Source organism: Fonsecaea erecta, assembly GCF_001651985.1.
Source record: "Fonsecaea erecta strain CBS 125763 chromosome Unknown Scaff1, whole genome shotgun sequence".
In the NCBI taxonomy this organism is placed as follows: Eukaryota; Fungi; Ascomycota; class Eurotiomycetes; order Chaetothyriales; family Herpotrichiellaceae; genus Fonsecaea; species Fonsecaea erecta.
The window spans coordinates 269,882-731,105 of record NW_017387244.1 but is presented as its reverse complement, the minus strand read 5'-3'; the positions used below and the strand labels follow the sequence as shown (position 1 = coordinate 731,105).

General features: G+C 53.4%; 162 protein-coding genes across 162 annotated transcripts; 94 read left to right on the top strand and 68 right to left on the bottom strand.

The window, feature by feature from the left end:
- Positions 1-1,968: 1,968 nt before the first annotated feature.
- On the bottom strand, positions 1,969-3,099 carry AYL99_00241 (hypothetical protein; the record flags this gene model as incomplete). Its single annotated transcript, XM_018831757.1, has 1 exon — positions 1,969-3,099. One exon carries the CDS (start codon positions 3,097-3,099, stop codon positions 1,969-1,971), a length of 1,131 nt encoding a protein of 376 aa, XP_018697636.1.
- A 1,000-nt stretch (positions 3,100-4,099) lies between these two features.
- AYL99_00240 (hypothetical protein) lies at positions 4,100-5,983 on the top strand (the record flags this gene model as incomplete). The annotated part of the gene is made up of 1 exon (XM_018831756.1): positions 4,100-5,983. One exon carries the CDS (start codon positions 4,100-4,102, stop codon positions 5,981-5,983), a length of 1,884 nt encoding a protein of 627 aa, XP_018697635.1.
- A 3,481-nt stretch (positions 5,984-9,464) lies between these two features.
- On the bottom strand, positions 9,465-11,326 carry AYL99_00239 (hypothetical protein; the record flags this gene model as incomplete). The annotated part of the gene is made up of 6 exons (XM_018831755.1): positions 9,465-9,853; positions 9,909-10,019; positions 10,081-10,653; positions 10,757-10,950; positions 11,016-11,255; positions 11,310-11,326. 6 exons carry the CDS (start codon positions 11,324-11,326, stop codon positions 9,465-9,467), a joined length of 1,524 nt encoding a protein of 507 aa, XP_018697634.1.
- Positions 11,327-12,801: 1,475 nt separating this feature from the next.
- AYL99_00238 (hypothetical protein) lies at positions 12,802-13,419 on the bottom strand (the record flags this gene model as incomplete). The annotated part of the gene is made up of 1 exon (XM_018831754.1): positions 12,802-13,419. The coding sequence occupies one exon, from the start codon at positions 13,417-13,419 to the stop codon at positions 12,802-12,804; it is 618 nt and encodes a 205-aa protein (XP_018697633.1).
- A 1,795-nt stretch (positions 13,420-15,214) lies between these two features.
- On the top strand, positions 15,215-15,598 carry AYL99_00237 (hypothetical protein; the record flags this gene model as incomplete). The annotated part of the gene is made up of 1 exon (XM_018831753.1): positions 15,215-15,598. The coding sequence occupies one exon, from the start codon at positions 15,215-15,217 to the stop codon at positions 15,596-15,598; it is 384 nt and encodes a 127-aa protein (XP_018697632.1).
- Positions 15,599-16,173: 575 nt separating this feature from the next.
- Positions 16,174-17,288, bottom strand: AYL99_00236 (hypothetical protein; the record flags this gene model as incomplete). The annotated part of the gene is made up of 2 exons (XM_018831752.1): positions 16,174-16,974; positions 17,061-17,288. The coding sequence occupies 2 exons, from the start codon at positions 17,286-17,288 to the stop codon at positions 16,174-16,176; spliced, it is 1,029 nt and encodes a 342-aa protein (XP_018697631.1).
- A 1,671-nt stretch (positions 17,289-18,959) lies between these two features.
- Positions 18,960-20,135, top strand: AYL99_00235 (hypothetical protein; the record flags this gene model as incomplete). Its single annotated transcript, XM_018831751.1, has 4 exons — positions 18,960-19,284; positions 19,350-19,410; positions 19,470-19,886; positions 19,982-20,135. The coding sequence occupies 4 exons, from the start codon at positions 18,960-18,962 to the stop codon at positions 20,133-20,135; spliced, it is 957 nt and encodes a 318-aa protein (XP_018697630.1).
- A 309-nt stretch (positions 20,136-20,444) lies between these two features.
- AYL99_00234 (hypothetical protein) lies at positions 20,445-21,644 on the bottom strand (the record flags this gene model as incomplete). Its single annotated transcript, XM_018831750.1, has 1 exon — positions 20,445-21,644. The coding sequence occupies one exon, from the start codon at positions 21,642-21,644 to the stop codon at positions 20,445-20,447; it is 1,200 nt and encodes a 399-aa protein (XP_018697629.1).
- Positions 21,645-22,688: 1,044 nt separating this feature from the next.
- On the top strand, positions 22,689-23,715 carry AYL99_00233 (hypothetical protein; the record flags this gene model as incomplete). Its single annotated transcript, XM_018831749.1, has 3 exons — positions 22,689-22,722; positions 22,787-23,485; positions 23,543-23,715. 3 exons carry the CDS (start codon positions 22,689-22,691, stop codon positions 23,713-23,715), a joined length of 906 nt encoding a protein of 301 aa, XP_018697628.1.
- A 1,852-nt stretch (positions 23,716-25,567) lies between these two features.
- AYL99_00232 (hypothetical protein) lies at positions 25,568-25,996 on the top strand (the record flags this gene model as incomplete). The annotated part of the gene is made up of 1 exon (XM_018831748.1): positions 25,568-25,996. The coding sequence occupies one exon, from the start codon at positions 25,568-25,570 to the stop codon at positions 25,994-25,996; it is 429 nt and encodes a 142-aa protein (XP_018697627.1).
- A 1,781-nt stretch (positions 25,997-27,777) lies between these two features.
- Positions 27,778-29,037, top strand: AYL99_00231 (hypothetical protein; the record flags this gene model as incomplete). Its single annotated transcript, XM_018831747.1, has 1 exon — positions 27,778-29,037. The coding sequence occupies one exon, from the start codon at positions 27,778-27,780 to the stop codon at positions 29,035-29,037; it is 1,260 nt and encodes a 419-aa protein (XP_018697626.1).
- A 1,082-nt stretch (positions 29,038-30,119) lies between these two features.
- Positions 30,120-31,178, bottom strand: AYL99_00230 (hypothetical protein; the record flags this gene model as incomplete). Its single annotated transcript, XM_018831746.1, has 1 exon — positions 30,120-31,178. The coding sequence occupies one exon, from the start codon at positions 31,176-31,178 to the stop codon at positions 30,120-30,122; it is 1,059 nt and encodes a 352-aa protein (XP_018697625.1).
- A 1,898-nt stretch (positions 31,179-33,076) lies between these two features.
- On the top strand, positions 33,077-33,823 carry AYL99_00229 (hypothetical protein; the record flags this gene model as incomplete). Its single annotated transcript, XM_018831745.1, has 2 exons — positions 33,077-33,164; positions 33,216-33,823. The coding sequence occupies 2 exons, from the start codon at positions 33,077-33,079 to the stop codon at positions 33,821-33,823; spliced, it is 696 nt and encodes a 231-aa protein (XP_018697624.1).
- Positions 33,824-34,915: 1,092 nt separating this feature from the next.
- AYL99_00228 (hypothetical protein) lies at positions 34,916-35,966 on the top strand (the record flags this gene model as incomplete). The annotated part of the gene is made up of 3 exons (XM_018831744.1): positions 34,916-35,330; positions 35,436-35,608; positions 35,694-35,966. The coding sequence occupies 3 exons, from the start codon at positions 34,916-34,918 to the stop codon at positions 35,964-35,966; spliced, it is 861 nt and encodes a 286-aa protein (XP_018697623.1).
- A 1,640-nt stretch (positions 35,967-37,606) lies between these two features.
- AYL99_00227 (hypothetical protein) lies at positions 37,607-38,371 on the bottom strand (the record flags this gene model as incomplete). The annotated part of the gene is made up of 1 exon (XM_018831743.1): positions 37,607-38,371. One exon carries the CDS (start codon positions 38,369-38,371, stop codon positions 37,607-37,609), a length of 765 nt encoding a protein of 254 aa, XP_018697622.1.
- Positions 38,372-39,067: 696 nt separating this feature from the next.
- AYL99_00226 (hypothetical protein) lies at positions 39,068-41,502 on the bottom strand (the record flags this gene model as incomplete). Its single annotated transcript, XM_018831742.1, has 6 exons — positions 39,068-39,418; positions 39,475-39,934; positions 39,990-40,454; positions 40,514-40,789; positions 40,842-41,242; positions 41,368-41,502. The coding sequence occupies 6 exons, from the start codon at positions 41,500-41,502 to the stop codon at positions 39,068-39,070; spliced, it is 2,088 nt and encodes a 695-aa protein (XP_018697621.1).
- Positions 41,503-42,403: 901 nt separating this feature from the next.
- On the bottom strand, positions 42,404-44,518 carry AYL99_00225 (hypothetical protein; the record flags this gene model as incomplete). The annotated part of the gene is made up of 1 exon (XM_018831741.1): positions 42,404-44,518. The coding sequence occupies one exon, from the start codon at positions 44,516-44,518 to the stop codon at positions 42,404-42,406; it is 2,115 nt and encodes a 704-aa protein (XP_018697620.1).
- Positions 44,519-44,800: 282 nt separating this feature from the next.
- On the top strand, positions 44,801-45,529 carry AYL99_00224 (hypothetical protein; the record flags this gene model as incomplete). The annotated part of the gene is made up of 1 exon (XM_018831740.1): positions 44,801-45,529. The coding sequence occupies one exon, from the start codon at positions 44,801-44,803 to the stop codon at positions 45,527-45,529; it is 729 nt and encodes a 242-aa protein (XP_018697619.1).
- Positions 45,530-46,855: 1,326 nt separating this feature from the next.
- On the bottom strand, positions 46,856-48,648 carry AYL99_00223 (hypothetical protein; the record flags this gene model as incomplete). Its single annotated transcript, XM_018831739.1, has 4 exons — positions 46,856-47,536; positions 47,606-48,198; positions 48,260-48,360; positions 48,419-48,648. The coding sequence occupies 4 exons, from the start codon at positions 48,646-48,648 to the stop codon at positions 46,856-46,858; spliced, it is 1,605 nt and encodes a 534-aa protein (XP_018697618.1).
- A 1,591-nt stretch (positions 48,649-50,239) lies between these two features.
- AYL99_00222 (hypothetical protein) lies at positions 50,240-51,397 on the bottom strand (the record flags this gene model as incomplete). Its single annotated transcript, XM_018831738.1, has 1 exon — positions 50,240-51,397. The coding sequence occupies one exon, from the start codon at positions 51,395-51,397 to the stop codon at positions 50,240-50,242; it is 1,158 nt and encodes a 385-aa protein (XP_018697617.1).
- Positions 51,398-55,957: 4,560 nt separating this feature from the next.
- On the bottom strand, positions 55,958-57,295 carry AYL99_00221 (hypothetical protein; the record flags this gene model as incomplete). Its single annotated transcript, XM_018831737.1, has 1 exon — positions 55,958-57,295. The coding sequence occupies one exon, from the start codon at positions 57,293-57,295 to the stop codon at positions 55,958-55,960; it is 1,338 nt and encodes a 445-aa protein (XP_018697616.1).
- Positions 57,296-58,619: 1,324 nt separating this feature from the next.
- AYL99_00220 (hypothetical protein) lies at positions 58,620-58,945 on the bottom strand (the record flags this gene model as incomplete). Its single annotated transcript, XM_018831736.1, has 2 exons — positions 58,620-58,827; positions 58,881-58,945. 2 exons carry the CDS (start codon positions 58,943-58,945, stop codon positions 58,620-58,622), a joined length of 273 nt encoding a protein of 90 aa, XP_018697615.1.
- A 1,180-nt stretch (positions 58,946-60,125) lies between these two features.
- AYL99_00219 (hypothetical protein) lies at positions 60,126-60,613 on the top strand (the record flags this gene model as incomplete). The annotated part of the gene is made up of 2 exons (XM_018831735.1): positions 60,126-60,350; positions 60,494-60,613. 2 exons carry the CDS (start codon positions 60,126-60,128, stop codon positions 60,611-60,613), a joined length of 345 nt encoding a protein of 114 aa, XP_018697614.1.
- Positions 60,614-62,297: 1,684 nt separating this feature from the next.
- On the bottom strand, positions 62,298-64,557 carry AYL99_00218 (hypothetical protein; the record flags this gene model as incomplete). The annotated part of the gene is made up of 3 exons (XM_018831734.1): positions 62,298-62,345; positions 62,394-63,704; positions 63,757-64,557. The coding sequence occupies 3 exons, from the start codon at positions 64,555-64,557 to the stop codon at positions 62,298-62,300; spliced, it is 2,160 nt and encodes a 719-aa protein (XP_018697613.1).
- Positions 64,558-70,205: 5,648 nt separating this feature from the next.
- On the top strand, positions 70,206-71,705 carry AYL99_00217 (hypothetical protein; the record flags this gene model as incomplete). The annotated part of the gene is made up of 1 exon (XM_018831733.1): positions 70,206-71,705. The coding sequence occupies one exon, from the start codon at positions 70,206-70,208 to the stop codon at positions 71,703-71,705; it is 1,500 nt and encodes a 499-aa protein (XP_018697612.1).
- Positions 71,706-72,759: 1,054 nt separating this feature from the next.
- On the bottom strand, positions 72,760-74,865 carry AYL99_00216 (hypothetical protein; the record flags this gene model as incomplete). Its single annotated transcript, XM_018831732.1, has 1 exon — positions 72,760-74,865. One exon carries the CDS (start codon positions 74,863-74,865, stop codon positions 72,760-72,762), a length of 2,106 nt encoding a protein of 701 aa, XP_018697611.1.
- A 603-nt stretch (positions 74,866-75,468) lies between these two features.
- Positions 75,469-76,958, top strand: AYL99_00215 (hypothetical protein; the record flags this gene model as incomplete). Its single annotated transcript, XM_018831731.1, has 2 exons — positions 75,469-76,366; positions 76,462-76,958. 2 exons carry the CDS (start codon positions 75,469-75,471, stop codon positions 76,956-76,958), a joined length of 1,395 nt encoding a protein of 464 aa, XP_018697610.1.
- A 441-nt stretch (positions 76,959-77,399) lies between these two features.
- Positions 77,400-79,822, bottom strand: AYL99_00214 (hypothetical protein; the record flags this gene model as incomplete). The annotated part of the gene is made up of 2 exons (XM_018831730.1): positions 77,400-79,298; positions 79,346-79,822. 2 exons carry the CDS (start codon positions 79,820-79,822, stop codon positions 77,400-77,402), a joined length of 2,376 nt encoding a protein of 791 aa, XP_018697609.1.
- A 287-nt stretch (positions 79,823-80,109) lies between these two features.
- On the bottom strand, positions 80,110-82,711 carry AYL99_00213 (hypothetical protein; the record flags this gene model as incomplete). The annotated part of the gene is made up of 5 exons (XM_018831729.1): positions 80,110-80,664; positions 80,713-80,771; positions 80,822-81,355; positions 81,913-82,267; positions 82,316-82,711. 5 exons carry the CDS (start codon positions 82,709-82,711, stop codon positions 80,110-80,112), a joined length of 1,899 nt encoding a protein of 632 aa, XP_018697608.1.
- A 1,298-nt stretch (positions 82,712-84,009) lies between these two features.
- AYL99_00212 (hypothetical protein) lies at positions 84,010-84,819 on the top strand (the record flags this gene model as incomplete). The annotated part of the gene is made up of 7 exons (XM_018831728.1): positions 84,010-84,082; positions 84,161-84,247; positions 84,318-84,335; positions 84,387-84,458; positions 84,513-84,541; positions 84,654-84,723; positions 84,782-84,819. The coding sequence occupies 7 exons, from the start codon at positions 84,010-84,012 to the stop codon at positions 84,817-84,819; spliced, it is 387 nt and encodes a 128-aa protein (XP_018697607.1).
- A 96-nt stretch (positions 84,820-84,915) lies between these two features.
- AYL99_00211 (hypothetical protein) lies at positions 84,916-86,259 on the bottom strand (the record flags this gene model as incomplete). Its single annotated transcript, XM_018831727.1, has 1 exon — positions 84,916-86,259. One exon carries the CDS (start codon positions 86,257-86,259, stop codon positions 84,916-84,918), a length of 1,344 nt encoding a protein of 447 aa, XP_018697606.1.
- Positions 86,260-87,606: 1,347 nt separating this feature from the next.
- AYL99_00210 (hypothetical protein) lies at positions 87,607-89,349 on the top strand (the record flags this gene model as incomplete). Its single annotated transcript, XM_018831726.1, has 1 exon — positions 87,607-89,349. One exon carries the CDS (start codon positions 87,607-87,609, stop codon positions 89,347-89,349), a length of 1,743 nt encoding a protein of 580 aa, XP_018697605.1.
- Positions 89,350-91,522: 2,173 nt separating this feature from the next.
- On the bottom strand, positions 91,523-92,683 carry AYL99_00209 (hypothetical protein; the record flags this gene model as incomplete). The annotated part of the gene is made up of 1 exon (XM_018831725.1): positions 91,523-92,683. One exon carries the CDS (start codon positions 92,681-92,683, stop codon positions 91,523-91,525), a length of 1,161 nt encoding a protein of 386 aa, XP_018697604.1.
- Positions 92,684-93,417: 734 nt separating this feature from the next.
- On the top strand, positions 93,418-96,326 carry AYL99_00208 (hypothetical protein; the record flags this gene model as incomplete). Its single annotated transcript, XM_018831724.1, has 2 exons — positions 93,418-93,662; positions 93,713-96,326. 2 exons carry the CDS (start codon positions 93,418-93,420, stop codon positions 96,324-96,326), a joined length of 2,859 nt encoding a protein of 952 aa, XP_018697603.1.
- A 935-nt stretch (positions 96,327-97,261) lies between these two features.
- Positions 97,262-98,345, top strand: AYL99_00207 (hypothetical protein; the record flags this gene model as incomplete). Its single annotated transcript, XM_018831723.1, has 3 exons — positions 97,262-97,603; positions 97,675-98,040; positions 98,070-98,345. The coding sequence occupies 3 exons, from the start codon at positions 97,262-97,264 to the stop codon at positions 98,343-98,345; spliced, it is 984 nt and encodes a 327-aa protein (XP_018697602.1).
- An 804-nt stretch (positions 98,346-99,149) lies between these two features.
- AYL99_00206 (hypothetical protein) lies at positions 99,150-100,470 on the bottom strand (the record flags this gene model as incomplete). Its single annotated transcript, XM_018831722.1, has 4 exons — positions 99,150-99,357; positions 99,502-99,579; positions 99,676-100,127; positions 100,222-100,470. The coding sequence occupies 4 exons, from the start codon at positions 100,468-100,470 to the stop codon at positions 99,150-99,152; spliced, it is 987 nt and encodes a 328-aa protein (XP_018697601.1).
- A 1,056-nt stretch (positions 100,471-101,526) lies between these two features.
- Positions 101,527-102,732, bottom strand: AYL99_00205 (hypothetical protein; the record flags this gene model as incomplete). The annotated part of the gene is made up of 1 exon (XM_018831721.1): positions 101,527-102,732. One exon carries the CDS (start codon positions 102,730-102,732, stop codon positions 101,527-101,529), a length of 1,206 nt encoding a protein of 401 aa, XP_018697600.1.
- A 1,177-nt stretch (positions 102,733-103,909) lies between these two features.
- AYL99_00204 (hypothetical protein) lies at positions 103,910-105,010 on the top strand (the record flags this gene model as incomplete). The annotated part of the gene is made up of 1 exon (XM_018831720.1): positions 103,910-105,010. The coding sequence occupies one exon, from the start codon at positions 103,910-103,912 to the stop codon at positions 105,008-105,010; it is 1,101 nt and encodes a 366-aa protein (XP_018697599.1).
- A 465-nt stretch (positions 105,011-105,475) lies between these two features.
- Positions 105,476-107,423, top strand: AYL99_00203 (hypothetical protein; the record flags this gene model as incomplete). Its single annotated transcript, XM_018831719.1, has 6 exons — positions 105,476-105,579; positions 105,628-105,662; positions 105,716-105,785; positions 105,836-106,003; positions 106,054-106,391; positions 106,444-107,423. 6 exons carry the CDS (start codon positions 105,476-105,478, stop codon positions 107,421-107,423), a joined length of 1,695 nt encoding a protein of 564 aa, XP_018697598.1.
- A 1,370-nt stretch (positions 107,424-108,793) lies between these two features.
- AYL99_00202 (hypothetical protein) lies at positions 108,794-110,189 on the top strand (the record flags this gene model as incomplete). The annotated part of the gene is made up of 4 exons (XM_018831718.1): positions 108,794-108,851; positions 108,924-108,980; positions 109,073-109,170; positions 109,278-110,189. 4 exons carry the CDS (start codon positions 108,794-108,796, stop codon positions 110,187-110,189), a joined length of 1,125 nt encoding a protein of 374 aa, XP_018697597.1.
- A 1,044-nt stretch (positions 110,190-111,233) lies between these two features.
- Positions 111,234-113,194, top strand: AYL99_00201 (hypothetical protein; the record flags this gene model as incomplete). Its single annotated transcript, XM_018831717.1, has 8 exons — positions 111,234-111,303; positions 111,355-111,700; positions 111,749-111,787; positions 111,844-112,179; positions 112,241-112,409; positions 112,471-112,638; positions 112,714-112,956; positions 113,060-113,194. The coding sequence occupies 8 exons, from the start codon at positions 111,234-111,236 to the stop codon at positions 113,192-113,194; spliced, it is 1,506 nt and encodes a 501-aa protein (XP_018697596.1).
- Positions 113,195-114,137: 943 nt separating this feature from the next.
- On the bottom strand, positions 114,138-115,177 carry AYL99_00200 (hypothetical protein; the record flags this gene model as incomplete). The annotated part of the gene is made up of 2 exons (XM_018831716.1): positions 114,138-114,266; positions 114,296-115,177. 2 exons carry the CDS (start codon positions 115,175-115,177, stop codon positions 114,138-114,140), a joined length of 1,011 nt encoding a protein of 336 aa, XP_018697595.1.
- Positions 115,178-119,669: 4,492 nt separating this feature from the next.
- On the bottom strand, positions 119,670-120,469 carry AYL99_00199 (hypothetical protein; the record flags this gene model as incomplete). Its single annotated transcript, XM_018831715.1, has 3 exons — positions 119,670-119,737; positions 119,806-120,036; positions 120,094-120,469. The coding sequence occupies 3 exons, from the start codon at positions 120,467-120,469 to the stop codon at positions 119,670-119,672; spliced, it is 675 nt and encodes a 224-aa protein (XP_018697594.1).
- A 1,000-nt stretch (positions 120,470-121,469) lies between these two features.
- AYL99_00198 (hypothetical protein) lies at positions 121,470-123,998 on the top strand (the record flags this gene model as incomplete). The annotated part of the gene is made up of 2 exons (XM_018831714.1): positions 121,470-123,125; positions 123,171-123,998. The coding sequence occupies 2 exons, from the start codon at positions 121,470-121,472 to the stop codon at positions 123,996-123,998; spliced, it is 2,484 nt and encodes an 827-aa protein (XP_018697593.1).
- Positions 123,999-125,498: 1,500 nt separating this feature from the next.
- On the top strand, positions 125,499-127,637 carry AYL99_00197 (hypothetical protein; the record flags this gene model as incomplete). Its single annotated transcript, XM_018831713.1, has 4 exons — positions 125,499-125,941; positions 125,999-126,192; positions 126,246-127,170; positions 127,232-127,637. 4 exons carry the CDS (start codon positions 125,499-125,501, stop codon positions 127,635-127,637), a joined length of 1,968 nt encoding a protein of 655 aa, XP_018697592.1.
- A 1,278-nt stretch (positions 127,638-128,915) lies between these two features.
- Positions 128,916-129,595, top strand: AYL99_00196 (hypothetical protein; the record flags this gene model as incomplete). The annotated part of the gene is made up of 2 exons (XM_018831712.1): positions 128,916-129,321; positions 129,387-129,595. 2 exons carry the CDS (start codon positions 128,916-128,918, stop codon positions 129,593-129,595), a joined length of 615 nt encoding a protein of 204 aa, XP_018697591.1.
- A 1,852-nt stretch (positions 129,596-131,447) lies between these two features.
- Positions 131,448-132,713, top strand: AYL99_00195 (hypothetical protein; the record flags this gene model as incomplete). Its single annotated transcript, XM_018831711.1, has 1 exon — positions 131,448-132,713. One exon carries the CDS (start codon positions 131,448-131,450, stop codon positions 132,711-132,713), a length of 1,266 nt encoding a protein of 421 aa, XP_018697590.1.
- Positions 132,714-134,479: 1,766 nt separating this feature from the next.
- Positions 134,480-136,234, top strand: AYL99_00194 (hypothetical protein; the record flags this gene model as incomplete). The annotated part of the gene is made up of 1 exon (XM_018831710.1): positions 134,480-136,234. One exon carries the CDS (start codon positions 134,480-134,482, stop codon positions 136,232-136,234), a length of 1,755 nt encoding a protein of 584 aa, XP_018697589.1.
- Positions 136,235-136,817: 583 nt separating this feature from the next.
- Positions 136,818-137,789, top strand: AYL99_00193 (hypothetical protein; the record flags this gene model as incomplete). The annotated part of the gene is made up of 1 exon (XM_018831709.1): positions 136,818-137,789. One exon carries the CDS (start codon positions 136,818-136,820, stop codon positions 137,787-137,789), a length of 972 nt encoding a protein of 323 aa, XP_018697588.1.
- A 1,095-nt stretch (positions 137,790-138,884) lies between these two features.
- On the top strand, positions 138,885-139,764 carry AYL99_00192 (hypothetical protein; the record flags this gene model as incomplete). The annotated part of the gene is made up of 2 exons (XM_018831708.1): positions 138,885-138,893; positions 139,027-139,764. The coding sequence occupies 2 exons, from the start codon at positions 138,885-138,887 to the stop codon at positions 139,762-139,764; spliced, it is 747 nt and encodes a 248-aa protein (XP_018697587.1).
- A 289-nt stretch (positions 139,765-140,053) lies between these two features.
- AYL99_00191 (hypothetical protein) lies at positions 140,054-141,568 on the bottom strand (the record flags this gene model as incomplete). The annotated part of the gene is made up of 1 exon (XM_018831707.1): positions 140,054-141,568. The coding sequence occupies one exon, from the start codon at positions 141,566-141,568 to the stop codon at positions 140,054-140,056; it is 1,515 nt and encodes a 504-aa protein (XP_018697586.1).
- A 760-nt stretch (positions 141,569-142,328) lies between these two features.
- Positions 142,329-144,191, top strand: AYL99_00190 (hypothetical protein; the record flags this gene model as incomplete). Its single annotated transcript, XM_018831706.1, has 1 exon — positions 142,329-144,191. One exon carries the CDS (start codon positions 142,329-142,331, stop codon positions 144,189-144,191), a length of 1,863 nt encoding a protein of 620 aa, XP_018697585.1.
- Positions 144,192-145,466: 1,275 nt separating this feature from the next.
- AYL99_00189 (hypothetical protein) lies at positions 145,467-146,515 on the top strand (the record flags this gene model as incomplete). Its single annotated transcript, XM_018831705.1, has 3 exons — positions 145,467-145,509; positions 145,570-145,794; positions 145,962-146,515. The coding sequence occupies 3 exons, from the start codon at positions 145,467-145,469 to the stop codon at positions 146,513-146,515; spliced, it is 822 nt and encodes a 273-aa protein (XP_018697584.1).
- Positions 146,516-146,663: 148 nt separating this feature from the next.
- AYL99_00188 (hypothetical protein) lies at positions 146,664-147,617 on the bottom strand (the record flags this gene model as incomplete). Its single annotated transcript, XM_018831704.1, has 4 exons — positions 146,664-146,690; positions 146,756-146,918; positions 146,988-147,306; positions 147,365-147,617. The coding sequence occupies 4 exons, from the start codon at positions 147,615-147,617 to the stop codon at positions 146,664-146,666; spliced, it is 762 nt and encodes a 253-aa protein (XP_018697583.1).
- Positions 147,618-147,988: 371 nt separating this feature from the next.
- On the top strand, positions 147,989-150,320 carry AYL99_00187 (hypothetical protein; the record flags this gene model as incomplete). Its single annotated transcript, XM_018831703.1, has 4 exons — positions 147,989-147,991; positions 148,049-148,076; positions 148,179-149,674; positions 149,724-150,320. 4 exons carry the CDS (start codon positions 147,989-147,991, stop codon positions 150,318-150,320), a joined length of 2,124 nt encoding a protein of 707 aa, XP_018697582.1.
- A 440-nt stretch (positions 150,321-150,760) lies between these two features.
- Positions 150,761-151,509, bottom strand: AYL99_00186 (hypothetical protein; the record flags this gene model as incomplete). Its single annotated transcript, XM_018831702.1, has 3 exons — positions 150,761-151,026; positions 151,101-151,325; positions 151,416-151,509. The coding sequence occupies 3 exons, from the start codon at positions 151,507-151,509 to the stop codon at positions 150,761-150,763; spliced, it is 585 nt and encodes a 194-aa protein (XP_018697581.1).
- Positions 151,510-151,912: 403 nt separating this feature from the next.
- Positions 151,913-153,386, top strand: AYL99_00185 (hypothetical protein; the record flags this gene model as incomplete). The annotated part of the gene is made up of 6 exons (XM_018831701.1): positions 151,913-152,098; positions 152,153-152,284; positions 152,340-152,517; positions 152,580-152,813; positions 152,880-152,969; positions 153,019-153,386. 6 exons carry the CDS (start codon positions 151,913-151,915, stop codon positions 153,384-153,386), a joined length of 1,188 nt encoding a protein of 395 aa, XP_018697580.1.
- A 420-nt stretch (positions 153,387-153,806) lies between these two features.
- Positions 153,807-154,835, top strand: AYL99_00184 (hypothetical protein; the record flags this gene model as incomplete). Its single annotated transcript, XM_018831700.1, has 1 exon — positions 153,807-154,835. One exon carries the CDS (start codon positions 153,807-153,809, stop codon positions 154,833-154,835), a length of 1,029 nt encoding a protein of 342 aa, XP_018697579.1.
- A 385-nt stretch (positions 154,836-155,220) lies between these two features.
- AYL99_00183 (hypothetical protein) lies at positions 155,221-156,489 on the top strand (the record flags this gene model as incomplete). Its single annotated transcript, XM_018831699.1, has 1 exon — positions 155,221-156,489. One exon carries the CDS (start codon positions 155,221-155,223, stop codon positions 156,487-156,489), a length of 1,269 nt encoding a protein of 422 aa, XP_018697578.1.
- Positions 156,490-157,002: 513 nt separating this feature from the next.
- On the top strand, positions 157,003-158,930 carry AYL99_00182 (L-aminoadipate-semialdehyde dehydrogenase; the record flags this gene model as incomplete). The annotated part of the gene is made up of 5 exons (XM_018831698.1): positions 157,003-157,962; positions 158,038-158,092; positions 158,148-158,331; positions 158,392-158,532; positions 158,591-158,930. The coding sequence occupies 5 exons, from the start codon at positions 157,003-157,005 to the stop codon at positions 158,928-158,930; spliced, it is 1,680 nt and encodes a 559-aa protein (XP_018697577.1).
- Positions 158,931-159,180: 250 nt separating this feature from the next.
- AYL99_00181 (hypothetical protein) lies at positions 159,181-161,230 on the bottom strand (the record flags this gene model as incomplete). Its single annotated transcript, XM_018831697.1, has 4 exons — positions 159,181-159,277; positions 159,336-160,025; positions 160,090-160,884; positions 160,947-161,230. The coding sequence occupies 4 exons, from the start codon at positions 161,228-161,230 to the stop codon at positions 159,181-159,183; spliced, it is 1,866 nt and encodes a 621-aa protein (XP_018697576.1).
- Positions 161,231-161,929: 699 nt separating this feature from the next.
- Positions 161,930-163,698, bottom strand: AYL99_00180 (hypothetical protein; the record flags this gene model as incomplete). The annotated part of the gene is made up of 3 exons (XM_018831696.1): positions 161,930-162,349; positions 162,403-163,316; positions 163,383-163,698. 3 exons carry the CDS (start codon positions 163,696-163,698, stop codon positions 161,930-161,932), a joined length of 1,650 nt encoding a protein of 549 aa, XP_018697575.1.
- Positions 163,699-166,216: 2,518 nt separating this feature from the next.
- Positions 166,217-167,353, top strand: AYL99_00179 (hypothetical protein; the record flags this gene model as incomplete). The annotated part of the gene is made up of 3 exons (XM_018831695.1): positions 166,217-166,398; positions 166,475-166,740; positions 166,803-167,353. The coding sequence occupies 3 exons, from the start codon at positions 166,217-166,219 to the stop codon at positions 167,351-167,353; spliced, it is 999 nt and encodes a 332-aa protein (XP_018697574.1).
- A 684-nt stretch (positions 167,354-168,037) lies between these two features.
- On the top strand, positions 168,038-169,648 carry AYL99_00178 (hypothetical protein; the record flags this gene model as incomplete). Its single annotated transcript, XM_018831694.1, has 1 exon — positions 168,038-169,648. One exon carries the CDS (start codon positions 168,038-168,040, stop codon positions 169,646-169,648), a length of 1,611 nt encoding a protein of 536 aa, XP_018697573.1.
- A 350-nt stretch (positions 169,649-169,998) lies between these two features.
- AYL99_00177 (hypothetical protein) lies at positions 169,999-171,697 on the bottom strand (the record flags this gene model as incomplete). The annotated part of the gene is made up of 4 exons (XM_018831693.1): positions 169,999-170,272; positions 170,454-170,746; positions 170,803-171,295; positions 171,351-171,697. 4 exons carry the CDS (start codon positions 171,695-171,697, stop codon positions 169,999-170,001), a joined length of 1,407 nt encoding a protein of 468 aa, XP_018697572.1.
- A 706-nt stretch (positions 171,698-172,403) lies between these two features.
- On the top strand, positions 172,404-174,060 carry AYL99_00176 (hypothetical protein; the record flags this gene model as incomplete). The annotated part of the gene is made up of 4 exons (XM_018831692.1): positions 172,404-173,494; positions 173,559-173,619; positions 173,676-173,842; positions 173,895-174,060. 4 exons carry the CDS (start codon positions 172,404-172,406, stop codon positions 174,058-174,060), a joined length of 1,485 nt encoding a protein of 494 aa, XP_018697571.1.
- A 408-nt stretch (positions 174,061-174,468) lies between these two features.
- AYL99_00175 (hypothetical protein) lies at positions 174,469-178,884 on the top strand (the record flags this gene model as incomplete). Its single annotated transcript, XM_018831691.1, has 4 exons — positions 174,469-175,359; positions 176,354-178,189; positions 178,344-178,477; positions 178,704-178,884. 4 exons carry the CDS (start codon positions 174,469-174,471, stop codon positions 178,882-178,884), a joined length of 3,042 nt encoding a protein of 1,013 aa, XP_018697570.1.
- A 2,160-nt stretch (positions 178,885-181,044) lies between these two features.
- Positions 181,045-182,613, bottom strand: AYL99_00174 (hypothetical protein; the record flags this gene model as incomplete). The annotated part of the gene is made up of 1 exon (XM_018831690.1): positions 181,045-182,613. The coding sequence occupies one exon, from the start codon at positions 182,611-182,613 to the stop codon at positions 181,045-181,047; it is 1,569 nt and encodes a 522-aa protein (XP_018697569.1).
- Positions 182,614-183,208: 595 nt separating this feature from the next.
- AYL99_00173 (hypothetical protein) lies at positions 183,209-183,586 on the top strand (the record flags this gene model as incomplete). Its single annotated transcript, XM_018831689.1, has 1 exon — positions 183,209-183,586. One exon carries the CDS (start codon positions 183,209-183,211, stop codon positions 183,584-183,586), a length of 378 nt encoding a protein of 125 aa, XP_018697568.1.
- A 640-nt stretch (positions 183,587-184,226) lies between these two features.
- On the top strand, positions 184,227-186,042 carry AYL99_00172 (hypothetical protein; the record flags this gene model as incomplete). Its single annotated transcript, XM_018831688.1, has 2 exons — positions 184,227-184,563; positions 184,661-186,042. The coding sequence occupies 2 exons, from the start codon at positions 184,227-184,229 to the stop codon at positions 186,040-186,042; spliced, it is 1,719 nt and encodes a 572-aa protein (XP_018697567.1).
- A 1,290-nt stretch (positions 186,043-187,332) lies between these two features.
- Positions 187,333-189,987, bottom strand: AYL99_00171 (hypothetical protein; the record flags this gene model as incomplete). Its single annotated transcript, XM_018831687.1, has 1 exon — positions 187,333-189,987. The coding sequence occupies one exon, from the start codon at positions 189,985-189,987 to the stop codon at positions 187,333-187,335; it is 2,655 nt and encodes an 884-aa protein (XP_018697566.1).
- A 986-nt stretch (positions 189,988-190,973) lies between these two features.
- Positions 190,974-192,344, top strand: AYL99_00170 (hypothetical protein; the record flags this gene model as incomplete). Its single annotated transcript, XM_018831686.1, has 1 exon — positions 190,974-192,344. One exon carries the CDS (start codon positions 190,974-190,976, stop codon positions 192,342-192,344), a length of 1,371 nt encoding a protein of 456 aa, XP_018697565.1.
- A 1,622-nt stretch (positions 192,345-193,966) lies between these two features.
- On the top strand, positions 193,967-196,624 carry AYL99_00169 (hypothetical protein; the record flags this gene model as incomplete). The annotated part of the gene is made up of 1 exon (XM_018831685.1): positions 193,967-196,624. The coding sequence occupies one exon, from the start codon at positions 193,967-193,969 to the stop codon at positions 196,622-196,624; it is 2,658 nt and encodes an 885-aa protein (XP_018697564.1).
- Positions 196,625-197,214: 590 nt separating this feature from the next.
- On the bottom strand, positions 197,215-198,339 carry AYL99_00168 (hypothetical protein; the record flags this gene model as incomplete). Its single annotated transcript, XM_018831684.1, has 1 exon — positions 197,215-198,339. One exon carries the CDS (start codon positions 198,337-198,339, stop codon positions 197,215-197,217), a length of 1,125 nt encoding a protein of 374 aa, XP_018697563.1.
- Positions 198,340-199,223: 884 nt separating this feature from the next.
- On the top strand, positions 199,224-203,033 carry AYL99_00167 (hypothetical protein; the record flags this gene model as incomplete). Its single annotated transcript, XM_018831683.1, has 1 exon — positions 199,224-203,033. One exon carries the CDS (start codon positions 199,224-199,226, stop codon positions 203,031-203,033), a length of 3,810 nt encoding a protein of 1,269 aa, XP_018697562.1.
- A 1,217-nt stretch (positions 203,034-204,250) lies between these two features.
- On the bottom strand, positions 204,251-207,088 carry AYL99_00166 (hypothetical protein; the record flags this gene model as incomplete). Its single annotated transcript, XM_018831682.1, has 1 exon — positions 204,251-207,088. One exon carries the CDS (start codon positions 207,086-207,088, stop codon positions 204,251-204,253), a length of 2,838 nt encoding a protein of 945 aa, XP_018697561.1.
- Positions 207,089-208,019: 931 nt separating this feature from the next.
- Positions 208,020-208,868, bottom strand: AYL99_00165 (hypothetical protein; the record flags this gene model as incomplete). The annotated part of the gene is made up of 3 exons (XM_018831681.1): positions 208,020-208,595; positions 208,666-208,693; positions 208,753-208,868. The coding sequence occupies 3 exons, from the start codon at positions 208,866-208,868 to the stop codon at positions 208,020-208,022; spliced, it is 720 nt and encodes a 239-aa protein (XP_018697560.1).
- Positions 208,869-210,094: 1,226 nt separating this feature from the next.
- Positions 210,095-211,180, bottom strand: AYL99_00164 (hypothetical protein; the record flags this gene model as incomplete). Its single annotated transcript, XM_018831680.1, has 1 exon — positions 210,095-211,180. The coding sequence occupies one exon, from the start codon at positions 211,178-211,180 to the stop codon at positions 210,095-210,097; it is 1,086 nt and encodes a 361-aa protein (XP_018697559.1).
- Positions 211,181-212,612: 1,432 nt separating this feature from the next.
- Positions 212,613-212,965, top strand: AYL99_00163 (hypothetical protein; the record flags this gene model as incomplete). Its single annotated transcript, XM_018831679.1, has 2 exons — positions 212,613-212,648; positions 212,720-212,965. 2 exons carry the CDS (start codon positions 212,613-212,615, stop codon positions 212,963-212,965), a joined length of 282 nt encoding a protein of 93 aa, XP_018697558.1.
- Positions 212,966-214,056: 1,091 nt separating this feature from the next.
- Positions 214,057-215,004, top strand: AYL99_00162 (hypothetical protein; the record flags this gene model as incomplete). Its single annotated transcript, XM_018831678.1, has 1 exon — positions 214,057-215,004. One exon carries the CDS (start codon positions 214,057-214,059, stop codon positions 215,002-215,004), a length of 948 nt encoding a protein of 315 aa, XP_018697557.1.
- A 1,539-nt stretch (positions 215,005-216,543) lies between these two features.
- On the top strand, positions 216,544-218,704 carry AYL99_00161 (hypothetical protein; the record flags this gene model as incomplete). The annotated part of the gene is made up of 7 exons (XM_018831677.1): positions 216,544-216,749; positions 216,818-217,055; positions 217,109-217,421; positions 217,491-217,878; positions 217,935-218,180; positions 218,280-218,349; positions 218,435-218,704. 7 exons carry the CDS (start codon positions 216,544-216,546, stop codon positions 218,702-218,704), a joined length of 1,731 nt encoding a protein of 576 aa, XP_018697556.1.
- A 509-nt stretch (positions 218,705-219,213) lies between these two features.
- AYL99_00160 (hypothetical protein) lies at positions 219,214-220,753 on the bottom strand (the record flags this gene model as incomplete). The annotated part of the gene is made up of 2 exons (XM_018831676.1): positions 219,214-219,504; positions 219,566-220,753. 2 exons carry the CDS (start codon positions 220,751-220,753, stop codon positions 219,214-219,216), a joined length of 1,479 nt encoding a protein of 492 aa, XP_018697555.1.
- Positions 220,754-221,430: 677 nt separating this feature from the next.
- On the bottom strand, positions 221,431-223,075 carry AYL99_00159 (hypothetical protein; the record flags this gene model as incomplete). The annotated part of the gene is made up of 4 exons (XM_018831675.1): positions 221,431-221,822; positions 221,871-222,094; positions 222,142-223,013; positions 223,061-223,075. 4 exons carry the CDS (start codon positions 223,073-223,075, stop codon positions 221,431-221,433), a joined length of 1,503 nt encoding a protein of 500 aa, XP_018697554.1.
- A 1,470-nt stretch (positions 223,076-224,545) lies between these two features.
- On the top strand, positions 224,546-226,993 carry AYL99_00158 (hypothetical protein; the record flags this gene model as incomplete). Its single annotated transcript, XM_018831674.1, has 7 exons — positions 224,546-225,477; positions 225,530-225,714; positions 225,772-225,786; positions 225,841-225,973; positions 226,059-226,274; positions 226,335-226,499; positions 226,552-226,993. 7 exons carry the CDS (start codon positions 224,546-224,548, stop codon positions 226,991-226,993), a joined length of 2,088 nt encoding a protein of 695 aa, XP_018697553.1.
- Positions 226,994-227,587: 594 nt separating this feature from the next.
- Positions 227,588-228,503, top strand: AYL99_00157 (hypothetical protein; the record flags this gene model as incomplete). Its single annotated transcript, XM_018831673.1, has 3 exons — positions 227,588-228,156; positions 228,230-228,392; positions 228,474-228,503. The coding sequence occupies 3 exons, from the start codon at positions 227,588-227,590 to the stop codon at positions 228,501-228,503; spliced, it is 762 nt and encodes a 253-aa protein (XP_018697552.1).
- A 756-nt stretch (positions 228,504-229,259) lies between these two features.
- On the bottom strand, positions 229,260-231,279 carry AYL99_00156 (hypothetical protein; the record flags this gene model as incomplete). The annotated part of the gene is made up of 8 exons (XM_018831672.1): positions 229,260-229,415; positions 229,526-229,686; positions 229,766-229,855; positions 229,916-229,982; positions 230,043-230,173; positions 230,248-230,717; positions 230,797-231,064; positions 231,135-231,279. The coding sequence occupies 8 exons, from the start codon at positions 231,277-231,279 to the stop codon at positions 229,260-229,262; spliced, it is 1,488 nt and encodes a 495-aa protein (XP_018697551.1).
- A 788-nt stretch (positions 231,280-232,067) lies between these two features.
- On the top strand, positions 232,068-233,962 carry AYL99_00155 (hypothetical protein; the record flags this gene model as incomplete). The annotated part of the gene is made up of 2 exons (XM_018831671.1): positions 232,068-233,535; positions 233,604-233,962. The coding sequence occupies 2 exons, from the start codon at positions 232,068-232,070 to the stop codon at positions 233,960-233,962; spliced, it is 1,827 nt and encodes a 608-aa protein (XP_018697550.1).
- A 468-nt stretch (positions 233,963-234,430) lies between these two features.
- AYL99_00154 (hypothetical protein) lies at positions 234,431-236,293 on the bottom strand (the record flags this gene model as incomplete). Its single annotated transcript, XM_018831670.1, has 5 exons — positions 234,431-234,951; positions 235,012-235,404; positions 235,472-235,726; positions 235,787-236,114; positions 236,234-236,293. 5 exons carry the CDS (start codon positions 236,291-236,293, stop codon positions 234,431-234,433), a joined length of 1,557 nt encoding a protein of 518 aa, XP_018697549.1.
- Positions 236,294-237,114: 821 nt separating this feature from the next.
- On the bottom strand, positions 237,115-238,000 carry AYL99_00153 (hypothetical protein; the record flags this gene model as incomplete). The annotated part of the gene is made up of 3 exons (XM_018831669.1): positions 237,115-237,298; positions 237,360-237,646; positions 237,719-238,000. The coding sequence occupies 3 exons, from the start codon at positions 237,998-238,000 to the stop codon at positions 237,115-237,117; spliced, it is 753 nt and encodes a 250-aa protein (XP_018697548.1).
- An 836-nt stretch (positions 238,001-238,836) lies between these two features.
- On the top strand, positions 238,837-241,412 carry AYL99_00152 (hypothetical protein; the record flags this gene model as incomplete). The annotated part of the gene is made up of 7 exons (XM_018831668.1): positions 238,837-239,707; positions 239,778-239,878; positions 239,938-240,087; positions 240,143-240,225; positions 240,290-240,990; positions 241,066-241,257; positions 241,330-241,412. The coding sequence occupies 7 exons, from the start codon at positions 238,837-238,839 to the stop codon at positions 241,410-241,412; spliced, it is 2,181 nt and encodes a 726-aa protein (XP_018697547.1).
- Positions 241,413-242,032: 620 nt separating this feature from the next.
- On the top strand, positions 242,033-243,187 carry AYL99_00151 (hypothetical protein; the record flags this gene model as incomplete). The annotated part of the gene is made up of 1 exon (XM_018831667.1): positions 242,033-243,187. One exon carries the CDS (start codon positions 242,033-242,035, stop codon positions 243,185-243,187), a length of 1,155 nt encoding a protein of 384 aa, XP_018697546.1.
- Positions 243,188-244,724: 1,537 nt separating this feature from the next.
- AYL99_00150 (hypothetical protein) lies at positions 244,725-246,859 on the top strand (the record flags this gene model as incomplete). Its single annotated transcript, XM_018831666.1, has 2 exons — positions 244,725-245,018; positions 245,186-246,859. 2 exons carry the CDS (start codon positions 244,725-244,727, stop codon positions 246,857-246,859), a joined length of 1,968 nt encoding a protein of 655 aa, XP_018697545.1.
- A 692-nt stretch (positions 246,860-247,551) lies between these two features.
- Positions 247,552-251,160, bottom strand: AYL99_00149 (hypothetical protein; the record flags this gene model as incomplete). Its single annotated transcript, XM_018831665.1, has 4 exons — positions 247,552-247,924; positions 247,969-249,307; positions 249,351-250,540; positions 250,676-251,160. 4 exons carry the CDS (start codon positions 251,158-251,160, stop codon positions 247,552-247,554), a joined length of 3,387 nt encoding a protein of 1,128 aa, XP_018697544.1.
- Positions 251,161-251,784: 624 nt separating this feature from the next.
- On the top strand, positions 251,785-253,122 carry AYL99_00148 (hypothetical protein; the record flags this gene model as incomplete). The annotated part of the gene is made up of 1 exon (XM_018831664.1): positions 251,785-253,122. One exon carries the CDS (start codon positions 251,785-251,787, stop codon positions 253,120-253,122), a length of 1,338 nt encoding a protein of 445 aa, XP_018697543.1.
- A 248-nt stretch (positions 253,123-253,370) lies between these two features.
- Positions 253,371-254,333, bottom strand: AYL99_00147 (hypothetical protein; the record flags this gene model as incomplete). Its single annotated transcript, XM_018831663.1, has 1 exon — positions 253,371-254,333. The coding sequence occupies one exon, from the start codon at positions 254,331-254,333 to the stop codon at positions 253,371-253,373; it is 963 nt and encodes a 320-aa protein (XP_018697542.1).
- A 739-nt stretch (positions 254,334-255,072) lies between these two features.
- On the top strand, positions 255,073-255,600 carry AYL99_00146 (hypothetical protein; the record flags this gene model as incomplete). Its single annotated transcript, XM_018831662.1, has 1 exon — positions 255,073-255,600. One exon carries the CDS (start codon positions 255,073-255,075, stop codon positions 255,598-255,600), a length of 528 nt encoding a protein of 175 aa, XP_018697541.1.
- A 303-nt stretch (positions 255,601-255,903) lies between these two features.
- On the bottom strand, positions 255,904-256,730 carry AYL99_00145 (hypothetical protein; the record flags this gene model as incomplete). Its single annotated transcript, XM_018831661.1, has 2 exons — positions 255,904-256,193; positions 256,280-256,730. 2 exons carry the CDS (start codon positions 256,728-256,730, stop codon positions 255,904-255,906), a joined length of 741 nt encoding a protein of 246 aa, XP_018697540.1.
- Positions 256,731-258,136: 1,406 nt separating this feature from the next.
- Positions 258,137-260,165, top strand: AYL99_00144 (hypothetical protein; the record flags this gene model as incomplete). Its single annotated transcript, XM_018831660.1, has 6 exons — positions 258,137-258,422; positions 258,479-258,764; positions 258,819-259,147; positions 259,205-259,436; positions 259,490-259,558; positions 259,613-260,165. 6 exons carry the CDS (start codon positions 258,137-258,139, stop codon positions 260,163-260,165), a joined length of 1,755 nt encoding a protein of 584 aa, XP_018697539.1.
- A 561-nt stretch (positions 260,166-260,726) lies between these two features.
- AYL99_00143 (4-aminobutyrate transaminase) lies at positions 260,727-262,064 on the top strand (the record flags this gene model as incomplete). Its single annotated transcript, XM_018831659.1, has 1 exon — positions 260,727-262,064. The coding sequence occupies one exon, from the start codon at positions 260,727-260,729 to the stop codon at positions 262,062-262,064; it is 1,338 nt and encodes a 445-aa protein (XP_018697538.1).
- Positions 262,065-262,323: 259 nt separating this feature from the next.
- On the bottom strand, positions 262,324-263,111 carry AYL99_00142 (hypothetical protein; the record flags this gene model as incomplete). Its single annotated transcript, XM_018831658.1, has 2 exons — positions 262,324-262,882; positions 262,942-263,111. 2 exons carry the CDS (start codon positions 263,109-263,111, stop codon positions 262,324-262,326), a joined length of 729 nt encoding a protein of 242 aa, XP_018697537.1.
- A 649-nt stretch (positions 263,112-263,760) lies between these two features.
- Positions 263,761-265,790, top strand: AYL99_00141 (hypothetical protein; the record flags this gene model as incomplete). Its single annotated transcript, XM_018831657.1, has 3 exons — positions 263,761-264,141; positions 264,214-264,324; positions 264,384-265,790. The coding sequence occupies 3 exons, from the start codon at positions 263,761-263,763 to the stop codon at positions 265,788-265,790; spliced, it is 1,899 nt and encodes a 632-aa protein (XP_018697536.1).
- Positions 265,791-266,394: 604 nt separating this feature from the next.
- Positions 266,395-268,055, top strand: AYL99_00140 (hypothetical protein; the record flags this gene model as incomplete). The annotated part of the gene is made up of 4 exons (XM_018831656.1): positions 266,395-266,800; positions 266,867-267,129; positions 267,190-267,311; positions 267,362-268,055. The coding sequence occupies 4 exons, from the start codon at positions 266,395-266,397 to the stop codon at positions 268,053-268,055; spliced, it is 1,485 nt and encodes a 494-aa protein (XP_018697535.1).
- A 1,079-nt stretch (positions 268,056-269,134) lies between these two features.
- AYL99_00139 (hypothetical protein) lies at positions 269,135-269,489 on the top strand (the record flags this gene model as incomplete). The annotated part of the gene is made up of 2 exons (XM_018831655.1): positions 269,135-269,268; positions 269,336-269,489. 2 exons carry the CDS (start codon positions 269,135-269,137, stop codon positions 269,487-269,489), a joined length of 288 nt encoding a protein of 95 aa, XP_018697534.1.
- Positions 269,490-271,096: 1,607 nt separating this feature from the next.
- AYL99_00138 (hypothetical protein) lies at positions 271,097-271,787 on the bottom strand (the record flags this gene model as incomplete). Its single annotated transcript, XM_018831654.1, has 2 exons — positions 271,097-271,681; positions 271,743-271,787. The coding sequence occupies 2 exons, from the start codon at positions 271,785-271,787 to the stop codon at positions 271,097-271,099; spliced, it is 630 nt and encodes a 209-aa protein (XP_018697533.1).
- A 3,902-nt stretch (positions 271,788-275,689) lies between these two features.
- Positions 275,690-276,676, top strand: AYL99_00137 (hypothetical protein; the record flags this gene model as incomplete). Its single annotated transcript, XM_018831653.1, has 5 exons — positions 275,690-275,786; positions 275,890-275,949; positions 276,059-276,217; positions 276,326-276,426; positions 276,503-276,676. 5 exons carry the CDS (start codon positions 275,690-275,692, stop codon positions 276,674-276,676), a joined length of 591 nt encoding a protein of 196 aa, XP_018697532.1.
- A 1,936-nt stretch (positions 276,677-278,612) lies between these two features.
- Positions 278,613-278,922, top strand: AYL99_00136 (hypothetical protein; the record flags this gene model as incomplete). Its single annotated transcript, XM_018831652.1, has 2 exons — positions 278,613-278,699; positions 278,746-278,922. 2 exons carry the CDS (start codon positions 278,613-278,615, stop codon positions 278,920-278,922), a joined length of 264 nt encoding a protein of 87 aa, XP_018697531.1.
- Positions 278,923-279,302: 380 nt separating this feature from the next.
- On the top strand, positions 279,303-280,594 carry AYL99_00135 (hypothetical protein; the record flags this gene model as incomplete). Its single annotated transcript, XM_018831651.1, has 6 exons — positions 279,303-279,366; positions 279,417-279,515; positions 279,562-279,843; positions 279,899-280,128; positions 280,182-280,459; positions 280,507-280,594. The coding sequence occupies 6 exons, from the start codon at positions 279,303-279,305 to the stop codon at positions 280,592-280,594; spliced, it is 1,041 nt and encodes a 346-aa protein (XP_018697530.1).
- Positions 280,595-280,961: 367 nt separating this feature from the next.
- Positions 280,962-281,828, bottom strand: AYL99_00134 (hypothetical protein; the record flags this gene model as incomplete). Its single annotated transcript, XM_018831650.1, has 1 exon — positions 280,962-281,828. The coding sequence occupies one exon, from the start codon at positions 281,826-281,828 to the stop codon at positions 280,962-280,964; it is 867 nt and encodes a 288-aa protein (XP_018697529.1).
- A 499-nt stretch (positions 281,829-282,327) lies between these two features.
- On the bottom strand, positions 282,328-283,410 carry AYL99_00133 (hypothetical protein; the record flags this gene model as incomplete). The annotated part of the gene is made up of 2 exons (XM_018831649.1): positions 282,328-283,250; positions 283,314-283,410. The coding sequence occupies 2 exons, from the start codon at positions 283,408-283,410 to the stop codon at positions 282,328-282,330; spliced, it is 1,020 nt and encodes a 339-aa protein (XP_018697528.1).
- A 2,438-nt stretch (positions 283,411-285,848) lies between these two features.
- AYL99_00132 (hypothetical protein) lies at positions 285,849-286,707 on the top strand (the record flags this gene model as incomplete). Its single annotated transcript, XM_018831648.1, has 3 exons — positions 285,849-285,983; positions 286,033-286,519; positions 286,700-286,707. 3 exons carry the CDS (start codon positions 285,849-285,851, stop codon positions 286,705-286,707), a joined length of 630 nt encoding a protein of 209 aa, XP_018697527.1.
- Positions 286,708-288,152: 1,445 nt separating this feature from the next.
- Positions 288,153-289,211, top strand: AYL99_00131 (hypothetical protein; the record flags this gene model as incomplete). Its single annotated transcript, XM_018831647.1, has 2 exons — positions 288,153-288,449; positions 288,555-289,211. 2 exons carry the CDS (start codon positions 288,153-288,155, stop codon positions 289,209-289,211), a joined length of 954 nt encoding a protein of 317 aa, XP_018697526.1.
- Positions 289,212-289,971: 760 nt separating this feature from the next.
- Positions 289,972-291,654, top strand: AYL99_00130 (hypothetical protein; the record flags this gene model as incomplete). Its single annotated transcript, XM_018831646.1, has 1 exon — positions 289,972-291,654. One exon carries the CDS (start codon positions 289,972-289,974, stop codon positions 291,652-291,654), a length of 1,683 nt encoding a protein of 560 aa, XP_018697525.1.
- Positions 291,655-292,434: 780 nt separating this feature from the next.
- AYL99_00129 (hypothetical protein) lies at positions 292,435-296,699 on the top strand (the record flags this gene model as incomplete). The annotated part of the gene is made up of 6 exons (XM_018831645.1): positions 292,435-292,626; positions 292,735-292,926; positions 292,984-293,806; positions 294,492-294,655; positions 294,766-295,037; positions 295,217-296,699. The coding sequence occupies 6 exons, from the start codon at positions 292,435-292,437 to the stop codon at positions 296,697-296,699; spliced, it is 3,126 nt and encodes a 1,041-aa protein (XP_018697524.1).
- Positions 296,700-297,561: 862 nt separating this feature from the next.
- Positions 297,562-299,385, top strand: AYL99_00128 (hypothetical protein; the record flags this gene model as incomplete). The annotated part of the gene is made up of 1 exon (XM_018831644.1): positions 297,562-299,385. One exon carries the CDS (start codon positions 297,562-297,564, stop codon positions 299,383-299,385), a length of 1,824 nt encoding a protein of 607 aa, XP_018697523.1.
- Positions 299,386-300,387: 1,002 nt separating this feature from the next.
- AYL99_00127 (hypothetical protein) lies at positions 300,388-302,199 on the top strand (the record flags this gene model as incomplete). Its single annotated transcript, XM_018831643.1, has 1 exon — positions 300,388-302,199. The coding sequence occupies one exon, from the start codon at positions 300,388-300,390 to the stop codon at positions 302,197-302,199; it is 1,812 nt and encodes a 603-aa protein (XP_018697522.1).
- A 450-nt stretch (positions 302,200-302,649) lies between these two features.
- AYL99_00126 (hypothetical protein) lies at positions 302,650-304,419 on the bottom strand (the record flags this gene model as incomplete). The annotated part of the gene is made up of 1 exon (XM_018831642.1): positions 302,650-304,419. One exon carries the CDS (start codon positions 304,417-304,419, stop codon positions 302,650-302,652), a length of 1,770 nt encoding a protein of 589 aa, XP_018697521.1.
- Positions 304,420-305,777: 1,358 nt separating this feature from the next.
- Positions 305,778-307,833, bottom strand: AYL99_00125 (hypothetical protein; the record flags this gene model as incomplete). The annotated part of the gene is made up of 5 exons (XM_018831641.1): positions 305,778-305,876; positions 305,932-306,061; positions 306,111-307,120; positions 307,173-307,477; positions 307,530-307,833. The coding sequence occupies 5 exons, from the start codon at positions 307,831-307,833 to the stop codon at positions 305,778-305,780; spliced, it is 1,848 nt and encodes a 615-aa protein (XP_018697520.1).
- Positions 307,834-308,410: 577 nt separating this feature from the next.
- On the bottom strand, positions 308,411-309,227 carry AYL99_00124 (hypothetical protein; the record flags this gene model as incomplete). Its single annotated transcript, XM_018831640.1, has 6 exons — positions 308,411-308,546; positions 308,602-308,710; positions 308,769-308,879; positions 308,934-308,990; positions 309,050-309,132; positions 309,184-309,227. 6 exons carry the CDS (start codon positions 309,225-309,227, stop codon positions 308,411-308,413), a joined length of 540 nt encoding a protein of 179 aa, XP_018697519.1.
- Positions 309,228-309,920: 693 nt separating this feature from the next.
- Positions 309,921-311,558, top strand: AYL99_00123 (hypothetical protein; the record flags this gene model as incomplete). The annotated part of the gene is made up of 3 exons (XM_018831639.1): positions 309,921-310,634; positions 310,699-310,833; positions 310,893-311,558. 3 exons carry the CDS (start codon positions 309,921-309,923, stop codon positions 311,556-311,558), a joined length of 1,515 nt encoding a protein of 504 aa, XP_018697518.1.
- Positions 311,559-313,051: 1,493 nt separating this feature from the next.
- Positions 313,052-313,747, top strand: AYL99_00122 (hypothetical protein; the record flags this gene model as incomplete). Its single annotated transcript, XM_018831638.1, has 2 exons — positions 313,052-313,124; positions 313,236-313,747. 2 exons carry the CDS (start codon positions 313,052-313,054, stop codon positions 313,745-313,747), a joined length of 585 nt encoding a protein of 194 aa, XP_018697517.1.
- A 29-nt stretch (positions 313,748-313,776) lies between these two features.
- AYL99_00121 (hypothetical protein) lies at positions 313,777-314,500 on the top strand (the record flags this gene model as incomplete). The annotated part of the gene is made up of 4 exons (XM_018831637.1): positions 313,777-313,812; positions 313,866-313,941; positions 314,030-314,443; positions 314,493-314,500. 4 exons carry the CDS (start codon positions 313,777-313,779, stop codon positions 314,498-314,500), a joined length of 534 nt encoding a protein of 177 aa, XP_018697516.1.
- Positions 314,501-316,604: 2,104 nt separating this feature from the next.
- Positions 316,605-318,227, top strand: AYL99_00120 (hypothetical protein; the record flags this gene model as incomplete). The annotated part of the gene is made up of 1 exon (XM_018831636.1): positions 316,605-318,227. One exon carries the CDS (start codon positions 316,605-316,607, stop codon positions 318,225-318,227), a length of 1,623 nt encoding a protein of 540 aa, XP_018697515.1.
- A 475-nt stretch (positions 318,228-318,702) lies between these two features.
- On the top strand, positions 318,703-320,655 carry AYL99_00119 (hypothetical protein; the record flags this gene model as incomplete). The annotated part of the gene is made up of 6 exons (XM_018831635.1): positions 318,703-318,837; positions 318,892-319,345; positions 319,393-319,500; positions 319,553-319,963; positions 320,013-320,443; positions 320,509-320,655. The coding sequence occupies 6 exons, from the start codon at positions 318,703-318,705 to the stop codon at positions 320,653-320,655; spliced, it is 1,686 nt and encodes a 561-aa protein (XP_018697514.1).
- Positions 320,656-321,026: 371 nt separating this feature from the next.
- AYL99_00118 (hypothetical protein) lies at positions 321,027-323,409 on the top strand (the record flags this gene model as incomplete). The annotated part of the gene is made up of 5 exons (XM_018831634.1): positions 321,027-321,088; positions 321,160-321,239; positions 321,319-321,351; positions 321,882-322,134; positions 322,188-323,409. The coding sequence occupies 5 exons, from the start codon at positions 321,027-321,029 to the stop codon at positions 323,407-323,409; spliced, it is 1,650 nt and encodes a 549-aa protein (XP_018697513.1).
- An 807-nt stretch (positions 323,410-324,216) lies between these two features.
- AYL99_00117 (hypothetical protein) lies at positions 324,217-325,173 on the bottom strand (the record flags this gene model as incomplete). Its single annotated transcript, XM_018831633.1, has 1 exon — positions 324,217-325,173. The coding sequence occupies one exon, from the start codon at positions 325,171-325,173 to the stop codon at positions 324,217-324,219; it is 957 nt and encodes a 318-aa protein (XP_018697512.1).
- A 1,219-nt stretch (positions 325,174-326,392) lies between these two features.
- Positions 326,393-327,549, top strand: AYL99_00116 (hypothetical protein; the record flags this gene model as incomplete). Its single annotated transcript, XM_018831632.1, has 2 exons — positions 326,393-327,300; positions 327,375-327,549. 2 exons carry the CDS (start codon positions 326,393-326,395, stop codon positions 327,547-327,549), a joined length of 1,083 nt encoding a protein of 360 aa, XP_018697511.1.
- A 523-nt stretch (positions 327,550-328,072) lies between these two features.
- Positions 328,073-328,669, top strand: AYL99_00115 (hypothetical protein; the record flags this gene model as incomplete). Its single annotated transcript, XM_018831631.1, has 1 exon — positions 328,073-328,669. One exon carries the CDS (start codon positions 328,073-328,075, stop codon positions 328,667-328,669), a length of 597 nt encoding a protein of 198 aa, XP_018697510.1.
- A 478-nt stretch (positions 328,670-329,147) lies between these two features.
- Positions 329,148-333,776, top strand: AYL99_00114 (hypothetical protein; the record flags this gene model as incomplete). Its single annotated transcript, XM_018831630.1, has 2 exons — positions 329,148-329,495; positions 329,556-333,776. 2 exons carry the CDS (start codon positions 329,148-329,150, stop codon positions 333,774-333,776), a joined length of 4,569 nt encoding a protein of 1,522 aa, XP_018697509.1.
- A 1,113-nt stretch (positions 333,777-334,889) lies between these two features.
- On the top strand, positions 334,890-335,366 carry AYL99_00113 (hypothetical protein; the record flags this gene model as incomplete). The annotated part of the gene is made up of 1 exon (XM_018831629.1): positions 334,890-335,366. The coding sequence occupies one exon, from the start codon at positions 334,890-334,892 to the stop codon at positions 335,364-335,366; it is 477 nt and encodes a 158-aa protein (XP_018697508.1).
- A 579-nt stretch (positions 335,367-335,945) lies between these two features.
- AYL99_00112 (hypothetical protein) lies at positions 335,946-339,320 on the top strand (the record flags this gene model as incomplete). Its single annotated transcript, XM_018831628.1, has 2 exons — positions 335,946-338,975; positions 339,078-339,320. The coding sequence occupies 2 exons, from the start codon at positions 335,946-335,948 to the stop codon at positions 339,318-339,320; spliced, it is 3,273 nt and encodes a 1,090-aa protein (XP_018697507.1).
- A 1,010-nt stretch (positions 339,321-340,330) lies between these two features.
- Positions 340,331-349,350, bottom strand: AYL99_00111 (hypothetical protein; the record flags this gene model as incomplete). The annotated part of the gene is made up of 2 exons (XM_018831627.1): positions 340,331-346,145; positions 346,325-349,350. The coding sequence occupies 2 exons, from the start codon at positions 349,348-349,350 to the stop codon at positions 340,331-340,333; spliced, it is 8,841 nt and encodes a 2,946-aa protein (XP_018697506.1).
- Positions 349,351-350,173: 823 nt separating this feature from the next.
- AYL99_00110 (hypothetical protein) lies at positions 350,174-352,735 on the top strand (the record flags this gene model as incomplete). The annotated part of the gene is made up of 2 exons (XM_018831626.1): positions 350,174-352,025; positions 352,074-352,735. 2 exons carry the CDS (start codon positions 350,174-350,176, stop codon positions 352,733-352,735), a joined length of 2,514 nt encoding a protein of 837 aa, XP_018697505.1.
- Positions 352,736-353,844: 1,109 nt separating this feature from the next.
- Positions 353,845-355,518, top strand: AYL99_00109 (hypothetical protein; the record flags this gene model as incomplete). Its single annotated transcript, XM_018831625.1, has 1 exon — positions 353,845-355,518. The coding sequence occupies one exon, from the start codon at positions 353,845-353,847 to the stop codon at positions 355,516-355,518; it is 1,674 nt and encodes a 557-aa protein (XP_018697504.1).
- Positions 355,519-357,225: 1,707 nt separating this feature from the next.
- AYL99_00108 (hypothetical protein) lies at positions 357,226-359,004 on the top strand (the record flags this gene model as incomplete). Its single annotated transcript, XM_018831624.1, has 1 exon — positions 357,226-359,004. One exon carries the CDS (start codon positions 357,226-357,228, stop codon positions 359,002-359,004), a length of 1,779 nt encoding a protein of 592 aa, XP_018697503.1.
- A 696-nt stretch (positions 359,005-359,700) lies between these two features.
- Positions 359,701-361,308, top strand: AYL99_00107 (hypothetical protein; the record flags this gene model as incomplete). The annotated part of the gene is made up of 1 exon (XM_018831623.1): positions 359,701-361,308. The coding sequence occupies one exon, from the start codon at positions 359,701-359,703 to the stop codon at positions 361,306-361,308; it is 1,608 nt and encodes a 535-aa protein (XP_018697502.1).
- A 754-nt stretch (positions 361,309-362,062) lies between these two features.
- On the bottom strand, positions 362,063-363,705 carry AYL99_00106 (hypothetical protein; the record flags this gene model as incomplete). Its single annotated transcript, XM_018831622.1, has 2 exons — positions 362,063-362,673; positions 362,745-363,705. The coding sequence occupies 2 exons, from the start codon at positions 363,703-363,705 to the stop codon at positions 362,063-362,065; spliced, it is 1,572 nt and encodes a 523-aa protein (XP_018697501.1).
- Positions 363,706-365,908: 2,203 nt separating this feature from the next.
- AYL99_00105 (hypothetical protein) lies at positions 365,909-366,494 on the top strand (the record flags this gene model as incomplete). Its single annotated transcript, XM_018831621.1, has 2 exons — positions 365,909-365,939; positions 365,998-366,494. 2 exons carry the CDS (start codon positions 365,909-365,911, stop codon positions 366,492-366,494), a joined length of 528 nt encoding a protein of 175 aa, XP_018697500.1.
- Positions 366,495-368,709: 2,215 nt separating this feature from the next.
- On the bottom strand, positions 368,710-370,373 carry AYL99_00104 (hypothetical protein; the record flags this gene model as incomplete). Its single annotated transcript, XM_018831620.1, has 4 exons — positions 368,710-368,889; positions 368,947-369,238; positions 369,341-370,210; positions 370,333-370,373. 4 exons carry the CDS (start codon positions 370,371-370,373, stop codon positions 368,710-368,712), a joined length of 1,383 nt encoding a protein of 460 aa, XP_018697499.1.
- Positions 370,374-379,861: 9,488 nt separating this feature from the next.
- Positions 379,862-381,034, bottom strand: AYL99_00103 (hypothetical protein; the record flags this gene model as incomplete). Its single annotated transcript, XM_018831619.1, has 1 exon — positions 379,862-381,034. The coding sequence occupies one exon, from the start codon at positions 381,032-381,034 to the stop codon at positions 379,862-379,864; it is 1,173 nt and encodes a 390-aa protein (XP_018697498.1).
- A 1,415-nt stretch (positions 381,035-382,449) lies between these two features.
- AYL99_00102 (hypothetical protein) lies at positions 382,450-384,995 on the bottom strand (the record flags this gene model as incomplete). Its single annotated transcript, XM_018831618.1, has 5 exons — positions 382,450-383,802; positions 383,863-384,085; positions 384,138-384,407; positions 384,482-384,704; positions 384,758-384,995. 5 exons carry the CDS (start codon positions 384,993-384,995, stop codon positions 382,450-382,452), a joined length of 2,307 nt encoding a protein of 768 aa, XP_018697497.1.
- A 1,407-nt stretch (positions 384,996-386,402) lies between these two features.
- On the top strand, positions 386,403-388,432 carry AYL99_00101 (hypothetical protein; the record flags this gene model as incomplete). The annotated part of the gene is made up of 6 exons (XM_018831617.1): positions 386,403-386,584; positions 386,690-387,071; positions 387,122-387,574; positions 387,629-387,918; positions 387,972-388,168; positions 388,224-388,432. The coding sequence occupies 6 exons, from the start codon at positions 386,403-386,405 to the stop codon at positions 388,430-388,432; spliced, it is 1,713 nt and encodes a 570-aa protein (XP_018697496.1).
- Positions 388,433-389,103: 671 nt separating this feature from the next.
- Positions 389,104-390,438, bottom strand: AYL99_00100 (hypothetical protein; the record flags this gene model as incomplete). Its single annotated transcript, XM_018831616.1, has 1 exon — positions 389,104-390,438. The coding sequence occupies one exon, from the start codon at positions 390,436-390,438 to the stop codon at positions 389,104-389,106; it is 1,335 nt and encodes a 444-aa protein (XP_018697495.1).
- A 4,714-nt stretch (positions 390,439-395,152) lies between these two features.
- Positions 395,153-395,465, bottom strand: AYL99_00099 (hypothetical protein; the record flags this gene model as incomplete). Its single annotated transcript, XM_018831615.1, has 2 exons — positions 395,153-395,345; positions 395,398-395,465. 2 exons carry the CDS (start codon positions 395,463-395,465, stop codon positions 395,153-395,155), a joined length of 261 nt encoding a protein of 86 aa, XP_018697494.1.
- Positions 395,466-400,402: 4,937 nt separating this feature from the next.
- Positions 400,403-400,975, top strand: AYL99_00098 (hypothetical protein; the record flags this gene model as incomplete). Its single annotated transcript, XM_018831614.1, has 2 exons — positions 400,403-400,766; positions 400,899-400,975. The coding sequence occupies 2 exons, from the start codon at positions 400,403-400,405 to the stop codon at positions 400,973-400,975; spliced, it is 441 nt and encodes a 146-aa protein (XP_018697493.1).
- A 1,397-nt stretch (positions 400,976-402,372) lies between these two features.
- On the bottom strand, positions 402,373-403,431 carry AYL99_00097 (hypothetical protein; the record flags this gene model as incomplete). The annotated part of the gene is made up of 2 exons (XM_018831613.1): positions 402,373-402,947; positions 403,140-403,431. The coding sequence occupies 2 exons, from the start codon at positions 403,429-403,431 to the stop codon at positions 402,373-402,375; spliced, it is 867 nt and encodes a 288-aa protein (XP_018697492.1).
- Positions 403,432-404,206: 775 nt separating this feature from the next.
- Positions 404,207-405,273, bottom strand: AYL99_00096 (hypothetical protein; the record flags this gene model as incomplete). Its single annotated transcript, XM_018831612.1, has 3 exons — positions 404,207-404,517; positions 404,579-404,867; positions 404,914-405,273. 3 exons carry the CDS (start codon positions 405,271-405,273, stop codon positions 404,207-404,209), a joined length of 960 nt encoding a protein of 319 aa, XP_018697491.1.
- A 1,099-nt stretch (positions 405,274-406,372) lies between these two features.
- Positions 406,373-407,293, top strand: AYL99_00095 (hypothetical protein; the record flags this gene model as incomplete). Its single annotated transcript, XM_018831611.1, has 2 exons — positions 406,373-406,491; positions 406,561-407,293. The coding sequence occupies 2 exons, from the start codon at positions 406,373-406,375 to the stop codon at positions 407,291-407,293; spliced, it is 852 nt and encodes a 283-aa protein (XP_018697490.1).
- A 93-nt stretch (positions 407,294-407,386) lies between these two features.
- Positions 407,387-409,333, bottom strand: AYL99_00094 (hypothetical protein; the record flags this gene model as incomplete). The annotated part of the gene is made up of 5 exons (XM_018831610.1): positions 407,387-407,440; positions 407,495-407,600; positions 407,734-407,849; positions 408,006-409,172; positions 409,259-409,333. The coding sequence occupies 5 exons, from the start codon at positions 409,331-409,333 to the stop codon at positions 407,387-407,389; spliced, it is 1,518 nt and encodes a 505-aa protein (XP_018697489.1).
- A 1,111-nt stretch (positions 409,334-410,444) lies between these two features.
- Positions 410,445-412,388, top strand: AYL99_00093 (hypothetical protein; the record flags this gene model as incomplete). Its single annotated transcript, XM_018831609.1, has 1 exon — positions 410,445-412,388. The coding sequence occupies one exon, from the start codon at positions 410,445-410,447 to the stop codon at positions 412,386-412,388; it is 1,944 nt and encodes a 647-aa protein (XP_018697488.1).
- A 1,406-nt stretch (positions 412,389-413,794) lies between these two features.
- Positions 413,795-414,469, top strand: AYL99_00092 (hypothetical protein; the record flags this gene model as incomplete). Its single annotated transcript, XM_018831608.1, has 1 exon — positions 413,795-414,469. One exon carries the CDS (start codon positions 413,795-413,797, stop codon positions 414,467-414,469), a length of 675 nt encoding a protein of 224 aa, XP_018697487.1.
- A 3,531-nt stretch (positions 414,470-418,000) lies between these two features.
- AYL99_00091 (hypothetical protein) lies at positions 418,001-418,876 on the top strand (the record flags this gene model as incomplete). Its single annotated transcript, XM_018831607.1, has 5 exons — positions 418,001-418,005; positions 418,149-418,512; positions 418,566-418,613; positions 418,664-418,696; positions 418,751-418,876. The coding sequence occupies 5 exons, from the start codon at positions 418,001-418,003 to the stop codon at positions 418,874-418,876; spliced, it is 576 nt and encodes a 191-aa protein (XP_018697486.1).
- A 3,286-nt stretch (positions 418,877-422,162) lies between these two features.
- Positions 422,163-424,066, bottom strand: AYL99_00090 (hypothetical protein; the record flags this gene model as incomplete). Its single annotated transcript, XM_018831606.1, has 2 exons — positions 422,163-422,258; positions 422,312-424,066. 2 exons carry the CDS (start codon positions 424,064-424,066, stop codon positions 422,163-422,165), a joined length of 1,851 nt encoding a protein of 616 aa, XP_018697485.1.
- Positions 424,067-425,476: 1,410 nt separating this feature from the next.
- AYL99_00089 (hypothetical protein) lies at positions 425,477-426,196 on the top strand (the record flags this gene model as incomplete). Its single annotated transcript, XM_018831605.1, has 1 exon — positions 425,477-426,196. One exon carries the CDS (start codon positions 425,477-425,479, stop codon positions 426,194-426,196), a length of 720 nt encoding a protein of 239 aa, XP_018697484.1.
- An 8,940-nt stretch (positions 426,197-435,136) lies between these two features.
- On the bottom strand, positions 435,137-441,439 carry AYL99_00088 (hypothetical protein; the record flags this gene model as incomplete). The annotated part of the gene is made up of 3 exons (XM_018831604.1): positions 435,137-436,542; positions 436,591-437,974; positions 438,905-441,439. The coding sequence occupies 3 exons, from the start codon at positions 441,437-441,439 to the stop codon at positions 435,137-435,139; spliced, it is 5,325 nt and encodes a 1,774-aa protein (XP_018697483.1).
- A 2,019-nt stretch (positions 441,440-443,458) lies between these two features.
- AYL99_00087 (hypothetical protein) lies at positions 443,459-444,685 on the top strand (the record flags this gene model as incomplete). The annotated part of the gene is made up of 1 exon (XM_018831603.1): positions 443,459-444,685. The coding sequence occupies one exon, from the start codon at positions 443,459-443,461 to the stop codon at positions 444,683-444,685; it is 1,227 nt and encodes a 408-aa protein (XP_018697482.1).
- A 692-nt stretch (positions 444,686-445,377) lies between these two features.
- On the top strand, positions 445,378-446,475 carry AYL99_00086 (hypothetical protein; the record flags this gene model as incomplete). The annotated part of the gene is made up of 1 exon (XM_018831602.1): positions 445,378-446,475. One exon carries the CDS (start codon positions 445,378-445,380, stop codon positions 446,473-446,475), a length of 1,098 nt encoding a protein of 365 aa, XP_018697481.1.
- A 1,395-nt stretch (positions 446,476-447,870) lies between these two features.
- On the bottom strand, positions 447,871-448,972 carry AYL99_00085 (hypothetical protein; the record flags this gene model as incomplete). Its single annotated transcript, XM_018831601.1, has 2 exons — positions 447,871-448,354; positions 448,416-448,972. 2 exons carry the CDS (start codon positions 448,970-448,972, stop codon positions 447,871-447,873), a joined length of 1,041 nt encoding a protein of 346 aa, XP_018697480.1.
- A 352-nt stretch (positions 448,973-449,324) lies between these two features.
- On the bottom strand, positions 449,325-451,141 carry AYL99_00084 (hypothetical protein; the record flags this gene model as incomplete). Its single annotated transcript, XM_018831600.1, has 6 exons — positions 449,325-449,550; positions 449,620-449,698; positions 449,751-450,153; positions 450,201-450,329; positions 450,460-450,501; positions 450,548-451,141. The coding sequence occupies 6 exons, from the start codon at positions 451,139-451,141 to the stop codon at positions 449,325-449,327; spliced, it is 1,473 nt and encodes a 490-aa protein (XP_018697479.1).
- Positions 451,142-452,319: 1,178 nt separating this feature from the next.
- AYL99_00083 (L-ascorbate oxidase) lies at positions 452,320-454,467 on the bottom strand (the record flags this gene model as incomplete). The annotated part of the gene is made up of 3 exons (XM_018831599.1): positions 452,320-454,017; positions 454,081-454,272; positions 454,438-454,467. 3 exons carry the CDS (start codon positions 454,465-454,467, stop codon positions 452,320-452,322), a joined length of 1,920 nt encoding a protein of 639 aa, XP_018697478.1.
- A 490-nt stretch (positions 454,468-454,957) lies between these two features.
- On the bottom strand, positions 454,958-456,331 carry AYL99_00082 (hypothetical protein; the record flags this gene model as incomplete). Its single annotated transcript, XM_018831598.1, has 1 exon — positions 454,958-456,331. One exon carries the CDS (start codon positions 456,329-456,331, stop codon positions 454,958-454,960), a length of 1,374 nt encoding a protein of 457 aa, XP_018697477.1.
- Positions 456,332-456,843: 512 nt separating this feature from the next.
- AYL99_00081 (hypothetical protein) lies at positions 456,844-457,648 on the bottom strand (the record flags this gene model as incomplete). The annotated part of the gene is made up of 3 exons (XM_018831597.1): positions 456,844-457,304; positions 457,361-457,526; positions 457,577-457,648. The coding sequence occupies 3 exons, from the start codon at positions 457,646-457,648 to the stop codon at positions 456,844-456,846; spliced, it is 699 nt and encodes a 232-aa protein (XP_018697476.1).
- An 808-nt stretch (positions 457,649-458,456) lies between these two features.
- AYL99_00080 (hypothetical protein) lies at positions 458,457-460,620 on the top strand (the record flags this gene model as incomplete). The annotated part of the gene is made up of 2 exons (XM_018831596.1): positions 458,457-458,788; positions 458,898-460,620. The coding sequence occupies 2 exons, from the start codon at positions 458,457-458,459 to the stop codon at positions 460,618-460,620; spliced, it is 2,055 nt and encodes a 684-aa protein (XP_018697475.1).
- Between the last annotated feature and the right edge of the window lie 604 nt (positions 460,621-461,224).

Here is a 461,224-nt window from a genome sequence, read left to right as displayed (position 1 = left end):
GGAAACTGGGAATACTGGACGCAGTCAAGGGCGAAGCGGCAACACTGCTCATCGTGTCTCCCTGTCCAAGCCGAATGAGCGAGAAAGAACCGCAAGAGTACAACGATTCAATTGTCTTTTCGCCACAACTGCTCTATGTAAGATCCAGCACGATCATACGTAGATGGATACATGAACGGAGTTCCGGAATGCTCTGGCCTCCCAGGATAGATAGTTGTTAGGCCTTTTTGGTCTTGTGCGGCCCGACTCATTGCGAAGGCGAACAGATCACAACGCCCTGCCTGGAAGCCGAAGTTTTCCTGACTTGCTAGCACTGTCGGTCGAGGTTGTTGATGCCTGCAGGCTCCGGTATCGTTGCTCGGCATGGTAAGAGAAATTCTTGTGGCAAACAGAATATACCTCCATTCCTGGAATGCGCGATGCTACTGCTAAAGTGGGGATCCATGAATATAGCAACAGTCAGGAGACAGAGTAAACATGGAACAGATGAATCTTGGTCCGACTTCGGTCTGTGGAAAGGAAGTCCTCACTGGATCGCTTTGCATAGCGTTGCAATTTCCGCCACCTGCCCGAGTGCCTGTCAAGGAAGTTGGTGTAGAAGGCGTCTCACATAGGGTCAAACTTAGGGACGGCATTTGACGACCAAAAAGGCCTAACAACTATCTATCCTGGGATGTCACGCCGAACTTCAGCAAACATGAGACAATTCGCGAAATCCCACCCCACTCTTCGCTGTCAAACTTTTTTGCCAGTGGACAGAGCGACTGTCAGAGGTTGATGCCGTTTACCGGAAGGCCAGAACTCTCTGATTGTAAGGAGACCCACGAACCTTTCAGAGAGGCTCTGGCTCTTGCTACTACGACGGCTAAGCCTCAAAGAAGCTCTCCATACGGCATACCACCTCCAGGAATGGCGAGAGTGTGTCGCTTCACGGCATAACAGCACTTTCAGTTTTCCAATCCAACCTGGCAGTCTTCAATACTCAATGCAATGGGCAGTCTGTGGGCTGTCGCTACGGGTGTCTTCGTTACAAACGGGCGAAAGGATGGCGGTGTCCAGCGTACACATCCCTCGAGCATCGACCGATCAATACAACACACTATCCATTGAGTGGTCCATGCGCCCTTTGCCACTGAGTTGGTCCCTGCAGGCTGAGCGGAAAAGGGGCGATGATCAGATAAGATAAAAATTTTCCAGGTCGTTCAGAAGAGCGTGATGGAGACGAGGGACGGGGCAACGAGGGTGGGCAGGTGAGATTTCCAAGACTCCAAGACTCCACTAGCTAGAGCATGTGGCCTGGAGAGGGGCCTAGAAGCGAGCAGGGTGGGAAGCAGGACATGGCACACCTGGCGAACTCCGCTCCTGTCCGTCGCATTACGGTGCCGGTTTCCTTCCCTGGCTTGTTGGCTTCTCGCTACTTAGCTTGTCCTGGACAGGTTCTGTGAGAAGCGAGGGGGTGGAAATCACGCGGCTTGGAGCACGAAGCTACCACTTGGGCCACATGGTGCACAGGTGCAGGAGTTCCTTCGGGCCGTTATTTTCATGAACGGGGATGGAAAAATTCCTGCGAAATCAAACACTGGGAAAGAGTACCTTTCCCGGTAATGTTCCTTTCGAACCCCAGTCGTGCCGACCTCAATGAACAGTCCTTACGCAACGATGTCGGACCGATTTCATGTGGTGATCCATCTCACAAATCTACGAACTCGGCGATTCCCTTCTCTTACGGATGTTTCTGTCTGTTCTTGTACGCACTGTCGATTTGGGAATTGACAAGATTTTCCATATTCATCTAGCAAGCCAAGGTAAAGGCTGTAACTCAGCTACAGACACCAAACCATCCAAGTTCGATACGAAGTCACTACACCATCGTCCACACCTTCTTTCCATTTCAGACACCTTTTCTGTTTTTCCGACAGTCGCATAGCTGCGGGAAGTCCTAATAAGTCGGCAATTGCCCTCTCCGCTTTACTTCGCGCTCAAAGGTCTCTGGAGGCCCTGCGTGAATGTGTGGCTCTGCACCTGAGCAATGACATGACTCGCATCACCTTTTGGTGCATTGAGTTTGCCGAGATGGCGTCTCGCAAGGCTTTTGAAACCGGGAATCTTGGAGAGGAACCGGAAGAAGGACTTTTCGAGGGGAAGAGCGCCCGTGCGTTCCTCGTACAGCATGAAGGAAATGGACACCATAATGAAGATCCAGTAGACATTGTAGGAGATGACGGAGCCATAGGTGGCCGTGTTTTGCCAGCCGAGGATGGCATTGAAGACATCCCAGCCGTTATCAATCTCCGGGTTGCAGCAGTTCACATGCCAGACGGTCTGGTCAATGTTGTATGATCCCGGGCCGTCTCCTGCTTCGGCAACATCACTACCAACTTGCTGCGCGAACTTGTGGAATTGCAGACTCCAGACGGACTTGGAGAACATGCCGGCGGCGATGAGGTAGAGCACGCAGGTCGAGGCGATCAGGAAGTACTGGATGGTCATGTAGTTGCCGCCGCGGTAGATGAGGTAGCCGACGAGAAGGCCCGCGAGGATGCCGGTAATGACTGGGATGGGGAAGGCAGTTGCTGGCAGTCCGAGGGAGACGCCGCCCACGAAGACGACCGCTTCGAGACCTTCACGGAGAGTAGTGATCAGAGGGAGAATGAACATGGCATATCGCCGACCCCATTCGCCCAGTCGGGAGGCCGCATCCTGGTGTTTGGTCTTTGCCACGAGGGCTTGTGCAATCTTGACCCTCCACTTCTCCTTTGTCTTGTTGATGCGCAGGATAGCCAGGCCCATGATGGTGATAATGATGCTGGCGATGAGGTAGAAGATGCCTTCCCACAGATCCTCGGACTCGGCCCAGATATCATGGCCCAAGCCGTAGAAGACGCCGATAAAGGCACCCCCAATGATCAATGCTATGAGGATGCCTAGTAAAGATCCCGCCCATACTTGTCGTTTGAGGCGTTTATAGATGGCCGGGTCCTGGGAGGGTTGACCCAAGCACTGCTTCAGGAAGGACAGCAGCACCGAGATGATAATTACCGCCTCGAGACATTCTCGAAACACGATGAAGAAGACTTGGACGCCGAAGACGTTGGTCATGGTGAAGGAGACAAGGGAAGGGACCGACGGTCAAGCTTTTGAGCGTAACAAGTAAAGAATAATGGGAGACCTCACAGGGTAATGAAGTACGTATGTATACCCTAGAGAGAAAAGCAAAAGCTTCGAGAGCTTGGAAGGTCACACCAAGAGGAGTTTGTGTGCTTGGAGCTCAGGAAGCAAGCGACTCGATCCCAATGGGAGGGCATTGGCACAGATATTTTACAGCAACAACAGCCGCAGAGGTGGCCGAAGTTCGGGAGGGGAGGAACTGCACGGGGCATGGGCACTGACTGAGCCTGCAGGAGAAAAGAGGATCCCGGGCGCCCGCAGCGTCGCAAATCCGGCCAGCACGGGGTGATTGAGGGTGATTGATCATCTGATAACGAAAAAAGATAAGATAATCAGCTGTCATGAGAACGGGCATCAGCGGAGCATGTGGAGGATGGTGGATGCTTCGGCAAGGTGGCGGTGGGAAGCATTGCGAAGCATTGGTGGGCAATCTCCTTGAACACTCCCTCGCGCCATCAGATAACTTTGATGCCACGTCTGGCCCGCTCGCTAATTGATCTAGTTGATCTAATTGATCTAATCAACTCCTCCCTATCTGATATGATTGGGTAAAGGAGCTCTCCTTCGGAAGCTGTGAGAAGAAAAAATCTTCTGTCCCACGCAGAATAGGCGAGGCCTCTCCCCAAACACACGCAACAAGCAGAGCCCAGGGAGGGTGGCTCACTGGCTCATCCCATCATGGAGGGGTCTCGCCGGCATCGGGCAGCCCAGAAAGGTTCATCAGCCTTTGAGCCCTAGGATCAACCCGGACTGGTATGTAGACTACCGGTCTCCCACCTTCAAAACCATCTGGCTCCCTGGTGGACGACGGGCAACGTACATCTCTTCAGGTCTCGTCGTCTGAACAAGCCCTTGGCAAGCTTCTGCCCAAGCTTCACAGCAAAGCAAGCCTTGTCACGATCAAGACTCTAGACATTCGAGTCTCGCGGCCATGGCGAAGCTTGTCCAGGCGTTGCTCTTTTCGCTGGCGGTCCTGCTGCTCACCGGCTGGACCACAGCCAAAACAGTCACGTACGACTTCAATGTCAGCTGGGTCACGGCCAATCCTGATGGCCTGGCCGAGAGAAAAGTTATTGGCATCAATGGACAATGGCCGCTGCCTGTCATCGAGGTCGACAAGGGCGACCGACTCGTGGTCAACATGTTCAATGGCCTGGGCGACAAAAACACCAGCATCCACTTCCACGGCATGTTCCAAACCAACACAAGCAACATGGATGGTCCGTCGATGGTGACCCAGTGTCCCATTCCTCCAGGGTACAGCTTCACGTACAACTTCACCGTGAACCAGAACGGCACCTACTGGTACCACTGCCATACCGACTTCTGCTATCCCGACGGCTACCGGCAGGCCTTGATCGTCCACGACAACGATGCGTTCTTCAATGAAGACTACGACGAGGAATTCACCATCACCATCAGCGACTGGTATCACGAATTTGTGGAGGACATCCGTTTTCTGTCGCTCTACAACCCCACCGGCGCCGAACCCGTGCCCAAATCGTTCCTGTTCAACGACACGCAAAACTCCAGCCTACCCGTCAAGCCCGACACGACGTATCTGATCCGGCTGATCAATATCGGGGCCTTTGTGGGACAGTTCTTCTACATTGAAGATCACAGCTTCAAGATTGTCGAGATAGACGGTGTATACACCGAGCCAACCGAAGCCGAGACCCTGTACATCGCTGTTGCCCAGCGGTACAGCATCCTTCTCACGACCAAAAACACCACAGACAAGAACTACCCGATCGTCACGGTGGCGGACTCGGACCTGCTCGATGTCATCTCGCCCGATCTCAAACTCAACAACACGAACTGGCTACAATACAATGCCGACGCCGCTCATCCAGAGGCTGTCATGAAGGTGGAGGCCTCGTCAGATCTCGTCCCCTTCGACGACATCACGCTCGTCCCGTACGATCACATGGAGCTGCTGCCAGAGCCAGACTTCGAGATCAACGTGACGGTCATTATGGACAATCTCCGCAACGGGTTCGGGTATGCCTTCCTGAACGACATTACCTTCACCGCGCCCAAGGTGCCCACGCTGTACACGGTGCTGTCGTCGGGCGGACTAGCCACCAACCAGGAGGTGTACGGCGAATACACGCACCCGATGGTGCTCAAGCACAACGACGTGGTGCAGCTGGTGCTCAACAACGCCGACAGCGGCTCGCACCCGTTCCACCTGCACGGGCACAACTTCCAGGTCATCGACCGGGCCCCCAGCTACGGCGAGCACTTCTACGACTACCTCGACGGCGACCCAGTGCCGTACGACCCGAACAACCACTCCGCCTTCCCAGCCTTCCCGGCACGCCGCGACACCTTCGTCCTCCCACCCCAAGGATACTACGTAATCCGCTTCGTGGCCGACAACCCGGGAGTGTGGATGTTCCACTGCCACATCGACTGGCATTTGTCGCAGGGCCTGGCCATGGTGCTGATCGAGGCGCCGTTGGAGATCCAGAAGACCCACCACGTCCCGCAGCAACATTACGACGTGTGCCGCGCCGCGGGTGTGCCGTTCGAGGGCAACGCCGCCGCCGACTCTCAGGACCTGCTCGACCTCGCCGGCCAGAACACCCAGGTGGGCCCCTTGCCCGCCGGCTTCACCGCGCGCGGCATCGTCGCGCTCGTGTTTTCGTGTATCAGCGCTTTCCTCGGCATGGCCTTTATTACCGTCTACGGTCTGTCCGAGCCGAAGGTTATTCAGAGGGATCTTGATCCGGTCGATGACGACGCGCTACATGAGGATGTGGCGGGCTCGAGCATCGAGCCAAAGGCGGCCTCGCCGGCGGCTCAAGGCTAGATAGGGTGTTTTGCATAGAAGGTGTCAGCGTACGTTAAGCAGTCGTTTGCAGCACTTTAGTTTCATATGATATCCCCGTTGAATTACTCTTGGTTCCCAGTATTGACCTTTTTTCGCCTTCCAACCTGTGTTCCTGCTCCAGGCCCGAAAACAACCTGACCGACCTATTGCTCAATGGGCCATGTTAATCGTCTCAGGGTCCGCGGAGGAGCGAATGCCCTGCGCTGCGATACTGAAGTCCAGAGAACGTCCAGACGTGATCATTAGCGCTAGGGCAGAGTAACATCCCCCTGCTTCACGAAGGAGATCTCTTGTATTCTGTTCTTCTGCTCTCTCAGGCACAGTATATCCCTCCAAGGACAAACCCGTCCTAGGCTATGTACTCATGTACACCCCGCCGATGAACACTCAGCTATCAATAGCTTGACGTCCACGCGCATGCCGTTTGACACACACAATATTCAGAAGAAAAGCCCTTGCCGATTAATCTCTGGTTCTGCTACTCGCCAGGACTGGCTCCGGGAACATGCATGGGTTCATCGGGCTCCGACATACGTAGATATCGACATCGCGACAACCAGTTACCGCCCATGTGTATGAACACACGACCCAGCTTGGCCTCACCCAGCGAGACCGTGAGATTCAATGGCTGCAAGAAAGGGCCAGACCGTGCTCCATGCCAACTTGTCTCCCCGCTGAACGATATGGACGAGATGAAAGCGCATCAATTCGGTCGGAGTTCCGTTGAGCACAACCACACACCGATCGAAAGATGGGGCAGTAACGATTCTCGAGACAAATAGTTACAGGGGCTGTATCACGCAACAGCGGCCTGACCAGACCAAGTGCATTGATACGCTGAACGAAGCACAGAAGGATGTGTTGAATTGTCTTCATTTGCTCGGAAGTGTCCGGGATCCGTGACTTCCTTGTTGCTCCTCTTCATCTCTATCCGCCTCAACAGCCTTCCCCATCAGCCGGGACATCGTCCTAGAACAGGAGAAGTTTCTTGACAAGTGCAAGCTGAGATAGGTCCTTTGATGGTGGCACTTTCCCGTCCAGGAAGGTCTGACATCTCGAGAAGGACAGGCTCAAGTCACCCACGAAGCCTGCCGATGCTGCTGTGCCGATGCTCCCTGTCCCTCATGCGTGCGTGCATGGTACTAGTGTACCAGAGCCTGGAAATTAGGCAGAAGGATTTCTGGGTCCGTGGTGGTAAATCCAACGCAGTCATCCGGTAGGAATGTGTAGACACCTCTTTGTCCTCTTGTCCAGTTGGCAGTGTTCATTTGTCGGGGACGAAGATAAGGCCTTTCGGCTGGAAGGTACCTGGGATGGACAGATGAGCACCCAAGAGAGTTGTGAAGCGCCAGTGTGGAAGGCATCCTCACATCAATAAACTCTCAGCTTGATATCCAACTGGACGTGTAAGCTCTTGTTTCCGGCATCTGATAGGACGATTTGATCGGCCGCATAGGAATAGGCACACTGATGTACCTATGGCAACTCCCATTGTGGTCTCTTTCGTTCAGCAAAGCTCGCCTTGATTGGAGGACCGAAGAAGACTTGATAAACGCACTCCTAACGCAAAGGCTGCACGGCAAATTCCTGGCCTGGCAGGAAGCTGGGGAGCCAAAAGACTGCTGCTGATATGGCAATGCTGGCGCAGCTGCATAACTTGGAGCTCAAACGTGGAGGAGAATGTGCTTCCCATAGCTCAAGCAGTACAGCAGCTGGACCACAGAACCACACACGCTGATCGGTGCGACCAATTCTCTAAGTAGAAGCAGCCAACCGCAACCGAGTCATCAGCTGGTGAAGCGTCCAGCCTCGGGTGAGCAATAGCTACAGCAGGTAGCTCGCAACAGCGACGTCCATTCAGCTTGCGAAGATTGGACGTCTGGCGCGTCCTCTTAGGTATGGAAGCCTCGCTCAAACGCTCGCAGCAGATCTTGAGATATTGAGCCGACGCGTGGTTAAATCAACTCTGCTCGCCTCGTCCGCGCGTCAGCAGAAGTGCATCCATTTGAGCATCGATGACGGGCTTGCGTTCATCAGGACTCTGTTATGCTACTCAAGGACATCTCTTTTGAGCGGAAGAAGAAAGCCACATGTCAGAGAAATTTTGTATGCGACCAGCAACCCACGCCGTCTCTTACCTACACACTCACAAACCTTCCCAATACTCCTGCCTTGTGGTCAACAAGAGTTTGGCAACTGGCCTGTCCAAACGGCCAGGACGTCGTCAGGGGGGTCAATTTCCAGAATAATAGTTACTATTAGTTAGACACTTACCCAAGGTCAAGTCATTATGTAGATCCCCGCGGACAAATAGTTTCGAAAGCCCGGGCCGGGTCTGCCACGACAAGCCGTCCCAATTTCCCCATCCATCACTCTGGTGTCTCGGGGATGGGCAATTGTCAATCCCTCATCCTCTGCACAGCCGTTGGTCGAGGCCTGAAAGGTGAAGCGAGTCGCCCTGGCACTCTCACTCCGCTCGCTCGCTTATCTATCCTAGGCAGCTACCCTCGGCAGTCAGTGCCAACAAGCAAATACGAGAACGCAAGTAGATAACCTCGAATTCCTCGTATTCTGCTGTGCTCGCTACGAGGTACAAACCAACTGGTATTAACCGGGCCTTTATCCTCTTTTGGATACCCGAGTAGTAAGGAAGTACGTACCCAGCTCCGCAGACTTTCCACGTGGATGCCAGGGGCGGCAGGCGGTGGGGGTTAGGGCAAGATGGTACCATGCATTCACATTCAGGAGTCGCATCTTGAATCTCGAAAACCTTGAGAGCATGTGGGACTGAATCTCGGTGTAAATCTATGCATGGGCTGAGGATTGGGGATTGGCGGCGTACGGCAGAGAGGTACAAAGGACGTGGTTTACGGCCAGAGCAACGTAGATATGAACATAGTTACTTTTGAGACCAAACTTTAGTTTCTGGATGAGAAAGATGGCTCTAAACATTCGGAGGTGGTGCATGAGGCGACTGTTACCACTTCCTTACCGAGCCTCACTTGCCTCCGTCGTGACTCTCCCCTGCATAGATTTACACCGAGATTCAGTCCCACGTGCCCTTAAGGTCCCAAGTCCCACTCAAATCTCCCAGACATCTCGGCCGAGTCGAGGTTCGAGGGTCGAGATTCAAAATGCGACTCCTGAATGCCGGAGGGCCAGTAGAAAGTGAATGGACGTTTCTGTGCCCTTGTTTATCAACGGCTGTAAAGACATGCGATACAGGAACCGGAATTTTTCGAGGCTTTTTTGGAACAACGTTTAGAAACTCCGAATTTCAACGCAGATAGAAAGTAGAAAGGGCCGCCGGTAATGGTGCCGCGAATCGTTTCGGAATTCGCTACATATATTAGAATTTGAAGCACTCTCAGGTCTCGCGCGACAAACACACCAGGGTGTGTGATATAGCGACGATCTTCCTTCATAAGCCGGAGAGGCCCGGCATACGCATATGCCGGGTCTACAAGGCGTGCCGGCCTTTCCCATCCACGTCCTCGACCCGCTCCGCCTCGGTGACCTCGGTGCCGACCTTCTCGTTCTTGACGCCGTCGTTCACGGTGTCCGGGTAATCGTGGGCCTCCTGAATATTGACGGCGACCTCGTCGCCGAACAAGGCGGCGATTTCCTCCAGTGTTTTGCCCACCGTCTCCGGATACACAAAGTACACGACGGTGATGAAGATGGCGTCGCAGATGATGAAGATCAGGAAGTACTTCCAGGCGATCTTCTCGACCGCGATCGGCGTCACCTGCACCAACATGATGGTGATGGCATTGAACGTGCAGAAGGCCACGGCGTTGCCAGCCGCGCGAATCGGCGTCGGCATGATTTCCGAGGGGTACGTATAGCCTGTTCTATGAATCAGTGGGACATATCACCAAAGCTGCAAAAGATGAGAACATACCGAATGAGTTCATGATAAATGCGTAGCCGACCAGGTAGACGAACATGAAGCCCACAGTAAACCGTCCCAGGAGCAGATTGGTATTGCCCGAATCTTGGAATTTTGCCCAGACTAGTGGTGACCAGCATTAGTTACGGCAGCTCTCGAGAACGCACCGGAAACAGAAACTTACAGATAACCATGGCAATAGAGGCCAGGAATTGCACCCAGAGAGAAATCAGTAGAGACTTCCTACGGCCCAACTTGTCGAAGAGCAAGGCACCGATGGTCGAGAAGATGACACCACACGTGCCCCAGACACCCACCATGACCAAAGCCATCTTGTTGGTGACGCCGAGGTAGGTGTACAGGATGAACTGGTAGTTCTGGAGCGGGATGATGCCGGTGAACATGGCGAAGGCGAACTGGAAGACGACGATGAACATGCGCTTGCGGTACGAAGGCCGGCGCAGAACCGCGGCGAGACTGACGCGCTCACGGACTTCGAGCTCGTGCTGGGCCTTGATCTGGTTGAATTCACGGATGTAGAAGTCGTCGTCCTGACCCGCGGCACCACCGTGCAGTCTCGTAATGACTTCCAGCGCCTCGTCGTAGCGGCCTCGCATAATCAGGTATCGGGGCGATTCTGGCAGCAGAGGAGTGCACACGGCCATCAGAACCGGGGGAACGTGCTGCAGACCCAAGAACAACCGCCAGGCAACGTTGGAGGTAATGTAGCTGAATCCGAGACCCATCCATTCGGTCACTGGCACGAATTTGTCAGTACACAGAGAATTAGAAGCCTTGGTCCAGACTGGTATAGTCCTAATACCGACTAGTCTGATCTCATGAGAGGGGAGAGAACTCACAGGTATAGCCCAAGTTGATATTAAGGTTGTAGAGACCTCCTACTCTCCCACGGAATTCTGGTGGGGAAATTTCGGACATGAACATCGGGCACACGCCAAAGATAATACCTGAGGCTATACCGCCGATGACACGGCCGACGAACAACATTTCGATGTTTTGGGCAGCAGTCTGCAGGACGGCACCGACGAGAGCGCTGGTTGGTGGCCCCGTGTCAGCGATATGCACTCCAAAGGGGAGATTTAAGGAGAGAGCACTAACACAATGCAAGCGATGTAGATGGTGGGCTTTCGGCCATATCGATCCGGGAGCCAGAAGTTCAGTGACGACCCGAAGAAGCTGCCGGCATAGTAGCACGATCCCAGGGCCCCAATGGTGTTGGAGTTGAAATTGAAATAGGAGATGAATTGGGGATATCCAATGATAGAGGTGGTGAGGCCGGAGTCATAGCCATAGAAGAAGGATCCAAACGACAGGATAAGGATCGAGTAGATGTTGTCTCTGCGGTACGGTTAGTGTTACTGCAAACGACAAGAACCAGTCGGCACAACTCACTTGCTGAAGTGTCTCATCTTGGACCACGTCGCCGCTGTCCTCCTGGGAGAACAGACTGGGGTTCAAGGGATAAGAGAGTAGCTTGAGAAAGGAAGAAAGTAGAGCACCTGCAAGGCTTCTCCAAAACGGTACGTATACTGGATAGATATACTCTCTACCTAATTGCCCCCGCGAGCCCGAGGTTATGGGACTCCCTCGGCTACGTATAAGGTTGATTGGACGCCACAGAGTTCGCGGGGTAGAAAAGCTGGAGAGAGACGGGATGAGTGTGGGGAGGATGGGCAGCCGTAAACGGCCGGGGTTATTATCTGGCACACCAAGCCCCGTCGGTGATGTTCGGTAGACCGCGTCTGGACACACATATCGTTTGACGGTTGAAGCGAGGTCTGAGCCTGGACCTTAATGGGCATCCACTGTAGTGCACATCCCTTTCCCTGGGTTGGTCGGGCGTCTCCAGGCACTACCTGCATGCTGGAGGATAGCCCTTGATAGCGAGTTGCCCAGTGGAGTCTCTGAGTGGGAAAAGGGTTGGCACGAGTATTGGGGAAGTTGGCGACGAATCCTCACTCCCAAAAAGGCAATTATCCTCGGTAACCTATAAAACTGGTTGATGCCCTGAGGCATGGCGACATGTTGGGCTCTTGGATGGTCTTTGTCTGTGGTGCCTGGGTCAACAACACCGTGAAGTCTTCTAGCATCCAAAATCCCCACCTCAGAGGTTCACAGAGACAGGTGCTCGATGCCTCCTTCTCAGGATTCTTCCCGCTCAGTCGTCAACTGAAAAAAAAAACCTCTCTTCTGCCGTGAAAGACAAACAACCCATATCAGTCCACCAAGACATCTTCTGCCTTACCGTGTAGACACCACCACCCGGACTCCGCGGATCTGCGAGGCCTGGACCTGTACCATACCGCTGCGCCGTCGAGCGGTGCACGAATGAATCAATCAATGATCCCCAACTTCGTGCTTTGTTCGTTGAACGCGTACCCACCTAGGGAGCAGGGCGCTCAAAACCTAGTGTCCAGACCATGATCTTCATGGTCTTTGCCGTGCTCGGTCATGGCTAGTCAGGCTGCACACCCTTGTCTGCAGGTCCACCCCAGGGCGCACGTTGGTCAAAATTCTCTTCGTGGGTTATCATCCGTGGGCTCTCTCGCCACCTCCGACGTGAACAAGCTGTATTCCGGCGTACTCTGGTCATTTTTGCCCCTTTCCTCAGGAAACATCCGAGCTGTTCCGGGCCAGTAGCGACACGTGGTGTTGAATTGACTGGGCACGCGTGTCGGTTCTTCGGCTGCAGATGGCTCAAACGCTCATCCCTTAGGACCATGCCCTGATCACCACTCTATCGAGGTTTAACACAGCGTATCCGCGGTAAACCGTCTTCAATTCTTGCTGGGCGATGGACTCCTGCCTTCCCTCCTTTGCCCGCGCTGATCGCGGCGGTCATCAGGGGCCAATCCCTCGGACCGCCCTCGATCACCCAATATCTCTAGGGTCCTTGCCACGTTTCTCCTAGCCAGGGTTCGGCTATAAGGTTTGGCCAGATCGCCTTCCACCGCTTGACCTTCTTGTCATACGCCTCTCTTTTGCCCAGAACCGGGTTAGGCCTTACCACCATGTTGAAAAAGTCAGACAACCCTCGAGGGGCATAGACGATCCATTCCCCCGTCTCATCTAGCCTGATCCCCAGCATGGCACTTGTGGAGATCCATGTGTCGATTCCAGCCTCGACGCTGGCATGTGGTCGACAGGGCACCCCATACTTCTTTTCGTACCACAAGTGGACCCGTGCCTGGTTGCGAATTTCCACCTCCACGGAGATATCGCCGAACTGACGCTGGCCGGCCTGAATGGCTCGGTCCTCCGCCTCGTACGACAGGTCGGAATCATCATAGTAGACGAGATCGTAGTCGCGGATCCCTGTCTCTAGTGGCAGCTGTGACACGCTGTTCCAAATTGTCTGCGACAATGCGCCACCGGCCAAGTACCAATTTGGCAAATTGAGAGCCGCAGCACGAGTGAGCACAGTCACGAGAGTGGGATTTGAAGAAAGGACTTCCCGCAGACGCTTGATTTGAAGATGTAGGGGAAGCTGTCCTGGGTCCATTTCGCCGAGGATGCCGCCGGGAGTGATGTGCTTCCCAGCGAGATTAAGTGATCAACGTCAATGCATAGATTGCATGATGAAACCCTCTAGTGGCTATATTTCACTGCGATCACATAATTGAATGGAATTCGCACGGTGGGCAGTGATGAGGTTGTCGTGGAAGTGGCGTCGATGAGATACGAGAAGGTGAAGTCCGAGCAGCTTCGCTCCCCTCCAGATGCCAAGACGAGTAAACTTACTGACCTTAGTGGAGATCGACGATGACGACGATAATTGGCCTGGTCAAGCTTTCACGCCCTCTATTAAGTCGACAGGTTGCTTGAAGGTATTCACCTCAGAGCAATCTATTCCAGTCCTGGCTCCTTCACCTCGTCGCCACCTGTTTGGTGTAGACACTTTTGGTGTTTGTGCTGGAGTAACGGACCTGAGCATTGCCGCAACGGAGGTGCCTGGAGCTTCGGAGTTGGCTTCTTCACATCGTTCAGCTAGCCACACAGAAACACCGTGGTCGTTTGGGCCAGCTGAGGAAACTGTTCGAGGGGTCACGCGGGGCACGCTGACTCCCCAGTCCATTGCACCTTCGAACAGATCTGCACATGTGCAAGGAACAAGCTGCTTTGTCCAAAAGCGGTCGACGTTTTGCGGACAATGATAGCGTGCAATGCGATGCAGCCTGGAATATTCGACAGTAAGTCGCCTAAACGGAGCTGTCAAGAGGATTGTCCGTTACCCATACAGCAATCGTGCAGAGGTCGGCCCTTTGATGTGGCGTGGCGTAGCTGAAAGCAAATCGAGAATTTAGCCAACTCAGGCTCTCTCATTCAGCATTGATATATTATATCCACAGAAGAATTGAACGAACCGGGAGCCCAGAAGTGGCGAAGCTGGAAGCCGTCAACCCTTGCTTGACTCGACACCTACCATATTTCAATTAGCCTGTCGGCTAGATATCCTCATCCTCACGCTCAACCCTTCCAGCCAGCCTTGTTCGACCTGGCTCAGCTGGCTTCAAAAAGGGTTGCTGTTTTCGCAAGCGAGCATCAAGACCAGGGTGACACCCATCAATAACAAATACGTCAAACGTGAGTCACGTCCGTCAGGGTTGCCTCGTGTTGGAGTTGAGCTGCAATATCAACTCGTATCACATTGATGTGACAGCTCTATCACGCTCTTCAGCCTGATACACCCCAACATCTGGGACGGCCACGCTTTCAGCCTCAGTGTTCAATGTCGTTGAATCCAGCCCTTGCTCCCTTGTCCCTTCCTCGTATGGCCTGACCATCAACGAGCTCTTGTCCACTCACTCAGGGATACCATACCGAGATCTTCTTTGCGATTGGTCTGTTCAAAAAAGCGGGATGGTACCCTGTGTCGACGCCCGGTGATTCCCATCACACCGCGAGACCATAGGCGGAGCGGCTTCAGCTTTGCTGCAACAGCCCTCTCTTCTCGCATGGCTAAAGGAGGGTTGCGCGTCGTTCAGCACAAGTAGATGACCCTGCGATATCCTATGGAAGATGCAGTTTCTGTGGGGTTTACCTCAGCTCGACAATGTGTGATCCTTGTGCGTGATGGTGTGTTCTGATATTCAGCTCAGGTCGTTGACGCCATCCATGATCATCCACATTTCCCGTGAGAAGGTCTAGTGCAGACAGCAGATCCGACGAGGTATAAATAATGCCTCCAATTCACTCGAAACGATGATTCCAGCCCACAACACACTTCATACATCATCTCGTCTCAAAGCAAACACTACTCAATCTTTCTGTCGCACGACATCCCTTTCCCGCCAGTCATGTCTACCACCACCACGGACGACAAGGCCTCGCCCAGACCACTACCCGCCGACTGCCTGGCCGCCATCTTTGATCGGGACACCAGCTATCTTTATCTTTACGCCCAGGGCAAGTATGAGACGCCCGCCTTGACTTCGTTTGTCGAACTACCATGGATCGGAGCCCGCAAATTTGAGTTCCAAGGCCTGTACCTGATCGGCTCGGAGGGTGGGACCCCGACAGAACATCAATATGCCCAGAAGTTCCCGGCAGGATCGACGCCACATTTCCCACTGAAGAGCGTTCTGATCGTCGTCGCTGATGGTGAGGGGGGGAAGACTAAGACCATCGTCGTCCCCGTGGAGACTGTTACGCTCTTCCAGGGTGAGGGACCAAGTGCGTAAGTCGCATCTGGCTTAGAGAAATCGATAGGGACGGCCGTTTGAGAACGGAGGTATTACGGACGAATGTGTTGGATATGGGATGTCGGAGACCAAGACAGCGTGACAATGGAGCAAAAAGAGATGGTGCAGCAAGAGCTGTTTTCTTCGACAGGTGGAACGATATTCAATTGTTCTCCGTGATTGGGACAAATTGCCATTGGTGACTATTGGGACTTCCTTTCCTTTCTTATGGCGACAACCTGGTCATGGTGACTGGGTGTTTGTATCTGTTGACTCGAACTTCTCCCATAGTCTCTCCCTCGCTCCTTTTGTTCGTCTCTGATTGAGTCTCGGTGCTCATAGGCAAATAATGCATAACTATTTTTTTTTTATACAGCTCAATGATTGAGCTGGCTGACCAGCAACCACTGAGGACTGAATTGATCACGAACCATCATATAAGCACAACTTCTGGACCTACCGAGTACTTGCTATAAACAGACTAACATGCACACAGAGCAATTCGCAAGATTTGATTCAGGAAGGGTATCCAGTACATAAACAAGCCCCTTAGCCTCACAAAAACATATTGCCACTTATTTAGAGCCCGGAGAAGACACCTCGACCACGATCTTCCCCTTCGCACGACCGGTCTTGAGCTTCTCAAACGCCTTGGGAGCCTGCTCAAAAGGGAACTTCTCATCAATCACGGGCCTCACCTTGCCCTCCTTCATCCAGTCTGCGATCCGTTCCAGATCTTCTGGCTTCACCTTGGGGAAAAAGCTGACTGCCTGTCGCTTCCCGCCACCTAGAAAAGCGGGCCACACTTTCCGCAGGATGGCGTCCACAACGAAAGCGCGTGTGAGCGGTGCGCCAACGATCATGAACAGAGCACCCGGTCGCGTATACTCATGGCATTTCCAGTACAGCTCGAAATTCGAGCCGACGTTGTCGACGACGTGGTCAAACTTGTGCCCGCTGGCTTTCAGGGCCTCGAGTACGTTCTGGCTCCGGTAGTCGATGACGGAGTCCGCACCCAGACCTTTGCAGAGGTCGATGTTGGCGCTCGAACACGTCGTCGTGACGTTGCACCCTGCGGCTTTGGCGATTTGGATGCCGAAGACACCCGTGCCCCCCGAGCCGCCGTTGATGAAGATCCTATCGCCGGCCTTGACGTAGGGGAGGATCGATTGGTGCGCGGTCAGCCCTGCCACGCAAATTGCAGCCGCTGATATGTGGTCCAATCCCTCTGGGATGCCCACGACTTGGTCCGCTTTCGCGACGGCGTATTCTGCCAGGCCCCCTCCAGCGAAGTGGGATGTGCCCGACGCGCCGAAGACAAGTTGGCCAGATTTCAGGGCTGACCCGGCTGCAGGGGTGACCATGTAGCCTGCGAACTGGAGGTATTTGTTAGCACGTCCAGCCTCCGTAGAGCAAACCGCCGCTGTATTTTAGTAATAAAACCCGCTGGAGGTGAACGTACATCAATGCCGGGCGTTGCTGGTTTTGAGATGACAAAGTGACTCAGAAGCCGGATCTCAGCAGGCTTGTAGTCAACTGGATTTAGTGCCGTAGCTAGAATCTGTACGAGATGCTGATTGGGGGAGGGACGGGGTACGGGAGCAGACGTATTTAGGTGGAGGCTCTTCTCGATGCCACCTTTGGCGCTGGAGTATTGCCATGCTCTCATCACAGTCGGTGGAGAAGACATCTTGCAGATGAGTCTCCTATCGGGAAATGTGTTCAAGCAAGCAGTTGCACGCAATGCTTATCCTCTGTCGCTATCTGTGATATATGGTTGATATATACCTCCTCCTCGTCCACCAACGCGAATACGTACGAGCTCGGACGGTCGGACGGTCGGCGTTTCGGGCCAATTCTCGATTCCGTCAGGGCGTCATCACTGCTGCATTTGCTGCCTTTGTCTTGATGTTCATTATCCCAGACGGGACCTTTCTGCCCATCCTTGCACATTTCCTTGTTGTTGACAGGCTGGTGTTCCAGCCTTCTTCTCTTCTTCACGAAAGTCACTATTGGCCCGTGCTCCCTCGCTCGTAGTTGGGTCTCGAGCTGTTTCGGCTGACCTCATGACTCTAGATTGTTCTTTTGAGCAACCAATGGTACACACCCTCTAGACTGGAGGAATGGTTGGCCGTCATCGGCTTGTCGTTCACTCTCATGACTGCAGCAAGAGACCAAAAGGGCCACAGGAGAAAAATAAATTCCTCCCCGAACCTTGAGAGTCGGTGGCCTGAAGCAGGAGAAGGAGGAGATGACATGCGAGCTGTAATATTATGTGCCATTAACTCCTAGTCTTATTGAGACAGGTTTACTCTAGGCTGCACACGCCCTCCTAGGGATATGGTTATTATGGACTTTCTTGTCGCCATTTCGAGCATTCATCATGCGAGATCTGACAACCAGGCTCCTCTATGTCCGGTCAGAGGCTCGCATGACGTGTTGATCTCGCTTAACAGGGCTAGGGGTTGGCGCTTTTCCGTTTTCAGGATTCATCCTGCGACGGGCGTTAGCTGAGCCCGGGTGATTAGCGGACGCGGAGCAGGCAAGCGGCCTTACGGACGTTTCAGTGGAGGCCGGGCATTCGATCAGTATGTGAGGCCCCCTTTCACATCCCCATACCGACCAGGTATGTCACTAGATCTTGGTCGTGATCCATACAATACGCACGTTGAAATCTGCAGAACGCTTGTTCCATGATTCGCCAGGGAACTCCTTACCGCTCTAGCTGCCACGTCTAGCTCGCATCTAGGCAACATTCAAAACAACCTGAACATGGTATGGAACACGAGTTCCTCCGCACACGGTACGGAGTATACTGTGCTGTGCTCCCGAGACTCTGGCGCAGGTCAGCCAGGCAGCGATGCTAAATCCATTCAGACAGCTCGATTGACGTATTCGGACAACCAGTGTTTGGCATGTCTCTCTCCGTTGTTCATTGGTGCACAGTCCAGGAGACAATCCAAGTCCTACGGCCTTATCGCAAGCAGGACAGACTTCAGGATGACCGCTATGGCTATGGCTATGGAGACACAGGGACTCTGTGCCATGCACCGCGACAAAGTATCTGACAGCTATCTTCACATTCCTGGTCAGCGACGGTGAAGGCACTGCCAGATCCAGGCATGTGTTCTGCTGGTCTATAAATTTGCCACGGGAACCTGTCGAGGAAGCATTCGCCAGTCATACCCACCATACCAACAGATCGTATACAGAGTATAGCATAACCATACCACTACTACGCTCAGTTCTTTAGCACAAGTTACCTCCTTGTTTTAGCAACCTTCAACACTACAAAAGAACCACCATATCTCCCAGTCTCTGTCCTCCTTCCTCTCCTCCACAGATACTCAGAGCCTTCAAGATGACGCACTCCAACATTCCCATCTTCGTCACCCCCAACGGCACCGTCTACATCGGCGGCGGCAGCGATGCCAACTGCACAGTCTCGGTTTGTCCGATCGAGATGAGCGTGTACGGCTACCGCCCCTCTCTGGGCGCGAGCGGCGCTCTGATTGCCCTGTACGGCGTGTGCATCGTGGCCCAGCTCGTCCTGGGCTTCCGCTACAAGACCTGGGGCTTCATGAGTCTCATGCTGCTGGGCTGCGTCGACGAGATCATCGGCTACGTGGGCCGTATTCTCTACTGGCAGAATCCCTGGGCGCAGGCCGGGTTCATCATGCAGATCGGTAAGAACATCCTAGATCTTGGTATAGAAGAAGGTGGTTGTCTAACGAGTGAACCAACTATTCAGTCCTGATCACCATCGGCCCCGTCTTCTTCTCCGCCGCCATCTACGTGCTGCTCGCGCAGATGTAAGTCTCAGTCATCCACATCTCATACCCATCTCATCTGGAACCTAACACGGCATCAGCGTCAAGTACATCTCCATCCCCTCCTCGCGCTTCGCACCCAAGTACTTCTATTGGATCTTCATCCCATGCGACATCGTCAGCCTGGTGCTGCAGGCCGCCGGCGGGGCCATGTCGTCGTCGTCGAACGGCTCGTCCACAGCGGGGGTGGACGTCGCCCTGGCCGGCCTGGCTTTCCAGGTCTTCACGCTGACGGCGTTTGTGGCCCTGGCGCTCGACTACGCCGTGCGCAGCCGCGGAGTGTGGATGTCTGTCCGACGGCTCCCCCAACGCTTCGTCGTCTTCGTCGCCTTCCTTTTCGCTGCGACCGTCCTTATTCTTGTTCGCTGCTGCTACCGCGTCTACGAGCTGAGCGGCGGCTACTCGCGCACCAGTGACGCGTTGAGGGATCAGACACTGTTCATTGTCTTTGAGTCTGTGTAAGTCCCGAGTATAGATCCTAATACCTGTCCCCATTTAATGAGCCACGCCCAGCCTCATGGTCTAGGCTGATTACTGACTCTCGCCTCTCCAGGATGGTCATCCTCGCCGCCTTCTGCTTGATCCCTGGCCACCCCGGCTTCGTCTTCAAGACCGGCAACGAGCAGCTGGTCTCGGAGGAGACCCTCGCCGAAAAAGACATCTCCTCCACCAGTATCGGATCTGCCAGTCCTCTCCAGGTCCAATGAGGAGGTATTGAATGGCATATGTCAGAGCGACTGCCAATGTTTGCCATAGTGTTCGAGGAATACCCGCATCGAGGATATATATGTGTGTGTAGATACGACAACGGACAGGCGTCAGAAAATGGTTGTTGCTTCTATTGCAAACGATGCTGAATAGACAAAAATCAAATGTATTCCTTTCTACAAGCCCTTTCGAAGTCGAAGTTATGAATACTCTTTTTGGTGTCCATATAATCTCCGCCCTACCTATGTAGTCGGGAAGAGACCATTAGAAAGAATCAAACAAATACTTCACCCAAAAGAAACCAGGCCTCAGCCTTTGTTGCTGGTCCATGCGACAACGCTCGGCAACATTGCACGACCCGCATTCTGCACGCTGCGAGCAATGCGGAACTGACCCGCAGAAGCAATGGTGTCGAACAGCGCCTGCACCTGGGCGTGGTCCTCGGGGATGGCTCTCAACTCCCACCGGACCACGCTCAGGGGGAAGATGGCTTTGGAGCGTGTATGCTCGACCCGGGTCTGCAAACAGTACTGCAGAAGGCGGAGGACCTGCTTCGATAAGGCCCGTCGGCGGGGTGGGTCTGTGTGCGAAGAAATCTCTCTGAGGAGGTCTTGGTGCTCGTTGAGAAAGTCACTCGAGCTCTTCTCGATCAGGGCCGCCGCGAATGTGGAGAAGGCCAGGTCGAGGGCGAGGAGGGTTGCGGAGGTAATGGCATAGGTCGTATCGCCAAAAGGAAGTTCGTGCAGAGCATCCACGTTCAAGGGATGGGGGTGCTCTGTCCGTACGGAGAGGAGCTCTTCGTGGAGCATTTCCATGCCGCGGTAGCTATCCCTGATCTGTTCCAGGATCCGAAGAAACTCTGCTCCACCCGAGTGCTGGTGAGCCGTCTCACCCATATGGAAGAGGTTCGACAGCGTAAAGCCGTAGTCGTAAAGCCTCTGATGGACATCCTTGGATGTATCTCTCCAAGGTTGCATTACCCAATCCGGGTTGCCGAAGAAAGACGACTCCCGCCGGGTGAGAGACACGATCATGGCGCTGTACCGCATGGATTCGAGGATGGAGTTGGACAGGGGCCCGCGGTGGCGGGTAGGGCCTCGCAGCTGGATGATCCGACCAATGCCCATGATGTGGTTCTGCCACGCAGCCATGTCCCCGGACGTCGACTCGAACGCCTCGTACAGCACCATGCACCGTGCCGCGGCGAGGATCTCGTCGTTGAGCATAAGCTCTGGGGAGTACAGAGCACTCTGCATCAACCGCAGAGCCTGGCCATAGATTTCTTGCCCCTTTAGAACGAGGTTTCGGCTGTGCTGCAGCCTGCCAGCGCGGACGTATGCGAGAGAAAGCAGGGCTTGTCTCAGCGGAGTGGTGGGGAATGGGATATTAATCGAATGGTACAGCCAGAGGTGTTCTCTGCGCCCCGAGTGCGGAGTGGAATCTCCTGAGTAGCTTTCCCAGAAGGAGGATATAAGTTGATCCTCGTTGAGTTGTGAAGAAGAGGGCATGGAGAAGACCATACTACTGTCTTGATTCTGCTCGGCAGGGTGAGGTGGCGTGGATCTGGCTTCTTCCAGGCGCTGTCTCCTCTGAAGACCAGCCTGGTCCCGGTTGATGAAGACCGGGTATCGTCCATATCCCTCACATACTCTGTGTGATGAGATGCATCTCTGACACTGTGGCTTCTGCAGGTCACACTGACGCAGTAATTAGAGGATGCGGACGGCCAGGCGAGTTCGTACTGACTCTGATCTTTCTTCTTCTGCAAGTGTTACAGCCTTGCGACTTGCCCGGGATGCCGACCATTACTTGTGCCAGCCACCTGTCGATTTGTCTTTGTCACGGACTGTTGGAGACGACGTCTTTTGGTGTTCATCCGGCATACGCGAAAGATGACCGGACTTGCTCCACTGTCTTCTCCAAATCTCATGGGATTCTGCTTGGCCCGAGGGAGTGGTGCCCCCATGATTGGTGTCGATCTCGTCCAACCGGCTCGCCTCTGCTTAGCCACGAGAGAGACGTCGGTCATGCATGGCGGGGTTCAAAGATCGTGCGGGCGCTTCTGGATCGCGTCTAGGCTCCCAGCTGTCCCTCCACCACCCCTGGTTCAGCATTGGATCGAAAAAGACTTCAGATATGCACCATTATGTCGCTTTCAAACGGCAACCTTGGGTCTTGCGATGAGCTATAGTGTAATTCTTCAGTCCACCGAAAGCTATCGTGTCCCCATCTCCAGTGAGAAGGCTCTGGGCTGTATGGTACTTGTATCCATTTTCTCAAGGCATTAATTCGGTGACATGGGGATTCTGCCTTTCTGGCGTCAAACTCAAAACACACTGAGATAATCGTATTTACGGCTCGCCCTTGGCTAGTCTACGGGGTTTATCTGCCTGCTGAAAAATCCGAACAAGCATGAGAATGATAAAGGCCGTGGCAGGGGCAAGTAACGTATCTTATTTGACCAATCTTCGACTCTTCCGGCTCCAACTTAACTTATTTCCTCGACTTGCGATATCATCTCTGGCGCCAACCCTGCGAGCTCTTTTGCTAACATGGCAGCGTACCCTCCTGTGGCACCTGCAAATGGTGGGCTGATCATGGCTTCTTGTCCAGAATGTAGTAGGCATGAAAAACTGACCTGTACGAATAGGAGCAAATTTCACTCAAGTAATCCGCAACGATACATACCCATTCATCGACTCAAGGACCAACCCAAATCATATCGGCAGGGCTGTTTTCGTGACCGGCGGCAATCGAGGCATCGGAAAGGCCATTGCCATATCATTTGCTCAAGCGGGTGCTTCATTCATTGGTCTCGGATGTCCTGACGGCTTCGGGGATCCTCCCGTCAGTATCGAGATCGAGAACGCAGCCAAGCAATGCGGCAGAACTCCTCCCACTGTTCTCCTCCTTCATTTAGACGTGACGGACAGTGCCTCTGTGGCGGCGGCAGCAGCCCAAGTCCAGAAGGCTTCGCCTCGGCTGGATGTCCTGGTGAACAATGCAGGGTTCATGACCCCGGCACTGCCGATAGTGGACGCCGAGACCGACTCGTGGTGGAAAACGCTGGAGGTCAACTTGCGAGGAACATTCCTGATGTGCAAGCACTTCACACCCCTCTTGAATAGCACACAAGCCGGCCTGCAGACAATCGTCAATATCAACTCGGTGGCGGCTCACAATCTCCGCCCTCAGGCGAGTGCATATGGCACGTCCAAGTTCGCCGTCCTCAAATTCACCGAGTTCCTGCTGGTCGAACAGAGAACGCAGGGGCTGCTCGCCTTCTCGGTGCACCCGGGGGGAGTGATGACCCAGCTCGCCGAAGCAATGCCCAGGGAAACTCATGCGGGTAAGTGACACAAATGGCAGGATGGCAGGCTCTGTGACTGATCTGAATGCGTTCCAGGCTTTACTGATAGTCCGTCGTTGGCTGGTGACACGATCGCGTTCCTCACGGGAGAACGACGAGAATGGCTTGCCGGGAGGTATCTTAGCTGTACTTGGGACATGGAGGAGCTGTTGGAAAGGCAAAAGGAGATAGAGGAGGGTGACAAGCTGAAAGTGCGGCTTGTCCTGTAGTACTATTCGTGGCAGTGGCTGAATGTAGAAGCTGCTGCTGTGCCGTAAGCATTACCATGTGAGAATCTGTCCCGTTCCCGCTTTTGTGAATACAATGTACTTCGTCACAAGACCCCCATCCCGGACCTCTCCAGGGTTAGGGCCTAAATGCACACCTCTCCTGCCATCGGGAGTTCGACTAGACCAGCCGATAGCGCGCAGTGCCCCGGCTTCCCGTCAACAGGTTCTCTGTGACTCCTCAAAGCAACGGCTTGACTCCCTAAGTACTTCTATCATGAGGATGGTGCCGCATGGCAGAGAGAGCAACACTTGTCGTGCCGACAACTAGGATTTGTGCGTTGAGCTCGCGAAATCCGCATGCGATGAAACACTAGCATGCAGATGAGGTTCCTGGAGCCGATCGCTGCAATGTCATGCTGCCAATTCCCGTCACGCCCGATAACATGGATGTTGACAGGGTATAGACTGCGCTCCACCAAGGATACTGGACAGGACGAGCAAGCGAATGATGTAAGACCACAGCAGATTGAGCCGGAGAATGTAGAACTAAGCCAAGCCGCATTAGATCGACCAACGAAAGCCCAGTCATCCCTAGTGGTAATTCATGTCTCCAAGCAGAGTCTTCGAGGTGTGCAAGGCCATCCGCAAGTGTCAATGCAGCAGCTGTAAGTATCAGGAGAGAGCGGCTCCTGCGTCAGTCACGATTAAGAAACCCCTTTGCAGAAGCCCACTCACGATAACAGAAAGGATAAACACCTCGATTTTGAGGCAACAATGCACAATCTATCAGAAGGCACAGGCCGATTGGGACACAGCTCAGTAAAGGCCCTGTAAGCGTTCGAGCTTCCGGAATTCCAGAGTATCGAAACCTTGCTGCGATTCATCTTTAAGTATCAGCCATCAACCATGAGGCCGTCGTTAGCAAAGAAGACTCGGCAGGATCTCTCGACAAGGGTTTGAGCTCGCTCAGATCACAACTGACGAAGGAGATTCAAGGTCATCTCAGATGCGCAAGCGCAACCCACCTCCCAGACCTCCCAATGGAATTCATGGGCGATTTGGACAGACCGAAGACGTGCTAACAAAGCTCCATCAGGATTAGTTCAGCCTCAGGAAATACTCGGATGGAGTGACCAAGTTGTAAGCAGAAGGCAGCGAAGATCAAGCTGAACCGTCATGGCCCATTCTTATAGAAATTATGATGATTGGTAGCGAATGGCCAATCAAGGGGGGTTTTCGGCTGTGGGATCAGGGCACAACCCAGACCGACTTTTGACACCACCATTCAGCCTTGAAATACTCAGCAGCAGTGTCAGCGGCAGTGCCAGCACTAGGGCCAGTACTATCCTATCGCGCCTCTATCATGAGATTTCACTATAATCGTCCTAAGGATCGCTATTTCTCCTTCTCTGCTCGTTATTACTGTAAGAAGTAGGAAGGAGAGGGCTGAGCGATGGAGCTGGGCGGCTATTGGACGACAACCACGGACGTTAGCCAATTAGATCCTTCAGCGAAATTCGTTATGTTTTGGCCCCATCATTCAGCCTTGAAATACCGAAAACGGGTTGGCTGAAGAACAGGACTGCATTAGTCTTGTATAAATACAAGGAGTCGGTTATGTCTGCGAGAAACCCACTGCCGGAACCGGAAAAGTTTGTGACACGCCCACGAACGCAGTACTTCGAATTCAAGATGCGCTGATCAAGACACCATCTGTATATATATGCCCATACCATCCGCTCTGCTCGAGTGAGAGAGAAGAAATCGACATTCGATATCTATTTCGCAAAGCAGCAGCATTTCCAATCCCTATCCCTTGGACCGTCCCATCCAACCATCCAAGCCTCGAAAGATGAATATTAAAAAGTTTCATCTCCTCAATATCTCGCTCTTGCTAATCAACGTCGCGTATTGCTTAACCGTTACATGTGACACGGGTGGCAACTTAGTCCTGACATCCGACTACGAAGAACTCTCCAACGACATCCTGAGCAACAACTTCAATCCTCCCCTTTCAGATCCCATCAAGCTCGGTCCTACCCAACAACAACCATTTCCGAGAATTGGAACCGCGGGAGCTTGCCTCCACAACGACTTCCTTTTCAGAAGCGCCAGCATCGCCCTGAGCGACGTGCAGGCCGCAGCAGCGGCTATCTTTTCACAGTGCTTCTTGGTTCCAGGGTTGACGGTAGCAACCGGAGGACAGGCGACCCTGACTTCGAACGATGGGAGTGGGATCACGGTCATTTTCGAGGTCGGACCGCCTGCTCTGTTATGTTAAGTGGCGCTAGACCTGAATGTGTCAAGGAGTGAAAGAGGAGGCGTAGGTGACGCTACAAGATCGGACAGTTTCCAAATCAGCTTTCCATTAGTTGGACACGAGCAAGGGACATGTACATAACTTGAGCAACATCGTAACTCTGCACACCTTTCTGCACGTTGTTTCCGTCTTTGCCGCACGTTTCTGCAACGAAGCTCACGTGTACTCGTCCGACCTTGCTGGCGTCGTAAGTTTAAGGGCCTCTGCCGGCCGCTTGTATCGCATACTCTCAGATACTGTAACGACGCAGTGACATCAAGACTCCAGCGATTGAGCTCCGCTCGTTTTGCCCTCCTCACTGTATCGCACCTCGCAAGGGCAGCGCCTGGTCTTGAATTCGAGCTGGCATCCTGTCATCATTGCAGGGGACACCGTATTTGTGCACTTGAGCCATGATTAGGTCATAGTGCCATTTCCACAACTGAATCCCTGAGTCGGGGACCACAAACCCACTCCTCCTTTGAAAACTTTCTCCTGATCGCGAACAGGGGGATGATTGATATCGGAGGGCTCATTTACCTTAGGTGCGTCAGAAAAATGTGTGTCTTCTGCCTCGTCCCTGTTGTCAGAATCTCAACCTCCAAAACGCTGCTATATCTCGACTTCAATTTAGACGCGCGTATTAGCGCAGTCCAGTTCCACCCGGACTCGCAGGTCGGTGGCCCAGCGGATGGAGGTGCGAAATTGTGGACATCGAAACACAAAAGGAGTACAGTCACTCAACAGACACCACTCTGGGTTGCACAATTCACAGCTGCGGTAAACAGGTTCAAGTAGCACGCTGGCTACCCGAGTGAGCCGCACACAACGCTCGCGATCCTACAGCTTCGGCCGGTTGGGTGTCGTTGGTGTCTTAGCCGGGGATCTGAGCTGTTTCGGCTATTGCTATCACTTGGTCTACGGCCGTTAACACTCACACTTCCTTGCAGCTTGGTTGTTCGCTGGTATTTGACGTGGTTGAAGTTCGTCGGTGGTGCCTGTGCCGTGGTGGTGGCAGCATTTGTGGTGGAAAGGCCAGTCATTCCCTCACTCGCTGGGATGAGAGCCTGGTGCGTCGGGAAGAGGGCCCTTGTTCTGCGGCGTCGAGCGGATCTGCTTAAACCATCTCGACAGAAGAGGAGATGGCCAGCATGGGTGCGTGATAGGGAATCGTTGCCTCTGGGCCTTACCAGTGTCCCTGTCCAGATCGTCGGTATCAAACTCAAAGTCGTAATCGGGGTTGCCTCTCCAGACCCTCGGTCTCTGAAATGACCGTGTCTGTTATCGGTCCCTTCGCCTGCTCCTCAGAGGCAGCGCAGCCACGGCAGAAGCCTCGAAGGAAGTAATATCATCAACACTATCAGAACAGCCTTTAATCTCATTCATTAGTTTTCAGTCGATTCAGTTGAGGTGGCTAGATCCCGCCTTTTCCCACTGAAATTCTACAGCAAAGAGGGGCGGAGACTATTACGCAAGAAGTACTTAATGTAAACCAATCAAAAAATGCCTAATTACTCGCTTCGCTGGTGCCTTGAGAAGTCCCTAAACCGGTTTACGCCTCACAGTCTATTTTATATATTCGTATACCCCCTCGTCCCGCTTCGTCGTATTATTTATGCTATAGGTAGGTATATATAACATCGGCCTCTTCGGATCTTGTCAGCTACGCTTTCAGATCCATTGGCCAGCATTCAATTAAATACGACCGCGAAAGAGCTGGAGGACCGTTCATCTTACCCTCTGCTAAACCCGAACCCTACGCCATGTCGACCGTCCGCTACTTTGACTCCGTCCCCCACATCGCGCGCTACGGCATGCATGATGACAAGAACGGGGGCAAGTCACGTACACTGTTCTACCGCAATGGTGTGTGTTTCAAGATCAATGTCGCGGGAGGAGACGTCTCTGGGACGGCATTTGCAGACACCTGGAGCAAATTGCTCGGAAGGCCCGACGTGTCCGATCAGAAACAGAGTTGGATTGCTCAGTGGGATGCGTTGTGCGACTGCGTCATCACGCCGTGTTTGCCCCTGCTTGAGACCTTGGCTCCCAGCTCGCATCAGTGGGTGACCTTGCACGACTACATCCACACACCGACGTATGACCTGAAGCTGGTCGCCGACGAGGCGAAGACGGGGGATGTTGTGCCAGAAATTACCGACGGGCCGACGGATCGCCCCTCCTACGAACACCATCTCATGCACTTTGCAGAAATCAGCTCACTCTCCGAGCATCATGTCACCCAATATCGAGCAGGAGATCTCGTTGTCCTGGGGCAAGACAAGAACTGGCGCCGTCCACCGCACAAAGTTCGCGCCCCCAGCGGTGATGTGTTTTTCTTCAGAGCCTGCAACAGACCCTCGAGGAACGTCAGTACCGGGCAGATCACCAACAGCTCCCTGGACGTTATCAATGCATTCCTGCGGCTATATCCGCAGTCGAGTGGGGCGTCTTCCTCAGGGGCGGCTGAAGGAGTCAATATTCCAAGACTGCAGGGAGTTGTTGTCAGCCATGCAAATGCCGGACTGGAGGAAAGCACTGCACCTTCAGCGGCAGACGAAGGACAAGCCAAGCAACAAGAGGAAGAGTCACTTTGTGCTGGGATACTCACGAACTTTGTGCCAGGGGCGAAGACTCTGGCAGAGTTGATAAAGCTCTCCAACAACCGGGACCAGACGATTGACCTCTCGAAATACAAAGAGAAGTGGAAAGATCAGATCGCTTTAGCGATAAAACATCTCCATGACCATCGCATCACGGTGGGAGGCCGCTCTGGTGCGAACGCATGGTATCTGATCAATCAACATACCATCCGCGTCGCGCCGAAGATCGACGGCGACGACAAGCCCGACAACGCACCCGGAGCAGACTTCCATGACGCAGACGCTTGGTTAACGCTATCAGGCGGCTGCACAGTGCACCCACTTGCGGAGGGGAACAAGGAAGAAGCAACTGACGGAGAGAAATTCAAGGAAGAGCAGGCCATGGACTGGGCGGCTCTCGAGAAAGTGTTTCAGTTCTGATCGGCACGAGCAAAGAGCCACGCCACAGGAAGGAGGAGGAAGTCCCAGCCCCCAAGTCCACGGTCTCGTGCTAGAGCGAGTGTGGCAATTCTTGGGTGTTGTAGGGAGGCTCTGACGATACTTCGTCAGCCACAAGAGGTACATCTTGCGTGGGAAGGGGGTAAGAAGGGGCACTGGCTGAGATGCCTTAAAGGCCTGTCTGGCATAGGTCAAAAGCACCAGCGACACCATGATGCTCAGCATATTCATTCATTCACTTGCACCTTCCTCTTCTGGTTGCTTGAGAGATATGATGGATGCGGTAGAAATAGCCTGACGTGGACGGTCTGTTGTCATGCTGATCCACGACCCATTTGTATGATGCCCCTGAGGCAGTCATGCATGGATTCAGTCAGTCAAGAAAGAAAGAAAGAAGAGGGGGGTTTCCAGACAGACAGAGAACCACACGTCCTTGTCGACAGAAAAAGATAACTGGGAAACATGCTGGCCCCCATGACGTGCGACATGCATTAAATCATCGGGCAATCTAGCTGATTCCGGGATGTGATATGTTTGCACCTCGTAGTGCGTACGCAGCAATAATTGCTCGATCTCGCTGACTGGCTGGCACAGGCTGGCACGCCTGACCGGCGCTAGTCGTTTGACGAATCCTACCGTATGGATACGAGCCAGATTATTACCCAAGCACAGGTAATCTAGCGAGACGAGCCCCTCCGGAGTCCAATCATGGGCGGCTGGCTTCCATAAAATGATTCTTACATAAACGATCTCGGAAAGGATTAGTCGCTGCTGACCTTGCTCTCCATCGGCCAGTTCCATTTGGAAAATAGTGGCCCCCATTCCATGGGGAGACCGAATGGGTGACTCTCTCTGGTTCAGTTTCAGGGGTATTGATAAATCAGCACGCGGTGAGGACTGGTAGCTGTCCGCCAAAGATCCAGGGGAAGCGTTTCACTCGGTTGAATGGAGTTTTCGGCCAGATATTGAGGAAGTGGTCATTCCCACTCCACCATTATCTCATGGGTGGTCCAATCGTTCCTGTCCCTGTCTTCACCATTCGTCGAGTGCGATTCCGCAGATCATCACCGCTCAGCCAAAGATGCTAACAGAGTCTGGAGTGATGGCCGCTCCAGTGGCTCAGGCACTAGCATCGAGGCAACCATATCCCTGGCCTGAGGAGGCAATTTCTGTAGCAAATGAAAAGCTCCAGTGGAACAGGCCTGGAGTTGCATCGTCGATTTTTCCCAGTTCGGACAATGGTCTGAGGAGGTGTAACCGATGTCGTCGACCGCGTTCTGTGTCACGTACGCCTGGTAGCGAGGGTCGTTGAGGGAGGCAGACGCCCATGGAATGGATCCCGTAATCATCACGTAGAACAACACCCCGAGGGCCCACACATCGGCTTTCGCCTTGTCGAACTCGAGCTGTGTGAAGACGTCTGGGGGCATGTAAGCTGTAGTGCCATAGTCTCCCGGGACGACGTTGACCGTATTTTCTGACCCGGGGGTTTCTGTCGGACATTCCGAGAAGGTGGCTGCTCCAAAGTCGATCAGCTTGGGTCTTCCGTCGGCCGTCAGAAGCACATTCTCGATCTTGAGGTCCCCGTGGGCTATACCCCTGTTGTGCATGTGCTCCACGGCCGCGAGAATCCCGCGGAATATCGCTGTGAGCGATTCCAGCCCGGTGGAGCGACGCTCCAGTGCCAGGCTCCGGGGACAGAACTCCGTCACCAAGAACCAGGTCGAGGATCGTTCTTCCAGGAGCAGCTCGTGAGTCTCTGCGATGCCGCCATGGCCGTTGATCAGCGTTCCCAGATGATACTCCAGTTTGACTCGCTGCATGAACAAGTCATGCCGATCGGCGACCGCGTCGGTGTTGTGGAACCGTTTGACCGCTACCGTAGCATTGTCGGCGCGCCGCAGAAGCAAGAATACAGAACCTGATGTGCCGGCACCAATTTCTTCCAGCGTGGGCCCATAGTCGGACTCCAGGTCCCGTGGGAGTGTAGTGTGACGGATCTGTGAGTAGTCCAGCCAGCATTCTGAGGAGGTGGTGGTGGGGCTCGCTGAACAACAGCCAATGAAGTCGACTAAGACCCGGAAGAGGAAAAGAGAAACAACGACCCAGGATGGTCTGTTCATGGTTTGTCAGCTGGTGACGAACATGTTTCTGGGGAGGAAGGGCGATAAGCTAGCCTTGGGCGAGGGCTTTCATATGTACCAGTCGACGTGCTGGACCCGGTTCCTTGCGTCGTTTGTTGCTACCGGCTAGCGTGGGACCCCACCATGGATATCGTTAGCATGCCGGCAAAAGGTCAGCTTTTCGCACATCCTGGCCCGTTCGGGATATTCAAGGGCTCTAAAGACTCCTCCTCCCTTCTGTGGGGGCATGGTCAGGCCTGCAAGGCGGATGCCCACATTCTCGCTGTAAACCCTAAAGCTGTGCATGAGAAATAGTGAGGTAGCACGAGATACCAGTGCATAATCTTTTCTCCCCCCGGAAAAGCTGTGAACGACAACAAACGAGAAAGCCGATCGTCCAAACAACGTTTCACGGACGACGCACTACGCCCCCGCTTGAGCAGCTATCGCGTGCTCATTTCCCCAATGCGGCGGTGAAGCCGGTGGTCGAAGCCTTCGGGAGTTGCCGGGTACCGTCGGCTCACCATACCTTCCTAATGCGGTCTAGTGTGGCAGGTAGAGGACTGTGGCCCTTTTCTCTATACGACAGCAATACGCATCTATACGGCTATGGATGCAGGAGTTCGCTCACAACGATTATTCCGTGGCATAATCGCGCTCGCCCAGTATACAAGGTCCCATATTGGACTTGAATCCGTCCTGTTTCTGTGGAGTTTTGTATGACCCAGAAGAGTTCCTGCAGATGCGGTACAGTGGAGCTCATCGGATCATCGTGAAAGGCGAGCCGAGCTTCATGGTAAATATAGAGGAGAGTGTCTCTATATGTCTATGTCGAGAGAAGTTTGATCTCACCGCCACCCCAGGCCCCCAGACCGTCGCTCCTGAGTCTCTACGCATTGGACTAGAAGCCTGATGCAGGTAACACTGCCTTGCCGATCCGGTGCTGGAAACGGGGTGTCGATGCGATAGGTCGTCGTTGCTCTGAGAACTGATGTAATGCATAGACCACCGTGCCAGGTTGCACCCTGCTCGGCTGTCAGAAGCAAAGAAATACCATGATCGACCCCGAGGCATTCTGGGTTTTTTTGTGCAATCCCTCCGCCTATTTGCTTACGGTTGGTGTGGAGCAGCCAGCCCCGGCTGAGGGCTTAACCTGTTCATTGCTGGCTGATCCTACCTGCTAGATTGCCGAGCTTACCCAATACGGTGTTATCTCTGAGTACCTGCTCGGCACCGCTGCCCCAGCAGGCTCCACTTTCTGGCTTAACATGATGAAACAGTTCGGCAAGATTGGGCTCTCATTGGCGCAAAAAGGGGAAATACCTCCAAGCTTGGCCGGACGTATTCAAGGCTCCTCAAGATAGCTCTGCGGGTTTAACACCATTGAATTCAGCAAGCTTACACCTACCCCCGGCCAGGCACGGACGCATGAATTTAGCCCTTGTCTCAGAATCTATTTCTGCTTTGCGATGGGCAAGTGAGCGTCACCATCAAGCCATTCCCTGCAAGCAGAATGCTCCGAGGCATATGCGGCGCCGTTCGAATGGGTGTCACGGTGTGACATGAAATTCAGCTCGAGCGGTCCATCAGGATCATCGGCGTCCGGCTAATGCTGTCGCCCGCTGTCAGAATGTAATGAGACTCTGCCTCAGTCTCGAAGCTTCGGAGGGATGGGAACCATCGTGGCCCACCAGGTCAGGCGCCCTCGAAGGTCCAGGGCCTCGATGTGACGGATCATCGTCGATGATGGCTTCGGGCGCTCCAAATGCCCTCGGTTCTTTCCGTCAGTATTGACAGTCATGGAGTCTATATATACCCAGGTTTTCTTTTGCTCTTCCCTGAGTTTTGGATTTTCTCTTCTCAGTATCCCCTCTCCTGTTTGGACGATATCAGCAAACATGAAATTCTTGCAAGTTACTTCTCTCCTCACGCTGCTTGCAGCATCGGCCTCAGCCTTGCCGACCTCTCCTGCCACGGATGCCTTGAGTGAGTGGTTTTGAAAACGGATGGGGAACAGGTGGCTAACAAAGGTCTCAGAGGCTCGCACTGCAGCGTTGATGGAAGCTGCTAAGCGTGAGACGGACATCTACCACGCGACAGCGAAGCGCTCTCCGGAGACGGATATCTATCATGCCACAGCCAAGCGGTCCCCAGAGACTGATATCTACCACGCTACCGCCAAACGTCGTTCCCCGGAGACAGACATCTACCACGCTACCGCCAAACGTCGTTCCCCAGAGACTGACATCTATCATGCGACCGCCAAGCGCCGTTCTCCAGAGACCGACATCTACCACGCAACAGCTAAGCGTCGTTCCCCGGAGACGGACATTTACCATGCAACCGCAAAGCGACGTTCCCCGGAGACGGATATCTACCACGCCACTGCTAAACGCCGTTCGCCAGAGACGGATATCTACCATGCTACTGCAAAGCGTCGGTCTCCAGAGACTGACATTTACCACGCCACGGCCAAACGGTCTCCTGAAACCGACATCTACCACGCCACAGCCAAGAGACGTTCTCCAGAGACTGATATCTACCATGCTACCGCCAAACGCTCCCCCGAGACTGATATCTACCACGCAACTGCCAAACGCCGCTCCCCCGAGACTGACATCTACCACGCCACCGCCAAACGCTAAATCAGTGGCTCAGATCCTACGACCTCGCGAGGGGAAGTGCTGAGTTGAGCATCGTGCCCCCTTGCACGTACGTATTTTCGAAATCTCACAGGGGCGACCAAAGAACAAGAAGATGGGAAAACAGCACTTTTCCACAACGAGGCGTGGAAAGAGGAGATGGGGGATTCCAATCAATCAGTCAGTCGCTCACTTACATCATAGGAAGAGAACGGATGGGAGGAGGCAAGGGGAAGGAAAAAGGGACAGGCAGGAGGGGAGCAACGAAGGAAAGGAGAGGAGAGGAGAGGAGTCTCACATCGCGAGGACAGGCAAATCTACTTCCAAGCGGTTTGTCTGCCCAACCCAATAGATTGCCAATTCAACCCTCTTGGTGGGAGGAGGAGCCCTCAAATCAAGACCATGAATGAATGAATCCTCGGCCGGGTGAAAAAGAAAAGGCCCAGGCTCGAGGCTGTAGAAGCGCCCCCCGTCTTCCTCTAACATGTGGAAGACGGTGTGCCATAATAAGGGGATCTGGCTCATAGATCGGCGTCCTCCTCGTAACATTCAGACATGACATACAGTAGTAGCCGGTGGTATTGATGGCCGGTCTAAGGAATGTAGCTCGTGACTCCAGGCAGGGAGGGATGGGATGGGATGTAGTTGTTGGGGCTGGCTACACAAGTCATTCCTTCCAGCCCACGGCTTCCATCCTTTCTATGCTCTTCGATCGTAGATGGCCTGAGCTGCTCCTGGGTGTCATTCCTCCTTCCAGGAATCCGTCACACCTAGATCCCAGCACTACAGCAAGCTAGCCTTCCCCGTCCACGTCAGAGATTGAGCCCGTTCGTAACACGGTAGAATCTAAGCCGAGTTGTTTTTCCTCCAGCTCTATACTGCGTAGCATGTTGATTCCCCACTGGTCCTGGTCCCTCCTCGCCCGCCCACGTTGTGTCAGCAGCACATATATCTCTCTCTCGCTGATCCGAGAATCGATCCTCCTCCTCTTCTTCCACTTCTCCCTCCTTCTCTCATCCCTCTATATACTTCCCCCCTTCGTAACCGAGAAATAACTCTCCCTCATTATTTCCCTTCGGATTGTTGCCAGTCCAAATGCCGTCTTCTTCGGAGAGTTCCTCCCGGTCTTCAGAGGACACTCTCGTCAAACATCACCCTCTATCTCCGTCGTCTATTGATGAGAAACCGCGCCACCACCGCCGCCACCACCGTCACCCTGCCTCGTCGATCCTCGCGAATGTGCTCCGACGCAAAGACCCCGACGAAGAAGAAGATGATGATGAAGACCCCAGCAGCGGCGGGGGCTATCTGATGCGCGACCCGCACGCCCACCGGATGCAGAAGCTGCTGCTGGGATGCATCGGTGTGCTGTCAATCCTGTGCGCGGGGCTCACCGGCGCCGTGATCAAACTCAGCGTCACGCCCAAGGACGTCTTTCGCCACGTCCCCGAGGCCAAGGCGGAAGTCATTCATACGCCGGGCGTGATGCCGCCGATCCTGGGACCTGAATGTATGTTGTCTGAGGAGTCCCTCTATCTTCCCTGTCTTGCCTTTTTTTACATATAAGCTTGTGGGTATATATGGTCTCGCTGACTTTTCCAAAACCCCCCGTCAGTCACCAAAAAGACAGTGCTCTTCCAACGAAACGAGTCGTTCATGGGTTCCAAGGAGAAGGCGTATCCGGCATGGCACGAGATACTGCATCGCGCGCGCCACGGCCGCGTGGCGTTTGACAGCATGCCCGGCGAATTCTACGGCGTCGCTGGGTACCATCAACTGCACTGTGTGGTATGTTTCTTTTTGCTTTTCCCCCCCTCCGGGCCTTGTGTTGATTGTCATCGGCTCGCTAACAATACTGTCATTCAATATATAGTGGCTTCTCCAGTGGGCCGTCGACTACTCGGTCCGCGGGATCGTGCCCGACGAGTTGACCGCCGATCACATGTTTCATTGCACCGAGTATCTGCGGCAGTCGGTCATGTGCTACGCGGATCCGACGCTGGAGCGGCGCTTTGCAGGCATCTTGGGACCCTTCAGCGCCAACAACACCCATGTCTGTGGCGATTGGGACAAGTTGATGGACTGGGCGGACGACCATATCTATCTCGGACCGTACCTCAATCCCACCACCAAGTTGCCGCCCTAGAAGGCGTGGAAAAGGTGGAGGGGGAAGATGTTCCATGTAGTCATAAAGGAGAATTGAATTGTCATTGGTAGTTCGTGTCGAGAATGGCGTACAACTTCAGTGTCTCTTCACCGAACTTGTATACGTCTGGCTTCATTCCCTCTTTCGCCGCGAGGCTTCTGGCAGCCGTGAGTCGTTCGTCTAGCGGGTAAGAAGCTCCGCTGCTGCACAGAGAAGCCCTTCAAAACAAGCCATGCCACTGTGTGACAAACGCTGCTTGCGATCGAGGTCAGCTGGGCAGCCACGGACGTTGCTCTTAGGGACAAGTGCTGGCGCTTCTCTTTCCTCCATCGAACCCTCTCTGAGGGGTCTCAGAGCTCGGAGCCTGTGGACAGAGACATTTGCCAGACAGTATGAGACAGCCTCAAAAGTGAATCCTGATAGCGAGGTTCTTCCCTTGCTTCGATTCTGACGTCCCACTTTCAACAAACATTCACACGCCTGGCCGTGTGCTCGAAGAGTGTGTTTTATCCCCGGTTCTCACCTACTTATCTACTATATTTTCTATTACAAGTTTGGGTAGGGTACGACACAGTCCGTCATTCCATGAAGCGGGCCTTGTTGGATGTCAGGCGCAAATGTGGAAGAGAAACAACAGTGAACGGAAGGAAGCAGGATTCCAGAACATTATGCATCATCCTTTCATGTCCCGTAACCGTGGTCACGGATTGACGCGGGGTAGATAGAGCATCCTGACATAGTCCTGGATCATGGTCAATTGCCCATATTCAGGGAACCAAGCGTGTAACAGAACGTCGTAATCTGCGGGACATCAAACTCGACTTGCGTAGGACAGTCATAGTGTGTCCTGCTTCCCTGAGATAGGCGTGCTGACCGTAATCGCAAGGGGGCCGAAAGTCACAGCCGCGGATTCAAGCGAGACAAGGTTGATGGAGTGTGTGAACAAAGGTTTGCAGCCATACAGGCGCCGGAGTGCAGGATGTCCGTTGAACTTGGTAAAAATCCGGCGGCATTGCATGCCCTTGGTACCGTCAACTCCCCTCCTGGACACTTTGCTCGACAGTGTGGCTTTGCTAAAGTACCTGAACAGTATTGTCGCAATCCTTTTGAATGCTAAGAGTTGTTGTTTGTCGAGACTCCTGTCCCAAGCTTGAGAGCGCTGCGCAATGACTGACAAGCAGATAGCTGACGTCCACCACACCACCCCGCTTATCAAGAAGAAGGTGGTGGCATGAAATGCGAATGATTCCTGATCGCGGCTTTATGTATTTGGGTTTGGGAAAGATATTCTGGGTCACCGAACCCGGAAATCCACCTACGACCAGCAGAACCAGTTGTGGAGGTACAGAGTTCGGACTTTTCAGCATAATGTTATTCGTCACGGCGTGTGGAATCGGCCATGGCGAGCCCGAGAGGATACCTCTTCTCGGGAGTCAGCAGCTCCGACGGCAGATATCTAGATCGGCTGATGTACAGCTCGCCAAAGGAGCTCGCGGGGCCCATTCGGTTTCCGAGGTCCGCATCTGACGCGGGGATTGTTGAAGCAGTCCGATCCATCGAGAGCGGGTTTGATCCGGCTGCATTTCGACGATCGCTCATATTAGCACCTCACCAAGTCAGCGGATATGGTATATCTCCCTTTAAGAACCCGGAAAATATTGTGGCGGCTGGCCCTGTTGTACGGGTCTGTTTGGGCTGATGGCTACTCCATTAGGACTAACATTAGGCACACTCCTGCTCCGACCATGAAACGCCATCATGATGTCGTCCGTGTCGGTCTCGACCGCCGGGTCTCGCTGGCTGGGTCTCTGTCTCCTCTTCATCCTGACCCGTTCCCGCGCGAACTTCAACTGATCCAGGGTTTCCTTGACGGCCTGCTGGCTCTCCTCTGCACCATCATCCTCGGCGACGGCAGCAGCAGCAGTCGTGGTAGTGGTGGTGAGCTGCTGTTTCACCTCCGACTCGGCAATCAATGCGTCGAGATCCCTCTCCTCGGCGTCCAACTTGCGCAGACGCTGGCACTCCTCCTCCCACCAAAACAGCATGCCGACGAGGTCCTTCTGCCGGTAGATGTTCAGCAGGGCCAGTTGGTGGGGGAACCGGGGCCCTATCTTGTGCGTATCCACCATACCGTCCTCTGCCCGTAGGATTTCGTTCTTCTTCAGCTTGGCGTACACCTTCCGACTCACGCTCTCCGAGTCGACGACGCCGGCCACGTAGAACGATCGTTCGTCCAGAGTATAGGGGTCAGCGGAGGCGATCTGGTGCATGTAGCACATGTCCCGCCGGTAGCCCGTCAGGTCAACCGTGCGAGAGGGCGTTTCATCGGCGAAGAAGTTGGGGACGGCGGCGTTGGCGAAACGGGTGAAGGAGAAGCCGAGAGACCCGTTGCGTTTGCGATACATGTTGCTCTGGAAGAGCTCTACGCCGCAGCCCGAAGCTTAGGTCGATGTAGCAGCGTATAGTGACCAGACGAGGAAGGTTCAGAGGACGAGAACTAACGAGACGCGGGGCAAGTAATAAACATCAGGCGAAGACGCGGCGCATTTGAGGCTCGGCAGCGTCGGAAAGGAAGAGACGATGTACTCGGTACAAGGGTATGTACTACATAAGAGACCGCACATTTGTTCTGTGGGCGATGACAATGGTATTGCACGTGGTTGTCCGTGGTTGTGTCATTGGTCATTATTATTGTTCGAGTTTGTCCAAGACAACGAAACCGCCGTGGCCCCATCGACCCCGACCGCCATCGCCATCGTCATCGCCATCGCCATCGCCGTTTGACTCGGATCTATATAGTATGAGACCGGCTCTTCTGCGTCGTATGTATCAGGAAGTCTACCGACGCTCTCAGGCTCTCATTCTCTCTAGCACTGTCTCTTCTTCTCTTGTTGTCTCTGTCGTCTTCCAGAGGGACTCGGGTTCTCGGAATCCCCAATCTAATTGTCTCCAGCCACCATCCGGTCGGTGGGTACCAGAAAATTGTTGACCCATGAGAGTTGGCATTCTGTTGTAGAACCTGAAGTTGATTGAATGAGTAGAGAGTAGAACGGAAACCCATCTCGCCTGAAACGCCAGCACACAGACCGACAACTCGTCCATCAAGTGGAGAGGTGGCGTGGCAACCGTGGTTCGCCATCTGTATATGGCTCCCCGGCAGCCTCGCGAGCCAGGTCGTTGATCCATCTCTCGTTCGGTTTGAGTAACTTTCCGCCCGTCACATTCGACGCAAGGTACATCCAGCTGAGGGCGTTCCCAACGGTGTGCACTTCATCACTGACATGCGTCCGCGCGTATTCGCTCATGCGGCCATACAGCTCCCTATCATTAACCAGGTCGTAAAGGTGCTTGGCAACAGCGTCGTGGTCACCGCGTTGGACAAGATAACCGCTCTTGCCGTCCTCGACCTGAAGTGGAATACCCCCAGCGAGGGTTGCAATGATTGGTTTTCCCTGTGTCATGTCAGCAACAGACGTCCACCTCGGCGTGAAACCCGAAATATAGTTACCTTGTGCAGGGCTTCCGAGACCTTGACCTCGAATCCTTCGCGTGTAGATAGCTGTAGTGCCACTGTGCAGAGCGACATGATGGCGTTCAGAATCTGGTCACTGGGGCCCAGCCGAACGACAATGATATCCTCGATCAAGTCGGGAAACTGCGTAACAATCAAGTCCATGGTCTGTTCATAGATCAGGGTCGCATCAGGATCATCCACCGAGCCGTGTCCACAGAGCACCAACTGGTGGATCTTCTCTTTGGGTTGGTCTTTCACCATATCGCGGAACTTGGCGTAGCTCTTGATGACGTCGGGAATTCCCTTGGACGGGTCAAACCGTGCAACTTGTGTGAAATACCCCCGTTCCGGATAGGCAAGCTGTGGTAGGTTTTGAGCCTGACAGACCTGCTTGAGGACATGGAGATAATATTGCAAATCCCAGTCATCCATCTGCTTGTTAAGACCGTCAAGCCTGGGAATTTCAGTCAGATACTTCACCAATGCTCAGTGCCCGTTCATATACTTACCAATCGGTGGTTGCTGGGAGCCAGCCCAATACCTCTTTGCGGACATCAGGTGGAACGAAGGTGCGTACAGGGTGGCTAAGGAAGACGTCGGCATGTTTGATGCTTGACCACATATTGCGCCAAACGTGCTGAGCGGCACTCCCATCTTCAAGTACTAGATCATCACGAACTTCGATGTGGCAGCGGAAAATGATCGGCCGGTCTGGTGCAATCTTCTTCGCAATGGGGATGAGCTCTGGCATTTGCGGGTCGTCGATGATGATGACATCTGCACCGCCGTCCTTGGGTGCAAGAAGTGGTCCACCTTCACCGAGCCAATACCGATCCGCATTGTCGACAATCCATTCTTTGATCTTCCCCAGCTGCTCGTCTGTTGCTCGGACATCCGGAGGCACGGCGCCCTGCAAGATGTTGTGATTTGTTTTGGTGATACGGAAAACGTCGGGCCGGGGTTTCGGGACAAACCTGGGAAACAAAAAAGGTAAGCTTCACACATATCGATTGCAGAGTGAAGCGGGACGTACCATTCGACGTTCACGTTGTAGAGTCTCAGGAATCGGAGCAAGGCGTGCCGCATCAGAGCCACTCCGCCTCCCTGAGGTGTCGCGCTGAAAAAGACGACTCTGAGCTTGCGGTCGACGACATCTTGAATATGTTTCTGCACGGCCCTCCAAGTCGGCTCTCGGACGGATGCCTTGTAGTCGTCGATGGTGGTGAGCTGGATCGTACCTCCCAGGTCGACCTCGACTTGGTTCACAAAGCTGATCGACAAACGCGGTTGTTTGGTGGGAGCATATAGCCTGACAAAATTAGGACCGGAGCAGCGGACAGTCCATAGGGTCGAAAACTTACGCGAGACATTTCCTGGCGGCCGAGTCGGCGATCTCGTCCACTCTCTGTGATCTTGCCCGAGCGTTGCCGGCTTGTAAAAGTGGATTCGACGTGACCAACATGGGGACAATGTCCAATTCGGACCAGAGCCTCGAGCACAAATGCGGGCTCTTCTCGTGAGCAGTCACAGTGACTCCGGCGCCGAGAATCTTGCATACGTGCTGCCTCCGGTAGTGGGATAGCTCCTCGATGATGTGGTCTGCAATCCAGTCGCCATCTCGGCCTCTCTCCTGCTCTTCCTCTTCGTCCAGGGAAATGCGGTGGACTGCGAAGTCAATGCCATACGTTCCATCATGGATCGCAATCCCGATCTTGAGTGCTCGGTCGCTTTCTTCTTCGATGGCAAGACCCGTCCAGTATTCCTGGTATAGAGAAGGCAAGGTCAACAGTGGCTTGGGGGTCATAGTCCAGTGAGTCGAGGTCCAGGCCAAATGGGACGTTGCGCATTTTCAGGGTAGCTTCATCGACGGAAGGAGTGTGGACTTACACTGAGAGTAGTTCCAATGTCGACACGATCGGGGAGTTTGATGCTCAATGATCGGGTCCGACGCCTCTTGAGGGCCCATTTGCCCTGGAAGTCATGGTGCACCTGGGTGCTGAAGCTCCTGCCTGGATCACCCATGGTACGGAAGTCTTGTTATTGGTCAAGGTGGAAAGGATGAGGATTTGTTTCAAAGATGTTTTGGCAGAGGTACATTCAGCAGCAGGAGGGTGTCTTGGTTTATATCCAGTTGGTGGCATACGGTGAACCACTGGAGTTTCTAGACAGTGAGCGAAAATCAGTAAAATGGGGGACAACGAAGCGTCGGTGCCAGGCAGTGACGTCGCATTACGGTCATGAGCCAGTCACCACCAAGTCTGAGCCACTTGCTTCACCTCGAGCTCCTACGGCGAAGATACTTGTACGAGTTACAAGACACGGATCCCTATGATCCCTGTCACCCTCCTTCGGCAATGCAGGATGAGACTTCCCATGTGCGCGAGCTTATGCGAGAAGATCACTGCGATCGGTAAACATCACCTGATGTTTCAAACAGCTCAGGCACAACTCATTTCCCCTTTGGTCGAAAGGAGGCGCGGCTGGGAGCTGCAGCTCTTCTCGGGAGCTCGTGTCGCCGACGTGGAGAGCTCGTGTTTGCTCAGATAATGCCGCTGCTGCCTCAGCTCCGTGCGCCTCGTCCAACGACAGGAGACAACCCGGGCGATGCAGTCGAGCTACGCGAGGCCACGAGGCGTGTTCTCGACGTTCCAAAAACGCTCGGGTGGCACTGTGCTCCGCTCAACTTCGTTGCCCCTCCGGATCTGTTAGCCTAGTGCCCAATCTTGTGCCTGTCGCTTTATGATCTCATCTAGATACAACTATGCAACCAATACTGGAGCCCGGAGAGCCTCTGAACTTCCAAGGGAGAATGACGAAAAGTGGCCATTGTCTTGGCTGAAGGAGGAAAGAATGGCTCCATAGTGCAATATTGCTTTATATACAAGGTCAAGTGGTGGCATTGCTAACATTCAATCTACGGCTATCAAGCAATCTCAATGTCACTGTCAGCATCTTCTTCCGCAGCCTTTCGTTGTTCTTGCTCCTTTCGCCCTTGCTCCAGCACCTTTCTCCTTTCTTCCCGTAACCTTCTTTGTGAAACAACAAACGCCCCGAGAGGAGTGTCCTGCCATTGCACGTCTTTCAGGAATGCTTCCACTTCCGCCCGGTCCTTGGGCGAAAAGTTGACGTTGATCCTCCTTTCTTCGATCCATTTGGCGTTGGCTTCCGACTTTTGTACCAGCACAAGAAGTGCTTGGTTGAGCTTGCCGTTTTTGTTTCCGCTCGGCTTGGAAGCCGTCTTGAGCCACCGCTTCAGCATGATGATGACCGGCAGTTGCAGCTCAGGATAGGCAATACTCTTCGTCCACAGCACAAAGAACTCGGAAAGCAGTTCGACTACCTGTTCGCCCACACCATCTTGGTACACTTTTGTTTTCAGGTACGACGTCGGGGCCCTTATGTTCGAGGCGAAATCCAAAGGACGCAGCGTTGCGGCTTTTGCAGGTTTCTTCATCTCTGCCGAGTTCAGCACCTCCAACAGAGCCGCCGACAGAGGAATATATGTTTCCGTGGCCTGCGAGATCCGTAGGAGTGCCCGCATCAGTTGAAATCGAAGAGGAAAATAGGTGGAAGTCGGGATCAACCTCAGTGCGCCAAGTGTGACCTGGACAACCGGGTAGATGAGTGGGCGTAGTTGCGAGGGCTTGCCATTCTGTGCTTCCAGAAGCGAGTTGCAGTGACTGGACAATACCCGAGACCAAAAGTCCAGAGAATGAACAAATTGCCAATTGTATATCGTCTTGTATGAATCCTTAGTCGGTTTGGTGATATTGGCACGGAGGTGGATGGCGAGCTGGCGGATGAACGTGAAGCCTGTCGTGTAGCTGACCTTTTGGTCAATGCCCCAGATCTCTGCCGCTGAGTTCTTCATCAAGTTGATTCCTGCAAGGGTATGGACTGTTGTGTGTCGGCTGCCCTTGACGACGCCCTCATACGTCGCTTTCAAGACGGCTTCACGGATCCCAGCGTCGCCAATAACCATTAGCCGGCGAATGACCAGGAAAGCGGTGATTCTAGTCGCCTCATCGGAAGAATTGTCTGACCAAATAGACGCCACGGCTTTCGTGATGACTTTCAGAAATTTGCGAAATTGAAGCAGATATGGGAGAAGCGGCTGGAAGGACTCGAGCGTCAGCCTGAGGGTCTTCGTATCTGACAAGTGCTTGAGCAAATAATGCAAAGAGGAGGCGTGTGATTTGATCAACGGTGCCAGAGTCTTGAACTTGGGTGAATCAGTCGGTATGCGTAGCTTGCCGCCGCTGGACTCCTTGACCGGGAGATGATGGGACAGCACCAGAGGAACGTGCTGGAGTGCCGTTATGAGAACCTCGTGATACACCTCTGGACTCGCAATGTTATACTTGAAGGCCTTATCCTCTTCATCGTCCGCGTGTGCCGCGGCGCGGAAAGCCAGCACCACCTGTCTGAGAGCCCTGATGGAGAATTGTTCGGCCAGGGAGGTCTTCCACTTCTTGACCATTGCCAGAGTAACATCATCCGATGCGTCAGGGTCCTCTTTATGCGCACCCTTCGTCTTCTGCTTCTTTGTAGGAGGCTCCTCTTCACTCAGATCGTCGACTGCTGCGAGATCGTCGTCTTCGTCGAATTCGAGTAGCTCTGCGTCGTTCTCTTGCAGGTATTTGAAGAATTCGGGGTCTTTCTCGGCCAACGCAGCCAGTTGGTTTTTATGGCCCTCGATTTCATCGTCTGAACCATCACTTTCGGCATCTTCAGATTTGTCACCAGCATTCTGTTCTCTTTTCCGCTTTCCGCTCTTGTTGTTCGTCTCATGCTCTGGTATATCCACAGCGTCCTGAAAGAACTCATCCTCGTTCATACCCTCAGCTCCATTGCCACCAGCCTCAACATCTGACCCCGAAACGTCATCCTCCTCTTTTGATCTCAACGCCGCTCTTTGTTTCTTTTTCTCCTTCTGCTGATGTCGCTGTTTGACTTTGGCAAACTCTTTGCGTCGTTCAATCGTGCCTTTGAGGCGGTTCTTCTCGAACTTCTTCGTGGCCTTGGTCTGTTTGCCCATCATGCAGTCTATGGGCGGAAATTTCCCCTGCAACACCAAGTTCTTCGGCGGTCTGGTGCAGGTGTCAATTTCACCAGGCTTTCGTGGCTTTCTGCAAGGTCCAGAAAAAAATATGCCAAGCCGAAGTTTTTCCGGAATTTCCCCGCACATGCCAATTTGTCCCCTCACCGTCTCTCTGATGTCGAGGCGCATCCTAAAGTCAGCTCTGTAGACTCCGTCCGTGTCTACATTAGCTGCTTCCTAGGCAATTCAATTGACTTTGCTGCTAGCCTGGCATCAAGAATGTACAGCAACCCTCCAAGCCGCACCCTCGCCTATGCTCCCACTCCCTATGCGCACCCAGCCACAAACACTCTCTCCGCCCGCATCAATCTCGACGAAGAAGTCAAACTCGCCGACTCGTCCGCCGAACGTGACCTGATTGACTCCCTCGCCGAGATCTACAGCATCATCCGTACCCTCGACGGGCTGGAAAAAGCATATATCAAAGATGCTCTACCGGAGACAGAGTACTCGGACATGTGTTCGAAACTGCTGAAGCAGTACCGATCGATATTGAATGATGAAAGTGTGGCTCGAGAGTTTGGAGACCTGGACACATTTACGCAGAAATGGGACATCGAGTGCCCCCGTGCCAAAGAACGTCTAAGAGTTGGACTATCCAGTGTGGAAACTATCACCGTCGCCAAAGCTACTCCTGGATCTACAGCACCACAAGGCAATCTTTCGGGCAGCTTGATCTTAGTCGCGACGGAGAATTTCATCACGTTCCTCGATGCGCTGAGGTTGAACATGGTCTCCAAGAGTGCATTGCATCCACTCCTGTCAGACGTGATCCAGTCGGTGAACAAGGTCACAGACCAGGACTTTGAGCACCGCGGCAAGATTATCCAGTGGCTGATCACGCTCAACCAGATGAAGACATCAGAGGAGTTGAGCGAGGAGCAGGCGAGAGATTTGTCATTCGACATGGAGCAAGCATATAACGGATTCAAGTCGATCATTCAATGATACCGTTGCATTTTGTCATCGGAGACAGGCCTCTCTTTGAGTGTCAGAGGAACCAAACGTGACGAGATCACAGTACGGTCTACCGGCCCGGAGATTGACGTTCTCAAAATCACAAGCTGGGTGACCAATCCCAACTCGCCTGGGCCTCCGCCGATCGCCTGCTTGCCGATGTTACAACCTTGATAGAAGTCCTTTGTACAGGAGGAGACCGGAGGAGTACTCCGACAACCGAAGACCATATTCGAAGATTTCGCTATATCTCACCACAGGCTGTGGCGCTTCATACTGTCCTGAGTTGCAGGAAATGTGACAAAGTCTTCCTTGGAAGAGATGTCTCGTTCCCCTTTCCCCCTTCTGACACGTCACGCCACTTTGAGACATTTTGTGTGAGGAACCGTGACACGTGCGAGAGGGCGCAAAACAAGAGGCCAGACAGGGAGGCGGAGGCTACCGATATCAATGAGCGACGAGGCGGCCAACATCAGACGGACAATCAGACAGACAGACGTGCCACGGGTTCAGGAGACATTGCCATCTCCTGGGTAAGGCGTACTTCCGCCTTGCGCTCTGTTCTCAACTGTGAATTACGACCGCCACGCCCTTTCGACGCCCCGTCGCAATCACGCACGGCGTACGGCGCTGTCCGCGACCAAAAAAAAAAAAAAGGCCGGCACTGATTCACGGCCGCAGCACGGTTTTCGCCCATCGTCCTCGTACCTGGGCTTTCCAATCGGACCTGTCTGAGGGGCACGTACTTTACGTGAGTTACATACAAGTACATTTGTTCGAAGTATCCACCAAGTGCTTGTACTTTGTGGGTACATACATATCTCTGACAGGGGGAGAAAATGAGGGGAGCAGCCAGGGGTGTTCAGAGAAACAGCTTTGGACCCTCCGATATCACGCGTTCCACCCCCGGCTCCGCGCCGGTCGACGAGGCTGAGCAGATGTGTACACGTACAAGTAGGCGAGGAGAACTTGCACAGCATATCCCAGCCCCTGATTGTCGAGGTCACCGTCACTGCCGGTGGGCTTTGCCTAGCTAGCTGCATTGTATGACACAGGTCCTCTGATGTTGGTTGCATGCACGGGTTATGGTCATGGGAATTCTAATTGCTTGTTGTTAAAAATGATCAATCCATCATTATTTCATCATGATAGTCTCGTTTACCCTCTATGTCTATGTCTCTATGTCGATGCCTGGTTGACTCAGTCCTGTATCGACCGAGTCATAACAGACCCCATAGTCTCGGACGCAGTCCACGACGAACCAGGCATTTGTGACCGACTGACTGGACGGGCCAAACCATCGGCCTGCAAACGTTACTACAACAAGAACCGGAAGCCCCTGGCGGCCGCCTCGGCAAGCACGGCCCCTTCCTGGACGATGATATGAGCGCCGCCCACGGGTTTCGCATCTCGTCGCGGAGAATTGATGGCGCCCTCGACCCACTCGCCGCGGTCCAGCTTGCGATTCAGCCGGGCGAGGATGAGCCGCAGCACGGTGGCAGCGCAGATGGCGATGAAGGCGGTGGCGGAGCAGACGCTCATGGCCAGGACGTAGCGCGGGCCGTCGCTCTTGGGGAACATGTAGCTGGCGTAGATGGACGAGGTGTTGCTGACGGCGTTGATGGCGGCGAGCGCCGCCGCGCGCTTGGCCGGCGGCCGCGGCATCGTGTTGCTGATCCAGCCCAGCGCCACCACGTAGCCCGTGTACACGCCGGGCACCATCAGCATCATGGCGACGTAGCGCGGGGCGGTCGCCGTGGTCGCGGCGGCCAGGATGAACGATCCCACCGCCACGTAGAGCGGGATCGTGACGTGGAAGAAGCGCTCGCCCGTGCGGTCGGCGTGCCAGGCGTTGAAGAAGGCCGTGATCACGCACAGGACGTACGGCGGGGCGGTGAGCAGCAGGGACGCAATGTCGCCATAGCCGAGCGTCTGGACGACAGTCGGGAAGAAGTTGGTCACCGAGCCGGACGCCACGATGCAGAAGAGCATGAGCATCTGGACAAATTGAGTTAGAAGAAGGGTCATCATCGGACACAAGGGAGAAAGTCAAGGGGGGGGACTCACCATGATCCACATCTTGATGTCCTTGACAGCGAGCTTGAACCCATGCCAGAAGGTCTGCTCTTCGACACCCACCCAGTCATCCTCCCCAATATCCTCCTCGAGACGCCACACGGCCAGCTCCTTTTCCTGTGCGCTCAGCCAGGGCGTGGTTCGAGGAAAGTTCGGCAGGATGAAGATTGCCACGAACGCCACGACAATGGTGACGCAACCTTCGATGATGAATAGCCATCTCCAGGCTCTTAAGCCCGCGGTGCCATCCATGTTCTTCGTAATCCCGGCGGCAATGAGGCCAGAGAAGGCGCCAGAGATGAGCGATCCCGAGTACAGCATCGCGGTCCGGAAACCGAGCTCCTTGCGCGTATACCACGCACTGAGGAAATAGAGACAACCAGGGAAGTAACACGCCTCGACAAAACCGAGGAAAAATCGAACAGCAATGAGACCTCCAAAGGACTGGGCAGCGGCGGTCGCGGCGGAAATAGTGCCCCAGATAATCATCGCTGTCGGCAGGTAAAGGCGTGGTTTGCCAATTTTGTTGAGGAACAAATTGGACGGAATTTGCATAAGCAGGTAACCGACGAAGAGGATACTGACTGGAAGAATAGGATTGTCAGTAAAGTGTGCATTTGTCTTGGTCATGCGTCGAAGACTAACCGGCCGTCTGGTATTGAGTGCCATGAAGCTTCAGTTCATCCTCGAGACCAGCCAGTCTAGCTGCTGCAATATTGTTGCGATCGAGGTAGTTAAGAATATACCTGATCATGTGTCAATATCAGGGTTACCCGTCGCGATGAAGGGGGTTGGTAGACGAACATGATAACGATCATAGGAATCAGTCGAAAGTCGATCTTTCGCACGAGGGCTCGCTCTGCGATCCGTCGCTCCTCCGGACTGAGTGACTTGACATAGGCAGGTGGCTCTCGTCTCAACGTGCTGGAATTTCCAATATCTTCTCGAAATTCTGTGGCGTCGACCTTGACACCGATCGAAGAACTCTGGTCAGAGTCATGGATGTAGTCCTGGGGGACCTCGTGAGAAGCCATCTTGCGAGGACACTTGTCAGTAAGGCAAGAATTCACAATGAGTCCAGTGTGTTCAATTCTTGTGCCTGGGAACAGCTTGACCTGGACGAGACGGCAAGACAAGGCAGCCATGTGAAGCGGGCGGGATAGCAGCACCCCTTATACATTTTCCTCGCCTTCTATGTGGGCGGACATCCACCTGGCCACCGCCTCGAGATCATGTTGAGCAACGACATCCCCATGTAACTCCAGAACTCCACTCGAAGGAGTTTTGGAAGGACACCAAAAGTCGCCATCCTCTCCATATTTCCCACAGAAGATGTGGATGAGGGTTGAATTTCTCGAGTCGTCGTCCCCGAGTGTCCACCGAAGATCCACGGTTCTTACCAATAAGGCCGTGACCGGCTAAATACGCGGCGAATCGACTTGCTGAAAACTGGCGTTGATCTGGGTGACTGTCTCCATCTCCGGATATGTACTTGGGGGGTTCACGGGCACCCCACGCCGGGGGGGATTGGCCACGATAACAGCTTGAGACAGACAGGGTGGCGGAAGTGGGAAGAGGGTGAAAGTCAACCTTGCAGCAGAAGGACAATCGTGGAAATGATGTGTACAGCAGTGCTCAACGTTGCATCTAACTTATCGAAAATTGTCTTCCCCTGCTTGGTCTTTTTTGTGGCGAGATGCATGAAGAGCCAAGGGAAGCTTCGACGCAGTGCAAAGATTCCGAGCCAACCTCCTCACTGGCTCATTTTCCCGCTCACTGGACGGGAGCATGATAGCCTCATCTGACACTCGTACAGTGGAAGAAGTAGTTGCCATTTTCTCGAATTTCGCCGCGGGCCTTGAAGCGCTGAGACGTGCCCTGGTCGTCTCATTTTATCTTCACCGAATTGACGCAGATGAGGCGACACACTCGGACGTTGGGCGGCCGGCAGAGTCCAGACGACAATGGGCCTACCGACTGCCATGTCGATTCCGAGCTTGATCTTCTCTGTCCTGTGGAGCCTCCATCAGCGGGCAGCAGCTCGTTACGAAGAATGGTTCATCGTCTTTTGTGAGAAAAGAAGGAATTAAGTCCGTCACACTGACCAGCAGAACATCATGACGACTGGACTCTCTGTATGGAGCTTGAGTTGCTGCCTTGCCGGCTGTGTCGTCGCACCTGTGCACCGGAGGGCCAGGCCAGTTTCCCTGCGACCGGGCCTTGGATAGCTCAGAATGTTTGGTAGCCAGGGAATACAACGGCGACCAAGTTCGGCAGATGGTCCGTTCCAGCTTTGTACGACCGTAGCATAGAGAAGTGAGAAAACAACAGGGCGGATATCTGGTGTGATAATAAAACCTCCAGATCTGTTCATAATCACACGAGTTCCCAGCAATAATGTTTGACATTTCGGATATTCCATCAATCTAAGTGAATTTTTGCTTCTTGGGCATTTTGCTTCGCTCATGTACAGTATATAATGTCGGACATCTCAAAACATTCTGCGTCAACATTCCACAAAAAAACAGAGGCTCTTATAGAATCTAGAGCCGTCCAGCAGTTTTCAGTCACCGGTTTCCAAACGCCACGCCATGAATTAAAGAACATATGAAACTCAACGCAATATTAGCTGCTGCTGCTGCTGCCGCCGCCACCGCTGCCTGTTTCGCTGTTCCTAACCGACACTCGTCTGCCCACCATTGCTTGCCGTATGCTCCCGGCTTCAGATGCAGTGGGCGTGGCGTCTTCGTCCGTCATCACGCTGCGATACATGGATGAACCACGACTCAAGGTAGGACGCAAAGCGCCAGACGCATCTTCGGGGGGATCGTTGAAAGGCGAGCCCTCGATAGGACTGACTGGAACCGAGTCTGCAAAGGGGTTTCGAACCGTGGAGCGAACCGTGGAGGGAGAGGGCGGTTCGCCGCCAACGATGGACCGGTACGGAGGTGGTGCGGTGGCTGTCGAGGAAGGTCGAGGAATGGGGTCAGCCGCATGTGTGGTGACATGAGGGATGGAGCGAGCTGGACTTGGGGGCGTCACATGGGTCACAGCATCTCGGTACGGAGGAGCCACTTCGTCGATGCTGTGCAAACTGGGTTCTCCGCTGTGAGCGCTTCCACGAGACACCGTGCCCGGCCCACTTCGAACGCTGGGGTCTCGACTGCGGATGCTGTTCGAACTCGAGAACCGACCGCCCATGAGCAGTTCAGCATCGAAAGAGAAGGCCCGTAGGTGTCGCGTCCACTTCTTGCCTGCCTTTTTAGGTGCCTTCTCTGACATAACCGCACCACCACGCCTCCTTCTCCTCCTCCTGGCACAAAAGAAAAACAAAAGTATGCCCGCAATCGCTGCAACGACAACCGGAACAGCAACGGCCGCTTTCAGAGCAGAGGAACACGAGATACTGTTACAGGAAGATTTTTCAGAGACGGTGACGGCGCCGCCTGTGGTGCTGCTTGCAGCGTTGGTTGCAGAGGTCCCGTAGCTGGAGCTGGAGTTCGGAGAGGGCGAGGACTCGCCGGAGGGAGCGACCGCTGTAGCGAATGTGGTAGGAGTTGTTTGTGTGCCGGTTGAGGGAGCAGAGCTGCCGGCGCTCGAGCTGTCTGAGCTGCTTGCCCCTGTCTGAGATGTACCACTGTTGGTACGTGTGAAGTGACTGCCTGTGGTCTGTGAGAACTCGCTGGCAAGGGACGAGGCCATGCTCGCCAGAGAGGAAGTGTTGATGTCCTGTCCGCCGACTCCTGTGAAGCCGGCGTTTTGAGCAGTTCCAGAGAAAGCCATACTGAACGATGGTGTATTGGTCGGATTGAACGATGGAGAGAGCGACGGAGGTAACGAAAGCGAGGGCGACGAGATAGATGGCAGGTCCCGACGGGCTACACGAGGCCCCGTGAGGAAGAGACTGAGGACGGTTGCGAGATCCAGAGTGATATCGACCCCGCGAGAGGGTACGAGTCCGACATGTAAAGGCAGAGGAGGATCGGAGGCAAAGGGGGCAGGACAGCGTCCAGGCTCGTCGCGGGTCAGCAGACGTTTCAGGCCCAATCTGCGGTCTGGAAGCTGGGTGGAGGAACCGAGCCAGGCAAGGGGAGTATTGGCGAAAAGTGTATTTTCAGGCTCGTCGCAGGCTCAGCGTCAGCACAGAAGGGGGAATAAGAGGAATACGTAGTTCGTCTGGGAGGATTATAATTGCAAGGAGTCTGTCGGAGACGAAGATGGGAATGATGAATACGAAAAGTCCGGGATCAGCGAGGCGCAGTGAAAGATGCCCGTGGCCGTCGCCAGCGAAGGATGGCCTAGGGTAGAGGATTTTAATGAGACCAAGGCAGGCAGGGAGTGGATGAAAAGGGCTCACTAGGCTCATGGGCGACCGCCCTCACGCAGGTACTAGGGCTAGTGGCACTCAGTAGGCTCTAGGCGCTGTCGGCCAAGCTGGGTGCTTAACCAGAACTGCCTCTGCCATGCCTGCCGAGCGGGATCCTCCCTGAGCCCTGAAAAGGAGCTCCCAAGGATAAACGCTCCGAAGCCTAACAGCCACCTATCCTTGGCGTGGATAGGGAGGAGATTGGGATTGGCCCTCCAGTGTTAAGACCACGTGCGCTAACCCCCTTTGTGAGGTTGAGGGGCTCTAACTGCATCACGTCAAGCACCCATTGGGACATGGCCTACAGATTAGCTCCCCAGCTGGCTTCTTCAACTTCCACGCTTCACTATGCCTTCTCAAGCCAGCGGACATCCGAACGCCATCTTATTTTTCATCCTTGACCTCATTCCTCCCCCCTTCCAAGCCTCCTACAGGTCTCGCCTATCGAATCATGGCCGGTTAGCCCCCAAGTTCCAAGCCCCGACTGCCGACCTGGGCTGGGTCTGCGTACGAGGGACTCGGTGTGTGTGCTTGACTCGTATTTTGTCTATGTACAGCCTTCCCCCATCCATTATTATAAACTATCCCTGGCCCCGACAGCCACCGAAGTCACTTTTTCTTGGAGGTCATTTCGGGTACGTCAATCTGTGTGATGCAGTGGCGTCGAAGGTTACTGAGTATCTCCTGGTCAGGGACTCCGTGCGCGCTTCCTCCGTTTACAAGGGCGCCATCCACCTTCCTCTTGGGCGTGATAAGTCGGACCAAAACCCTGCACCTAAATGGCCGTCCTCAAAAACCTGGAGCTGCACTGGCATCTGCACGCCGCCATGGCCAGCCTTCTGGCGAACCATTGCCGTGCCGGAATAAAAATGTCTATTAAAAGCTGCAGATGGTGTCAAATCCAGATGTCCGATGCCCCACACACCAGCACGTGTGGGCGCCATCATTGGCCACAGGTCACATGACACGGAGCTTGTAGATTGCGACTTGCCGACCTCCGACATGGTCAGTGAGTAATGGCCTGAGACAAGCTGCAACTACCACCAACACCTGTCTCCTCTTCATTGCCACGTTAACCCAATGGAGCCATCTTGACTCAGGAAGACAACTCATGTATCCCGTTCTGCTGTGCGGTTGGGTAAGACTTCTCAAGCCTTTTTTGCCTGATCGAAACCATGACGTCCTAGCGGGCTTCGTATCCTTGATTTTTGTAACAGCTAACCGGGACGAAACTTCTACGAGACGATCAGTACTCTTGGACAGCGACCCGTACTTGCTTTTGTCTTCTAGATGAACGGGCATTGATCCTTCAAATCACACCAACCTGGGTGAGGCAGCTTGAGGTCGAAAACAGCGGCAGGGCTGCATTTGATAAGAGGTGTGTCCGCAAGTAGGTAGAGCCCCCACCCCGACACTCACCGTTCCAGTGCAGCCGTTGAAAATATTGCGTGGCGGGAAACGGCTGCATGGAGCGGAGTTGCCTATCAGAGAACACGGCACCCGGGCCACGTTCAGCCTTGGATGCAGATGGCCCTCAAGAAATTCGTCCTGGGGTCTTGTGCGACCTAAATCTTCACCTTCAGAGTACTCGTATGGCCGCTGGCCCTGTGGCTTTTCTCGGCACATGTCGAAGGTCGCGTCGCACGGCATCAGCTTTCCATTTCTGTGCAAGTCGCGGCTCGAGACGCCTTGCATCTGCGCCTCCTCCTGTCCGAAAATGCCACCCCAGAAGCAGCCTCACATGCATGGTTTTAATTTGGATTTCTTGTCATCTTCTGACTCCCTGGCCACGACTATTTGGCAACGCAGGTCATTCAATTTGGGTTTCTTTCACGCCGTGGCTTGCTGAGGAGGCTTGGGCTAAGTGGCTGGCAACCCTCCTCCCCGCCACGAATTCGGACGTTGACCTCCGACGACCGTCATCAGGTTCGCCCACAAAATAATGTCTTCTCCCAAATTACACAACTTGATCTGGCCATGTGTGCGGATCTTGGTGGATGCGTTTTCAGAACGACATCAAACGGTGCAGTGTGCCAATTGCCGTTGCGGCATCGAAGAAATACTATTCTTGTGCTCCGCAATGGATAACAACTCTTGACCCGCTCCCAGCCCCCTTGACCAACCCTCAGCGCGCGCACGTCTGGGCCTTTCTTGTTGCCAGCGCCACTACAGATCCAGAACACTCTCACCCAGCATTATAGGTAACTATCATGTCACCGGGCAGGACGGGCTTGTAAGGCCGCCAACGAGGCAGAGATGCTCTGTAAAACCTGGGGCCAGTGGTATCGACAGGATAACCGATTAGATGATCCAAAATCCACCAACTTCACGTGCAGAGCCTCAATTGGATTTGTTCCGCGGGAGTTCACCGGCTGCTCCTGTCCCCTGTCCGGCACGGAATCCTTGGGCCAACGAGTTCGAGGTCATCTCACTGAGGGCTGACAATTGGCAGATAATGTCATTAGGCTGGGGTGGAGGAAATAGAACAGCAATCATTTGCGTCTCAGAAGCAGAACCATTCTTCAATTACTGACGATTACTCCTCGTCACGATACAGCTTCAATCAAGGACTTGCAGCTTCGAGGCCTTCGATTTGATCACCACATTCCGTTCAAGGTGCAGGTAGCGACTTCTACCTGAGTGCCATGAATCTGCTCGTCGATCCCGCAGCAGGGCTGTCGATCACCACGTCCGCAGCAACCCTGCATGCGCGGTGGAAGGACTCTGTGCATCTGCCACTAGCATCTGAATTCTACTTGATCCACTACAAGCGACAAGAACGAAAACATCACGCACACTCTCTTTGCTTCTCCCTTCTCCCTTCTATTATCGTGTTCCTCCCCGTTCCATGAAACTTATCAAAAAAGCCAAAAACACCCTCCAGTCCAGCAGTGAAGCCTAGAAGACCACCCCGCCTCTTCTAGAGCAGAGCAGAGGAGCACCGGCAAAAAATTCGAGCAAGCCACGCCGGACACTCCAATTCATGCTTTGCCGAGTTATTCACAGTGAGCACAAACTGTTTCCAAGCTTTCTTATGTTACCAGTGAACATGTGTTTGTCTAAGGGGTTTTCATAAGCCCCGTTTGTACTTGAGAGGAAGGGTGACAGATCGAACGGTGGGTTCAGCAGAAGGCACGGTCGTCGGTACTGGGGCGGGCATACCAAAATAGGTGGATTCGGAAATACAGTTGGGAAAAGGAGAAGGAAAGGACGGAGAGGAGTGGCCATGAGTAGGGACCCGTCCACCCTCTTAGAGTCCCACTTGGCCACGAGAATCGCCTGTCGATTTTCTTGTTTGCTCCCTCTTCGAAGAGACACCGTCACGGTCTGTCGAATATGATATATGATAGACGGTGCAGGGCATGACCACGTCGTCGACACTGACCGTTTTAAGATTCCTTTTCCTCATACTGGATCTCCTCTTCAAACCATCACTCCTACCCACCTCCCCGCCGCCCTCACTTGGCCTGTCCCGAGGAGTGCGGAGAGGGCACCTCGGAACAGAGGCAGGAGCAGCAGCGTGATCGTGACCGAGATCAAGACCGGAAATCCAAATCCAAATCCAAAATCAGAATCAGAATCAGGAGACAGATGAGGAGATCCATCCTTCGTGTTGAACGATTCGCGCACACACCCTCTGTACCTAGATTTTGCTCGCTCGCTGTGAAGCTAGATAGATCCCCTGGCTACAGCAGGCAGAACGGATAGATAACTTACTATTTGTCAAGATTAACTACCCACTGCCGTATAAGTTGTACTCCGCATAAATAGACCCAACAGTCACCAAAACCAGCAGCAGCAGCTACGAATTGGGTTGTGCACACATAGACCGTCTGATAGGTACGCTTAGTTTGTTCGGAAGATAGATGCATATTAACTCTGCTGCCGCATAAATATGTAATTGGCCATATCATCTCTGCCCACGAAATCTACAAACTCCAATCCACACAGCACAGGCTCCTCGCTTCTCCCCAGAATCATGAATAACTGGGCTTTGTCCCCAGCGGCACTGGCGGCGGCGCAACTCCCATCGAGCCAACGCTGCCATGCATATTTGCTGGTTTCTTCGGCGGTGGAGGTGGCGGCGGCTTGCGCGATATCGAGGCGGCCATCTCGGCGGTCTGGTTCTGCGGAGACACTTGCATGGGAGCGTTTCCGGGAGCGTTCATACTATTAGGCGATTGGGCATCCTCCGGGGTCGAAGACGAGTTATGCTTCTCGAGGAATGAGTTGAGGCGCCCTGTGACGTTATATTTCTTGTTCCACTGGTTAGCTTTAACGCCCGCTGCACTGATGCTCTCTTGGTGTCGTTCTCGAAAGGAGTTGGCGGTGCGGACAGCCGATCCGGCGTCTGCAGCAGAAACGGATGCAGGATCCTTGTAAGCGTTTTGGGCGGTGCGCATTGCGGCTTGCTTCTCGGCCCACGTCGTCCCTTGCGTCTGTCCCTGTGGTTGCGGCTGTCCCGTGTAGGGTTGTTGAGGGGGAGGTGCATTGGCGGCGGCCGGCGGAGGAGACTGGGCGGGCGTGACAAATGGAGGTGAGGTGTTTGAATTTTGTCCGGAGCTGGCATTGGAATTCATACGGGCGAAACGAGCTTGTAGTTCTGATAGCTGGTTTCCAGGCGGTTGGGAGGCGACTGGTGGACTCTTTGGCAGGCTTGTCTGGCTTTGCTCACTGCGCCAGGGATTCGAGTTTTGATCAGATCCGATACCCAGAGCAGGAACAGAGACACCGGCATTCCCTAACCTGTTGATGGCAGCTTGATTGACACCGTAATTCGTGCTCGGCTGTGAGCTGGGAGCAGCGGCAGGCATGGGATCGTACGCTGGCGGAGCGGTTGTTGGCAGAGAAGCACGTGCGACAGGTGGAGGTGTACCCCCTGTGTTCTGCCGAGAAGGCAGTCTCGGAGGCAAGCCTGGCTTGGGCTTGACTGGTGCGGTTTCCTCAGCTTCGGGTGTTCGATATAAATCACGATGAATGGGAGGAGGCGGTAGGTGGTCGGTCTTGAGCCCAGTTCTATCCGCACGATATGGCAAAGGCGGCCCTGCAGGCTTCCTCTCCTCCTCTTCCTCCTGGGGGTTCTCCACGGCTCGACTCGCGCTAGAAATTTGGTCTTGGGTCAAAGGGGCACCCCATCCCCCTCTCTGCGGCGTGATCTCGTTGGGCAAGGCAGCGCCACCGTGATAGTTGACGTTCTTAGGCGGCGGGCCAAACGAGGCCGGATCTTTGAGGGCGGAAAGAGGGCGTGACACATGCTCTTCGCCGTCTTTCTTGTTGGGATCTCTGTTTTTTCCCATCCATCCAGCCTGTTCCATTGTTCAGTACCTCTTCTCACACCAGGGAAGCCTCAGGATCTCATGACTGACCACTTGATTTATGCCTTTGAAATCGCCCCTCCAAGATTCTTTTCCCCCATCCCGACCTTTAGGATGCCATCCATCCTTCATCACGGACCTGAAGCCACTCATCTTGGGCAAGGGCTGGGGAGGAGATCGGGTGCTCTGCCAGCAGGACCAGAAGAGGAACGGTGCTGAAACTTGCTTTGCCCTGGGTGTTGTCTCGTTATCGGTCGAACAAATGGCGCGTAGGTCCTGTAGAGGAGGTGATGTCGGTCCTCGAATCCCTACACAATGGGTGACTGAGGCATCTGGCTGGGGGAGCAGGTGAACAGAGGGTACAATAAGTGGATTCGGGTCGCTGACGTCGCAGCCCACTTCTTCCCTCTCAATGCCAAGCCCGTCGGCCTATCCCGTTTGAGAAAGATGGTGACGCCGCCCTATTCCGCGACAGCCTTTGTGCCAGCACCAGTATGGTATTACCACATAACTTAGTATGTGTACTGACATTGAATAGCAGTCCAGACAGGTATCCAGAAGAAGTTTTCTCACAGAGGTAGTGCTCCGTCCGCCCCTGCACATTCACAACCCTTTAGCCCCCTCAGATTCCCGAGGATTGTATACGTTGCCGGTTAACTTGACCTCATGCTCAGCGTCCTTCCCCCTGCCTTCTGCCTCAGCTTCCGCACCAACGAAATGACCTCTTTTTAAAAGTTCTCAATCTCCTCGCCATAGTGGACAAATGCCGTCAGCAAGATACTAACACCGAGACTCTCGAGAAGCAGTATGCGATCGGCAATCTGCGTAAGTGTCCCGATGAGTTTTGCCTTGAATCCATCATTGTATTGCACCAGATCCTCCAACTTGCTGTTCGCCCACATGCTGGTCTTGTTGGCGGTCGATGCTCATGCGTTCCTGACTTGGACGCCAAATGCCTCGACTACCTCTTTATCCGCCTTACCTGAAATCTCTTGCAGGATACGGATTGTGCCTGCCCTCCCATTTCAACGGTTTGGGTTGAAGCGTGTAGTGATGGAAGGAGAGAGGTCGCTCGGAAAGTGAATTTTGTCTTCTGTCTAGAAGCCTTTGAGACAAGCGATAAACTCTCTCGATCGTCAATAGCGCTCAGCGTGGTCAAGCCACCATTGGTCAATGCTGGTAGACTCGGCTGTGAACCATCCCGAAACCACGTTGACTGCCACCCTGCCATTGGAATAGTTGTCAATGCTTGCGATCTACTTCGCTGCAACGGCGGGGCTCCAGGGGCAGGTAGGAGTGCAACAATGAGATTGAGCTTCTTGTCTTAGTGCAGCAGGGCTTGCGAGAAGGACACAGGCTCGTGCTGGAACTCGGCGTCGTACCCGGCAATGAACCGGATCTGTGAGAGAGCGTACTCAAAACCAACATTCTCGGCTGTTTGGGCGTATTTGACAATCGACTCGAGATCCCATTTGGTGTGCTGCGGGATCTTGGAGATGACAAGCCCGCCCGAGACACTTGGAACCCAGTAGCTATGAAGGCTTAGAGGTATGTCATTAGAAGGAGGATGTAGCCTTGCGCAAACTCGATGCAATCCGGGGCCGAGTTGGTGTCAGTCTGACCGGTAGAAACGACGATGTTAGAGCTCATTGTGCCAGCCTTATTCGATAGATCAAAGCCAAATAGTATCCAGTGAAATACCAGCACCTCTAGTCAGCCTTCACCCCTTTTTAATTGTGTCGTTAGAGGCACAAAGTCAAGCACGAGTTTCTTCTGCCGACTTCTCACAGTGAAGACAGTCAAGTTTCTCTACCCCTTTCCCCGTTAGTTTGTTTGACATCTTTCTTGAGCTGATAATGCCGGCCCATGACACGATGGTCCGACGGGAAGATGGGGCTTGGCCCTGAGATCTTCAAGTTCCCAGGCGGAATGGTACACTTTCCTTTATCAGTTGTGGACACTATGCCAATTTCAAGAGATGCCCACGAGAGTCAGATTCCTGCGCCGGAAAATCATGACAGCGTGTGTTTCAATGACCCCGCAGAGAAAGACGACAGACGGTGTTTGCTCGTGGATATGATGGCATATGTCTTCCAGATAGCGTCGTCAAAGTGACTTGCCATTGATGTTGAACTGAATCCGAGAATGGAACGAAATGCGCGAATCCGTCCGCGATGCTCCGACTCGAGACCGAATGCTCGCCATTGCGTTGCTACTTGCTGATTGGTCACAGATGAGCGTCAGCACAAGAGGAGAACCAACAGCCGAGTATCTTGGAAATGGTGGTCCTTCGAAACCGGCGCTCTAGATGTTTCTCTGGAAACCCGGATTGTCTTAGTGTTGTCGTCCTGCAAGGGAGCTTGATGAGGGCAGCCGGTGCATCTCTAGCTGTCCCAGCTCATTCTGGCAGAAAGGACTGGCGTTGAGACTCTCGAATTAGACAGAATGTCACTTATCGGGGCCAGCATGTGATACCCAGACGCTCCATTCATACATTTCCGGATCATGTGCGAATAGATGTGTAAAATTCGTGCTCGGGTCGATCGAACATGGCAGTTGAAGATACGAACAGAAAGAAAATCGGCCCTTGCACCAGGATCATTGTATTGGTTTGCCCTGGGTGGATATGGTTGTCTCAATTGATCGCGACACTCGACATGTGGTCCGATAACAATGCTACTTCCTGGCTAGTATAAAGGCCCGGCCTCAAAAGCGGCCAGCGAAGGTTCGTCCATTCTCTGCTTGTCAATATCTCGACGGTGATTGTTTATGACTCCTTCGAAAACGAGGTGTCGAACGGTCTCTGTCTTTAGAAATCTTTTCAAGCATCATGGGTTCAGCTGAAAATGCCACAACGCCCACCAGTGTCGACCAGCATATCAAGTTCTCCCAGGCAGGGCAACTCAGTACGCCCGAGGAGTGGGTTACACGCGCGAGGGACGTCGCTCAGAATCTTACCCTAGACGCCCCGCAGCGTGATATCCGGGACAAGTCGCCATCCAACGAGATACAGCTCCTAAAAGCTTCTGGGCTCACAAGCTCTTGGGACCCAGGAGTACGGCGGGGTTGCTCAGGACTGGACGGTCGCATATAAGGCCAGCCGTGAAGTTGCGAAGGGCGATGGCTCCATCGGCATGCTGCTTGGTTCTCATCTCCTATGGATGGACCACGGCCAACGTTGTTGGCACTGACGAGCAGAAACACCGCGTACAGAATTTGATCCTGGACAATAACTGGTTCATTGGTAGCGCGGTGAACTCGCGCCACGCCGACCTCAAGACCACCAGCGACGGTGATGAGATTGTGTTCAACGGCTAAGTTCTTCAATACTGGCGACGCCGTGTTGGACGCCACGATCCTCGAAGGCGTCTTGAAGGCACCGAGGACCATATTTTCACCACTGTACCTTAGGTACCCATCATCCAGGGATTCAGTTTGGCCATGACTGGGACAACATTGGCATGCGATTGCCCGAGTCCGGCAGCGTCAAGATCTAGAACATGTGTGTCCGGTGGGCGAATGCCTTTAGATGGGACAGCAAGATCAAGAGGCCCACCGCCGAGGTGCTGAAGGTCCCTTTCACGTCCCTGCTGTTGCCGACCACCCAGTTGGTCTTCTCAAATTTTTACGTGGACATCGTCCTGGGCGGCCTTGACGAGGCCAAGAAAATGGACCACGTCAAAAACCCGACCCTGGCCCTTCGGAGGAGAAAACAGGGAAAGGGCCACAAGAGGAGCACTACATTCTGGCGCGCTACGGCAATCCCCACTCCCACCTGAGGACGGCCGAAACGTTGGCGAATCGTGCTGGCGGGCAGATCCGTGATGTGCACACAGACCATGGCGAGAAGAGAGATGTGAACGGCCGACCGCGAGGGGAGGTGGCAGAATGGATGGCGAGCATCAAGGTCGTGGCCACCCATACCAGCCTACGAGTCACCAGTGACGTCTTTGAGGTCACTGGCGCGAGCTCCACGGCCAGAAAGGTGGGCCTGGATCGGGTTTGGAGAGACCTGAGGACACACACGTTGCACGACCCAGTGGCATACAAAGAGCGGGAGCTGGGGTCTTTCACCTGCTGGACGAGATGCCTGGGCCGACCTGGTACACTTGGAGAAAGCCCAAGCTTCAAGGCGTCAATCTGTTTATCCTGAAGTTAGAGAATATCGGGTTCAATAGCACATTAAAAAGTCACTCTTCCACGTGACGTGGTCAATTAGGTACAGCACTAGAAGGCAACTATTCTGAAAGTGGACTAAGGGACTCGGCTCTCCTTCCCTTCTCAAGGCTCCGTGCCTCCTGAAGTTTTGAGACAGTCACAGGTTGTACTTGGTATAGAACCGAGCGGCCACACTTCAAGACCACAAAACCAATTAGTTTCCCCCACGCAACAAGGAGGTGCATGATCTCTTCTCCTCCCTTTGACCTTACACCAAAGGGTTGTGAGAGACACCCAGTGACCTTCAGGTCTCCTACTTGTACTAGGCTAAATAACATCCAAGCTGGTTCAAATAGAAACCAATTTGTGATGTCCGTCACTCCAATGACAAAGTTCAGTCAGGTGCCCAAACCAAGTTGTCCTCGATTAGAAAAAGGGTGGGCTGAAAGGTCCAATGGTGAAATTTCCTCCTTCCTCCAGACTGAACTCCAAGATCAACATGTATTCTCTCTTGATGCCACCTTAATAACCATCCGTGGGTGATTGTTGCGTTGCGCCAGACACCTTACTTTGAACCTAATTTCATGATCGAGGTGAAATGCAACACGAATGAGCTTTTTTAAATGTACACAGGGCCCGTGGTGGAAAGAAGAGGCCCCAAGGAACGGATTCGCGCTGTCAACTAGCCACGAAAACAATGCTTTGCTGCAAATGTACTGCAAGGGTCGTAGAAATCGTGAGTGTTCTTGATGACTTGTATGCCAGTGATCACTTTTTGCTCAAGCGTCAACTCGGTGAACAGAGTGATATTTCTAAGATCGCCTGTTGTGCTGATCCGCATGCACTAGAAGAAATGCGTGTAGACTTTCGATGACTCATGAACCTCCATTTCCTGTAACTAGTTAGCATTTTCCCAGGCCGAACGAGCCATGCTGCGTACCATTTTGAAGGTGTTGAGCTCCTCTTTGATCTGCTGTGCCAGCATCGGAGTCAATCGATTGCAAGTTGCTATCTCACCCCGTCGATCGTACTCTCCACTGGGCCAAGTATCATAAAACTGAATTCGTGGGCTGAATGAAATGTTGCGAATTAGACCCTGAGGGGTCACCGGTGTATTCTTCGAGTCTAAACTGCCAAGTCTAGTCATGGAAGTAAAATAATCGTCATGATCGTTGCTTTCAATGGTGATCGAGTCAGTGCGGCGATGACCAGATCGCGGTGGTTCATCCGCAGGTGTACTGGGAGCACTTGATTTGGGCGAGTCGGTCATATGAGGTATTTGGGGCAGGTTGAAATCGGGAGCCTTGTAGTCGTATGGTTTGACCTTGGGCGACGGTTGGTTCGAATCGTTCCGCTTGAGGATGCCTTTCTTGACAGCAGCGAGGACCTCGGCACGCTCCTTCTCCCCGCCAACAATGCTTCGTCGTGATCGCGTGTCACTGGACACGGTACCACTTTCAAAGGAAAGTTTGGTGTCGATGGAGTTGCGCTCCAATTTGGGGAATCCAGTGCCGCCTCCCGCCTGCTCGTGGGGATTGATGTTGACGTTGACGTTCTCTCTTTCTGCCTCAACAGTGACCATTGACACTTCTGCTATAGTCGCTGAGGTCACGGGCGCATCGGCAGCAGGTACACCAACCACAGACTTCGGTCGAAACAAGCCGACCAGAGAGCGAGTGCCCTTCTTGACTCCTTTGCCCATTTTACGGAGCATAATCGAAGCCGAAGAAGCCGTCGAAGAAATGGATAAATTGTCAGTCGAGCCGGTAAAGAAGTTGCCCTGACCAGAATAAATGCTTTCGCCCAATCCTGCGGCCTCTTGCTTCTCTGCTATGCGTGCTTGCTCAGGCTCCAATTCATCCTCATATTTTGAGTTCCTCTTGGATGTCTGGTTGTTGGCCACACTCTTCTCCAGATTGTGTTGTGCAGTAGCCTTTCTAAGTTCCGCTGCGCTTCCGAAAGAGAACGCCCGCCGCAGTTTCGATTTAGGCTTCTTGAAGTCCTTCTTGCTCACCGCAGCGAGCTGTTCAGCAGCAGGGCTTGGTGGGACACCGATGTGAGGAGTCGTGGCCGATGCCGCTGGAAGCCCTTCGTCTAGACTTTCAGGGTGGATGTTGACGGGCCGCGATAAAGGAGACGGATGGCGAATGCTTGAGTCTCCGGGGCGAGATGGTGCAGCAAGTCTCGGCTCTTGCTTGGGGGAAGAGAGTGGGCTGGAAGCGGCGGCCATGGTCGGCTGTTCTGTTCGGGACTGTGGGAATGTAAGTAGGGCTTTCTCACGGTATGGGAAAAACGAAACTTACTGAGCCGGGTCGAGATGATCGAGCAGACTTCGAGGAAGCCACACTGTCAGAGCTAGAGTTGTGTCTGTGATGAATGGGTCGTTGCGGCGGGAGCAAAACACCTGCTTGACTCGACGAAGGATCGAGGAATGCCTTCGGATGAGGAGAGGCGGATTCTTGGGTATCAGAGGCATGGTTGAGACCGGCCGTCTCAATGCTGCCGAAACTGCGCCTCCGATATCTTGCAGCCAGCTCCGCGGGTTGGGGTCGAACCAATTGGAGATCATCAGCACTCGAGTTCTTGGGCTGAAAGTTGTTCCCTTGTGGTGAGTTTCTGTACGAGTGCTGAGAATGAAGGGATGGTGTGCTATTTGATTGAGCAGGGTGATTGTAAAGGGAGCCAACTGCTGCCATTCCAGAGCCCGAAGGCAGAGTGGAACCTGAAGGGGCACGATTGGAGCCGTTCTCTCCATCGCTTCGCCGCCCGTTTCTTCGATAACGATCTGGCGACGGCTTAGGAGCAGTAGTTGTCGACTGAGCAGTCATGAAAGAGCCGGAGGGTATAGGCGGAAGTCCCAACGACAGAGGACGATTTCCAGCATCGACATGTGAAAGGCTAATTGGAGAGGAGGGTTGCGAGGATGGAGACAGACTTGGTTGAGGGGCTTTTGGAGAAGAGATCGACCGCCCTGTGTTCAGAGCAAATGGGCGTGCATTGGTATTGGCATTGACATTGCTGGTGGCCAACTGTGGCGTGGATGTGAAGGCGTAAGGGGCGATGGGACCACTAGCTGGCATACCTCTGTACCCAGTGGCAGGCATGTTATATCGGCTGGGCTGGTGGCTTCTCATCTGGCCTTGAGAGCCCTGCGAAGGATAGCCCCCCGAGGACGAGGGGCGACCCAGCATTGTAACCGTCGTTGTTTGGGGGGGCAGTGTCTGGACCAAAGCAGCCATCTTCTCCTTTGACTATGTTTCAGCAAAAGATGCCTGGTACGGGCCAGGTCGTGTTTGGGTAATCTTGTTTCAATTTTGGGGGCCGGATAAAGGAGAGTCTTTCCTCGAGAAATTCGGCTGCGGGCACCCCAAGTCAGTGTCTTATTCAGTCAATTTTCAGTCCTGTGGACTCGACAAAGGGTCGAGCTTGAAAGGCTGTACACACATTGGAGTATGACTGTTCTTTTCTCTTTAAATTAAGGAACCAGGTTTCGACATGACAAGGCCAGGGCGGGAATGGGCCGAGACGAGATGGTGAAGCCCCGTTGACGAGTTGGGGGGGTCTGCTCTGGCCAAAAGTCGACCCAAGACCGAACTGGAACTGAACGAAGGTGGGATTATGTACGTGACGATAGCAGTCGAACGTCGAAGAAGAAGCGAAGGGCTGGAAGAAACTCGTCTTCACAGGGGACAGGAAGCCTCAGAGGCGAAACCCAACAGCTCAAGAAACGAAGGTTAACAGCGGCGGCGCGTTGAACATAAGTATTTGGGGAACGCGGCCGTGGACGGCAGGAAACGCAAAGGGAGGGAGAAGACGAAAGGGCAAGTGATAACGACGACGACAATAACGAAGAGATTGTGTCGATTGGATGGATATAGGAGAGGGGGGAAATGGATGGTGGTGTTCGTGGTGGTGAACTGAAAATGGGATGATAAAAGAGGGAAGGAGAGGTTCGAGCGCAGTTTGGCAGCCAGTGGTCGACAATTGACACGGGAATGGTCCAAGCACCATTCAGGAGAGAAGCCAGAGCCGGGAGTTTCTTTTGAGGTAGGCTAGTTTGCTCGCTAGTCCCCGATTGTGTCCAGGACCCTACCCAAGGGAGCACCAAGGGGAGCGGGATACGCGTTCCTGTGCTCGGTGCGTGCTGCGTGGTGGTGCGCGGTTCCCCCCAGGTGGTTGATGCCTGTGGTGCCTGATGCTTGAGGGCCTGTGGGTGCCCTGGTGCAGTTAAGGTTAGTGACATGCTAGGCAACTAGCTAGTAATGTGCAGGCCTCCAGGGCACCCATTGCGCATGGCGTCCGCCGCGGTCATGAATCTGGCCCGCCCATAGTCCGGCCGCTTCCCTGGAATGCACCCTTTACGCATCTTACACCTTACATGCTCGTATGCATAATAATAATACAGCAAAACTCCGACTCTCATCCATTGGCACACCATCACTACCCCTTTCATTCCGCCCTGCCTTTCTTTCATGGTGTTTCAGATTAGGGTTCGCTCCCTGGAGAAAAGGAAGAGCACGCGTTGAGCGTGCTCGTACGATACATAATGCTGACACCCATCACAGGACTCCCACCTCCGTGGATAGCTCTGACTGGCGGCCACGAACCGCGTCCAACAAAGCCACGGACTCCCATCGACTGACCACCCTGGCTGGTCGGAGCACTGGACTGTTATTAAATATATCGTCCTGCTTAGCTACTGCGCTGTCCTTTAGCGATCACGCGGAGATGCCTGGGCCCACGACCTCGTATCTCCTTATTAGCATGACGCAGACACACAGACCGCACAAATTCCAATCTCCCTCCCCACAAGGTCCGATATGGACAAACGCCGGGAGACGGAGAGTCAAAGTGGTAAGACTGACTCTCGAATCGATCCGACAATTCCAGAGAGAGCCTCCAATATCAATTTTCCCCAACCTCGCCCGCCAAAGTTCAATAAAAACGTTCAGGACGTTCCAAGCCATTTGCATTTGCATTTGTTTTTGTTTTTCTTCCAAATGTCGTTCTGAGGGTCTTTCGACCCCGGGACACCTCGATCAGTTGTTACCGTCGACGGAGTACTGACCTGTTTCTCCGTATTGCCTGCGTATGGGGAAGTTCCTGGGCGTTCAGCCATAGGCTGAGTAACCGAACAACCGAAACAAGTTCGATACTGATCACCTTTGGAGGCGCCCGCCAGGCTCCCTTGGGTTAAGCAAAGCCCCGCAGCTATCACGCCTACAGATCGCTCCCGCCCCTTCGCTGCCTCATCTTCCAGATTGCTCTTTTAAAAGAGATGGAATGGACACTCAGGATCACTAGGGCAATCAAGAAGAAATCACACTTGTGCTAAACAGGCATGCAGTTGCCACAATGTGCAGGGTCCCGTCGAACGCATTCCTGACAGCTCTGGGGTCATACGAGCCCAGATACGGATAAACTTGTGCGATGATGCCCGTCACTGCTCTCCCTTGGCTGCTTTGCGGGCCCCTGGACGGAGTATCGTCGCCTCACACGGCCCCAGAGAATGGATCCGAATGCACATGAAATCCAAGCTGCAACCTGGTCCCTCCCAAAACTAGATCCCTTTTGACGTTGCGTCACTTTGGCTAGCCGTGGGATTCCCGCTGGTTGGTTCTCTGGAAGCCTCTTTTTTTGTCCGAGGCACTAAAGTTACTGCTAAGGAGAAATTCGCTTCAGGTATGGATCTCAACACCAACGCAACCTTCGCAATCGTTTTACATACATACCACCAATATGCAGTACTCGTACACATGGGCAGTCGTCTCATAAAAATGAACGTAGCGGGTCCATTCTAAGCTGAGCAGCAAACACCAAAACTGAACCAGGCGGAGTAAATGCCTTGATAATGGACTTGGCCATTCGCGTCGCCTATTCTAGATCGGTTGCACAGGCCCATATGCACATGGAAGCGGACTACGTACGAGGTATTCTCCTCTCACATGCAACACATCGGCATCGAGCCACGATGCATGTATACTCCCACCCAAGAGGCATGCAGAACGCCTGTTTCAAGTCCACCGCACTAGCAAATCAGCTCGTCAGAGGAGCATCCAAAAGGACTCCTATGCCGTGCTCTGACATGCCAGGTCTCCGCATGACTCAAACTTTGATTCTTAACGGCTTGCTCTTCCACCATGTGTGTCCGCTTCGCCGACAGAGTGGCCCTCTCGGGTCATTTTCTTGCTCGTCCAACTTGAACGGATGACCTGCTTGCACTGAGCAATTTCCTTGAGAGTATCGCCTGAAGATCGTTGAAAAGGAGTGCCTACGACGATCCCACCGACCACGAGCCATTATGTTCCCGAAGGACCCTTGTGGGTTTCTTCATGCAACACTCAGGCACAGAGGGCTCCAGGCCAACCAATTTGTCCGAGCAAGTCATGTTCACCAATGGTCGCCTGGGAGCCAAGGGGATTTCTTGGAGCGAGGTCTATCATTCACTGCATCTGGATCCCCAACAATTTTCGCCGCGGTCATTGGCTCGAAATCTTTCCGCACTCCGTGAGGTGGGCTTCGTGGCTCCGGCTGGACCTTCGAAGAGAATTCCTTCATGATGCGGGGGAAACAGCGCTCTTAACATATGTACAGCCCAAGATGTACCGATGCTACGGCTGTTCTCATTTTGCAGTGTAAGTCACAACTGACGCTCGTGATAGACTTAATTCTCCAATCAATTGCAACAACAAGATCGTCACTCCCGTCCCATCTGCCAGGGAGACAGTTTCTTGCCGACTATATTGTACCCTGGGGGTGTCAATTGGTTCTTGGAAGCCGCCCTACTCAGTACAAAGTGCCCCTGCAACCCATTGCGGGGCACTGGCCGGGGTTCCCTGGAAGCTCTATGGCTGTATTGAGCGGTGTACGCCGGGAGCACATGCAATGTTAATGTTGATCGCCGCAGGAAGGACGTGATCAGCCAAATGTGCACCGGATGGCAGGCGCCATTTTTGTCCGGGTAATCCCAAAGACTGATTGTGTAATAATGCGGGAGGTTGGAACTCGGGTCTTCTGCATGTCACTGCTGCAGATAGCGACGACAACGATCAAGGATGACGCTGTGGTAGGGGTCTCAACCATCCGGGTCTAGCCAATATTGATTACTCCGATACGGCTCTAACAAAGTCGATGCTAGTGTGAGGACCCTGCGACTCCTAGCGACAACAGCAAGGTTTCCATCAAGGTACGTCTCTGCCAACGTTGTCTGCCTCTCATGTCATGTGACCCAAAGTTGAGCTCCGATGGACAAGTTTTGTTGGTGTAACGCTGTGTAAGGCCAGTGGTCTAGCGTCAATGTTTTGAAACAAACAAACACACACAAAAGTTTTCTGCTAAGCAATGTTCAGGGCAGATCTGATATGTTGGGTGGTAGGATTGCCCCGGGAATTCGATCGCCCCGACAACTACAGGGATCACGCAACTGAACTATCTGGGAGTCTTATAATCCTGTACTCTACAGTTTTCGAGATAATGATCAGCAAGTCTAGATCAAATCGGTACCGCAACACCTGACCCCATTCCTACGGGTTCTTGTCAACCTGTTGCTCCCGAATGCACCAGTTCCTCAGGCAACTCAGGATACCTGGTCGTGACCATCATTGGGCGTCCGGTCAACACTTCAAAAAGCTAGACTTGTTCTGCTGTGCGACTTGATAGTAGGCGGTCGTCTTCTTGCGGCAATGACTGCAACGTGTTCAGCCCGAGTGATTCGCGCCAGGCCACAAAGGCACTTCACAACATAACATGCCAAACACCGACGCACCTCGTGTGTCAAAATCGCCTGAGAACACATTGGAACTGCATTCCCAAAAACAGGTTCCTGGAGTCAACTGATGGGCTGCTTGGGGCATTCAGACTCGCTGCATGTGTTGTACAAACCTGGTTTGGAACCCGACTGAGCCGGCATATCCTACTGCTGTGCCGCTCTCAGGGCGTCACGGCAGCCTCACCATGAGACCGTCACACTGCGCAGCCGTTCCCGAGAGAAAGGCACCAAACGGATGGTTTGTGTAGCTTTTCACCTAAGGCACAACAACAAAACAGAGGGCGAACATGGACGAGATAAGTGGCATCTCAGCAGTGCTCGTACAAGGATCCATCAAATTCATATTGACGCTTCCGATATGGGTTAACATTGCGAGGTACGAGTTCTCACTGGCCAAGCTCGCGCTTTCGATTTCAAACGTCCGTTAGCTGGCGGGCGCAGCGGTTGACTTGGCCGCGTTGGCTGAAGCGTGGATCTAATTAGGCAATCCGCACGAAGGGCCGACAGGACTCGCCCAGATTCTTTGCCTGGAAGCCCCTATCGCCAACTCTCCCGCCCATTAGGGCTTATTCCGCCGTGACTAATTAGCCTCGAGGGCTAAGCTTTCGTTGCTCCGCTTCGCCAACTCCTCCAACGATTGGACTTTCCCCTCCAGGACCATGTCGCGATATCGTGGTTCTGGCGCGGGGCAGTGTTCAATGGCTGAATGCTCCCTGCTTGATCTTCGCGCTCCTAGCCTTGGACGGCGCGAGTGAAAGTGGCTGCCTGTGCGCTTCTTTCCAGCTGGATGTCCATCTTTGGACAGATATATACCTATATAATGTCAAAAGACCTCAACCCTAGGGAACACAGGCCTCGAAATACGACAAGGACAACATTCCAGGCCCTTTTCAAACTTTCTCCACTGTAAAGCAACGTTCTATATATCCCAATCCTCCACGTGAGCCCCGCTTGTGCTGCAATATCTCCCAATATCTCGCAGGCATGCCTATCATCAGCAAGCTGGTCAAAGGCATCGGGGCAGGCATTGGGGCAGCTTCGGAGGCCATCGCCGACCACAAAGAAAAGAAAGCTGCCAGAGAGCGTGGCGTTTCCCCTAATCCTCTAGGCGAAAATGAGACGGGTGAAAGCTCCAGGTCTACATTTGAGCCTGGAGCCCACGGCAGTCATTCAGAAGACAAAAAAACTCACGCACACGGAGACAAGGACGACGACTCCTCGAGCGTGGGCAGTTCAGACTTGGACAATGACGCGGCAGAATGGGCACTTGATGAGGCGGCGGAGGAACTTGACCAACCACCTCCAACTTATGAGCAAGCAGCAGCGACAAGCCCTGCGTCCGACGAAGAGGTCGCAAAGGCCTTTCTCAACGAGCACAAGATCGCTCCGACTCCGTCTCTGACATTGAAACCGCTCCCATCTCCAGTCATTCTCCCTCAACGCCGGCCTAAAGACAAAAGCCGGGGATTTGTTCGGGCATACGCTCCTCTCTTGGGTGAATGCGCCGGTATCGATCAGAAGACCTTCATCGATTTCGTCAACGACCTGGACACAGCTTCCAAGGCCAGCCCAGTCTTCGACGTGATCAACTTGGCGTGCTTTGCTGTGGGTCTGGTGCCCAACCCGATCACCATGGCCGTCAGCATTGCGGTACAGGTCGCCAGTGGCACTGGCAAAGAGCTCCAGTCCCGCTACCGCCGCAACACCTATCTCGACCAAATCAACGAATCACTCTTCAAACCGCGCGGGCTGTACTGCCTGATCATGACCTTCAAGCCGGACGACCCCCATCATCCGGTCCTCGGCATGGACCTGTCGAGCTCCCAGTCAACCGATCAGGCCCTCGTCAAGGCAACCTCAATCCCCGACTCGGAACTAAAGCAGAAGCTCGCCAAGATCCGTCTCACCTCCGGCGTCAGTAAAGGCGAGTTCTCCCTCCCCGAATCGGCGCCGCTCATCTACCCGGCCCTCGACGCCGCCGCCCAAGCGGCACTCGACAGTGCTGGAGGGACCTCGGGCGCCACACAAAAAGTCCTCCCTCAGAGCACCAAGGACAAGTTACATTCGTCCTCGGGCTTTCTCGCGAACTACCTCGATCGCCGGGCCCAGGCGTCGTACGCGGGCATGCACCCAGACAGCAAACTGGTGATGCCTCCGCCCGAGAAGAAGTTTGCGTCGCGGTTCTCCGACCCCAATCATCCCGCCAACTCGGGCACCATCCTCGGCCTGCTGACCGGCGGCCACTTCGACCCAAAGGCCAAGCGACGGGGCCGTCGAGCCCAGCGACATGCCCGGTGGCGAGGCTACGAGCTGAGCGAGACGGACGTGCGGAACGCCGAGATGGGCCGACTGCCCCGGCGGCACCAGGGGCTGATCCGCCGTGTCTTGCACAAGAACATTCTGTATTTGACCATCGTCAACTTGCCCAGCGAGAGCGAGATGCGGGAGAATATGCAGCAGCTCGAGAAGGCTGGCAGCAAGTGATGGATGCTGTGTATGTATGCTGATGGAGGGCGAGGCGGAGGCTTGGAAAAGAGAATCGAGCTTCACTGGGCCCTGAGGACAGGAAGAGGGGGAGGCCTGGATTTGGTCACTTCGAGCGAGGGTGTTCACACGCATACTGGCAGAGAGCCATGTGGTTGAAGTTTCACTATACGTACGCTACATGTAATAGGTACATGAATGAGATGATCATCACGACAAGACCCGACGACTCGATTCCCCCTGCCTGCTCAGTTTTAATTAATACATTCCACGAGTACATTAGAGCCATGTTTTTGATTCTCGACTACCTACCTGCCCGTTCTAGTCGGCTTTGTCTTTATGGCTCTCTCACATTCAAAAGCCTCGGGTTCGCATATCTTTCCTCCCCAAGGACTCTTTCATCCTTGCCATCAAAGGCGGAAGGCATTTGGCCCCGGCCCCTTTTGGGCTTGTCGGGGTTGACCGCGAGGTTCGATGGCGTTCGTCCGTGGGCCGGCTCGAGTGGTGCCTGGCTGGCTGACTTATATTTATCTCTCCCGCGCTCTACTACACGAGGTTGACCGTACCTTGTTTGGTTCAACTTTGGTGGGCTACCAAGAAACTAAGGATTGTGAGAAAATAGGATTGTTCATGTCTCTGGCTATGTACTTGCTTATCACTATCATGACTTTGGACCGAAGTGAATTTTGCTGCCGCGTCGAGTTCAAATTCGAAGCTCGTGCCTGTGGAAAGCCGTCCGTCCCGTCTCTCTACACATCCAGGATTGCATGGCAATCGTTGTTGCAACTGTTCCATCCCAAGAAACCGGAAGCACGGGCCCACTTTCTTACTTGATAGTGTTCCCAACCAGGCTGAGCACATCTTAACGTCATCATCTTCGAGCTTCGCGTCGTAAAATTGGCTAAGTTCGTTGCTTTGGGCTGTTGCCTCGCCACTTGAGAGGGCAGTCGATCATCTTCACGCTCCCTCGTCTTCCAGAGAGCATAGGGAATGAATCAGCGTCAGCGAGGTCGACTCCACATCAATTTTGGCCCTCCAAAGTCTCGCAAGGTGGCTAATCCTGAGATGCACCGAATAGCTGCGAGACTCCAGCTGTGTCGTACTGGCCAGTTTTCCACATGACATCTACATAACGGTCACCGTCCGTAGGCCACTTGCCGGTTCTGGGTATTATGAATTCGAACGTCATAATATGTCCATCCACGCTGAGAATCAGCTCATACTCAAGCTCCCACCACACTTGTCCCTGTTGGTTGACTCTGCGTGGAAATTGTTGGGCCTCCTCGAACGAGATGCGGAAGATGAGCGGGCTCGCCATAGGTTTTATTTCGTACCGGGGATCTTTTGTACATACCCCATCTTCAGAGGTCTTGTCTGAATAATACAACTGCTCCTTGACCCACCAGCCGCCCGCCGCTTTGTCTCTGAGCATGAGGCCTCGCCAACCGTTCAAGGGAGGACAGGAAAATTTCTGAGGATGGAGGCCCCGGCGGAGTAGGAATTTGGTGACACAGGCACGGAGCTGAAGGTCATGAGGGCTTTTGTACAGGCACGACCTCCGATAGTTTTTCTGTTCGTCCTGCGAGATTTCTATATGCCATTCAGCACAGAAACTTCGACGTACATATCTCTCCTTGATGAGTTTCTTTTCTGCCGACAATAACACGGCACCCCGCGCAACTGTGAGGGAACCTTGTGCCGCGTGCGGCGGAAGAGTGACTGGAATCACATAGGAAACGGGACTTTGCACGCCGCCAGAATACCGATCGCGGATCTGGTCGAGCAAGTATCGGTTCTGGCTACAGCCTCCGACCACGATAATCTCGTGGACTCGTTGCTCTACCGTCCTCCCACGTAAGCTGCGACCTTCGACGACACTTCTGATCGAAATATCGAGCATGTTGATGATTTGGTCCAGACATGGTGCGAAAGCCCTCCTGACATCCCCGGCTTCGAGGACCACTTTGCCACCTCCCTGGAGCCCGTATTCTGGGATGTCCGGAAGGCCCTGGATGCAGAGGCACAGTGCATCCCGTCCTTCGAATCGCTTCTTCTCCTTCTCGAATCTCTGATACAACTTTCGCTCAAGTTCGCGTTCGTCCGTAATTGAGCTGCGATTTCTTTGCAGGCCTTCGAAAACGCGGTCCTTGTTGCGAAAGCGATCCTTGATCAGCTTTACCGCCACCTCGTTGGTGTAAGCGCCCCCGCACCAGGCTATCTTGGACTCCTCTGGGATGATATGTTCTCGCAGTCGAAGGGGGTTTTCGTTCACCACTGTCCAAATCTGTTGGTCTGCCGAACCAGCTCCAATATCAAGAATGAGGAAAGTCTTTCCGACGAGTGATTGGCCGCGAGCTTTGTAGAGGTGGTAAATCATAGCCGCCGCCGGTTCCGCGACAGGGTAAGGATTGGGAATTCCCGCCGCTTTTGCCGCAGCCACCATCAGCTGTACCTGTGCTGGACTTGACCTAACAGGTACTGGTAGCGAAACGGTAATTCGCGGGTTTCCTGGAGGTGTCCAGCTCTTATAGTCCTCCAAATTGTCGAATACCGGCCAACCCAGACTACCATGCGACGTTGCAATAAACCGAAGGACGAAACGGTAAACGAATCCTAGGTAGTACGAAAACACCGATATGTTTTCCAGGTGATAGTCCCGGGGAACCTCTCCATAGAACTTCAAGCAGTCGCTGAGCTCGGTCTTCCGTTCTTTGGTGAGCTCGATACCTCCCTGGAAATGTTGCTGACTAGCGGTATGGGCGTGAAATAAAGAAGGTTTCAGGTGCCGAACAACCTGAGATTCGTTTATATCTCCCTTTTTCAGTGCTTGGTCCACTTCGTCTCCCCACAACATTCGGCCGTCTCTCGTAACTGCGATCTGGCTGAGGACAGAGCCGGCACAATTGGACCAGACCACCGTTGGTGGTGAGTCTAACGGCACTCCATCATCTTCCCCTTCACTGTATTCAAGAAGAAGGGAAGCCTTGGTGTGTTCCGTTCCCGTGTCCAGGGCAATATGAACTGCATGGAGCGATTGGAGGACGGCGGGACGACGTGTTTTGCTGGATGGGTTCTCGAACTCCGTCTTAGAGAGGCTGGTGAGAGTTGACTCATCTAGTGAGTCGGGGAGGGTGCGTCGCACGCCTCTCCAGGAAGACATCGTTGGACGGATCGGTTCACACGGACTGCCGATTTCCCTACACGACGAACAAGGGCCTGACCGAGTGGAGTTGGCCAGGGAGCAACGCTTCTGAAGCAAGTCAATAGACAAATTAAAGCGTAACTCTGGTTAAGACAGACTGACATGAGTAATGGAACAGTTGTGGCAACTAGGCATATTGGTAGTAAGTACTACCAGGAGGAAGAGAGAGAGAGAGGAGGCAAGGTGAAAGTGAGGTGAGGCAGAGACCAGGAGGAAAGAATGCCAGAAATACCTTCACTCTTGCCGCAGCCTCCGCAGCCTTCACACCACAGAGATTGATTGGCCTTTCCTGCTGGTCAATACTTGGCCAGGCTGCAACCACCAGAGGCAAGGGGTAGGCAGGGTTGGCTCAAGGCTGCGAATACTAGACGCAGTTCAGCCTCTTCGCCAAGGTTACACAACATCGCGACATAACTGTCACCTTCGTGTCACCCCCGCGATCGTGGCACCGCAAAGTAAATAAGCGTGTCAATACCGCCGATATCACAATACCTTCCTTCCACCTCAATTTTCCACAGCCCAGCCCTCTGAGACGACTCGAGACCACAAGCCTCTCCCACCATGGTTCGAAGCTGGACCGAAGAAGAGGAGAACATTCTCTACAACATTCTGGACCGCTGTACTCAGAACTCCGGCTCTAATGAGGGTACGGTCGTGCCAGAATTGTATTTCCACTTCGAAAACGAGAGTGGAGGAGGAGGATCCTCAAAGACCCAAGCACAAATTAAAAATAAGATCCGTACTATTTCTCGCCGCCTCGGTATCCGAAGTACTGAACTTGTCCCAAATTGGCGATTATATGCTGCAGACGCACGGAGGATGAGAGAGTCCATGAGACGAGACCCTCTACCACGAAAGAGGCTGAAGACAGGTTCAGACTGCGGTCTTGATAGGGACCCCGTACCAAGCAACGACGATAAGGAGGCTCCCGTTGCCAGTGAAAATGAAGGCAGTCGAGACTCTTCTCCAGAGCCACTTCAACCGCCGAAAATGAACGTCGGCAGCCTCCTTCCGTCCGCTCAACAAGGTGAAGGGGACGCATGTCTCCCCCCCCGCCGGTATTCCGCCGATCTTGACGAATGGGAGTATAAGTTTCTCACCGATCTTCGAAAACTCCGCGGCGACACGGGCTATATGGCTCCTCTTCCAGAGCAGGACATTCAGGACGTCCTGCGGAAAACCATGAAGCTCATTGACGAAGGTTTCGTTCAATGCCTGTTGGGTTCGAGAGTTGTCATGCCGATTTCGTCGAGACTGCCGCAAGAGTCGCTGGAGCTCGCTCGGTTATTGATTGAATCGAGAAAAGGCGATCCGACGGAGCGGCGTTTGAAGGCGCTAGTCAATGGACCTCGTGTGTCGGAGGAAATCCTGTTTCGTGCTTTTACAGCCGCGGCAATTTACCAATGGGCACTCAAACCATTCGACGAAGAGAATCTCCGACATGTCCCCTCATCCGATTGTGAGCAATGCAGGGTTTTCAATATCTGCGAAGAGTGTGCGTAGCCAGCGAGACACATTCTGTTCTGGAGTGACCGTAACTAACACATGTGACAGACAATCACCACATCGCTCGCAACCTGGGTGTCAGAAGAGCGAATGAGTATCTCGACAAGGTCATCAGGCCAAAGCTGCCAGCGCTTGCGTCGCAAATCCAAGAGAAGCTATACAACGTTTTCATCAGCATCTCCGTCCCTCTGGCAACGGTAGGCAGACCGGAGAACGAAGGTTTCCAGTCTCAAGAACGAAAGCTGCACCAGTGGCAAGAGGGCGTCGAAAATGCGCTTCTTCAGCTGCTGGATGTGAGGACCACCATGGCCAAGTGTTCGCTGCTGTACGGCTTCAGGCTCCCGGCACTCGGCAATCTCTTTGAGGCCGAGTGGATGAAGACGGTACACCCAGAGGACACGGAATTCACGTCAACAGACCGTGTTTACCTGTGTCTCCGTCCCGCTGTTTTTGCTCACAACCCTCGAGACAACGCACCAGAGGTGCTTATCTCTCCGGCTTTGGTTATGGTGGAAGGCTACGAGGTGGACTTGACGATGATTTGATCTCCTTTGTGCAATGACACGGCCGTGTTGGTAATTCCACAGGAAGCATATCCATGGTGCATGGGTCCTAGCTGAGAATCTCCACAAGCTATCGACGGACAGCCGTGAGGGAAGTGTCTAACTGACGGTCCGCGAGATGGGGATAGTTTGAGTTCCTAGGCGAAGAGAAAGGCATGGTAGTCGTGTTCGCCCAATGCAAGAACCCCCTGGGTTATTAGAAAATGTCTACTGTAAATTGGAAGCAAATGCTGAGCTGCCTAGGCAGAACCATCGGGCTTTGCCCAGCTTGCTCATCCATAAAGCCATGGCCCATGGTCATCTACTGTACATGTTCATCCTGGGACTCCAGCACCGTCGTCCCTCTTGAGCAACATTTCGCGCCGCGTCCGATGGCGATGTATGTCCTCCATCCAGTCAGTTTGTGGAAAATCAATCCTGCCTTCACCTTCCGCCCGTGAACTCGGCCTTGTGGGCTTGAATACCCCCCTTGGACAGCTCCCTCAAGGCCATGGTCGCGTATTGGCTCGAGCCCAGCTGGAACTTGAGCACCGCCGCGAACTTTGTGGCATGCTGCGGCGGCACGTGGGCTGTTTCGGCATCGTTTCCGCTCCCGCTCGCCTGTGCTGTTGTCGTGATCGCGCCCGCTCCATCTAGTAGCGATTGGGGCCGCTGCTGCTGCTGCTCTACACCGACAACGTCGGCCTTTTCCCGCAGGATCCGCTCCATGTCGGTCTCGACGAATTGCCTGTCCCCTTCCCCGTCACCGTACTCGTGGACGCTGACCTCAAATGTCTCGCCGATGCGCGCCACAACCTTGCGATAACCCCCGCTCAGACTGAAGTCCTTCTGCTTTCGGCGCATACGGTACGGGTCGAGTCCACCGCCAGCGTCACTGGCCATGAATGTTTTGTACCATTCCCCGCTGGCGTTGGCTGGGTAGACGACGTCGAAACCTGGGAGGGGGAGGACGATGTCGAAGATGGAGTATTGGCCGCTCTCGGCCTCGGCGGCGGTGAGGGCGCGGGCACGCTCGAACATGTCGTCCACGTCGTAGGCGCGGTCGTCGCCTGACGGCGCAATGACAGGCTCCCCATCTGCATCCACCGTCTGGTTCGATGGTTCGTTGTCGGTGTGCTTTTCCTTGTGCTCGTGGACCAGTACGAGATCACCTTCCACGACCTTGCCACCGAACAAGCGCCATCGCTCGCCGGCCGCAAGATTCCAGACGAAGGACTGATATGCATGGACATACAGGAGTCTCAGGTTGCGCTGAATTCCAAGAAGAGCCCCCAGATAGTCCTGCGGGTGCTTGCCCAGGTGTCGTATCAAGTTGGTCTCGGCCGAGAACTTGCGCGGGACCTTGTCGAGAGCATCGTTGATCCGGCCGGTTGTTCGCCAGATATTGATTCCTTCAGCACGAGAACGGTCGTCTTGGCCGACAAGGACACCCGAGTCTTGGGATTCTGAGCTGTTCAACGCGACGGGCGAAAATTCAAGGATAGCATCGCACGCACCCTTGAAGTCCTCCTTCAGGATCTTCAGGCCAACAACATCGGTGCGCGTGGCGAATGTCCCGAAGCGTTGCAGGCCGTAGTAATTCAAAAAGCCGTGCTCGTGAAGCTGACGGAGCGCTTGTGACAGGTACGACTGGATGGCGGCCTTCTCTTCGGTGGTGTTCAGGCCAGGGACCAACTCAACCAGGTGGCAGTCTCTCAACGTGACCACGAATTCGTTTCCGGTCAAATCACCAAGTTCTAATCCGTGTTTCTGGTACTCGAAATCTCCCACTGCTGCATATCGCAGAGAACGATTCAACGACGCCAAGCGCTCTGCTTCGACACGGTAAGCGCTGACTCTCTGCACGGTTACAGCACGCCGGTCCTTCGTCCCTGCAAACTGAAACGCCTTGTTGTTCGTTCTAAGTTGCTTTGTCAGATAAGAAATTACTTCAAGAGTATCCTTATTCTCCTTGTAAAGAGTAAAATGTACATATTCCCCGCCGCGGTCCAGCCAACCTAGCTTTCCTGGTCGCGAAGACTTTTCGTTAGGTTTTGCCCAGGCGCGGTTACGACCGTTGTTCGAGGATGGGGCCGTTGCGGTGAGGACCAGCACGCCCTCATTGTCCGTCTTGGAATCGATCTTACTGTGGAAGATACGGCGGATATCCTGATGGATCTGTGACCGAAGACTGCGGTCCGACGTGAATGGTGTCCGAACTGTTGAGAACTCTCGAGATTTCCTTCCAGGATTGCGTAGGATTGATTCATAGAGGGAGATTATCTGTGTCGCCGTCTCTTCGCTGAAATACTCTACGAGTTTGGCGCGGTCCTCGTCGGGAACCTGCATCGCGTCAGACTTGACCATTTCTCCAGACGATGGAACATTACCTCAGAATTCTGGAGGCCGGAGCTGTCCTCCCCAGTAGCATCCGAGGCTTTTGTATTTGCAGTTGTTTCTGCCTCTCGTGGAGTCTCATATTCCGCCGGAGATGGATCTGATGGCGCTGCCTCATGCCTTATATGTTCTGAAGTGCCTTGCGCCGTACGTTCTGAGCCATTATTATGCGGAGCGTGCGGCTGCAGACCCTTGGCATCCATTGATCGGAGGTGCAGGACGGTTCCGCCAGGGAGAATCTCGTTGACCAGGAAATCTGTATATCTCTTCTTGAGAATCCCTTGGAAGAGGCTTCTGGACCCGTCGACAAAAGCGGTGATACCTACCTCGCGTTCTTTTGCGCCGTCGTCAACTACGCCAACCGGACGAGGAGACAATGCCATTGGAACGTCATCGCCAGCGCCATCTGCCTGAGCTGTGTCGAGTTTGACTCTTTTCGGTGGATGAACGTCAGCAGCGTGGCCTTCCATTATTGCTCTAAGATGACTGCCAAAGGTCTCCCCAAGAACATTGAGAGAGTACCTCGTACAGTAACTTGTGAGCTGGATGTTGAGAATGAAATTTCATTAATGCCAAGAGAAAGATACAGCTAATCCGGTTACAGGATAGTGCTTCCCCTTTCTGTCGACGCCTTGCGATGCTGCCTCATGCGTGAAGTCGTCGCCATCATACCCATGGAAGATCAAGACAAAACCCTGTGCTCTCCATCATGACAATGCTATGGGACCCAGAGAGGCTTATGGCGGTCTCTCCCTGTTCAAAGATCAACATCACCCTTCCTGTCAGGCGTAGATCCCTTTTCCGTTCCGTTCGCCTTCTCAACCACAGTCCAAGGCCGCTCGAATCCTTTAAACTCTTCAGTGATCAGCATGCGCGTGTCCTCCCAATCCACTCCGAATGCGCCGCTGTTGAATTTCGGACTCCAGATTTCCCCTGGTTTGTTTCTGTCTGTGTGCCAAGCGGTTGTAGGGGAGAAATTCGAGGGACCAAAAGCCTCCAGTTGGACTCTGAGCTCTTCGAGCGCCATTCTTGTATGGGGAATAATCTTCGTCGTGGAGTCCTTGCCTGGGTTGTTGGTTTTCATATTTGGTTTTCCGTAGCCGATGCTTGTGAAGAGGCAAGCGATCCAACGCCGCGGCCTGCAAACTACGTCTCCTGTAGGGATGGTTTTGTTTGTACCCTTGAGCTTGATCATGATCTCTTGTTCGTAGTCCAAAGGCTGTGGAGGAATAAGCAAGCAAGTTCCAATGAGATCGTACGGTCGATCTGCTGTCTCGCAGTGCTCTTGGTAGATCCTGAAAGCTTGTGGGCACTTGACTGTGTCAGCGACAGCGAACAAACGGAACTCGTGTATCCATACCAGTCGTTTAAGATACAATGCGACTCCATAACCCCAAGCTCCTTGGCAATTGACGGCATCTGGGGTTAAATAGATTAGCACAAATTATCGAGCTCCTTGGGTCACATACGGACAATGACCGCTCTGTCCGGCGCATCGTCAAGGTCGCCTGCGAGGTCGCTGATCGAAAATCCTGGAGCACTTCCCGAGCAATTCTCATCTCTTTCAGCGGCTTCGGCCCTAAGTCGGTCGGCAATATCCTCAAACTCGAACGAGGGAGACCTCTTTTCCCGGAGTGGATTCCACATCTCACCGTTGTCGAGGCAAGATCTTGTAATTCGGTCTTGGCCTTGCACAACCTCCTTCATGGTGTATGGTCGCGTTGTCATGCGACGCGTCTCTTCTCCCTCCCCCAAGAATCTTGACAGCAGGGCCTTGTAAGCTTCGTCGATGAGATGTAATTCCAGCTTGGACTCGCTGTTTTCACTTCTCATGGTCCAGTATTCTGTAAGTTCAAAATATCTCTCGTCGAGCTCTTCTAATGATGCATCATCTCGCAGGCCGAGGAGCCTGTAGTGTTTAGCATGCTGGCTCAGATCCATATTTTTGAGCGATTGCGGTAAAGGAGGATATGGAAAGACGAAGAAGTACAAGTTCTGATGTACTGTGGCATTGGCGGTCAGCCACTATTGAGTATCTGCTACCAATTTGAATGGAGAGAGAGAGAGATCGATAAATTTGGCCCTTTGATTGACGGACGTACTGGAGAGGGAAGTGACAGTCATGAGACTGCCGGCGCAGGTGGAGTGAAGTGAGGAAGAAGAGAATGGTGACTGCCTCGATGAGAACTGAAACCAAGTGCTTGAATTTGATTTATGTACTATTGGATGCGCGGTAGCCAACAACTTGATCACTATTATACCAGGCACGCCACTGCGTTACTCATGAAATCTTCAGTGCTAAGAGTGAATGCAATCCAACCGGGTCCCGGTCATTTCCTGAAAAAGCCTAGAATACTTTGCCTCTTTTTGACGCGCTTTTTTTCAGGGCCACAGGTCGAAGTCGTTTTCAGCTCGGTGGTTTCCACTGTGTTGCAATACTGAGTTGATGGAGTCGTCGACCGGATCGATGGCAAACCAACGCGAAATCTCTCTGCGAAAGTTGGTGCCGTGGATCTCTTGCTCCGTCGACTCCTCTGTCGGCTGAGCGTCCTCATTGTACCATCTTCGTCGTTAGACCGTCTCTCCAGCTGCTCAATTTCTTGTAACGCAGTCATTCCATTGGTTGCCAGGTTCTCTTCCGTGACGGCGTCGAATCGGACAACTCCCCGCTTTGGCGGAATTTGAAGTGTATCATGAATAAAATCCTGAATCAAATGTGTACTTCTCTTGTTTTTGGTCGCTGCTATCTCTGACGCTAAAGCTGTAATGGTAAGATGGTATGCTGGTTCGGAATTACCCCCGAGAAGTATTGGAATGTCAGTCGTGACCATCACCATGATGCACGACGCAGGGCGTTGGTAAATCTCCGACAACCGGAAAGACAGGTCGATGAGAAATCCTTTCTCGGATTCGAGCTGCATTCACAGTCAGTCAAAGCTTAAGGTGCGGGTTTCCATTCCTACGCAGCAGTTGAGCTTGACTTCGGCCAGGATCACCCAGTCTTTCGCCACCCGTTCCTTTGCCGTATTGTTTGACTCTCGATAGGCGAAGGCATCATCGTAGTATTGGCTCCTCTTCTTGGACAACCGTAGCCTGCTCCATGACTGTTCTAAGCTGGCTAAATCCGATGGCTGCCCTTTTGAGTTCTTTGCGAGGAGAGTGAATTGGTTTGAGTGCGTAAGCTCAGGAGGAGTCGACTGGGCACGTTGCAACAAGGAAAATTTGTGCGGGGATGGAGACATGCGGCCTTTGAGGTCGAATGCACCCTCTTGCGCATTGTCGCCTGCCGGGGGAGTAGGAAATGCATTCTCAATAGCCGTCGCATGGATGCGGCTGGTAGTGGATGGTGTGGATGTCATGGGCACTTATTGTGAACGCGACGACAATGACTTCCGGGGCCGTTCTGATCTCAAATTGACGATATTATGGCGGGGGCGATCATTTGAGGATACTGATGAAAAAGGTGAATTCGCAGTCTCCATGCAACATGCCGCTGGGGCCCAATTCACTCTTGAGGGCAGAAAAAGATCATTAACAATGGGGCATTCCAATCGAGATCCAAAAAAGCTCAACAAAAGGCAGATCCTCGGGCTCTTGTCAAGCCAGACCTTTGTGAGTGTGCAATGCAGCAGACCAAAGACGGCACAGGGGGGTGAGAGATGAGATGAACAGGATGCAGGTCGCCATGCAGCTTCCTGCGTTGTCAACAAGACCAACATTTTGTGAGACGGGCAGCCGCCACCCTGGTCAGGAGATTAATACCATCACTTCTAGCGAGGGGTAGGCCTGTTCCAGGAGTCTTCCTCTGCAGGAACGCACCGCAACAGCTTCTGTTAAACAACATCGGCAATCTTTGATAGCCACATCGGAGAGTGGAAATGCTGCTGCGACGTGTTTGTCAGTTTTGTCATGTTTGCTAGATTTGCAGTCTTACAGCAGATCGACTCGTAGGAAGTCGAGTCCCCCGCACCCATCCTCGTATCTCAACTTGGGCATTCGTCGTCATAGATTGCTTCAATGGTATTGAGTTGCGTCTAGCTGCTGTCGTCCCCTGACGCGCTAGAGTGGAGAGTGTAGATCCAGTTGCCAGTGTCATGCATCTATTGGCTGGAAGACTCTTCGATGTTCTAAAGCGTTTAACCTGGAGAGAGGGGAATAGCATTGCCCGTCAGCACCCACGGGTCATGACGTCGTTGTCGCGATTGTGACACCAGTGAGGCACTGGAGGGGTGTTTGTGCAGATCGTGCCCATGAGAGTTGGTACAAAATACATTCAAGCACCCCATGTTTGTGCTTCTGTTCACGGGAACCTATACCCACTATATGATCAATCTGGAACTCAAGAAAGCCTGAGAAAAAGGTAAGGCTGCCTTGTTGACGTCAAGATGATGCGCAGAGCAACTCATACCATAGTCTTGTGGACTCTCAACTGACATTTCGACAGGTGCGTCAAATATAACCCTTCAACTCGACTTTGAAATCCCCTGTCTATAACTCTTGTTCACCCCATTGAGTCCAACTATGAACCGTCTTGCCAGCCAGACCAAACAAGCACACCGACTGATCTCCTTGCAGCAATCCAGACCGTTTGTGGTATATCGAGCCAGTGAGTTAAGGTTACCTCAAGACGCTGGCATTCATTCACAACAGTGCAGGAATGTCGGATCAAGATAAGTCTGCACTTGATGCCAACAAGGGTTCTATTGGCTCTCAGTTCAAGCCAGAGGGATGTAAGATTGACTTGTTCCTCGACGAGCCTCTGCCGTGAGGCTATGTGAGTTCCGGCGCAGGCTAACCGCGAGTGGCAGCCGTTGGACAAATGGGAGAAAAGGCTGGTGGTCCGCTCAGTAGTAGCGGTGCGGTGGGAAAGCACTTCACGCCTGAGGGTTCAGTGGGTGAGTGACTTCCATTGTCAAGTCTTAATGCACCACTTGAGACCGATCACTGACAATATATAAACTGCAGGCGGCACGGCACAATCGGGTATGTCGGGTTTGAGCGGGTTTGTCTGACCAATGTACTCACAATCGCAAGCCGCCGAACAAATGCAAGGAGACAAGAAGCCTATCTTTGACAAAGACGGCGCAGTAGGCAAGCAATTCACATGTGAGTCTGGAAAATCCAAGAGCGGAGAACACTCAAGATGACAGCATATTATAGCTGATGGGGCCATCGGCAGTGTCGGTGAGGTGAGTGCACCGGCCTGATCTGGAAGACCAGATGCGTCAATTCGCGTTCCAGGCACACGGCACATTCTGCAAAGTGTAGGGTGCAATATTGACTTTGTACTTCCAATAACAGGCCGTGGGCGGTCCCTTCTCGTCCAAGGGCGCCATCGGAAAGCAATTCACAGAACAAGGAGCAGTAGGAGGTCAGACACCTTCCCTATCACACCATCGTTGTTCCGCTGGGCTGATAAACATTTGCAGGAACAATCCAGGAGAATTTGGGAAGTGGCAAGGAGTAAAATCTGTCTAATATGCATACAGTCCATAAAGACTTGTAGAAAGATATCAACTGAGTCGACTATGGTCATATATTCACGACTACCGTAGTTGATATATCAAACGGAGGCATTGCCCCTATCTAGCTGGTGCATCAGTTTAATGGCATCTTCACAATGAGCTTCCATGTCTAAATTCCAAACCCAGTCCCACTGATGCCGCAAAACATGTCGGAATTGGTCAAGATCATCCCCAACCCCAGGTCTTTCAAACTCGTAGAGCATACCGGCCTTCCTGCTTTCGGCCACGAGCCGTTGATCACGCTCTCTCCTGGTTGCATCGTATGCCGCAAAAACCTTGACGAGTTGATATGCGTCGGGCGTTTTGATTGCTCCAAGAAGTCGACTGAGAACAGCAGCATCCTCGATAGCCATACCCGCCCCTGCGCCGAGATGCGGTGTAGAAGCATGGGCGGAATCACCCAAGAGACAAATTTTGCCGTCTTTGACAAAGGATTTTGCAGGGGGGAGATCAAAGAGCCCCCATTTATCTGGCTTTTTCAGCATAGACAGGAGCTTTTTCACCGGTTCGCTCCACTCCTTGAAGTCTTCGAGAGCGTCTTCAACGGTGGCGGGAACAACCCAGTTGCTGCCATACTTCCACTCCGAGGCACTTCGGAAGGCGACGACATTGAGCGTCTTGCCTTGCTCGATTGGAAACGTGACGAGATGGCCTCCATAGCCAAGGCTCATAGCCTGGGCCATTGCCATGTCCTCTCCTAGAGCATTGATGCCATCCTCGATTGGGAGGAGTCCTCGATAGGCATATTTGCCGGTAAATTGTGGTTCATACTTTTCCTGCTCCCCATGTAAAATGTTCCGCACTCGCGATTTGACGCCGTCGCAACCAATAACAGCATCGAAGGTTTGAGAGGTGCCGTCCGCGAAGTGAACCTTGACACGTTCTCCGTCTTCTTGCACATCAGTGCACCTTTTATTGAAGCTGACCAGACCTCCCTGGAAGCCACCAGGCAAGAGGTCCACCATCGCGTCCAAGAAAGCCGCTCGGTGGACATTGCGGAACTTGTTGTCATTGTGGACTGGACATATCTTTTCCAAAGCTCTTGCCGTGTTCGTCCCTCCTCTGCCGTCCATGCCCATGTAGAATTTAAGAAAGACTGACATCTCTCGGCCGTCGACTGTTACCGCTTCGGCTTCGTCTGCAATTCGGCTGTAGGATTCGTAGATTCTCGGGTCGATGGCACACATGGCTCGAACTGCATTGGGGAGAAATCCAACGCCGGCGCCGATTTCGGAAAATGCAGGAGCAGCTTCGTACAGGTGTGGTTTGATAACGCGTCGGTCGCAGTGTCTCAAGAGCCCTAGTAGAAAACTCAGTCCACCTATACCTCCTCCGATGATTGCGATCCGCAAAGGGCTTCTTGTCTCCCCTGCGTCTCCCATGATGTGTCAGTAGTAAAGACAAGCAAGAAACAGGGACTGGAAGAAGGTTGTGTCAAGAAGTGATGCGCCGTCCGCTGTACTGGCAGCCGGAGAGGTAAGGCTATTTGTAGCATGCCGGGCTGAGTCCTTGCACACTTCTCTTTTCCAATATTATGCAGCGAGGGGATTCAGGCCGTCGAATCCCAGTCAAGATACACCAATATCTCATGATACCGCCTCACATCAGTAAGCTCATGGTCAGAGGTGCAGCTGACACGAACGGCTTCGAGCATTTCAGTTGAGCGGGCTCACTCGGGTGAGTGCAAAGGTGGAGGCGTGGGCAACCAAAGCTGCCACCAAGACGATGGCATCGCGGACGCAGGCCATACATTCTAAACATTACCAACACGTTAGGATCTCACACGAAGACCAAGAAGGGAGCATGAAGTCATCTCTGGCTTAGGTAAAGCGATGAATGAATGCGGAGGCGCCACCAGCGCAGAGCGAGCATCATGTAAGATTGCGTGAAGCTATAACCTGTTCTGGTTTAGCGCATATCTCTCGGTTTACCTACTTTATTCGTGGGACGCGCTCTCGGCGGCCATTGTGCCTCCGTGTCACAACTTTCGTCCTTCATGTCGCATCATTGATCTGGGGAGTGAGCTGACAGTCTTGTCACTTCTTAGATCGTTTTTATGGACACGAGGAATAGTCCATCCTCCTTAGGGATGACAAATTATACCCTTGTGAATTTGATCCCTGAAAACTGTTGCCCCTTGAAGATGGTGAGGCATTGAAGAGCTTTGTAGCCGCCCACCCTTTTCTAGCCGCCCGCCACAGTATGCACGATTCATTACCACAAATGGGGTTCCAGCGTCAGGCGACCTTCTTCCGTTCCTGGCTTTCTAATAGCCCCTTAATTCCGACTGCTTGGAGAACATCCAACCCATGAGAGGCTGTCTACGCGCCCGAAGTTTTCGTGGCCATGGCCAAAGCTCTGAAGCTCCTGAGACTACGCCTTACTGTCCCGCCTCTCAATCGGGATTAGCAATGCGGGAAAGGTCTAGCATTCCTGGAGATATGCAGTTCGAGCAAGCGGTGAAGTGCCAGTGGCCTGGCTAACTATTAGCACTGTTTGAGACTTGATACGTTTCCTCGAGAGTTTGCTCCTGCATAGGCGCCCGCACGTTGTCACAAAGACAGGCGCCATACACGTGGTTTGACATATTACCAGGTAGGATCTCCCAAAAATCCTTTCATCCTCCTCCAGGTCGGCCGTGCACAGTACCTCCAGAACAGGCCAGCCAGCCAAGGACGGACTTTTGACCTTAACCTGGAGTGCATCATTTACACGCTTTGTCCGCAACCATGGAGACCTCGAGCCCGTTGCCAGACACGCAAGTGTCCTTGCTGAGAGCTATTGACGGTAGTCACCTTAGATGGTCCGACTTTCGAACGATTGTCCTCAGTGCGTTTCGGATCATCTTTACCGATAATCTCCAGCTGTCCGAATTGTCACGTCCTTTCTCTGACAGGTTGAAGCCATGCCTGCAGAAACTTGACCGATTCGACAACCAGGAGGCAGAATGGCGGAAACAGGTTGCGAGTAACAAGGGATTCGGATCGTCAATGGTGTTTCCTCCCAACATCCTCCCATCGACTGGTGTCAACCTCTCCCTCCATCGATCGCTTGCTCCCAAGCTCAACCGAGAGGCACTTCCCCCACGGGCCGTCAAGGCTCAGGAGAGTTTGTTCGAGTTGCCTGTCCCTCGACCGGGCCTTCTCACTGGCTTCACCACTCAAGCATTTAATGAGAAGGAATTGTCGGTTTTGCCCAACTGCGCATCTGCAACTGGGACAATCGTTGATTTCGAGTCGGGCACCGTGTCTCCTGGAACAACCACCTACTGTCCGTTCATGGTCTTTGAACGGGTGAATACCGCGTCGGAAGATGCGATACAGTCTGCCAGGAATCAGTGTGCAATTGCTGGCGCTCACTGCGTCCGGGCCTTCCAGCTTTTGTTCAGAAAATGCACCAGCCCTCGCCCGGTGTTTGAAAAGCCAATATCTTTCTCTTGCGCCATCAACAACTCCAACGCTCTTATCTACTATCACTACGTTGATGCTGACGGCCGCTATTGTATGTCAGAACTCTCCCGGTTCAATCTCGATGACACAATCGCTTTCAAAGAATTTCAGGGATGGATCGAAGCAATTGAGGACTGGGGATCGACATACCTACTGCCCGTCATTAAGATTGCTTTGAGACAACTCCTCAAGAGCCATGGGACGCCGCCAATATCACCCATGCCATCACTCACCTTATCAATCGACACTGCTGCAGGAAGCGAGGAGGTTCTGATGAAAGTCCTCCGCTCCACTTTTGGCGCCATCAAATGGAAATGTGAAGGGGAATGCGAAACCCCATTGAACAGCAGTATCGCTCATTGTGGCACGCCACTCGGCGCCCGGAAAATTAGGACCCTGGCTCTGTCGCCCACCTCACCGGCTGACATATTGGGTGCAGCGTCTGGACCCACCACGCCATTCTCCGTGTGGCGGATGAGGCCCGAATGGGCCAGCAGGTCTCCTACCGCTCGGCGACATCCACTTTCACCATTGAAACTCCGCTCTGATATTCCCGACTCTCCATGTCGACGGGCTACTCTTTCCCCATGCACCCCTCCGCCAGAAGCTCCCAACTCGGCGCAGTCCCCAATGCTCGTTCTACAGAAGAGAGTTGATCTGGCCATGGATGAAATCCAAGAACTGAGGGCGCTGGTACAAACATTGCAGGGCGAACTCGACACGAAGAATAATCAGCTTGAGCTGGGCAGAAAGCCTGCCGACATCGTCGTCAACGAGACATGCAAAGATATCTCAAGCGCTCCAATGGTCGGATTTTCCGCAGATTTGAGAGGTCGTCTTGAGCGGAGCAATTTCCCACCCACATGTCCACCATTGACCCATATGGCTGCGAGCCTCCTGACCTCCCGGCTGTCACTGCCATGGGCCCTGTTCTTGTTCTTGCTTGCCTCGGTCCTCCTATCCCATGACCTGTTCGAAGTGACTTTCTACTTGGCACAGACACCAGGAAGCGCGTTCGTCTGACAGCGCGATAGGCAAGGTGGAGAGGGCACAATTGCGGATGCAGGCTAGATTGGGCGATCTACAGTTCTATCGGTTTGCTGCGGCAGATCCTGTACTTGTACGTACTGTAGCTATTTGGTCGGAAATCCAGGGTCATTATGAAAGAAGTCGGCCTTTAAACACGCAGCTGCATCTGTAAGACGCGATCCATCCTCATTTCTCATGCGTGTCGCGTTGCGATAAACAGCGAGGATCGTGGACCCACAGGATGTGCCGATCATCACAGCGGTTTATTTGCTCCACCATGTTAGGGCTTCCTGGATAAGGCCGTGGACCAACCCGAGTTTTCAAGGTCTTTCTGTGCTATGCATGATCTCGTCTGTAGACTGCCCTACCAAACTGCTTTGTGCAGACAGGATCGCACGCGAATTTGGGATGGAGTGCCACTGCATAAAGATACCCGCGTCGTGGCTCTCTGGGCTGACGTGATAGAGAGACAAAGTTCACCACACAACGGATCTTAGCTCGGCTCCCCGCGCTGATATCGGCAAAAGATTTGACGCGGAGCTCGGATACAAGATCCAGGCGAAAGCCTGGCGAGCTTACTCTGGTGCCACGAAAGTGAGCAATCACCGGGCCTCGTCGATGGCATGTGAAAGTGGACAACTCTAATTTGGAAACTGCCTGCAGACAGTGGCGTCTCGGGATCTACCGGATAAGATGAAGGGCTGAGGCGCGCTGCAGTAAAGCGAACGCCACATTTATGCTCTATGGGACGAGGCTGAACGCCATCCTGCCGCCACTGTGTCACTGGACTAACCTGTTACGGTATTATACTGCTCTGCCATCCCCGCCCCCTGAATCACGCCTGGCGTCGCTCGTCGTCAAATTTCCCTTTGAAGACCTGTTCACTTCCACCAGGCCCGAAAAGGGTAGAAAACGTTCGAAGCATATAGGTATCGATACAGCCAGAAAGGAATTTTTACGTTAGCTACTATCCTGCTTTTAGGACTACGAAGCTGATATCGTCCATGAACTCTGCGCACAAGGTAAATGAGGCTATCTGCCAGAAATCCATCCTAATGCCCATCTCTGGCGAACGCGGAGAAAGCCTCCTTGACGCGATATGGATATGCCATCTTTGTGAGTCTTGCTCTTCTATATATCCTCGTCCACATGTCGCTTCAGGTTGCAGTTCAGTTCAGTCCAATCCATCATCTTCTCTTCTCTCCTTCTTTGCGTGCTGTCCCCGTTTGGCACCAAGTGCCGTCCACTCCTTTTTCATCCTTTTCAGTCACTCCTTCATGCTAATCATGCTGACTCCAACCCTTCTTCTCGCCTCTGTTGGCATCGCCACCGCTTGGACCAATGCTGAGGTGACGGTCCGAGTGAAGGAGACTCGGACAATCACTTTCTGTCCGCTTCCTACTGGACTGTCGGCCTGTGACGAGGCTGGTCAAGGTTGGGGGCGCGTCAATGATCCTAACTCACTACCTGGTCAGAGTTGGCCTGCGTGGAATGGAGGTGCAAACGGGCCAGGACAACATGGCGGCCTTCCGGGTGGAGCAGGATGGTTTCCACAAGACCCTTCTGGCAGCTGGGGAGAATGGGAAAGCACCGCTGTCACGGTCACGGCGTCGCCAACACCAGACCCCACTGCCCATTCAGCAACGCCGCTGATAAGGAGCTCTTCGACTCTGCTATCGGTGGCACCATTTGCAAATACCACTACCACTGCCCAGTCCACCTCTTCGTCGTCGGTCGTACTTTTCGAAAATACTTCGACAACAACGACATCGGGATCGTCAACGACTGTGTTGCTCGGTGATCCATTGTCTTTTACAACCACTAGGGCCTCAACTACATCAGCGACGTCAACATCTTCGACCACCGCATCGGCAGTCACGGCAGATGCTGCCCCAAGCCGAGTCCCCGGTGACGGCAGCTTCTTGGTTTCGCTGACATCGAGTGTGGGATCGAGGCTCAGACGCCAAACCACGGCGAGCTACCTGGGCTTCTCGGGAACTGTGGCCATTGCTGTTACTGATATCAAGGATGCCTGGGCCTTTGTTTTCAACGAGCAGACCCAAGTTCTTGGATTTAGCGGGAAATCTGGCCACGTGGGTTTTGATAGCGACAGGCTGACGGAACCCGTTCGGAAGACCAATGACGATGGCACATATGCTCCGGCTGCCTATGTTGGCTGGAATGTGGACATCACCAAAGGTACCATTGGCTTTGGCAGTGCCCAATTCTGCGTCTCCGCAAACGCAACGCTTTTTGCATATTGGGATCTCATCATTCCTGAAGGATGCACGCCCTTCACGTTGGCCACAGATATCAACGATGTCCAATCTTCGACCACCAGCACCGTGGCTGGCACCACGACCTCGAGCTCGGCTTTCTCGACTCTGACAACAACAGCCAGCTCAGCCTCGCATTTAGCTGATGACGCTTTTGCGTCAACCTCCAGCATTTCTTTGAGCGCTACTACATCGTCGACCACATCTGGCATCAGCTTGACCTCTTCTGTCGCTGGGTTGGAGCTTCTGATTGAGGATGCATCCTCAACCTTGACGCTCACGACCATTACTTCCGGCTCCTCGACCTCGGTGGACCCGACAACAACGTCCGTGCTCACGACCACCTCTGAGACCGCGGTTCTCTTTGCTGACGTTACAACTTCTTCGTTGTCGACAATGACTACCACTGGCTCGACAATGGAAACACTACTGGCGACATCAACTCTGACCACTACTTCGACCTCGTCGTCGAGCGGCACAAGCACTGTCTCGATCAGCCCTGTTGTGATAGCTGGGAATGCTGCAGTCACAACGACTACCACTTCGGCGGCAGCGGCTTCTACGAGTACTTCTTCGTCGACCTCCAGTGATTCTGACAGGTCTACTTCTTCATCAACCTCCGGTGACTCAGACAGTGATTCGGACAGGTCTACTTCTTCATCGACCTCCGGTGATTCGGACAGGTCGACAACCTCGTCGACCTCTGGTGATTCGGGGAGGACTACAACTTCGACCTCGAGTGATCCGGCGACCTCTTCCTCGGCGTCTTCGCGCTTTAGCACTTCCATGACCTCCTCGAGCCTGATGGCTCTCGAACAACTGGCTGCTCTGATTACCTCTTCCAGCACATTTTCGACTACTAAGCGATCGACAAGCTCGAGTGATACTACCACAACTTCGGGTGTGGCGCTCGGTGCCCCAGCTGTTGCCGCGAGCACAACTTCGAACACGGTTAGAAGCACATCGACTACGAGCGCGAGCAATGCATCCACCTCCTCGACCGATGCAACGACCGATTCAACGACCGATTCAACGGAGCTCTTGGATTCCATCGTGGACGAGGTGCTCGCTCTTAGACGGCGCCGATTCAGCGCGATGATGCCCTGAGCTTCAAGGATGAAAGACTAAACCCTTACTACGGCGTACACTTTTCTTTTTGTGTTTCAACAATGGCTTCTTTAAACAATGGGCGTCGAGACGGGAGTGAGGGAGGGATCGTCAAGGGAGAGACTGGATTTCAGGCTTATTGTTATACTTTGGTTCAGAATCCATATACGAATGCACTTGCGTGGCTAGGCTCAATGCCACCCTGAAATATGATCATCGTTTTCCTATGTTGACATATTTATTTCCGGGCTTTCTGTTCTCTATACCTAGATTGCCTTAGAGTGAGAAGCTTTTGACTCTATCCGGGTTGGTTTCAGAGGATGAGTGGCAGCTCGGGTGGGAGCTCCAAAACTGCCCTCCATGCCTAAACAGTATTAAGACCAAGCTGCCTCCAGTGGTCTGGACGAACGATGAGCAGCTGAGGCCATGATGGCGTCAAATGAGGCGGCTCGGAATATGACCAAGGCAAGACTGTCGACCGTTACAGCTACAGTAAAAGTTTCCTTCGTGTGAATTCGTGGTGTTTTGCTTGTGACCAAATTTCCGTCATTTGAACTAGGACCCCGCAGTGCCCGCCCACGTGGCTACGCGTTATCAGGGGACGCGCTGCGCGTTATTATTTCTCTTCTCCAGAGTCGCAGTCTAGCTGACACCACCTCTGCGAATACGACGACAGACGATGTTTTCCAAGCCTTTCAAGCCCTTGACTATTCATAAACCTGTTGCCGATGGCGAAATCCCTGATCAGAGGATACCTCCTGCCAAGCGGAGGAAGCTGAGTCCTCCTGATCATCAAGAAGCGACGACACTATCCAATCAGGGTGAAAGACAACCCCTCAGGTCCATCGCCAACCCTCCGAGTCCTGTTCTGATCCAGAGAGGGAATGGGTCGGACGGCATAGAAAGCTATTTCTCAATCCTCTGGTAAGCAGCTTATAGAGCCAGGAAATACCTGCCACTGATGGCCTCCGCAGGCGTGTTCCTACGAACAAGAAGAACAAGACTTGGACGGATGACGGTGTGCTCGCCGTTAGAGATGGATTTGCAACATTGTATACCAAGTCCGGAAAGAGCATCGGCCGCACTTCCTTCTCGGCTCCTTTGCTGCCCGAGTCAACCCTGACCATCAATGGAAAGGATGTCGAGGTCCAATCCCAAATCAGCAAGAATGCCTTCCTGGAGATCATTGGCTCCAAATCCAAGCCTGCGAACCTCGAACACAAAACCGCATCTAACCCTGTATCCGCGGAAATTTCCGAAACCCAACAAACAAAGCCAAGCATACAGAGTCAGATGAAAGCTCAAATGCAGAAAGAGAAGATGCAGGCCAAGAAGCGACATCCTTCATTGGTCAGCCGTGTCGGTGCATTTAAACAGCCGTTAAAGGAGCCAACTATCCTTCCGCAAGGCCTGGGTGAATCGCCGACCCCGCGGCATGACCCTCACGCAGACGGGGCACTGGTTTTCAAGAGACCCAGAAGCCCACCTGAAGGTCGACAAATCGTGGACGTGGTTTTAGACCCTTTTATTGGCAAAAAATTGCGGCCACACCAGCAAGAGGGGGTACAGTTTCTCTATGAGTGCGTAATGGGGCTGCGTGATTTCGACGGCCATGGATGCATCCTGGCAGACGACATGGGGCTTGGCAAGACGTTGACCACGATCGCTCTCCTATGGACTTTGTTGCGGCAAAATCCAGTCTTCAGGGAGCCACCTGTGATCAAGAAAGCTCTCATTGTCTGCCCTGTATCCCTCATCCGGAATTGGAAGCGAGAATTTAGGAAATGGCTCGGCTCCGACCGGTTGGGGGTACTCGAGTTCGAAGATCAACAGACTCGTCTTAGTAGTTTCGATGGGAAAGTCTTTCAGGTTATGATCATTGGCTATGAAAGATTGAGGACAGTCGCCGATGATCTGGCTAAGGGACAGCCGATCGATATTGTCATCTGTGATGAAGGCCATCGTCTTAAGACCATGAAGAACAAAGCCGCTCAAGCTATTGAGTCGCTAAACACGAGGCGGAGGATCATTCTGTCGGGTACTCCCATACAGAACGACCTGGGCGAGTTCTTTGCCATGGTCAATTTCGTGAACGATGGGTGTCTGGGATCTCAAAAAGGCTTTAGCAGAGACTTTGAGAAGCCTATTGTGAAAAGCCGTCAACCGGATGCTTTACCGGCGGAAGTTGAGCGCGGACAAGATGCCAGCGAGGAACTGAATCGCGCCACGTCGGCCTTCATCCTACGACGAACAGCGGACATTTTGGCAGACTTCTTACCCCCGAAAACGGAATATGTCCTCTTTTGCAAACCGACACCAGCCCAGGCCAAGATCTACCGGAATGTTGTTCGTTCACCCATGTTCCATAGTGCGTTGCGCAGCCAGGAAACGGCGTTTCAGCTGATCACCATTTTGAAGAAACTCTGCAACAGCCCAGCGTTGATGGACCCCAATCATGGCAACGATGAGTCGATCCCTTCGTCGTCACTTGTCACCCTAAACGAAATGCTTCCCGATGGATTGTCACGGCTGTATCAAAATTCCGTGTCTTGTAAGATCCGTCTTCTCGATCAACTCCTCCAACAAATTCGCACCACTACTGATGAAAAAGTCGTGGTCATTTCCAACTACACCTCTACGCTCAACCTCATCCAGCAACTGGCAGCAAACTCCAACTTGTCCTCTCTTCGGCTTGATGGCTCGGTCGCCGCGAAAAAGAGACAAGCCCTGGTGGACAAGTTTAACCGCTCAACGCCCGCCCAGTGCTTCCTGTTTCTTCTGAGTGCGAAGGCAGGGGGCGTCGGACTCAACTTGATTGGGGCAAGTCGCCTGGTCCTTTTCGATGTGGACTGGAATCCCGCGACGGATGATCAAGCAATCGCGCGCATCCATCGACAAGGCCAGAAGAGACACTGTAAGATCTACAGATTTCTCATCAAAGGTGGCTTGGAAGAGCGTATCTGGCAAAGGCAGCTCGTCAAGCGAGCGCTAGCGGACAGCATCATGCAAGGCGGATCGCACATGGTATCATCCGCTTCAAATGAGCCGACAAGAGCCCAAGGGGGCACTTCAAGTTTCAGTCAAGAAGAGTTGAAGGATCTGTTTCGCTTAGACGAGGGTGAGGGACTCCGAACCCATGACTTGATCGACTGTGGATGTGAAGGGGCGGGGCGGGAGGACAATTTCCAGGACGAAGGTGATGGCGCACAACAGACTCTTCGATCCGTTAGTGAGAATCACAAAGAAGGGTCTGACAACGAGGAGCTGGAAACCGTCACTCCAAAGACAAGCCTGACGTCGACAAAGTATTCAGCCAGCTCGTGGACTACAGCAAAGCACGCTTTGAGCAACGACACGCCACCACTCGCGACAGAACTCGAGGCAGAGAAGCACCAACTGATGCAATACAGGCACGTGGACACTTCGATGCTGAGCCAGAAACATGCAGATTCGGAGCTGAGGAGCCAGATCATGTCGGCTATTGATGATAGCTGTCTTGAGTATCTGGTCAACCTTGACCAGGAAATGATTGGAGGTGGTGGGATTTCGTACATATTCAAGAAGACCAAAGGCAGCCAGCGTCTCTAAAGCAAGGATTGCCCGCCGCACAGATGTCAATAACGAATATATGCTTCACACCAAGACTCGCAAAGTCTCATTACGGATCAGCTTGGATGAAATTGGCAAGAATAGCTCCCCTTTCGAAAGGAGCAAGATGGGTGTTTCTGAGAGTCGATACTCTGATGAGACTATCCCTGTGCTGAACAGGCCGTGGTATAGTGGCTAGCTTTATTCATCGTGGCTCCAGTTGTTAAGCTATGCGACCCAAAGGCTATATTTGATTGACGTCGCAGGAGGTACTTGAATCGAGGGAGAGCCCATTCAGCCTGCCTACGAATGGCAACAATAACGGTAAGATGTGAGCACCCTTCTCGAACAAGAACCTTTGACACTCGGTTTCAAAGTTGCGCTTATAACCAGACAATGTAACCCAACAGCCGATCTCTTTGCCAGAAAGGGGGCATTGTTGGCCCTCGTACGCAAAACCCTCGACTCGACAGTGAATATGGGAATCTTCCGATGCGAGATTAGAATTTGAATCCGGCGTCTTCGGCCCCTTCGCCAGCTTCAAAACGGTCTAGAGTCTATCCACAAGGTCAGCCTCGGTTTCCAAATCAGGCACTGGCGGAAACCACTTGCAGCCTTGCGGCTTCATGAGGTAAGTCACAACGGCAATCCAGGTCTGATTTCCCGGGGTTGGACGCTACGGGTTGCCCACCTGAATCATGCTCATATCACTGCAACTGTCTACCGTCTACGAGAACGATCTGTCGCGCAAATGCGGTCACCATAGCGGCTAGTCATACTCTAGTGTAAGGAGGACTCTGTGCTAGTGACCCCTGCGTGGCGTGTTGGCCTTCCCACAAGGTGCTGTGTTTGTATAATAGCTAAAGAGATACCCCCAAGGATACAGTGTTTTCCTTCCAGCATAGCTTTTTGGTCCTTGTTTCCAACCCTTCGAAATGCGGTGCCAACAGCTCTGTCTCGCCGTCCTTGGACTCTCAAGCCCAGCCTTTGCCGGTTGGTTTGGCTCGGACTGGGTTTGTGATGCCGGCATCTACGCTCAATACACTGCTCTGGCCAGTTATGCGCCGGCTTTGCAGTATTGTGCTGACCGTTTCCCTGAGCCGGCAGTGACTGTCACCGTCACGGTGTCTGGCCACTCTTCTCCCTGGTCGCACAAGCGTTCGCGAGGTCCCCCAAACGGTCCCCCAAACGGTCCCCCCAATCCGCTCAACTCGCTGCAGCAGCAGCTAGAGCATCTCCCCTCGGATCAGCAGAAGACGGCCTGCTCATGTATTGAGGTGCCCAAAACCATCACGGCAGGCATTATTGATCCCTACATATTCTGGACGATGCTAACCGTTTCTTCCAGGTTACAATTGAGCCCACATGGAAGACTTGGACCTTCCCAGTTGTTCCTACTACCTCTGCGACGCTCCCTTCTACAACAGCAACTTTCACCACCAGCACTATTCCAAGCACCACGACGACGACGACGACGACGACGACAACCACGACAACCACGACAACTTCTCCAACAACGACAACCACTACGACTACACCTACAACCACTACCTCTACCACTACGATAACAACTACAACCACTACCCCTACCACTAAGACAACAACTACAACTACCACCACACCACCACCACCACCACCACCACCACAACCACCTCTTCACTCTCCACGTGCCCGACCGGCGAATCGACCGTCTCAGGCGGAGGCTGCGGCGAATGTCAGTGGACCGTGTACTGCGGCCAGCAGCTGATCCCAGTGGCCGGCAATGACGGGAACCCGAACTGGGACATCCTCCCGCAACCGAACTTCGCGGCGTGCCTGCAGCAGTGCGACGACAACGGCTTCTGTGACGGCTTCAACTACAACGACGCGACCGGCGAGTGCCATCAGTTCCTCTACACGGGCTTCACGGTAGTCGCTGCCCCGGGCATCGACAGCGCCCAATTCATCGCCGGTACTTGCAGCGATACTGCCTGCAATGCCTACGAGTGCCCGAGTGCGAATCCAGAGTGTCCGTCATAGTCATAAATCAAGGTCAACAAACGGGCTCGGGGGAACCCTTTTGCGTTGTTGTTCGCCTCCTGCCGGAAGGCATGGTTGTTGTTAATATACATAATATTTTTCAATCACTGGGGGGTGGGGGGAGGAGATCATGTTTGCAAATAGGGAGGGCTTTCAAACCCTTTGGCGTTTTATATTTCATCCACTGTTCCCATGTCCCCTCCCTCTGTGGCGCCTGAGGCTCTTCTAGTACTATGAGGGTGGCGGCGGGATGGGGAAGGCTGCAAGCGAGAGGAGTGTGAGCTGTGATATGTTATTATCGGGCCAACTACCCTCTCTTCCATTCGTCTACCTCACAAGAACAAGAAGGGGCATTGGATCCTTGCGCAGGGCAAAGTCCTATGGTTGGACCTTGCGTGACATATCTGTCTTTGTTGGTGTTGAAGATGGCACGGCGTATTGAATATACGCGCGGAGATATATACGTATATGTATGCACGCAACATATAAGCTATACACAGCTCAACATTGTTGATACCTTGACGGCTATGGAGTGGAGGATCGTGGAAAGGGGGAGTTAATATGTGGATACACGAACAGGAGTTGAACTCGAGCGTGGATAATTCAGTCGTTTGGGGGCCCATAGCCTTATCCTGCCCTGTCTGTCTGTCTGTCTTGCCCAGCGTATGGACAAGACCAAGCGTCGGAACTAACTAACTCTTCTGCTCTGTTCCGTGCTTTCTCTCCGTTATCCCTGCCACAATCACCGCCGCCACCACTCCCCCTCTCCCACAACGAGTATCTTGTGTGTTATCGCCACGAAGATCACGCCTTCAAGACGGCCCGGTACCGGATCTTGCCCTGCTGCAGCTTGGTCACGGCCTCGGCCATGCCCGCCTCGTCCATCGCGAACTCCTCGACCAGCGGCTTGACGCCGTGCTGGGCCGCGAACGCGAGCATCTCGGCGTGCGTCGCCCGCGACGCCACCAGGTTTGTCACCAGGTTGTAGCAGTTGAAGAAGTATGGAAGGAATCTGGGAGGGCAGGCGGTGTAAGTGAGCATGGGTGCAAAGAAAATAGGTGAGAGGAGGAGGAGAGATGGAGGGAGGGAAGACGCAGGAGAGGAGGGGGAGGATATGAATATGAAAGGGAGAGGAGGGTAGAACAAAAAGGCTTACGGGAACTCGAGGCTCATGCCGATGGCGCCCAGGACCACGATCGAAGCTCCTCTAGCCACGACCTTTTCGCTCATGAACCTGTTGATGCTCCAAGTTAGCTCGCTGTCTCCCTTTTCGTGGAGCTATGCTTTTCCTCTTTGCTTGTGAAACATTGGAAGATGGGAGGGAACTCACGTCGACCAGTCCGGCGCCTTGTGGGAGGTGATCAGCAGCAAATCGACCGGCGCGTCCAACGTGTGCTCCTGGCCGAGCACGACGAAGCTCGACGCCCCGAAGTCGCGCGCCTCCTTCTCCTTGGACGGGCTGGTGCTGAAGACCGTGGTCGGGGCGCCCATCTTGGCCGCGAACTGGATCGCCAGGTGGCCGAGCCCGCCGATGCCCAGCACCCCGACGCGCATGCCCGGCTGGTAGTAGGTCTTCAGGGCCGAGTAGACGGTGGCCCCGGCGCACTGCAGCGGCGCGGCGATTTCCGAGGGCATCGATTCGGGAATCGCGTACACGTAGCCCTCGGTCGCGATGTAGTACGTCGCGAAGGTGCCGTTGCTGAAGCCCGCTGCCCCGTAGATGTCGCGCTGGTAGCACATGATGTCCTTGCCCGTGAGACAGTATTTGCATTGGCCACAGCTCTGGAAATTGACACGTCCGTTCGTTCGTTGGTTAGTGGATGTGATTCCACCGAGAGAAGGGATCGAGGTTGGTCGTGGGGATTTCAATACGTACGCTTCTCAGATATCCTCCTCCGACTCGGTCACCAATCTTGTGGGCGGTCACGGCACTGCCGACTTTCTCGACGGTCCCGACCCCTTCATGGCCCAGAGCACAGCCGGGTTCGATGTAGAACAAGTCGGTCCCACAGAGGCCGCTGTGGGAGATCTTGACGAGCACTTCGTTGGCCTTGAGCTCTGGGATCTCGGCCGGCGTCTTCTTCACCTTGCCTTCCACTCCTCGCATGACGAATGTTTGGGCCATGTTGACGGGTATAGCAAGCTGTAGGGCCTTGATGAGTGACTTGGTGTTGTTGGTGTTGTAGTTGTTGATGCTGATTCAAGAACTGTGCTAGGGCCTCAACCACCTAGCCAGACAGCCCTCCTTATATACATCTCCGTGGCCGTGTGCTCGTGCCGTCTATTGCGTTGCACGGATGTTAAAAGGCATTCCCATGTCGACGCAATGGTAAGACGCCTGCCGCAAAGGTACTATACGCCAGCAAGCTGACAAAGCGCATTGACGGCAGGCCACCGACAAGACAAAATCCTGGCGAAGCGACGATGTGGCCTACGAGGAGGGGACGTTGACTTTCAGATCCCCCAGCAAGGCCGAGAATGGACGCCGAGTCATGATAGTCCAGGCCAGATGCGGTAGTGCTCAAACAATGCTAGACCTGGTTTGTAAGACGAACCAAAAAGCGGCACCGGAACAGGCTGAATCATCTGTCGTTGTTGGCGATTGGCCGAATACACCATGACTGGTTGCTCCGGACTGGACAGATGAACCACTCGATAAAGGTTTGAGCGTAAGGGAAGAATCCGTCTGTATCGAGTATGTATATCTTACAAATTCACAGCTCTACATATGTTTCCCAGGCCAAATGCCGTTGTTTTAGGCAGGCATTGGCTTGTTGGGCGGAACGAGATATCGCCGAAACGAAGTTGAGCAACGTCCCAATCTGGGAAAAGTCAATTCCCTCTGGACGGATTAGCTAAAGGTCGAGAACAGATCAGTAAATGTCCCGAATGTGGACCGAGTCGACGATAACCGAGTGGCGGTTTAGGGATGGATCAGCTGCATTAGCTCGCAGGTTTACTGAACCAGCTCATAGAACATTCACTCCATTCGTTACCAGCCAAGACCGTAGAGATGCGAGATACCATGACAGCAGTCTCTGTAACACCTCTCCCTCCCTCTCTTTCCCACGGGGACATCGCGTGCGGGTCCTTCGGAACCGTGACGTGGAGAAAGAAGAAGACAGCCGACAAGCTTTGAAGGGTGAAGGGACTTGTCCATTTGGGCTCGTATATCAGACACCTATTCCGAATCCAGGCTGTGGAACGCGCGTGCAACGGCGAGGCTCACCACCGGATAGCTCATGATTCGATCATGGAGTCCATGCTTCACAATCTGTTCTCGCACCACTCCAGCATGGCCCCTCCACTCAACCTCCCAACCACCAGCTCCCAGCTCTGTTTTCCGCCGGGCCTTTTCAGCCTCGAGATCTTCAAAACTCAGGCTCGTTCCAGACTGTCCTGTTGCGTTGACGGCATTCCAAAACACCACGTCAGAGTGTGTCCACGGGATGTCGTAGTCGTCTTGTGCGTGGATGATGGTAATGTCGTATCTCGCCTTCCGCCCTGGAAGCTTCACAGAATCCAACCGGCGGATGAGTTCGGCCAATTTATCCTTTGATGGCCACTTGGTCGTGATAAAGCTATTGAGCCAGGCCAAAGCTTTAGGCCAGCGTGCCACAGGCGCAAGAAGCGGGATGGTTCCAGCAATGCTATAGGTTTGAGTCAAAAGTTCGACGTTCGCAAATGGCGCTACGAGCACGATTCCTGCAAAAACTGTGGGCGGCGATTGAAAGGCTAGATAGTGAGTAAGGGATATGCTGACTGCAGTGCCGAGTGACTGTCCAAAGACGACAATCCGCTCTGGTGGGATCCCTGCGGTTTTCAATGCAAAGTCTGCCAGAGTGAGAGCGTCTGTCAAGAGGCCAGCCTCTGACGGCCACCCCGTACTAGAGCCAAACCCTCGATAGTCAATGGCAAGGATATGGACGTTGGCTGCAGCAGCGGACAAAGCCCGATAGCTCTGCGGTCGCCAACCGGATCCCAGTGTTCCTGCTGCTCCATGTAGATATATTACCAGCCTGGCAGTCGGATCGTCTCTCAGTAGCTTGAAACCCAATCTCTCGGTGATATTGTGGCACAGCCCAGCAGTTTCTTCTCTCAGCGCCCTTTCATTTCTTCGATATGTCTCGAGGGGTAGGATGTGCCACGCATGGAGAGTCTCGCCATCCGGCGTGTGGAGGAGGAAGGGCGTCACCTGGTTCCGGAGAAAGCCCCAATGCTCAGGCTCATTGACATCTTGGAACCAGGTCAATGTCACGCGGTGTAGGTAGATCGCATGGTCTTGGAACGAAGGGATGGTGAGGAGGCTGAGAAAGGCAAAGTAGATGCCGACGCTGGCGGCAACACTGATGAGGAGAGGTCGAACGATCGCCGAGAAAAATGTCATCATCGCAACTTCTGGACAACACCACAGGAACGTCGGCAGGAAACTCTTCGGTGCTGAAGGGAGGCCGCCATCAGCAAAAAAAGGAGCAGAATAACAAGATATGGATTCAGTCTACCATATGCCCTGCACGAGAAATCTGTTTCGACACAAATAATGATAAGTACGCGCGGTGGGAATGGCGCGTTTCGATTCGCCCTCGACAACCACATGTCATGACCAACCAGTCAGTCCCCCGAAGCGCCTAGCAAAAAGCCCCCAACTCTTTCGCATTCTATCCTGTGCGCTGCACTGGTGAACAGGGTACAATTAATAGTATTCGGCTTTTGAAACCTCAATCTCCACCATAGACCTGGGAAGCGTCTCATGTCTAGCATTTCGCTGCAGGCCGCGGATTGGAACTTGAGTTCCGGGCAAGCGCTTCGCAGTCGATGATCAAGGTATGGACGAATGCCTGACTCGACCTCAGAGCTGCGGTGCAGAACCCATTGCCCAGGTTGAAGGAACGACTTTCTCGGATGCTGCCTGCGTTTACCTGGTGCAGATTGGTGCTTTGGGGGAACTGGCCATGATAGCTTACCATGGGCCACGGCAGAGATCCTGGTCGGCGTTGCAGCCATGTATGCCGCCAGAACCGACCCATCTACCCAGGGAAGAGACGGGATGGCTGTCTCAGCTCGAGGGCGAAGATAACAGCAGTGGTCGATGCTCGCCGCTTCTGCCGGTCTAACAGCCCTTAAATGCTCCTGGGATGCTCAGTTTCTCTTATCGTTACCCTCAATATCAGGACCAAGCAAATTCTAACCACCCTTCACAGCCATCCATGCACACCGTTGCTCTCGCCAACAGATACCACGGGAGGCAAGGGGTGGGGAAATGGCACGCTCAGGTCCTCTTGGGCTTATCACTATTTCCCATTATTTGCCAAGGTCACGAAAACAAGACGAGTACGACAGGTCCTGCTCCTTCTTCATGTCCTCAAGGCGCCAGTTTGCAAAGCACTTTCTCGTCCTCTACCAGAGTCAAACAGTGGGTAGACCAGCCCAACTATCGGGGGACGTTTGATATCCTGTGGACATCGATCGTCACGATTTTTATCAGCACGTATAGCATGTTGTGTCTCAATGTACCTGCTCCAAAGGACAGTTTTACAACTCGGTTTGGCCGCCGCCTCTTGTGGATGGCTCTGGGTATCTTGGGCCCAGAATTCCCTCTCACCTATGCTGCGGGTCAATGGAGTCGAGCGAAACAATCCGTTGTGTCGTTCAAGGCGTATAATCACAAGGACTGGCATATGCGGCAGGCATTCTTTGCCGACATGGGCGGTTTCATGTTTCACGCTCGCGACGGCGACCCTTTCCCTCTTAACGCAACTCAACTTCACTGGCTCGTCGTCAACAAATTTGTGGAATACCCCGCCATTACCAGCAGAGAAATCTGGGACAAGTCGAAGCAAGATACATTCACCAAAGTTGTCACTGCCTTTCAAATTGCATATCTGATCATACAGTGCGTTGCTCGCGCTATCCAAGGACTGGCGATCACCACTTTAGAGTTAAATGCACTTGCCATTGTCGTCTGCTCTCTCATGACATCTTGTTTCTGGCTTCATAAACCAGCAGATATCCAAACACCCATCCACATCCATTCCTCTTTCTCTCTTGCCGAGATCACGCTCCTTCGCGAATGGAGCCTGACGCCTCTAGACTTTATCGATGAGAATGGCCCTGGATATTCCGTCAATGTGCAACCTTTTATGAAGATGCCGGTCATTCCGGCACAGAGGCCCATTCAACGGATTCCCAATGACAGATTTCCAACGAATCCATATGGCATACAAGAATACTTTTTATGCTTTGCAACCTTGCTTTTTACAGCCATTCATGTCGCCGGCTGGAGTTTTCGTTTCCCTAGCCGGACCGAGCAGGTTCTCTGGCGTACTTGTTCGCTTCTGCTTTTCGGCATTACTGCTGCATTTTGGGTCTTTGAGACCGCGGCATCATGGGCTCGTTTGGGCCGGTGGAGAACCATATATCTATGCATCTTCAACCGAAAAGCCTTGGCAGAACACAAGATTCGCATGGCCAGAAGGTCTGCCACAATGAGGCGACGATCCAACCAATTACCAGTACCCTGGGAGTTTGCAACGATCACACCGTTGGCGATTATATACGGGGTGGCACGGTTCTACCTGATCGCAGAAGCGTTCGCAGAGTTGAGAGACGTGCCAGGGACAGCATATCTCAATATACAATGGACGAACTTCCTTCCACATGTATAACAAGGGGAAAATTCGAGGGGAGGATATTTGAGATTTAACTGATTAAAGTCTCCGTCTAGGCGATCGGAAATGTTGCGCTGGTGAGAGACAACTACCTGTTTTCGTGAATGCAGAGGTAGTTCGCGGTTGGGAAGGCAATATAGGGGGTTCTTTCCCACGGATCACACTATCATCCTGGCTGCGATACTGCTCTAACCATGAGAATACTTGGCTACTCGCCTTCTTCCTCCGTCGGCGTCAGGTCAGCACAAACTGCTGTCGCCATAGTGCTCGGTAGTATTTCGTCGAATGTAGTCGTCGTCACACCTGTCATTTGAATTGGTTGCCGGGACGTCATTTGACATTTGATTTCCTGAGCTGCACTACTTTGGCTTCGAGGGTCTGCGGCAATCGAACCTCCCCACACGACCTCATGTCCAGAAGCACGAGAGACTCTGTTGTCGTTATGCAAAAGCGTGCCCATGAATGGCGGGCCAGGCATCAAACTCCTTGAGAATTGACACGACGAATGAGCCTCCATTTCCGCCCATCCTTGCCCTCTTCTTGGTCCACTTCGACCATCGCAAAGGGTATGCCCATGCACCTCAGCGCACTGGCGCACGCTGACAACTCTACAGATACACCTTGGGATGGAATAGATCACTTGACGATGGTAAAATCGCAGCCCTCTTTGTATCTCACACCCATGTTGACTCGCATCTGCAGTCCCCGTCGAGGGTGTCGTCGAGTTCAAGTCCCTGCCGTCCGGATTGCACAACGTCGAGGAGGATTTGGTGTGAGTGATATATTCAAGAGCTGGTCAACATCGCTGAATTAAGGGGGAAGGTACTTTATCCACGATGACTATGCAGGACTCAGCGCTTTCGTCAACAAGGCAGACGAGCAGGCAGAGCGTGCTGCGCGAATGGTGGCTGTTGGCGCACTGGTTCCTTTGGAACACGGTCGTATGGGTCGCATCTGGCGCCATGCAGAATCTCTGATCGATCTCGCCAAGTAGGGTCTCGTGGTATCATGTTCCCGGTCCCAGTCATTGACATGAACAGGGCGCATATTGCCAACCCGGAAGACGTTACTGCCCTGGAAGAGTATTGGGAGAAGTACAAGTTACGACCTGAGGAGCCCACGGTGCAGACACCCCTGGACTCTACTGAAGAGGACCCGACCCAACGACCCAACGGCTATCTCAAGCTCAGGACAATGTCAACGGCGACAACCTTCATCTCTCCACATCATGCCTTAACACCTCACCATCCTGCGTTGACACTAATAGATTCGATCAAGCTATTTGGACCCCTGATATTTCCATTATATCGAGCAGCCTTGCTTCGCAAACGGATCTTGATCGTCACAGATGCACCTGTCGAATTCTGCTGTAATCTTGGTGAGGATGAACTTGCCCTACAAACCTGTCGGACGCTGACCACATGCGGTAGTATATAATTTGTCCATCCTTTCATCTGTCTCGAAGTCCCTCCTGCCACTCGCGCACGAGGTTGATGCTCCTAGTACACGCTTGCGCCCGCTGTTCACCGTTGGTGTTATGGACATCCCCCAGCTCGAGCAGGCTGGAGCTGCCGGATCCGGCCACGGTTTTATTGCTTGCACAACGGATGATGTGCTCACCTCAAAACCCAACCTCTATGATGTCCTTGTGCTCATGCCCAAGCCACACTCGCAAACTGCCGCGACGAAAGCGTTTCCTCGCATTATTGTTTCCAGCCCCGAATTGACCAAGGCTTTCCCCAAAGTCTCCATCAGAGCTACGCAACGGGACTTTCGTCGGTTTACGCACCTCATGCGTGGTCTTCGGAGGTTAGACCCCAGCGAAACGGCTGTCACTGACGATGGGACCTCGTCTGTTTCTTCACTTTCATCCTCGAACTCGACAAACAAGCTGGTCGTAGAGCCTCCATCCTGGTCTCGAATGGCATACACCTCTTTCGTCTGGTGGGCCTCCGCTGGAGATCGGCGCGAAGGGTTTGCCGAAGGAGAAGAACACGAAATGGAACGGGACTCGATACTACTATATGGGGAAGACGAGCAGGAGCAGAGTCGCGAAGTGGCCGTGGTAGCCTACTTCCACCGCCTGACCGCAACCATTTTTCAAACTGTCACAGCGTGTATTGAGCGGGAAGACAGCGATAACGAGGGCGAAGGGATCTATCACGACGACGACGACGACGACACAGGCCCCGGTGATCAAGTGGATCAGGAGGACGATCGGCCCTTGTTGGCGGAGCAGACCAAGGAGCCTGAGGTCGAGATCAGTCATGAGGACATGCTGGAGATGGGACTGGACAGCTGGAGCTCGTCGGACAAAAGATTTGTGGAAGATTTGACAAAGCTCTGGTGGAAAAGGCAAGCATCAGTGCGACCAGTCCCTATTGATTGCTGTGGACTTCGCATCCTCTGAACCCAGACACAGCAACGGAGCCCAGACATCGCTGCAAGGCAAATCACTCAGCCTCGTCGCGTTTGCCGAAAGTTTTAACCGTCACCATGACGCCCATGACTCGAATTGTCAGTCCATACAATGCGGCGTAAGTCGGCAGTTGGAATGCTGCAGCGATGAGACACAAGAATCACCAACTTGCTCTTTTTCATCCCGTATCTGCAATCTCACGTCGGCCAACTAAACCCTGTGGATTTGCGATGGTCATAAATACGGATGCATTCACGCTGGGATTCTGTCATGCAGGCACAATGGCCCTTCAGATGCCGAGCTTGCGCAGATCCAGAGGAAAGCTATGAGTTGCTGCAAGCGGCTTTGGCCGAGCTCATTCTTTCATGGGGCATGTGCTTTCGGAAATCAGATTTGCTATAGAGTCACTAGGGGATTCCAGTCAGATGAAGATGGACACCAGAGATCTCATATCCGTTGCGGCCTTGGCCTACCACAGCTCAGCAGCCTGCTAGTGACTCTGGGGAAATGAGACCGTCAGAACTTTGATGCATGCCAGTTTTGACAAATGCCCGCCAGATGGATCGGACACAGGTTTTCGTGTGGCATCCAATAAATTCAGAAATGCGTGCAGGGGTTGCTATCTTGGCCTCATGATCTGCTAACGCTTGGGGCTCGAACACACCGATACGAGATACCACATCGCTGAATCCTGTGCCAATGATTCCAACATTCCATCCCGGAAGGTACAAATCAGTATTCCGCCCGGAAGTCCGGTCAACTATTCAACAATTCCTTTCACCAAGAATGTTAGTCACGGAATGCCATTTTCGTTTTACCTTTAGTGTGGATGAAATTGCTCTTTCCAACGATGGGTCCAGACGAATGCGAGGGACCTTCAGCTTGACTGGACAGGCACCTTCACTGTGGCCGGGGAACTGTTCGTACGTCACGGAGAACCAGCTTTGGAGAGGTACCTCGCAATATGCGACGTCCATATGAAGGTCAAGCCTGACGCATTGCATCGACTATCATTCTTAGATAGCGCCGCCAATATATAACTTGTCACGTGCTTGTGGATCTGCCCTACGGAAATCAAATGACGAGATGTGACCGAACCGAGGCTCATACACCAAAACCACCCGTTCATCCGACTCCGACTCCTGCTCACCTCTCACCATTTGTGGACGCGTAAAGACAAAACGGTCATTTCTCATATTCAGGTACTGGTACGCCCTTCGTCAATTACAGAGGGGCCTATAATTCAGAAGTTGAAATCGCTTGTCCGTCCTTTACCTGCTCTCTAGCTACCAACACGAGATTTCCAGCTTATTAGCACACCTTGCATTGAAGCCTAAGTCTTTGGCACAAGTTTCTCAGCCATGGGAACCGGGGATGCCTCCTCGACAAAGCCTCCTGTGGTTCTTTTCGGCTATGACTGTGAGATACAGCCCTCTTACAGCCTTGGACTCCCGAGTATGCGGATGACAAGCTGACGTGGAGTCAACCCAGCGTCTCCATTCACCACCAAGGTCAAGTTGGCTCTCCGGTTGAAACAGATACCATACAGTACGTTTGCAAATACCATGCGCCAAAACGACCCCAGAAAACCGTCCTGTGGTCATTATCTTGGGCTGACGAGATGGTGTTGGCTTGGATAGCTCATATTGTTGTGCCTTCGATGATGCCACGCCCAATCCTGAAGGATAATTTCAATGTGACTTATAGAAAGATTCCAGTTCTGTGCATTGGACGAGAGGTAAGCATTCGTGTCGGCTCAATATCAGAATCAGGACCTGCCTCCTCGGCGGTGCCCTCCAAGACATATTCCATGCCCGAGCTGAGCACAAACATTACATCTGACAGATCTACATCGACACATCTCTCATTCTGGAAGTCCTCGAAAGTCGATTCCCTTCTACAGAGGGCTATGGAACACTGTACCCGTCCTCTTCGGCCTCCTTCCGACCGCTGGCACGCGGCTTTGCCTCATACTGGATCGACCGCCCCTTCTTCCGCGTGACCACGGGCCTTATACCCGCGAGTGTCTGGCGTACGCATTTCGGAGTCGACCGGGCAAACCTGATCGGGCACAAACTCGACGCGGCGAAATTGGAGAGGAAAGTCCCTCTGAATCTCAGCGGTATGGACCTGCACTTGAGTTTGTTGGAGCCGCTATTTTCTGGAGGACAGGCCCAACCATGGATCCTCGGAGCCGATGGGCCGAGCGTCGCGGACCTCGCGTTGTGGTATCAGCTCGATTGGGGGGAGAAGATCAGCCGCGGAGAAGGGATCGGCAATCTGACGGGTGGGGGCACGCAGGATGGCGACGGTGAGGGACTGGGCGCCGTGTTCAACAAAGACCGGTATCCTGGAGTCTTCACTTGGTTCGGGCGCTTCAAAGCATATGTTGATCGGCTGCCGATCGTGGAGACAAAGATCGAAAAGGACGAGCTTCAAAGAGTCGCAAGAGTGATGCAGCAATTGAAGCAGACGCCACTGTTGAGGGAGACCCCGCTGCTGCCAACCCCAGCTGGCCCACAATACGACCTCGATAGACGCAATGGTCTTGCTGCAGGAACGCAAGTGGCCATCGCTCCTGATGATACAGGTAGAGACAGTCCCACGGTAGGGACGCTGGTGGCTCTCACGCCGGAAGAGGTCGTCATCACACCTCTAAAGTCGAGTGACGGCACCGGTCCGGCTGTTGGAGATGTGAGGATTCACTTTCCCCGAATCGGGTTTGTGATACGGCCTGTCGTGCAGTCAAAGCTCTGAAGGATCATTTTGATAGAGCCTGATCAGGCATAGCGTGCCGAGCCCAATGGATTTTTGTCCATCTTGAGTGAGCAATGAGAAGAGTACACAGCGACTATCAAGGTGTTAGTGAAAGGGTAACTGAAGAAGGCTCGCCCACCACGTGGCTTATCCCTCAAATTGCACTTGGCGGCGGCACCTGGAACACCTATCACTCCGAAACGAAGATGGAATTTCCCCCGAATCCGTCAATGTCACGGAATGCTGACTAGGAGTCGGTATTCTTACAGCACATATACATTCAACAACCAATCATGTGGCTTTGTGAAATGCCGCCATAAGAGCTGTGCAAGCCCCAAGAGTGGTCGCATCGGAAATGCAGCCTCGGAAGACAGGTTGTGCTGGGCGTCTCGGATGTTGGCGAGCCTATCCCTTAGAGCACGATTTTTTAATGCTTCACGTGTTACACGCGATAGTCAGGAAGAAGCACGTTTCCATCGACCCTGGCACGCCTAGTCACTCTCTACCGCTAGGACCCGCTCTCTCCCCATGGGATCAAGTCAACAGTGTGCGGTAGCCAGACACCGCAGCTCCACGGGGCACGGCAGGGCTCGGACTTCGAACCCGCCTCACTTCGCTTGAGCTCCATCCAAGACCCAAACTGGCCAACCGAGTTACTTTCTGGTTCTCTGAAGCCCTTGTTGGTGACTCCCACTTCTCCACGCCTAGACCGAGGATGTCCTAATCGAGACAAGGCTGAGCTTGTCTGCGGGGACTCCACAATCTCTAGCATGGCGCCCACGAGCCCACGGTCTTCTTGGTGCCATTCAGACCCTTTCAGAGTCAGAAATATCCTACTCAGCATTGGCTGCTACGCAGCTTGTTGATCACTCGCCTCTGGACCCCTTGGAGTGGATACCGAGGATGCCCCGTTCGTATTTCCTATATGCATAACCCAGCCCACGTCTCGCATATTTAGAGAGCACCGCTCCAACATCCTCTCTTTCTTCTTTTCAGCTCTGATCGAGCAGACAACACACGACTGCTGTCAAAGATATTGCCAAGATGAATCGGTACAACTGGCTATGTGTGCTGTACGTCACCTTCGGGGCAGTCTTTTATGGCTATGACTCTGGTTAGGCTTTCATATCTCGTTGCTGCCGGCGAAACTGACATCTGTGAAAAGCCTGCACGACGTCGGTTCTCGGATACACATCCTTCCTCGAGTATTTCAGCTTGGACTCCACCACCATCGGTGCCATGGGATCGGCATACTATGCTGGTGCCGTTGTCGGCATGGCTTCGAACTGGTACCTGCCTAACAAATACGGACGTATTCGGACCATCCAGGTTGGCTGCCTGGCGTCTCTACTTGCTGCGTCAATGCAGACAGGAGCCCAAAGCTACGGCGTCTTCGTTGCCGGTCGAGTTATCGGTGGATTTGCCTCAGGCTTGATATTTGTCGTGTGTCCGGCCTATGCCTCCGAGATTTCTCCTCCCGCGATGCGAGGAAGAATAGGCGGGCTTTATTCGTAAGATTTATAGTGATCTGATCGGGCTATGAGCTGACAATTCCACAGAGTCAGCGTGAATGGGGCGTACTGTTTCACTGAATGGGTGTAAGTCGTGTTTAATTAATGCTTGCAGTGGACGAATGCTGAGTTATAATGCCCAGTGGCCTGGGGTTCTACTTTATCAAAGGCGATGTCTCCTGGCGCCTCCTGCTGGGCTGCCAGCTTATTCCCGGCGTCGCCATGTTCGCGTGCTCCTTCTTGATGCCGGAGTCACCCCGTTTTCTTGCATATGTCGGGCGCTACGACGAGGCTTTGGAGACTCTTAAGAAAATGCACGGCACGACACATGATGACACCTTTTATATCCGCGAGTTCCACCAGATCAAGGCCCAAATCGAGCTCGATCGGGAGGAGCGCCTGGGTCTCAAGGCAATCTGGCAAAAGCCGTCGTACCGCAAACGATTTTTGTTGGTCTTCTGGTACGCTATTGCATGCATGTAAGTACATTTCGCGGTTTCAGAGAGACTGGGAGCAGCTTCCGCTGACACATGATCGCAGGCTTTCTGGCGTCATCGTCATCCAGAACTACCAGGTCATTCTTTATACGAACGTCGGATTCAGCAACGTCATGTCCCTCATCCTGACCGGTGTCTGGGGTTGCGTCGGCACGCTGTCTGCAGTCTACGCCGCACTCTGCTTCGACCTGATGGGTCGGCGGCCCACCATGGTCAGTCTTTTGTCTTTTGTGTGAGGAATTCCAATGAGAACTTTTTCTGACCAAAAGACAGTTTATATCATACTTCCTCATCGTTGCAGGAACGCTCATCACCTGCATCACCTGGGCAGTCTACGAGAATGGCGGAAGCACCAACCGCTCGCTCGCAAAGGGCATCATCGCAGCCATGTTTTTCGTCGGTCTTGGGTATGGCGGGCCTGCCAACGCTTTCCTGGCAACGGTTCGTGTCCAATCCCCTGCCTTGCGTCAATCCGGAAGAAGCAGTTGAAGGCTGACTTGTTTGGACGAAATCTAGTACCCCGCCGAAATCATGCCTACCTCGGTCCGCCCCGTTGGTGTGGCCGTCAGCTACATGACCCAGCACATCCTGATTATCATCCTGGTGCAATTCACCCCGCAAGCCATCGAGACCATCTCGTGGAAGTTCTTCCTGATCTTCGTCTGCTCGAGTTTCGTTTTCGCCATCGTCTTCGTCCTCTTCTACCCTGAGACCCGGGGCAAGACACTGGAAGAAATCGAGGCGGTCTTCGGTGACAAGGTGAGCAAGATTCTGTCATAAACATCAAATTGCGCTCCGTCATTACTGTCCACTTTCATTTCCTCGTTGAGCTCAGATCTCGCTGACGAGTTGCGCTTACTAGGTCGCGGAGACGTTGGACGAGGCTGGAGAACATGTCAAGATCGAGCACGTGGACGAAAAAGCGCAGGCTCAAGGAAATGTCAGTACCGTCGCTGTCCATGAAGAGGGCGGCATTGAGAAAACAGCAACTGCCTAGCCTTGAGGAAGCTGGGACGTAGACCTGACTGGCGTGCAACACCAGATGGCACAGCTTCGCTGGGACTTCGACTGGAACAGGATTTATCATTGAGGTAGATTCCCCCTGCCGGCTATCCTTGATATGCTACATGTGTATGAGCCAGGCTGGCGCGAATAGCCGCAAAGTCTAATGCCGAACAATGTCAGCCGCCACAGTGCTCGAGCCTTGAAGGGAGCAAAGATATCCTTCTACCCCCACGATAAACCTGTTTGGACTCAAACGAAAGTCAAAGAAGCAGTTCAATCGAAGAGGGCTGGTTAGTTCAAGCCATTAGCTTCCGAGCTGGAAAACAGCCTGTCTATTCCCGTGTATAAAGACTGAGCACATATAGCATAAACGTGACAATGATGAGCGATGACACATATTTTTCTACCCGGAAGCGCAAGGGGCTTGGAGCCTTGTGAGGAGGAGCGGCATGAGTCAAGTATTCATGACTGGTCCGTGCCCTTGTCGTTTGGTGTTGATAGCAACTGTTAACTTACTTTATGTAGTAAGGTACGGAGACCCGTGTGGCGTCGTCTAACCCATTCGATGCGAGACACGTATTACGTCCTAGGTACGGGACGAAACGAAACGAAACAAACGGGCCAGGGAGGCGGAGAGAAATAGAATACGGTGTCCAGACAGAGAACGAGTTAGGGGATTTATTAATAGCGGATCAGAGAACACAAGAATCAATGAATCAATGAATCAATGGAGAAAAGACCAACTGAACTTGCTGGATTTGTCCTTTATTTACCCAACCAAATCATCAAGGAGTGGTGGATTGTTTCGGCAACCGCCCATTCCGACCGAGATGGCAAACATCGAATCCCATTCTCTCCACGACCATCTCCGTCGTCCTTCCCTGGAAGAGTCTGCGCCCTGAATTCTCCAGCCTCGACCTCACTACTCAAACTTCTTAGCTTCCCTTCTCCTTCTCCTTCTCCTTCTTCTTCTCCTTCTTCTTCTCCTTCTTCTTCTCCTTCTTCTTCTCCTTCTCCTCCTCCTTCTTCTCCTTCTTCTCCTTCTTCTCCTTCTTCTCCTCCTTCTTCGTCTCTCTCAGGAGAAAAAATCTACATCGCCTGTCTCCGCTATAGCCGGATTCTGCCTTAGGATGCGCTCCTTGCGGGCTCCGGCGGTGGCGAGCTTGGTGTAGTCAAAAGTGTCCCTTATGACGGCATCGCCGTGGGCGTCGACGAAGCTGTCCTTCTTCACCTTCTCCAGCCACAGGCCCGGCCACCGTGCCGCGCCTCCCAGTCCCAGGACGCGGTCCTTCATGCGGTCTTGCTTCTCGAACCACTCCGCTTCGGCTTTCGCCCACTCGGCGGCGCGCTGTTCGCCCCAGTTCTTTAGCGCGAAGCTCAGCATGGCTGGGCCGCCGTCGCCCGCGTACGCCGGGGCCGGCGGATGTCGACGGAGCCGGCGTTGCGGAGGAGGCAGACGTGGCGGCAGCGGCGTGACTTGCGGCGTCTCCTGGTCTTCTTCGTCACTGCTCCTGCTACGACGACGGAGGGGGATCCCGTTGAGCCACCAGTCATCACTGCTGGTGGTGGACACGCTATCACAATCATCGCCAATGTAGTCGTCAATGTCATCGTCAATGTCGTCGTAGTCCCCGCCAAAGTAAATAGGAGGAAGCAGGCTAGGACCGGCAGCGGCCACAGCGGTAGTAGCTGCGGTGTTCTGGCTAGTAGCGTTCTCGTTGGCAGCGAACGGCCGAGCCTGTTGGGAAGAGAAGAGCTGGGATCTGAACCATTCGTGATACCGAGTAAGGGCATCAGCCTCACCTTGAACATCTCTTTGACTTCTTCCGGGGGTGAAGGCGGAAGTCGGATGCCAATGAACCACCCCCGGAGTTGGAGAACGCGAAACGGAAGAAAGGTGCGCGAGGTCCTCTGCCAGTTCTTCATCGACGTAGTCATGCAGTGGATCCTCCTCTGAGGAGGTTCGGTTAGCCATTTTTAACAAGCAGAAGCAGAAGGGGAGAGGGGAAAGACTTCCTTTGGCTTCCACGGGAGGTCAGAAGCAACAGCAATGACTTGTGGAATTTTTGCCCTTTCGGTAACGTGAGCTTCTACTTTCTCTCTGAAAGTGGTGATGTCGAATGTCCTTGACTGAAAAACTCAAGGAGAGGTGTGTCCGCCTGTCCTTAGGTTATCAAGAACTCAGCTCTGTAAGACAATGCGACTGAACTGAGGCAGTAAAAAGGCCACTATAGCGTGGCACAATGACAACTGCCTTGCAGCAAAAATCTGAGCAGTGACAAAGAGCGTGCTTGGACCGAGTTGTGTGGAGCCAGACAGAGGAAATGGGCGGCGTTCCTTAGACAAATAAACAGCCGCATGAAAGGAATCGGTCGCTTTGAGGCTGTGAGGCTTTGAGCCCCCAGTGCCTTGTGCTTGCAGGGTTCCTTCTTCTCACATGAACCAAGAGGCCGATTCCACTTGTCGATGTCGGAAGGGAGAGGGCGGATCAACAACGGTGAATGATTTCGCTGCCTGCTTTGATTGGGATGGTGATACTGCGCGAGAACAAAGCCTGCCCTGCCCAGGAGTTCCTTCTCTCACCCTTCAACACGCCTCGGAACTGCCTTACAATGAAAGAGCACAAAGACGTGATGGCAGGACTCGTAGATGGCTGCATCGGCAGGGACCAAGATGTTAAAGAGGCTCAAATTTGATGTCGTTGAGAAATCCATTGGATTTAGAAAATACTTCATTAGTTACTCCAAAGGAGACGTTGCTACTATTTCAGCCAAGAGAAAGTAAGAAGCCGACACCGAGCTCATCCCCGAATGAGACGAGTGTGATGCCGCTCTGTGCTTACCCTGGAGGCGATTTTACTGCCTCCGAAGAATCATGCATGACTGACCAGACGAAAGATTTTGATCGACGAGGTTGTGTTATCGGACGAGAAAGCGGTATCCTCATGGGGATCTCTTTTCGTGGGAACGAGAGCACCGGAGGTTAGCAGTGACTTGTTCGAGTTGTTGGGGAGAGAAGTCTTGATGGAGGATTGTGGGGAACTAGGATGTACGAGGTAGTCGGTAGGGGACGTGTGCTTTCGTCGTTGTTGTAGCATAGGTGTACGATGTCCACAGCGACATATGAGCTGAGAGGCTTCAGGAGGAGGCAGGAAAGGGGATGAGGAAGTGTGCACTCAGTGTTTCACCCACCAGCTAAGTTAATCCTCACATTTGTACTCATGAATAATGAATATACTGTACCTGCTCAGACCGTTTCAGCCAGTCCTCCTCGGAAAACCTGGAGAGCCCCTAAATGTCTGTGCCTTGGCTGCTGAAATCCTTTCGCACGCGTATTCACATTTCCAGGTTGTACTTTGGCCTCATTGGATCTGGGAGATGTGGGTTGATGGTAATATTCCAGCCGGGAATGACTTGCTCGAAGATCTGACTGGCTGAAAAGGCCGTCGTCATTGGCCGTCGTCATGGCGGGAGCCCAGACCAGGCTAGCGCGGCAGTTGAAATGCTTAGCATCGAGCTTATTCAAAGGACTTGGGGATCTAATGGAGAGAGGGCCAGTTTCACACGCCTGTGTGGCCAGTAACCTCGATGGTCAACGGCAGCTCATTTCTGAGATCTGGCCTGCCGTAGCCGTTCTGCCACATCTCTAGTATTCAGACCGCGAGAAGGGATCCGGTAGCGCTGGTCTTCAAGCATCCCGGCTTACAGGACATATTCGTTCACCGGACACCTGAGAGGATTTGGCCAGTCTGAGGGACCGACTGTTCGATGGAGTGCGAGGAGAGGCCATGTTCTCAGAAGACGAAGACACCACCTCACAGTCACAGTCATTTAGGGCGGACCAATGCCCTGTTTCCCGCCGACGACATATCCTATGCAGTTTGGCCCAGGTGCCGGCCCAGATGCTTTTCCCTTCATCACAGCGCTGACTCTGGTCGGACCATATCTTATTTTCTATGCTTTGCTCCCGATAGGTGACATTGGTGCCGCGATTTTAGGCGCGTCTTTTTGGTTACCGTACCAGTTCTTCGGACTATCATCGCAGTCGTGGGTAAATTGGTGGTACTCGGAAAAGCGACGCCCGGTAACTATCCTCTGTACGGCGTCTATTACTGCCGATGGTGGCTCACCGACAAACTCGTCCAAACTCGTCAAGCTCATCGACACCGCCACCCATCGCCGAGACGCCCATGCTTCCAGCGATGATGAGATGCCTGGGTGCTCGGATCGGGAGAGGATGCTAACTACATGGGCATCCCAACGTATCGAGAATGCCCATTAGATACCTAGGAAATGGCTCGTATTCGTGTATGCGAGAGGACCATAGAAGATCAAAAACATTGTTCTGGAATTATTCCGATTGTGTTCGTATCGTCGGCGCTTGGTTGGCAGACTTGAGCCGCGCATTCCCCCTTTCGTCATGACTAACGACTCGCTGTGCCAGCCACGTTTTCGGAGTGTAACTTCAGAGAAATATTCACTCTCTGAGAAGGCTCAAAGACAATCCTCGCCCGGGGAGGGGACTAAGACGGAAACCAACACCATGCGCATAGACAGCACGGATAACGCCTCCCTTCCCATCCGTGTCCGTGCGTGCCATGGCTTCCTGATTCCACCCTGTCACGCGGGCAACCATCAAGAATGCTGTAAACCCCTTCTCTTCGCACGTTCTTACGACCTAATGAGTAAACAGATGCATGTTTGTGAAGATATTTGCGTTTAGACTACGATCAAAGTCAATGACAACTCGTAGAAACAATGTAACGAAATTCATCGTCTCGACAGCCATACATTATATCTACACCACATATTGAAAGGGTAACTGTTCCACAGAAACCCGGAGGACGGAGCTCCTGATCACCTTTCAGAAACAACAACGCAGCGATCAGACCGGATCACACGCAGTTCTCGAGAGCAGTATAAGGTGGACTCAGCAAGGAACGCAGCAATCTGAAACAGCATCCAGAGTCGCATACACGTCCAGAAAATTCAATAGGCTTCTCCTGCGATTCGAACGGTCTTGGCCTGGAAGATGTCTTCGACGCGCTCAACAAGGCCGCCGTGGAGATAGGCCAGTGGGAGAATGTGTCAAGTCTGCTTCTGCCTCATTTTAGAAACTTCTCAGTAACGCTGATCTCATCCTTGCACAAGAAAAGACGTCCATCCGGATGAGCAGCATGGTGTTCCCGGGTAAGACGCCGCTCGCCCAGACAATAGCCGCGTATGGCGACGGCGTCGTCCAGGCCGAGTATCAGATTTCCACCACCGTCGTCAAGTCGGAGAGGGCTATATGTGAGATACTTGACCATATTCATAAAGCCGACGACCAGCTAATGCCTATTTCGAGAGGTGTTGCACCTGAGAGGTTCTCACTTCGGTCGCCGCACACGTCGTATCGAGTCACGGGAATGGGCTCAACCAGCTGCTCGCAGACTTAGACGCTCAATTTGTGGATCTGACACAGCTGGTCAAACAGTGCAGGGGTGCAGTCGAGGGAGCGGAGCGGGTTAGGGCGATGGCTCACCTGCAAATAAGGAATGCTCTGCTCCACGTCCAGCCCGAGATTGATAAGAAAGGCATCCTGTTTAGCTTATTCTCCGCCAACAGTCCGCAGCACAGGATGAGAACGGCGCTGAGAGCACTTTTGCTTTCCCTTCCAGAAACCTTGGAGCATCTCGAAAGAGCAAAGGATATCCTCGGGGGACATCGACAGCACTTTCGAAGCACTCGGGTTGACTTTCTCAGCATGCATGAGTCTCTGACAGCCTTGGGGCTGATCAATACTCTACTGCAACTCCAAGGGATCATTAAACATCTGGCGCACACGAACGCCAGCATGCCGAGTGAGCGTGTGAAGGACGGAGAGCGGCAGGATGCGGAGAGAAATTCGGGCCAACATTCTCTGCCTCGAATATAGAACACTCTAGTAGAAGCTGTGGTTGGTACAGGGGGCATGAAGTCATGAGCCAGAGACCATCGCAGCCTCAGCAAGTCCAAGAACAGGTCGTTGCTTGTGGAACGACACCGACCTGTAAGTCGTCAGGCTCACTTTTTGGCGTATTCTGGATCAGTTTGAGAGCTTAATCCATGGATAGATTCAACCTGCGCATCCCCTGTATAACACGCCTCAGCCTCAAGGACTCGGCTTCGAGTTGGCAGAGCGAGTTTTGCGTCCGCTGACCATGCTTCATTAGGCGCCCCTGGGGAAAGTGGGCGTCCAAGACAACGTGGAAAAATCAAACGACTAATAGTCACCTCATTTATTGGATGTTACAGCCCAGTTGAGTCTTTCGAAAGCTCTATCGCTAGTAAGGACAGATTTGATGTATCGCCAAAGCCATGATGCAGGAGGTTGGTCAATATCAACCATGGAAACGCCGTCATATCATGAGCTGTAGAGGCTCATTTCCTCATATCTGTCTGAGCTACCTCAAAATGAAAGTAGAACGTCGAGAGATTTGAGTCTGTCTAGTAGTCGTTGTATCGGGCCTCATCGCGGCCTTGATCGTAGGCGTTGTCGATGTTGTCATCAAATCCTGGGTTGTCGTTAGCACCAAAAGAGCCCTGTCAAGGTTCAGCAACCTATCTTTGAGGGGTAACTTACGCTCAACGTCCCCAACCTTTCGACCAGCCCAGCCAGCAACGTCGTCGGGCACATCTTCGACGTCCTGCACGGCATTATCCCATTTGCGATCGATATCTTGTGGGATGTCCTCGACTTCTTGAACCTTGTCTCCAGTCCAGCGTGCTGCGTCCTCTGGAAAGTTCTCCACGTCTTGCACCCCGTCACGCACATCGTTCTCGACATCATACTTGGCGTCGTCCCATTTGTTCTCTGTGATGTGTCAGACAGGAATATCAGGGAGACAAGGGTTCCACCTCGATTACTCACCGACTTTCTCTCCTTCGTGCATCAAGAGCGCACCTCCAAGGAGACCTGCGGCTGCACCGAGAGCAACATTGCGGCCAGTGTGAGATTTCTTCTGAGGTTCTTGCTCGTCGTATCTTCTCTCCTCCTGACCTCCATAACCCCCTCCATAGCCACCTCCAAAGCCCCTCTCATCGTAACCGCCCCCGCCATAGGACTGCTGAGGGTGCTGGAAGGTACGGTCTCCGGTCTCACGGTTGACGAAGAACCAGCGGCGGTCACGCTCGTCCCACTCGGCGACCCATGGATGAGGCACTTGAGGAGGACCTCCGTATGATGGAGACTGGTTGTAGGGATCACGGCCGTAAGAACCCTCAGGTTGATCGTTGTAGTACGACATTGCGGGGTGAAGTGTGTTTGAAGTGGTAAAGAGGTCAGGTGGGCGTGGGAGTAGTCAGGTTCGAGTCAGGAAGCAGGCTAGGTAGAGAAAGACGAAACGAAGATGCTGAGGGCGATGAGGAAAGAAAAGCAGAAAGTCAAGGGTGAAAGACACACAAAAATGACAGGACGACGAGTGCGAAGGGCAGGAGCGTGACACGAGCGCGTGGCGTTGGCACGAAACGAGCGCTGACATGGCCATTGGAACTCCTGACACCAGGGGGGCCACTCCATGGAGGGGTAAAATGGCGAACCTCGCAAGAGCCACATAGCGCACGTCCATGAAATCTCTTTCTGCCTAACCCCCTTTAATCCTGCAGACCTAATACTACCCAGGTACAGCCGCCTAATGCGCTGATCATTCTTCACCTGCACAACCATGCCGGCAATGGTCCAGCTGGTAGCCATGCCGAGAGATCCCATCGATCGGCTCGCCCCGAAGCACAGCTTCTTGTTTCCCCTCTCCCCACTGCCAAGCTCAAGCATAAGCTTTGCCCAGTAAAAGCTTGGCACCAGGCTGGATGGGTGGGATGTACCCTCTCACCTTCGCCTGTGCCTACCATATGTGTTACCCGTGATCGACACTTCCATCTCAATGACGGGGCGAGGGGGATCGTGTTCAGGGAAGCTGCAACAATGCCTCGAGTGGACCTACGTCCCAGGTACTCAGCAGCTTCACAATGTTCCAGGTTTCACACTCCTCGATCAAGCTATGATATTATTATTCTTCGAATACCTGGCCTTCCTTGCTATCTTGTATCCTCCCTCTCGTTTGTCGGTGAATCTCAATTTGAGCCCTAGATTTACCTCGACGAATGGGAGCAAACAGAGACCAACCGACTGGGAAATCTGACGGGCACCCCCCACAAGGTGGCGGCTCTCCAAAAATATTACCTGAAGGTGGCACTGACGAATATGGGAGCGAAGATGATGATTATACAGGGAAAGCATTGTCAACGTCCATGGCCCAGACTATCCGAGAACTGGAACGATTGGTCGAAGAGGCTGTCAAGCTCGCTGAAAGCGCAGGATCTGTTCAAAATGACGACCATGTGCCGGCACAACGGGACGGAAATCTTCACGGCCCATCACGGCGGCAGTCGCTAGGTCTCGCAAAAAAGATCAGCACATACCTGGAAGAAGTCACTTTGAAGACGAGCGACGTTGCGGCCTCCCCCAAAGATGGCCAGTCCCCCAGGTCGCAAGCAACTGACAAAGAGACTGAAGACGCCATCATTCGCTGCCGAGGGGCATGCAGTACCGCTGACTTGAAAGTTATCCCTCCAGAGCCAGTCGCCGATTCTCTGGAGGAGAGGAAGAAAAAGTTGTCCAGGGATAGAGGATCAACAGCATTGCCTTCACACTCTAAAACCAAACCAGCTCATTTCCTAGCCCCTCCTCAAATTGGCCCTCGCATCGCATCTGCCAAAGGCTTCTCAGAAAGCAGATCTTCCGCTTCAAGAACAACGCCTACCATGACGCTGAATGGTGGGGACCAGGCGGTCCATTTTGACGAAGACAAGACACCGTTGTTGGGTAGCCCTCGGCCAGGCCACGAGAGGCATTTCAGCCAGGTGTTTGGAATCCCTTCCCGGCATGTGAGCATCAACCTAGCCCATCCGCCGCCCTGTCCCTTCTACACGGTCGACCTCAATGGCGTACAGCACATCGACCTCCCAGAGCGAGCTCAGGATTTGGACGTCCATGCCACTTGTCACCACGCACCCGTGGCACGCAACTGGCCAACATCTCGAAAGCGATTCGCTGCAACCGTGAGCTGCATCAACGTTGCCTGTCTTGGTTTACTTCTCGGCATATATGCAGGAGAAGTTCCAGCAATCCAGTACGTTATCGTCGACTTCGACCGTCAGATCATTCTGGGCAATCTTTTCCTCTATCTTGGACTTTCCATTCCGGCTTTGGTGTTGTGGCCTCTCCCCCTCTTGCACGGACGGAAACCCTACACCCTTGCATCACTCACATTGGCGTTATGTTTGCAAATCCCCCAGGGGCTGATGGTCACAACATTCAGATCGCCGGATCTCACGAGATACCGAATCATTCTGCTCCTGTCTCGTGGCTTGTCAGGCTTTGTTCTTGGGTTTGCTGACATCAATAACCTCGCCACACTATTGGATGTCTTCGGTGCATCGCTACAGAGTAACGAATCACATGAAATTCCTGATGCATACGATGTCCGCCGGCATGGAGGTGGAATGGGATTTTGGCTAGCAATCTGGTCATGGTGCTCTGTTGGCTCGATCAGCATTGGATTCCTAATTGGAACCCTTATCATAAGCAACACTTCAGTGGACTGGGGCTTTTGGATTTCGTTGCTTCTGCTGTTGGCCGTCATCCTACTCAACCTCATCGCGCCGGAAGTGCGTCGATCAGCGTTCCGGCGAACAATTGCAGAGATCATCGGCGAGGCTGGGAGCTTCAGCAGGGTTGCCCGTGGGGAAGTCAAGCTGCATCTCACTGGGAATGGGCCGTACTGGTGGGGTGAAGAAGTCATGGCAGCTCTCCGGCTGAGTTGGCGGATGGCCAAGCAACCAGGCTTGCTGGTCCTGTCCATCTATGCCGCCTGGGTGTATGCGCAATTTACCATGGTATTGATGGTGAGTCCCTGGCTGTGGGTAGCCGGGTTTGGCTAACATCAACAGTTGCTCGGAGCTTTGGCCTCCACTGATTATCTCTACCGGCCTGACGAGGTTGGACTATGCGTTCTTTCCCTGGCCTTCGGATCAGCTTTGGCAATACCTTTTCAGAAAGCATCTTGGCTGAGTCGTGCTCGGTATCATCCCCCTCGTACAGACAGCATGACCTTTCAGAAGGCGATGGTGTGGCGGTCACATACGGTTCGCCGGATATTCTTCACAGTCTTTCTCCCGCTGGTAGCTATCGGGTTCGCCTTATCATCAAGAAAGCCACCCTTCCCTATCGCCGTGCCGTGCGTGTTTGCCGCTTTTGTGGGGTTTGGCTCGAACTTGGCCATTGCAGAGTGTTATGCTCAAATGATGCTAGCCTTCGACACGTCGGACTTGCAACCTGGAATGACTGGACGCCCCGTGCGAAAACCAGTGGTCGGACGAACACGTCAACTGCGCACAAATTTCTCCTGTTATCCTCGAGTTAGTGCAGGTATGGCCGTAACTCAGTTTCTAAAGTTCATCTTCGGCGCCGTCGCCACTGGCATTGGGGGTCGAGTGGAGAGAAAGTATGGCGGTATGCAGGCAGCTGGCATCGTCGCCGGTGTCCTTATGGCACTAACTCTCCTTCTCACTGTGGTCCTCTTCAGACGGAAGAGTGTCCAGATGATCCCAGATCGACAGGATGGTGGAGAAGGAGAGGGGGAAGAATGGGAGCCTGTGATTTTGGGTGACCCAAGTGGGCGGACACGCAAGATCAATATCCTGGAGGCCGGCGAATACACTCGATGGTCAGTGATTCGACAGCGAAACCGGTTGACCAGTCGACGTGCCGGCGCGTGAGTTTTAGCCGTAGCCAATGTCTGAGATTTGTCCTCCAACCAAGGATTTGAACCGGCAACTGCCAACTCTTTAGGCACTCGGGAGGTAACACAAATAGAGTCCTGCAGCAACGGACACCGTTCGTCCCCATGCTGGTGGGTTAAGATACTTTCATTCTGGACGGAGAAAAACCATCACCGCGTAACTTCGGCGCGTTGTACAACGGCAAAGTAGGTAGCTGCGCGCTGAGTAATTTCGAAGTCGCAGATAGCGGCCGCGTCAGTCGTAGATTACATATTTATGCATTTTAAATTCCCAGGTAGTCTCTTTTCCGTAGTGCGATTTTTCAGAGGCCATTGGTCAGTGGTCTGGGAGGATTGGGCTCGATTGAGGCTTCGCGAGGAGGGAGAGAGGCAATCGGCGCCTGCGCCCAATCGAATGGGGACAAACGCCGCTTAATCAGCAGCCCGTGGCAAGTCGGAACACCAGTCGGCGAACGCGATGAGAAGCTTGCCCGAGAGCTTCGGGCGCCATCATTGGGCTTGGTTGCGGGCTCACTAGACTGTATGGGGCCCCCCATCGGCCGTTCGCTCCTCTGGCTGCAAATCATGGTCAATACTTGATGAGACTATTACTTGAAGAGGCATAGAGTCTTCTTACCTGATCCTCGAAGTTTTTGAAGGCCACTCAAAGGGTTGCAGGGGCTTGCAGCGCCCCTGGTTGTTGGCGACGAAACTCAAATCGATGAGAGGGAAAAAAGGGTTGCCGCGGGGGAGAAGAGAGCCTAGTGGCCCAGTGAGCCTAGGGAAAGCAGCTAAGATGCAAGCCCATGTCATTTTTGCGCAGGTGTCGCCCCAGCTGGTGCCATTCGCCTGCAGCTGCGTCATCATCACTCTCTCCACCGTTACCACCACCATCACCAACCATCATCCCGTCCCCCATCATCGCCGTTATTGTTGAATTGGATTTCGTCCCCAAGCTACTGCAACTCTCACTTAGCACACACACGGTCATTCTTTCTTGTATCCATCGGCGAATCGGTCGCATCGCCTGCATTGACTGACCATTGCATCCTTGATCGCCTTGAAGTTCAGATAAAATTATTGTATCCTCTCGTTCACGCTCCAGCGCCCTCTCTCTGAGCCTCAACCCTACCCTCGACTATATTTACCCGTCGCTCTGGGCTGTCATACCCTCGTTTCTCCCCTCCGTCGGATCTCTGCATCCCAGCCGAATACCGAACCCTGCATATCCCGTTCATAACCATTCATATCCGACTTATCGGTGCTTCCATTGTCGCGACCGGGCGCTGAGTTGACATGTCCGGCTGATTATTCCCCATAATTACATCGCCACCTCTGACCTCACACAACCGTACGAAAAAGTGGACGAAGTAATTCACTTTAAGACCGAGATATCCTTAGAGGCTCACCAGGGTTTGCCGTATAAGACAGACTTCGTCCTGCGCAAAGAGAGCACGAACACACCACACGAAACGAGCAGTTTCGCACATCTGCCAACATGGATGTTGTCGATCGGGATATGCAGCGGGCTGAGCTCCAGGCCACGCGCCAATGGTCTCATGAAAGTAAAGAGCGTCGGTCATTGCGCAGCCAAAGATCTCAGCAATCCGTCGCCTCCAGCTCTTCGGGTTCTAGCACATCTTCCGCTCCCGATATGGGTAGAATAGCCACTGCGGGAGCCTCAAGCGCGACAGTTCCTTCTGCAAGGGCTGTGAGAACAAGGACACATCCCATCGAAGACCTTAGGACGGAAACACATCGTTTGCAGCAGGTCCAGACTGTGGGAGCGAGCATAAAGTCAAAGGCAGACACCAGACCTCTCCCCGAATTTGGCGGTGGAAAACCATATCCTCCCGATCTGCCAGCGCAGGAGGAGTACGTGGTAGAGTTCGATGGCAAAGACGATCCTCTCCATCCTCAAAACTGGCCCTTCCGGAGAAAGTGAGTTTGAGATTGGTGCGATATGACAGGAAATGCCGATGCTGATGTGATTCGCAGACTCTACATGGGCGCAATTCTGGCTTACGTCTGCTTGTGCAGTACTTTTACGTCCTCGATATTCTCCGCGTCCACGTTCAGCGTGGCCGCTCATTTCGGAGTCAGTCCCGAAGTAGCCACTCTTAGCACGTCGTTATACGTCCTGGGATATGCGTTTGGCCCGCTGATATGGGGTCCTTTCTCAGAATTGCGAGGTAACCAGCGTTGAGAACGACAGGAAGTTGACATGCTAACAGAGTCGAAACAGGTCGAAAACTCCCCATCTTGATTGGAATGTTTGGCTTCTCGATCTTTTGCTTCGGTTGTGCCACCGCAAAGGATCTACAGACAGTTATGATAACCAGGTTCTTTACTGGGTTTTTCGGCTCATGTCCCCTGGCTGTCGTCGCCGCTGTCTTCGCCGACATGTTTGACAACACGCAAAGAGGCACGGCCATCGTCATCTTCTCCTCCATGGTTTTCATGGGCCCGATGCTGGGACCATTCATTGGAGGGTTTATCAACAAATCATACCTGGGATGGCGCTGGAACCTTTATATTCCAGGCATTATGGGCTCAGCGGCTGTGTGTCTGGTCTTTCTATTCATCCACGAATCGTACGCACCTGTCGTCCTGGTGGGCAAGGCCGCCGAACTACGCCGCCGAACTAAGAATTGGGGCATCCATGCGAAGCAAGAGGAAGTCGAGGTGGACTTCCGAGAACTCATCACTAAGAATTTTTCTCGTCCGATTCGACTCCTGATTTCCGAGCCGATCATTCTTGCCATCACCTGCTACATGTCTTTCATCTATGGCCTCTTGTATTGTTTCTTGACAGCCTATCCTCTGGTCTTCCAGGGCGTTCACCATATCACTCCTGGTGTGGCGGGCTTACCCTTTTTTGGAATGGTTTGTGGGATCTTCATTGTTGCAGGCTTTATCATATGGGATTCCAAAGCCTACAACAGGAAGCTTGCTGCCAATGGCGGGATTCCAGTCCCAGAGTGGCGTCTCCCGCCGGTCATGATCGGAGGAGTGCTGTTTGCCGCTGGTCTTTTCTGGTTCGGCTGGACGGGCTTCAAGGAATCAATCCATTGGATTGTTCCGACCCTGTCTGGTCTCTTCACCGGATTTGGTCTGCTGGCTATCTTCATCTGCTGTTTCAACTACATCATTGACTCATATCTTATGTTGTAAGTGGATCCTCCCTCATATGTCCTGTTTCTGGTGATGAATCACGCTGACCCTGTATAGTGCTGCTTCTGCCATTGCAGCAAACACCTTCCTGCGGTCATGTCTTGCCGCAGGGTTTCCCCTTTTCGCGCGCCAGATGTTTGACAACCTTGGTATTGAGTGGGCCGGCACGCTTCTGGGTTGCATTGCTGCCCTGTGCGTCCCGATTCCTGTGTGCTTCTACTTCTTTGGCAAGAAGCTCCGCCAAAGATCAAAATTTGCACCTACCATGGCGATTCGGAAACCCGTGGACGAAGAGAGTGGCAGTGAAGATGATGATGAACATGAAGCCAATATGGCCGCTTTGCATGCGACTCGGAGCCGTGCGCACCATGATCTGGAGGTGCGGTCGAGAAGAACTCGCACAAACGGAAGTCTGGCGACGACAAACACCAATGCCGGGGCCGACCCAGAGAAGAGCGCGTAGGCCGCTATTCCTTCAACAAGAATAAACCGGACTTATGGATGAAAAGGAGGCTTTGTCTTTGCGTGGAGTCTTGATAGCCGCCGAGGATGGACTCTTTTTCCCACTTATCTTAGAAATGGAGATTGCAGACTGCACTCTCTTGGTTCCTGAGAGGAATTGTCCACACGATATATGGTTCCAACATAGCAGATCGTTCTCTGACCTGTCGATTACTTTCTGCAGCATCGGAGTAGATCGTTGACATCGGCATGTTCAGGGGAAGTGTCGGACCATTTTCGCTCCAAAATCATGGTCCGAGGGCCCGAGTTGTGGCTGAGATGAAAGCTATATAGACTCCAACCTCGAATCGCATAATCAGTGGTCGCGCATCAATAAGGTGGTAGAGATGATACAAGGTATGGATCTGCCCAGACGTCGTGGGCGTGTTGCTCTCTCCGACTAGGGGAAGCCTTGGCTGTTGGACATCACCTATACCGACCACCTTCACGAGACGAACGAATACCACCGAGGTTTCTCAGTACTTTTTGAACGACAAGACAAGTTTCAGATCAGTGGTAAATCCAGCCACCCAGCAGCGGAAGCTGAACTGCCGAAACGCCATCTAGAAGGACGACGAACTGCTCCACATTGTGGCTCTGGACTCAATCAAAATTTCTCCCGTCTTGGGCCTCAGTCACGAATCATCGACGCTGCCTCGTCGCCGCATCTCCATTCTCGCCCAGAAGTGCCCAAATTCATCTTGACGCAATCCTCGCTGCTTACGACATCATTACCAGCCAGAACTGACAAAGCGCGGAATGTCTTCCAGCCTTGCAAAGCTACTCACACAGATTACCTACCGAGCCAACGGAGCCAGCGGAGCCACAAAGCCACCGAACCACCACCAGCAAGCTATCCACCAGTTAGCTATCTAAAGGGTGGCCATAGAACCTTCCATCATTCAATCACCAAGTTATATCCGACCCAATCTGTCCCTGCAAGCGAACACCCTCCACTTTTCAGCACCTGTTCTTCACCGTTGGCTCCATATCGTGGACCTCGATTTTGTGCCAGGATCGGTTCAATCTGTCAAGATCGGAATCAGAGAAGACCGCCAAAAGGAGCATGCGCCTGACAACGCCATCCCGGACTTACAGATATATAAGTATCAGCCCAACTCGCGCGGCATCCGTCCTTCTTCCATTTCACAGACACTCCCTCAACAACCCTCCTTCATTTACTACAAGTCTTCCAAAGTCAGCTTCGCAGGCTCGCCAATTCACGTCATCCACCAGCAAAATGTCGTCAGGGGCCTTTTTGGAAGCGGTCAAGTCCCGCCGCACCTACTATGCTCTGTCGAGTGAATCTCCAATTCCCGACTCCAAAATCCATGAAATCGTCAATGAAACTGTCACGCACGCGCCTAGCTCCTTTAACTCACAGTCAACCCGCGTGGTTGTCCTGCTGAACGAGGAGCACAAGAAACTGTGGGGCGACATTGTGATCCCCGTCGTCAAGTCGGTGGCGCCGGCCGAGGCGTGGCCTGCTTCGGAGAAGAAGCTCGAGGGATTCAAGGCGGCGTACGGCACCATCTTGTTCTACGAAGAGCCCAAGGACGTCGCCCAATTGCAGGAAAAATTCCCGCTCTATGCCGACAAGTTCCCTCAATGGAGTGAGCACACCAATGCCATACATCAATATATTTGTAAGTACTCCCCGTGTATACCCCTTTCCTCTGTGTAGTCTAGGGCTGACTCAGCTGCACAACAGTATGGACCGCGTTGGAAAAGGAAGGCTTTGGCGCGAACCTGCAGCACTACAACCCCTTGATCGACGAGAAGATCGCGGCGACCTGGAACGTCCCTAACAACTGGAGCTTGAAGGCCCAACTGGTCTTTGGCAAGCCCGCTGCCGACCCCTACCCGAAGACTTTCAAGCCGCTCGAAGAACGAGTGTTTGTCCACGGGGCTAAGGAATAAACGGTTGTAGTTTGGTATTGGTGTCTGGGAGTTGGTACAGAAGGAGCGCTATAAACCTAGAGAAGTGACTGTCAATGCATTCATTGTCTTTGCATTTTGCAGAGGTTTCAACTACGCTTGTTTCCCATGAGATGTGCTGTCTCCTGGTCATTTGCTTGATTGCTTGCTTACATTATGCTGGAAACACACAAGCAGGCATCACCAATCAGTTGATGGCATCGGTGTTCGTTCGAGCCCTGGAATTGTCATTCTAAACTCCGATGCCGTGTTGTTGGGCATGCTTCGTGGACATGTTGTGCCGCATCCTGCTGATTTGAGGCTACCTGACTGGATTTTGCAACACATTCAGTTTTGAGTGCTACGTCGTTCATCCTCATCCACGACCGCGTTCCAAAGAGCCACCTGTCCTATACTAATCAGCCCATTCAGTTCGCTTGGTTTGATATCATATAATATGTGCGGCTGACTGGCTTATTCTGCAGTAGGACGATCACCTCCCTTTCAACATGAACTTCCACCACTAGTAGCTTTACTATAACAGCTAGAGCATGAGAATGTGATGCTTTGACCAGTGGACATATGTCTATTCCTTGAGAGATGACACGTGTGCACAGATCGGCTTCATCCAGCACCTCCGTGGATCATGTACAGTCTCTGATACTTCGCCCTTGCCATGTTCACTACTTCTCTGATTCCCTGCCTTCCTTCACACTCTGCCCGGACCTACCTAGAGTGATCTGTTCACTATCTCTCACCAGTGCAATCTACTTACACATTCCGGTGTTGGATATTGGCTCCCTCCCAGGTGTTCTGCTTCTTCAGCACGATGAGCAGTCAACTAGTGTCAACACAGACACACCTCACCGTAAGTGTTCCGCAGTTTAGACGATTCCATCAATGGATATGTGAGATAAAAAGAAAACCAGTCTCAAAAGTAAAGAGACGAGTTTCGCTTGTTCACGCTGCACTGCGATGCTCACTGGGCGGTGTGATTGTTGGGGTTGGGTGGCCAAGTTTTTTTTTCGCTCTTTTCTTTTTTTCCCTCGTCCGGCGGTCTTCTTGACCTTTCCTTTTGGTCTTTTGGGGGGTTGCGACTGTGTGTTCCTCACCTTGGCGCAACTCCGGAGCGTTCGTCAATCCGTAAGGGAACCGTTTCCGGTAGAGACCCTGGGCGGCTCAACATAAAGCCAGCGTAGCCGTCATAGCAAACAAACCAAGCAAGAATCGCCCAGGCCTCTCTGTTCTCTTTCTTCTCACCCAAGCCACTGGACATAGAAGGGTAACCCGAGGCGTAATCAGTGGGCGTGATAATGCCTCGTCGAGCCGGACAAGGCTGAACAGCGAAATGCGGGGAAAGTATCGGATCGGTGTCCCGGAGAAATTAAGTTCCGAGACAGTCTCCCATCCGAAGGAGCAACCAAGAGAACAACATCAAGCCCATTGCTTTCTTGCCATGTCTTCGGTTTTCATATCGGTATTTTCTAATGAAAGAAGTTTAGCGACAGCCTCTGACATCTGCTTCTTTTAAAGGCGTTGGCCTGGGCAGCAGAGAGAAGCCCGACTCTGTCTCCGGCCAACCGAAACACTTACCGAAAGCCAGCCGAAATCTAGGGAGGCCCATCTCTCTCGGTTGCGGCTCCAGGGGGGCTTGATCCGATTGAGAGATGCGTATATACATAGGCTGATAATTTGAATCTAGCAGAGCGGACCGAGAGTAGTGGCGTGGAGGTGTCAGGCTGCCTATACCAAAAGCTGTGAATAGGGATAAGACGTTCCTCAGCCCAAGTCTATCCAAAACGATCCTTCGAGACTCATCTCACGGTGTGTCCAACAAAAGTCTGAATACGTCATGATGGCTCGAACTTACAACTTTCTCGTGGGCACGTTCGACACCCCTGAGCTCTACACGCTGAAATTCACACCTCCCTCGTCGACCTCGGAAGGCAAACTCCAGGTCGTTCACTGCACCTCTGCCATCGGGTCACACTCCTGGCTTCATCTGTCTCCCGTTAAGCAAGACGGAACCCGCAACCTCTACGCTACGGCATGGACAGAACCCCCCTCTGTGGTCGCTTATACCGTCAAGTCCCCAGCAGATATCCAGCTTCTCAACAGTGCCCCAACCCGATCCCGTAGTGGGTACGTCACAGCGAGTGATGTAGCCCTATATTCGGCCGGAGGAGCAACCGGAGAGGTCTTTCGCCTGGATCCCAAGAGCGGCAGTATCATCGCGCCGCTCGACTCTGGTGATGCTCAAACGAATGGGGTCGTCCAGGGCGAGAGATCCTCCGCAATCAAACCGCTGCAAGTCCTCTCTTTCGTGGGTCAAAGTGACGCGCAGCGTGATGATGGCAGTGTCATGGACTTTGGAGGACTTCGCCACGGAGCTCACTCTGCCGACCTCTCGCCGGATGGCCGAGCCCTCTACGTGGCTGACATCGGTCGAGAGTGTATCTGGACATACTCGGTCGATCCTGAGACGGGGAAACTCACGCTGGGAGAAAAGCACAACACGCCTCGATGTGGTGACGGACCGCGACACGTCTGGCCCCACCCGAGCGGGAAGTTCGTCTATTGCGTGCAAGAACACTCGAGCTTCGTGGACGTTTTCTCCACCTCCGACGACGGCGTGTATCTCAAGCATGAACAAGGCTTCCGAATCATTCCAGATGGACAAAACGCGCAGGAATACTGGGCTGACGAGGTCCGGACGAGTTTATCGTCGGGAGACAAACCTGAGTACTTGTACACCAGTGTACGGGGACTCGAAACCGGCGTGAAGGGATATGTCGCAGTGTACAAGTTGACCGGCGAAGGCAAGGTTGACGATTCAATCCCTCCTCATCACACCAGCAGATCGATAGGCAAGAAAGTCCAACTGGACGACAAAGATCAAGGCTGGAATGGCTTGCTCTATATGTGGGAGACACCCACAAGTGGCGGCTGGGCGAATGCCATCCAACCCGGACCAACCGTTGGTGGAGTGGAGTATCTGGCGATGACAGATAGTGAGGAAGGATTTGTGTTTGTTCTGAGCTGGAATGGCATCGAGATGAAAGAGGTTGCGAGAACGAAGCTGCATGCCGGAGCGGGAGCTGCGACCGCAGTGTGGCTGTGAACAGATGGAATACATGTGGGGATAACAAGGCAAAGACGGGAGACGAACGAGAGACAGACCCAGAAAATGAGCACGGCCTGTGACAAAAGGATACCTATGTATATGGACTGTTCTAGACAACAGGGGCTTTTCCTTCGACCCGAATCGAGACCCGAAGCGGCCGAGTGTTTAAGCGTTAGGCGACTGGGGCTTGATCGCTGACTCCGTACATTATGTGTGTATAGCCTATGAAGAAGTTCCGGAGGGGTAAGCCCATGCCCCGGCCGCATAGGTCGGGACATGCGAGGGCTCGTTAAATTAACGGAAACTCTCCCTTGTATGTACATAGTTAGTGAGCTGGCGGAGCATCGCCGGCCGCAAGCTGCCCATCTGACAGGAGAGGAGATGGGGGCCACTCCAGCCGGGATTGTCAACTTCTGCCCACTGGGACGAAATGAAGGGGCAAACGAAGGGACAGACACCTGTAGCAGTGAAGGATATCAATGTACGTACACTGCCTCTCAATAGTCCTGTCGAAATAATAGGGACAGGAGAAGAAGACCGAAGCGTCCCCAACGAGGCTGTGTGAATATCTGTCCTCGATACGTGGGGCAGTTCCGTATCTAACAGGGAGGGATATGAGATGCCTCCCATAGCCAGATAGCTAGATAGCTAGATCAATCGATCTTCCCTCGCAAGTCATTTCCGCAAGCTCCTCAGTTTAAACCATTTTGCAATGGTGGAGAAGAAATAGCTACGTACCTCCTACAAGTAATAGGATTTCCTTTCCTTCTCTCGCCCTCTCCGTCTCCACAAAACTCTCGAGATCTCGATATCCCGCGAGCGGAATCGGCGATGTTTGTCGTGGTTCTAGAAGAACTGCCACGCTTTTCTCTTTCTCTTTCTTTTTCTAGTTCTTGTTCTCGTTCTCGTTCTCGTTCTCCTTTTTCGGTTTCTCTCTCGTTCTCCGGCGAGTGCGCACCTTTGTGCCACCACATACCTGTCCACCTCACTTCCCATCTCAAATCTCCAGTTGTGCGAGGGAAGCACAAGCAGGTCCAGCTCGTTTCAACTCGACTCAGGCAGCGACGCGCACGGAGGGGGCGAGGCTTTCTTGCTTGCTTACCCGCCTCCCCAGCCGGCGGCGTATTCTTTCCAGTCTCCGGCTGGCGTGAAACTCCTCGCGGGCGAAAACAGGGAACTTCTGTGGGCGGCGGTGGCTGCAACAAACGAACCGCACGCTTCGGGGTTCACACAAAAAAGGGCAAAGTCGGCCAGTAGGCCAGCCCAGGCCAGGCCTCACCCAGGCCTCGTAGATATTGATTATCATCATTATCACTATCACCGGTAATACTAGGTAGGCATACCCATTCCCCCTTTTGGGTCAAGGACCCCGAACCCTGCCTCCCTTCTGACGTGGTCCCACGCCCAGAATGCTAGACTGGGAAAAAGACTTGCTGGTCTGCCATTGGGGGCATATTTCTAGGTATGTAACTTACCTTGTCAGCAGCAGCTCTCTAGACCTCCCTCGTTTACGGTTTTTTTGTGAGAAGCTTGAAAGAAACTCTTGCTTGACGTCGATCGATCAGCGGGCGGTCCTGGCGAACAACTTGCGGTATTGTACATACATCACTGACCCTACAGACCAATAGATTCCACAGTGTAAATAAGAGGCGTGTGTTTTGATTCTTGGCTACCAGTTGCTCTCTGAACACAAACAAGGAGATATATACATACATGCCTCTTGGTTGTCCGGAGGGGTCTGCACGCTTCGAAGAAGCAACGAGATGCCCGCCGAAAGACCCTTCGAGGGTGACTTCCTGTTTGTCAATCACGATGCAAATCAGATGAAAGCCCTGCCCAACAGACGGAGAGTCTTCTCTCATGTGCAGAAGCAGTATCGCAGCTGGAAGCGGCAGGAAGAGATTCGAGCTCTGCGGGCTTCTATAAAGGCTCCTTTTCCTGATGCCCAGTCAAAGGTGAACCCCCAGGGGTCCGCGTCGACACAAGCCCCAGCGCTCGATACACACCAATCACCAAACGTCAAGCATACCAGGCGTGTACAAGGCCCAGGAAGAACAGTCTCGGATGCCGAGAACCGTCCACGAGCGTCTGCAAAGATGGCGATTCGCTCGCTGATCAACCACGAAGTCCTCGACCAACCAGATCAGGCAGAGGGGATGCACCAGGCACATATAACGCCACTTCAACCACAATCTCTGATGACCATTGTAGGTAAAGGTAACTCGGACCCGTTTGCCGCCTACGCCGTTGAGATCACCCCGACCGCCAACGACATACTGAGTTTCCACCGCGACTTCGTTATCCCGGCCCTCTACCACACCACCAAGCGCAGATGGATGACGAGCGCCAGCGCGTGGCGGGATTGGCGAGACTGCGTCGACGGACTGGGAGACGGGGTCGATGGACTGGGGGACGAAGGTGCTGGGTCAGGATTCATCGCCAGCTGCGCGGCCGAGGCGGCGGTGATCTCTCTGAACCCGACCGTCCAGAAGCAAGCCGTCTACTACCGGGCCAAAAGCGTGGCCGCGCTGCAGAACCGCCTCGCCGCCGGCAAGGTCCATCGCGCCCAGCTCTACTGGCACATCCATCTCCTCGTGAGCGCTGACGCGCTGATGGGTGACTTCACCGGCACAGCCACACACCTCAATATGCTGCGGTGCTACTTCGAGCACGACGGGGACAAGCTGGACACCAACCTGCTGCTGTACGTCCTCTATAACGACATCCACCGCGCCTCCATGTTCCTCTGCAGACCCATTTTCGACATGGACGAGTGGCTCCCCAAACGGCTGCAGCCAGTGGTTGACGCGGCGAAACCTCACCTTCCAGACCTGACAGAGGTGAGGGCGCGATATCTCGACCCGGCGATCGATAACCCCAGATTACGAACGCTGTTCATCGAGCGACGAGAGAGCCTTGCAGTGTGGCTGTTCCAAAACTGCTCCGCCGCAGAGTCCGGACAGCACACCACGGCGCTGCTGCGCTGGTTACTCACCCGAGTGTACCTCCACCAGGGCCGGCTTGTGAATTTCTTCCTGCAAGCAAAGGCTCAGTATGAAGCCATCCCGCCGCCAGGCCTCGTAAACTCCGTTCTCTGTCAGGGCTACATCTCCCTCGCGACACTGCTCTACATTCGGGCCATCTCGTTCAACGCCGCCGTGTGCGGTGTGCGCCTCTTTGACGCCACGGCCATCATCCTCTCCAACATGCAGGAAATGCTCCAGCTCAGCGAAAGCTCCGGCTTTCCCCACTACGAGAGACACCAGCATGCCCGCCTCTGGGCACTGTACGTGGGCGCCTGTGCGGAAATGTTGATGGACCTGAAGCCTGAAGGGAGAGGCTGGTTCACTACGCACTTCGCGGCCAAAGCCATCCAGCTGGGTGTGGCCGGCTGGGATGAGGTGAGAAGCGTGCTGAAGGGTACCCTGTTCACGGATCTCATGCATCCGGACGGGGAGGAGTGGTTTGCAAGGGTGTTGAGCACGGCGCAGAAGAAAGACGAGCTGGGTGGACCTTGATGGCATGGAAAGATTGAGGGCCTGCTTGCTCTGTCGTCTGATGGATGAGTGAGTGTCCTTTCGAATGCTTTCGAGGCTGTTCAAAATTAGGTATGTCGAGCAGAAGTCAACTCGAGTGTTTATATCCACATATATATCTGTACATACATATATTTCCTGGCACGGATTTCACGAGTCATTACTCCCGAGGAGCCCTTGATCCGTCCATGCACTCAGGACAGCTGTGGTTAGATAATACTGTACATCGGAAGAGGAGTATTATGTACTCGGTAGTGTGAACTGGTAACAGGCGCCATATGCTCCCCAGCCAGAGCTCCTTGTAAGGAAGGTCAGCCGCGACGCGGTCTCTACCACACGATGCTCGTCCCGCAGTTGCGCCACCCGCATCGTTTGGCTGTTTGCTAATTCACCTCGTTCGTCGAGTTCTTCGGTCTCTTTTCTGTTCTGTGCCGGGCTTGGATACTCTGTGCAGAAGAGGAAAATCAAAAGGGAGAGAGGCATACTTGTTACTTCGCTGTTTTAGATGTCCCTGAGTCCCTGGAACCTCCCCCGTTGGCGACGCTTTCGAGACAAGATGACGTGAATGGGATCAGATAGCTACAGAGGCACATTCATCCCTGGCTTCACCGACGCATTGTACATCTCGCCTGCGTACACTACTCCTTTGCGCGATCTTCAAAGATTCTTCTCCCTTCTGAAAGGAGCAGAAACCCTCCGAGTCCCGATCTACCGCCTCCCCAAGAACATTCTCCCTCTCAAACGAACAAGTCTCCTCCTATTCTCGGCCTCCCTCTCAGAATGTCGCTCGCCGACCCCTCAACCGGCGAAAACCACCGTCGACCGTCAGTCCACCACGCCCTTCCTGTTGAACTTCTGCTACCGGTCCTCCGCCTTCCACAGCCTCACCGAATTCCCCGTACCGACCCCGTCAAACCCGCACCCGCACCTACCTGCCCACTTGCAGATCTACACGTGGATGAGCTGTACCTTGCGAGAACTCGCGCTGCTGTTGACGCAGGCCCTGCCGCAAATCTTACCTGATCCGGCCGTGGGCACGAGGTTGAGCTTCAGACTCGTCTACCCTGACGTTCACGCCAGCCGAGGCGGAGGGGGAAGGCTTGAAAGCGAAGGAAGAGGGAGATACCTGAGCAAAGAGATAGGTAGTGTCGTTGTCTCGGCGCCGGAATATTCCAATGGCGGTGGCGGCGGTGATGGTGTCCAACTCGAAGGAGACGACGCTGGCAAGACGCTGGAAGATGCACGGTTTGTTATAGGAGACTTTATCGACTGTGCCGTCTTCCCTCCCTTGAGCGACGGCACCGTGGTTTCTCGAGGAAGTGTCAGTGGCAGAGGAGGTTCCCGAGAAAATGGCTATGGGAGAGTGCGAGGAGGCGGGTACGGTCTGAGCAGTAGGGGCAGCTTCAATGGCTATGGGTCAAGAGGTGACTTTGGCGGCTGGGGCAATATTCCAAGCGGTGAATGGAGGCGAGGAGAAAGGCTTCCTGATTCTGGTGGTTACCGTGGGGGTGGAAGAGGTGCCAGGAGAGGGTATTGAGGCCGAATCGGGCTGGCGAAGACAAAGGTCGATGGAGCGTGCAGGGCGCACAACCTCCCGAGGTAACCTTCTTCGAGGATACACCTGAGCCCGAGTCCTAGTGGTGAGAACACGGCCTCCGCGACGGACACAAAAAGCATTCATGCTCCAACACAGCGGACCTTGGTGGCAGGATGGCGCATTTTCGAGTCATGTGAAGACACCAAATTTTATAAACGGCACGTTGCAGGCAAGGTACTTTTCTCAAGTTGCTCGGTATGTCTCACAGATAACTAGGGAATGTTTCCTTTTGGGGAGATACAGCCATGTCTACCTCGTACGCGCAGTCAAAAGCAAGCAAGTCAGGCACCGGATGCAGGTATCAGCCTTCCGAGACTGCGGTGAAAGACCTGGACTTGTCTGCGAGAAAGGTCTAGAACAGCAGAGGCTGGGAGACTCGGCACGCGGCAGGTGAGCGAGCAGATAAGCTACATGCAATAGCTCTCGTAGGAGCAGCGAAAATGGAGCTCTCACAATGTTCTGTATCTTTCACCGCCATGTTGGGCACCGGCCTCACGTGTCATGTTGATACGCTGTTGACGAGGAGGGAAAAAATTGGGATGGGCATGACGTAGCCACGCACCAATGGGCCAAGCGGTTGAACCAGCGGACATGGTGGCGCCCACACAGGCACCGCCAAAACCCTAACGCCTAAGGGCCCCGTCAGGCGCTCCCGAACCACCTGCCCGCCGCCTAGGTATACTGCCTCCCCCCCCTCCCCCCCCACCAACCAAGGGACCCCCCCAAATCTTCCAGAGGTCCTGACTGGACGTGCCGCCTTCCCCAGCTTCAAACAAACCCCCCACCAGTCGCCGTCCAGCGCCAATCGCTGCGCACCGCTGCCCGATCTGCATGGCTGTTCCTCCCATAAACAAAAACTTATCAGAGTGTCACATCCCACTCTGCACTCTGACGTTCCTCCCTAGAGTTTCCAACACATATCATCTCTTGTCCTGCAGATTTCTTCTTTTCGTCCTCCCTTTATAGACTTGCTCTTCATCTCTCTCTCTACTTTCGTTATTCTAGACTCAGAATTAGCTGATCATCACCGTCACGATGGGCAAGGTCGGTTCATTCTCAACAAATCCCCCCCCCTCCCCTCCAAACACATCACTGTTGACCGCTCATTCACCCCGCCGCTGTACCACCCCAACACAAAATCTGCAGTAAAAGAAAACTGACGAGATACCCCTTCCAGGTCAAATACATCCTCCTTGACTGCGACAACACCCTCTGCTTGTCGGAGCGTCTGGCCTTCGAGGCCTGCACGGATCTCACCAATGAACTCCTCGAAATGTACAACGTCAAGGAACGCTACACCGTCGATATGCTCCTCGAAACTTTTGTTGGGCAGAACTTCCGTGGCATGATGGTCGGCCTTCAGAAGAAGCATGGCTTTGAGATGCCCCCGGAGCAGCTCGAGGAGTACGTCAACAAGGAGCTCGGCGCCGTCACCGCCAAACTCTCGGCGAAGTGTCAGCCGTGCCCCGGCGCCCCTGAGGAGTTGGAACGCTTGCACAAGGCCGGATACCCCATGTCTGTGGTCAGCACCTCTGCCAAACCCCGTGTCGTCGCCTCCCTCGAGAAGGTCGGGATCGACCACTACTTCCCCAACGCCCACGTCTACAGCGCCGCCACCTCGCTCAACCCACCGTCCAGCAAGCCTGATCCCAAGATCTACCTCTACGCCTGCGAGCAGCTCGGTGTCAAGCCGGAGGAGTGTATCACCGTCGAAGACAGCAAGAGTGGTGCCACTGCCGCCATGCGCGCCGGTATTCCCTGCGTTGGCTACGTCGGTGTTTACAAGTTGGAGGATGGCGAGGAGAAGATGAAGCAGATGGCCCAGATTCTCAAGGAACAGTGCAACTGCGTCGAGATCATGTACGACTGGAAGGAATTCCCCAAGATCTTGGAGAAGATCGAGAGCGGGAACTAGGTTGGATAGAAGTTCTTTCTCGCCGATCATGACCGGGGTGATGGGATGACGAAAACGAGGCCTGCAACTCTGCACACGACTTGATAACAAAAAGAAGAATGAGACCAGTCAAGGAAGAAATAGGATAACCAGGGCAAAGCGTCTTTTGCGACAAGAACGATCTCTACCTATTCCTCTTGGCTGAGATCAGCTCCACGACTTTGGCCTAGACGGGCTCCGTTGGGCTTGGAATAGAAAATGAAACTTTTGGCACAAAAGATTCTCACGTCCCGGTCGGGTTCCTCAGTTTTCAGTCATTTGTTCGGGTTTTCTCAACTAATCGTCCCACCATCTCCCTCATGACATGCTTCTCTCCGGAGTAGTCCATGTCGAACCAGTAGTTGACTGCTATACAGGGCGCCACCACCGACTCGCCCCCATCGCCCTCGTCGCTCTCCCAGACGCCACATTCCTGGCTGACGTGGTGGAACCAGCCCGCTGGCAGGTAGAGGATTTCGCCTTCCGAGACGGTCACGGTGAGAGGTCGGGCGTGCTTGTAGTACGGGTATCTCGTCGATGGGGCTGGAGGCGGCGCGAGAGGGTCGATGGGGATCCAGGGGATGCAGTTCGTCGTGTCTTGGTCGTCGTCCAGGACCCAGTCCTTCTCGGCATCGTCGTCCATGACAATCCTAAACTGCCCCTTCTTCCTTCCCTGCTGCCCTTGTCCGTCTCCTCCATCTCCATTCCCATCCCTCATACCGCGATCTCTCTTTCTACACCGAGGAGGCTGATCATCATCATCATCACCCTCCGACACCACCTCCCACCGCCCCGTCCGCACCCTCTGCGCGTGCAAACACACCTCCTCGACGGGGCTGTACAGCACGAACCGCTTCCGGCCCTTGACCACCAGGTACAGGTTCTCATACGGGTCGCGGTGCGTACTAGTCACGGACCGCGCGTTGCCGATCCAGATGTTGACGGCTTCGGGGGCGCCGAGCACGTTGGCACTGAAGGGCGGAGGGCCGCGTGGGAGGGCGTGCAGTAGTGACGAGAGTGGGGGGGTGTGGAGGTTCGAGTTCTGGGATTGCAGGTAGTAGACGGGGTCGTTTGTGGTTGTGGGTAATATTGTTTGAGATGATGGCTGCGGAGGGCAGAGCTTGTCGATCAGAGACGCAAGAGTCATCTGTGTGGTGGCGGGTTGCAGGAACACTTGCTCTGTTTCTGTTTCTGTTTCCTCACCTTCTTCCTCGTGTCCGCTCATGCCCTTCTGCGCCAGGTCTCTCATTTCCCTCTCAACACCACGATCACCGACCTTGCCGTTTCCTTGATCCTCTCCACTGCCGCCCTCCACAGCATCTGGCCTCTTCCCCCTCCGTGGGAGGGAGTAAAGCGCGTCCGCCCTCCCGTCCGGGGTCACCGCGACCTCGACCTCGTCCGGGACCAGCTCGCATAGGCTCTTCTTCGTCCACCGAAAGCACGGCGCCGAGAGGACGGAGCGCTGCTCTTGCCGGAGGCGTCGACGTTTGACACTGTCCGACGCAGGAGGCTTCGGGTCTTCCTCGCTCCCGTTGCAGCTTTCACCCTTGGCCTCCACTTCGCCACTTCCATTGCGGACGTCGTCATCATCATCGAGGACGCTGCGGTCGAGACGGTACACGCACGGGCGTCCCCGGGCGATCTGTTGGCTGAATTCGAGGTATGTTGGGTATGCGTACGTCGGCACGGTCGTTTCTGGGTTGAACGAGTGATAGTCTTCGATGAGAGTGAGGAGGGTCGTGAGGGCGAAATCCTTCGCGGTGTTCTTGGTTTTTGCACCAGGCATATTTTCAAAATTCGATATGGACCCGACTTCTCAATAGGAGCACATCCATAGGCCTTTTCCTGGCGAGTTGCCCTCGTCTTCCCAAAGCTTATCCACCTCCTTCGGTGCTCACGGACAGCAGATAGAGAATGCCAGACCGTCGAGCGTCCGCCAACCCTCAACCTCTAGTATTATCTTCCAATTGCAACACCGATGTTGAAACCATGTCAAATAGAGGTTGAGGAAATTTGTTTCCTGCCGAAGTCTCCCCGAGGCAGGGCCTTTTCCTGTTCGAGGCGTCAAGTCTGCCCACTCGAAACAAAATCAGCTGAAGTGATGCTGAGCCGGCAGCTATCCGGTTATATTCTCGAGGTCGGGCCCCTCTGAGACTCTCGTGCCCCACGTCTTGCACGATGGACATATTATTTATATCCAGCTCGCGGGGCGATTGATCGACAATGTGGAGAAGCACCCATACTTGAGGCCATCAGAGAGAGCAGGCTGAGAACATACATCAGCGTCGAATTGGGTATACGCCTGATAACGAAGGCCTGAAATGTCATCTTTACGACCTTCGACCTCGACCAGCTCATAATGCCTGCCTGACTGATGACAACTAATCGCCCTTATTGCATCCGCAACACCCTCTCAACTCGAGACCTCCAACGGGCTGACGGACAAACAAGGGGATATACCGGAGAGAGTCGGTACAGGAAAACCTATAAATCCCTCCTACAACTCAACCAAGAACGCCTGGTAATGAAATGCACCCAGGCCAGTCATGGGCTCTCTACAAGTGGATTCTTCTTCCACCTATCCCGTTGCCATCATTGGAGGTGGCCCAACTGGTTTATCGGCCTCAATCCTGCTCTCGCTGAGCAACATCCCCCATGTCCTGTTTGAACGATATCCTTCGACATCTATCCACCCAAAAGCATGCGGTTACAATCACCGTACCGTGGAGATCTGGCGCCGCATGGGCATCGAAGAGGAGCTGATCAAGCAACGCGCGCCAGCGTTCAGTTACAGCAGGACGGCCTGGTATACCAGCTTTGGGCCTAATGGGAGAGAAATCGTCGGCCGTGACTCTTGGGGTGGAGGGGCGTATGAGGAAGAATATGCCTCCGTCTCGCCTTGCCAGTATTCCACGATGCCACAGATCAGACTGGAACCGATATTGCAGAAGCGGGCATTGGACCTGAATCCGAACGGGATATTTTATAGCACTGAGGCCACAAAAGTTGAAGAAGCCGATGGCCACGTCGTCGTCACTTATCTTCGGAAAGGCGAGCAGCCGGCGAGCGTCAAAGCACAATACTGCATTGGTGCCGACGGTGGTCGCAGGCTTACAGATGACTTGGGCATCGGCTGGGAAGGCGAACGAGACATCATCGATATGGTATCTGCTCACATCCGGGCTCCCATATCCCTTGTACACCCTGACATCCGCAACTTCCTGACCTGGTTCGTTAACCCGAAGCTCGGAGGCACAATTGGTTCTGGCTACCTCTACCACTTGGGTCCCTATCCCATGTCCCCTGACACAGAAGAATGGCTGTTTGCGTGTGGACTCAATCCGGCAGATCCAAAACGCTTCGATGAATCGGCGATGTTGAAGCGGATGCACGATACATTGCAAATTCCAGACCTGAAAGCCGAACTGTTGTCCATCAACCACTGGTATGTCAACGCCCTCTGTGCAACGCGATATCGCAGCAAGAAATCCACGGGCCGAATATTCCTGGTTGGGGATGCCGGGCACCGGATTCCCCCTTGGGGAGCTCTGGGCCTCAACACGGGCATTCAAGACGTGGATAATTTAATATGGAAATTGACTCTCGCTATCAATGGGATTCCGCCATGCCTCGGGAGCGAGAACGATTGCAATGCACTTCTCGACACATACGACACCGAGCGGCGTCCGATTGGTCAACGCGTGCGAGACTGCGCGTTGCATAACCTACGTGCTTTTGGACTGGTCATGGACAAAGCGATCGGCGTCTCTGCCGAGAGTAGCCCGGCCGAAAACGTGGCGAACATGGATTCATTCTTTGATATGTCACCCGCGAACACTGATGGTGCCGCACGCCGCGAGGCTGTCCAGCGTGCACAAAAGATCCTCGACAATGAGTTCCACGGCCTTGGGGCGGAGATTGGCTGGTTCTATCCCGACCTCGATGTCAACGGTGAAGGCAGGCTGACGAATCACGACGGACAACTCAAGGAGAACGGCGAGTTGGATTTGTTGTATTATCACCCATCCACGATTCCCGGCCATCATTTGCCCCACGCCTGGCTGGAGCAGGGAGACAAGAGATTGTCGACCAGAGATCTGGTCAGGTATGATGGATTTGTCCTAATCACCTCACGGCCGGAGTTATGGGAGAAGGCCGTGGCAGAGGACGGCAGCGGGGTCGTGACCCTGATCGGGATCTCAGATACACCTGACCAGGCGGTCAATGAATCTTCCTGGAAGGATGTAGATGGAAAGTGGGCTTCTCAGCGTGGGATCGGTGGCTCTGGTGCAGTTTTGGTTCGTCCTGATGGGATAGTTGTCTGGCGTGCGCAGGAATTCGATCAAGGCCGCCACAGTCAGATGGGATGGCTGAGAGATGTACTGCGGAAAGCTCTAGTGCTTGGTTAGGCAGTGGTATATGAAGGAGCCGGCTAGAGGTGGACACCAAGATATTTAGCGAGGACTTTAGAAAAGTGCTGAGGTTATGCGCTAGCGTGATCGAACCACCCAGCAGTAACTATAGTATGATAGCAAGTGAAGATACTAGAAAGGTTTCGTGGTGTCCGTCCGCGTAAGCATCTTCCAGGCCTTCAGCTACCCTACGCGCAGCGGCGGAAGAAGGGTGAAAATCTAACAACGACACCAGGACATTGTAAATCTATGAGGCTAACTCTCGGTTTAGCGATATAATAATGGCCCCAATATGATGTTTCCTAATCGGCTCCTCTAGCCTAAGTAGTCGTTCCATCACAGTTATGAGGAATGCTAACGTCTTTCCACTTCCTATAACTGCCTCTACCACGACATCCTTATGGCCCATGAAGAGAGCGAGTTGAGAATGCTCCTGATTGTTATTTCCAATTTCTCGCATATCTTCAATCAGGGACTCTGCCGCTTTCTGGACTTCCTTCGTCCCAGAGTATTTAGACAATTGCCTAGAAGCTTGGCCGCATCATTCATGTCTTCATCAATGGCACCACTGCCTCTTGTTCCAGGTCGCGGTCTTCGGCCGACAGTGCGGTCGACAGTGCGGTCGTGGATGACAATGTTTTTCTGTCAGATCCACAGGATCTCTGCAGGAAGCACCAGGCAGCAGCCAGTAGCAGCGCTAACGTGAAGCTCCTGACTCCAAGAACAATATTCAAAAGCGGTAAACTCGTCATCTCAACTCGGCTCAGCCCGGGAACGGTATATACGAGAATAATACCTATGACCGGCTCAAGGGAGCCATCCATCATCTCCATTGGCTCGTGTAAACGTATATCATAATACGTGATAACTAACTATTTATCCTGCGGGCCCGTCTCTTCAGACACCTTGCAAGATTCAATCCTGGAGACATGTTTCGTCGCCTTCGCCTTGTCGAGATACTGGTATTGATTCACCAACACCCATTGCTCCCTAGAACTTGCCGAGTGCGGATCTATTCTCCAGAATTCGGCAATACGGACCCGCGCCGTGGTATCTTTTTGGTTGTTTAATGTTCGGTCGTTCAGGAGTCGTTCCATCTGTCGGCTAGGCTGCGGTCCGCGGCGGAATACAGTCTTTGCTGCAACCGAGATCTACCAGATAACTAGTTCATGATTCGCCCTAGTAAACATGACAGATTCTCATTCAAATCTTCATTGCAGATATTGCGTTCGACTGTGACCGCCTTTAGGGTTCCCGGACTACCTGACAAACATGGCGATTCCTATGAGCGGTACTGCCTTAGTGACTGGTGCAGGTAACGTTCGGTCTCCCTCATTGCTTGACTGACGCTCATCGCGTCTGAATGGGACTATAGCTTCGGGTATCGGTCGTGAAGTGGTATTGACACTTGCAAGAGGTGGCATTGGTGCACTGGCCCTCGCAGATGTGAATGGATCTGGACTCTCTATCACGGAGCAATTAGCTCTGCAAATCGCACCGAAAGCTCAAGTGCGAAAGTTCATGGTCGACATTGGGAACAAAGAACAGGTAGACGATATGCTTACCTGGATTGTGAGTAATTTTGGGCGGCTGAACTATGGTATGTGAGAGTACTCTCGAGGCGTTGAAGCATTCCCGTGAACCACTACTTACTGCGGAAAAAGCCATCAATGCTGCTTCGGTATGTGTTTCACGCGGCGAAGCAATCGTTTTCTCTAAGTCGAGTCATCCTGCAGCTCCCTCCCCCTGTTCCTTACTCAATTGCAGACCTTCCGATTGAAGAGTATGATCGAATCTGCAATGTCAACGCCCGTGGCACGCTGCTGTGCATGCAGGCCGAGATAAAGGCAATGCTTCAGCAAGAACCAGTTCAAACCCTGCCATATAAGACTGCACACCCCCCCGAACGTGGAACTATAGTTAATTTGGCATCGCTCGCGGGCGTTGGCGGGATCAGCCAGATGGGTCCGTACGTCGCTTCAAAGCACGCCGTGGTTGGAATCACTCGAACTGCGGCCTTGGAATATGCGAGAAAGGGTATTCGAGTAAACGCCATATGTCCGGCTCAGATCTCGACGCCGATGATCACGGCAACGCTGCAGGGACGAGGCATTGATACGAACGAGAAAGAATCGGCCGCTTATCACGCAAATGTGGCAGCCAAGATTCCCGCCGGCCGATATGGATATGCAGAGGAGGTAGCGGATGTCTGTGTGTTTCTAGCTAGCGGTCATTCCACCTTCATCAACGGAGTCACACTGAACGTGGATGGAGGTGTAATGGCTGCGACAAGTTTCTATCAGCCAGTGGACGATAACTAAGGAGAGCTCGATATGGAGGACCCGGAGCATGTATTGTGTCTGGGTGAAAGTGCGTGCTTCTAAGCGCAGAGGACGACGATTGGGAAGGAATATTGATATAATACAGCTACATAGACTTTCCTCAAGAATCCTCAAGCGCTTTCAAATGTTACCAACCACCGTCGATGTTGAATATCTGATGGGCTTAACGTCAATAGGTGGGTTTTCTTGCACACTGCCACACAAAGGGAGGAGACATACGGCACCTGTGCAGTATGAACTGTCGTTGCTCAAGAGAAATGCTATCAACTTAGCCACTTCGGTGGGCTGGGCTGCTCGTCCGAGCGCGTTGGTATTGGCCATAAAGCCGGGCCGAGACGAATCATCTGTGAAGCTATCGAGAAGAGGCGTATCGACAACACCACTGCCTCCTGAGTGAGATGAAGAAGTGAAGCCCGCTGCCCGGACAGGACTCTGGTCATAATAGACTCACGGTGAAATGGCATTGATCCGCACATTATGCTTTCCTGTCTCTTTTGCCACGGACTTTGTGAGGGAGATGACTCCAGCTTTACTGACTGCATATGCAGAGTTGTAAGGCGTGCCCTGCTGGCCGGCGACACTGGCCGTGTTCACAATCGAGCCTCCTGCTGGAGAGAGACACTGCAGCTCAGCACGCATGCAGTTCTTTGTTCCTGTCAAATTAGTCGCTACCACCCTCTCCCACTCTTCATCTGCCAGGTCCTTGAGCCTTCCTTCTTCCGTGCCTAGTTTGCGCCCTTTGCCAACCACTCCCGCCAGATTGACGGCTCCTGTCGACTATTGGTCAGTCAAGGAGGACTCAAATTTTGAGCGAACAGTGAGACGTACCGTTGAGAGGACCAAGAGCATCGACGATGCTCTGAAAAGCCTTATCGACGTCGGCTGAAGATCGCACGTCGCAGGCGCAAGCGAATGCTCTGTTCTCGCCGTAATTCTGATTGATCGCCTCTGCAACAACCTGTGGCGATCGAATATCCAGCAAACCAACGCGAGCCCCAATGTCTGCCAAATACATTGCGGTTGCTCTTCCGATCCCGCTCCCAGCACCGGTGACGGCGATGACTTGATTCTCGAGACTCATCGCGGCCGGGAAATTTGTCTTGAGAAAGCTCCGTTGACGCAGAAACGGTTCGTCGTTATGTGAATGACGACCGGCACCTTTTTATCGCCTGTCCATGTTTGTTCAGCGTAGAAGATCTGCTTTTCATAGTGGACTTCTACACTGGAGTGGGGTGTAAACGGACCGCACGGCCCATCGGTCCGCGTTTGAACGAGATCGTTAAATCGAAATTCCCAGATTTCATCAGCCGGTGGAACAGAAAACACACACTGACACCGATTCCACAACCTTCATTCACATACTGGGATGACAGATCAACCAGCTCAATCTAGAGGGCCTGCACAGCCCACAAGAAGCAGACAAAAGCGACGCTCGCCATATGCTAGTCGAGCATGGTGAGTTCCGTCGAGGCCCGGAGGAGCGCCAGAATTCCGCTGATTGCTATCTTACAGCGACCAGTGCCGACGCCGAAAGGTCAAGGTATGCTAGCAAATACTGCATAGAGGAACAGCCTACTCATTATTCGGTGCATCTAGTGTTGTGGAAATTTTCCTTGCTGGCGATGTGCTGCCCAAAACGAAGAATGCAACTACAGCTCCGGCCACAGCAACGACTGGGAGGCGGCAAACAGCCCAGCAAAGGGCGGAGCAGGTCGTGAGCGAACAAGACAGCGAATCAAACACAATAAGGCAGATTCAACGGCGCTACAACAACTTCAGGCGCTGGAAACAGAGTATCTGCAGTTGAAAAACACGAGGCTCTCCTGCACGATCAGCAATGTGGACAGGATCGTTGCTCCAGAGGAAGATACGCAGAGCAAACCGGCACATCAATCAACCCCTGAGCATCATCAATACCAAGATGACAATCAACAACCCTTCCCCGAGGGTTCTGGAGGCGCTCATTCATGCAACGTCCCAGGACCCCCAGCGACAGGGCAAAGTTCTCAGTGGGATAAGCCAGATGTGGGGACAATGGACACGTTCACTTTGAACAGCAATGGGAAGAAGGATATGACAATGCCCTCCAAACTGACTGCTCTGCACGAGGACCTGGCGCTCCAATCCGTGATGTCGACTACACCCACCATGGAATCGAGTATTGGCGATGTCTCGAAGGGCGTCGGGTCGACTGACGCCACATTCGTACTGCTACTGCCGGCCCCACGGGAATTGCTCAGCCTCCTGCAAATATATTTCGTCGAACACAACCTTTTCTTTCCCTGTGTGGACCGGAAAAGCTTTGAAGCTAAGCTATTGAAAATGCTAATTGACAAGGGCTATGGGAGAGGCTCCCAAACCATCAGTCTTTCGGTCATGGAGGCGAGCTTTGGCGCTCTGCTCTGCGTGATCCTTGCCCTGGCCATATTCATAAATCCTCAAGAGCCTGTGTACAAAAGCAATATGCCCTTACCAGCTCACACCACGTGCTCCTCCTGGCACCATTTGGCGCTATCCCTGTCGGCACTTTCTCAAACGACCAAAATACAGGGACTTGACATCCTCCGTTTCCATCTATTGGAGGCGATGTACCTGGTCAACAGCGAGAGGTTAGCCGAATCGTCTAGAACACTTGTAACAGCGGTCGACATGGCTATTCGCATGGGTCTCAACAGGCAGAAGACTTGGGAGGCATCTAACAACCCAGACCACAACATGGAGCGAAAAACACTATGGTGGTCACTATACTACATGGACCGGAAAATAGCGGAGAAATGCAGCCGACCTTATTTCATCCGTGATGCGGAAGTCGATGTTCAAGAGTTTTCTTTCACTGAATCTTCAGATGACAAGCAGGGAGATCCAGCTATGAACTTGACGAACCGCTCGTGGGAACTCGCTTACCTCCAGACTCTCGTCGATTGGGCACGCCTTTGGGGAAAGATATGGGATACATTTTTCGCCGCTCGGGCGCAGAGTCTGGGCAACGTCGACGAGCTGGAAGCGATGGATGCTCGGGTTGAAGGCGTGCGTCGTCGATTGTCTCCAGAGGTCCGGTGGGATCCGTCGTTGCTAGAATGCGCGGACCAATCTGCCGAACATGAACTCCAAATTCGGGCCCGATTGCTCGTTCTGATTGTAAGATCCCCTCTTCCATACAGCTATCCTCTTGTCCTAACCTGAACAGCGATTTAATCTCTTACGGTTGAACTTGCGCCATAATCCTGTGACAAAGCCGTGGCACGACCAATACGCCCTCTCCTTCTGTGGCTCATTGGCCATCGAAACAGTCAATACACTTGTGTCGTACCTTGACAGGTTCCCTAACATCGGCCAACTGGGATTCTTCATCACCGTAGCCCTGGTGGAATGCATTTGTCAACTCATCCCCTCTATCATCATGGGTGTCTCTCAGCCCGACCGGGACGCTGCAATCGGTGCAGTAAAGGATGCTCAAAAGGTCATTCACCTTGTCTCGATCCGTCACGCTGCAGCCATGCGGGCGGAAATGGCCCTGAGTCAAGTTTTTTCCATGATCAACGTATGGCTGAAGAACGATGATGCCCTCGATGGCCAAGATTTCCAACTTGAGCCGGGGTCAGGGACGATAACCCCCAAGCTGTTCGATTTCCTTTGCGACGGAGATATTTGGAACTTTGAGCCCGAGCAGTTTGCTGGTATCGGAGTGGATTCGTCCACTGGAGACTTTTCGTCGACCTTGAAAACATTCCTACAGGACTCTTCTGCGGAGCAGCTTGATTCAAGGACAACTGTGGGGTCTTGATACGGTATATTTCCCTATAGCAGGTCGGAGCATGATGAAGAGTCTTGTGTGCGCTAGCTTCTATCCTATACTCTTACTCACATGTTGAAATAGTCGGCATTCTTCATATGCGTATCAGATAAACCTTCCGCCTGTGCATTCTATGCAAGTACCTGTAATATAAGAAGACAAAGGACTGACCAGAAAAAGCATAACGCAGGCCGCCTCGTCTGCAGTGCCGGGTCTCCCTAGAGGTATATCGGAAGTGTCGCGCCATTTTTTTGCGTTCAGAGGGATCCCAAGTCGAATCTTCTGTCCATCCACGACGAGACTACTCGACTCAGAAGGAGGTTGCGTGATCCGAGTGTCGACCCAGCCAAATGCAACTGCGTTACAACGAACGTTATACCTTTGGCAAAAAATCAGTTCAGAGCCTAACCTGGAGTCAGCAGCAGCGCTCCTTACCGTCCCCATTCCAATGCCACCGTTTTGGTCAATCCTACAATTCCTGCCTTGGCCGTGGCGTAGTTGATTTGCCCCATCGACCCATGAAGGCCCGATGTCGAAGAAACATTGACGATGGATTTGGCCATGTCGAGATTGGCGGGATCCATCCAATGCGTCGAAAGTGCTCGGATCATTCGGAATGGGGTGTAGTTGTGTACTTTCATGATGATGTCGAACTTGTCGTCTGTCATCTTGTGGATTGCACTGTCTTGACAGAAGCCTATTGCGGAACGCAGTGTAAGTTAGCCTGTATATCAGGTTTCACATCTATGTGACCAAAATTGGTGGAAGTACCCGCGTTGTTAATCAAACAATTGATTTTGCCCCATTTCTTCAGGATTGCCGCCACGAAGCTCCCTGGAAACAAAGCATCGAGGACATTGCCTGGATAGCACTCGGCTTGCCCACCCTTTGCTAGGATCTCGTCCACAACCGCTTGTGCTTTATCCTTGTCCAGATCGTTGACTCCGATTTTGGCACCCTTAGAGGCGAGGAGAAGGGCAGCGGACCGGCCGATACCTAGATTAATAGTCAACCGACGTCCATATCTGGACAGTCCCTAATTCCAGAGCCTCAAAATACTCAAGGTCAGAGCAAAGAGGGGCCTACCCTGTCCAGCGCCTGTGACGAGGACCACCTGGTCATCAATCCGACTGGGGTCCGCCAGATGACGCTCAATCTGGCTCAGCCGCTCGCTAGCCATGGGTACAAGAAGATCAAGTTGATTGCTATGTATTCAGCAATAGAAGAGAAAGAACACCTTCGAGCGTGGATGACTGACTCGCCGTGGCGAAGAAGAAGAATCTCAGACCTTGACACTGCAACTAGGCGATTAGTGCCATGGTGATTGAATGGGCCCTTCGGCTCTGACATCGGCGGCCCGTAGGAAGTCACCAAAGGTCCGGTTTCAGTGATCCCTCGCAACGGTCGATGCCGAAGCAATGGCCGCGGGCGTCGGAAACGGAATCCTTTTCTCAGTCGGGTTCCGGGACACAACCCAAAGAAGATGCCTATAGAAGTGTGTACTCCTTTTTTTTGGGGCAGCACATAACCACCTGCACACGTTCCCCTTGCTACACGCAGCTGGGAGACACTAAGGCGAAAAGATGGCGGTTTCATCCATTTCGAGATCCCCAATTCCCTTCGCTGATCCTTCATGGCACTCCCGGCCAGACCATCCATACTTTCGAGACAGTCATCGCCGACTGCAGCCGTTTATTCGTGAATATATTGACAGTGAAGTCGCACCGAACGTGGAAGAGTGGGAGAAACAAGGTTTTATTCCTGAAAAGGTTCGAGCATACCTTTCCAGAGTCGGCGAAGCAAGCCTGACATGACCCACGCAGGCATTCAAGCGGCACGCTTCTCTTGGTTTCCTGGCCGCGTCGGTGTTTCCCATTCCGAAGGAACTTGCTAGAGGCATAACATTGCCCGCCGGCATTGGACTAGATGAGTGGGATGAGTTCCACGATGCCATCGTGGGTTTATTTAATCCGCTTCTGAATTAGCTTGAGCTTACTGACTGGTGCTTAGCTCGTCGATGAAATGGCGAGGTGTGGCTGTCTCGGGACTGTCTGGGGCATCAACGGCGGCGCCACAGTAGGTGGTCCTCCTCTTGATCGCTACGGAACCGAAGAGCAGAAAGAAAGGTTCTTGGCTCCTCTACTGCGAGGACACCAGCGTCATGCACTTTGTGTGACAGAGCCCCAGGGTACGGCGGGTCAAATTTAACTGGACTTTCTCATGAGCTCAGAGGTAGCTGACTTCGTGCAGCTGGCTCCGATGTTGGTGGAATCACCACAACAGCGACCAAATCAAGAGACGGTAAATCCTGGGTGCTCAACGGAGAGAAGAAATGGGTCACGCAAGGCCTGTGGGCAACTCATGGTCTAGTAGCTGCGAGATCTGGATCTGCTGGCCCGAAGGGTCTATCGGTATTCATTGTTCCTTTGAGTCTCCCAGGTATCTCCCGGAGGAAGCTCTTGAATTCTGGTGTTGGTTCGAGCGGTAAGTGGATGAACACCCTTTAGCTAATGCATTCATCAACTGTGTGCTGAAAACTCTTCTCCATAGGCTCGGCATATGTCGAATTCGACGACGTTCTCGTACCCGCGGAGAGTTTGCTGGGCAAGGAAGGGCAAGGTTTTGAAATAATCATGTCAAGTGAGTATTCCCCGTGTACCAGTTCGCTCTGCTGCTGATATCTAACTAGCTTTCACCCACGAACGCTTATGGGTGGGAATAACGGCTATTCGACTGGGCCGTGTCGCCTACGAAGATGCCTACAGCCATGCACTTAGGCGCGAGACATTTGGCCGTCCCCTGTTTGAAAACCAGGTAATTCGCCAAAAACTTGCACGGATAGCAAATATGCTGGAATCAACGCAAGCATTTGCCGAGGAACTAGTTTTCCGATCAGCGCGCATGACTCCCCTCGATTTCAGCCCATTAGCAGCAATGCTCAAAGTGCAGGCGGCGCACAACCTGGAGAAGATCTCTAGAGAGTGCCAACAAATATTCGGGGGACTGGGGTATTCACGAGGAGGGCAAGGGGGACGGGGTAGAGCAAGTCAGCCGTGACGTGAGGGTTCTGGTTGTCAGTGGTGGCAGTGAAGAGATTCTGCTGGACATGATTGTCAAACAAAGCAGAAAACTCGCCAGGCTGTAGCGAAATAAGTGAACTGATCAGCACATTTTCCTGTATAATTCGAGTTCCAGTTCACGCATTCATGGGAACCCCTTCCGCACCTCGTCGACTGTACCCGGACCTGAAAATGACTTCTTCTCGTGCGACAGCCTGGTGCCCAGAGACCCGGCATCCGTACGACAAAACTCGCAGCCACCGGGAGTGACGCGGACCGTCCAACTACTTCGCATCCAGCCGATCCGCAGTCCGACATACTTGCCTATGGGACTTTGCCTGCTATGAGATGTACAAAAGCCTGGCACACCGAGACTCCTCACCTGTCCTGGCCCTAGAGTAAAGTAATCACAGAAAAAATGGCTCAAGACCCACTCTCTTTGCCTTGGAGTCCCGAAAGTACGACATTCCCTCTGCGGAAAGACCTGCCTAGCTATTCTGGCCACCCAGCCGAAGCTGCATGGGTATGGGGAAAGGATGACTTTGCTGGTCGCTTGAATCTTCTGACGCCAGCAAGGGTCAAGGCTGCAGCATCAGAGATCAAAACAGGAGAACTCGCACGCGTCGACTTGCCCCTGAATCTGCCTCGTGAGCCCGCATTCGCCCGAGCGAGCTTTGTCCACACCATCAAGCAATGGCAGCCAGGTGTCGCCTACGATGATGAAATAACATTCAACACTCAGTCGAGCACACAGTGGGATGGCTTCAGGCATTTTGCCCACAAAGCCTCTGGAACATTCTACAATAACACCAAGGACGAGGACATTATCCAGGGGCCGAACGCCACGGATCGATGCTCAATCCACTACTGGTCTGAGCATGGATTCAGCGGAAGAGGAGTTCTACTGGACTATCGTGCCTATACCGATGCTCAAGGGATGCCAAGGCACGATAATACCGCTGCCCATGCAATATCCTATGATGATTTAGTTGCATGTGGCAAGTACCAGGGCTTGGATATTCGGCCGGAGGCACAGGGAGGGGACATCAAGATTGGTGACATTCTCTTCATTCGCTTTGGCTGGACACAAGACTATCATGAGAGAAGTGCACCTGAAAACAAAGCTCTGAGCGCGAGGGCTCCGAGCCAAAGGGCTTCGGCTGGGGTCAAACAAGAGCCTGCGATTCTCGATTGGCTTCATGACTGTTATTTTGCGGCTGTTGCAGCAGACGCACCTGGCTTCGAGAGATGGCCGAGCCCAGAGAGATATTTGCTGCACGAGTATATCATCGCTCTTTGGGGAATGCCATTGGGGGAACTCTTGGACCTGGAAAAAGTGAGTCGGCTGGCACAGAAGCATCGGCGCTGGACGTTCTTCTTTTCCTGCTCGCCCCTGAATACACCTGGTGGGGTTGCCAGTCCGGTCAACGGAACTGCTATTTTTTGAGCTCGGCCAATACACACTTGCGGGTCGATGCAGAAGGTGGCCTCTCCAAGCAATAGCAGAGGTAGATGATCCTGTACGAGGCATACAGAATCGAGTTCCGATTGGAAATTATCGGTGGTGTCGGTTAATTAGTGAAAGGGGCCCGAGCCTTGTGAATAGTGGGTCTCGGCAACCCGAACGCGCCGAATGGCACCCGCTCTTGGGCGGAATGCCAGAGGTTCCGAGGTCACGGGCCGAAATCATCGATCATCCGTCATTTCCCAGTGGGACCCCTGCGCTCTGAGTTCCCGCATCAGTGTCCTAGAAAAGTATCAGGGGTGATCTATGCATTTCTGGAAGTAATCAGAACAATACGACTTCACTCCTTGGATACGGATAGAACAACATGTCAGACTTTGAAGATCGGCTTAGGTCTCTCTGTGAACCTGAATCGCCAGCTCGAGCATTCCCTGGGCTTGTCCTTCTCGCCAACGATAAGACCGGGAACAGAGTATATGAGCAGGCTGTTGGGAAAACATCGGTAGACGCATCCAAGGCCAGGCCCCTCACCCCGGATTCGGTCTATTGGGTCGCCAGCTGCACCAAACTGGTCGCTGCCATTTGCGCTCTCCAAGTTGTGGAGCAAGGGCTCATTTCACTGGACGATGATGTTGGTAAGGTGTGCCCTGAACTGGCACACCCTGATATCCTGCTCGGTTTCGGCGAGGATGATAAACCCATACTTCAAAAATCTACTCGGCCAATTCTTTTCAAGCAACTGTTAACTCACACATCTGGCTTGGCCAACCACTTCATCCACCCGGACATTGCGAAGTGGTGGGAGATCAGTGGGAAGAATGTGGAGGACTACCATGGAAATATTCTTGAGCTGTACAACACGCCTCTCGTCGCCGAGCCTGGCACTCAATGGAACTACTCTCCCGGGCTTGACTGGGCGGGTGTGGTTGTTGCGCGCTTAACAAAAGAGACAGGCCTTGGTGCATACGCAGAAAAGCATATCTGGAAGCCCCTGGGCATCAAAAACGCCGCTTTCCGCCAGCGGGATTTGCGCCTGAGTCCAAACGAACTAGAAGCGAGATGGGTGTGGATGACACGACGGGATCAGGGAAAACTCGTCCCTGGTGAGCCCTTATACCCGTTGAACCCTCAAGACGAGTGGGGGGGGGGAGCGTTGTATATTACTCCTGCGGAATACATGAAAGTCCTGACCTCTTTGCTGTGTAACGACGGAAGACTGCTTCGACCATCTACAGTCGACAAACATGTGTTCGAGCCAGAATTGGTCGAGAGAAAAGTTGGTACGGACGCCCACAAGAGCCTGCTGAAGGTGCTTGCGACGCATCGAGCGAGGCGAATGTTCTCAGGTGGCCTCCCAGCGCCTGATCCAGACCATCCTAACGGCAATGGTGGTACTATCGAGTATCAATATAGCCTCTTAGGCCTGCTCACCAGAAAGCAAGGGGAGAAGCAATGGACCTTGTCGTGGAGCGGCTTGCCGAACTTATTCTGGTGGGTGAACCCTGGTGAAGAGATATGTGGTATGTACGCAAGTCAACTACTTCCACCAGGCGACCCGCAAAGTCTCGACTTGGCGTCTTTGTGGAGAACAACGATGGAAGAGAGGTTTGGAAAAGTTTCTATTGCTAGAACTTGAGCAGCTTCATGAGAGCTCACCAACTATAGACATAGTTGGATCCACCATACGGTTGTAAGCAAGACTTCAGGAAAATAATATCTCATATCTATTGTCATCTAACCGCAAGAACATCGTAGCTGGGACATGACAGAGGAGCGCACGTAGGATTTCTCAGGCATCGCGATGCTCATTTTCAGTTTTCAATGGGCTTCCGAGACTTGGTGCCGTCCTCGATACCATGCACAAGACAAGAGCCACCCTCACGAGTCATGGGCGTTGTTGGGAGTTCGGAATCTACGCACCGACCGGGTCGGCCTGGTGCGTCGATTGCCTGTTCCGCAGGCCTGACAAGCCTAACCAGAGAAGAAGATCTGCCGAAGTCAACTACCTGCTGGGTAGCTCTACACGGGCATCGGATAAAGCACGTTCGTGATGCCTGCCTACCACATCTTCTCCCTGTCAAAAAGGTTGCAGGGAGGGTTGGTGCATAGCAACGACAGACACCACGAGACACCCGCTTTGACCCGCAAAATGTCAGTTTACCTTTCGCCGTGCTGGGTCGAGATCCCAAGAAAAATCACCATCTCACAGCTCATGCAACGAAACATCGAGAACACACCGCCTGAGAAGATCATCTTTGAGGAAGCTCTCTCCGGGAAAACGGTCACGTATGGATCTTTTCACAACCAGACACGCACAACCGCTCAACTGCTCCGCGATAAGGTCGGACTCCGACCAGGGCAGATCGTGTCCATTCTCTCGTCAAGCCGGATTGATTGCATTTTAACAGCTCATGCGGTCTGGTGGGCAGGAGGAATTGTCAGTCTGATCAACAACGCGTTGAGTGTCGACGAAATTCGCCACGCCGTCGATATGGTCGAGCCAACTTTCGTCGTCATCGATGAAACCCTCTTTCAAAAGTTACCAGAAGTTTTGAGAATTTCCACACAACACCAGAAACGGCCATTGCAAGTTTACACCATTGGACCAGGAAGCATGGAGTGGCCCGAGCTACCAATGGGTTCCAGATCCGTGAGCATCATTGGCGAGCCTTCCCATCAGGAGGGTCCTTGGAGCCTTGACGGAAAGAGAAGTGACGAAGTTTGTGCCGCAGTTCTCCTTTCAAGTGGCACCACGGGCTCTCCGAAGGCTGTAATGCTCTCTCATTACAATATTGTCGCCATTTGTAATCAACTACGCTCGGACAATCCAGACAACTGGAGAGGTGGTCAGAGGGAGATCTTTTTCCCTCCACTGTCCCATGTTTACGCACTGTACTCGGTATTTACGACGTGCGTCTGGGTTGGAGCCTTCGTCTGCCTCATGCCACGCTTCGACTTGCGCCGATACTGTCAGCTAATGCAAGACCGTAAGGCCACATTGGCAAGACTGGTTCCTCCTGTCGCAAAGATGTTGGCAGAGAACGCGGTAGTGAAGCAATACCAATACCCATTTTTGGAGTACTTCAGCTGCTCCGCCGCGCCATTGCATGTGAGTCGAATTCTTCAAGTTCGGCCAAGAAGAATGAGATTTCTGGTGGGCTGACTGTGCTTTCTTTGATCTCAGCCCGACCTCGCCACAAAGCTGAAGCAGGCGTTCCCGGGGGTGGCTCTGTGTCAAAGTATTTACCACTGATGGAGATGGCTTTGAGCAAATTCATACTAATCTAGCTGCAGCATACGGGTGTACAGAGCTATCTGGGCCCAACGTTCAGAGCGGCGTACGAGATGTAAAGCTCCCACCGACTGCTGCTGGAACACCGATCGCGAATACGGAGATACGATTTCTGGATGAGGATGGTAAGGACGTCGGCGCCAGAGGTCCAGGAGAGATTACATGTCGCGGGCCAAATGTCATGATGTAACCACAACCCCATTGCCGTCTGGAAGGACCCCAATCCTGCTAACCTGAGCGACTTAGGGGATACAAGCAGGCTGGAGGTCATATTGTGAAAGACTTTTTCGAAGACGGATGGTATAGGACCGGTGATCTGGGATACATCGACGATGATGGTTTCCTGTTTGTCTATGATCGAATCAAGGATGTTATTAAGTACAAAGGGTATGTTAGCTGCGACACTCCGAGTAATCTTTCAAAAAGCCTCTGACAATACTTCCAGGTTTCAAGTATCTCCCTCGGAGCTAGAGAGAATTCTCCTGCAGTACCCTCTTGTCGACGAGGCAGTGGTTATTGGTATCTGGCATGATGATGAGGCTACAGAAGTGCCTCGGGCTTTTGTCACATTGAAAAAGAAGCTTGACTCGGACCCCGGAGAAGAAGATAAGCTTACAAGGTCCGTCGCCGAATTCGTGGACTCTAAGGTGAGTTCATACAAGAGGTTACGTGGGGGCGTCGTCGTTCTTCACGAACTGCCAAAGAACACTACTGGCAAAGTGCTGAGACGAGAGCTCAAGGCACGGAGTAGGTCGGGCCTGAGGATTGGAACGCCGAGACTCTAGAGACAATACTTCATAGACAATGTTGCTGCATGAGCACAGCAACGAAAAAGAGATAGAGAGGAAACTGACCAAATCCTGAACCCTTATCAAATACGATACCATGTTCCCTGTTAAGGTTGCTAACGTCTATCAACAGACAATACGGAGCACTAACTAATCATCGCGATCTACAGTCTCAAAAAGTACTTAGATATGCTCCTCTTTTGTCAGCTCGGCTTCTGATTCCAACAGCGCAGTGAAACCGTCCACTCTACACGTGTCCATTGGCCCCGTTTGCGCCGTTCTCTCCACCCGTCGCCTTCGGTGGCTGCAATATAGCGTGGTTGCCCACCGGGTTAAGATACCATCTGTTATCAGATACTAGTCAGTCTCACAGGCTGGCAAAGGAAAGCAGCAAATACTCACGTCAGATCCGACTTCTCTCTATTGTCAGTCTCTTCCAGGGTGAAACCATTGTTAAGCCAAGCGAAAGGCAGGTCGGGGCACAGGCTGGTCCAGTCCATATCCTCGTACCGTTTTCTTCTCAACAAAGAGAAATAATGGAGCCGCGAACCACCATGCAAGGACACCAGGCTCCCGTCCTTCGTACCGTTTTTATAAGTGCTCACACAGGGAGAATTCCATGAGGTTTTCTCCAGCCAAGCCAAACAGTGGTTCTTCCAAGCCGTTGCGAGGCCAGGCTTGAGGCAGAAGGAACTATAGTTCTCTTCTTGGAGCTTCGTAATTAAATCCACCATGTAGCTGGTGATGATTTCCACCGACCCAACCAAGCTTCCGTGGCCAATCGGACTTGCGGGACCCAGGTACACGAAATAGTTGGGCATGTCCTCCGCAAGAACGGACAGGTAGCTTTCCGGAGTCTTATCCCATTTGTCCTGAAGATTCACACCGTTGCGGCCGATAATCGGGTATCGGGGAGAGAAGCTGATGTCAAAGCCCGTGGCGCAAATGATGGTGTCCACAGCGACCTCTTCACCGGAAGATGCAGAGCGGATGCCAGTGGGAGTGAAGCTGTCAATCTCGCCCCAGATCAGTTCGCATTTGTCAGAGCAAAGAGCTTCTAGATATCCATTTCCCGGAGTAGGACGACGGCATCTGTTGGAAAGCTAGGTCAGCATACCATTCTCCATAGGAACAAGCCAGCGTTGTTAAGACCCACCCTACAGCAAAGTCGGGCAAGAGAAGTTTTGCTAGCTCCGGCTTCTGCGACAGCTTGTCCATCATTGCCTTGATCGAAAAGGTTCGAGCATTCTTTTGGTCCTCTGTGTCCTTGATGTAGAGAGGGAAGCGGGCATTCAGCTCCATCTCAACCTCTTTCCGATATGCAAGGTACTCTTCAGGGTTGTTTGCCCAATGCTGCTTTTGGTCTTCGCTGAAAATCACATTGGATCCGCCAGGTCCAGCGAATTTGGAAGCAAAGCCAGCGGTGATCCAGGTTGGACTGCGAATGAAATGGTAAACCTTCTTGACCTTGTCGATGATGGCCGGTAGAATCTGGATGCCACTGCTGCCATTCCCGATCAACGCCACGGTTTGACCAGTCAGATCCGCCTGCGGGTCCCACGCCGCTGAATGGTACATTTGACCTTTGAAATCCAGTCTCCCAGGGATGGAGGGCCACCTCCAGTCATTGACATAACCACATGCATTTACAAAGACCTCGCATTCTTCGACAAACGTCTGCCCAGTCTCGATGTCAGCCTCCGTTCGGCTGGACACCACAAGATCTCTCCCGTCAGTACGGCGAACAGTAACTTCCCATCTTTGTCTATCCGGCTGCCACGTTGCTCCAACAATCTTATGCGAGGTCTTGATGTATTGCCGTAAGTCGAACTGGTCTGCAACTCTTTCCAGATAGTTACGAATCTCCGGAGAGCCGGCATAATATGAGCTGAAATAAGGATTGGGGCTCCATGGGAACTGATAGTTGTGAATGGGAATATCACAGGCGCATCTATTGGGGTATCATAACAGTTAATAGTAGCCTGCTCCGTGACCGGAACACTTTTCACGCACCCCGGATATCTGTTTTCAAACCAAGTGCCTCCGACAGATGAATTCTTTTCGTAGACCGTCAAGTCCACCGCTTGGATTGACCCAGACTGCACTGCGTGGGCGAAAGACAGGCCGCTGATGCCTGCTCCTGCGACGATCACTTTCAATTTGCGTGGCTTGCCCATAGGAACTTGCGACAAAGCATAAGCCAGATCATGGTAGTGGTAGGCTTTTGTTGGCCCTGTAGGATCTGCGCCTCTCTCCTTGACCACTTCTTGCCAGTGTTTCGTCGCCTCGGCTGCCATTGTACTGGTCGGCTTGTTCGCAGTGCTCAGGTGGTTCCAGACAGTATAAGAAAGGAAATGTCCCCAAAGAAGTTTTCTCGATTCTGTGCGGCTTCTGGTCAACGTAGAGATAAGCACTGTGTGCGCAACCGTTGCTCCGCTTTAATCAACTTGTACTCTCATATATTTATCTAGCAGGGCTGAAGCACAGCTTATGAAGCCCCGCCAGAATAGATGACTGCTCCACGTAAGTTCACCGATCCGAAGATCATGCTACCGTGGGTTCGAACGGGCAATGACAAAGGCAAAGGTCTGACCCTACGGCCCTCGAAATCATAGATTCAGACGGCCCGGTTAGACGATGATACGTCTAATTACTAGTGATTAAACACGCATCTCGGAAGCGGGCCGGACTTTCCGGGAATGGAATTTCTGAGGTGGGACCCTCATTGACAAGACACGGCCTGAGTTATCGCGGATGAACTGACCTTCAATTGTATGGGCCAGATCATCATGAGTTGATCGGGATCCGGATCTGCAATGGCATTTAAGAGCGGCATTCAAACGACAAGAAGCGTTTCGATGTTTCCCCCCAATCCACAAGGCACAGCTGTACACAGCGTTGTTAGTGCAAACTCGAGTTTCGATAGATGAACGATAGCCAGATATGGCTAAAAGTGTGTAGATTGTCCTGAACCTGGATTGCGTGTTAAATGCTGGCTAGCTAGACAAGGAGGGGAGTTCGCCATGGTCCCCAACGCTTTCCATACCCTGTGCCATCAAGAATGATGCCAGAGGTGAGGGGTCAAAACAAACCAATTCAGATCTATACTGTTCAGTCACCCCGCTGGTCGGCAAACCGTCCATATCTGAACCTAGCGCCGGGAGCGTAGCATTTTCGAGCGGCAACATAAATTCTGGAGAGTATTCATCCAAGCAGGCACTGTGGGCGTCTTCATATCTCTTAAGAATTGAGTGAGACGGAAGATCCTTGGCTGACGGCTCAACAACGAGTCCCTGGTCCATCAATCTCAAGTGGCCGTCGGCAAAGCGCTTGTCGAGGTCGCGAAAGTCGACTGAAGAGCTTGCAGTCTCATTGTGATGTAGACTATCATTGTGAAGAGCCCGGAGACGTTGAAGCTGGGACGATTGTCAGTTAACACTGTAAGGCCCAGTAAGGATTCGTGACAAACCATAGAGCCTGCTATAGGCCATTTGCTTGCAAGCTCATTTAGCGAAGTCATGCTGAACTCGGCAAGCTCTGAATAGTCGTCCACAACGTCCGACAGTCCACAAGCAAGATGCAGACAGTGTGTAACACCAGCCACAAAAGTACAATACGCTATCATCACATTCGATCCACGATATCCCGCATGAAAGGAATCCCGCAGGAAGACCGTCAGGGCGACCGCATGGTCGCGCGACGTTTGATTTGTTCGTCGCAGGAAGCTCTCCGGAACCCGTTCTTTCAGAGAATGAGCTCTGCGTAATAAGAGGAGCGGATGACAGAGAAGGATATTGCACAAGTGGAAGATGGCGCGTGACAAGATTAGCTGTCCTGCCATCCGCGGATCCACCATTCCGTCGACGTTTGAGTATCTCAAGGACATGGCCGCAAACGATTCGTCGAGACCAAAAACCGCCTCGAATACCATTAGGCTGGAGCTGATGGCAGAGAATGCAGAGGATGAATCCCAGGGTGGTAGATTCGAGCCGCAGCTATATTCGTGCAGGCTATATTTGGAACACTGACCCAGAGTCGATGCTATTAAGACCAAGACTGCAAAGGGGCTGAGATGAGACGCCTGGGGGGTTGAAATTAGTTTGAGTTGGTCTAAGGCATATTCCTTTTCCAGCAAATCCCCATGGAGAAGATCGTAGCCATCCATAGGGAGACGAACTTTACAATCGTCATCTAAGATGGCTGATGGCCGTGTTCGTTTGCAAGTAATGAACTTGTCCAAGACGTAGGCCGACCAAAATATGCGCCTTCGTTCCTCCTGCTCATCGAGGTCAAGTCGGGAATCTGGCTCAAGCATCAATCGGAGCTCTTGGCTAATTCGAACAGCAAGCGCAAGCTTGACGGATGCACGATAATTCTGGCCGTCTAGTCCCATCAGTTTCATATCAGCAAGGTACCCTTTGGACACGTCCAAAAGATGTGCGCTCTTACCGCCAATATCAATCAGACAATGAAGGAGCACGGCTTGTACCACATTGGGATTTTCTTCAACATCTTGGTTCGTCCAGCGATTCACCATCTGAGTCCAAGAATGTCGGCTGTAGCTGCGGATGAGTTCATGATGTTTGTCTTGGGGGAACGAATCGTCCGAAAATCTCAAGGCCGATGCTATGATGACCAAGAGCAGGTATTGCGGTATCAAACCATGTTCCCACCGTTGACGAAACCGTTGCTCATCGAACAATGACAGTGGCTGATTGTGGCAGTAAATGAAGTACTGGTTAATTGCTGTCTGTACAACAGGCATAGGTATACGAATCTCGGTTGAACTGTAGACACGTCAGGGAATCTCGGCACAGAAATTGCCAGCAAAGGCCAATTGGATGTACCTATCACCGCTCAGAGGGCTTATAACTTCCAGAGACGGAAGCAGAGGCCATGCATCCGAGCTTGATTGTAGCGAAGCAGGAGTGGTGACTTGATGCTGTCGCCCTCTATTCGACCTGTAGGTTAGGCGAGTGCGGCATTTCTAGTAGGAGCTTGCCACTCACGTCGTCTTTTGTTGGAGGCCCTGAGTGACTTGGGCCAGTTTGGCTTCGAGTGACAGAAGTCTTTTAGAAAGATGACTCTAACCAGGCGTGGATCAGGTCCGCTTCTTTTCCATGCCCTCATTCACCGGGTACTCACGCTCGATGTTTGGCCGGTAGGTTTGGTCAACTCGCTGGAATACGTGCATTCTTCTGAGAGCCGCAGGCAGAACGCACAGGTTGGGCGCTGACCCGAGCAGCGAACTTTGCGACGTCTGCACAGGAGTTGAGTTTGGGGCATTAGCAGCTTGAATACTATGGTCACGCACCGGCAGTTCAGACAAGCTTGTCTAACCCGCCTAATCGGACGGTAGTCGACAGCGTTAGAGGCAGGGCTGGTCATCATCCTGGATGACCGCGAGCCTCGGTAGGCCTTGAGCAGGGGACGTGTGTCAACGAGACAGATAGGACAGCTGTCTCGCTACACAGACAAGTATCAAGAATCAGACAACCAACGTTGCCAGGCAGAGAAGGATGTTGATATTTGGTTAGCGAAAATACCTTGGGGAGCATGGCGGTGATTACGCCCCACCCAGTTAAGTCTGCCGCCTATGTCAGGATTTCTGTCCGAGCTCCAGGCAAACATCTCGGGGCTTCGGGGGCCATATGTTGTCCTTTATCCGGGGCCGTCGATTCGCCAGTCTGGAGCCGAGGGCACTGGCTCTGAACCCCGCGAGCACTCGTTAGTTAGATGAGGGGAAAGGGGGTGTGGTGGTCGTCATGTGGAGGATTAGTGCTAATTCGCTTGCTGGCGACCCTCTGGCAGGTTGCTCTAAGAGGTGAGATACTTAGGCCCTTTCCAACATAAGCTGGCTGTTATCTCTTTGGGGGACAAATGTCTCGCGCTCTCCTTGGTAAATTCTCGTTTTATTGCTATCTATCGCAGTGGCGCCACGATTTCAAAAGCCTAAGCTACGTTAGAGCACTAAAGCATAAAGCAGTATCTTGGATTGGACTCATTTTCATCAAGTGCTCAGAGCCGCTGGATTGCTGGAGTACAAGTTCGGATAAGAGCAACAGAGATGGAAGCCGAGATGTCTACCGTGCGAGGCTAGTCGAATGCGAAGTAAATGCCGACCTCAGACATGAGCTAGCTACTATAGCCCAGGGTAGGGTTGTCACCATATGTACCCCGGAGCTGTCGTGGCCTCTGACCCCACGCTTCAGAAGCAGGAACAGCAGCAAACTAAGCTGCAGTGCTAACCGCATCTACATTGTGGTTCCGCAACGCATCGCGGTCCGCATTCCGAAGCCAACGTCTTATTGGTAGAGCAATGTGGTGTTAGAGCTGAAGTAATGATGAAGAGGTCGGGATGCATGGCATGGAGTCCACGGATGCTCTTCTCCATGCAAATCATTTACGGACGTTGCCGTGCACAGGTGCCTCTTTCCTCTTGAGTCTCATTTGGTCGTTTGTTATCCCCCTCGAGATGGCTGAGCTCAAGAGACACGCGGCTTGCTCGGAGTGTAGGGAGAGAAAGATGCGTTGCGTGCCAACCGGCGAGCAGAATGAAATCTGCGAAAGGTATCTCCTGCTGGAACACGGTCGTCATTGTCTCTGGTTGCCTCGCCGGCCACTAACAACGTTTATCGAAACAGGTGCGCAAGGATGGGAAAGCAATGTCGCATTCCAACACCTCGACCTAAGAAACGAAAGCTCCGGAGTATGGTACTGTGTCTGGATGACTCCAAATGGACATTGACCTAACCTTGACCTACATACAGTGCGAGGAAGAATTGATTTGTTGGAGAACAATTACGCCGAAATCATCTCGCTACTGAAGCAGTCGCGCAATGATCCCTCCGCATCACCAACCGTCCATGAAGCCCTTGTCGCGGTGCCGCCCGTGGAACAGGAGGCGCTCCTCCGTACCTACAGACGCATGTCGAAGAACAACTTCCCCTATGTTCTAATCCCAGAAACTTGGTCATCAACCTCATTGATCACGGAGCGCCCCATGCTAGCTCAGGCAATATTTATCGTGACCTCCTGGGCTTCTCCTGTGCGGCAAGCGTCATTGAAAAGACAGTTTGTGAAAGAGCTAAGCGATAGATATTTTTTGAAGTCAGAGAGATCATTGGATCTGTTTCAGGCGGCGATTGTTTATTTCGCTTGGTACGGTGCCCACGTGGAGAACGAGACTCGAACATCCTGCTTATACATCTGCTGCCAGGTGCCATTGGCATACTTGTCCAGTAGTATTTCAGTCTTACAGGCTCGGCGCGCTGGTTGTGTCGATGGCCGTCGAGCTTGGTGTTACTCAGGGACCTGCGAATATTACACAGCACGAAATGATTCTAGCTTCGCCTGGCGAGCCGGTCCCCGCAGAACCATCATCCGCAAGTCAGAATTGCCATACCAAATCCTGGAGCTTGGACTTAAAGAGAGCTTACATTGGAGCCTTTGTCATTTCAATCTTGTGAGCAAGAAATACATCGTCGTGAGGGAAACCAACGAGATCTTCTAACCCTGCAAAGCTGCCTATTATGGTATAGAAAGCCCTCAAAGTTGATAAACAAACAATACCTGAATGAATGTGCTGCGAGCTTGGTGGCAGACCCTCAGTATCCTTCGGACGAAACGCTCCTGCATGTGGTGCGTTCTCTTCAGATTTCAGAGCTGACAAGCGACCTTTTCGACCACGGCTCGAAGGAGAAGTTATGCGGTTTCAACGACGAACAAGTGCAAATCTTTGTTAATACACTATCTAGACAGCTGGAAGAGTCGAAAGCAGCGCTGCCTCCGAGCCTGCGGAGCCTTGGTCGGTGCCCTCTTCCTTTTACGGTCTTGAAGGAAAGAAACTGACTGCTAATCCCACGATAGGTTACATCGTTCGCCAGTTCTACATTGGCCGTGCTTATATTCACGAAGTCGGCCTCTACGGCAATATCCAGGGACAGCCTCTCTCACTCACCCGCATGTCCATTATCTGCGAATGCCTCTCTTCCGCTTCCAGATATCTTAGCCACGTGCTCGATTGCTCACTCGAGCATATGGCAGACTGGACATGTTCAGATTGGCGATCGATCAACTTCATTGTCATGCTCTCTACGAAGTGTTCCATCATTCTCAACTCTAATCCGAGCTGGGCCACGAGTGACACATCCCAGCGGGCTGCATGGTTAGACAAGTGTATCGATACGCTGTGTTCTCGTCTGAATGAATTCCAGAGCCTGGCGCCTGCAGGTCTCAATTACTACGAAGGGAATCACTTTGAAAAGCTTATATCAAACTGGAAGGACGTCAAGGCATACCACCAAAGGTGGATTCGGGGAATTTCGCTTTCAGAAGCGGCACCCACAGACTCAGAATACAGCGACATATTTAGCATCTCCAGCTTTTGGGGTTTCCAGGGGCAGGGTATTGACGTATAGCGGCGGGAGCAGCACGCACGATATTGTATAATCTAGGGATCTGTCATCTTCGTCGGTCACGGAGTCTTCGCGGTCTGTTGCGAGGTATGGTACGTAGGCAGGGCTTCCGAGATCACTTCCCTGTTCGTGCTCCGTGAATATAATGTCCAAAAGGCCACAGCCCTTCGCTCACAAGCGGAGGGGCGTGCATCTCGAGGGCCGACAGAATAGCACTGCTCCACTGCTACTCTCTCGCTTGTCATGAAGGGCGAAATCAACTACAAATTTTCGATTTTTGTTGCTTCTCATCCTCGATGCGTATGGTGAGTCTCATCAGAAGTGTCCGTGTTTCTTAGATTTCCAATCATGCCCTGGCCAGATCGGACCGACGGTCCGTGAATCTCTGGTTTTCCGAAAAAGCAAACCGGGCGATTCTGGAGTCGAAGGCCGCGTTCCTCCAGACCAAAGCAATGTCTGCTCCTTCAGTTATTCGGTTCTCACACACTCTTGTAGATGACCTGAGGATCTCGACCTATCTTGAACTCCTTCGGCTCCAGAATGGTGACCGGACGCCGAACCGCGTGTCTCCCACTTGTCGCGCAAACAAAGCATATATAAGTACATGAGCAAGAATCATTCCATTTCTCAAGACTGTTGTTAACTCGCACCACACTGATTATCATTCCACCCTCTACTGTCATTGCGATGGAAAGCTACGATGCGCTTATCGTTGGCGCAGGCTTTGGCGGAATTTATCAGCTTTATAGCCTACAGAAATTGGGCTTGAACGTGAGGTTGATCGATCGTTGCGTCGATGTCGGAGGTGTTTGGCAGTGGAATCGATATCCTGGTGCGATGAGCGACACGCACTCGACTGTATATCGTTATTCCTGGGACAAAGAGGATCTCATGACCTACCCGTTCACAGACAACTATCTGTACAGGGATGAGATTGTTGCGTATCTTTCACACATCGTGGAGCGCCACAATTTGAGAAAACACATGGAGTTCAACCTGGAAGTCACTTCCGCTGAGTTCCATGAAGACGACGGCACATGGACTGTTCATGCTGGTGACAAGTTCATCAAGGCGCGCTACCTCATCACTGCCCTCGGCCATTTCACTCAAGTCAATTGGCCAAGTATTCTCGGACAAGACGCCTATAAAGGGGAGCTCTATCATACCGCCAGATTTCCCGAGCACTACGACTTTAAGGGTAAACGCGTTGGAGTTATCGGCAATGGATCCACTGGTGTGCAGGTCATCGTCGATATCGCCAAAGACGTGGGTTCCTTGATCTCGTTCCAGAGGACCCCTCAGTACTCGGTCCCAGCAGGAAGACGACCTGTAACAGCCGAGGACCGGGCAAAGATTAATCGGGAATGGGATGAGATCTGGAAGCAAGTCCAGAATACCACGACTGCGTGCGAATTTGTCGAGCCGAAGATCTCTGCCATGGATGTTTCTGCAGAGGAACGGGACAGAATATATCAGGAAGCATGGGATTACGGTAACAATCTGCAATTTCTCCGTGGAACTTTCAATGACCTGGTTAGCAACAAAGCATCCAACATCACTGCGTGCGAGTTTATCAGGAAGAAGATTGCGGAGACTGTTAAAGATCCCGTCAAAAGGGAGAAATTGACTCCGACAGATATCTGGAATCGCAGGCCAATTTGTGATGCGGGCTATTTCGAACAGTTCAACCGTGACAATGTTGATGTTGTGATGGTCAAGGACAATCCGATTGTGAAGCTCACTCAGACTGGACTGGAGCTAGCAGATGGGACCCGATATGACCTAGATGTGATCATTTTTGCGACTGGGTTCGACGCCATCGACGGCAGTTACCGGCAAATCAAATTCATAGGACGAAATGGGATCACCCTGGACCAACACTGGAAGGATGGACCGACCAGTTACTTTGGAGTGGGGATATCTGAATTCCCTAACCTGTTCATGATAAGCGGCCCACAGTCAATCATTTCGAATTTACCGCCGGCTCTCGAATCTTACGTGGAGTTTATCACGGATCTTCTCGCTACCGCGGAGGAGCGCCGCAAGCAAGGCGGCAACCTCCAGAAGATCATAGTGGAGACAGAACCAGAAGCAGAGCGCGACTGGAACGAACTATGCATCAGATTGGGCAAGGGAAATCTTTATATGACCGCGAAATCGTCATTCATTTCGGGGACAAATGTCGAGGGTAAGAAAGGCTCTACCATTTTCTTCATGGGCGGGTACAAGTCCTTGAGGGAACGGCTTAACAATTGTATTAAAGAAGGCTACAAGGGCTTCCGCATAGCTGAATATTAGAGAAGCTTGAGGCATGACTCTTGATGCTGGCATCCCGTGCCCTTTCCCACCTCGTCAGGGGAGCGTTCTCTAAAGCGATTTGGCTACTTAGGGAAGCTGTGAAGCACAGGAGGAAGACGGAGAATGCCCCGTAAATTTCCGCCAGCCATTATAAGTTTCGAGGAGAGTACGCACGATTTAGAAGAAGCAGACCGGGGGAGATTGAGATTATTCCTCCTATATAAAGTGAGAAAGCGGTGATATTCTATGAGTAGACAGGCCTAACGGATCCTTGATTCTGGGCTTTCGGTTCTTTGTAGCAGTGATAGGGACATGGAGCAATAACCTTATGAGCGGCTTCGAGGTGCATGCTAGCATGTCTTGGCCACCTGATCCTGTTCCAAGACTTTTGGACTGACCTTCTCGACGTGAACACTTTCGGTGTCAACAACCTTGTTAGTCTCTAGCTGATCATCAAGAGTTCTGACGACAAGCTCATCCCCAAAAAGTGCGCCAATTTCCTCCAGTGTTTTCCCCTTTGTTTCCTTGCCTAGGACTGCCAGCGCCGCGACAACTACCAGGGGGACAAGAAGAAAGACCAAGTAGTACCTCCAGCCAACAGTCTCGAACGCATACAGCGCGCCACTGAGGACGTTAGTAGACTGACAATATCTGAATAAAGCTGCTTTTCAACTTACGTGGTGAATGGGATGGCAAACAGATACAACCAGGAAAGACCCCAAGAACACCCCTGGCTCGGATATGACTGGGGAACAGCTCGTTACAATATGTGTATATCTGCCCCTCAACAAAGGTGCCATAAGACAGAAAGTAGAGGAAAAAGAGTGCAATGGCCGCTGAGTTGGCGGCTTTGTTGGAGCTTCCGGCATATTTCGCAATGATACCTGTGAGGCAGGCAAGAACTGTGACCTGAAGCAAAGTGCCAATAATAATGGATTTCAGTCTTCCGAGACGATCGACAATGAGAGCGCCGATGCAGACGGCCACGAGGCCGGAGGAGAGATAGGCGGATGTGATAGACAGCTGCGCGGCTGGTCCAAATCCAAGGTTCTTGGTGATTGCGGTGCTGTAGTTAATGACCACGAGAATGCCGGCGGACTTGGAGTTGGTCAGTGGTCGCCACTTATGTACCGACTGGAGTGATGCTTCCATACCTGACTGGCCATAAATGTCAAAGCAGCTGTCCATACTCTGCTTCTATAGCGCTTGGAAGTCAAAAACTGAAGCCAAGTGACCTTATTCTGGCGTTCAAAAGCAATTTGAGTCTTCATCTGCTCGAATTCGGCATTGGCGAAAGAATCCAGCTGCGGGTCTCGGCCGCTTCCGTGGAGGCTGCGAATGATCCGTGACGCTTCATCAAGGCGATCAACCATAATAAGCCATCTTGGAGACTCCGGGATCCAAGGAAGAAGAGTAAGTGTCAGGATGGACGGGACGGTTGTCAAAGCGTAGGGAATTCGCCATTGGGCACCAGAGGCAGGGAGAAAGTAGAAAGCTACCCCGAACCACGAGGCAACAGAATAGCCAAATGACAATCCCACGCCAAACATACCGACCATTAGTCCTCGGTGACGAGGTGCTGACAGTTCCGACATGAGCAGAGGTGTTGTGGCAACAAACATCGAGGCTCCAAACCCTGCGAAGAACCTGTTCGGACGCCAGCTTAGCGAAGTAAAGAGCAAAGCAAGAATATCTCTCGTACCTGAAAACCAGAAACATTGCAATATGCACACTTCCCGCGATCAAGCCCCCAGACACAATTGACGTAGCTGACGCAACGACGAGCGACATCCGACGGCCATATTTGTACGACATGTAGTCCTGGCAGTGAAGACCAAATAGACAACCGGCATAAAAGACCCCGAGAGTGGCTCCAATGAGGCTAGTATCTGTCCCCGTGAGGTTGAGGAAGCCGAAGTATTCGAGAAAAGATGGCTGGCCCAGCGTCGTGCTGATAATACCATTGGACATCGCTCCCGCGATGGCACCGAAACAGAGTGTCGCAAAGATCAGCCAGTTTCTAGGGGAGATCTTCTCTCTGGGGGCCATGTTGTTGGCATCGTGGGAAAGCATTCTCCCGTCAAAGCAAGTAAACTGATGAGAAGATTGATACACAAACGTAACACCAGGCAGAAGTACAGCAAATATGATCTTTTCAAACCTGCCGTTTGTTGGCCTCTCTCCTGCCTCATGCTCAACGTGGAGATATGAGCCTTAAGATACCCCGTGGGGAGGCATGCAACCAGCTCCATCTCTGAGTCTGATGCACACTGTATACGCACGGACTTCATCCAGTGACTGTTCCGAGCATGCGGCGGCGAGTGGACGGTCCGCTCACTGCGGGCCCACGACAGGAACACTTCCGTTTCCGAAAGCATCAAGAGAGAGAGAGATCCGGGAGTGCGGCTGTGAAAGGGATGTTCTGCTCGCACCTGAGATAATTTTCTCTTTGAGGAGACGTTCTACACACCTGTCACCGTCCTAGACGTTTTCGAGACCCGAGTTGCCGACTTTCAACGACGGCACATTGCCAAACAGGTATAAAGTACAAAGCCAGTTTCGAGTGCATTGTTCACACACTATTCCACAAAAAAAGCCACTGAACCTTGTCACTGGATAGACAAGAATAGGCATCCAATCATGGTATTGGCACAAGAGCTTCTTCACTTCGCCTTCCCGTCGGATGTTTTAGCGTCTCAAGCCTTGCTGGTTCTCTTCGCAACGGGGTTTTGTCTGGTAGTCAGCTCCCCCCCTCATGCTTGACGTCTCATTAATTTCTTTTCCTGACCAGATTGTTGTGCCCTTTCTCGGTAAGGGTATTTACAACGTATACTTCCATCCACTACGACATATTCCAGGTCCAAAATGGACCGTCTTCAGCGAGATCCCTTACACCAAGACCATCTTGCAGGGCAACGCTGTGTGGGAGATCAACAGACTGCACAAGAAATATGGCCCAGTGGTAAGGGTAGCGCCGAACCAGGTTGCTTTCCTTACCACAGACAGCTGGAAAGCAATCTACGGGTTCAGGCAGGGACTTAAGGACGGATATGAGAAAGACATGCACTTTTTTCCCCCGCCCCTGAGTGGTGAAAGGGGGTTGGTGATGGCTTTGGCAAAGGACCATGGGCGCCAGCGGCGCGTGTTCTCTCACGCTTTTGCTGAAAATTCTCTCCGCCAGCAAGAGCCCATCCTCCGGAAATACTCAGATCTGCTGATGCAGCGACTTCATCAGCAGGTCGATTCCCCAACTAAAGGGGTAGTTGACATCGTCTCATGGTTCAATTTCGCCACGTTTGACGCTATCGCTGACCTGACGTATGGCGAGCCTTACGGCTGTTTGGAGAAGTCAACCTATGATCCGATCGTTGCTCTGACTTTTGCCGCCTTCTATGCCATGGCTTTTAACGATGCTCAGCTCCGCATCCCGTGGCTCAAGCATTTCATGGGTTACTTTGTGCCAAGGGAGGTGATCTCGCAAAGGGAAAGCTTGATGAACTTCAACATTCGAAAAGTGGAACGACGACTGGCCATGGAAACCCAAAGAGACGATTTTATGACTTCCGCGGCCGACGCACTGCAAAAAAATGTTCTGTCTCTAGCCGAGATTCAAAGCTGCGCACAGATATTTATCGTCGCAGGCAGCGAGACAACCGCGACCACGTTGTCTGCAACAGTTTACTTGACCTTGTCCCACCCCGAAGTTTACAAACGCGTGACGGAAGAAGTTCGATCTAGTTTCCCCCACGTCGAGGAGATCAATATCACCACAATAAATTCCCGGTTGCAGTATATGCTCGCCGTGTTGAATGAAACACTTCGCATCTACCCACCTGTGCCAACTGGGTAAGGGAGTCATAACATCCGCCCAACGAAGGAAGCTTGACTGATCCTGTCGTCCATGTCTCAGGTTCGGAAGAATCGTGCCAAAGGGTGGAGACGTCATCTCAGGGTTCTTCATCCCTGAAGGAGTGAGTTTTTCCGTCCTCGTTTCTTCCAGGTATTGCGCTATTGACTGGGCTTTCAGACTTCCGTGTACGTTTCTCAATACGCCTCGAACCATTGCCAAGAATACTTTTACAAGCCAGACGAATTTCTCCCCGAACGTTGGCTTGGAGGAGAACAATTTAAAAATGACAATCATAACGTCTTCCAACCCTTCTCAACCGGTCCACGAAACTGTATAGGGAAAAAGTAAGGGCTGTTGTATGTCGGTTAAGGACTTGTGCTGACAAATCGCTTCCAGCCTTGCGATTTTAGAGATGCGGATGATATTAGCAACGCTGCTCTGGAACTTCGACTTGGAGCTACTGAGAGACGACGGCGGCGCTTGGCTTTCTGAACAGAAGGTTTTCTCGCTGTGGAGCAAAGGCCCGCTTCAAATAAGACTGAAACCCGTGAAAAGAGACTAACGTGCCTTGAATAAGGCGAAGGACATGGACGCAGCGACTCGAGGCTGAATCTCATCAGGATGTCGTCGAGGGTGTAGCTCGGTGACAAAGAGATGGTGAGAATCCCACGGGACGGAGTACTTCGGTCACAGCCAGACTGGAGAGATTTCTGCATTATGATGCACAGCCGGAAAAAACCGAGCTCGAGCTCAGTATCATTGCCATTTGAGGATACCAACGAAACCATCAGGCATGGCCGAGTCACCTTGATAATGGAGATGGGGTCTTTCTAGTAATGGTAGACAGGTTGTGACCTTTTCTCAATCTGCAAAGTCGCACACTGCTCGGTGGAGTATTTTCCCCGTGTCCGGATCTTCGGTCTTTCAATCAAAAGGTCCATGGAAAGTTGGTCTCTTACGAAGTAGTGGAATGAAGGTGCATCCTCCTGGAGCCGATTCGGGAGAAATCCTGGAGGTGGGCAAGGATGTAAAGAACTACAAGCAGGGAGATAATGTCATGGCCCACACGCTGGGGCTCGCATATGGGTCTGCCTATGGCGTGTTCCAACTCTACGTCCGGGCCAAGACTGCCACGGTCCCAAAGATTCCTGATGACTTGGATTTCAGGGCAGCGGTGGTACTGCCGTTGAGCATCTCAACCGCAGCAGCCGGCTTGTATCTCAAGATGACGCTGGGACTGAAATATCCCGATGTCGTGAACAGACTCGCGGACCGAATGTTGTCGTTAGAGATGAGGGATGGATCTGAACATGTGGCTGAGACAACAACCAAGAAAATCGACGTGCTGCTCGTCTGGGGTGTGTCATCATCGGTCGGCTCAACGACCATCCAGCTGGCTGTGGCTTCGGGCTACGACGTGGTCACCACCGCCTCACCACGAAAATACTCCTACTGCAAGGACCTGGGAGCCTGCCTTGTGCTCGACTACCACGCGCCCAACATCGTGCCGAGATTTATCTCGCTGCTTCATGAGAACGGGACACCTGTGGCGGGCGCGTACGACGCTATCGGAACCGACGCAACCGTTCGGCAGTGCGCAGCAGTCCTGCACGCGGTGGGTGGTGGCACGGTCGCGAGCGTGGTTGCCACACCCGACGATCTTCCGGAAGGCGTCAAGGCGGCCAGGATCTCAAGCACCGACGTGGTGAGCCAGGACGACGGTGTGGTCGCGAGGAAAATATGGGGCGAATATGTGCCTGCGGCCTTACCGAACGAGGTGCTAAAAGCGACTCCAAGGGAGATGATCATAGGCCGAAGACTGCGTTCCATCCAAGCCGGCCTTGATAGGCAGAAAGAAGGGGTGAGTGCACGCAAGGTTGTTATACTTCAAAGGGGAAACTCGTGCACACGTGCCCCTCGGTTGCCCGTCCGGTGGACCCGCTAACAAGCACTAAGCTCGGCTGCTATTGGTGGAGATAGACGGGCGCAAAAGACCGAGAGCGGGGAAATGCGGGGCTACGCAGCCTGGACGCCGTCACTATTCGCCCAAAAGGAACTAGCTCGATGTGACACGATCCGGCAAGGCTCTGGTTTGAGGTTGCGCCAGACCAACTTTTCCACAGGATGAATGGTCCCTTCTTTCTGCCTTGTAACAATAGAGATCCGCATTCACAGAGTGTGCAGGCAGCAGAAGTGGGGTGAAATCTCTCAGCTCCACCAGCAGTGTGATCGATAATGCAGTCAGAGACACCGGTCCTTAGATTGCGAACGCAAGGGATGAGGCTGATCATTGATGGTGGACACTTTGACCACACGCCCATGCATGATTCACCTCACCAAACAGGGCTTTTTCTTTGTTTCACCACAGGGCGTGCCATAACTTCTAAGCTTCCCTCTTTTGCTCGGACGAGGACCCTGGAAACCACGCACCAATACGAACCGCCAAGGAACCCTAAAGCAGAAAGGAAGCCCTGTTGCGACTTGCCGCCTGACTGGAATAGGGCAGGCGCCCCTCGTGACTCGTGACGACCGGCCCAGCTCCTTCATGTCAAATGTGGACGTTCCGCCTGGGCTGTTCGCATTACCAGTGTCACAGAATGGAATGAATCTCCTGAGTTTGTTGCAAACTTCATCTCTTTATATCATCTGCGTCTGCAGGATATCTTTCCCCGAACATCATATATACCTTGGGATCCTTTCTTTCAGCTGGTGAGTCCAGCATTTTGCCTATGAGGCTGAACACTTGCCCACCCTGCCATGGTCCTTCCCCATCCTTAGACCATGATAGCCCGCATACTCACTGGCGCCGTACATCCTGACGTGAACCGTCCTCCGCCTGCCAATCTATGACCCAGTTGTGGTTTCCAGATCCGCCAGGGACTATCAACCCAGCGAGACTCTCCAAGCACAATGTAGGAGGAGAACCTGGGAAGGCCACCGACTTCTCGTACGTCCCCACCTTGTCCGATGCTCTGAAAGCCGCACAGTTGGCAAAACAGGATGTGACGGCCTCAGTGGCGCCACTGCCTCCGATACCTGCCCCGGTCTTTCCTCTTCCTCGAATATCCTCGGACCGGGAGAGCGACGATTTTCACGCGAGCGAGAAACAGAGGCACGAGGAGAACCGCCTCGAGTTCGAAGCCCTCTACAACAAACACAGAAGCCCATGTTCCTCCAGATCGAGGCGCACTTCCCATTATGGCTTTTCCCGGACTCAAATACAACAGAATGGGGCAAGCATCAATGTACCCCTAGACTTCAGGGCAGGCTTCGATGCCAAGGTCGTGATAGATCGCCTGAAAATGTCGATTTATGACGCTTACCTGGTCCGAGTCGACATCACGAAAAACGTAAATTACTTCCGAAGGCAACAGGTAGTATTCAACCCCGAAACTGGAACCTACGCCTTATACGTTCGCGAAGGTCGCGTCGGACTCGAGGGCTTCGCCAGAATCGTGATAGAGTCGCCCACCCTCAGCACGGTAACGGCCAGGTTCCGCAAGTTCTTCCAGGACAAGACTTTGAAGACGTGGAACAAACGATACGAATTCGTTCCACGGAGGCCAGGGAGGTTTGCGTTCGTGGAGCTGGACTACACGAAGACCACGGCAAGGCCGAAGGAGCTCCCAAAGTATACGGCGGTCGACGGCAACATCAACGCGGAGGTCAGAGGATTGATGGAGCACATTCTATTTGGTGGCCCGGTGAAGAATCACGTCGCTGGCAGCGAGGACCCAAGCACATCCGCGCCCTGGTTATCATTCACGGCGCCTTACGAGCAGCTCAGTTCGTGGACCGTCTTTTCGGCATTGAAGATTCTCCTTCGTATCCGCATACACATTGAGTCCGGCAACACGATCAACTGGATGACTATCCTCAGACTCTCGTCGCACTACCGCAGCCAGATTCCTTTCTACTCAGCGGACGACCGCCCGGCCGTAATATCGAGCTACCACGCCCTCTTTCTCGAGGCGAAGTTCCTGTATTGTCTCTGGCCTTTCCGGGAGATAGCCAAATTGGCGGAACAAATGCACTGCAAGGGATCACTGCAGCTCCACGCGCACAAGGTCCTGGCCCAGCCGCTGTACCAAGCATACAGCTCGCTGCGACACGGATTCCGGCGGCTGACAGACGCGTCGACGCCCGAGTTCCGGCAGCTCAAGGCCTATCTGGAGAACTCGTGCCACCGCATTCACTGCTTGAGCGTGGAGCTGGAGGAGATCTACCGGCTGTTTGTCAAAGCGCCGCTGCCGAATCCGTACCGTCACTGGATCGAGACCAAGAAGTACAACGACCCGAGTGGCGAGATGCGTCTGCTGCTATGGCATGGTACACCGGTAGACTCACTGCTGGGCATCTTGGATGTGGGCCTGCAGATCCGCCGCCAGGGCGCCAGCTGGACGGGGAGCATGTTTGGGAACGCCATTTACCTGGCCGACGCTTCCAGCAAATCCGCCGGCTTCTGTAGGTTCGAGGCTGGGGACGGTCATGGCATTTTGCTTCTATGCGAAGCCGACGTCGGCGTCCGCCGCATCCGCTCCCAGGCCAGCATCTACAACGGCCACGAGGTCATCCGGCAGTCTCGTGGCCGCCACCGCTGCATCGAGGGCCTCGGCCGTACCGGGCCGGCCAGGTGGAAGCCGATTGAGTGGCAGATGGAGCCTGGTGTGGGGGACGGGAGTCCTTTGATGGTATGTAGGCCTTCACTTTATTTCTTGGTCAGGGGAGGATACTTCGTTTCGCTGCCCGTTCTCTTGTTCCCCTCTTCTCTTCTTTTGTCTCTGTGCAGAAGTAATGTAGGCATGTGTACGGTGTGCTGACTGATTACTTGAACATTTCTTGCAGCCTGAAATCACAGCCCCCTACGGCGACACCCATTCCGGGGGCGCCCTCGGATTCAACGAGTATGCGATGTACGATCCGTCACATGTGATGCTGCGGTATCTACTCAGGGTTAAGATTAAGAGACGACTGTACTAGTAAGTCAGTGTTGCAACTTATACCGGCCTTGATGATCAAGGGGACTGCGGTGGCGGGTGAGGTTGCAATGCACACGGCTCTTGTCGTTCACGTTGGCTGATGTCGGACACTCAGCCATGGGGGAGTGAGTTCCTGTTTACAGCATGGAGTGCACCTGGAGCTTGGAGTTACAGTAGTGGCCCGGAATGTGTGTGAGACAGAAATCTATTGAATGTCGACTCACAGCTACAATGACGATGCTTCACAATCCTTGGGCTATGGCATGAAATATGCAGGACTGAGGACTGGCAGTGAGACGGCCCATCCAGGAGTCGGATTTTCCAGGACAGCGGAGAACAGGCGTACGACCTCTTTCAGGGAGGAGACTGACTTCAAGCATGGATTGGGCACGTGCCGGTTCAACTAGAAACCCTCAGCGCGGTCGGGGACCGTTTGATTGGAGTTGGATGTGCGAACATATTTGACGGCCCAACGGCTATGGCCAGAGGCATCGTGTCATGACTGGCATTGCACGTTGCTATGCTCGAGCGTCTCTTTTGAATAATAAGGCTGCCTACCATACTCCCTATATAGTGACATTTTAAAATTACATCATCAATCATCATCAAAGTGGCGCGGCGAACTCGTACCACATTCTCGAGAAGCTTCGTCGTCCAGATGCCCCTTATCCACCTCTGAGTTTCGGTGTACAACTGTGCGAGCTTTGACCTGTTCTGCCCTGCCCCAGCCCCCCATGCCCTGTTCCCAGCCTAGAGACAACATTGGCTTGGAGGGAGAGGTGGGCGGGACTGAGTAAGTGATGATCCACTGCCACACCATGTGCACATTCGTATTCCACAGTTCGATTTCGATATGGTGTTTACGTGGTCGCCCAAATTCAATGTTGACATGGCTTCTCTTTTCTGCGGGCCGGGTGGGGGCCGAGGGAGTTGACGACGAGGATAGGAAATAGGTCGAGGATGGATGGATGGATGGATGGATGGACGGGTCACTCAATTGCGTTGTGGGTCTGAGACGGACTCTGCTCACCCAGGATGGCCGTCCCGTCTCGTCTCGTCTCGGCCCAGGCAATGTCAGCCGCCGGTGGGGTCTCCCTTGACATCCAATACTTGTGCTGAGATGAGGTTCGAAGGCAGGCAGGCACGGACACGGGTATGCTTCATTCACTCTTCTCCCTTCTCCTTCTCTTTCGAAGAGCGTGTCTGGCCGGGTGGAATCATTGTCCCGGACGGACGAACCGAATATATGTATGGCATTCCGGTTGCGTCGAGCAGAAGTTCGTTTGTCTTGATCCATTTCGCGCTCCATTGCAGTCTGTCGCAATCCCGCCACGTCAATCCGCTACACATTCGCCCCCGGCGCAGGCTGATATCTGTGCTGCTGCTGCTGCTGCGACGAGCACCTCCTGAGACCCCCCAAGGCGTCCATGATATTCCGCTCGCGCACCTCGCGCATGTACTGGCGCTGCTCGTCGGACGGGGTGAAGCAGTCACTAGTGTGATTGGCTTTCGTCAGCAGCCGGTGCACCACGAAACCGACAGTGACCAGTGCTGCGGCGCCGAAGATACAGATGGCGATGATGCCTTGATAGGAGATCATACTTGATTCTTCGACCCGGGGGGCTGGAGATGGAGATGGATGGTGTATGTATACGTATTTTTATGGTTCTCGGTCTCTCTCTTGGGATGCGAGACTCGCGTTTCTTTTGGCGGGAACTTGTCAGATAGAGCTGTGAACAGGGTTGGATTTTGGATGGGCAGTCAGGTGAGATGTTGTACCACGACAGACAGGCAGATGGATGGATAGATTGATTGATTGATTGGTCGAGAGGTAGAGGTTTTAAGTTTCTCCTGTTCCTTCAATACTTCATATACCGTGATGCCGAGTACTCGGCGTGATATAGGACTCCTTCTTTGGTAATGTATTGCGTACCAAGCGACGAAACGCGGTCGCGAGCTGTGAATGGTCGGCTCGGGTTGTGGAGACTCAATGATGGAACGAATGCACGAAAAAAGAGGGGGAAGACGAAAAGGGCCCCATTATTCGAGACACAATCTTTTTTCTCTCTCCCTGGCCAAGGCCTAGGGATACTGGGCATGGGCACATAAGTTCATGAATCACTGAAGCAGCGACCATTTTCCCTCACCCACCCAGGACCATGATTGGTGAGTTCGGGTTGCGGGGAATTCGCAACCACGCCAGCGCGACCAGAGCTTCACAGATGGGTCAGTCAGCCAGTCAACCAACTGGCCACGCCATTTCGATAATGCTGTCTTGGTCCAAAAGGTGCGGACCAAGGAGACTGAATGCTGGTCCCTTGGTTCATGCAGGACACTGAAGTGGAATGTTTCCAATTTGGCACACGTGTTGCCACCCTATTTCAGCCTTGGCTCTCGTTGGAGAGGGTGGAACCAGCAGGAGGGATTCCGGTTGCAACGCAGTCTCCCCTATAATTATGATATGCGACGTCGTATGCCTGGCGGGAAACTCAAATACCGTCGATGGGGTTTCCACGATCCGCATGTCATTGTTAGTTTGAATGAACAATATAATGCGTGCGCCCACATCAAAGCCTCACCATGTGGTTGACGAGTGACCACACGTGACGGTCATCTTGTTCCCACTTCTGGACTTGATGAAACTTCGTGGCTCGTCCGGTTGAATCTGGAAGCTCGACAACCTGGCTCCAGTGCAGTCGATGGTGTTCGGGGGGCAGCTCGATCTGAGCAGGAGGCTCTGGACAGAAGGCCCCGTAAATACTGCCCGATTCCTCGATGCCGACAGACCACTCGGCGATATCGGCCATCGTGTCAGCTCTCCACGTGTTTTCTACCTGAGTTCCATGACGAAGCAGCGAGATCGCCTGTCGGCGGATGACCGGGTGCCGACACTTGACGGCAACGCCGAATAGGGACGGGATGACTCGCGTCTCAAACATGAAGACGGGCCGCTGCTCTTCACTCCTGGGAGTAATGATTCGGCTGGCGTGGTCGACCAGGTTCTGAAACACGGGCAAATAGTCGTCAAAATCCGTTTCGTACATACTCAAACACGTACACACCAAAGTGAAATAATAGGCGTATACCACATGGAGGAGAGAGCATTGCTCGGCTTCGTCCTGGATGGAAACACCATCGGGACAGCTTGTCATATCCTCGAAAGCTGAGCGCCATTTTAGAAAGTCTTTTCGAAGTTGCTGTTGTCTGTGAATCAGATCCGAGGAGGGTGTCCATTCTTTCGGCTTGTTGAACGTGATTGTCCTCGCATCCACAATGAAGTCGTGGGCGGCAAAGAGCAGGGCATAAAGACTATCTCGGGCTGCAGCCAGCGTCTCGAAGTTCGTATCTCCTAAAACCCTTGACCGGCCGAGAGGAAGTCGTTGCGATGCCGACATATTTTGTAATAAGGCCCGGACGGTGCTTTGGACAGAGCTCTCGGATTGTGTCGACCCCCAGGTCCGGTTCTCCGGGTCTGCCATCGTTTCTGTCATGGCGACTGCTCGTTGATAGAGCGCGATTGCCTCAGATGGGTGGTCTTGCAAGCACTCTATGCAAATGTATAGGATGCAAGAGATCACTGCAGTAATGGACCGAGTACCTGGTTGATTCAATTGTGCCCGTAGACGAGCGATCGATTTGCCGTACCACGCCAACGCCCGTCGATGTTCTCTCTTCACCACGGGGGCTGTGCTGATTTCCGCCACTGTAGATCTGCCGGAAGACTGAAAGTGCTGGATCAGAGATGAGAGAGCGATGACGGCATCCCAGATAACAGGGTCGGAATGACTGAGCTGGGGAAGAAGCAGACGCCAGAAGTGTTCATCCACGGTCCGTGAACAATACGGCACGACTCGCCGCACAAAGAACTCGAACGATTGGACCTCTACCTGTGTGAAGCTCGCATACGTTGAGGGAGTTTGAACTTGCACGATGGCGAGGTTCGTGCTTGGCGACCAAAATCCCTTGGCCCGAGGGTCAATATACCCATCGCATTTTCTCCCGGTCGTCTGACACCTTTTACACGCAGGACGCTGCTCGTCACACTTGAGTTTTCTGATCTTGCAGGTGATGCATCCGTCGTGGGATTTTCGGCTCCCTAACTGGCCTTGCCGTGTTCGTGATTTTAACAAAGCCATAGTCAGAATTTGACACGATGTTGACGACCGAGAAGAAGGAAACAGGCCCCATCAGGGCGCCAATATTCCGTTCCCAGAGCAAGGATGTCGACGCAAGTGTTAAGGTTTCTGTGATTGGAAAGCTGAACGACCTGTCAGTCTCGAGGGCGAGGTGGTGGTGGTGGTGGTGGTGGTGGTGGTGTCAAGAAAAGAAGAAGCTTGATTCGGCATAACCAGCAAGACCGGAAGTGGCGAAGAATGTCACGCTGCTTTTGGGGGCGGCACCCCATAATACTCCGTAGTACGCCGATATTAATAGCTAACCCTCTTCTACCCCTGGTGATAGAGCCCCTTTGGACTTGATACCACGTCGGAGACAGGTTACGACCAGTGATGACCCATCTTGATGCGAGATCAGTGCAGACTAATTGAACATTTCAGCACAATGGACCTCGACTGGACATCCCTGCAGCTTAGGCCTCAACCGGATAACCTACGGCCCGTGCGCTTTTAACGGTGGGTTATGGCGCTCCTTTTGCTCTGGTGACTCATACCGACTCATACCGAGAGCTCATATATTGCTTGGCCGATGGTTGGCCATGACCAATCATCCGCCATGTGTCGAACCACTCAAGCAAAGAAAATCATCACTTCGTTGAAAGCAATACCGCTGCGACCACAGTATCACATGGAGAACTCTCCCAAATTCGGCCTTCGACGCCCCTTGGACGGCTTAACATACAAATTCCACCTTGAGGGTGGGGATGCCAAAGAAAGCGTCTATGTGCGATCGGACTCGGCCGTGAAGATGATCTTCGACCGGGATTTTGGATGGTCGATTTGGGATGATCCGGACCTGAGTGCCTCACGGACGCTATTGGGGCGTGTGTGGGATGTCCCGGTTATAAACCAAGGCGACCGGCCGCCGGAGGGAGTCTGGGTCAGTCGCAAGGCCGACAAGTCATACGTCTATATCCTCGAGTACCTAGAATAAAGGACTGGTGACCCGGGAAAGCACTCGAGGTGAGATATAGATATTGAAGACTCCCGTGATATCACGACGATGCTGAAAACGTCCAGTCTTAGACTCATACTTGCGGAGGATCTCGCACCAAAGAGAATGGAAATCCTGGATTAACAGGAGTAGCTTGACCCAACCCAGCTGCTCTACCATCTGAGTTAGAAGCCACCGTGATCAGACTGGAAGTGGCCTGCTATAGAAAGTGTATTCTGGGGAACTACAAGGCTAACACCTTCAACCTTCTCCAACTCTACTCCCAGACTTCTTCTCTCCCCGACTTCCACAGTAGCTTTCAAGCTAACAAGATCTTCTTTGTTTGGTTAAGTCCTCCAGGGACACCGCTGCCCTCGAGGACGCTCACAGTATCCCCAACACCAGTGCCGTCATTGCCGTCATTAGCCGAATGCCGACGCTTTGGGATGAGGGAAACCGGACAAACTCCGCCCTGTTTCATCACTGGCGCCAGCCAGCAATAGATGATTCTGGTGCTCGAATGAAAGAGGCAGTGAGCCTCCTCAACTGACAGGTATCGTTGGACTAGCTGGACTGAACAAAGGGCGCCGCCACTGGTTCAGCCAAGATCAACTCCGATACTCGACTCACGTCTTCCGCGATGGACGACAATCTGGATCGCACGTTGCTCCTCCCACCGCACGTCGGTCCCAATGTCTTCCCCAACAGCCCGTTCTTCAGCAAGCTGCTGCGCCACGCACGGCGAGGTCGCCTCGCCATTCGGGATGTCGACCTCGGGCTCGAGAAGACGTATACCGAAATACTCTCCGACGCCCTTTCCTTCAGAGCAGTGATCGAGCGGGCGCTGAGCAGTGAGCGGCTCAGTGCCCTGCAACGGGGGGACGAGGTGTACATCGGAGTCCTGGCTGCTGGTGGGTATGAGTTCACCGTCGCCGTGCTGGCGGTGCTGGCCATTGGAGCTGCCGTGGTCCCCATCGGTGAGTGGCGCGACTTATGTGTTATTGCCCTTTACTCTGTTTGTCATAAACGGTAGTGGAGATGCTTCAAAACCTCTGTCTAACTGGTAGTCACAAGCTACTTCCGCCCCCACTGTTGAAGTCTCCTACTTCGTCACAAAGTCACGACAAGCACTGCTGCTCGTGAGCGAAGAGGTACTGGAGCACGGCCGAGATGTCCAGAAATACATTCGCGCCGATTCTGGCACTGACATCCAGCTACTCCCCATCCTGTCTAACCTGCCAAAATCTTCCGCCTTCTCTGCCTTTGACATGGTACTCTCCTCGAACCGCCACTTGGACGACAACGCTCCAGGAGTGGTCATCTTTACGTCCGGCACGACAGGCAGACCTAAGGGTGCCGTGATGCGGCGCTCGTATGCGCACGAGACCGCCCTGGCCATCGGGGAGGGGTACGACGTCTCACACACCGACGTGCTCCTGCACGTCCTGCCGGTCCACCACACCACAGGTCTGCAGACATCGTTCTTCGTCTTCCTCGTGGCGGGCGCCTGCATCGAATTCAAACGAGGCTCCTTCGATCCGGACTGGGTGTGGAAGCGCTGGCTGAGAGGCGGTCTGACCGTCTTTTCGGCCGTGCCGACCATCCTCTTGCGCCTGAAGTGGCACTATGAGAAGAACATCGCTGTACTCCCTCCCACAGAGCGACAGCGGTATGATGATGCGGCAAACAGCTTCCGAGACATCATGTGCGGCTCGAGCGCCCTGCAGGACCCAGTGCAGGAGTTCTGGACGACCCTGCGCGGCGGCCGGCCCATCCTTACCCGCTACGGCGCGACCGAGTTCCCCGGCTGCCTCAAAGTGCCGGCCAACGCCCCAGCAGACCTGCCTAAGGGGTGCGTCGGCCTCCCCGTCCCAGGAGTGGAGTTAAAATTGTCGGACGGCGACTCCTATGGGGAACTGCTCGTGCGCTCGCCATACATGTTCTCCAAGTACCTCTTCGACACGGAGGCAACACGGGACGCGCACGACGCCGATGGCTTCTTCAAGACGGGCGACATCCTCCGCCGCGAGGGGGCGTACTACTTCGTCGTGGGCCGCGCGTCCGTCGACATCGTCAAGTCCGGCGGCTACAAGATCTCGACCGTCGACGTCGAGCGCGCATGTCTGCAGCTGCCGTACGTCACCGAGGCGGCCGTGCTGGGCGTCGACGACGAGGAGTTCGGCCAGCGCGTCGCGGCCGTCGTGGCGGTCAAAGAGCCCTCCGACCTTAGGCCATTGACGATCGAGCGCCTTCGCGCCGACCTCCGCGCCGAACTGGCCCCGTACAAGCTACCTACGCTGCTGCGCGTCGTGCAGGGCGAGCTGCCCAAGGGCGGCACGGGGAAGGTGCAGAAGAAAATCCTCGGCCCGCGGATGTTCCCTCCAGACTGGAGGGAGCGGAGGGAGGAGGTGCAGTTCTGGGAGCCGAAGAACAGGAATCAAGGGGCGAAATTGTGAATGAATAGATAAAGATCTATTTAGATACGGGTTAGACACTCAAGACCAGAGAGATGATGGGCGTAAGGCTGCTGCTTGAGGATGAAGAGGAAGAAGGTAAAAGACACTATTCATAGAGGCATTGGTATACAACATCTCTGTCCTAATATAAAGTGCAGTCCAGTTGAGGTGGATTTATACAACTGTGGACCCCCCTGCGTCCCTCAACAGCATTGAACCCCACGCCGCGCAGATTCCATCTTCCCTCCGCCTGCTCCTCGTCGGCATGGTCTTCCCGCCTGGTTCTATCGCTCTACTCCAGATTACGATATCCTCGCCCGGTGCGCGGTAGCAGGGGACGTGCGCGTCCCGGAGGACCCAGGAGAAGTTGGGCTTCCTCTCAGTGCTGATTTCGGCGGCGGCCGCCCCCATGTTGCTACATGCTGAATGTGTCGCCGAAATGGTCCAGAATGCTCGCGTCGTACCATGTGTGGTCCTGGTCGAGACTGATTTCGACTTTGACCTCGGGCCCGTCTGTGCTTCGGGGGCTCGCGCAGCCCCTGACGTGCACGCGTCCGTGGGCCATCGAGGTGTTGTATGGGCCCGTGATTGCGGTCGTAGGTAACGAGTTGCGGTTGATCTGGCGGTTGAGACCGGGATGGAGTCAGGAAGCTGCTCAGGTAGTCAGTTGTCACCTAGATTGATCCCTGCTCATGCCAAAGAGGACAATCTGTTGACACATGGGCAACTCCTTCCTACCTCTGTACAAGTGTGCCACTATTTGGTTTTCTGTTGCTGTGCTTCTCGGCCGAGCCATCTTCGCCTGCGCTCAGAGTCTCCCTAAGACTGGAGATCGCGGTATGGATAAGTCTGTAATTGAACTAGAGGATGTGGCCCGTTGGCGGTTGCACCTAGTAGGAGTCTCAATACAACGACTGCACCGTGAGTTGGCTGGTCTTTTCATGTGGCTGGGATTGTTTAGGTGGTTCAGATGAACGACGTCGGACGCCAGCAGCCATGAAGCATTCACAGACGCACGCCTCTGCATTACACACTTGATTGACGTGGCAGGAATCATGGACTGCTCATGGATTTCGATTAGTCGTATGAAGTATTATATACTTCCTCCAGCACGAAGACACACAGGATTGCCCCCTAGATAATTAACCAAAACGGCTCGCAAGCCCCAAAATCATTGTTGGTCCCCCAGTGACGCCTTTCATAGCCAAGGCGGGTCATGAGCTCGTCCCAAATTAGATTTCGTTCCCTACCAAGTCCCGCATTGCAGATTCGTAATCATCGTTAGATATCTCATTTCTTTCCCTTCTTGCCTTTTCCCTTGGCCGGTTCCTCGGTAGTACCCAGAATTGCATCAAAGGTGATGTTTGGGTTAAATGTTGACTGGGGTCGAGAGTTGCCACGGTACGAAGGAGGCGCATCCATCGCTTCCAAGCCCAGATTGACCGAAATTCGATCTCGACTAACGTTGCGGAAGTCGCCCGAGCCAGAAGGAGATGTCGGCCGCAGGAGTGGTGAGTGTAAAGGACTGGCGTAGGGTGATTGAGCGGGACTCGCATACGGCGAATATGCACTGGTGGGCCGCGGTTGGAGTCCGTGGCCATCCGCGCGCTGAGGTACGTTGGTCATCTCCTCTGGAGGTGATTCTCCCAGCCATCTAGTAGCAGCCGTCCAGCAGTGACTTCGTCGGTAAATTCCTTCAACGCTGTGATCGATGAGGTCTGCTGGCAGACTCACATAGCCGCCGCCACTGGCCACGTTGTACCATGCTCGAGACGTGGACTGGTCTTCCTTCATCCAGGGTCGTCCTCCTCTCGGCGCGACGCACAGGAAATACTCGACACCTTCTGTGTGCTTGAGATCTCTGGCATCCACCACCGTCATTGGAAGAGCCTGCAGGACGGCGTACATGAAGAGCCATTGCCCACATCGTGCATCTACGACCTGATCAAGAGTTTTCCCTCGACCAAGTTGGCGTTCATAATTGAAAAAGTCTTGAATAAAGGTACTCGCGACGATCGATTCGCGGTTGTAGGCCCCAAGCAGTACTTCGTTGATCTCGGTCTCTTTGAGCTTTTTGCTCTGCGCGGCCGATTTGTCGGATATGACCACATGATGGCGGTTGAAACTGTTCGCGAATTGCGGAATCAACGGTGTATCGAATGGTATGGGGGGGATGACTGGTGGTGTTGCTCGGTCATATTCGCCCTCAACCCTTCGCAGCGCATGTTGGATTGTTTCGTTCTGGTCCTCGGTCTCAGCATCATCGGCCATGGGTGCCATGTCGACGGTCCGAGTCGTGATTGCTGAACGATCCACCAGGACATCGTACAAATCTGTAAAGTCTTTATAGAGTTCCTGCAGCAATATCCTGTTCAACCCACTTTCCTCGAAATTGTTCTTTTTGGAGGAAGCCTTGGGAGGCCAAGCTCCGTAACGCCGACGTAGGTAAGCCATGGTAAATCGTCTGAAGTCGAGAAAAGCGGCTTTCCATTCCTTGAACCGAATCAGCTTCGCCTCGATCGATGTCTGCGAATTGGCAACACCAGCAAACATGGAGGGGAAGTCGAAATCCTCGAGTTTGCTCTTGACCGTCAACAGCCTTTGCTCCATGTCAATCTGGGCTCGCTCTAGGCGGTTGATCGTAATTGGCGAGATCTTCTCGTATTTTGGACTTTTGATCGATTTGATATCGGCGAGACGCCCGACGGCGTGGCAAAAGCCTTCGTTGTACAGTGGCCATGATTTCAGATGTTCCCCCAGAACTATGGCCTCGATGGTCTTTTCACGGCTGGACCTCACATCAGCCAGTCGAAGTTCGTCGCAGTATCGTGAAAAGCTGTTGTAGGGCACATCGCCCCATGTGGACCCATCTGCATTGGTAAAAGAAAACCTCTTGAGTATGCTGCTAACTCCCATGAAGATCGAGAACAAAGTCACCTGTCTGGGCGTGGCGATCAGCGCCCCACCAGCAAGGAAGGCAAAGAAATTGCGGTACAGGACGAGAAGCTCCAGATCATCTCCGTGCAGCTCCGACCCGGGTTGAGATACGTCTGTCTCAAAACCGACCGGCAGATAGACGTGCCTCTCCTGGTTGATCGAGGTGACAGCATTGGGCACCGAGAAGTTTGTGGGACGGTACCCCGAGCTCTCCTGGAACGGGGGACGTGTTTGTCTCGGACTAACTGACATGTCTGAGAAGGCGGTCTGCATTTGAGGGACGTCGTTGTTCACATCAACGGGCGAGGGCGGAGACTGCATGCGAAGGTTGACGAGGGGTTTTGAGTCGACCAGGAGAGCGGACTCGATACGAAAACAAGGGCCTTTTCCGGAAGAAGGGGGATAAAGATATATGACTGTGTCGCCATAATCATTCCAGAGCTCGGGGACTCGCTCGCCCTTCAACAGCGGCGTCAAGTCGTATGCTACATGCTCCCGCAACCCGGCGATCCATGCCTTTGAGGCCCCTGGGCCGTCATCAAATCTGTGTTTATCTGATTTTCCATGGAGCCAACTCTTCTTCTTCGCTACCTTTGCCGACGGAGGCGTTGCAGGATGGCCCGGGGAGCCGGCCGTACCGGGAGGTATCAACAAATTCGGTGTCTGAGGCCGACTCCTGCTTGCTTCTCTGCTGCGTACCAGACTATGGGGACTGCTATTCCGGCTCGCGGATGTGCTGCCGGAGGCGCTCTGGTGACTGCTTGGAGGGCGGACTGCTCCAGAGGCGGAGAGTAGGGGAGGGGGAGTAAGCGGTGGCAGGCCGGCGTTGAGATCGATCTCAGAAGAGGAGGTTATGCGATGTTTGTGCAGTTTGTGGGATATGGCGTGGCCAGCAGACTGAGGTGGAATATGAGGAGCACTCGCTGCCACCGCTGTAGGTGGATCGGGGGTGATGCTGTCGGTGGGATCGCGCGCGTGAGAGAACAAGGACGATAGTCGCTTTGCCATAGTGAAGGTATGGCGCGAGTAAACACGCAGACAAACTTCCTCGAGAGAACCGGATGAGCCGTCTTTTTCTTCCCTCAGTGCAATGAACGGATGCGATTTTGTGCAGCTCCTTCAGCTCTTGGTGGTCATGGCCGCAATTCACTTGCGCCCGTGATGCATGGCTTAGCTCTTCGAGGATTCTAAATACAGTGCAGTGTGCTGGCGTGTCACCATATCCAAGGGGAGCGGTGGATGCCTGGAACGAGGACTCGAGAATCTAGGAGGGCCACAGAATCGAAGAGAGGGAATCAGATCCGGAAAAGCGATTTGCAGGGGGGCATGACATTTGACTGGGGTGAGCCGCGTGCGTGTGCCTATGGCTATGGTGGAGGGGCGGAGGATGGGTGAGGCAAAATAATAATCATATGTAACAAGGTGGGTGGTGGTGATGATGAGGTGATGGATCGAGAGCGAGTGTCAGGGGAGGACAAGGATGAGACCCACGGTTCTCTCTTCTTGAGACGCATGGATGTCGCACATCGTCCTCCCTCGAAATCTTGGAATTCAACGACAACCACATTCACTCCCACCTCCCTTCCGATCGACCACGACCGTTTCGTGCCTGCGTCACCCGCACTTTTCAGCCTCTGTCCGTTGACGTCGACGTCCCCAGTTTCCAGTGGCAGTCTTTGCCTGTTGTCGCCTAGATCAAGGGACCATCCTCTGCAGGCGATGCTTAACCTGCCGCTAACTCCCAACTCTAGCGAAGACACCAATGGGGGCAAAAAGAGCACGGGGATTACTGGCTCGCCAGCCTCAAGCAGCAAGGGAAAATTCTGATCCCTGCCCGCTGACCCAGTCCGAGGAACGATGCATAACTGTCTTGGTGCCTTGGACTGCGGATATAAACACACTCGAGTCAGAAACTCATGTGGAGGCATCGTCGACCGCTGCCGTCGTCGCCAACCTCCAAATTCCGGGCACATTCCGCGTCAATAGCGTCCAGGATGACACTTAGAGCAAGCTCCCGCCAGGATTCTCCAAAGGTACCCAAGAACCGGCACATTGACCTCCTCAAGGGCTGGCCACACACGAGTCTACTGCCACCCCATCAGCTGGACCAGGCCTCCGCAGAGATATTATCCAAACCCTCCAACTCGGACGTCTTGTTCTATGGTCCAGACGAAGGCTATGAGCCGCTGAGAGTGGAAATTGCCAAATGGCTCAATGATTTCTACCGACCAAGCGAGACGGTTACAAGCGACAGAATATGTATCAGTGGCGGTGCCAGTCAGAATCTAGCGTGTATTTTGCAGACTTTTACTGATCCGATCTATACTCGCAATGTCTGGATGGTGGCTCCGACATATTATTTGGCCTGCAGGATTTTTAACGACTCTGGTTTCGACAATAAGCTGAGAGCCGTGCCCGAGGATGCAGAAGGTATCGACCTGCACTACCTGGAGCGAAATCTTCAAGAGAGTGAGAAACGGGCAGTGGCGGAAAATAACACGTCGCCGCGCATCAAGTTACCTAAGCCATGGAGGAAGATATACAAACATATCATTTATGCAGTACCGACCTTTTCCAACCCTTCCGGTCGAATTATGAGTCTAGGTCATCGACAGGACCTGGTTCGGCTGGCTCGACAATATGACGCTCTTGTCGTTACTGATGATGTGTACGACATGCTCCAGTGGCCTTCGAATCCCAAGGCTGGCTCGCGCAAGATGGACATGGCTGTCCTGCCACGAATAGTCGACATTGATAGACAACTCGATGGCGGAGTAGTCGACGAATATGGGCATGCAGTGAGTAACGGCAGTTTTAGCAAGATTGTAGCGCCAGGCTGTCGAACAGGTTGGGCTGAAGGGACACCGGCACTAGTCTATGGATTGTCACAAACAGGCTCCAGTCGCTCTGGAGGCGCCCCTTCTCATCTGGTCGCTTCGTTCATTTACCAGATGCTGGCCACGGGGGTTTTGCAAAACCACATCTGGCAAGAACTGCAGCCAGCGTATGCGCAACGCTATCATTTGATGATGCGAGCGGTACAGCAGCATCTGTTGCCATTAGGACTGACCCTGCCCCAGGCAGACAAGGATGTTGCGGGAGGCTACTTCATCTGGTTGACATTGCCGAGCTCTTTGAACGCGACACGCATCTACAAACGGGCGTTAAACGAAGCCAATTTGACTGTCATTGCGGGACCTATGTTCAAGGTGGACGGAGACGAACAAAACAAGGAGGCACGTTTTGAACAGGATATCCGCCTGTGCTATGCCTGGGAAGACTTGGATGTACTCGAGGAAGGCGTCGTTCGATTGGCTCAGGTGATTGAGAACGAGCTGGAAACAAACAGGTCAGGTGGACGGTAAGCTGGGGTGACATTCGATGTGAATGTTGATGAGGGATATGACTTGTCACGGCCCTAATCCCTAGGTAGTTGAATATCCAATTTATTCTTGGGCCTGTTTTGTTGCTACCCGTACCCAGTACTTTTGGCCACGTATTTCTTCCTCTCTTGGGCAGGACTTCGGGATCTGCAGCATGATCGGAGATAATCCAGCCACAAGCTCAAGCCTCGACAGCGCCACTCCCGTCAGCCGAAGTCATCCTTTGTCAAACCTAGCATGTTTCGAGTGTTTCACACCCCTGGCGCCCGTTCCGCCAATCGGATGGAATGCACACTGCCAATTTGACGGCATTTCGAACAGCTCGCCTCGTGTCGTCTTCCTTCTTTCTCGACAGCTTTTCTGCCGCCTCGCCACCTTTCCGACTTCATAACCCGACGAGTGGAGAGGGAGCTGTGTGCGGATTAAGGAGCTTCCAGGGCTGGCACATCTAACGAATCAGAGGTTGGAGATGGCTGAATATTGCTTGTCTTTGACTCTCTCCCTGCCACGCGGTAGCTTCCCAGCGGAGCGGCGCGAAGGGCCCTAGCTTTCAGCGAAACAGCTGGTCCAGGAGGTAATAATGTCGGCAAGGCGAGATCAGAGACACTAGGTTCCTGCTTGACACTCCTTTATTCAGCATGCTGAAGGGAAATAAAAAGGACAGCAGGAGTCCACAGGGGGATGGGTCACGGACGGTGTGGTGCGAAATTGGGACAAAGCGCAGGCAACGCACCAAAAGCAGCTGGCTGGCTGACGCCGTGTAAAGAGTACGTACAACTGATCGGCACTCCTGGACCGACTGCAACGGTCGAACGAGATTCAAAAGAAAACTGGGATTCTCTGTGAGACTGCCATCTTCTCGTGCTCCTGCTGCGTTGTGTGGGTGAGTGTGCGAGTCGTGCGAACAAACGCCTGCCAGCGCATATCAACACCGCAGCTTCTCCTTCTCCTTCTATTCATCGCTCATTCAGCAGGTCGGCGGCTACACTCGTTATCTCTTACCTTTTCTTGGACCTTTGTTGACTCGATTCTCTTTGGGTTTCTTTATTCTTTTTGCCTGATTTCTTTGAGGGTCTGTTCTGGTGTGTCCGAAGACACCTTTGTCATTCATTTAAGGGGAGAAAGACTGAGAGAAAGAAGGAGTGAAGGGCTTCGGAACAATTGCCCTTTACTGACAGCCTCACTCGTTATCGCTACCGGACCCGTCCTCTTGACCACCAAACTGTCCCCTGTCTGTCTGAATGCAGCTGCGATTGTCAATCACTGACTGTCTTCTCACTTCCATTCATCACTGTTCGAGACCCTGTTGTCACTTGCACGACTGAACTCGTGCCTGCCTCTTCGTTCCGCCACCAGTTCTCCCGTGCACAGTTCACAAGACCACTTCCACAACTTCCTAGACGTTTGTCACTACCGACGAGACGCGTCTTGAAGGCACCTACACTGGTGATCGCTGCCTTTAACCACTGCCTCGATCTTGTTTGTCTGGTGCTGGTCACCTCAAGGACTATAAAGGATCACCTTCGGCTCCTCCGACTCCTTTTCGAAACCATCTTTCCTCAACACTCTCACAGCAAACGACCCGAATCAACTCGACGTCAAATATGTTGTTCGCCTTCCTACTTTTCCTCTTTGCCTGGCTCTCTAAAGCCGCACCGAGACCCGTCCCCGTCGAACCTCGACAGGCGGCGTCCTCGTATTGGCTCTCTCAAATCCAGCGGCAGGGCACTGTGGCTTACGGCTCGAACCCTGGCTACAAGATCTTCCGCAATGTCAAAGACTATGGAGCTGTTGGTGACGGTGTGACTGATGACACCACTGCCATCAACAACGCCATTACCGATGGGTCTCGCTGCGGACAAGGCTGCGACAGCTCTACCACCACCCCTGCGATCGTCTACTTTCCTCCTGGTACCTACGCTGTCTCATCTCCAGTTATCCAGCTCTACTACACGCAATTCATTGGTGATGCTATCAATATCCCCACTGTCCTTGCCCTGCCTAGCTTCCAAGGCTTGGCTGTACTCGACACTGACCCTTACATCCCCGGCGGCAACGGAGCTCAGTGGTATACAAATCAAAATAATTTTTACCGCCAAATACGCAACTTCGTCATTGACATCTCACAGATGCCAGAAGACCAAGGAGCGGGTATTCACTGGCAAGTTGCGCAAGCCACCAGTCTCCAAAACATTGTCTTCAACATGCGCCCCAAGAGTCCCACCAACAAGCAACAAGGGATTTTCATGGACAATGGCTCTGGAGGCTTTATGTCAGATCTTGTATTCAACGGTGGTAACTACGGTGCCTTCTTGGGTAACCAACAGTTCACTACGCGGAATATGACCTTCAACGGCTGCAACACTGCGATCTTCATGAATTGGAACTGGCTATGGACCCTAAAATCGGTGACAATCAACCAGTGTAACATCGGCATCGACATGTCAAACTTGGACAACGGAGTCAATCAAACGGTTGGCTCTGTGATTGTTCTTGACAGCGTCATGACGGGCACTCCGATCGGCATCAAGACTTCGTACAACAAGACCAGCTTGCCTCCGACTGGAGGTACTTTGGCCCTGCAAAACGTCGACTTCACAGGTGTTCAAACTGCTGTTGTTGGTGCAGACGGTGCTACTCCCATCCTGCCTGGTGGCATGGTCGTGGGCGCCTGGGGCCAAGGTGACATTTACACGCCTGCTGGAGGATCATCCGCAGAATCTCAGAACGTTAAGAGAGAGCCGCAAGGTGGACCCTTATCCCTGCAGCCTCCGTCGGTCTCATACTATTCGACGACCACAACTACGCTCACCATTTCGGAAATACCGCCTCCCAGTGGCATACTGCTCACAACCACAACAGTCTATGTCACCGCATCCCCAACACCCACCGGCAGTGCTCCGGTGACCTTGACAGTTTCACCACTTCCTCCATTCAATGCCAGTGCTTCCTCAACTGTTCCATCCAATGCTACAGCATCTGAGCCGACTCTGCCATCTGCCGCAACGCCTGGTGTGTGCTCTGCTACCCCGGTGTCACTGCAGTCAGCACGTGTTCAACAACCATTGACTGCTCCAAGTATGGCCGCGTCTCTGATGAGCGGCAACAAGGTTTTTGAACGCTCCAAACCGCAGTATCAAGACGTCCCAGTTTCGTCCTTCATCAGCGTCAAGTCAGCGGGCGCGAAAGGTGATGGCGTGACTGATGACACTATAGCAATTCAAAACATCATGAACAACGCCACCGCAGACCAAATCGTTTACTTCGACCACGGTGCCTATGTCATTAGCGATACCGTCAAGGTTCCTCGCAACATCCGAATCACTGGGGAGATCTGGCCTCTCATCATGGCTCAAGGCACGGCGTTCTCAGATGTCAATAACCCCAAGCCTGTCTTTCAAGTTGGTGCCCCGGGGGATGTTGGTTCAGTGGAGATGTCAGATCTTGTGTTCGAGACCCTCGGACCCGCGCCTGGTGCTATTATGCTGCAATGGAATGTTGCGGAGGCGTCCCAAGGCTCCTGTGGCATGTGGGACGTGCACTTCCGGATCGGAGGCACTGCAGGTACTCAGCTTCAGCAAGACACATGCCAGGCTAACGTCACTGGCTCCTTTGAGTTCAAGCCACAATGTGCAGGTTCTTTCTTGATGATGCACATCACTCAACAAGCATCTGCCTACTTGGAAAACTGCTGGTTCTGGGTAGCTGATCATGAGCTTGACATCACCACCCACAACCAGACCGACATTTACAACGGCCGTGGATTGCTCGTTGAGAGCCAGGGTCCTGTCTGGCTGTACGGCACGTCGTCAGAGCACAGTCAGCTCTACAACTATCAATTCTCCAATGCTCGGGATGTCTTCATGGGTGCAATCCAGACAGAAACCCCCTACATGCAGGCTACTCCGAACGCCTTGGAAGGGGGATTTCCACCTAACCCGGCATTCTCAGATCCAACCTTTGCAGACTGTACTACTGACTCTTGCAAGAAGTCTTGGGGCTTGCGGATTGTGGATTCAAGTGATATTCACATGTACGGCGCTGGTCTCTACAGCTTCTTTGACAATTACCTCCAAACTTGCTTAGACACAGAGTCGTGTCAAGAAAACATGGTCGACATCGAATGTTCTTCCAATCTCAGCTTATACGGCCTTACAACCAAAGCTTCGGTGAACATGGTCAACGTTGACGGCACCCCTGAGGCTATCGGACAAGATCATGAAAATGGGTTCGGCCAGACCTTGCTTCTGTTCGAGACTTGAACCATTGTCTCATCGGAACTGCAGGAACTCCGAAACCTTCAGGCGGAAAGCAAAAAAAGGAATGAATAATCGTTCGGAACCAACAATCGAAGGCACGGTTGATTTTTTTTTGTTTTTGTGCATCTATTGGACAATGGGAGATTGAACTTCAGCATGAGCGAACTAGCATGATAATGAGCATATGGGCTTTTACAAAGCATAAGTTACTGCGGTGGCTTGAACTTTATGACACAGGTGTTGGCTGGAAGTCTCGATGTGCATACAGATACCCCGTGGCTAAGAGTGTCACTTTGACTTGCTCTTGCTCTACCTTTAGCTTTGAAAGACAGCATACGAATGAATAAATGAAATGAGACAGTGCTTGCTCCCTTAACTCTTGAGATCTTTCCTCGCACCGAATTTATATGAACGTGCTGCTGAGACAGCCGTCTCCACACATAGACGGGCTGTAGTTTTCTTGCTCCGTCCTCTGACTTTCTCTGCTGCTCGTAGAAGACAGCGCCTCTTGTATTAACCTGTAGTAGATATCCCCTCCTCTGTCTTCTTGCTCTTTACAGCCTGTCGCTGTCCAGAGAAGAGAGAAATCATGCTCATAGAGTGACCACTAGTTTCCTCCCACTCACCGTTCCCCCAGCCAGTTTGTCCATCGCGGTTTGGACGCACTCGAGTCCACTCCCCATGAACTCAGGTGCAGGCATGTATTGTAACCGGTGGTCCTCCAAGGCGATCTCAAGCCAATCCCACACCCTGGGCGCGACGCCGGTGGAAAAGTCAGATACTGCTGACACGTTTGGCACGATCGACACGTCATTCTTGGCGTACTGTGCTGCGCCTGGGAATACGGAGGCGATGAACTTCCGACCACCACAGGCGTGAAGGATTTCACAGAGGGAGTGCAACGTGGGAGGTTTGGAGATGGCGTCGTACGCCCCGATCACTTCCTCGCCCGCCGCCCTGAGGTAGGAGATCGCGGATTCAACTATGTTTGGATCACTTTGGTCAAAGCATTTCTCCGCACCCAGTGATGTGACGAAGCCGTGGTTTCTCTGCGAACAAATGCCGACAACGGTGTAGCCGGCCAACACTGCGAGTTGGACGCCGCAGGATCCCACGCTCGACGAGGCACCCCACACAACGAGAGTTTTGCCCTTCTTCTCAGCTATGCCTTCGACAGGAGGCATATCCAATCCCAGCATCACTTCTGGAAACAGGCAACTGGAGGCGGTCCTCACAGCAAGCGGCAAGACAACCGCGTCCTCATAGGTCGTGGCCTCGGGGATCTTTGCCACGAACGGGGAAAGAAGAACCACGTATTGTTGGAAAGATGAGTATGCGTACACCTTCTTGCCACGCCATTGTTCGAGGCCGTCCCCAGTAAGGTCCAAGTCTTTGGATTCTTTGACCCTCAGCGGCGTTGTTTGACCGATTACACGATCACCGACCTTGAGGTGAGAGATCCGTTGATCTGTCTGCCCTTCACGAGGGAGCTCAACAACTTCCCCGGCAACATCACACCCGAGGATGCACGGGTAGCCGTCCTCTTCTGAGATGAGAATTCCGAGTCGTTGGATGATCCAGTCAGCAGGATTTATCGCCACGGCGTGAGCTCTGATCACCACTTCTCCAGAAGATGGAGGAGAGTAGGGAGCCGGGGAGATTGTGAGGTTTGGTGCTTTGGCAGACGGAAGGATTGCAGCAAGGTTCGATGGCGACATGGCGAGGTATTGGATGCTAACAAATGGCCTGCGTGAGGTTTTGAAGATTTTGGTCGCTAAGCAATTTATCAGACGGTTTGAGGGTTACCTTGAAGTTCGTCACGTCTATTGCTTCGGCAAGAACTTGGAAAGCGGTGGCATATTAACTTATAGGTACTTGTTGCGGGTGCTGAGGCGATCGTCTAGAGACAACCAAAGCCCGCTATCACCGAAACGTGCATGAACATTGTGCCGCTCCTAGCGCGTGGTGCTCGTCCGTCTACGACAAGTGGAGCAGAAGGAGCCTGTGCGCATAGAGGCCCCAGAGTGCCATCTCTGCTGGAAAGGGCAATAACATCTTGACATCCCGGTCAGAGACTGCATGATTGGTCAACCTAGCTTGATGGAGATGGTAAGAGAGGGTTGAATACGAGTGAGGGTTTAGCTCGAGATGAGCTGGGTACGAAGGCGGTGGAATGATCGACATCGTGCACTTCGTGTGGCTCATTGAGGGTTGGATTCATGACACACCTGGACCCAGGCTCCAAGCAAACTCATGCTCAGAGAGAGTCTTCTGTCAGGCATCGGAGTCGATAAAATCTTAGAAACTTGACGTTGAAAACTGCGGCCACGACGAGGCTGAGAAGCGCCAAGAGCCGCAATGGAAAATGATTGTTCCGGAACAATTACCGTCACCAACCGCGCCTTCGAGATACACCTGCGAAGTGACAAAGTCCCAGTCGAGGGATCACCTCACATTCCTTGTTTAATGACTCTGTGTTATTCTCCCTCAGGGACTTAACTCCCTATTCTACCTCGTCTCACCAATATATTCCCCCCAAAAGAACATGGATCTCTAAACATCAACGTGCCGGTGTTGGACTCCACCATCGACCATCGCAACAATGACCTTTCGGCATCCTCCGCGGCTGACAGAACTTGAAGACGAAGCCTTCAGCGACGACGACCCGCATGCTAATCGAGATGGTGTAACCGCATTGCTCAATCGGTCAATACGCCGGGCTGGTGCCTTGGCCGCCAAAGCTGCAAAACTGAACAAAGAGAGCGTGACAAGAACCAAAGCCAGCCCCATCCTCCCCCCGTTCGCTACCGACTTTGGTCCCCAGACTCTGACCGAGTATCTGCGAGCTGAGGTTGACAAATTGAAGCTTGAACGCAAATCTCTGTCGGGAAAGGGTAAAGGGAAAGAGAAGGACATCTTGGATCCGGCAATATCTGGCGTGCTCCATCAGAGCAACACTTCAACGTCATCTCATGGTCTCTTGTCACCATCTGCTACTCCAATCCTCGCAAATCGAGTCGATGACCGGCAGTCTACTCTGTGGTTAGCAGCTAGGCGATCGCAGCGCCTGGCACGCAGAAGCGTTCCCAACCGGGAGGTGAGTCAAGGTGCAGCTGACCACCAAAGGACACCGCAGTCTCGGCCAGCACCTCCGACGTCGTTTCTGCCAGATGTCTCTCAACAACCCTCCATCCATGGAGATGACGCCCTCACTACAATATTAAATGGTACCAGTCCCGTTAGAACAAGCACATTCGAAGAGCACACCAAGAACAAGAGAATGGCTGTTAGGCACACCGCCCAAGAGGATTTAAACAATCCGATGGGCGCCAGATCGCGACAGAGAAGACTTTCGAAGGGTTTGTTGCCCTCTGGCACGCCAACTGCTGTCATCACGAATTCGTCCGCCACGACATCAGGGGTGCCCCTTATGGGCACCCCGCAGTACGACACTCAAGCGTCTCCTCACATACCCTCGTCCAAAAATGAACTTAGGGACTCAGTGCACTGTCCCGGACAGGAGGCCAATGACAACAGAACTATTGAGACGCCGTCCGATAAGCCCTCCCATGCCTTCCCGAACAACCAGGGATCACCACAAAAATCTCCCTGCCGCAAGGAAGCTGCACAACCGCGGCCGAAGAGGCATACCCCAACAGTCGCTTCTTTCGACTACGCCAGCCTCATCCCCGAAGTCATATCTTACAGCGAAAAGGAGGACTTTATTAATCAGGAGACGCTGACGAGCACGACGGCACACCTTTCGACTAATTTGGAAAACCGAACCACAGAGCCAAGCTGGGTGTGTACGGCTCCTTTTTACATATCTTTGCCCGCCAGGAGCGGAGGACATCCTGGGGTGACCCGTACATATGCCACTCACGCTGTCGAGAACAGTGATCCGAGTGAGAAGAACGTTCCTACAGCGGCTCCTGAAAAGCACTATCCTCGCATCTGGAAGCCCTCGGTGGTTCCTGGCACGTCTCTGGAAAGCACGACCTCGACTAGGCCCTACGCGGGTCGAGCCATCAACGTTCTCGGCCACAAATCAAATTTTATACAAAAGTTTGATGTCGATATCTGGGCGGAAGTCTCAAGATTCCTTTCTACGCAAGATGTGAGAAACCTCCGTCTAGTCAACAAATGTTTCGCACGCATTATAGCTCCAATCCAATTCAGAAATGTCGTGGTAAACTTTGGCCAACACTTCTTCGACACGAACCCCGGCACTTTCGATATCAATTCCGAGCATCTCCCCGACGATTCGATGTTCAAGAATTACGGTGCCAATATCAACAAATTTGGCATATCCTTCGAGTACGATCTGCAAGGTTTGACCCGTGCTAAGAAGAAAATCACCTCGAAGGTGCAAGATGCATGGTTTGGAAAATTCAGGTGGCCCACAGAACAATACCCACGTTTTCCAGAACTGCAGGCAATCGAGGATCTTGTTGACCATAACCGCCCTTTCCTCAAAGAAGCACTAGAATGTCTGACCACGGTCTCGGAGCTTGGGTTGTGCATCGACAGCGGCCACGGCTGGCTAGAAGGCCCCGATATTTCTGATATGGCCCTCTTCAATCGACGAACTACGAACGGGAGCAGAGTCTTTGGGAAGACGTTCGAAACCGAGGATGTCTGGACTACTTTTGCCCGTAATGAATACTTTCGATGGGCCCAACAGAACACTATCAACGAAACCACCAAGGCACTTATGACAAAACTGCAAAACCAAGAGGAGTCCCCTGCAAGAGAGATTCGCTTTCTAGATGAGCTCAAAATTCGTGACATTGAGAGCTTTCGACGTCAGGACGAGCAACACGATTACGACCCAGAATGTCACGTGGGAGGTAGTTCAGTTCCAGGAGTAAACTCCTCCATGAATGCGACGGGCGTATTCCCTAATTTTGCGGCGACGCATGAGGCTGCGAGCCATCGTCGACTAGCCACCCATAACCTGAAAGGAGGAAAGAGATTACCCCAGTGGCCATTAATTTTCAATGGCCACAATCTTACCGCCGAGCATGGAGGTCACTGTACGTTCATCCAAAACCAAACGGCCAATCCTTGCACGTCTCCACTCCAACCCGGACTTCTCACAGAGCCGCAAGCTGAGTGGCTGATGGAGACTGTATGGGCACAGCGTGCTTTCCTGTCCTCTTATACGACCGCTATCGTTACCCACAAGGAGAACTTTACCTCAATTCATACTCTGCGCATCAGCAAATTGTCCTCTGGTCTCCTCCCATCAATAGAACAAGCCGAGTTCTGGAAAAGCTTGCCTGGACTGAAGACGTTGGAGATCCTCATCAGCCCGGACTGGCGGAAGGAGCACGTGGCAGGCTATCACCCACACGGTTGGCAAATGTTTCTTCATCCCCTGAACGCTGCCCAGAAGTTTACCAGTTTCTTGAGGAAGTATATCGTCCACATCGAGCATTTACACAGCCTGAGCATTGGCTATGTCGGGGGCGGAGAACATGCTGTAGGTCTGTTCGCACGCAACAAGCACGTCATGGCCGCACCCATCGTCGAATCGCCGAGACAGTGGCTGTTCTTCCAGGACGACTCCGACCAAGGGCAGAACCTACCTCTCGTCAAATTCGACCACATCCGAGAGCTCAAATTTCAGAACTGTTGGTTTACTCCGTGGATGCTGCAGGAGTTCATGCGGCGCAGCAGAGACACGAGCCTCCATTCCTTGACCCTCGACTCCGTCAGCATGAGCGTCTATCATAAAGCCAAACAGGTCGCACCGGCCTGGAATGTATTGGGCCATCTTCGCTGCCTTCATCCTCGAGAAGAGTGGACTCGGGAAATTTTGCCCCCCGGCGCTTCTTGGGCTCGAGTCCTTGATGCAATCACGCCCGGGAAAACACTACTGGCCCACAAATACGACGCGGGACTCATTGACCCAGGAATTCATCCGATGCCCCAACCAAAGTTCCGTGGGCATGTTCAAGAAATCATTCTCAACAGCTGTGGTTATGTCACGATCTCGGTACCCTACCTACGCCCCACGGCCTATAACCAGAATGCGGCGGTTGTGTGGGCGGACCCTACAATGGACGACGCCCTGCGCGTTCGCAAAGCACGATTTTCCAGCAGTCTAGGCTTTCCAGTTGTGTGGGATTCGTCTTCGGCCTTTGGAGTTCGGGGGCCCATGCCACTTCAGGAGACGACGGACATCCTGATCCCCGATCGAAGCGGATATGAACATTCATGGTTAGGCAACTTGACTCAATGCATCCATCCGATCGAAAAGCGCGTCCTCGAGGAGGCGTGGCAGATGACGTTTGGCTGGCCCAACAACCTGGAGCGATGGGCCGCGGTCGAAGATGGACAGTGCGAAGGTGGTACGGGACGTTTCAGTGGCATTATCCGGAAAAGCGACCAGCAGATGGAGTGTTGAATTCATTCTACGTTGTAGAGACTTTGCGCATGGCGAATGACCGCAGTTGTATCATAGGATGACTGCTGCTGTCTCCGGAGAGACCAGCACCAATCGGGTATAGATATCGTCATGATGGCACAAATAATATTAACTTGGGAAGCGTTTTGGGAACGCAACGATGCGGTCTCGCTGTTTCTAAAACTCAAAGGGTAGTAGACTGGCAAGAGAAAGAAAACTTGGAATGTATTAGTACTACTTAAGCAAATGTATCATCAGCATAGGCGGTTGACGCCTCTCTCGATGGACCTCACCGAGATGACATTACCAACGTTACGGCTGAGCGACGAGTGACGAATTCGATCAGTGGAAACGTGCTCAAAGGTTTTCACCGCCTTCCTTCTTCTCAGCTCGGAAGCATGTCACTGTATTATCTATGTATCTGATCCCGCTTCGGCCAAAGGCGATCACTCAGAGTCCCGCACTTGCTCCCCCTGGATCCTATTGCCACTATTACTACCCGAGCACAACTGGGATAATGATTGAGGACTCGATGGCGTAAATGTGCCCTGCATACGAATCAGACAGATTTATGGGCCGAAGGGACACTACAAAACAAAGTGATACTATATATAGTATATTGCTTCTTGGGAATGTATGGGACGTGAAGAAATTCCTATTTTGCAGAGTGAAAAAAGAGAGGGGGGTTATCCGGCTCAATACCCAAAAAGGGGTGGTTGAGAATAGGGGTGGACAGTGAACTTGCCTGTATGGTATATATATGCATGTATAGCATATATGGCATATACCGGAGCTCCGAGGAACACCACTGCTATATTTATTCAGCAGAGTGTGCATCCAATATTTGTCTCGATGTGCATTTATGTACTTGGTAACAGGTAAGAATGGACGCTCACCCACCGATTCACTCGGCTGGCCGGCCGACTGTCTGGAGCATTTCAACTTCTTATTACAGACTGAACCCACATTGGGGCAGAGAGACACGAAACCGCTGAAGGTGCAGCCTCGTTTCTTACCAGGCGGCCAGCACGGCACTATTAACCGAGCACTCGAATCCAAGTTGTCCCACGCGGCGTAGAATCTTTGTGCTCCTGCCCTTTCTGTTTTCCTTTCTTGCTTCCTTTCTTTCCCACGGCCTATTCTCTGATGAGAATTTTCTACGACGAACTAACGTGAATGGCGCCAGTATTGTGTATATGCATGCATGCTTGCTTGTTTCAAGTCGGCGGCGGCGGCAGGGGATTCGCACCGGCCGGGAGAGGCGGCACCACGAGCTCGAATGGCCGGATCTCGCGCCAGGTGTACATCTGGTTGTTCCCGCCGTAGGCCCAGCCATACACAATCAGCTGGAACTGCTGGGTGATGCCGGAGCCCGTGGCGCGGCTGCCCTTGAGGTCGTCGTCGACAAAAAATAGCTGCTCGGTCTGCAGGTCGATGGTGGTGGAGCCGACGGATGTGGTGTTGCTGAAGTCAAAACGGTACATGGCATCCTGCACGAAGCCGTACATAGAGCTCATGTCGGTGACCTTGACCGCGGGCACCTCGGTAGTCTTGCTGTTCGAAAAACTGGCGCTGCCGCTGATGCTGCCCGTGCCCGACGTCTCGAAGAACCCCCAGTTCCCCGTCACGCTATAGTCGACCCCCGTGGTGAGCTGCGTCGTCAACTGCGTCGTCTGCGGCGACGAGCTCTGCACTAGGAAGTTGCGCGGTCCCACGAACACGTTCCGCACCTGCAGCCCCGGGTAGCAGAAGAACCGCTCGTTGAGGTCCATCACGGCCAAAAAGTCCTGGTCCGTGCCCGTGAACCCGGTCTCCGACTCCACCGAGGCCGGGAAGACATCGTTGGCCGTGCAGATGTAGGGCGCCGGCGCGGCTGGGTCGATGATGGAGGTGCGCACGACATAGCCGCCCATGCTCAATTGTGGGTTCGGGGAAAGCTCGATGGCGTGGCTGACGTAGTAGATGTCCTTGACGTTCTTAGGATTGCTCGCCCCCGCCCACGTCACGCCGAAGCCAATGGTCGTGACGGCGATCTTGCCGAACCGGATGCCCTTCTGGTTGGAGAAGGGATTGGTGAGGTCGATAAGCTGGCCCAGGGGCGCGATGTCGGGCCACAGGTCGCTGAACTGCGAAACAACATTCATCAGATCCGTCGGCGTGTCGTCCATGGCTCGGGCGGTAGTCTTCACCTGAACTGGAGCTGTGGGCGCGTCTTTGAAGTACGTGGGAATATCCTCTGGCTTAGGGCTCGTGTCGAAGGCGCACTTGCTATGCTTGCTCAGGGGATGCCACCCGTAGTTGAAGTGCAGCAACCATCTGTGGAGACGATCTCTCTCTGCTCGTAACGCTGCTTCGTGGCTCTTCGGATCTGTGGCGTACGACCGATCAGTGTAGATCACCGTACCTTTATACGGTTTGACATCTCGCTCCTTGTAGAAGGGATTTTGGGGCTTCACGTAGTGGTAGTAAGATATGCGGCTGATTGTTTCTCCCGATACTGTGCTCAGACGACGAGTTCCGATAAGTCCCTCAACGTCGGAGATGGTTTTGGTATTGGTCGGGTTCAGAATGGAGACGGTGCAGGGTCCCGTGCGGAAATGATGGTTCAGCTCATCCTTCTGCTCCTGAGAGAGGCTGGCGATACCGCTCGACCCAAGGACATAGTGCTGGGCGGGTTGATAGTGAAGTCTCTGCCTCCTCCTTCTCACGGCAGGGCTCCGCTCCTGGAGAATCTTGGCCTGGGCTGGCTCCAGCCCATTCAGCTTGAGCGCAAGGTTCTGATCATTCAATTTGCTCTCTGGAGCCACGGGTTCATCGGGTGGCAGGCCATGGTCCGGATCGTCGGCCCATACGCCGTCCGCAAATCCTTCAGCATCGATGACCGACGACGTCCCGCCCATTAGATTGTTGAGGCTGGCAACGGTGGCAGGCAGCTCCGGTCTCGCGGGGATACTAGCTGTAGCGGTTTCAATCACTGTCGTTTTGGCGCCAGTTTCTTCGTCTTCCATGGTGATCACCTGGCTACCAGGAACACGGGTGAACGTCTCCGCCAGCAGAGCCCCTTGCGCGAACCCATGAATTTGCAACAAGTTCTCCCCCAGGATCTGTGACGCCTGACCTGCGGCCTGGGTGTCGATATAGCTGTAGTGGCTCAAGGCGTCGAATCCATCGACCTTTTGCCACGTGCCGGTCCCACCACTCATGACCCGGGTGACGTGTTGATCGGCTGTGTCGGACACCATGACGACGGAACTCAGTCCGTTGGACCAGCTTTCTCGGGCTGGAGCGCCCAGCGCCGGACAGAGAACGATATCTGGAGGGCGCAGCTCGGTTGCCTGGTCGAAGGGTGTGTCCTGTGTGGCGTCCAAGCAGATACGGATCGAGAGCATGACAGAATTGGCGTCGGTCGCGCCGCCACCGAGGATGTCACTGACCGAGAACACCTTGGTGGTCTGTGCTGAGCCGGTCGTATCCACCATCACCCAGTCACCGTACCCGTCAATCTGGCTCGGGATACCCTTGTCCACTGACCACGCCTCGTTGTTCTCGGAACACACCAGGATCGCCGTATTCGAGAGGGTTTTCTTTCCAGCCGCATTAGTGACGCCGAGATCGTATGTCGTCGTCATCGAGCAGCCGATGGTTTCTTTGGTGTACGAGGCGATGTACTGCGCACAGTCGAGGAGGACTTCGCGGATCGCCGGCTGCCAGCTGAGGGGGATGGTGTTCTTCCCTGGAAACTGCCACGTCTTGCCATCGGCCATAGTCTGGCCACAGAGGGCATTCTCTCCTGTCATGAAGATGGTTAGTCGCCCGCTGTCGGCGGTCTTAAACACGTTTTCGATCATGTCCGGGTTGGTAAAGGCTTCGATGATCTGCTGACGCGCAAACTGCAGTCGCTCCTCGTCGGTTTCCGTCTCGGGGGGATATATGAAGCCTGGGATGCCGATGACACGGACACGTTGCACCGAACCTGTCGTGTAGGTGTATGTGGGCGGTGTACCCTGGACAATATGGTTGAAGCGGGCAAGAAGCCCGGGCTCTTGGCTGGTCATATTGCTCCTGCTTTGGGGGATGAAGTGATACCAAGATGATATGAACTTATGAGGGTTTGAGTCCTCAAGGGAATTCCTGTTCGTCCCTCATAGACATATATGATGGAGCAATATCGTCGAGCACATGAATCTATCTGTATCATCTCGCCTTACCCAGACTTTATATACATGGCGAACCATATCAACCGAGCTGAGCGCTAACGAGGAAGACAGCTGAAGCGAGCTGAGGTGCATGCATGCTAGGTGCATACGGCTGAAGTTGGTAAGTTAGTTGTCGTATTTGGTGCCCTCTCTCACCTTTCCATACTGTTTTATGCATAGATTCTTCTCTTGTAGGAAGGAGGCGAAGACCAGAGCTGTACGATGCCCTTACCTTCACTTCCTACGAAGTGATGAAGGAGATCGCGGTCTGGCTTCGCACTATTGCAAACAAACTCCGCTAGGTAGGGTCTAGACCAAGAGTTTCTGCAGAACCCAATCTTGACTTGATCAAGATAAGAAGAAAAAACAAGCAACAGCTGATCGACGTGAGAGGAAAGAGATGGAGCGGGAGATCTTCGGTGCGGTCGAAAAAGGAAACCGTTGGAACTCGTTCGTTTACGCAGGACGCAAGCCACTGCCGAGCAGCGTCACCAGACCAAACAGCATTCCCCTCGTGCTCGATAAAATCTGTGAAAGGCAAATATATTATTGGTTTGTGAGCGAGAGATACATACTCGCACGTAGTCGATACGGGAAGGAAAGCTGAAACTCAGCCTTGCACCCTTGTCATGCTTCAATCTTAAGAAATAGCAAAGACAACACTCGCATTGAAAGACGGTTTCTTCGCTTCACCGCAATTTGTCCTAGCACTCAATTCTCTCGTTCTCTCTTAAGCCCATCCTCGTTGACATTGGTGCGACGTCAGAGCTGCTCAGCAGGGCTCGCACCATTAGGTCTCCCCGGCGTTGCTCTTTGACCCACGGGATCCCAGCCCGCATTCTCGCTGGCTCATCAGGCGTCCTGGATGTGCCAAGTGCCACACTGCACTATACAAGACCAACTCCGCGACGAAAAACCCGAAGAACCAGCCCTCGTTGGTCCACAGTCGCGAAGTGGGCTGAGCGTAGATTTGGATCGTGCGAAAGACGTTCGTCAGGATGATCATGCCGAGCCAGAAAACGAGCAGAGCCATCACTTTGATCACGTCGCGTGGCGGGCGGGGTATTTCCTGGGCCAGCCGACGGCGCCGGACGTAGAGCATTATGATCCAGACTTTGAGAATGATGAGGAGGAGCAGGTTGCAAAATAGTTGCAAGAATAGGGACGCCTTGACGAGGCGTATTCCTGACCTGATCTGCCCTGGTGGCTGGCCCTCAGGGGAAAAATATGTCGCGCAGCCCTGGGCAGTGCAAGCGATGACGGCCGAGGTGAACATGGAAATGAAGAAGAGGTACAGTGGTGGACGAATTCGGGGGATCGGAGATGGGAAACTGGTGAGGAGATGATAGTCTAAATGAAGGACGAGCTGGGTGGGTGTCAGAAAGAGATATTCAGTCAACTCGCGAACTTATGAGAGTGGAAAGGAGATCCCTTACGGCACAAAGCGGGAGGATCAAAATATATCTGGTCGAATCCCCGTCAGTCCAATACCGGCTGGCATAGAAGGAGGGAATCATGCTCACGTCGCAGTATAAAAGAGTCCCTGGACGGCGCTGACCTGATCAGAGCCATTGAATGCCGAAACCTCACGACAGATGAAGCCACCAACCACCAGGCCGGCCGCGATGGGAAGACACATGGTGTAATGCCATGATTGGTACTTTCTATACACACAACCCCATGGTGTCAGTTGCATAAGAAGTGGACAGACTCCGTTGAGCTGGTCGAGTGGCAGACTTGCCTGCTTTGGTAGACATGCAAGAGCAGTGACAAGAAGAAGAGGACGGCAAAGGCGGAAGAGGCGCCTTTGGCAACGGGATGGAGGTACGGGTTGATGCTGGCTGATGCGTTTCGAAAGAGGCAATGTCAGCATAGAGTACTGCGAGTGTACAAGGAAAGATCAAACAGGTACTTACTCTGTCCAGCCATTATGACTGTTGAGATAGCTTGATACTGGATGTGGAAAGCTGTTGCAGAAAGAGGGATGCAGAAGGAGCTGGTATAAGATGCTGGAAGAGCTCTTGAAGTCCTTGGGTTTTTTATATATGCTCTCCTAGCTATATAGAAGTAGGCGGCCATATTTTGCACATCCTTGTCCAGAAGAGCTCAGATGGTTCCCATGTGTATCGACGTAGCACAGGTCTGAGCGCCTGACTTTGGAGAGAGCCCAGGGCAGGCGCCTCGCTCTGCGTTTCCAACCAGTAGACGTCGTCCGGTGACAAAAGGTGATGGCAAATCCCACGTGTCAAATTACTCCAAGGAGCAAAGACAGGGCAGACAGTGTACATCATTCTGATAGCTGCTATGCCATAGGGGTCGCTCTGATTCGCGAGGTGAACGTGGCATGCGTAACACGAACCCGAATACGAGATACCCAATGCGCCTTAACCCGGTTGCCAAATTTTGCCTTGCTGGCACCATCTTGCATCCTGCAGCATGTTATTCGTTCTATCGGAGCATCGTTCGACCGACTCGACAGAAGCTTTTGGTAGCCCGCTGCCTCACAAAGTATAAGCTGGAAGTGGTCAAGCATTGAAGTCGAGGAGTCTACCGGGTTTGGCAAATGTTCATCACCTAAACTTCAACCCTGTCGTTCTCGACTCTCCTTTTCCACAGCCTCGTTCAGCCCCGACATGCATATTACCTCTTTACAACACCTGGAAAGCAAATAGTAACCCACGGAAAGCCTAGTTAATGTACTTACAATCTGAGGAATTCCCCCTTGCCTTCGCCCGCCCGTTACCACTGAAACCTTGCCATTGCACATGATCAAGCAGTTCAGTCACCTTGCGTCTTCAATCTTGAGCAGATTCAGGAGATCCTTCGGTTGAGCAGAATAGATCTTTCCTGTCCGGAGCCCGTCCATTAGTGGTAGAGCACAAACTGGTGCAGCTCCGCCAGGAGTATACCCAGCAGTCGTCCAACCATCACGCCGAGGATCATCCACACTGTACTTGGGATATTCCAGAACAATCTCTTGGATCTCGAAGCATGTGTCTTTGGGGCTCCCAGATCTATTGCCTCTCTCCCAAAATTGGCGTGTAGAGGAGAGATAATTACCAGTCCGACAATAGAGGGGAGATGGAGTTCTGGAATTGCCAGGTCCTTATAACTTGTGAGGCTGTCGCTGCCCGATGATGTCAATTTGGATTCTTGGCTCGTAATTTCATCTTGACTTTCTAGGGCATCGTAATACACGTCTTCGTTCTCGACATGGGTACCACTCACCAGTGTGACGACTGCTGAAGGATTGTCTCGAAAGACGTCACCTTGACCCTTAATCCACGATGGAACTCCTTGACAACCTATTCGACTGTGAGTGCTTTCTGACCCGTCATATGAGCTGGCTTCCCACTTCTTCGTGGTTCTACCCTTCAGGGCACGGGCTCCAGATGTCTCAGGATGACCTTCTCGGACATTGAAGTGGGTCTCTGGAGTGGATGAGTAGAACAACTGGATTTCTTGATCCAAGACACTGGGAATATCTCTGGCTGACACGCCGAAACTTGCCATGTATTGAGCCAACTCATTCCATTCCATATCCATGTCCTTTGCGACCTCGGACGCGTCCAGCCCGTCGGCGACTACCCTGGCAACGGCGTCGAGGATTGCGTGCTGGTGGGAACGAGGACGGTCGCGGAAGTGACAAGCGGGAGGTTGCTCTTCGCATTCCCACTCCTTACGACGCTCAGCTTGACGGGTCTCAACAGCGCCACTTTGAAGCACAGCAGGAGCTGTGACAATTCGAGTCTGTTTGCGGAAGGCGAGGGGTCTCGGCACAAGAGATGGGTCCGGTGCGAGAAAGTACACATCTTTTGCCGTCAGTGACTTGACAAACCGGCTCGGAGCGGTCTTCGCTTTCCCATCGACAACTGTGGGACGGCCATGCTGAGGGGGTGGTGTAAGAGGAGTGATAGTTGGAGGATCTGGATGGGTTGATTGCGTAGCCATTGCGCCGGTTGAAACAGGCTGTTGGCAGTAGTGTTCTGGTGGTGATACACGATTTTTTTCACCTGCCATGGATGCAACTGCGTGCCTTGTGCAGAGGACACAGTAGGAATCGATGTTGAACAGTAGCGTTGTAGCTGGTAGAGGTGGTTTTGAGCGGGATAAGAGTTGTCTTTTCGTGTGTGTTCAGGAACAGGCGCCTGATAAATTTATGAAGTGTGACAGGTAGAGATCCAGAAAGGCAGCAGGCGCGTACTGCCTTCGACCGAGTCAGGCCCTCGATCATTCACAGAGCTGAGGCAGTCAAGGCGCGTTCGAGAAATTATGACCCAGGATACGAATAGCACATCATCAGGGCAGTGAGGCCCAGATACATGAGGAGAATTGCCTATTGATGAGAAAGTTGTCGGAAAGCGACCTCGTGAGATCCAGTCCTCAGAGAGGCCAACACAAGGACGCAAACACTCAAAGAAGCCATAGTAGATGGAGAAGAGTTTCCGTTTTTCTCAGATATGAGAAATAGATACTTTCGGTGGGGATTCCCACCTCTTGTTCTGCATTTCCCCCTGGTTTTCACCCAGCAGTTCAAGATTCTCCTGTCTTCCGCAGAAGCCTGAAGAATTCCTTGATGAGCCGGTGACGGCATGAATAACATGCCTATGCACCGGGGACCAGAACATCTGCGCCCAAATCAGTCCTTGCCGCACCCCTTCTGGAGTTAGACCATGAGGAACCTCACCGATTCTCCCCAGCCCTTCGTTGAGGCCCTTGAGGCTCATTTGTGATACTCCGTCATACTCAAAAGCTGACGGTGATAGTTGTGATTTGTTGTTGGACATCAAGACTATCGGTATTTAGCTCGCTGCTCACTTGATCCAATCTGAACGTGCTTTAGAGGTCACAGAGCCCATTCTCTAGAGCATGGTTGGCCTGTTTGTTTGCAACGCAATGCCCCGTTGTCTCTGTCGGCTTCCTTCCCTGCTTAGGCGGCAAAGTACCACCGTGCTATCGCCTACCCACCATTCACGAGTGTAATGAGCAATCACAAAGGGTACAAAGAAGTATGGACGAAGAAAGCCAACTATCTGGCACCTTGGGAAAATCGATCACGCTCAAAGTCGAGAATATCACGCGGATGCACGGCGCGCTGTCCCAACTGCATGCAAAGCCCCTCGCGGCGCGAGGCTGTCTGGACGAACCGCATTGGAATGAAGTCAACATCGATGGCGCGGGAAGATTTTTCTCTGTAGTGACATTGTGAATAAGCCTTTCCCAGTGAAGTTTGTAAGTACGCGCCAAAATCACGATACGGTCCACTGCCTGTCTTATAAAAGGTGTACCTGAAGCTCTTGAGTTAGCTCGATCCACATCATATTCGCACGCAGATAGTTCTGTGAGTCCAAGTCACTCGATAACTTCTGTTTGTGAGAACAAGATGGATTCAAACAAAGCATCTTCCACCACTGAGAAGGTGAGTATCTCAAAAAATGATTGTTTTTGCCCTCGTGCACACAGGATGCTGATCCTTGCGCGTTCACAAAGAGTGCCAACAGAATGAATAATAGCAACAACGACGACAACAAAGCAGTCGACAAAAGCGGTGTACTCGGCAACAAAGAAGATTTTTCGGCTCGTACCAAGCTTGCTCAGTCGATGGCGGCGCGAGTGGCCAACGGGGCAAGCTTGAATCAGGTCGCTTTCCAGAACAATATGACCGCGGATCAGGCAGGACTGTTGCTATCTGAACTTGTGGTCCGACTATCCAACAACAGTATTCCACAGGGATGAAGGGTTTTGGTTAAATTGCAGTGCTTGCGGGTTGAATGTCAGCGTCTTCTCGAATGGCACCCATCGAAAAGATCGCTGTTGATCTTTGACTACAAGCAAACTTCAGCCACTGAAGTCACTCGTTTAAGCGACATCGGGGACGGTCATCAGCGATTAGAACCTCATTCCCATGAAGAAGACCACTGGCTTGCGAGTGAGGTTCTCCCCAGATATCAGACAGACGACACAAAATGGAGGTGCTGGTGGGTCAGGCAGAAGTGTATTGTTGCATGGTCGATGTGCTCCGACACATTTGTCCACGCCACCAGTGACTGGGAATGGCCTGGACCTGAATTGAGAAGGCTCCCAATATTCCTGGCTAGCAAAGGCAGTCAAGCACTTAGATAATGCCAGGGTTTGAGACACTCAGTTTCTATTTGTCAGGCTTCCAACATGCCCAGATCTTACATAAGAACCAGCACAGTCATGTACAGCTGGTCTCTATGGAGGAGGAGCCAGCCTCCGATCGGCCATGCTCATGCGCTTCGGACCTCATATAGAGGGAACCAAGCCCGAACTCGCAGGCATTGATCCGTATTCGCACCGCCCGATCGCTTCTCAAGAGAAAGGACGAGACCGGGCTTTCAAATCCCCCAAGACAACTTTGTGCAGGCTACAGGGGTCATCGCTGGCTAAGAGCCCTGTGAGTTTCTATTGGTTGATGTATGTTAATCCCCACTCGACTCCACAGTTTCCCACCCAGTGGGGAAATCAACTTGCCTCTTTGGTCGCCTGGAATTCGCGGAGTGAGAAGTGAGGCACGATGATATTGGGGTTGGGGTACTGTACCGAGTGGTTGCGTGAAACCAATCCCTCACAGTGATACTTTGTTGTACACCAGGTGACTGACATTCGGTACTCGTATGCATGTACCGTCTCGCGCGGCCCAGCCAAACGATCCATAACCTCCGCCAACAAAAGCATCTTTTTTTCCAGACCAGGATATAAATGTAAATAAGCATTCGTCAATTGTCTGGCGTAGTGGGATATCGTGACAGAACCTTTTCATTTCTAGATTCTTCCACACATTCTGATACCCACACACATACACCATGGCCACGAGAATGGACCCCCAAAACGGTGAGGGCAAGAAGCCGTGGCGACAAGCCGCCACCATTCTGCGGGAGATGATCAGCGACCCGGACAAAATCGTCGTGTGCCCGGGCGTGTATGACGGCTACACGGCGCGGATCGCGCTGGACATGGGCTTCGACGCGCTGTACATGACAGGGGCGGGGACAGCGGCGTGTCGCGTGGGCGCGCCGGACCTGGGCATCATCAACATGGTCGAGATGGCGGCTAACGCGAGCATGATCGCCGGGTTGGACTGGCGGGTGCCTGTGATCGCGGACGCTGACACTGGGTTTGGCTCGTCACTCTCCGCCGCCCGCACGGCCAAGACGTACATCGAGGGTAACGTCGCCGCGTTGCACATCGAGGACCAGGCGTTCGTCAAGCGCTGCGGCCATCTGCGTAATAAAGAACTCGTGTCACTGGAAACATACCTGACGCGAATCCGCGCCGCGAGCATGGCGCGTGAAGCCTCGGGCCGCGACCTCATCATTATCGCGCGCACCGACTCGCTGCAGTCGCTAGGATACGACGAGGCGATCCGGCGGCTGAAGGCGGCACACGAGGCCGGTGCAGATGTCGCGTTCTTCGAAGGGCTAGTGTCCAAAGAGCAAGCGCGCCAGGCCGTGAAAGACCTGCACCCGATCCCGTGCCTGCTGAACATCGTGCACGGTGGGGTCACGCCCGTGATCAGCGCGCAGGAGGCGAAAGACATGGGCTTCAAGATCGTCATCTGGTCCATCCTCTCCCTGTCCGAGGTCTACAACTCGACCCGCCGCGCGATGAAGGAGCTGCGCGACACGGGCATTGTGACTGAGCGCGAGGACAAGGCTGGAGGGATCTACGATATCTTTAGGGTCGTCGGCATCAATGAGGCCGCTGAATTTGATGCGAAAGCTGGAGGTGTCACTCTCAAAGGCGGGTTTTGAGCAGAGACGAGAAGGGGAAGGAGAAGGAGAATATATTCCAGCTCATGGATCGTGTGTTAGATAGAGCCGAAAGATTTAAACACCAGGATTATCATCGTTTCCGGTCGTGCACCGCTGTTTCCAGGAGTTAATACCTAGAAACGAAACGTAAACTTCTAGAGAATGGTTCTAAATCATTCATAGGAAAGCAGTATATATGTATATATATGCAATCCCGAACAACCATCGCCCACAACTTGTTAGCTAGCTCATCACCTGCCGCTTTACTCTTGCAACAAATGACTATTTAGTCGATCACCTCCCTCGTCCGCTCTCTTCGACCCCACTTCGGTTCTTTCGCCCTCTCCGGTCGACCAGCTGGAAAGGATCGTCGGCGAGACTGGCGTCTACGGCTTCAGCATCCCGTACGCGATATTACGGGGCAATTTCGAGGACATCATCAAGTACCTCTACCCCGAGCTGAGGGCGTCGTGGCCTGCTTTCGGACGGTTACGCTGCCCGCGGAGACACGCCGAAATAGAACTCCAGTGCGGATGGGATGATCCTAGAGTAAGAGATGATCATCCGCGTCTAACTATCGCTGGACAGCAGGAAAACAAATCCCCCAGAAGACGCCGGAGGAGAATTCAGTGCCAGTTCAAAATGGCAACAACTGATCCTAGCTTTGACCATTCTCCCCACCACTGAGTACTGAGAGATTTTGATCTCTGGGCCCGGATTATGGAATACAGTAGTAGAATTATCTTATCCACTTGGTTGAAATGGTCTGTTCATTGCTGGAAACCTAGAAATACTTCCACACGTCCTACATGAAGTATTCGTAAAGTAGGACATTAGTGCCTATATCTGTATCCACATAAAAGTCCTAGCGTCAGACAACCCATGTATCAGAAGCGTCCTGCATGACTTTGCATCCACATCCCATGTTCCGATGGTCGTGAAGAAGATAAATGCTTGTGCATAGGGCACCAACGATGGCCGTGTCAAGAATGGATTGGCCTACATTGTATCTTTCTGGGACATCTCAGGAGTCTCCTCAGCTTCGGCCCTCAGTTAATGCCATGTTGAACGACCCGTACATCCAAGTAGCGAATTGGCTGATCGGGAAACTCCAACTCGCCACATCTCCGTTGAAATGCCCGCTGGCCTCGGGTTTAGCGCTTCAGTTGCTTTCCGCTCGTCTTTGCTCTGACTTGCTTCAGCATCCCTCTCGGAGAAGGATGATGCAAACAAACACACCAGCAACAAAGGATCTGTGGCAGAAACGTCGACGAATAATTCAACAGCTTCGGAATTCATACTAGTCGAGGCTGTTTGTACCTCGGACGATCCACTTGAAGCATTTCCCCCCGCAAATCCGACACAGGGTCGAATTCCTGTCCGTGAAATGTGGGTCCGTATAACACCGAGGAACGGAGAATGTGAGGCTATGGATGGTTGAAGACATGCTTGTAGGAGCTGTAAATGTATTTTGATTGTCAAGTCCTGTTTGCGACCATACCTGAGTGACCAAGGATATTGCCAGACTCTACCAGTGCCATGATTGCCGCCAACGAAACGCAGACTGACTGGTCAGCACCCAGCCAAAAGCCTATCGACGATGATCGCCCGATCAAAGTGATTTGTATAGGAGCGGGCATCTCTGGCATGCTGACAGCCATTCGGTTCCCTCAGAAGATCAAGAATCTGGAGCTTGTGATTTACGACAAATCGGACGACATCGGTGGAACGTGGCATGAAAATCGGTATTTATCACACCAGCCATATTGCTTTATTCGTTTCCACGCCATGGGAGCTAATCTATGTCTTCCAGCTACCCTGGTGTGGCCTGCGACATTCCTGCTCACAGTTACCAATTCACATTTGCGAACAACCTCAACTGGAGTTCCTTCTATGCTGAAGGCCCAGAAATCCATCGCTACCTGAAGAATGTCGCTCGGCGATATGATGTTGAGCGCTACGTCAAGCTCCGGCATCTTTTCCTTGGAGCCCGGTGGCAGGCGTCGGACGGAAAATGGGAGGTTGAGATTGAGGATCTCGAGAACGGAAGAGTATGCAAACTATTTTACACATGGCTTCACACATGTGCTGACGGAAAACCCAGAAATTCACTGATCGAGCAGACATCTTGATCAAAGCTACCGGAATTCTAAATAGGTGGGAGTGGCCAGATATTCCAGGTCTTCGCAATTTCAAAGGAACTCTCCTACACTCGGCGGATCGAAAGAGCTGGGAGACTCCGCTGGATCCCAAAGGGAAAAGAATAGCTGTCATCGGAGGTGGCTCATCGGGCATTCAGATTGTGCCTCAGCTCCAGCCCACCGCGGCTCGAATTGACCATTACATGAAGGGCAAGACATGGGTATCACCAGTTGGCTACGGCGCCGACAAATCCAACCGAGGAGTGACGGATAATTGTAAGTTTTCCTCTCGGACCAGACCGATCTGGTAGCACAAGACTAGGGAATATTGACCTACCTTCACAGACAAATATTCGGCCGATGAGCTCAGGATGTACCGTGAGAAGCCCGAAGAGTATCTCAGATACCGCCGAGAAATTGAACGAATCATGAACGCCAAACCCGAAATCCTGTTCAAGGGCACGGAAGAGCAAAAAGCCTTCTTCGCGCTGAACGACGAGTCGATGAAGCAGAAACTCTCCAAGAAGCCACACATCTATGAGAGCTTACGGCCGGACTTTTCGCCATTCTGCCGCCGGCTCACGCCTGGTCCCGGCTTCTTGGAAGCGCTGGTCGAGGACAATGTGGACTTCATCGGCTGTGGAATCGACACGGTCGTAGAGAACGGTATCAAGGCGAATGATGGAAGGGTACGCGAAGTGGACGTGATCATCTGCGCTACAGGCTACGACACGTATGTTGTTCTTGCTCCCAGCTTCTATATGAGCTGACCCATTGACTGGTGTGCAGATCCATGGAAAACGAACCACCCATCGTGGGACTCAACGGGACGACTCTCGCTGATATGTGGAATCCCGACCCTCAAGCCTATCTTTCGATTTGCGTCCCGAAAATGCCAAACTTGTTCCTTTACTTTGGCCCCAATGGTGGCGCCGGATCCGGGTCGGCAATATTCTTCCTCGAGTCGGTGACGCTCTATCTCGTCAAGCTTGTACAGAAGATCCAGCGAGAATACATAAAGTCCATGGTCGTTACGTACGTGGGAAAGCCCCCCATGACCCCCTTTTTCTTGACACGTAACATGCGTTGGACCTCGAGCACGAATACATATGGCTGACCTTGTTGCCTGATCAGCGAGAAAGCCACCAGCGACTTCGTCAGACACGTCGACGAATACTTTTCCAAAACAGTTTTCACCGAAACCGTATGTTCAAAAGATTCTCTTTTGCCCCTTCCTTGTCGGTCTCATTGGTGCTGTTGCCGCTAGCTAACAGAAGCCAACAAAACAGTGCAAATCCTGGTTTAAACGAAACAAGCAGAACGGTCGTGTCACTGCGCTGTGGCCCGGCGCTTCGATTCATACTCAGAAGGCTCTGGAAAACCCCCGCTTCGAAGATTTTCAATATGAATACCTTGACGCCTTGGGCTCCAACACCATGGCGTGGCTGGGCAACGGAACAACCGTGGCCCAGATTAGTGGACAGGATACCACTGATTACCTCGTCGACAATGACATTCCCCCGCCTATCGTGGAGGGGGTCCATGAATGGGACAATTGATGACCAAGGAAGACCTACCGTGGTGGTGTTTGACCTCCCTGGTGATTGTTAACACTTCTGCAAGCTGTCGACATCAACTAAGCAAAACTGCTTATTACTCGACCAGACAGCCGACCTTTTTTGTTGGACCATAATACATGCGTCTTAGAATCCCATAGTTGAATAGATGAATCTGCAAATTATCACTGCTCGACTTAGAATGCCTGTCTCTCTGGGCTAATAATGGAGTTTGAACCTGAACTGGACCAGCAGCTAGCTACAGTACTGACCCAGAGCGTCCCAGCCGATAGTGCAATGGACCACCCGAAAGAAATATTGAGAAGCGAAGCAATAGCCAAGGTTCTACCTCGAACGGCTGCTGACATCGAGAAAAATAAGGAAAGGAAGCAGCTGACAGTTGCCTGTATATTGTATTTGTTCCTATTCTGATTTTTACATAGGGTCTGTACATTGTAGCCGATGTCAATTTTCATCTCGAAAAGTTGCTATGTTTGGCAAACCCAGCATCTCTAGGAAGATCGCTTAGGCGAATACTCATACTGTGTATGCGGGGGGTCTTTTTCATCTCCTTGATCTGTCAGGGCCGCTTCTCCATCCTCTTTGTCGAGCCTGGCGTGGTGCAACTTCGCCTCAAGCTCTGCGCGATGCTCTGGTTTGGCGTAGAGGTAGTCGATTTCTTCCAAAGTAAGACCCTTTGTCTCCTTGACAAACAAGTAAATGAACAAAACCTGTAAGACGTTGCCGATGCAGAAGAGCAGGTAGAATTTCCACCCAGCATGCGTGATGCCAATTGGGCCAACCTGTGTGAGAGAATGGTTAGACCGATCATATCCACGGACCAGCAAATTGTGGACGACTTACCTTGACCACCACAAAAGTCATGAGCCACTCCATACCAACGGACAGTGCTGAGCCTGCGTGACGCAGATGAAGCGGTGTCACTTCAGCCGCGTAGAGGAAAGGCAAACCGCACCACGAACAACCGTAGCAGAATTCGAATAGGAAAATAAAGACCACCGATGCTGTCAAGGACGAATCGTTGTACACTCCAAGCCCGATGGTGTAGCAGATCATGCAGATTGAGCAGCCCACGGCTCCCCAGAGCAAGACGGGCCGCCGGCCCAGAACTTCGACGGACCAGATAGCGGTCAGTGTGCCACCCCAGAAGACGAGGGACAGGCCTCCCGAGGTGATGCCTGCCTGATTCTGAGTCATGCCGAGATTGTTGATGAAGAGGTATGAGGCGTAGTATGCGATCAAGCAGATACCTCCAAGCTGTTGAAAGAACTGGATCAGGATGCAAATCCAGATTCGCCATGTTGCATTGACAGGGGACCGATCGAAGAAGATGTCTGATAACTTGAACTTGACTTCATGTTCAACCTCCAGAGCCTGTATGACCTCGCGATGATGCTGTAGAACAGTGGGGTGGTCGATCGCCACGTTGAAGATGCGAGCAATAACCGAGTCTGCTTCCTCGAGATGGCCCTTGCTGTAGAGATACCGTGGCGATTCGGGCAGCAGTGTAATAGTTCCAAGCGTGAGAACGCAGAAGACGATTTGAAAGTAGAGTGGAAGGCGCCAAACGATCCCCCCGGTCATGTTTTTGACCATCCCATAGTCGAACCAGTAGGCAATCACAAGCCCGAGAATAACGATCGAGATCTGTACCGAGACGAGGGCGCCGCGGCGGGAGGCGTGTGCACACTCTGATACCCACACGGGGATGATGGAGGAGTTGATGCCCGTTCCGAATCCGCCTACAACACGGCCAGCAATCATCATTGGGACCGATGTTGCTCCGCCTTGCAGTCCAGCACCGAGAATCAGAAGACAACATCCGATCATCACCAGGACGCGGCGGCCGACTTTCATGCCAAAGATCGCAGTCCCGATACAGCCGACCAGACAACCGATGTCGTAAATCGCCACCACAGTCCCTTGTAGGTTGGCATCAGAGGACGCGATCCCGAGCCCGTTCAGCAGCTGCGGAGTCGCGATCAGACCACCAAACACTCCCTGGTCGTAGCCAAACAGCAGAAAGGCCATGGCGGACGAGAGCATGATGCAGATCTGGAGCCACACTCCTTTGAGCGAGCTCCAATAGCCAACGTGAAAGTTCCCCATCCTTCACAACGGTATGGTGATGAAGCCAAATGCTTCGCAACTGTTGACAAGTAGGTGGACTTGGATCTTGTAATTATACTAGTAGCACCAACACCAAGGATGCGTCTGCCCCATCAAGGAGTTCACAATAGCCAATGGTTCCATGAGCGAGCTGGAGCACCCTTCAGGTATATACCCAACAGTCTGGGGTCACGGGGACCTGGTCGATGCCCTAGATGCCGAGGAGAATAGATCTCCGAGTTCACCAATCTCCGACCGAGGAATTCCGGTCGCCCCAGTTTTTCTGACCCGTCGATAGGGCAATCGATGACTAGTGCGTCTGGGGTAACCCCAGAGAAGACAGCTTCGTCTGGAGTAGATTGTGCTCTGGAAATGTCTGTGTGGTCAGAGACCGATGCTGCCTGGGGAAGCTTGTGCGCGGGTTACAATGCCGAGCACGAAAGCGAAATCAACTCGGAAAGCAGGGCGTTCAATAGTAGACACAACGTAGGCATTCTGAAAGACGTGATAGTTCCGTAGGCGTTTCCTTATTCGCTGTATAAAAGCATGCGACTGTAGGTTGTGGGAAGCGTCCGCTGGTCTGCAATAGAGTATCAATTCTAACTTTGGCCCTGCAAAATATCTTCCCATGCACCGAGCCAAGGTGATGTGATGTCGTCAGCTGCGGTAAATTCTTTAAGGGTCGGCTGGAGACACGGTTGAGTGTAAGGATCAAACGACGAATGGGACGACCAGCTTCCAAACACTGTGTTGCCAGCAGCGTTTAGTTGCTCCTCATCACAGCCCTCCTCGAGCTCGAAGAGATAACACGATGAGAGGCCGTCGATGTCCTGTCCTGCGGCCTTTCTTAATGGACTTTCCGCGAGGCTGGCTGCTCGAATCCATTCAAAATTGTCGGGGCTCACATGTTCCCCGGCGATCGCCCTGCCTTGTCCTGAATTCCTTCCGTCTTCCGTGACCGGCCCAGGAGGCCCTGGAGGTGTCGAGAAGACTGAAAACCAGTCAGCAAAAGAGTTGATGAGAATATGATGGCACATACTGTTTCGTGGAGGGATTCCAGGTGTTTGTAAGAGGCCGCCAGCACCCTTGCTCGCAGCCTCTAACAGTGCCACTGCCCGTTGCACAGCTGTAAATCTCTTTCCGAGCGTTTGCAGAAGCCCCGTCAACGATGTCAACCTTTGAACCGCGAGGCTGTGTGCCTCTCCATGGGATGATTTGGCCTCGAGGATCAAAATTGATACGGGAGGCAAGAGAAAATGGAGACTTCGTGCATTAGCGGGAGATAGCATTCAGCGCGATCACAAACTCACCTCCAAGCTGGCATGAAATAGGGAGATTGTGAACCCAATACATCTTGGGCTAGTTGAGAAGCTTGATGTGCAGCATCGCATGCCCTTTTTCTCAGCTTCCTGCAATTCACTCTGTCATTTGCTGTATGGCGGCACCGCAATGTACAACTTGAGTCAAAGTAAAACACGCATTCTGCAGCCGCCATAATCATCCGCAAGAAAATGCGCTCAGACGCCACACGGTGCCCAGCATTCGACGAGGGATGTTCATCTGGTGATTGTCTGAGCTTCTCAAACAGGTTCCCTGCGATCTTCTGCGACTGATTTCGAAAACGAGACAGTTCCGGACTCGTGAGAGCCATGGAAGGGCCCTCCTCACTCCCATATGCAATGGTATCATGGTGGCTTGACGGACAGGGAGCGGCGTGCTTTATCGAGAGCATATCATGGATATGAGACATTGAGCGCACGAGACTCCTAAAGGCTTCCTGGTCGTTGAACTCGTGTGATTGCAAAATATGCTCACTTTCGACAGCGATTCGCATTTTTGGCAACCGCCGCCGACTGAAGGCGAAAATCGTCTCACTGACGAAGCAGCAACACCATAATCGGTGCAAAAATGCCTTGTCTTCAGCATCCTTTGCAGCACGCACAATTTTCAAAAGGTCTAGGGACTCCGCATAAGCCAGTGCAGTCCCAGACCAGAAGCAGCAATCTCTTGCACCGTCTCTGACCTCAGTGCTTTGCGTCATAAGTAAGAGGGCCTGTAGACGGTTGATAGGATCAGATTCGACATCGCAATGTATGAGATGCCTGACGCGCCCATAGCAAAGCTGCTGAGCGTCTTGGGCGTTATTGTGTCCAAGCTTCTGTAGAAGTGGCGCTGGTGCAAACTAAGTCGATGTCAGCAGTTGAAGTCGTTTTCGATTTGGTAGCTTACGGGACAAACAGCCATGATGACTGCCCATACCTCCAGCAAGCTGGGACGGAGGTTTTCCCTATTATTCGGGACTGCACCAGGAGATGAAGCCAGTGCCACACGCCCTGGATGCAGGACAGGGAAAATGGGGTGGATGGTGTCCCAATATACCGAGTAAAACTGTCTCACAACTGTCCTCGATGGAACTTCAAACAAACCCTTGTTGGCAAGAAATTCAATGGTGGCTGGGTCAAGATGGGTGGGTAAGGCTGCAATGAACGATGGTAGGCCACCGGTCCGCCGTTTGTTGGATTCCTGTGTCTGTAGGATTGCGGAATCAAGCAAGGCTGGCTGTCTGGATAAAGACATGCTTCCGTCGTTACTGTCGACTTGTCTCGGAGATTCGTAGGAACAAGTTGGGCTACCTCTCGCTGCGGCGTTGTCTGGTTGTTAGTCCTCAGAAAAGAGAATCTCTTGACAATGAAGGATCAAAACATACAAAGCATCGGACGATCCACTTCGGGCTGCACTCCACACTGAGACGAGGCGACCTTGCGATGAAGCACAACGCACGGCTTCGAGTCGAGCTTGCAATTTGTGCATGGTATGCCTTGATGCTGCTGGTCACACCGGACTTTTCTTTCACGGCAAGATTTACATGCGCGGATCGCTCGGCGCTTTCGTTTCATCACGGTCGTTGTCGCTGCCGAAAAACAGCCTTCAGGGCTCTCTCGTATGCTCATCATGTTATGGCTTTGGTGCATGTTGCGTGCTGAAGACCCAACACCGAAGCTGTTTGGAGAAAGAAGAAGAGGCTACCAGGCTGGACCAAGTCAAAATATGGCCACGAGGGCCAGCGACAGAATAGGCCCAGTCAACCTGGAGTAGCTACTGGTGGTGTGGAGGCATCGTCGGCTAACAGTGTGGAAACCTGAGAGGGGCCGGCGACGACCATGGACTCGACTCGCCCAGTCCCTCCTTCCACCCCCTTGTTGACAGCGCTGTGGGGAAACGGAGAGCCAAAGAACCAAGTCCCCGGGCTCACCAGGTAGACGGCCACCTCATGACCCAGCCTAGTGAGCCCTTATTGCGGGGAGGCTCATTGGCGCTGCTGCCCCTTGCAGGTCGTTGCCCAGGCCGGATATCGGAAAAGACCACGGAATTCGCCATACTTACAGAAGGTTAGTCTTTGCCGAGGGACCCTTCAGTGGCGAACGGAGGGTTCTTCTGCTTGAACCCAGCAGAGAAGAGCTTCTCCTGCCTCATTCGAATTGCCTCAGTACTATAGACGAAGAAACCGAAACAGATTAGGGAACATGCCACCCGAAGGTGAAGGACAAGCGAAGCGGCGATACTCTTCCAACGCATGTATGACCTGCAGGAGAGCCAAAATCCGAGTCAGTCTTCTCCTACAAGTTGGACAGCATCGGGCATAAATGGGACTAGGGCTCTGACTGCCACAGTGCGACAACAAGAAACCCCGGTGTTCCAACTGCGTGTACCGTGATGTCGATTGTTTATTGGGCGAAGATCGTCGAAAGTGAGTCTGTCCATCACGGTCATGAAAGCAAAGAAAGAATAACATCGAGCGCAACTAGACCTTCTTCCGGCGTCAACAAGAATGTCAAGAACAACGGAGCCAATGCCGACGATATCCTCACGAGCAACTCTTCGATTAAGTGGCCGATGGCGAGTCCAGCTCCTTCAAAGTTGGGAAATGCTTCCTATTCGACGCCGTCGCCTATAGGAGAGCAAATATTCAATCCTTTCAACCCTCTCCCGCGCGACGAACCTCGGACGAGGTCGCAATTTGCAGACGCCGGAGTCGACTATTGGATCGAAATTGCTGGGCAGGAAGGCTTCGCTGAAGCGAGCGACGAGCTCGATCTGCTGGACCTTCATTCGATCGATACGGCCCATCTTTTACCACTTCCCGATGTTGACATGCCAAAGGACAGTACAGCACATGATATCGACCCAGTGTTCACCAACGAAACCGAGGCATTCTCCGTATCAAATGATTCCAACCGACTTAATGCTCGTAAACCGAGTGCCAGTGAAGCAGACAGCGGCCAAGTGCGGGTAGACGAGCCCACGGAGCAATTGGCCAGTCGGCTAGGTTGTCTTCGCATCGCTGAGGATGGCCATTTGAGATACTATGGTGCTACCAGCAATCTGCATCTGATCCGCAACGGCTTCCAGCATTGTTTCCAGCCCTCTATTCGCACAATTCGCACGCATGGTCAGGATGCCCTTGAACGTGCTGGTCTACACTGGCCTCCGGACACTCGATACGAAGACCATCTCACCACCTTGTTTTTCACCTGGCACAACACGTTCCTCTGTGTCGTGGATGAGGCTGCCTATTACCACCATCGACAATTATACCGCGCGGGTAACACCACCATCTACTTTTCTCCGACGCTGGAGAACGCAATGTAAGCCATCATTCTCAGACTAGTGTTCAGGCCACTGACCTGTGTGATCTAGACTTGGAATTGGTGCCGCCTATGCAACTCGTAAACACCCGGCAATCAAAGACGACCCAGCCGAATTCTTCGCCCACCGTGCAAAGGTGCTCCTGGACATCGAGATGGACAGCCCGAGCGTGGCCACCATCCAAGCACTAGTAACTTTGTCGGCCCACGAAGCGGCCTATGCAAGGGACTCCAGAGGTAAGAGTTGTTCCCTCGGTTATGCTGTTCGTTCACAGGCACTGACTCGATGTGCAGGATGGCTCTGTGCAGGTATATAAGTTGAATGTCTCTCGTGCGACACCAGCGTCTCATATGGAGATTTAGGAATGGCGGTGCAACTCCTTTCAGACTTGGGATTACATCTGGAGCTCGACCACGCGCGCGTCTCAGACGATGACACTCCAGACATCACAAATTTACGTCGAACAGTCTTCTGGGCTACGGAAGGATTGGAAATGTGAGTATTATGCTTCAAGTACTCCGTTCTACTCGTCTGAATGTGTAAAGTCGATAGTGTGAGTTAACTGGAACCATTTCTACAGCTTGTGGAGCGCCTACAGTGGCAGACCGTCGTCACTCCGACACGATGATCAGAGAATACCATTTCCTGCACCACTAAACTCAGAAACATGGCGACCGTATGTGGACGAGGGTGACTCGGCACAGATCCCAGCCGGCCTTGATGTGACCGTCATCGGCCAGACCCACGTTTACATGGCGCGGTTGGTAACCAAAATCCGGAAGATATCAAGGTTTCTGTTGGTAGACAATCTGCCTTTTTGCCAAAGTTGAGAGCGCGCTGATGGATCGTTGATTAGCTATACTGGGCCACAGGTGGCAATGACCGAGGCAAAGACGTTTGCCAGAAACATGATGCGAGAGTTGCAACACTGGCGGAATTCTCTGCCTGCCGCCATGCAGGTGCCTTTGGATTCCGATGACGATGCCGACACGCCCATCGCTCCAGCAGTGATCATGTTACAGTATGTTTGGAATATGCTCATTCGTCACCAACAGCTGCTGATTTCGGGACAGTCTGCAATTTCACGAAGCCGTCATTTTCCTGCAGAGGCCATTTATATCCGCGCCAGATGCGCTGGGAACGAACATGCTCGAAGCAGGCCCAGTCGACAACAGTCGAAGCATTTGCGATGCTTCCGCGAACGCCATCTGTCGCCTTGTCGTCATCTATCGGCAGCAATGGAACTTGCGACGCGTCCACGCACAGATTGTCGCCATCATCCTCACGGCGGCGCTCATTCATGTGCATAACTGCTGCGTCTTCTCCAGTTCGAAAGGAGTGCAGGCGCATAAACAACTGTCGATATGCTTCCAGGCTTTGGGCGAAATGTCGCACTTCAACATGAGCACTCGGGCTCTCGAAATCATCTTGTCACTGCGGCGAGATTGGCAAGATCAGATGTTTCGCGACCTGGGGAGAAAGCGCCTCGGTGGTGATCTTCAGCGGCTTCGTTAGAGGATATCAGAGCAACACCTACTGTGGCGTCTCTCATTCTTATTGTGCTACTTCAAATGTTCCACTGAAGGCCTCATCCCGGACAGTTTGAGGGTGTAAGTACGCTTTGAGCACGAAAACGTTGCCTCAAATGCCTGAACTTGGCTTTCTCCGGTCTGGAGTTTTGATCCACGCCATTGTAACGTCTGAACAAATGAGTTTCATAATGGGAAATTCACGTAATATTGCCTGTGCACGTCTGGAGAAGCTTCATGTTTTTCAAGCAATGTAAAACACGTGTAGTCACCCGTCGATCGAGTCGTCTAACGGACTACCCAACTTCTTTACAACCCACGGACTAACACATAAGTCAGGGGGGAGCACTCCGCTCTAACTTAGGTGGACTTAATGCCATCTCCGAGGGTCCACGGCTCAGGGTTTTCTGGCGTGTCCATCGATTCGGAAATCAGTGAGCGAGATCCGAGGGATCGTAGTCTGTATGATCTCCGAAGACAAAAATGCTGGTGCGAGCGACTTCCTCGCACTGAGCGCGAGAGGGGGTTGTTTGTTACCACGCCATAGGAGGAAGAAGAAAACAGCACTGCCTGGCCAAACATGTCGTACAGTGACTTGAAAGAGAAGACATTCATTGTCACCGGCGCCGCCTCGGGCATGGGCCGGAAGACGGCCCATCTGCTGGCCAAACAGGGCGCCAATCTCGCGTTGGTCGACTTGCGAAAACCAGACGAAACTCTCGCTGAGATTGAGGCCTTGGGCGTACGAGGACTTGCCTTGTCCTGCGACGTCCGGGATGCTGCGGCGGTGGCGAGTGTGATCACCCAGGCGCGAGAGCATTTTGGGGCCCTGCACGGGGCGGCAAACATGGCCGGAATCGTGGGGAACCAGGGCATCAAGGGGAAAGGTCATGCGCTGGATATTCTTCCGGACAAGGATTGGGATTCCATCATGGACGTCAATCTCAACGGCGTCAAAAACTGCCTTCGAGCCGAACTGAACGCATTGGAGGATGGAAGCTCGATCGTCAATGCCGGCAGCATTGCTGGCCAGCAGGCCTGGCCGTTTCTGGGTCCTTATTGTGTCAGCAAGGCCGGGGTTCTCAGCCTGAGTAGGATCGCCGCGCAGGAAGCAGGGTCTCGGGGCATTCGAGTGAATGCAGTCGCTCCGTGAGTGGGATCGATCTCCTCCCATACACGCATACATACAAAAAGGGAGAAAAGAAATAACTAACGTGAACAGGGGTATGATCCGAACGCCCTTGACACAGGCCATCGGCACTGACCAGGAGCTCCACGACGCGATGGGTGTGCGGACGGCGTTGAAGCGGATTGGGGAGCCAGAAGAAGTCGCACGGTTGATTGTCTTCCTCTTGAGTCAGGAATCCAGCTATGTAACGGGCACGGTAAGTCTGTTTGTTTATCTATCTCCCACAGGGCTGTGAAAGAAGATGACGAGCACCCACATTTTCTAATCTATATAACAGGTCATTAACGTTGACGGTGGATATTCGTGACGAATCCAATCTAAATCTAAGAGCCCAGTCTTGGTGCCCTGTCCCTGTCCCTGTCCTGTATACTCCCCCAGGCAATTCTCAAAGTGGTCACTCTTTGCGTGACGCATGCCGGATCTACATAGATTGCTTACAAAAGGCTAATAAGACTATACCTCCCGCTGTCACTTCTCCTTCTGGCGATGCTTGTTGCCACATTATGTATGGATGACTACAGCACGGTACGGTTGTAGATGAATGGCAAGATCTGTGTGGTATGTCAAAAGACGCCAGGAGAAACCTGAAATGTATACGTTTCTCGTCCCGCGATCCTTGTGCGCCGATATGCGGTATGCAACCCCTCGCTCCAACGTGCATTGACACTTCCTCGTCTCGTGCCTACAGGCCCATCCACATCCAAAGTCTGCCTGCCTGCCCATAACATTGGTGAAGAAAAAGAGAGAGACAGGGAGAGAGTCATACGTGGAGGACCTTGCACGTAGTTAGGCGTTGCAAAACAAACGCCGCATCAGGAATGGTCATATAAGGCCGTTTGACTTCAGAAAAGGACGGAGAACCTCACCCCATTGTGGGCACGTTTGCACATTCTGAAGCACTAAACATAGCAAGCGAGACAGAGATACCTGCTGTCAGACGCTTCCTGGCATCTGTCTGGCATATGCTTCTTTCCTATATGTGCTCCGTTATACACCTTCCGCCCCGAGCAATCAAATGAGGGCTCCGACATACCGTCTTCCCCTGTCATCTTCCTTTTCCAAATCAACCACTCGCAACGTTTAAGAACATGCTCTTCAGCACTAGGTACTCGTCAATACCTTGACGTCCACCTTCCCTGCCGAAGCCGGACTGCTTCACGCCGCCGAACGGGTTCTCCGCTGCCGAGAGAAGCCCAATGTTCACACCGACGACACCAACCTGGGGGCCACCAATCGTCAGCACAGTAAACTAATCTACAGGTCGAAGGGCACGTTGCGAGGGGAGAGAAAACAATTAAAAAATAGACTTGCCTCTAACGCTTCGCTGACGCGCCACTGCCGGGGCATGCTGGATGTCATGACAAAGGCTCCCAGCCCAACCTCGACGTTGTTCGCGAGTTCGATGACTTCCTCCTCGGTGTGGAATCTGTACAGGGGCAGGACCGGACCGAAAACTTCGTCTCGCTCGGTGATGGTGTCGCGCGGCATATCTATTCATAGTAGTGTTCTAGTTAGCCAACGCAGAATGGGAGTGAGAGTGGTAGCTCGCGCTTCAGGGGCAACACGGACCTGTAATAATGGTTGGCTGGACATAATACCCTTTGGTTCCGTCAACGCGTTTGCCGCCCAAGATGATCTTGCCTCCGTGGGTCTTTGCCTCTAAGGCCCGTATCAGCATCGTCCTGAGTGGTCATCAGGCTCTGCGGAATGAGATCAAACCTTCGATATGGGTGAGCACTTTCGACAGGACGTTTTCATGAGTCAAAGGTCCAACGAAGACGCCATCCTGCGATCCTCATTAGCCCATGTGTCCTTTGCTCAAGGGTCGTCCTTGAGGCTGTGGTACCTGAGTTCCCGGACCAATCTTGAACGTCGAAATAGTGTTAGACAAAGCTGTGGCGAACCTGTCATAGATACCGTCTTGGACGTAGATCCGGTTGGCGGCCACACATGTCTGGCCAGTGTTTCTGAACTTGGCTGTTGTCACATCAGTCAGCTAATCAGTGATTGATTCAACACTCTGGCAGACGCCTTCCGGGGACGCCACTGACCCATAACGGCCGCCTCGACCGCGACGTCAACGTCAGCGTCATCAAAAACGATGAAGGGACTATTTCCTCCGAGCTCCAAGCTGAGTTTCTTCACGGTCGGCGCACACTGTTCCATCAACAGTCGACCGACTCTCGTGCTTCCCGTGAAGCTGACCTTCTTGACGATTTTGTTCGTGCAGATTTCCTTGCCGACCTCGGCGACGGTGGTCAAGCTGGTGATGATTTGAATCACGCCGGCGGGAATGCCCGCCTCCATGGCCAGGACGGCCATGGCACCGGCAGACAAGGGCGTCTCGCCGGCCGGTTTCCAGATCGTGGTACATCCAGCAGCGATGGCGGCGCTAGCCTTGCGGGTAATCATGGCCATCGGGTAGTTCCAGGGCATCAGACATCCAACCACGCCAATCGGCTGTTTCATTGTGACGAGTCGCTGCTTTCTGTTGGCGGTATAAATGTTTTCACCGTGAGTCCTAAGTTGGAGCAGGACTGTCAGCAGGGCCATAACTTACATCTTTGTCTTATCACGAAATGGAGTAGAGGATGTCTCACCTCTCCGCTTCGCCGGCAAACCACTCAAGAAAGCTGCAGGCGTAGATGACTTCGGCCCTCGCTTCGTACAGCGGCTTGCCCGTCTCCAGAGTGATGATCAAGGCAAAGTCCTCTGTGTTCTCCAGACACAAATCATTCCACTTCCTCAGCATCCGCGCACGGTCCCGGCCTGAGGTATTCTTCCACGAAGCGAAAGCTTTGGAAGCACTCTCAATGGCTCGGGCTGTGTCTGCCGCCCCCATCTCAGGAAAAGTGGCCAGTTTTTCACCTTTGAGCACAACCGGTTAGGTCACCATGTCCTGTTCCCACCATATTGGAAAAGTTCTGGGCGAGGTTACCTGTGCCAGGATCGATCAAATCGAAAGTTTTCCCCGAAGCGGCATCGGCCCATTGTCCGTCAATGAAGCCCTTATAATGCAACAGCTTCTTGTTTTTGACATCGGAAAGCGATTTGGTCTGCTGGAAAGAGCCAAGAGAACCCATGGTTGATGATAGTGGCCTGTAAAACTAACTTGATGTCGAATATTGAAAGGCAAAGACTGATGAACAACAAAAAATCTCAATCGGAGGGATTAATATTTGTGCAACCGAGAAACAGAAGACAAGTCAGTTCTTTCCCGCCAGAGCATGTTGACTCGTTACTGCCAAAAACCCCACCGGTATCGTAGCTCTCTCCGTTGTAGAGACACTGTTGAAGCCGCCCGAACCGTGAGTTGGAGTCGACCTAGGGATCAGATCACATGCTGGTAGCTTCTTTGGCATGAGTCTCGCCACGCTGTGGTGAGCGGAGGATGGAATCCGGGGTAAGGATTCTGGGGTCGAGGGCATTTCCAGTGGGAAACTGTTAGTGGGGAAGGTAGGGAACATGGTGGTGAGATGCTACACACGAGGAAACAGGTCAGTGGGGAGGGGCAGGTACCTCGTAGATGAGAGAGAAATCAGTCTTGTGCATTGTACGTGAACTGAACAAGCTGGATTACTCTCTCAGTCTCGACCGGTGTCGGGGAACGCAAGGCTGAAGCAGTCCGATCTCGAACAGTCTGACCCGTAGAACATACACTGATCTCCCTTTCCTCTCCCTCCGACTGCGGAGGAAGACCGGCCCGACAGCGCGACAGGTGAGCCTGCCTCACTGAATCAAGCCCTCATACTCGAGGCCTACAACAGGTGAAAGGGGGAACAACAGATGTGACCATCGTCGTTGTCTCCTCCTGTTGTCAACGGACAGAGAGAAGGTGAACTTGGAACAAGCAATCCATCCATCAATCACCATGATCGCCAAATCCTTCCCCGTCAGAATCTTCGCGCCGGCGCCCATGTTGGGCTATGGCTACGATATCGTCGACTTCTGGACCACCATCATGGATGAGCACACGCGTCCAGACGCCATCATTATGGACAGTGGCTCCACCGACCCTGGCCCGTACATGCTTGGGAGTGGCCGGACCATTGTCAGCAAGCAAGCATTTGCACACGATCTCACCCCAGTCCTCGAAGCTTGTGCTGAGTTTGGCATCAAACTACTCATCAGCTCTGCTGGTGGTGCGGGTACCAATGGGCAGGTCGACTTCATGGTCGGCGTTGTGCGCGAGATCAGTGAGAAGAAAGGATACAGATTCAAGGTCTCGACGATCAAGTTCAAGGACGATCGGCAAGCGATTTTGAAAAAGCTCCAGGCGGGCGTCATCACGCCCTGCGGACCCGGCCCAGCGCTGAAAGAGGGAGATGTATCGGACGCCGTCGCTGTTGTCGCACAGATGGGCGCGGAGCCATTCATGAAAGCACTGGAGGATCCAGAAGTGGACATCATCATCTCCGGCCGATCGTACGACCCAGCTCCGTTCGCAGCATACAGCATGCATCGTGGCGTCCATCGTGACCCGGCGTGGCATATGGGGAAGATTGTCGAGTGCGGCGGACAGTGCGCGGTACCCAAAGGCCGATCGATCGTGGCCACCATGTATCAGGACAGCTTCGTGCTCACACCCGTCACTCCGGGCCAGAGGTGCATCCCTCGCTCCGTCGCCGCACACACCATGTACGAGAAGACTCGTCCAGATCGGCTTCCTGGCCCGGGAGGCGTTCTCCACCTAGACAACGTGCAGTTCAAGCAGCTAGAAGACAACAAATCGATCCTCATCCGTGGGGCTTCTTTTGTCCCAACCCCGACGTATCAGATCAAACTCGAGGGTGCCACACAGGTTGGGTTTCGGTCTGCCTTCATCGGAGGCATCCGGGACCCGATTCTGATCCGTGGCATCGATGACTTCCTCGAGCAGACGGTCCGGGCCAGGACAAAGGCGGCGTTTCCGTCCCTGGGCGAGCCGGGTGGTCCCCAGCTGATATATCACATCTACGGAAGGAATGCTGTCATGGGCGCCCTTGAGCCGGCCACCACGATCCCCCATGAAATCGGTGTCCTGGGTGAAGTGATCGCCGAGACCCAAGACGAGGCCGACGCCATTGCAGGACTCGCCAGAGTCATGGTCCTCCACGCCGAATATCCAGGACAGCTGGCAACTGCAGGCAACTTTGCTTCTCCACTGACACCGTTGGAGCAGTCCGTGGGGCCCGTGTACAAGTTCAGCGTTTACCATCTGATGGACGTTGAAGATCCGCTCGACTTCTTCCCTATCGAGACGTTTTCCATCGGCAACCCAGACGCTGCGAAGACGAAGCCGGTCCCATCTGCACGGCCAGTTCGTCGGGCTGAAGACACAGTCGTCACATATCCAGAAGGTAAGCTCGAAGTGTGCCTTGTATGAGGCAATGGAAGTCTTGCTAACCGCATTGACTGCGTGTCACAGCTCCGAGACACAACGTCGTGAGTTCGCGACCCCGGATCTCGGATCTCGCAGCTGTCGTCCGGTCGAAGAACTCTGGCCCGTACGAGATCACGCTGGACATTCTCTTCGACGACGCCGTGATTTGGAAGCACGTTCGCGACAGCAACGTGCTCACGCCCGAGGTGATGAAGAAGCTCTACCACTTGACCGACGACGACATCTTGACCTGCATGTTTTTTGAACCGGCTCTCGGGTGGAAGTGCACGTTCAAACGGCCTGTCAACCAGTTGCAGGGCAGTGTGGGCGAGAGAGACACTTTCGGGACACAGCAGCATGCGCCGTTGTTGGACATTGAGGTCCCGGCTATCACAGCCACGTAGAGACGATTGGTACAGAGTAGATGTTATGTGCAAGGACGATGTCCTGATCGCGAGAAGACTTAAGGCGGTTAAGTACGAGCGTTCGTGAGGATAGTTCTGTCAGACAGGCCCCGATGTTATGTGACACAGGGTTTGGAAAGCCACAAGCTTGCTCCCAAGGTACAGGATGTGTCGGCTACCCTTGTCCGGTGTTCTAGAAACGCCCAGTGGGAAAAAGTGTAATGAAAATACGAGAAGGGAACCATCTGAAAGCTTGAATACCTCTGTCTAGAGACCGCTCTAGCTAGCGTTCGCCTAAGACGCTGGGCACCCCTCGAGCCTGTCTTAGGGACAGGTAATAGAAGTTTATCTTTATGACAGTTCCCCTTTCAAAGTGTTCACTCCGTTATTGCCATCACCAATCCCCCTGTTCTGAGGACCATATATGCCATGTACGATTCTAGGGTGGGCAATTAACCGGACAGAAATTTACACCTTCTCGCTCTCGGCGGTGTTGCCGCCTTCAAACTCGATCTGCTGTGCAAAGATCTTCTCGTCGAGAGCCTCTCGCTGTTCCTTGGTCATGTGTCCAACGTCGACGGCCACTTCGTCGCCGAACAGCGCGTTGATTTCCTCGAGCGACAAGCCTTTCGTCTCGGGCCACCAGAGGATACACGCGACAACTGTCATGGCGGTCGTGACGGCGAAGACAATGTAATACCTCCAACCGATGTTGGCGAAAGCAGTCGGCGCGGCGCAGGTGTAGATGACGGTAGCGAAGAAGAGGCCGGATACGGAGATGGATGTGCCTCGGGCGCGGAGATGGTTGGGGAAGATCTCCGTGCAGTAGATGTAGGTCACAGCGTCGACGCAGGAGCTGTAGAAGCCAACGTGGATGAAAAGGAAGGACACAGCCGCCGCGAGCCCAGCCTTGTTGGTAGTTCCCTTGTAGGTGGCTAGCAGAGCCATCTCAATGATGAGAGCCATGAGACACCCGGAGAATCCGATGACTATTGTTGTTATCAGTGATGAGCAACAGGAAGACACTCTTTTGGGACGAAAACACTCACTCAAAAGCCTCACTCGTCCCACTCGATCCACGATCAGGGCGGATAGCGCGTTTCCACCGACTCCAACCGTAACCCAGCCCGCCGTGAATGCAAGAGTGGTGGGCGCCACGTATCCCAGGGCGGTGTACAGGATGACGCCGTAGTTGTTGATGACAATGGTTGCTGTGCACTGTCCACCGAAAATGGTGAAGAAGCCGATAAGGAGGCGCTTTCGGTTCGGCCAGCCAGTGAAGAGTTCTCTGTACCCTCCAGCTCCGTGCAGTTTCTCGAGCTCGAGCTGTTTCAGCAGGGCGTAAAACTCCTCTTTGACAAGCACGCCTTGTGGATCATTCGGATCACGGTGAAGCCACTCCATCACTTTAAAGGCTTTATCGTGTTTGTCGTGGAGCACCACTGCAGCACATTGGGTTAGATATCATGCCCTAACTCAATTGCTTTGGTGAGTGGTAGAGCTACTCACACCAACGAGGACTCTCTGGGATGAAGAACAATCCACCAAGCAACATTAGGGGCGCAAAGCACTGCACCGCGAGTGGGAAACGCCACTGGAACTGTCCGGTGTAGCTGTAGCAGCCGTAGCCAACCCAGCCAGCGACCGAGTAGCCGGTGCAGAGCAGGGCTCCGTGGGCTCCGACAAAAACGCCACGGGTGTGTGGAGGAGCGACTTCGCTTTGATAGAGCGGCACTCCGCACACGATCATGCCAGTTCCAATTCCTACTGCTGTTAGCACTCTGCTTATACTTGCAGCCCATGTGGATGTGGGAATTCTCATACCAGTCAACGCCCTTGCGAACAAGAACATGCCGACATCGACGGACCCGCACTGCAGAGCTCCGCCGACCAAGCAGGTCGCCGCTGCGATTCCAATGCCGCCTCGCCGTGAGAATTTGTCGCAGCAAGGGCCAATAACGAGCGATCCAATAAGGCCACCGGCCTGGAAGAGACCGTTCATGGCACCGGTGATGGCATTTGTGTGAGACAAGCCAGGACCTTCAGTGGCTAGGTGAAGGTAGCTGAAGAAGTTGGGTTGTCCCAAGGTGGTGGCGATGATGGAGCTGCAGTAGCCATAGGTGAAAGACCCCAGAGAGATGAAGATCGTGATCTGTCGGGGCGAGACGGTTAGTCCACTGAAGCCATCTGCTTCTTCGAGATTCACAACATCCAACAGCCCATGATCTGAGACGGGTGCTTGAACGTGGCCAGGGGCCTTATCCCACTCACCATGATGCTCACGAACCGGATCTGGTCCTTGAACCAGCCCTTGCGCTGTTCAACCGCCATCTTGGTAAGGAGAAGGTGGGTGATGTCTTCAATTGAGGACGAGGGTGGATGAGGTTGTTGAGGTTGTTATCCACTGGGTAGAAGTGGTGGTAGAGATAAGGACGGGTTTGATATGAGACCACGCACAACACCGTCCAGGACTGCAACGTGGAGGAGAGATAGGCTGGAAAGCTGCCTTACGCGACATATTTCTATGCCTGACCATGAGGCCATATGCCCCTGGCCTTTCCGGAACCCCCTCTAGTGAGCCCGAACATCGGCCACTCGACAGGCTGGCTGGTGGCATCATTCAAGCTTTGATTCACCACCGGAGGGCCTAGTGCGCCTATTCTGTACTCGGTACGTACCCGCAGGCGACAAGGCTTCCGCACAATTGCCGGATTAATCACCCCAGACCGCCCCGTCTTTGTTTGAGTGGGGAAAGGGAGAGCATAGGGAGGAGTTGCGGAGTGGAAATTGGCCGGAGCAAAGATTAAGATATCCAGAAGATGTCGGTATGTGCAATGGACCTCGTACCATGTGCTTTTTGTGCCTCGGATCCGGAAAAGCAGTCATGGACCACACTGACCACACTTTGCACATGGCTTACAGTGTCCATGTCAATGCCCATGCCCATTAGTCTCTCGGGGAGCAGGGTTGAAGCGGTGAAGATTTAGCTTCTAACCAGTCAGCTACTGCTATCAAATGGAAACGACGGTAGTTTATGCATACGGTCAAGGCGACGTGCAGTAGAGGTCATGTTCTTTTGTTCCGTTTTGTCTCGCTTTGACATCTCGGCATTTTCTGGTATTGTATTGTATATAGCACGCAGCCCAGTGTCTCTAGGCACTTCGACCGCCGTCAATGATCAACTCGGTCCCAGTAATATAGCTCGCCTCATCACTTGCCAGGTAGCAGCAGCCATTGGCAATGTCCGTAACGTCGGTCAATCTTCCCAGGGGAATCAAAGAAACGAAATAGGCGCGGTTCTCGGGGGTGTTTTCCTTGCCGAGGAACTTGTGAGACCTGGGTGTAGAGGAGATGTGTTAGCCAATGCTCACAACAGGCGGGGAGACTCGGTTCTTACAGTCCTGTGCTGGCGAATTGAGGGCATATCGAGTTGAATCGGATGTTGTTGGGGGCATACTCCTGCGCCAGCGACCGGGAGGCACAGCACACCGCCGCTTTCGTGCCGTTGTACCACGTGAGGCGTGGTTTGGGCCTGGTGGCGCCGGTGGACGCAATGTTGATGAAAGAACCCCCGCTCTTGTGCTCCTTCATCCACGGGATAATGACGGCGACGGACATGAAGATGGACTTGAAGTTGACGTCGCAGGTGAGATCGAACTCCTCGTCGGGGACCCCTTCGGATGGCTAACAATCTCATCGTCAGCAGGGCGTCACGAACAGCCTGTATCGACTGTGTCCTGTCTCCTGCGTTCTTACCTGGTTCGAGTAGCAATACCCGGCATTGTTCACCACAATATCCGGCCCACCGTACAGCTCAATGGTCTTCTCCAGGACTCTCTTCCAATCCTCGCGTTTCGTCACGTCTGCCTTCACCGAGGCGCACCCAAGTTCCTTCGCGACTGCCTGACCACTCGCCTCATTCATCTCTGCGATGACTACTTTGGCGCCTTCATGGATAAACTTGGTCGAGATGGCCTTGCCAAAACCACTCCCACCACCGGTGACGATCGCCACTTTACCTTCGAGTCGGCCGGGCATTCTGCACAGGAACAAAGATACAATTCAAGAGTTTGGGATCAGTCAGTCTCTACTAGACACGTACCTGGGCGTCAAGAACCGTGAAGTTTGTGATTGTCTCTGCTCCCTCAGGAAATCTCCTCATAATATGCACTGGCTCGTCAATCAACACCACGAACCCCTCCCCGTGTTAACCGGACAGTATGTTTCCCCTCCCACGAACCCCGGGGTCCTTGGTGGTGGTGGGGGATGTCTCGAACTTCAGCATCCTCTACGAGCTCCAGCAGCTGACCAGGGCAGCAGCGACGACGGAGGGCGGTGGATAGCGAGATCAGTCCACAGCAATTTCCAACTAGCTTCACCAAAATCCCCCACTCGGCAAACTCCAGGTCTGGTGGCCTCAAGTTTCCCCCGCAAAAAGGGGGTCATCAGGGTCTCTCTAGCCGCCTCCGTCTACTCCGGACCCGGTGCAGGCTGGTCGACTAACCCCGATATCGACCTGGGTCGGTATGGCTGTGTCTGTGCCTTGCTTCTCCAGCCCAGCACTGGCCCCCTCTTGGACAGAACCCGAGGCAAGAGACAAACAGCTTGTTCTCCTCTCTCTCTGTCGAGAGCAATGTGAATGTTTACATTTCCCCAGTCTTTCTCACCCACTCAAATTTTGAAGCCACCGAAAGAATCAGCGATAATGGCCACAGGCGCTGTGTCGACCTTTCCCACTGCCTGGGCCCCACTGGCAGAGGAAGTCAGGTTCTTCAAGCCGCGCAGGAACGGGGTGACGCGAAGCCAAAAGGAACGTCGTTATCTCTGTAGCGTGTGTGGCGAATCATTTACGCGCAAAGAGCATTGTCGTCGTCATGAGCTTGGTCGTAAGCAGTTCTTTCCAACAGTGTCCTATTCAGACGTCTTCAGTAGTACAGGCGAGTGACCTAGCTAACCCGGCGAACGGTGGACGAGCAGATCGCTGGCAGAGACCACATGCTTGCCCGATATGTGGCCTCACGTCGGCACGCAAGGATGTTATCTCGCGACATATGAGAGTCCTGCATCGTGGAGCCGGGAAGTCAGCCGAGCCCCAGGAAGAACAGGCCTCTGGTGTCAACCCAGAAACATCATCCGACGAGTCCACCTACGATCTCAACAGCCAGATTGTGCAGGGCCACCCGCCAGATAATGCTAACGGTGGAGACACAGACGGCCTCGCGAATGGGCCAGTCATCCCAGAAGTCCTCCCTTCGTTGTCGACCCTGTTGAACACCCAGGGTGCTGCGGTCGGCACCAACGCCAACACCTTCGAGCTGGGTCTGGATCGAGGATGGAAAGTCCCCCTGCTGGACCGTGTGCAAGCCCCTGCCGCAAATGCCGAGGCCACCGCCAGACCCCAGATGGATTTCCAGCTCCTGGACGAGGCTTTCCTGCAATGGCCATGGGAGGATCCATTCTACGTGTTTCCGTGGTCGGACGATGTAGCCAAGAACAATCCAGCAAGGCACGCCGATCCCGACAATGGCGAGTACCAGTCGTCTGGGTTGTTTCTCGGATTGATTCCATCGGAAATCGAACAGGCGAAACTCAACCTGCAGCTCTTTGACGTCGAGAACCGTCTGTGCGATTTCGTGTTCCCCACCAACCACATGGTGATGCGGCTCGTGAGAGGATTCTTCAAGCACTTTGCGCCACACTGTCCCATCGTCCACCCACAGACGTTCTCGATCGGCACGATTCAAGGTAGGGAAAGTGCCTGCCTGATTTCAGTCCGGTGACCTTGACCTCAGCACTGACCAAACATGCGCTTTAGCACCGCTTCTGCTTGCTGTCATGGCGTGCGGGGGTGTCTACTTGAATGAGCCAGAGGTTAGCATCAGGTTGTACTTTGCGGTCTTGAAGCTGCTGAGTGAGGTACGCAAGGACTTGCCGCTAAGTCTTCGACTCCAAGTCTAACCCGGGCTGCGTCGCAGAATGAAGATTTGGTGATCGCCGGTCAGAGAGACTCGGGGTTTCAGCTCTGGGAGTTACAAACGAGGCTCCTGACCTGCCAGTACGGCCTCTTTGGTGGCGACAGTCGAATTCAACGACAAGCCAGACTCTCTTTTACCAGGCTTCACGTGGTATGTGTTTTGAGCGTGGTCATCTGGAAGCATTACACCAGCTAACCCACCCTAGCTCTGCCGAGAAGCCTCTGGGGAGGCGACGAAGGTCTCGGCGCATGACTGGACGGGCTGGGTCTTTCGTGAGAGTATGATTAGGTGAGGATTTTCCTAATCGATCTTCGCACAAACTTGTCGCCGTTCCGCAGCTGACTTCGGCCAGATGCGTGGCTTGGACCACGGTCCTCCGGGCGGTCTTGCTGTGCAACGAAGACAACGCGGTGCTGCGGAGCTCCAACACCGAGTTCGACGGGACGTTGCCCTGTTCGGAGGAACTGTGGTCTGCCGGGGCCATCACCTGGCAGAACTCACCGCGGGTCACCAATTCGTCGGTCGTGTGTTTCCGGCAACTTCTCTCCGGCGCGCCGCTCGACGACACGATCAGCCCATTTGGCCTGTTAACCTTGATCAGCGTCATCCTCTCCCACATCTGCACGCTTCGCCTCGGGAACGACACCGGCACGGTCGCGACGCCTCCACCGGACGAGGAGTCCCTCCGGCTGGCGCTCCACACGTGGGAAGAGGCGTGGCGGACTCACCCCCACGCCACGACGGTGCCGGATGCTCCTCAGGGCCCCCTCATGGCCGACGCACTGATCATTCTCAATGCCGCATACTACCGCCTGTACGCGAACGAGCCGATGAACGAAATGAAAGCGATCGCTCAGCTGCCTGCCGGCCAGGTTTCTCGCGGCCGAATCGCGAAACTCTATCACTTGGACAACAACCCCCCGGATCTGATGAAAGCGGTGGTCCGAGCCTGCCGATGCCTGATGGTCCGTGTGCGCTTGGGACTGGGCTACCTGCTCAAGACGTCGTGCTTGAACTATCCGTGCTATGCGCCCCTGATCGCTTACGAAGGCAGTAAGTCTCGTGGTGGACAACTAGATCGCCCGCCTCTCCTGTGTACTGCAAGCAGTGTGTTGACACGAAAGCTAGGTCTCATCATGTGCTGGTACCTTCTTGGTCGGCAGCTCGCGGAGATCCCGGGACCAGAAGACCTCGTCATCACCACCATGATGGACGAGATCGTCGCAGAAAGCGAATACAAATATGAAAGGCCCATTCAGAGAGAGCTGCTGCCGATGATGATCTACAGGGACATGATCAGGGAGCGATGGATCTGGCCTGGTATGTGCTCCGGGGGAACATACGAGAAGGCACGCTCCCCGCTGGATTAGATCTGCTAACTCTCGTTTCTAGCCACGTGTAATGTATTATCAAACAGTCTCGACGGCATGATCAACAGGCTTAAACCGTTGCTTGAGGGACAGAGACAAGTATGAGGCAGCAAGGTCATAATGCACCCGGTTCTCTGGAAAGAGGGGATGAAATGATCCCGGGCTCTTCGAACCGCTGACCTGTTTTTTTCCCTTATGGCATCTGGTAGCCGTGGGTCTTGTAAAACCAAATTCTGTGCTCGTTAATGCTATGGCATGCTCTCAGTTTATCCCCATGTCCAACACATCTCTATACTGAAGTAACATTGAAATGTTCCATTGGCACCGTCTTTTGCCATGCCCTGTTGACAGCGTATAGCCTATATGTTAAGTACCAATACACCAGAGTCGGCAACTACCTCACACCAGTGGGGAAAAAAGCGACAAGAAACGACACCCGGCGCGGGGATTCTTGGAGTTTTGGGGCCAAGTTCCACGGGGTTCGTGTGCCGAAAACGCGGGTGAGAGGAAAGTATGTATAGACGGAACTCAGACGGTGGATGGGCTCTAGGATCCAAGTTATTCGTCCGAGGTTCGTTCGGTCTTTTTCCGTTATCAAGTAATAAGGACAATCAACAGGCAGACAGACAGACTTGTGCCATATATACACATCCTTGGATACATCGTCACAGCTCCAAAGCAGCATTGGATTGTTTGATCTTGTCAAAGCCCACTGTTCCGGCAAAATGTCTTCCGTCGATGAGTACATGGTGCCCCCCAAGGCGGCTCCGGCGCTGAACATCCCGCCGTCCAACTCGACGGTGTCGGTCAAGATCATCGACAGCACATCGTGGATCAAGGTGCCGCTGGGCGACCTCTTCGGGCCCTCGATCCCGGGCCACGACTACCTGTCGTGCCCGGCGTTCGCGTTCCTGATCGAGCACGCCCCCTCGGGCCGCAAGGTCCTGTTCGACCTGGGCACGCGCCGGGACTGGGAGAACCTGGCCCCGGCCATCGTCAACACCATCAAAAGCAACAATTGGGAGCTGACGGTTCAGAAGAACGTGTCGGAGATCCTGACGGACAACGGCGTCGACCTCGCCAGCATTGAGGCCATCATCTGGAGCCACTGGCACTACGACCACACGGGCGACCCGAGTACGTTTCCCCCGTCCACCAAACTGATCGTCGGTCCCGGGTTTAAGGACGCCCTGGTGCCGGGGTATCCCGTGAACAAGGACAGCCTGGTGCTGGAGACCGACTGGAAGGGCCGCGAGCTGGTCGAGGTCGACTTCCCCAGCGACCTGATGGTGGGCCATTTCAAGGCCAAGGACTACTTTGGGGATGGGTCGTTCTACATCGTCGACGCGCCGGGCCACGCGGTGGGCCACATCTGTGGGCTCGCGCGCACGACGCCCGACAGCTTCGTCTTCATGGGCGGCGACGCGTGCCACCACGGCGGCGAGTACCGTCCGACCGAGTACCTGCCTTTGCCCAAGAAGATCGACCTGAACGTCAGCGGCGTGAGCCGGATCCGATCCCAGGGATTCTGCCCGGGGTCGGTGTTCTGCGACGTGTTCCACCACCACAAGCCCAATCAGGAGGTGTACATACTGACCAAGAACTTCTCGCACGACACCGACCGGGCGAACCTGACCATCAAGTACCTGGAGGAGTTTGACGCGTCGGACGACGTCTTCGTCATCATCGCCCACGACACGCACCTGCTGTCGAAGGAGGCCGGGGTGGAGTACTTCCCCCACGGGACTCTGAACGACTGGAAAGCCAAGCGGCTGAATCAGAAGGCGCGGTGGCTGTTTTTGAAGGATTTTGCGGACGCGGCCGACAAGGGCCTGAAGCAGGCGACGGAGCTGGGCGAGGGGATCGTGCTTAAGCCTTGAAAGAGAAGGGGGCGATCGATATACTCTGTGAGACTTCTCCAGGAGGAGGAGCTGCTGACGATCGTAGCCCGAAGAGCTTGCCGCCGGACCACGATGGATAAGTCAATCAATCAATCAATCAATCCAGATATTATTGCACAAGTGCTCTTCATGCCTTCATCTTCTACGAGTAGGGACGAATTGCGGCTTTGGACGGCCTGAAGGATAACAGGTCTCAACTAATAAACACTCCTAGAATGGAGAACACATACTTCCTTCTCCGGGTCGTTTCTCGACCGACCATTCTGAACTATTTCACGGGCCTTGATACATACATACCTCGTGTCTTGTCCGCAGCCATCAGCCTCGAAGATTGCGTTGGACATCAACAAGCAGGAACGGACCTGTTAAGAGTCCATCTCCCTGACCGGGGTATCGTTACCAGCGAGGACTATTCTGTTAGTCCCTACGTGCTTAGGTAGTAGTCGCCGATAGTTGGCGTGATATTCGGTCTTCTGCGCCGACCAGGCACCCCGAAACACGCCCCTACGTAGCCCCCGCTGGAGACTGGATCCAGCGTAGACGTACGTATAGGCTGCATCGTTTCAAGGCCACAACCGCAGCATCGACCGTGGGGAACGAACGGGGAGTCCAGCTTACATGGTGGATCCCGCTATAGATACTGTATGTAACCAAACAGGTATGAAAGAGGAAGGTGGACGAACCCGATCCAGCAACCTCGCCTCATTGTATTCTTGAGGCTCGGGGCTGCTGGGCTTGGAATGGTGAACTTGTCATCATCCAAGGGATAACTTGGTCAGCGAGCGAGATTGGATTGGGAGGCCTGGCCGGTAAATATAAGACATCATGGATAAATGGGTGGATACGGGCTGTAGGAGGGAATGCGACGTGGTAGTCGAGGATGGATGGAATGGTTATAAATGCTCCTTGTATCCTCGCCGTGCGTAAATATTGGGAGATATGGTCAATTTTGCCTGCCTTAATAGCCAGTCTCTTCCCTCTCTCTCGACCTACTCATCTCCCCTCGTTTCTTCCCGTTATAGCCTCCACGCACCAGAAGAACGAGAAGCATTCGTGTTGTGGAGACTGTCTAGCTCGAGTCAGCACCACCTGCCTATATGCCCCCCTGGTGAGATGTCAATATCCCGACGTTATACTCTAAACGAGCAAGTCAATTCCTTGTCGGGGGAGTGTCCAATCACAATAGCGACCGAACGAGTATTCCACCCTCCACTTATAAGATCTCTTGCGAGAAGTGCTTACCATATCCCCCTTCCCCATTGCTTACCTCACATATCTACACGCCATGGTGTTACAGTATCATATGGCTTACACCATGTTGAAATGAAACACGCTGTGACCCCCCTGGACCCTCCTTGTCCTTATCCATGTGCTCTGCTCACCATTGCATCCTACTTACGGTGGAGGAAGCGGGTCAGGCTTCCTTCTCTATATTAACAGCACGCCGCTCGCTTTCGGGGTGGGTAACGATCTGATCTCTTCACCATGGTCGACAGGCACTAACGGACAAGACACGATGGGAGTGGAAGAAGAAGAACAACAAAACCACCACCAACAACAACCGACCGACTCCGGCGTATTTTGCTCGCTCGACGCCTTTCTCCAAGACAGCTTCGACTATGTCGTCGTGGGCGGGGGAACGGCCGGCGCCGTCGTGGCCGCCCGCTTGAGCGAAGACCCCCATGTCCGCGTGGGAGTCCTCGAAGCCGGCCAGAACCGTCTCGGGGATCCTCTAGTCGAGACGCCGGGGATGCTCGCGCTGCTCCTGCGGAATCCGGACTACGCCTGGGATTTCACCACGGTGCCTCAGGTACGTCTGTCTATGTGTGTGTGTGTGTGTGTCGCTGAGATACGATGCGATACGATGATACAACCCAAGAAACCTTTGCCCAAAACGTCATGTATACAGACATACATACATCTATACATAAAGACATATAGCTGATGTCGAACACGATCTAACTCGCGCACACACAGAAAGCGAACAAGAATAAATCTCACCACGTCACGCGCGGCAAAGCTCTGGGGGGATCCAGCGCCATCAACTTCATGGCCTACGGCCACCCCTCGGCCCGCGACCTGGACGACCTGCAAGACCTGGGCATCTCCGGGTGGTCGTGGGACGAGATGATGGCAGGGCAGTACTTTCGCAAGGTCGAGCACTACGATCCTCCTCCTTCTCGCGCTGTGTCGGAGGAACCAGACATCGACCACCCCGTCCTCGACGCGGCGATGCACGGCACCACGGGCCCCATCCACACCTCCACCGCGACCGCGAGGTTCCCTGCCGAAGACGCCCTCCTCGCAGCCCTGGAGGAGACGTCTGGTCACCCCCCGCGGGTGCCCAAGGACCCGTACTACTCGGGCGACCACCAGGGCTGGTACGCTTCGCTGAGCGCCATCGACCGTAGCAGCGTCAACAGAAGGGGCACCCGCAGCTATGCCGCCACGGGCTACATCGCCCCGATCCTGGATCGACCGAATCTCAAGATCCTGACCGAAGCCGTCGCCACCGAAGTGATCATCCTTGACGACAATGACACCGCCGAGACAGCTCCTCGAGCGCGAGGGGTGGTGTTCGCGCACGGGGGCCGTAAGGACCAGTTCCACAGCGTCCACGTCAAGGCCGAAGTCGTCCTCTGCGCCGGTTCCATCCAGACCCCGCAACTGCTGGAGCTCTCGGGCATCGGGGACCCGGCGGTCCTGCGCGCGGCGGGTATTGCTCCACGCGTGGACAACATCCACGTCGGCGCCAATGCGCAGGAGCACGTCATGACCAATGTGAGCTACGAACTCGCCGACGGGGAGGCTAGTCTGGACAGCATCTACCTCGACCGGGCATTCCTGCCCGCCCAGCAAGCACTGTACACCCGCTCGCGTGAAGGCGTACTGGCCAACGCCCCGAGCGTGAATGGCTTCACATCCTTCGCCGAGCTCGTGGATGCGAGCACATTGGAGCGGACCGTCTCCTCTCTCTCCCCGTCTCCTTCGTCAGCGTATCCCGCCATCGACTCCCAGCAGGCCGCAATCCTGGCGTCGCGCCTCGCCTCCCCCGCCTCCTCGGCCATCCAGTACATCGTCATCCCGGCCTTCTGCGACACGCTCAACGCCCACGCCGACATGTCCAAGTTCATGCCTGGCCCGCCACCGTCGTCCGCCAGAAATCCCTGCGTCTCCCTGCAAGTCGTGCTTATGTACCCGGCCTCACGGGGTTCCGTCCACATCACCTCCAGCGACGCCTTCGCACCGCCGCGCATCGACTACGGCCTCCTCGCGCACCCGGCCGACGTCGACGTCCTGGCCGCCGGCCTGGCCTTTGCCGACCGCGTCTTCCGCTCGTCTCCGCGTGTCGCGGGCATGGTCAAACGCCGTGTGTACCCGGCGGAGGGGGTGGACGTTCAGGATCCGAACACCGCGAAGGACGTCGTGCGTGAGGCGGTGACGCTGATCAATCACCCGCTAGGAACCTGTGCGCTGGGCAAAGTCGTCGATGAGAGGCTGAGGGTCATCGGTGTCGGGGGCTTAAGGGTCGTGGATGCCAGTGTGTTGCCCATGGAGGTGAGTGCGTTTCCCATGGCCGCAGTCTATGCTGTGGGGGAGAAGGGAGCCGCAATGATCAAAGAGGACCGCGGCACCCGTCCCGGGAAATGAAGACAGTGAAAGAAATGGAATGAAGAATGGATCCCTATGGTTCCTGTTGGGCCCTATCACATGACATCCCTTAGCTTCTACAGTCTTGGAGCATAGAGAACCGCATGAGACCTTCGTTCCGACGCTGTACGCTCAGTTGTAGTAGAGAAGAAAGTACTCTGAGAGTAGCTCGTGTAAACAGGGGAAGAAGGAGCAGAAGGAAGCCAGTAGGACGAGTGATGACGGATGCCGTTGGTTAGTAGTAAACAACAGAGGCTGGCGGCTCTCAGGGGTTTCGTTGTGGCCACTTCCATGGGCGAAGAAGATGCCAGGATTCGGGACTGTACTGAAGAGAGTTACTCTACATACCGATTGTGTGGCGATTCGAAATCGAAGGTCCCTCGTTAACTGTATCGACTTCGCTAAAATAGTCCATAGTAACAACGGCAGCTTGCCGTCAGTATTGGCGTTAATGTCTTCAGCGGTTCCATGCTCGATCAGGCTCCCGTCCATCTCCATCATACGTGGTCACCCACAGTCACCGACAAACCCGAGATCTGCCCATCCGGACATAAAAAGTAGCTGGAAACCGTTACCAACCCTCCACATTGAGAACAGAACCGAAGCCTTTCCTGCTAGCTCATTAAACATAAATAATCTTTCTTTCGACCGTATCATCATTACCCTCGTAAGTCATCAGACATTCACTGCGTTCATGTACTAAAGATGCTTCCTTCCTGTTCTTTCACGATATCAGGCACACATAAACCTGCAGCAAACCATCCGAAGCTGCTCAACTGGACATCATGATTGCTGGGCTCCCGCACAGCCACATCGAGGCAGGCCGCAGCCAGGCAAAGAAAGCCATGATCGCCGTCTTCCATCGTCAAGTGTTCCATCCGTGATTTGATTTCGTCAAGCTCGTAATTGAATTGGGACTTCATGTAGTCGGATTGTTCTCGTTGACGCTTGCTACCCGCCCCGGAACGACCCAAAATCGTGCCGATGAAGACTTCTTTCTCAGTGAGTTGCTCTGTCCGGCGAACCGCATAAAGAGACATTATCTCTATCAGACTCGATTCATAACTGCTCACATTAGCAAGTCCCGGCGTCGTCAACATGAAACTTACTAATCTCTAACTCCCTTCGCCTCCGCGAGCCAAGCTTGAACGCACGGGTAGGTGAGGTACGCCAGCACCCAATCTCGGATGTCTCTCAACACTTCATTGGTAGCTGCCTTGCTGAATAACGACGAAGTATCATCCTCGAGGTCTTCGAAGAAGCTATCTTCGTTCACGGCCCGGTACAGGCGACCCAGGATACGAGTGGACTCGTAGTAGCGGTACCGCTGACGACCGGAGGGTAGAGGGGTCTGTTCAGGTCTCTCGATACCCTTCTCGACTTTGGTGCTCGCGCTGGGAGCCATGAAATCAGGTCTGTACGCAGGAGCTCTCGGGATTTGCTTGTTGTCGACGGGGACGCCGCTTTTGGAAAAATCAACAGCGTTGGAATGTAACTCTGCCAGCAGGAGACAGTTGGCTGAAAAGGTGCTGTCGAGGTCAGCGAAAACTTGGTGCAGGGTGGCGATCCGGCCAAGCTGGTCGTTCTCCATGAAATCCACGAAGAACCCTGCCATGTCATCAGCAGTGACTGGGCGACCAATATCCATAGGCACTGCTGGGAGATATGCTGCAGGAGTGACCGTTATCTTCGGCAAGAGTTCGTCATCGTAGATGACGTTGTAGAGATCGCCGTCGAGGTCCCCGCCACTCAGCATGCTGGGCAAATCGCGAGTCCCCCTTTGGCTGAAGACGATGCTGTTGCGAAGGTCCCACAAGGGAGAACTCTCAGGTGGGGCGACGGCTTGAACAAGCTGCACGTCGCCCGGATGGAGGGCAGGGGACCGCGTGACGGCCACCCGTCCGCTCAAGCAGGAGTGGGCTCCGTCCTTTTTCTCTACAAAAGTGACAAAAACCTCGCCTTCCTTCAGCCAACCAGTCTCATCGCTAATTCCGTAGAGTGTGAGAGCTTCCGGAACATGAATGCGACTGCGATACTTGATCTCCCGAAGCTGAACCTGGAGTAAAGCCCCAAGTATTTCCCTCAAGAAGCTGTCCTCCGTGGCGTCGACACCAATGTACTCCAGATGTTTGAGCAATCTCGGCAAACCGCTGCTGCCGTCGGAGAGGTGTTCGTTGATGAAGTTGAGAGCGACGGATTTTGAGGACGCGCTCAGACGGAGTCGCTGTATTGCCTGTTCTTGCAGCCTTTCGAACGCCGAGCTTGGAACACCGAGGTCCTCAAGTATTTTGATAATCTGGCGATTCAGCTTGAACGGGAGCGGGCGAATGTTGGAACCACAGATTTCGATCTCGTCAGACGGACTCCCGCTGAACTTGACCATGGACTCTCGCAGATGTATCTGGTCTCCCTCAAGGCGCGAGTCGACCGTAAGCATTCCTTTGGCCCCTGCAAAATAGTCAGCGAAGCCTATTCGGCAACAGGTTCTCACCTTTGTAGCGGATCTGGTAGGACGTAGGCTGGTCCTGACGACGCACATTTCCCCGGAGGCGTTTCCAGATCGACCGTGAGACGGTGCCACAGCCATCGGTGAACAAATACCGTCCGGCCTTGGCGTCAGGGTACACCTGGACGATGTTCGGATCCACTGATACGGCAGATGTCGTTTCAGAAAAGGCTTGACCAATTCGCGCTGCACACTTGGCTGGACACCTGATCACGCTGAAGTCGCCGAGCTTGCCAATGAGGTCCTTTGCAAATAGCAACGAGCCATCGTGAACAAAAGGTCGCATGAACCAACATGTCTGTGACCTCAGGGACGAGTGTGAGAACCCAAGAAAGTCAAAGTGTTCGTTGGCAATATTCAAGCCGTCACGGAGAATTGACAAGAAACGACCACGGAGAACCCGCTCGTTGGAAGTATCCCTATCGAACTCGATCCGTGTTTCATCTTCCTCGGAAAAAAGAACCCGCAAAAAGCAGTCAGCATGTGTACGGTACTGTCGCAAGACACGGTTCGAAGCGGTGAGTTCCGGACCATTGAGATATATGCCAGCGGGGGTTACAGTGACGCGGTGAATTGAGACCACGTCCCGTGGTGAGGTGTGCGAGCTGTCACATTCGAGCAAAAGATTTGCATCTCGTTCAAGGTTGTTCAACGCATTTGTCACAGCACCTTGCTGGGGATCGGTGGTAGCATCATTATGGAACAGTTGCAAATTGAGTCGTCGCAAGACTGCAACGAGTGTCGATTCGCCTGATCGAGCGAGTAGGGCCCTCATGGCCGGCAGCAGAGATTGGACTTCGGCTGCAGATAGGACACCATTAGCCCACAATCCATGTATCTGAAATCTCCATGCAAAGGAACATTTAAACATCGCAATATCTGTATTCAGGGAAGACAATTGTCTCGAAAAGACCGCTTGCCCTTGGGGGAGAGGCGTGGCTGGCAGCATTGTGATAGGAACCCGGTGATATGTCATTGCCTTTACGCGGTGAAGCAAGTTGGCAGCTCCCGTTGACACGACCATGCTGTATGTCAAGCAACTGCCAACAACGCCAGACTCGGCTCCCGGGATTGTGCTCACGCGAAACCTCTTCGCTGGCTGCGAGTCTAGGTATAGAGCTGCAAATTCCGCAAGCAGTCCAGAATCTGCCGCAACCACATCATTCTCGTAGATTCTTGGTGCAAGGGTCAGTGTGATTGTTAAAGTACTGCAGCTTTTCCCCCGTGAGATAGCCAAAGCGGATATGGAGGATAGATCTATGGCTAGATCGTGGCGCCTGAAAGGAGTGGTGTTGATCTGTATTACCAACGCTTGTGCCTCCCCTATCAGCCTGCCTTCTGTCGAGACTTGGAAGTAAGGCACGAATGTAGTCGTTCCAGTCAACGTCTCCCAGCGGCCGCACCGTACTGCTATAAGTTCCAGTCCCGTCCCCTGTTCGGCGTCTCGAGTCTTTGCAGCTAGTTCACAAGACTTCTGCCATTCCTTGACGTTCAGTCGCTCCTTCTCTTCCCTGTGCAGTACACGCAACCAATGTGGATCCGCAGGTTTCCGACTCTCTTTGATTACCGCATGTCGTCCGGATGGAGACGAGAGGAGGCTTGGAGAAGCACGGGCCCTAGACAAGAGACTTTGTGCTTTGGAAGTATCTGCAATTGTGAGGGTTGCAAACGTTTTGCCGACCGCTTTTCGGACTTCGAAGACATGGATCTGAGACCCGGACAAGATGGGAGTCAAGGAATTCTTCAGCTTGTCTTTGGTGAATTTTGAGTCGAGGTTCGCAATGAACAACTCCATTGGAACAACGATGCTTGAGCAAAGCTCTGTACAAGGTAACAGACGCAGGAGATCGTGCACAACGTGATGGAAGAGATGAACTTAGGGGGGCATTGACAAGATTTCGCGTCTCGTGGTATACAAAACCACTTGACAAGCTCGCTTGAAGGAGATGTTGTGCAACACGACTATTGGCAGGTACAAGAAGCAGAGTCCAGCTGCTATCAGTAAGTGCCTGCCCTGCCAGGCAGCAGTTATCGAGGCCCAATGCTCATCGTGGTCTTTGGGTCGTGGCAATCGAGGGATGGGCACGAAGACCTTGTCTGCTTGTAGCTTCGCAGCTCAAGACGGGACACTCATGCTTCTCACCAAATTGCTATCTGGGCGCCACAAGAGTCACCTATTAATATGTATTAATACTCCCGAGGCTCCGTAGCAGCTGTTCTGAGGTCGTGGCTAGTGGCTAGTGAGGATGGTGAACGAACGGGCTTCCCCGCAGCCGCCACGCTGCAGCACGTAATCCACGAAATAATATGTCAATCAATGGGAGGGCGCCGATCCTATCCTTGATTTTCACCTGGATGTTGTTTCCCTTGAGATTCTCCTAAACTCCTGGCTCATCCCATCTCACAGGCATCTACAGGTATGGCCACCACCAACGGGACACTGCCTCATCATGGGGATAGTTCCTCCGAAGCCCCTCAACCTGCGCCCACCTCCGCCGATTCGCAACGCATCGAAGACCTCGCCGAACATTTTGACCTCTCCTCCCTCTCTGCTTCTACCCTAGCCATCCACGCAGATGACCCTCTCAACGTCGTCCACGATGTCGCTCCTCCCATTCATGTCTCCACTACCTTTCGTTATGACAAAGACCCGTCACAACTGCGCCCATACCATGAACGACCAGAACCCATCTTTGCACCCACCGAACACAACTACTCCCGCCACACGACACACAGTACATCTCGCTTGGAGACGATCCTGGCTGTGCTGCTGAAAAACCCTTGCTTGACGTATTCCTCTGGGCTTGCGGCGTTCAATGCATTGATAACATTCCTGAATCCGAAGAGAGTGGCTATAGGCGCAGGGTACCACGGATGTCACGGCGTGTTGAGACTCCACCAGCGACTTTCTGGCCTGCAGCTCCTACCGCTGGACTGCAAGCCGGAGGATCTGCAAGAGGGGGACCTTTTGCACTTGGAAACGCCGGTGAACCCGACAGGACTGGCATTCGACATACAGCATTACGCGGACATTGCGCATTCACGAGGTGCATACCTCAGTGTCGATTCCACATTTGCGCCGCCGCCCCTGCAGGATCCCTTCAAGCACGGTGCAGACATCGTCATGCATTCGGGCACCAAGTACATTGGAGGTCACTCAGACATGCTCTGTGGTGTCTTGGCGGTCAAACAGAAGGAGTGGATCCCCAAGATGCTGCAAGATCGAGTGTATCTGGGTTCCGTGATGGGTGGTTTGGAAGGTTGGCTGGGTGTGCGGAGTATTCGGACACTGGAGCTGCGAGTCATGAAGCAGAGTGAAACAGCGAGAAGGATAGTCGATGCCCTCGATGGCGCTCTGACAGGCCACACGGTCGGCACGGGCCTGTCTCTCTCCGATGCAGAGATCATCAAGTCCGTCGTCAAACAGGTGCATCATGCGAGCCTGCAGACCAAAGACTACAAGACTTGGCTGAAGAAACAAATGCCCAACGGCTATGGCCCAGTATTTTCTATCGTCTTGAAATCTCCAGATTTCGCCAGAGCATTGCCTAGCAAGCTCCATCTCTTCCACCACGCGACCAGTTTAGGTGGGATTGAGAGTTTGATTGAGTGGAGGACAATGACCGACTCAACCGTGGAGAAGGATCTTCTGAGGGTCAGTGTCGGCATCGAAGACGAGAAGGATCTGCTCGACGACCTGATCCAGGGCTTCAAGGCGCTCAATGCGATCAATGCGATCAATGGAACGTCCAGCTAGATCTCCACGTCATAGAGTGTAGCGGGTCTTGTACAGCTCAACATAGAACGATTTTCATATCCTGTTGGAGGGCTCTTGCTCGCTCGGGCTCGTCTCACTCTTCACCGATCTGTCGGCAGCGATCCTGTCGACGATTTCTGGCGCTTGCTTGTCAAGGTGCATCCGTAAGGCGTCCCCTTCTCTGAACTGTTTGCGCAAATCTGTACTCGGTATCTCCTTCTTGACCACACGTGATTCTGCGGGTTCTTCTAGCACTGGGGGCGGGGGTGCACGATCCGTACCGGTTTCGGAGCCAGGAGCTCTGGAGTATTAGGTGATCCTCCCGGGCTGACCGGCGAGTTGATTGCATTTGGCCCCAACCGCAGCGTCATTTCGAATTCTTTATCCAAGGCGGACACCCCCAATGTGCCCCCTGAGAAGTTCCCTGTTTGCACTCTCTGAAGCATTCTAGGCCGCAGAACGTCCGGCGGAGCGTGTCCCTGCCGCGGCGCAGGAGGGGGTGGACGCTTTCGTTGGTCGTAGGCGCCGTTCATGGGACTTTCGGGGTGGTCACGCGACTGAGCCGGGCCACGGCTGGGCATCGGCGAGGCAGATCTGGCCCTTTGTCTCGCCTTTGAGATCTCGACCGGAGGGGTAGGTGCATCGTCACCGCCTTCGCCAATAATGACAGGAGGAGCTTCGATGAAAGAAACACTGAGTCCCCTGCCACGTCCCTTTCGTTTTGGCTTGTTGGAGAATGAGCTGACCGATTGACTGCGTCCCTGGTATTCAGGACGTAAGAAGTCGTTGATGTCCTGTTCCGACGTCCCAATCGGTTGAGCTCGAGGCCAACGCTGAGAACTAGAGACGTCTATCCTTGGAACTGAGACCTTCTTTGGTGAACGTTGATGGCCGAAGGGGTTGGTGAATGATTCCGATGTTGATGGTCTTGTAGAAGCCGGAGAGCTCTGGTCGGGGTCGGCGGTAGCATTCGTACGAGTAGGAGGATGTGAAAGGCCGTCTGCCTGCCCTGGTCCGCTCGAGGTAGATGGTCTACCCGCAGCCAAGAACTCATTCACGTCATCCGGCAGATCCCTCTCTTCATTTGTATCACTGGTGTTCTTTTTGAACTTGCTCTTAGTACGGGCGAGTGCTCCCTTGAGCCGCTCCCGTCGAGATTGCTTATTGTGATCGGGGGAGGTAGCATTATCGGCATTGTCGTCCTCGTCCATCGTCTTGACAGTAACACCGCCCGTCCAACGACACCATGTTCAAGGAGAAGGGGTATCAGGGAGGCGTCGATGACCAGCTGAGAGGTTGACACAAAGATAAGTCGAAGGAGTGGATATGGGTGGTGGGAGGCAACGTTGGCAGTATTGACAGTGACAGGGGACTGGAATGCGCATCAGCCTCACTATCCTTAGGTTAAGTCTGGGTCCAAGACGCGCCCATTAGCCTCCAATACGCTGCCCTTGAGAGGCAATTGGCTAGCATTGACCGTTGGGGATCGACTGGCTTCGCATGCATCCCTTGAGGCCGATTCGCCAATAGTTCGGATTCAGGCCAGAGGGGAGGCTGACTGCGGAGTCCGAATTTGTGTGTCTGCGTCTGTCTGTGTCTGGTGCTCGTTATCGTTATCGCCACGTGCCGTCGCTCAGGGCGCCATGAACCTCCGTACCTCGGTAACTGAAAGGCAATCTCATCTCATTGATTTCTTCGCCGAGATCGATTCACTTTACGAGGTACATATGGCTGGCTCCCTTTCAGAATTCCTATAGACGGTCCCACTGACCAATACCCACCAGACAAGAACTCTGCGCCATTGAAACACTTCCCTCAAAGCCTGCGAAGAAATTTGAGGCAATCCAGATTGATATCGACGCCTCGGTCCCGAGATATTGGTAACCGGCGAAGGTCTATTGACACCAGCAACATTCAAAGTCCCAGGGATTTCCTTCTATCCTCGCCATCATGTCAGAAACCCGCAGAATAAACCCCCACAGTAAAGTCTTCCTGATCAAAAACTTCCTCTCTCTGCCGCTCCGTGAGCGCGTCCTGGGCCTGGAGAGGGAAATCATCCACGACCCCAATTACTTCGGCTTCGACACACACTCGCTTCAACACTCCAACCTAGAACTCCTCGACGCCCAGCCGAATGTTGTGAAATGGAGCCTAGACATCGGGTCTGGCTTGTGCAATAAATCCGGCAATTTACATGGTGGCGCCGCGGCAACTCTGCTCGATAACCTGACGAGTACGGCGCTGTTGACGATCGCGAGGGAAGGGTTCCTGGACGGCGGACACGTGAGTAGGACAATCACCATGACCTATTTGCGGCCAGTACCCATGGGGAGCAAGGCGATTGTGGACTGCGAGGTTCAAGCTGCCGGGAGGAATACGGCAAATATCGTGGGCAAGGTCTACGTGAATGGGAAGCTGTGTGTTACGTGCGTGCATGACAAGGCGGTCTTGCCAAGTCCCAAACAGGCCAAGTTATAGAACAGCACCGGGGGGCTGGAATTAAAGTGAGAGGGGCTTCGTGTTTGTCCTTTCGAAGTGATAGACTCTTCGGAACGGGGTGGGAGGATAAGATAGAATAGAACTCTCGGTGTTTTTGCTACACTCTGATCTTCATCTTGTTTGCTTTGACGTTCGACATGTTACAAGCTCGCCCACAAAATATGACGTTTCAGCTCTCAATGCGCAACCTCGTTGTACCAGCACATGATAGTTTGTCACATAGCCAGTCCAGCACACTGCAGATAAAAAAAAGCCATTTGCCCTCGATTGTAGATCCACGGCTCACACAGAACGCAAGGCTCGAGCTGCTTCATCCATCCTCTCTCTCATCAGCCGATTCTCAGCTCTCAGCCTCATGATTTCATCGTGACTAGCCTGCGTCGCCACCGCTTGGAGCTTGCCATCACCTTGCCGCTCCATCATCCGGTAGATAGCCTTGAACAATCTTCCTGCCGGGGTAATGCCTCCTTCCGCGTCCACTCGCTCCAGGATATCATCGTCGATCAGTGCGCAAACTTTCTTTCTGTAAGCTTCTTCCACTTCTCTGCGGTTGCGAAAGTCGGCTGCCGCTTCTGGAGTGTGTGTATGTGTTAGTGGAATTCCGTTGAGCCCAGCTGCAGGCTTTCCCAGAGAATGAGTAAGTCGGATAGAGACATACTTGACTGGGACAGCCCCTTACGCTCTGCTCCCATGGGCTTGGAGATCTTGTGGAATCGGAATTTTTTATTCACGAAACTCCCTTTATTTGGAAGGCTGTCGATCAATCTTGACTGGAAGGGTTTGCTGGTTTGGTAGTTCGGGACAGTCGCTTGCTCGCCTTCTCCATCATCACTGCTGTCTTGCCATTCGTCCTTTCGAGCAGTAGGGGCAGGCCTCTTCCGTACAGTTCCAGCATTGGGCAGGGGGGGATTCGTGGAGTTGGCTTGGCTCGCCTGCATAGAGTCACCCTCTTCGTGGACAATGTCTCCCAGGATTTTCGTGTGGGGCTTCGAACGACGCTGCATAGGACTTCCCGTGGACGCCAGCTGAGGCTGATATCTCATCCCTGGGACTGCTGTCGGTTTTGGTGCTTGCAGTGACCCAAAATGCGCGAGGTCATGCACGCCCATCTCAAATACCAACGATGAGATCTGAGCACGGTGGCAAAGCGGACCACAAAGGACACAGTGAGCAGGGCGTTTTGGAGACGTTCAGAGTCGTTGATACAGAGTCGAGCAGGAATCGCCGACCGGTAAGATGGTGTTAAGTTTCTCACATGTTGTTGACCTTCACACGGGCTGGTAAGACTTACCACACGTAGATCGGACCCTTCTTGACGCTATGACTGAACAAAAGAGACACGACAGTGAAGTGAAGACGGAGAAGTGAAGCGTCATGGCGAGCTTCCATCTTCCCGTAACTCTCACCATTGCTCTCACCATTGCAGTCGAGGTCCTAGGTCCTCACCAAGACATCGGGAGGAACTCATCGCAAGCACCGATTTTATTCAAGCTCCTCGCCATCATCCCGTTTTCAGCTCTCACAGTCATCAAGTCCCTTTGGCCTTCATCGAACTGACATTGATGTGGATGCTCCCGCACCGGTCAAAGAGCCAAACACTATGCTTAGGGCGTCGTCTGCTTAGAACAACACTTTCGGTTAAGATGGAAAACCCCCACATTGTGACGACCACATCTACCCACAGGTTTAGCAGAAGGGGGGACATCTGCGGTCATAAACCTCGAATTTGTCACTGCAGCCAGACCGAAGGACGTTCGGGGGATGGGTCTCTTCCGACGGCCGAAGTGTGCGAGGTATTGCTCAACCACTCAATCATAGCACGGAAACCAAGCGAGCTCCAAGCTATGCAAGGTTTGGGTCCGATCCTTCGACGACTCGCGTGCAGTTGATGTCGTCGAAATTAGGAGATCGTAAGACCCCACAAGCTGCTCCAGCTTCTCCGCAACATGGCACAATCCATCCCATCCCACCGCCAGCCTCCGTTTCCATCCTTCGTATTGCTGGCTTTTACCCACTTCTCCCAGTTCTCCATCCTCGGCGACTGCGAGTCCCCAAGACTTTTGACCACTCTCTGCTGGCCCTCGGACACAGTGAAAACGCCGAATGATCGCCACGTGCGGGTCTCTCAGACGCCCTCCCGGAAAATACCCCCATGCAGTCCTATGCACCTGGACGACGGGGATTTTAGCTTGTCCCTTCAGTGCAGCGCTTTCCACAAGATTGGTTATCGTGCCCCATCCACAGCCAGATCATGCCTGAAACTTGCTGCTTGCAGTGGAGGAGCCTGACGGAATCTGCCCGGTGAATGGCTCCAGCTCAACTGCCGGGGCAAAAATATGGTGGCCAGAACATGGACGGAGCACATCCAGCACCAGACGTACCGGTCCGTGGATAGCCTATAACTCCTGCGAGAGACTTCCAGGGGGGAAAATATCCTCTGTCCAACACCGCTCCCTGTCTCCCGCCTGTGGCTCTTGACACTTTGACACACGACGATATCTTCGAGGACAACAAGATGTCGACCGAGAAGGACGTCTCGCAGACGACCGAAATCATTGAAAATGCCCCTCAGATTCAAGAGCGCGAGAGACAGCGGGCAGCCGAGTTCGAGGCTCCCATGCAACATCTCCAGGAGCTGAACGAGGCTGAGCATATCAACCTGAGTTGGCGATCATGGCTTGTCGTCTTTGTCACCTGTTTTGCCATCATGGCTCAGGTCTTTGTCGTCGTGGCAGCCGGATCAGTCATTGCCTTCATCATCCGTGATCTGGGCGATGCGCCAATTGCGGGCTGGATCATCCGTAAGTGATAGGACATCCTCGCCCTCTCCCACCCGTGGCTAACAAGAGGGTCACAGAGGGGCCACTGCTCATGCAGAGCGTGCTGTCTCCCATTGTTGGTCGTCTCAGTGACGTTCTGGACCGAAAATGGCTGGCCTCGATCCCACCACTAATCGCTTTTGGTGGTGCGGTCATGTCGGCCAAGGCAACCTCGATGTCCATGCTCATTGGAGGTGGGATTCTCATCGGTGTGACGTTGAGCACAATTTCCATCGTCCAAGCCATTCCCAGCGAGGTCCTGCCGCTCAAGTACAGAGCCCTCGCCAATGGATTTGCCTTCCTCGGAGGCGCAGTGGGTGGACTGTATGTCGCCGACCCATCAAAATTCCGCTATGTGCTGCTAACTAGATTCTTCAGTGTTGGAACTCTCGGCTCAGGCGGTGTCACCAACCAAAGCCCGTCGGGCTGGCGAGACATCTTCTGGATGCAAGCGGCCTTCCACGCCGCTACCTTTATCGGCCTTGTCCTTTTCTACCATCCTACTCGACGGTCCGACTACCCTAAGATGTCGTTGAAACAATACATCTGGGCCATCGACCCCATCGGATCATTTGTGTTCATCGTGGCTTGCACATTGCTTCTGCTGGCTTTGGACTGGGCAGGCGGTGCCTACTCATGGTCTGACGTCCATGTTGCCGCTCCGCTGGGCATTGGCCTCGGATTCTTGGCTATATTTTGCGTCTATGGTTCGTACAGCCTGAGAGCCCCTTCTCGCTGCCCCGTTCGCTAACGTTCGTTTACAGAATGGAAAGGCCGAGACGATGGAATTGTGGCCCACGTGTTCTTCAAAGGCTCGCCCAATTTCGCCCTCTCTGTATTTGCTTTTGCGGTTGAGGGGTGGATCTTCTACAGCGCTGTCAACAGTGTCACCCCTCAGATCGTCCTCAATCTCGGATTTCAAACCAACGCATGGAAGATCTCCCTCCGACAGTTGTCTTACAACCTTGTGACCTTATTCGCATCCATCCCGATAACGTGAGTATGCGGCGGCACTTGAGAATATTGCAGTTAGCTAATGAAGTGGGCAGACTGTACGCAACCAAGTACAAGGATCTGAAGTCTCCCTTGATCGTGACATTCATTGTTTTCCTCGTGGTGTAAGTGCTTCTCGGAGATCGAAGACACCTCCCACTAATTGACATGATCACCAGCTGCATCTGCTATACCGTCATCACACCGAACATGAACCATGCTCAAATTGGCTTCAATGTTCTGTCTGGTTTCGGACAGTCCGGTCCCTTGACACTCATCGTTGCCTTGATTCAATTCACCGCACCCCACGCATTTCTCTCCACTGCCACTGGTCTTGGGTTTTCCGCCCGCGCCATCGGAGGAGCCTTTGGCTCGGCGGTTCTCGATGCCATCATCAACGGCAAACTCAAATCCTATCCGACCAAAGTCGGCAATGCCGCGGTCGCAGCCGGCTTGCCCAAGTCATCTGTGCCTGATCTGGTAACGGCCCTCTATGCCGGCACTGGTCTCTCTGCAGTCCCGGGTATGAACGCGACTATTCAAGCAAAGACCCTGGATGCCAGCCATTTGGCGTATGCTCACGCCTATAGACTTGCCTGGGCGAGTATCATCCCCTTCGTTGTCCTTGCCTTGGTTGGTATTTGGTTCCTCAAGGGGGTGAAAGAATTGATGACGGAGAAGGTCGAGGCCACCGTGGAACATGTACACACTGAAGAAAAGATCATGGCTTGAGCGAGTGTGTCTTGGTGTGAGGCTCAAGTTTCCTGGACTGCTGAGATGCGAAAGACGAGGACAGACTGAGTTTGTAGCTTTAAGTTAAACATGACACCCCGTCCACGGCGCCTCTACGGGTGACTTATCCCCCATCACGCGGAAGTATTTAGCCGAAGCGAACATGACTGGGGTAACTTTGAAAATCGTCCTGCTCGCTGTGTCGGTCACCATGCTCCCGTTGGTGGCCTTCCCTGTTCTCGTCTCTCATATCGCTCGGAACGGAAAAAATAAGTCACCGAGGGGTTCCCCCACATGTAGCCAACATTAGCCAATGACGTCAAGCTCAAACGTAATCAGACCACGAGCCCAAAACAATCAACCATCCCGCAGCTTCAATTAATATTTTTTTCTCTTTTTCAAGCCTGTGATACGTTGTGGTCCTTGGAAAATCTGGGCGGCCGAGTCAGCCACCCACGAGTCTTGGCTTCCTGTATCGTTGTTGTGTTGGTGCTCCTTTGCCTACCATTAGAACTATTCCGGGCCCCAAAACTTCTCTCTCACCTCTCCTCCGTCACCATCATGAGTGCTCCCAAGCTCGCCGAGTTCGGCCTTCGCCATGTCGCCAAGGGGATCGGGCGGCTTTCTACAGAGGTCATCGAGAGCGGCTCCGGTAGCTATGTGACCATGGCTTCGGGGAGGAAAATGCTCGACTTCACCTGTGGCATTGGCGTGGCTAACCTGGGCCACTGCCATCCCGGAGTCACCAAGGCCGCTCAAGCCCAGGCCGCCAAAATCGTGCATGCCCAGGTCAACATTGCTTTCCAAAAGCCATATCTCGAGCTCATCGAGTCGCTGTTGCCCCTGATGCCGCACCCATCGCTCGACACGTTCTTTTTCTGGAACTCGGGCTCAGAAGCGGTCGAAGCGGCCGTCAAGTTGGCCCGCCATGCCACCAAGAAGCAGAACATCATCGTCATGCAGGGCTCTTACCACGGACGCACCTTTGGAACGATGGCAATGACGCGCTCCAAGACCGTCTATGCCGAGAACTATGCGCCGCTGATGCCGGGAGTGTTTTCAGTGCCGTTCCCCTACTGCGCACAGTGTTCGATCGCTTCACATACTGGCAAACACGGCTTTGACAACTGCTGCATGGACCCCGTGCTTCAACTGGAGCTCCTTCTCAAGAGGGAGTCGGCTCCGTCAGATACCGCGGCCATATTCATCGAGCCTGTCCTCGGAGAGGGCGGATATGTCCCGCCACCGCCGGGCTACCTCGCCCGCGTCCGGGAAATCTGTGACAAGAACAACATCCTCCTGGTGACAGACGAAGTGCAATGTGGATTCGGTCGAACTGGGAAGATGTTCGCCATCGAGCACTGGGGAGTCCGTCCCGACATTCTGGTGATGGCCAAGGGGATTGCGAATGGGTTCCCGCTCTCCGGCATCGTGTCGCGGAAAGAACTGATGGACACGCAGAAGCCCGGCTCCATGGGCGGAACATACGCTGGCAACGCCGTCTCCTGCGCCGCCGGCGTGGCCGTGGCCAAGGCCTTCAAGGAGGAGAAGATTTTGGAGAACGTCAACGCCCGGGGGAAGGAGATGGCCGACATGCTGCACAAGGCCAAAGCCGACTTTGGCCACATAATCCACGACGTTCGAGGCCTCGGGCTGATGCAGGCGGTGGAATTCGTGTCGGGCAAGGGCATCGCCTCCAAAGTGCAGGCCAGGTGCATGGACAAGGGCATGCTGATCCTCACCACCTCGATCTACGACACCCTGCGCTTCATTCCCCCGCTAAACATCTCCCAGGAAGACATGGCCAAGGGACTGGGTATCCTCCGAGGGGCGATCGAAGAGGTGGCCGCCGGCGAGCAGCCCCAGGAAACAGCGACAAAGGGCCAGGCCCCGGAGTAGTAGTAGCTCGCAGAGCAGACTTAGCTGGACACGAAGGGAAGGAGTTAGGGTGGGAGTGTTGGGCGGGACAAAATCGTGTTGTTTCGATACATGTGAAGATTGGAACACAGCGGATGTCGGCAATATATCGGAAATTGTACAGTGGAGTATTCGGTCAGATTAAAGCTCTGCAGACCTCGAAAAAAAACTATAAACGCGCTTCGCAACCTTGATGCGGCGATAACAATATCTAGAAGAGTGTTCGGTGGTCTCTAATTTCCTAAGGCCCGAAGATGACATATCGCATCATGCCCAACGCATTCCCAAGCAAGGTCAAGACGGTCCTTGGTGTTGGATTCTCCAGGATGATCTCCGGAAACCTCTCCTCAGCGAAGACAGCATGCAACACTTCTTTGGTCAAGATGCCACCCGTCTGAGCCGTGTTCATCACGCCGACTGCCTGCAACACTCGCACAAACCAGAGGTTCAATGGCAATTTTGGAGCTCCTGCAGCCCGACTCTCCTTGTCTCGCCGGATGTATGTCTTGGCCAACGATCGCAGGGTCACGGGTCCGCCCTCGGCGTCATCGATCATGGCCTGCAGCATATCTGGCTGGAAGGTGTAGTTGTCGCCCTGGTGGAAGTCAAGCCGGGTGAAGGAGGAGTCGTGCTCGATGACATTGTGGCGGCGTGTGTCGACCAGGTCGAACGTGCCGTCCTTACGCACCAAAGGAGGAAGAGCGCTGCACAGCGAGGCGGAGGCAAGGGGAGACATGTGCAAGGCAGTCTCAAGGGCGTGTTGGACTTGAGGAATGGTGAGGTTCTTGCCATCTCGTGGCCTGCTTAAAGGTCAGCACGCTTCATTTTTGGTGGGAAAATACAAGAGAATGGTAAGTACAGGTAACCCTGGTTCGCCAACGCGTTCAATCCGGGACAGGGGCCGCGAGTTTCGATGTCGCCGCGAACGTATCGGTGATCGTCCTCGTCATGGTGGGACGTTGCTGCGGACTTGTCGCGGTAACCACCAGTGAGGGCGGTTTTCACGATGTTGGTCAGGGTCAAATGCATCTTGATGCTTCTGATAGAGGTGCAGATTACTGAAGTTTCTGGTGTACACAATTGACGGAAGAATGGTTGAATGGCTATCCCCCCAGAGGATTAAAGAGATTGAATGATGCTCCTCAAAGCACCTGTCAACCTCGCGGCCGGCTTGCTGCGTAAGGATTCGACGCGTCGGTTACACGAGCTGAGGCCCAGGGTCACGAGAACCAAGAGAAAAACGGTCGAGCCAGACCTCGTGTTCTGGCTGGGTAAGCTGAGGGAAGTGTGAGTGAGAGCTGAAGAACTGACTGCGCAACCGAACCAGTCAGCCTGGTAACTTGGGTGGTCGCGGCTTGGCGCACACCTGGTTACAACACTGACAACACGGACAACACGAGGTGGTACATCAACCTCAGCGTCGTGGATGCAGCATCAGGCAGCCGGTCTCTCGCATCAAGGCGTCCAGGGCGTTGACAGAAGGAGCGTGGTTGGTTTGCTGTGTGACCGGCTTGAACGGGCGCCTGCGGGTAGGAGCAGCTGAGGCTCATGGCTGGCGCAGTCTGACTGCCAGCTTCTACCACCGCGTCTTGATACAATACATTCTCACAAATCCTCCCAGTTTCTGCTCTTTGTTCATCCTTCTGCCTCGAACCACTCTCAACCCGCCCCTGCCAGCATGGACGAAGCTGTGAGGCCCAGCTACAAGGCCAGTTTTGGTGATCGTTTACTTGTGGGTTTCTTTCATCTCGTCAACAAGATCGTTCCATGGCACAAGCTCCCCAGCTTGGTCGGCGCCCTCAATTTAGAGGCTTTACGTGTCGAGCTTCGCCAATACAACTTACATGATGTCTACCCGTCTGGAGATGCCCAAGGCACCCAGTCCGTCGTACCTATGACCGACAAGCGATTCGAAACTGCCCGCAACTCTGATGGCAAGTTCAATTCAACCGAGATGCCACTCATGGGATGCACTGGGATGCGCTTGGGACGCAATTTCCCCAGAGCCTTTTGCCCGAAGCCGTACGAGGAGGATCTGTGGAATCCGAATCCAAGAATGGTGAGTTACCTCATTTCCACCGTCCCAAACAAAGAACCTCGACTGACAAAGGCTCTCTCTGCGTGGTCGTAGTTGAGCGACCGCTTCATGGCCCGAAAATCCTTCATCCCAGCTACATCATTGAACCTCCTTGCCGCAGCCTGGATCCAATTTCAAACTCACGACTGGTTCTTCCATCAAGATGTAGGTGATGTCAATAGCCTTCCCCAGAATCATTGCACTGCTAACAAACGCCCATACAGAGTGAGAAGAACTACGATATCCCTTTGCCCGATGGAGACAAGTGGCCCTATGGCAAAATGGAACTGCCACAGACGGAACCAGATGTGGAACTCAGCGACACCGACCGCAAGAGCCCTGGCTACAAGAACGTCAACACGGCATGGTGGGACAGCTCGCAAATCTACGGTTCGAGTGAGGGTGTGACAGAGAAATTGCGAAAGCAGCACAGCGATGGCAAGCTGTTGCTCACCAAGGAATACCACGCACAGTTCCTGCCGCGTGATGACCAGGGCAATCCACTGACAGGGTTCAACAACAACTGGTGGATCGGCATGGAGATGTTGCACACTCTCTTCGCGCTGGAACACAACTCGATTTGCGACATGTTGCGGCGAAACTACCCTGACATGACCGGCGATCAGATCTTCGACAAGGCTCGGCTCGTCAACTGTGCGCTGATGGCCAAGATCCACACGGTGGAATGGACCCCGGCCATTCTCGCCCACCCAACGCTCAAAATCGGCATGAATGCGAACTGGTGGGGGCTTGTCGGCGAGTCCTTGACCAAGATGTTGGGTCGGATCTCCAAGACCAGCGAGGTCATCAGCGGCATCCCGGGCTCAGGAGTCGACCAGTTCGGCGTGCCGTATTCCCTCACCGAGGAGTTCGTCTCCGTTTACCGTATGCACTCTCTCATCCCGGACACAATTGCCTTCTTCGACGCGCATGATGGCGAACTGAAGCTCCACAAGCGTGTCGAGGACATGATCTTCGCTAACGCCCAGAAACCGCTGGATGGGACCATCACCTTTGCCGACGCCTTCTACTCCTTTGGCATTAACTATCCCGGCGCGATCACCAACTCGAACTATCCGGACTTCCTCCGCAATTTGACCACCCCCGATGGGCTACACCGGGACATGGGTACCGTGGACATTCTTCGAGACCGTGAGCGCGGGGTACCACGATACAACCAATTTCGACGACTGTTGCGCATGGCACCTGCCAAGACCTTCGAGGAGCTGACGGGTGGCAACATGGAACTGGCTGCAGCGCTCTCGGACGCGTACGGCGGCGATATCGAGCTGGTGGACACGCTGATCGGGTCACACAGCGAGCCTGTGCCGGCTGGATTCGGTTTTAGCGACACGGCATTCCGCATCTTCATTCTCATGGCGTCGCGCCGATTGAAGAGCGACCGCTTCATTGCGGGCCAATGGAATGCCGCGACCTACACCAAGGAAGGCCTACAGTGGGTGCAGAACACGGGCATGAAAGATGTGCTGATCAGACATTTCCCCGAGCTGAGACAGGTATTGAACCAGAAGAGCGTCAAGAATGTCTTTGCTCCCTGGGCGAAGTTGCCTGGGTCCGTGTCGTATCAGGGGATCGAGACCAATCCGCCGCCCAAGAAGAAAAAGAAGTGAGCAAGCAGACTGCCACGATTGCGCCGAAGTGGCTGCACTAGGTGGCAACTCGTACTCGCGTTTTGTTGAACGGGGCGATCCGAGCGAAGCTTTTTTGCTACTGGAGCATGATATGTTAGAGGATTCAGATTAGGGTCAGTAGTACATCACCAGTAATTGAAACAGCATCCTACCCTCGACCTTCGCTTCCAGGTCCTTTGTGTCTTTCCTGAGGACTTGGTGAGCTGGACACAACGAAGCAGGACAGTTTGACAGTGCTTGCAATCATTGTGCACCGAAGAGAGTTATACAGACATTGGCTGTCTGACCAAAGATTTAATTATCGCATTGCCGCTGTGAGCGGAGCGGGTCGCTTACCATGCCTGCCTTAGAATGAGATACGATACGAGCCACCGCAGAGTGTTGCGTAATCAGGAGTCAAATAGGACGACGGCGGCGACGATGATCACCAACACCACCACCTGACAAACATCCAGTCTAAGCCAACACCCTTCATCCGCACAGGTTACTCTCCGAATGCAGGCCGGTCGATCGAGTCTCCACCATCTTTAAATATGTGACCGGAGAGGGGAGAGAGAGGACCATCATCTCACCATCTCCCAGCATGGCGCAAACACCGTCACGCCGCGGCGGCGGCGGCGGCGGCAGCAGCAGCAGCAGCAGACCTGGAAGCGATTCAGCGCCTCCAGCTCCAGCTGCTGAGCAACGGTTTCAGTTTATCGCGGTGAGTGGGCGCGAGCCTCGACCCAGCGCCGAGACTCGCAGGCTCGTCCACAGCCATGCACAGGCCAACTACCGGCGCCGGCATCCTCATCGGCCGCGCCAAACGACTTGGGAGGTCGATGTGAGTGCCCTGGTGGATGAGTCGGCACAGAATATTACGAATACATCGAACACGACCAGCCAGGCCGCCGTCGGCCCGGTCACTCTGCTGCCCGCGAACCGTTCAGACCCCTTTCAATCGTTCGGGATCGAGGCTGGTTCTCGGGCACATCGCCTCTGGGACCATGGTGAGTGGCATCGTCCCCCTGGTCTACCTGGACGGGGGCCCTTTCTAACAAGGGAGCCATTGTCAGTGTACGACGGAACATGTGCCAAGTTCCGCATCCTCATCGAGATTGGATTCATCGATCTTGTTCGAGAAACCATTGCGGTCACACAGATGTTGTCCGCGTCCGCATGGCATCTGGTCAATTTTTGCCGGGCTGAGGACGACTCGGGGGAAGAAGCACAGTATGCCCTGATCACCACGCGGTCGCTGCAACAGAGATTAAACAACCTGGCCACCGGCACGAGTGATGAAGTGGTAACCACCGTTCTGGCTGCTGCTGCGTATGCGGTACGTCTCACAGTGTTGTCTCAGCCTTGGATATCTCTCCATTGACCTGATGAACGGCAGAACTTGATCAAAGAGCCCCGAATCTTTCAGGTCCATATGGATGGTCTTACCAAGATCCTGCACCATCGAGGCGGAGAACAAACCTTGGATTCTACGCCCGGCCTTCGACTGGCGATGTTCTTGTATGCTTCACTCCCATGAAATTCCCTGTATCCAGGCCAACGGCATCTAGGATAGAAACCAACGGGCGTCTTGGTCAGGATGCCACGCCACAATACCGCCCACCATACCATCTTCTGGCCACAAGAAGTAGACTCGACTTTCATCAGACCGATGTAAACCTGCTCTCGCAGTCAGAGACTTGTGATAGCATCGACCAAAGCGCAGCCGTCCAGCACATCTGTCAACGGTTGAGGCAGCTGAACCAGATCGTGGACGACGAGTGCACCAAGCGAGAGCTGTGGCACGATAGCCCGTTCACACTCTTCCACGTCTCTCCACTTCTGCACGACTGCCTCTCCATCAGCCGTGGAACGGTGCGTGACGGGCTCCAGCTACGTCAGCGGGAGTGCTTTCGACTCGCCAGTATTCTGTACCTGTGTGGCATTCGAGCCAAGTTTGACTTTGAACACGGAGCCGGGATGCTTTATGGAACCAAGTTGCAGCTGATGGTGGGAACACCAGGCATGCTTCCGCGATGGGAGAGCAGCAATGTGTTTCTCGTTTGGATCCTCACTGTGGCTGCCTGCTCCGCCATTCTGTTTGACGAGTTGCGTACCCAGTTCGTTTCCATGCTTGCGGAGTGCATTCACGCGGCGGGCATTGGCAGCTTTGACGAGTACTCGAGCATGATCTATGACTTCATGTGGTGCAGTGGTGCTTTGGGACCGGCATTGAGTTCGTTAGCAGGCAGAATAAGATTCTGAGGCAGGAAGCGAACGAACTGTTTTGCAGACTCGACACCTTGATAACGACGACGACGTCGGTGATGACAACGTTGGCGCGTTCTGGGCGTTACGTGTTTCATATCACTAATTGAGGCGTCGGCGGTTCCAAGTCACTAGCCTGACATTGAACTTCCTTTTAATCTCCCGTCATCTCCATCATCTCCACCGTCCACCACAATCCCATCACCATTCCTCCTTCTCCCCAAACCATTGTCGTTTCCTCCCAAAACCCCCCCCCTCTAGCCCAATCAATAGTGCGATCGGTGGCGTTCTCCATCCGGGCACGAAATTGAATGCCCTCTGGCCCTCTGAGCGTCTTCTGGCGCTTGATCTCCGTGATTGGCGCATCCTGGGCAGCCTCTTATCGCCGCGCCAGCCGTTTTCTACCCTGACCATACATTGGCGATTGCCACATGGCCACGCGACACCACCGGGGGGTTCCTTGTGTGATCACACCGTGCGAGGGTGTTTGTTGGACGGGAAAAAATCCCCAGGAGGGCAGGAGAAAGAAAAACAAAAACAAACAGCGATGCTTTATTAAAAACGCAAATTGTGTTGGTGGAACCTGTCACTCTGGCTGTCCAGGGAGCCATTGACCTGGTCCTGGGGGTGAAGTGGGTGGTTCCCTCTGTTGGTACTGTCAGCCGCCATCTGCCATCTGCCATCTGCCATCTGCTATACTCCGTGCAAGCTTGTTCCTTCCCATCTCTTGTGGTTGAATCCTTCTTGCTTCGGCCAGGATGTGATCGTGGCTGCTCCTGCAACCCCGTCTGCACTGACTGTTTCCTTGGAGTGTTGTCGGGTTTCGTTGTTCTTTTCCGATCTGTGGCACTTCACTCCTTCGTGCCTCAGTATCGTCCACTCATTTGTACCACCGCCTTGTGTGTGCCCTTTTTTTGGTTGTGTCGCCTCTGTCGCGAAGCGTTCTGCAGCTATCCTTCAATATCTCTGCCCACTAGCTCTCCTACATCCGGAGCCTCTCGAATCCTTGCACGAGCGCAACCACTTACAAATCCGGGGATAGCACATAAGGTCTGTCACCAAGTCAGTCGGCGGCCATGGCGGCAAATGTTCGAGATCCGGCATTCTGGCGGCGGTTTTCAATGGCGGTCCATTTGGATGAAGAGAAGGCAAACATCTCGGATACCAGGTCAACTTCAACTACCTCGTCAACGGCACCCTTGAGACATACGTACGTTGACCGCAGACAGCACGCACACAGGTCGTGGAAACATGAACTCACTAACAATCTGTGACAGGGAAACATGGCTTGAGCGACATCGGAGGAAACAGCGTCGAACTCGAATAATAGGTTGCATTATCGCCCTCGGCTTTATCGCTGTCATTGTGGCCGTCGTTATGGTGCTGCTGTGGTTCGCGAAAGTCGGGCCATTTAAGGACCAGTCGTCGTGATACCAATATCTTTCACAAACCGGACGGAACATTGTCAGCAAAGGAGGAACAACACATGCCAAGCCGTCATGGTGCAGAACGATCCAGAATACCAACGCTGCCCTCGAGCTCCCTCGAGCTCGAATATCTTACCGGACCATTATCTATCTCACATGTCTTTCGAGGCAGAGCGGAGCCTATATCCAACGGCGGGGACTGGCTGCTTGACGTCTGGGCCCTGGAGAAGAGGGAATGCTCAGTATGGCTGTATTCCCTATTTTGGAAGAGGGATTGGGAGGACCGCCCTGGATACTTGAAGGCCAGCGCCGAGAACTACGGGGCGAAGCAGCTGGATTAGCGCTGTAGGGGTTCAGGAGGAGTGGAAGCTGGCAAAAGGAGCAACACGCAACATTATGAATTAACGAAGAACATGGATATCCCTTACCGGCGGATGGCAGGTTGCGCCCGCCGTCGTAAGCTAGACACCATAGATCAATTGCTACAAACACTATGAGCCGAGCATTTAGTATACTGACTGAGTACAATAAGGAGAAATGGAGACCAAGAGGAGCGAAGACAAGATTCAAGTTGTCGGGATTAAATTCTCTAGTGATCCATACCGTTCGTTCGCGGTACACGCTTTTAGAACTCGGCATCGATCTCCATCACTGCCGATACAACACACGGCGGCCTGGCATGTTGACGCGGCGGTCCCTCATCGTCTATCTTCCAATTCCTTGAGTTCACCCCGGCCGGCACGTCCTATGTATGTGTGGCACATTGGTCGAATACCATCAAGCCCGACCAACCCACCCAGCATGCGTTCGCGCGAAATCTTCAAGACCGGAATCCAGTGTCTCTCAGGATAGCTGGGGCTGGGGACTTGGTTTTATCGGTTTCTTCATAGAGTGGGATTTTGTTGGCAGGGCATGACGAGTGACGAGTGCGTCCATTAGGTGATCATGATCAATCGATCGACAACTGACTGGCTGGCTCTGTGACGGGAGGAACGCACAGTACTTATTCCTCGACACCTGTTCTGTGCCCTACCCCCCAGATCCTAGCATGCTGGAAACCAAGACTCGTTCGACGTTCGTCCCACGTGCCATGCCCCTGGCCTGTAAGGCTGGACTCCGGGCTATTGTCGAAGGTCAGATAGATATCCTCAGAATTGCCGATGAGACAAGGAGAGCCTGTGTCGCCAGAAGATATCGTTCTGTCCATGCCATGCCGAAGGATAGCTGCCAATGACAACAAGAATCAGTCCGATCAGAGCGAGAGAGAGAGAAGAAAAAGGGAGACGCGCTAGGAACGAGGTGCCTGCTCGCTCGACCGGTTGTTGGGATAGAGTTCTTGTGTTTTGTCTGAGTCGTTATCTCCGACTCCTCATTCGCTCGGAATCTTCAAAAGCTGTGTGGTACGCGATGTCCATGATCCAGAGTGACCCTTCTTGGATGGATGTGCTCTGTTGCAACGTAGAACGCAACGTACTGCACAAAGTGATCGGCCTCAAAATGATCCGTTGCATCTTCCACATCTTGGGTGCCTCGACGGTTTATTGGCGAAGAGGCCTGCGTTCGATCAAGGTTCTAGTGATCAAATCTAAATCCCCCAACGTTTCGAGCTGCTCAATATCGCTTTCTCGTCGGCTCGGGACTGGGACTCCTCGTCACGCTCCTTTCGTCGCGGCCCCTCATCTTCAGCCACTTCTTCGTGCTCAGCTCCAACTCCCTCTCCAGCTCGGGGCTCGGTTCTTTTCTGTGGATGAAATTGCAGAATCCACCGCGGACGCATCCCTCGCCGGAGTTCAACCTGCAACACGCCTCCCGGAAGTCTGTGACAGGGGACAGCTCGCAGTAGATAGGACGCGCGGCGTACCATCTGCTGTTGAGCGCATCGCAGGCTGCTTGTGCCGAGTCTTCATATTTGAACCGCGCATAGACATTGCCGATTAGGTGGTCATTGTTATTGTCGCACACGACGACTTCCTCGACCTCGCCGTACTTGCACATCTCGCACCAGAAGTCTTCATAGAAGGCGTCAAAGTGATTCTGCAGTTGAGAGGCGTTCATCTTGTTTTTGGGATCGTATGCGGGATTCTGGTAGAGGTTGGGGAGGAGGATGGTTTGTGAGTATGAGGGCTTGACATGCTTGCGTGAGCAGCGGTCGCCGTGTCGACAAGCCCCGATCTTGTAGTAGAAAGAGCAGTTGACCTGTTTTAAGACCTTGTTAGTCCTTGTTTCTCACACTTGGAACCATTTGGGGAAAACCTACTTTGTCTTGTTCTGTGCCAAAGATGGACGCGAGGTAGTTTGCCATGGCTGGGTAGAGTTATAGCTTTGTCGCGATGTTCTCAATGATGTGTTGAATCTCGGAATGCGCTGGCTGGATTGTATGTGGCGTCGAAAAGTATGGGAGGATGGAATTGTCATGTATTGTCGATGCCGGCAGAAATAAAGACGCGCTGGACGAGCAGGTCTAGCACGTGACAAGCATGCGAGCCACGTGATCAATTAGAAATCCGCCACGCCTTCTAGAATTTTCTTGGCGTGCCAGCCTCGGGGGCTTCGCTGTCGCTCCATGACAATGCCAACACAATACCAACTTTTCAGGTTTCATATTGATCTACCTACCATCATATTACAACGCTATCCTCACACTGTCATGGGAACTCTGTCTCGAAGTTATGTGCAGAGACCCGGGTCATATTCGGCGTCCAAGGGCATCGGATACGTACCGCCAACCCAGTGTATCTTTAGCAATCGACTTGAAATCGCTCGGAATGGTTGTCTGTACAATTACAAGCTTATAGCATATTAGAAGACTGCCGATCTTTGACCGGAAGTCGGGAACTGAACTGGAAACCGCCCATATTAGGATTCAGTATAGACCCTGGCCAAAGCTGTTGTAGAATGCTGGTGGCCATCCGTTGGGCAACTCCCGTATAATGCCACAGAGCATGACCTGTTTAGTCAGAATAATATCCTGCCTGGATATGATTTTCAAAAGGAATGATATTGTGCCTAAGAATGAGATCGTTTTTGGTAGGAACGTCCACTACGTACCAATAAGAAATGCTGCAATCCAATGGGATGACAACGTGCGGTTCACAAGCTGCCTTTACCTTTTCCTTCTTCACATGGGGGCCATATATTCCCGTCCGAGAAACCTTGTGCGAAGTTCGCATTGTACCGTTTTGCTGAACAACATGGGAATCATCACACCGGGGCCGTCAATGCAGTATTGGAAGTTTCCAGCCACGGATGGTACACCAGTAGCTTTCCTGTGAGCATGATGGAAAAGGTAACACATCGTTGTTACAAAAACAGACTGATCGGGAGCAACAATGCTGTAACATTGTCACGTAACTCCACAATAGTCGCAAATCCACTCACATCCTCGACTTCAACCATTGGCAGTTGGTCGCTTTGACAGAAATTGCGAACAAATGGGAACCCAGCCCCCCTCATCTTTCGCAATGGCATAGCCATGATCACTGTGTATAATATCTGTATCTGTAGCTGTGAAGACAGTCGGTGTTAACGAGACCGATTGTGGCGTGGATACAGTGGACTTAGTGATGTCTGTCACGTATGCGAGTCAGCAAGAGCCAAATTGCGGATGGAGCATATCGAACCTGCGCCAGACTGCCATTTGAATTTTGCTCTGTGAGGTCCGTGAAATGAGATTGGCAGATGTTTATTCGCCGATAGGCAAGGATGTTGTTCCACAAGTGTGAAAAATGGAGATCCTCATGCCAAAAAATGGAGAAAGTGTTGCAAGCTGTGCATGTATGTATATATACGCACCTCTGACTGAGTATGTGTCTGACATGTGAGAGTCTTCCTCCAGCCAAGCTCTGAAGAAGGTGCGGTACAATCTCAGCGCTAAGCACATACAACACCACACACATTCGAAAACACTGTGTGCCGCCCGAAAACAAATAATCACACACGTATAGAGAAACCAAGGAAAAAAAAAGAAATAGATGATGGGGCCTCCAGACGCGGCCAGAATAGGGGAACCCAATCCCGTATCCCTATATTTCCCACTTTGTTCCATCCAGGAGCCGAAGCCGTTGTACCATGATATGGTAGTCCGTCCCCAAGGATCTTTGATCCCCAGTACTTCGTGCGGTCACTGTATGTATGTTGAACTCGGTGGGAAAGAGACACAGATTTGTGTTCGACTTTCCGACGGGATCCTTCATCGGCTTGGGAACAAATTCCGCAAATCCAAATTATATGTCAATAGGATGGGAGAGAGCATTCACCGGGAGTGGGGCCAACGTATATTCCAACGAGGGTGAGGTCACCCAGTCCATCACTCACTCAGCCATGTGACTTCGGAATTCTCACGTCCTAGATGGACTTACCGACGTCTCACCTTTTGTACACGGCTGGCTTCATTCAAGCCCTTCGAGACAAGACAATACTCTTCATCGGACTCTACCTTGAGCTAGAGTAATAGCGAGAGTAGAGGTGCCTTTGTCGTTGAATATGAGGAGGAGAACGCATCGAGATCTGGTAAGGACAACCCCAGCAACACCGGAAAGCGATGAGCACGTCGAGGCCGAGAGAGTGAGCTTTGAGATTGAATCGAGGAAGAAAACGAAGAATTCTGCAAGCTTTGCAAGTTTCGAAGTTGGGGAGCCCAATTGTCAAAGCTATTGAATGGAAAGCATCACTGGCTCCCTCTTCCTGTTGCCTGTGGCGATATCGCGACGGAATGAGTGACTGAAGTGAAGACAAGGTTTGAGAGATGAGTACGTGTAAAAGCAAACAAGAGAGAGGAAGAAGCGAAAGGGGGTGCCAAGACGGAGTAATTCGACCCACTAACTCGCCTTCAGCAGCGGACTCAGTCAGACGTCAGTTACCTGATGCTGACCTGCATTCTGTGGACCATCTCTGATGAATGATCATCAAGATCTCGGAAGCCGTGCAAATCCAAACCGCTCGTTGTTCTTCTTCCTCTACTTTTTTCTCGTCAACTTGTACCATCTCGAACGGCCCTGTTTGCTGGCTGCCGATGTCTGTTCTTCTTCCGCACAGTCTCCGGGCTAAACGGGAAATCATCTAATTCAGTTTGCAGTTGGGTTCGGCTGGCAGCAGATGGCTGTTTGACAAAGCCGTGCTACGGGGGTAACCTGTCAGTACAGCCTCTTGAGAACTACTTGAGGGTATCAAGATTCATTTATTGATTGGGTAACCTATAAATGATATGATCAAATCCGAATCTGTGCGAGTCGCACCCTTACAAAAGCTGTGACGCCAACGTAATGGGTCAGATCGGTAATCTGAGGGTTTATAAACTGTCTTCAAGTTCTCCTCGGGATACAATACAACCAGTTCTTGATCTGTCCAACAAAGTCTTTGGCTCTTCGAGCTCAGCACAGACACATTTTTCCTCACTCAACGAATGGCAGCGACGTCTATCGGATCCCAGTTCTGTACTGGTCTATGCTACGATTCACGATCAAAGTGATGTACCGGATCCAATCACTGGCTTTATATTTGCACATCCAAGAGACCCAGGCCCTCTTCCATCCAGAACACTCCATGTCTGGCTTGCCGGAGTCTCTGAATCTGCCCAGGGCAAGGGTGTTTTCGCCACTATGATGGGCGAGATCGAGCACCACGCACGTCTTCACGGGCAAAGAACGTTAAGCATAAGCACGTTTCCTGGGAAATTTGCGAGAATGTTTGCAGTATTAAAAGGGCAAGGATGGGAGATTCAGGCTGTGATGGACGAGGGAGAAAAAGTGCTCATGACAAAGAATATTCGAAATGATCATACTTCTGGTGAGGCATGAGGCAATAGACAAAGAAAAATAGGCGGAGTTACTCGATATCTTTCCCGCATTACTCCAGTCCGTTACCCTCAATTGAATCTCCAAAGACAGAATTCATCAGAACCAAGGGACTTGCGACAGGGTCCTCCGGCAGGAACGATTCTCACTGAAGACTGTGTAGAATAACTCCTCTCCTGAACTGGAGGGTCACTACTTTCCACCCACACGTGACTGAGAGCGCCACAAATCTGTGGCGCTGCACTGTGGCTTGTAAAAAGTGGTATGAGCTTTGAAACTCGCGGGCCAATCATCATCTGCCCGAACATCAATCGCAGTTTCGACAACTGGAACCTTTTGACCTTCGTGCTCACAGCTCCCACAGCCTCCCTCTCTCGCGACTCTCAACTCACCTCTCACTCGGCCCTCCACAATGTCGGTGGCACGCGCAGCTTTCTCGCTCACCAGGCGTATGCCTCTTTCAGCTGCCCGCGTCGCTCCCCGAACCTTCACCACCATCACAGCTCGCCGTAGGTGCAATTGAATCCTCGAAGCTTTGACAGTACCCCCGGAGAAGCTATTTCACATGAACCACTCTACCAGAACTGGCCTGACTGATCTGGGTGTCTACAGGAGCAGGCAAATGGGATCCGAAGCCCGGAGATCCGGAAGGGAAGCTTCTCCCTTTTGAAGGTATGAAATGCCCACAACACCGACTCACGTCGAAGACTTGTTGCCCTGGAGGCAGAGACAACGACGAGGGAAACAACCTGCTGACCGTGGTGGAATCCGTCTTCCGCAGAAATCAAAACCGAAGCCGATCTCCTCCCACCCGGCGCTGCCCCTGGTACCGTGCCTACCGATCTCGAACAAGCCACTGGTCTGGAACGTCTGGAAATCCTCGGAAAGATGCAGGGCATTGACATTTTTGACATGTCACCGCTTCCGTCAGATAGACTTGGTATGTTTCTCCCTGAAAAGAGACGAACTCAGACAAGAATGGGAGCTTCAGAAGCCAGTGACAGTTAGATATTCCTAGCATCCAAGCTAACAAGATCGTGTTGGGTAGGTACATTCGAGAATCCGATTGTTGTGAAATCTGCTGGTCCCGAGTATCAAGTCGGCTGCACCGGGTCTCCGGCCGATTCACATGTCGTCAAATGGCTCGTGGTATGTTCACCTATTCGAAGTTCTGGGGGGACTGGCAGATCATGACTGACACTTACCTTTCTTTCTCTGTGGATAGATGTCCCGCGCACGCCCTTTTGAGCGGTGCCCAGAGTGCGGGAGCGTCTACAGAATGGACTACGTCGGGGCACCAGACTCCCACGACGACCATCACGGCGACCACCACCACGCCGCACCCGAAGCACCCAAGACCATGGCCGATTTCGTCAAGCCGGAGTACTGGTACCGATAAGTGATAGGCAGATCGATAGTTTTGAGGCTGGTGCGGTCGGACAAATGGATTGCCGCGAAAGGAGAAAGAAAAAACTGTACATAAGTGAGATTAGTTGTGGCGAGAGAGTCGATCAGTCGATGTGCCTTGCAGCGAGAACGCTCCTACCAATGGTATATGGCTATCTATGCTGGTTCTCATTGCAGACTTCTTTTTTCTTTCTTCCCCTGTCCTTGCCGTTCCACTCGAGACTTTTTCTCCTTCGACAGGATTCCTTCACCAGTGTGTGTGCGCCTTTTCCGTTCCTAGGTCCGAGTACGTCTCGCACGCAGGCACACTCCATCTTCCGTGCTTGAAACTCTCTCCTGTGCCCCGACCGTCAGTCAACGCGAAACAAGAACAGCAGCGGCAGCCTTTCGCACCCTCCACCGCTGGCTTGGTTGGAGCTCGCTTCATACATCATGTTTTGGGGGCCAAGCTGGCCTCGTCTTATTAGCTGATAGACGGATCGCGAAGATTGGGGCAAGCCAAAATGCCACATGCAGTCTTGGATGTTTCGTTCCAGCACACAGATAATTGAGAGATAATTGAGAGATAATTGAGAGATAATTGAGAGATAATTGAGAGATAATTGAGAGATAATTGAGATATCGAGGCTCAACCTAGAGAATCTTGCTCACTCGCAGGGATTAGTGCGAATTAAGTACCTCGTATGTATCGACCCAGTTCCATTCGACAGTATTCCACTCTTCATGTGATACCGTTCGTAGCAGAAAAAAAGAGAACAGTTACCAAGATAAACAAACGTACTGCCATCAGCCCTAATCCAGTAGAGCGTCTGTTCATCGACACCACCATCATCGCCTGGTTCTCCCGTTGGTATTGCTTTCCTGCTTACGCGTCTGTTAAGCCTTGTCGATACCAACCAGTCAGTCTCACGCTTGTTCAGCCAGTTTGCCGCCGTTCATTCGGACTCTTAAAGGAAGGTACCACTTCTTGCCTCCTTGCCATTCGTGTCTCCTGGGAATCGCCATACGTGAACAGATAACCTTTTCAGAAGAGGATAGCAGCAAGCCGCTGGGAGAGTATCGGCCTTCACGGTGCGTGGGCGCTGTTGAGTCGCCTTGGCCGTAAAGTCGTGTGTGATGTGGTCGAGAGCAGCAGCGAGGTGCGTTTTCGATGTTGTTGAAGCAAAGGGCCGTGACCAAAGGACGAACGTCGCTTCGATCGAACAATCACCCAGCGACCGCGAGGCCATCTCTACCTGCACAAATCAGCATGTTGTCGACCATACCAGCTTTGCAGCATCTCGCACAAGTCAGGGATCTAGCTGCTCGGCATGATCCCCTGTGGTCTTTGTCTCGGCAAGGTCCCTGTGCCCTCTCAATAATGTCTCAACCCTGCACCTAAACAGCAGAAATCTTTCCTCTGAAGCTCGCTGATGGCAGTGATGGAATCAGGAATGGAATCCCCGTAGGAAGTTATGCTCTCTCTGGGTGCCATGGTTTTGACAGGTACCTGGCAGCTCGCTTTGCCGGAGGAGATGGCTCAAGACAAACGGGAATGCCTCTCAAAGGCAGGGCAACCGAATCGAGGAAGTGCCCCTTGTTATTCCTGATTCCTTGTGATTGTGATGGGCAGTGTTTGCGCATGAAGCTGCCATTTGATGAGAGAGACAGATGGGTGCTCTGCGTCCTTCCAACACCGGCCAGTCCATCATCCTCTGGTCGTTCGGCTTCGTTACAGTCTCGCCGTTCTCTCACAATCGCACCTTCCACTCAAACCGCCCACTCACGGCCTTGAATACGGTCGTCCCAGCAAACATGTCTGTGAGAAACGCGCCTCCCCGGTGGGTGATCCAAAAACCACACCTCAAAATGCGTTCCCTGAGCACACGCATAGGCACCATACCGTCAAATGGTACCCGAACAACCCACACAAATTCACTCCAATCAGAATGTCTTCAAGCCAACAGGATCGTGGCAGAGGTAGCGGAAGTAACCGACCATCCTCCAACATACAAGCAGCCCTGGGAGTCAATCAGGTACATGAATACCATGATCATTCGCTCGCAGCTAACATTGACGCAGGAAACCGACACCATACGACCCCGAGGATATGGCGACGACCGATACAGCGATTTTGACAAAAGTAGAGAGCGTCCAGAACGTCCAAAACGACAAGAGCCAAATGAGGACAGACCTCACGAGAGATCACTCCGACAGAGGATCAAGGACAAAGTCAAAAAGATCTTGGGTCTGAAATGAGCATTTGGAAAGCAAGGTCAGGAATGGGAGTCAGGGAACAACGTGCATGAGTGGATAGCTCGCATAATGTACTGTCAGCTGGCAGGAGGGATTTTGTGAGAAACGTGAGCTTGTATGACAGGGGTTGGTGCCGTGGACGAGAGTTGGTCGGAGGCGATTGGCGTGTACACCTTGTGCGACGAGACTGCGTCCAAGCCTCGAGATCTAAAGTTAGCCTCGTGCGCCTACTGCGTGTAACAATACACAATGGCAGCCTATATCACGCCCAGCAGCCATGAATCTCTCTGCCAGGCTCTCCCTGTCTTCGAGTTTGTATTCCAGAAAGAACGGTGCACAGCAACAAGTGACTTGCACCGAAGGACATCGCCCAAGACCACGACATGCCAGTCAACGACCTCGAGAAAGGGAATCAGCCCACCGACGAATGTCGGGAGGGTATCGTCAGTAGGTCCCAACCGACGCTTCTTCAGATAATGAGTTGAATGGAAGAATAGAATGGAGCTTGCTGCGACTCTTCGGTATAAGAGGTTTGTCCAAACGGCAGCAACATGATCAAAAGGTCTTGGAGGAGGATGAGACAGATGTCCGCGCTCGTGAGTGCTGCCCAAGAGTCTCTGGATGATGTCTAAAACGTCTCAGTCGAATGTGCTGTCAGAGGATGGCCGAGAATCGCGACGTTCGTCGATAGCGACCCAAACTTCATGATCTACCGGCGTTTCGGATTCTTGAGAACCAGGCTGCTGTTATGGCATCAAGATATCCTCCGCGAAATGGAGTCAAGGCTTGACTATCAGGACATGCAGGACGCCAGCTCGGTAGGCACACGGCGTTACCTGTCAAACCGGGATGGCGACGACATGCGAACCCCAGCCGTCCGGAAAGCCTTGTTTCAAGAGCTGGATGTGCAATTGAAAGCTTATGGTGGGTTTCACTCCTCGCTGCACCGACCTCGAACTAGTGACTGAGTTAATTATAGATGATCTTTTGTCTCGCTCCGCAGCCCTGTATCAGTGGCAGAGGCCTGACAAAGAGAACCGCGTGAGTATCGCCAATTTGATCCACAATGACGGAAGCCTCGCTCGAAGAGACCGGAGCTGGATCAGAAAGATCGATGATTTGATCGTCCTTGGTGGAGAACCAGATTCTTCCTGGGTCCACGGTCTGGTCAGCCACGTCTTCACATGGATCAGTAGGTCCGTGGTCAAAGTACGTGACCCCTTTTCTGCTGTTGAATGGAAAGCCGTGTTGACTTGGCAAAGTGCTTGCTGCGCAACAGAATCCAAGACCGGAAGCTCGAAGGCTCGACAATACATGTCCAGTTATATGAAAGAAAGCGGTTCAACCGGGTCGTCGGATTTCTGTACACGATCGCCATTGTGGCGTTGATCATGGGCCCGGTGTTGGTCCTCTACAGGTTGCGACACCTGGACGGGTACGCACAGAACTTGTTGGCATTCGCGTTCACGATCGCCTTCGCCTTGCTTTGTTCGACGGCAACGACTGCAAAACAGCACGAGATATTCGGGGTTACTGCGGCGTAAGTACGCTGATTGAAAGCACATTCTGCGAACTGACCCGAAGCAGATACTGCGCGGTGCTTGTAGTCTTCACCAACCAAAACACAGGGGGAAGCGTGCAAGCACCGACAACAAATCCGCACACGTCTTCGTGAAAGCCATGGCACCGAATGAGAACTTGCGGCTATTTCATGCGAATGGTGCAAAATACTATATATTTGGTTTCGTGGATATTGAGGTTCTTTCAGAGGTTGTAGGAACGTCCTTGGAGACACATAAATTGGGCCTGTGTTTTTTTTTCGGGGGGGGAATGGGGACATCAATGAGTGAATAGACGAAGTAGTTTGATGGTACCATGCCTCTCAGCCATAATATATGCCTCGACCGAGCCAGAACACAACCTGCAGTGCGCAAGTGCCGCCAACTCTATCTGAAATTGGCGGAGATTGATCTTGCTGGAATTGGCTTTCCTTGTATATGCCAGACCTATGGTTTGAATGGCCAGTTTCCGAGTTTCTGCATCTAGTCATGACTGGTGGTTGGGTCCCAGGCACAAGGAGCGTAGGAGCCTGGGAATTCGAGACTCTTCATATCTTCGTCGTCTAGCTCAAAGTCATAGATGGCGGCATTCTCCTCGATTCTGGTGGGAGTGACACTCTTTGGTAATGGGACAAACCCCTTTTGCAGACTCCATCTGAGCAATATCTGAGCCCACGTCTTTCCGTGTTTCTCACTGAGATGTTTCAAAACCGGCTCATCTGCACGCTGGCCACGGACAATGGGACAGTATGCTTCAACGACAACATTCCGCTTGCGGGCCCATGCCACGATATCGTCGCGCGGAAGCCACGGATGAATCTCCCATTGACCGACGTCGATGGTGCCGCCAACGCCGGATGTTTTGATATACTCCTCCAATTCATTGAGGTGGTGCACGCCATAGTTGGAGACGCCAATTGATCGAATTTTACCAGCTTGCTGAGCTTCTGCAAGTGCTTTCCACGCCCCGCACCGGGCTTCCTTGCCACCATGGGGGGAATGGATGAGGTAAAGGTCAATGTAGTCGAGACCGGTTTGAGCGAAGGACGACTCGATGGACTTCTTTGCCCCCTCGTAGCTCAAACTCCTCGGTGGCACTTTGCTGGTGAAAAAGATATCCTCTCGCTTCAGCCCAGAATTGCGAATGGCGTCGGCACACGGCTGCTCGTTACGATACGCGCGGGCGGAATCAACATGTCGGTAGCCAACCCGAAAAGCATGAAGCGTCACTTCTTCACACGATGCGGCAGGGGTTTGGTAGACACCGTAGCCTAGAGCAGGGATCTCATAGCCTGAGTTCATGCGGTAGGTGGTGTTGATGTCAAATCTGGTGGGAATCTGGGTGGTCATTGTGCGTTTGTTCCTCGTAAACGGGGCGACAATGCGGAGAATTGTATATTGGACACGAACAGTACTTCCACTCAAGAGTGACATCGAGGTTGATGAGATGAGATGAGTTGCGTGAAGTTTAGATATTTGTAATGATACATAGAAAGATATGAAGGGTTGATTGGTGATTGCTGTCCACAGGCGTGTCTGCAACAAAAGAGGCTTCGGTCTGACAAAGGATTATTGACTCAGCTACAGACGCAAGCCAGCCACCAGCAATGCTGAGTTGTTACTGCAAGCTGCCCTGTATCTCCCCAAGATACAATACTATTCGGGTCTACGGCTGGTTGCTCGTCAAAGTAGATCAAATAGAGCGTTGGGCTCCACATCACCTTCGAACTCCCTTGTTCCTCAACATTCGAGGACAAATCCTTGGCTATGGATAAATCGAAACTCCAGAAGTCTGCTAACACATTGCCACGCTGAAAGGAAAACGCTACATTTTGTACATAGAAGTGCTTCATTGCCGTGAAGACGAATTCTCCCGCCAATCCTCGCCGCTGTTCAACACCCTCTGTCCAGGCTCATCTAGCCGAGGAACGTCATCCTCCTCATCCGACACAAAAGCGTCATCCTCTAGCATCGGGTTGGCTTCGGGCATCGAGGACTTTGACGCCCTTTTGCCTTTGTCATGGTCTTGCAGTGTATCATCCGCCGAGATAGATATACCTCGTGGGCCCCAGCGGTTGACATTCGGTTGCTGCGGCTGCCCATTGCTCTCTTCATCACCAGCCTCCGGGTCTTGTTCTGGTGCTTGCCGCGCAGGGTTGATGACCCTGTTGACCAGCCAGCCTTTCCGCAGGTCCTCCGCATCCACAATGCCACCTCCCCTCAGCTTGACTCTTTGCCTCGTCCAGTAGACCCATGCGAAGTCGATGTAAAATGCTGTTTGAACGATGCCAAAAATGACCGAAATGGCGTCCGGTTTGGACGGGGTGAAAGCACGATAGATCCAGTTCAGAAGGTAAAATGCTCGGTAGGAACCCAGGGTGACGAGGTAGAAAGAGTCAATGACAGTCGGCACGGTGGTCTGTCGCAGGAGAAGGAGCTGTGGAAGGACGCAGACGGATTCGAGGATGATGGAGAATGTCCACATGACTTCGGCAAATGTCGTTCGGCGCGGTCCGTTAAAAGTCAAGCAGACCAGGGGAGCGGCAAGCATTGATGCCGCAGTGGCATATGCACCCCATTTCCAGGCCTTTTCTCGCTCACGGGTCCGCGCAAAGACTCGAGTCATCAAGATGATAATATAGATCGAGGACCAGATATAAAAGTTTTTGAGGATGAAATTCCACCATGATGCCGAGGGCGGGACCCAGAAGAGGTCGAGGTAGCGAGTAACGAAGACAGCAATATACAGGATCTGGGTCAGGAGAGAGACGCCTGTTCACTCGTTAGTTGCCGTGGTCTGAGAGAGGACAGGCAGACGGGTTTGATAGATCTGACCTTCAGCGCTCTTGTTGGAATGAATGGCCCAGATAAGAATACATTTCGAGGCGGTATGGGAGACGTCGCCCAAGATGCGGAAGATGTTCATGTTCATGGCTGGCAAACCGACATGACCAGACCGAGTAGACCGTCTGTTGATTCAACTCGGGTAGCAGACGGTGAGGCTAACAAAGCTGCCCTGTCAATCGAAAATGGAAGGACCAAACCATCGACCCAATATCGCTTCGCCGTAATTGAAGGAGGGTTGGGCTGTGAGAGAGACGTTGCTAGCTGCGCTGCCTGCGGGCGTTGAAACGCGGACTACTAGGCTGACGGGAGAGGCACGAGGAACAACGCTGAGGCTGAATGTCTTGGCTAGTGAGTCTGGCAGCGGGGGTCGCTGCTTTTACCTCTCTCCTCTCTTCTCCTCTCCAGGTACTTACACCACCTCCGTATGAGGTACCTCTCGCCTCGTACTTCGTGGCCATCCCCACAACGCTTGCCTCAACAACCCCGAACTGCAGGTGAATAATTGCCCGTTGATGTCTTCTGACTGGTTGATGTTGTACCTGCCGAGCTGCCCCAAGAGCACCAACAGGACGTTGTAACCTATCTATTTCTTCTCCGATGTTGCAAGCTGATGGCTTCCAGGGCACACCTATAGAGACAGGCAGCAGCCTCTCGTCCTCTGATACATGTTCTCCCGCCGTTCAGTCTCCCAATTCTCCGTGCAGCTCTCCCTAGTCTTTATCCGCGAGATCTGGGTATTCATACCCCGTACGGAAAGCTTCTGTTGAAGCAGTGGAAGTGTGATATTGGTTCGGTTCCAGACGACTACGGTTGCTCGAGGCCCTGGGGAGGACCGTCTTATTGACCACCTGGCTGCACCTGTCCATGTACCGCACGGCAGACTCTTAAGTAACTAGGGATCTCTCCGGCCCCCCGGGATTCCCCTTTGTGGCGAGATTCACGATCCTTCCGGGGAGCCGGCTGTGGCCTCCTCTAGTCCCTTAGGCTTGTTTTGGTGGCTGGGGTTTCGACTTCTCGCTGTTGTCGCCCGTTAAGCGACCTGTGCACGCGTCCCCACCGACACTTGATCGTATCTCGATTATGCTAGTCACGACAACGTCTTGAAGAAATGCAATCTCAACAGCAATCATTCTGAAGATTGTGCCTGCCTGTGAGCCCCAGCTGAGAGGGAAACGAAAGGCCCTCGGGTGGTAGCGAACGATTGCCTGCCTCGTTTCCCGCGATGGAATCAGATTTCCACCACTCGTCATTAACTCTGGCTCCAGACCTGAAGCTACTCAAGGAATGGTGGAGGAACGTGCACGCACCCTTGCTACCCAAGCTCGATGGCGATAGGGGATCATAGCTCGAGGAGTTCCCCGAGGCAAAAGTGCAATCATCCAAGGGATCAATCAACGGCGTGCGGCAATCCCTATCTTGGGTGCGCTGTGCGGATCCTCGCTCCATACTGATATATTCTCCCCTGCAAGACCACCTGCACGATACGGACGACCTTCAATAGTCACCGGCACCATTACTTGAGCTTGTTCAAGTCTCCAGCTTTCTGTCTTTGTTCCTTGTTGTTTTGGCCCCCGGTCTCGTGGCATTGCAAGGGAGAATTAACCGCCCAGATACTCTGGCGCTTGTTGGACCACAGCTGCCTTCCTTTCATTCGCCAACACCTACCCTAAGGCAAACTCTCAGCACATGATGGAGCACGGTCTCTGGGGTTTCATCGATCCTCTCCCCTCCATCATTCAGAGCATTGCACATGTGCTTGAGTGACCATATGGACGGATGGAAGGGTGGCTTGCACTCGGCGCAGTGCCCTAGTCCAGAGTGACTTGGACCGTGTGATCGAGATCACTGGAAGCCTGGTTGGCACAAAAGGACCCGCCTCCATATCCTCGTGCCTCTTTTGCATTGGGAAACGTTTTCTCTTTTCACTCATGGTGCTGACTGGGGAAGTGGTGTTTCCGTCCGCCACGGGTATAGCCACGGCAGGCGGGAATGCGTCCGAAGACCACTCTACCATCGGTTGAGCTATTTGGCTGCATGAACCCCATTACCCTTTCCCCATGCATTCGCGGCCCTCTCTATCTGCATGCCTAAGAGGGTCCAGTTGCCCTAAACCGTATGTGCAAGCCCACTTGCAGCGGTACCAGCGGCTATTCCTCTGCTCAGAGTGATCGAACACCCTACACTTGCTTTGACAAAGCCAATAACTCCACTCTTACAAGGCCATTATCCGGTCACATAACTGCAAAGCCAACATCAATTCTGCCTTCCCGAAACGCGAAGGCAGACTGGGGACCATTATCTGCTCGTCACTGGGGCCATATAACAACCGGTTGAACAGGAAGACCAGAAAGTCAGAGATTTAGAGTCGCACTGGTGCACGCCTCTCAGTCTTCAACTCTTCGCCTGAAAGGAACCATCCGCAGTCTGGTTCGAATGCTTCGGGCACATTGGCCTGCGATTCTCCTGTTTGACAGTGCATCTTGTCGCTGCCTCCGTTTATAGAACGATCGTTCGGTCTTCTCGATGGCGCCCCCTGTTCTCCCGGTGCCAGAAGGCAGATCAGCCTCGCGATCCCCACGAATGCAGAAGTCACGCAATCCATTACGGAAGGACAAAGTTCGACAAGGCAAATTGATTCGCAGTTGGACAGATGAAGAGGTCCGCTTGATGGCTCTGCTCCTTCGCCGCCGACACTGACCGCTAACAGGAATCCTTTTTATTCCGGAGTCGGACACAGGGCCAGAAATTACCCTACAAGCACATCGCAAATCGCTTGGACAAAACCGAGCTGGCGTGTCGTGTCCACTGGCACCACATGACAGTTGGCCGGAAAGGCCACCGTGCCGAGGAATACGACGATGACAACATCTCTGACAATAGTGACGGGTCCGCTCCCCCGACAGTCCCGTCTTCAAGCCAGTTTGTAACGCACGGCAGCTCCAGCAACGCCCAACAAGAGGCGAATCTCCCGCACCCAACGTCACCAAAGCCCTGTACACTACCGAGCTTCGAGACCTTCATTCGAGACACCTTCCACCAGCGCAGTACCTCGTCGCCAGGTTCTCTGGTGGGTGATGATGTGGACAATGGCGCAAGAGAGACACAACTGCCAAACAGCAACAGATCGTTGCGAACACTTTCTGGGTCGTGGCTGAGAGACGCTGGAGCCACGAGCACATATCTTGAGCCGCAAGGTCGAGACCCACTCAACAACCACTTTGGCCTTTCCCGACCCTCACATGATCGGCATGGAAGGCCGTCAACTTTCAGTCCTAAATCCCTGTCAATTAGGCCCGTTGACCCTCCCCAAACACGAGGGGACAGGGTGGAGCACTGACGTGCTGACACGAATCTGTCATCTATTCATGCGTGAGGTTTATGATTCTTAGATCCAATCTGCTTTGGGACCGACGGCACACCCCAACGCACGTCACGAATTTCGTTCTCTGTTTTGAGACGGCTGCCCTCTTCATGGCAGTCAGTCGCCGATGGCGTGGTAGGGATTTTCAGGGACAGCATCGCGTGGATTGTCGTGGGGGCTGGGTATCTGCATGGTGCGTATTCAATTTTGGAGCCTCCTTAAGCACAAGATGCGAGGGAGGGAATATCCATGATTAGAGGTATGAAATGATTCTGGTCCGGAAGAAACGTTCATTACAAAACTGAGGCTGATTCGTCGGCTCGTCCTCTACTGGCTTGATTGAAGTATATCAAAACTTTCTCCGGCCTTCCTCGTCCGCGCCTTTCTTTACCTGGCAATACGAAGTCGTGTCAACTCCCTTGACGCTATAAGGTGGATCGCCCATGGCTTAAACCCCCAACACGCTCTGGTTATCGGAGGAAAACAACAGATCGGCGGCTACATTTCGATTTCTGGGCACCTTCCGACCCCGGGACGGTCGGACGTGGTCAGGCGTAGGGCGAGGGCGACTGGATGAGGGTGTCCTCCTCCGACACCAAGCTGGAAGGTGCTTTCTCAGGAGCCAACGCTGTGTTGTCGAGACTGAGGTGCTTGGGATGTTTCTTTCGGCGTAAAACGGTGGTCTCAACACCATGAGACTCCTAAGAGTCAATGGATCATCGCAAACCGGATAATTATACGAAGCCAATCAAATGGACACCATCATCCGCCACGATGGGGCTGGTGAGGCTCCCTAGGCATTGACTCGCCTGCTAAACGCCCGCATCTTGGCCGGTCGAATACATTCCTCCGAGTCCAGGCACCGCCAACACCTCTAAAACGCCTTCAGCACCTCTCCCGCACCCTCAGCGCCGCTTCCTTGCATGAAACATTGGGGGCTAAGGAATTCTGAGTCCGCTAATCGGCCGAACCCCTCCAAAATGATGCCACAACTACCGAAAATGAATACCCTGGCGTGTCGATCCACAGACATCCCTCTACGGAGTACTGTGCGAGCAGCTTTGCCCACTGGACCAGTGCTATCAGGTAGGTGTCAGGCGGGCACGTTGTTTGATGACAAATATCGAAGCACGGCACTTCATAAGGCGTAACCCACTCGAGCATAGCTGGGTGCATAAATCCTTAGGCCAGACTATACAAGATGATGGGATTTTGGCCAAGAACTAGTATAAAAAGGAGAAAGGTTTCCCATCTTCAGGTACAGACACATCGACAGATCTGTTAACATCTATTGTCTCTGGGACACTGGGCGACATAAACCCTCTTGACGTCACGACTTCCCCTTGTCCAATTCAGCCTGATTCTTATCTCCTGCTTCTGCCCCGCGTTTCTAGCGCTGAGTATTATATCGAAAGACGCCCATATTTGAGGGGAACAGAGGCACCTTGACTCAATCATCACCAAACATGGCACCTCAACCCATCAAAGTCGTATTCGGCGCCGCCTCGGTGGGCAATCGTGACCCGTGGATTGCAGAAGATTACCTCAACAAGGCTTTCACGACGCTGCTGGCTCATGGCTGCAAGGTCCTTGACTCTGCCCAGCTCTATGGCGAGTCTGAGAAGCGTCTCGGCGAGGTCAAAGCCGGCGAGAAGTTCATTATCGATACCAAGTGGATGGGCGGATGGCAGGCGGGGTGGGCGACCAAGGAAAACATCATCAACTCGGCCAAGTCAAGCATAGAGAAGTTGGGTGTCAAGCAGGTATGTTAGCATCCGTTCTGAAGTCGCTGGACGACTCGGTGGTTGAGTCCCCGACGTGGACGATTGAGGAGTGCTCTAACCAGGACTGACTGACTCTTCTCACAGGTCGACATCTTCTACATCCACTGTCCCGACGCCGCCACGCCCCTCGAAGAGACTCTCGCGGGTGTCAATGAGGTTTACAAGACTGGAGTGTTCAAGCGCTTCGGTCTGTCCAACTACTCTGCTGCCGACGTACAAAAAGTCTACCTCTGCAAAGCCAACAACTATGTCCTGCCCACCGTCTACCAGGGCAACTACTCTCCCGTGGCGCGCCGGCAGGAGACTGAGCTCTTCCCCACGCTGAGGAAATTGGGCCTCGCTTTCTACGCCTATTCGCCGCTTGCCGGAGGATTCCTTACGAAGACCGCTCAGCAGATCGAGGATGGCGCCGGCCGCTTCGGAAAAGAAGCCCTTGGGGGTATGTACCGGGACATGTACATGAAGCCGTCCTACCTCAAGGCCCTTTCCAAATGGGAACAGATCGCCAACGAGGAAGGCTGTTCACGCGCCGAGCTCGCTTACCGCTGGGTGACTTACAACTGCCCGCTGAAGCCAGAGTACGGGGACGCCATCATCGTGGGCGCAAGCACGGTAGAACAGCTGGAGCAGACGTTGACGGGGATTGAGAAGGGTCCCTTGAGCAGCAAGGCCTGTGAGGGGATTGACAAGATTTGGGAGGAGATCAAACATGAGGCGCCCCTGGACAACTTCAGTCGCTAAGGGACGACCCGTGGGAAGACCTTGGAGAGAAATGAGGATTGTCGTCGTCGACAGGGTGAAGATGAGGCGTCGTTCGATCTGCTTTAGACAGCGACGGAAGGGTCCGTCCCTCAGATAGATTGGTACAGTAGACCACGAAGCAACTGAGTTGTACGTGCTTGATCTCATTTTTGAAACCATTTAACCACAGGATAGAGTCTGGGGCTGTGATAGCGAGTCGAGTGAACACTGACTGGCATTGATCGTGGGGGCAGTGGGAAGGAAATAGGAGGGAGATAAGGGCGAATACCCCCCTTAGGTGCCCCTCCATTCTTCACCGCTACAAGACGGTACGACAGATGACGTGCTTTCTCGAACACACCCACTGCATGCAACCCTCAGTTCCTGCAGGGACCTAGAACGAACTCGAATCGATCTCTTCGCACGAGACCTGGCCTGATCCCGCGCTTACCAGGGGCGAAGGGCCGAAGGGGGTTCACCGATCTTGGCCTCACTAGCCCTCCACAATGCCCTGTCGCTGACCCCCAGGACGAAGATTCTGTTGGTCACGCTGAAAGACACCAACCAACTCTCTTACTTCTTCGTTTCCCTTCCCGCGACGAGTGATCACAAGGCACTGATCTCGTGCCAATGTCTCGTTGAGATTGATTGAGATGCGCTTTCTCTCAGGCTTTCAACTCTTCGTTCATCGTTATCCTTTTCCCGTCCGGTTGACCAGGTGTCCTTAGGCGATCATGCTTTTCAGCGTCACGAACCCAGAATGCGCGTCTTAGTCTTGCTATATCGACTCCTCCAGACCGCTGTGCCTGCGTACGGAGGGACGATCGAAAGAGCCCGGCGTGGAGGAGATGTTGGGTACTCCGCTGGTCTGTCCAGCCAGTATAAGCTGACGCCGGAGACAAGAGGAGGGAATGAGACACCATTATGGAAACACAATGTACCAGGCGTCCTCCGCGACATGTTGAATGCCTTGGACGTCATGCAAGATTCATACTTTGACATTTTCACGGGGACATGGCCTAATGCCATCGACTGGACCTCTGCGGTGATGGGGACACATGTCTCGGCCACGCTCGCCAGCATTGTCTCCTCCCTGGATGTATCTTCCATGGCCACCTGTTCTGACATGCTCTCGTGGCAGAACATAGTGGAACGATATTACGCGCACACGACCGTCTTCTATTTTGGCGAGAATGCGTTCGCTTTACGAAATCAGGCTTACGATGACATGCTGTGGGTTGTTCTTGGCTGGCTCGAGAACTTGAAATTTGCCGAAATGTATACCTTGAAACACTGGGACTTTCTCCAATCTGGACGGCGCGGCGAGGCGGGAATCGGGTGGCATGGTCTTCAAATCAGCCCGATGGCCGCTCACCGCGCCCGGATATTTTACGACCTGGCATCTGTGGGATGGGGCGAATCTCCCCGTGGGGGCGGGATGACTTGGAACCCCTATCTGACTCCCTACAAGAACGCCATTACGAATGAACTGTTTGCTGCGGCGAGCATTGCCATGTATCTCTACCACCCGGGTGACAACAACACTTCGCCCTATCTGGTACAAAGTGGGGATGGGCTCTCCAAACCTCATGATCCTGTGTATTTGGAAAACGCCATCAAGAGTTATAAATGGCTTATGGGGAGCCAAATGCGCAGTCCCAAGTCCGGTCTTTATCAGGATGGCTTCCACGTCACGGGTTGGCGCCGATACCCGAACGGTACCGTCGACCCAGGCACCGGAAACTGCGACGACCCCGATCCCATGGTGTATACCTACAATCAAGGCGTGGTCTTGTCCGCTAGTCGCGGTCTGTGGCTAGCCACTGGAGCCAGGAGCTATTTGGATGACGGCCATGCTCTAGTCGAGAGTGTGGTCCGGGCAACCGGGTGGCCCAACTCAGGCCCGATCTGGAGCGGGTTGGGCCGCGCTGGGGTTCTGGAAGAATTCTGCGACCACAGCGGGTATTGCAGTCAGGACGGCCAGACGTTCAAGGGCATATTTTTCCACCATTTGTCCGAGTTTTGCCGGCCCTTGTGGCCACAGGAAGAGGCATTCATAGCATCAGACAAAGGGGCCGGTTTTGACCGAAGCGTTTATCGATACCACCTCGCCCGCTGCGCTGCTTATGACAAATGGGTGGCCCATAATGCCAACGCGGCTTCGGCCACGCGAGATGCCGACGGGCACTTTGGGATGTGGTGGTCCTTCGAGGAGCCCGACGAGGACACGATGGCGGAGATTCGAGAGAGCACCGTTCTTCCGCCCGGCGCGGATGACCACCTCAATCCCCACCGCCCCGAGGACTGGCCGAAGCAAATCATCAACGCGACCGATAGAAACGATCGAGGAAGAGGACGAACCGTCGAGACACAGAGTGGCGGGTTGGCAGTCCTTCGGGCCCAATGGAACTGGCAAATGCATTTACAGCAGATTTCAACCTAAGAAACATCTACGGCGCAGGCAGGGGTTTGGTTCATATAGTTTTGTCAAGTCTGATGCGCCCATTAACGAAAGCATTTGACCGTTGACCTGATGCATCCGGGGCTCTGTTTGTGCCCTGTCGATCTTTCTCTCTCTCATTCTCTGTCCTCCTTGAACCATTCCCATCTGCCGCTGACACAAGCTCACGTCGTGGCTGTTTGCTCGGGTGGCAATTCTATCACATGTGCGCACAAAATGCAGCACCGTGTAACATGATTATATATCCTGCGTCGCGACCTGAGTTTCTTCCGAGCCCTGCTGCACAGGAATCCAGGCGGCGAAAGCGACAGAGTAATACAAAACGACTCTGTTCCTCGTCCTCGTCCCCCTTCTTCTTCTTCTTCTTCCTGGACATGGACATCGGTTGCGAACTCCAATCAAAAAGTCTCTTCCTGCAAAGTATCGGAAGTCGTGCGTGTGTGCGAGAGAGGGCTCGGAACCGACTCCTCGACTCTTCGACCGAACGGCGCCTGATTGGCTGCTCCACACTTGTGCTTTGGGCTGACGAGGTCGGATTAGGGCGGCCATTCATACGTATGTACGGCCGGGGCCGCGAATTGTCGGTGTGGAGGACCTTAGAAGCTTGGGATGGGTTGGCAATGAAGGAGGAGCAGGCTTTCGGTAAATCACCCATCCCAAGTATAAGAAGGCCGTCCAGTCCCTCGGAGGACAAGAAGGAGGAGAAGCTGGGAATATCCGAGTTGAGTTGCCCGGTTCAACGCTCGATATCAGACAGGAAAAATGGCCTCGTTATCCAATATCCCGCCTGACTCGCCCTTCACCTTGGACAACATCCCATTCGGATCATTCTCGACCAAAGAAGACCCAACTCCTCGGTGTGCAACGGCCATTGGCGACTTTGCGTTGGACCTTCGCGCGCTGGGTAAAACGGGCGTCTTCAAAGACGCCTCGGTGGCTGATGCCCTTGGACAGGTACGAATCCATTTCCTTCATTTCCATCCCAACGTTGCGCATCCGCCGCCACTGTGTGGACGAGACCGCTCCCCGGTGTGTCGTTGCCAGGCTCTAACCAGTTGACAGACCACCCTGAACACATTTGCGGCACTCCCAGCTAAGACTCGGACTGCTGCGCGCGAGGAAATCATCTCTGCCTACAAAGATGGCAAGATTCCTCACTCCTGCCTGCACAAGCTGGCAGAGGTGAAAATGCACCTTCCTGTCGCCATCCCGGAGTACACGGACTTTTTCTGTTCGCTGGAGCATTGCACCAACGTGAGTCTCTGCGGGCTGGAGACTGTCTCAAAAGCACCTTGCTGAATCCCTGCCCAGTGCATGCCTATCACCAACAGCAAAGTTCCAGACAACTTTTTCCACGCACCCTCGGCCTATAATGGCCGAGCGTCCAGTGTGATTCCATCACCATCTCTGGTTCGTCGACCGAGGGGCGTGTACTGGAAAGCAGGAACCAAGGAGCCCACTTACGGGGTGTCCCAATTCATCGATTTTGAACTTGAAATGGGGTACATCGTGTCCAAACCAGTGCCCTACGGCGAGACGATCAAAGTAGACAACGCACCAGACCACATCTTTGGCTTCGTGCTGTTGAATGACTGGTCGAGCCGGGATATTCAGATCTTCGAGATGCCGCCCCTGGGGCCGTTCAATTCGAAGTCTTTTGGCACCACCATCTCTCCCTGGGTCATCACCCTCGAAGCGTTGAAGGCGTTCCAGTGTGCGCCGAAGCACGAGACCAACCCGCTGGAGCACCTGCGATTCAAGGATTTCGAGCACGGCACCTTCAACATCAAACTCTCGGCCGCTCTCGAGCGAGACGGGAAACGACAGCAAATCTGCACGAGCAACCTGCGGTACCTGTACTGGACCCCCTACCAGCAGATCACCCACCACGCGTCCGCCAACTGCGGGCTGCGCACGGGCGATTTGATGGGCACGGGCACGGTCTCGGGCGACGGCAAGGACGAGAAGACGGGTAAGAAGTTCGAGTTGGGGTGTCTCTTTGAGGCGACGCAGCATGCCAGCCAGCCGATCGCCCTGGAGGGAGGTGGCACGCTGGGGTATCTGGAGGATGGCGATTCGATCATCCTCTCAGCCTGGTGTGAAGACTCGACGGGGCGGCGAGTGCTCGGGTTTGGTGAGTGTCGCGGGAAGCTGGTGGGACCCGATGGGCCGATTTCTGAATGACTGCCAGAGGGACGTCACAGTTCAGGTAGATAGGTGCTAATTGGAGCATGACATGTTCTCTGGACAGAGCAGAATGCTATTACTGTCAGGGCACCAGGGGTGGCATACATGGCGAGATGGGAATGAGTGCAGACGGCGGAGCATTTAATGGGAAAGCGCAGATACGGCGGACCAAGAAAACAGACATACATCTCGACACACCGTCGCACACCAGAAAATCACAATCAGTCCAAGGTCATCGGTAATTTGTTCTCGTTCCAGTTTTTAGAGGTCGTAGGTGGCTCTTCTGCTCAGACTGCCCTCATGTCTCTTTGATTCACGTCTCTCTAAGCTCCTCAAGCAGCGAACCTGAGCCGACGACTCCTGGCGTCCCTCGTCGCCACACTAGAATCCAGCCCACTTCCCCGACTGGTGGGTTGCTACAGTATGTATTAATTGATAGTCCAGCTAGCTAGCACCTCCGGGGTTGGTCACTAGGCTAGTGCTCCGTCGCGTCCCCTGTCGATGACCAAACTTTTCGCTTTCCAGCCCCAGTGGACCATCTCTTCCTCCATCAACATACGTTCGCAGAGTGAGGAATCCATCGTGTCGCCATGCACAGCAGTCACTAACCAGTCCTTCTGCTTCCTCTCTAGGATGGAGACAACTACCACTCCGATGCCTCGGAGGACGCAGTTCTCCAGCTGCGATGCTTGTCGCCATTCTCGACTGGCCTGTGACGCCGCTCGGATGGGCTATGATTCGGGGAAGCCTGGTTGGTCGGGGTCGTGCTCGAGATGCAGACGTCGGAACCGACCATGTACGTTCGAGGTAGGTGGGTGATGAGCTGTGTCTTTTTGGAGGTTCCCACGATCCAGTTACCGGTGGGGAACGAATGCATGAGAATAAAAGCTCACCTGCAGTGATCAGTGGATGAATAACATCAAGAAAAGCGGCGGTCCTCGATCACAGCGGAAGGGTCGAACCCCTTCCGTGACGGCAGTGCCCTCAGAGCCCTCGGAACGGACGTCAATGTCTCCCGAACGGGGACAGCGCGTCACGGACAATGATCTGTTGTTTGATCCTTCCGAGCCCGCCCTGAGGGATACCACTGATCATGCTCGGTTTAGTGCAGAAGTATCGCAGACAAGGTCTCAAAGTCCTCACACCGAGCCGACTGCCTTGGCTGCAGCATCTGCTTCGTATGTTCCGCTAACCCCCCCTCTGGAATGTGCAACTACGTCGATTAGAGACTGGCTCGACCGGATATATGAAAGCTGCTTCGACAATGTCTTTGGCTTTTGGATGGGCAGACACGCATGTGCATTGGTGTATGGGATCTCCAGAAATTTCAAGGAGGACATTATGCTGACCCCATCAGTGACGACCCCAACTGTAGCATCATCTCCCCACCGAGCGGATACTTCGCCGAACTGGACGAGGCCATCTTTGGTGACTGGGAGGCACGAAATTCGCTCTCAAATGCTCAGTCGCCGAGTAACTTGCTGCAAAGGTGGGACCAGATTGATGAATCCCTTCGACATGCCAAACGGTCTTTTGCGGCACGGTGGTTCCACCTCCTTCCGCCGACCGAACGAGCAGGTGTGTTACCGGAACACGTTGTCAGAGAATTTTGGCGCACGTCACGCAGGGACATGCTGAAGGTGGTCAACCGCGTGTCATATCGTTCTGCGCTAACCCTCTTTCTCTTCTCCTTGACACCGGTCCCTGTGGGGATATCAGAAGACGAGGAAATGGACGGTCTATCAGGCCAACTCTGTGTCCAGGCCGCATTGCAACAGATCCAACGACTTCGAGACGGGCAACGCAACTGCCAGTTCAGTGGATCCATGGTCATGCCCGCGTCTGACCCATTGACATGTCCCGCAATGAGGTCAACAGTGTCGGCCAGTTTCTTGCGGTCCGAAGCCCGGGCATACTGGGCGGCGTTGACGTTTGACACATCTTTCTCGCTCACACTGAACTTGAGATCAACCCTCACGTCGGGACTACATGGCGTGACGACTGAATCGTGTTGGCGGACTCTGCGAATGGGTGCCTCATCCTTCCACACGAGGACCGAAGAATGGCGCAGAAATCCCTTGTCCATGACAGAGGATCAAGTCTTACAAGTCATCGCCGCCGCGGCCGCAACAAAGCTGTATGTGTGGAAAATGATTTCTGTCTTGAAAGAAGCACTCAGAGAAGGATCCGAGGAGACGGAGGTGCGTCGCGCCTGGTCATCGTTCATTATCGGCACCGATATGTTTCGATCCACATTCCGACCACTTCTCAGCGATTGTGAACGACGCCTCCCGTTCCTCGGCCAAGTGGAGAGGCTGAACTGGTACGAACTTCAGCTGCACTATTACATGGGCATTCTGATCATTGTCGATGCGCTCGAAGTCGCGGACCGGAATGATCTGTTGTCCGAACTGACAGACGCAAAGCTGGAGGCCGAACATGAGGTCTTCAACGCGTTGGAATTCGGGCTAGACAGCCAATATACTGTTGCTAGAACACACCAAACGGAATCCCCCACAGGAACGCAAGCCCCAGACCCGGCTCACACAATCACTGCATCGTTTATCTCTCTCGACCCTTATCCGCTCCATGTCGTTGCCGCCGCCCAGCTGATGGGGAAAGTCGTCGGCAAACAGTACCGGCAGGGTCTTATCAAGTTGGAGGCGTACAAATATTTGAATGCGACTTTGCTCAGGTGCCTTGCGGAGTTACCTCAGACGTCCAAGTCCGTTCACGCTGCTCGGCAAAATATGGAGCATTCCCTCATAGAGCTGGAGGATGACTCCCGCCGGGACTCAGCGCCCGGAAGTACAGGCTGGCGCTCTGAGAGTTGGACATGACCACTTCCGTCAGTTGAACGATGAACTAAAGATGAACCGGAGACCTCACACAACCCCAGCCGAAGTGCGACACACGGGAAGAGCCCGATTATCAACTTCTGAAGACATGGGTACAGCAGCAGCATGCGATTTCAAGTTCTCCGCAGTTTGATGAGCGGGCAGGTTGACCTCTCGCTTCCCGGAACCGAGACTTGTTGCCGGAACCGAGGTTTTGAGCGGGTGTGTAACAAAATCGACACGGCTCTTCAGGGATGGTACCGCGATGTTTATTGCAATGGGAAGGAAAGGGAATTTACCTCGATTCTATCCTGGTTGTCCAATCGGGCGAATCCTTTCAAATTTTCCACGGCCCGGCACGATAACCGATGGCAATCTGCTGGCCCCTTCTCGAAACGGGTTATGATGATTGAGGAGGAGATCTTTGTATGGTCTTTCTCCACAGCGGGAACAGGATCTTGGGGGATCTTGCACGACAGCGATCGATTGGAGAACGGCAAAGGCTCAGACGCTCTGATCAATCCAAAAGGGAGACCTCTGACCGGCAAAGCACCAGCTGGAACTTGGTTGGCTTGGGAAATCAAGGGAGCTCTCAGACGCCTTGTCATCACAGATGGGCGCTTCTTGGGTGCTGCCTGAAAAGCTAGTACATTATTAATGGCTGATTGTTGCTTTGAGAGCCTATGCTGTTTTCCCCTTTGGGACAGTATAGCACATGCACGTGCCGCCACGGGGAGAACAGAACCGACAGTGATGTCATTGGCCCCGACGCTCCCGTTCCCCATTGCTCAACGGCCTCGATGTTCAACGGCCATTTCTTTCCTTCTCAGTCTCATCAGTCCCTCTTGACTGATCACCGCCGCCCATGCCTGCCGAATCTATCTTCCCGGACTTTGTTCTCGGCCACCCCAGACATCACCAGACGCGACCCCAGGGTGTGCCACATAGACAAAAACCCAAGGCACGGCCGCCCACAGGGTTGAGGGATAAAGTTCCGTTCTATGGCAAGCTCCCACACTATGCGGGCCCTTACGAGGTCGGGATCATCGACCTCGAGGTGCCGGCCAAGGACCCCAGGACTTTTTCAGATATCAAGCGGCACGGCGTTCATGCCCTTGCCCTAGAGACGGTGTTGATGACCATCTACTATCCCGCCCATCTGGACGTCAAATACAACGTCGACGTGCCATCCACGAGGCAAAGGCATCGCCCGACATGGCTGACACGACCGAGAGATCAGACGAGTCGCGGCTACGGCCGGTTCGCGGCTCTTCCGGAGCCGCTGATGATGGCCTTCTTCTTCTGCACCACCTGGTATACGAAAATCCCGGCATACAAAAATGCAAAACTGGCAGAACACTGGCCTCCGCCCGGAGAAGCTCCCACGGGCAGTCGGAAGGCCGTGGACATCGAAGGGGAACCCCCCGCCCAAGGCCCCGATAAGCCCAAATTTCCTCTGATCATCTTCAGTCACGGATTGGGGGGCACAAGGACGTGCTACTCGTCCGTCTGTGGAGAGTTTGCCAGCCACGGCTTTGTGGTGGTGGCGATCGAACACCGCGACGGAAGCGGCCCGAGAACTCACGTCAATCACTCTGATAGGGGGCCAGGAAGCCGGCCCTGTACAGAGGCCAAGGGTCATGTCGAGCACCGGAAAAAAGACACCAAGAGAGCCTATGACACTGTGGACTTTATTTTCGCGAAAAACGACAAGTACGACACCAGTCCCGGCCACCAAGTGGACCATGAACTACGCAACGCCCAAATCGATCTGCGGTTAGCCGAGATCGACGAAGCCTATCAGATATTGCAAGAAATATGTGCCGGGGATGGCGACCAGGTGGCGGCGAGAAACCTGCGGGTCAAGCCCGCCATCGGTGCTTCGCGGGTTGGTCTGGCTGGCATTGACTGGTCGTCCTGGAAGGATCGATTCTTCACCGAGGGGGTCACCATGGTTGGACATTCCTTTGGGGCGACGACGACGGTGGAGGTGCTCCGACAGAAACACCGGTACAAATACATGACGCAGGGAATCATCTACGACATCTGGGGCATGCCCGTGCGGCCGACCGCTGAAGAGCGCGACAGCCGCATTCGAGTTCCGCTGCTGGGGATCAACTCCGAGGCATTCATGTACTGGCCCGACAATTTCGAGGTGGCCAAACAAGTGACGATGGAGGCGCTGCAGACGGGACATCCCGCATGGCTGCTGACCGTGCGCGGGACGGTGCACATCTCTCAATCCGACTTTTGTATCCTGTATCCGCAGCTGGCCAGCTACCTGATGAAGACCACGATCGACCCCGTGCGCGCCATCGACGTGAACATGGACGCGTCTCTGGAGTTTCTGGCCCGCGTGCTGCCCCGGGAGGTGCACCACGAACAACCCTTTTTGAGACGGATGAGCCCGAAGAAGCTTCTGGACGGCGCCCCCTTGGAGAATCTGCCGACCGAACATCGACCGGACAAGAAATGGACGGCGGTGCGGTTGAAGGTGGAGCACGAGGCCCGGAAACGGCTCACGCCCGGCACGCGGAAGCGGTACTGGGAGAAGCTACAGCAGTCGCGGGACGGGGAGATCTGGCTGCACATCAGCCCGGACAGTGCGGCCGGGTTGGAAAAATGCGAGACGTGCCGGATTCCGCAGTGGACGGAGATTGACAGGCCGAGTTCGAGTGAAGGGACGTGATTTCTCATTCTCGGACAGATCTGGTTGCTCACGGCGAGGCTCTGTGGTGAAGCCCGTCTTGTTGGAGAGGTTACGGATCAACCATTCAGGGTTTCCATGTTGGTGGATGCACACGTCTCGGAGGATACGGGGACGACGTCGAGCCTGAGAGAGCGGCCAACCGAATTTTTCACCACTGTACACACATACACACACACACACACACACTCTCTCTCTCTCTCTCTCTCTCTCTTCAGACACTGCGAGGGTTGTCGCTGGATGGCCTCCCTCGTCACTGGGAGGTGATGATGTACTGGGGGGGTTGTCCTCGGTAGAGTCGTGGGTGAGTGATATACAGGTATAGCGGGTGCATTATGATGTTGTATCTGCCGTTGGGGGTCTATCTCTTATGTATCTCTCCCTCCACCGAGCCAAAACACTGGCGATGACCAAAAGGAGCACGAGCAAACCAACCAACCAACTATTATTAACTTACCACTTACAGAACACAAGGAGCATCTTCGGACCGAGGCATGTGGACAAATTCCGGGTCGGTCTGTTTGTGCTTTTCTCTCCTTATAGTTTAGTTGCCTTCTCCACGCACGCCCTTTGTATGTGCGTGATATGAGGAGGATGAGGAGGAGGAGTAGTAAGTAAGCTCGCTAGTAGGTAAATAGAGGAGGGGGAAGTTGACAAGCCAATGGTGCCGAGATGGTCACTCTTTTATTCTTTTATTCTTTTATTATTATTAGTTACTGTATATCATGTACCACGTAATAAAATAAATCAATACACAAACCCTCATTCTCATCCTCAACCTCCATTGAATTGAGTTGATCAATCCGTCTTTGCCAAATAATCGAATGAGTGCAATTCCTCCCTCAGTACGTCTATAGTCCATCCAGAAACCACCCCTATCCACCATCTACCGTCTATCTATCGTCAATCGTTTATCGTCTTATTCTCTACCACTCACCACCAGACTACATACTACATACAATACCTAACACACCACACCACATCATGTCGTCCTCCACCCCGCCCTGGAAAGCCATCGCCGCACGCAAACAGGCCTCCCGCGCCGCCCGCATCCCCTCCAAATGGCTCATTCCCGCCAGCGCCCTGCCCCAGGACCCCCCAACCCTCCAACACGGCCGGCAGAACGTGCTCAACGTGCCACGCCAGTTCCTCTCCCGGGCCGAGATCGCCATCACCGAGGACTACACCGTCGAGACACTCCTGTTGGCGCTGGCCGCGGGCAAACTGTCCTGCACCGAGGTCGTCGACGCCTTCTGCCACCGCGCCGCCATCGCCCAGCAGCTCACCAACTGTCTGACCGAGCCGCTGTTCGACGCCGCCCGCCAGCGCGCGACGGAGCTTGACGCCTACCTCGCCCGCCACGGCCACCCGGTCGGCCCCCTGCACGGCCTGCCCGTCTCGGTCAAGGACACCTTCAATGTCCGGGGCGTGGACACGAGCATCGGGCTGGCGTCGCTGTGCGAGAAACCCGCGGCCGACAACGCGCCCCTGGTCGACCTGCTGCTCTCGCTGGGCTGCGTGATCGTGGCCAAGACCAACGTGCCGCAGACGCTCGCGTCACTGGACAGCGTCAACAACGTTTTCGGCCGCACCATGAACCCCATCAACCGGCTGTGCACGGCCGGTGGGTCCAGCGGCGGCGAGGGCGTGCTGGTCGCCATGAAGGGCAGCCTCATCGGCATCGGCACCGACATCGGCGGCAGCATCCGCGTCCCTGCCATGTGCAACGGCCTGTACGGCTTCAAGCCCTCCAACAATCGCCTCCCCTACGGCGGCCAGGCCCTGACGGGGCGCGCCGGCATGAGCCGCACCAGCGTGCAGGCCGTCGCGGGGCCCATCGCCCGCAGCGTCCGCGACATCGACGTCTTCATGCGCGAGGTGATCCCGCGCGCCATCCTGTGGGGGGAGGACTGCATGCCGTGTCCGTGGCCCAGTCCGTCATCGTCGTCGTCGTCGATCCAGGGCAGCGGCCCCAACGGCGAACTGGTGATCGGCATCCTGCGCAGCGACGGCAACTGCACGCTGCTGCCGCCCATCATGACCATCCTCAACGAAGTATCCATGGCGCTCTCCGGCGCGACCGCGACCACAGGCACCCGCATCATCGTCAAGGAACTTCTGACCCCGCGCGCCTGGACCCGCGCGCAGTCGGTCATGAGCAAGCTGATGGGCGTGGACGGCGGGGTGGCCATGGGCGAAATGATCAAGGCCACCGGCGAGCCGCTGGTGCCGTGGATGCAGACGCGGTTCCGGTCGGGCGCGCCGCAGCCGCTGGAACGCGTGGCCGAGCTGCAGGCGCAACGGACGCAGCTGGAGCGCGAGATGCTGAACCTGTGGAGCGAGGAGGAGGCGGTTGACGACGCTCTGACCGGCCAGCAGCACCCTCGCCGGCGTCGCCAGACGCTCGACGCCATCGTCTGCCCCATCGCCCCGCACCCGGTGCCGCCCATCGAGGGCTACAACGCCGTCGGCATGACCTCGTCGTGGGTGCTGTTCGACTACCCCGCGGGCACGGTGCCGGTGCGGCCCGTGGTCGAGGCCGATCTGGAGCTGGGCAGGCCCCTGGCCGCCGGCACCGTCTTGGGCAGCTGGGACCAGAAGTGCCGCGAGCTGTGGGACGAACACGTCACCGACCGCCGCGTCTATCTCGACACCCCGCTGAGCGTGCAGGTCGTCGTGCAGCGCGGGAGGGACGATTGGTTGTGCACCGTTATGGGCGTGATTGACGAAGTCATCAAGGCCCAGTCATCATCTACTTCATCGGCTTCGTCAGGAGGTGTCAAGGCGAGACTGTAGGAGTAGGAGACTTTTAGCTACAGTATATCATCAGATGTAGCTAAGCTGGTCAGCCAAGTACAGGAACGTTGGTACCGTATCGTATGGTAGTCCGTCCCATGGTCCCGGTTGATGCATGATTAGCCCATATCGTATCATCCCCTTGTGTACGTGCCATTACAACCAGGTCGCCTTGTGCCGTTGAGGCCAACAGTTCCCGTTTCCCATCCCATCCCAACTCATCCCTCGTTCTCCAGCGCTTGCTTCCCGTGTAAACAATCCATCCATGTTTCATATCGTCATGTCGGTCTGACTGCTTGCTCAGTCGATCAGAGGGGCCCCTCCTCGTCGCACGAGTGTCTCTCACACCCCACCGTCCGCCTGTCCGTCGTCCGTGTCTGCTCTCTCTCGGAAAACCACTCCCTGCTTTCTGCGGAGCGCAGCGGGAAATGAATGGCAGAGTCGCACCAACTAGGTCGTCTCGCTCCGCCTCTTCCCCGTTTCCAACGTTAGGGGCTCTCCGTGTCGGCCTCCACTGCTGCCCGAGCTCCCCCGAACGTGGCCATGCCCGTCCAGGGGTACCGTGTGCGCGCGGTCCACGTTCTGCTGATGCCTGCCCGGAACAATCGTGTCAAAGTCATCCTTGATGTCTCCCACGGGCCACTCCTGAAGGATCTTACGCTCAAACGCGCCGAGCGGCTCCTCCTCGAGCTCGAGACAATGTGTCTTGCCCTTGTTCTCCAAGACCTCGACTTTGCCCCTCCTCTCGCCGTTTTCGGACGCAGGTTCAATGAGCTTCTCCGGGTACACTTGCTTTTTCCACACCACATTCCTCATCCTGCCCACCGCCCCCGGGGCACTCAGGGCCACGGGCGTGTCGGGATTGGTCTCCACGCCGTGCATGATCCACCCTTGGAGTGCTTGCGAGTCGTACGTCCCCTTGTCATTGTAGCCCAAGCCGTGTTTGCCCATGCGGATGCGGACGCTGCTGTGGATAGTTTCGTTGGTCTGCCTCAAGCGCGGGAGGGCGTGGTGCGTGTCCTCAAAGAGGCCGATGAACCGGTGGAAGATGCGGTGTAGCATCCAGAAAAGCACTCCATGCTGGGACGCGAGCTCTTGTTCGCGGTATTCGCCCGGCGTGCGGATGCGCGAGCCGCCGAGTTTGAAGAGGAAGCTCATGCTGTCATGGATCTTGCCTAACCCCCACGGCCGCGCGTGTGGCGTGGTGTTGCGGACCGTAGCCATGCGGCCCTCGTGGGTGAATGTTTGATGCCGGCCAGCCATGCTCGGATCGTCCTTTTGGACCGGCGTGATGTAGTTCAGGATGTAGTCGTGGTTGATGGTGAGAATGGGATCCAGCTGGCTGATCATCCACGCCAGGGTGAGGTTGGCGAGGGCGGTGTCGTCGTAGCTCCCCCCAATGTCGCTGTGCACGCCGGGGAACCAGCATTGCTTGAGGACTTTCAAATCGTGGTGCTCGACGTGTGGCCAATCCCAGATGGTGGGAGAGAAAGACCGCCGATGTTCGTCCAAGGCCAGGGCCTGGAACGCGTACTCGATGTTGGACTCGACCCGTGTGTCGACAAAGGCAAAGTCGCGGCTGGGTGGCTGGGGCAGGAGTCCAACCATGGGGATGCCCAGCCCACCGACGGTGTCCCAGACCGCGACACATTTGACCTTGATGTTGGGTCGAGTCCAGCCATTGTCGATGAGCTGCTTCTGGTAGTGAGGATGGGTGACCGGGGGCTTGTGGCCGACGAAGGGCAGGTTGGGCCACTTGGTCTTGAAGTCCTTTTTCTGCTGGAATTCCCAATCCTCAAAGACCTGGACGAAATACTCCAGGCCTTTCGAGGTGAGCAGACCGGCCGCGTTGATCAGGCTCGAGATGGAGCGGGCAGTGAAAGCGCCTCGCGAGAACCCCAGCAGGAAAATCTCATCGCCCGGGTTGTAGTTGAGACAGATGAAGCTGTATGCTTCGCGGATGTGCTCGGCGAGACCCTCCCCGGTCGCGCCCCCAATGACTCGGTCGTACAAGGACGGGCTGCCTGTGCCAATGCCGTTTTGGTAGAAGACGATCTGGGTGATGGGCTGATGGGGAGAGGTGGACTTGTCGACGCCCACGGGAGGTATGGCTCTGGCGGTGCGGGTGACGTTGCTGGGAGTTTGGTAGTCACCGTCACTGTCGAGCCACGTGCCGTCACAGCAGACAACGATGCGCTTCTTGGAGTGAGATGGTGCCATGGTGTTGGTGAGAGGTCAGTGACGCCTCAGACTTTCCCCCCGTTAACTGCGAATACTCCGTCAGTGAGCAGTTCTTCGCAATGGGGGCCAGGCAAGCCTCTTTGAATGTCTTACATGGGAAAGAAAAGCAGGGCTTCCGTGCATGGGGACTGAAAGGGTTGAGATATGTGTACTCGGTAGGGTGCTGGTGGTCCAGCTGGTCCTCTTTTTTTTTTCAGCTGCTGGTCTTTGTGCTTCGTCGATCTTCAGCCTCCAGCATTGGCAAACGTGGAAGAGGAGCGAACGAGTACTCCCGGACGAGGGTCAGAAGGCAGCCGAAGGCCCAGAACGGTGACTCTGCATGCAGGTGCAACGAGCTGGACCAACGAGAGTTGAGGCGGGCGACACACGGCTAGGAAGGCATCCGAATCAGGGACGCCCCCAAGCAGGGACAACGGCTGCGCGGCGAGGTGTGATTGGACTCAGAGGAGACTCAGCTGGCCGTCAAACAGTTGCTAAAGACGGTAAAGGCGGTCAAAGGCCCAAAGTCAGGCGGTCAGGCGTGCGTCCCTCAATAATAATAGCAATAGTAATAGTAATGTGTAACACCAGAGACAAGTCGCAGTTGGACAATGCGCAGTTTGTTCCCCGATCCCCTTGAGGCCACCACCACTACTGTCACTCCCACTTACTGCACATCACGTCTCGGCGTCTTGCGACAAGGTCCTGAGACCCCTAAATCTCTTTTCATTTGGTGTTGGTTCAACTGTCTGTCTGCCTGGGCCTCTATGATATCAAATCACCCGGTATGCTGTCCGATAAACTATGTACAAATGAGCACATCTCAATCTGTTGGCCTTGCCCTCAATTTCAAAAAGGTCGAATCTCTCCTGATGACCGTCATGTCGTCTCTTCATCTGCCTCCTCCCATACCCCAGCGACGCCACATTGGTGATCCCTAACATTGTGGAAAACGAGACACACAAAGAGAGTAGCCTCCACCCGTTGGTACCGTGTCGAAATACGCCCCCCTGTCAGCCTAGTCGAGAGAGTTCCACTCTGCAAGGAACACGGGTGCTCTGATGCTATTTCGTGCTGTGCTTGGGTTAGTCTCATCACCAGATCTGCAGTTACCTCAGCTTGTATAATCTCACAGCGAGGCTGCAGATGGGCTCATGTCTTTCTTTTTTTGCATTTTTCAGCATTTTCACCTTTTTTTCTGGTGTGGTGTGTTTGGGTGGCAATTTCTGCTCCAAGGCATGAATGGCCAAAAGCCTTATTCTTTTAAAACCGAGTCGGCGCGACCACATGGACAGTTCCAAAGTGAGTTTGCCAATGCCCGTGAGAATGATCACAATCGCACGTCGGCTCCTGCACGATCATGCCGGTGCTGCAGCCGGGGTGGGCGTGGGCGTGGGCGTGGGCGTAGCAGTCACCAGTCTTGGTCGTTTCACGGCGTCGCCGTCGTTTTCCACGTCCTACCAAGGGAGGTGATTAGTATGAGACCGGTAACACTCGGCGGCGTGCACATACCTCGACTTCGTTGATGCTACGTCGGACCGGCTTGGCCTCTGCCTTGGGATTCTTAATCACCTTTTTGACCGGTTTACTCGGCCGCACTTCGCCGGCTTTCGTGTCGAAGAGATCTTCGGGTAATTCCCAACTGGTTCGGTCAGCACTTCTTCGGAGGAGCAACGGTCAAAGCAGCCTACCTCTTCGACGACGCGAGGTTAAGGAAATGGACTTCCGCATTGTAATTATTCCACCCCTCGCAAACCTGCTTAAAGGCCTGGAATGCCTGAACGAGGTTCAAGCTCCCCTTGGCCGTGGTGTCAATGCCAATATAGAACGTGTAGGTGTAGACGGTGTGGGCGTCCTTGTCCTTCTCCTGGCTGGTGTTGTCCGACACGGGAACCGCCGCACCATCCCCGTTGGCCGTCACCAGTTCGGGATCGGTCGTCTCGACCGTCTTCGTCTCTTCCACTTTGTACTTCATACTTCCTCTCTGGACTTCCCGGATCTGATCGACGTCCTGGCACTTGTGCACGCGTTTGAACCCCTTGGTAAATGGTCGAGCCAGTTCGATACCCTTGGTGCCTTCCAGCTGCATGACAAAAATCCGCACTTTGCTTTCGACGAGGCCCGCCCATGCCTTCGCCGCATCGCCGTTCAGCGCACTGGCAGTCACACTCAAGTAGTATTTGTGATCTGCAGTAAAGAAGGTGTGCTTCTGAAATAATTCGCTCCACTGCGCTTTGCCGGCAAAGATCTTGGAGACGATCTTGTCAGCCCGCTCCAGCTCTCGCAGGATAACCGTCTTGCCCGACTTGGAGATGTTGTAAGTCGCACACATGCTCGGGAAGGCGGGGGTGATGATCGGCATGATATTCTTCTCGTCTCCTTTGTAGAGGACCGGGTTCCAGACCTTGAATCCGTGGTTGGGGCCGAGATTCTTGGGCTGCTCAATGTCCTTCAACATGACCGGCAGAGGCCAAGGCCACTCTTTCATGATGTAGAAGAATTTCCCCACAATCGTAGCACCCACCGCATGGGGGTAAAATTGACAAACACGCGCAACGAGCATGGCCCAGGCGACGCCGCCGGGATAGCCAACAATATTGGCATATATAGCTCTTCTCTGCGCCCACAATTTGATCGCCCGCAGTGCCGTCCGGAAGGTCTTCTCGATGGGAACGAGGTTCAGGATCTCATCGGTAACACGCTAGGCTTGTCAGCTTGACGCCGAAGAAGGAGAGGGATATCCCGAGACTCACTGGGCCGGTAACTGCACGTATAGACGCCTGATCCAATCCGACCAAGAGACTGTTGTCGTTCAGACTGAGTTTGGGGGGAATGGTCTGCAGGGTTGCAATCGAGGCAAAGATGAGATCGATCTCAATGTCGTTGAGCACGAGTTTGATGATGGGGACAAACGAATCTGGGACCGGAACAAGCGAAGAAATCGTGTTGGAGCCCTTTTCATTTTGTGCGATACGTTTCAAGATCCCAGGGAAGAAGTCGAAGAAATCTTCACGCTTCACGTGCCTCGGGGCGATCGCGAGTGTGTCGATGTCAGAACCTGATTGCTTGTCAGCAGTACGTCGACACAGCAACGTCAACAATTCTCTTACCAGGCCCAAAGACACCCAGGCGATAACTGCCATATGGATACACTTTTCCGCCGAACTGGTTGACCTGCGACGGAGGCAGTCCCTGTTTCCGACTGACCTCCCGGACGAATTCCTGGGTAGCCTTATTCAACAGTTTGAGTACCTCAATCCGCTTTTCCGTCTGGTCATGCGATTCGTAGTTGTTTTCCCGCTTCAACTCCTCGATCAATTCGGCGGTCTTCTCATTGTCCAAGGGTTCCGGGAGGGCAGTGGACATCGGACCGGTGATGCCATGTTTTGGGTTTCTCGATTCGGAGTCAGTCATGGTGTGCGCCAGTGATTCCCCTGTGGTTTTGGTCCTGCGGTGCTGTCCGTCGACCCCTACTTGCGCAGTCAGGATTGTCGAGGGAGAAATCGTTCGTTAGGCAACCGAGAATGGGTCTGGCTGCGGCAGAGAGAAAAGAAATCAGTTGGGCAAAAAGAGGAAAAAATTGCGTGAAAGAGGCAAAGACATCTTCACCCTCCCCAAACTCCAAAAGAGAGATGAAAGTGAAGAAAAACAGCAAGGACAGAACTAACAAGGGTGTAGTGAAGTGAGGTGAATTTACAAACGAAACATTCAAGAGGTCCGTGACCGAGGGGCGCAGTGACTGGACCGTAGCGAAAACGGTGCAAACTATGCAAACAATCTAAACCCCCCCTGCCCCGTGCCAAGACATCCTGGTAAACCTCCGCTGGTACCTCAGGTGGTAGGTATCCAGCCATCTTTCTCTCCCATACAGCATAGGCTCAAAACTTGGTTCGAGGAATGTGATATTTTTTATATGGTTTGCCCTATTGACTCGGATTCAAGACTCTGAAGTCTCGGATCACACCTACAGAAAAAAACCTTCGTCTCCTCTTTACAAGGTGACTTCCTCGAGCTCTCCGTTGTCAAGGTGGAAGACAAATCCCCGAATATTGGATTTCAATGACTCTGGAACATAAGGAGATTCTTTCAAGAACGTCATGCTCTTCTTCACATTATCTTGGAGAGAACTGTCAAGACAAAGTCAGGGGAGATGAGCCAAGTGCACGCATGCAGTGATCTTACCCCGTGATCTCATAAAATTCCATGCTGTTGATTTCTTCCTCCAGATTCGGGGCCCGTTTTCTCAACTCCCCCTTGACCACGTTGTCTCTGAACATTGTCGCTCCACAGTCTGCATCGACGAAGTCAGCATGGCAAGTACAGCATCTTGTGTGTCTGGATCAACCTACTGGTATGCTGGACAATGATGACATCGGAAAAGTTCAGAAGAGTATCAATCGAGAGGAGGGAATTGAGGGCGAGTTGGGCATTTCCGCCAGCAACTCGGCAGGTAACCACTTCTGCAATGCGGGTCAATCAACACTTCTCGATCGCGGAGCAGGACACAGAGTTACCTCCTGTCTTCAAGTTGAAGATGTTCTCCGGAATGCATCGTGGATCAGCGCAACTGACTTCAAAGTTGGTCAGCCTTTCGTTTCGCAGCTCTCTGAGACACAAGAGATATGCTTACTGATCAAGATGTGCGGAAGCTCAATCTTCTGCTCTTGCATTTCGGCAAAGGTAGGAATCGGCTTGTGCTCTTTGATTGTCGACCTGTCGGCAATCAGCCTATTTTCCGGGCAAAGAGATAGCCTCTTGACTTACGCATGGCGGTCGATAACAGCCTGGGCGGTCAATTTGTATGACATGATGGCTGATGGTTCTTTGAGTCAGGGTGGCCTGAGTGGAACTATGTCGTACAGTTCAGTTCAGTTCAGTTCAGTTCAGTTCTGAGAAGTCACCGGCAGTTGGATGGTTTGTTCTCTTCTGCCGACGCCTCTGATTTCTGGGTGAAGGTCGCCTCCTTATAGGCATGGGGCTTCTCACGATGGCTGGGTGCAGGGCTCCTGATTGTCTTGGATGAAGGTGCTGTCTATCTTGGTTCGATGGGGACATGATGTCGACATCGTCCAAACCCCTTCCTTCGACGCTGAGTAACACCAAACGATGACATTGCAGATTCCCAGAACGCCATTGTCGGGCCTGAAGAATGGTTCGTCATTTTCTTATTTGCGATCCGAATCGGCAATGGCATTTCAAAAGGAGCTTTGCTCTCCTTTAGCACCATGCGGACTATGCCTATTCGCCGGCTAAAGCAGCCCGATACGAGAACCAATCAGGTCCGGACTCGGCAGCGCAAGACTTCTCGCACTAACCTGTTTTGGTCACTGCAATCCTTGCTCAACTAAACCATTTCGAGGCCTTCGTACCCTTGTCATTTTTCAAGCCCACCTCGTTCTCTCCTCCAGTTGTAGCTTGCCGCAAGTCGGGTGCGTACGTGCTCGATCAGTGTGAATCTTAGCACCCTGGGGCGTCTCTTGCTGACAAACGCTTTTAGGAGAATGGTACAATTTATCTACCAGAGTCCCAAGAGCCTCACTTTGAGTGAAGCGGATCGCCGGATTGTGCGGAAGGTGTCCAACACAGCGGCGGCAGCGACGCGGAAAGCCAAAGGAACAGCATCCAGAACCAACCCTTTACAACTACCGGACTTTCTGGTCTTCGAGAAGGAAGACGCCGGTCCTCTGGGTACCCAAGAAAATGCACATTTAACCCAAATGCAACAATCGAACCGTACTCCGGGGGTTCAAGCCCGTGCTGCTCGTCGACGCCTCTCTCCTGGAGAACCCTCTGCTCGACGGAGCCGTACTCCCCCTCTTGCACCGCCGTTGTCTCTCTGGCCCAGCCAGACCGATTCCCCTGACTATGTATTCTTGCTCATGCAGCCTGGACTCGACCAAAAACTGCTGCTCGAGGCGTCGAGTATGGGTGTAAACTCGGACCCACGACGGTGGGTAAAAATCTGTCGGTTAAGCACCATCTTGCAATTTCTGCCTCAAATGATTGGGCACACCAGGTGCCTCGATTATGCAATCGACTGCTTGACCGAACGCGTTCGCCAGTGCTGCGTGCAGAGTCCCGACAGGGAGATGGCCCTAACTCAATTGGAGAGGCGCTACGGGCGTGCCTTGCAATGTCTGCAGAACACCCTCAACTCGTCTAGGAACATCGATTGGACCGTATGGTACACGACTCTGTTGCTAACCTTGTTCGAGGTGAGGGCTCCACAGCAGTTCTGTTTTCTGCATCGTGGTGATGGCTGACCGTTGGTGCGCGCAGCTACTCGACAACTCTGGTCATCACGCATGGATTTCGCACTCGCAGGGTGGGAAACATCTCTTGTCTTCGCTCGGGCCAAACAACATCAAATCAGAGTTTGAGCAGATCCTACTGGCAGCGCAATGCCAGATTATGGTACAATTGGAGATGCCCTAATTGTCCCCAGTCGGACCCGTTCTAATCTTTGTCGGCAGACAGTCGAAGCCACTTTTCTCAACCAAGACTGCTTTCTGAGCAGCCCGGCTTGGCAGCGAGCTCTGGCATCTACAATCACCTATGGCACCCTCCTGTCAGATCGTGCAGAGCTAGTTCTGACCATGTGGATGATGACAACTCGTGCGCCGGGGCTCTTCAGAAGGTCAACCGAAGCCGTCCTACGAAGAAGCCACACCCCCGAACAGATTGCAAGTATCGCAGACGAACTGAGTGCTCTCATTGAGGGATACTCGAACTGGCGCGGGAAATGGGAAGCGATCCTGCTCAACGGAGGGAAGCCGGTTCCTGACGGCACCCGCGCTGACGAGGTGCCTTTGGCGCGGACGATCCCTACCATCTATCACATCTTCCTGGCCTTCTGGGCTCTGACCAACCGTTTTCTCGTGGCCATACAACCGGCCCAAGCATCTGGGGCGGAGACGAACGCGCTCAACGCAGCTCTGCGCATCATCGAACTCGACCAGCGTCAAGAGACGGATTCCGTCACCGATCTCTGCAGAACCTTTTCGGCAGGTATTGCTCGCTCGATCAAGCTCACGACCTTGGAATGGGCAACACACCAAGTGGTATGCCACACCTCGGAAACGATCGAGCCCCGGCTATTTTTGCACTGGTGTAGCCTGCTGGGACGAGCGACGGAGTGAAGACGCCGTCTTGGTGTGGAACATGAAAGTATACGTTGGAGCAATTTGGGTGTGACCATCTGGAAGAGAAGGACAACCGCCCCTCTGGGAATTGAATGGGAGTATCTTGTCTAGGTTATATAAAGTGCCAGCTTGCCAACAACTTTCTTGGTTGCGTGATTTCCTTCTGAGCTGCATTTCCCAAGTTGTTCTTGTGATCACTTCATCCACACCTTGACCGGGCCCAAGGAAGGGGCAAGAGCCAGATCGAGACGGGCATGTCCAAGACCTCTCAACGACGTCCAACCCCAATAATAAGATCATGGCAGTACATTAGGATCCGTTTGTTTTTCCATTCTGTGCTAATATCAAGCTCGTTCAGATCTGGACAGTCGGGTCAATCCTGGGTGACCAGCCTTGTTTGTTTGTGAGAGCGCACGGACCTCACTATGGATCTAATATGTAGCCGGACAGAGAGACATTCATCCGACCGCAAGAGCTGTAGCTAGGTAATGATACTGCGACAACGACAGTGTCTGATGGGCAGATGTATGTACTGTATTGTGCATCCGCATCTTCGCCCCCAAGAGCTTCTGCTGAATATGAATGGCTATTATGAGGTATGTGACCGAGCAAGCCGAATCAAAAGCTCTTCACTCCTCAGGCCCAATAGAGATAGATTTCTCTGGTTGGGGGGTTTACATATGTACCTATGGATTTGTGACCACTGCCGTTTTGTAAGACAGAGTAATCGACCGATCGACACCCACGCACACGTGTGAGTGACGACGACAAATAACCCCTGTCACTATTATCTGGTCGTCGGAGGGTTCATCTAATCAAAAAGTCAGCACGACAACCAGAAACGGAATGATTCGACCCCCGGCACATATCAGGATGGCAGCAGCACCAGCGGCGCCAGTGGGACAAATAAGTCACGTACCCCGGATTCTGGGCGGCCGTGTCTCGACGCAGCATAATAAGTAATACAGGGACCGGGTGCGCCATACATTTACACGTAGGACTAGTCCCGCAGCGCGTCGGACTTGATTAGTGATTCGAGAGTCCCTTTTTCTCACTCCGACATCCATGTTCAGTCTCTGGCTGGCTCGCTCGACGACTTCAAGCCGAGAAGCAGTGTGCGGTCGATGAGACGTCCATAGAGAAAGTGTGATCAGGCCAACAGATCATGGGTGTCTGTGCGTCACCAATTTCATCCAGGAATTCCAGGATTGAGCCTGGAGTCGGACCAAGGACAATGCCGTCGGACCTTGAAAGAGAACAAAATAAGTTGAAATGAAGTAAGCAGTCTGGATCGTGGCTAGGTGTCCAAGTATATAAGACCTTTCATCCCTCCTCCCGAAGGTGCACCTATGGTGGTGGTTTCAATCACACATCTTGAAACCCAGCAAGCCATCCATTCCAGTCATTGGTGCCATACTCAACGGGGCAGAGGACGGCTTTACGAAAAAGCTAGCGCAATTTTGACAGCGCAACGCCAGGGAGAAGTCGATATGGCATCATCGCAGCGCAAGGAAATCCTCGTCATTGGCGGCACAGGCGCCCAAGGCATACCTGTCGTGCAAAGTAAGTCGGCCACGCGGACGCGACGAGTCCCCAGCCGTCTTGTTTTGACTTCATTGCCTTGACTTTGGCAATTCGACTGAAAATCTCACTCACTGTTTCCAACATCACTAGCCCTCTCGGCTTCCGAAGAGTATTCAGTCCGTGTTCTTACGCGTGACCCTTCGTCTGCTCGAGCGAGATCCCTTGCCGCCCTGCCCAACGTCACCTTGATCCAAGGCACGCAGGAGTCCGAAGCGGACCTGCACCGCGTCTTCAACGGCGTATACGGCGCATGGGTGAACCTCGACGGCTTCATCCTAGGGGAAATGAAAGAGTTGTACCTCGCATTCCGGTGCTATGAGATTGCCAGGGCCGAGGGATTGAAGCATTATGTCTGGGCAAATTGTGACTATGCATTGAAGATTGCTGGATGGAAGGAGGAGTATCATTGGGGCATAATGATGCAAAGGGACGAGTTGGCGGTAAGTTTTGGGAAGTTCCGCTTGGTCATTCCGGCAAAAAGCCTTCCTGAGAATGGCGCATCTGGCCAGAACTCGTGCCACAGAGCTGGCGCCATACCAGGAGCCGAAACACCCCATTGCTTGGGCAAGAATCTGGGTGCTCATCGACTGAACGCGGAGTAGACTTTATCCTTGCGCAGGACCAGAAGACCATGGCGTCGACTCTGTTCACCGTTGGCCCTTACATGGTGAGGCTAGTCTCACCCCGCGTCTATGTGGATGCTGACCTCATACCGCGAAGGACATGCTGTTGGATGGAATGTTAATGCCATCAGAAGAACTCGCCGATGGCACATTGGTATGGGAGAATCCGTCCGGTGAGTAAAGTAGCCTTACCTCATTCCCAACGTTTTTGTCTACTTGCAGACGACGCAATTGCTGAGATAACAGTATGACGCGCGATAGAGGACGGCAAGATCCCCCTCATGGCTCTCCACGATGTTGGCGTCTTCGTGAAGTGGATCTTTGACCACCCAGAGCGTTCCACGGGAGTCAACCTCGAAATGGCCACCGACCAGGTCTCTTGGTCGGATATCACAGCGACCTTTGAGCGTGTGACGGGACGCAAGGGAATCCACCGCAAGCTGTCCTTCGAGGAGTGGGGCCCTAAGAAGGAACCGTACCCCAATGCCCCTGCCAACTGGGCGAATACCGATGGAACACCGGCCACGATGACATGGCTTCAGAACTTCACGGCGTGGTGGAAGTTTTGGGGTGGAGGGCTGGGAGCGACTCGGGACATGAAGTTGATGGACGAAATTTACCCTGGTAGGATCAAGACACTGGAGGAATGGATGCGGAAAGTTAACTACCAGGGTGGTAAGAGGGGAGCAGTGTTGAAAGATGTAGGGGATCTCATTGCAAGGAGCAGGATGACGGTTGATAAGGGTCAAAAAGGTCAAGGGAGTTTATAGGATGGAAGAAAGAGTATACCACAAGGAGAGCTCGCAGATTCCGACTTTCCTGCAGAGCAATTCAACGAGGTTAGCCGTTCCCCTTGTCTTCGTGACTTCCACAAGAATGGTGAGCTTGAACAAGGACCTATCCAGGAGAAGCTGGACAGGGTCGTGCAGTGGAAGAGGCAGTCGTCGATGAGTTTAGAGAGGGTATTTCACCGTCTCGAGATCCTCATCGCAGTGAGCGGGCCACTCGATGCAGATCCTGCAGACTCGAAATCAATCCTGGCGTGGTCCAACATGAGAAGTCTTGCCAAACTCGGCAGAGACGCCAGATGCCAGCACCCGTGAAAGACAGCTGGGTCGGAAGGCACGCTTAGAAGAGGAAAATGGTCATACGTGGACGTCTGCCTCGGCCTCTTTGTGGTCGTGTAGGATTAGGAAGCGTTCAAACCTCGTCAAGCTTGCGTGGCACATTTTCCTCGGTAGGGTAGTGTCGAGGGGTGTTCGCCCAGCAAAAGAACCGTGAAATGCCCACTCTCTACCAATTGACCGACCTAGAATCAAATGGAATAGGCCAGGTGGGATGTCGTTCGCACCACCTCCCAGAAAAGGCTTGGAATAAGTTGGACGAAACTAGCTGTTTACCTCACGGATTGATTTTAGTGGTTTTTGCAGAGGTCAGTCGCATCGGCACATGGCCGCAGGGGTCTCGAAGCACAGGTGATGGGTGTTATCTGTCGTCATGGCGCGTGATGGCAGCTCGCAATGTGTGTGGTGTTGGGGTGCGATCGGTGCCCTGCAACCCCAGAAACTCTCGTTAGCATGCTTTTTAGCTGCAGCTGGAAAGTCACTTCACGTCGAGTCGAGCGGACTGGTCTCCGCAACCGAGTCTGGCAACCAGCTTGGGAGAAGAAGCGATAAGAGAGTCGAGCGAGATGATGTCGTCGAATCCCCCTCTTCTCAACCATGACCTTCTACGACCCCTTCCCCGAATCACTCGTGCGTAGGTGTTCGCCTGCGTTCGCGTTCCACAAGGCGTAATTGCGTATTGCTTCATGATAGATAATGACCGAATTGCGTATGCCACAACCTCATTTGCCATCGTCAGCCTTACAGTGAGAGGGTCCCTGACTGCATTGTCCCGATCTCGGTAGCCTTTAAATAGCCTGCTGACTGTTGGAGCCCGAGGATGCTGAAACGCGGCCGGCGGAAATCATGGGGGGACGACGTCCGGACGCCTGTGGCTCGTGCCTGGTAAATTGCTGAGAGGCGAGTCAGGGGAGGGCGATTGGCCGAGTGGCTCAGGACTGCGTACGTGGGCTGAGAGGTGGCCAAACCCGTGGCTTCTGGCGATTGCATCCGACCATGCGATGTGCATAATAGAAAAAGATGGAAGCATGGGTTTGTGATGCACGCTGATTTGTTTGTTCAGACAACAAGGAAGAGCAACAAGCAAGAGATCAGGAACTCTATCAGTTTGGCCGCGGTCTCAACTCTGGCGTCGCCTTCTGCTGCCCATTCCAGAAGCAGCCTGCGGGCTTAAGCTCTTGGGGGGGCGACTAGGCGGTGATGGTGGCTCAGGGAGCGCTGATCTAGCCTAGAGAAGGGAAGCCGAGGGGGCTCTCCAGCCACTCACATGCCCATCCGCAACCCACTCAAGACGCAGGCAACGTTAAGTCCCACCAGAGTTTACGAGGTACACGTTCTCTTTCCCATCTCGCATTTCCACACCCTTGAGGCTGTGCACCCGCGAGATCAACGTGTCTGATGATCCCTCTGCGCCGTTGGATGGTTTGGGGACAATTTGGCTGGAGCTGAAAAGGTCCTTAACCCTCTGACCGTTTCACGCCCCCAAAAACGCGCTACACTTTTTTTCCGTTTGAGGTCTGCCTGCGCCCTGAACATCCCTCAGCCTCCCTTCTTCTACATGCATCTAACATAACTTTACACATGGTGCCGTCTCTCTCTCTCAATCCATATTCTGCTTGAAGTCTTGATTGACTTGCAAGTCATATGGCTGCTTTCTCTTCTACCCTACGTCGAAGTCTTCCCGTTCTCCGCATTCCTCGTCCCCGCAAGTCATGAATCCTCATAGCCTGCAGCCGTATGAGTACGAGTTGTCGAGGACGAGCACGCACACATCAGACGAAACAGACGATCCGTTACTTTACTTCGACCCCGATTCGGACCACGATGATTTCCATACCCATTTACTGCCGGGCCAGACTGTGTCGGGTCGGGCCCAACGAGGAGTTTCTTCCCAACTCATCTCCCTAGCCCCTGCTTGGCTGCGCAAACAGTATCTTCTCCGCCGACCCCGATCGAGATCAAAACGACTTCCCCGCCGATATGTCTGTACGCCTCGATCGTTCCTTCGAAAATTCGCTTTGTTTTGTTATGTATTCTTCACCACCATCGCTGCCATCGTTATCGTGGGAGGTGTCTTTTTCCCCGGTTACACTCACCTCCCACCCCACTATAAAGCATTAAGACAAAGGGCATTGGCCTCCGAGATCCCAGGGCGGATAAATGTGCAAAATCAAAAAGTGTTTCTTGCAGCGAGCATCTACGACAAAGGCGGCAGGCTTCTGGGTGGAGATTGGGCGGAAAACGTGCTGGAGCTGATCCAGTTACTGGGACCACAGAACGCATTTCTTTCGATATATGTCAACGATTCCGGTCCAGAAGCGAAAGAGGCGTTGGGGGAACTTGAGAAGCGGGTGCCGTGCGACCACGCCTTGGTGTTCCAGGACCACTTGAGCATCGACAACCTCCCCCATATCCGTATCCACGGACAAGAACGCGTGAAGCGCATCGAGTATCTGGCTGAGGTTCGAAACCGAGCGTTGAGACCGCTGGAAGGTTCAAACACCACGTTCGACAAACTCCTCTACCTCAATGACGTCGTCTTCCATCCGATCGACGCTGCCCAACTACTTTTCTCCACGCATACTGTGGCCGACGGCGTCACGGACTACAGGGCCGCCTGCGCGGTTGATTTCATCAACCCTTTCAAATTTTACGATACTTTTGCAACCAGGGATGCCGAAGGATACAGCATGGGACTTCCCTTCTACCCATGGTTTGCGGCTGGTGGTGACGAGACCAGCCATCAAGATGTCCTGGACGGCAAAGACGCAGTCAGAGTTAGGAGCTGTTGGGGCGGGATGGTTGCGTTCGATGCAGAATTTTTCCAACCACGACCTGGCAGACCAGAGCTGATAACTGCGGGCAACCAGAGCCCTAGCAATCTCTCCACACCTTACCGCTTTCGTGCAGAGAAGGATCTCTACTGGGATGCGTCGGAATGTTGCCTCATCCAGGCCGACATTCAGAATCCCGAACCTGGAAATTCGGGCATCTACATGAACCCTTTTGTTCGAGTGGCGTACGACTCCACAACCCTTTCGTGGCTGGGCTTTACCCGACGTTTCGAGCGCCTGTATACCCCTATCCATTGGTTAATTGACCTTTTCACGAACAAACCAAAGTTCAACCCTAGACGACACGAGGAACCATGGCAGCAGGTGCAGGAGACGGTGTGGGTTGCAGATGAGAGGATGCCCCCAAACAATGGGTCATTCCACCAAGTGACGCGGATAGCTTCACATGCAGGCTTCTGCGGCCGCCGAGGGTTGGCGGTTATCAAGGAAAACATCATGGAAGGAGAAAGAAACTGGGAATTCGTGCCAGTGCCTTCATGAAATCTTTCACCATAGCGATGGCGTCCGGGGCGAGAAAGATTTTCAATGGGAACATTATGAGCTTGTACGAAGCATCTTGGTGTTGGCGTGGGCCACGCCGTTTTGAAACTCGATTGTGAAAAGAGACGGCCTCCTACGGAGCAAACAGGGAAATGTAAATGCCTCAGCTGTATTGCAGCTTTTTCTGCCACTTAACAGGATATTCCTTTCCTCATCACCTTTTCCTTACATGACGCTCACTCTTCACAAGTGCGCTGCCACTGCTCGGTGTCCATCCTACCGTGATGATATTCGACCAAAGTCTCGGTGCCCGTGGTAGTGAATGGTGGGCGTGAATATCGGCGACCGCACCTTGATCCTTCCTCAGGTCACATCACCACCCACGACTTCCTTCTCTTCCATTTCAATCACTCTTGTTTACATAGCAGCTTCCTCACCCTGTCTCACAAACGCCAGTATCATCGCCGCCGTCATCATGGTCCCTTTGTCACGATATGATGACCCTGCCATTCTCGACAGATTCTTACAGGTAATGAGAGGGAACTCACAGTCTGCCAAAACTGAGACTCATTTCGTCAAAAATCTTTCGGAGCTCGATCCACAGGGTCCAGTACGTCATAATCTGTACTACCATTCTTCACTGTGCTGACGCTGATTTATCAAGGAATTCTCACTCACAGTCGTCGCCGATAAAGAAGTCGAGAATGAACCTTACGAAACAAGAACAAGTCCACACGGTGTTCAATCATCGTACGGACAAGAACCAGCCAGGAAACGACCGTTGACACCCACCCAGCATAGACTCCTTGTTGGCAAGAAACCTGGCATTGAGCGCCTGACAGAGAATAAGTTGGCGGAATGGAGCAAACAGACTGACGGCTACATCAACAATGTGGTTGACCAGTTTCGAATGTCAAGAGACCGGAACTTGACACAGGATTTTGTTGCTGGTGATCATGTTCCTACGTGCGGGTTCCACGTAGCGCCTTCTTCTCGTGGTGGCTCATCCTCGCCATCAGACGAGGACCAAGAATCAAACCCAGACATGTCGGATGCTAATGGGATGCCAGTCACACCTGGAGCCGATGGGAGTCAGGATGACATGCCTATTCAGAGCCGTAAGTTGGTGTGATGGAAATTTGGGATTTGGCTGACAGTCTACCAGCTGGCCAGAAGGAACAGTGGCAGGAGGAGAGCCCCGACACTTCACCTTGCAGTACACCCGCTGCGGATTCCAGCTTCAAGAAAGACAACCAGCAGCACGGGGTTGACTGTAAGCCCTGGAGCATATATCATGACACAAATTTTCTGACGGCCAGACGCAGATTCGATTCGGATGCGGACCAATGACTCGCCAAGGGTTGTTCCAATTCACAGCTTCACCGGAGCCCAAATTGTGCAGACCCTTGGCAACGTGAAGGGGCCCAGAGAAGCCGTTGCTGCCGTCAAAGACAATCCTCTACCGACCCCAACCCCTAATCTGCCGGGACATAGCACAGCCAGAGAGGAGGACGGCGGCGAGCAGGTCGCACCCGTGATGGCCAAAGCATGTGGAAGCTATACCTCCGGGTCACGCAATCATTCTCCCGCCGTCGTGGTCACGGCTAGCACAGACACGGACGACAGTGTCGAAGGGGATGACGATGAGGATGAAGACGATGAGGGTGACCAAGAAGATAGAGAGAATCTCGTCCACTTCAAATCATGGGGAACACCAGCTGCCCGTAACAAACCAAGTGAGTCTCTCTCAGTCAATTGGTTGCTTTTGTCACTAACCCTTGTCAGAATCCCGTCCACGTACTATTATCCTCACTGGTCTGCCATATGGTGCTGATTTCACCCTCGTCCAATCTTTGATTCATGGTGGTGCGATCGAATGTATGAGGCTCGTCACGCCCAACCCTGCGCGAACCACAATCTCGGCTCACGTAACTTTTACCTCTGCCGATGCCTGCGATCGCTACTACGACAAGAATCACAAAGGCATAGACGTCCACCATCAAGGCAGGAAGTGGTCTGTCCTCGTGCTCAAGAAAACGCAGGTGGATGTGATTTCTGGGATGATGCAGGGATATCTCGACTGTGGAGCAACGCGTGTGGTCAAGGTCAGCGGTGCCGACGACGACTGGGGTATTGTTGCTTTGAATAAGCTTGCTGAAGGGAAGCCTATCGCCACACGTCAAGTCGAGTTCGTGCAGGATACGTATCGTAATGGGGTGAGTCCGATCAGTTCTGGTCATTCTCGGGTTGCGAAGTGGGCACTCGCTGACTTTTACAATAGATCCGCACCATCCTCTTCCGATTCGCCAACATCACCCACGCCGTCCATTTCAAAGGGTATCTTATTCGAAACGACGACTGGTATGGATGTCACGTTGAATTCGCAGAGGATCCATGCGAAAAGGCTGCTGGAATACACAATGACTAGAGGCTGTAATGGATCAGGTTGACAACAGCTCGGGATTGCTAGAAAAGAGAATGTCAGTGCAGGTATGGAGAGGCGTTGCCAAATGCCGGTGTCGGAGCAGAGAGCAACAATAAGGCTCACGAGCCGGTCAGCGATCCTTTTACGGGATGGCGTCCTCTACCGGGTTGTCACCCGAGGTTAGTGGGTTGACCTCATGGTCGCATGAGGTACGTATTTCAGTACATACAAGAAAACCGAGTTGCCCCACGTCAAGATGCGCCTGCGAAGCTTTTTTCTTTTTCTTCTTCTTCACACTTTGTATTGACACCCACAACCATCCTACACCTCAAAGTCACCGTCAGTGATCGACTAGGCAAAAGTCTACAATCACAATGGGTCAACCATCTCAACCGGCGTCCAACGCCATCATCTACACCACTTACGCCGCTTTCCTGTGCGCATCCCATTACCCAGAGCTCTAGCAGCAAGAGCATGAGAAGGACGACTAACGATGTACCCAACTAGTGTCTTCGGCCTCTTCGTCGCATGGACGCTGCGGCACCAGACAAAGGGCGAGTATCTCGCTACCTTGCGAACACAGAAGGGTACAAAACATAACTCCATTCGGCCAACCTTCAAGTAACCCGCCCGACAAGAAAGAGTCAGTAGCTAATACATTTCCAGGCATACCTTTGGCTTTCAACTTCATCGCGTCGGGTGAGTGTGCTCGAAGAGCAGCAACAGCCTGAAGCGGCAGCAGCACGAGGGTCAGGCACCGTCGACTACCAGAGCGCAACCAGCAATGGGCGAGGTGGTACAGGACCTCATTTGATCGATACAATACTTTGACTTCTTGGTATGCTGAGCAAAGCTCTCCATCTGAGGTTCGTATGCTTGCATCAACGCCATTGGCTCTTGTTGCTCTTGGCCGACAGAAGAATCCTGCTCTGCTCTCCTACTCTGATTGTCTTTATCAAACAGGTGCAGGCGTGGAGTTGGCTTCTTTCCGACGCCAAAGGCTCAAGGGCCAATGCGCAGCACTACGGGCGCTTGTATCTGATCGTTTCCCTCGCCCGTCATCCACCTGGCTGTCTATTCAAGCAGCCAGAGATGAAGGGGTCGCGAAATGCTGATGACACAATGCTGAGATTGTACCGTCAAAACTCGATCAAGTTAATGCTTGCGTGGGAAACGTGCTGCCAGCTTCTTCCTAACCTTGACCCCCTTCCCCTCTTCCTGAAGACCAGCCGTACTGATCAAGTCCTCTATTCTCGCCAAAACAGCTTTGGGTTCAGGTATCTTATTTTCATACCCCCAGATCTCCACCATCGCGGGTGTCCAGGGCCTTGTGGTCTACAGTCTCGCCTCGGCCCTACCACTTCTTGTCTTTGCCTATCTGGGCCCCATTATCAGGAGAAAATGTCCCGAGGGGTTTGTACTCACGGAGTGGACACGCCAGCGATATGGAGCTATTGCTGCCTTATACCTCTCTGCTCTGACGTACGAACTTCCTCCTCTTCTCACTCGTTCTCTCCGCGTCTAACGCAAACCAGGCTCATCACCCTTTTCCTCTACATGGTCGCCGAGCTTTCTGCTCTCCAACAAATCATCAATGCACTCACGGGGCTCAATGGCCTCCCGGTCGTCATAGTGGAATGCGCCGTGACCACAATCTACACTTCGCTAGGCGGCTTCAAAGTCTCTTTCATCACGGACAACATCCAAGGTGTCATGGTGGTAGGTCTTCTGATCATTGGGTGCATCACTGTCGGCGTGGAAACCCATGTTCAACACGATTTGATTGAGAAGAGCGGATACCTGAACGCAAGCTTGCTCGGCTGGCAATTGGTATATATCCTGCCCGTGGCGATCCTCACGAACGATTTCTTCATTTCAGGATTTTGGATGAGGACGTTTGCAGCGAAGACGGATAAAGATCTCTGGGTTGGGGTTAGCATTGCGACCGTGGCTGTCGCCATCATCTTGACACTTTGCGGCGTGTCTGGGCTTTTGGCAGGGTGGTCTGGCGCATTGGGCGATCCGCCTCAACAGTCGTCGATCGCCTTCTTCCTGCTCCTGGAACAGCTTCCCGCTTGGGTCGTGGGGATCGTGCTTGTCATGACGATTGCCCTGTCCACCGCCGCATTCGACAGCTTTCAGTCGGCCATGGTCAGCACAGGATCCAACGACATCTTTCGCAACAGGTTGAACCTATGGATTCTCCGAGCGACCGTTGTGTTGATCATTGTCCCAGTGGTGGTTGTGGCATTGAAGTCTCCCTCCGTGTTACAGATCTACTTGATCTCCGACCTCATCTCCGCGTCGTCGATTCCTGTTTTGGTCATCGGTCTCAGTGACCGATGCTACGCTTGGCGCGGGTTTGAAGTCGTCGTCGGAGGCCTGGGCGGTATATTGACTGTCTTCCTGTTCGGCCTTGTGTTTTACAAGGGTGATGCCAGCGCCGCAGGGGCTCTTCTGTTGCTGGAAGACGGCCTCTACGGGGACGATTGGTCAGCCTTTGGGGCGTTTGTGGCTGCCCCTGTGGGTGGACTTCTGTGGGCACTGGGTGCGTTTGGATTGAGGCTCGCTGTCCAGTGGTGCACCGCGAAGATTCGAGGCACCAAGTTCGATGCGCTGGATAAGCCCGCGGCGCCGACGGCCAGCTTCTACACTGGGAGAGTCAGCTCTCCCACGGGCGACTCTGAGAGAGAGGTCTATGCTGACGAGGACGGAGTTGTGAGGAGTCAAGTCGAAGTCAAGGGCAAGTTCTTTTAAGTACTAAAGAGCTGTTTGAACGGACGGCGTTAGGAAGAGACGAGTCCGCTGAAACGAGGGTGACGCGACGCGACGCTTCTTGGGGAGAAAGGCGTCACAGCCCCGAGCTCTCCTCCCTTGGCGCCGTCGTTGTTGGGTCTAGATGAAGTAAAAGAAAGGAAGATTGCGAGGAAGGCAGGGCGAGCGGGGAGAATCTTGTCCAGTCCAGTTCGGTCTCTTGCAGCACACGGTGTTCAGCCTTCACCACAACACACAACAACAGGCTTGTCTATAACTTTTTTTGGCCCCTTCCCCGGATCAACAACGCGACTTGACGGATCGATTAACCATCATTCCCAGCTTTGGGGAATCCAGCCCACCTACCCACCTGACTACTTGCGTTAAGAAAACCAGCTTTCAACGAAGAGATAGACGGATGCACGCCGATAGCTGCAGGGCGGAAAGGGGGATGTGGGATGTGGGATGTGGGATATAGGACATGAGGATGGACAAACGGGGATCATCATGTATGACGGGGGTCGTTTTCATATCGCAGCAGGGTCGAATACCTGCGCAATACATTCATTTACAGGCATGGTGTTAATCATTGCGCCATTTCTCGTCCGCTGCGTCTAGGTATGCGTATGTGTATCCGCTCGCTTCTAATTCTTCGTCTAAGCCTCAATCAGTATATGAGACGCCGGGTTTGTTGGTTCCTTCCACCCATCTATCTATGCTCATCATTTCTACCTCCTGTACCTACGCCCTGATTTTCCTCAGGTTGGTTTGCCCGTCTATCTGTCTGTCGGTTTTCTAAACACTGCGTCCTTACTGTCCGTCGACTTTTGCCCGGAGCAGCGCTTCATCCAGCTTTCCTTGCTTCCTCTCGTCCTCGAAGACCGGCCTCGTCAGCTCAAACCCATCCACCACCCTGGCGTACGTGATGCCCCCCAGTCTGGCCACGGGCCGCAGCACGGCCGGGTCGATCAGCGTGCGGTCCTCGTTGATGGCGTCCTCGCGGACCCAGAAGCGCACGCCCTCGATGATTGCCAGCACGCCGGTCTTTTTGCCCGGCGTCTGCAGCGACCGCGACGCGAACTCCTGCGTTGACACCAACTTGCCCTCGACGCTGAAGACGCTCTCCTGCACGCGGGAGCATTGGACCACGTCACAGGGGGCCGGAGTCAGGCCCGACACGCCCCACTCGGACACGCCGTAGGGCAGGTCGATGGCGCAGGCGTTGGCGGCCTCGACGAAGTCCTCGGAGATGATGTTGATGACGCACTCGCGGCTGTCCAGCAGGTTGCGCAGCGAGTCCTTGGCGTTGTCGAAGCCGCCGGCGAACCCGACGCAGAAGATGGGCGGGTCGTGGTTGAATAGTTGCGTGTACGAAAAGGGCGCCAGGTTCGTCGACGACCCGTCGGCCGACCGCGTCGACAGGAACCCCACGGGCCGCGGGATGATGCCACTGATGAGGAGTTTGTAGTTCTGCACGGGCTGGCGGCCGGGCGCATAGGGATCGATGCTGATGTGTTGCTTCTGCGTCGTCTCGTTGGCTGTGGTATTGGTGGTGGTGGTGGCGGTGGTGGTGTCTGCTGCTCCCGACCCGTACGTCCACTCGGGATTCCGCGTCTTGGTGTATCGGAACGTGTGCGACTCGTCCCAGTCCGGGCGCGAGGCCTGCACTTGGGCAAAGTCGCCGTGCGGGTTGCGCTTCACGCTGGCCTCGGCGTCGTGCTTCTCCTGTGCTTCCTGCGGGTTGGACGGGGCGGCGGCGGCGGACATGTTGGCACGGCAGGGAGGTTGCCGATATCAAGACGAAATGAATGAAGGGAATGAGTTCTGCGGGGGAAGTAAAAGGCGGGCTGAGGCAGAGTCGAGTTGGTTTTATTCTTGATGCTGTTGGTGGTCGTTTCTGTGTGAGTGTGTGTACTCTCCCCTCCCTTATCCGAAATGAAGTGAGAGTAAGCACCGAGTAAGCCTAATTGTCGGGCTCCTAGGCTCCCCGGGTGCCAGGCTGTTTCCCTAAAAAATGGAGGCTTAGAAATCGCAGCTGCTTGTAATTGACCTGGGATGAATCACCTGTTCGAGGAGCACCAGAGCTGTCTGGCTATAAGCCACAAATCGACCCAAAGGAATCAAGATGTGTGTGGCATGATCATCCACCAGGGAACGAGGTAGGTACCAGTAAATAGATATTCGGTTTCACTGTGTCTATATCCGTAGAGCGGCCAAGATATATACACACACAGTCGGAGTCGGAGTCGGAGTCGTCGTGGTTGTTTGGTCGACTGAGGAACTATTAACTCTACGTCATGACTTTGTTGGGCGGGAATGGAACATCTAATAATATTAATATGATTATTGATACGAGGTACTCAGATAAATTGTCCTGTTTGTATAGTAATCATGTGCCCCGGCGCCAGTTCATTGCAGCCCTTTATGCTGATAATTTATAACAGGATTTGATATAACTTATATCTTTTCTCTGGCAAGAAGAATCGGAAAGGAGGAGCCTTGAACATGATTATACATACACCCGTCTGCGTCTCTGTGATATGTACAAACACCTCGTACTCTCCGTTCAAGCTAACGAATCAACCTGCCTCTTGGTCTCTGCTCCTCCTCCCCCTCCTCTGCTGTTTATGTAACTTCTAATCTCAACTCTCCTTTCCTCTCGGGCGGCGGGAGATATCCACAGCCAATCTCCCCCAATCAACCATCACCTCCTCCCTCCACGGCATGCAGAAAAGCAAAGCAAAGCGAAGCGACCCATCCCTCACGAGGCCCGTCGAGAAGTGGAGATGTGCGACTTTTGCGGGGTCAGAGTTTCGTGGCATGTTGGTGCTCCTGATACGAGCCGGACATGGTCTCGACGACTCTATTACTTGACGGTGTGGCCCGAGTAGAGTAGAGGACAGACGTCTGATAACTTGTCGTTATTCTTCAATCTCTCGCTGACCTCTCACTGCAACCCTCCCCAGTCCCCTAACCAGGATACCCAATGCCGGCAGACTACGAGACGTACGACCTGGGCGATTTCGCCCTGCAGAGCGGCGCCACCATCCCCAAGGCATGGATCGCATACAAGACCTTCGGCTCGTCCAGCAATCCGGCCGTGCTCTACCCGTCGTGGTACTCGGGTCTCATCTCTGACAATGAGTGGCTGATCGGCACCGACAAGACCCTCAACCCGGAGAAATACTTCATCATCATCACCGCCCTCTTCGGCAATGGCCAGTCCATCAGCCCGTCCAACTCGGATGTGGTGCCCTTCCCCGACGTCACCTTCTACGATAACGTCAAGGCTCAATACCGCCTGCTCACAGAGAAGCTGGGAATCCAGCACCTGAGAGCCGTGCTCGGCTGGAGCATGGGCGCTGCCCAGTCGTTCCAGTGGGCCACCCAGTATCCAGACTTCGTGGACATCTCGGTACCCTTCTGCGGCAGCGCCAAGACGTCCATCCACAACCAAGTGTTTTTGGAAGGCGTCAAGTCGGCGCTGTTGGCAGGCAAGGGGCTCAGTTCTGCGGGGAGTACCTTTGGCCGGGTTGAGAATGCCCAGGATACCGTCGCGGTCAAGTCCAACCGCCAGTGGTCCGATCAGGAGAAGGCTGCGGGTCTCAAGGCCTTTGGGAGAGGATATGCCGGCTGGGGTTTCTCGCAGGCCTTTTATCGCGAAAAGCTTCACGAATCTGCCTATGGTGCCAAGGATCTGGAGGCCTTCATGGTCAACTTCTGGGAGGCGTGGGCCTTGTCAAAAGATCCCGAGAACCTGTTAGTCATGCTGTACACCTGGCAGGCGGGAGACGTCAGCCAGCAAGAACCTTACAATGGAGACTTCGAGGCGGCCATGAGGGCGATTAAGGCGAAGACGTTGGTGCTGCCCAGCAAGACGGATCTTTATTTCCCGTAAGTGTTCCCTGAACCGCCCTCGACTAGAGGACTTGACTCCCCATCACTCACGTCATTCTGCTTCTTCACAGGCCCGAAGATTCCGAGTATGAAGTCAAAAACATGTCTCCTGGCGTGGGCCAGCTCGATGTCTACCCTAGCATATGGGGACATTGGGCTGGGGGGCCGCCGGGCAATATGGAGGATGTCAGGTGGCTGGATGAGCGCCTGGCTAAGCTCTTCGCGGAGGCGCCGAAGAACGGATGAGCTCCCTCGGGAGATCGGACAGATATGAGGAGGGAGGTGTCGCCGGACGAAATTGAAACGATCTCTATCTTGGAACTGCGTGTGACGTACGTATTTGAGGGGAGCCGATTAGGAGCCGATCCTGTAGCTCAGAGTAGTTTTGCGTACGGCCGTTCTCCGCCTGTACCTAGGGTATCAAGGACGCTTGGTTTGGTCTCTCTGCCAAATAGACACTTACCGTATGGTTTTTGGTACAGGCGGGCCGCTCCCGATTTGGCGCATTATCCTTGTGACTGGCGGGCTCGGTACCGCATTAGAGACCCGATGTAGCAGCGTGGAGAACGGACAATTCCATCCAGCGAACCCTCCAGGGCTCACAAAATCCTGAGATAAACGGTGTTTTAAACGTCGTCGAGCCGCAGACCGGGCAGAGACCAAAAAAACCCTGAACTCAAGATCAGCTTGACGGACGGAAGAACACACGCTCACCACCACAGCCCGCGGGAGAGTCTTGCGATCCTTATAACGAACCGGCAATTACATCATGGCGTCGGACTTCAAGTCAATCCATCTGAACCATGAGATCCCAGATCTTTCTGGTTCCTTTGAGATCACCTGTCCTCCAGCAACAGACATCTGGGACAAGCCACCTGCAACGCACTCGTTCAATGCGCCAATCATATACAAAACCAGCACGGTCGGCTCATTCAGGTCGGCAAAGGTGAAAGTGGCGGCACCCTGGAAAGACAAGTACGATCAAGGCGGACTGTGTCTGGTCATCAAAACAAAAGACACCACTCGCTGGGTCAAGACAGGTATTGAGTTTCTCGACAATGTGCCGCTGGTGGGCACCGTGGCAAAGGACCGGTGGGCAGATTGGAGTCTCAGGCCTTTGCTCGCCGAGACGCTGAGCATCGAACACACGGCCATTGTTGAGATGGAGAATGCCAGCGACGGAAGCCTCTGGGTGTGGCTTGTCAGTGAGAGCGGGAAGAGGTTACCGTTGAGGGAAGTGACGTGGTGGGGTGATGTGCCTAAGGAGACCGAGGTTTGGATTGGCGTCTACGCTGCGAAGCCGGCACCGCATGGGGAGAAGGACGATCTGATTGTGACGTTTGAGGGCTTGGATATTCAGTCGTAGAAAGGGAGAGGGCGAGTCGAAGGGCGGCGTTGGTAGCTCGTGAAGAGAGGGCGCCTGCGATGGTGGACGAGCTTGTGAGAAGCTCCAGATAATACCACATCCAATGGGTTCAACAATAGAAGGCTGAGTGAGGCCGAGTAAGCAAGCTGTGATCAGAGACAGGGCAGGACTGGACTGGACCTTGAGAGGCAGAAGCAACAATAACGGCGCAAATGTGTCGAATGGTGGGTGGTTTGACGCGTCCTAGCTCAATACAAAATGTAACTGCGCACGCGTTTTCCGGCGTCTCCTCATCTACTACTTGTGCATCACCGCCTCCTACATACTAGCTACCTCAACACAATCGACCTGTCGCTCAAAAAACACCTCGCCGAAAACTACTATTCCTTGCTTCTCGACCCTCTCAAACGAAGCAGTCGTATCTCGATCGTCCATGGCCCAAATATGACGGTCGACTCGTGACACCCCTCCTTGCAACATGCCCCTTCGGCCTGCCAATGCGCCCGGCCCCGGAGAGGCTGCACATGGTTCTGGTCGATACAATATACCTGGCCTTCAGTTTAATGAGACACTGACATGGCGCGCTGGCCGCCCACTGGGCGTGGCAGACCTTCTCGCGCGACTCCAGACGCTTGCAGCCCAGCTACGCAACTATGATCTCGACCAAGTCGACTCGCGTGCCTTTACGACCCTGGCGCTCGACCTGGCGAATACCAATCTTCTCGGCCACAAGGATAAGGGTGTGAGAGCATGGACTGTCTCCTGCATCGTGGATGTTCTCAGGATCTGCGCCCCTGATGCGCCGTTCGTCGAGGCGCAGTTGAAGGTGAGCAGGCACTTCCCCGCCACATATAATCGAAGGCATCACAGTTGACAAGGGCTGTAGGACATTTTCACGGTCATCATCAACTCGATTCTGCCGGCCCTTGCAGACCCAACCAATGAGTACAACGCGCAACATGTGTACATCCTCGCCTCCCTGGCCGAGTCGCAAAGCATTTTGTTGGTCACCGACATTCCGAACCATGAAAGCTTGATCACGTCTCTCTTCACCACGGCGTTCGATGTGGTCGCCGGCTCTGGAAGTACAGCCTCGGGAGTGGAGGTATCAAAGAGTGTGGAATACCATTTAAAGAACCTGCTGGCTGCAGTGGTTGATGAGATTGACCTTCCTCCGGAGGTGACAGATATTATCATTTCCCAGTTCATGCGCGTGGACGCTCGCAACATCCAGGAAAATGGAACCAAAGGCAAAAAAAGGGATCTCGAGGACACCAAGCAGGCGACGCTGCTGCTCAAGGATTACCCTCCAGCATACAACATGGCCAAGTCCCTCTGTACCACCTGTCCCGAGAAGATGACTGTCCAAATCACCCAATATTTTGGGACGGTGATTGTTGAGGCGACCAGTGCGCCAGATGTTCCTCAGCCTTCCCACAAACGGACTGCTTCGGATGCCGCTGGCGACGGCGAAGAAAGAGAGGGTCTAGCAGATTTGCGAAAAGCCCATCGTTTACTCCGAGAGTTGTGGCGTGCGTGCCCTGATGTCCTCCTAAATGTTATTCCTCAGATTGAGGCCGAATTCTCGGCGGACTCGCCCACTCTCCGTCGACTGGCGACTGAAACCATCGGAGACATTACTGCCGGGATAGGCATTGCTGGGCTCCCTCCATCGAGACCCCTCGATCCCGCAGCTTATCCCTTGCCCTCTATAGACCGTCAAGAAGAGGTCCCTGTGCAAGTACAAAACCCCCTCCTAACTCCAGCCTCCCCCAAGCCATTCATGGCTGTCCACGCTGCGGCATATCAGTCCTTCCTCGGGCGTCGGAACGATAAGTCATTTGCCGTTCGCGAAACATGGGCTATCGCCGCTGCTCGAATCTTGTGCACGTCCGCTGGGGGCATCGGATTGAACCAGCAGGAACTGGAGGACTTGCTTGCCGGCTTTGCTCAGATGCTTCGCGATTCAGAAGAACATGTTCGCCTGGCGGCCATTCGGTCCATGGCGACCTTTGCCTATACGAGTATGATCAACATTCTGGGTGCAGATGGCGGTCTGGCGGAACGCCTGTCTGTGTTTTCTTCGTTGGCTGAACGTGTTACCGACCGAAAGCATCACGTCAGAGAGGCAGCGGTTGAACTGCTGGGCCGGATTTGGGGTGTCGCCTCGAGCGACATTGAGTCAGGCAACGAGGTCGTCAAGAGCACTATTGGAGATATCCCCAACCGGATATTCGGCGCTTATTTCACCAACGAGCCCCATGTTCACGCCTTGATTGACAAAGTTCTGTATGAAAGCCTGTTGCCGCTCTCTTTTCCGCCGTCAAAATTCCACCTGCCACGCACAGGTGCAGAGAGTCACAGACAACGGGGCCCAGACAAAGAGAGTGACTCACAAGAAGGTTCGCAGTTCGATCCCGATGCCGTCAGAGCCCGTCGCATTCTAACACTCGTCCAAAGCTTGGACGTCCGACCACGAGCGGTATTTTTCAGCCTTCAGAATCGACAGGTTCAAATGAGCAAAGGTATGAGGGTATTCCTGGCGACCTGTGAGGAGTACAATGGAGGCGTGCTGGAAGACGAATCATCACAGACAGCGCTTGAGCGGCGTCTCACCCGCATGATCGAGCAACTCTCTAAAAGCTTCCCTGAACCAGCTGTGGTTTCTGCTGATCTCTGGAGATTTGCGAAGCAACACAACCGCCGTTGGTATCAGTTGATACGGTTCGCCACTGGTCCTGAGCACGATTATCGCACAGTTACCAAGGCTATCAAGGAGCTCATCAAACGCATCCGGGAAAGCCAGGGCGGCCTACAATCACTTGTTGATACGATTCAACCGCTCTTGCACCGGTGTGCTTTGCTTGTCTATAATCGAAGCCATGTTCCCACGATTATGGCTTTATCGCGGACCGATGAGAGCGGCCTGGGTGAGGTGGCTCACGAGGTTTTAAAAGAGATCTCTGCTCGGAACCCGGAAGTGCTCAAGCACCACATCCAGGCACTGTGCACGGAGCTGGAGGATGAGGCGCCGTCAGCTACGACACCCGAGAAAGATGGCGCCCCTGACACCCTCAAGGCGTGTGCGGCATTTGCTCGAAAATACCCGTCGGAACTGCCCAAGGAGGGCAAGTTCCTGACCGCGTTAGCACAGTTCGCCTTGTTCTCGAAGTCCCCAAGGGCAGCAAAACATGCCGTGTCCATCATCATGCTGGTGGCGGATGAAAAGGAAATGTGTGGGAAAGACGTGCTGTCAAAGGCGCTGGCAGGTATTGGGTCTGGCGGTCCTCATTTCCTTGCCCGCTTGGCAGCGATCGCGCAGGTCTGTCTCCTCACAACCTCCGCGGCAGATTTCGATTGGACTGTGGTTGAGAAACTTGCCCTCTCAGAAATCTTGCTAAAGAACCAGTCGCCTCGTAAGGAGGATGATCCTGATGGCGCCTGGGATGAGAGGCCAGATGATGAGACAAGGGCCAAAGAATTGGCCTTGAAGATCCTCGTTAATCGCTGTCGGGCCCAGGACGAAACCCTGAGTTCGCCAGTGGTCCAAAAAACATTTACGTATCTCATCGCTTTAATTACGAATGAAGGAGAAATAACGCCTTCGAAAGATACGCCCCTCGCACAGAAGAACCGACTCAGGCTCAGCGCTGCACATCTGATACTGAAGCTCTGCAGCCACAGGAGAAAATTCGAAGACTTCATTGCCCCTCAGACGTTCATTTCCATTGTGATGATCACAGTCCAACCTCCAAATCCGGTACGGGCTGGGTTTGTCAACACATTGAAGAAGTATCTGGGTCTCAACCGCTTGGCTCATCGGTGGTTCACCGCCTTCTTCCTTCTCGCTTTTGAGCCAGACGTGGAGCTGCGGACGTCCACGGTTACCTGGATTCGAGCGCGTGTGCAATTCTTTGCCAGGCAGCAGCTTCAAGCAGGTTCAGCAGAAAAGAAAGTGTATCAAAATGTAATGGAGTCGACATTTGCACGTCTGCTCAGTGTACTAGCCCATCATGCGGATTTCCCGAGCAAGGACAGCGACGACTATGACGGAGAGTTGCTGGATTTCGCCAAATATATCATCTTCTACCTTTACACTGTGGCCACGGAAGACAATCTCTCGTTGATTTTCCACATTGCGCAACGCGTCAAGAGCGCCAGGGACGGTATCGTGGGTACGGATGATGCAAGTGAGCGGTTGTATATCCTTAGCGATCTATCTCAAGCGGCCATCCGAACTTACGCAGACATCATGCCAGCGCATGCAAAGGGTGTCAACCTCCTGCAGACCTGGCCCGGCAAAGTCAGTCTTCCCCGGAATTTGTTCAAAGCGCATCCTAGTCACGAAGCAGCGCAGGAAATTGCCGAGAGGAATTATCTACCGGAGGATGTCGCCGTCGGATTGGAGAAGATGATGCGGATCTATATCAGGGAGTTGAAAAATACCGTCCAACCAATTAAGCGGGCACTGACTGGCGAGAGGAAGCGAAAGAGCGACGCGGCGAGACTTAACGATGGGGAGGATGGCGAGCAAGGCCCACAGAAGGCGGCGAAGAGACTGAAGAAAAGCACTCCCGCCATCCGCAAGACATCTCAACCAAAGCGCAGAAGCTCTGAAACTTCCGAATCCGCCAGCAGTCCTACATTGCCTTCACGGAAGAGCAACCGGGCTTCCCACGTGGTGTCATATTTAGAGTCGGATGCCGAGAACGGGGATGTGGAGATGGAAGACGCAGATTGGCGCAGTGCTAGCCCGGCGACTCGAAGACCGATTAAGAGGACGAAGCGAAGCCTTGACAAACACCAGGATCAGCAGGAAGAAAAGAACGACGAAGTCGACGAAGAGCGAGAAGAGAAGATCGACATTAAAGTTCCAGAGAGAGGACCTGACGATGAAATCCATGTCCACAAGGAGGTAAACGGGGGTCAGACGGTAGCAAAAGGGGCCACATTCCCACCACGGACGAGAAAGAAGCATACGGCTGCTGGAAAAGAGCTGCAAAGGAAGAAGACCGCGGTAAAGAAAACCGTGACTCCTGAGCAACAGACAGACCCAATAGAACGGCCAGTACGGACGACCCGGCAGACGAGGAGCACGAAGACGTGAGTTAAGGGAATGAGCAGACGGTATTTTTGTGCATCCACCCGTACTTGTGTTGTCGTAGGCCTTCAGGCGGCGATTTTCGGGAAAACTAATGTGCTGTATCGAGCATGGAAGATGGACTGAGTATACCACGAACATGGATGATACGAATGACTGTGTTAGGGCTATGGAAGCTCTACAAGTACCAGATAATTAACAGATGATGATATCGAACTCGGCGACACAAGCCGTGCAGTGAGTGAAAACTATTGTCAGGCGTAAGGGTAAACGGGCGGGTACCTGTACGAGGTACTTTTGTTTATCTGACGGACGTTCATGGCATCTAACGCGCTAATATTTCACGCTAAATCGCTAGCCTATAGGTATAAAGATATAATGTAGGTGCATGGCGAGCGACGCACTTTCCCACTACCGTCCGATAATATACAGCAGTAAGTAATTCAATTACACTACCACCGTAAGATAAATTCACTTAATCTACTTAGAACTAACGTACAGTAGGTCCGCAAAAGTCACCGGACACTAATGTATACAATTCAAACTATTATTTCTCCACCACCAATGCTTCATTTGTGGTTTTATTTGTTTGAGAGATGTCTACGGAGTACTAGAAAAGAGCATTCTGACTTTCAAGCGTGGCCTTATATATGGACTGCATTTGAAGGAGGCATCGGTCCGCGAAATCGCAACTATCACTGGGATAGTAGTCTACTAGCTTAATATATATAAAAGCATCAATGAGATCATCCTTTGGCGCCTCTTAATGAACAAGATTGAATTTAACAGGTCGGGAACATTACATGAAATCTATGAAATTTCCAGTAATAAACACTTTCGTCAATGGTGGCTGCGCCGGACCAAATTTCGGTCGGGCTGCCGTCTTTCGGGCGGCCTTATCTTGCTTCTCTCCATATCTGGACCAACAACATCTCCTGGGTTTTGTTGTTTCGTCGGTCAAGCGTCGTCGTCAATGATGGGGGGCCTACTTAAGATGTGCTTGCGTCCCCCTGCCGTCCCTTGTTCGCGAGAAATGACTACCTTCTCTGGGTGTTGATTCGAGCAACGCAACTGGGAGATACTCATCCATCAGCTAGACACCTTCACAGCCTGACCATCATGCCGGCACTGTCATCAATTGTCATTGACGCCCCTCCTCAAGACGTCTGGAATGTCCTCGTCGACTTCTCCAGCTGGCCAGATTGGAACACCTGGTTCTCATCTATCCGTGCCCACTCGACCCCCCTTGAACTTGGTACACTGGTCACTTTTACAAATACAATGTCTGACACCGCGAAACCCGGGACTTATACCGCACGCATCACCACGTGGCACCCGGAAACAACAGAGTTCGCGTGGAAGGGGGGTCCCTTGCCCGAATGGCTGGGATGGACTCTGAGGGGTCATCACTGGTTTAAACTGGTGGCCGAGGATGATGGGAAGAAGACACTGTTCGACCATGGCGAAGATGTGGAAGGTTTACTGAGTATGTTGGTCCCCGAAAGCATGATGAGAGATTTGGTCAAGCAGCTGGACAAATTCAATGGAGAGTTGAAGAGACGGGTTGAAGAAGGACCAAAGACCACCGAGCCTTGAGAGACAGAGATCAAGAGGCGAGGGATCGAGGCGGAAATGGCAAGAAATGTCTGCTCTTTTTGTTTACGGTGAGAATCTTTCCCTCGCTGCAAGAGACTTTCCTGCTCCCTACTGACGGAGATAGGTTCGAAGCGAGTCTTGTGTGTATTTTCACATCCCGGTTGAACTGATACCATGGCGTGGCCTTTGCCTGCTCCATGTTCTAGTTTCATCCATCGTCACAGCGACTGTTTACTTCTCTTTGCACCTCCCTCCATGGGCAGCGTTGTTTTACGTCCTCGTTGACCAAGCAACTCCATTTGCTTCGTTGCGGCTTTCAAACCAAAATACAAGCGTTTGTATCACTCAGTTTCGCAAACCCAACCAAATGGGTGCGGAAGATGTATTACACAGACACCCCTGGCTCTCGCTGGGCTACCTGGTGTTGTTGTTATCGCAGCAAACAGTTTGATGTCGTTGGACCCAAGCAATCGCCGCTGTTCGTCTTGCTGATATCCTCTGGAGAGACTCTTCCATCAGAACTATATGTCACCTTCTCCCCTCTTGCGGTCATCCTTTCTTCACTCCCAGTCCTACAAGATGTCTCGATACAATCCCAACTGGGGTCCCCCTAAACGCGCCACTTCCAATGACAATGCTGGTGAGGGACAACCGACACGCCTCACGAATCCAATATTTGGTCTTGGGGACTCCCGGCCAAATAACTCCTCGTCGCAGCATGGACTAACGGCACCTGTCGGTTCAGGCAACAGCCGACCCCAAGGTCAACCAGGTGTTACCCCGAGACCCCAGCAAGCTAATCCCAACCGGACAAACCCTCAAGCAGGTGGTCGAGGGAGAGGCTCGCAATTACCCTACCGCCCGAGACAGCCGCAATCAAGCCCCAGCTCTAGAGGTGGTCAATCACATGGAGGATGGAAAGCACAAGGGACACCAAACGTCGACATTTCGGGAAAACAGCTGCTGGCCAACCATTTCGCCATCACACTAGGCGAGTACAAACAAGTCTATTCTTATGAGTTGAAGATTAGCAGAATCAACACTGAAGCCCAGGAGGAAGAAATTCAAAGATCCACCAGTGATGGTGGTGGTGGCCAGAAGACGCACACAGTCGCAAGACAGAAGAACAAAAGACTCGTATATCTCCTGTTCGAGCAGCTCAAGTTGGAAAACAGTCTTCCGAGCCCCGTCGCCACTGATTACCTGAAGCTGATCATCACTACGAAACAACTAGACGAGAACACCACCAAGTCACGCGAATTCGATTTCTGCGACGAATACTCGGCTGGTCCTGGTCCAGATTGTGACCGCTACCGGGTGGCCTTTGCGAAGCCGAAATTGATCTCTCTGGCTGATCTTTTTGCGTACTATCGTCGATCTGCACAGTCTCAGACACCCGTGGCACCGTTCTCAGAGGAAGCTCTCACTGATGCGACCAATGCTCTTAACATCATCTTCAGCTATCTACCTTACCAACGATGTTTTTCTCGAGATCACAGAACGACTCCCTCGATGACCACGGTGAGGGGGCAGGCGTTCTATGGCATCGCTCCTCATACCCATTCACAGCCAAGACCCCCGTTGACAGATACGGGGACAGTGCTAGACGCCAGTGGTGGCCTCTACAGCATTCCAGGATTCTCGAGAAGCGTTAGAGGCTCATTCGGCCCCTTGGGGCATGTTGACCTCCAAATCTACATCAAAACAGGCTGCTTTTGGCAGCATGGGAGTGTCCAAGATATGATTCATGCCTGGAACAGCCGAAATCTATCGCAGGATCTTGACGCACTTCAAGACTTCCTGCGCCGAGCTCCTGTCAGACTGACATTTGAGGAGCAAGGGCTCGGCCGGTTCTCTACGATCAAAGGACTCGCGCGCATCGACAAGCCGCCAAAAGCTGATAGCTGCAAAATGCAACTTATCAAGCATCAGCATTCCGGCGGCACGGTCAAAGACTACTTTTCCATGAGGCACAATTGGCAGATGAATCGTGACGCTTACGTCGTTAAGATTGGAAAAGAGTCGCGGAAAGAGTACATGACAGTCCCAGCAGACCTGCTCCAAGTCCCGCCCGGGCGGCTGAAACCAGGCGAGATACCCCGGTTCTCGGTTCGATCCCCAAATGACAACTACAATAGGATTATCACTGCAGGCAGACGCACATTTTATTCGACCACACCGGGCGAAGGTGGAGCAGCAGCGTTCCGCCTGACGATTGATCTGAAAATGGCCAAGGTCCCTGTGACGATTTTGGCTCGACCGGATCTTATGTACAAAGCTCGGGGCCACCCGAATCAAGTCAAATGTATTGATGGAGCGTCGATCAATGCAGGTCAATGGAATATCCAAGGTGCAGCCTTTGTGAAACCATCTTCCGGGAAGAAGTGGTCCTGCGTTGAGCTCTCGGCGAAGAGCAGGCGCTTAAAATGCACAACTCTAGGGATCAAGCATTTCGTGGACAACTTGACACAGGCACTGCCGCAATATGGCATGGAGAGATTCGAGTGGTGGCAGTTCAACCGCGAGGACATGAGCCAGCAGCAATACAGCGACGAAGACTTGTTTCCGAGATCGAAGACCGTCTCGGGCTTGCACAAGCAGTACGCCGCCGTCGAAAAGCTGCTCAAAGAGCTCAAGGGGAAAGGAGTTCACCTGGTTGTCCTGCTTCTCCCGTCCCATGACCTGGAACTCTATAGTGCCATCAAACGCGCCGGCGACCAAAGTGTTGGAATAGCCACCGTTTGCCATGTGCTTCGACCGTTTACCAACGCGCTTTGGCCGAAAAGCCTTTTACGCCCGGGCAATCCGCACAGCGCGGTCAACAACGACTTTCTCGCAAATCTGTGCATGAAAATTAATTTGAAAGCGGACCAGACCAGCGTTAATCAGGCCTTGCGCGGCAATCCAAAGATTCTGTCACCGAAGACAATGATCATCGGCATTGATGTGGCACACGGCGGCGGGCCAAGAAAACACTGCCCCAGCGTTGCCGCCGTGGTTGGCAGCGTCAATGCAGAGTTCTCACAATGGCCGGCCAGTCTGTTGGCGAATCCGTGTTCGACGAAAGATGAAGAAGACAAGGAGGCCAACGAGAAGGTGTTGGATCTCGACGTTGCCGTGTACGAGCGACTGCTTGACTATTACGATCGCAACCATGACAAAAACGCCGAAGGACACAAGGACAACGGCGTCCCGGAGCAGATCATTGTTTACCGCGACGGGGTCTCGGAGTCGCAGTTTGCCATGTGCAAGGACTACGAGTATAGCAAGATCGGGGCAGCCCTGAACAAGCTGTTCCAGCACAAGGCTCTTTCTGTCGAGCTCTTGCCCAAGGTCACCCTGATCTGTGCCGTCAAACGACACCACACTCGTCTGTTTCCGGATCCCGATGGGCCCCATGACCCCAATCTCGTGCTGGGCCGGAGTAAAAACGGCATCGAGAACAACAACCCGCTTCCGGGCTGTGTGGTAATGGACCGGATCACGTATGGACGGGGCAACGACTTTTTCCTCGTTGGCCAGAAGGCCATTCAAGGCACGGCGATACCGGTGCATTACAACGTGCTACAAAATCCTCACAACTACGGCATTCAGGACATTGCTAGGATGGTAAGTCGAGCTCCTCTTCCGATCGAGCCCTCTTTCCTTTTATATCTCTCCCTCTCTCTCTCTCTCCTCTCATGTGCTAACTCCGACCGTTTTGAAACCCAGACATACCACCTATGCTACCTCTTCGGTCGCTCGCGCACGTCGGTCGGACCCTGCACGCCCGTCTACTACGCCGACCTGGTGGCCGACCGCGCGCGGTGTTATGTCCGCCAGTTCTACAATCCCCCACGCGACGGCAACGACAACAACAACCCGCTTCGCCCCTTCGACGCCAGTGAACTGCCCGAGTTCAAACACTGTCTCCGCCTTCACCCCGACGTTGCGAAACACATGTTTTACATTTGATCAATCACCGAAGTCCTGCCTTCTTGTCTGTCTGTCTGTCTTGGGACGATATTGTTTTTGAAGTTGAAAGGTTGTTGATTGTGCTGAGTAGCGTGCATGTGCATGCATATTTCTAGCTGGCACGTGGGCCGGGGAAGGGGTCCCGAGGAACGGCCTCGAGGAGCTTTTGTCGGCCCCCTTTTTTCCTCTTTCCTTTCCTGGATAACGGTGAAGATGAGAAGGGGTGATTCTGCACTACGGAACTGCGTACACAACTCAGGCTAGTGTGATTGACGGTTATGAATTATTATCATCGCAGTTTCTTCGACGGGGAAAAAGGGGGCCAAGTGGCTACATAGAATGATATTGGATATTGAATACTGAATACCGAGTACCGAATACTTGATGCTGGATATCACATGCCTGGCAGCAGATAGATTAATCACAATAGCTTCGCTCCTCCTTTTGTACAGTCTCCTCTCCCCTAATTGCATTTCTTCGCTGGAATTGACCCTAGTTAACAACAAACAATAACAAAAGCATCCTTTTCAGTTTCCCTCGCAGGCCCGAATATCTGTCTGTCTGTCTATCTATCCTATCTATCTTATCTAGATATCTCTGTGTCCTTTCCTTCTCTCTCTCCCTCATTTTTTCTCCATGGTCCAAATCGACCTCGCCCTGCCCCCGACCTCGTTCTTCAAAGAGATTATAGTATACTGTCGTTTTGTCACAACCTATTTCATTAACCTGTAAACTTTTCCCATGTACAAAGAGGCCCGCTCTTGCTTGAACTATTACGATATTTCTTTCGCCATGCCTCGACTCCCCTTCCCTTATTCCCTTAGTAGTATAGTAACCATTCGTTGATTCATTAAATACATACTTATTCTATATATTTTCCGTCGGTTAGAACGCATCGCCACGACGACGGCCAGCACAGCCACCACGACCACCACCAAACGCACAGGGTGGAGGAGACAATAGATTCTGTGGGGCCCTTTTTCGAACGTGCTGGAGCCAGTGAAAGCTGATTAGAATTCAAATACGTCCTCCCCGACGCGGTCCCGCGCCATCCGGACCCAGTCCCGCACGGCCTCCTCGACCTCCTCGTCGTCATCCTCGAGCATCTCGTAGACGTAGATCATGGTCTCGCCGGCACCACCGACGGCGACGCCACCACCACCTTCGGCCGCAGCACCGGCACCATTGCTCGACTGGCCCCCGCCGCTGCCGCCACCCAGGACGACGTTCTGGAGCCACTCGTCGCCGACGTCTGGGGACTCGGTCAGTGCCACCTGCGTGCGGATACTGGCCAGGCGCACGGCGGCCCACGGACTGCGACGCAGCTGGCAGAGCAGGTGGTTCAGCGCGTGGTGGTGGGTAGGGACGTCTTGCACCGAGTTCGCGAGCGCAACGATGCACGGGATCACCATGTCGAAGACCACGGTGTGCAGCGAGGCGGCTGTGGCCTGACCTTTGGCCTTGGCCTTGGTCTTGGGTGTCGCATTGAACCTGGACTGAGGAGAGGAGGCAAGCAGGCCCAATTGGCTGACCAGAAGATCGGTAAGGGGCTGGAAGTGCATCGGCGAAGTGAAGAATCCATCCGCGTCGTGGGTTTCGATGGTCGTCAGCAGAGTCAGGGTCGACTTGTACAGCTGCAGACCACTGTCCTCGGACAGGTCAACGTGAAGGGAAGGCTTTGCATCCGCATTTCGGTCGATGGAGTCGACCTTCATTCCAGGGACAGGCGAGGAGACGTTATGGGCCGCGGCCCGGAGGATGTCGTTCACCGAAGGAAGGAGGTAGCGTGCGTAGCTCGTCACGATACTCTTTAGCGTCGCAAAGAAATGCGTCGCGAAGAGGTAGAAGCTTGTTTGCCTGGCCATCTGTACGCTCGCTCCAGCAGAAGAGCAAGCCTCGGGACTTCTCTTGGTCGCCCAGTCCACCCATCCCTCAAAGATGGGACGGAAGGTTGTGTCATTGAGTTTGTAAATGAACACAATTCCCAACTCGTGCAATTTCTTTTCCACATTCTCAATACCCGCGACGGTGGCGGCTCCGGCACCGTCCTTGATTCGACTGAGCCGTCGGAGATCCATGACCTCCAACACGAAAGCCGATATCTCATCGGCGGCACCTACGACAGTAGATTTCGAGTTTCGCTCAATCGCCTGGGAAAGCATATCAAGATACTCAGCGATGGCGTCGCCCTCAATCTTCCCGCCCGAGACCACTGTCGATTTCCAGGCCTGGTTCAAGCTACTCACGACGGTTTTCAAGTCCATTCGCTGCGCCATCAGGCTCAGCATCTCTAGCCGGGCCTCTCTTCGTGACCCCGCGTCCGGACCGGCGAGGCACGAACGGTAGGAGAGACTGAGGATATCAGCAACACTTTCGTCACCGATCATGTAGGGCGTGTGGGTGATGAACGAAGAAAGGAGTGCGAAGCAAGCGTCGTGAAGCTCCACGCGCCCTTCCCCGGCGCTGTCTTCGGTCAAGAACGAATCCAACAGACGCAACACTTTAGGCAGGGCTTGCACCACGATCCGGACACTTCCTCCCTTAAGCACCTCCGTCGTGCTCGCAAGACAGAGCAGAGACATGATCCTCGTCCTTTCATTATGGGATTCCAGCCCGAGATTACCCTCAATCAACGCGGAGGATGCGCTAATGGCCTCTTCCGGCTTCTTTCGTCCATAAACCTCTATGATGCGATCGAGACATGCAATCGCCGCATGCCTGAACGCCTCATCATCGGTGGTGCGGATAATGTGCTGCAGGTTAGGGAGAAATGTCATTGCTTCGGCCTGCGTCCTGGCATCCCTTGAGCTCGGAGCATTATGTTGAAGTTGTGTTGCAAGCACTCGAAGCGCCAAAGGCTGAAGCTCCTGCTGGCCTTCCCCGGGCTGGACCATGTCGTGCAGGAGATTGGGCATGATCTTGAGAAGGTCGGCCAGGAAAGGTAGGTCAAGAAGCGAGCTCAAACACTTCCTCGTCGACGGAGTCAGATTGGCGTGGACGGCCTTCTGGGATTTGAGCATGCTCAGGATGCGGGTCATGCAGGCTTCGAACTCTGCCCAGAAGGCTTTGTTTTCTGCGTCGTCGGTCTTTGAAAGTCGTTTTACCTGCGTCTTTAGACTCTTTGGTTCTAGCAGCTTCGAAGCCACTTCAAGAAGGATTAGTGCTTCTTGCTCCCTCTTCTTGTTCGAACTGGTCCCGCTAATATCTAGTAACGGAGCAGCATCGTGAGGATCATCAGAGAAGATATCAATACTCAGATCGATAAGTTTCCTGAACGTCATCAACTGAGTCGGTGCCGAAAGGTCCGCCATTAAGCTGGCAAAGAACGAAGACATATCTTCTGGATGGCGCCTTGACGCAAGAAGAGCAATGACTGCAAACGCAAAATCATCAGCGCCCAGCCTGCTGAGGAGCCGTTGGTAGAACGCGGCCCTCCGATATTGGGGAACGTGATCGTATGCTGTGACGAAGCTGGAGAGCAAACTGGAAGTCGAATGGATCAGTTTTTTGGCATCTTGCTTTTTCAATGTGGCAACCAAAGGTGGAATGATTTCGTCGATTGCTCGATTTGTCACGAAAATTGAGCGTTCGTCATCCTTCGACAATATACTTTTACCCATGAATGTGAAGATGGGCATAATGCTATGCAATATCCGATCCGGAGCCAAAGATGCCAGAGCCGAAGAAAGAAGCAGAGCAGTACTTTGGACCTGCGGGTTTTCTGACGATCGGACGCAGTCGGTGACCAAGTCGGTACGAATGCTAGAGAAATCAATGGTAGGCCTTGGTGAAGTTTGCGCGTTCTCGATGATCGCCAAAATGCTGCTGAGGCAGAGGTGGAGAAGGTACGGAGATTCAGACGTGCCCTTGTCCTTGAGCCGTCTGAGGATGATCAACACCTCGAACAAGCCCCCGAGCAATTGTGGGTGGCTCTGTGGTTTGGAATCTTCGACGAGTTCTAGTGCAAAAGTCAATCTTGACTCACTGATATCTAGTTCGATTGCTAGATCCTTTGGTATACTTTCTCGTCCATGGCTGACACGACGTCGTTTCCTGGGTGGGACGTCTGTTTGCATCTCAGCAAGCCCAGAGAATGAGTGGTCCAGTATGACAGCGAGAACCTTGGTAGAGAGGTTGACCATGTGCAGAACGTGACGGCTTCCAGCAGCATACGCCGGGTTCTTGGAAAATGACATGTCAAATAAGCGCAGAGCCGTGAACGTTTGTGACTCGTTGTGCATATCCTTCCAGATAACAGCAATCCTGTCGAAAAAGGCATTGACCAGAGCATTGCGCGGCTGGACTTTATCTTCAACAAGCCATCCCAGAATATGCTCAACAGCATCCTTGTCTCGCGGGTTCGCGAAGCGAACCATCACGGCATCGATTTGATCCAAAGGAAGGCCCTCTGATGATGCGGCATCTACGGCGTCACTTTCTTCCAATGATGCCCAGGCTTCCAGGATGGGCGACAGAATTTTGCTGGTGGTAGAGGCGCCAACTTTGTGGACGTCGCCAAGCAGCTCGAGGATGCCTATCTTGACCCGTAGCAAAGCACATCCTAACGCACAGCCCGTTAGTAAATCATAGAGCGCATGCTTCGTGTTCTTCTTAAGTTCAACATCGTTCGCTTTTAACAAGGGAGTTCGGTCATGCTTGTCAAAGGCGGTTTGAAGAATTGTGCGTATGTAGGACGGATCCAACATGCATTCCTCCAGATAAGGCAAGTACGCTTGATCCAGAATCTTTACAGCTTGTGTAGACACCAAAGGTTTGACGTTTCGTATACCAAGTGCATCGTAGAGTGTTTGGGCCGGATGTGCCTCCCCGTTTTCTTCTTTGGAGGCAGCCTTGTGGATGGCCACAGTACATGCGACGGCGGCTCGTCGCACATGTTGGCTATTGTCAGAAAGGAGGACAGTGATGAAAGGAATCAGCGACTCCAGCTGGTTCGGTGACCCCTTTTTGATGACGTCCAACAGAAGCTGAAGAGCAGTATTGCGATGAGCGACGGGAAAAGGTCCTAAGGCCACCCTCAACATGAAGCTGAGATGCAAAACAGAAAGCCCTCCTTTTTGCTTGTGCCAGAGTGGTATTTGTTCAAATCGTTCCAAGAGCTGATTGTTCTTGTGGCATACCGCGAAAGTTCGAACAAGTTGGTCGAACAGTAGGGAGCGATTTCCAACGGTGAGGAATGAGGATATCTCAGTTTCAGAAGGCAGGGATTCAAGCATCGCTTCGGCCTCCTTTGAGTTGTGTGTTGACTCATCCACAGCAGGGTCAACTTCCATACGTGTTTGTTCAAGGAGTGGTCGGTCGGAGTATTGGATGGTCTGTTGTACAAGATCTTCGACTTCCGACTGAGAGAGGCCGGCCAAAAACACTGCCTGAGGGAAAGACGACGAGAACTTGGAAGAGTCAGCCAACGACTGGAGCAAACGTACTAGCCGTGTCCAGCAAATCGACCCCGGTGAAAGTGTGGAGTCTGTCGAGGAAAGCTTCCGAAGCAAAGTGGCAAGGAGCTGACTTTTTGTTGCCGATGTAAAATGGTCCTGGGCGGCGTCAAACATACGTTCGATAAATTGCAGCCTTCTGTCCATGTTCTTTTCCTTCAGTCCGGAGAGCGCTGAGCTGATTATGGCCACGAACAACGCAGCCAAGGGTACCAACTGAAGCAATTCGGACATCCGCCGCCCTGGATCACTGGCGTTCATGAATATGTCGAGAACGTCTCTCGGAACTCTCATATCGGTCTTCTTTGTGACTAGAATAGCTAAACATGCCAGAGCCGATCTGGAATCGGATGCCTCGTCAGCGATGAATGGGGCAATGGATTTCATCAACGAGTCAATGACATGGTCTCCAAGATCTGCGCCGCCTGCCAATACGAGGGTGATGGTGAAACAGGTGACTGTGAATTCAGGGTTGTCTTTGATTTCGAACCCTTCGTTGAGCAGCGGTAAAATCTTCAATAACGCATCTTCTGTCTGCTGTTTCTGCACTTCCTTTCTCCCATTTCTGACCTGGCTCAATCTTCCAGTGATGGCTTCGACAACAAAGCTGCCCCAAAAACGTAAGAGTTGTGAGTGGGCGGCACCTTCCTGGCACGCGTGCAAAGTGTAGTCGTTGAAGAAGGAGAAAAAGGCGTCGTTGTGAGTAGCGGTGTATACGACGACATGTCGAGGAACAATGGCTGGCTCTCTATGATACGCGGCCAGAAATTTCCACCTGGTGGCAAGCCTGTCTGTTGGAATGATACTCAAGATATTGCGAAACACTGGTGTTTCATGGTATGGTAAAAATGTGGCGAGAAGGGCATCCGTGTTGTAGACATGAACTCGAAATCTTCGCACAAGCCATTCCACAGCTTTCAGGCCCGGTCGAAGCGCCACCTTGGATCCAAGGAGAGTCAGGCATCGATCTAATACGAGTCCCAGCGCTTCGTTCTGTGTCTTGCTGAGCTGCTCTCTATCCTGCGATTTGGACTGTGCACTGAAGAGATTCTGTCCGAATTCGTGCAGTCTGGCGTCCAGCAGGCAGAGCTCCTGGTAACCTTCCACGCATACTTGGTATATTGTTTCCCAATCTTGCTTGACCGCCACAGTACGGGCGAATATGAGGGATTCGCCGTGTGCATCTCGTCGGGCACGGAGGTCGAGTTCGCTCGTAGAGTTTGCGGCTATCGTGCGCAGCTGGGCGGCGAAGGTGGAGGTCATTGCGGCTGGCGTGGGAAGAGGTTTAAAGAGACCGAAGTCACTTCCATGGGCGACAAGCGCACAGGCAACCAGCTGCAGGAATATCCTCACAATCTTCAGAGCTTGGTCGCTGAAAACTTCACTGTCAATCAAACGGTGGCATGCGACAAAAAAAAAAGTTGGAGACACTCGGACATTGCGGGGATAAACATCGCGGCAAGTGAACTTACATAATAATTAATAGTATTTTCCCTCCTTGACTAGTTTGTGGCTAGTTTGTATGTACAGAGCACTCAAGCAAGAGCCTACAGCAGTGTATCTGATATGTCAAGGTGCACCCGCATACCCCTATCTAGCATGGTCTGATACACCTGCTTGAGTTTGGCATTGCCAATTGCATCTCTGAGCACTGGCTGCGTAAATCCCAGCATGCAGAGTTCTTTGGACCACGGGCATGCCCGTAGCGCCGCATAAAAGGACTGGATTGCTGTTGTCGCCTGTCTGTATACGGCCTCTTCACGCCTTGTGGATCTCTTGCCCCCTAGTTTCAAGTGTCCATGGAATTGAGTCAGTGATGTTTCCCACAGAACATATGTTTTCCATATCTGCAGACTGTCATGGCCAGGAGACCCCGGCTGAGTCACTCGCTCGAATGCAGAGCGAATTGTGTGGTCTGTGCTCCCGCTGTACGACGGTCTGTTGAGCTCCAGCATCAATTCAAACACAGAAGGAACGACGCTTTGGTCGAGTTGCACATCTCGGTGTGAATCTGCTTTGGAATCGACCTGCCGCAACCGGTCAAACAATCCGGCCTTCTGAAGGAAATAGTGATGGAGCAGTAAGAGGTTGAGATTATTGGGAAACCTTTCCTTGGACTCTTTCAGAACGGGGACGAGTTCACGTGGCCTGAAGCTCCTTCCAAACGTCACAGCATGAGCGTGGATAAACCGGGCCTGCTGCTCGTGCACAGCTTCGAGGACGGCTGAAGGTATTGTCGACAGACCAGCGAAAGACCTCAGAGCTGCGTGGTATGTTTGTAGGGCTACTTCAAGGGACAGGTCAGCATTGAGGTACCTATGAACTACCAGGACGTCGACCAGCGCCGGTAATTGCTCTGGTCGGTTCTGGGAACGGGCCTGATCGATGTGTGTCTTGATGTATTGTTCGGTCTTGAGCTGCGTGGCAGCAGATGATTCAATAGTGGATTCGATTGTTTTTCGAAGCCGTATCAGGTCCACTTGCTCTTCTGTCATCAGACATAGCAGAGCCCTGGCGTGATGAAAATGCCTTCGGCGCATGTACGAGTATGCCCAGTCACGCCACAGAAGGAATGAATCAATTTGCACTTCTTGGCTTAGCGAATATCGCATCGATAGGGCTGTTGACCAAACCTTTTCAGCACCTTCGAGGTTGTCTAGGTGGCACTCAAGCAGCCCATATGTGTTGTAGAGTTTCAAGCTGTCAGCTTTGTGCTTAAGGAATTTCCTCGTCTGTTTTCTGGCCGATTTCAGATCTACTCCAGCTTCCAATGCGATGGCATATTCCATATGCAATTCGCCTGGTTCCTCGTCAGAATCCAGTCCCACGAGAAGAGATAGGACTCGGCGAACAAAGCTGAGAGAAGAACTGATGAGTCTTGACGGGGAAGAGAGTAAAATGCCATGTGCATCGTCGTTCAATTGCCGAGACACTAAAAAGACGTCTTGAAAGCGCATCTGCAGTCCGAAATTGCTCTCTTCACGACCAGCATGTCCCACAGAGATGCCGCATGCAGGCGACTGGCTATGAACGAAAGGGTCTCGTTGCCAGGCCCTGGACTCAGGTAGTGATGATAGTGGCGAAAGCCCTGCAAATAATAAAAAGGCGTCCTGCATAAGCCACGTGCCCTCTTCTGTGATCGGCGACAAGAGGAAGTCTTGAATGTCCGAGAAGAGAAGAACGCGATAAGGGTCATCCTCGCAGACGTCATCTAGAGCTCTTGCAGGCAAGCCGGCGGTTCTTTCAAGGTCATCTTCAGCAGCAGCCCAGGCTTCGAAATCCATATGCTGCACTTGGAATGCTTTGTCGCTCCTCACCTCGAGCTCACTGCTTGTATTTGATCGCCATCCTGCCGAACCCTCCTCCCCTATTCGCGCAACCTCGCTTGCCCAGAATTGCTCAAAGGATGGTATGAGGTCAGTTGAGGGGGTATTCCGTGGGCGAAAGTAATTGAACTCGAGAAGCGCCTGCCAAATCCCAACCGCGCGTTCGGTGAACCCAGATTGCCAAAGAAACAAGGTCAAGCGTAAAAGGATGTATATGCAGCTGGTATCTCTCGCGCGGTCTGATGACGAATTGTTGGCCCTTTGAAGCCATTGCTTGTAGATTCCTAAACATGATTCAAAGCTGAATTTGACGTGATTGGTTTGGACGAAGTTCAGGTAAAGCCGCCATAGATCGAACGAAGCATCCTCGTTGAGGAAGGTGCGCCATTTGGAAGCCTGTTTATCTGCATCCCAAATCTTCCTCCCTTCCTTCATGAGACCTAGGATCAAAGAATTTCGAGCTTCTTGCCCCTTAACACGTGACAATGCTTCTTCATATAGCGAGATTTTGAGGTCGACCACAGTCCTTGACGAGAAGGAAGCGGAGCTGCGGGAACCCCCGTCCTCACCCAAGAGGATGGGTTGGTACTCTATCAGCGTAAGCCATGCCGACGCATCCTCGGGTCGAGCTTCGGTTGCTCTCAAGAGTTCAATATGGCGCTGATGGATGGGGTTCTGTTTGAACTCATCGAAAGCATCCTTGGACTGTGCCAGCGCCGGGCCGTCGGGGTCTGACTCCTCACTATCGTCGTCTTCCACAGTTGCCTGCTCCCGTCCCGCCAACATCCGCCTCCTTTTTCTTGGATGTCCATAGTCGACGCTCAGAAAGTCTTCGCGCAGATCTGATTCGTTGCTCACTCCGGACAGAACACTCTCCACCGCTCCATCGTCATCGGAAAGGTTCTCGAGCAGAGACTGTCGACGAGACCTTCGTATGGAATCATACTCGACATTTTCCACCTCCAGTTGAGACTCTGACCTTGAAACTATTCGATAGTTCGGACCCAACCCGAGTAGCCCACCATGACCGGCCGGTCGATAGCGCGGAATCGCACGTCGATCAAGTGACCCATACGTTAAGTTTTGCCGATCACCCTTGCCGTCTTCCACGAACAAGGAGGACTCGCGGACTTCTGGACCATGAGAATGGAGTCCCACAGACTGATGTCGCGCGTCAAGCCGGGCCAAAGGGCGGGATATGCCGCGAGGAATATTCCGGTATTGAGAGTTATGATGGTGTGAAGAAGACATCATGCGCAGCAAGACGCTAGTAGCCTAAGAGGAGAAGAGAATATCCATCGCCCACAGAATTATTGCTCAATGCCAAGAATTGGAGAGGTCTGGGCCATCTCAGGTCACGTGGAATGCCTAGAGTCGAGGTAGAGAGTAGGTATACCGTGAAAAAGAGGTGGCGGGTATTGGTTGATAATTGAGTGTATTGAGTGTATATTGAATACTGCCTCTGCTGACTTATCGATCGATAGAGGCGAAATCCTACCCAAAGAGGATTTGGGGGGGCTTTAAAGACCTCCTAAGCCTTCCGAGCAAGTGGGCACTGGGCTGCTGCAGGCGTCAGGTTTTCGGTTATCGAGGGGCAGCTGGCATCCACTGGGGCAGCCAGTATACCAACCACCCGCCAAAGCACGAAGGTTCACGCCTAGAGCCCACCAATCCCGAAGGCAAGAGTTCCCTTGGGGGGGTCTCTAGCGTACGTCACTGTGTCCTTCGAGGATGCTTCTGTTGGCCCGGATGGCTTCCCCCCGTAGCTTCCTGGGGTTCTTCGCGTTCACCTGCGATCTCGAGCACCTTGAATATGCTAATCCGGATCCAGTGAGTCTTGATATACCTGACTCCGAGCATGATCCATTTAATACCTTGCTTCGGTCGTCTTCAACCTGGGACTTTGCGTCTCCGTCTCACGTCTTACGACTTGTGAGGAACCTCCCCCTTTTTGCGATCCATGTTCCACGGTACTTGCCACTAGTCCTGGACCTCGAATAACCTGACACTTCCCATTGCGCCCTCCCACTCGCCACTACGGATTCCTTGCAGGTTGCGCGAGGCCTGTCCTTCCATGGACGTGCCAATTTCCAAGAGGCCGGTGCCTTCCACCTTCGATGACCATGGCCCTCCTCTGAAGAGAATCAAGAGCCTTGACGAAGAGCCTGCACAATACAGCGATGCGGTCCGCAAAAAGTTGGCCTTGACGTCTCGAACGGGACAGGCTTGCGATCGATGTAAAGAGAGGAAGATGAAATGTGACACGGACCCGGTGGCATGTCAGCCTTGTCGTCAGAAGGGTTTGCGGTGCTACACCACCGATCGTGTGACCGGGCAAGCACGAGAAAGAGGAGAATCGAATCGCGCCGAGAATGAGCTTCTATATTTGAGGGAACAAGTGGCCGCCTACCAGCGCAGATATGGCTCCTTACAGCGATCGGAATCTGCCAGCAATGTGCCTACAGCGACTCCCAGGAGTTCAATATCTCAGTCCACGGCGTATTCTGCGTCTCCGACATCGTCAAGACTGGATGCGAAGTACGTCGGCTGGCCTTCACCGGGTCATTGCGACGGCTTTTGCTCAGGCCCGGTCAACGGTACGGTGGTGGATATTATGGATGGTGTCGTCGACATTGCAGGCTGGGAATGTGAAATGATGGAAGACTATCCCAGCGACGTGACGGGGAAATTTAACCTCTCAAGGACGTCGATTGTCAATACCATCTGTGGATATCAACGTGTGGAGGACCCCAAGCTGCCATCAAAGGAAGACGCTCTCCGAGACGCCAATCATTTTCTGGTTATCATGTCGCAATATGTTCCGATCGTCCACAGGCCCAGCTTTATGGAACTCGTTAACAGATTCTATGACCAGCCGAATACGTTAACAGTTGCTGAGCGGGTTCAGGTATTGATTGTCTTCTCCATCATAGCCCATCAAACCGCGGTAAGGAACCATCTCCAGTCCGCTGAGAAGTTCGAGGAATCCCACCGTTATCTCCACTATGGCCTGGGCTATTATCGCGAACTCCTTCATGACCCGTCGCTGGCATCGTTGCAGGCGATGGCGCTGATCATCGTTCACTTTCGAAACTTGCCCAAACCAGGTGTATCTTGGACCTATTGCCATCAGGTCCTGGTGCGAGCTATCGAACTGGAATACCACCGCGACCCGGACAAGATTCAACTGCCTGAAGGCGAGAACAATCCACTGTCAAAGGAACTTCGGAAAAGAGTCTTTCATTCAATACTCGGCGTCTGTGTGACAACGGGTTGCCGTGTTGGCTTACCAGCACCGTGGCAATTTCAGCACATCGACGTCCCTTTACCGAGGGCCATTAAAGACTCCGAGATATCTAAGGACGGATTGGTCGTGGATTTGTCAGGTCAATGCGAGTTCTGGCCTTGTCTACATCTGGCAAAATTACTACCCCTTCTTACCGAATTACACAACAACATTATAGCTGTTAGGAAGCCGGCAGCGGAATATCTCCAAAATGTGGAGGTACTGAACACGAAAATAAATGCCTGGCGGCAAGATTGGGACGAGTCGACCAAAAATGAACCAAAACATGTCAATCTCAGTGTCGCGACCCTTCTATTCGAAACTTGGGCCGCCGAGTATCAGCTAAACTTACACCACCCGGTATGTTGTACGAGTGACGATCCTGAGGTGATGGAGCGACATCTGGACATCTGCCATAAATCTGCCAAACGTCTCTTGCAGAGTTTCCACCGATTGTCAAGCAGATATAAAGGGGTGGATTTCACATGGCATTCCACGCTGGCATATGCGACCGGGTTTGGCATCACCCTCTATGTGTACAAGAGGAAAAAAGGACCAGTTACCATCGAGCAATTCGAGGCAATGCGGAATGAACTGAAAGGTTGGACATCGTTGATGGCATACGCAGACCTTGTGCTGAGTGAGTTGATGCCCGTTCTTATGATTATCTATCACTAACTGAGTTTAGGGACCGGTAACCACTTGCAGAGACAGTTCCAACCTCGAGTGCAAGCTCTCGAGGATGAGTATCGGGCATTGTTGGTTGAACAGCCTCCGAAGAGCAGCAACGCCCAAAGTCCACTAAGTCCAGCCAACCTTCCCAACGCTTTAGGCCCAGTGAAAGTCGAACAATCGAATGCGCTTCTGTTCCAAGAGCACTCTAGCCCAAATGCAACTATGGACCGCAATAGCCTTCAACAACCAATGTTCATGCCTTCCCAAGGAGTAACTCAAAGCCATTCAACATCTCCATTGAGCCATCAACAGTCTCAGCGGCAATGGCCTGGCATATTCTCATTCCCTCAACCGCCACCACCTGGACAAGGTCCCGGACAGGGGCCGGGAGTTACATCACCTATATTTACAGCCTTCTCTCAGTCCCCGATTAGTGGACTTTCGACATCTGCATCCATCCCGGTCATTCCCACTTCGTTGTCTTCGCTGCTCAATGACTCGGGGAATTTCTACATGAGTTATCCCACGCCACCGCAGGCTCAAACTAGCCTTGGAGGAGTCGGGCTGGGTAGAGGTGCCGATCCACAGATGGCTTTCTCACAAAACCATTTCTTCAACGGTCCAGGACCAATGGACTGGCCATTGATTAGTATGCCGCCAGGTCAACAGTCATGATGAAGATGTTACCGACATAATCGGTCCCCAGTCACGGCCGCTTGCTGCGAAGAAAGATGGATTTCTCGACATGCTCCGGCACGAGAACAATAACCGTGATGGTTTTAAATCTTTACGCAGACCGGAGGATCTCAATTCGCTTGGAACTGCCCACCGATCAGAATTGTCACAACAGAACCCATCTGTGTGCTCGATCGACTCATCAGGAATGGATCGTAATCCAATGTGACGGGAAGGAGAACACTTCGCGTTCTCACGACAAATCTGTTCAATCCTGCGCCAGAATTGTCTCATGCATACCAATATCGGTGAGGGTTAGAATCTAGGGCATAGGCCGTATTTCCAACGGGTATTTCTCTGTGTCGCTATTTAATTCTTTCTTCGGTTGTCCCTTCAGATTACGCCGGTGAGAGTGCACCATCTCATCCTTCAGGGGATCTCAGGTCATTGGATAGCAACTTCTTCGAACGGGTCAGTCGATGCCGATACGTCCTGGATTTCGGAACATCCTAACGGAGGAGCCGCCACAAGCCGAATCATGGGCGTGCATGCATGTCACTGAGCCGAAACAGCCTTACGCGCACTTGCCCGGAAACAGGAGGTGTGACTTAGCTGAGCTCTTTGTCAGCGCTTGGGGACAGGGTTATATATCCGATTGCAGAACGGGGTGGACCACAATGCTACCTCTCATGGACGTGCCTGACTGCATTGTGATGGCGGTTCAGATTCATTCCCAGCATGACTAAAGATTCCGGCGGCCAGCGGCGCAATGATATGTAAAGAAGACACCCTCGTCGAATCGGTGCCTACTCTCCCGCCTGTCAACACTCAACCAACCATATCATTAGCAGCTCAGCTCAGCTGCCTGCGCCAACCGAACATCACACCATTTCGCCAGTTGCAGATCACTTAGTAACGGCCCCTCAGAAGTAGAGCTGAGCTGCATACGGCTCGTGCACAGCCTTATATACTGCTGCCACCCCTCGAAGGATGTTGGGGGGCTCCAATGATATTAACATCTTATATATATGCGACTTGGACGTTGAAGTGATTGATGTCCGCCGTCCACCAGCGACTCTTGGACCAATGACTCTGCCACGGCTACCAGCATGGTGCTCTTCCTCCGTCCAAACCTCAAGTTTCTGCCTCCTGCGAAACGCGACAGGCCTGTTCGGGAACGAGAGCTTGAAGAGGCAGAGATAAAGGCACACGCGGCCAGAATCTCCCATCAAAAAAGGAAATGGGCAAAACTGCAACAGCAGTTGCTACAAAAGGAGGGGCTACAGGGGTATGCCGCACCACGAGTTCATGGCGGGCAACAACCCAGCCGTCGGGCTCCAGCACCATATCGCGAGATCATCTTCGTCCTTCATGGCTCGTCTGATCCATTCAACGCCTGCCCCGTCAAAATCACGCCGGAGGTCAACCGTATCCTCACATATACACGAGACGTCATGCTTCCGAATATCTTCAGCCCGCCGTTTTTCCGACGACTGACCGTGGGAGGACCCAAGATCGTCAACTTTGAGAATGCGAAGAAAGTCATCGGAGGGCCCAGCTTTCTACTCAGCATGAAGGGATTCCGAGACATGAATGAGGGTGCTGCTCTTGCGTGGTTATGCGGCCACATTCCCGGCATCGTGCGACTCAATTCTCCACAAAGCACACAGCAGCTTTCGACAGCGAGGCTCAAAATGCGAGCCAAAAGTCTCAAGTTGCTGCGCGAGCACCTCGCCTCGCATGCACAAACGTCACCCGAGTCAATGGCCGCGCTCAGACTACATATTCGCTGTCTCTTCGAGACTGAGTGTATGGCAGGGGACACGATGGCAGCCAAAGCCCATGCAGACATCCTTCTGCGTCTCCCCGACCCTCTTACCGACGAGGTAGAGCGTGCTCAGCACTTATTAGTCATGATGTTCGATGCTACCGAGCTGGCATGCAAGAAGCTGGAAAGGACAGTTTTGCCTTTCGGGAGCTGGACAGCAAAAGCGCATGCAAGGCTCTGGGCCATGGCCTCTCAATTTGTCCCGATCCCTCCTGTTTATGTCCACAACGCTCATTCGTGTGTGGAGATTCCGGAGCATCGTGAGGCGATGATCACGTTGAGATACTGCTTGTGGATTGCCGAAACCCCGTTGCCGTTCGGAACTTCTGAAGAGAGGCTCAAGGCTGATATGATCTTTGCCTGGATTGCGACCAAAACGTTTCATGATCTGGGAAATTTGATCAATTTGTATGTGGATATCATGGAGGGCAAAATTCTTTTCAACTCCGAAGGCCACCGGCTCACGCAAGCATGTATGGTTCTCACACTGGTTTATGAAAGCCGGAAACGTGTGCACGAGGCCATCATAGAGGATGGAGCCGACATTCGCGAGGCTTCCAATGTCATCATGCCTCGATTGGCGCAAGACATGGCGACGGCCATGGAGATGATGAGTCCAGTCGAATGTGTCCACTATCAAGAAGCGTACCTGTGGATGCTCTATGCTGGTGCGCTGCACGAGCAACGGCAGCAAAGCAAGATGCGATGGACCAGTTTCAACCCGAAAGTTGAGTCTACAGAGAAACCGTGGTTCACAACGACCCTAGCAAAGCACGCCGATCAGATGAATGTCACCACCTGGGCGGAGGCAAAAGCCATCCTACGGCAGTTTTTGTATGATGATCATCTGGAGCCGGACGGGCACCTGTGGTTCGAAGATGTTGTGCGCGTGCCAGCAGAGCCTATAAAGAGCGAAGACGAAAAACAACCACAAACAGGGATGGCTATACGCTAAAGGCGGTCAGCCATGTCTTATGTTGACTTGCGCCACTCTCTGTATCCACGGGAGGTGTGCATATGTGCATGTAGAGAGTGGCGGAAAGCATCAAAGGTCCGGCGCTGTCTCCTCCGCACTATCGCTTGCGAAAGTAAAGCTGCAGATGCTGGCTTCCTGAGCAGAAAAACAAGCTGCCATGGCGTCTGCTTGACCCCAAGCTTATGAATATCATAATTGTATACGTATTCTCAAAACAGAAGCCATCCATTATGACTACAGAAAAGGCTCTGTTCGTTTTGTTTACTCGTTCACCAACATCGCAAACATCTCCAACACCCATCACCCCCGCAACAGGGCCAAAAAAAACATGCGGTTGATGAGGGTGGGACTCGAACCCACGAGGGATTTAACCCACAAGTACTCCGATCGTACCATTCGAAGCGTGAGCTCCAGGTGTACCTGAAACCTAGGGGCAAGGGTTAGCAGGAACGAGACACTGTGAGGTTGTTCATCATTGCTTACTTGCGCCATAACCACTCGGCCTAAGAGAGCTGTGTTAGCTCCCAAGTTGAATGAATCAGGTGGTGAATTTTCACATACCACCTCACCAGTGTATTTTGAGGCAAATTTGACCTCAAGATCTACATATACTGATTAGTTTTGTGGTGGGGGCAGGGGTATAGCGGTAGTGGTTCGTGGGTGCATGGCGGGGTACTACCAATGTCAGGCCTCGGTTCATGCAAACAACAAATCAGCAGCGAACAAGGACAAAGGACGTAATTTATTCTGTCTACTGTACGGGGCATTTAGTCCCTCATGCGGATTTGCGACGCCCTCCAGCAGGTCTTGTGCTTCACTTATTTGTAGACGAGGGAGTCATTGAGCAAAGAAAACCATCAGATACTTGTGTGGACACAACCACTCACGCTTCATTGAATGTGTTGGTCTTGAGACGGTACTCGGTATCAAGTATTACATGCAGGGGTTGCTCATTTCTGGTGCGGAAGCTGACCTTCTAGGGTTTATGGAGCTGGTGTCAAAAGACCCCTTCGCCCAAGATCCTGGTAAGATGGAAAAACGGGATGGGTATAAGCGCTAAGAACATTTGGGAGGGGAAGCCGCCAACTAGGAAGACACCATATTAAAGAAAGACCCTGACGGCTAGATGAGCAGTTTGCTGCCCTTGTCGTTGATGCGACAAGTGGCGACCATGTACCGAGTACAAAGAGCATCTTGCAGTCCCAAGATATATGTCCACAATCTGCAAGGCCAGGCCCCCAATGTCTTTCTGCGCCTGTCCTACATTATTGCTGTATATCGTAAACCATACTTTTTCTGGGGTGTTGGTCCCTAAGGACCCTGCAGAGAGCTCCCAAGCACCGGCCAACGGCAATTATTATTATTAGGCGGTGGTTCCGAGCATCGCACCGCCTAGAGCCTCCCCTGCAAGACAAGCCCAAGCCCTACCGCAGGCCCCGGCCAATCACCCGTCCAGCATTATCACCTCCTTCCACCGCCTCTGCTCTCTGGATACCTAGGTCAGTATTCATCTGGAAATTGTAAGCCACTCGCGATTCGTTCTGTCTTGTTTATCCCCTTCGTGAATCTTCTTTCAAGAGGCGCCGCCTCGCTGGGTCAGCCTCCCTAACTCTGCAATATCAACCTTCGTCCCTTTACCTCACTACAGCCAACTTTCAATCGGATCCCAGGGAATATCGGTCAAGAATGACTCAATCCACGTTTGGCATGTTTGAAACAAGGCGCCTCCCTTCCCTGCTTGGTGCTCTCATTGCAGTCTACCTCGCAGTCAAACTCATCCGAATCATCCAGCGCACAATCGACGCTCGTCGTCGGTTCAAAGAAATCCCCCAGCTGCCCCGTCATCCGGTATGGGGCCACTTGGTCAATATGGGAGAGAAGCTCAACCCGGCTCTTCAAAGACATCCCGACTATGCATTCGAAGAAATCTGGGAATCGTTGGATCGACCCCCGGCTTTCCTGATGGATTTGAATCCCGTTGATGGTGTCTTTCTCATTGTCGCGGACCCGGACGTCGCAGAGCAGATCACCCAGCCTACTTCGACCTTCAAATATTCTCTTCCAAAAAGCGACACGTTAATGTCCATGTACCGCCTCATTGGCCTTGAGTCTTTGATCATAGCCGAGGGTGAGGAATGGAAGACCTTGCGAAGGCGGTTCAACAAGGGATTCTCTCCCCAGCACCTGCACACGCTGGACGGGTTGATTGTTTCCAAAACCCAAGAATTTGTAGATCGGTTGAAGTGCGCTGCGGCAAATGGTGAAGTGTTCAGCCTCAAGGACTATTCACAGGATTTGACCACCGACATCATAACCACTGTCGCAATCGAGAAGGATTACCATGCACAGACGACCCCGAACGGGGTTGGATCAAAAGGCACCTTTGGTATGCTGACGGCGTCGAGGCTGCTATCGAAGCTAGTGTTTCCCGTCGGCAGGGGGTTTAACCCACTGATCTATTTTGATCCTATCCGGCCCACGAAGTCCTGGTTCTACGAGCAGGTGTTTAATCGCGACTTGGCCAAGGTCATCCGCGAGCAGTTAGCGGCTGAACAGAAGCAACTGCAAGATTCGGTCAAGTCTGGGGCCGGTGGCAGTGGCCAAACCGGATCACAGAGGTCCATCACGCGCCTCGCATTGTCGGGTCTGACCCCGGACGAGGCGCTGATCCGCAATACGGTATCACAAATCAAGAGCTTTCTGTTCGCTGGCCAGGACACAACCGCCACCCTTATCCAATGGCTCTGTTTCGAGCTATCTAAAGCATCATGGTCTCCGTCGTCGGCAGCCATCCTTGAGAAACTGGTCCAAGAACACGACTCAGTCTTTGGCAAAGAGGGCGGGCCCTTCAACGCCCTCGATATTCTAGGCCGCACGGATGAAGAATCTCGTAAACAGACTGAAGCCATCCTCGGGAGCCGTCTGCCATACACAACAGCGTTCATCAAAGAGACGTTACGCTGTCATCCCCCTGCCGCCACCGCACGACTGATTCCGGAACTCTCGCCGGCGAATCCAACGCCAACCACATTGAATCTGCGCACGACGAGCGGCGAGGAGAAAGATGTGGAAGTCAATGGCGTCAGGATCTACGTGTGCGGATACCTGGTTCACATGAACAAGGCCGTGTGGGGGCCCGACGCTACCGTCTTTCGACCCGATCGGTGGCTGGATGAGAAATATGTAGCATCATTGCCGACCGGTGCGTGGCGGCCGTTCGAACGGGGACCGAGGAATTGCATTGGACAGGAATTGGCAATGGTGGAAGCTAAAGTCGTGCTTTGTGCCGTGGCAAGAGGCTTCCAGTGGGAGAAAGTAGGATACTCAGGGAAAGGGCAGAAGACAGACACTGGGAGACCGCGGGGAGATGGCAAGGATGATAAAGAGCGTGAGGTTTGGAGTGTCAACCAGGTCACAGCTGTGCCAGTCGATGGGATGACTATGAAAGTGCAGTTGCGGAGCTAGGTCTGCCTGGACTGATGGAATTTCGACTTCAAGCCATAGAAGTAAGTCGACAGATCGCACTTGAATGGCATGGTGCAAGGTCCATCTGCGTACAAGTATTCCACGTTGGCCACCCTGTATTGTATCTCTACATACAAGACGGTAGCGGCGAAAATGCAGGCAACAAGGCTGAGCATGGCTTCGGACCCGAATCGCAAGGCTGGTTCCGAACGGAGCGGATCTACTTTGTTCCGTAGCGCCTTGATCGGCGCGGACTGCAGCTCCAGAAGCCGATGGAGCATCAAAGACCTTGGATAAGGAAGTTTGCCCCCCCGAACCGTCTTCCATCCATCCATCCTTGCCATCAGCCAGTTGGGATGCACGCCCATCTAGGCACCCAGCATAACGAAAGGCCAGAACGTCGGGTTGCTGTCCCTCGTCTATCACACTGACTCACGCCATCCGTGCCACATGGCGCAGGCAGCCAATCCAACGGCCGGATCTACCACACCTGAGCCTGTGGCGTCCAATGCTTCTCGCAGCTTCGAGCCGCGTCGTCGCCATGATCGCATAAGCTTGTCTAGGATGGTGTGCGTAGCAAATGTGTTTGCCTAGGCGGCGGGGTAAGTATAAAGGATCTTCCTGATCTTTGCTGTCCATCACCGTCAAATATCAGTTCCTTACTTACATCAGTCGTAAGTTAAGCAAGCAAGCAAGATGCCTCCCATCTACTACTTGAATCAACCACCCCATCCCTTCTGGGACTTTGTCGCCGGGATCGAAGATCACCCGTTCTTCGCCCAGCATCGACGACCCGTCCCGCCAACGCCACCACCACATCCTCCCCGTCCAGGGGCCGAGCAGTCTCAAGTGCGGACACAGGCGACCGCTGGTGCTTCCGCCCAAGTCAACGAGAAATCCAAGGGCAAGCAGCCCGAGACCGGCGTCGAGGACCCTCCTGAAGTCGACCCGGCCACCCTTGCGTCAGAAGGTAAGGACGTGCCGTTCCGTGGTCGTGGTCGCTTCGCCAAAAGCTTTGAAGACAATGACAACAAGGACAATGCCGAAGAAGGCCACAGCGGCCGTCGAGGCGGGCGCGGCTGTCATGGCCATCACCGCGGTCATAACGCCTGGGCAGGAGCAGTGCCTTTCGGTCCCCATCCATTCGGGCCCCCTCCCTTCTTCTGGGGTACTCATGGCCCCTTTGGTCACCATGGACCCCCTGGACATGAGGGTGCTGAAGGCCATGGTCCCCACGCTGGATTCCGTGGCCGTGGAGGCTTTCATAGGGGAGGTCGTGGAGGACCACACCATCAACATCATGGACCCCATGCCCGCTCTCCACCACGCAGCGGCCCCTTCGCTGGTGGTCGCCCAGGCCAAGCATCTGGCTTCGATCTGAGCAACTTCCTGAACAATCTTGGTGAGCGGCTGGGGGTCGACTTGACCTCTGCCGCTGCAGGTCTTGGACTGCGCTCCCCACGCTCCACCGAGACCGACTTTGAACCGAGGACCGACATCTTCGACATCGCTGCGGCCTACATCATCCACCTCTCCCTGCCCGGTGCCAAGAAATCTGACGTTGGCGTCGACTGGGACGGCGAGCACTCGGTCGTACGCGTTGCTGGCGTTGTCCACCGGCCCAATGTCGACGAGCATATGATGTCCCGCTTGGTTGTGGATGGCCGCAAGCGGGAAACCGGCGTCTTTGAGAAGACCATCCGCCTGGGCACACCAAAGGACCCTGCCAATGTCGACGTCGACGGCATCACTGCCAAGATGGTGGACGGTGTCCTGATCGTCCGCGTACCCAAAGTTGAGAAGACATTTGAAAAGAAAGAAGTCTATGTGGGTGGTAGCTCGTCTCCCTCCCCTGCCAGGCCCTACCAAGAGAGGCCTGAGGACGTATACATAAACGAGAAGGACCTCCTGTTCGATGCCACCGACGACGTTGAGGATAGGGACATGTACGACGCCGAACCTGTGCCCGAACCTCAACAGAAAGCTTCCACAACCCAACAACAATCTGCCCCGGCGGACGCCCCTATGAGCGAGACGGCGACGGCGGAGGCAAAGGAGAAGCAACGTGAAGCCAGGGACAGAGACGACCGCTCTGAGACGGTTGATTTCGAGGCTCCACACAATGGAACGACCGAGACTCTCCCGAGATATGAGGTCGAGGACACTACTACCAACAACAACAAGGCTGAAGGTCCCTACCACCACCAGCTCCGTGCAAGTGTCGATGAGGAGGACAATATGAGCGACTGGGAGAAGTACGGTTCTGAGGACGAGGGCGAGTATGTTAAGATCAACGTCGACTGAACCACTCACTCACTCACTCGGGTTTGCCGTCTGCCCAGTTTCCTCGGCTAAGCAGAAGTTTGCCAAATGACAGGATAGCATGAGATTTTTAGGGGTTTTTACGGATAAGTTGAAGCAGCGTTTTCATAGGTCAGAACAAATGAACAATAAAAAGGGGGCGAGGGATAGGTTACACAGAACCTGTCGTCTCGCTTTAAATCACACATCCATCCATCCTTCTCGTTCATTTATCCGTTTTGTTTCTTACTCCTACTCTCAATATAACGTGTAATTGTTCTCCGCCGTTTCCATGATTATTCTTCCATTGCTGTTTTATTCTATTCTGCTTCTCCCCCTCCGTCTTCTTCTCTCCCCCACCTCCTTCTGATCCTCCACCACCACCACCTTTAAAAATATGGGAAAAAACATCTGACAGGGTCATCAACACCTGCTTGGTCATCTCGTCCCGTCTCGCCCCGTCCCACCTAGCCGGCCCCTGCTGCAAGGGTAGGGGTACTCTGCATACGTCGATGATAGATAACATACACGTTAACAACTATCCTTCTTTAATATCAAAAAGGGAGCTATTCTTAACCCCCTTTTCTTGTCGCCAATTCTCCCTTCTCCTCCTCCTCTTCCTCCTCCTCTTCCTCCTCCTCCTCCTCTACCTCCCCATAGTTCCGGTTCCGGACCCGGGTAGTGTTCATGGATCCAATCAGTTGGACCTCTTTTCCCTTGTGTCTCAGCGCCTCTCTGCCTCGTCGTTCCCTCTCTCTCACGGCGCCAGAACCTCCTTGACCACTTGCCCAAAGGTCACGTTCTGGCTACCACCATTGTTGCCGTCGGGGACCGCCTGCGCGCTGACTTCCTGATATGCGCCGTCCCAAAACATGGCGCCCGCCAGATTCGGCAGGCCCATACTTTTGACCTGGGCCAGGATGGACTTGTAGGTCGCCACGTCAACGTAACCGGATCCCGCGCCAGGGAAGGCGGGTGTCCCAATCAGCAGCCGAGGAGCGGTGATGCCGTTGTTGATGTTGTGGAACGTGTTGTCTGCGGGCGCTTCTTGTCGAGTGCGTAACGATCTCTTTTTCATGCGTGTACTACGGGGAGCGTAGCTGAGCCCCTGGAGGTCCGAGGACCAAGCCCGGAGGGAGTCAAGGAAGGCTTGGCCCGAGCTGAGTTGACAGGGTGGGTTATTGTAGAACTGCACGCTGAAAAAGTCAATGTTGTTGACGAGACTCGGGACGGGCACCGAGGCGTCCGGCCGCGGGCACTGTGGCGCTGCAGAGAGATAGTATGCCTTGGACGAGTCGGAGCCCATGAGTTGGCGGAGCGTGGATACCAATGTTGGGATATATGTCGAGGCAGAGGGGAGCTCGTTGTCTATGGAAAACGGTCAGTTTAGGATGAATCCTCACAGGATGGCGGTTGTAGGCAAAGACGAGCCAACTCACCAATATCAATACCATCCAGCACGACATTTCCATAGGGCCGTAGAGGCGTAAGGCTGGCATTGGTTCCCCCCAAGAACAAACTCCAGAGAATATTGGCGACCTCGACGGCCTCATTCGTGCTCGGCATGGTCAGATCTCCCACCGACCCGCCGAGACTGAGCAGGACTTTCTTGCCCTGCCGCTGGCACGTGGCAATCTTGCTCGCGAAGCCATCACCGACGCAGTCCAGGAGCCCCGTGGCTCCAGCAGCTTGTTGGGCCGCGTTGGGTGCCCAACAATTCGAAGCCATGTTCATGGCCGGATATCCGCCGTTGGAAATCAGATGCGTGACGAAGGCGAGGATGACGACGTCGACATCAGGGTCGTTGCACACCTGGGTCAGCGAGATGATGGGTGTCAGGTCCGTTTGCGAGTAGTAGACCACATTGAGGTCGGGAGCTTGAGGGTTGAATGTGGATGTTGCCGGTGGCGAAGAAGATGATGAAGGGGATGGTGTAGGATTGGTGGTGCTGGGAGTTGCTGCGTAGCTGGTTAGAGTCGTCGAGGCCGGCGGGGGAGTGTTGACGTTCGTGATGGGGAATATCGTCGTCTGTGGTGACGTGGGCAGAGGCGCGGACAGCGTTCCAATGTTGAACTGCGACGCAAGCAACTCAATCAGCTGCTCGATCGCACTTCCAATCTCGCCAACAAGCTCGTCCAACTGCTCCGAAAAGTCTTCGGAGGGATTCGGCCGCTGACTGGGAGCTAAAGGTCTCCAATAGCCCGCCGGTCCTGCTCGAAAGATGGCATCTCTCCTCGAACGTGCATGGCTCGCCTGAGACAGCTCGATGGCATCCAAGGTGGTGCGCAGGCTGGCGGCGATACCCTCCCAGTCGCCTACTGGGTTTGATGCGAGAATGGAATTGAAGCAAAAAGTCAAACAGAAGAAGAAAAAGAGAATGGATCTGTCATACAAAGCCATAGCGACGAACAGCACTACCAGAATGAAGGACAGGTAGGCGAGAAAAATGAACGACTTGGACTTATACCTCGAGGGCAAACATGGGCTGGGAGCTCCGAGACACTACCATACCACAAAAGAGCTGGAGGAGGGCATGTCACATTCAAGAATAGTGCTCAGGGTTTGTGGGGAGGAATGTGTCGGCCTGGATGCTGCTGGTCCTGTGGTCTGTGCCCTCGACGGCATTCCAGACAGCCACACCAGCGTTGTCACGCTCCAGTCAAGAATTGCAGGGAGAAGATGGAAAAGCATGGACAACAAGTGTGAAAAGACCAAGTCACAACCTGGTTCAAGAGGAGAAGGGCGAAGATGTGGTTGGGATATTCCACGGCGCCCACAGACACAGGGAGCAGTGGTTAGACACAGCGTCGATCCGATATCCGAGATGCCTGTGTTCGCATTCACAACAGGAAATCACGTCGTGTCGTCCAAGTACCTGCCATTCCATTCAGGATTCAACCTGTTGTTGTTGCTGTCGCCTCACACCAGAGCTGGAGCTGGAGCTTGTGGGAACGAGGAAACACGCTCCCTTGCAGTTCCGGTCAGATAGTGGTCTTCTTGATCCATCTGACAGCGTTTCGAGGAACAGCTCCCTTCCGTCTCCCTTGCGAAGCCCACCGTCTGCGACACGGATGCTCAGTTTGCCCCAACAGCAAGGAGACGGCATATGTTTGTCCCAGTCCCATGGCACCGAGGCAGCTGCGCTAGACCATCTTGACGTCGACCTTCTCCGTCAATCAATCAGTGATCCGACTAATCCCGGCTAAAAGACTCATCGACTGATCGGACGCAGACGTATGATGACCTGAACCATTTGAGACTCGTTGCTGCATCTTTAGCTTTCCGGCACTCTCCGTCCCAGCCATTGTGGACATACTGTAGTCCATGTAGCATTCTCCTTGTGCCTATCCCCAGGTCCCCTTTCGGCCCCTCCTCATAACCCAAGTCGTAAACTGTATATTCGAGCTAACACCACATCTGGCATCGGGTATTCCGCCGCACACCCGGGGCACGTCCTGTCAGCAGCTCGAATGCAAGAAATAGCCAGGACGGAACCCTGGACATACATAAGCTGAGAAGAGACGCCGGCGGCCGTCTCCTCACCACCTGGATGCAGGATGAGGCCATCACCTCCTGACGCAGGTGCAAATCCTTCTCGAAGCAGGTACCCACCATCAGTCGCTGAGTGGGACCGGCCTTCGAGTGACATTTTCTCGTCAACTCAGTCCTGTTCAGACGTTCTTTTTCTTTCCGGGCCGTCCTCTGGCAGTTGAACACGGCCCGGGCCAGTCAGCCTCGCACGTGACGGTTTTCGAGTTGCGACAGCCTTGTTGCTTCGCAGTATGGAGTGGTTTTCTTGGGGAGATTCGGCAGCAGAAGCCTCCTGTGTTTCTCGCGAGTCGGATCCGAACCCTTGTTGGGCACCAGCGAGCGAGGCAGACGACCAATTGCGGTCCAGAGCAGGTTCAGGTTACACAATCTGGATGCGAAGTTAGCACTCTGCTGTGGGAAGTGCCGAGAATCCTGTTCACCGTGGATCCTAGAACCGCCGACGCAGCTTCAGGCGCGGTGGTGCTGGTCTGCGTTGATGCGTTTGATGCTAGACATGGGTGCGAAGAAGGCAGCAGCCCCGAGCCGTGCCGGGTTCTACTGCGACCCCGAGCAGCTCAACCATTCAATCGTGCTGTGACTAGCAAGGATGCTTGGGAGTAGGCTGGACCACGGCGGCCCTGGTAAGGGATCCTATCATCGCACATAGGCCGAAAAGCCAGCCGGGCTCAGCCAAGTGGAAGGAGAGAAAAGACTGGCCCAGTGCAAGGAGCTGCAGAAGATGAACTACCTAGGTACCTAGGTACATACATAGGCGGGACCAGATGTACTCTGTCCTCGCAGGTGGGAGTCGAGGAGTCGAGGAGTCGAGACCATGGACCACACACCGATAGGGATAGGGGCCTGTGGTTGGGCGGCAACTCGTTGTCCAAAAGCCTTCCCATCCTTGCCATCCTTGCCCACCATGAGGGTGGCCCTATTTCCAGCGACTCGCAGAATGGTATTCTTGCTATGAAAGACCTCCCTTCACTGTGTCAGTGCCGGTGTCAGTGCCAGTGCGGCCGAGTTCTCTCATCAACCGCCGCCTTGACGTGGTCTAGATCCCTCAATCGCTATGGGTCTAGAGCGGTATCATGCGTCTGTTGGTGAGTCTTTGAAGCGCTCGCTCTTTGATGCCCACCTATCCACTGACTCTAAGCGCAGGCATCTCTACATCATTCCCAATGCGAGCCACACCTCCAGTCATCACACTTGAACACCCTTCTATGTACACCGACTCAATCAATCCTGTCCAGGTGGTTGTCCCCGCCATGCCACGAAGCATTGAGGCCACAGCTCCCAGAAGCATCCAAGATGGCTCACCCAGCGGCAGTCGTTCCTACTGCAGGCCACCGATTCTGGACGTCCTAGCAAGCCTCGTCGCGAACCTGCAGCCTTGGAGTGGAATCCACATAATGTGCACCCGTGGTGTCACAGCAGAGAACCCGGACCAACCCTCCCTTCCGCACTCTCGTCCCATCGTCCACGGCTCCGAGAATCTACCCTGTGGTGGTTGCGACTTGAGCGGCGTGTGTGCAGACGCCAAGCCGTTCAAGGTGCAATCATCCTCGCTTCGGCAAGAAAATATGGTGGGTGCTCCGCGGGACAACGCCTGGACGAATCCGCGCCCGAAGAGCCTCAAGAAGGGAAAAGGAAACTAGAATAGGCGCTCGATGGCGAGGGGATACCGGGAGGTTGGATTATGCTGTCTCACCCAACCTCGCACAACACGAGCCACCCCTAACTACCCGAAAAGCCCCAATTAACGAGACCATAGACTTGCCATGTCGCCGTCACACGGCAGCTATGCCTGGCGTTGTTGGAAACAACGGCATGCTTGATTGCTATTGAACCACAACGTTACACAGCATGAACGCCGCCGTTGAACCTGAATGTTGTGCGACAGAACAAGCCGTTGGTGCCGCTGTCGCACAGCAGCTGCAGCTCCTGCATGAACGCGCATGAATACGAGCTTTGGAGGAATGCCACTTGGGAGAAATTTCCGTGTCACAGAGATCAACAGCCAACAATGGATGAGGCGTTATCGGGATAACGGGCGTGTATGCATGCTTTCTGCTGCTCGTACACGTCTGAGGCAGGAGTGCGCAGGCGTCACACCGCTACAACGAAAGGAAACAGGCCGTGATTGTGTGCCCAAAGGACGCCTTGCGGAGCCAATCCTCGATCCGCCAAAAGAAGATGCCGAGTTAGGCCACCGACCCTGAAGACTCGCTGTCCGTTTTGCGAAATGCCACACAAGTTGGGAGGTAGGTGGCCAAGGATTATATCATTAATTGGTACAGAGAGCGGTACCTTCAGAGGGTAGGCATGCGACTCGTCTGGTCGCGCCAGCACGGTGACTTTTTTCTGTTTTTGTTGTTCAGACCTCAATTCCCAATGGTGTACGTCCATTTATCGCTCAATGCCATCAACATCATCGCCGGAGCCACCGTCGATTCTGATCGCATTGTGTTCGTTTTGGCTACGTACGGATATCCTGGGGGAAATGGCAGGGGACGAGGAGTGAGAGGAAAATTCCCCACATCAGACACACACAGGCGGGAATCATTTACACGAGACAGGAACAACAAGAAAAAGAAGAAATGTGATCAACCGAAAAGCGACGGGAGGGAGAAAAAGAAAAAAAGGGGAGAGGGAAACAAGTCATCTATCTCTCTGGAGAGGTTACGGGGCGGCATGCTGTTGTTGTTGCCGTCTAGATAGACTTCCGGGGGTCCTTGGAGCTGGATTCCGGGATCGTTGGGGAAGGTCGGGCCCCGTTGGCGGCGCGCATATGTGTGTGTGGGACTGGGAACAGTTGGGTCACACAAGAGACAGACAGATGACGACGACAACGATGCTTTGGACCGCGACGTTATCGTCATCGTCGTCGTCCGCACAACCCTTGCTGCCAGCTGTTATTGACGGTTGGAAAAAAACTTCATACGAGTGAGCTGAGCAGAAAGAGAAGCGAGCAACAGGATAGCCACTGATACGAAACGCATTCAATTTCAATATTAGCCGCCCAGTGCAGAGAATAAAAACACTCGAGAGATCTGTCTTGTCATTCCTCACGCTGTCCGTCACATCATGTCATGTCCGTCGCTCAACCCACAAGTATCCAGCTCGCTGTGTGCAACCAAGAGAAGAAGAAGAAAAGGGCAATAAAAGAGTGATTAGAAGCCTCTTCCATGTCTTCAACAATCCCACAGTCCCTGTGCATTTTCGTCCCATCGTTTCAGACCATAGCAAGAAGGCGGCCACACCGAAAAAGGAGTCCATCCGCCCACCCATTTGTTTCTGTTCATACGCTGCCAGGCCCATGCTTCGATTCCCGTGCCCATCCCATCCCGTCGTGTCCCGTCGTCAAGTAAAAACTCGCTATTTACAATGTCCAGTCATGAAGCAAGTCCCAAGCTCCTCTCAGTAATGCATGTGCAAGATGGAGGGAGCTTGGATACCCCTTTTCAAACTCTTGACCATCGAATTGAAACATGAAATGATCCAGTAAAAGTGTCTTGGTCCCCAGTGAAAGAGCGTCCAAATCCCCGCGTTATTTTGTTCTTGATCAAAAATCCGGCTCCTATCACGGGGCAATACAAGACACATGGTGTAAAACTGTACTGAGCTTTTGTGGATCGAAGAGAATGCCTCCCACCCTCCCGCCCGCCGTCCTTTTTGGTGTCAATTTTGATTACCTCCCATTTTTGAACTTTTCGAAAGAATGTGCTGGTTTTTGGAAAGAAGAGGGAAAACAATCCGACCGACCGTGAAAATCTGGGGTTCGCAAGAAAATGGAGTGCCTTGTTTCGCAATCTTCCCGAGGCAGACTCGCTCATGAAGCAATTTAATATCGGGATTATGAAGAGAGGAGAGTTATGCGGAGGGAGGTTGGTAGTGTTTCTGGTCGTTGGCGTAGGTCGTCATCATCTCGTCGTTAGGTAGAAGCTTTTCGTGTAACTTTTCGTCTTCAAGTTCGTAGCAATGGGGTTTCTTTTGGCGGATCATTCTTCCAGAGTCGCTGGCGTCAGCATTGGGTCGACTGCCCCAAGTCGTCTGGCACCATGTGTTAGCTACATTCAGAGTGTCCCAAATTTGTTCATCAAGGCTCACCACGCCCAACGTCACTCCCGCGTAGACCTTGATGGCTCCATGAAACCACCCGAACAGAATCGACACCGGCCACAAGAGGATGTCGACTGGATAGCGGACAAAGTGAGTAACCAGCTTGATGAACTTGGAGAATATCATCCAAGCGGCAAAGGCATAGATGGCAGTCCTGGCCTGGTCAACAGGCCAGTCACGAATGCCTTTGCACAAATAAAGCCAGAGAAGTCCATCCCCGATGATGGCGGGCGGCATCAACGTCGTGACCTGGACTGCGTACGTGCTGTACGGTTGCCGACTAGCAAAGGGGCCAAAACCGGGTCAGTTGCCAAGATCCTTCAAAAACCGAGGGAGAATCTCCCACATGGGGGACCCCTCTGGGATAAGAGGACCAACTTACCGCCAAATGTGACGTTCAGCCAGCATGCTGGTGAGATTGCTGCGCCAGTTACTGCGAGCCCACCTCAAACATTGTTTGAGGAATTTTGGGTTGTCTTCGAGTGTAGTAAGCACTTCACATTCGGGATGGTACTGCATGTAGATTTCGTGCCGATGCGAGACCATCCAGCGCGTAAGGAAGTTATCGTCATCAGCATTGAGCTGGAATTGGCCAAACCACCACTTCTCGTTGGTGAATCCATTGGTGAAATTTACGTCCTGGAGGATGCTGGTCCGATAGGCACAGGTACGCCCGGACAAGCATGGAACGCCTCCGTCGATGTGAGTGGTGGCTGCACAGTCGAAATTTCGCCGCTCCAGGTAGAGTGCTCCGAGGAATCCATAGATACGCTGAGAGAAGGTGGGATTCTCGGCCCGTCGCAGCCGCTGACAGGTCACCACTCCGCCATATTTCTTGTCTTCGAACGGGGCCAGCATCCACTGGAGAGTCCGAGGCGGCCACGTGACGTCGTCGTCGGCAAAGACGATGATCTCGGTGGTGACCTCGGGGATGGCGCGCGCCATCTGCCGTCTCTTGTTGGCATGTTTGACCGACATGCAACGGATGCGGTGGTACTTGGCAGCCGGCATCTTTCCCATGGTCCGCTCTGCCTTGGCCAAGTTCTCATCGATTGTAACCAGAATCAACTCCTTGGGCTCGTTCTCCATGATTGAGGCAATGGTCTTCTCCAACTCCTCTCCCTCACCGTCCAGGGTGGGCAAGATGACCGTGACATCTGAAGGCCAAAGAGTGGGATTTTCTGGGATGGGAATCGGCTTGAAAGTCCAGAAGGCCCACAGGTTGACAATGAGGCGGACATAGCGCCAGAGGCTGCATGTGGTTAGCTAGTCTGGTTTTCCGGTTCGATCTGGGCTGGTATTTCCCTCCACCCCTCCACGGCGGGCGCCACGAGGATTTCAGACTGGGACAGCCACAGCCGGGCAATCACTCACAAGTAGCCGATGAAGAATTTGAACCATGTCGTGGAGTCCATGGCTAGAGTGACAAGTTGTCTTGGTCTCGTGTCACTTGGACAAGTCAATGATAAGCGGACAATAACGACAGTAAGAGTGGTCGAACCACTCAAGGATGGTCCCCGGAAGAAACAGGACGAGCAAGCAAAAGACGAGAGCAGATTATTGCAAGGACATGAAGGATGGGAGGGTAATGAGAGACAGAAGAGAGAGAGAGAGAGATCAGACCGGAGTGATCGAGGCAGGTGAACGATTGAAATAAAAAAATTATGGGGAAGGACACGGGGCCGAAGATTTTCAGGACGACAGGACGAGGGCAATGGCGAATGCAGTGATGCATCAAGTCCTGCCTGGCTAGAGTGACGGTGGGAAAGTAAAGGGAAAAGCGAAATTGAATGGCACTGGCAGTTGGCTGATGGCTGTTTGCACTGACGCCCTGCAATTCCGCCAGCCTGCACCTTCAGAACCACAAACGTGAGCTTGCAGACGAGTTCGCAGTTCGCATGAGGTGAGGATTTGTTTTCGGCTTAAACACCCCAGAATAAGAAGGGCAGCTTGTGATGAGCGTCAATTGTTAGCTCGTTAGCCGCATAAGTGGGAGTGGAGGTTGTCGGCCGGGGTGGTGATTGGGCCTCATCCATGGCGGCTGCAGGCCTGCGTGGTTTGAGCCTTGAGCTCTGCACCTGCACCTGCAGCAATAGTTGAGATGGGGGGTTGGTGGACAGGGAGGGGGACGTCGATGATGGAGGGGAGGGGCAGTCAAGCGACGAGTGACGAGGGGTTGTCAATGGTTTAGCCAGGCCGAGGATTCGAAGGGGGGTGGAGGGATGGCAATGGACGGGGCGCTGGGGTGGCTTGACCAGGGTGTGGGTACTAGGTACGAACAAGGGTTCATTTGAGAAAATCAAAATGGGACTTAGAGGAACATGAGGACGACAGAAGCACGAGCACGAGCATCAGACACACACACCCCTCTGACATGGCCCCTAGGTAGGTAAGCATGGGTGTAAGGTCGCTGGGTAGTGTTGGTTATGGTGGGTGGGTTGCCCGCCGCTGCAGGTCGACCTTGGCCGCCCAAGGCAACGTTAGGTAGGCAGTAGGCCTAGGTAGCTCGTAGCAGTGTTAATCGATTTGGGGTAGTCGCTTTCAAGCCAACAACCACCAGTTCGCTGAGGCAAAAGAGCAACAAGATACTCCGTACATCTTCTACAAAGTCTCGACTCTCTAGCCTCAACTCACCCCGTCCAATTTTGTCCTGTTGCTGGTCAGTCGATCTCCATCCCGTCTTGCCATGCCTGATCTGACCCCCGAAACCCAAAATCTGCGCTTCCCACCACAAACTCACCGGTCACTCACCCAGCGCAGTCCAGAGTACCAAAACAGTACCTAAGGTAATCTCTCTCAACCCTACTGACCGGGGTGCGTGACAAGATGCGAGCAGGCTTAGCACTACAACCGTCCGAGTCAATGCTGGCTATTGCCTCTAGTCAGACCGTGATCATCTGCAGGCCCCGGGCGCCTGCTCGCCTAGGGGTCATTTAACTAGAGCGGCTACTATCAAGCAATGAGCTTCTCCAAGGCCTCTGCCGCCGATGACGGCGGGCTCTGCGCGGGGGCATCCCACCTCCAAGCTGCCTCATCCTCTCGTACTCATTATCCTCACCAATCTATTTCCTCTCACACCCGTGTCGCAAGCGAGGGCATGGGCGCACATGCTGGTGGACCAGGCCGTCTGGATCAAATTCCCAGGGGACTTCGCTTCAGCCAGTGATCGGAGGTTGACACCCGTCCAGAACGTCAAAGGGCGAGGGAAAGGGCACATTAAAAAAACACAGTGCAGAGTCACTGGCAGATTGGGTTACGGAGTCACAGCGAACGAGTTCCTCAATGGCGGGCGGTCATGCAGGCGGTACAAGGGCCTGAAGCCCGAAAACGTCGATAAAAAAAGCCTCTTGACGCAGGTGCTCCCGTCTTTAGAATTCCCGACCAGGACCAAAACCGTCTGTCCTCTTTCTTGACTTTGTGCCGGCCACAGATCTCGACAAAGCAACAAAGTTTGTTCGTGTCAAGTGCTCAGCACCGCCCTCGGAATCTGAGTCAAATCTTTCAGGTGACATGAGAGTTGCAACTCGGCCACCTGACCGACCAGCATGTAAGAGGAGAGGGTGGGTGGTGTTGAACATCCTTTTCAGCACACCACAACATAACGATTTCCACAGTCAGATGTCTCTCTTACAGATTCACGCTCCCCTCGTCATGACCGTTCCCCCAGCGGCAGTTTCCATCTCGTTGCCGCCCTCACGAAAACCGCCAGTCTCCACCTTCATACCCACCGTTCTCTCCTTCGAAGTTCGATTCGTCGCTAGCTCCGCATTCCCACTGACAAGCCCGCCACCAAGTCTCCTCGAATCCTCAAACCAATTTGATCAGAAGCAGCAATCAGAGGTCGCTACAAGGTGCAGAGGTTACTAGACTGCAGCCACCATAGAGGAGGGTACAAGTGGCTTCAATGAGCCAACAGCAGGAACTACTCTGCAGGCGACACACTGGGAACGCTGCCCCCGGTGCTGAGCGCCATGCATTGAATCGAACCGACTACGATAGTCAATAATGCTGTCATCTGCAATGCGGCCCTGGAGGCCCTCGGACCTCGACCTGCCTTTTCGCCATGCGTTGCCCCACATCATCGCCAGTTCTCCTCGATTTCGCTCATCGTCCTTCGCCCACCAGCAGTAGCCACTCCACAGCTGCAATCCCGCCAATCGATGGCTGTGGTTCGTTCTGTCGCTCCCCAAGCTCCAAAGCGCAAGAAATGCACGTTAGCTCTAAGACATCGGCGCGTCGTTATTACAACGCCCTGAGGCGGCGAATCTACGATGATGAGCAACAAAAAACCGGCTTGACTTTTGACCATGGTTCTTAGGGCTTCTTCCCTGTCTGGCCATTCCCCCAAAAAGGCATCGCCAGATCAGATCGGCGACAGAACCCAAGCCTGGAGGGGACTTATCTTGAAACCCAATCAGCATGACGTGCGGCCTCCCATGGGTCTCCCCTCCTCCATCCTCGTCTTCGCTCCTTGTGCTCACAAGTTGCATTCATCCAGCAAGGGTCCAGACAAGAATGGAGCTTTGCATTGACAGGACGCCAGAAGGTCTGTGCTCCCCTCGTAGCCCACTGCCCCCAGATGGCGCAATGCGTGATGCGACTCAGCACGGAATCACCCGCAGGCCTATCTGGGCCTCCCTCTAACCCAAGTAGTAAATCTCTTACCTCCCCTGTGTGCATCGCCGGCCGTCGCCTCTGGCTGTAGCCGCAAAGATAGTCTTCTAACTGTGCGAGGAACGGAAGAAATTTGTTTTGCTCGAGTATCTCGGTTCAGCCAGGAGGGCGCAAACAGCCAATTCGAGACTGCATCCTTCAGGCCTCGAATGAAGGGCCTTTGTAGGCGAGGTACCTCGTTGCCTGCTCCAGCCGAACCGTCCCTAGCCCGAGATGGGCCATCCCATTTCCTCGTCTGACTTCATCAGACCATTACATCCCGATCCTTCGATTCCCAACCACACGTCTCACGCGACGCAATTTTGGTTGATCGGCACTAGGGTCCCCCTTGGTTTCGAATGTCACCAAGGATGGCGCCCCCCCAAGGTCTCTTAGAGCATTCTGGGGCAGATGCACTAAGGAACAAACGGCCTTTGTTGAAATCATATGTACAGAGTTTTTGGTCCTTCTGAGTTCAACGTGCCGTCCCAAAAACAGCAGTGGGGAACGGAGACTCCTTTCAGAGACCCTGTCTCAACGCCACACTCGCCTCGAAGGCCGGTCCAAGCCTCCAACTGCCGCCGACACGGCCGGTTGGCGAAAACTGGATAAACCTTGGGTCACTTGCTGCATGGTTCTAGTTGAGCCAGGCCTGCCGCACCTCGATCGAAGATCACACCACCCAAAGCGTCCAGGATGAAATTTGGTCTCTTGCCAGCTTGGCCAGATGATAGTCGACTTTGGACCTGGAGGATCCATCAGAGATTGTCAACCAGGGAGCTCTGAGAATGTCACTCTTCTCGCATTGGGCCATGAGCTACTGCGAAACTGGGCTCATCCTTGCTGAGCCAGGGAGCGGACAAGCCTGCATAAGTGCCTTCGGTGGCGTCTGCATTAGACTGCCCTTGGCATCATCCAACCCCACAGCGAACATTGTCCGTCGCGCAAATGGCCGACCAGCCATACGCTGATGCATCGTCCATTTTCGAAGCAGAGGCTGCATATTCCCCAGTGGCAGCTTATCGCGCAGCTTCTTTCAGCTTCCTATTCTTGCCATGCCATTGAGCACATGCGTCCTCGGCTCCCGAAACCCACTCGCACCGGTTGCCCTATTAGCCAGATATGCAGACGAGCGGGGAAAGTGGTTGTTGCTCGGCTTCCCTGACAACAGCCTGTCTTCATACGTGGGCACTTCGCAGAGGCAGCTGGAATTTGTCTCAGAGCCCATGCCCATCCCTAGGCGGCCATCATGCAGGTCCGGAATAGTAAAACCGAGAGAATGTGCTTTTGTTTTGGCAGGGAGGGTGAACTGGCTACCCATGGTTGTTTGCGTTGCTGCCAAACTATTTTCCCATTGCTGTCCCCCAGCTTATAGCATCTGCGTCGGTTCGACGGAAGTGGGATAGCAGGGTCAGAAATTGACCGAGAAACTGCTCCGTGTCTAGGCCTTCCATGGGCTTTGATGTAAGTAACTCTGCACGATACACAATCCGGAGGAATTGGTCGGCGACATCACACTCTCTGCATGGTTTAGAGCTTCGTATTCGGAGCACATCATTCGCTGCCGATTTTGCCCAACAAAAAACCCTCGCATATGAGCAGCATCAGAAGCCACAGACCATGTCCTTGAAGCTGACGCGAACTGTCCTCGCTTAACGGGCGCTTTCCTTTCACGTCAACATGCTGTAATCGTGTCAGCGGCAGAACAAAGCGCTCTGATGCCATGACAGCGTGCATCGAAACGCACAGGAACATGTCATATCCGGGAAAGTTTTCCCAGTGATGATCTGACAACTCATCGGCAGGGCGGAGACACCGAACGAGTTGCCAGAGACCTGTCCAGCCTGTTTTCCCAATATCTGCTGCAAAGAGGAATAACTCGTCTCGTCAATGCCCCCGTATACTGGAACTTGGCGGCCATCGCCCGCGCCAATTGCACGAGGAAACAGATTCAAGGCGAACGTTGACTTTTTTCATCATCTGTGAGTCTGTGTCGTGTGCGAACCCATGGTTACCTGGGATCACGTCCGGTCTACTGGCTGGATAACTACTTTGAGACCGGAGACAAGTGAACAGCACACCGTAGCGTCTTCTTTCCTAGTGGAGTGGCAGGGAAATCCTGTGCCCTCCGGTGGAGGCAAGGGATTTTTGCTCATCGGCAGCTCGCACCTGGACTTCTCCAGTAGCCTCACGAATTATGACAATAAAGGGTGGCTTATTTGGGAGCGTAGCAGTTTGTCCCCCCAGATACTCCAGCAACGTCCAGGTTCTACGACGTCGGGAGGCTGCGAATAACGATTCAGAGATATTATGTTGACCGGAAGCCAGGGCTGTACTTCCCCCCGAAGCCAGCGCGTTTGAAGTGCATAGGGATGCAGATTGCTACCCAACCGCCCTAAACAAGTCAGAGCGCGGGGGTTGTACACTTCGTCCCTGGGCGATCCTCAACGCTGACAAAGGATACTGGTCGTGCCACGAAGGCCCCGTCGTCTCCAGGGTTTGAGTAAGGGCGACGATGGGAGTGGAAGGGGGGGCAACGACAAGGAGCTGGCTCCGACGAGACTTCAGGACCCCGGCGACGACATAGTCTTGGCGATGACGTTGACCAGCTGCGCCCACTTTGCAGGGAACGTGCCTTTTTCCTGTCTCACACACACTTTCGATCCTCTCTTCCCATTCCTCTCTCTTTTTCCCAGGCCTTTTCTTCTTCTGGTCAATGGCCACCCCCCTCTCAAGGCTGCCACAACGCTCCTGTCTGCTCTGACCACCACTGGTCCCGCTGGTTATGGCATTGGCCAGCCTCCCCCCCGGATCTGCAATCTCCTGTTCGTGCCACACAACCGGCGTTCATGCAAAGCCTTTTCTGAAACCAACCACAAAGTGAACCTACACCGCCGTTGTGGCTCCCAACAGCCTTTCCTGGTGGTCTGACGCAAGACTGGCGGTGAAGAAACCAACCCCAAACGCTCTGATCTTGAAAACAAAAAAAGGGGGGCTGCCAACAGTTGGATTACGTGCATTTTCTCACGGGCCGAAGCGGGCTCGCCTGCCACCGAACGTCAAATATCCCGGAGGGTTATTTTGTTGCCCAGAGCTGCCACCGCTATTTGATCTCCATCGATTTTGGTCCGACCTTCTGGCTCACATTCATCATGATTAATGCTCTTTCATCCAGCTCAATTCATTGTCGCTCACTGAATATCCATCCATTCCTCCTCTGGCCAATGAGCCGCCAAGTCGGTTGGTCCTCACGCTGATGGTGGCTTGTGAAACGCTGTAGGCGCGAAAATGTACCCATGACCTTGCACGTCTGCACCCCGCGATTAAAAAAAATGACGAATACGAGATTCAGGTTGCACAAAGGACGTGCTGAAAGATCACGCAAGCATTGGCAGATCTGGCTGGCTTCTCCCTTCGATTTCCCGAGTTTGGCGCTCCGCCCAAATCCAGGCACGCTTCCCAAACCCCCACTGATTTCACGGGTCACATGGACATTTCCGTGTGGGCGGGCGTGACCTGACGCCATCTCTGGGACCGCATCACTTCTCGTTCCTGCATCATGCTGTGCGTCGTCGCTCGGGTTGTTTCAGCTGCAAGAATCATGCCATGCAAGTCATCGGGGAAGCTTGTTGATCACGAAGTCTGGGCCATCCCGGCGGGATGGTTGCAGCAGTGTTAGACTGGGTCAGGAAAGCCCTCTACCCATCAGGATTCCGACTGGTCAGCCCCAAACTACATGCCTCCGATCTGCCAACAAATGGCAGCCCTGAATCCTGTGGCGTCGGTGGGCATCGTCGACTTTCGGCTACTCTGCTGCTGCTGGGAGGCCACCCCCGAATGCCTTTGTCGCCACCCGATCTCGTTCAAGTTTGATCTTCGACAGCCGCTCCCGACAGGTCGAAAATTTCCCCTTAGTGCGACTGGGCCTGTTGGCCGTATTCCCCTGCAGGGCCACGGTTCCAAAATGGTGGGAATACGAACAGATGCGACTTACCCTGACCCTAAATCCTAGTCAACAGACCAGCAGTAGCTGGCCACATGGCTTGTACAGGCGGTGCTGGGGGGTTTTGCCCTTGCATAGGCCCATTGCTGCCTGCTCGAATCCTGTCATTAACCAAGTCGCGCGTGGCGATTAAGTGGTATTGTGATATTGCCCTTGCGGTTCACTGTTCCACCCCCCTCACATCTGAGGTTTCTCTTCACGGCGCAGCCAAATGAGCGCCTTCAATTTAATCCCTGTTCTCCCTTCGCAAAATGTTGAATGCGGCTGCGCCGTGGGCTGCTCAAGGCTCTAATTATAGTCTGGCTCTTAAACTAACGCACCAGTGTCCTTAGACACGTTACCCCGTCGTCTGCGCAAAGCCCTCGACGCCATTCCTCGAAAGCCGCGTAAAGGCGGGATCTGGTGCTCCAGGGGCGATTGGATATCTCTCTGTCTCAGCCAAGGATGCGCAGTTACACTTTTTCGGTTTCGACTACGCTCCCGGGAAAGTAGAAGACGATTTTCGACGAAGGGGTGACTCTCCCAGGACACTTGGCACTTGAGTTCAGCTCTTTCTCGAGTCGGAAACGGGATGCGACGGTAGTTACTGCCGTTCAGAGAGGTTGAAAAGGGAGTATCACTAATATCGACTGCATTACTGACGAGTCAAACAGCTGACGCATCTCCTGCTTCCTTCGTCCGTTAGTCTGGCATTGTCTCCTCCCTCCACTTCAATTCGACGTCATCTGTCCGCTTTTATTAGAGATATCCAGATGAACCCTCCCCCTTCGTCCCTCCAAAGCGGCGGACTATCAGGTGTCAACACAGCCTGCCTGATGGAACGGCGTTGGGTTCGGAAAAGAGGAGGAACACATCAAACAATCGAACAGAACCGGTCTTACTCCAAGCAGTGAACACTTGCAAGTTTTCATGCCATGGTGTCATCCCCCTATCCATGCTCGAATGTCTCTGCAACAGTCCGTCGGCCAAAGCCGCTTGTCTCCTGTTGTGAGCACATCACCACACGCGCTTCTGTTGGAGTAGCAGGTGCCTGCATGCTTTTTAGCATGTCACTCGCGTCGAGTCTGACTCTAATGCTACAGATTCAGCAAATTCTGGAGGTTGGCTCATTTTACACGGTCCATTTGCAAGTTACAGTTCATAAACTCAATTTGCCGAAAGATGCTTCTCGGCCACGAGGAGATTTAACATTCCAAGACTGAGTTGCCCAGCTGGACTAAACGACCATCTAGGTTACTCCCGCCATTACCAGGCCGTGCCGCCGCTTACTCCGGTCGCAAGCGTCCCATTTCGAGGCTAGAGAACTCTGTAGGAAATGACACCCCCCAAGCAGAGTAAATCCACCGACAATGAAGAGCTTGGAACTTTTGTGAGGGCCTGAAGTTGAAGAACAGATACATAATACGAGAGTGTGATATCCAATGGTGGAGTCAAATCTGCCTGATATAAAGGAATCAGTTCGACAACTCCTGAGAGCCATCTTTTGCCATCCAACCTTCTGAGGCCTCGGTTTATGGGTTATCTGTCATGCCTGCAAATTGAGAGAGATTTTGCAGAGCCTTATTGGCTCATCGCCTCTTACTGAATAGTCACAGCGCAACAAATGGTAATGTGTGGCTACGGTTCGAGCAGCCTCTCCCGGGGAAACGAAGTCTCGGACACGATGAGGTGATCTCTTGGACCACTTCTCAAACATCCGGGTTCCTGTCGGTTGGCTCATTCCCGTTGGCCGATGATGGCGATCATGTTCCCATTGGTCACAACGAGTGACCGGGTGAGTGGTGGGTTGGCACAGGTTCAGCCGTCAACGCGAGCGCTGAACTTGGATGGGCTATTGTCAGCCCTGAGCGAGGACGCGCCCCTTACCTCCTGTGTACGAGTATTTCACGGCGCCCCCCGGCTAGAGAAAGCAGTACAGACCCTCCACGCCGCACCCCCAAACGGTCTGTTGCGGTTTGTTGTGTGGTGGAAACATCATTGGATGCTTGCCTTCCAGCCTCTACAACCCGGCTGGGCTGCCAGCAGCACTATATTTATCTGATTCTGCAAGGAGTCATCGAAGTCGACCCACTGGTATTCCTCCAGGGCATGGAAGTGGTCATGAATGGCTATTATATATATATATGGAGACGACGTTCGAACGAGGACATTTATGTTCCTTGGGCCGTCTATATTGGCTTTTGTATCCCGAGTTACGGCTGAAGGAGGCATAACATTTCACAACACCCAGTGATCTCTCGCCCGAGACTACCGCCCCCTCCACCTCACGCTGTCTCCAAACCTCACTTCGAAGTCGACGCCGCCAAACACGCCGATGGCGGGATAAAGGTCGCTCTCACCCATCAGGCCGTCGACGCCTTCATCCCGCACGTCGCGTTCTTCATCGATCTCCCAGCCCCATCGCTCGTCTGCCTCGCCGTCTCTCGTGACGAAGCCTCGCGTCTTGACCCTCCCTATCCTGGTTCCCCCTCCCTGGTTACCCGTCACAGCTTGCGTGGAGAATATCATGCCCACACCAACCACTTCGCCCTCTTTGAACGCTTGGATGAAATCTCGCCCGCCCCACGGGTCGTTCACGAATCTCCGCCCGTCGTCCCCGTGCACGCCGATGCTCGCGCGGTGCCACCCGGGCAAGCGCCACGGCGGATAGGGTTTCGCGGCGAAGCCGATCGCGATACCCGAGTTTGCGTTGAGGATGCGGCGGATGGTGATTTCATAGTAAATTGTCTTCGGCTGCGACGTGGCAAGCGGATTGTCCACACTGGCGAAGTACAAAGGGATCGAGGCCAAGATGATTGCGTCTTGCTGGTGTTTGCTCGTCTCCACGCGCCATGTCGTTGGGCTGGTTTGCCGGAGCGTCGTCATGTGCTTCCGCAGCTGCAAGGGCGGAGGTTCCAGGGTAATGTGGCCTGCAATGGCAAGGAGGTGGATCTCGTGGCTCGGCGTGCTGGGGGTGTACACGGGGTGTTTTGCACACCACTCATGGGCACGCTCCGCGGAGTCGTATGACGCATTGTTGGCCGGAGAGTAGTCCTGCGGTAGCGGCGGAGGTGGCGGGAGGAGTGTTGTGTCGGGAATCACAGTCCAATCGTGATAGGGCGGCGGATTGTCAGGCTTCGAGTCTGGGAAGTGTGAAGGAGGCGGGCCGTCTGGAGCGGAGAATTCTTCATTCCGTGAGCTTGAAGGGGCGCCGCGGTGTGATGGTGGTGGGCCGGGAGGAGGCTCAAAGGTTTCCTCCGTCCCCTGGCCCTGTTGGCGATGCAATGGAGGTGGCCCCGACGGAGGAGCGAACTGTTCTTCCTTCCGACCTTGCGTCCGGCTCCATCGTCCTTCGCGACCTAGGAGGTTGTTGTTGTTATTGTCAGAAGGACTCTCCGTCCCGACGTCGATCTTACCCTTGAGAGATTTGAAGAGTCCCATGATAGTCCTGCGTTGTGGGGTGGAGGGGTATGGCGATAGTCGTGGCAATGCAGAAGTCCAGACCGGGAATGGATTGGAGGGATGAGCGAGGAGTCCGCAAGACACCAGTGGAGAATGTTATGACTTGCTGGTTCTTGCTTGATGCGAGAGATAGCCACTCATACCAGACCGAGGAACAGTCCGACCATTTAGCATCGGTCCCTCATACGAACCAAATGGTACCAGGGGTCCGGTAGAGTGCAACGCAGCAGGACAGTCACACTGTTCGATGATAGATTCCCTATCGAGTCTGGTCCGTATTCCCTTGGCTTCGATATTTGAAACACACCATACAGGACGGGACTACTGAAGGTATAGTTGGATTCAACCCACTGCAGTCCAATAGTCACCCGACTGACCCTGTCGATGAGAACGAGACTCAAGAGCTTTGCAAAGCACACCAATTCAAATCGGTCGTCGAACGAACCAATGACGGTTCAGGCTGTTGTGTCGTGCCGGTCTATTCCCACCCTCGTCAGTGGCGCCAAAGATTTCTCCTAGCACAAAGAGAGGGCGCCGAAACCGAACAGAGACGAGGAGATGATTAGGTTTGACAGAGAAGAAACCCGGTTAGTTCGATAGATGGTGTGGTAAGTGAGTGGGCGACGAGGTAGATAGGCACGGTTCTCGAGCCTCGTTTGCAGAGAATGGGCAGGTGGAGACGCGGGTACACCGAAGGGATTTGGAAGTTGACGGCCGTGGAGAAGGAGCAGTAGTGTATGCGGGATCGAGTCAGCGTGGCCAGGTGGCTGGCTGTTCTTCTGGTGGTGTGGTCCCGTTGCTTCGCTTTGGAGTCGGAGGTGTTGAATGGAGGAGGGATACGATGGAGGGAGTGCAAGGTCGCTTTAGAAGGGGGAGCTAAATGACTCGGTCAAGCCATGGATGAGAGGTCAAGTCTCGATGATGATGATGGTGGTGGTGGTGGTTGAATTAATCCTTGATCCTGGCCCGAAGAACTGGATGAGGTTGTGCACAAAGAGAGGCACGGGGAGCCAAGGCCCATGCATGTGATGAGGGGTGACGCTTCCCCCCAGTGGGAGGCATACTGCCAGCAGTGACTAGGGTGGAACTAAGCTGCCTGGGGGAATACGAGTACCTGCTAAGGCACTGCTAGGTATCCCTAACTTCGCTACCAAGTACCTACCGGTCACTACCTATGCAGTACGTAACCGTACCCGGGGCACTACTAGGCCTCACTCACTAGCCCTGACTCCGTCTTCTACTGAACCAAGCCCAACACCTTCCAATCCATATCCCAGTGCCCTCCCAAGCATGTGTGATCCTCCGCACACACCTAGGTAGGTATCATTTGTCTATCGCGGATATGCCTCTTCGGGTCTCCCTCGTTCCGTCCTTCCCGGCTCCCCTTCCATCCCTCACCCACTGGCCGGTCTCTGTGGCCATTGATCCAGTGTCACCGGGCTGCCGGTCAAGGTGAAGTTCACCATGGCTTGGGTTGGCACATCCAACAACAATCCATAGTCACCAGGATACAGAATCTGGTTTCCGTTCTGATCTCGCCGTGCAAGACTGCCTAGCGTCAAGTTCAGCGCCGCCGTCTGCGACGAGCCCCCTGTGATGTTGAACAGCCTCTGGTACGCCACCAGTTCCTTGATGGGATGTGGCGCAGGTCCGTTCTGGCTGCTGATGAATCCCAGCGTGACAAAGTCCGACGCCACTTTGCCCGTGTTGGTGACGTTGACGTTGAACGTGCTGAAGGGGCATTGGTCGAGGTACTTGTACGTCGAACGGTCGCAGCCAGACACCAGCTTGGAAATGTTGAAAGACTGCTGAGGCTCAGCTGCCGAGAGACTGAAGTTGGTGTAGTGCAGACCATATCCGAATGGAAGAACAGCATTGTCGTACCACTTGTACGTCCTGCCAGGGTTGCCAGAGGAGGCGTTCGGCCTCAGGTTCATATCCGTCATCGCGACCTGTTCAACGTAGTCGGCAGGATACTGCGTAACGGGAAGCCTTCCTGCCGGGGCCACTTTGCCCGTGAGGATGTTGACGAGGGCATCACCTCCGGCCATGCCCGGATAACCACCCCAGACGATAGCCGAGATGTTGGGGTTGTTCAGGAATGGAGTGTCATCGAGCTGGTCACCCAACTGAAGCAAGATGACGGGCTTGCCCATCGCCGTGACCTGGTTGATCAGATCGATCTTGCCCGGGGCCCAGCTGATGTCGTACCGGTCCAAGCTCTCGCTTTCATCGTCATCATTGATGCCGTCCGCGACGATCACTATGTCGCCCTCTTCAGCAGCCGAGATCAGGTCATCCCAGTTATCGGTGGTGGGGAAGTTGATACTGCCTTGACTGCTCGTGTAGAGGACGTTGACGTGAGGTAGTTGCTCCAGGGAATACAGTGGCGCGTGAAGGAAGCGAGCCTGTCCGAAGTAGTTCCCTTGCAGCTGTGTCGTCACATTGGCCCATTCGCCAAACAGAGCAATGGTGGTGTTCTTGTTTGTTGGCAGAGACAATGGCAGCGTGCCGTCATTCTTCAAGAGCACGATGCCTTCCTCGGCGGCTTTCAATGCAAGAGCTTCCGACGCCGGGGTGGAAACATTCTGCCAGCCGAGGGAGCGATACGGAGTGGCGGATGCAGGATCAAAATACCCCAGGCGTATCAGGGAAGAGTATAGACGGGTCAAGGTCTGATCAAGGACGCTTTCATTGAACAGCCCCATCTCATACGCCACAGGAAGGTGTGTCTGGTAGTATGTACCCTTGGACAAAGTCAGCACTATTCAGCCTGTTGTATAAGGACAGGCCATAGGATGACCTACGCAGTTAAGATCCGTTCCTGCTTTCAAGGCATCGGCGACGGCTTGCTCTCGGGATGTTGTATAGTCGTGCGGCATGTAGATGTTCTGGATTGCGTCGCAGTCAGAGGTCACGTACTGGCCCTCACCCGTCCAATTCCAATGTTCTCTTAGGATTGTTTGGAGAATGTACGGATCGGCGCAGGTGGGCACACCATTCAGAGCGTTGTAAGAGCACATGATCGAGCTATGGGTTTGTTAGTGACTTGGCCGCAAGCATTAGCCGACATCTCACTCACCCAACATTGGCGTCTCTCGCACAAGTCTGAAACGGCTGCATGTAGAACTCGGCTAGGTCTTGGGTGGTCACTTGGGCGTCGAAGTTGTATCGGTCTGTTGTTTCCCAGTTCTCCAGGTCGTACGCTACGAAGTGCTTGCAAGTGGCTACGATCTTTTTGATCGCTGGGTCATGGCCACCTTGGAGACCATTGATCAGGGAAGCGACATAAGACTTGAGATGGAAAGGATCTTCTCCCGGGGTCTCCTGGCCCCGACCCCAACGCGGATCCCTGCAACATTGATCGGTTAGAACAGAACTCCTGGCGCTGCGGCTGTGTAAAACTTGGCCTGCAAGGCTACTTACTTATACGGGTTGATATTGGGTGTCCAGTAATCCAGTCCACTCCTGTTGGCATTGTTGAAGGCGCGTGCTTCGGTGCTGACAACCGTTGCGACAGCGTGAATCAACGCATCATCAAACGCCGCCGACATCAGGATTGGTTGTGGGAAGGAGGTCGCATATGACCACTCTCCGTTTTGGCTGAAGCTCACGCCCGGAGAACTTGCCACGCCATGTAATGCTTCCTCTGATATCTGATCAGTACGACGAGTAAAGCCCCCAGCCTTTGGGTAGACTCACGCCACCACTGATAGCTGTGTATTCCCAGACGCGGCACTCCTGGAGACGTGTTGCCTGTCAAGTTGAATTTCTCGTCCAGAGTCATGGCTCCGATGAGTGCCTTGGCTCTGTCTGCCACTGAGGCAGACGTATCACAGACAGTATTGTTTGCAAGAGGCCCATGGACACAGTCCGGGAACAAATCTGCTGCCGCCGGCACAGCCAGCAGCGCGAGGAGGCCGAGCACAGTAGCTGCCATGGTTTCAATGCCCTTTGCGCTGGGAAGTTGCGAAAAGCTCTTACACAGCGGATAAAAGAAAATGTCTTCACGGTCTCCATCCTGGATTATAAGGGTATTGTTATCACCGACCTTGTGTCCGCTATGCCCCTCCCATGCTCCGCAAGACCTGTCAAGCAGGTCAATGAGGAATTAGCCATCATTGAGAATTCATCCTTGAGCAGACCAGACCTTGCAGGGACGATCATTCCAGTATTAAATTACCGGCAGGGAGCGACCGGGGGACGCAAGTTGTTGCCATTGCCGATGCCTATGACTGCACTGACAAAGTATCTCTGCCATTCCTCCTGGTGACTTGCGTTGGATGAGCAAGAGAAAGCAAAACACCACTAAGCATTTTCTGGAGCGTTGTAAGCTCCAAAGAGTCGAAGGCCGGTGGCGGGTGGACGGACGGGCATCACGGCAGCAAGTCCTAGCTCCAGCATCGACGGATATATCGTCACCAGGATCTGCACTTCGGGTTTTCTCTCTCGCTATTACTCCTTCAGTTGTCCAACGAGTAAAAGGGCAGACAGTACAGAAGAGAGGGGAAATGGCAAGTCTGCCTACCCTCAGCTGCAGGAAATGATGACTTCGGTCAATTAGGCTAATTGCCAGCTGTGACTGTGGAGGCGGAGGCGTCCATTCTGTGGAGAACTGGGGGCTTCCCGGTCCTCTCGTGATCCTTTCGGCCTTGCGCAGTCAGGACGAGTGCCGTCCTTGCAAGGTTTGATCTCGTCATTCCATAGAACACCCGCATGGAACATTCGACGGTCAAGGGGGTCGATTTATCCAGATACCCATGCGAGTCTCCCGCCAATGACACCCAGCTCGGAACGTTCTGTCCAGAACACGGGAGGAGAAATTGGTGGTCTGACAATGAGCATAGGAGCCAAGTTTCGTTCCCCAGTGACGGCCTAGGCACTGTATTCGTTGAGTCGAGGTCGCAGATTGATGTTAATCGAATGTGTCAGACAAGCCCGGAGCCTGGTGGCTGCGATGGCGTTTTTGAAACGGATGCTAGCTGCCGATCCCTAAGGGATATTCCTTGATCTGGCCTTGGTGGTGCTTAGCCCTCCCGTGCAATGAATGCTTCGCTGAGCTTTCTGCCGATTGCACGTCCGCTAGCCTGGATACCCACCTCCTCTCCAATGAAATTGCCATCGTTACATATGATTGAGGTGGATGTAACATGGTCCATGTGCGCCATGTGTGTTCTCCAGGGATCGAATTAGCCTGAAGGCGGAAGACGGCACATGGAGATGATCAGCTGTCGATGATATAGAAGTTCAAAGACACGCCCATCTGGCGGTCTGTCTGCAGTCCACCACTCCCCAGTCACAATTACTCCAAGAAATCATTTGTCGCTGTCGTTGTACAGTCGCAAACATGGTCCACGCGGGAAAGACCTCTCAATTCACCGATGCTGCTCTGCAGCAACGTATGCAGCTGGCCGGCAAGGCTGGCCCGCAGGCGTTGGTCAGGAACTTCCGAGTCTTTCTGATTGCCTGTTTTGCTTGTATTGGTGGTCTCCTTTACGGTTACAACCAAGGTGTTTTCAGCGGTGTCCTGTAAGTCATACCACTTTTCCCCGTCAGATGAGTCTCACGACCTGTCTCCTGCTTCGGCGATTATGTCCGCTGCTTGGGGGTTGCAAAGGCTGACGAGAACGACAGGACCATGAACTCCTTCAATAGGCACATGGGGGACTACACCACGGACCAGTCGAAGAAAGGGTGGCTCACCTCGATCCTTGAGTTGGGCGCCTGGACCGGTACTCTGTACTCCGGCTTCCTGGCCGAGATCATCTCCAGAAAATATGCCATCGTGGTGAACACTTGTGTCTTCATCATTGGTGTTGTGGTGCAATGCACAGCTGTCCAAGCTGGCCATTCAGCCATACTTGGAGGTCGATTTATAGTCGGTATGGGCGTTGGCTCACTCTCCATGATCGTGCCCATGTACGTCGCCGAATGCTCGCCTCCTGAGCTTCGAGGTCTGCTCATCGGAGTGCAACAATTCGCCATCGAATTCGGCATCATGGTCAGCTTCTGGATCGTAGGTGGATCTCCATGAGTCTGGTAATGCTTCCACTGACTCCTTTTCAGGACTATGGCACCAATTATATTGGTGGAACAGGCGACAGCCAATCTGAGGCGGCCTGGCTCGTGCCCCTAGCCCTTCAACTCTTCCCTGCCTTGATCCTGCTTGTCGGAATGATCTGGATGCCGTTCACTCCTAGATGGTTGGTCCATCATGGACGCGAAGAGGAAGCACGTCGAACATTGGCAACTTTGCGATCTCTGCCGGTCGATCATCAACTCATTGACCTCGAGTTCCTCGAGATCAAGGCCCAGTCCATGTTCGAGAAGCGGACCGTTCAGGCGAACTTCCCTCATCTGTCGGAAATGACAGCAATCAACACCATCAAGCTGCAATTTGTTGCCATTGCATCTCTGTTCAAGACAATGCCCATGTTCCGCCGAGTTATTGTCGCGACGGTGACCATGTTCTTCCAGCAGTGGACCGGAATCAACGCCGTTCTTTACTATGCTCCTCAGGTAGGTGGCACTCACGATGAATTTCATGTCCGCAAGATACTGACGTGCGCTTAGATCTTCGCCTCTCTTGGCCTGTCATCGAACACTACTTCACTTCTTGCAACAGGAGTGGTCGGTATTGCCATGTTCTTGGCAACCATCCCATCCATCCTCTACATCGATAGAATCGGACGAAGGCCTGCCCTGGCTCTTGGTGCCCTTGGTATGGGTCTTTGCCACTTCATCATTGCGGTCATCTTCGCGAAGAATCAACACCAGTGGCCCACTCATCACGCAGCTGGCTGGGCTGCTATTGTCATGGTGTGGCTCTTCGTCATCCACTTCGGTTGGTCCTGGGGTCCATGGTAAGTCAAACCAGGAAAACCATTTCTTGTTTATAAGTTGACGCTTAATGCAGTGCTTGGATCGTCGTCGCTGAGGTCTGGCCTCTGTCTGCTCGCCCGTACGGCATCGCCCTTGGAGCTTCCTCGAACTGGATGAACAACTTCATCGTCGGTCAAGTCACCCCAGATATGATTACCGGCATCACATACGGTACCTTCATTCTTTTTGGCGTCTTGATCACCATGGGTGCAGGTTTTATCTGGTTCTTCGGTAAGAAAGCCCACGAATTACCCTCTTCAGGAAGGTTTACTGACGCATCCACCAGTCCCTGAGACCAAGCAGCTCAGTCTTGAGGAAATGGATCTTGTTTTCGGATCTAGTGGTGTTGCCGTTGCCGACCAGGAGCGCATGGCCCAGATCAACGCTGAAATTGGTCTCACTCGTCGCCTGAGTGCGCTCCAAGGAATCGACCATAGCAGCGACGAGAAGGTCTCCGAGGTCAGGGAGAAGACCGCTGAGACAAAGGTTGTGTAAGCGCCCATATCTGGCGAGTAATAGTCACGTTTGCTGCTGAGAAAGTTGAGGGGTCACCGGATCGTCATTTTGTGAGACTTTATGGTACCCGTCAACAGGTCTCGTAGAGTGATGAGGCAGTTGAATTTATCCTTCCGACATAATCCACTGTGGAGAACCCGCCTAAGCAGTAGATGCTTGTGTCCGTGATCTGCAAAATTCCGAGTAATCTACAGTTCTAGGACAAAAGTTCTCGTACCCCGGCCATTTTACACCAAAACCCACTGTTTTAACACAACAATACCTCCATAACTTAGGCGTCAACCTACCGTTATATTTAAGTCTGACATAGATAATTATGAGAGCTTAAAGTCTTTATACAAGATTTTGCGAATTCATACCTGTAGAGTGAGTAATCCAGAGAGGAATACAGAATATTTTGAGTTCCCACTCCACAGCGGTGGACTCGTAGAATTTTATATGTATAAATCAAAGCTTTTATGATTATCTATGTCAGACTTAAATATAACGGTAGGTTGACGCCTAAGTTATGGAGGTATTGTTGTGTTAAAACAGTGGGTTTTGGTGTAAAATGGCCGGGGTACGAGAACTTTTGCCTAGTAGCTGTATCTGCCGCGAAAACCCAAACTGTCACTTTGATCGATAATACTCTGGCCGACTGGTCTTGTTAATCATATTGCGTCAAGATCTCGCGGTCGGTGTAGTGAAACTGGGATCCTGACCGTCTCCGGGATTTGTGTCGACGAATGAAGTTTGATCTGCCTTTTGGGATCGCAGTTCACCCCTTGCATCTGTCGTCGAGCTCCGTCTTCCTCCTCAAGGACAAGCTTCTGCGCAAAGGCTGCTAGCATATCGCTGTCGCAAATCCCCTCCCGCCTCTTGATAGTTTTCAGAAGATACAAGGACCTCTGTCGAATATCTGGTTCTCGGCATCTCGTTGCGGCCATATAGAGGTGCGGGACGATTCCAAGGTTCATGCATATGACAGGCTTGGTGTCGTGATTCGAACTTGATGGAAATGCACCCGGAACGCCATCTTGGCAAGAGACTTCTAGATGTTTAGGTGATCTTCTCGGTCTGGAGTCTTGCTGCATCCCATGAACTATCTCCTCTGTAATGATGAGCAACTTCCTAAATTTGTCTGTAAATAGGTCGAAGACCATTTCATGGGGTTCCAGGCATGAGTTTAGAATGATGTCGAGAGCGACGCTTGAAGCTTTGAGGGTCAGAGCCGCGAGGTCGTGGGTTCGTTTTCTTTGTAACATGCGTTGAAAGGACATTACCCACTCATTGTAGTGCTGTCGGAGCACTTGGTACCGACCATCGTAATCCTGGACATATACGCTGGGCGAATCACACTCCCTTTTTGTAGCTTGGACATGGCGGGCAAAGTGCAGTATCTGGTAGCGACACATCTCGAAAGATGACCGAGCCTCATCAATATCACTGAAAGTGGTCGGGATGGGATCGACAGAAGTGATCGCAAAAGCAGGAGGCGCTTGGAATCCGTCCTTGCCAAACTCCATGACCTGAGTGTCCAGCCTGAGGTACATCTGAACCAGCAGATTTCTCGGCAGGTAGTGCTCCGGGGTATCCTCAGAGCGACGAGCCAGCTCTGCTAATATCCTCATGCCAGAGTGGATGTGACTCAGTGAAGAGGCAAAATGCTTTCGAAGAATCTCAATGCAGGCGAAGAGGACTGACACTGTCAACGCGACGTCAACCGCCCGAGCCGATTTGTTTGTATCAAGCCTAACCACATGGTGCATCGCTCTACCGTAGTGCTGCATGGCAAATGCAAGCAGAGAAGCATCTTCGGACGGGGAAGGCAGCAGGAAGAGCTCATGCAGACCGCCAATGGATATCACTGCGTGTTTGATGGCGTCTTCATGATGGGCTGTGTTCAGCACGAAGCGAGACCACAGCTGAGGACAGAAGTATCCAGACAATTCACCAGCGGTTCGATTCCGAAAGAAGTTGAAAGACCGCTTTTCTCTCCAATCCATGTCTGGAAGAGAGGTCAACGCGTAGAGGGGTTCCGGGACGTAGACAACAAAAGCCCGTCCCTTTCTGTTCGGCTTCACGCTTTTGGCCAGATCGACATAGCCCTTGCATTCTCTTTTGCTTCGTATGCATCTCTGACAGATGGGCCTCCCTTCGTCGCACTTTATATGTCTGGCCCTTTTCCCGAACAATTGGTCAACCTTCGTTCTCAGTGCAAACAGGCAGATGGGAAGCCATACTTGCAAGTAACACAACCACTGCGAACCTTGCTCCCGCCAATTCGCGCCAACTTTGGTGCAGCCATGACAAAATACCGAGTCAACACTCCTGACCACGCCGAGGCTTAAACATGCAAGGCTGGCTGGATACGAAGACGGGGGAGAGCGAGGTAGTTGCGCACCAGATATGATGACGGGAAACCCCCTCCTTGAGACTTCCACCGGAACAATCAAGTCCTTCTTATACCGTCAGATGATGGCGACCTACCCCGTGTCTGGAGGGCCCAATTCCTCCGAGGCACGCGGTGTGTCCTAGATCTCTTGTCCTCTGGCCGATACCAACCATGCTCAGCCTCGCCATCTCGGTGTCGTCTCCGACCCTCCACGTGCTGCCGATGCAGATCAATGTCCATCCTATGGCAGAGAGCGGAATTGATGAAGGAGGATGTGTAATAGGCGGCTTGCTGGCGTTAACTGGATTCGGTTGGTCTCTTACGAGTCAGTCTTCAGCTGTGGACGGTGGAGTCGGCGGTCGCAAACGGACGACACGCCCAAGCATTGACAAAGACTATCGCATGTTAGCAGATCTCCCAGAAGGGAATGTTTGATCGAGGTCTCACATAGTTCCACTTGACATACGCGTCCCGCTTGAACGCTCGCTTCTCCCGGCTCCACGATGCCGCCATTGAGAACCAGAGGTGAGTCCGTTTTCTGACAAGTCTGGCTCTGGGGGTATAGCGATAGGGCCGTAAGGTTGTTCCGTCGAGGGGCTGGATGGCGGGTCACTAGGTACAAAGATGGTCCTGTAGCAGATGGTTGAAAGATAAGGCGAGCCTCTCAAGTTGAAGCTCCAGCATCTAGCGAATGTGGGGGACCAAATTTATCCATAAAGGGCCCAAAGTCGATGATATTTTAGAGTCGGTGGAACTCGTATTTCTGAATCGTATTTTTGACGGTGCTCGCTCTCCATTGACTTTCTTGGAAGTTTAGACATTCTTGCGTACGAAGGCGGATGAAGCCAGGGGTATATTTATCAGGGGACGGCCAACAAAATGGGGGCTGGTATATTATTCTCATGTACCTTAGTTACAGTATTGCACAGTCAGCAAGCGAGAAATGTTTAGGTACTCATTCAGACCATTGGGACGACCTTGTGTTGACGCTCAAGCCTACAGCAGTCTGTTAGCATCAAGCACAATCTCGAGGTTGGCGACCTGATGAATCTTGCACCTGACGCCCGCGTTGACTCGCCATCCATATCTCGAGACAGAGCGACAGTCAGGTATGTCTCTCATACGTGATCAGAGTCCTCCCTCTGATATCATCTGATTGAAGCCCAGAGACCATCGCTATCGACAAGCCACAGCCCCCACCGGCGCTTTCATCCGTCTTACCGTTACACATGGCCTCCACAATAGCTTGTTCAAGCATAGCGGCCAATTCCAGTCTCTTCCTACGGCCGCTACAGGTCGGGGAACAGCATATTCGAATGGTTCTACTTCAAAGGGAATCACCGGATCGATTAAGAAGCGTCTCTTGACTCCATTTAGCTCATAATTTATCTCCGAATGCGATTCAGCAAAATACCCCGTTCGCCTCCCGCTGACATTTCGATACAGAAAATCTAGTTTCGAAGAGGGTGATGGGTCATCACACCAAAGATTCAGCAGCGATGGGAGAATAATCTCCCTGTGTCCATAGAGCTCGGTTAGATTCGAACCAGATCGATAAGAAAGCACTGCAGATCCCAGATGTGTACCACGCAGGATACCTCAGGGCCAGACACGACAACAGGCTGCTACAAAGGCGAGGCAGGACGACTTCGTCCTGGCCACAACCCCTAACGCTCCAGGCATTCTTCGAAGGAGCCTTACAAACTTGAGTCTGATGGGCTCCTGGTCACCCTGCCATGTCCGCTGTGGCAGGAACCTTCCCAACACCTACCGATGCCACCGCAGGTGACCTCCTGCACGAAATGGACCTCGATGTCGATTCCGGGAACGTCCTCGGTAACGCCTATTGTGCATGCCTTTAAGAATGGGGAGAACAGCGTGATAGGGATTACAGAGATCAGCGTGAGGGTCTTCATCACTTGGGGACTGTTGGCCGGTGGCACATTAAATATCAATTGTGGATTGTCGTTCTGGAAAGAGAATGAGGACAGAACAGCCACTTCTAGGGTTAGTGTTATTATTGAGGTTGGAGGCAAGGCTATCTGTGGTCGACGAGGCTGAGCTGAATGCTCTGAACAGTGTTCAATACCTTGGTTCGGTACTCTGATTGCTAAGTTCTTCCCCTGCACAAGGCTGAGCGGCTTAGACAGGCCTTTTTGCTTTCACTACTCCTTCCTCCTCGGGCAGAGAACCTGGACTGCCGCTCAGGACCTGCATGCTGTGAACCGTTGCACGAGGGAAGAGATGTTGGACAAATGAAGAGGACGAGACGCTGTTGACGTCCGGGAGCGCCCTGTGAATGATCGATACAGGCATGCATTTGACTCCTGTCTCGCTTCAATCTCATCCACTATTTCAACATCGGGAGCGAGCACTGCGGAGTGGAAGCAGAATTCGAGGGTTGTTGGCTCAGATATCAGACCTGGGCCGACAGGGAGCCAGCCTAGGCTGCTCGAAACAAACCACGCCCCAGTCAACTTCAGCAGTGCAATCACGAATACTAACTCAAACTTCGTATCCCGGAGTATTGGGACAAGCTCCACTCTTCCTACGCTGGTGTCGAAGAATCGGCCAAGCCACGCGCGTGGATATCTAAGCATACATAAGTCGCTCAAGCTCTTCAGCTTCTTCGAAGAAACCGGAAAGCACCATCAAATCTACCTCGATAAGGACCGAATTGGATCCAGATCTGGGCCTCTTCGTCAGCCAACCAGCCAGTCAGACGTGAGACAGCGTCCTATACGGTGCCGTTTCCCTCGTTATCAAAGGGGAACAAAAGGGTGGGAAGGGGCACACCTATTGCATCACTCGCTACCCTTGGAGTGGCCAAGACAATTCAAAGGTAAGACAATCACAACAATAGCCCGCTGAATTTTTGTCTTCGGCGAAACCGACGGAACGGTCAAGAATGTGCCTTGCTTCGGCACACGTCCATACCAATTTTCGAGCAGACAGGGAGAGACACAGGCCACCGACTTACCCACCCAGGCTCGGGCTTCGAGGGCGTGACTGGTAAGGGACTGAAGACTCAAGCGCAGTCCAAATAAAGAAGGACTCGGACAGTTCTAGAGCCTGGGCTCTTACCTAGCTACCTGGTCCCCATGCCCACCGTACGGACTTGATCTCGCCCAGAAGCCCGGGCGTTCGACCTTTCGAGACTCAGCCGCATGAGGTTGCCCTTCTCGGCGACACCCGTGCCAGGGGGAACAGAACTCCGTCCATCCCACCACTTAGAGACGGACGAAGCGCAGGCCGTGCGCGGGGCAATGTCTTTACTCACTCTCGGTGTGAATGCGCCGCGGGTTGAGAACGAATAATTGGGACTTCTCCAGTTGTCGATCTCAGCAATGATCCAAAGATGCCATGTTGGGGAAACAGGAATCGCGGAGGTTGACAACGGACGCAGCCTGCTAAGCAAAGAACCACAGGGCAAATTGGCCATATGACGGTGGGATGAAATGAAGGAGAAACAAACCATGTGCCTCCGCTGACGAGCACTTCTTAGGGATGACTGCAAGAGATAGTGATGATAGGCGAGGCTGTAATGGGTCGCGGTATATGCAGCGGGGAGAGGCAGAAACAAAGCTACGGCAATCACTGAATCGAGCCCGAGATGGTCAAGATAAAAGGGATCCCAGATAGAATAAAGGAGAAAATTGTGCATTTGATCCATTTTGCACTTGACTATACCAATTCCACGGCGCGATGGCAACCTCTTGCCTCTGCTAGAGGGAGCATCATGCCGCGGACGCACCGTCCTATCACCCTTTCTCTGACCGAAAGGCTATGACAACGCTGGGTGACTGAGTCGACTGGACTGATCCGGTCCAATTACCTGCCTATTCCTACTGGCGTCAGTAGGATAAATGAGTGAACTCCACAAAACCCTTGCGCCAATGAACTCCGTAAAGCCTAGCCAGTAGATGTTGTTGTACAAGAACGGCGAAGGCACCTGCTAACGACCAAAAGGGATGGGAGGATTTGCTCTGACTCCCGCTGCTGCTGCTGCTGCTTGCTGATGATGATAATGTTGATGGTGACGATAATCAATTCTACTCTTTCTGCGACTGGTGCTCGGCCAGCGTGGTAAAATGGGCGTGGGTATCATAAAAGACATGTGGAGTGGTTGACAAAAACAACAACTCGTCCACCCGTGAGGCCCTCCATATCTCTGGCGTGTACTGAGAATATCGAGGCCTGATGATTTTTCCGTTCCTTTTTCTTTCATCTGATTGCCATGCTTGCGACCGAAACACCAGACATGCCTTGTTGGCCAACATGGTCAAGGGAAATAAACAGATATGGGTGTCGTAACGGTCGTGGGTTCATCGTTTGCCTTTCTGCTTGCTGCTGGTGCTTGCACTTCGGCCGAGGTTGTCTCTCGACATCGTTCTTGTCAAGCCGCCGATGTAATCCTGGAGGAACCGGTTCTCTGTCTCGAGTTTGTCGTGGTCATTCTTGACCTCGTCGATCTTTTCGGCCAAAGCGGCGAGCGAAGATTGCAGGTTTCGCGCTTGCCTATAAATCGAGTTAGTACCTGAAGCACTCCATAGAAGCTATTGTCTCCTACTCTTTCAGAGTCTCGCGAAGCCCACGCTCGATTCGTTCGATGTCCTCACTGTTCCGTCGGGGACTCATTGCTCTGGCGTCGTCGGGGGGATACTGGGGTCTTTCTCGTTGGACGACGTCTCGACCTTTGGGTACGATGATGGTATTCGATCTCTGCCTGTCTCCCAGTCGAGGTCTTTCGATCCGCGTCCTTCGCGAGACCGGCCGAGGTGAGGAGGATTGCGGGAAGTCCGATTCGGAAGAAGAGGAGGAAGCACTGGATAATGGAGGAGATATAGATGGGCGGTGTGCTATGCCTGCTGGTTCGTGCGCAGTCATAGAGACTGGTTGAGGGAAGGCTGCCGTAGCCGTGGGCGATGGTGATGGGGAGCTTTGCATCTGGCGTCGGCCAGTCTTGAAGTATCTGTTGCCGACGCGCTGGTGGTCCAGCTTGTTGTCCCAATCTTGCTTGACCGACGTTCTGGAGTTGCCGAATGACGCATTGGCCTTGTGTGCAATTCAAGACGAGCGCATTGACCTAGGCCTGCGCCAGTCCCAAGGTATTTCGAGCATCCAAAGCGGTGGCACCCGCTCAGGTGGTATAAGCCAGAGAGGTAGTCCGTGGTTTTGGCTGGAAGGGGAAGGCTGTGGAAGTGTGAGTGTAGGATGCTTTTCGGCCAGCAGATAGACCCGGAGACGGCACGGGTGGGTTGACGAAGTATTTGGGACCTTGGGGGAGGGAGGGTACGCGGTTGCCGCAGTGGGAGGGACGAAGGCAGGGCACCAGGGTTACCAGGTCGCAACCAGGGTCGGCGAAGTGAGCGAAGCGGATGATTATCGTGAATGGATGGAGGGTGGATAACCTGATCGTCAAAGGGGAAAGTTAACTGCTAGGGAGCAAAATAATGGGCTCCCTCTCGCCCAAGAGCGGAACCTGAAAAGTCAGACGTGAAGGGCCTGAGCGGGTGAGTGTCCTGGCGAGCTGTGTACACAGCTGCGGTCAGTCCTGAACCGTCGAGCAATCGAGATGAGGCGGCTGAGTGGTGGTGAGCTATGGTTTTGTGGATCTGGGTAAGTTGTCCCACGGATCGCTGGGCAAGTTACGTCGTGACCTCGAGCCTCTGGTGGACCACGGCGGGTTGATCAACAACAGTGTTGCCTCCTGGGAGTCAGAGATTGCCAGCCATCCGGTGGGCTGTTTGGGATTGGATGAGACGCTGGGTGCTTGGATTGCTTTTTGTTCGGTGGAGGGGGTTTCACGAAGAGAGGCGAGGGTCAGACGCCTCTGCGTGTTTCAGTCGCTCCTGTCGCTTTGTCTACCGGTATATCACGAATCAGTGGCCGAGGGTTCGGGGGAGGGGCGATGACACGGCAAGCGTCGAGATAGAATGCAAGCGATGGCGGCCACGAGGTGGTGGTGGTGGTGGTGGTGGCGAGCAAAGGCGTCACCAGTGAAGGCAAATTATGATGAGATGGGACGGGCGACGGTAACCTTAGGCAAGGCTGTTCACCCAGAAGGGAGCAACGTGGTGGATAGGCAGGGCATAGGCTCCCCTGGACCCTCAAACCCAGGGATCATTCCAGTTAAGGAAGAGAGACCCTATGGGGGCGGCAGAGGCAACGAAAATTGACGGACGGATAGCCGGGAATCGCACCGCCTAGGGCAAGCGAAAGATGGTGGAGGGCCAAGAGGATTGGGACGGAAGGCGGGCCCAGGCAGCCGCTTGTGTAAGGGGGGGTGGCCACGGAGGAGCCGCTATGCCTCCTGTGGCTTAACTGGGCCACTTAGCAGCTGCGGCTTGACGTCGTTGATCACTCATTCTCTCTGTCCGATCGACATCATATCTTCCAACCGAAGTTCGCCATCGGTCGAGTCACGCCGACATTCCAAGTTTCACTTACTCCGTTGCAACTCCAAGCAGGCGATGATGCTTATCGCAGTCAACCCTTGGGGTCGCCTTTGTCGAGAGCCGGCCGGTGAAGAACCTACCCAAGCAGTTTAGAGAGCCTCTCGGGCATCGAAACGATGGCAATCCCATGTCTGACCTCGACGACCAATCTTGACATGCGCGTTGACCTTTCAAGCATCTGCCTCTGCGAATTCCTCGTCGCGTTGAATCCCGGCGAGTCACCGGGTGGGTCGAGTGTGGCATATCAACATATGTACAGTACGAGAAAGATCGTTGTTCTTAGTCTGCCCTTGCCGCTTGAGTAGCCGCTGAAGATTCGGATATTTTCGAGCGTCGCACGCCGCAAGTAGGCTGACCTGGTGTGGGTGCGGCCTATAGCGTTACACGAGAGTCGCCTGGTGACCGGGATATTGACAAGCACACTCTAGCAAATGTTCGGACGCGAGTCTAATTACCCGAAAGACTTACGCGGTGTGAGCCCGCCAATTACTTCTTGGACAGTACTCCTGACACCTTTAGAGAAGGAGAGAATGGATGGGTCGTATGGCCTGGACAATAGTAACCAACATCGTTACGAAAAAGAGAGCGAGCCACTAACGACCCGGAAATCTGTTGCGCCCCGTAATGCTTGACGCACGATAACCACTCTGTCAACACGAGCTTCCTCCTATGCAGGGACTGGCGTTGATTTGGGGGATGAAGTCCCTGCGTCGACCAGATATAAAAGAAGGGTTCTTCCTCGGCCCCTCATGTGGTGTTTTTTGTCTCTCTCTACGGAATGACGGTTGGGCGTGATGCTGTAGACCGGCCACTCGATAGACAGACGGCTTGGGCGGCAACATCACACAGACCTATTTGCTACATGGCTTGCCTCAGGCAGCGAGGACGACCCAGGTATCTAGTCGTCATGAGGAATTCTCTTTGCACGGGGCAAAAACCAACAAGGGCCCAAGGTACACAACGACGTCATCCATCACGGGGGCCGATTGCTTTTTCTGGCCAGGGATCAACCCTCTAACAATCCGCGGTGTCTCACCAGGGTCAATGAGCCTCACTTCTGATTGATCTTCCATACGAGAACGGCCCATGTTTTACGACTTCAAGTGGGAAGATCTTCGCTTTTCAGGATTGCGAGGAAGCTCCCGCGCGGTAGCATCTGGTGGCTTCCCCCATTCCCAACGGTATTGCGCGACATCAACGGGGCCCGTTCTCCTTCAAATTCGGCACACATTGGCACAGTGAACCCTGGCATGCACCACTTTCTAATCAATGGGTATCCGAGAGCCAGCTCATGTCGGTGATGCACCGGTGGGCTCGTAAGTCTTCAAGCTGTGCTTTTTCCCGGCTTGCCCAGGAAGATGAAGATCGTCTACCAAGTTACAAGTGACCCTCCCTCATTTGTTCCGGAAGACTTCCATCCACATCCAATGTTGCGTCGACAGCTGCCGGCATATTGCTCTGTCATTTTGAAAAGCTAGAACCACCCCTGTCCAAACCTTCAGGATGCCTCCCCTGGTGCTTGATGTCGAGCACCCCACAAAATTGGAACACGGCCGGGGACCAAGTAAACCTGCGAGGATATCTTGTTTGACATAAACTAGAGCAGGTCAGGTGTGAGCTCCTCTGCCAAAGCAAAGAGATGGAGTTTCAGAGTGATGCCTTAGGATTCTGCCCACCACCTGTCCGCTGAAGGCTGGCCACCAATGTCCCAAACTCTGCCATTTTTCTGACATGAATCATGTCCCCTTGCTCCAACAGATGACCACCTAGTGTCGTGTTTGCTGCCAGAACTCAGAGCACTGGCACATCGACGTAATGTTTGGGTCTCGTGAAAAGCAGAATTGACTAATGATACTGCATGACCAAGAGCATCGCGTTGCCATTGCTGCCGTGCCAGCCTCTTCGCTTACTCCACATCTGCCCGGGTATTCTCAAGCCCACCGTCAGGCGGACGGGACCGTGTCGAATTAGGGAGTGGTCAACCTTGATTGGTATGGCACCTGCCTGCAAGAAGAAGCGGTCAGGATGCACGAACGCCATCCAGGTCGAACTCACCTATAAGACGCCGAGGTCTAACTGCCTCTTCAGCTGTTGGCCTCATGTTCTGCTGTCCCCAACCCAAGTCTCGCGATCATGGATCTCGACCCCGAGCAAAGGTACCATTTGGCGGTCATTGTATGGACGGCTTCCCAGAGATACTCTCATTTCTCTTCAAGCGACCTTTCCACCGTCGTCATAGCTTTTGTGTCCAAAATCCTGGGAATCCCATATGCTAGAAAGGCCACAACCATCTCTAGGATCTTGGTACTCATGGTGGGTGAGGTGAATGCGCTCCCCCGGCCCTACTCTTAATCCTGGGAAGGTAAGTGTCTGTCGAGGTTGGGAAATAGGGTATGAACGTGTGCGGAAGTCTATGAGGCTCTTATGGAGTGAAGGTTCGTGATACAGCATTCCATGATGTCTATGTTCTGTGCTTCAGAGATGCATTGGCTGGCGAAGAGCAGGCAACACTGGGTGGTCGGCGAGCCCGGAAGAAGGAATTCTGACGGTTGCGAGAACACAACAGAGCAAGTATCATGGTATTGTGATCGAGCTCTCCTATATTCTGGATCTCCCCTACTAGATGAAACAACCATTCTCCCTCCCTGTACGTGAGCACCTCGCGACTCTGGAAGCTGGTGGCATCATTGGTAGAGCTTGACGCTGGTTTGTTCGGCTAAGCGAAATGTGTGTCGGTATTTGACCGCTACCCGCCAATGACCGGATTTTCCGTCTGACCGCCCATCATTCACCTCGACTCGGGAGAAACTCTGGCAAAAAGACGAGGTCTCACATGGTTTCTAACGGTCAGACGTCCTGGTCAGACGAAATCTCAGCTCCTTGTGGGAGAAGCCGGAGCAAACACCGACAAGCAGCACCCCCTCTTTCGGCGTCTTTTCCCGCCTTCAATTCCATTGTCAGGCCAAAGACTTTCCTCATTCCATCAACCTGGAAAGCGAGCCCGAGCCAGGAAAGGCAAGGAAAAAGAAAAGAGACAATAAGAAAGACAGGTTGAGCTGAACATCACGACCCTCTTTCTCCTCAACGCATTCATCGGCCCTTGGGAAGCCAGCAACCATGGGATCTCTCGACTCAACCTCACTCATCACGGGCCTCGCCCACGTCAATCTCACTGTTCCGGCCGGCACGCTCGACCAAGCCAACGATTTCTACGGGACAACTATGGGTCTCACGCCGCGTCCGGTCCCGCACTTGCAAAAGGGCACCTTGGCATGGTTCGACATTGGCTCCTCGGGACAGCAGGTACACGTTGCCTTTGGGGCACCCTCGGATTTCGAGAAGCGCTCCTCGAGACATCCGTGCTTCAAATTGGCGTCTCCAGAGGCCCTTCTGCAGTTGAGACAGAGAATCTGGGACCATTTCATGAGAGGAGGCGAGGCGGCCCCGACCGAGGCGGATCAGCCTGGAGAGGTCAATTCAGGTGAGTATTTCTCGACCACTTTTGCGACTGTCCTAGCTGGAATCGTCCAAGAGACGTTCCAGGCTATTATTATTATTATCATCATTATTGTGCGAGGAATGCTGTGAACTGACGCCACTGGCCTTCGCAAAGGAGCCCAAGGCGTGGAGTATCCGCAACGATTTTTCGCGAGAGACTACGCTGGCAACAGGCTGGAGTTCAGCCTGTAGGGGGCTTTTGAATTCCTCAATTCAGGCACATCTACGAGCGGGACACATATGGCAGGCAGATCGAGGCAGACCAAGCCATAACAAAACATCTTAGGGGACCGAGGGCTCTGCAAATGCTGGGGTGTGTCCTACCGCGTGATTGACGACTGCAGCATCCAGGCCTGAAGCATGATATTGGAATTTGCCGTGATGTCTTTTTTGACGTTGTTTTAATCCATTCTTTTGGAGACATGATGTCCTACGAATGAATGAATGCATGTGGCAACGGTTGTAGGTTCAGCATCAGAGGGAAGGGGAGGATTCGTCGTGTTGCTGGGTGCTGGAAGCACATGTATACCGAATCACATTCATCCCACATTCCCCCCCCCCTCTCTCTTTTAGGACTGCCTGACCAATTTGCTTTTTACCATCTCACTCGTCTCATCCATCGTCCACCATCCGTTCCGAGGGGCGAGTTTTCTATTGTCGATCGATACGACCGACGACTTACTTACACACGGCGCATTTCTTCATTGGCATCTTTGGGCCTCTTGACTTTCCCTCCCTCCCTCCCTGCCGCCCTGTCGATGAAGGATTAAATTCTCTCCACGGTGTGCATATATATGTATATGTATATGTATTCAGATAAGATATTGATGTTCGTGTTCGTGTGTCTCTCTATTCTTGCATCGTCCCCTTCATGCAAACACCTTGTTGGTCTTCTACCCGCGTGTCTCTCGACGCGACACGACACGACGCAACGACGAGACCCGACCCGGTGGATTTATACTATTTTTTTGTCCATCTATCTATCTATGTATTCTGTGTCGTCCGCCTCCCTCCCTTCCTCCCGCCCAAGACAGTTTCGTCCAACAACCATTGGAGACCTTCCTTCTTGCTTAGCACTAACTACATGCTATCGATAAAACACGCGCTCTATGCGCACGGTGGAGGTAAAGGTGGGTCTGGGATGGGCTTTATGTTGTTGCGGAATGAGTGGAGAGTTTCATGCTCCTTTACCTATGTGTTTGTCTGTTGTTGGGCCTCACTAGCCCTCGTCATGGAAGCCCTCCCTCCCCCATCCCCCCACAGGAGTCGCGTGTTTGATAGATATTATTGCCAGTACCACCCTGTTCTTGTTGCTGTTGTTGTTATTGGAAATGGCAACGTTGACCGTCGTTGCACAGTACAATGTCGCTGGTTCTTCGCTCGCTAGTACAAGCACAAGCAGAAGCACAGTCACTTGACCTCTCCCCTATCGGTGCCCTCCTACCCTGGCCCGGGAAGAGCCATTCAACCGTCTTGGCTATCCTGCGCGCTCAATATCAAGAACTCCTGCCTCGCCCCCCGCCGAATACATCACGTCCCAATGCTTGCCAGGAACAAATCCTCCTAACCCGTCCCCTTGTTGGACAATCTCAGGCCCTCCACACCCTGGTCGTGGGCACACTGATCAAGGCCGTCCCCATGTCGGCGGCGCCAGCGTTGGTGGTGGTGATCGGAAAGGCCGGATCCGGCCCGCTGCCGACGCCGGGCCACTTGCGGTGCCACAGGTCGCAGTTGGGATCGAGCCAGTTCCCCGAGCAGTTGGCGACCTGGACGCTGTACATCGCGCAGGCGGTCATCCAGAAGTTGACGCCGCCAAAGTAGTGGCTGTTCCACTGGCACTGGTCGATGACGCGGTGCAGGCCGGCGTGGCACTGGTCCTGCCGCACGTCCTGGTCGCACTGCGCCTGCGACCCCGACATGTACGTCACGTTGTCGACCACCGTGGGCCGCCAACGCACCAGCCGCAGCGCCAGGATAATCCCTGACAGCTCCGTGAGGGTGTAATTTGGTGTTGTCTCCATGAGATGGAGGGTGATGTTGGCGTTGTTGTTATTGGACAGCGAGTTGAGCGTGTCTGTGATGTCAGCCTCGGTGTGGGTGTCCGCGCCATTCTCTGTGAGCGATATGAGGTCCGTTGGATACTCATTCAAATCGAATTCTTCACCTGTCACAGCCTCAGAGTAAGGATGGGCCGAGAAATGGAATACAAGGTGCAGCAATGTGAAATCACGGGTCACAAGAAGAAGGGTAGGGTAATCTCACGACCTCAGGAGAGGTGATGTGAGAGACAGTAATGCCGAAGTGAAGAATGATCGAGGTCAAGCTGATATCAACCACAAAACCAGATGCACTTTACCTTGTGGAGGAAGAGCCCCTGGCTCGTATGCTTGATTACAGAACAAGTCCACCAGCTGAGTGGCCGTGGGCGGGTCGATGTACCAGTCGCCTCCTCCAGTGGCGCAAATCGCAAAGGGTGTATAGACCTCCGTTGTCGTGTATGCAGCTGAAGTGGGAGCAGGTGGATCGGTGGTTGATGATGCCGAAACAGAGGCCAACGTCGTGGCGACTCCCGTGTGGGTATTGACACATGAAGTGAACGCGAAGAAGAGGATAAGAAGGATGGAGATGGGAAATACGCGTGGAGCCATCGTGTTGTGAGGGTGAATCAAAGCGGTGGCAAGGTCTCTGGTGAAGGAGTATTGAAAGGGAACGGATGAGAGGTTTCGGGAAAAGAGGAAATTGCTATAGATTGGATGGACGCGACTTGAGGAGGGCTTCGCGAGTCGGTAGAAATGAGAAGAATCAACTGAGAGGGTTAGTTGAAGGCCAGATCATAAAACAGCTTGCGAGTTCTTCAGGGGATGTGCGCGCTGTGCTCTTGACTCACAGCCAAGGCCTGAGAAATTTTGTACCAAACCTGATGATCAGGAATGAGTTGAATTGTAACGGGTGAACCCTCGGAGAATACAATGCAACCAGTAAAGTAATTGTCAATGGCAAGTTCCTTTGCTCCTCTCGAGGCGGTGGACGTGGGCGTGTCGACATGTCGTGAGACCTGAATCGATGGTGATACAGTCATGGACGTCAGTACCCCCGGGCCAAAAAGTAAGCAAACAGCTCTTGCGCGTCGAAAGAGGGAAACAAGTGATTGTGAACGCTATTGACTCGAACTTCCAACGGCCTGTTTGAAGGTAAACCATCTGGTCATGTTCGCTGTCGAGAATGAACCCAACGAGTTTCGACCCTGGGTTTCCTTTCAAAGGTCGGATCTGGAGGAAACGACGTCCAGGTGAACCGCAGCTTCTGCCCTCCGTATCTCTAAGAGCTGTGATGTCCTGCGACCTCGTATGCGAAAAGCAAACAACTGACCCTTTATGGTTGCACAAGAATCCAGGGTCGCCCGACCGGAGAACCATGACCTTTTTAGAGTCTGGAGGAAACAGGAGCCTCCCGTGTCTGGCTCAGCAGCCACTCGACGCCGTTGACCAGATTGTGAATCCACTTCTGGTTGATTGATAGCTGCGGGTACATGGACCACCAGAGATGCGGGAGGCCGGGATAGACTTCCACCTTGACTTGGCCGCCTGCCTCCTTGACCTTGTCGCAGTAGAGAAGGGCACTGTCCCTCCAGATATCCATCTCGGCGACTTGATAGAACACCGGGCCAAGTCCGGAGTAGTCTGTCTGGGAGAAGGGGGTCATATAGGGTTCATGGCCGTCGAACTTGGCGATGTCTGTGTCCCTGCAGTGAGCCGTTGTTCCTTCGTAAACAGACAGTCCCGGATTTTGGCTTACGTCCATAGAGCAAGTTCATCTCCAGATTCGCGACCGGCCCGTTCTTGTACCGTTCCCAGCTCCCGTTCGCCAACTGTCCTGGGAAGAGGACCACTTTGTTTCCATTCCTGTCCGTGTAGTCATGCGGCATGCCGGTACAGATGAGGAGATGGCCGCTGAGGGGAGGCTGTAGTTTGTCGTCCCTTGCCATGATGGTGGCCATACTGGTCAGATTCCCACCTGCTGAAGCGCCGCCCGTGAGAAAGCCTTTGGACAGATCCCCGCCCAGCGTCTTTGCGTTCGCTGATACCTATCACGCTTCAGTCCACGCGAGAAGACACATATGGTCGACGTACCCATTTAATAACGTCGTAGACATCGAAAACGCAGGTGGGATATGACCATTCAGGCGCGAGGCGGTATGCAACGCTGACGATGATGATCCCCAACCTCATCGATAGGAGTTGGCAGATGAACTCCTCCGTGTCAAGTCCACCCATGCACCACCCTCCACTGTGTGCATACACCATGACAGGCCGGCGCCCAGGATGTGATTTGGGACGATAGATCCGGATCGTGACCGCATGCCCGTCGCGGACAGCAACCGACCTGTCTTCTTCTGTCCAGAGCACTTGGTCGCCCAATGTCTGCCGGACGAAAGCGCTTTTCATGAACCGGACGTTACCTTGGGCGTGAATCTGACGCGTTTGAGGCATCTTGTCGATCCTCGGAAAGAAGAATTTCGGCATTCCCTTTTCCCTCCATATCTAACACCAGGTCTGCGTTAGGGAGACACTGCCACCAGGCTTGTTTGTTATCTGTACGCACCGCAGCAAGCTCAGGGTCTGTCTCTCGGAATAGAGTGTTGCTGTTGTCTGCCATGACTGTCAACTCTCTTGATAAGGGGAAGAATTCCCCTTGGTGACAAAAAAGTCTCTCAAGGGGCCTATATATGACCAGTTGGGATGGGTCGTGGTGGACCTGGCACCCGTATAAGCTGACCATTGGACTCAACCAAAGAGCAATATCAGCTGGCAGGCCTTACGACAGTCTAAAGACTTTTCTTCCACATTGTGTCCATCATCATCTTAATGCCGGTGAGATAATAGTGTGGTGGATGGAGACGGCCAACACCTTCCAAGAGACCTACCGAGCAGGGCATAGAAATGCACCGAGGACGATAGCAAATATCATCGGCTACACGGAGTATAAACAGACTGTATATAGTATACACATGGAGATATATTCTGTAATGGGCACACCATATAATTACCTGAGCATCACGACTTGTCGGAACTGGGTCTGGCGAGAGAAAGAGAGAGAGAGACACACACTCCGGCACACCGAGGCACCATGTTCCGGCTCAATCGGACTTCGATAATAATTCCTTCCTCCTTTTTCCGGCTGGTCATCGCCGCCACCCCCAGCAGCTTGTTCGCTTGTTCCCTGCATTATCACCATCCATCCACTCAGTGCCCCGTACCTCGTATGTACTCCGTACTACTGGTGACACTGAAACTCAGTAAATCGTGTTTCGAGCCTCGGCTGTTTCGACGGAGTTGTTCCCAATTCGTGTCCTGCCTGATCCCACCGGAACTGCGCCCCTTCTAATCAATAGATGTTTACATGAACGTCCATCTCGTCAATAGTTCGGCAATTGAACATTTCTGCTTTGTATAATAAGGACCAAGGACCTTTGCCCAGACCACGAAGCCAATGATCACTATACCCCGGATTCCCGCCTTTTGAAAAGAGATTGGACTGCTAGGCGAAAAATAGACAGACACTATTCTACGGCACCACCAACAGACAAAAATGGGCAGTGCTAAGCAAGATGTCGAGCTCCAGGACTTCGGGAGCATATTCAGTCTCGAGGGCAAGGTCGCTGTCGTGACCGGCGGTTCACGAGGTCTGGGCCTCAACGTCGCTTCTGGGTAAGCTATACACAAGGACAGCCCACGCTCATAGTCTCTCGTGCGCTGATTCCCCGGTCAAACACACAGGTTCCTGCAGGCAGGCTGCTCCAAGGTCTACATCACCTCCCGCAAGGCCAAAGCATGTGAAGAAGCCGTCGCTGCCCTCAACGCCCTCCCCAACAAACGACCCGGCGCCGTCGCCATCTCCATCCCCGCCGATGCGTCCAAGGTCTCCGAGATTGAACGTCTGGCGGCCGAGGTCGCAAAGACCACCGACCACGTCGACATCCTGTTCGCCAATGCCGGCGCCACGTGGGGAGCTCCCTTCGATACACATCCGGAAAGCGCTTTCAGCAAGGTCATGGATCTGAATGTCAAGAGTGTCTTCTATACCGCCCAGAAGTTTGCCCCACTGCTACAGAAGCGCGCGACGACAGACAACCCCAGCAGGATCATTATAACGGCCAGCGTCGCTGGCATCGGCGTGGGCTCGCTGGGTGAGAACGCTACGTACTCGTACTCGGCGTCGAAGGCAGCTGCTATTAATCTGGCTAAGAACCTCGCCGTCGAGCTCGGCCCCCGAGGAATCATCACCAACGCCATCGCCCCGGGCTTCTACCCTACCAAGATGGCTTCGGGGTTGATGGAGTTACAAGGAGGGCAGGCCGCGCTCGCTGCCGAAGTGCCAAACAAGAGACTTGGGCGTCCGGAGGATATTGCTGGATTGGTGGTCTTTCTGAGCAGCAGGGCATCTTCACACATCAACGGTGCCGTCATCACGACCGACGGTGGCTCTGTGCTCTCACGGGGCAGGCTATAGTGGAAAACTACGCGTTCCAAGAACACTTCTTTCTCTTGCATATTTTATTTTGCCTGTGCCCTGGACGACGTGCATGTAGTGTGAAGGCCACAATCACCGCTTCACGGGTGTCAGCCTAATCTTGAGCGGCTGAAGTTGCCAAAGAACCTAATCAAGGCGTCAGCAGAATCAGAACTACTCGCAGGGCCAAAAAAAACTCACGTAGAACCTGGCGTCCTCAACCCACGTAGGATGATCCCCATCAAGCTCCATATCGAAATGCCACAGCAACTTGGCGATGACGAGCCGTGCTTCCGTGAGGGCCACCCTAAACCGACAGAGTCAGCCAACAGGCTCTTATGGTCTGGTCAGAAAGGAAGAGAGAGATAAAAACTTGCTGTTTGCCGATGCAGTTTCGCGGCCCCAGGCTGAATGGCTTCAGGATCTCGTCGACCTGTAACCCAGACGGGCCCTTGGATTCCAGCTCATGGAGCCATCTCTCTGGCCGGAACTCCTTGGGGTCGTCGAAAAAACGCCCGGACCGGCCCATGTGCCACTGGCCCATCGACACGTAGGTCTGGAACACATACAGTGAGTCCCTCGTTAGCGTCGGTGTGGTACTGGAATGTGGAATCACACACACACTGAGAGAGAGAGAGAGAGAGAGAGAGAGAGAGAGAGAGAGAGAGAGAGGGAAAAGTCCACCAGAGATGGGATGTGAACACGAACTTACTCCTTCTGGTATCATCTCCCCGGCGATCAGATGGCCTCCCTTCGGCGTGGTCCGGGGCGTGATGTAGCTGGCAACGGGGAAGATTCTCAACGACTCGTCGACAGTTGCCCGGAGGTAGGGCAGATTGGAGGAAATCGCGCGGATGGTGATGTCTCGACTGCTCGTGAAGCTCTGGCGGATCTCCTGCTGGAGCTTCTTCATGACGCGCGGCGTCTTGCATAGGTGGTAGAACGTCGCGCTCAGGCACGTACTCGTCGTCTCGGCGCCGCCCCCGACGATCAGCATCGAGTTGGACGTGATTTCCTCGTTGGTCAGGCGGTTGCCGTCCTTCATCTCGCGCAGCATCAGGCCCACGATGTCGGGTCTCTTCTGCTTCTTCGTCTGGGTCTCCCGATCATCGTCATTATCACCTTGCTCTTCTTCGTCTTCCCGGTCGAGTCGTTGCTTCACTGCACTAGTGGCCGCGTTGAAGAATTTGTCCCTCTCCTCCAGCTGCTTCTTGGTCAGTAGCGGCATCAGCATGCCCTGGGTGATGCCGAAGCGACGAAACTGGTTGAAGATGGTGGCGTTCTTGAGTCCCAGCAGGAGGAAGCTCGGCCAGGGGTGCAGTCGGCGCTTCTTCAGGCAATCGAACTCCTGGTCCAAGGCCAGCTGGCCGATCACGTCGTTGAGCGTCCAGAGGAACCACTCGACCATGTTCTGCGGACCCTCGCCGTCGCGGCACACCTGGTTCAGCTGCGAGCAGAGCAGATCGACGTAGTACTGCATGACAGGCTCGACCTCCAGGATGCCCGCCGTCATGAAGGCCGGGTTGGCGAGGCGGCGCACCCGCGCGTGGTCCGCGTCGCTGGCCATGATCATGCTCTCGGGCATCTGACGCTCGTCGGCCGGCGGGAAGTGGAACCGCGTCTTCTGCAGCTGAGGCCGTGTGTTGTAGATCTGGGCCCAGGCCTCCGGGTTCGTGAACGAGAGCTCGTCCGGTGCGATACGTACGATCGGCCCGTACTGGATGTGGATGGCGTCGATGCATTTGTATAGATCGCCGCGCGCCTGGTGCCAGGACGCCGGGAGGCGCGAGGCTCGCCACAGCAGCGGTCCGGGGTATTTGGCCAGCGGGTGGAAAGGGGAAATGTTGTAGATGAATCGGAGCAGTGAGTAGCCGATCAGCTACAAATGTAGTGGAAAGGATCAGTGCCGACTCTTGCAAAACACCTAGCTTTGATATCTATCTTCTTTTCAAGGTGGTACTTTACCGCAGAGACAGCACAGATCCAATACCACAGACCAAGCAACGCATAGTGCTGGAGAGCACCGACGTTGATCGTCATGGCCACGCCGTTGAATCGTGTCAGGTGGGAGGTCAATGAAGCCTTGGTCAATGAATTTCGAGGATATTCACTTCGTTCACGAGTTATCAGATATGTCCCGAGTATCTCGTACCTTTCACTTGTCGGTTGTTAGTGCTTATGATTTGTGGCTCGACATGGCGGGATGCCCAGTAACATGCAGCTCGTTTCGTGGGGGCGAATAGAGACATGAAGCAGTATTTAGGTAAATGTCCTTGTATATAAAGCTGGTGCTCCTGCCCCCTAGTGCCTGCCTTTTTTTGATGTTGTCGTGCTCGATGTCCTCGTTTTGATCTTTACCTTGTATTTTGTTTTCTAATCCAGTCACAATCGTCGTCGGCTGGCCATATATGTCGCATACCGCATACAAGTACCTCGAAAACCAGACCACGCTCGAGATCCTGGCACACTGCTGTCCCAAAGCCGCATCTCACTCACAGTCTGCTATCGTTGCTGATTGTTTGAATTAATGCCCCGATAGTCCTCATTGTGATGACCATATATTCTTCTGAGACGTCCCGTCCCGTAACGATTTGAACAGGTGGTAAGCAAATATCTGGATTGTAGCTGATGGCGACATGAGACCCGCAATTGTGCCTGTTATATAATGCCCCAAGTTATTTTCATTGTCTCCAGCAACCGTCTCAGCTGCTACACGCTTCTTATTGTCGTGAGTGTGCTACTTTGGTTTCATCTCAGGAGGCGGGACGATCGAAAGAAGGACGAGTAAGCCTCTGTCAACATAAGAAGAGGTCAAGAATGAGAATATGCCCACGCCTTTAATGATCTGATGGACAGGAAGAACTCCACTTGAGGCAACTCTATTGATGAGAGTAACAAGAATGATGGACATGTCCTTGACAATCCAATTGACGAACGACGAAAAACCCCTTTTGTCTGACCAGCTCCTTTTCTTTGAGCTAATGCGAAGTCGCGGCCAAACCAGGAGGCGCGGGTGAGGAAACCCCGTGTCAGACAGTGGTATTTACGGTTGCCCGGTGCAACAAATCAATAAAAACATTAAAGCGTCTGTGCATCGCCACACGCACGGTTGCATAACTATGAACTCAATCAACCCGATTGTCGTCGCATGATGGCGAGATCCTCGTCGCTGACATCCTTTTCACTAGACGAAGCTGCAGAGATATGCGCTTTCCAACAGTCCTCTCCGCTTTCTCTGCGGCAGCAGCCCCCTTCATCCTCTCCTTCTCCACCAACTCCACCAACAGACATCTCGCAACCTCATGACTATAATTTCTCCGGCGCAGTTTACGATGAAAGCACTTCAAACTCGGAGTCGGAAACCCTTTCGCAACCAGATCACGACGATGAAGACGGCATTGACAATGCCGGCCAACGCGTCTTCTCGGGATGCTCATCGATCTCTTCGTTCCCGACGACAGTCTCACTGCCCCTGCATTCAAGGCAAGAACAGTCGAGCCCGCGAACGCCTTCACAACGCGACTCGCACGGATTCTATTCCTTTGAGCGATCTGGCGGATCTCGGCCGGCGACGACCTCCCCGAAAAGCCTCCGCGGTTACCGCGCAGCATTCCGCCATCCCAGCAGTGTCAAGGCTCTCCAGATGAAAGATGAAGCAATGAGTGAGACACACAGCGTGATAAGGCACCATAGGCGGACTGGCTCCCAGTTGTCGTCATACAGCCAGAGAAGTCTATTCTCAGTTCGGACGTCGCCCACTAAAAGATCAAGCCGATCCCACCACACATCTCCACTGAAAGACGGCACTACTGTCAAGAAGGAGTTCCCTCTTATACTTCTACACTGCACGTTGCTACCACCCAACCAACGGTTCCAGCCCTCGGCTCAAGAAAGTGCAAGCCTCAGCGAACTGTTGCCCGAGGAATACAAACAGCGGTGGCTCGCTCTACGAGACCGGCTCGCAGATGTCGAGATCAGCAGCCGGGGAGTACTGATACCACACCCTCGCGAAGACTACGGGTTGCTGGAAGAACGACTCCTAGAGAGCTTGGAACTCGAGAAGCCCCGGATCCGGCACAATCATTACTTCAACGCCGGCGGCAGTAGCGTAGACAGCGGGTTTGAGAGTGGGAGCCTGACCGAAGATGAGGTCGACCTTGATGGTTTGGGATTTCTCAGATGCCCGGACTGTGGAGGACATCTGCAAGCAGAAGAAACGAGTCGCCGGTGGGATGTCAAGGTCTTCGCGGCCAATGGCTTAATGCGGGCTGGGGCGTGGGCTGCCGCATGGCAGGAGATGGAGAAGGTCGACGTGGAAATCAACGTTTGCCTGCCAGAAGCGATCTGCCAGGAACTCGAAGCAAAGCTTGCGTTCGCTGACGACGAGGAGGGGGAAACAGGTCATCTCGACCCTCAAGACACGCTTGTGGACGGTGGAATGGCAACTTCTCGCGAACAAGAGGTGTACGGCGACTTTAGAACACTTGACGGTGAGATCGACTCAAGCAAGTTCGACCAAAGACCGCTTGTGGAATCGGACACTGCGCATTCAGCGCCTAACCCACATTCTTTTGAGCAAGCTGCACAGCCTCCACCGGCATTTTATGGCGGACGAGTCAGCAGAGAGAGCCGAAATCTCCTGGTGGGCGTGCTGAGCTCCCTGGTGTTGTTGTTTGCATTGGCAGGCAGATCAACATCCCCGACAGAGAGTCCTGTGCCGGCATTCCAGTTGACGCCACAGTTGACGGAAGTGGTCACCACTACATTCACGACAACGAGTGTTGCAATTTCAACAGCAACTGTGACGGCCTCTGTCGATACACAGCTTCGAGAGGCCTGTCTTTTGCCAGAAAGGGCTGATGATTCGATAGTGGTATCGACCAGCGAGAAGGTGACGGAGCAACCCTCCGCACCGCATTTGTCTAGTCCAGCACCGCCGGATGCCACAAGGACGCAGGGTGCCAAAAGCGATCCCGACGCACGCCAAAGCGCCGAGCCAGAAGACAGCGACACTGGGTCCAACTTGGCGTCGGAACATGAGAGACCAGATCCGAGCCTTTTGCAGGGTCTAGACTCGGCCGATATGGTCACATAGGGGAGACACGAGACAGGCTAATATGTGTGGAAGCCTCCTCGCCCTTTTGAGGGACGTCGGCGGAAATGTGTTTAAGGGGACTCTCATTGACCTGGGTCCTGATTTCCGCGGGTGTTCGATATAAGATTGCTGGGATGGTGACTACTCTCGTGTCTATACGGCGGTCGAAGCAGCAAATGCGGCTGACCATGACGATATGAAGGTTGAAAGCGTTTGAAGCGTCGGTGTTTATTATTTGGTGAACAGGTAGAAACTTGGCACAGACATGTGGCATCTCAGCTCTCTCTTGCCGACCTCCTTCTTGGTATCTTCTTCCGCCGTTCTCACCCGACGACGTCTTAGCACGCATCCAGCACACACTCACACATAAGAAAGACCCGTCCCTCGTAATGGCCGGCCATATGGTGGATGTTACATCCAGAAGAAGAATCCGTCATCTCGCATACCTAGACACATGACGAGTACGGCCACATCCAGTCCTTTTCCCTCGCCCAAATGTACGTACATTACATACTAGTATCGTGTACGTTGCGTCTTTCCAGTGCGAACCCCCCAGGGTTGTTTAATTGAAGCCGCCCCCCTCCCTGGCTGCCTCCCTCCCTCCCGCGGGAAGTGAGTGACGACCACGCACACACCGGAGGGGTCGGAAAAACGTAGATCTTCACAGGACAGGGCTGCATCGAAGCTACCTATTTTCAAGATCTCAATTGTTTCTCCCTCTCTCTCCGAACAACGGAGGGGACTCAGTGTGCTCATAATGACCGGGAGAACACATGGCCAGATCAAGGTCGTATTTCGGAGGAGCCGGGGGTCAGCTGAAAAAGAAAGGGTGACGGAGGGGGAAAGAAGGAGAAGAGAGAACAAGCCGCATATGTACTGCCGAGCTACGTAGCTAGTTATTAATTACTTACTTGTTGTGTACCGATATTATCATCGTAATCATCATCATCGTCATCTTCATCCGTGACTTTCGCCGCTTTCGCCGCTTTCGCCTCTTTCCGGCGACATCATAAGGCTGAGAGAGAAAGATAGGGCACAGCTCCAGCCCCTAGAAAACAAAATTGGCGCAATTTTCCGGGTAATCTAAAACTCAAAACACCAAAAAACGCTTGCCGAATCGGTCGGGAATGCAACTGGTGGACCCAACGTACCAAAAAAACCCAAAACGCCCCTGCAGAGCAGGCCGATACGGAGAGCGGAGGCTGAAAATAAATCTCACCGTTATCTTGTAGCTCGTCTCCCATCCCCAAACATAAAGGATTTCGTCTCTCCGTCTCGTGTGGATGCATCTACATTCGCCTAAGATATAGTCCTCTGCACACCCCAGAACAGCACGGCACAGCACAGCATCTTGACTCACTGGCCGTCAACCTCCGCGGCGGAGAATCTTAGTGTCGATCCACCAGATGGCGGCGCCAAGGTTTCTTGACCTGCCCCTAGAGATACGGTTTGAGATCTACCGTTTGGTTTTTGGCCATGGGAAGGCCGTGGTCGAGGCCAAGAGCGAGGATGATAGTGGTGCTCTGATGCCCCAGCTGGCACGGTTCGAGAACCACTCGCCCAGGTCGTCTCAGCTGTTGAGAGTCAACAAGACGATCCTACTAGAAGCCCGTCCCGTCCTCTATGCCAACACGGTATTCCACGTCATCAGCCACGCCTTCGCCGGAAGGTTGCCAATTCGCATCACCGACGGTCATCCATGTGCGCCGCATATTCAGCATCTGATCTGGCAGCTCGATTGTGACCTTCTGAGGCATTTTTACGCGGAAGATCTCCAACTTGACCTGGATGAAGTGGCCCACTGGAGCAGTCTTGAAATTCGATGTCGAGCCGAAACGTGGCGGAACTCGTATCTGGGCGAATGGTGCGACCGCGAAGCTTTTGTGAAAGGCAGGGCTCAGATCCTTGAGTACGCCCAAGTATTTCACCATGCCATGAGCCGGAGTGGAGGGAGAATCACCTTTGCTGAAGACCGGAGGCAACTAGGCAGGGGACGTATCATCCTGAGGTTAAATACCGGCTGGGTGGCTTCCGTGCAGCAAAAGTCTGCGGAAGAGTTGTTGGTCATCGCCGGCCCCTAAACCAGGTCCTTGGATCGACTACCTGCTCCTTAACAACCACGAGGCCACGATGTCGAGACTGAGTGACAGAGCTTCGGCTTGCTTGGCAGAGAGCGACAACAAAGTGTTCCCCTTTTGGTCGATGGCTTCTGGCTCGTCCTCAGTCAGGCCTTCCCGGTCCTGGAGAACTGGGCTCGCCACTCGTAGCGAGTCTGCAACGTGCAGAAAAAGGTCGATCGCCTCGCTGCCGATACAGGCCACGGAACTGCGCTCGTCATGATCTTGACCCGCCAAATTCAGCCCTTGCATCTCCTGTACGCTGGGATTCCTCGCTCTATCTTGCAGTTCGAGGCCAGTCACCTTCGCAGCCGGGTGTCGACGCGTCAAGGTCGAATTCAGAGGTGGTGTGATTGTTAAGAGGGGTCAGACAGCCTAGTCTAGGGAGGATAGGCGATTGCTGCAGCGATCAGACACCCCTGAGAACGTGGGTAAATGTGATGAATGAACTCTTGAAGGTGGTGCAGAAGACATACGGGCGATAGCCATGGGTGACGTTGGTGCTCATCAGCTAGCTGCTGAGAGGCGTTGTTTGGGGCAGGGATCTACGCGACATGTTCGGTGCCTTTGTGGATGTATCTTGGGTACCGTCGCCCTCTCTGACGTGATGCCGTGGTGGCCGACAGCGCCGACACCATTGGCAGGAAAAGGAAGGGAAATGGCAGAGAAGGGGTTGGTTGGGATGAGTAGTACCTACTGTACGGAGCAGTGACGCAAAAGTGAACTGGGGGGGTTCTTCTCTGCAACCCCCCCTGTGTGCGCGTTCATTAGTCGCTGCTGGGTACTTCAGACCCACCTCCACGTTTCTCACCTGGCGCCCGGGGCGGCACTCTGGGCGTTAGGTCTTCCTGGCCCGGGCCATTTTTCCCGCCATGCATTCATCTATCAAAGTCGCGGTGAACTGACTTACTTGTACTCCCGTACTACTGCGTACTCGGGCCCTACCTAGTTAGCAGGCCAGACCATCTTCTTGGGCTGCCCTTTTGGGCGGTGGCACCCGTGGTAACATTGTTTGAAGAGAGGGGGTGCACTGGTGCAGTGAGGCTTCTTCTCTTCAGCTGGGTCCGAGCTTCCATCATGTCCGTGCCGTCATAGGTGCCTGTTTCCGTCATGGTCACTTATCAGAGTTTTCGTTTGGCTTGTTCCTTTAACCTCATCAGCCCATTTCACATTTCCCATTTCACTCTACTCTCCCTCCCTCAGGGCTCGCCTTGAACCTCTGGATCGACTGCACCAGGGTGTCCATCATCGTACCACCTGTCCTGGCTGCCCATGGCTCCAATTAGTGTTGGTCAATCCCTGGCCCTTTGATAGAGACCAGGACTTCAGATCGAGTACTCTTTCCCGCAAGTGACTTTCTTGTTCCGTACATCGCCGGTATGTCTGCATGTACCGACAGTGGTAGTGGTAATTTCAGCCTTGATGAAGTTGGGCAGTAGTGCATCGATGTACTCGGTATGTGTCCATGCACGAGTTCACGAGTTCATTCTTAGCTCCAGCCCCAAGCACCAATGGGTTGATTTCTTGACCCCCCTGCCAGGAAACAACAACAATCAAAAAAAATGAAATTGTGGCTTGCTTTCATCTTCTCTTTTTTCATCTCTCGTACCCGCCGGTGGACACCCCCCTGCTCCGTGCTCCTGACGCCTCCATCAATGGTGCATTACATCCCCTCCATTTTAAAGGGCTTGCATTGCCTCGCGCTGCCACAGATCAGCTACTAGCTGTTGTCGGTTACTCTGTGTGACCTGCCATCCAATCCTTCGCGTGTCCTGGGGTCCCTTTGGTCCCTTCTGGTCAGCTCTACCCCGCAATAACAGCATTGCTCTCGTCATGCCAGAGCTTCTCCTTCGCCGCCGTTCCTCGTTACTTCGGTCCAAGGTCTTGCAAAGTACCTCGTCTCTTCCATTCCCCTCCCTTCCACACCCATCGTCACCCGCGGCAGTACATGGTCACCAGGTATCGAGTCGTCGAGTTTCTTCTCCCTGGCCCTAGTCAACCAGTCAACTAGTCACTCACCTCCCTCAGAACCTGCTCCGTACTTTCCGCCTCTACTTGGACTGCTTGGAAGAGACCACCTGCACACCAGTAGAGACGGGAGAAGCCCTTCGACAACAACCTATTCTCCATCATCTGACCCACTACTGCAGCTTGCGCTCACCCAGTCAGCCTCATCACCGCGAAGTCGCTAAGTATCTCGACCTTGTTTGTTTTGCACAACCGCATCCTGTTACCTGTGACCCCGTATCAGCTCCTTTCAGCGTCCCTTGATCCCCTACCTCCCACCCAGTTCCCCCTCTTTTTTGCTTTCTCCCTGGTCCCCTTTGGTAAACTCCGCCCGTTGATCCCTCCGGCACCTCGAACAAGCCTCGTGTCTCCACCTCCACCTTCTTCACCACCACCATCACCACCACCCCCGGTCATGCAAGCGGTGCCACTACAGTCATCGCATGTGCCTTGACACGCCCTCATTCGATACTTCCCAACGCCTCACGAGACCGTTGACAACATCGACTCTCTACAGACGCCCGCCGGATCGAGCAGGCAAAAACCTAACAGAGACGTAAAAACCAAAAAGTGACTCGTCTGCTTTTCTTCTGGTCCATACATTGCTTCCTCCCTGGCTCTCCCTTGCAGGAAACCCCCCGCCCTCCCTTAACCTCTTCCGCTCTAATGAACTTGTACTGTTCGTGCCGTCCATGTCAATCCTGCTTTTTCTGCTCCCTTGTTCTAGTCGGTATTGCTGTCCGATGTACATAAACGACTCCCTGCTACCTCCGGATATTATAACCAAGCGACTGGCCCATCTCTGATCCCTCCCTCCCCCAGGTTCTGAAGTTCAGACACCTCCCTCCCCCAGATTCTGAAGTTCAGACAAGTCCTGTCACTGCTCCTCCAGTGGCGGAACCACCAGGAACCCGGAGACAGTGGTACATATGACCGCCTGTCTGTCCAGTTTGTCCCCTTCCTGGTCACTTGACGCAAGCCTGGCGCAAGTAGAGCTGGACCCAGAAACAAAAGCATCGATTCATCCGACGACGAGCAAAGGGGAGACAAATCAGATAGAGGGGAAGGAATTCGTTCTCAAAACCTGCCCTGTTGTCGCACCGCCTCTTCGCGACTGTCCCGCTCATTCCTCCCTCCTGCGTTGGATTTGCCGGACCTGATTGGCCTCAGGTGGCCTTGTTGCACTTCCTCCCCGATCGCTGGTCACACCTTCTTCCCGCCCATTCACTCTACTCCCAGTCAGCCACGCTGGCGCCTGTCTGAAAGCACCGTACAAGCTTAGCTCCTGCATCCTCGCAGCCTCCGCTGCTGTGTCACGTTTGCTGTCTTTGATCCAAATACAGCCTGCCTACCTCTCCCTAGCAGCTGGTGTCTCGCGTGGCTGGCCTTGACTTCACGGGACACTCCTAGCCCAGAACAAGACTCGACCATGCCGACGGCGACTTCGACTGAAATCCATTTCTACTAAGCAGATACACTTCCGTCACCATGTCGTAAGTTCTCTTGTCCCGAGTGGTACATTGGAAATTGCACCAAAGGGCTTTGCTTGATGCTCCAGCCTGGACGGCTACTTCCTCGGTCTTCCTTTCTATGTCTTGACCTCATCGGTCCGAGTCTGACCTCCCTGTCGTATCAGATCACCTCCGCCGGCCAAAAAGCAGAAGCAATTCGCCTCCACCACGTCGCCTCTCACTAACAAAGAGGTACCAGCGCCTCAGGCGCCGCTGGCACCCAAACCTAATGCCGACCTGCATCATCCGCCAGCTTCTCCGCCAAATCCACGCAAGCGGCGGGCATCACACAGTCCGAAGCTGAATACGCTGCCTCCAGGCACGGCTTTACCAGCAGAACCTGTCCCGACCAATGCTCACGTCGCGGCGTCGCTGCCGGACGAGACGGGCAAAAAGCGTGGCCGAACCAACACGCCGTGGACCGCTCAAGAAGAACAGCGCTTGAAGCAGATGCGTGATGCCGGGCACAGCTGGAGTGAGATTGCAAAGGTATTCCTGTGCTTGGCCTCCACTTCCACCTCTCTCTTGCTGATTCACGATAGGCTTTTCCTGCACGAACCGAGGGCAGCGTGAAGAAGCACTGGTACAAGGTAAGGCGTGGGCCAAGACGGGCTGGGTCGTTGCTGACGGAGTGCTTCAGGACATGCACTATGCCGAGTTCGCCGAAGATGAGGTATGTATGCGTGACGAAGAGTCGACCTCCTTGTTCTAACCCGAACCCCTACAGTCTGCAGCACTTCGCGAAGCAATCAAAGAATACGAAGCAAATAAGTGGAAGGCGATTGGGCAGAAGCTCGGCAAGCCAGCCAAAGTTAGTATCTGGTCGTGGTTCAACTCAATCCTCAGCTCATGATAATTTATTCTAGGCATGCGAGCAATACGCAAAGGAGCACTTCAAGAACGGCTAATGCACATGTCTACTGTTTACATCGAGCTGAAGCGCCGGCGTTGAAAGGTATTTGGACACCTGAGTGTCGCTGGATCTGCTGGATTGCCGGGAGCTGCCTTGGGTCGCGGGTCTTAATGGGGGGATTTTGTCGCTGCCGGAAGAACACAGACAGACTGTATGGCCACATCAGTAGCAGCATCGCGATGACGTTGGCATAGAGCCGCGACAGACAGACACGACTGGGACAGAATGCTACTCGGTCAGTGAAAGCTAAAAGAAACGTCAGCCGTGATCAGCCGTGATCAGCCGTGTTCCCACCCGTGGATTACGACCTAAGAGTGGCCTCGAGGTGTTGGGGTGCCTCATGCATCCTGGAAATCTGTCAACCATGCGGATGCCAATCACGAGGCCGTTTCCGAGCTTTGTGTCGCGTGGGGAGCCTAATCACACTGACCGCCAGAGAAGGATGACCAGGGAAGGGTCGAGGTGTTTCTCGCCTAGGCCGGAGACAGCTGTGTTTTGTTCCATATCTGAAGGGGGTCGAGGACAGACTGTTAGATAGAAAGGTGATCGAGGACGGCATCCGCACCGCATCAGCGGTGGAATGAAGTCTGGACGCCGAAGGGGCAATGAGCCGGAACATTGTTTCTCCGACATCCACCCCCCACAAATCTCCTGCGCCTCAAACCAAAGCTGCTTCACTTGTTGTTTCCTGTTTCCTTTTTCCTTTACCAGAGACTCACTCTGCATTTTCCTCGCCCTGTCCCCATCATAGATGAAAGTCTGTCTCCCCCAGTGTGCCCGAGGTTCTCCCTCTATCTGCTGTGCTGCTCATTTACGGCCTCCCGTCCCTGCTCTCCGTTGCACAGCGTGACGGCTGTCGTTTCGACAAGGACTGGACCAGCCGGCTCCACCGCCTGTTCTCGCCCTCTGCCCAAGGCACAATAGACCGGCCCACGTCTTCCGGTCTCATCGTGACGTTTCTCAGCTCTCAATTACCAATGAAGGCCGGCATGGCCCGTGGCTGGGCACACTTCCGAAGAAGGGCCGCTCTGTGCATGAACACCTGTTCGTCCACTTTAGCCCCACGGTGAGGTTGGGCATTTGCATCGTTTCTGCATACAATCTTGCCGAATCACGACCCTCGGCAGCAGCGCCTGCAAGCCGGCTTGGCTTTTTGTCCTTACTCGCGAGACTCCGGTTTCCTGCATCCCCGGTGTTTGTCGACGGTGAATGTTGGGATTTCTACCTCTGCGGCTCCATCCTACTCTTCCCCGTGGGTACAACAACGGCAACACAACGCCGACAGCCTCGATGTCGAGAATTCACGAGCCTAGACATACCGTCTCTTCGAAAGTGTTCTCCTGCACTGACCACGACAGGAAATCCCCCTTGTTGACATCTTCACCGCTCATGGCACCTTCCAAGCTCCCTCCTCAGCTTCGTCAGCTTCGATTCGGCCATCGCTGAAGCACAGCATCAAAATTCGAGGAATACGATGAGCGGGAGGTTGTCAAGAGCAATGGTGCGTTTATGGTGTGCAGGTCTTCGAGCCGTTTATGCTGAAGGTATAGGCTAGGAGCACAAGACCTCGTGCTGCATGCCATCTGGTCCCCTGCTCTATCTGTAAACCGAAATTTGGGCGACATAGCTCGTTCATCGCCTGAATGGTCACTGGCGGTTCCAAATACCCTGAACCTCGGTGTCCGTATAGGCTCGGATTTGTCCAAGAAGTTCCGAGCATGGTACGTGCTTTGGTGATCCCAGCACGATCCTGACGATCCCGTTGAACTTCGTCTTCCAGTCAGATTGGCCTTAGGGACATCACCAGAATGCGGAAACAAATGGTTCTGGGTCCTCTTGATTCGCGCTTCAAGAACCCCGGTTTACCACAATTCGCAGATCCAGCGCGGCTCGGCTGGAAGCCAACAACTGTGACCCCCATCGACTCTTCTTCGCGTGGGAACATCAGCGAAATTTCGAGTATGGGTGCATTCTGTCTGTGTGCCACAGTCGTATTGCAACCCCTTGCTTCCTCAGATCTGTCTACATTGCACCACGCTCTGCTGGATCCCTCTTCCCGTACCTCTTCCTGGTCACAGGCTTGTCTCTTCGAGAGGATTTTGCGGTGAGAAAGTATCTTGGAAAGCGGGACTACAACTGCCTAAAGGCTAGGGTTGGCCTCCAGGTGAGCTCCGAGCTCCTTCCACCAAATGGTAAAGCTTCTGTCGTTAGTCGAATTGTTGCGTTGACGAGAAATGACATCAACTTGCTTTCGACATACAGTACCTTCCCTTCTTGTCACGCCCTGGGCAAGACTGGTATGCCAAGCGGGATTGTACGAATCCGAGGCTCTGATGAATTTGTCCATTACTAACGTCTCGTTATCCTTCCAGATTCGTCTCTAAGCGGGTCTAATGCATGTCGGACCCGCTTTACGTATGTACACGGCCCTCATGATGACTGATCATCATATCGGAAAATCGTACTAATTAGTATCTTCGGACTTCTTCAAGGGTTTGAGAAATATTCGAGTTCCAACCTATTTCGTATGTGCGACGCGAGATCATCCGGTGTTTTTGCACGAAGAGGTTCTACAGAGATTTGCTCTGTTACAACCTTTTCAGACAGATTATGGGTGCCGCTCTATAGATCCGCCACTGGTGAAGGGTTCTTATTTTAAACCAGCGTTGGGCCGAAACAAAGACGGCTCACAGGGACTCGAAAACGAATCAGCACCTTTTCGTTCCTGGAACCCGCCTTCGAGCATTCATGGGGATGTCGGCCATCGAGAGCGGATTCCGCTGACGCTATGGTCATGCGCGGCCGCGTGGTGGGAATTTTGGCCTGGGACAATATCGACATGGCACAATCGACGACTGTTCTCTTCAACTTTCGGAGCGCAGCCTAGAACCGCCGGCGCGTCCACCGCATAGACATGTTTCCAGTGGTGCTGGTAATCTCCACGACGATCTTTCGCCCCTAAGTTCGCCTCAGTCCTTCGAGGTCCACCAGTGCTAAGGTATCCATGGAGCTCTTCGGACACAGACGTCACAAGACTTTGCGAGGTGCTTACGATGTGCCCTCCAGCTCGTCTGCTATGCTGATCTCAACCAGGCATGAGATTAAATAGTAACATTGGATGAATTGAGGGGTTCTATCCTCACTTCAGCTTGTCTATTGTGGACGGAGGGCTCTTGCCCCCGTGTTTTCAAACACACCACCACCGCAGCGATTGCACCAAACAGCCTTATAACTTGCTCGCCACGTTTCCCCTGCTAATGCGGCGATGATAAGCGTCTCTCATCTCTCTTCGCAACATCTTCCCGGACGGTGTCCTGGGAATCTAGAGAATCGGCTGTCAGCAACAAACCAGGCATCGTGCAATTTCAAACTTACCGAGTCGACTATTTCGATTCCTCCTGCAAGATGCTTGTGCTTACTCAAGCGCTGCCCAACATGCTCGTTCAGCTTCTTGATCACTGCTTCCGCACCTTGTTTCTTGCCTTCGGCGCTTAACACCACCCACGCTCTCGGGAACAAGCTTCCGTCGCCTCGACCGTTGTCAACTCCAGCAACACATGCGTCCGTTACAAGCTTCTCAGGGTGATCAAGCAGGGTATCTTCCACCTCGGTTGCTGCAACTTGCAACCCTTTCACCTTGATCATCTCCTTTAGACGGTCGAGGTAATGGATTCGATCTTCGGCATCTCGCATGACAAGGTCTCCTGTCCTCAACCAACCAGGCTCCGCGAACAGTTCGGCGGTGGCTTTTGGATCCCGGAAGTATCCCATGCACACGACATTACCCCTTGCCCATAGCTCGCCCTTGGTGCACTTCGGCACATCTTTCAAAGTGTCCGGGTCAACAACTCGGCCTTCCATTCCTGGGAGAAGATAGCCGATTGTACCAGGCTCAGACGCCTTCAAGCCGAAGATACCTGCTACAGGAGGTGACGCAATAGACGCAGCTTCGGAAAGGCCATATCCGGAGGGAATAGGCGTTTTAACGGGCAGTTTCTGCGCAAGCTGATATGCAACGTCGGGTGGGAGATAGGCAGCGCCACTGGAGCAGCTGACAATCGACGATAGGTCATACTTGTCAGTCAGCGGAGACTGAGCAAGTTGCCTCACAATCGGTGGTACTAGCGTCAGGACCGTGACCTTGTACTTCTGAATGGATTTCAGTGCAAGTTCGATATCCCATTTCGCCATCATGACGTTTGTCGCCGGAGCAAGATTGACCCGCAAAATCCACATGATCATGCCGTAAGAATGGTATGCCGGTACTATCCCAAGGAGTGTTTGGTGTGTGAGAGGTTCGACTCCGTTGAACAATGCAGTCAGAGTCGCCGCTGTGATGCCTTGTAGACCGCTGGAGACCGCATTTCTATGGGAGATCATCATGGCCTTGGGCAGACCAGACGTACCCGACGATTGGAACAGATAACACAACTTGTCGCCGCCAATGAGTTTTCTTTTGCGCTCTTCCATCTGCAAGCCACGCCGCACGAAAGACTCTACAGTCGGATAGCCCTCGACAGAATCCAAGGAAGAATTATCTGCCAGCACAACGATCTTCCTTGGATCAAGCACGAGTCTGAGCTTCTCGTTGTCCGGACCGATACCCAGTTTGATAGCCTCACGCAATACGGGGAGAAGCGTTTGATGGCACACAATAGATGTGATCTGCATCTTTCTCAAGACATGCCACAGTTCGTACGGGGTGGATGCAGGGCTTATTCCGCCGAACACCAGCTCAGCACGGAAACAAGCGTGGGCCAGCATCGAGTAGTGAATGTGATTGCGGGAAAAGAGACCCAGAATCTCCCCATCGTCTCTGTCATCCACTGGCGATCTGGTCAATCCCAAAGGATTGGGACCATCGTAACGAAGGGCTCGTGCTAGGGCACATACTCGGTTGTAAAACTGGTGGAGCGTGACTCTCTCATCGGTCACAGCGTCGATGAAGAGATCATAGTCAGGAGGCAAAGGCTGATCCGGGGGGAAACACAACTCGTGAACGTTCAAGTCCTTCGGCGTAGGGGGAAATGGACCGAATGGAGATTTGAAGATCTTGTCGTCTGTCGGTTGGTATTTGCCATGTACATCTGGTGCCTCCGGATGGATGAACCTGGCCCAACGTGGCGCCATTTCCCGTCCGACAGCTGGTTTCTGGTCAGTCGACTTGGACAGCCGTGCCGATATCGACACGAGACTGGCGTCTCTTATGATCTACGACCATCTGCCACAAATGAGGGGAGCCGTCGGTTACCATTTTGAGGATACCGGGACTACCTCGGTTTGTCCCTGCACGACCCGTTGACTCTCTGTTGAGCCAACCGAGCCTCAGTCTCGGACCTTTTTGGTCGTGGGAAGCAATTCTTCTTCGATGGCCGAGCACGGTGAATCGTACGGTAGACGCAGCAGACGAAACAAACAACCTATATGGCACGCCACTGCGACGGTGGCGGTCACAAACCATCATTTATTGTGAATCTTTTGCCGCAACATGCCTGCGCCGATTTGCGCAAATGCTCTTTTGAGTGGAAAATGCGGGCTTAATGAATCGATATGTCGGTCAAGGACAATCTAGGCCATTTGAAGTTCGTCCACTTTCCCGACTGGCATCACGGGATGCTCGGAAGATGGCATACCATGTGAATGTGTCCTGGTTGTGTGTTTAGGTAACGGGCTCTTACTTAATGTGCAAGTCTCCCCCAATCATGTGTTATTGTAACGCAGCATTAGTACTTCGCGCTTTTCGCTCTCCGGCAACCGAGATCTCGGATGGTAACGAGGTTCAGCCCTCTCTTCCCGACGGTTGGAACTGCCTGGGATTTGTCGAAGGACAGGGCCTCCTAGTTGTTCGAGCCCAAGGCGCCAGATTCCACAAATACGACCAGGTTTTCCAATACCAACTGGAACACAGTATTCCGTACCGGAAGTTGCCTGGCGATCCATATGGTGGATACATGAGGTATAGAGCTAGCCACTTGTGTCTATGACACCTGAAGCCCTGACTGGCCATTCGTCATTAGAGCCACTACCTCCGCGGGCTTTCCCCAGTGAATTCGATTGTCTGAGACGAGCGGAGCGTCCTGAAACCCCTATTTTACCAAGGATTACTGATCTCGTACACCGCAGTACAGGCACCCAACAGGGATTCAATCCTCCTGCCGCATTATTCTGCGGAGCCGTGCCTCTGATTAAGCAGCAAGCACATTTCAATGGCAGGGCGTCTTCAAGCCTGACGGCCCCAAAGAAGAGTAGCCCTGAGCCATAGGCTTATTTGCGGCTGTTTAGATGACAGCTCAAACAGCGATTGATACCAGTAAGCCTGGCCACGCCAATCAGCAATCATCTCCAGCAGACATCAACCTACCCAGCAGCAAAGGGTACCAAATCTCTAGCCTCTTTTTTCCAGAGTGTAGTACCGTCAGCAGAGTTCTACCTGCTTCCAGACGGCCTTGAAGACATGGTTGGGTCAATGAATAGCCCGCTCGTCAGCCCATATCAACCCGTGTCGACATAGTAGCCTCTACTACTGAAGTGCAAAGCATCATGTCAGTACCAAGCCAGAGACCGACACAGCCTCCGAGGCATTCGCATCTTTCGACGTCGATCGTTCCTGGGCTTGTTCCCCAGGGAGGCTTTCCTCAACATCATGGTCTGAGTCAAGAAGATATCGACGGCCTCTTTAGCTTCGATGCCTTTCCACAGCAGAACTTCGACGAATGGTCGCGTCAGGTTTCGGCGGAGGAAATGTGGCAGCAAGACCACGGCCTCTTTGAGGGGTTTTGGGCCTCGGGTCCTGGGGTCGACCACCAGGGTGCCTCGCCTATGTCAATATCAGGGCACGTCGGCCAGCATGGCCCGAGGAAAGTGTCCACCCCGGACTACCCTACCAACGGTATGCCATATGGATTGCGGCTGGAATATGACGGCAACGATGAGCTCCCGGTCGGCGGAGAGGGTGTGGGTGACCGTCAGGAACGCCAGCGAAGCGAAGCCACCGACAACAATAGCACCGGTGCTGAATCGACGAAGGCGGATTCCCCGAGCGAGCAGAAACGAAAAATGCAGAACCGGCAAGCTCAACGCGCCTTTCGGGAACGCAAGGTGAAATATGTGCAGGACCTGGAGAAGCAAGTCAAGGATCTCCTGCTCTATGCCGAGTCGTTGAAGCATGAGAACCAAATGTTGAGGGCGCGAGGGCAGTGGTTGAGCAACCAGCTGAAGAGCCTGCACCGGCAAGCGTCGTCAAAGCGTGGTCCATCATGAGGAGCGTTGGGATGGGGGAGGTGTTAATGGGTTTCTCTTTGGCGATGTGCATTTTGCAGGGATGTCGAGACGGACATGGTGTTTGGAAAACCTGGTTATGCCAGCAATATGTGTGTACGAGCGTGTGATGTTTTCCCCGATGGAAGTTCAAGGATGTGTTTTCGTCGGATGGTTGTCGCAGTTGCTGGAGAGCGAGCCCTTGTATGTTCTGCATCTATTCAGATATACTTTGGAGGAGATGAAAGGAAAAGTCCGTAATGCCTCAAAACGCCTACTTCTACTCCAGCTTGCAGAGTCGCTTGCATGTGTGTTGTCCTATGAGCTATTGATCTTCCACGACCGACACCGTCGACTGCATCCCCTCCCACGCCCCCAGGTGGTCGGGTTTGTCTCTGGAGATACGATGCACGACTCCGCCAAAACCAGGACGACAGCGGCTTAGCGATTTGCTCCCTATTTTGTAATATATTGTAATAGTGATCATGGGCGTCAATCTCCACCAAACCAGCAATCAACCTCTTCTCTTCTCTCTTTTCCCCCCTTTCTCTGTGCGAGACCGCTTCCCGCCGCTGTTTTTGTCCCACTCGCCGTCGACGAAGAGGAAGACGTATTTCTCCTCCGACTCGCAATTACGTTTTGTTAGTCAATGCTCCCGGCTAGTGATGGTGTACAACAAGGAGAGACCTCTCCCCAGTTCGGCGTGCTGTGGCTGCAGCAAGCCCTGGGGGAGATTTTACTCTGCGATTGACAACCACGACCTTTTCTCGATAAGGGTGCATCATCTTTTGAAATTTCATATCATTTCATATCAAATCAAACCAGCTGTGAATCGATCCGAGGGGGAGAGGGGAAGCAGAAGGACTATATCACCTGGGAGATTGCGAGCCCGTGAGTGCTGGTGGACAGGCGGCACTCACTTCAAACGTGAGAACTACCACTTGTCTCTCTCTCTGCACAGTGCCCTGTATATTGGTCTTTTGCACAAGGTCAGCCCACTAAAATATCGTCTGTCTCCTCCTTCCTATTTCTTCGACGAGAAGTTATCGGTGCTCTCTCTTCCTCATCTTTGGGGGACCCGGGGGCGGTCCAGAAGCCGTCTCACAATCGGGCCAAACCCTAGGGCTATGGTTCTCGTCTCCCACTGCTAGGACCACAACAACGACGCCACGACGTCGGAAAGGGACGAGAGAGGGCCCTGTGGCCCACCCACAAGCGGGACTCACCAGGTGAGTGCCATGGCAGGGGAGACGGGAGGGCTTCGCACCAGGACGTGCTCCCTGACCCGCGGATCCTCGACAATACTGCCGCAGTGGTTGGGAACCCACCACTTTGAAGAGGGCGGGAGAGCCCTGTTGTCGTTGTATATTCCCACGGAGCAACCGAACCGTCATGATCTGTTCTCCAAGAGTGTGATTAGTTTGTCTCAGCTGAGCCGTGTAGCTCTGTCGACACTGCCTCCTCCGTTACTGTTTGTGCCGAGTATACGGCTTCTACGTTCCCTCCCCAGTATCTGTTTGTCGTCCTTGAGTCATGATTATTTGCAAAGAACGATGATGGACAACGGACATTGCTATTGAGCTTCCTAGACCACTCAGAGTCAGCATGACTGTTCTCTGTCTTCCCTCTCTGTCATTTTTTGACCTTGTTTCTCTTCTTCCCTGGTGCGTGTATCGTGTATCGGCTGAAACATCCAGCATACCACTATGCAGGCAGGCCTGATGTCCTTCTCGCCTCCTGCCCCTTTGACGATCTGCAACGTAATCATTCCACATAGCCTCAACTCTCGTGATTCGTAGACGGAGCCGAAGGGCCGGGATGGGAGGAGGGCCCTCCTCGCCTAGTTTGGGCCCAATGAGGCAGTAACACTCCCAGTCTGATGAAGCATGGAGTCTTTCTTTCTTCACGGGAGTCCCAGCAAGCCAATCACCCACTATGCCTGCCTGCCTGCCTGCTCGACTCCACAACGACTAACTTCTGGCTTGACGAAGAATTGACTCAGCACGAAGGATCAACCAGTCAATCCCAAAAGACCTGCAGAGGCGAGAAAAGAACCTCGATGGGGTTCCACAACTGGGTTTCACACCCCAAATCCCATCCATCCATGCCACACCGTCCTCCAGGAGCGGGAGCAGAACACCGTCACCAACGGACGATCCTTCCTGGAGAGACGGCTAGACTTGGACCTACAAGAACGAATACGGTCTCATGGGCTGAGCTATCGCACCGGCGACAGACGTGAAATCTATTCCGTGTCTGCGCTTGTCATGGAGTTTGTCCGTCTCTTGTTACAGGCATCCTGGGGCAAATAGGTGGACTGCCTGCCCTACTTGGCCTCTCGTACGACTTTCTACGCAACCGGCGCCCCCTTTTTACCTCAGCAACCGCAAGCCCGGACGAACTTTCTCTCTTCGCCAATTTCCCGTCGGCCTGCATATATCCTTTGCACTAGTATGCTTCGGAGGATACCGTGTTTTTCGCTTGGAGGCTGGGTCCAAAATGTATCCAGGACTCCCATTCCCATATCCATTTAGCAGACAGGTCTTTTGACCTTCAGCAGCTGTTCGTCCTCAGGCCATAAAGCCTCCTTCACATGGCGGCTCCTTACATTTCTCCTGTGCTTCCTACCAACCGGACATCCTCCCATCGAACGGACAGACCAAGAACAAGAGACGGACCATGTCAATGTGAAGATTATTTCCCTCCTGGATAGATTGGCTGACGAACAAGGAACTGGTCATCGGTGAAGGGTCTGCCTTTGCTGACACACACATACACGCACATATATACATGAAGCATGTCGAAACTGGTTGGATGCTTATGGAAGACTATATCACCGCTACCTCCCCAAGCAAACTGAGCTCAACAAGAGAGAAGAAACGAACAAGGCCTTTGGATCGCGAGCCTCCTTCCCGCAATTTCTCAACACGTTGGGATTAGAGACAATTAGGTGACGACACCCATGTGCGTATATTCTCGCCTAGTTACAACCACGAATGCCTAAAGATTGTCAGCTCGACAAAAAGCGAATATCCTCGGCTTGTCCTCGCTTCTCTTATCCTGGGGGTTTGCGCAACTCATATTCGAGAACGTCGGCTGATACGGCGGAGAGCATTGCCACTCCATCGCGACATTGGGTCTTGGCCGTTCATAGTTATAGCGGCGACGAATAATGTATGTCGATTTTGTGAAAAGAGAAGGCAGCTGACGCTGCTGTAGGCGACAGAGGAGGCTAGCTTGGGTGGCAATATTCGCAACATGGCAAGATCGGCTTCTGATTCGCCAGGCCATATTCTGATTGGGCGAAACGGTCGCTGCTGATAGACTGTGGTGGAAGCCATCGCGCGCCCGGATGCTGCTTTGGGACTACACGGGGCGGAAATGGTTCACAGAGATGAGGATGGACATCTTGCACACACAGCCAGGGTCGGGCAAGATATGTCAAGGAAATGGTCCCCAGACAGCAGCCACTGCGTGTGGACCTCGCAGCATGAGAATCCCAAGGATTATTCTCCCGTCGATCGCGCAATGCAGAATGAGTTTCACAGGAGTGGTGGTGGCATATCAGCGCAGAATAGGAGGATCCCCAAAAGAGGGAGCAAAGAAACAAGTGAGTGACTATCTAGGGTCTACAAGGACGGAGGAGAAGCATGGATCTCGCTCCGTCGCAGAGACAAGTTTTCGCAAAGTCCTTCGGTCAAGATTTTCAAGCACAGTACAGATAAGGATGGAATCTCTCAAAGGTCGGGTGACGTGGAGATAGAGATGAGAGGTGGCACTTCTATTACTTCGGTAAGACAGCAAATAGGTTTCGTCGCCGCTGCCCTGAGAAGATGAATGCCGACAGCCCTGATGACAGGTCTCCTTTCTCCTCTCCTGGGGCCCTGTTCTACCACAGAGCCTCCGAATGCGGCACCCAGGGACTTGAAGGCGTCGATGGATCATGTACAGTGGGCCAGTTTGTGGATTGACCAAAATACAATGCACGAGCGCACAGAGTCATGTTTTTGATCTGGAATAAGACCTGAAGACGTTTACACGCGAAGAATACCTGCAGACTCTCCTTAAGCTTCCAGCTCTTCCTTCTTGCTTACAAGTCACAGGTGTAAATCTATCCTTTCATTGTGTACGGAAGATGATGATCTCCGTTGGGCGCACAGAGTACACGGTACACTCACTTTTTGAGCCTCAATTCCTGGGCCGCGCATGTCTAAAATACCGTAGGTACTTTTGTTCCGGACTCCATGCTTACATGCTTACCTGCTTACTTATCTGTCCCCTCCTCCGCAAGGCTGTCTGAGCTCAGGGGCGACGGGGCGCCCAACCTGCTGGGGAGGGTGAGAACTATATATTACCAGGTCGAGTAAGTGTCTCGGGGAATCTACCCCACGATCTCACCCGAGTGCCTCCGACGACATCTGATCCTTGTACTATTGTTATGAGGATCATTATATAACGAGGATGCTGTTGCTTACCTACTCCCCATCCAAGTGAGCTCTGCTTTTAGTAATCGTGGTACGTTTAGTCCTCTCGTCGTGATTGGTCCATAAAGTACACCTTCAAGGGGACCTGTCGCTGCCTTTGCATTGTCCACTCATAGGCTATCTCGGCACCCCACTCTCCTCGACTACACACCAGATTGCGTCTGTTGCTGCTTTAATGAATCCCGTATTGGTCAATGAGTCTCCACTTCCCTCCCCATCCTTCGAGTCCGCGACACGCGCTGATTGGTCTTTAAGGTCCTCACTTTGAACATCTGCACGACGACACGGCGAGAGCATGTCCGCCATGGACACTGCAGGATAGGAAAGAAAGTTACCGAGTACTCCGTAACCGTGAGAGCCAGGTACGCAGGCAGGGAGTTAGGTAGGTAGGTGGCGTTGCAGGTCCCTCAGAAAGAGCAGCCGGTTCAGTCGAAGCTACTGCAGTGGATGTGATATTGACCAGCTACATATCAAGTGTGCAACGATAGCAAGGAAGAAAAAGAATCTTGCTTAGCCGAGATCACCTGTGTATTATTTGCGATGGTCGGGAAGTCGACGAGAAACTCCAAGAGACTCAACGGGCCCAAACACTTGATTGACGGCGATGTGTTCTCAACTAGAATGAATTCTTGGTCTCTCACACACGTTTCTATTGTGTTCGTCGTAGGAGAATAAACTCTGTGCTGTATTCTATGAGCATTTCAGCAAGGTGGCTAGGTCAGTAGTCGGCTTTAGCGAACGCCAGAGCATATCATGTTCCTGCGAAATCGATCCGCCGTCCGTGCAGCTCACGTATCTACACAAACATCAGTGACATATTCATTTTCTGCTTTTTTGCACAGAATCACATCCTAGATCGAAAATGGCACATCATTGTGGACCATCACCAGGCAGTAAAGGCGTAATGCAGGACGGACAGTCGATTGCTGGCTGGTCAGCGCCGGGGCGACCTTAAGGTCCTCACTTTTTGATACGCCTGCCGTTCCCCTTCTCAGGAATACTGGCACCAGTCGCGCTCCTCTCACTTGGTGCCATATATACAAGGTATCCTGCTCCTGGGTGGTGTCTTGGTTTTTGTTTTTGTTCTCCCATCTCCCTCTCTCTTTTTTATATTTCGAACCTTTCCCCATGTCTTGGGTGAGAGACCCCATAGCGAGACTTGCCACAATGTCTTTGTCTTTGACCTCGGAGTCAAAGCATCTGATATATCTGTGAGGATGGCAGTGTCAACGAGCCTTTTTGAACCGCATGGAAATGTGAGAGAGCATGACTTTACCAGGTCCCCATCCCTCCCGTGTACTTCGTGCCGGTGACCCCATTACTCCTCCAGCGCCCGATTTCTCTTCCCGACTCAAAACGAAGAAGCAGCCCCTCTTGAAAGAGCCAACACCCGCATGCTATTGTTCCTGTTGTCCCTATGCGCGTACGACGAGGTAAGAAGGACAGTCCAAAGACAATCTGAAGAGGATGTCGACCTCATCAGCTGGGGTGGCCAACGTGGGGGACGGCGACATATACGAACGCACAACCCTCTACCTGCTATGGCAGGCCGGACACGTGGAAGGATGTCCGCAGGCAAAAGCGGCCCTGTGTTGAGGACAAGTGTCGCTCCAGACATAGTCTGTGACACATCGAGGAACCACCCTTCACCACTTCTGGTATCCGAAGATTGGAAAACATCTCAGTCATCCTCACCTTCACGAGCGTCCTGAACCCGCTCGTCGGCTCTCCTAGAGAGCGATATCCAAAGAGAAGGAGAAGAGTTCGAAAGCTTGCATAGCTGTGGTAGTCGGAAGACATGCCTACCAAACAACCAACCTTCCCGCTTCACTCACCTCCTCTCGGGAGCTCCGTGCCGTGGCACCTGGCAACTGGTCATGCATGCTGTGTGAGGCTTGAGCCATCACACGTTGCGACCTAGCCGAAGGGTAGCACAAGAGATTTCAGACCAAGAGCATGCAAGTCTCATGTGTGTCGACCGCATGGACTGTGCCATTGGTGCAACACTTGGTCCTATCCCAGCCTCAAACTGCAAGGACTCTTTCAAAAAGCGGTGTCTCCCGAAGAACGTGGGGTGGGTGTGTAGTGGGGTGTGAAAGAAGGTCTTCTGCCTGCAGCACGATACCAGGAGTGGCCGAGAGGGGAAAGCATATCAAGGAGCACTCCACTGGACGGCATGAGATGCCGGGCAAGAGGATGGGACGGGCAATAGGTTTGCTTGCCGGAAGTGCATGAAGGAAACAAGTGGGAACAGCCAAGCAGGTGAACAGGAGATTCATCGATAAGGAGGTAAGGACAGAGCAGGCATCAAGCCGATGAAGACCAGGAAGCTGTCTTTCGGAATTCATGACTACAAGGAAATCTCCGTCATCACTCAAGGATTCTTGTCTCGAGGTACGTGGGATGCAATCTTGAGGCCCTAGACAGTGGATGTATTTCTGACGACTGCTATCTAGGGGCTACTATTTCCATACCGGGAGCTGACGACATCCCACGACCCTTTCCTATGCTGCTGATCTCTTCTGCCCACTTGCTCCAAGAGATGATAACCTTGACATTGGCAGCGACCCGACTTTCCCCCCAACGAGATCAAGAGCCGTGCGAGTATTGGATTTAATGCTTCAAAGAAACGTCAGCAACCCGTAAGTGGTGTGATGCGGAAGAGTGCAGTATGAGAAAGAAAAAAAGAAAGGAAGGAAGAGACATACGGAGCAGCATGTGCAACCCTTGCATTCGCCGGAGCCGTGTTGGCAGGTGCTGCAGTGTGGTTCCATTGTGAGGGATGGTTTGGAAGTCTTGGACTTGTTGTGATTTGGAGGTGGTGTTTTGGAATTGTTGTTGTCTTTCGTTCGAGATGTCTTTGGATGGTGTGTTGAAGAAAGATCAAGAATGCTGGGCCAGGGAAAAAGAGAGCTGCTCTTTATACCTTTCCGTTGACCATATTTCTTGGTCAGTTTCGACAGAAAGGAGATTCCCACCGTAGACCACCTCGATCCCACGCAAAAAGGAAAGTAACACAGAAGATGCCTGAGCGCAGGAAAAGTATCTTTGGGTGTCTGATTGGTGCCCTCTGCTTATCGATTACGTACTCTCATGGTGTGAAAGTGTGAAAGGGTGAAAGGGTCCCGCCGTCCTGCCGCCTGGCGAGTTCCGCGTGATTGAGCAAATGGACATGCTGCATGGGGCCAAAGTCTCGACTGCTTCAGAGTGGCCTGCCTGTCTGTCTGCCTGTCTGTCTGTCTGGAGCCAGCGACACGAGACGCAGTCAACGACTTCATGGCAAATTGAGTGGCGGAGGAGCGGTCAAGAAGATAACAACTCCACGGCCGGATCCCTGCCTTCACGTTGTCTGGCCAGAGCCGTGGGTTGAATGGAAGACTGCCTCTGCACGGTCCTGCTCAACGTAGTGAAAAGAGAGGATGATCAGGCAAGCGGAGTACTTTCGTGCGTGGGATGAGAGCGAGCTGGGCGGGTCATAGGGGGCTGTGGGCGTGGGAGCTGCCAACAATTTTTAGGCTGGTTTGGAAGTAGCTTGTTTGAACACTCGCCCGTGATCAACTCGTATTATTTGGGGTCGCATGTGACCCAGCACAATGCAGACCACTCCCTGGGGAATTCTGCCCGACATTCCGGGTCAGAGGGCTGGTTGAAGGATGACAGCGCGTCGCTTGCCGTTGAGGGAGGCCGACATTGTGGAAACGGCAAAAACCGTAGATGGCAGAATCGACAGTCATCGGCAGTGACGAGAGGATCAGGTGGTTTTCAGACCGCCTTCATTTCAAGAGCGCTGCGTGCTCGTCTATGAGAGTAATGGGGATAGAAGAGACGTTGCTGTAAAAGCAGCGCGACTTACTCATCCTTTGGAGCCCTTGGCGCTTTCGTGAGAAGGAAAAGGTCTAGCTTCTTTGGGAATGGGTACAAAGCGGCGTAATTGGCTGCGTCGTTGTAGGATATCCTCGCAGTTTGCTTTCGAAATTGTAATGCAAACAACAGGCGTCTCACGATTGTCCTGCATTGGCTATGAGTAGCCTGTCCTTCAGTCCCGAGGGCCATCGTCATGCACTTTCCACACTGGTTGTCACTGGCGTAAGTCTCGCAACCATTTCGAACACCAACTGGCGGAGTCTATCTCATTCTCCCAGAAGCCTGATCTTGTTCCAACCTCTCACTGCCTCAGCCGATTAGCTGGTCTCAAGAGAAGAGTCGTCATGACGCCAAGGTCAAACATACCGGTGCTACTCACAATCAGTATGTTCGGCTTTTTCATAAAGACAGCCAGGTATCAGTTTACCGTGTCAGGTGTCCACCAGCCTCGTAACCGATACCCCTTGCACATCTCTCTTTCATGTAGAGCATTTTTGGTAGTGCCATTCATGTACATACACTGCGATTGGGGACAACACGCCATTTAAGAAAACGCAGTCTACCTACTCTGGGTGAGAAGAATCATGGAGTATCATCATATCTCCGTCTGTGATTCTGTAAAGTAGTTCAATACATCCTGCGGAAGATATTCCAACCAGGGTATCATGTCGCTGCCGGGAAAATCAAAGTTGAACTGCTGCCCTGCGCTCATGTCGATATCTTGTGATTGAATCAGCATGTCGCTGTAGGCTTGATTTTGCACGTCGGAAGTTGGTTGCTGAGGACTTAAAGAACCGTTGTAGCGTGGGCCTTGCTGTGGATATCCAAACGCGTTCGAATTTTGATTGAGCTGTGCGGGTCTAGGAGGAACACTGGACGGCGTAGCTGAGCTAACAGCATACGGAGAATGAAGCCCAAGCAACAGGTCTGCATCAGCTGTTGATACGGGATCGTAAGGTACCGATGACACTCTATCGGCAGAATTCGAGTTCTCGCCATGATAGACTTGTCTCAATGTATCAGTCATGGTCTGGTTCGCCTGGATAGAGGACAACCTCTGGTTTTGCCACTGCGCTGGAAAATTCCTCGACGCTGCCGGGCTTTGGGTGATCTCATCTTGCTCCTTCACCCAGGGAGCCGTCTGTGGTGGTTTTGCGCTTTCGCCACCCGTCGGATACAGAAAGCTAAGGTTGGGGGCTAGAGAGTTGGCTGTCCCCGTCAAGGACCACCCAATAGCGTTACTGAGATCCATTGATGGAGATATTGACCCACTTCCAGACAATGCCTTGAGCGAGCGCAATCTGCCGTATGCTCCTAGTGAAGCAGTGAGCGAGGTGCTTCGTCGCCAGCCGGGAGTAGTAAAAGAAGGTTCTGTTGAGGGCATCTCTCCATCGACATCGTCTGCGGTGAACAGTAAGGGATCCATCAAGCCTTTCGACTTTTGGTCTAGAGCAGTCAAGATGTAGCGACAACCAGCCCAATAGGAATCTAAAGTCTTGAGGGCTTTGTAACAACGCTGATAGTTTTGATTCGCGGCAGTAGCGAGAAGAGTGTGGCGTGCGGAGGCTGCCCTTTGCGTCTTTTCCGCAATCACATCTTGTTTTGGTCGAGGCGTGTGTCCATTTGATGGTGGAGATGTCGCTCGAGACGACGGCTGAGAGGTGTGAGCGGCAGCTTCTGCCAAAAAGGCACACGCCGCAACATACATGGGCTGACTTGTGAAGGGGTTGCCAATGAAGCTCTTGACATCTATCAGCTCAGCAAACGCCAGGATATCCGCAATCGTCTTGGCCGACGACATGGACAGTTCTCGGCTGTCAGGGAAGAGCTGTTGGATTCGTCCCTCGAATGAGTGCAGCAAAGTCGGCTGGTGGAGCAGGACAATCAAGGTGTGAAACCAGAAATGTAGTAAAATGAAGTTTGTGCCATGGCCGGCTTTGACATAATGCTGGAAATTGGTGGCATTGAAATGCAGTCTAGGTGACAAGCGTTGATATATGCCTGCCGGGATCAGCCTACACGGCTCGACGATCGAATGAATTTTCTTACCTGTCAAATCTCTCTCCATGCTCGCCAACCGCTTCAACACGTCTGGCGTTACTTGGCTGACTTCCTTGATGTTGTTGAGCACATCCGCCACTCGCCCGTACATGTGAACAATCTTGATCATGGCAGGAAACGGATCAGGGTATCCATTGATCATCTGCTGATCCGCCCGATACGGGAAGGAGATTTCGATGTCCTTGTCTCGCAGAGTGACAGGACGACCAACGCCCGATGAGACTGCTCTGTCCAGAAAGAAGATGGCCCAGAAGGTATCGATTCGTTCCTGCTCACTGGCCCTTCGGTCGTCCAGTTGTGAATTGCCCTGTTCAGAGAGATGGCGGAACAGCTTTTGTTGCTGTTCGGCTCGCCTCTGCTCTTCGGCCTTACCGTCTTGACCATGTTTAGCGGTCTTAGGAGTTGGTCCTATTCGCCCTTCGAGTTGTAAGCCCTCGAGCTTCTGAATCCCCAGGTCCTGCGCCATGCGTATGGCCGTGCCAAGGTACATCCACAAGCCGCTGTCGTGATCTACACCAAATTCCTCGTAAGCGAGGAGGAGACAGGCTTGGGCAACAGCCATGGTTGGGCACGAAAACGTGTCTATTACTGCTGACATGGCTCGCTGAGCGAATGGTTGCCCCCGGAAAGCTCTCCTGACATTTCCTTCGGCGTCCAATGGGATAGAAGGGTCAATGGACCTGCAAAGGAGCAAGTTTCCTGAGAACCGAGCCGCAACAGCGCAGACCGCATCGACCAGGATTGCATCCACTTTCTTCTCTTCCAGATCTCGAAGAAACCTGTCGCGTTGGAGAAAAGGGTAGTTGCAGCCAAGATGGGCAAAGAAGGTCTCGCAAAGATGAGTGATCAGAGGATCATTTTGGTCCGGGTCTGTCGCATCGTAAAAGGGTATCTCGATGGGCACTCGATCCTTGTCAACAGCAAAGTTCCCATCCAGCTGCTGTCCCGCAGCTGGAGACTCTCCCGAGGCCGAAGGCAAGCCGGACCGGTGGTCCTTAACTTGCACCACCATCTGCTTGAACCCAGGGACAATCGCCGTCGGCCCAAAGTACCGAAAGTAGGGAACTCGATTCCGAGAAGAGGTCACGCTGCTCCCAGTATGATTGCTTGAAGGACTGATCATCTCTCCCACATCTTCCCTAGACTTGTGCTCTGTTTCTTTCTCTGGCCCAGCTCGCAGTTTCATCGCGACTTCGGCATCTCTGCTTTGCTTTTGAGGAGTTGGAGACCCAGATTCCGCATCCTCTTCAACGTCCTCATCGGGTCTCTCGCCATCTTTGCGAATTGGACGATCGGCATAGCCTGAACAGACATGGTTGTTGTCCGTGCAGGTTTTACACTCTGGCCGCTCGCCGGAACAACGCGTCTTCCTCTTGCGACAAGTTAGACAAGCAGCATTTATCCGCCTCCTCTTTGTGTGCGGCTGGCCATCGGTCGAGACGAAGCGGATTTGGCGAGGCGGTGGGAGAAAGCTGGTCGGGGCACTGGGGGACGCAGACTGGCCAGGGTGGACACCACTCAAGCTCATACTTTCAAGAGAAGGGATTCGCACTCGTGACCCCGGACCATGACATTTTAAGTGAACAGAGTCAACCGGCAAGATGCCTGGTCATTCCAGCAGGGGGCAGAGAGAGCAACGCAGCCGAGCTCAAGCACATATTCTGGCCACTGCAATGAAAGCACTGTGACACGCTTCCCCACCGACAACTCAAGTGCTGGAAAATGACCGTTGAAATGGACGAGAGTATGAGAAGGGTTTCTCTGATGAAAAACAAGCGCAGGTGGTTGACCCATGTGAAGGAGCCGCATTGCGACAGCCCGACGATGGTCTAGGCCTTGTCCATAGTATCAGTGGCAGGATCCGCCCGCCGAACAAGCTCAATAATAATAATTTGTAGGGAGTTGCGCGGGGAAGCATCTCCACTGTTCAATTATTAGCTGATCAACTGTCCAGTATTCCATGTAGGTGCTATGGGTGCTCCCAGAGGTGTCACATGTACCTACTGTATGTACTCCGTACATTACCTGTGGTCACCTCATCCCAAGTTTGCATTTACTTTCGTGAATGGGTTTGCTACAGGGGTGTGTAGAATACAGTGAGCGACTCTTTCGCGATTCATGACATCGTTATCAGACACTCCCGGGCCAACCTCATTTTTACACCCATAAAGAGTCCTCCTGTTCCATGCAGAATGCTTCATTCAGCCTCCTGTCGCCGACCCCGGCCTCTCCATCCCCCTCCTACTCCATAGCAGCACACGCCGTTCTGTTCACACCACATTCTGACTTCCACCGGGCTTACTTCGCGATCTTCGCCTATCGTTTTGAAGCCTTCCGTATTCAACCACACCGTCAGCTCCTCCAGCACGATCGGATCGTACATGAGGATTTTTTCGTGCCAGGTTGGCGATGTTTGATGGTTTCGGGGCTCCCTGATCACAGACTTGGTGTCTGAAAGGTGGTAGATAGCCGCATGGATCTGCGATAGGATGTCTGGCATGGGAGTCTGCTGAGGCGTGAAGCTTGTAACTCCACCTGCAGGACTGTCCAGTCTCGAGGTCAGGCTCGTACTCTGGGCACGAGAAGATTCACCTGCTTGCGAGGGTGTGCAACTCAGTTGAGGCACTGTTGATGGGGGTGTAATGAGTCGCTGGACAGCATGTGCAGACTGTGGCCTGAGAGACTTCGCGTCATTTTGCACCGTTGGGATTTCCAAGCTGCAGCCTTTTTCAAGAAATCGATTAGCAGGACCTCCCAGATCATCAATATCTACAATTTTCTCATTCGACAGCGCCATTGACGTCCGCTTTCGAGAGCCTTTCCCTACTTTTTGTCCCGAGTCATCCGATTTAGTCCCTGTCTTTTTCCTCTTCTTCGGCTCCTTTGTACTGGTCGTGTCTCCGGATTCGGATTTTCGTTTGGCACTAGGTTTCTTGGGTTTCGGAGCTGGTCTCGCGGAGACATCATGGATTTTACTCAGTAAATCGGCGTGTGTCATCACATCGTTCGAGGCATTTTCATCCTCATGTCTGGGTTGCGAACCGTGTTTGCTCTCCCAACATCGCTCGAGAAGCTCGATCATTGCCTCGCGCTTCTTAATAGCCTTAAAGCCATATGCAGATATCTGCTTCTTGAGTTCATGGTCGGAGAAGCCCACATAAGACGGCATAGTGGGCTTCGAATCCGGCGCAATGTTTTTTACTCCCGAATGTAGCTCATCGGCTTGGTGATGGACACCTGCTCCTTTCTGCGGCTGTTTAAGCGTCCGAGATGTGTGATATAGCCTGGCTTGTGCTTGTGTAGGTGGCTTGATGGATTTCGGAAGTTGACGTGTAACGATCTCATCGACGTCGAGCAGCAATGCCGGGTCTTTAGTACTGGGGAACGGCCCTCGAAGAGGTCCGGGTGAGCCATCATTCAGAGTATCGATGTCTTGATATTTATGACCGATGGGCTGTAAAAGGACGTCTTTTCCGGCAAGAGCGAGACGCACGGCGGGCGAATCGGTCAGGTCAACCGTGTCGACGTGCAGCAAAGCATTGTCTTCGTCTCGGCTAGCAGCACCCCACAAGTTCTTTCTTCTGACGTACCGACTCGTACCACGACTGGTTTTGGGTGAGATGGAATCGATCGAGACGGGCTGTGTTAAAGGTGGAGAAATAGGATCAGAAGAAAAGCAGTCAGAGCATTTCAGTGCTTCCAAGGTATCCCGCGTCAGTGTAGGCGATTCATCGCGAGCTAATTGACTTGCTGGGCCGAAGAGAAGCTGTTGCTCCAGAGCGGTTTTCATTGCGGATATAGGGGATTTCAATCTACTCTTGGCAGGAGCTTTCTTGTTTGGCCGTGCTTTCTTGCTGGAAGGATTGGCTTTCGAGACCTTGTCAAGCGCCGAGTCTGGTTCAGTACCTGCACCGACCTGTGTTGCGGTAAGATATTCCAGCATCGGTGGTAGCTTTGTTTCTTTCTGTCGGCTACCAGCATAGTTCGAAGTTGCCAATCCGGTGATTGTGAGAGCCTTTTTGGCTGCGGGTTTTGCCTTTCCGTTATTTCCACCTTTCATTGATTTTCTGCCAGGTTTTGTTTTAGAAGAGGAGGGTAAAGGGTCAGCCTCGGTCGTCATGACAAGGTCAATTCTTCTTCTATGCAGCGGGGCTTCGTTTGTGCCACCTGGCGCAGTTGTCTCAATACTTGTTATGGCAGGGGGGTCAAAGGCGAAGAACGCCATTAGATCGTTGGTAAATCCCAAGTCTCGATCTTCAGAGTTCCGAGCCTCCAAGACATGTGCGTTCGGTTTGACAGGTGTCCAATCCAAGCGCCTCGGTATGGCCTTCTCGAGGAAGAGAGGGCTCGAATCTCTGCTGATCCCGGGATCGTATTGGTCTTTGGGTTCTGTCTCTGAAGTTTTCAGACCTTGTGGTTCGATCACCTGAGAATCCTTGGGCCGTAAATTTGCGCTTGGGAGAAGCAATTCGCCGTGTTTAGATCGCTCCTCCGTTGCTTTCACTTCCTTTTCTCTGAGCATCAGTTTCCTCAGTGGGTTTCCGTCATGTCCTTCAGATCCCTTTAAGACTTGCGTCTTAAATCCATCTTTTCTTGGAGACAGCAGAGGGATATTCTCTGCGCCAACCTTTGTGGTGAGCAAGGCACGTGCGCTGCCAAAGCCACCTGAAAATCCATCTCTAACCTGTCTGGAGTCTTTGAGTTGTCCCGAGATGGTGGCTGTAGTTGTCGACAAGGTTCGTGACGACCAAAATGGAGGTATAGTGTCAGCAGGGGTGGGAGAACGGGCGAATGTTCGTGGAGGAGAGGACGAAAGAATTACGACAGCGCCGGACATGGTGGGCAGGCGCTTGATAGCCCATTGGCATAGATTTGTGACAGCCAACGCGGTTCCAGGACGTCACTGAGAGAACAAATCAGGAATACAAGGAAGGGATGGCGGATGAAGATGCAAGGCCTAGTGTTGTTGAGGTTGGAGCAAGTGGGAAATGGCTGTCTGCGCCAAAACAAAGTGAGGCTCATTGATCGGGAGGGGCGCAACGGACCCTGCGAGCTGGATTGGCGGGTCGAGACGCGACCCATTCACGGTCCCACGTGAGCGATTCAATTGGGACCATTGCTCTTTGTCCATGTTGCTGTACGTTCAAGATTTGGATGGCATTGTTTGCATTTTAGACACAACTTTTGGCTAGATACGATGTCCCAAGCATCCTTACCCGGGGATGCAGGTTCCCTCTTGACTCCACCGACCAGCTCACAACGCACACCGGTCCTCCGAGTCTTACAAGGTATCTTTGACAATGCTGTCGTTTCCACAGTTTTGCCCTAATATCCCTGTGAGGAGTGCCACCAAATTCCTATCCCTTGGAGGTCTTGTTCGTCCGGGCCGATTGGGAGTGGTGGTGGTTCAGGAAGCGGAGTGTACGGGGGGCGTCCTTCGGAGAGATTGATGACGGCCATGCTCGACCCCGGCGATACAGACGGAGAGCATTCGCCTTCAAGGACGGGCAGTTCATGCTCAGTTCCGTGTTGCTCGGTCACTATTGCTGTCAGTTCCCACAGCCTCCTCCTCTTCATCCTTCAAGAACCCTATGGTGTACTTACAGCGTGGGTTGGAATTTCGCATCCACTTGAAGATATTATCGCCGATTTGCCAGGTCAAGGACAGAGCATATGTCCAAGTGGCAGTGAGGAGCCAGCCAATGCCCTTGAGGCTGGCCATCAATGTCAAGTACAATCTCGTCGGCAAAAGCCGTGTCCCTGCAAAAGGCATTGCGCGGTTCAAGCCTCTGGAGAGACATAGTGTCGGAGCTCGCGAGACATTATATAGAGACAATCATACAGGGCCAAATCACCTTGAATAAATCACGCACCCTGTCTTAGATGGTTTCCGTTCTCTTCATAACAGGCAGATGCCCAAAGATTGATGGCAGTTCATCGAGGAGGGGGCCATGCGGAATTGGGCAGAACAGACCAGGCCGAAATTTTAGAGGATATATGCAGAAATGACAAGGCCAACCGAAGACTGCAAACGCTCTGGTCGGCGCTCGGACGTCATGGCAAGAGCTGGAGTGTGACTCGGCGAATCCATCGGGCATCTCATTGAACAGAGGTTGGTTAGAGGGACAATGGGAGGGGTGAGGATATGGGCGCGGGTTTGGTCGAGAGCAGGGTCAACAAAAGCTCAATACCTCACCGTAGCAATTGCCGCAGCAACGTACGGAGAAACACAACCCCCCCTCCCCCAAGATCCGAGACTCAACAGCCACCAGCACTGGCCTCACTAGCCACAACAACCATCCACATCCTCCCCACCGCAGGCTGAATCCGCACCCCCCTCCACGAGTCCCCGAGTCCCTCCCTATCTGGGTGAGGTCAGCAGTGTCCGCTAGGTGTCCGGCTGGTGTCTACCACCCACTACCGCCCCATGGTTTGGTTGGTCAGGCGCCATTCGAGGCCTGGATCGTGCCGGCGCATTCGAACCAAACACCAAACATTTCAGCCGCAAGGCGTCCCTTAGTCGGGGGCCAAAAGCAACAAGCAGTGACGGCCAGCGGGCGCTCGACGGTGCATCCGAGACAATGCCCTAAGCCCTTGGCCTCACTAGCTCTGGCTACCGGCGCTTTTCTTCCGTTGGACATCGAAAGAACGGTGGTCGCTATGTCGCGCAAGATATCTAGGACACTCTTCTCGCCTTCAGTCGCACAAACATCTTATGTTTTGAAGCCATCTCTGCTGTGATTGTCAGGTCTTGCGGACGAAAGCCCTCAGGTGGCAGCCGCCGCGCAATCAGGCTGAACAGCGGTCTTATCAGCGTCGACACATCCCCGACTGTGTTCTCTCTTACGTCGCAACCATGGCCTCTGACGACGATTCCCAAGCTCTAGACACCCACCATGACGACAAAGATTGGGAATCACAAAGGGAAAATTTCCGCATTTGTTACATTGACCACGGCATGACACGCAAAGAAGCCGCCGAGTACATGAAAGAACACTTCAATTTCAGCGCCACGCCCCGCCAATGGGAGCGCAAAATCAAGCAGTGGGGGTTTTCAAAGTACACGAATCGAGAGGAACGACTGCACCAGATTGCGCAAACCGGCAAAACAGTCTTGGACGTGAGTCGTCCCGGGCGAAGACCCCGTTCTCATGTGGACGAGCACGGCAATCTTCAACCTCATGAAGACCGTAACCTGCGTCGCTTCGCCCGTCGAGAACTCAGTCGTTCGAGATCAAGGTCACGGTCTGCGTCCTTCACCGACACGCCACGCCCACAGTTCAAACAAGAGTTTTCCGATCCCTCCGCCAATGCTTCGATGGAATCTCCATTTGACTTCAACCAACTCGACTCGGAAATGCGACGGAGTTCCAGCAATGACGGGTTCCATCTGCCTCCAACGCAAGCCGGTAGCAGCCCGTTGCCATCATTTCAACCACAGATCTTTCCGGAGCACGACCCCGGCGCATACGGGACCACTGTTAATTCATCCCTTCCTCTATCTCTCGGTCACAATCAGTGGGGCCAGACACAAGCTGGTGAGACACAGCAATTCAACGCTGCCACAGCTCAAACTCAGTATGCGGTATTTCCGAACGATCCGACATCATCGCATGTCTCCCAAACAGGCGCCGTTCCCAACGGCAATCAGCGCTATTCGGTAGATGCGAACGATCCCTCCTTTGGTTTCCCAATCACCGATCCCTCGATGTCCTCACTGTCGGCAGACTTCAGTCAGTATGTCATGACAAGTGCTGATATGGGAATGACCCCGGGGATGTTGCCGGAGGACATTATGACGGAGCAATCTATGTTCGACCCCACTATACCACTACCACTTGGCCCCCAGACATTAAACCAGACAGGTTTTGAGAACAATCCCGGGATCAAGTTTGCTGTGGTGGACGTGGATTCAACACCGTTGCTCCCTACTACTGAAGCCGCTGCATTGACCCCTCCTGTGGGCATGGACGTTTTGTTTCCAGAACCAGGCTTAGGCACTGACGGGCCCCTCCAAAATGATGTGTTGCCTCTGGTCGAAGAGTACACCCGAGCTGTCCAAGCTGCGGCCCTCGGTTTATAAACAGATCTTCACACAACAACAACAATAACACTGCCGGCGACTTGGTCGCCGATCTTGTTCAACCAAGTAAGTGCGGCCCGCGAGCTTTTTCTTCTTGCGTTCAAGCTAACCTCCTGCTCCTCTTCTAGGCCGCGCCTTCATGGCGAACATGGCCGTCATCCTTGACAATTTTGCCAAATCACAGCAGAGGTCTCTCCAAAGCATGAAGGACACGTGCAGGAACCTTCGACAGAAGAATACGCGACTGATGCAGTTCATCAGCAGCAGTAAGTGTTCCATCGCGGATCCTTGATCCGCCTGTCAAGAGTTGTGCTGACTGCTTGTAGATAATGATATGCAGCCAATTCCTTCGATCGAGCCGCAACAGAATCGATCGTCCCTTCCCCCACAAGGAGGGATATATGGGAATATGTACCCCCAAAACTATTGAGACGACCGGGCACATGTCTTGTGATAGGTCACGTGTGCGACCTCGGCAGATGTCGTTTCGCCTAAGCGAGTTAGTGACGGCAAAAGCCCATTTATCATCCGCACAATCAACAACCTAAAATCTCAGACTCAGCTTATCTGGACGACTTCACATCTCGCGCTCGAGGCAGTGAAGGGGTCGCATCTCACGTGGACTGTCGACGGAACCATCTCGATCTTTGCCATGCTCTGCTGCAGAAAACCGACAACTGACATCGTTCAAGATGTTGGTGATCCTGTGGGACCCTGACACGCTTCTTCACGAAACCGTTGAGTTGCTCGGCTCAACCCTCATTCCTGCGTTGGAATCACCCGAACGTCTTGAAGCAATCCTCAAAGCCCTACACCACTCTGAGTATCGGACTAGCACGAGACAACTCAGCTCGCTATCGGAAGGCCCAAAGCCACGACTTCTGGACCTCACTTCGGAAACCCACGGGTCCCAATATCTGCAACACCTCCGAGATGTGTACGAGGAGTGGCTAACGGCCGGCCTGATCAAGAAGAATGGGCATGTGCTGCCGGAGTGTTTTGTGTTCCCCACTTCGACGAGAAAGCCACTACGTCCACCTAAGGACCCTTTCGCCAGAGCAGGGTATTATGCCTTTGACATGAGCAGTGGCATCATGTCGGAGAGTTATCGAGCAATAGTGGCTTCGGCGAACCTCGCGTGCGAGGGGACAGACATGCTTTCAGGCTTTGGTAATGGCCCGCCCAACGACATTGACACCGTCGTCGCTCTATGTCGCCCCCCCGGACACCACTGCGACGGTCAACGAGCAGGTGGCTACTGTTACATCAACAACGCTGCTTTGGCCGTGAGTGCGTGGCGATCACATCGGTCCGACGCGCAGATCGGAATCCTGGACATCGACTTCCACCACGGCAACGGCACACAGGAGATATTCTACGCCGATGGCAAGGTCCTGTACGTAAGCATCCACGGCAAAGACGAGTTTCCATACTACACTGGCGAAGAAGGTGAGACAGGTATCGACGAGGGACAAGATATGAACATCAACCTCCCGCTCAAAGTCGGCAGTTCGATCGAAGAATACCTGGAGAAGCTAGACTACGGCCTGAAGAAACTGGTAGAGTTCAAGACCGAGTTCTTGATCGTGAGTCTGGGGTTCGACACTTTTCATGCGGACCCTCTGGGTCATTTTCAGATTCACACCGAGGACTATGAGACTATTGCAAGGACAACAAGACAGGCGCTGACGACAGTTCCGGCTCTTATTCTTCTGGAGGGTGGCTATGTCCTTGAGCACCTTGGCGCCAACATGTTGTCATTTCTCAAAGGGTGGAACTCCGCCTCATGACATCCCGCCAACATGCCTGTTCATATGCCATGTAACATGTGTCCGCTTCGCCCAGCTGCTGGCGTGAGGATGGATAGTCATGACCCATGGTATTGGTGTATCGACCACTGCAGCGATGCAATGACAGGCAGGGAAACATGATCAGACCTGGCCTGAGGCGTCGATCTGCTGCCTTCGGAGTTCGATGCCAGGCTCTGTGTATTGTATCGGCGACCATGAGCGGATGAGACCAAATACGAGACCCAAGGGGTGGCTGGCTACCTGGACGCTGACGATTCGCTCGGTGGGCCTGCCAGAGAGCGTACAAGGCAATGAAGAACATGACCACACCAAAGATGATATTGCTCAGAAGTTCGGAGGACATGTGTGGGTTGCGGGCAGGCATTGTGTATGTATGGGCAAAGGTAATAAATAGACTCAGGGGGGCTCGTAGCAAGGATGAGAATGAATGCTTTCTAATGACTTTTTCACCTTTTTCTTTCCGGGAGAGAAGTTCGTTGAGAAAGCAGGAGAGCTGGGGCATATTTGCTGGTTATATAGTTTCCACATCTACATGGTGTGAGTGAAGGGTGAGAGAGGCCACTAGGCTGTGCCCCATGCAAAATGAGAGCGACTTGGGAATGCACCAAACACGAAGGTAAAATAACCAATGGCATATTTTACGATTTATAACTTGGGCGTCATTCGTCGGAAGCCCACAATCGCACCAAAGCTTACCTTGATCTAGGTTGCTGGAATACGGGTTGGCGTGTACGCTTGTGGATGGAGGCTGTATGGAAGCCGGACACTGGTTTGCCTGGGACACTGGTTTGCCCGGGGCAGGCTGGGATGGCATGGAGGGACAGGACAGGAGAGTCTCTGGCTCAGCCTCATGTCTATCGAGCCTGGTGGAGCGCCATGGTTTCTTCCACGATCGATGACCTATTTACTTACTTACTTACTTACTTTTCTCCCACCTCTCGCTAAATCCTGAAAATGTATGAATGAGTGGTCCAATATCATCTTTACTGCGAGGTATACCACTCTACCCGGTTACTTGGAGCAGAAGACCGAGTAATCGACGGGGAAAAGGGAACAGCAAGGAGGTACTCCTGTGGCTCAGAGAGCGCAGACGGGATTGAGAGGAGAAATGCATCTTTGATTTCTGTCGATGACTTTTCTTTTCTTCTTCTTTTTCTTTGCTTCGTCCTCTCCGGCCTTGTCCTGTGAGGAGTGATGGAATATATCAGTTCAGTGTTCTGCAACCCAGAGTTGAGCCTGCGCCATTCTGCAAGTCATCGCCTCCCTCCGCTCAAGCACCGATGCCGGATGACGTTGAATCCCTGGAATACTTGTTGATGCAATTACTTGGGCCAAAAAAAAAAGATCTCGCCGCCTCATGCAACCATTTCACAATCATCTCTTGCTATTCTGCCTCATGCTCAGGATCTGTGCCATCCGGATAAAGATGTTCAAAAAGTCCAACTCGAGCGAAATGCTCTCATTAACCACGTCCTTCCTCACTAGACCCCGCTCGCTCATCCTGGCATGGTGCAAAATCTTCTGCACATCATACAGTGTAAACCCACCAAACACCGCGAGACCGCCGTATAGCCAAATATTCTCGGTCCAGGCCAGCGTGCGAACGGCCGTGGCGGGGAGAACCAACGGCGCGAATCCGGAGATGGCGACGACGGCGACACCAGCCAGCAATGGCCCTCCCAGGTACAGATACTTCTCTTGCTTGGCCGTGGCTCCGATGAAAGCGATCGAACCCATCATGCCAACAGTGTAGAGGCCGGCGCGAGCGAGGATGGCGGGAGACAGAAACATTAGCGGGGAAAGGATCGCGGCCTGGGTGACATTGAAGGCTGTCCAGAGGGCGTATTTTTGAATGTAGCTGTTCATCTTGTTAGCAACTTGTCCTTGGACCCGTCAGAGGGAAGGGGTGGAAAACTTACTTATCAGGGTGTGTGTACAAGGTGCCGTACATGGTGCCAATACTGGCAGCGAGACCCAGCCCGACCACCAACCACGGATTCGTGGCCATAAGTCTGTAACTCCAACCGCTGGAATGTAGCGTCCGGGCCGCAAGACCGATGATCCCAACTCCTAAACCAGTGTGCATAAACGTCTGGTTCAAATATTCGCGCTCAAAGGGCGGCATGCCACCGTCCTCGCGTGTTTCGCGGTTGAACATGAGGTTGGTGGCGACAATGGTTCCGCCGACCAGGGCGGCGCCGTAGAGGAGCCGTTGCGTGAGGTTCCCGCTCGCGGTGGGATTGGCAGGTTGGTATGAGGGCGTCTGGTAGCCGCGTTTGAAGCCATTCCGTAGAGCGGACGATTTCAACAGCGACTGTGCATTCGACGTCGTCGAGGCGAACGGCCGAGGGTTGAAGAAGGTGTTGGACGATTTGGGAGAGGAGGAGTGGAACGCTCGGACAAGCGCTGAGGGTTTGCTGAGTGGTCTGAGGGTGTTGGAGGAGACCGCAAAGGGTCTCCTGAGGATGAAGGACATGATGGATGCGCTCTTCAGAGAGAAGTGGACAAGGAATCAAGTCGTCGATGAGATGGAAGTGCAGGTAGAAGGATGCTGGACAGGACGCAGGCGATGAAGAGCTTCGCCATACAATTATACATCCGAGGCGCCGCCACAGCTCAATGACGCACAGGGCGATAATAGGATGCTGATTGGTCAGTCGATGGAGGCTTTATCACGTGGACTCGGATATTCTTGTCCGACGCCACTTTCTCGACTTCTCGATGTTTCCAGCAACGCTTCAACTCCCTCTCTCTCTACTTGTGTTTGGCAGACCACAGACAACTCCCATGTCCACGTTAAATCTCCCCTGCCTCCTGTCATCTGAACCTTACGGAATATACCTAAAGTCTGGGTGCTTGTGCCCGAGGTCCCGCTTCTCAGCCTCGTCCAACCCGTCCAGTCGATGCGTTCGCTTTCCTTGTTCCCGTTGTCGATTCTCACGCATGTTGTATCCAATTCCAAAGCTTGCCACGGCAAGGACAAGGATCTGTGCACATAGGTTGATGGTGTGGCCGATGGGGTATCGCGGCGCGTCGCGCACAAGGTAGGTCCATCTGTATACACAAGGTCAGTCTTTTTCGTTGCTTTGCTCGGAATAATGGTCTGGGTCTGTGGTTCCTCACGTGGCAAGGACACCTCCTAGAGTCCCAATCGAGACAATCCAGGCAGTCGCGACAGCACGCACTGCAGGTCCAGCAGAATCTGTCCAGCGTTAGCAAGTGATCCATACGGAGTATGAAACCATTCAGCATACTGTTGATTCCCCAAGAGAGGAACCCTGGTCCTCCTGGAAATGCCCCGATGGTGATAAAATACACAGCCATGTATCGGATCGAGGAATTCGTGCTCCATCGAAGGATAGAAAACCCCACGATTGGGAGGAAAGTGGCCCCTGCAAGATAAATGCCACGCCTGCGAGTTTTGTCGCTGATGTATGCAATCAATATCGCCACCAGACATGCAGCAACGTACGGCGGAACCGAGAACAGTTGTGCCTTGGTCGCGGTCCAGCCGAGATCCGCCAGGATCGTGGGCATGAAAATGGACAGGCCTTGGACGGTGATGTTGATCAAGAAGAAGCCGGCCGCGCACAGGTTGTTGTTGATGTTAAAGATGGCAGCTCGAATGTGATGCCACTGAAATTTCTCCATTGGATCCTACTGCCGTTAGTATTTCCATCCCGAACACATCACACAGTACTCACAGCGCGGTGCTCGCGAATCAGCCGTTCATGAGCAATGTGACGTTCCCGTTCACTGAGAAACCGACAAGTCCGTGGATTTGATGGCATTAACACCGGAGCAGCCGCTGCCACGATGACGGTGATCTGGAACTGGTCAGTCCGGTTAGAAGCAGGAGACATGACCCAACACACCAAGCCCTCGAAAAAGAAGATATTCCTCCAGCTGGAAAACATTTGTCAGGGTTTTGGGCAAACATGCTCTTTTGGCAGTAGCACTCACGAATGGATCGGAGTAGACTCTACTCCCCAACGAGGGATACGACTGAGATGCGTTAGCCGTCTGATTCATTGTCTGCGAGTGGCGGTACTTGCGACAGTGCCGTGGCGAACAAGCCTCCAAAGGCCCCAGCGATGGAAGCTGCGGATATGAATATGCCGATCCGGAAATACAGCTCTCGCCGCTTGTAGAAGGTGCTCAGGAAGAACGAGATACCAGGCATGGTGCCGCCTTCAAAGACGCCCAGAAAAGCACGCGCGACGCACAGCTGGTTAAAGTTCTTGACAAAGGCGGTGCAGAGCGACACTAGCCCGAAGCCAAAGACAAGTCCCGGGATGTAGTATCGAGGTCCAACGTGCTTCAGGAGGATGTTGCTCGGAACCTCCACCAGGAGATAAACGATGTAGAAGACGCTCAGCGCCCAATTGAAGCGGTACCCCACGAGGTCGAGATCCTTGGCCATTCCCTGAATCCGGGCATTTCCAATGTTGGCACGGTCTAGGAAACAGAAGAGGTACAACAGGGTGACCAGGGGCACAATTCGGCGGTCGATCTTCCGCCTGATGGCTGTCTCTTCTTGCTCGGTCCAGTCGATGTCCTCGGTCGATGACTCGCTCTTTGTGGGATCGAGCTCGACGTGGTCGAACTCCGAAGCTTTCAAAGTCCCTCCAGCAACTCCTGTCATTTTTGAGGTGAAGTGTGGTCGTTAGATGCTAACTTACGGTATCAAGAGAGGCAGGAATAAGAAGAAACTGGGCTCAGTTCTGGCGGCCAGAGGTGTCAAAGCTGTATATTTAAGCGACGAGTTCGCTGATACTCTTGACCTCACAACTGCTGCCCCACATACGCATATAAATTGCGGATGGCTCATCAAGGAGGTATTCCCTCATCAATGCTCAGGTATGCGGCATGCATGCACGGTGTCCCATCCGGTGGGGAGGACGTCCTGTGCCCTGAACACATCGGGTGTCGTCACCGGGAGTCATGAATCTCCGCTTCGCTACCACGGGGCGTCCAGAACACACTGCGCAGGGTCAAGGCGAATGCAATACTCCCCGGTGGTTGACAGGGTCTTTCCAAAGGTGGCGGGAGTGAGCCAAGTAAACAAGTCAGTCTTGGAGTCTGGGGCGGCAGGGGGAATGCTGGGCCTTTTGAAGCGAATTGAAAGCGGAGGAGGACAGCTTTCTTGGAAGCGATCGTTTCTTGGCCGTCCGGGGTCGTGTGCCGGTGGTGGCGGAGTGACGATCTGACGGGAGATGGGTGATGCTGGCACGAGGCATGGACGACCCTTCAATCCTGGGATATACCCTCTTGGAGTCCATCACGTAGGGTTGCGGTCATGGACCTTGTGCTTCCATATACTGTCTGATAGGAGCTGGTCAAGCTAGCCGGAAGATATGGTGGTATACATCTTGCAACACCGACAAGGCTGTCCGCTTTGAGCTCGGAGCATGAATCCAGAGGAGGAATAGTTCTGTCTTGGGGGGGGAAACAGTTGATCTGACGGCCGATTGGGTGGAAGCGTGCCCAGAGGTGAAGAGGACACGAAGGCGACGGGACGCTGCTTGTTTTGTTTGTCTCTCGACAAGAAATGTTCCATTGTCTCCCTTGGCGGAACACGCCCAGACTTCGGCAGTTGAGTTGGAGAGACACTTACCACTTCCACTTCAAAGAGGGACTCCGTATGAGCAGTAAACGGTTCGTCGAAGAGGTGGAAGGGTGTCAGCGGATCTCTTTGAATGGTCGTTATTTCCGTCGACAAAAGAAGAGGGGGAGAGAGAGAGATACACGGCCACTACGAAACCCTTGGACCATCCCTAAAGAGCCTAATTAGAATGAAATATCGCCTCTCACCTTCTATTCTTACAGCAGCTTCCCTTCATTGCTCGATCTCATCTTTCGTCCATCCCTGAAGAATTGCATAGCACGACTACCCACTTCTTCTTCTTCTCCCGCCTTGCCCACGACATCACCGCCATAAGTAAAATATCCCACCAAATTACCTTCTACCGGCATCGAATTCTGGATGATCTCCTCCGGCGTCCCGAATACCCACACGGTCGACTGCCCCATGACGATATGTTGCAGGATGTGGCAGTGCATCATCCACACTCCTATGTTCCTCTCCGTGACCCGTATGCGCCATACCCTCCAGCCATTCACCTCTCCGGGCTCGGGGGATTGCAGCGTGTATTTGTACAAAATGGTCGTGTCCCGCCGTGAGCCAGGGTAAGGGGCGTTGTCCGGAGAAGAAGATTCCAAGAGTGCTGCGTGTGCTTCCGGCGAGTATTCTCCTGGACCGGACCCCATGTCCCAATACGGTCCACCGTGAGCATGCATGGGATGCGGACCGTAGATTCCCGCAGGGTACGAAGCAGCGTTCTGCCAAACAAGTTCAATGACCTCGCCGATTTGCGCGGGATATGTGTGTGAGACAGGGTCAAAGCCTCCGCTGGCAATGGCACGGTCGTAGCTCGGAGTGGCACCGTTGATGCTCGCATTTTGAAGGATTTCAACGAGGTACGGCGTATCCGTTGTTGGCCCGAGAAGAGGGCTGTCACTCCAGGATTCATTGTTTGAGATCATAACTGTGTTGCCCGTGAAGCTCTCGAGGAACTGCGAGGTAGAAATGATGATGCGGCGTGTGACTTCTGTTGTGTTGGGAGGGGCTTCATATCCTTCTAAAGGAGGATTCCGAAAAGTATACTCCAGCCAATCTGTGACATTGGTTGGCAAATCAAGTACTGGTGCCACGGGCAGGAAATCTGGACATGAGGAGTTCGATGTCGGATAATAGCAACTCTGGGCCTGGTTATAATCCTGTCCTTGCGAAGTTGAAAGTTCTACGTCAGTGTAGTTGAGAATGGCCCAACCGTAGACCGTATTCTGGCCTTGCCGGGTCTCAAACTGAATCCAGAATTTTGTCGGTCCGTCTAGACCCTGTAGCTCACTTGGCGACTTCGTCTGCAACAAGAAACTGAATCTTTGGCCTGTGTCGACCTGAATGTACGGTGTCTGTACTGGATAGACGTAAGAGTTGTCCGTTTCGATGATAGTCAGGTTGTCGTGGTGCTCAAGGCCAAACAGCACCAGAGACAACGCAGTGCTGCCGATGACACGTACTCGATACGTCTTGCCTGCCTCGACATTCATAACCCAAGGATGACACGACTGGTCTGACGGTGCTGGATTGGAAGAGTTTGGTGCTGTTCCACTTTGTCCGTTGATCAACAAGGACGTCGGATCCCCCGTCCATACCCAGGGAACTCCTGTCAGTTGTGATTCAATTGTATGGTCGTCCTCAGGGTAAAAGTCTCCAACCTTCATAATGATCTCTTCGTCGTAGGCATATGGCGGAGGCACAGCGTCCTTGACGATTAAGGCTCCGGTAGCAGTGATCGCTTGGAAGCCCACGTGCGAATGGTAGAAGGACGTTCCGGCTTCACTGGCACTAGGATGGAGTTCGTAATCATAGAAACATCCAGGAGGGATGGGCCACTGTGAAGCCAGCGGGGATCCATCAGCATAAGGTGCTGCAGCCAGCGCAAGGCCATGCCAGTGCTGTACATTCAACCGATTAGCAAGCAAAGCCTGGTGTGGGATTTCAGGAAACTGGCAACCAACCATTGTCGTATTCGCGTCTGCGTCGTTGTACACCCGAATCCATGTCGTTTGCTCAGACTCGAGATATATCGGAGGTGCCGGATACGTTCCATTGACCAACGTCGAAAGGCGAGGCTGGCAGTTGAGCTGGACGGTGTCGACGCTGACTCGCAAGATGATGTCTGGGGTGAAGCTGGCATTTTGCGTTACGAGCTTCGCAGTCACGAGAGAGAGGGCAAGTGGGCAAATGCAAATGCATGCGTGTAGCCAACATGTAAACGCAGAAAGCATTTCAGATATGATAATCTTTCAGAAGAGAAGAAGCGGACTGTAGACTCAAAGACAAGACCGTGAACAGGAGCCCATTTAAACCCTCACCTGGAGTGTATCGAAGTTCATCAATGCCATTGTGAACCTCGCAAAGCCTCTCTTGCCGGACCACGCGGCGTTGCTACGTCAGCTCTGGACGAGAATTTGAATTGGCCTGGTCTTGTACCTGATATAACCTGTCGGTTTCCGCCGTGATGAACAGGTGAACGCAATGCTTTCGGAGGCTCAGCCGCGACGATCGACACGGGGCTGCGTAACGTCATCAAAGACATTGCGGAAGTCCGGAGGCAGTATAGCACGGCAACGGTGTGGTGCACGGATTGCTTGTGGCACCTCAGTTCCTGGTTGTGCGAGGTATGATATGGACATTGGGAAAGGGGAGACTGGACTGTCTGACAAGAATATTTTCTTCACTTTTCCCAGTGTGACGTCTCTGCTTATTGCTGTCAGACAGAATGTTTGAGCCCGGATAGTAACTATGCACGCTATGTACCTCGACTCCAATGCCTTTCTAGCATTCTATATCTATATGATCCTTACCCTCACCAGGCCAGCCCTGCTGGCTGGACTACAGCTTTGGAAACCTCACTCTCAGGAATTGGCTGGGCCAGGCAACATCGACACCCAGCTTCCAGCCCACTTTCAATACCCATTCCGGCTCCCTCATGAACTGCCTCGCCACGAGAATGACATCTGCCATCGGCTCCTTGCCACCTTTCGCATCTGTCATCTCCTTTGCGGCGTTGGCTTCTTCCCCGATACTCTTGTCCGATGCTTTGTCCTCGACAATATCCCGTGCCTGCTCGGCTTCCGTGATGAGGCCCACGGCCCCAATGAGCAGCTTCAGGTTGTCTGCCTTCATGGTCTGCCGAATCTGGTTGGCGATCTTGGTCTGGTAGTCCTTGGACGCAAACATATTGATGCGCTGCTGAGGATGGTTACCGCCGCTGCTAACGTCGAGGAGATCCACTCCCAGCCCCGGCAGCAGACGGGCCAGCTTAATCGTGCTGTCCACATCCCAGCTTCCGAGTTGCTTGCCCAGATCCGTCTCCTCCATCCACTCCGTCGAGCTGATGCGCAGGAAGAGAGGCATTTCCTGTGGTATCTGTGCTCGGACGGCCGTGATGACTTCGATCAGCATCCGCGTACGATTCTCAAAGCTGCCCCCGTACTGGTCGGTGCGCCGGTTGGTGATGGGGCTGAGGAATTGGTGGATCAGGTAGCCATGTGCGGCGTGGATTTCAATCACGTCGATGCCAGCTTCCACGGCTCTTCTTGCGCTGTCTGCAAATGCTTTGACCACACCTTGAATCTCCTCTACGGTCAGCTGCCTCGGAGGCCAAAAGCCACCGTCTTCCGCCAATCCTTTGCCATCCCAGCTCTCCTCTGGTCCGCCCATCGGCCCTACCACGTCGTCTGGCCATCCGTCAGCGGTCTTGTCCGCACGCACCGACGGCCTCTTGACAGTTGATGCTATCCACGGCGGCAAGGTGCTCGCCTTTCGTCCGGCGTGGGCGAGCTGGATCCCGGAAAGAGCACCCTGTGACTTGACAAAGTCCGAGACACGCTTGACGCTCTCGGTCTGCGCGTCGCTCCATATTCCAGGACAGTTGGGGCTGATTCGTCCATTGAACTGCACGCCCGTCGCCTCGATAAAGACCAACGCTGCCCCTTTCAGAGCGTAATGGCCTAACGTTGCGATGTGGTAGTCGGTGAGTTTGCCGATGTCAGGGCCCGACGAAGCAGTGGAGTATTGGCACATTGGGGCCACTATGATGCGGTTGCGCAGGGTTTTGGAGCGGATCTTGAGAGGAGTGAACAGGGTTGGAGTGTCAGAAGATGGGGTAAACGGTGTGCCCGGGTTTGAGGCATGTGCCGGGGTGAAATATGGTATATTTGGCACCCCTTTGTTGTAGAGGATAGGGGAGCTTGATGAGCCCATGGTGCCAGGCTAATGGTCGGAATGTGGTAGGATTTCTGTCTGCTAGCGCCTTTGCTTGGTTAGTGCCAAATGAGTAAGTAGGCAGATAGGAAGCAGCTGGACATCAACAGTCAGTCTAGAAAGAAAAATATGACAACTTCTGGTCTTATACTGGGACAAAGGGTAAGAAACCACGACAGAGAGGTGGGTCAATGGCTGAGATAGGGCGGCTGTTGATTTCTAATAAGACACCGAAGATGTTGGAGAATTGATAGTGTGTAAGCCGGATCAAACGCCGACTTAACCGAGGCAGTATGATGATTTCGTCTTTCCCATTCCATTCCCAGAAAACGGATCTCCAATTGCTCCTGCAGGAAGGTGTGTTGATACCCTGGGAATGTAGTACATACGCAGCAAGCCAGGAGGACACTAGATGGCTGGAGATAATGTGGATCGCCTGAAGTTCTGTACCTGTTGTGAGCGACTACTTCTTTCATTGCCAGCTGCATATGAATGTCTCCCAGATGACACCTTTACCATGGCAGCTCGAATCCCTCACGATGCCAAAACTTGCCCGTGTCTTCGATGGTCTTCTGGCTGACAATATTCTCCCACAGTTTCCTCGCCGCCTCCTCTGGCTCGACTGTTTCAGGGGGCATCTTTGCAGTCGGCAACAAGTTGGTCCTCACGAAGCCGGGGTGCAGGAGCATGACCGTGACGCCCTTGTCCTTCAAGTCCATCGCCATGCTTTTGCCAATGGAATTGACGGCAGCCTTGGAAGAGCGATAGGCATAATGTCCCCCAGAGCTGTTGTCGCCCACTGAGCCTACGCGACTCGAAACAATGCCGATCTTGGGCTTGGGGGCTTTTAGGACGTTGGGCAGCAGGGCCTGTGTCAGAAGGAAAACCCCAAAGGTGTTGACCGCAAAGGTATGCTGGAAGACGTGCAGGTTGCTGGTCGTGAGGCTGTCGTCTTCATTGGGGGCGGCAACACCTGTTCGAACCCATCGGTTACTTTGTGCTCTCTCTTCTGCCATCATACTCACACACCTGCAATGTTGAGCAACAGGTCCACCGTCGTGTCACCCAGAGAGTCCTTGAACTTTTGGATGGACTCAGGAGAAGTCACATCCACTTCAGCAATGCGAGCCTTCTTGGCTTTCAGGGCCTGGAGCCCGTCCCCAGCCTCCCGGTCGACAGCGTAAACCGTGTAGCCCTAACCTGGAGCGTTATCGCGATTGGTTATTGTGCAGTGGCCGGGCTAACCTCATCACAGAGTATGTTGGCAAATGCGTGGGCAATGCCGGAGTTGGCCCCGGTCACGACTGCAGTAGGCATCCTTGGTACTGATCGAGAGAAATCTTAACCCAGCAAGTAGACGAAATTCAGGATGAAGCATCGAATCCTGTATGCCTCCGAGTCGCAACGGGGGATTTTGCGAATATTTTGTAATTGTGTCGACTCATGACGTGATTTGTTGCCCTTAGTCAATCGTGCAGCTGCGCCAGAGGCACAAGGAAATTGAGGTGGTGGAAGGGAAGCGATGGTGTCGGGTGCGTCGTCACCCATTAAGGAGTAGCTAGGCACCCCTAGGCTACTAGGCCTAGACAGCCTCACTAGCCCCTGTCGGTTCCCGCTGCCCAGCCAGCGCGATCTCTCCAAATGCCCCCAGTCCCAGGCCTGGGGGGGTGGTATTTTCGGCATTTGGGCGTGGGGAGCCACGGGAGCCTCTGGACGCCAAGTAATTAGGCGGGCCCGGGTACTTTTAGCAGGTATTGGAGCCGCCTCTCTTCGCCGCAAGCTCTCTCTAGCTGGGCTTCGCTAGTACGAGGTAGATAATTATCCAGTGGCAGATCGCAGCCGAAGCGGGCTGAACGGCCCTTTATCTTATGCCACCTCATGTCCAACCATCCTGCTCCTCTCCTCTGGGCAATTTTTTGGTTTTTGACATCGCATTTGTACGGTATAGATGTCGAACAGAGCATGCACCGAGTGTGCCACTGTCCAGTAATGCCCGCATCTCGACATCGCCTCTCGCTGGCCAATAGCTAACAACCCCTTGCTCCCCACCATCGGGACCGGAGTCAGCAATAGGCGAGACCGCCGCCCCCGTCCGTCGGACGTTGGGCCAGAGGCCTCTGGTGGAATGATTGACCTGCTGCCCAAGTCGCTGTCGAACAAATTCAACCACTCGACCGCCGTTTCCTTCCACAACCGCGACTGGAGCAACGATTCCTCGGGCAGCAGCCTGCTTAGCCCCGGCGAATCCTCAAGACCGCGACGAGTCCAACGACGGCAATGGAAGCTCCCGAGACGGCTCCCCAGCAGACAAATATGCTACGCCGCCGCGATTGCCCTTTTGACCGTCCTTGCGCTCTGGTGGTTCCTCCATCCCACGGGCACCGCTGGTCTTCTTGGAACGTCGGAGCCCGATGTCGACAATGAGATTGCAGAAGATGGCCCTATTCCTGTCGGCACGTCTGTAATTCGAGGTGGGAGAGAGGTCTTGGTGGGAGGAATTCCCCAGGTGAGAAACGGGGTGCTGCACCGGCTATCGGGCAACAGTGATGTTAACCTTGCTTCGCAGACTCCACGGCTTTTATCGAGGACGCAAGAACATTGTCCCATTTTCCGACTATGTCCCCGAGCAACAGGCCAATGCTTTCGACCCTTTCGATCCTGGCGATCACGAGGACGAGGACCCCGAGTTGATTCCACTCCCCTCAGCCGTCCCCACAGAAATCGAACCATGCTATGTGGATGAAGAGAGGGGGATCATGCCACCGACAATATCCGCATACAAGGGGCTACCACAGGGAATGAGTGCCCCCTTGTTCGGGTCTCAAAATGTGCTCGGCATCGACGATCAGATTTGTTATGATCGCATAAATCGACTGGCGCCCTATGGCCTGGGATTTGAGGAAGAGGAAGGAGGACTCGGCAGACATCCAGAAGGCGACAACGAGGGACTAGAGCAAGTGGCTCCAGTCAACTGGCGGGGTGTGAAATGGCACGACGCACAACAGAGGTGTCTCTTGAAGAATTCCGACCGGCTTCAATCCCGGACTGCCTTTGTGTTTCGCACATGGAACACCTTCCACTATACGGCATATCACATTGCCATGCTACGCGCCATCATCAGCGAACTCGCGCTCACGTCTGGCGGGCAATACACGGTTCACTTCCTGATCCACGTGCAGGACGACACCCTCCCCATTTGGGCGTCGAGAGAGCTGTACAACCAAGTGCTGAGGGACAGCTTACCGGAAGAATTCTGGGGATTGGGCACACTCTGGTCCGTGGCGCAAATGAAGCTGATCTACCCTCCGCCTTTTCCCGACAGCATCATCAATTTCTCTGGCGGCGACATCTACGAAGCGTATCGATCTCTCCATTTCCCGCTACAGTACTTTGCATCGCAAAACCCCCAGTACGACTATTTCTGGCAGTGGGAGATGGACATGAGGGTAACGGGCCACTATTACGAATTGCTGCACCAGATCGAGTCCTGGGCCGAAAAACAACCGCGAGACTACGCTTGGGAGCGATCTGCCACGTTTTACATTCCATCCCTGCACGACTATTCCTTTGAGAACTATACCCAGTCGACCATTCAGGAGGTTCACGCTCGTAACGAGACACCGATAACCGGCCCGCAGATTCCACCGGAGCGACTTCTTAATATTCCAGAACAGCAAATCCCAGACGGTAACGACGAAATCACAGATCTAATCACTTTGAACCCTCTCTTTAATCCTGAACACACTCGTTGGGCCTTCCACGACGATATCACCGGCTACAATGTGACCCGTGACGGACGACCCCCTACCCGCGCCTCCCTGATCACCGCGTCTCGAATGTCGCGGCGCTTGCTTTTGCTCATGCACGAGGAAACCTACCGGAACAAGCATACCATGTTTCCAGAAATGTTCCCCGCTTCGATCGCTCTCCACTACGGTCTCAAGGCGATCTACGCACCTCTTCCGGTGTATTTCGACCGTGACTGGCCCAGCGCGCATGCCGATGAAGTCTTCAACAACGCCCCTGTCAGCTTGGAACACACAAAGGCAGGTATGGACCACGGACAAGGACATTTTCATGGTGCAGGAGGCAGCGTGTTTGGGCCGGGCGAGCACGTTTTTCGGGGCGCCACGTATTACTCGAACGCCGGGTTCGCCGGCTATCTGTGGAGGAGATGGCTTGGAAGGGAAAATGGAAATGACGAATTGGCCTGGGAGTCGGAAGGGGGTCCAGGAGGCGGGCGAATGTGTTTGCCCATGATGGTTCTGCATCCGGTCAAGTATGATTAACGACCCAAAGATTCATGAGCTCTGATGGGGTTTTTTGGGGGTAATGATTCTTCGGCATATTTCACTTTGACCTGACTCTGGGTTGGGCGTGTTCATCAGGACGACGAGGCGATACGAAACCCTGTGACATGGACCGTGTCGACGCTCTCGTCGCTGCACAGTCCTCTGTGGCATCAGTACTCGGAAGGTATTTGTCCCAAGAGGCATTAGTTACGGGTCTTTTTGCATATATCCCTGGCATTTTATCGCGGAATGAGGGGCACATAGAGCACCAAGTGAATAGTAATTTCGACTTTTCAAAAGCGCCGACTTTGGACTGTTGATGTTTTGGCTAGGTTCCTTGGCTCTGTCATTAGTTCCCACTCCCTGGATATCCACAGGGGTCCTATTTCGCGCTGGGAATTCCCCTGCAGCTTTCTAGACCACATTAGGCAGGTTTTGATTGACCAAACAATTGGCGAGGAGAGGCTTCTTGGAGCAACCTCGGGGTTTCGTGCCCCAAGACTCTCCTTCTGGGGCGACGAGGTGTGTGTGTGCCTCTCGTCGGGTCTCTCGTTTGAGTATTGTTGAATGCTCCAGATGGCCAGTGTCAACCGTCCGTGAG